General features: G+C 36.4%; 6 protein-coding genes across 7 annotated transcripts; 4 read left to right on the top strand and 2 right to left on the bottom strand.

Moving 5' to 3' along the window:
* The first annotated feature begins 91,446 nt into the window (after window positions 1-91,446).
* LOC150101795 (calcium-activated chloride channel regulator 1-like) lies at window positions 91,447-130,758 on the top strand. The gene is made up of 14 exons (XM_090400291.1): window positions 91,447-91,729; window positions 108,905-109,086; window positions 112,273-112,573; window positions 112,678-112,784; window positions 115,300-115,464; window positions 115,580-115,713; window positions 116,165-116,276; window positions 117,781-118,002; window positions 121,094-121,396; window positions 121,496-121,816; window positions 121,933-122,203; window positions 122,389-122,541; window positions 129,079-129,384; window positions 129,480-130,758. Exons 2-14 carry the CDS (start codon window positions 108,916-108,918, stop codon window positions 129,902-129,904), a joined length of 2,991 nt encoding a protein of 996 aa, XP_090256417.1. The 5' UTR covers window positions 91,447-91,729; window positions 108,905-108,915; the 3' UTR covers window positions 129,905-130,758.
* An 897-nt stretch (window positions 130,759-131,655) lies between these two features.
* On the bottom strand, window positions 131,656-135,274 carry LOC150101794 (calcium-activated chloride channel regulator 2-like). Its single transcript, XM_090400872.1, has 5 exons — window positions 135,243-135,274; window positions 134,723-134,993; window positions 133,284-133,445; window positions 132,913-133,191; window positions 131,656-132,802 (listed from the first exon to the last, which is right to left on the bottom strand). Exons 1-5 carry the CDS (start codon window positions 135,270-135,272, stop codon window positions 132,375-132,377), a joined length of 1,170 nt encoding a protein of 389 aa, XP_090256998.1. The 5' UTR covers window positions 135,273-135,274; the 3' UTR covers window positions 131,656-132,374.
* Window positions 135,275-135,841: 567 nt separating this feature from the next.
* Window positions 135,842-168,330, bottom strand: LOC150101793 (calcium-activated chloride channel regulator 1-like). Its single transcript, XM_090399909.1, has 9 exons — window positions 168,234-168,330; window positions 142,697-142,869; window positions 142,248-142,551; window positions 142,046-142,152; window positions 141,716-141,886; window positions 141,319-141,452; window positions 138,771-138,870; window positions 136,286-136,507; window positions 135,842-136,195 (listed from the first exon to the last, which is right to left on the bottom strand). The coding sequence occupies exons 2-9, from the start codon at window positions 142,859-142,861 to the stop codon at window positions 135,842-135,844; spliced, it is 1,557 nt and encodes a 518-aa protein (XP_090256035.1). The 5' UTR covers window positions 142,862-142,869; window positions 168,234-168,330.
* A 20,031-nt stretch (window positions 168,331-188,361) lies between these two features.
* On the top strand, window positions 188,362-440,666 carry LOC150101792 (calcium-activated chloride channel regulator 1-like). 2 transcript variants are annotated; one of them, XM_090400230.1, is made up of 14 exons: window positions 188,362-188,519; window positions 199,245-199,417; window positions 201,678-201,978; window positions 241,315-241,421; window positions 247,459-247,632; window positions 261,578-261,711; window positions 278,194-278,296; window positions 288,095-288,316; window positions 323,778-324,071; window positions 362,997-363,275; window positions 376,861-377,131; window positions 423,611-423,781; window positions 427,741-428,010; window positions 439,916-440,666. In XM_090400230.1, exons 2-14 carry the CDS (start codon window positions 199,253-199,255, stop codon window positions 440,500-440,502), a joined length of 3,078 nt encoding a protein of 1,025 aa, XP_090256356.1. In that variant the 5' UTR covers window positions 188,362-188,519; window positions 199,245-199,252; the 3' UTR covers window positions 440,503-440,666. The 2 variants fall into 2 exon arrangements, with proteins under 2 accessions (XP_090256356.1, XP_090256357.1); XM_090400231.1 differs by lacking the exon at window positions 188,362-188,519 and adding an exon at window positions 188,787-188,934.
* A 20,718-nt stretch (window positions 440,667-461,384) lies between these two features.
* LOC150101791 (general transcription factor II-I repeat domain-containing protein 2-like) lies at window positions 461,385-481,521 on the top strand. The gene is made up of 4 exons (XM_090399908.1): window positions 461,385-462,113; window positions 462,171-462,710; window positions 469,087-469,243; window positions 481,376-481,521. The coding sequence occupies exons 1-4, from the start codon at window positions 461,385-461,387 to the stop codon at window positions 481,519-481,521; spliced, it is 1,572 nt and encodes a 523-aa protein (XP_090256034.1).
* LOC150101790 (calcium-activated chloride channel regulator 1-like) lies at window positions 466,849-565,928 on the top strand. Its single transcript, XM_090400190.1, has 14 exons — window positions 466,849-466,940; window positions 512,052-512,217; window positions 535,447-535,744; window positions 540,479-540,585; window positions 541,024-541,194; window positions 541,908-542,041; window positions 543,183-543,297; window positions 543,479-543,703; window positions 543,986-544,288; window positions 548,480-548,719; window positions 550,054-550,324; window positions 557,179-557,346; window positions 558,213-558,497; window positions 562,860-565,928. Exons 2-14 carry the CDS (start codon window positions 512,053-512,055, stop codon window positions 563,288-563,290), a joined length of 2,913 nt encoding a protein of 970 aa, XP_090256316.1. The 5' UTR covers window positions 466,849-466,940; window position 512,052; the 3' UTR covers window positions 563,291-565,928.
* Window positions 565,929-576,716: the final 10,788 nt, after the last annotated feature.

The following is a 576,716-nucleotide window of genomic DNA, read 5'->3' as shown; positions in this document are numbered from 1 at the left end:
ATAGCAGTCGAAGTCTTCCAAGCACATACCAACAAACAGTAAAATCAACACTTGACTTGTGACCATTATAGGAACATAACAATGAAACCACCACCATCTATCATCTACTATCTTCCTCAGATAAGCTCTGCTAAGCTTCGAGGAAGAAAAGTATTAACTTGTAAGTATCTGTTTTTCAAAATTGTAATGTGTTATAAATATTATATATATATATATATATATACAGGGTGTTCGGGATAAATTTGACAGTTTCGTAAGGAAAAAGAAAATCTTCTTTGTATCTATTAAATTTAATGAATTGACAAAAAAACATTACAGGCAGAGTTAATTACAATACTATCAACAAGATTTACTCAAAATAACCACCATTAGCATCGATCACAGCTTCAATTCTGCTTCGGAACCTCGAACAAGCTGATGCTACAGTCTCCCTGGGAAGGGCCGCAAAAACTGTTTTAATTTTATCCATTAACTGGGCTTTTGTATTACTGGAAGTGCGATTGGTGTCTTTTTCAACTGCGCCCCATACAAAATAATCCATGGGGTTAAGGTCTGGGGAGTTTGGAGGCCAAACATTTGGACTGGTGAAGTCGTAGAAATTTTCAGACAACCATTTTTGACTTTTCCCAGAGGTGTGGCAAGGGGCCGAATCCTGCTGCCATACATACGGCCTAGCATTGGCTACCCTTGTTATCCAGGGCTTGACTACAGTTAGCAACTCCACGAACAAAGCCCGAATTCCAATGCCAGGGTTCTTCAACACCTGTTCCTGCAGATTTGCGAGGAATTCTGCTGTACGAACGCAATCAGATCGTCTGCTAGGGATCTTTCTTCTTGCTACATCCTCGTAGTCACCATTGCAAGTCTCTAGTTCATGCCTGATTGTTTTTACTGTATTCAGGGAGCATTGGGCAGCAGTCGTAATATCCTTATTTTGATGGCGGGCACGAATCATCATGATACAAGTTATTCTCTTCCATGATTCAGGTGGGTTCCAGCTATCCATCCTTTCTGACATCTTGTATATGAATGAAGAAGGGTCCAAACTTTTAAATGAAGAGAAGTGTGTGTTAATACATGTAACTTACGGAAAAATATAATTAATTATAAATATGTCAAATTTATCCCGAACACCCTGTATATATATATATATATATATATAATTACTACAGCATCTATGTATGCAATTTATCTGAGACATAAAATTTTTTTTAATTATTATTATTATTATTTATATTCTATATTCAAAAATTCTGTATAATCTTTATTGTTAATATTAGAATAACATGTGTTCTAAGTACATAATATAGGGCAAAAAGTATTTTTTAAAATTTTAATTGCAACTCAATGTAGAAAATGTAGCACTTAGTGCTGAATTCTATAAAATTAAAAGTTGCAATGTCAATGAAGATGTTTATTGCATGTGTAAATATTTTAGCAAATCAATAAATTATTATTATTATTATTAAAAAAATTAAAAATATCTGTATTAAATATAATGTATAAAAAATATTGAAAAGAAAATACAAGTGAAAAAATGCAGAAAAATTATGTATAATAATATAAACTTTTTCATTATTATTATTATTATTATTATTATTATTATTATTATTATTATTATTACTGTCGAAGCGCGTGTTATATTACTGCAACGTACAGTGAATTGCATGGATATTCGTGCCAATCCTTTGGTAAATACGATGGATAATATTTAGCTAGTTTAAAATAATAATATCTATAATTTAAAAAATAAGTACTCTGCTTATTGTACTGAATCCTTCTACTGTACAGAAAATATGTCTCATTGTATATACATTAATCCCTCGATTAATGCGCCTCCGATTAGTGCGTTTTCGATTAATTCGCCTCTTTTAAAGAACGCATTAGGCGCACTAATCGAGGGATAGTAGTATTTACGTAAATATATATACGAGGAGTTACGGAAGGAGTTATGGAAACATGACAACAATAATATCTGTGGCAGGTGGTGAGATTTGTACTTTGATCTGGGTTCAACGATTTAATTAAAAAACGTTAATTTTATTTATTGACTTTCTTTGTTTCACATCCACTTTCCATTAGCAAACTAACTGAATTTTTTTCAATCGATATCTAAAAAAAAAGCTTTCCAAAAAATTTTCCAACTGTTTGTATTTCTGGTGGTCCGTTATAATCTGCTATAATCGATTTCGGAAATGTCCAAAATAAAAACTGAATGATGTCAGACTGTACGAACAGTCATGCGTATTAATTCATGCATTCCTAAATGGCGAGCTATCGCTTTTTTAACAGGGGCATAGGAAACTATGTCTCGTAGGAAAACATTACTAATAGTCATAATCAGAGGCGGCTCGTGCATAGGTACTACGTATCTGCAGCACCCCCCAATACCCAATTTTTCTCGATATATAAATATATTTATTAATTTATTTATATTTCCTTGGAATATTTAATTTTATCCTCACCAATCCTATACAATTCTCTTATTTTGTATAAAAAAATAATGAAATTCCATCTTGTAGCACTTAGAAGGGCGAAGGACGCTAACAGTTACCACAGTGTCATATTGCCACACGTTCAAGCCTATGCACGTCATAGTGGGATGCGAGCTATTAGCGTAATGCGGCACTGTCCGTCGCGCAGTTACACTGCTGTTTATATGCACGTTGCGCAAGTAATAGTGTTCGTATGCTTTTCGTGTTTACTCCGTCTCTTTAAATATTTGGACATTACAATTAAAAACATTTGTTATGGTAATTTTGAATTATACCAAACAATATAATTTTATCGATAATAAACAATATTTTTTCATGTTTATATTTTTTTAATTTTTACCATAATTTTGATATATTATCCAAACACGTATACTGTATTTACAGTGTGTATGTATATTTCGAAAGTTGCAGCACCCCCCACGATTTCAAGCCACGAGCCGCAACCGAGGACAATACCTGTTTTTTTTTTTTTTTTTGGAGGTCCCGTCGTTTTAATAAAAATGACAGTTTTGTGTCGTTTTTAATAAACTATAAATATACTTTAATATTGATCAATCATAAATTATTATTCATAATCTATAATCGTATATCAATATCGTGGATACCAGTAATTTTTATAACCATGGAGTCGCATTGTTAGATACTAAATATCGATATCTGCAGTGATTTATACAGAGAAAATAAAAAATACATGTTGGCAACATTTGCGAGTCTGTTCTGTTGTAGAATAAGTTGTTTTGTTTTGTTTTTTTTGCCAGTGTGCTAACAGGTGGCTTTGTTATTCAATTTCATATTTTTTTAAAGCTTTAAGTGTATCCTTGCAAAGCTGTGTAGTGCTGTAACATTAATGGTATGCCACATTGTAATGTCCATTTTTCCATTGCACATGGAGGCAGAAGCGACATCAACCAACATCTGCGTAGCCAGAAACATTCGGTTGCTGAAAAGATTCTGACTTCAGTTTAAACATCAACTACTTTATAGTGAGACATGATGGTGATAGTGAAAGCGATAAAATTGCAGGAAGTGAAGCTCTTTTTGATCATCAAACTATGCGTCACAACCAACTTTTCGCGCAAAAAAGTGCTTGTAGGCATTGATAAATAACATTTATGAACCAAAGTTTGCTTCAGCACGTTCCAAATCGAATCAATAATTACCATAGTTTCACACCATACATATTACGCGAAGAAATAGAGGATTTGAAATAAACAAATAGCATTACAGTCAGTTTAGATGCATCAAACAAAAAAGTCATCAAATTGTTTCCAGTCGTTGTGCGGTACTTTTTGCAAAACTGTGGCGTTCAAATGATACACTTTATTTCCCTACCCGGTGACATATCAGACCTACCGTGTCCTATGTTGAAGGAATTAAATTACAAATTTGCCTTAATGCTGGAAAATGATTGCTTTGTTTGCAGATAACAGGAACACCAATTTTCGCTGTTGCAAAAGACTTGGCAAAAAATACTGTGTGGCAAAAAGTTCTGACTGAACTGAAGAGGCAGATTAGCAGTATTGGTTGTGGGGCACACTTTATACAGAATTGTCTCCAGTGTACTGTTGACTGTTTTCCAATTGATATTGAATGGTTTGCAATGAAAGTATACAAATACTTCACCATACTGTGCAACCACAGATGCGAGATGCCTCGATATCTTGATGAAGGCGAATCCATTCCGATAATAGAGTAACCAATCCGTTTCGTGGAATCAGTGTTTATTATTATACGTGGGAAAATTCCAGTTTTTAAAGTGTTAACTATTTTGCTTGTACAGCAGATGGAAAATTTTACGTATAAAGCACGTGATTTCGCGTGTTGGTGACGATTTCGTACATCACCTTATTTCTTTCTCCTGTTCAACATAAATTGACTCTTCTTGGCACATTGCCAGCCGAGGTTCTCTTATTTATGGTAGGAGAATATAAGAGGTCAGAGTTGAAGAACAGAAAAAATTTTGTGACTTTGTGGGAAACGATTACGCTAAATTGTTAGAGCATGGAAATACAACACTTTTGTCCTTTGGTTCACCAACTGACAGAATTTAAGCATGTTCGATCTTAATCGATCCTAATTTCTTTCTCAAGAAAAATGCCCTGTTATCTTGCGAAAATTGTTCGAAGATCCCTGTGTGAAATTGTGGTTGCGATTTGCAAGAGTTAAGTGTCTATGTTCCGAACAACAATAGCTTAATTGAAAAGATATTTCAGCTACAGAAGTAGCCATGAACATTGAAAATGTTGTAAACAATTTATATTCCAGAAAAAGGGACGTGTTTGTAACTACTGGTGTCCAAAAATAACTAAAAATGTTAGCAGATTCAGGAGAAATTTATTACGCTAAATTTTTTGGGGCAGTTGAGAATTTCAATGACACCAGTCTTCACTTCACTTCCACTTGATGACAATATGTCATCAAGTGGAAGTGAAGTTTAGGAAACACTGAGAAGTTCAATTGGGTGCTGTGTAGGATAGGATAGCAAAGGACAGTAGCGGATTATGTTCCTTCAGGGACTAGGTAATTTTGTTATAAGACCCTTTATGTAAACGTTTTTTTATATTAAAAATACACTGAAATTCTTAAATAATAACAATTTCTTTGTAATTATTTATATAATTATAAATAATAATTATTTAATTATAAGCAATAAATAATAAGAGTGCCCACGAACAAACGTTTTTGTTTATGTTTATGTTTATGGGCACTCTTCTTCTTCATTTTCGAACAATTAAGAAATGGTCTGCAGAGTTTACACGAGGACGTACCAGCCTTAAAGATGATCCACGTAAAGGAGGACGTCCAAAAAAGTGTAAACATACTAGAAATCATTGCTCAAGTGCACGATATGGTCTTGGATGACCGGCAAGTCAAAGTGCATGAAATTGCTGAGACGATAAGCTTTTCAAAAGAACATTTTGCATGAATAATTGCAAATGAAAAAGCTTTACACAAGATGGGTGCTGCTGTTGCTCACAGCAGATCAATCGGTCGCATGAAAATCTCTGAACAGTGTTTGGAGCGTTTTAAGATGAATAAAACTGATATTGTAAATCGATTTATTAGTATGGATGAGACTTTGATTCACCGTCACACACCAGAATCAAAACAGCAGTTAAAACAGTGGACAGAAGCCGGATGTTCAGCGCTAAATAAGACAAAGTCGGTTCCATCAACAGGGAAGGTCATGACATCGGTGTTTTGAGATGCAAAAGGCATTATTTTTATTAATTATATTCAAAAGGGTAAAACAATAACCAAGGAATATTATTCCATTCCTCTAACCAGATTAGACGAACAAATTCGTGAAAAAAGTCCGGTTTGCAGAAAAAAAAATCATCTTTCATCAGGACGATGCACCTGCCCACAAAGGTGTTTTAGCAATGGGAAAATTAAGGGATCTACACTATACGTTGTTGGAACATCCACCCTATTCCCCAGATTTGGCTCCCTCTGATTTCTATCTCTTCCCAAAATTAAAACTCTTCATAACTGGTAAGCGTTTTTCTTCGAATCAAGAGGTGATTGCAGCATTAGAGGAGTATTTTACAGATCTTGCTGAGAACCACTAGAAGAATGGGATAATGGCACTGGACCATCGCTGGAATAAATGTATTAGTCTTAAGGGAGATTATGTTGAAAACTGAAAATAATTTTGAAATTATAAATTCGTTTTATCATTGGTAGGACGAGAACTTTTCAGACCATCCTCGAATTCAGTGTCAATATCGCCTAAAAATAAAATAAAAAATCAATAAATTATAAATATAAATAAACGTTCACTAAATTTTTAGAGGCGTTTTATCTTTTTGATATGTAATTTTTTACGCCCCAAGTGTGCGCCTTGTATGCCTGTTGGGTAATCTGCACTTGACTAAGGAAGACTGCTGAATGGAAAGAAATACAGGATAGCCTGAACGATGAACTTTTCACAGGCACAGAAACTGAAGAATCTCGTGTATTCGATTAAGGCAGTTGGATGCATGGAATAAAGAACACATTCATGTATCTGATAGGGTACAGATTTTTTCTGAAGGCAACGAAAAACGCCTAGACTTTGAAGACTTTTGTAATATTGTAGAGTTTATTCTTGGTCTTCCAGGAAGTACAGCACTTATTGAGAAAAGATTTTCTGTTATGAAGAGTATGTGTTCAACGGATAAATCTAGATTAAGTATTGAGACAATGAGGGCCATGTTATATTTAAGACAAAATTGTGTCATGGAGTGTGAGAAGTTTTATGATAAGTTGTTGAAAGACCAAAAATTGCTGCGTAAGATCACTTCATCGGAGAAATATTCATGATTTGATAGCTGAGAAAAACAGTCCCAATCTACGCCTACCTAAATTTTTGTTTGTGTTCTGTCACTGAAGAATAATGGTAAGCTCAATATATTTATGTAATAAAACTTTTTTTATCGTGTTACGTTTTCACGAATACAGAATATTAAATAACCCCCGTCTCGTGTTTACCATCTCAACGCCATCTTGAGACATAAACTCCCGTTTATGTCTCAAGGAAATACGGTCAGCTTACTACTAAATAATTACTTTGTTATAATTATATACTACAATACTACCATATTTTAATAAAAAAATAATAATCTCATAATGAATGCAAGAAACATGAATACTGTACGCGCATTTTATAACTTCAGTTACGCAATACAATATGTATGTCCGGTTTCTGCTGTTTCTCATTTTGTTATTTTTAATAAATGTATTCTTAAAATCTATTTCAGAAGGTGGCGCTGTGCAACTTGTTGTTTTAAAAATAATACGAAATTGGAATAACTGATAATGTTGTTATGTTTGCTTCGAACGTAGCTGTACGCCACCGTCTTAAAGGTGCAATTTTGGTTTCTGTGATTGGTATTGGTGGAAGGAATTACTGTGAAATCTAAGACGTAAGTAGTTTGGATATTAATTACAAAATATATGTATTTATAAAGTGCGCATCATTCGATTGAACTTCCACTTAATGACATGAAATTCTCATTTCAAGTGCATGGCTTCTCTAATTTATAAGATTATTATTATATTATACACACTTTATGCACAATGTTGAAAGGACAATTTTATATTTATGGTTTCTGTAGTTTATAAAATTATTAACACAAACTCAAATTCTGCTATTATCATTCACGGGTAAATAGCATATAGCTAGATACATGTAGGTGCGTTGTGATTGATATATTGTGATTCCAAAATGTAAAGTTAGGAATTTAGGATATCACGCGCGATAGGTTATAGAAGTAAAACCTGAAACAACTACAGTATTTGTGATATTGATTTTTAATGCAGTCTGTAGTGCTTCTACTATCATTGTAAATTATTGCGGTCTTTTCTTTTGATGAGAGGTGTTGAGTTCTAATTGCCGGAGATGTGTAAGTGAACAAACTATATCAAGATGATCTTCTTGGTTGTTTGAATAACACAAGGGATGCTGCCTGCAACAGCGTTCTTGTTTGATATGATCGACTGTCTGCAATATACTATGAAAGAACAATAAATGTTTCCTTCTATTTTACTTCTTTCAGAGTAGATGTGATTATAATCAGCTTTCAGAGATGTCCTTTCCCTTCATATATGCGTTCTTTGCTCGATGAGATTACATATCGTAGTGAAGCGAAAGTTCGTAACAGTTTGAATCTATATAGAAGTTTCCGTTGTATCTTCCGGAAGTTACTTCACGTATAAGACAAAATTCTTACATTTTCAGGAGAAAGATTGGTATTAGACCGGCAGTAGCGCAAGCTACCGCGAAAGATATTGTCCTGTATCCTTTAATTATCCGTAACATATTGAAGTTTGTTTCACGTTTTCTTGATTTTGGTCCATTTCCCAAGAGGGTGCAACGTGCGATAACAATGATAATGTTGCTCTGGTATATATTACATTCAGCGCTGGTTTGCCTAATCCCAGTTTTTATTCAGTGACACCAAAATATTAGAAATAAACGGATGGCGGAGGCAAGAGAAGTCATCCAGATTTTAACCGAACCGTTTGATGAACAACTAAAGCCAGTCACTTTCTATATAACTAGTACTTGATCAAACTCAACACGCAACTTTTTTATCAAGAAAGGAAAAGAGAACAAAACGAAATGGATGTAGATAAGTATTTGTTGAAAGAGATGGTAAATTTTTCATGAGGAAGGACTACACACAAACGTATTACGGATTAAAACACTAGACTAACTCAGCAAACGAAATCAAATAAATGAGTAAACGAAAGTTGAATGATAACTCACTGTGCATATCTGATTCAATGCTCATCCAAATTTATATGAACTGGCACTTTGAATACCTTGAATCTAGCTGCCACTTAACTGTAAAAAACTCTAATTTATCCTGTGTAAAAACTTTTTTTTTGATACTACTTCCAACTCATACCATGCAAATATTATAAGGTTAAGGTAACATTTAGATAATCTTATGTTGCTTTTCTCAGAAATTGATTTATGTATAGGTATACTAGTATTAATTGGGATATGAATCCAATAACCTGAAATTTGTGAATTTTCTTACGTTAATTACGATACCTTTCATGACTGTTGAGATTGCAAGCGTTCTGGTGGAATAATCCTGTTTAAAGAATAAAATACTGCTCAACTACGTACGTACACTATAATCAAATATCTGTGCTGAAACTATGATAGTTTATGTTATAGTAAGAAATATACTGTACTTCTATTGCAGTATTGCTATATATCATGTACACAATAGCACAATTGATTTATTTTATCTAAGTTAAATAATGCTCTAAAGACATTAAAACATAAGCATGTTATACTAATCAGTGATATGAATTTGTATTTAAATAAGAATAATAGCAAAAGTTAAGAATATAAAACGATATTTTCTTCGCATGGGTGTCTTGCATACACAGAAGGTAACAAGAGATAAGCATGCAATTCACGAAATTCTATTGCTCAGATATTTCTAACAAATGAAGACTCCTATGAGGTACCCTCTGCAATCAATTTAATATAACAGACCACCGCTTTATCTCTACCTGACTAAAGTGATTGGAGCAATTCTGGTAGTATTGATGTAATCGAAACTAGCCTGAATTAGAATACATTTGAGAAATATATAAGAATTTACAAACTATCAGGCGATGACCTATTAAATATAAATCAATTATATGAGAACTCCTCAAAATAATTAAATGCAGATGGCAAATCATAATATATTAAAAGAAGTGTTTTAAAAGGATAATCGCATAAGCTGTTTTGAATATGAATTAAAAATGATTAGGACTAAAGTAACAATACAAAATAAGCATAGGAAAAAACCCTACGGTTTAGTTTTTGAAAATGCCTTAATCGTTTAAAAAAAATAATACGCAAAAAAAAAAAGGTTAGGAATGAAGGGTTGGTAATCACCATTACTGCAAATACTAAAGAAAATAAAGTGAATTCCCTGAGGGCAATGCTGACTCCGCTGTTCTTTTCAAAACGAATGAACGGCTTTTCCAACTTTGGTAATTATGATTCGCCCGTACAGACAGGGCGAGGTGATACGTAAGTTACCTCTCATGAATAATTAATTCATTTTAACTATATGCAATAAATGAAGATGAAGTAATGAATGTATTAATCGAATTAAAAGATGGGTGGATATATTCATATAAATGTCCGAAGTTACAGTTAATGTTTCTTTAAACATTAATAAATCTTTGGAACATCGGAAATTTATTGAAAGCTTAAAGATTGTAACCAGTAATTCTTTTAAATTTCGCATGCAGGGAGATTCGGACCCACTTGAAAATGATATTAATGGCAGTAGGTGGAACAGTTGTTGGAATGTTGCCTAGTTAGATGGAGGTTTAAGTCGCGTGCACAGAAACTGCGTAGAATGGAGTTTCCTACCGCGATGAAATTTTGGTCTCTACAGTTATCACGTGATAATAATAATAACTACCGAAGAGAGCGAACACTGGTTTGAGAAAGCAGATTCGTGATGACATAGGCGTGCACATATCAGAGAGAGACGTTTTACATCTTATTGGATATAGATTGCACAGTATTGACATGTCACATGTCTAAAAGTGTAAAAATGTTGACTATAGAGACGTTGAACGCAACAGTATCCAGAAATTCAAAAATAATTTCAATTGTCAAACGAACTTTGTAAAAATGCATTATATTTTAATTATGAATTAAATTATTTTAATATAATAATTTAGTCATGTTCTTTACATTTTTGCTTATATAAATAAATATAATGCTTAATATTTATAGCTTATAATAATGCATTCTAATTTCGTATTCATTACTGAAGGGAAGAGTAAAGAATATTTTCACTGTTACAGAACTACATCATTAAAAAACAGTGATTCTTTGCGAAACCACGTAATGAAATAAATCCTTTATTATATAGATTACTGTAATTAGGATATAAATAAGTGATAACGTTCATATTAATTAATGAATTGAACATTGTTTATTTAGTATATTAGGATTATTATCTGCTACAACTTTGTTTAAAATGCAGAGTATTTCAAAGAACATTGTTATATAAATAAATTTTGTCTCTAACAAATTCGCAATTTTTATCACAATTCGTATTTAATTTTTTGTAGGAAAAGAAATAAATTAAAAATTAGCAGATACAGGCAAAGAAGAAAATCTGATGTTGTGATGCCCTTCTATCAACATTAAATGTCTAAATTATTATTTCTTAATTAGTTCTTATTATTAAAAACTTACTAGAAATCGAGCCACTATAGAATCAAGGACTCACTGAAAGAACTACTCAAAACAATTTACGCAAAACTAAATAAACAAATAACCATTGAAAAGCATATGATAAAAATAGCTGATATTTAAAAATTTACAGACAACAAGTTTATTGATGTATGCTCGACGAAAATGTTATTTAATTTTAAAAGTTGAAAGAGATTTTAGAAATCGGATGACTTAAATGAACTCATATCGCACACATTTCCCTTTTCTCTTTGATTATGATATGATATTTTGGAATCAAAGAAGTTGGAAACACCTGTAATAGTTCATGTTTAGCGAAAAGGATGTCTTGTAATATCTGTGGAAAAACTTATTTGAAACCAGGTAACTTGAAAAGACATTTATTAATTCACACTGACGAAAAGCCTATCTCGTGTGAAACTTGCGGGAAAGCATTTTCACGGACAAGTGACTTGAAATCCCATTTGATGGTTCATACTAAAGAAAAACCATTCTCCTCTAAAATTTGTGGAAAAACATTTTCACAATTAGGCACCTTGAAAACCAATTTAGTAGTTCACACTCAAGAAAGACAATTCGCCTGTAAAACTTGTGGGAAGGCATTTTCACAGTTAGGTAACTTGAAAACCCATTTCATAGTTCACTCTAAAGAAAAACCATTCTCTTGTGAAACTTGTGGGAAGGTATTTTCACGGAGAAGTGAATTGAAATCCCATTTGATGGTTCACACTGAAGAAAGACCATTCTCCTGTGAAACTTGTGGGAAGGCATTTTCACAATCCAGCAACTTGAAAACCCATTTAGTAGTTCACGCTCAAGAAAGACCATTCGCCTGTGAAACTTGTGGGAAGGCATTTTCTCAGTTAAGTAATTTGAAAACCCATTTAGTAGTCCACACTAAAGAAACATCATTCTCCTGTGAAACTTGTGGGAAGGTATTTTCACGGAGAAGTGAATTGAAATCCCATTTGATGGTTCACACTGAAGAAAGACCATTTTCCTGTGAAACTTGTGGGAAAACATTTTCACAATCCAGCAACTTGAAAACCCATTTAGTAGTTCACACTCAAAAAAGACCATTCGCATGTGAAACTTGTGGGAAGGCATTTTCACGGTTACGTAACTTGAAAATCCATTTGATAGTTCACACTAAAGAAAAACCATTCTCTTGTGAAACTTGTGGGAAGGTATTTTCACGAAGAAGTGAATTAAAATCCCATTTGATGGTTCACACTGATGAAAGTCCATTCTCCTGTGAAACTTGTGGGAAAACATTTTCACATTCAAGCAACTTTAAAACCCATTTAATAGTTCACACTCAAGGAAAGCCATTCTTCTGTGAAACTTGTGGGAAGGCATTTTCACAATCAATGAACTTAAAAACCCATTTGTTAGTTCATACTCAAGAAAGATCATTCGCATGTGAAACTTGTGGGAAGGCATTTTCACGGTTAGGTAACTTGAAAACCCATTTGATAGTTCACACTAAAGAAAAATCATTCTCCTGTGAAACTTGTGGGAAGGCATTTTCACATTCAAGTAACTTGAAAACCCATTTGTTAGTTCATACTCAACAAAGACCATTCTCCTGTGAAATTTGTGGGAAGGCATTTTCACAGTTAGGTAACTTGAAAACCCATTTAGTAGTTCACTCTAAAGAAAAACCATTCTCCTGTGAAACTTGTGGAAAGGCATTTTCACATTCAGGCAACATGAAAACTCATTTGTTAGTTCACACGCAAGAAAAATCATTCTCCTCTGAAATTTTTGGGAAGGCATTTTCACAGTTAGGTAATTTGAAAACCCATTCGAAAGTTCACACTAAAGAAACCATTCTCTTGTGAAACTTGTGGGAAAACGTTTTCACATTCAAGCAACTGGAAAACCCATTTAGTAGTTCACATTCAAGAAAGTCCATTCCCCTGTGAAAAAAAACATTCTCTTTTGAGAGATGTGGAAAGGCATTTCCAAGTAAAGTAACATGAAGAAACATTTAATAGTTCACACCCGAGATAAACCATTCTGTTGTCAGAGTTATGGAAAGGCATTTCCACAAGAATAACAGAATAAAAGACATTTCTAATTCATAATCAGTAAAAAAATAATCTATTAAAGTTTGTTTCGAAGTTTCAAATTTAAAAATTTTCAAAATTACAAAGTTTCAAAGTATTTTCTATACTTTGTAATCATTAAGATATTGATTAGTTCACCTGAGTAGAAATCATGTGAAATATGTGTTGTCATTTACTATAGTATGCAATTTGGAAAGCCATTTACTGGTTCATACTCAGTAAATCCATTTTGTTGTGCATTTTGCTTTGACAAGAAATTAGATTTTAAAACCATTTATCAGTTCGCAGACGCAAGCAATGAAAGACCGTTTTATCTGAACGATTTCTAACGAAAAGTATTTCTTCATGAAACCTAACTGAGGTCAGTTTAGTAAGAAAGGCATTTAAGAGTTGAAAATCAAGAGAGAGACTCTGTGATCTTGAATGCAAAGTTTTTTCCCATGAATATAAATTCAAAACAATATTTTACACTTCAATTAAGGCAATTTTTTGTGTCTTGCTACAATACTTTCACAGTTGAATAACTTGAAAAGAATTTTCCTAGCTCATGATCATTATAAATATTTCTAATATGCAGATACGAAAGATTTCTGCAAAATAAAATGGTGTTACTAATATAAGGTGTAAAATTAAGAAATCTTATTCATTAGAAATATGTTTGCAGAATTATAGTCAGAAAGTTCACGACTATAGAATTAGAGTTACCTATCTGTTGCTGTGATTGTTAAATCTCGATTTGCACTTTGCATTGATTGAACAATTCATGATTGAACCATTGTTAAACAAATCATTGTGTGATTTGTAATTTACCATTTTCTTGTTTTTTAATGCAAGCGGATGTCAGTTATACATGTATTTCTTTTCTCTATTTTCTGTTTTTTATGTTTAATAATATTTTAATGGTAATTATCGCTCAATATTATTTTCAAAAACTTCTGCTCTACCTTGTGGTTCTAATTAATGTTTGCATTTTATAGTTTGCGAAGAGAGTTGTTCTTGTAAACGAATTTTTAAAGCTGTTCTGATTTATGTTATTACATATTATTAAATAAATTTATTTTTAAAATATGTCCCATCTTTTTTGTTATTCGGTGAAATAATTTGCAGAATTCACTAGAAAATACTGAATACCGCTATTAGTTTACACAAGCAGTCAGGAGAAGCTATTTTTTTTGGAAACTTGGGAAGACATTTTCAGTTTGGTTTAAAAAGCGTTTATTACTTCACACTGGAAACCATTTTTTGTGAAACCGTTTTCGAGGTCAAGTTAGTTGGAAAGGCATTTAATACTTCTAAATAAGGACACGCTTTGAAAATTTATAGCAGACATTTTTCAGAAACATATAAATTGAAAAGACGTATAATACTTTTCACTCAAGGTGGAATATTTTATCTTGGTTGATTAACATGTCGCAAGATGCTCACGGCTAAGTAACGTTGAAACACATTTCTTTCTTTATATTCAGGAGAAATCATTTTTATATGCAATAAGAACATTTTTCTAAAAATGAAAACTTCACTAATGCGAATTTTGAAATAAACTCATTTTGTTAAATATAATTTTTTGTAGAAATTTAACTGAGAAATTTTACTATAAATGCCGGTCACGCTGCATGTTTTTGAATAATACGTTCAGAAACTTCAATCAGATTATTAAGTAAATATATTTAAATCCGGAATCACACGTTTCTACAGAAAATCAGCACAGTTCTTTCGATTTGAAAAGAATCTATTCAGTTCATTTTATTGCAAAATACCAATGCCTTTGATAAAAATATGAAAACACCAATTAAGACCTTTTTATAGTAACGAATGTTTTACCGTGTTTCAATTGTGAGTGAATTATTTCCTGATGTTTTTGTGAATCCTTCAAAAGATGCTTTTGATTCTGTTCTAAACTGAATATTTTCTGGAGAAATAGTTTCCTAAATAAAAGCTTCATATTTTGAAAATATTAATATAATAATAAAATATTTGGTCAACATCTGATTTTTCAAGCAAAGAATAAATGCAGTTCTTAATTTGTTGCTGTGATTGTTAATCTTGCAGAGCATTTTAGGATTTTATTACTTGACGAACAATTCATGTTATGGTTTGCAATTTCATTCTCTTTATATTAACACCAATTGGGTGATAGTTATAGGCGTGTATTTCTTTTCTTATTTTTTCTGTTTTTGTTGATTAATAGTATTTTAATGTTAATTATTATTTAACATCCTACTCAGATATCTGTACTTTGTGATTATTATTTAGTGTTTATATATCCTTAGAGTTTGCGAAGACAGTTTAATTTCGTAAATGTATTTCTGTGTTTTGATTAATCTTATTACATTGTCATTAATAAACAGTTTGAAAATGTGTTATGTTTCGTTATTCAGTGCCATAATTTACAAAATACGCTGCAAATATTATTTCAGCATAACAAGTACGATATTCTTTACCGAAATCTTATATATTATTTTTTTATATTTAAATTTCTTCTAACATTTTAAAAATGAGCAGATTGTGTCTGCGTTTAAGTAGACTGTGACGATGTGGAGAAGCTGAACCTTTGAATAAACGTAAATTATGGGAGATATTTTCAGGAGAATAAGACATAATTTTCATATTATCAACATACGAAATGTGGTAATCATTTTGAAATTTTTACAACGGGAAAAATCTCTAAGAAGAATGTCGTATCCCTTTTTTACTACACAACAGGAACACTTTAAATCTACAGTTACAGAAATTTAAAAAATGGTGGAAATAGCCAATTTCTGGAAATCATTAATATATATATTAATAAAAACAATTTGTCTAATCAGCTTTCCGTCTTTGGGTTTCATTGCTTTTTCCATGAGAAAAGTCATTGCTAGAAATATTTTTTCCGAAGTATCTGCTCTGTAGAAATTTGTGTTGATTAGTGGAACAGTCAGTCTTGATCTGAGATTCGAAGCTTAAATTTCGATTGTTTTCTTTCTTACTTGTTTTCCTTCCACTTCAGGAAGTATCCGATTCCGTCATTTTAATGTGTTTATTTAATGGCTAATTTCCTTAACGTCGATAAGTTTTAAATATAGGGCTATTTATTTACGGGCAACTTCATATTTTATATAAAATGATATATTCTGCTGAAGGGATATATATTTGAATTAGAGTGTATCCGAATTAATGTAACTGTGACAACTGATAATCTCTTCATGTATCTCGTAGTAATTACGTTTGACATCCAGCTTAGCACCTGCAGCATTACAACTGTTATTTCTCTCGTCTTCTAGATTAACTTCCAACCAAATAAACAAATCAACTTTGCTGATTAGCAGTGTCCACATTATCCACATCAGAGATTAGGCTATCTATAAATATTGTTCGAGTCGCTTAAGTTTCAAAGCTAATTAAATGGGGAGATGCAACAGCCTCTAAAGACTGCACGTGAACCAACCGAAGCTTCTGATGCGGTGATTTTAACCTTGTCATGGTACTGCGTGACTACGGTGTACTACATACGGGATTAAATAAGATCAGCGGGAAAATCTGATATTTAGCATAAAAACCAAAAATTGTTTCAGTATTGGGTATCCAAACATAAAATTATAGTACAGCATGAGGAAGTACCTTGCGACTGTGCTATGCTGTCGTTAGGTTTAATAAGACCCTCTGATTTTGGCATAAAACCAGGACGATACATTGTCGTCCTCGTCCGAATTTACATACATTGTCTACATCAGGGCTTGTAAAGCACTGCCCTCGGGTCGGATGCGGCCCGCGGTGCAGTTTTGTGCGGCCCTCCTGTGGGTTTTGATTTTCACGAGCGAAATAATAAAATAATCCGAATCAAATGCGTATTAGATATTTTAATTCTATCACTAATCGATAATCTCGATGTTGCTAATATTATTCGCTGTTTTCCTTACTATATATCGACGTGTTTTTCAAATATTAGATGTGTCAAAGAACAAAGTAGCGTTCTTTTACTTTTTTTTTTAAACGCGCATGTTTCGGGCGCTTACGAGGAAGGTATGCGCGCTATTACTGTTGTTTTTTCTGCTATCGCGGTGGTGTCGCTGTTGCTCACCAAATTACTAGATACACATTGTGATACGGCCCTCGGATAAATATTTTTTTCGTAATTCGGCCCTCCGATTACAAAAGGTTGGACAGCACTGGTCTACATAATTCTTCTTAAGGAAACAAAAGAAACATGCAAACAAAAATTAGCATAGTTGCTCATAAATAAAACATTATGACTAGTGCTTCTAAGGGCTCTGACATGTTATACTAAAGGTAGAGTAAAAAAAAGAATCATTTGGAAATTCGATTCCTGTTGTCAATACAAACAGCGGAAGATAAATGAATGCAGAAGTGTAGAAATGCTTTTTTAGGAGCAAATGCATTCTAGATTTTCATTCGGAACATGTGGCGAATATTATTGATGGAAATGGCATTTAAACCCAAAACTGATTGTTTTTCCCGAAAAATAAAGATTCCACAAAAACAGAATACAGTACATGAACAGATAAAATATAATATACTAATAACAGAGGCAGAGTTTCACTTGCTTCAGATGTAGTTCAAAACAATTTTGTCCATTTTGCTGCTACTATGTTTCGACAGAAAAGAAATACAAAACTTCTTGTGGAAAAAGCATTACAAATATAAGAAAAATCCGTTTGACCCCATTTTATCTGCTACACGGATTTGTTAAATAACAACAAATCGATTTTTATTTTCTTTGAAAGAGATAAATATTAAAACTTCGAAACGAGAATGTGTATGATCATCTTAAAAAAGAATGAAGGTGAAGCAACCCTCGGTGTAGGCTGAAATGAGTTGAAGTATTTTTCACATGAAATGAATGAGTTGGGAAGTAATGAACAAGACCTTATTTATTAGTTCCCAACTAATAAAATTAAGAATAAAAACAATAATTATCGTAAAAATTAGTAAATATTCTGAAAACTAGTCACAAAACTTCCAGTTGGTGGGAAGTATAATGTAAGGATATCAGCGATAATAAACTCCATATAAAACTTCATGTAAAGATATTGGTGGCGCGTGGAGGTTCTTTTTGTGACCAGAAGGAGAAACAATAACTATGAACAAATGAGCTTTAGCGAGATAATCATCGGATACTTCAATTTCATCCCATGTGATATACCACAGAAATACTTTTTGCACAGAAACACACCTGTAATAGACACAAACATCGAAAACAAAGGACTTAAGTGAGAATTTTATTGTGTAAATTTTTCGACAAAGTGTGAAGGGGTTCATCAGTATGAAATTCAAAATAAGTAAACAAAGTAAAAAACGAAGGCTCATCACTGATATCGTGTGAGCTACACGCAAATGACAAGACATTCGCGATATATATATATATATATATATATATATAAAGTACTCTGAAGTTCTAACATTTTTTAAATATTCATGAACATTAATTAAAAAAAAAGACTTCATAAAGCTACGGTATATGGATAATAACCATTTTCCATAGGAGAGATAAGCTCTGTCCTTTTCTATTGACTTGGACTAGATTATTTTCCTTGTACAATTGGTTGCAAAAAAAAAAGACTTTTGTGTTGGACAGTCTTTTTTCAAAGGAGTCGATGTTTAGTGGGAAACGTAATTTCAGGAAGTACCGATTGATCTTCCTGAAGAAATATATTGCACTCGAAATGTTTGTCACATGAAAAGCCGCAGAATTGTAGTACATTCTTCTTATATATTTTTGGTATTTTTTGATAATTTTATATAATCGGGCCAAATAACATAAATTCACAGTTGTAACAATCTAAAAATATGTCAACTTAAGAGAGAAATACATATTTAGTAGAGCAAAGAATTGAAGAAGTTTATTAGTCGGGTGAAAAATTGAAGGAAAATACTTAACAGATTTGAGTAGATTATTTCATAAGCATCCTTGACAATGCAAATCACATTTTTGTGAGTCTGGCGATATGAGATCTCCAAAATGACACTAAGACATTAATAAGTCTTAATAATTATTAAGATTAATAATAATCTTAATAATAGTGTTAAATATTTGACAGGTAAGCTACTCTGATTGATCATGGATTTAAAGTCCGGTGTGGGTTTTCGAAAGATGGAAATTTGAAGGCTTCATCCATCTGACCGGCAAACAATAAAACGGTTTAAAAAGAACGAAATGCAATGATCCCTTACTACTTCAGGAGGAGCAGAATTCCAGGATGAGCATCAGTAATCTTTAATATGAAATCCTGAAGTCTAGAAAGAACAGTTGCTATAATGCAGAAATATCATCCACATTCTGAACCATAAGGAAAGCCTGGTTTCTATAGAAAGTATAAACGTATGACTCAAGCATACTTCAGCATTCTAATTGAATTTCATAAATTCATTCAGAATTTATGGAACCAAACTTTCAATCTTTTGGTAAAAGAAAAGACAAAGTTCCTACATAAAATCAATTTTCTTATAGAACGACTGTACAAAGAAATTTGAAACCTTACACAGCTTTCTGAATAGAAAGGAGGGAATAAAGTTGTCAGCAAATAAACTTCACTGAAGTGAGGACACGTGAGAATGAAGGTCCTTGTGCAGTTTTTATGCGCGAGCGTACGCACGCACGAACACCCATCTATCTTATTTAAGAAAATGTGACGTAATTAAGTGTGAGGGTTGAGCATTGTATAATACGTGAAAACTTCACAACATAATACATCGGAATTCCGCTGACTACATTTTGTCTCCGTTCCTCACATTAATGAAAGGCATTCAAGATATTAAAGAAATATAACACGGAGTTTCTAGGACTTATTAGTGCGAAATAACTTGTATAAATATGGTATAATCCTCTCTCGCCCTCGAGTTGTCTTTGATCCTAGCAGGGTTTATGTAATAATAATTATAATGCATACAATTTGAAATAATTTACATTAACCACCTGCTTCTCATATTATGGAAGGATAGTTCGATAACCTCAATAAATTCACATGAAGTTTTTTGGCTAATACACCGAAGGGCCAAACAATTATGGCTAATTCGTCTTCATACCAATCGAAGAAACTGCAGCGAAATAACTCCGGGTGTGTGCAGATCATGAGGTGGTATAAATAACACCTGATATACTGCGCTCTCTTTGTTAGTGTTATTCTTCAGATGGGTTAGCCGTATTGAGTAGCATGAAAAAGTGGTCCGAAGAGGGAAACTCCAAGAACCGCAGTCAAGGTGTGGTCCCATCACGGTTCATCGATACTCGAGGTGAGCAAACGCTATTGCGGATGGTACGAGCCAACAGAAGAGCTGTGACAACTTCCCGCTAACTTATGTAATGTATCCCAACACAGTCGGAGTACCCATGCTTACCGCGATTCACCGTCGAAACCGCCTCAAAACTGGATTTTGCATTGAGTGGAAGAAGGTCGTCTGACATCCTTTAACCGGATCGTAAACGTTGTGGGTACTGTGGATTTCACGTTAAAGCAAGGGGAAAGACTGCGCACAATGGTTCGTAATTCTAATTGCCACACAAATGCCACAGCATTTCTAAATACGTTCGAAATATTGGACAGTGGGGAAACAAAGTGCATTTTTGTAATACTGAATTTGAGCTATTTGGCAACATGGTATTTCTTTCTTTGTTTAATTTTTATTAAATTTTCTTATTGTTGATATTATTTTATCGTCACAAAGTGTAATATCAACATGATAAACTCACAGATATCATGGTGGACATCGGCCAAGAACACTGATGATGGTATAAAAATTCATCCGGCTACTATGGCAGACTACAGGAAATTAACCAAAGTGTTAGACTCTAGCAATATTCAATACCACACCTTTTCTCTTAGTTTGGAGAAAGATCTGACGGTGGTACTGCAGGGTGTCACGGAGGATATAACTACAGATGAACTTGAGGCTGACCTCCACCACCAGGACTTGCCACCTATTAAGATCAGTAGAATGACTAGAACGGACAATTCCCCTATGCCTCTGATATTAGTGGAAATCCACAAAGCCTATAAGACCATCTATGATTTAACATCAGTTTGTGGACTCCGGATCACCCCGGAGCCACTCCGTAAAAGGGCATCTACTGGTCAATGCCATGGATGCCAGAAATTTGTCCAAGCCCAAAGACTCTGCAAGGGAAGAGTACAAATGCCTAAAATGTGCTAAGAACCATCCCACTAACACCTGCACAAAGCCGAAAACCACCTCGGCTAAATGTGGCAACTGTGGTGTTGCCCTCATCCAGCGAACTACAAGGGATGTACTCAGTACACAAAAAACAGATGTATGGAGACAGCTGAACCGCCCTCTTCCTCTAGTAAAAAACACCTGAGGCCCCACAGCCTGAGACTCGGCAGCAACAGTCGGTGACCTTCAAAGACAGTGGAAGCCAAAGGCAAACAAGAAGTTATGTTGATGTGGCCCACACAAACAAACCAGAACTTAATCAGACAATAGCATCTACTAATCTGACAGCTGTTATTAGTACTGCCTTTAGCTAACATGCTACAAGATTTCAGCCTGTCTAACCCTTCAGCAACCTCCAGTAAAAGATTCCTACGTGAAACACAGGCCATCCTCACAGCAATCATAAAACCATAATCAGCAAAACAGATCTTAGACCCTCGGACTGTCCGAAAATACAGGGTTGTCTCATGTACAGAAATGATAGATCAAATTACAGAGGTGTGGCACTGTTAACTTCATTAAACACCATTCTGTGAACAACCCACCAACCGTTAACCTTGAAATTACAGGAGTAGAAGTTTCACCAACTCCGCCGGCAGATTGAAAATCTACTCAGCTTGCAATCCACCGTTAAATATTCTACTGCACACTGATCTAAATGCCATTTTAGGAGTTAGAGTACCCACCATTATTGCTGGGGATTTAAACTCCAAACACCCTGCTTAGAATTGTAGAGCCACCATCAATAATGGCTGCATCATTTCCAACTACATATGATCAAACTATGCTGTTTTGGCTGTACCTACCGAACCGACTCATCTCAGTACGTCTGGCAGTGCTGACATCCTGGATATAGCTATCCTGCAAGATATTAAACTTCAGTACAGCCTTAAATCAATAAACGAGCTGTCATCGGATCGCAACCCAATTGTACTACAACTTGGAGAATAAGAATACCTGTCTCCTCCCTCTCGCTCATGCATATCGTGGAAGAGATTGTCTAAAGCACTTAAGGATCAAATTGGACCTGTCTCTCACATATACAGAAGAAGATGTGGAATCTGCAGTTACTAGCCTCACCCAATAAATTAAGTATTTACGCTAGAACGGTTGTCACCTTTTTCAAATCTGTTCCCAAGCCTGGTCGTTTGCCCGAGGATATTATGGACCTCGATAATATTATAGATAATATTATAGGATATCATAGAGAGAAGAACAGAGCTAGGAAGAGATTTCGTAACACTCACGACCCTCAGGACAAAACAGTTCTTAATAGATTGAACGGGGCAGAGAGAGATGCACTTAAATCTCATAGAAATCAAGTTTGGGATGAAACGTTACCTCTGTCTCACCTATTGTTCACTCTATCTGGGGATTACTGAGAAGCATCAGAAATATAAACAGATTCCCCCCATAATCTCTAACCAGGGCCTAGTTCATACAGATGCAGACAAGGCAGAAGCCATAATAAAGAATCTAGAGGAGTAGTGCAAACCTTCCTATAACAACTTAGATTTCAATCACTTATATAAAATCCACAGACAGGTCAGTCACGTGTTCAAACTTCCAGATACCTGTGCTGACCATATTGCACCCACATCACCTGCTGAAATACATGATATTATTAAAAACCTAAAGAACAATAAATCTCCTGGACCAGACCGTATCTCAAATAGTGTGATCAAACTACTGCCCCGTAAAGCTGTAATGCACGTGACTATAATCATTAATGCCATCTTAAGTTTCACTATTTTCCTTCCATCTGGAAACAGTTTGATGTAATCCCAATTCATAAACTAGGTAAGGACCCGCACCTTCCCCCAACAATTATCGTCAAATCAGTCTCATCTCCAATCTGGGTAAGGTTGCAGAGAAGGTTATCCTCTCTCGACTTCAAGCCTCTGTAAACGAATTAGACATTCCTAAAGAGTAGTTTGGCTTTTGGCAACACCATAGGACTACCTTACAAATTCATAGAATTGTGGAATACGTCACCACCAACTTTGACCAGTGCACAGCAGCTGTTTTTCTAGATCTATCCAAAGCATTTTTCAAAATATGGCATTTCGGACTGCTACACAACCTTATCTTAGCCGGTATCTCACTGAAAATGGTACATTTAATTTCGTGAAGAGAATGGCTGAGCTTTTTTGGATATTGGAAGTCAACCCCCAAGGAGACGTATTACTATTCAGTACTAAAATTCCCTGCGAGACAGAAACAAAATACCTGGGTATAATGCTCGACAAAAAGCTAACTTTCAACCAACACATGAAGTCTATGTGCGCAAAGGCATCTAGAGACATCGCTCAGATCTATTCGCTAATTAATAGAAATAGCAAGCTAAGCAAAAGAATTAAATTGCAACTATACCAGATGAAGATTCTTCCTATAATCACCTTTGTCTCTCCAGCCTGGAGCCACACCTCTAATACTAACATTATCAAAATACAACGAGTACAGAACAAGTGTTTGAGAATGATTCTGAATGTCCCATGGTATGTCAGAAACAATCAACTTCATTGAGATACAAATATTCCTTACATCTTCTCTTTCCTACAATCTTTAGCAACTAAGTTCTTCCTAAAGACGCCCATACATCCCAACGATCTAGTTCAGTAAGCTGTAGCAGACGGGGCAACGGATATATTCAAATATAAAAGACCAACAGTCATTTTAACTTCCGGTAGCAATACATAATCACCATGCCCATACAGGTGAGCAAACCGCTCATAAATTCTACCCTCACTGTAACGACAACAGATAGCGGGGAATATGAAAAGCATCTTGCTTCACCCCTAAAGACATAAATGTCAATTGTCAGAATATGGTCTAAATGTTGGAAGTTTAGGAGAGAAATATAGTTTAATCGATTAAACAGATTTATTTCATTTAAAAGCAGATAGCTGGAGTGTAGATACCTTTGTGCGATGTTTATTTTCTTTATGCATAATACTAATTTTGTACGTTTTTTATCTTCAGACTATACGTTTGTAGTAATAATGCAGATTTTTATATATAGCGCTGGTGAAATAAGCATTTTACATAAACAATAATTAAATTCGCGTTTTTTTTATTTTTTTTTTTAAATAAAGATATTAATTTTGAATTTTCTTCGTCTCTCACTCAAACTATTAAGTTATCCTCTTTATGTAATAATACTCAGGTTCCCAATACTGTGATAATCACTGAAAATGTATTAAACCACTCTGGTAGACAGGGCCGAATTTAGACTTGCTGAGGCACTAAGCTATACAAAACCCAGAGGCTTCCTACTGTTTTAAATTACATCAGCTGGTCTCAGAAAAATTTAAAATATATACGCCTTTTTATTATATCAAAATACATTGTCTTTTAATTTTTATTAAAAAAATAATAAAGTATGTGGTTATTTTCTAAATAATTTTATAAATAATGATTTTAAAAATGAATTAAAAATTATTTAGGTATTAAAGATAAAAATTTTAATTAATACGTTTTTGAGAGGGAAAAAACTTGTTTTGTTATATTTTGTATATTTAAAATTATTTAGAAATTATCATCGTGATATGTCTGACTTCATTTGAGTGATTTTTCTACGAATATTTTTTTATCAATTTTTATATTTTTTTGTTTTTTTATTTGAGGCCCCGGCAGATTGCGAGGCCCTAAGCTGTAGCTTTTTTGGCTTACACGTAAATCCGGCACTGCTGGTAGAGCACGGACGATAGAGTGGAGAAGGGAGAGAAATTGAATGCAAGAAGGGTGGAACTGGTTGTCTAAATTCGAAGTGTGACAATACCCATTCATCGGTTTGACATTCTCTTGCTCGAGAGAATCTTACATGTTTTCAAACCTAACATAAAAAAAAATGAAATCCGTATCTACAGTATATATAAACATTTAGAATCTAGTACATATTTCATTACCAGTTTATAAATTTCATTTGAATCTTTTTTTCCCTCTTCAAGACTGCCAGTTGAGGGTTTGAATTTGCGTTGAGGGAGGTCTCAGTCATATTCTTCTTAATATTGGGTGCACCTCCAAGGAATATAGTGACACATCGAGGGAGGGCACCTACTCAACTCAGTCCACCAACTGCAGCAAACCGAATCATCTACACCAACGTCATCTACTGTCCACCACCACTAGTATTTTCACAGATAAACACAAACTGCCATGCAAACGGCGGGATTTGAACTCGCAGCCTTTTGGACGGAGAGCGGATACGATAACCACTCCGCCAACCAAGCAGCTAAATGTTTTTGCTTTATAAAGGTTTTCTCGAAGTAGAATACAATACAAACTTTCTGAAACTATGTTTCATTTCGCTCTTGATTAAAAAAATAATAAATAATAATATAAATATTATTAGATAACGGAGCTACCCCGCTTGTCCAACCTGAGATTAAGGATTAATATAAAATTTATATTAATTTATACTGACTCGACTATTAATAATCCACTGACTCGACCAGTTGATCACAAATATATAACCATCCAACATCCACTTTCCAGCATAAAAAACACACAAAACAGCAAAACCACTACAATCACTCAGGATGAAATAATACGATGCCACGGAATTAACTTTGATGCAGATATGGACTGGAATAGTCATATAAAACATCTACACAACAAACTCCGAACAATAAGTGGCAAACTCTACAGATTAAAAGACATAGTTCCCATACGCCTAAAAACACTAATATACAAAGCACTATGCCAAATTATACTAAGATATACTATAACAACGTATGCTTTCTGTGCACCCTACAAACTAAATAGATTAATGTCACTAAAGTACAAAATGATAAAACTGATCTTTTAGGAACAAAGAGACAATAACGACTTTATATACACTGCAATGTCAGAACACAAAATACTGACAGCAAAACATTTATGTCATTATGCAGCTTTGCTAAAACATTATTTCGATGCGAACTACAGGACAGTCAGAAATACATATCGCATAACAAGACCTCAGACAACTAATTATATCACATATAAATACAATAATCACAACGGAAAGGCCACGCAAAACTTCTACATCCCAGACATGATAAACAAATTACCTTTTGAATACAGAAACCTTACAAACTAACATAAATATGTCAAAACACATATTTTATGCAAAATTGTGTGCTTTGAAAAATATATATATTAACGTCCCAACTGTCAAGGACGTCTATAAATGCCCAGAAATCTCGATACGATGCATGCTATCTGTTGATGAACATGGATAAGAAAGATCATTTGGCCTCTATGTCCATTAGAAGGTTCGATAATCCTTCACACTGAAAAGAACAATTAACCAGATATCTCGCGATCATAGCTGCGTCTCAGTTGCTTATAACAACGCAGTTCCTTGTTTTGTGGTGGGAAACTGCACTCTTAGTTACGAGAGTGGTCTGAAAAGTTCTCGGCCTAACAATGAAATAAACGCATTTATAATTTCAAAATTATATTTATTTTTCAACATAATCTCCCTTAAGACTAATACATTTATTCCAGCGCCATTATCCCGTCCCTGTAGTGGTTCTCAAAATGATCTGAAAAATACCCCTCTACAGTTGCAATCACCTCTCGATTCGAAGAAAAACATTGACCAGTGAGGAAGAGGTTTAGTTTTGGGAAGAGATAGAAGTCAGAGGGAGCCAAATCTGGGGAATAGGGTGGATCTTCAAACAATTCATAGTGCAGATCCCTTAGTTCTCCCATTGGCAAAACGTTTGTGGGCAGGTGCATTGTCCTGATGAAAATGATTTTTTTCTTCTGCAAACCGGGTCATTTCTCACCACGTTTTTCATCTAGTCTAGTTAAAAGATCGGAATCATATTCCCCGATTATTGTTTTACCCTTTTCAAGATAATTAATAAACAAAATGCCTTTAGCATCCCAAAACACCGATACCATGATCTTTCCTGCTGATGGAATAGATTTTCTCTTCTTTGGCGCTGAACAATAGGCTTCTGTCCACTGTTTTGACTGCTGTTTGGATTCTGGTGTGTACTGGTGAATCCAAGTCTCATCCATAGTAATAAATCGACGCACAAAATCAGTTTTATTCTTGTTAAAACGCTCAAGCACTCCGTTCAGAGATTTTCATGCCAGTGCGTTTTTGATCTATTGTGAACAAACGCAGCACCCATCATGTGAAAATCTTTTTCATTTTCAATTCTTCATGCCAAATATATCCTAAACGTTCTTTTGAAATGCCTATATTCTCAACAATTTCACGCACTGTGACTCGCCGGAGACCGATACCATATCGTGCACTTGATCAATGATTTCTGGTGTTGTTACACTTTTTGGACTTCCTTCACGTGGATCATCTTCAAGGCTGGTATCAGGCTGGTATCCTTGAAGATGGTACCAACCGTACCATCTTCAAGGCTGCTACGGCCACGTTTAAACTCGGCATTTTATTTATTAATTGTTGAACACGAAGGTGAAGAGTGCACATATACTTTGAACTTCGAATGAATTTCTTTTGGCGTTAAAACTTCTTTCACAAAGAATTTTATAGCAGCGCGATACTCCATTTTATCCATTTCAAGTGATACAGACAACACTTTTGCTTCAGACAGCTGAATAAAACATGATAGGATGACTTGCAATTTCACATGGATGCTTATGACAGATGTACCAACTTAGAAAAAAAATCGTGCCGAGAGTGTTGCCATCTATGGTCAATGTCGAGAACTTTTCAGACGACCCTCGTATATCTAGCTCGTGGCGGGTATTGAAATAAAACCTCGAAACCACCGCCATCTATTATCTTCCTCAGATAAGCTCTGCAGAAGCATCGAAGAAGAAAGCATAAATGCCACCCACCGAAACATAAACGAACAAGTATATCAAAAAGAATGTACTCGGTAACTTGTATACTGAATTTTATTAGAAAAATAAAATGATAATAAAAATTATTATTATTATTATTATTATTAAAAATATCTGTATTAAATAGAAGGTATAACAAATATTGAAAAGAAAATACAAGTGACGAAATGCAGAAAAATTATGTATAATAATATAAACTTTTTCCATTATTATTATTATTATTATTATTATTATTATTATTACTGTCGAAGTGCGTGTTATATTACTGCAACGTACAGTGAATTGATTGCATGTTCGTGCCAATCCATTGGTAAATACGATGGATAATATTTAGCTAGTTTAAAATAATGTATATCTATAATTTAAAAAAATAAGTACTCTGCTTATTGTACTGAATCCTTCTACTGTACAGAAAATGTGTCTCATTGTATATACAGTAATCCCTCGATTAATGCGCCTCCGATTAGTGCGTTTTCGATTAATTCGCCTCTTTTCAAGAACGCATTAGCGCACTAATCGAGGGATTGCTGTATTTACGTAAATATATATACGAGGAGTTACGGCAGGAGTTATGTAAACATGATAACAATAGTATCTGTAGCAGATGGTGGGATTTGTACTTTGATCTGGGTTCAACGATTTAATTAAAAAACGTTTATTTTATTTATTGACTTTCTTTGTTTCACATCCACTTTCCATTAGCAAACTAACTGAAATTTGTTAATCTATATCCAAAACAAAACTTTTCGAAAAGCTTCCAACTGTTTGTATTTCTGATGGTCCCTTATATTCTGCTATAATCGATTTAGGAAATGTCCAAAATAAAAACTGAATGATGTCAGACTGTACGAACAGTCATGCGTGTTAATTCGTGTATTCCTAAATGGCGAGCTATCGCTTTTTTAAAGGGGCATAGGAAACTATATCTCGTAGGAAATCATTACTAATAGTCATAATCAGGGGCGAGCCGCCCCTGATTATGACTATTAGTATATATGACTATGTGCATAGGTGACATATATGACTATGTGCATAGGTACTACGGAACTGCAGCACCCCCAATTTTTCTCGATATATAAATATACAGTATTTATTAATTTATATTTGCTTGTAGTATTTAATTTTATCATCAACAATCCTATACAATTCTCTTATTTTGTATAAAAAATAATAAAAATTCATCTTGCAGCACTTAGGAGGGAGAAGGACGCTAGCAGCACTGTGTTTACCACAGTGTCATATATTGCTACACGTTCAAGCATGTGTACGTCATTGTGAGATGCGAGGTATTAGCGTAATGCGGCACTGTCCGTCGCGCAGTTGTTCTACTGTTGTTTATATACAGTTTGCGCCAGTAGTAGAGTGTTCGTAGTGCTTATCGTGTTTACTCCGTCTCTTTAAATATTGGGACATTACAATTAAAGACATAATAATATTTGTTATGGTAATTTTGAATTATACCAAACAATATAATTTTATCGATAATAAACAATATTTTTTCACGTTTGTTTTTTTTAATAATAAACATACACATACATACACACTGTAAATACGTATACACTGTATTTACAGTGTATACGTATTTACATACACTGTATATACACTGTATTTACAGTGTGTATGTATATTTCGAAAGTTGCAGCACCCTCCACGATCTCAAGCCACAAGCCTGAGGACAGTACTGGTTTTTTTTTTTTTTTTTTTTTGGCGGTTCCCGTGGTTTTATTATTATTATTATTATTATTATTATTCCTGATACCTCCAAGGAGTCCGAAGACTCATCACGGGAGGACATCTTCAACTATCTCTACACCTTACCTCTACTACGAATCAACGCCATCTACCGCCCACCTCCAACACCACCACAACTAGTAATTTTTGTCTGTAAATTGCGTGTGTTCTGAAGGGCCGATTTGTATGTACTGTATGTGGGATGAAAAACCCGAGTTTCAGGGAGAAAAAACCCTGCTACCTCCGTATGAGATCGGCCAACTCACCATCGATTGAAATCGACCAGATAAAGATTCCTCCCGTCGCGACGAGAATCGAACTTAGGCCTATTCCAATCGAAGGGCGCAATGTACCGTTGTTCTTCCAATGGCGCTACGGAGGCTCATTTTAATAAAAATGAGTTTTGTGTCATTTTTAATAAACTGTAAATATACTTTAATATTGATCAATCATTAATTATTATTCATAATCGATAATCGTATATCAATATCGTGGATACCAGTAATTTTTATAATCATGGAGTCGCATTGTTCGTTACTAAATATCGATATCTGCAGTGATTTATTCAAAGTAAATAAAAAAATACATGTTGGCAACATTTGCTCGTCACAGACGCGGTAACTGGTCTGTTGTAGCGTAAGTTTTTTTTTTTTTTTTTTTGCCTGCGTGCTAACAGGTGGCTTTGTTATTCAATGCCAGTGGTTTAAATTTCATATTTTTTTTAAGTTTTAAGCCGTATTTTTTAAAACTTTAAGTCTATCCTTGCAAAGCTGTGTAGTGCTGGAACATTAATGGTATGCCAACATTGTAATATCCATTTTTTTCATTGCTCATGGAGGCAGAAGAAGTAACATCAAACAACATCTCTAGCCAGAAACATGCGGTTGCTGAAAAGATTCTGGCTTCTGTTTAAAACATCAGCTACTTTATAGTGAGACGTGATGGTGATAGTGAAAGCGATAAAATTGCAGCAAGTGAAGCTCTTTTTGATCATCAAACTATGCGTCACGGCCAACTTTTCGCAAAAGAGTGCTTGTAGACGTTGATAAATAAAATTCATGAACCAAAATTTGCTTCAGCACGTACCAAATCAGAAGCAGTAATTACCATAGGTTCACACCATACATATTAGACAAAAAAATAGAGGATTTGAAATAAGCAAATAGCATTACAGTCAGTTTAGACGCATCAAACAAAAAAGACATCAAACTTTTTTCCAGTCGTTGTGCGGTACTTTTTTGCCAAAGTGTGATATTCAAATTATAGACTTTATTTCCCTACCTGGTGACATATCAGACCTACAGTGTCCTACGATGAAGGAATTAAGTGACAAATTTGCCTTAAAAACAGAAATAATTGCTTTGTGTGCAGACAACACGAACACTAATTTTGGTGGATGCAAAAGACTTTGCAAAAATAATGTGTGGCAAAAACTTGAAACTGAACTGAAGAGGCAGATTATCGGTATTAGTTCTGGGGCACATTTTATACACAATTGTCTCCAGTGTGCTGTCGACTGTTTTCCACTTGATATTGAATGTTTTGCAGTGAAAGTATACAAATACTTCACTTTACTGTGCGACCACAGATGCGAGACCCCTCGATATCTTCTGCGCATGACAGATGAAGGCGAATCCATTCCTATAATAGAGTAATCAATCCGTTTCGTGGATTGAGTGTTTATTATTATACGTTGGAAAATTTGATTTTCTTTTATGAAACTTCTAGTTTTTAAAGTGGTAACGATTTTGCTTGTACAGCAGTTGGTCCATCAACTGACAGAACTTTAAGCATCTTTGATGGTAATCGTTCTTATTTTCTTTCTCAAGAAAAATGCCCTGTTATGTTGTGAAAATTGTTTGAAGATCCCTGTGTGAAATTGTGGTTGCCATTTGCAAGAGATCAAGGGTCAATGTTCCAAACACACAATAGCTTAATTGAAAAGATATTTCAGCTACAGAAGTAGCCATGAATATTGAAAATGTTGTAAACAATTTATATTCCAGAAAAATGGACGTGTTCGTGACTACTGTCAAAAAATAACTAAAAATATTAGTGGATTCAGGAGAAATTTATTACGCTACGTTTTTGAGGTAATTGAGACTTTCTCTGAAATCAGCTTTTAAATGTCATCAAGTGGAACTGCAGTTTAGGAAACACTGAGAAGTCCAAGTGGGTTCCGCTAACGACAGTAGCGGATTATGTTCCTTTGAACATAATCCGCTAGTTTTACGTAAAGGGCCTTATAACAAAATTGTGCCTTAGCCGCAATTTTCTTATAAGATCCGTTATGTAAAGGTTTTATTTTATATATTAAAAATACAATAAAATTAGGAACAACTAAAGCCAGTCACTTTCTATATAACGAGTACTTGATCACACTCAACAAGCAACTTCTTTATCAAGAAAGGAAAAGAGAACAAAACGAAATCGATGCAGTTATGTATTTGTTGAAAGAGATGGTAAATTTTTCATGAGGAAGGACGACACAGAAACGTATTATGAATTAAAACACTAGACTAACTCAGCGAACGAAATCAAATAAACGAGTCCCCGAAAGCTGAATGATAACTCACTGTGCATATCTGATTCAATACTCATCCAAATGTATATGAACTAGCACTTGAATATCTTGGATCTCTTTGTCACTTACCACTGTAAAAAACCTGTTTAAAAACTTTTTTTGATACTACTTCCAAACACATACCATACAAATATTATATGCTAAAGGTAGAATTTAGGTAATTTTATGTTGCTTTTCTCAGATATTGAATGATGTATAGATATACTAGTATTAAGTGAGATAGGAATCTAATAACTTGAAATTGGTGGATTTTTCTCACGTTACTTACCATAACTTTCATGACTGTTGGGATTACGAGTGTCCAAGTGGAATAATCCTGTTTTAAGAATAAAATACTGTAAATACATTCATTATAATCAAATACTGTGCTGAAACTGATCATTTATGACATAATAAGAAATATACTCGTATTGCTATATATCGTGTACACAATATCACAATTGATTTTTTTATCTGAGTTAAATAATGCTCTAAAGACATTAAAACATAAGCATGTTATACTAATCAGTGATATGAATTTGTAGTTAAATAAGAAGAATAGCAAAAGTGAAGAATATAAAACTATATTTTCTTCGCGTGGGTGTCTTCCATACACAGAAGGTAATAAGAGATAAGCATGCAATTCACCAAATTGTATTGATCAGATAGTTCTAAGAAATGAAGAGTCCTATGAGGTACCCTCTGCAGTCTGTCTAATATAACAGACCACCTCTTTATCTCTACCGGACAGAAGTGATTGGAGCAATTGTGTAGTATTGATATAATCGAAACTAGCATAAATTAGAATACATTTGAGACATATGCAAGAATTTACAAACTATCAGGCGATGACCTGTTAAATATAAACCAGTTATATGAGGAATTCATAAAAATAATTAAATGCAGATGGTAAATCATAATATATTAAGAGAAGTGTTAAAAATGGATAATCGAATACGCTGGATTACACATGGATTAAAAATGATTAGGACTAAAGTAACATTACAAAATGAGCAGAGGAAGAATCCCTGCGGTTTAGTTTTTGAAAATAGAAAGGAATGAAGGGTTGGTAATCACCATTACTGCAAATACTAAAGAAAATTAAGTGAATTCCCTGAAGGCAATGATGACTCTGCTGGTCTTTTCGAAACGAATGATCGGCTTTTCCAACTGTGGTAATTCTGATTTTGTCCGTACACTCAAGGCGACTCACGTAAGTCACCGCTCATGAATAACTAATTCATTTTAACTATATTCAATAAATGAGGATGAAGTAATGAATGTATTAATCGGATTAAAAGATGGGGCATATGTTCGTATATATGTCCAAAAGTTACAGATAAATGTTGTTATACATTTTAATAAATCTTTGAAACATCGGAAATTTATTGAAAGCTAAAAGATTGCTTCAGTCTTCCGTTATTCAAACTAGATAACAGTAATAAAATCAGAAATTACAGACCAATATCTATATTATTGAGTCTCAGAGGTTATTGAAATCCTAATAAAGAAAAAAAACGATTACTAGCAAACTTGGTACATATCCTTTTACGAGTCTAATTAGTACTGGTTCAGATCCGGATTCGATACGGAAAAAGTGCTGTTGGAGTTCCACAAAACAGTTTAGTGGTATAAATAAAGGAATGCACACATCCGTCGTTTTTCTTGATATATCTAAGACATTCGGCTGTGTCCATCATTTCTTGTTCCTTCTGAAAATATCTAGTTAGATACGGTATTATAATAATAATATAATAATATAATGATTGCCTCAAATCCTATTTGAATAAGAGTAAACAATATACAAGCTTCACATGTCAGCTTTATGATTTTGTTACACTTCAAGAGTGTGACAAAATATGATAAAATACGGAATCCTACAAAGTCCAGTGCTAGTATCTATCCTATTTTCAATATACAGGGTGATCCAAATTAAATTATCCCTGTTTAAGCCTTGTGAAGTGACATCCAGCGACCCAAATGCTGTGAAACCTTGTAGGAATACATTGCGCAGAAGCGATGTCGGGGAAAAAAAAATCCAAAATTCATCCATCAGGCGCGTTGTACTCGTAAACACCAATACATGGATATTGTATATGATGCACCTCGGTAGATACCAGGAGGATTTGAAAAGATGGACAAGGGATTTTTCCCTTCTTTCGGGTTAATACCGTCCACAGTGATGGCACTAACTTTGCCCTAAAGTGAAGCTGTTGCTGTACTACGCGAATGCCAGAACAAATGTCGACGAGGTCCACTATCTCCATGTGCTTTGCGATGAGTTTACTGACAATATGAATATAACAAAATACTCACAATTGCCTGGTATGGGCTGCGCAAAATCCGCATTCAATGTAATATATTCTTTTGCATTCATCCAAGTTACTGTCTGGTGCGGGTTTATAGCTCCGTTTATCATTGCACCATTCTTCTTTCAGGACATTCGCCAGTCGGACTCTGTAACCTGAGCAGGTCACCCGAACCGACGATATGATAAACAATCTTTTTATGCATGGATTGAGTTATTTTCATGTAGGATGGGTCCCTCCACACATCGGTCGATCGCTACAAGAGTTTGATCGAGAACATTTCACGGACGCCAGAGGAAACCAGCATGCGTTTCATGACCGCCTCGTTCACGTGATCTGATCCCTCCCCCCGTGTGACTTCATCCTGATAAAGTGCAAAATCTGAAAGGCAGAATAACTCATGATGTGCGCAACATCAGTCCCTCCAGCTGAGTTCTGCCGTTGAAACACACTGCTAAGAATGCACTTTGTAACATACTGGGAAGGGCAGCTCATTGAACACCACAGCCCGTGAATGCTTAATGGAAGTGAATAAAAATAAGTTAGTTATGCTTCTGTCGTTTTTCTCCTTCTTACACAGACAGGATATTTTCATAAATACATTCGGTACATCATAGAGTGCCCTCGGTTGATGAATTTTGGAACTACTGTTTTCATAAATATTACTCCCGCATGATAGACAATCTATTCGTACAAAGTTTCGCAGCATTTGGTTCGTTGGATGGCTAATAGCGATATTTTATTTTGATCACCCTGTATGTTAAGTTGTGTGGGCACAAATGTTTTGGCAAAATAATATCGTTCGCTGATGAAACTGCATTAATATATATACAGAAACAACCATTGAGGATTTGAAAATTCGGATTAAACATGATTCGTTGAAACTAAATAAATGGTTTAGAACGATTGACCTTAAAATCAATATCAATAAAAATTGATATAATCATTTTTTTTTCACTTTTACAAATAACTTAAATCACAATGCAACTATTAAATGGCATGAAAGGAATTGTATTGGTATTCAAAATTGTAACCGTGGCTTAATCAAAAATAAAAACAAACAAAAAAGCAAGTAAAGTATTTGGGTTTACATATGGAGAGTAGACCAAAAATGGAACTCCCGTATCTAATTTTTAATAAATAAGTTGAAAGTCGGAATTAACGGAATATATATTAAGATCGTGATACTATTCCTGAGTAAATTCTTTATGGTTGTATGGTACTCCTGTAGGGTGCAGATGACTACAACAATCTTCTTTCTTTGATAGAATAGAATAATCAGAGCTAGGGCCATTACTAATTTCTTCACATATCCAACTAGCGACCTATTTGCTATTATAGAATCTATTTACATAATAGAATAGCATATGAAAGAATAACATGATAATTTTCTTTGTATACAATGTAGTTGCCAAGGTTAACGGAAATTTTTCACAAAACATTTCATTGCTTACTACCAAGCACCTACGACAAATACCTTCACCGAAATAGCACCAACACATTCTACTACTACAAGCGTTAACAGACTAACTCACAGTATCCAGGAATTCAGCATAAAATATAATTTGAATTGTCAAAAGAATTTTTTTAAAAATGAATTAAATTATTTTAAAATAATCTTTTGCACTCATGTGCTTTACATTTAATAAGGCTTAATATAAGGCTTAATATTTATAGCCTATCATAATGCATTATAATTTCGTATTCATTACTGCAGGGAAGAGTGAAGAAAATTATCACTCTTATAGAACAACCTCATTTAAAAGCAGCGATTCCTTGCTGAAACCCCTAATGAAATAAATCCTTTATTATATAGATTTATAGTTGCTAAAGTATTACTATAATTGGGGTATAAATAAGTGGTAACGTTCATATAATTAATTAATTGAACATTGTTTAATTAGTATATTTGGAATATTATATGCTACAACTTTGTTCAAAATTCAGAGTATTCCAAAGAACATTTTTGGTATAAATAAATTTTGTCTGTAACAAATTCGCAATTTTTATCACAATTCGTTTTTAATTTTTTGTAGGAAAAGAAATAAATTAAAAATTAGCTGATACAGGCAAAGAAGAACAGCTGATGATGATGGTGCCCTTCTATCAACATTAAATGCACAAATTATTATTTCCTAACTAGTTATTATTAAAAACTTAATACTAAAAATCCAGCCAATATAGAAACAAGGACTAACTGAAAGAAGTACTAAAATAATTTACGCAAAACTAAATCTAAAAATATCCATTGCAAAGCATATGGTAAAAATAGATGATATTTAAAAAATTACAGAGAACGAGTTTATTGATGTATGCTGAACAATAAAAGTCATTTAAAGTGTAAAACGTTGAAAGAGATTTTAGAAACCAGATGACTTAAATGAACTCATATCGTACATTTCCCTTTTCTCTCTTAGGATAAGATATTTCGAAATCAAAGAAGTTGGAAACACTTGTGATAGTTCATCCTTAGCGAAAAGGATGTCTTGTAATATCTGTGGAAAAACGTATTTGAAACCAGGTAACTTGAAAAGACATTTATTAATTCACTGTCATTCAAAAGAGGTATCTTATGAAATTTGTCGTAAGATATTTACAAAATCCAGTAAAAACCACTTATTCGCTCACAGTAAGAAGTCTTTCTCTTGTGCAACGTGTGGCAAATACTTTTCCATATCAAGTAAATTGAAAAGTGATTTGTTAACTCACACTGAAGAGAAGCCATTCTCCAGTGAAACTTGCGCGAAGGAGTTTTCAAAATCAAGCAACTTGAAAACCCATTTCTTAGTTCACACTGAAGAAAAACCGTTCTCCTGTAAAACTTGTGGAAAGGCATTTTCACAAACCGGACACTTGAAAACCCATTTAGTAGTTCACACTAAAGAAAAACCATTCTCTTGTGAAACTTGTGGGAAGGCATTTTCACTTTCAGGCAACTTGAAAACCCATTTGTTAGTTCACACCAAAGAAAAACCATTCTCCTGTGAAACTTGCGGAAAGGCATTTTCACATTCAAGCAACTTGAAAATCCATTTGTTATTTTGCACTAAAAAAATATTCTCCTTTGAGACATGTGGAAAGGTATTTTCAAGTAAAGTAATATGAAGAGACATTTAACATTTCACAGCCAATAATTATGGAAAGGCATTTTGCCCAGCATACCAGATGAAAAGACATTTTTAATTCATCATCACTAAAAAATGATCTTTTAAAGTTTTGGCAAGGTATTTTTGAAACTTTGTAATCATTAAGCCACTGATTACTTCACCTGACTAGAAATCGAAATTTGTGTGAAACCATTTTCGACATTATGCGACTTGGAAAGCCATTTACTGGTTCATACTCAGTAAAATTCATTTTCTTGTGCAGTTTGCTTTGACGAGCATTCAGATTTTATAACTACTTACTATTCACAGACGCAGTAAGGAAAGACCATTTTTATCTGAAACGATTTTTAACGAAAAGTATTTCATCGTGAAACGTTTTCGACATCAGTTCAGTAAGAAAGGCATTTAAGAGTTCAAAATCAAGAGAGACCATCTGAACTTTAATGCAAATGTTTTTTTCATATATATGTAAACTAAAAAATACTTTACACTTCAAATAGGCGATTTGCTTTTATGTATGTTGCTGCATTGCTTTCATGGCTGAATAACTTGAAAAGGATTTTCTTAGTTCATCATCATTATAAATGTTTCGAATATGCAACATACGAAGGATTTCTGCAAAATAAAATGATGTTATTAATATAAGGTGTAAAATAAAGAAATCATATTCATTAATAATATCTTTGTAGAATTGTAGCCAGAAAGTTTACGATTACTTTTGCAAAGTATACTTTGCAAAAGCCATTTGTTTGTATTTGTTCAAAAACCGAAATCAGGAGATGCGGTTAAATATTTCCACTGTTACAAAGAAGAAACGCTTTCTAAGTTTATTCTAATCGTATAATTAATAAACAAGAGGTCATCCCTTTTTATTCGCTAAATCATTTTGCTATTAAACACGAATTATATATTTTGCCATCAAAAATTAAAATGGAAAATTTCTTATTTTCCATTGAGTAATATTCTCTATTATAGAAACACAGCAGGTTCTTGAATTCTAATGAGACGAGTCATTTCATAGGCTCTCAAAATACAATGCCTTCGCGAATTGTATATATTTAGTGTTTTCTGTTATCAAAAAATTAACTCGTTTTTATTCCAAACAGTTGCTCTTTAAGTGTATTTTAAATGTGGCCATATTCAAAAATTAAGAAATGTGTTCCATTCTGTTTCTAAATTGATTCGTTTTTCAAAACGTTTCCGAAATAACAGCATGTTATTTTGAAAATATCAGTAGAATTGCAAAATATTTGGTAATCATCTGATTTTTCAAACAATAAGGAATTAGAGTTCACAATTTGTTGCTGCGATTGTTAAATCTCGATTTGCACTTTGTGTTGATTGAACAATTCACGATTGAACCATTGTTAAACAATTCATTGTATGATTTGAAATTTATCATTCTCTTGTTTTTTAATGTAAGTGGATGTCAGTTATACACGTATTTCTTTTTACTATTTTCCTGTTTTGTCAAGATTAATAGTATTTTAATGGTAATTATCACGCAATGTTATTTTCAAATACTTCTGCTCTAGCGTGTCGTTCTAATTAATGTTTATGCATTTTATAGTTTGCGAAGAGAGTTGTTCTTGTAAACGGATTTTTAAAGCTGTTCTGATTTATGTTACTACATGCGATTAATAAAAAATCTTATTTTAAAATGTGACCCATCTTTTTGTTATTTTGTGAAATAATTTACAGAATACGATAGAAAAGACTCAATTAACAGGTGGGTACGGAACTATCTCGTCTGCTAATCTTAAAAACCACTTGTTCGCGATAAGAAATCTTTCTCTTATGCAACGTGTGGGAAAGCATTTTCGATTGAAATGACATCTTTCACTTTACACATAGGATGTATCATTCTCTTGTGTAACTTGTTCGAATTCATTTTCACAATGAAGTAACTTGATAAGTCATTTTACGTTCAAGAATGATGTTTTTGAAAGCTGTGGTAATCTAATTCTACAGGGAAATAGTACGAAAACACTTTTATTACTTGATAATCACTTCAAAGTATGCAGCTCTCGAATTTTTTGAAATCTTTAAAATTACTCCATTTGAAGCATTTTCTGGGAAACTTGTGACAGATTATTTTTTAGATTAATCGAATTCGAAAGCCATTAACTGGTTGGAACTCAGAAAAACTAATTTTCCTCTTAAATCTGCGGTGTACTCTTATTAGTTTACACAAGCAGTCAGGAGAAGCTATTTTTTTTTTTGCAAACTTGCAAAGACATTCAGTTTGGTTCAAAAAGCGTTTATTACTTCACACTGGAAACCATTTTTTGCGAAACCGTTTTCAAGGTCAAGTTAGTTGGAAAAGCGTTTAATAATTCTAAATAAGGACACGTTTTGAAAATTTATAGCAGACATTTTTCAGGAATATGTAAATTGAAAAGACGTATAATAATTTACACTCTAGGTAGCATATTTTATCTTGGTTGATTAACTTGTCGCAAGATGCTCACGGCTAAATAACGTTGAAACATTTCTTTCTTGACGTTCAGGAGAAATCGTTTTTCTATGCAGTGAGAACATTTTTCTAAAAATGAAAACTCCATTTTAATGCGAATTTTGAAATAAACTCATTTTGTTAAATATCATTTTTTGTAGAAATTTAAAGAATAAATTTTACTATAAATGCGGGTCATGCTGCACTAATTTTCATAATGCGTTCAGAAACATAAATCAAGTTGTTAAGCAAATATATTTACATCGCGAATCACACTTTTCTAAAAACAAAATCAGCACAGTTCTTTCGATTTGAAAAAGAATCGATTCAGTTCATTGTATTGTAAAATACCAATACCTTCGCTAAAAATGTGAAAACACGAATTAAGGCCTTTTTATAGTAACGAATGTTTTAACGTATTTCAATAGTGAGTGAATTATTTCCAGATGTTTCTGTGAATCATTCAAAAGATGCTTTTGAATCTGTTCTAAAGTGAATATTTTCTGGGGAAATAGTTTCCTAAATAAAAGCTTCATATTTTGTAAACATTAATATAATAATAAAATATTTGGTCAACATATGATTTTTCAAACAATGAATAAATTCAGTTCTTAATTTGTTGCTGTGATTGTTAATCTTGCATAGCATTTTAGGATTTTATTACTTGATGAACAATTCATGTTATGGTTTGCAATTTCATTCTCTTTATATTAAGTACTATTAGGTAGTAGTTATCGGCGTGTATGTCTTTTTCTATATTTTCTTTTTGTGTTGATTAATAATATTTTAATGTTAATTATTATTAAATATCCTGCTCGATATCTTCTGTACTTTGTGATTATTATTTAGTGTTTATATATCCTTAGAGTTTGTTTGCAAAGGCAATTTAATTTAATGAGCCTGTGTAGCTCAGTGGATGTGGCGTTTGCACACCACCGCGCTAGGCCGCACGAAGGAAGTCTTGGTTTCGAGTCTAGTCGGCGACTAGAGGAAATTTTTCTAAGCCTTTTTTCGACCGGTTCCCGAGTTAGTCGATCTCAGGCACGGGCAAGCAGGTTTTTCCTCCCGGAAACTCGGGTTTTTCGTCCTGTAAACTCAAGAAAATCGACCGTAGAACCCACATTATTTCAGACAGTATATATATTGTGTTAGGGTTAGGGACCACCAGATGACGGCACATTTGAGCCGTCTCTCTTCACTGCGTACCGCTTAATTAGTGATAGCCTTGGGCCATCTGTCTCTGATTGGGTACCAGTGGAGATTGAACTGCCCACTCAGTCTCCAAAAGTTAGATAGGGCTAAATGGCCTCGCCTACTCCCGTATATACGGGAATAAAAAGGCGTTAGCTGATTTTTTTTTTTTTTATCGGCGTGTATGTCTTTTTCTATATTTTCTGTTTGTGTTGATTAATAATATTTTAATGTTAATTATTATTAAATATCCTACTCGGATATCTTCTGTACTTTGTGATTATTATTTAGTGTTTATATATCCTTAGAGTTTGTTTGCAAAGACAATTTAATTTTGTCAACGTATTTCTGTGTTTTGGTTTATCTTATTACATTGTGATTAATAAACAATCTTGTTTTAAATTGTGTTATGTTTTTTTTTGTTATTCAGTGCAATAATTTACAAAATACGCAACAAAAATTATCAGTAGATTGCAAAAAATATTTCAGTATAATAAATACGATATTCTTTCACGAAATCTTATATATTACTTTTTTATATTTAATTTTTTCCCACTATTTTAACAATGTACAGATTGTGTCTGCGTTTAAGTAGACTGTGACGCTATGAAGAAGCTGAGCCTTGGAATAAACGTAAATTATGGGAGATATTTTCAGGAGAATTAGGCATAATTTTTATATTTCCAACATGCGAAGTGTGGTAAAGATTTTGAAGCGACAGGGAAAATAAAATCTCCAAGAATGTAGTATCCCTTTTTCCTACACAACAGGAACTGTTTAAATCTACCAATTACATGAAATTAAGAAATGGTCGAAATAGCCAGTTTCCGGAAATCATTAATATATCTAGAGATCCACAAGAAGAAGTTTATGTGGAAAGAGTATCGTGAGAATAAGAATGAGAGGAGTTATGAAATATATAAAGCTCAGGCCAGAAAGTGAGAAAAGCTAAAAAGGAGATTGTTCAGTTAATGAGTGCTCACTTTGCTAAGATATATCAACCAGGTGTATGTAGCATGGTGCACAGTGCTACTGCTACGTTGGATGAAGAGTTAGAGGTTCATGAAAATGAGGTTGAAGAGCTCTTGCATAACCTGGATAAGAATTTGTCCATAGGGACAGATGGAATATCAGCCTGTTTGTTAAAGAATGTTCAGCTGAATTATCTAGACCTTTCACACATTTGTATAACTTGAGTCTCAGCTCAGGAATCATACCACAGGAATGGAAAGAATGTAATATAGTTCCATTGCACAAGGGTGGTGCAAAACCTGATGTGTCTAACTACCGACCTGTTAGCATTTCTGGTGTGGTAGTGATGATTTTAGAGAAGTTAGTAAGAACTCGCATACAGAAATGGGTAGACAAGCATTCTATACTCTGCAGGGAACAGCATGGGTTTACTAAAGGAAGGTCATGTTTTAGCAATTTGCTCATATTTTATAACAATGTTACGAGTTGGATAAAGAGAATGGATACACTATGATAATGTTGGATTTTTCTAAGGCATTTGGTAGGATACCACACTATAGGCTGTTGTGTAAACTGGAGAATATGGGATTGGAATGGAACATAATCTATTGACTTGGATAAGGGGATGGTTAACAGACAAATATCAAAAAGTGGTATACAGTGGGTGTGAATCTGACAGATTTAAGGTAACCAGTGGTGTACCTCAGGATTCTGTCCTTGAGCCATTATTGTTCAGTCTATACATTCATGACTTCAAGCAGGGTCTATCATCAGATTTGCAATTGTTTGCTGATGATGCGAAGATAGGCAAGGCAATCAGGGATGCTACTGATATTCAGCAATTATAAAATGATATGAATAGATTGTAAATCTAGGCAAACGAAAACGGCTGTCAGTTTAATGTTAGTAAGTATAAAGTTATGCACTTTGGCGTGATTAGAGTTCCAGCGGCATATCTACAAGAAACAGAAGAGGCAAGGGATCTTGGTGTATTGGTGGATAAGAATTTAAAGATCAAAGGTCACATAACAAACGTTGCAAATACAATTCAGAGTACAATTGGTATGTTGAAGAGAACCTTGACATGTAAGGATAAGGAAGTAATTTTGCCTCTTTATAAGGCTTTGATAAGACCATATCTGGATTATTGTGCGCAGATTTGGTCTCCCGGGTTCGAAGGGGATAAAGAAGCTGTGGAAAGGGTGCAAAGAAGAGTTACAAAGATTATATCCTGATTATGGGATTTAGATTATGAGGACAGATTGCGAGTATGTGGATTACAGACTCTGGTTAACAGGAGAAAGAGGGGTGATATGATAGAGGTCTATAAACTTTTGAATGGGTGTTATAGCATTTCAAATGATGGAATGTTTCGTTATATGGAAGGCGGGGAGAGAACACGGGGCATCCATGGAAGTTAAGGTTGTTCTCAGTCAATAAAGGGGTAAGAGCTAGGTTTTTCTCCTAGAGAGCAGTGATTGAGTGGAATAATTTGCCCTTAGGGGTAGTGAGTGCATCTAGTGTAAATGAATTTAAGGGAAGGACTCATCTCTCGATGAGTCCTTGACTCCCTGGAGGTCTCAGATAATAATAATAATAATAATAATAATATACGGACCGGCAAAACGAAGGAAACGCCAACTTCTGGGATGAGGTGAGGTATTTTATACAAATAGAAAATTTCAATCATAGGAGGAGACGAATTTCGTAGAACAAGACATATCAAGAACACAGAAAAGCTACACGAAAATCTTTACCGTGTGTGGGCTTTCCGAAGCCTTTCGATTATTACACCCCAACAAAAGATCATTCACATATTTTGCACCCGCCTCTAGAATGGACCGTATTTACATAAATTCAGAGGCATACAAGTGGAAACAGTTCACATACATGTGATGTTCAGTTAACACAATGGCTGAAAAATTCAATACGACCAACCAGACGTGACAGGAAAGCATCAACTGAAAACCTGAAAGATGAGGAAATTAACAAATTTTTAGAAAACAAAAAGTAGCGGAAACGGAATCGATGCAAAATGCAGTCACAGCAGGGGAGACATTCAAACACAATTAACATAATAACTAAAATAACAGCAAGAAAAACAAGCAGCAAAGAGAAAAGCAGAATGTGGACGGTTATCAAATTGTATCACCTTCAAGACAGAAATATAAAAATACAAATAGAAGAAATTATAAACAGAATTACAGCTCTCAGCATTTCCAAAAAATAAAAATAGGAATGTCGCTACGTGCTGGATTAAAAACAATAGTTTTTAATCCAGCACGTAATCGGCTGAGAATTTCCCTAAAAGAGCGTTTTTCTTACTTAAATATACAGTTTAATTGTAAGGATCGTCAAAACACGAAGAGAAGACCAACTTCTGTGATGAAATGAGGCACTTTACACAGCACAAAGGAAAAACAATACTCCAATCGTAGCAGGAGACATGAATTTCGTAGAATCTTGTAATCGTTGCTTATATCTCCTAAATACAAATCGTTCTTCATGTTCTCTTAGCGAGGCATGATGAACAAAACGTTCATGCCTGTCTACTAGGGGATCTACTCTCTATGGCTCTATTTGTTCTAGCGCTAGAACCACTCATTATAGTCATTAACAGAAATGACAAAATCACAAGAACAGACTTACACGGAAAAAAGTGACGCCGAAATTTTGGCGTATCCCGATGACGTCACTTTGACATTAACTCAAGAATTCTTGGAAAAGCACCAAACAGACGACTATCGAAAAGCCTCAGTACTGAAGGTGAATCTATTAAAATCCAACTGCAGAATAATTGGCAAGTGGGAAAATGAACCCACGATGCCTTCAAGAATTAAAAACAAGCAATAATCTAGTACTGGGCATCAAAATCGGAGGCATAGACACGTGATGAACGGTGGAAAGAACTCCATGACGGAATAAAGAAAACAAATGCAATGCCCCCTAGACAGCTGTCCGTCAGAGGGAAAGCTCGGTTGTGTGATATATACCTAACCTCTCGACTTTATAAATGGGGTAAACGACCGACCCCACATTGCGATTGTGGAGCTCAAAGACCAACCGTGGAGACATATCGTGACCCAATGTTATTTTAAAGCATATTCAGGAACAGAGGCGGCTCGTGCATAGGCACTGCGGAACTGCAGCATCCCCAATTTTTCTCGATATATAAATATATTTAATAATTTATTTATATTTGCTTGCAATATTTAATTTTATCATCAACGATCCTATACAATTCTCTTATTTTGAATAAAAAATAATAAAAATCCTCTTGTAGCACTTAGGAGGGCGAAGGACGCTAGCTGTACTGTGTTTACCACAGTGCCATATTGCTACCCGAGCAAGCATATGCACATCATATGCTTGCGCGCGTATCAAGCGATGATGTAGTTCCACTGTTGTTTATATGCAGTTTGCGCCAGTAGAAGAGTGTTCGTACTGCTTATCGTGTTTACTCCGTCTCTTTAAATATTTGGACATTACAATTAAAGGATTTAATTGTAATGTCCAAAAAATTTTAAATCCGTTCCTTGTAATTAATACAATCAAAGTAATGGATTTTATTTTAAGTAATTTTGAATTATACCACACTGCATAATTTTATCGATAATAAACAATATTGTTACATGTTTAATTTTTAAAATTTTTACCATCATTTTGATATTTTATCCAAACACGTATATACTGTACTTACAGTGTGTATGTATATTTCGAAAGTTGCAGCACTCCACGATTTCAAGCCACGAGCCGCCACTGGCCATAATACAGGAATACGATCTCAGTAGTTGCTTTTGTCATTATTCTGAAACAACCGTAATCTATGTAGTAGTTGTGACCATATTAGTTCGTACGCAACTGAAAAATGATTTCATTTTCTAAAGCCAGATTTACAATATGGCTATGCTTAACAAAAAACAGGGCTCATGCAGAAAGCATTGCTATCATCTATGATTGAACCTTCGTAGCTCAGATGGTTTAGGCGATTTGTTTGATGGGAAAGACCCCAGTTCCTATCCCGGTTTTTTTTAGTCCCTCAAAACAAACTGAATGGAAGAACACACACACACACAATATACAGAAATACGACACGCCGGGAGTAAGGATTACCCCAACCAATGAAGAACTCCTGAATTACTTGGTGCTAAGCATGGTACTGTAAATTTCGATGTAGCTTAATATTTTACGAGCGCTTTACATTGATTTTTACAAAGATCATCACATCTAAAAGGATTGCATTAAGGAAAAATAGCATTTGTAGAAAGAATATATTTAATCCTATGATAAATGTAACCTGGCCAAAACGTAGTGAACATGGAATGGGTTAAGTTTCCAAGAAACAAAAGAAAATGCTATGTCACTGCAACCTATATGTTATTGTTTAACTAAGTGCTTTGAAAACCTTTATTTACAAGCTCTGTGAATGCCTACCTTCAAGGTTATTCTTAAAAGGGTCGGCGCAAATCACACGAAGTTCCAGTGTCTGACTAATCGGATTTTTGTAGCACACCAGAAGAAGAAAGAACGGGTCGGCCTAAACAGAAGATCAAAGAGTCACGCCGAGTTCTTCGGGGGTTTTCAACCCTTCGTGCAAGTAGGCAGAAAAAGGCAGAAATATCGGGAGTAGGATCCAGAGGACACGACGATAAGGCGAGGCCAAGCCAGAGATCAGAGGTCGATGAGAATGTCGAGAAAGTAGCTGATGAAAATACCTGAGGAAGTCTAGGTCGGTTGTCGTTGCCGCAGGCGGTCAACCAAAGCCAATAACCGCAAAGCGAAGTTCAAGCGCTGGAAAACTTGCACCGCCATCTGTGGGTCCACTTGTGCACCGTATGCTGAAACCTCTTGCCTGAGCTATTCGAGTACCGAAAATGTGCAGCCAAAAGCCCTCTACCATCCTGACGAGACACTGCAGAAGGAAGCCTAAACCCCGAGATGAGAGAAAGGGTCTAGGACTGTAGTGAAAAATCCTTGATAAAGTGTGCGACCAGAAAGCAGAGCACATGTGAGTTCATTCCACTCTTTTTCCATGTTTCTTTTATGCAATATAGGAGAATTAATTTAGATGGACTGTTAAGAGATAAAATTCTAGAAATAAGCTGTATTTATAAGAGACCCCTCAGTTTTGTTAATAATTGGAATATAATTTGTGAGATAACTTGGCATAGCTGGCTAACCTCTTTGTGAGTAAACTAGTTTCGATAATTTGATTTCATAATAAGAAAAGTAATTGAGTAATTCTATTGTAAAGTTACTTAGTATTGCAAAGGCAAATTTTGTTTCTTTATCATAAAAAGTTTAACGGATAGGTAGAGAGAGTAACCTCCCTATCGTTATTTAATGTATTATTGTGTTAATGCAAATAAATATGTTTTATTTATAAATCAACAATGTGCCACCTGATTTTTTATTTACAATGCACTGTTCCCAAATAAAGGAGGACCTGTGAGCAGGAAACTAATAAGGCAGTAAAAGCGTATTTTAAGTACTTGAGAACCACGACTGTTAATGTAAAACTTGATTGAAGGAATTTATGCTAGAGAGAGAGAGAGAGAGAGAGAGAGAGAGAGAGAGAGAGAGAGATCTACTAGCTGTATTACTGGGTCTTATGCCAAGTGAAGAATACTGGTGGTGCAGTCTTAACAAACAAATTTTCCAGTATTCTTAGGTATACAACAAGTAGTGCAAAAGGTGGATAAACCTAGTGCACAATAGTAAGAAAGAATAAGAAAGAAATATAAAAGGAAAACGTATTATAATATAATAAAGATATTACAAAGGCGCAACCAGCCTCATTATTACAGTACGGCATCGTGAGAGCAGCATTGCAGTTCGATGTGGACACACTCCGTGTAAAATGTCTCTCCGCATAGTTTTCTGTAAGCGCTGTACATGAATTCCTTAACTATGTCTTTAGGAAATTTGTAACATTTGCTAAAAACTTATCGCAATTTAATTTGAATGAAATGTATAGTATTTTTGTGCAGTATAATTTACTAGTATGCTGGCGATAAATTTATGTCCTCATTTGGCTGTAGTCATGAAAACGTTTTCATGTACAGATAAAAATGTCTTTCTTCCTTAGCTTTCGATACCAGAGTGTATAATTCATCATAATCGGTTAAGCAGTATCCAAATTTTGTGCACTGGAATTTGTAGACGACTGTGGTCGCCAACGAACGAAGAGCAAAGGTCGTCGCCATTTTTAAGCTAAATTGCTCAAAGGAAGAAAGATCTCCTGCTGACCACCAAAGTAAACTTCAAAAGAAGATTCTCGTTGTCCAGTCAAGGTCACATTGGAACCCCTAAAGACATCACGTAATAGCTGTGCTGAGCCCATTTAGAACAGAAAAAAACTATCTATACTGTGATCGTTATAAAATAAGCTGCATTACAAATGCTAATGGAAATCTGCCTGCAAGCCTTTTAACTCACCATCTTACATACAAGGAAACACGGACTTACCATAACAGCACTGCTTCACGATGCACTGACTAACACAGACATACTAATTCTAATGGAAATTTCTATAAACGATACAAAGACGCATGCGTACAATATTAACAATTTGCAAGCCAAACCTGGTGTAGAAAATGTAGATTAGGTGGACATTATGGCTACTCTTCGAATTTTTCGACTACTACTCTTTCGACTACTCCCAACCTTTCTTAACAAAGGTTGGAGAGTAGTCGAAATACCAACCAACTTTGAAGTATCATTCTTGGTAGAAGTCAGTGTTACCAAAATAAATAAATAATGAAATACAAATACTTTATTAATACAATATATAGAACTTCGAAAATTTCCTATGCGAATTAAAAACCAACACACAAAATCGTGCATTGATCGTATCAACATACGGGTGCCTTTAAACTCATACACACGATCAGTAATAATAACAATAAAAGCAGCGGAACATTACCAAATAGCCACGACTTTTTCACAGCACTAGAACCAGCTGCTCCATAAACAAGCGCAATCAACAGAACTCAATAAAGCAAACCAGTCTCGATTATCATAGCAAAAAAAAAAACATTATAGATGACCTTATAAAAAACACACACTGGAATAGACTACTTAGTTTAGAAGATGCAATAACTTTGTATGAAAACCTTTCCTTCGGAAATATTACAAAATATCAACAAAATCTTTCAAGAAAAGAAAGCAAGTGTTCTCACTAATGTGGGAACAGAGGTGGATGAATTGGAGGTTCTTAAGATATTACAAAATTCACTGTAAATACAGCCGTGGGATTAGATGGAATATCAACTAGAGTTTGGCAAGAACGTGTAATGGGTAGATAAAAATATGATACTGTATGAGGGTAAACATGGCTTTGTGAAGAGTCGAACTTTCCTTCGTAATTTACTAACGTTTCATAGTAGAGTAACATCTGAGTCGGATAAAGGCTACATGACGATTCTGCTGGATTTTCAAAGGCATTTGAAAGAATAACACATGGAGCTCTGTTACGCAAATTAGAACAAATGGGGATGGATATGACACTGGTTAAGTGGATAAGAGGGTGGCTGCTGGGATATCAAAAATATAGTGGGGGCAAGATCGAAGCGAAAGCAGGTGACTAGTGGTGTCCCGCAAGGTTCAGTGCTGCGACCATTGCTGTTTAACTTGTACATAAATAATGTAGGAAATAACTTGAAAGGAAATATTCAGTTGTTTGCTGATGATGCAATATTAGGTACAGTAAGAGTTAATCAAAGCAATCTGGAGAGCTCGCAAGATGATTTAAATAGGCTGTCAGTATGAGCAAAAGATGATGGTGTCAGTTTAATTTGGGGAAATGTAAAGTTATTCATTTTGGGATAAATAGATTACAAGCTGTGTACCACACTGATGGAACTATATACTCCAGAAAAGGGGGGTGCACAGCAGCTAGGTTCTCGTTCCTGCACCCTATTAGTACCCATTAGGGGAAGCTAAAGCTGCCATCAACCAAACGCAAGTGATCGAACTAAAATGCTCCCAAATTCCTGCCCTAATGGATCCCACCTGCGGCCAGGCCTAAAAATAATATCATTTAATATTGATGGTTTCCCCAGTGTCAAGCAAGATTTCATTGCAAATATTTGCAGAGATAACAACTGCGATGTGCTCTGCCTGCACGAAACTCACAGAGGAGGAGATACTACAAGACCGTACATCCCATGATAAATATGGTAGGTGCAAGATTTACAAAAGAAAACTTAATTCCATCGTCCATTGACTCAACGAACAACAGAAGCATTGAGATTATTAGAATCCCATTGAAAAATATCTCAATCATCTCAGTTTATAAACCGCCAGAAGAAGCTTTCTCCTTCCCTGACATCCTCCAATAAAAATTAATGCATCACTAATGTTGTATTAGGTGACTTTAACAGCCATAGTGTTAACTGGGGTTACACAAAGTCCAACGAAGATGGAGAACTTGTTGAAAAATGGGTTGAAAACCTTTCTCTAAACCTGATACACAATCCCAAACTCCCTGTATCTTTCAACAGCAACAGATAGAAGAGAGGCTATGGCCCTGACCTCATATTTGTTAGTTCAAAAATATCCAACATTTGTGTTAAAAGGGGTTTAAATCCCATGCCACATACTCATCATAGACCTATAATGCTTCAATTCAACCCAGCAATTATGCCTAACACAGTCCCTTACAGACGACGATTTAATTTCAAAAAAGCTAATTGGGAGGGTTTCATGGAAGATCTTGACCGCTCCATGGACCTAGTCCCTCCAAACACTCAAGAGTATCCAGAATTCATAAAAATACTGAGGAAAATCTCCACCAAACACATCTCCCGAGGATGCCGCACAAACTACATTCCAGGCCTTTCCAGTGACATACAAGTTCAATATTCTACTTACTTACAACTTTACAACGCCAGCCCCTGGAGTGTAGTTTGTGCAGCGTTGTAAAGTTCTCAGAAGAGGCTATCCAAGCAGGAGAAAAATTATGCTCCAAGATGGCAGAGCAAAGGCGTTTCTCATGGGAAAAGGAAATAGAAGCCCTTGATATGACCATAGTAGCAGAAAGGCATGGAACTTTTTTTATCATCAAAATTAGGAAGGATTTCACTAAGCCATATGATCATCCACAGGTAACAGCTAATCAAATTGCTCACCACCGCTGCTGAACGGAAAATTCCCTAAAAAGCACCCAAAAAATAAGATACTTAGAACCCCAAGTAAGGAAGAAAATGTGATTAACTCGGATTTCATCATCACTGAACTAAATGCTGCCATAAACCTATTAAAACCTAGAAAATCTACAGGTCTTGATGATGTCTGTAATGAACAAATTAAACATTTTGGATTCAAGACTAAAGAGCGGTTATTAAAATTATACAACACTTGCTTCAGAATCCTGAGGATACCAACTATCTGGAGGCATGCTAAAGTGGTGGTCTTTCTGAAACCAGGGAAAACTCCAACAGAAGCAAAACATTACAGACCTATATCACTACTCAGCAACCTCTTCAAACTCTATGAACGATCAAGTTGTATTCAAACCTACAACCCATTAGGGCTACAACCCCTAATTGAACCCCATCTTATTGTTGAACAGGCTGATTTTCAACCACGCAAATCCTGCACATCACAAATTCTCAACCTCACTCAATATATAGAAAATGGTTATGAGCAAAAACTAGCCACAGGAGCAGTCTTTATAGATTTAACTGCAGAATATGATACCATAAACAATCTCACACTCAGAAACAAAATATACGGAATACTTAGAGACTATCACCTTGTTCTCCTGATCCGATCACTCTTGGAAAACAGACGCTTCTTTGTTGACCTCGGGGGGGGGGGGGGTAGGAAGAGCCACTGGCATCTCCAAAAAATGGCCTCCCCAGGGAAGTGTGTTATCACCATTACTTTTCAACATTTACGTCAATGATCTCCCCATCTTTCCAGGAACTAGAAATTTTATCTATGCTGATGACCTTGCCATAGCTACTCAGTTAAAATGTTCATGTCCATTGAAACTACTCTATCACTTGCCTTAAATAGTCTAACCACATACTATATCAACGATCAACTAAAACCAAACCCCTTGAAAACCCATACTGGCCGTTTCCACCTTAACAATAAGGAAGCCAACAGGAAGCTACAGATTTCTTGGGAAGGCACTAATTTAGAACATTTCTGGAACCCAATCTACCTCGATCTGACTCTCGATCGCATACATTCATATAAAAGACACAGAAAAAACGAAGGCAAAAGTGAATGCAAGAAACAACATACTAAGAAAGCTTACCTCCTCCTCCTCCTCCAAACGGGGTGCAGACCCGAGCACACTGAGATCTTCTGCCTTGGCCATTTGCTATTCTTCTGCTGAATATGATCCAGATCCTGCCATGCTGAAAAACCAGACCCAGCATTAAATGAAATCTGCCTCTTAATTACAGAATGCCTGAAACCAACACCACTAAAATACCTGTATACTTTAGATGGTATTGTAGCCCTTTCAAATCGAAGATCTACATTCTCAGCTGACGAAAGAAGCAAATAAATGAATGATGAATGCCACCTACTATTCGGCCAGACTACGGTACCAAAAAGACTAAGATCCCTACATAGCTTCCTAGCAACTGCTAAAAACCCTCCAGAGACAAGACTTCAACAATGGCTTGCACTATACCCTGAGAGTAATATTGGTATTCCAACAGCCGAACATCCACGTGGTGCCCACTTGGATGGGAATACTTGGAAAAGCCTCAACAGATTTCGAACTACAGGACGCTGCATACAAAACTCTCATCAAATGGGACTACCGCACTGGAGCAGATAATTGTGAGTGCGGGACAACCCACTCCATGGAACACATGCTTTCTTGTCCCCTTCTTCAATCACCTTGCACAAAAGAGGACGTTATATCCTGCACAGAAAGAGCAGTTGATTGCGCAAGATACTGGAGGAACATCTGATCATATTTATCGTATATGTAACTTATGCATTGTTTCTTTTTCTTCGTATTTTACTTATTATTCCCTGTATAATTCACTTACCAAATTAAAGCTGTTCTCATTTGTTATGTACCTTAATGTGTTGTAAATAATATTGTACCACTTACTACTGTACCACTTCTGTTTGGATACGAAATAATACCAACTACATCCGGTACTTTTCAAATTGATCAATGCAGTACTCGATAAGGGTATTATCTCCCCAGCAAATTAAAAACAGAAGTAATTACACCTATCTACAAAAAGGGTAAAAATGACACAAAAATACACACCATCACCAATTTACTGACAGGGGGTACTATAATCTTGCAAAAGCAATGCGGATTCAAAAAAAAAAAAAAGTGCAATCATGTGATTATAGATTGCGGATACCACATGCAAAGCTTTGGATAAACATGAATTCGCCATACTCATAGTATTAGATCTAAAAAAGCATTCGACACACACTCGACCATCAAATGTTACTAGACAAATTACACTCTGTTGGAACTCTAGGAAAACTGTACTCCTGGTTCAGGAATTAACTGTCAAACAGAATTAAAGTAACAAAAATAGCTTACACCTATAGTACAAGTATACAAACCGATAACGGAGTTCCACAATAAAGTGTAAGATTATCATCCACTGTTTTAACATGCACATGAATGATATTCACAATCGGCCCATACAGAGTCACCTATATCGGCATGCAGACGACTGCAAACCATACGCAAATACATCAGAATTAGCTCTCTTCAAAGCACATCAAGACCGTAATCAATTTGTGAGATATTTCATAACAATTCAATCATAATACGACAATACCAACACCAAAATGTTGATTATTAATACCCCAGGAGTCCATCCATATCCAGTACCAATTACACGCCACCGTCACACTCATCACTGTATTATCCATCTCAACAATTGCGTTTCTCCTTTCAGCTAAATAACTGGGCCTTCACACCGACAGTCACCTTAAATGAACCAAAGACATCGAATATCCTGAAAAGAAACTTCGCATCATTTCAGTCAAATTGTTCTTAGTGTTTCTTAGTGTTGATACCAATCAACACTAAGAAAATTTTCTACCATCGCATCTGTTAACCAATTCTAAGATACGGCATAACAGTCTATGCGAACGCATCAAACAGTCACCTTTCCCGAATTAGAATCGTTGTATAAAAGACCCATTGCCGCGTTGATTTGGAAAGCAAATACACATGAAACTGACAAACTCTTGAATGGTGTTAAACAAAATTCTATGCTTATCAGACCTGCAACACTATTAAACAGAAGCACTTCGAAAATGAGTATCGTAAACATTGATACTCATATTCAATCATCTTGACCGCAACTTAAAAGATCTCATAAGTCATCGAACACTAAAAGAAAAACAATGGAAGTTGAACCAGCACAACACATCCAAAGAATTGAATTCATTATATGGAATCGCAAGTGAATTGTATTTGTCGTAAATAATATTTATATTAAGACTTTGTCAAACTTTGGGGGGGGGGGTAAAAATATATACATATTAAACTGGAAAAAGTATTCATGTCATGTACCCCGCGTAACTGAGAACTATTAACTCTCAACTATTATTGTGACAGTTATAATAGTATCACATGAAATGTCCTACTGTATGAATTACACTATTAAAAGTACGGTATGAACTGTTCATAATAAAAAGTTATTATTATTTTCTATATATTTGTACTTAACAGAAAATGCGATGTGTTAAAGTGTCCTGTTTTACATATCCTGAATGATATTTGTCAAACTTTGGGGGGAAAAAGCTAAAGTTTAACATGCAATCGTATTTCCTTGTTTAACTGTGAAATATAATAGTAAATTATTATTTTAGTTTTATTATTACTAATAATACGTGAATTATGTTGTTATATGAATGTCACATTATGCATATTATAATGATATTAATTAGAATCTGGCCTTTAGTCATGTGATAGAAAATGTAGTATTATTGATTAAATCTTATCTTATATGCATATCATGTATTTGTCACATAACAAAGTGTTAAAAATAATTATAATAATTTTATAAAATTATTTTTTTATTATTATTCTACCTCTTAAGGTCTGTGTAGCTGAGTGGAAGTGAAGCTACGATCCACAGCGCTAGGCCAGCTAAAGAGAAACCTAGGTTCATGACTAGACGAACTTTTTCAAGTCTTTCATCGACCGGTTCCCCAGTTAGTCGATCTCGGGCACGGGCAAGCGGGTTTTTCTCAGGAGACCCTGGGGTTTTCTTCCCGTTAACGCAGGAGAGTCAACCGTAGAACTCACACTATTTACGACAATAGCATATTGTGTTAGGGGTTAAGGACCAAGAGATAGCGACATTGTCAGTTCATAGGAAGCCGCTTATAATTTATGATAATCTTAAGGCCAGGTATCGCTGATTGGATAATAGTGAATGTTGCACTACCCTCCACTGTCTCCAAAAGTTAGATACGGCTAAAAAACGGTCTCGCCTACTCCATGTAAGAATAAAAGTAGTTAGCTAATTTTTGATAGATCACCAAAGAGATGAGTTCATCGATGCAGACCAAACATCTCCCACATCTGCTGCCATATCTTCTCTTAAATCCATTCACAATGGATCCACACTCACTACCTCGACAGACAAACTGTTCCTCTCCACGGTTCTGTGAAAGAAGAGCTCCAGAATCTTCTCATGAACTTCTATTTCTTCATCCGATGTCGCGCAACTTTTAGCAGAATGTTACATTCATCAGGTTGAGAGATCTTGGCCAAGTGAGCACTCATCATTTCCATCATCATGTCTCCTTTCAATAAAGTTTTTCGTCCGTATTCTTTCTTTCTTTTACTTGAAGCATAAAGATAAAATTCAAGTACACTATTCCTAATTTTTCTAGCCTACGTTTTGTATATTTCGTGCATGTTGTCGCTGTTATTCTCATGATGTTCCTTCCACGTAGATTTTTATTATGGATATTTTGATTAAGAAGATTCCTTATCCATTTCGTTCACGTCCTATTTGTTGTTCGAACTCTAGGGACACATGCAGATAGGAAATCGTTAATCATCTTTTCGAAGCTTCTCATGTACTGAAGATGTCTTTCCAATTCAGTAACCGAAATCATGGAACCAAAGAAAGCATTCTCCTGAGTTTTTCACTACTTTCAGGTATGTAGTATAGCATATAAGATGTCCTGATTGGGATATCCATACAGTTGGCTACTTTGTCACTGTCACCAACTGATGACAAAACGGTGACATCCTTAACTAACACACCGTCTCGAGTAATATTATTTAGTAGGCATTTCTTCATCCCCAACAAATGAACTGCAGCGCCGATAGCAACACCCCATCGTATACTTCAACCTGTTAGCTTGCACTTCGCGCCAGATCGTTTCAAACTCACTGATACACGAACACAGGGTACATTATTACCAACCGGATTGAGGTCATCTGACGTCATTAGCCGCAGGACCTCTGCTCTTCTATCATTCCTAAAAATACTATTCCTCTTGCACACCATCCGATTCTGAAAGCAAGGCTTAACTAATATTGCAATTTTAAGAATCAACGTATTTACCAAAGAAACAAATTTTACTTCTTTCCTACTAATGCCCATTTGATTTGTATTTGAAGAAAAGCCTCCTCTCTTTTTCCCTGAATTCTTAAATCTGTCGGTAGGTAAGCTTCATGGGGATCGCAGTTAATCGAATAGCAACGGAAGTTTTTTTAATAAACTTCCGTTGTGAAAACTTCCGTAAAGTGTTCAATCAATGGTACGAAGTTTTGAGGGATTCTTAGTTTTCGATTATTTTTCTTTCGATGCATGCGCATCCGCAGGGGGGGGTAATTTCAGAGCTGAATACAGAAACTATAAAAGTTTCGTATTGAAAATTGACCACACATCTTGCACGAATATACTAACCACCATACTACGAGTTGCCGTAGCCGAACCTATTGGTCCCTTTTAATAAGATTTCACTGGTCAGACAGCTGTTTCAAACTCAGGGTTTTCGTGAGAGAGCGGTGTTTAAGTAAAGACCTCTCTAAAAATTAGGCGATCATTCGGACCACTCCCTACGAGTGACTGAAAGATCGTCCAACTCAGCGTTGGCTCCACCCAGTTACTGGCTCACCCAACCACTGAGCAGAACCACTCATATTCCAGGGAAAAACACCTAAATCCCCCAAAATCTAAGTTCCCAGTGTTTAAGTGAAGGGCCTCTCTAAAAATTAGGCGATCCCATCACAACGAACAATGGAACAACAAAATAGAACAGCTAAACACAGAAGAGCAACACGTATGAAAAAATTATGAAGACACTTCGCTCAAAGCACAGCACATATCCCCCAATCAAAGGGGAGAACAAAATGGCATACACAGAAGAAGAAAAAGCAAAAACCTTTGCAGACAGCTTGGAAAAACTGCATCCCCAACTATGACAACGCAGACCTAAACTTCATCCAGAAAATCCATAAGCAAGTACGTTAGATAACTCGGAACACCAAACCTGTCCAGAATCCAGAACCAAAGTCACCAAAAGAAATATACTAGATCATCAAAAAACGAAAAACCAAGAAAGCCCCAGGCCCTGATGGGATCCCGAATAGAGCACTTAAGCTACTCCCTCTCAAGGGCATCATGCACCTAGTAGTCATCACCAACGCTATATGACGACTGAAACATCACTCAGAACGTTGGAAATTAGCAGACGTCTTTCTAATACCTAAACCAGGAAAGGACAAACAATTCTCACAAAACTACAGGCTCATCAGCTTACTATCTTGCATAGGCAAAATAGCAGATCACGTAATCCTTGTAAGAATTCAAGAAGCAACAAAAAACAACAACATAATACCTGATGAACAATTCAGCTTCAGAAAAGAACACTCAACAACCCATAAAATCTACAGAGTCATAGAACATATCACTTAAGGATACGAATGACGCCAACACTCAGGAGCTATCTTCTTAGACATTGCCCAGGTATTTGACAAGATCTGGCACTACGGATTACTGTATAAATTTCACAAGGCAGGCATCCCAACACCGCTCATCCTACTCATCAAATCTTAATTAAGTCAGAGAAAATTCAAAATTAAAATAGAAGAAATCAGATCCACCGAAAGAAAAATAACGGCCGGTGTTCCCCAAGGCTCCCTACTATCTCCTCTGCTCTTCTCCATATACATGGCAGGCCTCCCCAACCTATCACCAACCATCACTGCACTCTATGCCGATGACACAGTCACCATAGCTAGATCCCTCAGACCAGAACTCGCAACCAAGAAACTTCAAATCGCGATCAACATCTTAGAAAGCTGGTACAGCAAATGGCGAATAGCAATTAATCCAGCAAAAGGTATTGTAGGATTATTTAGCAGAAGGAAAACAGAACCCGAAGACAACATTCAAATGTTTGGAAAAATAATCCCCTGGCAGGAGACAGCAAAATACCTAGGAGTACACCTGGACAGTAAATTAATTTAAAGACTCACACCGACTACGTCACCACCAAGGTCGTGTGTCCCCAGGCTGGTGAGGCATAGATCCCCAACTAATCTATGCCTCACCAGCCTGGGGACACACGACAGAAAGAAACAGAAAATTGCAAACAACTCAGAACAAGTGCCTCAGAATGGCACTAAATGCATTCTGGTCAACTTCATCGCGATACTAAACTACTAAACTACAAGTGCCTCAGAATGGCACTAAATGCATTCTGGTCAACTTCATCGCGATACTAAACTACTAAGACACCCATGACAAACGTAGCAGAAAAATTCTTCGCAACAACAGAAAACCACCAGAACCAATTACTAAGACAGGCATCAAGCTACAGCCCAACAGACACATTTCAAACACAGAAGACCGAAAGCCATCTTAAAGTAAAAACCAACACAAAAGCTCACAAAGAGCGGGTGTGATACCAACACTACAACCCCAAACTCAAGTAAAATAGAGATACAGGGATAAAGAGCCAAGGACTCATTCCATCTGCCACAGAAGTTAACATTAACAGTTCCTTAGTATTGAGAGATTTTGCTCTCTTACGTTTCTTCTGAATGTGGTTACGTCTGATGGAGATTAGATTTCGGTGGGGTCTGCCCTGAGGGAGCATTTTGAGTCTCCAGGAGATTGTTTTCCAGCATGGACCATGAGGGGCCTTGTTCAGTGGGTGCTTTTCCCTGAAATATGAGCGGTTCTGCTCAGTGGCAGGGTGAGCCTGTTACTGAGTGGAACCAACGCTGAGTTGGACGATCTTTCAGTCTCTCGTAGTGAGTGGTCTGGGGGATCGCCTAATTTTATAGTGGCCTTTACTTAAACACCGGTCTCTAACGAAAACCAGTGAGTTTGAAAGAGCTGTCAGACCAGTGAAACCTTATAAAATGGACCAATAGGAGTCGAATATAGGGGGCGCTTTAGTATTCTTACTCCCTATTAGGTTCGGCTAGGGCATCTCGTAGTATGGTGACAAGTGATTTCCTGCAAGATGTGTGGTCAATTTTCAATACGAAACTTTTATAGTTTCTGTATTCAACTCAGAAATGATGTTGGATTTAATATCCACTTAATTTAACGTTCGTTACTGTTGTGAGCAGCGACCAGTTCGTTTGCCCTCTGTCTAGTGAATGACTGCGTGAAGTGTGAATTGTAAATTTATAGTGAAACAAATTTAAAAAGAAAAATACATTTTTAAAAGGTAAGTGTAGGTAATTCTATAATCTACTTGGTGAAAAATAATAAAATTAAATAATGAAATAAAAATTTATTGATGTAATTATTTGTCTTAAGCTTTGTCCCTCCCCCTCGGAAAAGTTTGTGCGGACGCCCATGTTTGGATGAATTGTCTTTTCGAATCATTTCAGATCGACGCCTTGTTTATTCCAGAAGCCTTCTTTGGATGAAGTAAATTTTCAAGTATCTGTTGATGAATTAATTGCTTTTCATTAACTTGCCTTCCATTACATTTTCGTGCTAAAAAATCTCTTTCCCTGAATGTGTCCTTGAATTTTCTGAATACCTTTCCATAGATGCCAGTCGACCCGTTTTTATTATGGTTGTCAAGAAAAACTTTCTTAGACAAGGTTAGCGGTTAGCAACCAAAACATACATGGTTCTTCAGCTTTGTCAGCTATAACTGCGATCAATTGTTTTTCCGAGCATGATTGAGCAGCTGTAAACCAATTAAACTATGCAATTTATTTCTGACATAAATGTGAATGATTTTTGTGAAACTATCTTCTCGGATTACTTGGAATCACAGCTTGGTTGACCAGCTACTCACCAAAACAATACCCAAAGAACGTGGTTCCTTTTCTCGAGAGGAAATGAATCTAACAAGCCCTAAATAAACAAAGGAAAAATAAAATCAACGGAATTCAAATACGATAAACTAAATAACAAACAATGTTTTGCTATGGATGTGGCATAACTAATACCAAGAACAGCTGATTCAGCATTCACACTGATGGATTGAAAAGGAAAAAGTATACGACCATTAATGTTATTGAAGAGAGATTCAGGATCGGTAATTACAGGGAAAGAATCTTTGGATTTTTACTATAACATGTTTAATACTGAGCTGTCATTGTTTAAATTCTTGACGGGTGTTTTTACAAATAAACAGTAACATTAAAATGTACCTTCATGATAAATATCCCCAATTTATTTTCTGGCTCATTTTCGATCCTCCTTCAAACGGTAGAGGGCTCCCATAGGACCATTCGCAGCATACAAGTAAGCAACACATGAGTCGACAATCGCTAATCGAGAGCATACAAAAAAGTGAATCTTATTTCTATTGAATTGTGACATCATCATTGTTTACGTCATAAACATAACGCATAAATACTCTCGCTGTTCAAGGTGAAATCGAAGTTAAGCTCAAATACTTACAAACTGAGCTGCGAGTTGGGATTAACTTCCAGGTGAGGAGAGGTGAGGGGATGTTCGGTGATTATGACTAGCGCTGTTTTTGTTGTGAATGGTGATTGAAAATGACCCATTGGCATTAAACAACGTATGCTGCGTGGGATGTTCAGTGAGTGTTTCTAACTCGAACCAGAGCTCGAGTGATTAATCTCGGATCTTTTCTGAACTCTTCAGTTTCTGAACTCTGTGGTTCGTTGATGAGGGAGAATTTTTTTTTTATAAAATTACCATCGCGTAAGGAAGTAATTAAGAAATTAAGAAATTTGCTTAATGTTAATCCTAAAATTTGCGAATCAGGCTTAGGGGTAGGCCGTTGATTCTCATATAATAATAACTGAATTGAATTCGTTCATTAAAATATAGAGAGAGGAGAGGCGCGGATAAAGTCAAAGGAACCTCTGGTTGCTTAAGTTTCAGAATCGGCATCTTAGGTTACATCATATATTGCTGGAGGAGTTAGGGAAGGCTTGCTGGATGTTCAGAGTCCCACAGCAGGTACGGAGTGAAAACGACGATCGCAATGTGGTGTTAACCCACTTTGTGCAAAAATAGTTACTGTTAGCGCGCTAAGAAGGAGAGGAGATGGCGAGGGAGCAGGAGTTACGGAAACGTGACACACTGCAATTTAGTGGTTGATAAAATAAAACTTCGCTTATGCCCAAATAGTTATTTTTAAATAGGAACTTGACAAACTGTGGTACCAGAGGTGGGTGGAGGGATTCGGACATCAAACTAATTCCAATGGATAAAATAAAAGGACACTTTTTTGCAGTGAAGATGGAGAGGAGACAATGAGGACATCAGTTACGGAAACATGACCATCTCTAGTATCTGTTGCGGATGGTGGGATTTATACGTTGATCTAAGTTGAACGGATAAAATAAAAAATATATAATTTCATTTATTGATTTACTTCCATTGATATCACCATTTTCTTTTAGTGGATTAGTTTTTATTTATAATGATATAAATGAAATGGTATAAATTACAAGTAAGGCTACATAAGTTTGAAAAACAAACGGTTTGTATTTAATCACATGTGCACATGTTTCTTTAGAACTGTTTCGGGAATTTTACACAAATTCTACGAATCTGTAGGAAATATTTAGGTTGGCCAATTAACATTATCAAATTGGATTTAGTTCTTAGATGTATTTGTAAAGCAATAGATGAAACATCTACTGGGATGTTTCGTCTATGTCTCAGTGTCGCTGCTGGCACTACCAGCAGCGACACCTCTATGCCATCTTTTCACCCAATTCCTCTTTAAAGTTTTTGAGAGTTTTTGACCAGTTATCTCTTAATGGCTACTACCAGTAGTGACTGAAATGTTCACCCTATTTTCCAAACGTTAGATAGGGCTAAAACGGCTAAGATCTCTTTTACTCCCTGTAAAGGGAGTAGAACAGATCTATAATAAAGGATTGTCGAATAAATAAAGGATTATCGGATTATTTTATGCAATAAATGTTAACGAACAAGAAGTCGCTTTTGAAATGTATCAATACACAGAAGCGACGAGTTTAATCGGAATTCACTTCCTTCCCTTGTAGTACACATAAAGGGAAAATAAAACCTGTGTATTAAGTATCAAGATTGGGAATATTGGTGGTATTCGTGTAGAATAATGGTCGTTCTACTTTACGGGACGCTTTCAATCCGCTTTGGGCTTACTGAATGCCAGATCTTGATCTGGCATCCTCTGAGCCTGAAAAAACGCGTTTCGAAGCCTAAATTCTGAAAACCGAGATGTACATCTTTGAAATCCTCGACATTATTAACGAATTTTTTGTGTTTTTACCAAAAGATCTAAATTAATTCAAGCTTGGACAATATAAGCTAGTTTTTCACGATGTATATGGTTAGTAGTTGGAAGGGGGCCAATCGTTCGATGCTGTTGGCACACTCTCCCTCGATGAGTCTTTGGACTCCCTGGAGGTGTCAAATAATAATAATAATAATAATAATAATAATAATAATAATAATAATAATATACCTGAGAAGAAATTCTACCCTCTGTTCTATGAATACATTTTCAATCTGTTAGCATTCTCCCAAGTCTTAGGCAATACCATTTTTGTTATCTCTTTCGTACCAGCGGTTCCATCGGAGGCTAGAAAGAAATTTTCCAAACTCGTCCTTCTCTGATTTTGAATCGCTGCTGATATATATAGCCGAAAACATTTACGTACAGCAGCGATGTTAAACCTTTTTCAACTCAGATTACTCTGACCAAGGCGCTACAATTAGCAAGCTACACCATCAGTTTGTAAAGAGATTTGTTTATGATTTAAAAAGCGAGTATTAAGATTTTGAATAGCAGTTCTATAACTTAAATTTCAGTCGTGTTATTTTTAAAAATGATGGGCTTCAAAAGATTCATTTTCAAAATTTATTTTTAGTGTTTCTTTTCATAAAAAAATGCATTTTGAAATTTGTACTTGGTAATGTGTCATTATGTCTCTTGTTCGATGTGGGATGTTTGCCATTCATACCCTCAACTCCCCGCCAGTGTTCGAAATCATAACCGGTTTCATCTCATCTTTCTGATCGCATAATCTGCATTGCTCTTATTACTAATGTTCTCAAATTATGGTTTCGTTGTTTCTAACACTTGTTCTTGAGCGGCTAGAATAAACCCTGTTTCTTTTTTTTTTTAATGTATCCATATTGTAGCCATTGACACGTCTTTGTTAGGTCAGTTCTTTTCTCAGTATCTCGAAGAAATTGGCTATTGTCCAGCGCACATTTCGCTATACAAATTTATAGCGCGTGCTTCTAAAATTAGCGACAGGGATTGTTACTTTTTATTTTTGCCACGATTTTGAAAACGGCATCACGAGCTTCTCGAGCTTTGTCAGACGAAATTAAGGTTTTGGTCAATTGTTTAGAATGGCGTGTTTCACTGCTAAAAGCCTTTTAAAATATATTCAGTCGGTTTCTCCCATAAATGTGAAGAAGTGTTTTTTTCATCTTACTTAGCAATTTCTGGCAAAACACAAAACCCACAGAACGTGGCTGCAGATGGAAGGAATCCGAATTACAGAATCTTCACCACAAAAGCTCTCAACGTATTCAGAACGAACTAATATGCTTTAAAATAAGCCACAAAAAAATAATTAAAAAAAACTACTAAATTCAAAATTAAGGAAATAACTGATACGAAACAGCAAAAAGAAACAAAAGTCCTGGACATTGTCTTACCTTTTTTGAACCGTATAGCTTAATAACATTTTTCTATTCAATTGTTATCGTATTCTTTCGTATCGACCTTTTATGACCAATATACAGCACATCTATACCTTCATGATTTCCCCCTCCCTCAAATTGTTTTATCGTTCCCTTTCAATCTTCCTCCAAATCCGCGGCAAACCAGCTGAACTTTCGCATAGCACACCGGTCGACAATCGCTGACTGAGAGCATACAAAGAAAGCGAATTTCATTTGAATCCAATTGTGACGTCATCATTGTTTACGTCATAAAAATAACTTATAAATACTCTAGCTGTACATGGTAAAATCGAAGTTAATCTCAAAAACTTGCAAACTGAGCTGCGAGTTGGGATTAACTTCCAGGTGAGGAGAGGTGAGGGGATGTTCGGTGATTATGACTAGCGTCGTTTTTGTTGTGAATGGTGCCTGAAAAGGACTCATTGGCATTAAACAACGTATGCTGCGTGGGATGTTCAGTGAGTGTTTCTAACTCGAACCAGAGCTCGAGTGATTAATCTCGGACCTTTTCTGAACTTTAAGTTTTCCAGGCCTCTGTGGTTCGTTGATGAAATAGGATTTTTTTTTTTTTTACAAAATTACCATCGCGTAAGGAAGTAAAAAAAAATTTGCTTTAATGTTAATCTTAAAATTTGCGAATTAGGCTTTGGGGTAGGCCGTTAATTTTCATATAATAATAACTGAATTATACGTTCATAAAAATATAGAGAGAAGAGACGCTGATAGAGTGAAAAGAACCTCTGGTTGCTTAAGTTTCAGAATCGCCATCTTAGGTTACATCATATATTGCTGGAGGAGTTAGAGAAGGCTTGCTGGATGTTCAGAGTCCCACAGCAAGTACGGAGTGAAAACGACGATCGCAATGTGGAGTTAACCCACTTTGTGCAAAAATAGTTATTGTTAGCGTGCTAAGAAGGTTGAGGTGACGGCGAGGGAGCAGGGATTACGGAAACGTGACACACTGCAATTTAGTGGTGGGTGGTGGGATTCGTACTTTGGACAAAGTTCAACGGACAAAATTAAACCCTGCCAAAATAAAACTCTGTCAAAATCGTATTTTTTTAGTAAGAACTTGACAAACTATTATCAGAGGTGGGTGGAGGGATTCGGGCATTGAACTAATGCCCGAATACTGCAGTCTAGTGGTGGGTGGTGGGATTTGTACTTTGATCTTGGTTCGCCGATTAAATTAAAAAATATTAATTTTATTGATTTTGTTTCTTTTACATCCACTTTGTTTTTTAACTTGATTCTATTTATTATTTTTTAAACTAAACTTTAAAAGCTTGCGGCTTGGTTTTTTTGTTTGTTCGTTATATTGGCGCTATAATTGCTTTTGAAAGCGTCCAAAATAAAGTTGAATAATACGAGGCAATGAAAACAATATATGTCTGTGAATTGATGTTTACCTAACTGGCCACCTCTCTTTTTAAGGGAGGAAACAGTTAACTATGTCTACTAGGAGCACCGTTCAGTAGCACTAAAGCAGTAATCGCTTCTGCCATAGAATTATGTAATCAGTAATCAATGCAGTCTACTTTGTAAGGAAGACCACATTAATTCGTACCAAATTATCAATAGTTTGAAATCTTTAAAAGTGAGTCACCTTTAGACGAGGCTGTGCTAAACAAAAATATTGCTCTAGCCCACTGAGATCTTATGCATAAATCATTGCTATCATCTGAGGAGCACTACAAAAGCACAACACACAAAAAAAGACGCATCGTTGGAACATAAGACTGTATTAATTTAGAGTTTGATGAGGGAAAACCACTGTAGGTCATAAAACGAACTTTTACAGTACACTAAATCGCACTCATCGGGTGAGCGGTGTTTACTCCCAGAAACTTGGGTTTTTCTTCCCGTAAAACTCATCTACCATAGAGCCGAGGTGTTTTTTGGACAACATATCGCATTGTGCTAAGGAAACACGAGGTAGAGATACCATTATGTAAAGATACCGACATCTCTTCATCGAATGACCCTTAAAGATAGTAATTGTCTTGGACCAGATATCTCTGAAAGGCTAGCAGTGCAGAATGAGCTGCACACTCAGTCTCCAAAACTCAGGAAGAGCTAAATCGACCTCGTTTATTCCCTATAAGCGGATAAACCATTCGCGAATTTAATTTACAGGATAAATTTTAATGGCCAACATAGGATTCAATACATTTGCCAGACAAGGTTGTTGATCGGTAGTGCCTCTGCTAATGGCTCAAGCAAAAATTTAAGCAAGTTTGAGCGCGGTTAGTAGTTGGAAGGAGATCAATCGTTCAGTGCTTTGTCACACTTTCCATCGATGAGTCTTTGGACTCCCTGGAAGCGTCACATAATAATAATAATAATAATGTTCAGTTTCTCTCACAAAACATTCAGGTGGCAATGACATCATCTATTTAAAAGGCAGATATGAAGTGTCAGGGTTTGGAATATCGGTAGGATGAATTTCGATTAATGGGAATTCTACTTTACTGCACAATTTCAATATACGAGATGCCAGATCAAGATTTCTCATCCTATAAGACAGTAAATTGAGATTTAAAGCCTAAATGCTGAAAAGCCACATCGAAATCCAAGACGAATCTTCAAGATTCTTAATGCATCTTCTACGGTTTACCATAGCATATAAATTAATTTGAGCTCAGGGATATAATCTGAGCTTTACCGGGTATGTTCTCAGTGGGTAGTATAAGTGTATCCCTGTGCACATTTTATACCGATTGGGAATTTGGTGGAATTCGTCACTCGATTACCAGGCATTGTTCGGTTTCTATTAAGGCTTCTGGAAATTCAAATTCCTGGTTTATTCTGTGGTTAGACGGGAAGTCCTCTCTGGAAGAGCCCGTCTATATTCCTGCTGTGCTCATGAATGACGTCCTTTAATGCTGGCATAGAACATTGTCCAATTTTTATCTCCAAATTGCCGCCCAACAGAGTAATGCTGTGGTTCATCGGTACTTAAAACAGAAAGTGAAGTAGTCCTTGAATAGGTCGTAGGTTAATTCTCTTCTCCTCACGACAATAATCCTGAAATTGTTGTTTCGATGATCTCTTCACATGTTAGTATTAGAGAATGATTGGAGGCTAGAAAATATTTTACAAGCTCATCCTTATCTACTTTTGAATAGCTGAAGACATTTACGTAAAGCAGTTATATTGAAGATTTTCAACTCACCTTACAAAGACGCAAAAATTATCAAGGCACACCTTTAATTTTAAAGGCGATATTTTGATTTAAAAAAAAGAATATGAAGATTGTGAATAAAAAAAAAAGTTAAAATAACTTTAATCACTGTGTTTTTTTTTTAAAAAAAAAAAAATGTTGATCATTAATTCCAAAAGATTTATCTTTAAAACTTAAGAACACATTTGTTAATATTCCAATGATTGAAACGAGATTTCGCTGAAAAAAAAAAAAAAAAAAAAAGAATTTATTTATAAAAATTAAAATCTCAAACTTTCGTCGCCTTCTCTCCCTTTATGTCACACATTCTTTTACTCAAAGAAATAAAGAAAATCTGTGTTTGAATTAAAGAGTCTGTTTTGTATAAAACATTTCATGCTACTTTAAACGTTTTTTTTTTATTTCATTGAATATGAAGAGGGAAAAATAAATCTATTCATATAAACATGATTAAAAATAAATAGGCTTTGAATCCTTAAAGATATCATTGGGAAACTTGTCTTTGGTGAATGGATCTTTTGTCTAATATGGCGGGGAGTATACAAAAGAAAACATTAAAGACTACCAAATTCAGAAATAAGAAAATTACTCCCACGAAATGGCAATAAAAATTCAATTCGCGCAAACTCACCCGGAATGAGACCCCTGGTCCGAACAACTGCCCAGAGCGGACTGACACCGATGGCTTCACAACGATGAAAGGTAGCGGGACGCAAGTAACATATGCAGTCATTTTGGGATTGGAATTACAGGGGCGGAAGATCAAGGATTCATGCTAACTCTTTTCTATTAAATCACAGTATAAATAATTGTATTTAAAGTATAAATAATAACAGTATAAAGAATTTGTAAATTGTTTTCATTCTTACCGGCCTTTCATGAAAAACACACAGTACTTCTAGAAGGTCTGGAAAGTTCAGTAAACACCTCAAACAAAAATTATATTAAAGCAATTGATATAACCACAAAAAAAACATACCAGTAGCTGAGTTATGTTCTTGTATTCTTATATCCGCGTACGTTTCTTGTGGGGTTTGATATCATTTTTGTTCTAGGTGTTTATCAGAACTTTACCGAAGGCCCCCCCCAAACAATATCGAGTTTTATATTCCAAGTTTTATATATTTCTGTATTTTTTTTAATTAAATCTTTTAATGATCTTTTTATCGACGTAGAAAATTTGGTTTCCTGTTGTTATTGCTTTTACTTAGATGGAGCCACCATCGATATTGAAACTTTTGAAATAAAAATTGAATCATATCTGACTATAGTTCTAGTAAGCTTTTATCTGTTAAATATTTCTTCCTGGATACTGACAGTGGATAATATGAGTTAAAAAGATATAAATTACTGTTCCGTTTTCATGGAGATTAGCAGTTCATCCCAATATGCACACGCCTTGACCGAAATAATCTACTGGCCCTTATAGCCGTTTCTGCGATAATTCTAAATTGTTATTTCACTGTCTAAAAGTGCTGTTATTTTTAAACTGCTTTTAATAACATTGCAAGGTAACCAGAGTTGCATTTAGGATGTACCTTTTTACCGTTCACCTCAATCGGTTTCCACGAAGCCCTCTGATTGGAATGACCTCAGTTCGAATCCTGTCTGAGACGCGAAGAACCTTGATCAGGACTTTTCAACTGAAGGTGAGTTTGCCGGTCTCAGAAGGAGGCGGCTGGGTTTTTTCCTCCGGAACAGGTCATTAGAACACGCGCAATTAACAAACATTATAACGCTGGCTTCATTGCCTGGGATGCTTCGGCCGTAAATCTAAATAAACCGAACCAAACCGACATGGAGTAAGCCAAGTCAATTCTTCAATTATTACAAGTATTTAGAAAAACAAAGTTGTACTGCTTAAACAATCCTTTCTATAGAATTATTTTGGGTATCGTACAGAACTTCTTAAGGTGGCCAATTAACATTATCAAAATGGTGGATGGTTCTTCGATATATTTGGAAAGTCATACGCAATAAGCTCTAGTGACCCCAAAATCACTTTTGAACTCCGTCAACAGTTCAAATCTCAGTTCAAACTTCTTTCATAATGATACTGGAGTCACTGCTTTGGGCGATTCAAGATCCCCCCCCCCCTAGTATCATAAGGATCCCTTCCAATTCTGCACGGGCAGGGTAAGCGCATCCCTGTGCAAATGACGTTACTACACTTTACACTTTGAGAAGGCAGAACAGTCGATTGGTGAGTATTTTTCATTGTGGCTTCTGCAAATTCAAAATTGTAGTTTATTCTCTTTTTTATAAGAGGCGGATTTCTGTTGAGGAATCCGTCTGTATTCATGCTGTACTTGTCAACGATGTGCTAATATTTGCATTTGCCATTGCCAATTTTAGGGCCAACATGGTTCATTTCGGCTTAAAACAGAAAGCGCAGTAGCCCTTGAATGATAGACCACAAGTCACTTTTCGAGACAAAAGATAAAACGATATTTTGCGAACTCATCCTTCTCTGTATCTGAATAGCTGAAGATATATGGTAATAATAGATATATGGATTCTATTCCTTGAAAAAGCGATTAGAAGAATACTTCATTCATCACATGCTGATGGATGACTTTTATGAGCAAAAGCCCTTTATGATCAGCGGGGTTTTAAAAGTTAAAATACAGTAAGTTAAGTTTTCAAGGCTCTAAGGTTTATTTTTACATTTTGCTCGCTAACATTTCAACGCACAGTAGGAATGTGGCAAAATAATGCAATAATCTCAAAATAATGCTGGAGAACACACAATTAACAAACATAATATATTGATTCCAAAGCCTTAATTGCTTCCAGTGTAATTCCAGGTGACCTAACTCTTCGCGATAGTTTATTATAGAGGAAGGGTATTATCGTGCCATTATTACTACTTAAAAGATAACCTAAAATATTATTTTTATAACCTTCTAATTCCCAAATGAACAATTTTTTTCTTATGAGAATCGTATGATTCATTTGCATTTAATGCTTAAATTTTATTGTTTAGAATGAGCGACAAAATCCTTTCATTTGAGTGTTTTTATTTTAAAAAAAAGGCGGCCATAAAACACTTCGCATCATATCGATTTTTTTGACCAATCATTAAGACCAATATTTTATCAAACAGAAGTATTATCTGCAATGAAAAGTGGGTTTCATTCAGCAATGCAAACACACAGAACTAATTATTCTAATAGTGACTGAACTGTTTTTCTCTTCTGATGTGTTTTCAAGGCTTTGCTTCAATTGATTTAGTTCCAAGCTAGCGTGCAATCAATATTTACTTCTGTTCTCAACAAACTACTTCTGTGAAGACTCGCTTCTTGAATGGACAGCCTTTTAGCATCGCTCATGCTACTAGCGAAGAGACAGATCCAGTACCCCCTTTAGTTCGAATAAAATTACGAGGGTGAACTTGAAATTTTCACACCGACTGGACTAATTTACTAGCCCGCCAGATGGCGTTTGTTTTAATCGTTTATCTAAGCGTAAGCGAACAGTTTTCTCTGAAATATATCTACAACTAGTCTACATGCATATAGAGACTGTTGACTTCACATCAGTTTGCTTTTATTATCCCATAATGCAAAGCACGCTTCCATTTGGACTTGATGCTATGCATTATGGGAAGGACCACCATCTAAACCATTTTCGATATTTGTTGTGGTCTCCTCAGTGGAATCTAACTCCCGCTGAGGTGAACACAATAAAGGTCGAAACAGTCTGAGTAGCTGCCTTTATCATATTTTTACATTCAGGTTATTTCGCCTCAGTGTTCAATGATTTGAGTGTTATTAGAAACTGAGGCGACTAACGTGAAGTTAACAGCCTCTACAGAAAAACAGCCAAGTCGTGGAAGTACTTCAAGTGCAAAACTTACACTTGAATAAAGGACTGAAACAATAATATCATTTTTTGTCTATTTTTCTATAAGTGTTCCTATGTGGACCTATGTCTAGTAAATATACATTTCAAACCATTGATTAATACAGCCAAAAAAATCCCTCCTTCACTCTTATTTATCCTCCTTAAGGATAAATATCCTCCTTATTTATCCTTACTTATTCAGGCTTCTAATAAGTCCAATTTACAAAATGCTTTTCTAATAAAGTGTGTCGTGCATATCCGCCAACAGAAATATGGGTTATAGCAAAAGGAACATCCATTTAATGATGCTGCACCTGTCACTTTTGCGATATATTTTCAAAACAAAACAACAAAAATAAAATAAACCAAAAGAAATTTTGAGTGTGGTTCAGACCAAACAGAAGTTTTTGGGATCAGATTTTTTCTTTGATACAAAGTGTTAAGAAATCATCGGGAATATAACAAGGATCTGTGCTTAATGGAAAAGGCATATGACGAGGTGTTCAGAGGAAAGATGTTCAAAACATTACAGTTAGACAGCGTGAACAGGACACATCAAGAAATAGATATTTGAGTTATCGGTCAGCAGTTAGAACTGAAGTACGGGAAGAGAGTTTGATGTAAAATCAGGAGTAAGAAAAGGATTCACGTTATCTGCACGCTTATTCATTATCTATATGGATCACATGAAAGAAAGTGGCATCAAGCCTAATATTAGAATTGGAGATGTCGTACTTAGGTCTTTATTTATGCAGATGATCTTATACTTGTAAATAAATCCAGTACAAGTCTGCAAGATTCCCTGACTAAATTGAATAACTATCGTAATAGATGCAGTATGAAAATCAGCAATAACAAGACAAAGACAATGAAAATAGGCAGAATCATTGAAAATATCAACTGCATTGTGAATGGAGTATAGAACAAGTAACACATTTCATCTACTTAGGTACGATTTTTAGTGAAGATGGTAAATTCAATATGGAAATAGACAACAGAATCAACAAAGCTGGTATGGTAGGAAGTCAACTGAATGAATTTTATTTATTCATAATTACTTGGCTTTTGGAATTTTCATTATAATAAAAAAAAAAAAACTCAAAGCTTTCAACCCGTTCTTGAAGTTTGTCCCAAATCTATTTCTTTTACGACATCAAAAAAGTGTGCATGGCTCACCATTTCAAATGTCTTTTCAATACGTAAACTCAGTGATAGGAATGAACTTTCGGTCAGTTGATGGTACTCAACTATACGTCATAGATATGTTATGGTACTGTTCGACCACAGATGCGAGACCCCTCGACACTTCTGAGCCTGGCAGAAGAAGTGTCGAATCCATTCCGATAATAAGGTAATCAATGCGTTTCATGGGATAGGTGTTTATTATAATACGTCGGCAGATTACCGTTTCTTTTAGGAAAATTCTAGTTTTTAAAATGGTAACTATTTTGCTTGTACAAGAGTTGGAAAATTTTACGTATAAAGCATGTGATTTCGCGTATTGGTTATTCTTTTCTCTCCTTCAACATGAATGGACTCCTCTTGGCAATCTGCCAGCCAGGGTTCTCGCATCTGTGGTCGGACAGTATCTGCATATTTCTTCCTTGTACTGCACATGTCTAAGCAGATGTTGTTACTCCAGTGGTAAGGATTTGGGATAGAACTTTATAGTTCGTATTCAACAGTGTGATCCCTGTACATTTTTTATCTCAATTAATTTGTCTTGATCGCAATCTTTTGATATTAAGGTCAGCTGTTCAATTTCTCTAGCTTTGCAAGTGTTCAAACTTGTGAGAAAAATTTATTTTTATTTTATTGTTTGTAAAATTCGTTGGTTAGACCATCTTCTACAGGGGATTTTCTTGTTCGTAAGTGTTTTACTGTATTCTTCTGTCTTTATAGGAGCGTCAATTTCGCTTGGCTTTAGCAACAGGAATTGGTTGAGTTCCATTGTATCACACTTATTTCTTTTTTAATTTTGAACAGAGCTCACATTAATTTCTAAGGCTTTTAAACGGCGCCATCATGCACCTTCTATTCCTTGACGTTTTTTTTGTTTTTTTTCCCTAGACACTCATAAAAACGGTGGTTATAGTTTCGATTCTAGTTGTTGACTAGAGGAACTTGTTTAGACCTTTCTTCAGCAGGTTATCTAGTTAATCATTCTTTTGTAAAGGCAGTAGGATTTTTACGCCCCTTGAAGTCAGGAAATATCGACCGTAAAACACATACACCACTTCAGACAATAATGCCATTGTTACAGTTTGGGCCACCAGATGGCGGCACTTGTCTTATGTATTCTAGGTGCCTTTACTGACGTTCTTAATTTGGGACACGAAACAATTCAAATAAAAAAGAAATAAATACTCCCTCAGGATGCATTTAGGAAATCAGGTATATTGTCTCACTACGACTTAACCAAAACCTAATCTAACTTCTGACCTAACTAGATAAAACAATTAAATTAAAACCTTACAAAAGTCAATTAATTTTTACATGGCAAAACCACAGTTTCAGCTTAACCGGAATATTTATTTCTGCATGCGGAAAATCATAACAATAGTCTCACAATCGACAACGGAAGTTGTAAAACAACAGGAAGATAGGATTAACGCAACAATGACTGCGTTAATGCCAACACGCAGATCATTTCCATGACTTATAGATAAAAATAAATAGTTCTAATGCACAGCATTAAAATGTACATTATGGTCTTGGCCAAGGTAAGAATAAAATACCGAATCAAGGTTATATTTCAAATCAACTTTTTATTCCTTATTACTGAACAATTATTGAGGATATTTATGTTTCTATTGCAAATTAACCTGCTAATTATTTTTTTTAAAAAAAAAGTGTACGTAGAAAAATGCAAAACATAAAATAATTAGTATGGATTCAATATTACTGTTAAGTTCGCATAGTAGTGTAAAATAAGAAAGATGATACGTTCTGTAATTTCAGAGCCTTTAGATGAAGAGGTGTTCAAACAAACGCCTAAGAGTCCACAGATAACGTTACTGTTCTCCCGATGTGCCTCCTGATCTCTTTAGACGTAACTTCTGCTCATCTGTACTTCACCTGTTTCTCATCTATGCGACATTACAAACAACTCGTTAATAGATGGCAAAGTAAATCATGCAGAGCAATAAGCTCGCCGCAGATTGTCTTCCGGAGCGCATCGGAAGAATCTTGAAAAGCCAAGGTACCAGGTGCTTGCTTCCTAACACCAGTTCTGCCTTCAGTCCATTCTGAAAAAAAAAAAAAAAAAAAAGTGTTCGTCGTTTGACCTATTATTATCTGAATTCATGGAGAAATTTGTCAACTTTTCCATCACCTAAAGAGCTGTCAGCTAATCAGTAACTACTAGTATGAATTTCGTTTGCGATCCACATTGATATCTTCACCAACATTACCCACCTCAATACATAACACGGAAAACCTTGGAGAAAGCTATGCTGCTGCACTCGACATTTCTAAGCCTAATGACAGAGTTTGACATTGGGGGCTTCTTATTATATTGCCATTTCATGGTATGCTTTTCAATCTTTATAATCACGCACCTCTTATCTTCCTCGCCCTCTTCCGATTAGAAACTTCTCTCACTGATCTCAAACCTTATTTACTCATAAGACAATTCTGCAGTATTCAAGGTCTCAAACTTCAAAAATAACAATAATAATAAATCCATAAAAGATTTTACAAAGCGGTGTTCTTTTCAACTATGACCTATCCACCTAGTCACTCTGTACAAATCCCAACTTCATCCAGCCTTGGAACACTGCTTTTACATTTGGAATGGTTCAGCTAACACCTCTCTAAAAATTCTTCCTTCTGTTCGGATTGATTCTTGATTAACATCTGCTTTATTTTTCGCAGACGGTCAGTTTCCGTATTGTGTCTGTTTTACAAACATTTATATGGACGCTGTTCGGTACACCGGGCATCATTTATGCCCCCATTTCTGCTAAACCAACAAACACACAAGCGGCAGCAGCCCGATATGTTTCACAGTTCGCAGCTGATAACTCGCCCTCGCCAAACTTCGTTCTCTGGTTTCTGAAGGAATTCTTTCGCTCAGATTATTTTAATCGAAGAATACAACCTCCAGATATAAATTAAAATAAATAAAACCTTCTTACGTTTTTTTTTTATTCCTCAAAAGGGAAGCTAATTTAGCCCTAAGAAACTTCGAAAGACTAGTAGATGGCCTTTTGCTGAATAGCGAACCCACGCAATCAAAGATTTTCACTATAATAAATAGAAACATATCAGGAGAGAGAGAGAGAGGGGTGGGGGAAAGAATATGACTGACAACTGCTGCCATCTCGTGGTCCTAAATTCTAACATTCGTATAACTTCTGATGTAATCCCTGCCAACACGTAGGGACTTATTTGACGAACTCGCCGTAATTTATAAATGAGGTAAAATATTTTTTTTAAAAAAATGAAAAACTAAATAAATAGTTTTTTTTTTTAATTTTTAAATATTTTATCTGGATTATTAATTAAATACGATCAGTTCGTCAAATAGTCTTAAACTCGCTCACTAGATGTCAGCATGCATGTAGTATAACTGATTTTAAGAGTTGGTACCTTATTTGCAGTATTATTAATATTTTTTCAACTTCTGAAGGTTTCTTTTCTGGTAATTTTTACAAATATAGAAACAAAATTAATTATGCTTTTATTTCCGAAGGAATCGAGGTGTTGATATTATGATGATCATAACTTAGCGTTTCCTCGAATGGTGAAAGATTTCTAAAGATTAATAAATCGGTGTAATTGTGATGAATATACCAACTTCTATTTTAATAGGCCTGTCCGTACTACATCCCGTTAGCAAATGCTAAACGGAAATGGGAAATTTGTTTGCTCCCATTACCTCGTATCCCCATAGCACCTTTCTTGCTTTGACCATAAATTCCAACCAAACTTAATAAATAAATAACTAAATAATAAACTCTATCTTAGTATTTCTACCCCTCACAGACACATGCCGTTTACAAACAACAGAGCTCTTCATTCTCTTTCATCCTAATAAAACTGTGAGAACCAAGTTTTATGGTCGTAACAGGGTTTACGAATTCTATTTCTCTCTCTCTCTCTCTCTCTCGGGTCACCTCATGTCTGAGAACTCGTGACCTTCCTGATGATGTTTCGCCATTTCTTGCTTTCCTGTGCTTCTCTTATTGCTTGTTCTAGTTTACGTCCAGTGATTCTTGATATTGGTCAATCCACCTGTTGGGGGGGGGGTCCTCTTTTTCTTTTTCCACACGGTTTACCCTGGATGATTATTTTTTCCAGGCAGTTGCCTTCCCTTCTACATATGCGTCCAAAATATTGCCCTGTTCTCTTGTCAATTATGTTTATCAGTCTTGTGTGGATATTCAGTTCTTCTAGAATACTTGTGTTTGTCCGTTTTCCTGTCCAAGGCCCTCTTAACAATTTTCTCCAGCATCAGAGCTTGAACACCTCAATTCTTCTTCTTGTCATCTTTTGTCATTGTCCAAGACTCAGAAGCATAGAGAAAGATCCAAAAGAACTAAGGTTTCTACAAGCTTAAGTTTCGTCTTTTTGGAGATGTGCCTGTCTGTCCAGATCTTAGTTAAATCAGTCATCGCTTTCTTAGCTAGTGCTATTCTTCTTCTTATCTCTTTTTACATCCATCTTTTTTTTGTTATTATCACTCCAAGGCAGTTGAAATGGTCGACAATTTCAATTCCTTCTATATCTATCTCTTCTGCTTTGTTTAACATCATTATTTTGGTTTTATCTTGATTTTTTCGTAAACCGTGGCGTTCCCATTCTAATTGATTCAGGATGGATTTTAATTCCTGTTCGTTTGTTGCTATTATTACTGTGTCATCTGCATATCGTAGTTTAGTGATTGTTCGGCCACCTAATTTAATGCCTCCATTTCACTTTTCCAGAGATCTTTTCATTATAGTTTCGCTGTAAAGGTTGAATAGTAATGGTGAGAGTATGCATCCTTGTCTTGATCCTTTTTCAAATCGGAATGCAGGGGACAGTGAGTTTTCAATTTTTACTGTTGCTTGATTTCCTTGATATAAGTTCTTTATGAGGGTTATTAGATGGTTTGGTATTCCTGATTCTTGCATGATATCCCATAAGTTATCCCACCTCGTACAGTCAACGGCCTTGGAGCAATCTATAAAGGCTTAAGTTGAATTCCCTTGCTTTTTCGATTATTTGTCTGATGTTAGATATATGATCTCTAGTCCGTCGACCGATTTTCTGAAACCTGTTTGTTCTTCTGAGATCTGATGGTCTATAAAACTTTGTAATCTTTCCTTAATAAGGGCAATGGTGAGGTAGTTTTCGCAGTTGTTGTGATTGCCTTTTTTATAGATTGGGATAATGATGGAATTGGTCCAGCCATTCAGCCATCTTCCAGATTTTGTTGCATAAATCATGTATCCAGTTGACTGCATTCTCTCCAAGGTTTTTCAACATTTCAGCTGGTATTGAATCAGGACCTGGGGCTTTGTTTTCTTTTAATTTTTTGATTGCTTGTTCTACTTCACTTTTGAGGATTTCCGGTTCCGTTTCCACGTTTTCCATAGCTCCTCTGTCTTCTTGTTGAATAGCTGGATCCTTGTAAAGCTCAGCGCAATACTCTTTCCATCTTGTGGCTGTGTCATTAGTATCATTTAAGATCATGCCGTTTTCCTCTGCAATTATGTTAAGTTTTGGTTTGATTTTTTTGGTTATCTCCTTAACCTTCTTGAATAAATCTGTTGTTTCATCACAGTTGGAGTGTCTTTCTATTTCTTTGCAGATGTTTTGGATATTTTTATCATTTTGACGAGATTTCTTAATAACTTTATTCAGATTCAAGTAATTTGGGTTCTGCCAATTTGTTATTTTAATTTGTTTTCTTTTTTCAATTAGTTCTAAGGTTTATTTTGTAATCCATGGACTGCCATTCTTCTTTTTATTGGGATGTGTTTGGCTGCAGATTTTGCAATGGTTTGTTTTAGGTGTGTCCAATATGATTCAATGCTTTGTTCCTGAGGAGTGCTTTTTTGTTTCTTGAGCTCTGATTCAATGTCCATTGTAAATTTGTTGTGCACTTGTGAAAAGTCATATCTTTTGTTGCTTTTATTCTTGTTTGCTTTCAGATGGATCTTTAAATTACAGATTAATAACTGACGTAATTGATTCATAATTACAAGAAGTGAAAATACCTGAATATCTTTGTTTTTTTTGCGGTAATCGCAAAATGATCTATAGTTTTTAATATCGGCCAACCAGGCCGGCCTGGTTGGCCGAGTGGTCAGCGTATCCGATTAGCGGATACGCTGACCTCCAGCCAAAAGGCTGCGGGTTCGAATCCCGCCGTGGGCATGGATGTTTGTGATTGTCTGTGAAAATACTAGTGGTGATGATGGGCGGTAAATAACATTGGTACAGATGATGATGATGATGGTAGTTGCGGTTCGTTGTAGTTGGTGTTGAATGGTGGAGACCGAGAGTTGTGGAGTGGAAGCGATCCCTCAATGAGTCTTTGGACTCCCTGGAGGTGTTACGTATTAATAATAAAAAATATTATAATCACACATTATCTCTGTATTTTGTTTATTTCATGAACATTTTACGTTATCTATCAGGAGAACATCGTTGAGCCCCTTTCGAAAGCTATAATTTACGAAATGAAGATTACAAGTGCGATGGCAAAATTCAAAGACAAAAAATTTCACGTTTTAAAGCTAAAGATTTTCTTCATAAAAAACAGAATTGGAACTTCTACAAATAGGGAAGAGTGTCAAGAACCTGGAAACATAAAGAACACAATATCATTTAACAGTTATGGGATAAAGAAAAATACGTTCAGAATGAAAAATGAAACAATCTTTGCGAAACTATAAATAATTAAGCTAAAGAAATTGGAGCTTGAGTAACTTCAGCGAAATATTCTGATGAGCATTTCCTTAAAATGCAGATGACAATATTATTTAATGTCGTTGGCGTTTTCTACATTTCAACTGAAATGAATCCAGTAATCCATATTGACAAAATGCTAATGTGGTTTGTTTTTCTTGTTTAAAAGTCCTGTGTTGGTTTTTTTGGTTAAATACACCTGTGAAAAATTGAGGATTCTGTCCGTGGATCTTAGAAGAATGGATGCATATTTGAATAAACATGTTAAACAAGTGAAGTGTGAGAAACCTCTAGCATGTGAAGAAATGCGATGCAGTTTAGAATGAGAGAAGCAGCTTGTGCAGGTGAAGACAGGGAAGAGAGGACCCCCCAAAACAACGGAAGAGTAGGAAAGGAGCACATTTCTTTTTTTTTTTACGAGTGTCTCTCTCTCTCCAGTATGGAGAGAGAGAGAGAGAGATATTGGCCAGTATGATAAAGTAGTTTTAAAAACTGAATGAGTTTTAAAAAATTTTATTGATGTACGACTTGTTAAGTGATGTTTGTTTATTAAATCAAGTAACCATTCACAAAAAAAAAATCTAATTTTAGTTCAATAATTAAAAATACAACAAAAAGTTGTTCATTGCAAAACATCTCAGGTTTTATTGATGCAATATTTGGGGACGGAGTAAAAGTCCTTCACACCTGGAAGCTTTTTAGAAGTTATTATTATTGAACCTTTTCAGTACTTTTAATGTTTATAATGCACTACAAAACTCGAAAGTGTTACCCAGATAAATAATTTAAAACTCAGCTTACATATTTGCGACTTCATCTTTTCAAACAAAAATTTGTAATGAGCACTAACAGCTGGCCACCTGCTATCCTCATTTAGAATGGAGCAGATGTCTAACTCACTTGCATGAGAGTTGAAGACCGGCGATTTTTTTTTTCAGTGCACGATATTCTATTTTCTTTCGACATTATTTGAATGCGGACAATTTTTTAACCTATTCAAAACATGTTAACTTTAAATCTGCATAATTCAAATAAAACAGGTGCTGCCTTCTCAATGTATGTGGCCAGTGAATCAAAAAAACTTGAAAAAAAAACAACTATGTAACAGTCAATTGAGCAAAGGGTTGCTTAACCGTAAATGAAAGATCTCAGCATATTTTATTTGTGTTCTTTTTATTAATTAGTCAGTAATCATTTATATGGGAAGTTGTCGGTATTAAGGCCACATTATTATGTAATTAAAGAGTTTAATAAAAATAAGCACTTACAGCCCCGACAAATGTCGTAAGTTCGGTATTGAAACTATATTATTATTATGTTATGCTACTAAACCACAGGAACTTACGTTTGCAATAATCACTTTATCAGAAAAAAATAAAACAGCCTTCCCACCACAAATTACAAAAATGAAAGAAAGAAAATGACATTTTTTAGAGAAAATAAGGGGATAAAAAATAAATAAAAGTTCTTCTTAAACCAAAAGTAACGAGAGAATTGCCTTTTAGCCTTAACTAAGTTTTGGTGACCGAGAAAAGCAGTCAGTCTGCATCCGTAGCCCATCACAAATAGCTGGCCAAGGACTATCAATGATTTTAATAGGTATCCTGGGAGGAGAGTACGGCAGACAACTACCGCCATCTTTCTATCCCTGACCTTAACACAATGTATTATTGACTGGAAATATATGCTCAAAATCGGACAAGTAGAATTAATTCATTTATCAAGTTCACTGTTTCTAAATATAATAATAATAATTATATATTATTATTATTATTTTGGTCAGTGATATCTATGATTCACTAAAGAAATAACTTCTCATCTTTAAACCTTCTTTCTTTACTGACCTCAGAGCGAAGAATAAAAAAGTGAGATTCACCTTTAGCAATATGATCCTTTCCCCTTCTCTTTATTTCTTTTATAACTTTGATGAAGTTTACTCTCCTTAATTAACAATCAAAATGAAATTATTTGATTACCAACTGTCTTCTGCACAGAACCGGAAATGACATCACGGCTGCGAGTGAATGACCTTTTTTTATGTAATTTCAAAAAATAAACAGTGAAATAATGTTAGTAAAAATAATAGATTTGCTACGAGAAACTATTACTTGATTCTAAATTTACTAGAAATTATTATTTGTTTCTAAGCGAATATGGAAAACAGGAAATGGCCAATTGTTCCCTCTCCCCCCTCCCAAAAAAAAGAACAAGGCGTGTGTAAAAACTACAATGAGAATTCGTATATTTTAGTGTTATTTTCGAAGCACGATTATATTCCCCCAAGTATATATAGTTTATCATACCTGAGGAAAGGATAATTATTTGCATATACAGTACTTCTATGAATATTGCTTTCAATACGTGTATCGTTGAAATATGCATTGGAACATACTCGATAAAGAGGAGCCAACATCGCACAAACCAATGCAAAATGCTTAACGCATTTCATGAATTTTAGTTATTTGAACTAAAAGCTAAATTTCAAACATAAGACATACTTATTTTTTTTTATGTTCCAGAAAATTCATCAGTCTTTGCGTAAAGCGGAGATACGTGTGATTGCACTCTGAGTCTTTTATAATTATTATTACCACCCAGTTCAAAGTTCAAGTGCAGTCTGTAAGCAGATCAGGCCGGTGCGAGAGTATCTGATGCCCCTAGGCAAAGAAAATTTAGGCGCCCCTGTACATTGTCTCTCTCTATATATTTTGTCATACTCACACAAGCACACGTACACCTACACATGCGGATATTTATAAAATATAATATCATGATGAACATGAAAAAAAAAATTATGTTATTTATTTTCCAGAAAGCGGAAAAATCTCTTCACTTGCGGTTAAGTGTACAAAGAGCAGGGGAGTGGAAGAAATCGAGAAAGGCGAAAATAATGTAGGATCATCGGCGAGCACAGGGACGGCTTGACTTATTTCAGTTTTTTGTTATTAATCAAGGTTTTACTATTTTTTTTCGAAAGTTGTAATTTTTCCCCGAATTATGTAGCAAAATCTGACGCCTCTAGGCGATGGCCTAGGTTTGCCTAATGATAAAACCGGCCCTGAAACAGATTACTAGATTAAGGAAAATTTGTGTGGATTTTACACCTATTTCACTATAAAAAATAAATAAATAAATAAAGATTTAAACTACGGTAGTTCGCCAAGCAGCAGACGAGATCGCATGGAAAGCGGTATTACATTTCCAAAAAATAGAGATGTACGTAGTGCACTCTATCGGAAAGATTTTCTCTCTTACAGTGACGGCCTTTTTATACTAGGGAAAGCGTTTTCTCTTGTTGTAGAAAGGGGCAAAAAATAAACTATTGCGCGTGGTGGAATTATTATTATTCATGTCAGAAAGCACTAGAAAATATCAGGTCTTAAAAACTAAATTAATGATTAATTTTTCTGTTTTTCAATAGAGGGAGCTGATGATACCAGACATGAAAAGATTAGTTAATAATTATTTATATATTTATTTTAAAATATTTTTGTATGTTTTAAAAAATGCAACAAACTTTTCGAAGTATTCGAAAGCATTTTTTAAAATTTATTTAAAATGTATTCATAAATTAAAGTTGCAAAATACATGTGCCAACACTTGTCTTAATTTTATTTATTACAATTTAATGCTATTTATTATAAATCAGCATGAGCTCAGATAATTGACTATCGAAGCTTTTACGTGATGAATAAGAACTTTCTGTTTTATTTTGCATGTGGCCAGTGCGTCTGAATTTTCCTTGAGAATCTCTTTTATGTTGTTGTATTAGTTCTTTATGCATTGCTAGTAAACCAAATAGTGCAAAAGCTTTTCGTTTTGAATCCATTAACAAACATTCCTGGAAAAATTCTCAGCAAGGATATAACAAAACATTCTCAACTCACAAACGAACCTTACTCAATACTGGAAAAAATGATCAGCGAGTTTGCTGAGAGGTTTAATTCGTGTCAAATCTCTCATCAGATATCTCACGAGGAATCGAACTCTGTGTGTGGGGGGGGAGGGGTAGTATACTCAGCTGTTGGTCTGGGTCTTTCTCCTGGCATCAAACGCCTGTTTTGCTACCTTTTCCCATTTTGTTTAAAGGGACTGTGACATACATTGTCACACATTCCTGAATACTAAAAATAATAATAATAAATAAATAAATAAAAATAAAGTCAAGTTTCTAATATCTTCCCTTAATATTGCTCACAATTATTCTTATAACTGTGGTCAACTGTTTTATTTCTGCTTCTCATCTCTTGAATGCATAAGTCAAAATTGTTTAAACACCGTCTTCTATACAGTTTCACTAATTTATCCTTATTCCGTACAAATTTATTCAGTTGACCCCCCCCCCTTGACCATACTAGCTTGGCTAACTTGTTATCTATTTCCATAATTTACTGTCTTTATTAAATATTGTGCCTAAATAGATGAAATGCTTATTGTTCTGTAGGTTCTTTGTAATTTAGATTTTACTGCCGATTTCTATGCAAAATTTGTTACAGCATTATTCAGTTTGTACGTGCGGTTATCCAAGCGGCTATGCGCTTCGCAATCATATGGCTGGGGAAGGAGTGTCCTAGGTTCCATTCCCGTCAACGACGAGAGGAGCTTACGGATCTTCTTCAGCCATAGCCAAGTTAGCCGGACGTGGACAAGAGGGATCTTCTCACCAGTTTATATGGGGTTTTTCATCCCTCAAGAACTCAGTTGAATATCTCTAATTATGAGTCCGATTCGTTTCATAATATGCCCCAAATAATAATGAATAAAGGTTGAAGCAGTCTATATTTAAGTTAACTTTTTGACAGTTTTTTTTTTTTCTCGGAACTTTCTCAAGCGCTTTTATCAGATCTGCAAAACGTAAGTAAAGATCGATGTGACACTGCCATAAATTCGTAACTATTTGTTTTAAAGCGAAACACTGATCCTGACAATCCGTATTTTGGCTGAATCCAGCTTGTTTCGCCCCAACGTTTTCTTTGACAGTTTTTTTTTTAGCTTTTTCTCAAGTATGCTTGCATGAATCTTACCTAAAACGCTCAGTTGGGATATTCCTTCGTAATTCTCATATTCGTTTTTATTTCCATAATAATAAAACTCTACTTCAATCATCTGGAATTCGATCCTCTGAGGAGGCCTTCTGAAATGTGCATTGCAGCTATTGTAAAATTCATAAGTCAATTTGTATATGAATCATTAATTTATTTTGACTAAAAGCAACAGATATGAATTATGACTATAATTTACGACAGTTATAAATTGAACTAAGACACCCACAGGTGTGCCTTATTTGATTAAGGCAACAGATATTCTGTCAATCAAACTCTTCTTCAACGAAAGAACTCAAGTAACAAGGAGAGATTCAGAATAAGAGAATTTATAGAAAATTAGTCGAGATTATTTGTATGGTTTCTGTAGTGCTAAAAACTAACAATGTTGTCTCTCTACCCAACAAGGTTTAATTGATATTCTGACAGACCACAATCACTATGGCAACATGGACGCTGACACACTTTTCGAAGTCTTCGTTGTAGATGATGTAGATGTAGAGTTGCGCCTCCGATGTCGAGCCCCTGTCAGAAGCTTCACTATCTTCCACCTCTCCTATGTTCATACACTCTATGAATACCGATGACGTCTTCCTCAAAGTAGCAGAGGAAATATCTTCGATACTGGATTGTTACACTGTGTCAGTTAAACATAGCACGAGGCATTTCTCTCTCTCTCTCTCTCTCTCTCTCTCTCTCCCTCTCTCTCTCTCTCTCTCTGACTGCGTTGAAACGTGCCAAAACTTTATCTGCAGACGATGTGATGTTTCTTTCTCCTCTGTGTTGTTCTTGAACTTGTCATTCTAGAATAATACTTATTACGCTTCTTATTCAGCTGGTAAACTTTGTTTTTGAGGAATTTAGAAGACGGAAACAATTGTAAAATTGTTTTGTTTCATAGAATGTTTTAGTTGTTGGGGATTTATCCCTTAGCAGATTATTTTCTTCGTCTCTGTGTGATCACTATCCTGCTTATCAAAGACCTCGTGGTTTGGAAAAAGTTCCATGTTTGGCTCTGTAACAGGGCTTCCGGATTTTGTAACTGTTATCCCGTCTAAAGCATCCCAAATAGGCGAAAGGATGGGGATTCACATAAAACACTCTCGAACAGCACAAACCGATTATAAAAACAGAACAAAGAATGTAAGAAAAGAAATCCTAAAAGGTTTTAACGTGTATAGAGGATCAAAGATACAGTTTTAGTGGACGAGGGAAGACCTTTTTTTCGGGGTGGGGGTGGGGGTTAGTAAACTGCCTGGTCATTAACTTTCATCACTTGAATGCATCATTTGACATGGTATTAAGCGCCGGGAACGACTCCGAGACTCACGGGTTACAAACTTCAATTTATTCGCGTAAAAAAATAATAATAAAATATAACTGCGACGAGGATCAACTAACTTTGCAGGAAAATACATTTAAACATTTTCTCCTAATTGATGACTAGAATCAAAGGTTATAATTCTTTCTTCTGCTGATTTCATATCATAGAAGTTATCACGGGGGAGGGGAGGGGGGTAAAACTGAAAAAAATTTCATAAATTTCTTATGACAGAGAAACGATCTTCTTCTTTGTTGTATAAACTTCTTTTTTTTCCCTTTTATTTTAATTTTCATTTTTTCCAATCTGGTATTTTCCTTCCATTTTCAGGATTTTTTTTTCCAATAACTATGGTTATTCCGTATTCCCATTTTTTTTTAAAATTCTCCCTTGAAATATAAGAAGCCAATTTAAGGCTTAGATTCCACAGCACGTTATGAGCGTTAACATAACGCTCACTCCAATGACAAAAAGCACGAATTGTGTCACCCGCACCAAATAGTTAACTGCTGCAGACATCCGAATGCCCATTATTAACTGCAAACTTCCTGTTGCGTATTTAAATTGCCTTTGGCTCTTCTCCATTAGTAACGCTCATCATAAAGCAGCTCTTCTTACGCTAAAGAAAGAAGCTATTCTGAGCCCAGACAGTGAGGAATAGAACGATAATAAAAAAACGGCTTCACAATTCTATTGACGAAAATTCTTTACTAACACTCAATGAAAATAATCCCCAATTAAAGACCGACTTTCATGCAACGAGTAATACTTCAATAATGTGTTCTGCTATTGCCAAATAATTACTGAATAATTACTGTTAAATAATTATTTAACAGTCATTATTTAATAGGAGACCCATTTTTCTTCGGTAGATCTGTGCGGTTTCTAGCCAGAGTACAATAACCGAAGCGACATGAGAATGCAGCAAACGAACTGCCGCCATCTTACGTTCCTAATCCTAACTAGTATAACTGAATGAATATCGGGTGGGTTTTATGATTCAATCATAAAAAGTGTTTCCTGTTTTCGTGCAAGTTTTGTACGGTGATGTGATTTTATTACAATAATTTAACCTCAAGCTATATGAGACATACGTACCGAAGGTCATAAACAAGCCGGGTGTAAAAGTTTAGAAGTGTTGCCTACGGTGGATGACACAATTATGGATGCTATTTGAACGGAATAACATTCTGCATCATTCTTCAAGCAAAGATAAATCTGGATCCAAACATTACTGCGACCTTTGTACAAGTATTTCGTCCCGAAATCACTCCTGGCTCCCAGTGATTACGGACTCCTAAATGACGATCGAGCGACGTAGTTAGTGATTGTTAGCACCATCTACGTCAAGGTCTTGTTGGCGCATATTAGAAAAGAGTGACCTTTATAAAATATGTCTGAAATTGCCTCATCAAGTATATGAGGATCATCACGACACAGTGGCCAATGAACTGTTATTATTAATACAAGTCAGCTAATAAAACACTGAGAGCGTCCTTACATGTAAAGCCACGATCGAAGCATAAACACCATCTAAACATTTTTCAGTTCTGTAAATAAAGTTCAGTAAATATTTTGTTGCAGAAAATGAAATTCTTTTGGTTCATAAGTCTTTATCATTTTATTGCAAATTCTGGGAATTTATGTTTCCAAATTAAATGCATACGCTTTCTAAAATCTCGCTTTTCTGGCATTGATCTGTAAAAACATTTCATAACTTCGTTTTTTTCTGCACTCCATTTTTACGTTTGCTTTCTTCCACTCGCTTTTCAGCTTCCTTCCTTGATTGCCCGGAAAGGAGTACTGGGCCCTGTAGCCCAGTTATCGCCTGACGCCCAAAATCCCCATCAATTGGTCCGTGCGTCAATTGGTCCGGTATTACTTGTATTATTAAATTGGTATTACTTCTTGTTTTTCACCATTAAAATGGGGAATGGAACATTGTTAGTCTGGCTCCTCAGTTGAGATCTGTCTGATGAGGGTGACCCTGCTGGAAGGTCTATATAATTATTATTATATAGACCTTCCAGGGAGACAAGAACTCATTGAGGCATGCGCTTTGTAATTCCTTCGTACTATCATATCTCTCCTTAAACACATTCACTAAAAAGGCCCTAGAGTGTGTTCCATTCACTCAATACACATATCAAAAGAAACTAGATTTCACATGCTTCCTGACCTTAGTCAGCCTTAGCCCCAATCACCTTCCGGAGATGACCGCCAGGTTCTTCACAACTTCCATGTGCTTCAAAAATTACTCTGTATTTTCACTGCAAGAACCTCTTACTAACTTGTATGTTTTATCACATCTTCTCTCTCCTCATTAAATTTGAAGACCGCGTCTCTTCAGTCTTTCTCCAAATACAAGATTTTTAAGATAACGATAATTTTAGCCACCAGGGACTAGACTTTTTCCGCTGTTTCCTCATCCCATGGAACCCAGTTGACCATATCGAATCAAGGTCTTGTTAAGTGGGAGAATAACTTCCTTATTCGTATATGTTTTCTGAAACATTGTAATTATCCCCTGTGAAGTCTTATCCATCTTGGCAATGCGATCTCTAAATATTAACTTATTACTCACTATTAATTATTTTAATTATATATTAAAATATTAACTTACTATTACTTACTATTAGTCACTATTACTCTAAATCCCTATCAGAAAATTTGCAGAAAATTGCCATTAATGTAATATTCGGCCTGCAGTGTCCTCGACTCCAAAAGCATAAGTTTGCATTCTGGAACATAAAACTTATTAACATTGCCGTAGAGTCAGCCTGTTCAAGTCAACATATAATGATTCTGTATTATCATAATCTGTTATCATCCTACCCATCCGATATAATTGAATATTTCCCTCCATACCATTCCGAAAGTCATTAATATGCAAGTTAAAAACAGGAACGGTCCGAGGAAAGAACCCTGCGGTATCCCACTGGCCACCCTTATTCTTTTAGATTCAGCACTTCCATCTATCACTCTTTGATACCTGTCAGATAACCACCATTTATTACATGCTAAGAGCCTATTTTGCATACCCATCTTTCTCAGTTTGTATAACAGTATATCCTTTCGCCTTATCCAACTCTACTGTTACTCTTAAAACGTGAATTGGTTTTAAACGTTTTTAAATTGTTTTTAAAACGTCCATCTCTGGCTGGAAGGTTCCAGCCAAAGATGGACGGATAAGTCATAGAAACAGAAGTTCTACACGATTATCTAGAGAAAAATCGAATTTTTCTCTAGATAATTAATTCCATCAGTTCTAGCTACATTCCTATATAATAGAATTATCTTTCCCTCCTTCCGACTCCTTATGAAACGTGTTCGTGTTGAGAAGACCAACGTTAAACAGCCACTTTCGATCCACATCTCTCTCAGCTTCCGGAGAATTAATGTGTCTGTCAGGAATGCATTACCTTACCTCATCGTTAAGTGATTAGTTAATTCATCAGCTATTTTCAGTGCATTCAACGCTTTCCGTCAGTCCATATTCACTAAAGTTATCCTTCCGTGGTCATTCTTCCTTTTACTCGCCACAAAGCGAATGAATTCTCCCGGATGTCCTTTTCATTGTCTGATTTCACCTTCCTCACCATGGTTGTCACTCGCTTAGCCTGTTTTTTGTTCCGCTCATCGAGCTTAACATGATATAGGTTCCATAACATTTTCCCCTTATGTAGTTTATCCATCTAAATATTATTCACTCATTTTTACACCCTTGCGATTAATACCCCCCGACTTTGAGAATGCAGTTTTTTACAACTGGAAGCGAAATTGTTACCTCATTTATGGTTAAATTCTCAGATGTTATTAACAGATCTAATATTCTAGAATCATGAGGCCCTTCCATAACGCGCGACTTAAAGTTTTCCCCCAATTCTTTTGCCCTCCTCTTTCATGATTGCTCTTTCCTCTAATCCATATCCCCATAGTTAAGATCCCCAATAATAGTATCCCTCCAATATCCTCTTCATTTGATCTAGTCTATAAACGAATTTTATTTTATTTTATTTTAAATGGTGTTTTTATTTTATTTTAAATTTTATTTTAAATTATAATCTATAGATAAAAAGTTCAAGGCTTATCAAACATTTAAGTCCAGTATATATTCCACATGGAGGCTGTTTGTTGATCAATTATTTTGACGTGGTTTCTCAGTCAACGAAGTCATAGAAATAGAAGTTCTAGACTTTTGAACGAATATAATTCTTGGCACCATCCTCGGTTTGTTTACAAACATGACTTTCATTTGCTGGAATTCGAGTAGGCGTATTAGCACAATTGATCGGCAACAGTCGCTTACTAGACTGCAAGAGATTATAATCTCTGCTCAAGGCTAACTATAATATGGTTTGTTATGTGTACCTTTTGTACACATGAAATCGTAGTCTGACAAGCGGCTAAAAAAAATCAATACTCACAGTCACTGATCTTTTTTTTTTTTTTTTTAGTTTGATGTTGTTTCTTTAACATTTCAAATCTTTCCTTAAGTTTCTTAAATGTTATAATAATGTAATATTTTGGTCACCATTTTATTACCTTTATAAAAAGCCGTTATATAATATACGCAGCATAATAGTTTTCGTATTCTTACAACTCAGTAATATTTTAAAAATTAATCAATACTGAGAATTCTTTCATTACGCCATCTAGCGTTATAAAAATGATATGATTACTTTTACGAAGTAATTAAGTAGCAAACGATTGCGGTGAAGAAGCAATAAAATTATGTTTTTATAACTGCGAATCTGGTACGAGAGTACAGTTGAACGAGTGTCCATGGCTAACTTTGCTTTCTGGTAATTGTTGATTAAATGCTACTCTTGGTATTACGTTCAATAACGTGATGTCATTTTTATTCAAAATAAAGAAAAATAAGTAAGTTTTATTCTTTTTTTTCTGTCAATGATTTAAAATAAAGGTTTTATCGAGATTTAAAGCGCTAGATGTTTTTTTGCAAAAAAAAAAAAAAGTTTTTATTTAGAAACTTTAAAACTCACGCATAAATTTTAATAGAATTGTATTGATTATAATTGTGTTTCACAAAACTTAGTTGTAAAGTTACAACTGAGACCAAAGCAAGTCACTATCGATTCATCTCATTGCACTTCTACTAAGTGTAAAAACTACTCCAGAATAATAAGTGTCAAAAGGTAGATTGCACTAAACTATTTTATCAGTTGTTTCGCATCAATTATTTGATTCTTTTAATAATTATAAGATACACTGATGTGATCTTTTGTTTTTTCCTTCTCTCTTCACGAAAGAGGATTCTCACTGCTACACTTAGAGACAGATCACCATGGCAACGTGCTAGCCAATGCACTTTTCTCTAGAACCACATAAACTGTTACATAAGTGTAGGGTGGCGCCTGTGACGACGTAGTCTGTATAAAGCTTGGCTATCGGCCACCTCTCCCTTATGTCCACATTTTATGAGTGCTGATGGCATCTTTAGTAGCGCGATTCGCGATCGTAAGCAGGTGTACCATTTGACAGGACAGCAATGAGATATCTCTGGATTTCTCCTTTCTCGTAAAGACTCAAAAAACAGCTCTTTGTTATTATTATTATTGCTGACTGACTCGTGTGTTTTAAGAGTTTACTTGCACGCGATGTGATAGTGTCTCATCCTGTCTGTTATTCGTGAAGGTTACGTCCCAGGATCTTACTTATTACCCTTCTTGCGACTGTTGCATTTGTAGGTGAGTGTGTTTTTAAGACTGCAGACCGCTTCGTTTAATTAATGAAAAGAGATGGTCAGAGGGGAAACACGTGTTTATATCAGGGACTACTTCGTGCTTCATTTAAGGGAGGGAATAAAGTGCAAATTTTAGGGAGAAATTGAAAAATACTTTCTTAGATAGGGTTATATTTTATTAATATAGTTTACTTCAGTTTTTCACTGATAATATTTATCACTATTTGTATTAGTATTTATTATGTTATATATGTATTTCTTTAACATGGTGGTTCAGGGAGAAGAAATTTAATTCAAACGCGATTGAATTAACCTTTTTTCAGCCAAAGGGCATTTGTTACTGTCAAGCTACGTAGCGGGGCTTTTTGATTAAATTAAGTAAAGGGCCGCTAACTTGAGTGTATCTCTGACGGGCCAATCATCAGTTGGGAGAAGAAGCGAAACTTCCCGTCCCTTATTATATAGTTCATCGCAAGAGGGGCTCAGTATTTTTAAGTAAGCTCCTGTATCTTGACCTGATGAAGATTAATGAGCTAAGTGTACTTTCACATACCCGGGTTGACCCAAAATATCAGAATTTTTATCGCCATATTTTGATTTCCGGATAGTCATTGTTGGTTTGCACCCAAATGTGAAATATTAATCGAATATGTTAGATTGGAGAGCATTTGGGCATCCCTCAATGTTAACAAAATATTTACCTTTATCGTTGCAAGAAAGGCCCTCAAAATTATATACCAGAACAACTGACAGGTCTTCATTACAGATTAAGCACTTGTAATTTATTAGTATCAAGCAACACACGTCGTTTGTGCATTCTTTTTTGACATAAGATTTTCACAGTCGACTCATCTTTGTTTGGGTGGAAGATATTTTCGGATAAAAATGACTCAAATAATACAAAGGTGATGCTGTCGGTAATATCAATAATTATTATAACTTGCAATATAATGTCGTAATATTTATTTTTTCTGGCGATCAAAATCAGCGTCACGCCATAAACTAGTGAACATTGAATGTCTGACGTGGTCAAAATGGATAACTGTTGGAATTATCTCTTATGAAATGCAAAATACACTGTTGCACTTTTAAATTGCTGACTCTTCATCGCTACTAAACTCGAAATTAATCTGTTTTGCTCTTCCCTAACTTGCACGTGGGTATTCCATATTCAGTTCCGTGCGCACGCAGTAGCTGATATTTTCTACTAACACAGTTATAAGAAAATAACCTTGGAACATCAGCGATTATTAGAGTTTGTCGAAGGATCGACATAATCGCTTTCTTCGTAAAATATGCGAAGGCCATTACAGCCGAGTAGCCAAAGGATTCGTTTCATAGAACTGAATTTCAATTAGAAGCGAAGATAAAGTAAATAGAGAAACGACTGTGACGTATAAAGGGGACACTGGAAGGTATAAACACGTGACTATCAGTCATAATAGCCAGCCAACCACGTGATCGCCAGAACAGCAATTAACAAGCAACTGAATAAATAACGATCCAACTACATTTCAAAGCTAATAAACACAATCGACCAAATATTCAGTTCAGATGCGTAACACGACCATATTTTGAATACTAATTACTCGATTCAAGGTAGACACTTCTGCCGAATACATGTGATTCTACAGAAGCGGTGTTTAATGTTGTTTCCTATAGTTCTCTACAGTTATCTTGAGTATCTCCATCCTTCTTACGAGTGAAATAAACTCCGCAGAAGTTTAAATTTTTCCGTCAGTAGTCTGGCCCTACTGTTCCGAATGAAAATACTTCTACAAGACTGGAACTAATTGGATTTACAACACCGAAGCTCTAAGACAATGAGGCCAGTGTACAGTATTATGAATTGCGTGTGTTCTCTGGCTAGTTTGACTCTTTTGAGAAATAAAAAAAAAATGTAGTTTCAGGGGGGGGGCGGAATCCTGCTGTCTGAGAGCAACTAATTCACCTTTAGTTCAAAAGAAAATTCGTTGCTTCGTAGACAAGATTTGAACGTAGATCGTTTCCAACCCATATTTATTAATTTTTCTAAAATTTTCACGTTTCTTAAAGTAAACCTTTGTCACAATAAAATTTCCGATGATATTCACTTCGACATTAACACCAACTTAATTGAATTTCTTTTTAGTATTTTACTATACCAGCTAAGCCTAATCACCGAACAGCATTTCAGTGGAGTAAAAAAAAAAAAATCAGCTACTCTAGTCAGATCATCACTTAGAATGCAACCAAGTTGTGTCTGTGTGCTTGCAACGCACACACTGACGAGTGGTGATGCGAATAGAGGTCTGCGTTCTTATTTTATCAATTTGCAGGTGAAGTACCACAAGAGTGCGCAACCTTTAGGAAATGAAGCCGTAACCGTGAGTGGATATTTCGTCGCTCAGCAATCGCTTTTCAATGAAGTCGCTCATTCTCCTGAAAGAAACGAAGGTTGACATTCCTAGTTGTGAAACAGGGCCAATAAGACTCCACACTCGATCGATATGGCTCGAAATTTCAATAGATATGTTACATTAATTTGTTTATGATCAGGATACAACTAAATATTATAGAATTTAAGAGATGCTTTAAGGTTTTATGTGGTGAGATCCGGGACTTATCTTGTAGCACGTAAACTACTTCTGCCTTACAATAACTGCTTCAGTGAGTAGAAGTCATTTTCTAGATTGTTTCTGATTCAGGGGCTTCGTCAGTCTATCGCGGAAGAATCAATTAAGACAAATAGAAAATTTGCGCAATGCAATTGCTTATTAGACACCATGATAATTCTTTGGTTCTTGAAGATCTGTTATTGACGTCCAAATTCCCTTGGATTTGGCAACGCTGCAGTTTCTGTTATGCTCGCGTGCGTTACAATCGCACTAACATTTATTCTCAGTGCGTCACTCAAGTCTTTCTCTCAAGGCTAAAATGTAAATGAAAAAACTTCACTTATCTGAATCGCTTTTCGATGCATATGCTTCTGGATTGAAATAATAATGATAATAGATTGAACCATAATCTATTATTGGCCTGAATTTCTTAATAGTAAATAGTAAATATATAATGGCATCAAATCTTATCATCTGTTGAGCTTGACTAGTTGTCTCATCGATGTGATTCCTAAACCAAATCTTTGTGTTCATCAACTTCTATTTAAAACCCATCTAATCAAGTTACATTCATTTAATATTATCTTCTTACCGAATCGGATGTACTTTCACATTCAAGTTTAAACCTGACTTCCCTATCCAGTCTTCCAATATTTTAAGATCATTCTGTAAAGAACTTAAGTCATCCGAACAATCGACCACTCCATCCAACTTTACATCATCAGGAAAGAGAGAAGTGTTACTCTTAATATCTGAACTTAAATCATTTATGAAGATGGGCTTTTTCATTTGAAGCTGAGTTAGCAGATCTCATACGGAGGTAGAAGGTTTTTTCCTCCCAGAAACTCAAGTTTTTCATCCCTCATACAGACAAATCGTCCATTAGAACACACGCAATTTATAGACAAAAAATACTGTTATTTATCGCTGATATATGCATTTATTTGTTGATGCTATTGAAAATGGACTGACAGGAGATCTTCAGTTGTTTGCTGATTACGCAAAGAGGGACAAGACAATCAGGGATGCTACTGTTCTACATTATTTACGACTGAATGTTAGTAAGTGTAAAGTTATGCACTTTGGCTTGATGCAATATCCAACAGCATATTATACTGTTGGGATTATGCTAGAAGAAACTGACGAGGTTAGAGATCTTGGAGTTATGGTGGATAGAAAGTTGAAGCTTAAAAAGGTCACATAACAAGAATTGCAAATACAACTCAAAGAATAATTGCGATGTTAAAACGAATATTGACATGTGAGGATAAGGAAGTCATTTTCCCCCTACACAACGCCTTAATACCATCGCACCTGAACTACTGTACGCAAATTTGGTCTCCCGGATTCCAAGAGGATAAAGAAGCTGTAGAATGCCTGCAAGAATTACAAAGACGATATCGGGATTATGGAAAATGTCGATTACAAAAAAAGATTGGCAGTATGTGAACAGCAGACACAGGACAAAGACGGGTGATATGATACAGGTCTAAAAACGTTTGAGAGAGAGCGTGCAGGATATCGGTTGATATAGAAGGTGGAGAAGGGGACACGGGGGGGACGTCCATGGAAGTTAAGTTTCCGTACGGTTAAGAAATCAGTGAAAGCTAGATTTTTCTCTCACAGAGAGTGAGTGCATGGAATAGTTTGACTGCTGAAGCAGTGAGTGCATCTGACTGGTGTGAATGATTTAAACAAAATGTGTGACAGCTGGTGTGGGTGATGTATGGCTTACCTAGATGAGTCCTTGACTTCCTGGAGGTCAAATAATAAGAATAATAATTTTCTTTAATATAATGTTTCTTTAAGAACTTGGATTATTCATCCAGTTGACCCTAGGTTTATTACTAAATTTATTCCTAGGAATAAATTCAAGAATTATATTATGCAAGATGTTCTTAAGTACTACCTATTTTGCATCACTGGGTCTTCTATTAAAACAATGTCGCCCAGTTAATATTTTGTTATTTTCCTAAACATACTTCCACCCAGAACTGTACTCATACGTATTATGAACCACATTGTCTCAAACGTCTGTCACGAGTTCGAATGAATCATCGATTTGATAGTCCGAATCTTTCTGATAACCAATAACACGTCCTGCCCCACACTTTTTTTCTACTTACTCGGTCTCTTTTGGCAACGTTATTGTTTTGAACAAAATAGTAAATAAATTAAAAAAAAAAAGTTTTCCTTTTTCAAAGAATACGATTTTTATTAAAATTAGGTTTCGTAAAAGAATGTAGCGTTTTTTTCTATTCAAAACAAGTGAAATATTTTATGTACACCATGGATGAGTGAAAGATCGCGCTCATCATGTTTTTATACATTCTGTGAGCAGTAAAAACGTTGCTAACAACGCTCGCATCGCGTGCACTCACACACCCACTTGTTCTGAGTCCATCTGCTAAACTGGTTTGACCACAATGAACTTCCGGTTAGTATTCAATAAACATTATGACACGTGATCAGCCCAGAAAAGTACGATTACCAAGTTTCAAAAAGTCAGAAGAATAAATCACGGAGAGCAGCGATTCTCCATGCTTCCTGCGCAAGCTCATTAATTGAGAAAGAAGTAATATTTATTTCTTAATAAATGCATTCCATTTAGGCTTTTGTTTTCGTAGACAGAAGACGTCTTAAGCTTACGCGACAATAATTGAGCTTTGCGTTGTGTATCGAAGGTCGAGGCTTGCTCGGTTGTGTGAACTTTCAAGTCCTCGCTGCAGCACTGTGATTTCATGTGCGCGCATAGCCATTTCCGCTCCCGTCACGTCGTCTTAAACACAGGCCATACGCAGTCAAAGTAGCTCTAGCCAGTGAGCTTCAGCCAGCCTTTACAAGTGTGCGTGTTGCTTGTGAAAATTAAGTTACAACCAACTTTTTATGACGATGTTATTGACCATTCATAAAGAAGAACCGTAGGGTAGAATTTGCATTCAAGTAGCTAAATTGAAAAAGATAGAATATCATTTGTAAAATAAATGTTGTATTTGTATGATTAAATGTACATAAATTTCTAAATATATAGTTTTAAATGGTCAGTAATTCATTATTTCGCTAATCAGACTTCAATCACACCTCTCACTCTCTGACTGATAACAAGAGCAAGCGTGAATTTCAAGACCAGCATTCGCCCCGATGGAGAAAAGAGAGAGAGAGAGAGAGAGAAAGGTATTATTGAGTAAATGTCACCCTTTTTGATCTTTCCGTATTGTTGCAATTATCATTAATTCAAAGTTCCTCTGAAGAGTTGACCAACGAAGAATTGGTCGAACTGGAGGAACAATGTTGCAGGAGAAAAACAAGAAAAAGAAGAGGGAAAAGAGAAACAGGAAGAGGTAATTAAACAATTCACAGTGAAGGGTCTTGCAGAAATGTTTTTGCAGTTAGTTATGTTCTTAAAATGGCTGAAGACATGGATCCCAATGTTGAACGCTACTTAATAATAGAAACGAAAGTTACATGATGCGTTTGCTTGCTATGAACAAATTTATGATGAAAAGAAAAAGAGGAATAAGCAAAGCACATCGGACATTTTCATCGAAAAAACAAAGGTTACACCAAAAAAAGTCACGGCCTGATTTCATAGTGGCAGTAATGCACGGTACAGTTTTATAATAAGGTTTAAAAATTAAAATGACGGTATATTTATTACGGTTAAGTCCCTAACCCCTAAAAATCTGTTGATTTAATGTATCGACTTACGTCCGCCCGGATGGAACGGAATCCGGACGGCTAAGGGATAACTGTAAATATATATGTGTATACTCCAGATGATGACCTTGATATGAAGGACGAAACGTCGGGAAATTAAAATAATTATTCCTAACACGGTTGTAGTCTCCAAACGTTTACTAAAATGAAGTAAATTATAAACAATGCATTTTTTTACATGAAAACAGTTCCTCCATTTTTATTTTAAATGATGGCTCCATCTATTTATTAAAAAAAAAAAAAATGGATTTATTTCAATAATTACTAACAACCGATGCCTTGTCACAATTTTCATCATTTTATGGTTTGAGTTGAACCTTTTCTTCTACCGACGCAAATTTGGCTACACCTGTTATAAACTATTGATTGTCATCAGTCGCCTGGCAGTCTACTTCACCATCTTATGCCGTCAAGCTTGTCAACCTCTTCAGCGTATGAGCTCCAAATGGCGTTTCTAAAACGTCTCACGAGAATTTCATTTCCCCCCTCTTTCATTTTTTTTTTATTTTAGCATGTTCTATTTTCTCTTCTGAACATATTAACTCGTTCGTTACTGTTGTCTAGAGGGGGAATTATTTTTGACTGTCGATCCCGGAATGTTTTGGCAATCTTTCAGCGAGTGTATTTTAAAACAAAACACGGTTTAATTCCAGTTAGACTTTTTTTTTTCTTTTTTGTCTTCTTTTTTAGTGGCAGAAATGACAAATCGTGTCAATAAGATATTTTCATTTAAAAAAAAAATATTCTGTATGAATGTTTTTCAAAATAATAATTTTAAAATTAAGAAATAAAGATGATTTATATTTTATAATTTTATTAATGATGAATCTTTTGATTCAATTTCTTAATAAATTAAAACATTGATCAATATTTAATACACCTTTTTTTATTATATATATTTTATGTATATTAATTTACATTGTATATTATTGTATGTTGCCTCCTCATTCAGGCATATCGTGGGAGAGATTGTCTAAAGCACTTCGGGATCAAATAGGACCCGTCCCACACATATGCACACCAGAAGATGTGGATTCTGCAGTGACTAGCCTCACCCAACAGATTAAGTCCGCTATAATGGTTGCAACCTTCCAGAAACCTGTTCCCAAGCCTGATCGTTTGCCTGAGGACATTATGGACCTGATCAGAGAGAAGAACAGAGCTAGGAAGAGATTTCGTAACACTCGCGCTCCTCAGGATAAGACAGTGCTTAATAGATTGAATGGAGCAGTAAGAGATGCACTTAAAACGCATAGAAACGAAGTTTGGGATAAAAAGTTAGCCTCTATCTCACCTATTGATCACTCTATCTGGGACCTACTGAGAAACATCAAAAACAAAAACAGATCCCTCCCCCCTATAATCTCAAACCAGGGCCTAATCCACACAGATGCAGATAAGGCAGAAGCCATACTTAAAAATCTTGAGGATCAGTGCAAACCATCTTATAACAACATTGATTTCAATCATCTGTATAAAATCCACAGACAGGTTAGACATGCACTAAACCTCCCGGATACCAGTGCTGATCATATTGCACCCGCATCACCTGTTGAATTATATGATATTATTAAAAAACTTAAGAACAATAAAGCTCCTGGACCAGACAGCATCTCAAACAGGGTGATCAAGCTGCTGCCTCGAAAAGCTATAGTGCATCTGACCAGTATAATAAATGCAATCTTAAGACTTCACTATTTTCCTTCCACCTGGAAACTGGCTGATGTGATTCCTATACATAAGCCAGGCAAAGACCCACACTTACCGCAGAATTATCGTCCAATCAGTCTCATCTCCAACCTGGGTAAGATTGCAGAGAAGGTCATCCTCTCACGACTCCAAACCTCAATAAATGACCTAAACATCCTCCCTAAAGAACAGTTTGGTTTTCGGCAACACCATAGTACTACCCAGCAAATCCATAGAATTGTGGAATATATCATCACCAGCTACAACTGGCGCCAGTACACAGGAGCTGTTTTCCTAGACCTATCTAAAGCATTTGATAAAATCTGGCATTTTGGACTCCTGCACAAACTTATCTCAGCCGGCATCTCACTAAAAATGGTTCATCTAATCCGTTCATATCTTCAGAATAGAACAATGCAAGTTAAAATTAACGGTTCTATATCGTCCCAGCGCCATATCTTTGCTGGAGTGCCACAGGGATCTCTACTGGCTCCATTGCTGTTTTCTGTATACATGTCAGACATCCCTCACAATCCGATGACTTCCATTTTAGCGCTGTATGCGGACGATACGGCAATACTAACCAGATCCCTCAGACCCCACTTCGTTACTAGAAAGCTTCAAGAAAACATTCTAAAGCTGGAGGGTTGGTTCTCTAGGTGGAGATTGGAAGTCAACCCCCTGAAAAGCTCAGCGGTTCTTTTCTCAAAAAGGCCAATGTCTCCTGCAGGAGATGTGTTACTATTCAATACTAAAATTCCCTGGCAGACAGAAACAAATTACCTGGGTGTAATTCTCGACAAAAAGCTATCTTTCAACCAACATATCAAGTCTGCATGTGCAAAAGCATCTAAAGCCATAGCTCAGATTTACCCGCTAATTAATAGAAATAGCAAGCTCAGCAACAGAATCAAATTGCAACTTTACCAGATGATGATTCGTCCCATAATCACCTATGCCTCTCCAGCCTGGAGCCACACCTCTAACGCTAACATTATCAAGATTCAGCGTGTGCAGAACAAGTGCTTGAGAATGATTCTGAACGCCCCGTGGTATGTTAGAAACAGCCAGCTCCATAGAGACACAAATATTCCATATATTCTCTCTTATCTACAATCCTTAGCTTCCAAGTTTTTTCTAAAGACGTCCACACACCCCAATGATTTGATTCAACAAGCTGCAGCATATGAGCCAACGGACATATTCAAATATAGAAGACCAAAAACTATATTAGCCTCCTATAACGATGCATAATCTCCATGCCCATTCAGGGCGAGCAAACTGCTCGTAAATTTTACCCTCACTGTAACCACGACAGATAGCGGGGAATATGAAAAGCATCTTGCTTCACCCTTAAAGACATAAATGTCAATTGTCAATTGTCAAATTGTATGTTGCTAAGCGACGAATTTTTGAAGTTAACAATGGCAGACGATAAAGTTACGTGGTAAAAAATCAACAGATAGAAGTTCTTGTAACTCAGACCAGAGTTACCAGATAGTTGGACATTTTTATGATCAAATGCTTAAATAACGAATTAAACTTCATTGAAATATATAATTAGAAACAAAATACTCACTTGAAACAATCCTGTATATAATTGTTACCCCGGAGTAGCTGCAGCAGCACTTCTACTGTCGTGAGCATAAATTACATCTGATTGGAAATTTATTCAACTTATTGTTTGTAACATTGAAATCCTTGCAGCATACTGAATTTTTGAGGAGATATGCTCTAATTGTACTAGGAGATTTCTCTTTATTAGTCGTGTTTTGACAGCAGTTACAAGAGCAAATTTTTTTTCAACAACAGAATTACTGGATGGGTGTCAATGGACACCCAGCCAAATATTGTTGTATCTTTTGGAATTTCATTGTTTTCAAAAACATTATCTATTCTGATTTATCTGATTGGAATCAGATAAATTAATTTTCCTATATTGTTATGCTTTAGATACCAAAAGACTCGCGATTAATTTGATTCGAACCAATAGTTTTAGATCTATGCTCAGAAGGAGCTTCGTGTCGAGTAGAATTAGACAGTTTGATTTTTTAGGACAACCACAGAGTTTACAGATATGGAGTAATAAATGCGTATTAAAGCAGAATGTAAATATTGTTATATTAATACTAGCTTCCGGATGCACTTGCCAATCACATGACCCAACTTCCTTTCTTATGAAAAAATTCTTTCCTAAAGGATTTTTCATGGAAATGCGTGATGGCAATGGTAATTTCAATCCATTTATTTTCCTTACGTGTCAATAAAATAATTATTTTTATGGAATAAAAATACTGTCAATAGGCAAGAAAAAGTTAGAAAGACATTCGATTTTGATCATTGAATCAAAATGAAAGTAATAATAACGGTGGAATTTATAGCAAAGAAAAAGAAGAAATGGAAATTCAAAAAACTCCACATTAAAGTACACATCCTTACAACATTCTAAAATTAAGAAGGGGCTTGCTGAGAATTACGGATTTAAATGAGAATTAAATCTTAGCAAAGGAAAAGTGCTAAGCAGGGGTAAATGGAAAAAAGGCCCAAGTGTTTTTGTAGTCTGTTTTTTTCTTTCTATTTCTTTAGAAAGAAATAATTATTAAGGAATTATAACCCGTGTTTGAAATGTTCGCGACGTAGTAAGATTATTTTTAACTTTCGCTACCGCCTGACAGTTCTCGCAGCGACCTCTGGCAGGTTTAGGTTTTGTAGAAGTGTGACACCGGCTGCTAAAAGGCCAACGACAATTTGTGTAACTGACATCTACACATTCTTTTTGTTTAAAATTTATCAGAATTTGTTAGTTATTGACGTATATGTGTTATAGCAGGGTTTCCCAAACTGTAAAGTGTTCCACGAGAAGTTCTCCTGGAATTTGTCATTTTAGTTTTCTAAGCATTTTTCATGAATAAATATTTTATAGTGAAAATATTCTGAGGAGAATAATATTCGTGAATATTTCGAAAAGCTCTAACCCAGAATGCCTAATAGCATCTGTGTATCGTTAATTTTTGCACATCGAAACCATTCAACATTTGGGAAAGGGTAGACTGCTGTTTATGATGGGACATAAAAATTGCCTGCAAGCCGATTACAACAATGGTGGCGTATCCTCTGTTCTCAAAACTGAACGAATTGACATTTGTGTTGCAAATATCAGTGACCAATCAGCAAGGAAATATAAAGAAAATTTTTCCACTGAAATTGAAGATCAAAGTAGTCTGTACCAGGTTCTCAAATCTAGTAATACTGAATACTTTCTTTGCAAGTTCGTATTGTAGGGGGTGAAAGTTTCGAAACCGCAGTGCCGTGATTTTTTTAAAAGCAATAGGCCTGCAGATTTAAATTTTAATATGAATAAGAGACAAGGGACTTTGTTTATTTTTGGTGTTAAGAAATCTCGCATTGAAGGTGTTTGCGACGCCACAGATAGTGAGTTATCCACCATCAGCCTACAAAGCGATCTCCAGGATGTACAAAAAGGATGGGAAAACTACCAGCACATAGGAGAAAAAATCTGCATTCACTCGTAAGTACTTATAATAATAATAATAATATAAATTTTTGGTGATCAGAATGGGATATGCCAATGAAAATCAGCACAAATAAATTTAATGGTGTTTATGTTTAATTGATGTTTAATTAATGATCAATTATTAATTAATAAACAATCAGCTAAATTAATAATTGATTGTTAATTAATACATTACAAAATAACCAAGGTGTTCTGGGAAAATTTCAGGATTTGTGAAATTTTCCGTTGTTGGAAAAGTTTGGGAAACGGTGTATTATAGAATTCTATAATAAATATCTTTGTTATAAAAAAAAATTAAAAATTACATTTTTTTTGGTTATTCAATTTTGTTTTCCAAACTGAATATCTTGTTTTTCTGGTTTGAAATTTTGTGACTCATCCTTGAGATATTGAAATATAAGAAAGCAGTTAGCAGAATACATACGTAAGCTATGGCTACAGTGCACTAAACTGAAATAACAACTTTGCGTGACTAAGGAACCAAGGAAACGGATTGTAAAAGTGATTGTCTCCCTAATTGGTCTATAAGTAGTCTGGTGCATAAGGAAAAACAAATAAAGATTTAATAAACATGTGGAAAGATTAAGATTATAGAATTGTTTCCTTGAAAGTTCAAAACATATTCGCGGAAACAAAGAACAGCAGATTATCTGCTGTAGGATTGGGAAATGGAGACGGCTAAAACACGTGATTCATTTGCTATTAAAAACAGCATGGGAGAGAGAGAAAGTACAATAACATAATTAGTAACGTTAATCAAAGGAATTTAAAATATTCTCATGTTGTTCTTGGAATTGCGATGCGGTAACTAAGGCTTTGAAGCACTGATTATGATTGTTCGTTGTGCTACGATTGGTTTGTTTGTCTTGCAGGATTTAAAACTCGAGTTTACAGGAGAAAAATACTTTCTACCTCCGCATGAGACTGGCTACCACCTTTAGCGTAAAAAGTCCTTATAAAGATTGTTCACGTCCTAGAGGGATTTCACGTTCCAATCCATGTGTAAATTTCGCGAAGGCTAAGCGAGTGCGCTATGCAGTACCATTTCAGTAACATTTATTCACTTCACAGTATTAAAGAAAAATGAAATGAACGATATACCACGTTATTGTTTAACATAAAAAATGGAAACAAAACAAAACAGATTAAGAAATTCGACTGTAAAACAATGTTGGGCAGCTGTTGCTCATGTTCCTGTAGGTTACCATAAAGAAGGTTTTCCCACAGATGCTGTTTGCTGAGCAGTGAAATTTCAGGCAACATCTGTTAAAGAGACAGAAATTGACCCTCTGCGAGATAGTTGGTGAAACGTGTTTGAGAGAGGGCGTCAGTCAACATCAATAATTTCCTTACAAGTTGTAGGTGCATCACTTCAAATGTGGTGCATCTAATACCCGCCACCCAAACCTGCTCCTATGAAAACTGTATTGAACGGAAGGGAATGACAAGTTTTTTGTAGGGTGGAGGATGCTATAGAAATGATGGAATTACTAGGAAGGGAATAAAAATCAATCCGAGGACTGAAATCAGGTCTTGACTGGTAAGATGAGCATTATCATTATGAAAAGTAAAGTGACAAGAAATAACGTCTTTTTTATGGAAAAAAAAGACGAGCAAAACTTTTCTGGATAAAGCAGTTGATGGTGACTAGCTTATTATCGCCTCAGTGAAAGAACGTGTGGAGATCAGTGTTTAAGACACTAATTGTATACGATATCGAAATTTAAGATGTTTGAGCACTATAAGTTGGTCGTTTGAATGTAGACTGCTATCTTCATTACGTTAACTAGAAATGAGGTCAAAGCAATAGATCAATGGTTTCACCGCAGATACTTATCTCCGGTTTTATGTAATCAATCGGATATGGACTTATTTCCATACTGTGGGATGAATGCCAGCTAACTATAATCTTGCAGAGATGTTAATTCATGGGCAGATGTCTTTGTGATAACGGAGGAGTGAAAGCAGCGATGGACAAAAGCTATTGCACACAAGTTGTGCAATAATTGAACGGAAACAAAACATTCCTGTATTCTTTCCGTTCTTCCTTGATGGAAGAATGGAAACGATAGTGTGACCACTTCAACAACACTGATGTTATTATAATACTAACGATAAACAGACATTGTTATCATTTGGCTGAGGGCAGCATCATTGCACTAAAAATGAAGCTTGTATAAGATTCCAACTAATTACCAAGAGGAGAGATCACCTGAACAATGTACCTGCAAAGAGAACTCGTTAAAGAAAGATCCAAAAGGTGGAGAAGCAGACAGGATCGTGAGGTATTTTGGTTGAGTGTATAATTTGCTTTCGATCGTTGCTTTGAGCGTATACCTCAGCATCACTTCCAGTGTAGTAAATGGAATTGGAAAATAAGGAGCCAGTTGGAGTGGACATGAAAGTCACCAAGGAAATATGTAAGAAGGCTTTACTTTGAAAGTCGGAATTCAAGTAAACAAGTTTCAAGGATAAGAACTCAATGACGTGAGAATGATTTTCAGAATTAGAACTCTCCCAATTTGCAGTGGAGACAGCAGATGAATAAGATCTAATGAGACAAGAAAATCTTAAGCCACAGAAGGTCAAAAAGACGACTGAACTGACGACTTGGAACTGAGAAATCTTTTTCGGATTCAGCTTATTTTCAAACGTATCCAAATTCGTGACTCAATAGCATTATTTTCGCGCAAATAAAGCCTAATTTTTCACTTAACATCAGTTTTCGATTAGGTTGGTTAGCCATGAGATCATGTTTCATGAGCACTGTTAACCAGGCAATTTAAATATTATCTTGATTGGAGAATTGTTTCAAGAGAAAACGTCTGAGGCTGATTTGGAATCTTATAGGTGAACATCAAGAATTATTGAAATATTTATAAGTGATAATGCTGAGCACATGAAATCGGATATTATTTCTCAACGTGTAATGTTGTCTGAATAATTTATAAGAAATTTTGAAAATAAACTCTATAGGAGAAAGAATTCTTAGTTTGAGGTAGACCATCCATGGATATAGCTTTGTTCAAAATCAGAAATGAAAACTTGGGAGTGAATTGTGAGTTGTCAAATTGGTTATCCAGAAAACAATACATAAAAATGTATTTCTATTAGGCTGTTGTTCAGGTTAGTGATGAATGCAGTCAGGAGATGCTGTGTTTCATTATGGAAAAGTCATTCACTTGTCATCCTTTATGTGGTTGATGATTTACATCGCTTAATGTAAAGCCAGAAGTGCCTTGAAGAATACCATGTTGACTCAAGATCAGAGTTTTGGAATTATGTAAGCGTTAACCCAGGGACCCGTGTTGGCTTTAGATCTACAACAGTGATTGGAAAAATTTCTACTTAAGTTTTTTTTTTTAATTGTTGTATTTTTTTTTTATTTTCTGCTTAGAAGCGACTTCCTTCGTGATATAACCATAGGGATTGTTCGTCAAATAAAATAAAGGCTTAAAAATAGCAATAAAGTAGTTATCGTATGGGTTTAAGTATTATATAAAAAAAAATCAACTAACGCCTTTTATTCCCTAATAGGGAGTAGGCGAGGCCTTTATACCCTATCTAGCTTTTGGAGACTGAGTGGACAGTTCAATCTCCACCGGTAGCCAATCAGAGATAGCTTGCCCATGTCTATCACTAATTATAGCAGCTGCCGATGAAGAGGCTGGCAAACAAGTGCTGCCATCTCTTGGTACCTAACCCTAACACGATATGTCACTGTCTGAAATAATGTGGGTACTACTCGATTTTCTTGAGTTTACGGGACGAAAAACCCGAGTTTCCGGAAGGAAAAACCCGCTTGCCTGTGCCAGAGATCGACTAACTCGGGAACCGGTCGAAGATAGGCTTAGAAAAAGTTCCTTTAGTCAGCGACTAGACTAGAACCTAGGTCTAACTTCAAGCGGCCAAGCGCAGAGGACGCAAGCGCTACTTCCACTGAGCTACACAGGCCTTATGTATTCTATAGGTTTGCAAAATTGAGATTTTATTTATTTTAGTTTTGTTTCTGCTTAATATACACAAGTGCAGAACTTGGAGAGGAAGAATTACTTTTATTAATATGAGAATTGCAATCCCTCCCTAAAGTCCATTAAAAGTGTTTGTACGATGGCAAATTTTATATTTGCCACCGTACAAACATTGTGCCATGAGCGTCGAGGTATTTTATTTATTTATGTTGACATAATCTGGAAGTCCTACTGTAAAGACCAAACTCGGAACGTTATGAAGCCACTTCAACTGATAAAATTTGTAAAATATTCGCTTCTGCCTCGAAAACAGCAGCCAGCTTTCTCAGTTGAAATAAGTATGGGGGGGGGGGAGAGCACTGTTTTCAAGGAAATTAATTTGCATGCAAACTCAGCTCCATAGTGTGAGAGTTCTTCTTTGGTTCTGATTGCACATCCGACTCTTTTCGGTGATACTTTCCACCCGTTTGTGATGAATTGAGTGTTTTAGACCATTCTTCCTTCCTCAAACCATATCGCACTAACATCTATGATAAAATATGGTCCACTGTCATGTTGAAAAGGCTTACGGATCTGTTTCAGAAAACTGTCCCAATATAAGTTCTGTTTCACGTGCTATTCATGATAGCACTACACATATCTGAGTTTAATTCTGAAAGAATGGTTATCCAGTTAGTTATTTCCCTATAGGGTGTATACAATGTGATTTATGTTTCCAGATTTACCGATAGATGTAATTACAATTATTTTAAACTATTTATTCTCATGACTATTAAGACACACAGAATAAGCTGAATAAACATTTGATTTATAACACCCCGGAACTGGAAGATTTTTTTTAATTAATTAGAAAACGAATGGTAAATAGTGGACAAACTATCAACACGAAAGGTGAGTTATATTTATTATAGCTCACTTTTTTTTTTTTTTTGATAAGATCCATGTCGCAAATCCATGTCACAAATATTGTAACAGTCACTTTTTTATTTTGGAGAAAAAGATGCGGCTTATTGAAAATTCACGCAATCATTTTTTATGAACATCAGATTAATGGGCCTTTATTGGAACATCGGGGTAGGATGTAAAATATTATTTTTTGGTATTTCCTTTGAGTAAAAATAGCAATAATTTCTTTGGTTCCTAGGCCCACGCCGGATCATTGGAATTCCAAAATACAAAGACTTTTTCCCTTATCTCTGATCCAATTTCATTTCTTCAATACAAAAAAAAAAAATTCTGTGGAGTTTATTTTTATCTATGTTCTTAAGTATATGACGTGTCACTGACTGATATTATATTAGATATAACCAGAATTTCTTTGTCTGCACGCTGACAATCCAGGACACTGCTACCCAAATTTGGCACTTCTTAAATTCAATAAACGAAAGACTGGGGCCTAATAAAAACTTTAAAAAAGCATCGTTCTATTGACGTTAGAGTGACCTCAGAGAAATCGGTAATGCATATGAAATCACTCGCTGTTGTAAAAGTAAAAAATGACATTTTGCAAAAAAAGTCTTCGTGTGATAGCCGACATGAGACCGTGTTTCAGACCACAAAACCATCATTCCAGATGTTTGGGTGATTAATGGAAATATCTACTTATGAGTATCAGTATTTATTATTGAGATTTTCGATTTCTCTTTTGTGATTATTTTATTATTTTTCAGCTCCCAAAACAATGGTTATTGCACCAACTTCTTCGTTCGTGCTAATCGTATGCTGCTTGAATGTATTATTTCGAGAGTCCGTTGGTGGTCAGATTACATTAAAAGACAATGGTTACGAAGACATCTTGATCGCCATTGATAAAAATGTCCCGGAAGATGACAAACTTTTGGACGAAATCAAGGTAAGTCAGCAAAGAATAACACACACACACACACACACACACACACACTGGAATAAAGTCAACGGTCACCATAGTATGAGGAACAATCAGCCATGGCGCCCGCCTTAATAAGATACTTTACTAAGACCTCCTTTCGCTGCGATTACTGCAACAATCCTACCGGTAACACTTTCCACAAGCATACGATCAATTGAAATTTCGGATGATTCTTCCTGTTGGCTTGTAATTAGGCCCTGGACTGTTGTGGGGCAGACGACGCTTAACCTTACCCGACGCTCCAGTTCACCCCACAGATGTGGGGTGAACTGGAGTTCAGTAAGGTTGAGATCAGGGTTCTGTGGAGGCCAGTCAAGTGTGGTGACGTTCGTGTCCACAAACCACGCAGATAGCTAGTAATATGTTGACACGGGGCATTGTCTTGCTGAAAGAGACAATGGGGTGTCCGTTGACTTCGTTCCAAGCGTATTCAGTTAGGATATTCTGAATGACATAATTACTGGTGGGATGTGCTCTCTCCTGGTGTTACTTTAATTCAGGGGCATCCCTGGCTCTTTTGGCGAGTGGCCAACGCACAAATATCGAAGGTGATGGACAAGAAGAGTTCTTCAGCACCATTTTTGCGTTTTTCAAAATGTCGATTTATTTTGGTTCACCAACGTTTATATTTGCAATTTAATTGAATAGTTAATTACAACAATCCATTGCAACAGTTACGTGACACTAATTAATATTCTTATCATACGGCTTTAAATAAGAAAAAATTATTGGTAAATATCGAGGTAATCAAACCGTCACAGACAAGAAATGGAATGTTAGTGGTTTCTGTTTCTGAACTCGAAATTTCTCAATCTGCTTATTTTAATATTAAAAGTAAGTTAGCAAAGCAATTATTCGTATGAGTGTTTATCCAAATTAGCTGCTTCTCTTCTGTTATTGTCAACATATTACTAGCTATTCTTCGTTTAATTTTTAATAAAAATACCAGCGTAGTATTCCGAATCCAAGTCCACTGTTTGCATCTATCATCATCTCGTTGCGGTAACACCATCTTGAACAATTCTCTGAAACATGAACAAATGCCGTTTTTTTTTTTTTTTAACAGAATCCAACTGAAATCCGAATTACATTCAAGCGCTAAAATATGAAACGTCTTGCACGTGAAACGCCAAAATGGAGACTACAAAGCATTCGCTTTTAAATCGAATAAGCTTGTAACAACTGACATTAGTTGAAGTTAGAGAGAGAAAGAGAGGAAAAGTAGATTATGGACACAACGCTATGTCGACTTTTTGCGTTATCATTTCGTGATTATTTCTTATTTAAAAATGCTTCCTTGTTAATTGGCTGATTTTAAGCTTTCAAAACTGAATGTGCAATAACAATAAATCCTCTTTTCATTCAAAATGGAAGTAGGTGGCGCTCTTTTAATTATAACATTTTGCTAATTAGTGGCCATCCCGTTTTATTACTGCAATTTTTTACTTGAAGAAACTTCACATTTTATTACTGCAATAGTTGAGTGAAATGTCAGCCATGTTGTGTTCCTAAATCTGACTAATATTATACATGACATAAATATCTTTTTAATATCGGTATTTTGTAAGTAGCCGGGTTAAAAACTTCAGTTTCTTCAAGTTAAAAATCCTATTTATCCCTATCAAAGACAACCCAATCCCAGATGAAGAAGAGCCACAAAATGTTCTTTGTCTTTGTTTCGCCGATCTAGCAACGTGGAAGTTACCACAAATCAACGCAAACTGTTATTTACAGATGTTAAAATTTTAAACTTCATTGAATTATTGTTTCATTTTAAAATTAATTACTTTTTAACTTTATTGAAAATGTAAACAGTTATATTATCTAGTAATAGCTAATATTACAGAATTCACATGGCGAAAGAGACTTTTAAAATAAGAAACCAGAAATTGCTCAAATGAAATGAAATTTATGTTGCCAATTTTGGGAACCATAAAGAGCAGAAAAAAAAAAACTGTACTAACTATATATTCTCTTCTTTTTCTCCTATTCCCATGTCTAATTTACAAGAGAAACACAGAATATGGCAAGAAAGAGATAGAGGATGAACAGAGACAGCAGAAATTAGGTTTCTGAGTACGGAACATTCATAATTGAATATCATCTCTTCATTCTTGTTGAATTCTGTTTTGTATGATGATGCCTAACATCTTCTCCTCTTCTTTGAATGCAATAGTTACGTAGGATGATTCCAAGTAACAGCGTAAGGCTGTAATGCCGTTGTAATCTAATAAAGAAACGACTTTTTAAGTAGAATAATAAAGCAGTAGAATAATTTCATTAAGATATTATTGTACTGCTTTGCCATATGGCCTACCTCTAAAGATGAACTTTAAATTTTCCTTCACGAGATGAACAGAATCAACTGCAGCATCAAATTTACTTTAAACGTGAAAATTGACACTCCTTATCTTTCCTTCCCTGTCTCATTCATCGTCTTGCTGACGGAGAGTAGCCTTCATGGCTCAGTCGGCACTGACAATGTCCGTTGCTTGGAAAGATCTGGGTTCAAATCCCATCTGTAGAAGTCTTATCGGAACTTTGGAACTGAAGGGAAGTTAACCAGTCTCACATGGTGGTGGGAAGATTTCCCTCGTGGAAACTCGGTTTTTTTTTTAATACCACAATCAGACAAATTGATCAGAAGAACACGCGCAGTTTACAAACAACACCCTGGTTTCATAACCTCAGTTGCCTTCGGAAATAAATTCAAACAAACGAACTTCCTGATGGCGCATTATTAACATTTATGTTTGCAGAAAGCCTACACAGGTAGAACTCCCATCATCCATCTAGCCAGAAATTTGACTTTGTTAAAAAGTTGACCATCGAATTCATGTCGTTTGCTGTAAGAAAAGAACTGATAGCTAGTAAATGTGGTCATGTACGGATTGGTCTCTGTTTAAAGGACTACCATATATTCATTATACTGAATAAGATACTGAAAAATTGCTGGCCAAATTGGCCAGCGAATGGGAAAGATATTCGGCATATGGTAAACATATTTCTGAAAGAAATTAGAATAATAATTAGAAAAAAATGCTCACTATTATTGTATTTTTGAATTGGAAAACTGAACCTCAAATTCGAACATGATAAAATTAATCTCTCTCTCTCTCTCTCTCTCTCTCTCTCTCTCTCTCTCTCTAGCAAATGATGAATGAAGCATCGCAGTTACTTTTCGAAGCCACCAGGGAGCGGGTGTTTTTCAAGTCTGTTACTATAGCTGTACCATCTAGCTGGACTAAACGTGCAAATTATATAATTACCACTCCTTTAGAGTACAGAGACGATGCCCATATCAGGGTTGGTCTTCCGAACCCTATTTACGGAGACAGACCTTACACTTTCCAACCAGGTGGTTGTGGGGAGGAAGGACAATACATCCATCTCACTCCGCAATTTTTCAAAGATGCTAGTGGACCTGCAAAAGATCTGTTTGGGAGTGCAGGTGAGTCCGTAGACGTAGCACTTATTTTTTATGAGGATTATACAATAATTTTGAGATGTTCTTCACTAATAATGCTTGACTTGTCTTGCTGCTGGTTGGTTTAGGAAGGCAGTTCGTACATGAGTGGTCCCATCTAAGATATGGTGTTTTCGATGAATATGGCATTCCTGGGGACCCTACCTACCCCGTGTTATATCGCAAAGGTGGCAAGGTCAGTATACAATTACTCCAATAATAATAATAATAATAATAATAATAATAATAATAATAATAATAATAATAACTTAATAAGGCGGTCCCGAAATTAGCAATGCAAATAAAAATATCATCACGTTATTTCATAGTCACTTCCTCTTTTTTTTTATTATAAACTACTTATACTGACAAAAAATAACTACAATAATATCCGCTTTGGGGATATGTCCGAAATTCTTATTCAGATATCAATTAAGATATCTGAATAAGAATTCAGCAATTGAATGTGATACGATTCCAGCACGTGTGCTAAAATAGTGATCAGCTGAACTGGCCATTCCTTCGACCAGGCTATTTAATATGAGTCGCAGAACAGGGAAGATTTCTCAGGAATGGAAAGAATGTAATGAACGGTAATCCCATTGCACAAGTGCGGTGAGTAAAGACCGAGGTATCCAAATATCAACCAATTAATATCTGAGGAGTGATGGTGAAGATTTTAGAAAAATTGGTTACGGCTTGCATTCAGGAATGGGTTGACAGTGAATCTCTACTTTGCAATGAACATCATGGGTTTACTAAGAGAAGGTCATGTTGCAGCAACTTGCACACATTCTATAATAATGTTACCATTGAGCTAGACGAGGGGAATGGATACAAGCTCACCAGGCATCGCTTGGGGCGACAAAATATTGGGGAGCGCAGATTGATTCGAAAATATTTGGAATATCAACAATTTTACAGGGAGGGCGCCCCAAAGGCTCCACGCTTGGGGCGCAAAAATACCTTGGGCTGGGCCTCACTGGCTACACCATGATACTTTTGGATTTTTCTAAGGCTTTTGACAGAATACAGCATTGTAGATCCTTGAATAAATTGGAGAATATGAGTTTAGATTATAAAATATTAGCCTGGATAAGAGGATGGCTGACTGACAGATATCAAAAAGTGGTATACGGGGGATGTGAGTCTGCATGATTTAAAGTAACAAGTGGTGTACCACAAGGATCTGTCCACTGTTATTCAATTTATATATTAATCGTATTGGAAAGAATTTGACAAGCGACATTCAGCTATTTGCTGATGATGCAAAGATAGATGGGTAGTCAGGAGTGCTGCTGATATGCACTATTTGCAGAATGGTTTGAATAGGCTGGAATTGTGGGCATGGCAAAATGGATGTCAGTAAATGTAAATTCACTTCGGCATGATTAGATATCCGATGTCGTATTGTATTCGCGGGATTAGGCTAGAAGAAACTGATGAAGCAAGGGATCTTAGAGTGTTAAATAGATAGGAAGTAGAAGTTTATGGGACGTGTGGAAAAGATTGCTAATACAACTCAAAAGATAATTGCAATGCTCAAACGAACGTTCACATGTAAAGATAAGGATGTTATTTTGCCTCTTTACAAGGCCTTGATAAGACCTCACTTGGACTATTGTGCGCAGGTCTGGTCTCCTGGTTTCCGATGTGATTCTGATATATTGGAGAGAGTACAAAGGAGTGTTAAAATGATATCAAGATTGTGGAAGACTGAATATGAAGACAGATTGCGAATTTGTAGACTGAAGACACTGGCAAACAGGAGAAAGAGGGGTGATATGATTGAGACTTACAAACTTCTGAAAGGATCATACAGGATTTCAGTTGATGGAATTTTTCAATTTATGGAGGGTGGGGAAAGGACGAGAGGGCATCCTTGGAATCTGAGAATGAAGACCGCTAAGAAGGGGTGGGGGAGATTTTCTCTCATAGGGTGGTGCGTGATTGCCATTGGATGTTGTATGTGCAAGCAGTGAATGAATTCAAGAACAAGTGTGATAAGTGGTACGTGTAGTATGAGGCCTCCCTTGATGAGTCCCTGACTCCCTGGAGGTCTCTCTTAACAACAACAACAATAATAATAATTATTATTATGTGCATCTCTACAAAGAAAATTCTTCTAACTTGCAATGAAAATGTTGATAAGAAGCAGTTACGAGTAAGATTAACTATTTATAATGAAATCAGAGATATTAAATACCAACAGAAACATGAGGAATAATTTTTACGGGAGCATCAGTTTTATGCAAAGCTGGTTTGAAAAATAAATAAGCAAATTGTAGAGCAGTGGTGTTTTTTTTTTTTTTTTTTTTTTTTTTTTAGTCAGGCGGGAAACGAAAAGCATTATCTTTAGGTGTCGCTGCACGACATTAAGGCTTGTCTGTAGTCCAACAAACAATTAAAAAAAAAAAACTGAAATTGATATTAAGTGCGTCCGGTGTTGAAGATAAAATGCAAAGAACAAAGAAAGATTAAGATAAATGACTCAGTTTTAATTTTCGTTCATACTTAAGTGCCGAATAAATTGTATGAGAAAGCACCCACAAAAGCTATTGCCGATGGGGGTAAATAGCCTAGTATCGATTGTTGAGGATTTGAAAAATTAAATTCACTTGGTGTAATTATGATTTGCATCCACAAATAAGAAAGAAACAAAATTAGAATTTAAAAAATAAAAAAGTTCAATTTTTTGCATTTCTTTTCAGATCTATCCTACACAGTGTAGGAACGAAATCAAAGGTTGGTTTAGAAGAACCAACGGTGATTACTGCAGCCTCTCAAAGGACTATATTCCTGATCCAGATTGCATCTTCTTCCCTGACTTTTCTAGTTCTTCTAAGGCATCACTCATGTACACCTTTCTACCCTCTGTAAGTAAAATCTGTCATAGGTCATCTTTCCTGCGCTCAATTACTAACTTCAGCTACTCGGTTAACAATTGGATACGAATCTCCCACTTAACCCATATTTTCGTACTTGTTTCAGGTGAAGTATTTTTGCAACGGAAGCGAAGAATTTCGTCACAATATATGGTCTCCTAACAAGCAAAACGTCATGTGTAATTATGCTAGCACTGAAGAAGTAATCAACAGACATTCAGACTTCGTCAACAACAATGGGTAAGTGACGTCACTTATGACGTCAATCGTATGCGTTTCCTGAACGATAATCGCTAAGCTCATTCTTCTGTTCAAAGGAGATTAATTCGTTTTTCGTTGTTAATGATGAAGGCCACTTTAAATTTAAATAATCATGAAGTAAACTATTTTTAACTTAATTTAGCTTGTGTAATGTCATGCCTGGTAAATTTCTGTCCAAGCTGTGCTTATTTTATTTAATATAACAGCTTTAATGTATTGTTTTTTTTTGTTTGTTTTCTATAGTGCCCTCTACCGTCATAAAATGAACTTATGAAAAAAAAAAAAGCACACATGAATAATATTTTTAGAACATCATAGAATAGTATCGTGGGGTTGTTACTGTACGCTTGAAGACAATGAATATAAAAATACAAATGATAATACTTCTCATTGTTGATAATAAGTATTTCTGATTTTTATACTTATGCAGGACAATAAATCAGACAAAAGACTCTATTTTGCCTAAGTTCCAAATCGTAATGCCGAAGAAAAACGCTAAAGGACGTTACATGTTGGCTATAGACACTGGTCAATATTCAGAGGTTAGTTGTACATAAAATAAGAATTCTGTTAAGATAAATTTTATATGCAGTGATGTGCTTAAGGCAAAATAAAATTAAATCTTAATGTTAAACTAGATGAAGTTTTGCTAAGCCAGTTGCCAAGTTAGTTGGTTTCTGGCACATTCAAGTAGGGTTTTTTTGTTGGAAACTTGAATTTTTAATCTTGCAACTCAATTGATAGTAGAACTGGCACTATTTCCGATAATAATATAGTGTTAGACTTATGTATCACGAGATGGCAGCAGTTGTCTGCAGCATTCTCCTCCCGGTATGCCTATGAAAATCATTGGTAGCCTTGGGCCAACTGTCAGTGACAGCTAAGAATGAAGATTGGGTGCCCATCAGTCTTCTAAAAAAAAAGATACCAGGAATAAACAGCCTTGTCTGTTCTGTTTGGTGAATAAAAGCTAGATGGCGGTAGTTGTCTTCCGCTCTCTTGTGTCACTTTTACCTGTGAAAGCCAGCTGGTGATCGAACTAATAAAAAAGAGTATTATGACATATCCTGTTTCAATGGCGCGGCTTCCTAATACCGCTTTCTTTCTTTAAGAAACTCGATGCGATTTTAAATGACTCCGAGATGGATTTTTCTTTATTTCTAGAAATGATGCACTGAGTAATGAGTTCTGACTCTCTTCTATTTAGTTGCGTGGGAGGAAAAGGAAACTGACGACACCCATTTAAACCATTGAGACAGTTCCTTGTTACTGTCAGGGAGAAAACTAGCTAACAATGAGCTTCCTCAACCTCGTTGACATCATGCCAAAAAAAGAAAAAGAAAAAGCTTTGTCTTGGAGGGAGAATGGAAACACGAACTACTGTACTGGATTTTGTACACATAGACTGATATAATAAAATGTATCACGCTGAGGGTCACAGTTTCGGGTGTAATTCAATACAACTTATAACATATCTAGCTGACGACGTGTTAAAGAAATAAATAATAATTAAATGCATTATCTCACACTAGTGATGTTTTAGTTAATCCGCTTGGGACAACTTTCGTTGCCTATAAAGATGTTTTTTTTTTTTCTTTAAGACTTTCACGTTGTAAATTTCACAGATTAAAATAGGCTTTTTTCTTTCAACGGTTGGAACTGTGACATGAAAGATAATATTTGTTGCTACGTCTGCGAAATACGGGTCCTTTGAAATTATGTCTAAAGCAACAAATGCTATCAATCCCGTGTATTTATGTTTGCGTGTGTCAGTTGGCCTGAATGAGAGCAAGTTATGAGACCAAGTACCTCAGTTGAAAATTTCTTATGAATGTTCGTCTCATTGCAGATGGGATTCCGACTTACATGTTTTCAACATCAGAAATAATTTCTCTGTTGCTTGTAAATCTGATATTTGAAAAAGACACGATGTAGCAATATTAGGTACTCAGAGTAGGGATTTTGAATATAACATATATTTTTTTTATTTATTAATTAATGATTATATTATGAAATATTAGCCAACTCTTATACGTTTATTTTCAGGGAGAATACCTCACCGTAGTGAAAAAATCTTGTGCGTACCTCATTGCCACCGTACTTCCTTTGCAATCGGAGGTCGGAATAGTGAGTTTCAGCGAGCAAGCTCAAATCTCTCTACGGATGACCAAGATTAGCAACGATAACAGGGGACAGCTGAGTAAAAAGCTGCCAAGTGATCAATTTGGAGTGTCCATTATAGAAAAAGGATTATCCAGAAGTTTGGAAGTAAATGTCTTTTTAAGTATTTTACCATTTGACGCATGAAAAAAAACAACAAAAAAATATTTAATCAGCAAACTCATCATAGAGATAAATGAAGATAACGAAATTCCTTTTCTTTATAGCAATTAACAGAAGAGTAAATGTCTTTGTGTAATTTTTATTGCCCCTTTTAGGATTTAAATTCCGTCTATTTAAGACAACAGACATCCCACCATTTTTTTTATTCATAAAACGCTTCAAATGGCCCCAATATTTAGACTACTTTTCTTCTTTCTTTCTTCTTATCATACATTATTTAAATATCTGTTAGTTTTTTGACGATATGGTTTTAGAGAAGGTTGGTAAAGAACAGTTTAAAGAAAGGGATCTTCACCAAGTAATCCAATATTTGACCTAATTAGTTATTCGTTTACTTTTTAACGAAGTGCCATAAATATTCTTTTTTATATATGAAATGGTTGAAGAAGTTGGCATAGGTTCATGATGTACTCAAAAATTGCACCAGATTTTACATGCCACTCTCAGATTTACGTAAAAATCACGAAAATTTAAAGTAATGGTCTGATATCCCCTTTCAGACATGTCCACCTAGATCGCTTACTGATTTTTTTTTTCACTTTGTGCCCACACAGCCACCAAGCTATTACCCACTTATCTGGCATTACTTTAATAATACATTTAAGACGTTTGTTCATCCTTTTCTAAAGTTGGGATATATTTTCTAACTATAACATTTCTGAGGATCGCATGAAATGTAATAATAATAATAATTTTTTTTTTTTTTTTTTTTTTTTTTTTTTTTTTTTTTTTGTCTCAGATAAATTACATACATAGATACAACAATAGTTTTATATACACGTATATATATATACATAATATTTATAATACATTACAATTGTGAATAACAAATACTGGCGAGTTATTAATATTTTTGAATTATAATAATTTTTTTAAAATAAATAATATTTTTGTTCACTGTTAAAATATTTACACATACATATATACAATAGTTATCTTGAGTATAATAGTAGTAATTTTTTATTTATTTATTTATTTTTTTAAATTTTTTTTTTTGTTTAAAAAAAAAAAAAAAAAAAAAGTTATTATGTCTCAGTTTCATACAATAATAATATTTACAGTAATTAGTATAAGGATTATACAGAATTTTTGATTTTAGAATATACATAATTTTTTTTTTTTTTGTGTGTATTATTACCATTAATAATAATCATGGTAATGGTGTTTGTTATTAATGACTCACAAGTTAAACAATATTACTTATGTTGCAGTTCACATAATAATAATTTTTTTAAATTTAAATTGTAAATTAAATATATAATTTTAAACTTAAATATATAACTGAAGTATTACTATCACATTTTCTGTTTACTACTAGAATTCATTACAGAATGTTAAGTGAATAATGTTAGATAAATACTACTACTGGGATATTACTCAACTGCACCCTCGAAGCTTTGTAATTAGCTTATCTGAGGGTGATACTGGTTATATATACATATATTTGTTATTGATTTGGTTGCTGTGTTGGAAGTAGGCAGATCTTTGGGAGGTCAAATGAATGATCTGAAAGGTCGGATCAAAGTGAAATTGCCGATATATCCTGTGTTATTGCATCTGTCTTGATGGTTCACGTTCTTTTTTTATTGCGGGCTTCTTTTTGAACTATTTAGGAGGCTTTTTTCTTCACAGTGGCAGCCTTTCTATGTCTTCTGCGCTTTTAATTTGTGTCGGCTTTGAAGTTTGTGACTTCCTTATGAATATTTTGGCATCTCTGGTCCACAAAAATTGGTAATTTTTTTCCATTTTTGCTTTTCGTGTTTGGTACAACAGATTCTGGTTGAATGGTGTTAAATATTCGGATAGGAAGATTGGTGTATTGTCTTGCTGTGCGTTCAAGTCCTTGGCAACTGGTTTTTTCTGCCTGCTGGCTTTTATGAGATTGTCTCTTGTGGACTTGCTCTTAAGACGAATTATGACTGGGGCAGGTCGTGAGAAGCCTTGGTTTTTGCTCTTCCTAGGAATCCGATTTACGGACTGAATGTCGTTAAGCTGTAGGGGGATATCAATTACATGGCCTAATTTTAAAATCACGTCTCTGAGGTTTTCTGTAGGTGCAGTTTCAGGAAGACCGTTTATGACAAGATCTTTTTTATGTTGTTGCTGATTTAAACGTTCGTATTGTAGTTTTAGAGAATGAAGTTCTTGACGGAGTTCGGAATAATAATAATAATAATAATAATAATAATAATAATAATAATAATAATAATAATAATAATAATAATAATAATAATAATAATAATAATTAAATATAGAATATTATAGAATATCCACATTTATTCCAAATATAAAAAGAAACTTATGAGAATATAACCTTCTTTATACCACATAGAGTTTCCTTTGTGTGCATTGCTTTCACCTTTCATTAGTGCTTTTAGGTTCTCGTCTGACAACTGTTTCGAATTGTTGATTTCCATCAGAAACCACGCAGAAATCTAAAAAATAAATAAATAAAAAAACTCTCAGTTGAAGACCTTAGTAGTCCTATGTCAAAAAGTTTAATCATAAGTGAACTCTCGTTGGGTGGTAAGCTGGTCTCTACTTTAATCTTCGCGCATAATAAATGACTTTTTGTTAATGATAACAAGCTATCTGAATGTCCAACAGTCAAAGCAACATGAAACTATCGATAACCAAGGATGTCTCGAGATAAAAGCAGACCTGTAATTTAAATAGTAAGAGAAACTACATATAAACTGAGCGACTAATATGCCTAATCTTCTGCAAAACTAGGCCTAAAATTTTCAGCCTGTTAGATTTGTAAATATTTCGATAGAAAATAACGTCCGTGTTTTATTCGAAGTATTTGAATAATCTGGTGATACACTATTTTCCTACATGCATATGAAAAATATGATTTCGCTATTGATTTGTCTTTCCGTATATCTAAGGGTCTAGCTTCTACTGATGAGACATATTTAGAATCAAATAAATTTGTGCTTATGTTTTTGTACCTTTTGGTTCGGTTGATGGTTTTCAGTACTACTGTATTCGTCTTTTTCTTATATATTTGCAGGAACTGGAACGGAATTTAAGTTCCCAGGAAGGAGTGATCATCTTAATCACAGGCGAAGATAAACCTGGACATGCCAAAACAGTGCCTGACAAACTTTACGAAAAATTACTGAAGTCTACAGTGGTAGTCTACTCTATAGTTTTCGGAGAAAAACTGCCTGAGAAGCTCCAAGCACTAAGCAATTCAACCAGAGGTAAATGCTATCTTGTAAAGTATGGAACGGACGTTGAGGAGGCGGTTTTCAAAAGAATACTAGAAGAAATTGCTGACAGACATATTCCTTGGGAGGAAAGATCGGAAAAGGTTGGGACTTTATCGGTTGAAATGTTTATAACTGTATGACAATAATTGTAATGTATCGTTCGTTATGTAATGTTCTTGGTCTTTTCTTTCACGATACAGATTTTCGACGAAGTGATCAGTCTACCACGTGAGAGCACAACTACCGTCTACATCCACGTTGATGCTGATTTAGGCCAAGACACTAAGATAGTGATCTCTAGTGACCAACTGCAAAATGTCGGTGTGTCTTACTTGAGCGCCGATGGTACTGTTTCAGAAGAGTTAAAATTTAGCGGAAGGGTGTTACTTGGCTATAACATCCGATCCGATTCTAACTGGCATCGGACACATGAAGTCAAAAAGTCTGTAAATAATCGGAGAAACATAATAGTCATCTCAGAAGATGGGAAGATGCTTGCTAGGATGTTAGAGCTTAGTGAGGTAGGGATTGTCAAAACAATTTTTTAATGAAGATCGGTTTACTGATATTCATTAAATTTTGCGTTAAAAAACAATCTGTCGTCGGCAATTATATTAACATTTTTTTTCCCCACAAGGTTGGTACCATTAAAGTGGATTTGAAAAATCAGGCTTTAATTTCAATTCCCGTCCACGTCGTGGCTCGAGCTAGTGTTCGAAACGAAACCTTCCAGCCAATACGATTGCGAGCTTGGATTAGCAAGAAGGAAATGGAAGTTCCTCAAGAAATAAAAGTGTTTGCTGATTTAAGGAAAAATTTTAAACCCGTTCTGAACGCATACGTTACGGCGACTATAACCGGACCGGAAAACTGGAATATGACCCTTGACCTCTTCGACAACGGAGCAGGTAAGAGTAATAGTTTAAAAAAAAACAGTACATTTTGTATCACCAGCACATTAAAGAATCTTAAATTATTGTGAGATGGGTTGTTGATAAAATAGCACAGATTTTCGTTACATAGATTAAGTTATCCAGCGGATTTTGTCTTTCATTGTAGATTAATACTTATTTATATATTTTTTAAAATGAAGGTGCTGATTCTTCCAAAGACGATGGTGTGTATTCGGCATACGTGAATCAGTTTAACGGCGTAGGTCGCTATCTTGTAATGGTCAAAGCTATGAGCACAAACCACACGGTGATACTTCGTCCCACAAGAATTCCAACTTTACAGGACATGAAAAGTGAGTTTGAATCACTCTTACAAAGTCTAACGTAGTATTAAAATATAGTTATAAATTGGTAGTGTATTTAGTACCGTCGGTGGCTAAAGTTTAGATCAAACCTTCATCAAATCGGATACGTTTTCAGTCACTTTAGGTCTAAGATGAGTGTCGTCCTAATCACCTTTTAATTTTTTTTATTGTTTTATTTCATTTTTATTTTTAACATAAAAGTTCATACTTCAGCTTTTTTTATTATCCATATTTAAAACAATTAATAAATAACAGAATCGGAAACCATCACTCAACTTGCATCAAACGATGGTACTCAGAGTTAAATATCTCTGGTGTAATAATAGTAGTTGAGTGATAAATTCATTTTCATCTTTATTGTTTTTGTAACTGCAAGAGATATACTGAAAGAAACATAGTTTTATAAAACTATATTATTAATTTACCTCTTATTATCTATATTATCTCGCATTAATAGCGATATACACATATTAGTATATAAATTCAATTTATAATTTGGTTTGAACAGAAATTATACATTTATATTTTGAGTGTTCACATTTTTTTCATCATCATCAATTTCCTGATACCTACCCTCAAGGGGTGTTCAGGTTACTATGACAGCAATACATGTTCACTTTATTATTAATCTCCTATCAACAATTTTCCTCCAAATTAGTCTATTACTTGTGAGCGCTTCAATATTGTCATATTTAATATTCCATGCTTCTAAGGCACTTCAGACTGAAACAATCCACCTAGACTTTGATCTTCCTCTGGGTCTTTGTTCTGTCATCTTGCCATCAGCCACCTGTTTGGTTAACCTTTCCATTCCACATAAGTGACCAATACCACCTTAGATCAGCTCTTTCTAAACATTCTTGAATGCTAATAATGCCAAGTTACTTTCTAATATTCATTTTAATATGATTCTGCCATTGATGCCATCGGTTCACTTCCCTAATCTTTCTGAGAACCCTCATATCTGTGGTCTCTACTCTTTGATCAAGTGCCTTATTTCTAACCCAGCTCTTAGATCCACGACTTAAAACTGGCTTGAACATTGTCTTGTATACTGCTAGTTTTGGCTAATTTCTCTTCATTCCATAGAAATTTATTCTGTTGGGGTACCCACCACCTTAGTTTTGCTTATTCTGTTGTCGATTTCCACATTTAATTTACCATCGTCACTAAAAACTGTGCTTAAATAGCTAAAATGTTTTACATGTTTTATAGATTCTCCATTCAGCATATAGCTGAAGTTTCTAAGTTCCTGTCTATGTTCATAGTTTTGGTCTGTATTTTTATTGCTGCTTTTCATGCCAAATTTGTTATAGCTTTTATTCAATTTATTTAGACAATTTTGGAGACTTATACGATGTGTTTAAGAGTACAACATCATCTGCATAAAGCAAAGAGTTAAGTTTGATATCTCCTATTCTAACATCAGATTTAATGCCACTTTTTTTTTCATAATGTGATCCATATAGATGACGAATAAGAGTGGAAATAATGGGTATCCTTTTCTTACCCCTGATTTTACGTCAAACTATTTTCCCGTGTTTCCTTCAATTCTAATGGCTGACTTACAACTTAAACATAGACTATGTATTGCTCTGTATAATGTTCCATTCATCCCATTTAATTGTAGCGTTTTGAAAAGCTTTTCTTGGGTACCTTTTCGTATGCCTTTTCCAGACCTCCAAAACTTAAATACAGATCTCTGTCATATTACCACGATTTCTCAACTATTTGTCTTAACGTGAAAATCGGATCTTGACAACCTCCATTTGACCTGAATCCAGCTTGTTGTTCTCCGAGTTTTTCTTCCACAATTTTTGAGTACGCTTGCATAAATCTTACCAGGAACACCAGGAGAGAAATTTCTCTGGTTTCAGTTTTATTCCTTTTTTACAGATGGGTACTATGAGAGCTCCACTCCAATCATCTAGAATTTGACCTTCTGACGAGGCCCTCTGAATTATACAGTGCAGCCACTGTGGAACGTCTATACCTCCATACTTCAGCATTTCCGTAGAAATACATCGACTCCAGGTGCCTTTCCACATTTCAAATTTTTGATGGCTTTTTCTACCTGAGTATTGAAGTGTACTCCTCTTTGCATTCCTTTTGAAAATATTCTAGTATGGTGTTGTCCCTGATTGTTTCGTTTAACAGTCGTTCGAAGTAATTACTCCAGGCATTTAGGATACCCTTATTTTCAGTTTTCATGTCATTTTTATCATCTTTGATTCCTTTTGCCGAATTCTTTCCTCCATTTCTAAGCTTCTTCAATAGCCTGAAGAACATTTTGTCACCTTCCTGATATTTATTTTCCATCCGCCTATCAAAGTCTTTCCATGACTTTTGTTTAGCTACTTTTATACGCAGCTTAGCTCTCTTACATTTCTCTATATTCTTTTAGGACATTTGCTGACTTACTTGCTAGAAACATTTGTTATGCTTTCTTGTTTTCCATGACTGCTTCTTTAACTTTTGCGTCTACCATAGCGTTCATATTTTTCTATCCTTGAAGACAACTTCACCAAACACCTCCGTAGCTGAATCAATGTTTTCTTCATATTTTGCAATTGAGACTCTAAGATTTAGTTCTTTTTTTTCGATTTGCTTCATTTCTTCTTCGATAATGATTGTTTAGTCACGTCTACAATTTACCTGCAAAAGCTGCTCAACTTTAATTTTTTAAAAACTTTCTTACGTACTGTTCTTTTCAATGTGATATCCATTTTTATCCTACTTAGTACTAAGTAATGGTCATTTCCAATTTCAAATCCTCTGTACATTCTCGTATCCTGAACGAGCATAAAGATATCACTATCAACAATGACATAGCCAAAGAGGCTTTTCTTATTTCTTGGGTCATCTTTCCACGTGAGTGTATTTGTGCATATCTGTATGTTGAAACATGGCGTTAGTAATGACTAGTCCATTATTATTAGCTTTGCTTTTTTCTCCAAATTTTCCCAAAACATTCCTATGTGCTTGGTGAAATTAATTTTCTACTCTGCTGTTTAGATCTACAACTAGGCCTACTTTTTTCCATTTTTTTTTTATGTCAGCTGCCTGTTGTAATGACTCATAGAGTTCTTCCACTTCTTCCTTTAAAGAACCTTCTGTGGGACCATACGCACAAATGTTTCTTTGTCCGTGTCCCTATTTTGAAGTTTGCCCACATAACTCTACTTGAAACTGCCTTTCAATCAAACGTTTATCTTTATTTGGTATTGAATACTATCTCTCCTTCTTTTCCTTGATCCTTATTTCCTGAAAATAACATCCTATACTTATTATTTAGTAAGATCTCACCTGTTTTTGCCTTCTTTGTCTCAATGATGCCAATTATGTCCACGTGTACTTTTTCAGCTCTTCTGCAAGTTCGATTTCCTTTCCATCACTCCTTATATTGATGGTTCTTATCTTCAGTTCTTCTGATGTTTCGTTTATTCTTCTTCTTTGAGATGTTCACTTGGAGCTTGTTACAGTAGCTGACTCTTCTCTGTTTGCCCTGGTTCCCGATTTTTTTAACCAGGCGACGCCCCAGCCACCATGAAATCTCATGTTGTACCATCATGTGCATTTGTAGTTTAAGCCAATAAAAAGTATACAATTTGGTCCGCTAAATCCCAAATTGCCAACCCTTCCTCGTTCGTTCAATACCCAGTAGATACCCGAGGATTAGACATTAGGTCAGAAGCCAAGTCGGTTCTCCGCATTCCTGAAAGGCGATGTGGAGGTCTCCTCTCAGTTATACAGCTTTGACCCCTTAAGCGACCCATTTTTTTAATTATTATTTTTTTTATTGAACAGGGTGTTTCAAAATCTTCAGTTTCTCCATCATTTCCCCAAGCGGCACTTTTTCAACGTTGATATTTGAAATCACTTTGAAATTATTAGCTTCGTTGAATTTGCATGTTGTTCTTAAGGACTTTCATTTACATGGTTGAACATAATGCGAACTGGAATAATACAAGCTCAACAGAGAATCAATTGTTTAATATGAACCCCGCATGTGAGAGGTCACGGAATCTGTTACACAACAGAAGGGACCAGTTTGTGTTATGAGCCTTGAGGTCTCCAAGGAATATTACCTCACAGTTTCGGTAATTAGATGAATAATAAAAGACGTCGGTATGGTCATCGGAATTTGGAGAAGGAAACAGCAAATGAAAGCAACAAAGAAAAACAATGAAATCTTCATCCATAATTCGGTGGTATTGAGTCGATTCAAGATTTAGTAACCTTTGGTATGGAATATCAGACCTGAAAAAAGCACACGGTTCTTCTTTCTTAAGGAGGCATCAGATAATTTTTAAGTGTTCAGTTGAGGTTCGCTGAGGATCAGATTTTGATGCGTGTAAGTGGCAATACATGATTTTGATGTTAGTGCTGAGACCCGGAAGCTGGTAAACATGACGTGATTTTTTTTTTATTATTATTTGCAAAGGGTTTTTAAAGGGTTTGGAGGGAGAGTGTATATTTTAAAACTTTTTATGGCATTTTTGATATTTGAAATGCTTGTTAATTTTTATGGGGAAGTCAGAACATTCCATGTGTGAGAGCTATGCCTAAGACTGATATGGATGATCTAAAGTTAACATCAAAACATCATGCATGAATAATGATGAAGGGGGGGGGGGGTAAATTACCCTAGGTAAAATTTTTGAGTCTGATATTCTGCCGTATTTTCATAGTGAAATGTATATTTTGGCTTTATTCATTTTTCTCGTTTAAACATAGTCCATGATCTTGGCCTAATGAAAAAGATTGCACAACGAAGGAGTGCGCAATGTTCAGTGTTCTTAGAACAACAAATGGTTCATACTTTGGTAGCTGTGAAGTTCTACCCAAAAGTTTCTGGATTAGATAAGAACGAAGTTTACGCTTAACTCAATTGCAGATGCATTGTTCCTTGCGAAGATATACCCAGTTTCTTCAGCTACTGGGAAACCACTGACAATCGATCTTTAAAAATCACATTCGGTGTTGTCTGTATCTCTGAAACCTTTCAGTTTCGTACGATGTGTTTTTAGGTTGGGGATGAATTTCATCGACCTCTGTGAGACCACTAACCTGCTTAGTGTAAGCCTAAAGTCGCTTGAAACAGTTCTATTCTTGGAATAGGGTTTCTGGATTCTCTAACCCTAACTCTAGACATCAAACATGGAATTGTTTCAAAACGAAGGCAAAGGAATTCAAAATTCTTCTGCCGCCGTCGAAGACTTGTTAATTCGATTTCAGTTGGAAATGCTTAAAAACTATTCTTCGAATCCTTTCTGAGATTTGATACGCAGATCTGTCCAACAAAACGGTGTTCATGTTTCGTCTCTGTAACAGCACTATAGAGGTGGGGGGAAGGTGTTTTTCGTGAGCGTTACACTTGGATTAGCATAATCTGGCAAAGTTTTTTAAGGAAAGATAAACGAAGAGGGATCCTTATTCCAAGAAATCATACAGGACTACATTTTACTTGCACTCAAATTGAATACGTTCTTTTTAATGAAGAATGATATCGATACGGAGGAATGATACCGAGCGAAATTAGGATATAAAGAAAATATATTCTGTTCGTTAACTGCGTCAATTCTCTGGATAACTTACGTTTAATTAAAAAAATAATAAAATAAAAAATGCGTTTCGCTTGTCTTCGATGAGTTTCAAATCTTTCTTTTCAAAGTGCCATACGTCAAACTGCTCTAAAAAGGTTTTCACCAAAAAAAAAAGTGATTTCAAAATTACAGAAATAAAACGTCGGTGAATGAGATAAAAAAATGTCTGAGAAAATGAAACTTACCTTTATTTATTGTATCCAAAAGCACTCAACAAACAGAATGCAAGACTAAGGATGAATAACTTTAAACAGAAAACCCAGAAATAATTGGGGCGGTCTGTGCATGGCATAGTTCTTCAAAGGTTTCATTTCTGACAGTTATAATCCCTTCAAATTGTATCTTTTTTTAATCCTCTTTTGTTTTCCAAGAAAAGGAAACTTTCGACTTCGAACGAAGAAGATACGTCTCATATAACAGTAAACAAATACATTCACACAGCAAACAAATCAGTCTGAAAAATGCATTGTTTCACTGTGGCTTTAGTTGTACAACAATCCTAGCTAGTAGACTGATAAAAGTAAAGTAACTGGCAGGATATTTCATAACAAAGGTACAACTAACGTTTTTTTCAACAGGTCACTGGGTTTTTAACTCCACATAACAAAAAGAAAAAAGAAAAAAAAGGAAAGAGCCGTACTGTCTCCCGAAAAGTTCATTCGTAGTAATCCCAGTCATTGATTGTGTGGGCATACTATGAGTAAACTCTTGAAGGATAGAGTCTGGCTGCCTAACTATCTTCAAAATGTTAGTTAGGGCTAACGGACCCCCGCTTACTCTCTATGGAAAATAAACGGCGTTAGAGGATTTAATTATTTTTATTCTTATAAAAAATGTTATTTCTTTTTGCAAATGTAAACGGATAACTGTTTGGAAACTTAGAAACTCTACTGGATGATACATTCTTTCATTTTTCCAGAACGACCAAGAACTAACTCTTCTGATGAATTCAATTCTGGCGATTTTCGAATGTTCACGGAATCCAAGAAAGAAGAAAAGAAAACGAATGGTACTGAAGAGGCAGAAAAGGAGGAGGAAGAAGAAGAAGAAGAAGATCTTAATTTTACTCGAATTTCGAATGTAGACTCGTTTGATTTGCTGTCAGATGAAGGAGAAATTCCGCCTTCCAGAATAACCGATTTGAATATTGTCAGTTCGATGAAAGGAATTCATGGAAACAAATTCGTTACGTTACAATGGACTTCTTCAGGGGTTCCAGATAACGGTAAGTTACATTCCCCCCCCCCAAAAAAAAATTAACAGATGTTGCAACAATAAAACTAATGTTGATATCTAAAGAACTTTTTTTTTTTTTTTTAGAGTCATATGTGGAGTTACGAGCAACTCCTAGAGAAGACATTTTCGTTTATGGATTTAATCGGAGTTATGTGATAACAAAGAAGCAGATTCAGATGGGGAACTTTATCCCAGCGGAGTCTGGCAAAGCTCAGTTTTTGATAGTGAAGTTAGACGATTCTCTTCTACGACCCCATAATGTCACTGGAGCTAGTGATGTTTATTTTGCTCTTCGAGTTGTCGACAGATCCGGCAGTATTAGTGAACTGTCCAATGTAGCATCGGCACACTTTGGATATCCAGCTCCTCCTGAGGAAGGAGTCAACTTCGTGCCGATTATTATTGGGATTTCGGTGATGGTGTTGGTGATAATTATTATCATCGTAGCAGTGTTAGTGTATAAGAAGAAAAGGAGTGGATCATCGTCATCATATCGATCAAGGGTTTGAAAAAGAGATAAACGAACCAAACGATGATTTGTGTTTTCAGTTGTTGTGGGATGAAAGCCCACAAAGCTTTCCAGAATTGATTTCTTCTCTCTCTCTCTCTCTCTCTCTCTTAGCTTTGCAAGGAACTTCCTCTGTCATCGGAAAGGAAGGTGTTGGATCCAGCAAGACAATGCACAGAATAAGTTTTACATTTTGTTATAGAATTCGTTACTAAAACTATTAATGTCTATCTTCCTTCTTCCCGCGATGTATTTATGAAATTATTTGTAAGTAAAACGAGAACAAATAGCTATAGTGAATAGTCAAGTGATGTCAGTAACGAACTGTCTTGTCAGTGTACAGAATAGGAACCAATGAATGTTGTTCTAGCCATTTATTTATAATTATTGATGTGAATAGTTGATTGACAGGATGCATATTTTCTTAATAGTTAAATATTACAACCAAAGAAGTAATCTATACAAGTTATTGATTAGATTTAATGATAATGAACGTTGTGTTTTTGTTGTCTAACGTTCTATTTTGAATAACCGAAACGAACAAAATGTCATGCAAGTGTCCTTTCTCTCTCTTCCTACCTCATTCTTCAAGTCTCGATTCGTATACATGCATATTGCGAAAGGTTAATTGCTACAAATCAGAGAGGCTATTCTCCCTGTTCTAAGTTTAACATGCCTTCTTATGTTCCGGTGAATTTGTTCCCAACTTTGGGGATAACGTACCTGAGTTACCTGATGTTACACAGTGAAGTTGTTGAATATAAAATTGATTCTAGAATTGAAAATGTGTAAATAATTTATTAGTAGCACTGTTGTCTGTTACAATATTAAATAAAATACGAAGTATATTTGTAATTGCCTAGTATGTTCTCTGGTTTTTCTACGTCTGTATTTCTTTTAAGTGATCCATAAATGTGATACGTTTAGAGAGAATTGTGGATGAAAGTACGAGTATTTTAGGTACACGATCATTTGACTCTTGTCTGCTTTCACTGAGGACCAGCCCATTAAACGCACAGCTGCTAACTCACATTAGAAATCTCAAGGACAACTTTCGCCCTGCTATACGATCATTTTGCTGTGGTTAATTAAATTAATATTGCTGACGACCAGAAGCGGTAACTCCCTCCTATATTACTGTGCTCCGTTATGGGTCCGCTGAGTTGACGGTCTGCGGCAGACGAGTCCAACGTTTCACTGTGGAAAGGAATTCATTTGTTTGATTCAACTTGTAAATCCTTGTTTTAAAAACTTTGGGTAAAAAAGAAAAAAAAAAATCTTTCATTTCTTATTCAGATTTTTTGTTTGTTAATAGCCTTTTCGGTAATGCACATTTATAAAAAAAAAAAATCGAAAATACTCATAATGAAGAGTATATTACCGAAAGAAACGAACTCTAAAATTTCTGGTAATCCAACATATTATAGTTAATATAATTATCTAGCAAACGATAAATCAAAACATCTCAGGTGGCGCTGCTAAAAATGACGTATCTAGAATTAGAAATCCAATTGTTATTTCTTTGTGAAATAAAACAAAGAAACGGGTGTAAAAATAATTTTTAATCAATTCAAGTATTTACATTTTACATACTATATATACTTATACTGAGAAAAAAAATTTTAAAAGCACAGTTGGGCATCAAACAGAAATATTAATTATTTTCATATCAGCAAATATCATTCGAAATTTTTATAATACTTAAAATAAAATAAATTAAAAAAAGAATCTAAAGTAAGTGTTGATCTCCTATTGAGGAACTATAATAATATATAAAATATTGCATATAATAAGAACATAATATAATAATATAGTGTTATTCAAAAATATATTTCTATAATACGGTTTCAAATGCATCGATATATATATATATATATATTCATGTATTTTGAGATTGCTATTTTATTGCATTTGGTGAAGCAAGGATTAAGGCCAATTGCTTCGTTTGCAATTGACAAATGACTAGTCCAAAGGTCTTTGACCTTTATAATTATTTGGTAAACATGGTCATCATCTTGACTAGATAATATACACTCATCACAGATTTAGCCTTTCTCGTCGGCCACAAAGCAAAAATGTGCTAATAATCCTATCCCTTGTATTGCCACCATTCCAGAGATCTTTATCCAAAGAGAGATTCTATTGACCAAGAAAAAAAAAAAACACTTTTTTTATATCTCAACATAGTCAAGGATTTGTCGTTCTTGGATAGCCCAGCCGGCTAGATATTTGCAACACAAAAACATTGTAGAACCGAAGTGACATTAAAACAAAACTGGAAAGTTAGAAAACAATTGCGAATGCATACAACTGTTAGTGATTGAATCCCTTGGTGGATATCCCTGCTGACTATGGTGCTTTCCATTATCCATTTTTATTGCAAAAGGATGTGCAGTTAATAAAGACGTGATACTTATTTTGTCTATTGGCAAACCGATATTTCTCCACCACTAACTTCTCTTATTCAAAGATTAGGTTTTGGTGGTGTAAGTCATACTGCGTCGTTTTTTGATCAATATCGCCAATCCTAGAAGGACGACAAGAATGGTTACAGCAACCGAAATTCCGATTATTATTTCGGCAATCTGAATCGATTTCCACCCTACTAAATAACTTGGGTTAGAATAGTCGAAGTGAGCATAGGCGATATTAGAGATGTCTCCTGTTATGTTCAAGCCATCTATTATTCTGACCGCCAAATACAAATCTGTAGTTCCAGTGGCTTTATTCGGCATAATTGCTTTCTTGTCTATCTTCATAACGACTACTTGGTATTGACAGCACTCAGTTAAAGTTAAATTGCCCACGACCAGGTATTTGCTATTCAGTACAATGGAACTGTTGAGATCACGCACGAAATAATCTGGTTTGTAGCTAACCCGCACTTCTGCATATGATTCTAAATAAATAAAAAAAAAAGTTAGTTAGAAATGAGTTAAACCATGGCATTAAATAGTTTATTATAACGTTAAATAAATTGTAGAATTTATACGTAAAATATGAACTCACTATTATCGTAGTTTCCAGGGGATGTCCACTGAAGGGTAACCAACTTCTCTCCGTCCAACAGGGTTACATTTAAGACCCTCAAATCAGTGATCCTGGAAGGAGGAATGGGAATCTCCGACCACGATTCTAAGACAAATTCACCCGCATTGGAAATCCGGGTGAAGTTAGCAGCAATGACCACACCACTAGGAGCAGGCGTTTCAAGCAGTTCGTTGATGTCACTCAGGAGTACGAACTGATCGGAAGTAAAACTGGTTGAGGCCCCTTCACTCGGCAGATCTGAAAGAAAATATTAAAATATCTTAAGATTTACAAGCAGAATTTCTCTTTTTTTCTTGTATTTTGAAAATATTTTCGAAGGTCAAACTTACATTCGATATCCTGGATTGTGGAAATTGTTGTTGGGATGGCTATCATAGCCGTAGTATTGTGGTGCCAACTGCTAACAAAAACAGTTACGTGATAACTTCCTTCCCTATTGAATCCTCTGAAAAAGTTCGTGTAAATTCCATCTCCTTTGGTAACGTCAGCACCTAACGAGATAAAAAAAACGTGTAAAAAATTCACTAATCTGAGTTTAAAAAACACTTTGGAAATTCAGACCTCGATGGCATCAAGGATTCTTTAAGGCATAAGGATGCAACCATGAGATTCGTGGTTTTATTATGTTGATGCATCGTGCAGAATTACTCTGTGAAATGTATTCATGACTCAGCATACCATGCACAAGAATATTTTAGATTACTACCATAATAACGTCACGCGATCTAATATCCAGGATAATTTCCAATGACCAATATGATATTATGACACATTCTCTGACAATGCATACCACCACCTGCTCGTGTGTGACACGCGTTATATTTCTTCTGTTTTGATGAAATTCCCACCCATGAAAGCTTGCAAACTTATCGCATATTATCATCAGTGAGCTAAGAGCTATACAGTATAAAGGCAAAAGACTCTAAAGACGAAAGGTAATATGTTTGCATTCAGCATCAAACGTTTAACAACAAAGATCTTAGTTTCGTATTCTACCATGTGACCACCTCCGTACTACAGTTGGAAAAACGACGGGACAATGCACCCTTCGACTGGAAAAGGGCTCAATTTCAACGAGCTCGCTTGGACTTATCTCCGGAAACTTGAATTTTTCATCCAGGATTTATTTTGTCAGCATACAGGCAAATTGGCCAGAGAATACACGCATTTAACTGGCAAAAAATGCTACTAGCGAGCGGTAGGTAGCGGCATGTGTGAATGGGTGTATTATGTAGCGTGTAGACGATGAGCTGTATGAAGATAAGTCCTTGGACTCTGTGGAGATGTTAAGTAATAATAATAATATCTTGGGACAAAAATTCAAGTTTCCGGAGATAAGGAGAAGACATGCATAACTGTGCAGAAATATATTCTCTTTCTCTCACACACACTCTATGTGTGTGTGTGTGTGTGTGCGCGCTCGCTCGCTCGCTCTGTAATATGTTTCTGTCCTATTACAGAAGCATATCAACAGTCCCACTCAGTCAAACTATTCTCGCTCTAAACATTTCTAGTAGTTGCTATTAGCAACCAATTAAGAACAAATTATTAGTGCATTAGAACTAACAGTACGTTAGTATTAAAGCAGTAATTCGCAATTACTTAATTCGCTATACATTACTGGTTACTGTGCTGCCACCTGGTAGCAACATTTGATACTATAATCAGCTGAAACAATCGCATTATAACAATCAAGTAACTACCATCGTACTCCGAAACTTGATAATCCAAGTTTCTTAATATTACATAAGAAATACGATATCATTACCTGCTCCGTTGTCGTAGAGGGAAATGTTCACTTCAGATAAATCTGGCCTCGTGATAGTAGCCACTACTCCGGCATTGATTACGGTGTAATAATTCTTCGTCACTTCTGCAAATATCCTCACTGGTTCTGGCTTAATCAATCTTGCTCTGCTGATCCAGGATCGAACTCGAATTGGTAGGTCATTTTTGTCCTTTGGCTCTGAACTTGCTGTTACGGTGACTGTCATGGGTATGTCGTCATTGTTAGTCAGGACGATCGTGTAACGTCCAGCCTATTAAAATACAAAACGATTCTTTTAATATAAATTTCATGTAAAGAAACTATATAGTGTAGATTATATTTTACATCAAATAAATATATTCACGACTTCAGCCAGGAAAAGTAAGTATCCTTCCAGATTGGATTTATTATAATGATGAAAAACTCAACAACGAAGTAACTGGAATCATCCAAACACAAGCTATGGACGCAAAACGCGTGTTTAGACATTCCTGATGTCGATGTCTTCTACAGTACTCACCTCTGTTATGTGCTCTCTCTTTACAATCATTAACCTTTCACCTTGGACTTCGACAGGTGGAGGAACAGGAGTTGCTGTCGATGGCTTATCAGTCTGTAGAGTGGTAGAAGGTTTCGTAGTCTTCGGAATGGTAGCAGTTGTAGCAGCAGTGGTGGTGTTGGTGGGATGTGGACTAGTTGTTATCTCGATCGCGTTAGTTCCTGTTTGACTGCTTGCGGTGGATGAGTGGGTAGTAATAGTGAGTTCTGTCAGCTCAAGTTTCTTGTCTGGAACTGCACGACGAACTCTTGCTTTTGATTGATCGGTTGTGGGTGTGATGACCCAGGTTTCTGTTGATATTCCTTGAGGATTGATGAACTGGACATGTGGATATTGGTGTTCTTCAGCAGATACTGTGAATACGGTGTTGTTCCCAAGATTGGAATCTATGTCGACAGGAACAGTCATACGTTGTCCACTTTCTAAGTAGACCACAGTGTGAACGATCTGCAAGGCAAAGAACAATAAGAAAGAATTCCAGATGCCCGAGGGAGGTAATACAAACTGAACCGTGAAACACAATAATGTTAATGATTTCCAATTTAAACAATCTGTTAATTTTAGTTGAACAATAACACCAGATGTTCAAGTGGAGTTACCTCTATTGGTGTTTCATCTCTTGGCTTCTGCAAGCCAACGATTTCCTGAAGCGCTGAAACAATCGTTTGGTAGCCATCTTTGGACATCACAGAATAGCGCTTCCCACAAGTGATGCTACTAAAGTTGTGAATTTCTTCAGCTGGTCCATTTCCGTGAACAATAGTGTGTATGGTCACTTGCGAGCGCTTCAGATCCATAAGAAATTCTTGAGTTACCTTGCTGATCGGTCTGTTTTTTAATTGCTCGACACCATCTGAGTTGGCGAATAGTATTATTATTCCTCCTTCTTCAGAAATGTCAAAATTCTTCAGTGCCTAAAAATATCAGGAAATATAAGGATGAAGCGTCTTCAAATAATCATTGGTTGAATGTGTGGTTTTAGAATCTTCAGTTCGAATACTTACCTTTACGCTTTTGTTAATCCCATCTACTAAATTACCATACTTCGATGTGCGAACTGGTAAATGATCGACTGCATAAGCTCTGTTAGTGTTGTTTATTCTCGTCATATTGAAGATTAATTCTGCTTTTTCACTTACGGCTACAAAAGCGATCTCCGATGAGTCTGGCAGAATATTGGTGATGAAGTATCGCAGTGCCTTGTGTATGACACTCAAGTGATCGCTCTGCAAAGACACAGCAGTATTACAAGTACGAAAAGGATGAAAATAAATCAGAAGCTAACAGAATCAAAGAATATTTCATTTATCAGCCTAAACATCTAGACTAGAAACAAAATCATCAGTATCCTCAAGCATTTTTGGGAGAGCAAAGCTCCTTCTATGAGACCACCTTTGTATTGAGAATGACTACTTGACCCTAACATAAAAAGTCATGAGAAATGTTCTTTCGGTCGTAAAAAGGATTCGAATTATTTCCAATGAAAAAGCGTCGTGGCCACAGACCGCTCGTGTTATTTAATATTGTAGGTGTGGGTGAGATTATCATTTTTAATGGCAATATCACTCGAAAACCCTTTTGAGTTATACTTTTTTCCATTCAAATTAAAGCTTCTGATATGTGGTAGTCTCACACTTATTGGGATGATGAAAATTCTATATCGTCTAAAATTTAATTAATTATAATCATAAACTATTTTATCGACTGATATCGAAGAACAGTAAGTAATGAGAAACACCCTATTTTGTTCCCGATCTGTGAATACGGATATTGAAGGTGGCTCGGAAACGCGTTATGCCTGAGTGTATCGCCACAAGTTTGATGTCGGAAGTGTAATGGTGTAGAGCTGCTTCTTTTGGTGTCGACAGACCTTTAGTTGTAGTGTCCTGAAGTATGAATCCCAACACTTCTGAATATTGCAATGCTTCCTAAATCACAGTTTAACCCATCAGACTAATGCACCTCCAAGGAATCCAAAGGCTCAAAGATCTACTCTACAATTCTCTGTCTCCATCCTCTACACCATCGCCATCTACTGAAAACTACCATCACTTCAACGGCTTCGGCATTATTTTTTTCGAGATATATTTTCTTTGCAAGAACTGAATTGGCTTCTTTCACTGCCATTAAGAATATGACAATGTCGTAACAACAAAGAAAGTCAGAAGCAGTAGTCTTAGCTGTTGCCATGGCTGCTAACACAACCTAATCCTTTTTAGTTTACTTCTGAATCCCCATTTAACCTGAAGTTATGGCTGCTAAAGTCATTTGCTGTCTTCCTTCATTAACGTTCTTTTTCCCTTGCGATTTAATTCTATACCTAATTAAAACATTGTTTTACTTTGCGCTGGCTTATTGCTCCCTCTGGTGTTCTATATGTGTTCTGCAATAGGTTAAACATTCACATATATATATATATTTAAGATTTCTGTAATGGAGTGAACGACAACTTTCTTGTCAATGAGTAATCTTTGAGCATGCGCAATATCCTCTCTGATTGCATCGTCCAGCAGACATTCTAATTTACCAGTTATGGGATTTTTAGGTACTTGTAGTGGGTTTTCGTGCAGTTAGAAATCCAACTAGTATATTTCATTCAGTTCTAACTGTAACAGAAAATATTCGCCTCAAGCTTGTAGACATTCGCATTTATCACTTCGGAATAGCATCAGAAGCTCCAAATGCTATCTGTCACAATTTAAAATAACAAATATTTTTATAGCTATCTTTATCTTAATATGTTAGCCTGTCCAAGTTAAGCAACTTGACTTCATATAAATCTAATTAATGTCATGATAGGTTCATGTTTCTCGACACTTTTTTTATTTTGCACGTGAACATTTCAGAAAATGCAAAGGAAATAATTCGTAATCCTAAACATGGTTTCATTAATACTCCATCAGGTGGCAGCACTGCACTAGCTATTATGGCATTTCAAACATGGAATCTCAACTATTCGCACTCGTGTCATAGAAATAAAAGTGTTGTGCAAGACTTTGGGTTCCGAAATATCACACCAGGTCACATTAATCAGAGACTTCTATATAAGACGGGTGATGAGTGTGGTGATGAGTGAGGCTGATAAAATCAAGGTGCTGTTGAATCACATCGACTCCGTGTAGACGGCCATTGTGTCAGGAAAGAAAATGACAATTTTTGTGGCACCATAAAAATCGTAAATTTCCATTGTTTGCATGACACAGACAGAAGAGGGGTAGTGTAAAGAATTCCGTAACAGCCAGTGAATGTGTCGCCACCTGTAGGAAAAATTATGACGTTCATTCTTGTTCTTTTTTTTAAAAAAAATTTTTAAGTAATTTAAAAGGAATAAAAAGGAATTTAATTAAGTATTTAATTAAGAATTTAATTTACTAAGATATCTTGATTAAATGAATATTTTTAAAGAAAAGGAATATGTATTCCTTTTTTTTTTTTTTCAGATTATTCACGATTACTTTTTTTCATGCTAATATTATTAATTATACGAACCATTGACGTGTCTATTGCCAACACGAACCGACTTTTAGAATTCGGTATTGGTCTTACAATCCGAAAATTTGGTTTGACATTAAAGCAATTATCAAGTGACCTGCAAAAAAAAAAAAGAAAAAATCATTAATTAATCTCATGCTAATAAAAAATGAAAACATGAGAAATAAACATACTACGTAGTGGTAGTTCATCATTATCTCTTTCCCGTACAATTCTCTTAAACTGGTGGTTATGCTCCCATGCAGAAAATGGCGAAACATCTGGCATTTCACAATCATTAAAATGACAAGTGTTCTGAATCATTCTGCTGAATGCCGAGTCACACGTGGTGTAGTTCCGGAGGTACAATAAGTATTGAAATATAGTGTGTCTCGTATCAGAATAATCAGATATCTGTTGGCTATTACCATGTTTGACGGGTGTGAAAGCTTTCAAATATTTCCATTTTGAAAAACAGATAAACCTGCTCAAGAACACACTCATATTAACAAAACCTAAAAACATTGTTCTCTAGCTTTTGCTTCAACTGGAACACCCAAACAACAATGTAAGTCACATTCTCCAATTTCTGTCACCCTACTTGATCCAAATATTTTAATGCAAGTTTTACATTAATTGACATCAAGCTAACCTAATTTTAGGTAGGCGAAAAAAATCAATTAAAGTAAAAAAAAAAAAACATTTTTTTTTTTTTTTGTTACTTCGAGCAGCCTTAAGAACTTCGGCATCATTTTTATTTTTTTTTGAAAAAAATCTAAATAATTATCTTTAAAATTGAAGCAGATCCCTGGTTCGCTTTTAAGAGTGAACATCCTTTCTGAATTTGTCGAAATCCGCGGCACTGAAAATTTCAAAAATAAAATATTTGAAAGTTTAAAATCAACACTTTTCAAAATTAAATGTTATCGATTAGAAGTATTGGACCAAGTTTTAAATTTTTCGGAGGTTGACACAATTTCGTGATTTGTTTTTGGTATCGAAACCTCATCAAATAAATCATTCATATTTAACTCTGGTTAAATATGAATGATTTTCAAGATAAATAAATTTCATTTTTAACTTAAATGAAAAAAAATCTAGTTTTTTTTTTGTTTTTTTTTAATTTAAAATTTTCCGTACTTCAACCAATGACCAGTTTTGCCTTCGTGTGAATTAATGCTTACAAATAAAATTACACTTATTTGTCTGTTAATTTTTTTCGGGGGGGGGGGGGGGGAGACTGCTCATGTGAGGTACAAAGTGTACACTTCCTATATTGGAAATCCTTCCAATAACGGATTTCCTGTATGAAAATCCGTTATTGCCATAACGAGGCACAGGCATTGAAATGTGAAAATAAAGGTCAAACTGCGTGCTTTCTCGTCTCAATAAAGGACAAGGACAGTTTGTCTCTAAAATAAAGGATTATCCTTTGAAATAACGGACATCTGGTAACAGTACCCTACCCTACCCTACTCCGAAACGACAACGTAGGCATATTAATGAAAACTTGTTACATCCTGTGGTGAAATGAGTTAATTAGGAATGAGTTTGCAATTCTCTTATCGGAATTAACTGAATTAAATATAAAACGAACGAAGTCGTGCATAGGCACCGCAGAACTGCAGCACCCCCAATTTTTCTCGATATCTAAATATATTTATTAATTTATTTATATTTGCTTGAAATATTTAATTTTATCAACAACAATCCTATACAATTCTCTTATTTTGAATACAAAATAATAAAAATCCATCTTGTAGCACTTAGGAGGGCGAAGGACGTCATACCTCGCATCTCACTATGACGTGCATATGCTACGCGCGCAAGCATATGCACGTCATAGTGAGATGCGAGCTATTATCGTAATGCGGCACTGTCCGTGAAACTATTATTATTACTATTATCCAACAGTAAATAATGTAATTAATTACGTTTAGCCGTAATTAAGCTCAGTTAGTAAACATATAAATAAAAGAAAGCAATATCGGTGGATAGTTTACAGACTACAGAATACTGCGCAAAAGCAGACTTTGTCGTTACCATAGAAACAAGAGAATGATGTCACGTATGCCTTAATCAACAACGAACAAACTAAACTCTCATATTATGCACAAAGATAACTAACGATAAATAGAAAAGAATCGACAATAAACAAATAAAAAAACACCTCTGAGTTCAAATACATTACTAAAGAATATTTTATTTTTTAGCTCCGTATTTATTCTAATTCTGTTTACTCTTTTAATGTACATATCAACTGACTTACTTTTTTCTATTTCTAATATATCGTGTTCTAGAGTTTATCTTTTATTCCTCTGTTCCAAGCGATGGTGATTTTTACCTTCCGATGTGATGCCATCACCATACATCAAGATAAATAAATTTCATTTTTAACTTAAATGAAAAAAAAAAAAATAATAATAAATCTAAGTTTTCTAAGCCTTCATCTGCCCACGATACCAGTATACCGCTGGTATGGTTCAGCTAAACCAATCCATCATAATCCTTATACCATCGTAATAGCAATCCTTTACTAGTTCCAAATGTTAAAAATTTTACTTACGCTGTATTGTTGATAAAATCCGGATGCCTCTTTATTATTTCTCCTGTGCTTCTGTAGTTACACATGATGTTCTGTTTGTTAGGGGCCCACATATTATGTTCATAACCTACAGTGGAGTTACAGAAGGCTCTCATCTGAAATAAAGAATTCAAGAATCTTTACTTTTTGTAAAACTCAAAAGATGTCTTTGAATTTCAATTAGTAATAATAAAAAAATAATAATAATTAATTGAAACGGATAAAGATCACGTTTAATACACCAGTTAAGAAACTATTTTATGGTAATAATTATAAAATGATAATCTGATAATTGACTGCTCCATATAAATGGAAAAAAAAATCAACGGGGATTGATAGAAAAAAAAATAGAGTCGTAGTGAGCATAAATGCTACTTACAGACGGTAAATAAGGTCCGTACATAATGGATGCTTTGGCCTTAGAGGATTCAACGTCTGGAACGAACAAACAGTTATCTAGTAATCTGTAGTCGTGGGTAGCCCTGCATGGCCTTCCATTGGTTTGTACAAACCAACCTTGAATATCTCTTACACAGGTGGTGGGATAGATCTGCAAGAAAAATAGTCGTACGACACACTCACTTATAAACAAAGAGTGTAAACAAACTATGAAACACTTTTATTGAAAGGGAAGATTAGTTGGGGGGGGGGGGTAGATTATATTACTAAATGAAACAATTATGATAAGAACTGAATACTATACACTTACCATTCCGTCTCTTCTATACGATACAGGATACAGTGGGTCTCCAGGAATGCCATATTCGTCAAAAACCCCGTATCTCAAGTGAGCCCATTCATGCACCAGCTGCCGAGCTATCCAAACAAGAAAACAATAAAGAAATCATCTTTCGAACTCGCATTGCTTTTAAGGGTGTTTTTAGTGAGAAATCCGTGCAGTGTTTTCTTACCTGAACTTCCGTACCATTTGCGTAAAGGCCCTTTGGAATCCTCAAAGAATTGCGGAGTTAAATGGATGTACTGTCCTGGTTCACCACATCCGCCAGGTTGCAGTGTATATGGACGATCTCCGTAAGCTGGATTTGCTGGCGCGATTCGAATATTTGCTCGATCAAAGTAGTCGAATCGGCTGGTGTTCACCAATTCGTCGAGTGCCTCCCCCCAAGAAGAGGGAACTGCAATTGTTACGGTCTTGAAGTACACTTGACCATTAGTAACATTGTAGAGATATTCCGAACCCTCTTTAAACATGTCCTGAAAGAAAAGTTATGTATTTTTTTTAATTTACAATTTTAGTGTTTTTTTTTTCAATTTTTGAACTTTCAAAAATGTTTTCAGTGTTTTGCAAAGTGCAGCATGCCGAAGTGATTTGAAATGTTGAGATGGAAGTAATACAAACCATGATGTTGTCAATCAATGCTTTGTCTTCGGGGATTCCTTTGTCAAGCGCAACCAGAACATCTTCATACCCATGAACATTGAGATTAACACAGAAAGCGAAAGTATCTTGAAGTTTTGCCGATATGAGCAGTGTCAAAACGGCCAAGTACACGCCGATGGGCATTGCCGTACCTGAAAACAAAACAAAATAATAATAATAATAATAATCAAATAAATTTATATCTTTAATTAATCAAAAATTAACCCAAGTATTAACTTGTTTGAGAACATCCTAGCATTCATTAGTCAAACACGTACACGTGAATGAGTAAACAAACAGAACGTTCTGAACAATTAGAAATATTTTAAAAATAACACCAGCCTCTTCTATAAGCTGCGTAACAATTAACACTTTTGTTAAACCTCTGAACAAAGATACAAACAAAAAAGGATATAATCTACGGTTTGGTCTTTTTAAATAGCATCTGGTCTCAGGCGATGGTTACACTCTTTTCGAAAATTCGATTTTTCCCCTTCCGAACAGACAGTCTCACTTCCCATCATCTATTTGTCGAGTATATCATGTTTGTAGTCGAAGTAGTCATAGTCAAATATGGCTATGACTACTTCGATATTAATTCTCATTAACCGAAATCAAAAATAAATAAATCAGTCTACGAATCTTTTTGGATTTCTTCTTCTTCTTCTTCTTCTTCTTCTTCAACCTTTTGGTTATGTCCACTGCTGGACGGAGGTCTCCCCCATGATTTTCCAGGCCACTCAGTTTTCTGCCTCTCCCATCCATCTCACTCCTGTAATTTGTTCCAGTTCATCCCTCCACCTTCTTCTGGGTCTTTCTCTTCGTCTTGTTCCATCCATTAGTCTCCACTCTGTTGTTTTTCTAGTTCATCTCCCGTCACTGCATCTGGCAATATGGCCAGCCCATCTCCACTTAGCCTATTTAATGTATTTTACAATATCCATGACACCTGTTTGAGATCTTATCCAGATATCTGTCTTCCTATCTCTTAATGTTATTTTTAGCATACTTCTCTTCATGCGATGTTGTGTTATTCTCAGTTTTTTGTTTAGGGCTTCTGTTAAAGTCCATGGTTCTCCTCCATATGTTAGGAGAGGAAGTATGCACTGGTCGAAAGCTTTCCTTTTTAGACTCATAAGGATGCCACTTCTGAATATGTCTCTCATTTTCCCATAAGCCATGTATTCAAGGTGAATTCTTTGTTCTATATCTTTCCTTTGGCAATCCTCAAAGGATAACAATTGGCCCAAATATACATATGAAGTAACTTGTTCTATTTCATGGTTTTCAACTTTGGCAGTTCTATGGTTTATGTATTTATTCATCATTATTTTTGTTTTTTCTCTATTTTTTAATCCAGTTTGTCTGGAGGCTTCATTTATCTGATTTAGCCTTTCTTCCAGATCTTCAAGATTATCTGCTATTAGGAACAACATCATCTGCAAATTTCAGATGATGCAGCCTTTCTCCATTTATGTTTATTCCTTTTGTTTCCCAATCAAGGCTTCTAAAGACTTCCTCCAGTGCAGCTATAAATCATTTGGGAGATATGGTGTCGCCTTGCCGGATGTCTTTTTGTATCGGAAACTTTTTACTGTTTTTATATAATTTAATTACAGAAGTTACATTATTGTAAATATGTTTTAGTGTTTTAATATATGGTTTCTCAGTTCCCTGGGTTTCAAGAGCTTTTAGTGTTGCAGATGTTTTGACTGAATCAAATGCTTTTTCGTAGGTGCAAAATATTGTAATTCTTTCTAAATCCAGCTTGTTCACATGATTGCATTCCCTTTAGTTTGGATTTTATTCTATTATTTATAATTTTTGTGAAGGCTTTATATATGGTGGGAGTAGGCTTATAGGTCTGTAGTTTTTAATTTCTTCCTTATTGCCCATTTTAAAAATTAATATTAGAATTAATTTTTTGGAACTTTTCTCTGTTTTAGGCATTTATTAAAGAGTTTAGTCAGCTGTTTAATAACAGGGCTTCCTCCTAGTTTTAAGAAGTCTACCATAATTCCATCTCCTCCTGGGGCCTTTCCATTATTCATTTCCTGCAGTGCCATTTCCACTTTACCTTGTAAGATCTCAGGGGCATCGATGTCTCGGTCTTTGTCTTCATAGAGTTCAGTATAAAATTCCTGAATTCTTTTGATTATTGCATCTCTATTTTTTAAAAGTTGGCGATTCTTTCCTCTTACAGCAGCTATTTCTTTTGTTCCAGCTGATAATGTTCGTCTTAGGACCTTCATGTTACTATTGTTTTCTATTGTTTCTTTAATTTTCCTAGTATTATACAATCTAATTTCATGTTTCATCCTTTTATATAATTTTACAAATTTTCGCATATTCTATTTTATTGGTGTCATTCAAATCTCTTTTCATATCTCTTCTTTTCTTCATCAGATCTAAGGTTTTCTGTCTCAGTTTTTCCTCTCTTTGGTGCCTTTTTACACCTCCTATTTCTAGTGCACAATTCAAGATAGAGTTTGTTAAGATTTCATTAGCAACATCGATGGTAGTAGCTGTGTTTAATCTTTTCAGTTCATTTTTGAGTGATTCTCTATAACAGCTTTTACAGCTTTTATTGTAGTAGACGTTTTGTAGATTCACTAAATTGGACTTTTTTCTTATGAGCTTATTCCATTCCCATTTTTTTTAATCCATACTTTTGCCGTTACCAGTCTGTGGTCACTTTCTGTATTGAATCTATTAATCACTTCGGTATTATTTATTATATATTTTTTGTTGGAGAGGATGAAGTCTATTTCATTGTAAGTTTGTCCATTTGGACTTCTCCAAGTTCATTTTCGGTTGATTTTCTTCTTGAAAAAGCTGTTCATAATAAAGAGGTTATTTTCTTCTGAAAATTCGATAAGTCTTTCTCCTCTTTCATTATTCTGTCCAAATCCAAATTTACCAATGGAGTTCAGATGGTCATCTTTGCTTCCAATCTTGACATTAAAGTCACCCATTATACTGTAATTATGTTGAATTCTTTAAAATTATATAATGTGGATGCTAATGTTTCATAGAAATCTTCTATCTCTTCATCTGGATGGTCCGTAGTTGGGGATATATTTGTATAATTTTCAGTTGGTATCTTTTATTTATGAAGAGAATATATGTTCAGTTATTCTTGATGTCATTTTATTAACAAAGAGGACATTGTCCTTGATTGTTTTATTTATTAGGAACCCTACACCACCACCAGTTGAGTTTCTGTCACATTCACAGTGGTAGAGTAGATGTCCATCTTTTTTTTAATCGCATGCGAGTTTCATCTTTCCTTCTTATTTCTGATAGACCCACAAAGTCCCAATTTATATGGTCCAATTCCTTCATCAGTTCTTCCAATCTATCATCATCCCGTAGAGATCTGCAGTTATATGGATATACTTTTGTATAAACACATTCATTGTACGAAAAATAAATTTATCTCATTTGATAAGTGTTATGAGTCAATTAAGAGCAATGTTATTTGTAGAAAATTATCATGGAAGTTTCAGTTGTAATTGAATACACTACTTATGGGTCAGTTAGTTTATCGCGATTAGTAAACAGTGTTCATGTATCTCAGCAGGACGTAACCTTTAGCCAGTTCATTGATAATGAAAAGTATATCAGCATCCTGAAGCAGTCAAAAGTCAAATATTTACTTATTTATATATATTTAAATGCGCTAGGCCGCCCGAAGATAGACTTATAATTCAAGTCTAGTCGCCGACTGTAGGAACTTTTTCTGAACCTTTCTTCGACCCGTTCCTGAGTTAATCGATCTCTGGCACGGGCTAGCGGGTTTTTTTTTCTGTCAGAAACTCGGGTTTTTCTTTCCGTGAACTCAAGAAAATCGACCGTAGAACCCACATTATTTCAGACAGTAACATATCCTGTTAAGGTTAGGTACCAAGAGATGGCAGCACTTGTCTGCCGGTCTCTTCATGAAGTCTGCCCACAATTAGTGTTAGACATGGACCAGCTATCTCTGATTGGCTACCAGTGGAGATTGAACTGCCCACTCAGTCTCCAAAAAGCTAGATAGGGTTTAAAGGCCTCGCCTATTCCCTATAAGGGAATAAAAGGTGCTAACTTAATTACTATAAATATTTATTTATTTTAGAAGTGGAAAACCTTAAATGGGTGTAAAATAAAAGACGACCATTTAAATTATGAGTCTCGCTAGCAACAATAAATCAAATTTGATTTTTTTTCTTTTGATTCTTGGCAAAGAAATTGCACATTTGACACACTTCAAAACTGTAGCAATCCTGAAACATTACGATAGCGAAACTTAAACATAGAGATATTCCACTTGAATTTCACCCTAATAAAAAATAAAATAAAAATAGATCAATACCACGTGTTTTTTTTTTTTTTTTTTTTTTTGATGTTACAATTCCATTGAAAATCCATGTGCTCAACACTATGCAAATATATCAATATTGGCTCGATCTAATTCTGACACTGTATACAAAGTTTTCAAAACCGTCCACTAGATGGCTGCACCGTTCCCATTATCGGTATAATAAACTAAACTGTATACAAATTTACAAAATTATTTTGATAATCTCGGATCTTTGCTTTTGGAAACACGAATAAGAACAGACATGGGACAGTGTTGAAGACGCACGACATGTCTGACCAGGTACAATGATTTCAAAGATGATTAGTTTTCGATACACAACACGCGTGCATATGACGTTTGATAATTGGTCCGTGAGCATGTACTATTTGTCATAGTTGATGAATGCTCGAGTTTCGTAAAGTTGTTTTCATTGATCGATAAGAGAGGGCGCTCTCCTAATATATCATCATCGCGGCATTCATGATCATGTTAAACGCTTAAAACAATTGTGCCAGGTGTGTGAGTGGGGAAAATCATTTGTGCTAAACTAAAGCGATCACGCATTCAATGGGTGGTTTATCTAGGTTTACACGATTTTCAATGTTGATTGTTAATGTTTCAATGTTAATGTTGATTGCTTTTCTGAGTGAACAACCAAGAACGTTGGATCAGCAGGGAAGGCGATAAGGCAATCTTTTTTTTTTTTAGATTTTTTTTTATTATAATATTAGCGAAAATTGATGCAGCCTTTTCCTTAGTGTCTTAGTTGTTCTTCCTAATCTTTTATCAATTGTTCGCTTAAAGTCTGATTCCACCCCTGTAAGCCAACGTTATCGTCGCAAATATGGTCATGGGTTGAAAGCACTGCACTGGCATAGCAACGTACATTATCAATAATTTCCTTATCAATGGCATCGTTGATCTTTCGTGAACAGCAGCGGCTCGTGACTTGAAATCGTGGAGGTGCTGCAACTTTCGAAATATACATACACACTGTAAGTGTGTATGTATCCAAACACGTATACAGTGTATACGTGTTTGGATAAAATACCAAAATTATGAAAATTTAAAAAAAAATTAAACATGAAAAAGTATTGTTTATTATCGATAAAATTATACAGTTTAGTATAATTCAAATTACTTAAAAATAAACTCCATTATCCTAACCCCAATAATGTTCTAAAATTAAAAGTATAACAAATGTTATGTCTTTAATTGTAATGTCCGAATATTTAAAGAGACGGAGTAAACACGATAAGCACTACGAACACTCTACTATTGGCGCAAACTGTATATAAACAATAGTGGAACTGCGCGACGGACAGTGCTGCATTACGCTAATAGCTCGCATCTCACTATGACGCGCATCTGCTTGCGCGCGTAGCAATATGACACTGTGGTAAACACAGTGCTGCTAGCGAAGGACGTGCTACAAGATGGATTTTTATTATTATTTTTATACAAAATAAGAGAATTGTATAGGATTGTTGATGATAAAATTAAATATTACAAGCAAATATAAATAAATTAATAAATATATTTATATATGGAGAAAAATTGGGGATTGGGGTGCTGCAGTTCCGCAGTGCCCAATTTTCCTAATAACTCAAAATCTTGAGGAATTAATATGCTGCAAGTAGCGCTTCCTAATATACCATCCATTATTCAGTGTTTCGTCCTGTGCTTGATTGTTTAAGTACATTTGCTGAAGACTTGTTTTTCCCTTAAACTCATTGCACAATGCTGATATGATAAATGACAATTATCAAAAAACTCTCAGCACTTTTTGCTGATATTTCACATTAGAGTGAGCTAAAAATATTTCAGACACAACATTTCTTTTATATAGATCTATTAAAAAATAAAAGCTGAAGTCGACTGCAATCCAATCTCTCTCCTTCTCGGCTCTTTGGAAATTTTTCGAACTTAAATTATGCATGCAGAAGCGTGGATGCCAATGTCTATAAACCGAGTGTGTTTCATGCAGGAATAAAAACCTGATATTGCAGAGGAGAGAAATAAAACCACCTCCGTATGAGACCGGCTAACCCATCCTTAGTTAAAAGAAACTAGAATGAGAAGTAAGCAGACGACACAGTCAAGCAGATGCAACATCCATAGAAGCTTGGCCAATAAATTTTAAATTTTAAAACACATTATCTATCTATATATCCAAAAAAACTCAATGTTTATTTATCCTCTGCAAACATTTACACCATTGGAGTTTGCTACGACCATCAACTCATGAGATATTATTTCACTAAGGGAATATTGGACAACGTGCATATCTTTGAAGCATTTTTCTTATTATCCTATAACTTTAAGGCATAAGACGATGGATTTAAAAAACCAAAGTTCTTTTTTTTTATACCGGATGAATTAATTATATAGATTTTTACATAGATCTCTTATAATACTGAACATTATGTATATCATCATCATCATCAAATTCCTGCCATGTACCATCAAGGGGTGTACAGGATATGATAGTACTACATGAAAAATTTACATCATTACTAACTTCCTATCTACAATTTTCCTCCAAATCAGTCTGTTACTTGTCAAGACTCCAACATTATCAGATCTTATATTTCTATCGTCTAAGGCACTTTGTACCGTATCAATCCACCTATATCTTGGTCTTCCTCTGGGTCGTTTTCCTGCCAACCTAGCAGAGTACACTTGTTTTGCTAATCTTTCCTCGCTCATTCTGTTCAAGTGGCCATACCACCTGAGATTAGCTCTGCTAACGCATTCCTGGATGCATTAGCAGAACTTGACAATGGCAAGTTCTTTCCTAATATTCTCGTTTTTAATATGATATTGCCATTGATGCCATCTGTTCACGCTGCTAATCTTTCTCAGGACTCTCATATCTGCGGTCTCTAGTCTTTGGTCAAGTGTTTTACTTCTGACCCAGCTCTCAGATCCATAAGTTAAAACTGGTTTGAACACTGTCTTGTATATAGCTAATTTAGTGTTCCGACTAATTTCTCTCTTATTCATATGAATTTATTCAATTGACTTCCTACCGTATCAGCTTTGTTGATTCTGTTGTCTATTTCCATATTTAATTTACCATCTTCATTAAAAATCGTGCCTAAGTAGCTGAAATGTTTTACTTGTTCCACAGGTTCACAACGCACTTGACATTTTCAACGATTCTGCCTATTTTCATTGTTTTTGTCTTTTTATTGCTGACCTTCATACCATATCAATTACAGCAGTTATTCAATTTAGTCAGGGAATCTTGCAGAGACTTGTAGCGGATTTATTTAGAAGTATAACATCGTCTGCATAAAGCAAAGAGCTGAGATGAACATCTCCAATTTTGATATCATGTATAATACCACTTTCCTTCATAATGTGATCCATATAGATAATGAATAACAGAGGGGGACAATGTACATCCTTGTCTCACACCAGATTTAACATTAAACCATCTTCCTGTACTTCCTTCAATTCTAACTGCTGACTTACAACTCAAATAAAGACTAAGTATTGCTTGATGTAATGCCCCATTGACACCAAATAACTGCAGCGTATTGAATAGCTTCTCTCTTGGCACCTTGTCATATGCCTTTTCCAAATCGACAAAACTTAAATACAGATCTTTGTTATATTCCCATGATTTCTCAACTATTTGTCGTAAAGTGAAAATCTGATCCTGACAACCTCTGTTTGGCCTGAATCCAGATTGTTCTTCACCAAGCTCCCCTTCCTCAATCCTTCTCAACCATTTCTCAAGTATACTTGTATAAATCTTACCAGGAACACTCAGTAGGGAAATACTTCTGTAATTCTCGCATTCAGTTTTATTTCCTTTTTATATATATGGATACTTTTAGAGCTCTACTCCAATCATCGGGAATTCGTCCCTCTGTCCAGGCTTTCTGAACTATTCAGTGCAACCACTGTAATACTTTTATACCTCCATATTTGAGCATTTCTGGTTGAATATCATCTACTCCGGCTGCCTTCTTTCCACATTTCAAGGCTTTGATGGCTTTAATGATCGCTTTGATATATATATATATATATATATATATATATATATATATATATATATATATATATATATATATATATATATATATATATATATATATATATATATATATATATATATATATATTTATTTATTTATTTATTTATTTATTAAAATTATTAACGATGATTCATAAAAAATTCGGCTATCAAATTTAAACAATGAATATGCGCAAACAAAATAACATTTCTTTTGGGATTAAATTTGCATCTATAAACATAATATTGTTTTAAATATTTGTACCACCTAGCAGTAGCGGTATATCCCGCATCGATAATTGTCATTATTGATATTTATGGTTTAGCTAATTTTTGTCTTTCGTCTGCGTTATAAAATGAAATATTGTTTTCCATTTTACATTGGAGAGTCAAAAAATGTTAATGACAAACATTTTCCTTGCCTTAATTACGATTAAATGAAACGTTTTTTTTTTTTTAATTTTTTAAATCAAATCGTTTCATTATTGAAATATAGAAATCCGCAACTTAGGATATATTATTCACATGAGCAGGTTGGCTATTTTAAGTTGATCATATTTTATCAAGTAAAAATCGGCACACTCGTGATTTTTCTTTCCAATTTTGGGAACAGCTTCATTAATATACGCGATGTTAGAGAGCGCCACGATCGATCGATTTGTGAAAGATTGTACAAAAAAATAACTTCTTATCTCATCCAAGGATTAGATTCAGATATTTGATATATGTAAAAAAAAATTATATTGTGAATATTTTCTTTCGTCTATTTTAGTGATTAAACAAATTTCGTATGATATAATTAATTAATTAATTTCGAAATAACTTTTATTAATATGACTACTATGCGACATCAGTGCTTCTTGGACAAGATGAAGAGTATCTGTTGCTACCACAACCAAGATCTTATCATCTTCTTAACAAATAATATTGAGTGAGTGTAAAATAAATAAGTATTATCAATTAGTGTATATAGCTTATAAAAGACTTCTTCTTTCTTTCTTCCTATCTTCTAAAAGGCTAGATAATCCTTTCTTTTCGGAACTCCCTTTTCCCAACAGTTTTAAAACAGGAATCGGACTACATGGATATACAGAAGGAAGTAACTAACACTAATAGGCATGAAAGAAAAATCAATGATATCACAAGTTACAGGATCCCCTCAGGGAACAATGTGGTAGAAGATTAAATAATAATGGACTGTTTGGGAAGAACAGGTCGAAGGTGAAAGCAATAGTGTGTGTGTGTGTGTGTGTGTGTGTGTGTGTGTGTGTGTGTGTGTGTGTGTGTGTGTGTGTGTGTGTGTGTGTGTGTGTGTGTGTGTGTGTGTGTGTGTGTGTGTGTGCGCGCACGCCGTTCTACCCTGGCCCAAGTCAGCCCAAGCCAGGGACTTGGGAGTGTTGGTGGATAGGGAGATGAAATTTAGGGGGCACATTGCAAAAGTAGCTAAATCAGCTCATCAACTCATTTGGTTGTTGAAAAATACTTTGACGAGCAGAGACAAGCAAGTTATTGATCCTCTGTACCGAGCCTTGATAAGACCTCATCTCGACTACTGTGCCCAGATTTGGTCACCTAGGTTTCTTCTTGATGGGGAGGAGGTGGAGAGGATCCAGAGGAGAGTGACTAAGATGATAGCAGGTCTGTGGAATGAACCTTATGAGAACAGGTTGAAGATTTGTGGGTTGCAGAAATTGGTTGATAGGCGGAAAAGGGGAGATATGATTGAGACATTCAAATCGCTAAAGGATTTCTATAGGATTAATTCAGAGGATATTTTTGAGATCAGGACTGGTGGTGGGAGAACTAGGGGACACCTATGGAAGCTGGGCAAGAGTGTGGTTAGCAGGGGTGTTAGAGCTGGGTTCTTTACTTTTAGAGTGGTAAATGAGTGAAATAAGCTGCCAGAGTCTGTTGTGGGTGCCATGACAGTGAATGAGTTCAAAGCAAGGTATGATAGATACTGTGAGAATGTCGAATAGTTGTGTGGACATGATATTTAGGGCCTCCCTCGATGAGGCTAAGGACTCCCTGGAGTAGCCCGAAAATAATAATAATAATAATAATACCTGTGAAGAAGATAGCTCAATGCAGTTAATTTGTGGGGGGGGGCAGAAACAGCACTAGGATTTGTGCATATTTATACAATAGACCTTTTTAACAGTCTAGTATGGTTAAAAAAAGGGAGGAAAAGTTTCAGCTGCGGGTGTTGAAGTTGCACGGTGTTTGCAGTCTTCTATTAGAAACACTGCGATCAGTTGTGGCCACCTCGCTAGATGGCTACAACATAATAATATGCCGATATATGCGTACTTTCGGATCATTTGCGATATTAATTCAACGTATGAGTCTTCATCTTTTAAGGCTCCCAATAGCTTTCATTTAAAGAGAAATTAAACAAATTTTTGGATGAAGTATGCATTAAAAGCATTCCTTGGAATTTCAATTTGCCGAATTATATAGGAATCTTTAGGAGATTTTGATGGTTTATACAGACCACAGGATCGAATTTTCAAAATCAAAGCTAAAAAAAATCGGAAGTGCGGTATGTAAGTTCGTAATGGGTTTAGATAAAACGATATCAAACTTGGTGTGATTCCATCTGAGACCACACCAAAACCCCGTGGTTTTAATCGGGATTGTCCACTCTGCGAGTTTAGCTGCCCACAAAAGTTTATCCTGCAACAGAAAGAAAACAATTTTAAAATATTTTTCATACTGATTTTAAATGCATATATTGAGTCATCGTCCACCTGTTCTATTCAGAAAAAACCCCCCACTTCCATTTCGAGACAAGGGTGAACTTAGTTTAAAGAACTAGAATATGTTCATCGATTCTAAGCCACGAACCCGGGTGAACGCAGGTGTTTCCATGTTACGGAATCCTCTACTACAAATAACGTAAACTACGTGCTGTAATCGGAAGGGTTTGTTTATTTATTTAATACCTCTAAAAAAGGAAATATGACTCTACAAGTTTTATGTCACACAAACTAAAATTTAAAACAAACATGACATAGCACAATCAATGGCCTAATCCATAAGAAAGATTAAAGTAATCCTCTTCTTAAATTATTTTAAAAAGAAAATAAAGTTATTTATATTCTTTGTTGATAAATGTTTGTAGACTCCAAATAGTAAACGACCTCAGTGGCCGAGTGGGTAAAAGTCACTGAAAGCTCTTGAATTCTATACACGGATCATAAATTTGATCTTTGCATCAAGAAACGAACACTAGTGTTTATAAGAACATTGGGCTTTTGTATTTGATAGATATAAGTTGTCTACGAAGCTCTAAATTTAATTATATTCACGTTCAACTGAAGCTATAAACCTCATTATGTTCACGTGCACAGTATTGCCACACCGTGTAAAATATGAGGCCAACAACATTTCGTGATTAAAACGTATTAATAGCATGATCATAATAAAACAACAAATTGAAGTACGCAAATATTCTTGCAATCACCGTTTGCGATTTAACAGACATTCAGAATATAATGAAAACTAAAACAACAGACGGGAACTCATTCAAATATCAAAACTAATGCTTATCAAAAATTAACATGAATCTCAGTTATCAAATGATCGATTGCTTTGTACTTAAGGCTGTTCTAATCTAGATTCATAGAAGCAATGAGGAAGCTTAAGTACTAAACTCATCAAATATCAGAAAGCAATACGCAACTGCAGCTGCTGATAATTGCCTTTTATCGTATCATCCTCGTGAAACGATTTCAAGAGATAAAAACATCTTGCGCAAAGGTTCGTAAACAATATAAGCACGCGCGTGTGAGAACACTTAAAGCTATTCTACTTTTCGTTCGTTTACAATTGAAACAAGAAAACGTTTTCAACTATTATGATGCGCATTAGTTTGTGAATGAATTAAGTTATTATGATAGGGGTTAAAAATAGAAACCATGAGAGAGAGAGAGAGAGAGAGAGAGAGAGTACATTTTAGGTGGGAGTAATAATAATAATAATAATATCTTCTATAGTAGGAGTCATCAAACATCAAAATACCAAAAGCTACATAGAAATATGAAGGAAAACGTACCCAGGGGAAAATTAATAATTGAGTATTTCTCGGCATGATGTTCCATATGCTCCTTCAATATAAACTACTATTCGTTAGCTAAGTTTAATGTAAAATGGTAGATATTCCTATATCATCTAACCCTCTGTAGCCCAACTGAAATTTTATAGTTAATATACAGAGAAAAAACTGTTAGTGTCGAAACTACATGAAATCGCAAATTTTTCAACTTCTTGTACACCAAATGAGATCAAAAACTTTTCGTCAAGTCTGCCAGATATATTATTATAGCTAGTGCAAAAGTTCTCCACCAGGTGTAGATAGAATAGCATTCACGATATTTGCTGTTTATTTTGAACTGCAGTTTTCATTCTTGGGGACTCCCCAATGGGGAGTAATACCTTGTAAAGTTAAATGTGCGGTTATGCTATCTAAAATGACAAAATGAACAAACAACACTCTTCTGGTTTGTCTCTTGCTTTTTAAGGGGATGTTAAACCTTGCATTCGAAGAGGAAATATTAAACATAACTTTAAACAGTGGATTAGTGTTCTAAGTTTAGTTCAAAAGTACAGCAGCATCTATTAATAATGCTGAAAGCTGAAGACATGCCGAACGAATGAAAATGGGATTGGAATCAAAGAACTTGTCCATGAAAACAAGGCATCCTTCTCCAGAATTAACTAAGCACTTGGGAATCTCATCAGAAACATGTAAAAGAGATTCGTCCGAACTTTCTCCTCAAACAGAGATGCTTACGTTCGCTTCTAATTTTCTTTAGCCATGGTTGCAAGTGAGCTTTTGTTTGTTTTAGACATTTATACAAGAGTCATATTTACCAATAATTCTTGTCTACTTAAACTCAGTAGTTCATCATTTGAAGACAGATTCTTCAAGGAAGCAGAAACACTGTTCAAGAAGCAGTTTATATTCTTTAAAAAGGTAAAATATTTTATATTAATGCCTGGTGGGTAGTGACACGTCTCTGGTTTCATATACTGCATGTCCAGAAGAAAGACATTTATAGATTACATTCTATTGCCCACTATAGGAACTCATTCGCTGTCATTTGTTAGCCGGTTCCCGAGTTAATCGATCTTTGGCGTGGATTTCTTCCCCCCCCCCAAAAAAAAACTGCTGATTTTATTCTCCTCGCAAGTAAAAAAAACATTCATCGTATAACGTACACTATTTCAGACAGCAATATAGCATTCAGGGTTGAGAATTACGAGATAACGACAACTGTTGTCCTGATGCCTTTAAAATCACTAGAAGCCGTGAGCTCAGTTATCGGTGATAGCTAGAGAAATAGGGTGTCTACCCTGTTTCTATCAAGCCATCGATTTCCAAACTTTTGTTAGGGCTAAAAGAGTTCTTTTTTTTTTTTTTTTTTTTTTTAGAATAAAAAAAAAAGCCAACTTATTAATCCCCATTATCACAAAATAGCATTGGAAAAAAAATTAAATTAACTAAAGTTAGTATAAAAATAAGATATAAATCAATAATAAAAATTCTTTATTAATGTCTTATTTTGACAGCTGGTTTACCACAACATTTTTAAGCGATTAAAAGTAATTATTTTCATTACGTATTGTTCTAGTGCATTACTTAGGTAAGAATTACTATTCCAATTAATTTAATTTTGATGCACTTTTCCGGTGATACCGTAAGTGTGTTAGTTAAAGTATCCAGTATTGGAAATATTGTTTGTTTCTATGTTTTTTTTTTTATGCCAGATATTTTTGTAAGTAACCTTATGGGAATTAATTGTATTTACTCCTTTAACTAAAGTTTCTAGAATGTCAAAAACAAAGACAATGCTTTGCCATCGGAACCTGGTGTAAAGGCTATGTACAAAGAGCACAAGAAACTTGTTTTCTATTAAGCGTGTGTAAAAGTTGTTTACTTTGTATATAGCTATGTATAAAGAGAGCAAGAAAGATTGTTTTCGATAAAGTGTGTGTGTGTGTGTAAGAGGTGGTTTGCGGGCTCTGAACATAAACATCTTCGGAGTTTGTATCAGAGAGATCTGCTAATTTTAGAAAAATTTTGGCTGCCGGCAAAACAAGGAAAAAGAATGCACGGACGAGAAGAAAGAATGGGCCGGCCTTATCAAAAGGATCAAGGAGAAATGCCGATTTTCTTCGGGGTTTACAACCCTTAGTGGAAGATCTCAGAGAAGACGTAATAAAAAGGGACTGAAGCGAGCAGATGGTGCTTCCAGTTGTCGACTGAGAGAGGGAACCCGGTTGGCAGTCAAGAGAGAGGAGTCGTCGGTAGAAAGTTATCGGAAGTCGGAAAAGGAGAAAGAGGAGGCCCAGTTACCAAACAGAGGAGAGGAAGACCCCAGTTACTAAAGTGAGAGGACAGTCGGAACCAGAGCAGAAGCGAGCTGCAGACAATAAGCGGAGTCCGAACCAGAGGCAAGTGTGTCGGATGTCCTTTTTGCTGTGGGAAGTCAATCGGAATCAAAAGCCTCAGAACGATCTTCAAGCCTGTATGCTGAAACTTCTTGCCTGAGTTTGAATATAAACAAATTTGCAGTCCAAGGCCACTAGTAATCCGACGAATCCCTTGAAGCAAGACTCTCCAGAAAGAAAGAAAAAGGCATAGAAACTTGAATGCAGAACCTTTCGAAGAATGTGTGACAAAGAGCCTCTGTAAGTTCCGTCTTTAATTTGTAAATTATTTTTGTAATCTAGGAGATATGTTAGATGGACTGATAAGAATTAGTAATAAGGAATATCTAAGAAAGTCCTCTGATCTGTTATTGATTGAAATATAACTTGTGAGATAATTTGGCATAGTCAGCCAATCTCTTTGAGAGTAAATTAGTGTCAGTAATTGAATTAAATATGCAGAGGAGTAATTGAGTAATTATTGTATAGTTATCTAGTTTTGATAAAAGGAAAGTTTGATTCTTTACGCTAAAGGTCTAAAGGACAGGTTGAGAGAGTAACCTTCGTGTCGCTTAATTAATGTACTTTATATTTATTGTAAATAAATGTGTTTTATTCAGATGCCAATAGAGCGCTGCTTGATCTTTATTTTACAACTGCACTGTTCCTAAAAAATCCGACTTGTGAGCGAGAACAACTAAGGCATTAAAAGCGCAGTTTAAGTACTTAAGAACAAGGAGTGTTTGTATAAACTTTGTTGAAGGAATTTACGCTAGTAAGAGAGAGAGAGAGAGAGAGAGAGATCTACCGGACGTATTACTTAGTCTTCTGCCGATATAAATAATACTGGTGGCGCAGTGTAACTAATAAATTTCCAGTGTTCTTAGGCATACGACTAGTGAATAGGGAAGGTGGATAAACATAGTACACAGTAGAATAAGTGAGAAAGGTTATGAAAGAAAAAAAAAAGCGCGCACTGCAAATTGGAATAAAGATTGAATAAAGCTATAAAGAATAGAGATATAAAGAGGATAGAATAAAGACAAAGATAGAGATATTAAAATAAAAGATATATAGGAAAACAACACATTGCGTTACATCACCCTGCACTACAAGTTGGGAGGACGACATCTTTAATTTTCATTTAGAAAGTCCTCAATTCAGTCCTTTCTAGGGTTCGATGAAAGCCTTTGTAAGGGCTTTACAAGTGAAGATTAGTTGGCCGATCTCTTACTGGCGTGACAGTATTTTTCTTTCGAAAACTCGAGTGCTTCATCCCACAAGATAGAGAAACCGACTTGAAGAACGCACACGCAAATGATCAAAATACAATAGATTATCATCATCATCATCATCATCATGCGTATCAAGGATTTAGGCCTAGCATGGCCTGTTCCGGCCTTAGAAGTCATCGTTGAATCGTTTAAGAGGACGTCCTGGTTTTCTTTTCCCTCATGGCTTATACTTTAAGGCTTGTTTTGGTAATCTCTCTGTTTTCATTCTTTGAACGTGTTCCATCCATTTATGTTTATATTTTTTAATTTTTTCTATTACTGGTTCTTGATTTAATTCTTTCATAATTTTCTTCGTTTCTTTTGTGATCAAATAGGGTATACTTTGCAGTTTTTCTCATAAACTTCATTTCTGCTGTTGTTAATCTTTGTTTGTCTTTTTGTTTTATTGTCCAGATTTCGCTTCCATACATTAAGACCGGTAGAGCTAATGTATTGTATACTTTTAGTCTGGTTTGTTTCTGAACTAGGTTTGGTTTAAATAGAGTTAATTACTCCTGTTATTTTTAAATATTTTGCAATTTTTACGTTTATATCTTTTCATTTTCATATGTGATCGTACATCCTAGGTAGTTAAATGAATTCACCTGTTCTAAGATCTTGTTATCTAATACTATTTCAGTTCTTGCTGGATCTTGTCCTTTAAAGGCCATAGATTATCGCCTTCGTTATTTCGGCCATAATTCCAAATTACTCAACAAATAAAGTAATCAGTATGTTGCAGAAAGATCTTTAATAAACCTCACCATAGGGAATTAAAGTTCGGTTCCCGATATCCTTAATTCAAATTACTAACTGAGAATTTCTTCTGATTGGCTAATTGTAATCATTTCGAACTCAGTTAAAAACAATAAATCCTAAATAAGAATCTGCATCTGATTCTGCACGACACATCACCAAATGAACAACAGATGTCTGCAGTTCATGAATAAAGAAACATATGGGAATGAAATCCCAGTTGAGTTCGCCCATTTAACATCAGGGCAATGAAATGAAAATGAGGAGGATGAGGTAAAAAAAATCATTCATCATTCGACTTGAACCCAAAGTCTTCTGCAAGAATATGACCAAATATTTTATTGGAAGTTTTTCCCACTTGGTTAGACTATAATAAATTTAGTTTAATCTTTTATCCAAGTGTAAGCAAACAAAGTTAGCGAAGTATCTTCAGGACTGAGGCAACTCCATCTGAGAATCACCATTTTTGGGTCTGGCTCCCACTGACGAGACCTCAATAAAGGTCGAAATCGGTCTGGGTAGTGGCCCTTCCCTTAATGCATGGCATTATACATGTCCGCAAGGAGATGCGCTTTGCATTATGGGAGATACTAAGACAAGTGATGAGATCTTGGTCCACCTTTACCACGAGTTGCCTCAGTCCTGAAGATACTTCAGGCGCAAACTTTGTTTGCTTATTAAAGGTTTGCTTTGTTTGCTTGGATAAAGGATTAAACTAAATTAATTACAAATACATTTTTGCTCAGGATTGAAATTTCTTCGTTTGTACTTGACAAATTTGCAACTATTTCAAAAAATAAAAAATTAAACAATAATAATAATAAAGAAACTCAGTCGAATAGGGGTAATACAATTTGTAAAAATTTTTGTAAAATTTGTGTGAAGCTGAATATTTATTTCAACTTGCAAATAATAAACTTGGGAAATACATACTCGTAGATATTTTTATTAAAACGTGCCAAAACTAATAGACGACAATTCAAACTGATAAACAAATACTCCTCCCGGTTTTCAACAAGTCGGAAGCCATCCTTCCTGTAGCAGTACTACAAAGGATATATTAAAAAAGACACTGCGCACTGTATAGTGATATTCGCAATACACTCGTGTAAAATTAATGTGAATAAGCGTATAAAAATGTTTAATTTCCAGAAATCTATAAAATATTTTCTCTATATGTCATTCTTTAGCACGTTATAAACCTCCATCAATGTGAATTGTTAGAGTGCATTCAAACAACTACAGACGATCAGTATTTGCAAAAAACAACAATTTTTTGGGGGGATGGGGGTTGTTATAGGTGTCACATGATACTATGTAACAATATGGATTAAAAAATTTCCGCCTTCCTCGGTCTAGTTTGCATCATAAAATGCCTGATCTGTACGTTCACTTAATGGTTGGTTGTAAGAAGTGCTGATAGTTCTGCTTGATAAAGGGTGAGGATTACTTCTTTCTCGCTTTATAGTTCTATGGTTCTGTTTGCCTTCATTTGAAATCTATATTATCAAGAAAGAAATATTCCGTAAATAAATATCGTTACAATGCTAAGGGAATACAATACGAATTCTGATATTAGGATTCTTTGCCATTCTGATAGAGTTCGCTATGGGAAAAAATTTACTAAAATGTTCACTATGCAGTTTAAGGTGGTCCTGATGATGATGCGATATTTACTTTTCAGCTGGAAAGAGCTGGGTCTGAATCCCGTCTCGGATGTACAGAACTTTTATGTGGACTTTTCAACTGAAGGTGGTAGTCAATCTTAGATGGAGATAGCAGTGTTTTTTCCCTCTCTGAAACTCGTATTTTTTCCTCTTACAAAACAAACAGTTCGAAACACACACACACACACACACACACACACACACACACACACACACACACACACACACACACACACACACACACACACACACACACACACACACACACACACACACACACACACACACACACACACCACACACACACACACACACACACACACACAACATCATGAGGGTTAAATACGAAGCTAATCCCGTTTTCGTTTTCTTAGAATTTTACTTTGTTTTAGCTTTAACAGTGTTTTCTAAAAAAAAAAAAAAAAAAGTCCCCCCCCCCCTCATTAATAGTTCCAAAATGTAACGCCCCTCCTTCTTTTTTTCTTTCTCTTTCTGATACCCATCCTAAAATAAGCCAGCCAACAGAATATAAAGATCCTAAAAGGAAACCAACACATCGCGATACAAATACAACAAACGCAGATAAGCCATTCCCCTTTATATGAACAATAAGTAATCCCTAGTGATTTATTTAAGTTAGTCCTAAAAAAAAAACATAGTTTCGTTATCACTTCTGTAATCCCTTCGGATTATTTTAGTTCTAAAAGGAGATCTTCTAACAGTAAATTGTACGCATATATTTGAGTACCCAATGAGACGATTCCCATTTAAGCAAAGAAAATTTTAAGAGAGTATTCAAATTTCAATCAGCAACATGCTAACTACAGTCCGCCATGTGTAGATCCTTGTTGTCGACTCGTCTAGGGGTTTTTTCTCCTTTTTTTTTTTAAATGTTATGTTGCAAGCATAAAAAAAAATGCTTCCGCGATTTTTTTTTATCAGGTAGCTTCAGTGAAAACGAACTGAAGTTGCGCGTGTCAATTCGAATAACATCACGAGGGTTGAATTGACGCAATAGGCCACTCTATTATTTTTGTATGCGTTATCATTCATCCACAAATGTGTTCGATGGGATGTGACAGAAATGAAGGTAATTTCCCCAGTTTTATATCTACACTCCTACACGTACATAAAACGGAATAACAATAATCTTTTTTATAAAAGTTAATATTAAATCCAATTTCGATCCTTGTTGTCGACTCGTCTAGGTTTTTTCTCCTTTTTTTAAAAAAAAAAAAATACGATGTTGCAAGCATAACAAGATGAAATTGTCACTGTGTTAATGAAAAATTAAAAAAATGCTTTCGCGATGGTATACATACAAAAAGTGTTGAAAAATCTCTACGCTAAACAAAGTGCAATTAAAATATATAAAAAAATGATTTACTAAAATAAAGATCCAAAAGGCTTCACTTCGGCGATGCAAAAATTATGAAAGTTAAGTGGATATTAAATCCAACTTCATTTGAAAGCCGAATATAGAAACTATAAAAGTTGCGTAACTATACAAAGGTCTCCGAAAACCAACCAATTCGAAACAGCTGTCGGGCCAGTGAAACCAGCGTCCATATATTTCCCCCCCCCCCCAATTGGTCTATTTTGATAAGGTTTCACTGGCCCGACAGCTGTTTCGAATTGGTTGGTTTTCGGAGACCTTTGTATAGTTACGCAACTTTTATAGTTTCTATATTCGGCTTTCAAATGAAGTTGGATTTAATATCCACTTAACTTTCATAATTTTTGCATCGCCGAAGTGAAGCCTTTTGGATCTTTATTTTAGTAAATCATTTTTTTATATATTTTAATTGCACTTTGTTTAGCGTAGAGATTTTTCAACACTTTTTGTATGTATACCATCGCGAAAGCATTTTTTTAATTTTTCATTAACACAGTGACAATTTCATCTTGTTATGCTTGCAACATCGTATTTTTTTTTTTTTTAAAAAAAAGGAGAAAAAACCCTAGACGAGTCGACAACAAGGATCGAAATTGGATTTAATATTAACTTTTATAAAAAAGATTATTGTTATTCCGTTTTATGTACGTGTAGGAGTGTAGATATAAAACTGGGGAAATTACCTTCATTTCTGTCACATCCCATCGAACACATTTGTGGATGAATGATAACGCATACAAAAATAATAGAGTGGCCTATTGCGTCAATTCAACCCTCGTGATGTTATTCGAAGGGACACGCGCAACTTCAGTTCATTTTCACTGAAGCTACCTGATAGACGTTCGCACTGATCGGTTTCGTAATAACATTTACCAACAGGACTGTTTCCAGGGTTAAAATAAAACAGCGAATTTGTACAGAACTCTAATTTGTTATTATTCTCTTTCATATTCCACTATATTTATGCTCTTGCATATACGAAAACGAGTTAGCGAGAATAAAATAAACCACGCCTTTAGGTTAATAATAATTTCACCAAAAATGTAGTTTAATTTAATGGCGTATTTTAAGAATGAGCTTTGGTCGATATCCCAAAAGCCAATAGGTATTTAAACGTTGAATATCGCATCATAATACTATTAATATTAGTAATAATAATCATTTGTCGGGAAATGTACTCATGTGGCATCTACGGTAATAGATAAAGAGTGGCGTATCTAAAAATGATAAGCGAGATACATGTACACCCCTCCCTCCCTCCCCAGCCTGTGACTTTTATAATACTACATAACAGGATCTGATAAGACTAGTCTCAGAAAGTAAAATGTCCAATTCCAGTCCTTTCTATGAATTAATAATTCATCAATAATAATCAGTGACGAAATCAATACCGACACCGATAAATTCTGTATTAAAAACGCATTTCTTAATACTATAGTATGCAAACCTTACTGTTAAATAAATCTCAGAAAGAAATTAAACAGGCTAGCATCTCCGTAGCATATTTGTGAAGATAAGGCGTCATTTGCTTTTCACTTCCATCTAGGAGGAGGAGGAGAAACCTTTAGAAGGGTTTCTGTCAAGTGAAGATGAGTTGGCCGGTCTCATAACACACGCAGCTAAGCTATAATATACTCTCTTCATAGCTGCCTCGATTGTCCATACAAACCAAAGACAGTGTAGAAAGACGCATCTCGGATGCTTCCTCTGTGGCTAAAGATTCTCTACTTTCAATAATTCTCCCTTTGTCTTCAGATCAGTAATAATAAAAGTCAACTGAAGAAGGTACTTTAAAAAGTAATTTGTCAACGAATCGTGAGTCTGACGACCCCTTCCTACTTTAAGTCAGCACTTCAGCTATCCCTAGATCATCACCTGGCCTTAAGACATGTATTGTCTTTGTATCCTCTCTAATAAATCAATGGCGTTTGCATAATGAAGCGTTCCGAACTGTATACAACATTCTAAGTAAAACCAAAGTTCTATCGTTGACAGTATGACGTTTACATAGAAACATAAATGTCATACTGTCAACGATAAAATTCTTTTGGAAGTTGTACTAATTTCCTTAACTGCAATCAAACTTTATAATGATTATCTGATTACAAAACCAAGGTTCTTTTTTTCATTATCAAACTTGCTAACGGCGAGTTTATCTCCAGTGGGACAGCTCCAACTGCAGGGGATTTCCCAGAAAGATTGCGAATTGCCTTTTGAGACTTTTTTTCACCATTCCACACAGTCGGAAGAATGTCTCGTGTTATGTATTTTAAAAGGATCATGGGTTCGAATTCTGTCAAGGACAGAATTCTATCCCTAGTCTTTTTGAAATACGTAAAACGGAACATTTACAAGTGCTTTTCAACAAGAAGTGAGTTAGTGGTCTCATTCGGCGGTAATGCGTTTTCTCTTTTCCTGAAAATCATATAAACTTGTTGAAGAACACTTAATCTTAAAAAAAAGTACACTTTGGCGAGTGTTTCTACTTTGCACTTTAAATACTATAATTGTCTTATTCAAACCTTTTTGTATTTTACAAAAGGTTTCGATAAGCTGTTCCTGTGATTAGGGATTACAGGAACAATGTTATGACGTCGTGATCCCATGATTAAGGATCACGACGAATATTTGACTGTCTCTTACAAATCTGGATTACAAATCAATCAATAATATCAAGTAGTGTATACGTTTCTAATTTTTTTCTTTAATTTAAAAAAGATCTGCAAATTTTAAAATTAAAGAAAAAAAATTGAAGAAATTAAATACTCTTTTTTGAAACAGAAAGAAATGTATACACTACTTGGTATTATTCATTGATTTGTAATCCAGATTTGTTTTCTTTCTTGGCTATGAGACCTACCAATACAGCAATGAAACAAATCTATCATAAATATCCTTTATGTAGTAATTTGTCACCACATGTTCTCCTAAATTTCCCATCATGGTGCCTTCCATTACAACAACAGACTGGTGCTCACCTAGAATATTTTTTCTATGCAAACGTTTTGTTTAGCGATTAGAAAAACATCTTTAGCACATCTACTTACTAATGTAATGTACTACAGGTTTATAACCTTTCATTTGTGGAAGTCACATAATATATATAATGCTCAGTTATCAGCAAAGTTTCTAAACATCTGGAGATCATTAAGTTGATAATAATCAGAGGGGGATTTGTCACATTCAGTGTCATAAATGCCACAGCGTAACCCGATTTTTATTTATGGGGAGCTGAATATCTTCCATCACACTATATCCTTCTGCAGTTGATTAGCACATACAGTATTTCTTACGCGCTTACAATTTAAGTTTTTTTTTTTTGTTATTGTTTATCTATTTTCAACTGTAACCTAGGAGAAAATTCTGCAAATAATAAATAAATAATGGAACGTGTCATCCGTTATTTAATTTTATTCTTGTCGTTTACTCTGTCTCGATTTTTAAATCTAAACTATATTCATGTGCTTATATTTTTTGAGGGAAAAACTACATCACTGGGCGAAAAAATCCAAATGTCAACAGGCTAATACAGTTCGTGGTAGAATATCTCTACATAAGCCCCATTTCCCCCCCTAAATACTCTCTTGTCATTTATATAAAAATGAGCTTTGAAAAAAAAAAAAAAAAGCGCCATCTTGAATAATGACAAAAATTTTTCGTCGGCCTTACAAAGTTATTATTATTATTATTACGTGACACGTCACGTTTAATATAACTGATAACACGCAAGGTGTCGCAAGCATCGATGAATCAAAAGCCATCATTTCGAAAAACATCGACATTCATTAAAATATGTTTTTAATGTCGAATATAATTTAACTATATGAGTTATTAAGCTTTCGTTTTGATTTATTGTAGCTAATACCCTTGATAACGACAGGTGGATTTCACTATCAAACGTAAGAAAATAAATAACAAAAACGTGGATTACTTACTAGCGTATTTATCATCATGAGTTCGTTCAGCATTAATTTTACAAATCTGAACACTTAAAACCCGTAATTTCGTGCCTAAGTGAAATTGTCTTGCGCAGTATTCAGTAAAATGGTTTTCATTGGGCTTCCTCCCAATGCACGCCTATCAATTGATCTTTTCAGAATTATAAACATAATTTAAATTAATAAACCACTTAATAACCCTTTTATCCACTAGAGGCCGTAGACTATACACACACACACACACACACACCTGCAATTAAATTGAAACTTTCAACGTGTTTCGACTTATTTTGCTGAGTGACGTCATCATACCGACGTCTGCTTATAATTTTAAACTGTTACCAGTGCACTAATATTTCTAAAAATGGATGCATGCTAGTTATTGGAACAAAATGTATTGTAACCAATGTATTGTAACAATTAAAAACAAACGTTCTATTATAAATCAGTTCTGTGAATAAATATATTCTAAATTCACGAAATTCTTTCTGGATGATCATAATATGCAGATATTTATCCATTCACTTGTGTTCAATAATGAAGTCTTGATATTTAAATTATTCATATCCATGAAATGAGTGACTCAATGACGCAGAAAGTTTACACGTGTCACTATATTCTACATAATTATGCTCAGATGATAAAAAGCTTGGAGCGATTTAAATCTTTTCGAAAAATCCGCACAGATAAAAAGGAATCTTAAACTACTATTTGTCTATAGATCGATTAAGAAGATATGAAATAGATGAAGAAGAAAAATCATGGCCATACGATGATGATGATGATGATGTAGCACCAGTAGCATCTTTTTTTTTTTGAGTGAGAAGAATGAATCGATAGTATAATTTTTAAAAAAATTTCTAAGATGTAAACCATTTTACAAGCTGCCGAAGAGAAATTTTGTGTAACATTAGTTATAACAGCACGTTATGTTTTAATCACTATAAATAACAAGTATTAAAAAAAATCCCGTTTAAGAAATATGTTTATTTAAACCATTTAATTTCTATGATTACAAAAGCCGCGATTATTTCTCGGATTCAACTTTATATAAAGAGAGACCTTTCTTTAAATTAAATTTTGTCTGCTATTGTATTCCAATATGCTATTAATTAGTAACACAATTCAATAGGATTGTGAGATCCTCCATAATAATGGTGATAATTTGTATGGTACCTTCAAGATGAGGTTGACATCCTCTTCTTTAGAACTCATACGCCCCTTTCAACTTCTCTTCCTCAATAATAACCGGAAAATTATTATTTCGATATCGTAAATTTATTCCCCTAACAGCTCCCTCCCTCTTTAAGCCCAACGTTTATGAAAACACCAAGGGTCAACCTTAAATTATACGACGCCTTTATTTTAAAGGATAAAAGGTCTGGATGCGGGACATATTTGGAACGGGAAGGAGTCTATCTATATTTCAGTATGACAATGAGCGAGAGAACAGACAAAGTTGTTTAAATATATTCTAAGCGAAATAAAACATAAAAATAATTTTAAGAAATTGGCTATGCATATTTTAGTGACACAAATGGCGCATTATTAGTGCCATAATGTCCAAAGAAGATTATTGTAATGTCTCAATATACTGAACATATGCTCCAAAATTTTTAACGTACCCTTTCTTTATCCCTTCGTATATTCGAAATTTACTTATCATGAACTAAACCTACCTTCTCAGAATCAACTTTTGGATGTCCGTAACGATTTCTTTTTTGTGGAATAAAGAAGTGGATCAGACTTGCGCATCAAATACAAAACGCAGCGTTCTAATAAACTCAGTTGGCACCTGCATACGAGGTGTCAATAATGATGATGATCAAGTGTGATGAGCCACGACTAACTTCCAGCTGTGATGACATCGTAGGGTGTGTCTTCATCCATATACGCAATCACTAGGTTGGCATATATTAGCCACTAGGTGGAGTTACCGTAGTGGATTCCAGCTGTTAGGGCTGTTGCAATGGGGAACAATACATTCAGGATATTGGGTTAGTGGACATAGTGTGGATTTGTCACAAACCACCTGGCATAAAGCATGGAAATGAATATTCTGATAAGCTCTGTCTGCTATTAAATTCATCCGTAGTATAGAAATATTAGACATATCCCCTAGATAGAGTAGAAATATACAGAATAAGAAAAAGTTACTGTTTATAACAACAACAACAAAAAAAAAAAAATTATAATTCATTCTTTTAATTGTTGCAATGGGGAACAATATTATTTCCCATCGGAATATAGCTACCAACACCAAGAATCAGGATATAAATTCAAGCGCCTCGAGAAAAAAAATCTATATATACGGAAGAATATCAGTATAAATTGACATACTTACCATCTTTTCCAAATTTCAAGTTTGAATGATCAAAATGATCAAGTCTGAATTCAAAAAGTGCTCGAAAACAATTATAAGAGTCAGCTAAGCCTATGCTATGTTTGGTTACATGCATAGGTTGTACAGCAACAATTTATTTTCTTGGACCAATCTTAATAGCTTATTCTTCTTTATCTACGGCTATAGCAGGTCTCATATGGACGTTGTAGAGCTTTTCAATTAGAAAAACAGACAAACCTATCAGAACATACCAGTGGCGGCCGGTGAAAATTTTAAGTGGGGGTGCTGCAAAAAAAAAAAAAAAAAAAAAAAAATCCCTAATCAATAACGAATTTATGAATAAAAAAATTTACATATTAAAAATTGCTTTATTAAAAATATTTCATCCTCACCACGAACAAGCACCAATAATAAAAGTTTCGTATCAATAGCAATGACAAGCGAAAACGAATATCGGCGTTAGATCGCAGTGCATTTGTTTCGTGTAACGATAATTGAAAAAATATTATTCTTTTCATATTTTCAACAGTGACACTCGTCATAATTCAGCCTTGTATCTATAATAAATAAATAATTGCGTATTATTTTAACAAAATAAAATAAGATTGACAAAAAATAGTTCATCACGCACACACGCGCCAATAATAAATGTTTCATATCTCACAGAAATAACGCGCGTAAGCATACTAAACATACATTGCCGTTTGGGCAGTGTGGGAATGACGTAACGTGCATTGACAAGCGCAAACGAATATCGGCGTTACATGGCAGTGCATTTGTTTCGTAATCTAAAGCGTTAATCGAACAGTTCCAATTATTAACTATTCAATGAATGTCAAAACATAAGCTGTAACCTTTAACATGTTGTATTGCATTTATATAATGTTGTAAGCATTGTTATTATTTATAAACACAAACAAAATTTAATTTTTTCATTTTTTCCTTCAGGGGTGCTGCAGTGTCGCAGTGCTTAAGTACCGGCCGTCACTGGAACATACAGAACTAACAGACGTAACACATTGCATTCTAGCTTTAGTTCTTTTGGCCGTAAAATAACTAAATTTTTTTTTTTCCATTTTTTATTAGTAAAGCAATTCAACTTGAAAATTCCTCTTGGAACAATGGAATGTACCGTATGCTCGCAGATACGAGATCCGTCGACACTTATGCGCATGTCAGAAGAAGGCGTATCCAATCCGATAATAGGGTAATCAATCCATCTAGTGAGATGAGTTGCTTATTATTACACGTCGGAAAATTAACTTCTCTTTTATGAACATTGTAGTTTTTAAAGTGGTAACTATTTTGCTTGTATAACAGTTGGAAACTTTTACTATAAAGCACGTGATTTTGCGTGTTGGTGACCAACACATTGTTGCGTGTTGGATTCGTACATCAGCTTATTTCTTTTCCCCCTTCAACATGAATTGACTCTTCTTGGCAAGTTGCCAGACTAGGGTATCGAATCTGTGGTCGGACAGTAATACTGTATTTGGCGTTAATATTTAATAATATTTTTAGCTTTCTTTTGTCTTCCCCACTTGGTTTAAAAACAAGTTTGCATAACCTATTCTGCTTAAATATAATATAATCAAAAGTTTAAATCATTATATACATTCATTTTCTTTGGAAACTTTTGCCTAAAAATGGAAAAAATAAATCTGTATTTCTTTATTGATTTCGTTAATTCTCGTCGATTCTCATTGTAACGAGAGGGATCTTTATATGAACTTTTTCAGTTGAAGGTGAATTAGCCGATCTGATACGGAGATAGCAGGGTTTCTTCTCCCTAAAACTCTGGGTGTTTCATCCTTCATACAGGCAAATCGGCAAACAGGACACACGCAATTTACAGACAAAAAATATTATTGGCGGTGGTGGTGGACAGTAGGTGGCGCTGTGTGTTAATGGTAGCAATGTCGTGTCGTTTGGAGGATTAAGTAAGGCAGATGAGTTCAAATAATCCTTGGAGGTGTCACGTAATAATAATAATAAATCCCTAAGGGGAAAAAATGTCTCCCATAACATGTACTCTCGAACCAAAAGTTTACTGTTTGGATTCAGGTAAAATGGAGTGTGTTTACAAAAACGGTAAGTTGGTAATGTGTTGGTTTATTGGTGTTTCCTGGTACCAGTGTTTCTCGGCGTGCGTTTGTGATGCTACCATATTTTCTTGTCTGGATCGGTGATATTTGGATTTCCCTAATATGTTCGGGTTAGCTTTTGAGAGCTAAGGCCAGAGGTGTTCCTTTTTTAGGACTTTTTTTATTTCTTACTTAACAAAGAAATATCGATTTTTTTTCACTCTTAGTCAGATGATGCAAAGCCACTAAAGGAAAATTAAACCTATTACATTAGTTTCAACGCAATATTTATGTTATTTTACGATATAATCCATAACAGCTGAAAACATTTATGAGTTTATGTACATGTTCCTATGAAATACTGACGCATTACGAGAGAGAGAGAGAGAGAGAGTAATAAAACATAAAGCTAGAAGTAAGTAGTAAAGCAATTATTTATTTTTATCGGTTTACTATAAAATGCAAGTTAATATACTGTTTTTCCAGGCGTTTGCCAAATAACAAATACAGAACGATCGTATTCAGATCGAGAAGGCAAAGCTGGGAGAGACCACTGAGGGACTGTGAGTTAAGGGGTACTAATCTAAATTGTTTTCGTCCTCGTGGTTAAAGGAAGTAAAAATAGATAACTTATTTACAAACCTTTTTCATTACATCTATTCTGACTCTTTATTTTATTCAAATTCACAAAACTGTTTGTTGGTATTCAGGGTGTAAATTCTAAACATATCTGTGGCTTATATACACGTGTACGCAAACAATAGACCTGCTGCTGCATTGACAGCTTCGTTCGATCCTACTATAAAAAGCAAGCACTGTTATTTTATTATTATTATTATTATTACGGGCAACTCCAGGGAGTCATTAGACTCATCGAGGGAGGCCCCAAATCATATTCATCACAACTATTTGACATTCATACAGTATCTATCATACCTCGCCTTAAACTCATTCACTGTCACAGCATCCACTACAGACTCAGGGAGCGCATTCCACTCATTCACTACTCTAAAAGTAAAGAACCCAGCTCTAACACCTTTACTAACCACACTTTTGCCCAGTTTCCATGGATGTCCCCTAGTCCTCCCACAACCAGCCCTGTTCTCAAAAATATCTTCTGAATTAATTTTATAGAAACCCTTCAGTAATTTGAATGTCTCAATCATATCTCCCCTCCTCCGCCTATCAACCAATTTTTGCAACCCACAAATCCTCAACCTGTTCTCATACGGTTCATTCCACAGACCTGCTATCATCTTGGTCACTCGCCTCTGGATCCTCTCCACCTCCTCCCCATCAAGAAGAAACCTAGGTGACCAAATCTGAGCACAGTAGTCTAGATGGGGTCTTATCAAGGCTCGATAGAGAGGAACAATAACCTGCTTGTCTCTGCTTGTCAACGTATTCTTCAGCAACCAAGTGATTTGATGAGCTGTTTTGGTCACTTTTGCAATGTGTACCCTAAATTTCAATTCCTTATCTACCAACACTCCTAAATCTCGTGCCTCATCAATTTCCTGGAGCAGGGTTCCACCAATGCAGTAAACTGCCGCCAATCTTTTCACTCCAAAATACATAACCTTACATTTTGCCACATTAAACTGACATCCATTCTCCTTAGCCCAGACTTCCAATCTATCCAAATCATCCTGCAAAATTTTGACGTCATCTGCATTCACTATTGCCCTACCCAACTTCGCATCATCCGCAAACAAATGAACTGTTCCTCTCAGATCATTTCCTATATCATTTATGAACAAATTAAACAGCAGTGGTCCAAGAACAGATCCTTGTGGCACACCACTAGCCACAGGCCGTCTTGTGGACTCTACTCCTGAATAAACCACTCTCTGATATCTCTCCGTCAACCACCCTCCTATCCATCTCACCAACCCTATGTCCATTCCCATATGCTGCAATTTACTGATTAGAATTCCATGTGGAATCCTGTCAAAGGCCTTGGCAAGGTCCAGTAGAATCACCGTAAACCCATTACCCTTATCCAGTTCAGCCGTCACTGTGTTATAATACGTGAGCATTTTATTTTATTTTATTTAATAGATAATAAGTAAAACAATGCGTAAGTTCTTTTAATTGTTTTATATACAAAACTTAGGAAATCTATTGCTCGCTGTAATGTAAATGATATTGGAAGAGGTCTGAATGGTGATGCATTATTTGCAGATGATGAATTTAGGGAAAACTATCAGGAGTAGAGCGGATGCTGTGGCTTTGCAAGAGGACTTGAATACACTGGATGAATGGGGAAATGAGTGGGGATAGCAATTTAATATCGCGAAGTGTAAGCTTTGGAAATTTAGCAAACAGAGATGGATGTAGAGCACACAGTCGATGGAAATATCTTGGAAGAAGTAGAGAAAATGAAAGATCTTGGAGTGATTGTGGAGAAGACCTAAAATTTCGGCGACGCGTTGCTAAAATTGTGAGGACACCACGGTGGATAATAGAAATGATGCAGAGGCCACTGATTTGTAGAAGTAAGGATGTTATGGTTCCCTTGTATAAGGCTTTGATCAGACCACATATGGATTACTGTGTACTGATTTGGTCGTCAGGCTTTCAAAGAGATGAAGATGCATTGGAAAGGTCTAGAGACGATTGGCTAAGGTGGTGTTTGGTCTATAGAATGTTGAGTATGAAGTTGAATGAATAGAATGTTGAGTGAGAAAATGCAATTTGCAGAAATTGGTGAATAAGAGAAGAGGGGATATGATCGAGACATATAAGCTGTTAAGATGTTATTACCAGATTAATGTCAAGGAGATTTTGCATGGAATGGATGAAGATAGGGAGAGAACAAGAGATCATCCTTGGAAGCTGTATAAGGATAGTGTGAACAAGGGGGTGCGTTGCAGATTTTTTGCATGGAGAGTAGTGAGTGATTTCAATGCATTGCCTAAGAGTGTGATAAGCGCGGAGACAGTGAACATATTTAATGCGTGGTATGATAATAGTGTGTGTGTGTGTGTGTGTGTGTGTGTGTGTGTGTGTGTGTGTGTGTGTGTGTGTGTGTGTGTGTGTGTGTGTGTGTGTGTGTGTGTGTGTGTGTGTGTGTGTGTGTGTGTGTGTAACAGTGGCAAATTCTCCAAGCTTGCTGCGCAAGCTCATTGATTGAGAAAGAAGTAATCTATATTTCTTAATAAATGCATGCATTTATTAAGATAAATGCATGCATTTATAAGCATTCCATTTAGGCTTTTATTTTTGTAGACAGAAGACGTCTTAAGCTTGCGCGGCAATAATTGAGCTTTGTGTTGTGTAACGAAGGCCGATGCTTGCTCGTCCAGTCAAAGCTACCTTGGCTTGCTCGGTTGTGTGAGCTTCCAAGTCCTCGCTGCAGCACTGTGATTTCACGAGCGGGCGCATAGCCATATCTGCTCCTTCATGTCATCTTAAACATAAGGCCATACGCCGTCAACGTAGCTGTAGCCAGTGAGCTTCAGCCAGCCTTTACAAGTGTGCGTGTTGCTTGGGAAAATTAAGTTACAACCAACTTTTTATGACGATGTTATTGACCAGTTCATAAAGAAGAACCGTAGAGAAGAATTTGTATTCAAGTAGCTAAATTGAAAAAAGATAGAATATCATTTGTAAAATAAATGTTGTATTTGTACGATTAAATGTACATAAATTTCTAAATATATAGTTTTAAATGGTCAGTAATTCATTATTCCGCTAATCAGACTTCAATCACACCTCTCACTCCCTGAATGATAACAAGAGCAAGCGTGAATTTCAAGACCAGCATTCGCCCCTGGTGTGTAACAGTGATGAGTCTTTGACTCATCACTGTTACACACCAGGGGCGAAAGACTCATCACTGTTACACACCAGGGATAAATACAAACCTCCAACGATGAGTCTTTGACTACATGGAGGTTTTTTATAATAATAATAATAATAGCATTATTATTTGTTACAGTTTTTCAACTGATTTACCCAATTTTAAATCCAGAGTAGAAAGGATATTGAGCGCTTAACCCATTGATACTGTTCTCACATTTTGCGCATCGTTTTACTTATTATCTATTAAATAAAATAACAATGCGTGCTTTTTCATTAACGATGTAAGATCAATCAGATCAATTTACTTTCTTTTTTTCGTTTTTAGGCAAATGTATAATCGTTTGCCTCCTTACCGATAGACGGCAGTGTCTTTTTTGGGGGGTGGATGTACATAGTTAAAAAATGGTTTCGGAATTATGCGAATACTGCTTCCATAAAGAGTTAAACGTACGCCTTAATCGTGTCAATGTTAATTTTATAATAAAGAGATGTTTGGAAATCGGCGGTAGGATTAATAATATAATTACATTGGCAACAAATCGAAAAATTGTTATTTATTTTTTAAAACGGAGCGTTTTAGTGCCATCGAATGATGAACTTAGTTCAGAAATGAGTGCAGATCAATTCCTGTCGGTTTTCAGGGAAACGGAAACCATCTTTTGTTGTTGGTGTTGTAATACTAGATTTTGCGAAGTCGTTTGAATAGAAATATATGGTAAACGATTTGTGTTATCTGTATAAATTATATATGCATTAAAAAATAAAATAAAAACTATGTCTGTAGCTTCCCTGCAGAGCATTAACAAATCTGCCTGCATTACTGAGTACCAGTGCCTCTGGTCCCAGTTTCCCATGCTTCATATAAGAGGCCAATGGATAACAGTTACATGTTAACTATCTCTACGTAATATATATTTCAGTGCCAGTATACTGAAATATATATCACTATATTTCAGTATTGATCATAAGATGGATCAATATGATTTTGAGGAGAAGAGTGATCCGAATTTCGCTGGCTAGGAGTTTCATTTATTACAGCTGTAGCTCATTCGTTTTCGATAAAGCTATTTGGGCGAAAAGATTTGAGAGTTTCAAATCCCGTTTAGGATGTGAAGACCTAAAGGTTTTTCAAGCGAAGGTGAGTTACCTGGTCTCGAAAGAGTGGCAAGATTTTTTCCTTCCAGAAATTTACGCAATTTACACACAGAAGTATAAAATAAACATAATACTAACTACCTTATTCTAAAATTATAATTCCGAAAGCCAAGGATACTTAAGAGGTTGTGGAAATTAAATGCCCGTAATCAGTTTTTGTAATTTTATAGAAAAATTCTAAAACAAAACAAAACAAAACAAAACAAAAAAAAAAAATATATATATATATATATATATATATATAGAATAGTGATCAGAGCTTTACCCACCTTTACAATATGTTGCCCTGGTGTGTATCATCTTTAGACTTGAACTTTGTTTCAGGCGCAAACTTAATTGTTTGCATACTTGGGATTAAGAGTTAAAATAACCAAGCTTATAAAATAACTTGGTTATCCTAATATACAATGTCCCCAAGTTAAAAAATTTCTTACATCTATATCTCCTCCAGAGATTTTTATTAAAAATAAAAACACATTGTTGCAACTTCTATAGATAAAGTTGATAAGGCTCCGTATTACTATAACCTTGGTATAAAAAGATGGCGTCTCGCGTGTTAGTGTTTCGTGTTGTGTATTTTTGATGGTGAATTATATGATATATATAGAGGTAAGCGTTCTTCATTTTCTAAAATATTGATTTGTACATTTAGCTAATCGCTCGATATTGCTGGCAATCCTTTCCATCTGCAATATCCTCTACAAAATTTCTGCTGGCAGGTCTCAAGACCTGCGGGATTTCTAATTGCGATCATAAGCAATTTTCCAATCACTACCTACTAGATATAACAACAAATAAAGCAGACATGGATAATATTACTGATCTGCTAGAGCATCTAAACAAAGAACAAGCATTAAAATTGTTTAAATTACTGCTTAAAAAATTTGATACTGAATGGCCAGGTTTCCTAAACCTGTACACCCAACCGGAAGAATCCGATGATATGGACGGCGAAGTGGAAGAGATCAATGACACATCCATCTCCCTGCCCGAGAGCCCCAGTCAGACGGTCTTCACAGGTGAACAGACGGGCAAGAGACGGCGAATCGAGGAAGATCATGTGGAAAACGAAACTACCTCACAAACAGTCCCGGAAAAAAGGGAAAAGGTCCCTCCGGTAATTCTCCGTGAAAAGGAAAAATGGACCACAGTTGCAAGAAACCTAAGAGAACATCAAATTGGATACTCCTGGGCCAAAAACACCAACGAAGGTGTAAAAATTCAACCAACAACAGTCACAGACTACAGAGGAATAACAAAAATGATGGATAACAACAAACTACAGTACCACACCTTCGCACTAAGCAGCGAAAGAAATCTAAAGGTTGTACTGCGAGGTGTCACAGAAGGCATTACCTCCGAGGAGATCGCGGCTGACCTTACCCAGCAGGGCCTATCACCTATCAAAGTCAGCCGGATGTACAGATCCGATAAACAACCAATGCCATTAGTACTGGTTGAGATACAGAACACTCAAAGACAAATTTATGACATAACTGCAGTCTGTGGACTTAAAATATCAACAGAGCCACTCAGGAAAAGGGCATCAGCAGGGCAATGCCATCGTTGCCAAAAGTTTGGCCATGCCCAAAGACTCTGTAAAGCCGAGTTCAGATGCCTGAAGTTTGGCGAGAAGCATCAAACCATTACATGCACAAAAGCAAGAACCACACCAGCCAAATGTGCCAACTGTGGAGGTCCCCAACCCAGCAAACTATAAAGGATGCAGCCAACATCCCAGAAATCACGGAACTACAAGACCCGTCCAACCTCCCCCTATCTGGACCACCAATCAAAGCATCTCTGCTGCACAGTCATCAAACCATCAAAACCCAAGCCATAAAAGTCAGGAAACGGCTCAACCTTCCACCAAGACCTATGCTGAAGCAGCTCGCCCAAAGGACACAATACAAAGCAATCAAATAGGCTCCAACATCACAGCAATACTGACTTCTTCGCTAGCCACTATGCTCCAGGAATTCAGCAGAACAAACCCAACTCCATCCTCCACAAAGAGATTCCTGCAAGGAACCCATTCCATACTCACAGCACTCAACTATGAATAAAACAAAAGTAAAACCTAACTCGCTTCTAATTGCAGCCTGGAATGCCAATGGCCTCACCAACAAGACATTAGAACTACAGGAATTCGCACAAAGACACAATCCGGACATAATGCTGATCAACGAGACCCACCTAAAACCTGCCAACAACCCAAAAGTGAGAGGATACACAATATACCGAACGGATAGACTCAGCTCCAGAGGGGGAGGCACTGCCATCTACATCAAACCATACCTCCACCACAATGCCATATCCAACCCACAGACTACAAACCTGGAAACCACTGGAATACAAGTCCACACAAGAAATGCTGGAAGCCTCAAGATATTTGCTGCCTACAACTCACCAAGCAATCCTCTACTGACAACAGACCTGGATGCAGTCCTCGGCACCACAGACCCCACCATCATAGTACGTGACTTGAACGCCAAACACACAGCATGGTTCAGCACCACCAACAACAGAAGTGGTCGCATACTACACAACTATTCAACACTTAACTCAGTTGTGGTAGCAGGACCCACTGAGCACACTCATTACAGCCCTCATGGCAGATCAGATGTACTTGACATAGCTATCCTTAGAAACATCAGTTATCAATACAAACTAGAGATGCTCAATGAACTATCATCCGACCACAACCCAATACTGATCAAACTTGGCACGCAAGATCAACTAGCCCACCAGCACACCTTCATATCGTGGGATAGGCTAGCTAAAATCCTACCAGAATACATTGGTCCTGTACCAATCATCCACAAAGAAGAAGACATAGATGAAGCAATAAGCAATTTAACAAGCCAAATTAAAAAAGCACTAGAAACAGTCACCAAAACCGCAACCAACCACAAATCCGGTCGGCTCCCAGAAAACATAATGGACCTCATCAGAACAAAAAACAAAGCCAGGAAAAGATATCACAACACAAGAGCCCCACAGGACAAGAAAACTCTGAACAAGTTGAACAACCAAGTCAGAAAAGCACTTCAAATCCACAGGAACCAGGATTGGGACAATAAACTATCATCACTCAACCCAGAAGATCACACAATATGGAAATTTCTGAAGATTCTGCGCACTAAACACAATCCCCTACCGCCCATGCAAACTGCTCATGGAACGGCGCACACGGATAAAGAAAAAGCAGAAGCAATAGCAGAAAACCTAGAAAAACAATGCAGCCCGTCATATGATAATATAAACATCACCCACATATATAAAGTCCACCAGTAGGTCAAGCGTACCTTAAATCAGTCCGAAGACAAACCAGCTAGCATCACCCCCACTATTCCAGTTGAAATAACCAACATCATAAAACATCTAAACAACAAAAAAGCTCCAGGGCCAGATGGAATTACTAACAGAATCATCAAATTACTTCCTAGAAAGGCTATTATGCACCTGGTTAACATAAACAATGCAATATTGAGGATACAACACTTCCCCTCTGCATGGAAAACAGCAGACATCATACCAATAAAAAAGCCAGGAAACAATCCGCAACTCCCGCAAAGCTACCGTCCAATAAGCCTGCTCTCCAACCTGGGAAAGATTGCTGAAAAAATTATCCTTTCAAGACTACAAGAAAAATCAGACCAATTAGGAATAATCCCAAACGAACAATTCGGCTTCCGCCGTATGCACAGCACAGTGCAACAAATACACAGAATAGTGGAGCATATCACTCAAGGATACAACTGGAACCTTCACACAGCTGCAGTTTTTCTGGATATTGCCAAGGCCTTTGATAAGGTATGGCATCAAGGATTACTCTATAAACTCATTCAGGCCAACATACCAACAAACCTTACCCGTCTAATAAAATCATACCTCACTGACAGATCCATGCAGATAAAAATAAATGGCACCATCTCAACTAGGCGCAAAATCCTGGCAGGAGTACCTCAGGGATCTCTTTTGGCTCCTTTACTTTTCACAATCTACGTGGCTGACATTCCACAGAACCTGAGGACTACCATCACAGCCCTATATGCAGACGACACAGCCATAATGACAAGATCTCTCCGCCCACACCTGGCCATCAGTCGTCTCCAGGATACTATCACAAAGCTAGAGAAATGGTTCTCCGACTGGAGGATACAAGTAAACCCCGTCAAAAGCTCAGCTATACTCTTCACCAGACGCAAAGCCTTCATCCAAGATGATATTGAACTTCTCGGAAAAAAGATACCATGGCAGGCAGAAGCCAAATACCTTGGAGTACAGCTAGACAAAAAGCTAAATTTCAACAGCCATATCAAGCTCATAGGCACAAAGACATCCAGAGCCATAGCCCAACTCTATCCCCTGATCAATCGCAACAGCAAATTGGATAAACGCAACAAGCTGTTATTATATAAGATGGTAATTCGACCTGTAATCACATATGCATCCCCGGCATGGAGTCACACATCCAAATCTAACATCCAGAAACTACAGAGGATACAAAACAAATGCCTGCGGATGATCTTAGACGCCCCGTGGTTCGTCAGAAACACACAGATCCACAGAGAAACCGGAACCCCTGACATCCGTTCTCTCCTTCATGACCATGCGGAAAAGTTCTTCAGCAAGGCACATTCTCATCCCAATCCACTAATCAGACAAGCTTCCAGTTGTAGTGAACATGACTATCAAAAACACAAAAGACCCAAGGCAATCCTGCTTTCAGCAGAACAGAGCTAACTCCACAATTCACAAAGTGCGAGCATAAGTCTCACAACCTCCCCCATCAAGCTTCTCCACACAGATAAAGGGGAAAATAAAAAGCATTTTATGGTTCACCCAGCAAGCCAGTAACGTTGTTGTTGTTAACCTTGGTATAGGATAAGCAGGAATCAAATCGACCGTGAGATGCGGTGGACTGATTCATTAATGCCCTTGGAGGTAATGGATGGCAACAATGCAGTGCTGTACCAATGAAGTTTAACTGAGGTTCGGCTGTTGCTGTTACCCCCTTGGGCGATGAGTTTTTGAGTTCGTTCTCTTAAGGTTTTTGCCTTAAGGGAGCACTTTGAGTCTCCGGGGAAAGTGTTCTCCTGCACGGCCCGCTGAGGGGCTTTGTCGGTGAATTATTTTCCTCGGAATTTGAGCGGTTCCGCTCAGTGGTCGGGGAGCCCGTCACCGAGTGGAACCAACGCTGAGATTAGGACGGTCTTTTGCCCACTATGAAGTGGCCTAGAGATCGTCAGTATTTTTGAGATTTCACCTTTACTTACATAGTCGGTGATTGATTTTATATGAGATACCCATATAGGGTAACGGATGGCAATGCTGAACCAATGAAGTTTAACTGAGGTTCGGCTGTTGCTGTTATCCTGGGTAAATGAGTTCGCTCTCTTCGGTTTTGCCCTAAGGGAGCACTTTGAGTCTCCGGGGAAAGTGTTCTCCGGCACGGCCCGCTGAGGGGTACTTGCCGGTGAATTATTTTCCTCGGAATATGAGCGGTTCTGCTCAGTGGTCGGGGAGCCCGTCACTGAGTGGAAACAACGCTGAGATTAGGACGGTCTTTCGCCCCCTATGGAGTGACCTAGAGATCGTCCGTATTTTTGAGATTTCACCTTTACTTACATAGTCGGTGATTGATTTTATATGAGATGCCCATATAGGGTAACGGATGGCAATGCTGAACCAATGAAGTTTAACTGAGGTTCGGCTGTTGCTGTTATCCTGGGTTAATGAGTTCGCTCTCTTAGGGTTTGCCCTAAGGGAGCACTTTGAGTCTCCGGGGAAAGTGTTCTCCGGCACGGCCCGCTGAGGGGTACTTGCCGGTGAATTATTTTCCTCGGAATATGAGCGGTTCTGCTCAGTGGTCGGGGAGCCCGTCACTGAGTGGAACCATCGCTGAGATTAGGACGGTCTTTCGCCCACTATGGAGTGGCCAAGAGATCGTCCGTATTTTTGAGATTTCACCTTTACTTACATAGTCGGTGATTGATTCATTCAATCCAATACCCTTGGAGGGTAATGGATGGCAATGCTGTAGCCAATGAAGAGCTAACTGAGGCTCGGCTATTGTTGTTACCCTCCTGCCATGATCAGAGCTTTAATTGCTCAATAACACCTTATCCCTACACTGTCCTCTACAGATAACGGGGAATATGAAAAGCATTCTTGCTTCGCCCCTTTAAGCCAGTCCTTATAAGGACTATTAAAAAAAAAAAAAACTTGGTATATTAGCAATGCTGTAGCCAATGAAGTTCTAACTGAGGCTCGGCTATTGCTGTCACCCTCCTGCCATGATCAGAGCCTTAATAGCTCAATAACACCTTATCCCTACACTGTCCTCTACAGATAACGGGGAAGATGAAAAGCATTCTTGCTTCGCCCCTTTAAGCCAGTCCTTATAAGGAACCTTGGTATTTGATTGATATTGATCTTCATCTTGTGTTTTGGTTTTGGTTTCGTTCAGTACAGACGTGTTTCTCAGCGCTCTAGTTATTACATAAAGTTTTGAGATTTAATACTGATGATTAGAGATCGAGACTCGAGATTGATCTCTCGATAAGGCGTTCGTGCTCGATCAGCAGAGCAGGTAAGACGTTTTAGTTTCTGTTTCGTTTTCGTAAGCCTAGCCATGCACAAATCTTTCGACGATCTCAATTTTCAGGAACTTTTGACGCTATTCAGGGATTTAGGCAACTTGCTACATAAAAAATGGCCAGATAAAATCGGAGCACACCAGATCCTTGAAGTGGAGACAGGGAATCCCCATCCCTCTGAACTTCCTCACCCTTCACATGACAACGCCATGTTTGCTTGGAACGCAAATGGCCTTAAAAACAAAATTCTGGAACTCCGACACTTCACATCTAGGTATCAACCAGATGTTATTTTAATCAGTGAAACTCATTTAAAACCCTCAGACAATCCTACAATAAGGGGCTATCACCTATACAGAAATGACAGACTACTCTTCAGAGGCGGCGGCACTGCCATCTTCATTAAAAACTACATTAAGCACCACTCTGTGAGCATTCCTTCAACCACTAACCTTGAGATCACAGGAGTGGAAGTAGTCACCAGCTCCACTGGCAAACTGAAAATCTACTCAGCTTATAACCCTCCCCAAAAATCTCTACCTCACTCTGATCTAAATGCCATCTTATGCCCCAGCGAGCCCACCATTATTGCCGGGGATCTGAATTCCAAGCATCCTGCTTGGAATTGTACAACCACAAACAAGAATGGTTGCATCCTTTACAATTACTTAGGCTCAAGCAACGCTGTTGTGGCAGGCCCCACCGAACCAACTCATCTCAGTACGTTCGGCACTGCTGACATCCTGGATATAGCTATCCTTCAGGATATTAAACTTCAATTCAGCATCATATCTATGGATGAACTATCATCCGATCACAATCCAATTCTACTACAGCTGGGAAATCAAGAATACCTATGTCCTCCTTCTCACTCCTACATTGCATGGGAAAGACTGTCAGCAGCACTGAAGGATTATATTGGACCTGTTCCTCACATACGCACAAAAGAAGAAGTAGAAACTGCAGTAACAAATCTTACACAACAAATTAATTCTGCTATAAAGGTAGCTTCCTCCTACAAATCTGCCCGCAAGCCAGATCGCTTGTCGGAAGACATCATGAACTTGATCAGAGACAAAAACAGAGCTAGGAAAAGATACCATAACACGTGTGCATCACAAGATAAAATAAATCTAAACAGATTAAATGGGGCAGTAAGAGATGCACTCAAAGCCCATAGAGTCCAAGTATGGGATGAAAAGTTATCCTCCATTTCACCTACTGATCACTCCATCTGGGGACTACTGAAAAATATCAAAAACAAAGACAGATTCCTTCCCCCAATATTCTCTGACCAGGGCCTTGCTCACATAGATGTAGACAAAGCAGAAGTTATAGCACACAACTTAGAGGAGCAATGCAGGCCTTCGTATGGAAACCTTGACTTTGACCACATATATAAGATTCACAGCAAGGTCAGACACTCACTCAAACTTCCTATCTCCAGCACTGACCATATTGCACCAACATCACCTGCTGAGTTATATGACATTATTAAAAAATTAAAGAACAAAAAAGCTCCTGGGCCAGACGGCATTACTAATCTGGTGATTAAACTTCTGCTCCGAAAAGCAGTACTGCACCTGACCAGTATAATCAATGCAATTTTAAGATTTCACTATTTTCCTTCCACCTGGAAACTGGCTGACATAATTCCTATACATTAACCAGGCAAAGACCCACACCTACCGCAAAATTATCGTCCAATCAGTCTTATCTCAAATCTGGGTAAGGTTGCAGAAAAGGTCATCCTCTCAAGACTCCAAACCTCAGTAAATAACCTAAACATCCTCCCTAAAGAACAGTTTGGTTTTAGGTAACACCATAGTACTACCCAGCAAAGCCGCAGAATTGTGGAATATATCACCACCAGCTACAACTGGCACCAGTGCACAGGCGCTGTTTTCCTAGACTTATCCAAAGCATTTGACAAAATCTGGCATTTGGACTCCTGCACAAACTTATCTCAGCCGGTACCTCACTAAAAATGGTTCACTTAATCCATTCATATCTTCAGAATAGATCCATGCAAGTAAAAATCAACGGTTCTACATCCTCCCAGCGCCACATATTTGCTGGAGTGTCGCAGGGATCTCTACTGGCTCCATTGCTGTTCTCTATATACATGTCAAACATCCCACACAATCCGGTGACTTCCATTTTGGCCCTGTATGCGGACGATACGGCAATACTAACCAGATCTCTCAAACCACATTTCATTACCAGAAAGGTTCAAGACAACATTCTAAAGCTGGAGGGTTGGTTCTCTAAGTTGAGATTGGAAGTCAACCCCCAGAAAAGCTCAGTCGTTCTTTTCTCAAAAAGGCAAATGTCTCCTGTAGGAGATCTGTTACTATTCAATACTAAAATTCCCTGGCAGACAGAAACAAATTACCTGGGTGTGATTCTCGACAAAAAGCTATCTTTCAATCAGCACACTAAGTCTGCGTGCACAAAGGCATCTAAAGCCATAGCTCAGATCTATCCGCTAATTAATAGAAATAGCAAGCTCACCAACAGAATCAAATTGCAACTATACCAGATGACGATTCGTCCTATAATCACCTATGCCTCTCCCGGCCTGGAGCCACACCTCTAATGCTAACATTATCAAAATACAGCGAGTGCAGAACAAGTGCTTGAGAATGATACTGAATGCCCCGTTGTATGTTAGAAATAATCAACTCCACAGTGACACAAATATTCCCTATATTTTCTCTTTTCTGCAATCCTTAGCATCCAAGTTTTTCCTAAAGACGTCCACACATCCCAACGATTTGGTTCAGCAAGCTGCAGCATACGAGCCAACGGACATATTCAAATATAGAAGACCAAAAGCTATATTAGCATCCCATAGCGATGCATAATCTCCATGCCCATTCAGGGGGAGCAAACTGCTCATAAATTTTACCTTCACTGTAACCACAACAGATAGCGGGGAATATGAAAAACATCTTGCTTCACCCCTAAAGTCATAAATGTCGATTGTTAACCTTGGTATTTAGGGTCTAGCTACTCACTGAGGAGACCTCAAAAAAGGTTGAAACCGGTCTGGGTAGTGACCCCACCCATAATGCATTGCAGTATATATCTTCTAGTGAGATGTGCTTTACATTATGGGAAAATACTAAGAATAGTGATCAGAACTTTACCCACCTTTACAATATGTTGCCCTGGTGTGGTATCATATTTAGACTTGAACTTTCTTTCAGGCGCAAACTTAATTGTTTGCATACTTGGGATTAGGAGTTAAAATAACCAAGTTTATAAAATAACTTGGTTATCCTAATATATATATATATATATATATATATATATATATAAAATAATTTGTATTTTAATAATAGTTTTTTTTTTTCACGCGCGTGCTACATTAATTTGGCTATAACACAGTATCCATTAGAAGAATTGTTCCAACTGTAGGTAAACAGTCTACTCTGATGAGTTTCAGTTCTATTTACATTTAATGCCCACCGAAATTCCAATAGGATAACAACAAAATTGTTATTTGGGTCATTCCGTGAAGAGGTGTACAGACAGGTGCAAAGTCTTATTTCTTATCGGTATTCTTTAAACACTTATCGCTGGGTGTCAGGCTATCCAAATATAATTGTCGACATATTTAACTCGATACGGGTTTAATCTCATTTGACAGGTGAGTATACGCCAATATCAAAGAAATCCATTTTTAAGTTGTGTATTGAAAATATGAGAGAAGTAGCTTCTTAAACCTCCTTCGAAATTTTAACCGCCTTTACCGTTCTTATACACACATACACACAGTGCCGTCGGCAAATGAAATCGCTCCCCGATGTAAACAATTAAATATCGCCCCGGATGGATTATAAGACAGAAATATAAGAAAATCTCCAGTTGCTATTTTGTTTTTATTGCGAGAGAAACATTTAATTAATATTATTATGTAATCGTTTTGCATTAATGTTTGCTCTACAGGGATATCGCACAATAAAACTGTTTACAAGCTCTTCTAAATTTAAATTATAAGCTATGTCCACCTCTATATAGTTGCCAGACCAGCCAATCTTTCTTGGGTCATTGCCGTTCGCAAATAATTTTTAATCAGTTCAAGCTTGGAAAAATTTGTTAGCGTAGCGACGTGTCTTACCGCAATATGGCTGAACGAGCGCCCTTATAGGAAATTGAAATTCAACTGCATTCACAAAGTTGTTGCATTAGAACCTTCGGGCTATTTTCCAAAACATTATTAATACTAAGATCCAATAAAATGTTAAGGGGAAAACTACAGTATATGATAATAGGCACAGATGAGAACAATATGTTCTTATGCACTTAAATACTAGCATAACTTGAACTTCAGTTTGTGAAGCCACACCCAAATATGTTACGAGTATTGGTTTCTTTCTTCATATGTCGATCCTGCATTTTTATGAGATCCTGCCGGGTGGTTAGCGTGTGCGCTCTTCAGTCAAGAGTCTGCGGGTTCGAATCCCGCCGTGGATATAATTAAAATTCTTGTGTAGATTGAACCCAATGAACATACCTGAAAAATTAGCGTACCTGAAAAATTTCTCGCTTTTTTTTTTATTTTTTTAAATTGGCAGAAAAATGTTTATGTTCCGAATTGGGGTGAATAAAAAATGGCCACCCTGGTTGTGTTAAAACTTATCTAAGGATGATTTTCGACAGCTATGGTTTAGTGGTTTTTGATACAATATCCATAAGTGCATACAACAGCCTCCCCCCCCCTCCTGCTATTATAACGTAATGGGTTCCTGAAAACAGTAAGCGAGCCGTTGTATATCGAACCCTGATTTCCTCTATGCTCAGAATAATAAACAGTGGTTGAGTTTTACTGGAAATTCAGTTTAATCTTAAACACAGTCATTTGTGCAACAGCAAAATGTTACAGGATTTCTACATGTAGTTTATTCTCAATTAAGGAGTATTTTTAGGGGGGGGTAAATTTCCCCCAATCAACAAGGCATTCTTGACCGTGACTTTTTACCCAGAGTCTTTTTTTTTTCAAGACTGTAATTCTAAGTAATGTAAATGTATGATAAGAGATTCTTCAATAGTTCTTTTCTCTGTCATTTCGATAAGTTCTTCAATGGTACTTTTTTTTTTTTTTTATCACGAAAGTTTAGCAATTCATTTATACCTTCGGTAGAGACTGCTCCTACTTTTTTTATGAATTCTTTCCAAATTAATATGCATCTTATTATTGTCTCACTTGATGAGTCCAGACTCCAGGAGGTGTTTGCATAACAATAATATATGCGTCATCATGCTCCCCAGCATCGCAGACAGGACTATGGACTTCTTAAACCATGTTAATGCATCTTCAGCTTTAAGCGAATGGTTTAATGTAATGCCTTGCTGCTTACAGATAATAACCTCTTCTATAAACTCAAAACAGAACGATTCAAATTTTGAAATATTATCAGCAAAAATTTGGAGTTTGTATATCTCAAAAATATGAATGAAATATAAAACATATTAACAATTCCAATAAATCAAGTTCCCCATTTTAAACCAGCTTCTTTCACTGCTAATTTGTGTGACTGTATTGGCATACATTCTGGTTGAACTTGGGCGTCTTTATTTCCGATAAAGCAGTTGTACATCTACTTGTATTCATTCGCGACGATTGTCAGCCGTATTGTTGCCATCGCAACACTAGAATAAAAAGGCGATGAATACATGAAGCGTACTTAATCTCGATAGCAAAACTCACGGTAAATACAAAATCGATTTCAAACGAAAACCAAAACTTTCGTGCGCTCTGACGAAACGTGTTTACGAGTGAAATGATTGGCTGCTATATTTATGCAATTGTGGGTGCTATATTCAAACCAAATATATCTTGGTTGTAGTTAGGGTAACATTTTATAATACTTTACTTCACTCCAGCAAAGATAGGATAAGGAAAACCAGTTTGGATAAATTTTCAACTTTTCTTTTTAATGCTAAATCTGCTGTGATATTCAGGTAAAAATTACTGTTCGTATACGTATATTGTTGTTATTGTCTTATGTCTTATTTAGGATTTCGGGCAATGACAATTGTTTATCACTGTATTCGCTGAGCGAATTAGTTCGTTAACTACCTTTGGCAAAACTTCAGTACTGCGAAACTTCGCGCCGTTTGGTGGTGATCAGGAGTTTTGTTGGGAAAGGCTGCAAATCATGTATAATAGTACCGCTTTCAGTTGATTTTTCCCTTGGATTTTATCAGTTATTGAGGTCGTGATTTTCTTTGTATTGTATTTATCGTTGTGACTGAGCTTGAGATATGTGTAATCTGATCTACGTCACAACTTTAGCTTTATATTAAGGTGAACATTTTTTTTCGGCTTCCTCTAACGTTCGGGTTACAACAAGCAAATCCCTTTATTGTACCAAAGGTAATTGACAGTTCTCCTCATATTTGTTATACTTATTTACTCTGCTCTGTTATGGTACGTTTACGCAGCTATCGTAATCAAGTTTTATATACACTCGGTTAAAGAGCTACGAAGTAGCCAGTTTGGTATATTGGAAAGATTTTCTAATCGGTTATTGGGAGAAAGGATTTAAATTTAATATAAACCTTATTTAGCGATTGGTATGTTTGACTCAGCAGTACGTTTGTTAAAAAAGAACAGACTGAATTCTTTGGGATTTATTTCTTTTCAGTTGTTTGGTCGCAAGTTACTTGGAAATGTTTCTCTTTCGCAACGGGTTCTGGTATCGTTATTGTCCTCGTGGGCTTATTGGGGTTTGTGCCTAGGACCTAGGTCTCTAAATCTTAGCATGACCTCACAGAACACAAAAATTATAAGTTATTACTGTAGATTGAAATGCCCAATCAGTCTCCAAAATTTGGATAGGGATAAAACGCCTACTTCCTATAAGAGAATAAAATGCTTTAGCTGATTAAAAAAAAAAAAAAACGTAGAAAAATTTTCCGCGTTTTTAGTGTGCTAGAAGTACCATTAACATTGACTCAGAGTCCTAAAAATTTTAAAAGATATGGAATTTCTTGCAAAGTTCTGTATTTATATTGCTATTGGAGATAATTCGGCGTTTTAAAAATGATTGTTGAACGACAAAATATATTTTTGACTATTCACTGTTCTGGATGTTCAAAATATGTGTAGAATGAAAGCAAGATGACCATGTTGTGTCTGAGAAATTTTTGAAATTCTTGAAAAATAGCAGGAGAGAATGCGGCATTTTGTATTAATTTTATATCCACTATTTTACTGTTTTTATATTTGTGGAAAAAACATTTTATTTTTTAAATGTTCTTTCTACTAGAACATTAGAAAACTCAGAAAACCGATAAGGCAAACCAATTAAGACATTAGAATATTGTATGAAAAAGTTCATGCCCTTCCCACGCAATATTTTAATATCCTATTCCATTTATCTAGTGGCATTGATGAACTATCACTTTATATATACACCCTCTGTCCAAGAAGAAACCGAATTATAATTATTCAAATAATTTATTTCAATCAATTCCCCCCCCCCCCCCCTCAGCTTCGATACAGCGTTTGGCACGGTCAATTAATTCGTTAAATTAGTTTTTTTATATCGGTTTTTGGGATACTGTCGAGGGTCGTGGTTACTGCCGCTTGAATGTTTTCAATGGTGTATTGCTTTCCTTTCATCGGCAGATGAAGTCGGGTAAAGAGAAAGAAGTCACAAGGCGCTAAATCAGGTGAATACGGCGAGTGATCCAACACACAAACTTGGTTTTTGCTCAAAAACTGTCTCGCAGTGTTCGAACGATGAGATGTGCATTATCGTGCAAAGGTGACTAGCTGCCTGCATCACGATATTCATGCCATTCGCGATTGATATTCACATCAATCGCTTCAAAACTTCGAGATAAAACTCACCATTGACCGTTTGGCCAGGCGGACGAATTCTTTGTGGATAATGTTCTTGGAATCGTAGAAACAACCCGGCATTGTCTTTTCTTTTGACTTCTCCAAGCGACTTTTTTTCGGATGTCCCTGTTTTGGTGGTCTCCACTCAACACTCTGGCTCTTTATTTCGGGCCCAGTTTAATGTGGCCAAGTGTAAGGTGATGCACTTCTGAAGGATGAGATCACATGCTGCTTACTATATTGATGGAACTGAACTGCAGGAGGTTGATGAGGTTGGGGACTTGGGAGTTATTGTGGACAGAGAACTTAAGTTTCGAGGGCATATTGCAAAGGTTGCCAAAACTTCACATCAGATTACATGGTTATTGTAATCATTTGGACTATTGGGCACAGATCTGGTCACCTGGATTTTTTGGTGATGTGGAAATGGTGGAGAGGATTCAGAGGCGTGTTACAATAATTGTTGCAGGCCTGTGGGATGTCTCCTACGAGGATAGATTGGAAGTCAGTGGGCTTCAAAAACTAGTTGATAGACGTATGAGAGGAGATATGATAGAGGCATATAAATTATTAAAAGGGTTTTATAGGATTGATACTGATAACCTTTTTAAGACCAGTGAAGGAAGGGAGAGAACGAGGGGTTATCCCTGGAGATTGTGTAAGAGTGCGGTTAACAAGGGTGTTAGGACTAGATTTTTTGCTTGGAGGGTTGTCAATGGGTGGAATGCGTTGCCAGAGGTGGTTGTGAATGCTTCATCTGTGAATGAGTTTAAGGGGAAGTATGACAGGTATTGTGTGAATAACGGTTAGTATATCAATGTTGGGTCTCCCGCGATAAGTCTTTTGACTCCATGGAGGCACCTTACATAATAATAATAATAATACTCAAAACACCGCATTTCGTCACCAGTAAGGATCGTTTCAAGGAAGTTTGAGTCCTTACGAATTAATGTTTTAATGAGGTCCTTGCAGTGTTCAATTCGATACATTTTTTGGTCGTCGGTCAACTTGTGGGGAACAAATTGCGAAGTCAATTTACGAAAGCCCAAACTCTCGGTCAGTGCACAGTTGATTTTGGAATCCCCAATTCATCTTCAATGAATCTCACGGACGATTGATGAAATCACGCACTTTTTGGATGTTAACTTCGCTCAGTCCAGTTTTTAGAGGGCCCGGCTTTACATCGTCCTCAAGCATCTCACAACCACTTTGAAATCGCTTAAACCACTCGTAAACTTGAGTACGGGATAAGCATTCATCACCGTATGTTTTTTGAAGCATTTGATGCGTTTCGGTAAAACCTTGACCAAGTTTAACACAAAAGTCAATCGCAGCTTTCTGTTTGAAACTCATTTTCCAATCGTTCGTCAAAACACTGTGTCACTCTTGACACAGTCGAGTTTCACTTAAGTGATGTCTGTAATATTTGAGTGATAAGTCATGATACACATCACATCAGATGATTGTGGATATGGCATCTGCCATAAGAACATTAGTGTTAAGCATGTCGGGATGATTTTATAATGCACCTCTTTGGACCAAAACCTCGTAGTGCTGTCTCCCCCACACACATACATGCATACCCTCAAAAAAATAAAAATAATGTTCAGTGCTGTTTTAACATTCTGGAGAATTCTTTGTATTTTGGTAGTTTCATGGAAACAACCAGGTTAAGCAATATGATGCAGCAATATGATGATGTGCCATATTATAGTGTTCGTGATGTGATTAAGGAAATAAGAGTGCAAAGATCAGAGATGTCAGCAAAGAGTCTTAGCTGAGACCTATGGAATACCTTTTAAGAGGAATTAGAAAATTGGTGAAAGGCAAGATCATTGTGTCCAACTTAATTTCAGGAGCTGACTTAAGGAATAGGCTAAAATGCTTGTTTATTTATTGTAAAGTCTGCCCAGGAACATGGCATCTGTAAACAAAGATGGGTCAAGAGTGTAATTCAAGATTTGCAAAAAAACATGTCAGTATAATTTGTGACATGTATAACAGTAAAATCTGAACTTGCTTATCACCCAGTGAACCTGGTTCGCTGAGTGATTAACATATCTACTTCCCCACCAGCAGGCTGTGGATTTGAATTCCATCAGAGACATGGATGTTTGAGATTGTCTTTAGGTGGAAGATAAATTTGATTCTCTGTGTGATATTGCTGTACTGCTTATTGGAGGCCTGAAGTAGCTTAAAAAGTTTCATGTTTAAAGGAAAAAATCCTTAGTCCACTCATGGTACTAATACACTATATGGGTTTACACTTTTTTTCTAGGTAGGAGTCACATAAAAAAATAGTGTATGTATAAAATCTTATTTTAAAAGAAGAAAATTCCATTTCCAAACCAAATGAAATCAAACCTATACAACAACGTGTTTGATAGTAATAACATTATTATTATTATTATTATTATTACCACGGGCTACTCCAGGAGTCCTTAGACTCATCGAGGGAGGCCCTAAACATCATGTTCACACAGCTGTTCAACATTCTCACAGTATCTATCATACCTTGCCTTGAACTCGCTCACTGTCATAGCACCCACAACAGACTCTGGCAGCTTATTCCACTCATTTACCACTCTAAAAGTAAAGAACCCAGCTCTAACACCCCTGCTAACCACTCTCTTGCCCAGCTTCCATGGGTGTCCCCTAGTTCTCCCACCACCAGTCCTGATCTCAAAAATATCATCTGAATTAATCCTATAGAATCCTTTTAGCAATTTGAATGTCTCAATCATATCTCCCCTTTTTCGCCTATCAACTAGTTTCTGCAACCCACAAATCTTCAACCTGTTCTCATATGGTGCATTCCATAGACCTGCTATCATCTTAGTCACTCGCCTCTGGATCCTCTCAACCTCCTCCCCATCAAGAAGGAACCGAGGTGACTAAATCTGGGCACAGTAGTCGAGATGAGGTCTTATCAGGGCTCGGTACAGAGGTACAATAACTTGTTTTTCTCTGCTCGTCAAGGTATTTTTCAACAAACAAGTGAGTTGATGAGCTGATTTAGCTACTTTCGAAATGTGTCCCCTAAACTTCATCTCCCTATCCACCAACACTCCCAAGTCCCTGGCCTCATCAATCTCTTGGAGTACAGTTCCACCAATGTGGTATACTGCTGCTAATCTTTTCACTCCGAAATGCATAACCTTACATTTTGTCACATTAAATTGACATCCATTCTCCTTAGTCCAGAACTCCAATCTATCTAAGTCATCTTGTAAGACTTTGACATCTTCTGCATTCACTATCGCCCTACCCAACTTTGCATCATCAACGAACAAATGAACTGTCCCACTTAGACCATTCCCTATATCGTTAATGAACAGATTAAACAGCAGTGGTCCAAGAACAGAACCCTGTGGCACACCACTAGTCACAGGCCGTTTTTTGGACTCTACTCCTGAATAAACTACTCTTTGATATCTCTCCATCAACCACCCAGCTATCCATCTCACCAACCCTATATCCATTCCCATATGTTGTAGTTTACGGATTAGAATTCCATGTGGTATCCTGTCAAACGCCTTTGCCAGGTCCAGCAGTATCACTGTAAACCCATTTCCCTTATCCAGTTCAGCCGTCACCCTGTTATAAAACTTGAGCAAGTTACTGAGGCATGATCTACCCTTCACAAAGCCATGCTGTCCTCTGTACAGTATCTCATTTTCATCAATCCATTCCTGTATTTTTCCCTTGACTACTTTCTCCAAGACCTTGACGACGACTCCTGATATGCTGATCGGTCGGTAATTTGCAACCATAGTCTTGGATCCTCCTTTATGCAGTGGAACTATTTTCCCCTCTTTCCACGCCTTCGGGACTAAGCCAGACCTGAGACTCAGATTAAACAACATGGTCAAGGGCACTGATAATTCATTAGCCGCTTCATGCAAGACCCGTGCCGGTATACTATCCAATCCCACAGATGTATTCACATTAAGGTTCTGTAATAGACTATTCACCTCCACTTCATTCATCACAATTCCCATATAAACTAATGGTTCCTTCATTTTTTCAACGTCACCATCTGGATGATATACTTTTGCAAAGTGCGCGCTCAGTAACTCCACTATATCGACTGGTTCATTGAACTCTTTACCATCGTCATTCCTTAAAATCATTTTGCCATGTACAGTTTTTTTCTTGCTTGCAGCATATTGAAAGAACTGTTTGGGATTCTCTTTTGCTTGCATAGCTAATTTCTTTTCATAATCGGCTTTTGCTGTTTTTACCACACTCGTTACCCTTCTAGCCTGTACTTTATACCGTTCGTGTGCCTGCAGGTCACCCCTTTCTTTAAATTCCCTCCATAGTTGTTTCTTTTTTTGTAGCTCAAGCTTAATGGTGTTATTCATCCATTTAACCCCTCCTTGTTTCACTATTCGGACCTTAGGTATACAATCAGCCATAACCTCTTGTAAATGCTCTTTGATCACTTCCCATGCTCTATCGACGTCCAGCCCTTGCAGTTGTACATGCCATGGCACTGATCCAAGCAATCTCCTAAGCTTGTCATACTTGCCAGCACGGTAATTCCACATATACCCTGTCTTAATCACAAATTTCACACCTTTAGCCACCTCCCAGGTCAAGACCTTATGATCACTCTCACCAATAGGTGGCAACATGGTCATATTCATTACAGTCAAATTCTCAGATACTATTACCAGGTCAAGCACTCTCACACCCCTAGTATTTTCAATTACATGCTGTTTCAGATAGTTATCCCTTAATAATTGAATACAATCCATTTCCTTCCTCACATGTGTCCTCTCCTCCTTCCAATCAATGTTACCATAGTTGAAATCCCCCATAATAATTACCCTCCTTCCACTCATTTCATCAATTTGTTTATGCATACCATCTCCACCATCTATTCCATCACCTGGTGTATAGCAGCACCCAACTGTATATTTTATTCTGCCAGTATCAATCTCACACCAAATAGCCTCAAATGAGCTCCTTTCACTATCCTGCAATACTTCAATTCTCCTTGGCTGCAGTTCATCAGCTATCATCAATAACACCCCTCCCCCAATTTTATTCTCTCTGTCACTCCTAAACATACTATAACCTGCACATTCTATCCCACTAACTATATCATCTTCCGTCAGCCATGTTTCACTAATGCCAATAACCTGTGGCCAGGAAGAGCCAATCAAGGCCAAAAATTCTTCCTTCTTGTTCCTAATACTCCTGGCATTAGTATACATGAATTGCAGTGTTCCCTTTGTCCCACCCCTATCTTGATGCGTTATTCTAAATATCCCATTCCCATTTTTTGTCCTTATTGCTGGCTCAGGTACATTATATACATTTTTACACTCAACTGTCTCACTGATGTCTGGATATCCACTTCCCCCCCCTCCTTGGTAGTTCTAGTTTCCCTGGTTCTGCACATCCATTTTCACTTCATTCAGCAACACTTTTTCCAGTCTCCGCACACCAAGTCCATTCAAATGCAGTCCATCCATCTTGTATAAGTCCTTTCGCCCATCAAACTCATTCCACACGTCCACAAATTCCACACCACACCGTCCGCATAACCTGCGCATAATATCATTTGCGATTATGGCCCTCCTTCTAAACTCCTCTCTGTTATACCGCGGTAACAGACTCACCATTCTAACTCTGTCACTCTTTTCTTTCGCTACCTTTAACAATACTTTCAAGTCCTCTCTCATAAAAAATTTATCACCTTTTAATTCATTCGTACCAGCCACAATTGTTATTTCTTTCACCCTCTGTTTTTGCACTCTAATGCTCTCACTTACATCCTTAAATTTCGCACCCGGCAAGTACGATTTAGTTACACTCCCATCTATTACTCCTCTTAATAACGAGTCACCATACAATACTCTCTCCTTCATTTCGGAAACTCGCCCACGCTGTTTATTTCCATTAGCCGAATCATTCTGGAAAGAGTTTTGCAGGTGCTCTAATTGCCGCTGCGCATCTTGTATCACTGCACGCAGCCTAGCGATCTCACTTCCTACAAATAATTCCTCATTTTTTTTATCATTCAAACCATTTTCTCTTTCTGTATAATTGCTCTCACTCTTTCTTAGATCACTGCTCACATTGCCATCTTGTACACCGCAATTCCCTATCGAGCCACTATTTTCACTCGCATTCTGGCTTTCTTCAACCATAACTGTCTCACAACCTGACACATACTTCGACTCCTCACTTTGCATACACTTTCTACACATTCTCCCACCACTATCACTTTCAACCCATACTCCAGACTCATTCGGGAATGCATACATTCCACACACATCGCACCGGACAAACTCTCTCACACTACAGTTTTTGAACAATGGCGTCGTATTTTTGGACGCCATTATCTTACGTCGCATTGGCGCCATATTCAAATACATGAAACGTATCGTTAAAGACTAAATTAATTTACGGAATTTACACCAAAATCACACAGACACAACAAGCTACCAAATTTAGGCAATATTACGTTATGATTTTTAACATTTATTCTAATTTCCATTCAAAATTGTACTTAGCTTTCGGGAGCTCCCTGAAAATACGACCGTTCCCCTGGCACTCTCGTTCTCCTATCTGTTGTGTGACTTCTGTTATGTTTAATAAGCTGCCTCATTGTCCTATTATTACTTATGTGAAATAATGGATAAATAACTAAAGTCAAGTGCATGATAAGTTATCTCTAACAATCATATTATGCAATCCAATTAAGTCAACTCTCATACTCATGTTCGCAGATAAAGGATCAGAGAATAGTTAAAGTTTTTTTGCTTTTTGTTGGCAATAACAGCAGCATTTAGTTGAAATAAATACAATTCTAGAGTTCTTAGTTTCATACTATTGTATTTCAAGCAATTCTCGTAGTTTTCTACTAAATTTTTGTGTTTTTGTGCTGTGCATTTTTTTATAATAATTTGGAATAGGGAATAAAAATTGACTTAATTTATTTAAAAATTTTAATTTTGACAACATATTGTTTACAAAATGTAAAAATAAATTTTATCTTATTCAGCAAAGCTATGTCTTCAGAGGCTGGTTCAAATACTACAGGGTGTCCAAAAAAGTCTGGAACCAATGAAAAAAATATGATTTTCTTTATAGGTGAAAAATGGCATTAAACTGGATGAATGAGTAGAGATAGTCTCTCTTAGTGGTCATGAAGGATAGGCCCAGAGGGGAGTAGCAGACAGGTTTAATGCTAACCTAAAAGGAATCCAATGATGTACAGTACAGTTGGAAAACTGGTGAAGAAATTTTATGAGACAGGACAGGATCTGTCACCAACAAACCTTAATATGGTCATCCTTCTGTGAGTGAAAGCACTTGAATTGGAGTGATTGCCAAACTTTCATCCATTGTTAATGCCATTTTTTGCCTGTAAAGAAAATATATTTTACCATAGGTTCTAGACTTTGCAAACCCTGTAGATCAGGGGTTCCCAACCTTTTTGTTTCCTAGAGCACATTCTAAAATACCGGTAGGGCGACTGGCACCATCTATTTTTTCAAGCAATTTTTTTGAATTCTTTTGTTAAATGAATGCATACAAAGTTTACATTATAATCAAATGTTTTATTACTTAAAAGTTTACATTAGCCTGTGTAGCTCAGCGGGTGTGGCATTTGCACACCGCCGCACGAAGGAAAACTTGGTTTCGAGTCTAGTCGGCGACTAGAGGAAATTTTTCTAAGCCTTTTTTCGACCGGTTCCCGAGTTAGTCGATCTCTGGCACGGGCAAGCAGGTTTTTCCTCCCGGAAACTCGGGTTTTTTGTCCTGTAAACTCAAGAAAATCGACCATAGAACCCACATTATTTCAGACATTAAAAATATATTGTGTTAGGGTTAGGGACCACGAGATGGCGACACATTTGAGCCATCTCTCTTCACTGCGTACCGCTTAATTAGTGATAGCCTTGGGCCATCTATCTCTGATTGGTACCAGTGGAGATTGAACTGCCCACTCAGTCTCCAAAAGTTAGATAGGGCTAAATGGCCTCGCCTACTCCTGTATACGGGAATAAAAAAGGCGTTAGCTGATTTTTTTTTTTTTTTTTTAAGTTTACATTATATAAACATTTAAATATATATGTAAGTTAGTGTGATCTTTGGCATTGCATTTCATTGGCCAGTGCTTCATAATTAGGAGAATATGATGATAATCCAGTTCTTAAACTGGAATGAACATCTTCGAATGCGCATCTACTTTACATTGTATGCATTTAATACTCGTCATGTGTCATTAACGCATGCGTCATATAGCATGCCATGAATTGTTGCGTGATTATTTCAAATTATATGGCACATGGTTGAACAGCGGCAGGCACACATAAATTGGTCGACGGGTGCCATAGTGCTCACGGGCATAGGGTTGGGAACCCCTGCTGTAGATTATTAAAAGGAAATAACAGAAGGCTGAGTTTCCATCCAAATTGCTTTGGCTATGAAAACAGTCAATCTACTGCTCTGTAAACACAGCTGCAATAATTATAAAATTATATACATAAATATAATTATATAAATTATATAATTATAAAGATAAATATACTTAGAACAGAAAATTTGATATTCTAACTTGCTAATCAGAAACCAACTCTATATGACTGGTTTCTGATTAGTAAGTTAGAATATCAAATTTTGTAACATTTTGAATATATCTTTAATATTTCATCTTTTATCTATTCTTTCTCTATTATTTGCAAGAATTTATCATGCATTTGTATTTATCTAAAATTTTTATTTATTTATTAATATATATTTCTTTATTTAATATATTATTATATATTTTAATATATTAATTTTTAACTTTTAATATATTTTTATTTTCATAGTCATAGATATGAGGGCTGTAGTAATCTTGTCAGTGTGCTGCTTAGTATTACTCCAAGAAGGGAATGCCAGAAACTTTTACAATATCACTTTAGAAAACCATGGTTATGAAAATATCCTAGTTGCGATCGGCAAAGACATTAAAGAGAATGCTACATTACTAAATGATATAAAGGTCAGTTAAAATATTTACATTTACATGTGAATCTTTTTTTTTAGATGTAATCTTAAAAATACTGTCAATGTTTAGAATTGCAGGTTAACATTATTAATATTGGATGTCTATAGAATCAAGAGACTCGTTGCTGGAGATTCAACCTAAGTGTCATGAAGCCTATAATAGCACCCCCTTAATGTTATTAGTTTACATATTCATCACAACAATATAAAGGTCAGTTAAAATATTCACAATTCCTTCTTAAATGTAATCTTAAAAATCCTGTCACCATGTCTAAAGAATTGTAAGTTAACATTATTAATATACACATAACTTTTGACTACTTGTATATGGATAATAACGACTTTTGCATTGCTTCAGCTTTAGTATCTCTTCTGGTTCTGGCTCCCACTGATAAGATTTCGATAAAGGTTGAAACTGGTCTGGGTAATAGCTCTTCCCAATAATGCATTGCATTATACACATCTGAAAGGGTGTGTGTGTGTGTGTGCTTTGCATTATGGGATACTAAGTCAATTGATGTGAAGTCATTAGCCTCTATATATAGCGTTGATGGAGATGATTCGTAGTAGAGGTTCGGTGTAGTGGTTGAGACAGTTGTAGGTGTCCTCCCGCGATGAGTCTTCTGACTCCTTGGAGGTATCAGGAATAATAATAATAATATATACAAGTAGCCCAGTTGTGACTTCATGCGCAAACATTGTTTGCTTGCACTTGGATAAAGGATTAAACCAACAGTATAATTTATTGGCATCTTTAATTTATAGTATAACCAAGTGAAAAAACTTTCAACATTATTAACCTACACATTAACCACATTTTCAAATAATGCATTCTGCACTTCCATAACCTACTTAACACTTCCTTGCACAACTTCCAGGATGGATATTTTTCATTATACCATCTTCTTCTTCTTCTGTTCTTTAGAAAATCTTCAACTGCATGAATTTAGTAAGTGCCTTCCAGTAATTTAAGTCTAAATCATGTGATCCTTCTTCCTTTCTTTTCAAACTCTATAGTCTCTCAATCTCTCTTAAGAGACATTCCAAGTCCCAATATTATTATATTTTTGTTATTCTCTGTTGCTATCAGCTCAAAAGTTTCTTCATTCTTTCGAAACCCAGGTGACCAGATCAGTTTTCATTATATTTATTTATGCAACTTGTATTCATGACGAAATTTTGTAAACCAGTAGTACATTAGTACCATGGATGAGCTAAAGATTTTGTTTTTTATTTTGTTGTGTGGGTTTATTTATTTTTTACATAGTCTGGAAGACATGGAACTTTTTCAAGCCACTTCAGGCCTCCAGTAAATGGAGTATTAATCTCACAAGAGATGATGAAATTCATCTCCAATCTAAAGACAGCCATGAACATCTATGCCCGCTACAGGATTTGAATCTGCAGCTTAGTTGGTTGGAGAGTGGATACGCTAACCACTTGGTCAACAAGGTTGGCCAAGTTGCACAATTGCTCAAATGTTGTCCTGTTCTAGGCCTTTTAGAATGAGACACCCATATCTTTATTTCTACTGGTCACTGTCCTTCTCACCTTCACATAATGTGCGATTACACTCTGCTGTATTTTCTTATACTTACTCTCCTCTCTACTTTAAGTGTCTTCATTCCTTCATTTCCTCTAGTATAGCTCCCCTGAATCCTATAGTTTAAAAACCTTCTTTCACTGTTGTCATGCCAACTATTTGCATCTCTCTGTATGACAAGGTCATTTGTCACCCAGTATATCTAGTTGGCATTTCCTCCAACTTGGAAAGTGTTCTTCTACCACAGGAATACTTATTAAGCTCATAAGAATTCCTTTTTTCTGTGAAAATACCACAAGAAAGCAAGTTTGCTAGTTGACATTCCAGCTATCTTGCACTTCTTTCTCACTTTTCACAAATTTCATGTGAGTAGTGAGAAAGAGAAGTGTCAAAAAAAAAAATCTAACACAACCATATCTTGCACTGTATCATGCTCATGTATAAGCCACAGCTGATTAAGTAATATTATATGAATTTTAAATTACCACCGTTTATATATTAAACTTTTGAAAGTATTTTCTATCACTGTAACTTGAGAAGACTTGCTTATTTATAGTCTGCTGATTTAAAAAAAAACGTAATTTTGAATACTGCCATAACACTTGTATGTAATACACCAACATGATATCCTTATAATTGCAAAATTAAATATGATAATAAGAAACATCATCTTAATAGAATTTTTCATAATTACACTTATCCTTCTTTTCAGGATATGTTTACTGAAGCCTCTGAGCTTTTGTTCAATGCTACAAGAGGACTGGTTTTCTTTAGAAATATCACCATAGCAATTCCAGCATCATGGACTTCAATTAAAGTGGATGAGTATGTAAATCACTTGGACTATTTTAATGATGCTGATGTCATAATTGAGAAACCAAATCCTGTTTATGGCAATCAACCCTACACACTTCAGGCTGGTGGATGTGGAGATAAAGGAGAATATATTCATTTCACTCCAGCTTTCTTTCAGGATGTAAAAGGTTCTTTGAATGATTTTTATGGAAGTTCAGGTAATACTTTTATAGATTACATGATAGTTTCATAAAGTTTAAGTGCTATTTTTCAATTGTTTTCATATGAAGCCATCGAAAAAAACAGTTAATAATACGAGGGTGGTCTGAAATGTTCTCGGCCTATCAATGAAAAAACAAATTTATAATTTCCAAATGATTTTTATTTTTCAACATAATCTCCCTTAAGACTAATACATTTATTCCAGTGATACTCCAGCATCATTATCCCATCACTGTAGTGATTCTCAGTAATATCTGCAAAATACCCCTTTACAGCTGCAATCACCTCTTGATTCGAAAAAAAAAAAAAAAACGCTGACCAGCAAGGATGAGTTTTAGTTTTGGGAAGAGATAGATGTCAGAAGAAGCCAAATCTAGGGAATAGGGTGGATGTTCCAACAATTCATAGTGCAGATCCCTTAATTTTCCCATTGCCAAAACACCTTTGTGGGCAGGTGCATTGTTCTGATGAAAGATTATTTTTTCTTCTGCAAACTGGGTCTTTTCTCATGAATTTTTTCATCTAGTCTGGTTAAAAGATCGGAATAATATTCGCCAGTTATTGTTTTACCCTTTTCAAGATAATTAATAAACAAAATACCTTTAGCTTCTCAAAACACCGATGCCATGACCTTTCCTGCTGATGGAACCGACTTTGTCTTCTTTGGCACTGAACAACTGGCTTCTGTTCACTGTTTTGACAGCTGTTTGAATTCTGGTGTGTAATGGTGAATCCAAGTTTCATCCATAGTAATAAATCGATGCACAAAATCAGTTTTATTCTTGTTAAAACGTTCCAAGCACTGTTCAGAGATTTTCATGTGAGTGCATTTTTGATCTGCTGTGAGCAAGCGTGGCACCTATCTTGCACTTGCACAAAGCTTTTTCATTTGCAATTCTTCATGCAAAATATATCCTACACATTCGTTTGAAATGCCTATAGTCTCAGCAATTTCATGCAATTTTGACACGCTGGTCATCCAATACCATATCATGCACTTGATCAATGATTTCTAGTGTTGTTACACTTTTTGGACTTTCTTTTGCCATTAAACTTCTTTTACAAAGACTTTTATAACCGCAATACTCGCTTTTTATCCATTTCAAGGGATACAGACAACACTTTTGCTTCAGTCAACTGTATAAAACAAACTATTTGATAGAATGACTTGCACTTTCACACAGATGCTTATGACAGATGCACCAACTTAAAAAAAAAAAAAAAGAAATCTTGCTGATAGTGTTGCCATCTATGGCTGAGGCTGAGAACTTTTCAGACTAACCTCGTATGTTTTACAGCATTTGCAGGCATTCACAAAATTTCAAGGAAAATGGAGTTAATATGGAATTATAGGGTGATTTCAATAAACTTAGAAGTGAGCTAGTTACCAAACCATGAAGGAGAAGATGTCAGTGTTTTGGAGTTGGTTAAGAAATATTTAATGACAGAAATAATAAGTTTACTGTGAACTGGATGACTAATGGCATTAACCACAAATTGCAAACCAAGAATAGTAACCTCTTACTTGGCAAACATATAAAAAAGGGCAATGATTAAGTTTGGTAAGGAAAGGGAAATTAGAATACATAAAAGACTAAAACTGCAGGACAAGAAAAATCTCAAAGTGATTTTGTTTTGGCCAGTAGAAGAAGAAGAAGGAATGATTACAGAAGAATAACCTTCATGAATGGAAAAGATGATTAAATGACTGTTTGCAGATGACATAACAGTTTATTAATCACTTTATCAGGATATTTCATTTTGATGGAATAGATTTTATCCTAGGGGAAGAGGAGAAATTGAGGGATTGCAAGTAAATGAAAGAGTTGCATTTGAAATTTTAAGTACTCTGTATGTGTGTGGGGGGGGGGAAGAATCAACAAAGCAGTAGAGCATGGGACAATGTTTTAAGGAGAAAGCAGTACAGAATTTGATTGATAAGTGAAAAATAGAGGACATGATAAAGACATGCGAATTACTAAAATGAATTTTATAAAATAGACATTGTCAAACATATCACATTAGAGAAGAGGAGGGATCATCCCAGGAAACTGAGCAGGAGTATTTGATATGAGGACTACCTACCACCCTCTGTAACTGGATGGCTAGCTTTCTCCCTGATCATTCACTGTTTGTCATTGTGGATGGTGCACCCTCTTTTCAAGCTTTGCCGCCAATTCAGGAGTGCCTCAGGACTTCATTCTCTCACCTACTATCTTTATATATAAATGACATTCTCAGTTACTATAAATCTTAGCCATAGCTTTGAATATGATAGCACTCTCCATTCATCCTATTCCTTTGACAAACCATGTAGTTCCCAGACATTCCTTACATCAAAATTATTTGCAACCAGTGCATTAACACTGATTTTGATACCATCCTTCAGTGGGGCAAGGATAGCCTGGTCACCTGCAATGCTGCCAAAATACAGTCCTGCTTTTCTCTCACAAAAGGGATTTCAGCTCGCCTTCACTCCTCCTCAGACAGAATGAACTATTTTTCTTTGGACTGACATTTACCTCTATCCTCTCCTTCCCTTCTAGTGCTCCTATGACAATTGGAACTGTTCCTGCCTCTTTTTTCCAGTCATTGAATTTCAGTCTCCAGGTCTGTATTCTTGATCAATTTTTCATGCACTTTTTCTTCTAAACTAATGTACCTTGGTTTTGCCACACCAATAAACCATATATGTTGTTCAACTATAGTGATGTCTGGCATATTATGTTTCAGATGTCTATCTCTTCAAATTTTAAGTCCTATATCTCTATATTTTGATTTTCAATAATGTTTTCAATTTTGTGTGTCTCCAAGGGTTTTTGCAAGTTTGGAAATTATATTTCCTACACAAGCTCCAGTATACAGCTTTTGCAACGAAGTTGTACCTTTCTTTATAGTCTCTTTGAGTGAGCAGTCTGGCTGCAAAAACTAATTAAATGGTCCTTAGTCTCTTCTTTATCTCTGCACAGTTGGCATTTGCTATCATTACCTTGATTACATTTGTTTGTAATGCTTGTTCTTGAGCCACAGTATCAGATCTTCTATCTCTTTCTTAACAATTTCCTGCTGAAGCCATTGCTAAGTTAGGCAACTATCAACTGTACTTACTTTTCTTCCTCTACTGTTTTCTTGACTTGTAAAAAGTTAAGTAAAAAGTAAAAAGTAAAAAAATAACAGGAGTAATTAACTCTATATTTAAACCAAACCTAGTTCAAAAACAAACCAGGCTAAAAGTATACAATACATTAGCCCCGCCGGTCTTAATGTATGGAAGCGAAATCTGGACAATAAAACAAAAAGACAAACAAAGATTAACGACAGCAGAAATGAAGTTTATGAGAAAAACTGCAAAGTATACCCTATTTGATCACAAAAGAAACGAAGATATTATGAAAGAATTAAACCAAGAACCAGTAATTGAAAAAATTAAAAAATATAAACATAGATGGATGGAACACGTTCAAAGAATGAAAACAGAAAGATTACCAAAACAAGCCTTAAAGTACAAGCCATTAGGAAAAAGAAACCCAGAACGTCCTCTTAAATGATTCAACGATGACTTCTAAGGCCAGAACAGGCCATACTAGGCCTAAATCCTTGATACGTATGATGATGATGATGATGTAAAAAGTTAAGAAATATAAATATAAAAGTCCATGTTCTCTATTTTTCTTGACTATACGTAATCAGTCCACATCACTGCATGGATGCAAAATGATTGATTGTCATTAATTTTCATGTTTTATGATTAAGCACATCCATATTTGCTTGTGTTCAATCACTTATCTCTGCTGTGTATCAGATTACAGGGATGCCTTATGTATTGATTGCAGCTGTTACAGTGTTGCCTCCACTTGGTTTGTACTTCAGAACTTTTCTGACTCTTTTCAGATATTCAGACCTTGTTTTCCTTTTTATTTCTGAAAAAAAAAAAAAAGGCATTTGGTTCAGAATTATTTTTTGATTTCATTTTATGGATTATTTGGATTCATTCTTGGACAAGTTTTTAATCTTCCTTCCTTCTGTCTACTGCATAATTCCTTTGCTGTCTGTTATTTACCTTGAACTAAAGAGAGCACTGCACATTTGTCAAGTCCAAATTCCATATAAATGAAGATTTTTACTGTATTGAGCAGTAATTATTATTAGTAGTATGCAGACAGCTTCAGGAAGTCAAAGATTCATCAAGGTAGGACCTCTTTCAGGTCATATAATTTCTAAATGTCTATCATATTTTTCTTTAAAAACATACACTGAAATGCACTTACAACATCCACTGGTATATTCCACACACCTGCCACATCTCATGAGTAGGACTAGGACCTCAAATGCTTCCTAAATACATTCTTGTTTACTCATGTTAGCGGCTTAATGGAGTGAAACTGCACTGAGAAAGGATTAAAAAATATATTTAGTTTTCCCAATATTTCATCTCAGTTACTGAGACATCATGAAGAAGTGCAATATGAGATGTAACACACACACACACACACACACACACACACACACACACACACAAAGGCAACACAAAACTAAGTGAAACAGAATGAAAGACTAGAATCCTAACTAGGTGGGGGCACCTTCTGTGGGCACTTGTTGGTGGCCTAGGATGTAAACTGGGATCTCAAAGTATTAGTGTTTCCCATATTTTGTGAAGTTTAATGCAATGATATTTATTTAAATTAGGCTAATTTCTGAGAGCAGCTGCAAATCCTAAAAATAATCTTTCTCTTCTAAATTTACTACAGTGAAGAATGATGGTCTTTTTCTAGTTGATTCTATGAGCTGTATCTAAAGCATGGTCTACAAGGCCCAATTAACCATAGTCATTACTGCAGATGTAATTTTTTATGTTCTTCCATGTGGATGCTGACTTATCTTCTTGTCTGTCCATAGTAGGCCAACTTTCAGGAATAGGGCATTTTATTATTATTATTTTATGGCATCTCTATGGAGTCCAAAGACTTATCATGGGAGACCTAAATCAACCATCATACCTCTCCTTGAATCCATTCACCATCACGGAACTCACAGGGAACTAATCACACTCTTATACAACTTCCATGGATGACCCCTAGTTCTCTGACTATTTGTCATATATTGAAAATTTTCACTTCCATCAATTTTATAAAACCCCTTTAATATCTTAAAAGTTTCTATCATGTCCCCTCTTTTCCAACTATCAACTAAACTTTGTAACCCACAAACCTTTCACTATCTTGGTCATTTTCTCTGAATCCTATTGACCACCTCCTGGTTTCAAGAAACTCAGATGACCAAATCTATATGCAGCAGTCAAGATATGGCCTAATCATAGCCTTATAAGAGGAATAATAACTTCTTTATCTTTACTTGTTAGTATGTTTTTCGATATCCAAGTAATTCATTGAAAAACACACTAACAAGTATCTCACACTAAACATCACTCTCCTATTTGTGATATATTGAAAAATTTCACTTTCATCAATATGCCCTTTGAACTTCAACTTAGTCCAACATTATCCCCAAGTCCCTAGCCTCATGAATTTCATGCAAACCAATACCATCAGTATGATACACCATATGTAACCTTTTTATACATAACCATACATTTTGCAACATTAAATTGATAATCATTATTCTTTGCCCACGATGCCAATTTATTTAAATCATCCTGCAGGATATCTACATCATCTTTATCAACTATTGCTCTCTCCCCAGTTTTACATGATCAGCAAACAACTGAATATCCCCTATTAAATCTTTCCTTATGTCATTGATGTACAAATTAAAGAGTAGTGAACCAGTACCTAACCTAGTGGTACTTCATTAGTCACTATCATTCTCCTAGATTCCACTCCACCATATACTACTATCTGGTGTCTGTCTGTCAGCCCCCCCCCCCCATCCATGCTACTAGCTTCAAATTCATTCCCATCCTCTCCAGTTTTTGTAATAGTTTTCCAAGTGGTATTCTGTCAAATGCCTTTGCAAGTTGAACAGTATCATGGTATAACCATTACCTTTATTCAATTTTGTTATCACTTTATTATTATCATCATCATTATTATTATTACTACTACCCTAAGACACCATGGAGTCAAAGCTTCATCTAGGAGGTCCTTTTTTTATACACAGCTCATCATACCACACCTTAAACACATTCAATTTCTCTGCAGACACCACCCTCTCAAGCAAGGCATTCCAATCATTCATAACTCTGCATGCAAAAAATTGCTTCTCACACCCTCCTTATCTACAGCTTCCAAGGATAACCTCTCTCTCACCATTTTCTGTAAAAACCTGTTCAACATTTATCCTATAACATCCTCCTACTAACTTGTAGGTCTCTATCACATCACCTCTCTTCCTCCTATCCACTAGACTTTATTATAAAATGTGAATAAGTTACTAAAGGACCTTTCCTTTACAAAGCCATGATGCCCACTACTGCTCTCACTCTCCTCACACCCTCCTTATACAGCTTCCAAGGATAACCTCTGGTTCTCCCCTTATCTCTCACCATTTTCTGTAAAATCCTGTTCAACATTCATCCTATAACATCCACTTAATAACTTGTTCTCTATGATATCGCCCCTCTTCCTCCTATCCACTAGACTGTGACTCCAATCTCTAGACTTTATTATAAATGTGAATAAGTTACTAACAGGACCTTCCCTTTACAGAGCCATGCTGCCGACTATAGAGTATCACATCCCTATCCACCTACTGTTGTATTTTACTTTCACCAACTTTTGCAATACTTCAGCAACCACTTCCAACATATCAATTGGTCTGTAGTTTGCTATCTCTGTCTTGGAGCCACCATTATGCAATGGTACTATCTTACCCTCTTTCTTTTATCCTTTTTTTTTTAACCCTTAGAACCCTGCCAGAGCTAAGACTTAGATTGAACAACTTTGTCAGTGGTAATGCATCCTCTTGGACATTCATATTCTGGCTGATATGCCATCTAATCCCACTGCTATGTCTTTTTTTTCATTCATATTTTTTAATATGTTGAACACCCTATGTTCATCTACTTCAATGTTGATTCAGCAACTGTAAAATTGCCACCTGGATCATACACCTTTGCAAAATTATCACTCAGTATCTCAACTTATTTCTTTTTGTTCAGTCACCTCCCTTCATACTTTATATACTCTTGGCATAGCATTTAGCATTTTTTTTAGCATCTATTTTTGAAACTAATTTGAATAATTAACGATTACGTTAGTAGTCCCTTGGCAGTAACCAATGATGGCAGATACAGCTGCAGTTGCAAATGGCATGTCGCCAAGTCCTCCACCATTTAAGCACGCTATTATAAGCAATATAATAAGGGAGTTTGTGGCATGCAGTATTTGTGCATGTATGTGTCTCAGGAATTTGATATCTGGCTTGTGAGAGAGGATGGGGTGCATGTGTGTTTAAAGTACAAGCAGTGGGAGGAAATAAATGCAGCAGATATTACAATAACCGACCTTGTTGCTCCAGGAATGGGAAATGAATACAGAAAGACAAGTAGAATGATGATAGGAGAGCATGAAGAAAAAAATGTGAATGAGAATATAATAGTTGATAGTGTAGAAGGCGTGAGTGACTGTGAAAGTTTAGATGGTTTTGTTTGGGAGAGTGAATTTCGATTTAGAGTGACTGACCTGCAGATGGAGATAGAGAAAGTGGAATGTCTTGGGAGAAGTATGATAATTATGAAAGATGAGTATGGGAGATACTGAGATAGGAGTGTTGGTAGCTTGCTCCACCTTTTGCAAGGAGTGCCCTGGTGTTGTACCACCTTACCCCAGTCCAGAAGATACTTTCAGGTGCAAACTTTGTTTGCTCAGACTTGGATAAAGGATTAAACTAAATTTATTATACTCTAACCAACTGAAAAATAAACTTTCAGAAGGGAGAGGTATGGGAATGCTAGAAGAGGAGAGAATAGAAAGAGTAGGAGAGATGGAAAGAGAGAGAGGCAGGGGAGTGCTTGAGGAGGAGAGAATTGAAAAACAGTTGGAGAGACGAAATGAGAGAGAGAGGTATGACAGTGCTAGAGAAGGAGAGAATGGAATGAGAAAGAGGTATAGGAGTGCTAGAAGAGGAGAAAATAAAAACAGGAGAGAGGGAATGAGAGAGAGGTATGGGAATGCTCGAAGAGGAGAGAATGGAAACTATAGGAAGATGGAATGTGAGAGAGAGGTATGGGAATACTAGAAGAGGAGAGACGGAATGAGAGAGAGGCATGGGAGTGCCAGAGGAGGAGAGAATGGAAACAGTAGGAGAGATGGAATGAGAGAGAGGTATGGCAGTGCTAGAAGAGGAGAAAATGGAAACAATAGGAGAGAGGGAATGGTAAGAGGTATAATGTATGGCAACTCAATGATCCGTGGTGTTCAAGATAGGATATGCAAGGAGTGCTTCCCAGGACGAATGATAGAAAGGATGGCATTGACAGTTAAGAGAGGTGAAAGGGTGGATGAGATGATTGTGATGGTGGGAACAAATGACTTGAGTGGTGGTGTAAATAGGGCAGCAAGAGATATGAGATTCTTGCTTGAGGTGGTATGAAAGAAGACACAGAGAGGAAAGATAGTGTGTGTGTGTGTTGTCTAGGTAAGATAATGATGAACTGAGCAGAAGAGCGGTAATATTGAATGACATGATAGCTGGAATGTGTGACAGGTGAGGACTGGAATATGTGGATACTTGGAGTGCATTTGAGGACAGAGAGGAATTGTATGCAAGAGACCACTTACATTTGAATGAGGAAGGACATAGGCATCTGGAGAGATTGCTGTTCTGAAAAGGTTAGTGTGTCCCAGGGAGGGTGGCAGCCAGGGTGGCCTCTTGTGGGAATGGGTACTTGGGAGAAGGGGACGACATCAGGTAACACTGAGCCCAAGGGAGTCTAGAGGGGATAATGCTGGGTATAGAAACAATGGTATTTATATGCTATATACTAATGCCAGGAGTATCTGGAATAAGGGAGAGGAATTGGTGGCAGAGGAATAGCATCAGCCTGGCCAAAAATTATTGGGATTACTGAGACGTGGTTGACAGAAGAGGATATAATAACATGAATACAAGTCGCTGGGTACAGCATTTGTCGGCAGGATAGGAAGGGAAAGCGTGGTGGTGGAGTACTGCTTTTGATAAGTGACGACCTATGTCCTATAAGAGTGGAGACTTTGGATGGCAGTGACACTAATGATTTTGAAAGCATATGGTGTGGGGTAGAGGTGGGCAAGACAGGATATTTAGTAGGGTGTTGCTACAGACCCAGGAGTACAGAGGGTGGGGACCAGGAAATTTTGAGTTTGGCAAGTGCAAGAAGAATGATTGTTATGGGAGATTTTAACTACAGTAGTATAAACTGGGGAGAGGAAGATGCATGTAGCAATAAGGGAATGGAATTTCTAGAATTCTTGAGGGACAAATGTCTTAGACAACATGTAATAGAGGGAACAAGAGTTTTGGATTTGGTTGTAGCATCAGAAGAGTTGATAAGAACTGAGATGAAATCTCTCCCACCAGTTGGAGAGAGTGACCATATGGTTTTGACTTGGAAAATGAATAGCATGCAGTAGTATCAAATAGACGGGAACGTATGTGGAATTATAAGGCAAGTGATTATGATAGTCTAAGACGTCAACTTGGGGAAGTTTCATGGAGGGAGGAATTGGAAGGCCGGGATATCATTAGTTCGTGGGAAATTATGAAAGAATATTTGTTAGAAGCAATGGTAAGTTGTATACCACGAGTGAAGAAGATGACACAATTTTGAATAAAGTGGATGACAAACAATAATAAACAGACATTGCATGCCAAAAAGAGGCTATGGAAGAGATATAAGGAAACACGAGAAGAAAAGATGCACGAAGAATATAAGACACAGGCCAGAAGAGTGACTAGTATCGTAAGGAAGACGAAACTGGAATATGAGAGATTAGCCCTAAGATCCAAAGAAAATCTTAGGGAATTTTTTAGATATGTGGCCAGTAGGAGGAGAAATGACTGTGGAAGAATGATATTGTGGGATAAAAATGGGAATAGCGTGACTGATGCAGAAGACATAGTAGAATTGTTCAATTAACACTTTATTAGAGTATTTCATCCTGGAAGAGTTAGTTTTAATGCTAGAGGGATAGGGCAGGTTCAAGATTTAGAGGTACAGGCGGAGAGTGTGTTTCAGGTACTGAGTACTCTGGATGTCAGTAAAGCTGTGAGACTGGATGGTATTTCACCATGAGTTTTGAGAGAATGTGCTGGGGAACTGACAGTGCCTTTGACCTGGCTTTTCAATGAAAGTCTGGCTGCTGGAAAGGTGCCCATGGAATGCAAGGAAGGTAAGATAGTGGCATTGCATAATTACGGTAGCAGACTGGAAGTGTCTAATTATTGACCAATTTGTGTGTCATCAGTAGTTAGTATGTTCTTGGAAAAAGTAGTGAAGGACCATATACAGCATTGTACAGATAAGGGTAATGTTATCCGTGAGAGTTAACATGGATTTATGAAGTGGTGCTCTTGTTTTAGCAATATGCTAGCCTTTTATGATAAAGTTACAAGAGGCTTAAATGAGGGAAAGGCATATACTGCCATTTTCTTAGACTTAGCGAAGACATTTGACAGGGTGCCACATGATAATCTGATATGTAAGTTGCAGCACATGGGTCTGGATATCAGATTGGTCAACTGGTTTCAGGATTGGCTGTCTGATAGGTATCAGAGAGTTGTGTATGGTGGGGCAGTTTCAAGGAAGCAATGGGTTAGAAGTGGGGTCCCACAGGGCTCAGTACTGGGACCTATATTGTTTAACCTTTATATCAATGATATTGTCAGTGGATTGCAAGATGATATTCAGTTGTTTGCAGATGATGCAAAGCTGGGAAGGATTATTAGTAATAGTGCAGATGCGTCAGCGCTGCAAGAGAATTTGAATAAGCTAGATAGATGGGCAAATGAATGGGGGTTTCAGTTTAATGCAGCAAAATGTAAGGTCTTGAGGTTTGGGAAACATCGATGGGATGCTGCATACTCTATGGGAGGAGTTATACAGAGGAAGGAGGGGGAGACAAGAGATCTGGGATTGATGATTGATAGAAACCTAAAATTTAGGGGACATATTGCAAAGGTGGTGAAAGTAACACAGAGGATTGCTGCATAATGAGAAGGACACTGACCTGTAGAGATAAAACAGTTATCATTTCGTTGTATAAGACCCGATCAGACCAAATTTGGACTATTGTTCTCAGATTTGGTCCCCAGGATATGAAGGGGATAAATTAACTGTGGAAAGGGTACAAAGGTGGATAACAAAGATGGTGTCAAAACTGTACAATGTTAATAATGAGGATGGGCTGAGGGAATGTGGACTGCAGAGTTTGGTGGATAGAAGAAGGAGGGGTGATGTGATTGAGACTTTTAAACTGTTGAGAGGTGGTTACAGGGTTGATACTGGGGAGTTCTTTTGCTTGGTTGAACAGCGGGAAGGAATGATGACAAGAGGCCATCCCTGGAAGTTACGAAAGGAAGCTGTGAACAAGAGGGTGAGGAGTGGTTTCTTTGCATGGAGGGTGGTTGAACCATGGAATGCATTGCCTGATGGGGTGGTGAGAGCGATAACGGTCAATGAGTTCAAGGAGTGGTATGATAGACTTTGTGTTTCTTATGGGGGCGGAGGACCTCCCCTCGATGAGTCTTGATAGACTGTTTCTTAGGAAGGACCTCCCACAATGAGTCTTTTGACTCCATGGAGGCCTGAATAATAATAATAATAATAGAGAGGAGAGAGCTGATCTTTAATAGAACAGCTAATCTTTAATAGATTATGGCTATTCTTTTCTGAAATGCTTCAGACATAGGGGATGATGATAGCATTATTAAAATATTTCTGAAGAGAAGGTCAAGGATTGGAAGAAGGATTGATTTTTTTTTTTTTTTTAATACTGTGAGAACTGTAGCCATTAAATAAGAAGGTGTAATACATATGATTTTGGAGCATGGGTCCCATGCTACCAAGCATATCCTGAGGTTAGCTGTGAATAAACAGGGAAACCTGTGAATAAGCAGTCGTGGACAGTTATCTACTAACAGGAAGTGGTGAGATAGACAGTGGCATGGTTATCTCTATAAAAATTCACACATTTCCACTGACGGGGATGTGTCATGGTGAGATATAACCTCTATTCAATAAGTTACAGCCCACTGGAAGTTGAGGCAGCAACAACTTTCATCCTGATCAGCGTAAGATCACCATAAGTGACAACAGTGTAAATGATACTGTGGTAGGCTGATAATCATGAAGAATGAGAAACTGCTAGCACACTGAGCCTCTCCAGAAGGCTATTGCTGGACAAGAAAAATAGAACAAGGGGATACCACCTTGTTCTATTTTTCCCTAGTAAGATAGCAGTATGGATGGACATTCTAAAAGATAGTAAAGTGCACAATGGCTCAATATTTGTGTATGGCAGGGGAAGAAGCAAGGCTTTCCAAGTCGTAACCCAGTGAAATCCTTGTACATTCATTGGGACGTGGAATGTGAGATTCTACAAATTGGAAAATTTGAAGAGAGAAATGGATAGATTAAAACTGGTAATTAGTTTACGGAATTAACAACGCATATAAAGTATATTAATTAAAGGTAACTTTAATGAATAACTTCTATATTTCGGCAATGTCACATTGCCATCTTCAGTAACATAAAGATATGGTATGTGCACTCAGGAACTAACACAAAGCGAATGAGGAAGAAATCAAGAAACTAATATTGTTCCTAAAGTCCTAATGGTGCCCTCTTGTGGGCTAATTTGGTAGTCTTGGCAGTTGGGCTGAAGTTCTCATAATGAAAGTCTCCCAAATTTGGGGCAGTTTCATGCACCCAAATTTGTTGAGGTTAGGAACGTTTTTTAGAGCTGCTGAAGAGTCTTTGAATAATCTTTCGTATTTAAACTTGCTGCGATGAATTATTTTTGTTTTCTTTCAACGAATTTTATGGTGGGTATCTAAGGCATGGTCTGCCAGCCCAGAGCGGTGTACTGGTGAAACCGGATGTAGTCTTGGTGTTCTGAAATCCTGATATTTGTTGTTCTGCCTGTTTGGCCAAAGTAGGACAATTTGCAGCTGCAAGGGACCTGGTATACACCAGGTAGGTCTAGGGGAAGTGGTTGGTCTTTGGTAGAGCAGATAAGGGATGCCAACTTTTTATATGGTCTGTAACAGGAAGTAAGGTCATATTTTTTGAGGATATTGGTTATTTTCTCAGAGGTGCCCTGGATGTAGGGGATGGTGATAGACTTGGTGTAATCTTTATTGTGGAGGAGGGGAGGGGGATTGTGGTTTATAGGTTTTAGTATTTTTTGGATTTTTTGGGGGTTATAGCTATTGGCTAAGAAAGTGTTGAGGATGTGGTTTAGTTCATTAGTCAGGGCCTTGTCATCTGAGCAGATTAATTTTGCCCTGTTATATAGTGTTTTTATCACCCCATATTGTTGTGAGGGGGGGATTGCTGGTGAATGTATCTGCCAGTGTGGGTGGGTTTTCTGTAAACAGAGAAAACCAAAGATCCATCAAGCTGGCGGGTGATTAAAGTGTCTAGGAAGGGGAGGGTGTTGTTTTCCTCTTTTTCTAAGGTGAACTGGACTCTGGGGTGTTGGTTGTTTAAGTGTGTTAGGAAGGAGTGGAGTGTGTCTGAGCCATGTGGCCAAATAGCAAACACATCATCCACATAACGAAGCCAAATCCTTTTTGCATTCCTCTTGAAAATTTTCTAGTATGGCTCTGTTCATTGCTTGGTTCGTTTAACAGTCTTTCAAAGTAATTACTCCAGACTACTAGAATAAGGATAGATTAAAAATAGCCATATTGGGAATTATTGAAATGAGATGGAATGGAACTGGAGACTTTTGGAGTCGTGATTATAGAATCATTTATTCAGGTGATGAGACAGCAAAAAAATGGAGTTGTTGTGGTTCTCAATAATGAATGGGAAAGAAAAGTAATCAACTCAGTAAAATGTAGTAGCAGATTGATAATGGTAAAACTAGAAGCAAAACCAACAAAAATTATAATAATACAAGCTTACCTGCCTACTAGCGACCACAGTGATGATGAAGTTGAGAGAGTATATGTAGATATTGAGAATCTAATCAAACTCACCAAAAAAGAAGATAATCTTATTGTCATGGATGATTGGAATGCAGTCATTGGTGAAGTCAAAGATGGTAGAGAGGTGGGAAAGTATGGACTACTTGGATGCCGAAATGAAAGAGGAGATAGACTTTTGGAGTTCTGCACCAATTCAATCTGATCATTACTAATATCTGGTATAAGGTACCAAAAAGAAGGTATACTTGGAAAATGCCAGGGGATATAGGATGGTACCAAATAGATTATATTATGACAAGAAATAGATTTAAAAATCAAGTAAAATCATGTAAAAGTTACCCTGGAGCTGATGCTGACAGTGACCACAATTTGGTTTTATTGAAATGTAATCTGAAATTTAAAAAGCTGTCACAACCAAAGAAAAGGCCCAAATGGAACATAAGTAACCTGAAAACAGAGGAAAACCATAGAACTATAAACAGCAAACTGATGAAAGCATTAAAACTGGAGAGAGAGAGAAAAGAAAAACATAGAGAAAAAATGGACTCATTTGGGATACAATCATCACTGCTGCCAATGACTGTATGGGATTAAGGAACAAGCGAATAAAAAAGCCATGGATCACCCAGGACATTCTAGATCTAATAGCTGAAAGAAGGAAATACAAAACATCCCTAAAGAAAGAAAGCATAGACAAATATAAACATATAAAAAATATGATAAATAGAAAGTGTAAAGAAGCAAAAGAACAATGGTATACGGAGAAATGTAAAGAAATAGAAGACCTAACAAAGACTGGAGAATCAATAAAGCTTATAACATTATAAAAGGAATAAGCCAGTAAAACAAGACAAGAAGTACAATTATCAAAAATAAACAGGGGAACATATTTATTATTATTATTGTTCCGGGAAACTCCAAGGAGTCGACAGACTCATCGAGGGAGGCCCTAACATCATGTCAAGAACAACTATTCAACATTCACGCAGTATCTATCATACCTTGCCTTGAACTCATTCACGGTCGTAGCACCCACAACAGACTCTGGAAGCTTATTCCACTCATTCACCACTCTCCAAGTAAAAAACCTAGCTCTAACACCCTTGTCAACCATGCTCTTGCCCAGCTTCCATGCATGGCCCCTAGTCCTCCCACCACCAGTCATATTTTCAAAAATATCTTCTGGATCAATCTTATAAAAACCCTTCAGTAATTTGAATGTCTCAATCATATCACCCCTCCTTTGCCTATTGTCCAATTTCTGCAACCCACAAATCCTCAACCTATTCTAATAAGGTTCATTCCACAGACCTGCTATCATCTTGGTCACTCGTCTCTGGACACTCTCCACTTCTTCCCCATCACGAAGAAACCCTGGTGCCCATAACTGGGCACAGAAGTCCAGATGGGGTCTTATCAAGGCTCAATACAGAGGAACAACAACTTGTTTGTCTCTGCATGTTAAAGTATTTTTCAGAAGCCAAGTGATTCGGTGAGCTGTTTTAGTCACTTTTGCAATGTGCCCCCTAAACTTCAACTCCCTATCCACCAACACTCCCAAATCCCTGGCCTCATCAATCTCCTGGAGTACGGTTCCACCAATGCGATATACTGCTGCTATTCTTTTCACCCCAAAGTGCATAACCTTACACTTTGCCATATTAAATTGACATCCATTTTTCCTTGCCCAGTCCTCCAAACTATCCAAATCATCCTGTAAAATTTTGACATCCTGTGCACTCCCAATTGCTCTACCCAACTTTGCATCATCAGCAAACAAGTGAACACTTCCTCTCAAATCTTTTCCAATATCATTGATGAACAAATTGAAAAGCAGTGGTCCAAGAACAGAGCCCTGCGGCACTCCACCAGTCACAAGACGTCTTTTAGACTCCACTCCTGAATAAACCACTCTCTGATATCTCTCCTTCAACCACCCTCCTATCCATCTCGCCAACCCTATATCTATCTCCATCTGCTCCAGTTTACTGATTAGGGTTCCATGTGGTATCCTATCAAAGGCCTTGGCAAGGTCGAGTATTATCACTGTAAACCCATTACCCCTATCCAGTTCAGCCGTCACTGTGTTATAAAATGTGAGCAAGTTACTGAGGCATGATCTACCCTTCACAGAACCATGTTGTCCCCTATACAATATCCCATTTTCATCTATCCAATCGTGTATTCTTTTCTTGACTAATTTCTCTAAGACCTTGACAATGATTCTTGATATGCTAATCGGTCAGTAATTTACAACAGCAGTCTTGGAACCACCTTTATGCAGTGGAACTATTTTCCCCTCTTTCCACCTGCTCGGGACTAACCCAGACCCGAGACTCAAATTAACCTTCCTACCGGCTAGGACGTCTATAGACGTCCAACTAAATCTGGATAAGATTCAGCCCACCTGTTTAAAGAACCTGGATAAGAAGTGCAATTTGACTGTCATGTCCATTAGAAGGTGTGATAAACCCTCACGCTGAAGAGAAAGGTTAATCGGATTATCTCCCGTTCGTAGCTGCCTCTCAGTTGCCTATAACAAGAAACGGACTTTCTTGTTCCATGCTGGTGAACTGGATTTTAGTTATATATGATAGAATAAAAATAGAGAAATTATTTATATTTTTGTTTTCTCTTTTTATTGTACAATACAATTTTAATTTCTGGACAAAATAAAGGTCATGCATAATTTCTTCACTTAACCAATTTAATTTTTTATTTTTTTGCGCTAATTTTTTTCTAATCGCTACTAGACAAAAGATTTTTCTTTGTTCTCGAAGAAATTAATTCACGATAATTATTTGGAATATTCTTTTAAAAAAAGAAAAGAAAACCGGCTGCCGACGTTCCAGGTTATATTAATTTTATTTTTGTACAAAACCATCGAAATCGAATAATACTTAACAGATTTCCTTTAGGACACGCTTGAGCAACTTTGCTTTATAGAGAATAACATGAAATTCTTTAATCATATTACTAAATTTTTTCTTCATGTTGTATAGTAATCTGTACTTTCACTTTCTTGGTTTCCTTGTATAATTGGTCATTACAAAATGAAATTAACAGTTATGATTTAAATTTATATTTTCTGCATAATTCAGATATTTTATTCTCCAATTTTTAAAGTAAGCGATACATTTGCTTATTTTTATCATTCAAAATATGTATATCAAATGTGAAATTTCATTTCCATATTTTTACAATAGAATTGAACTTTATTTCGCCTCTGATAGTTTAACACCCCCCCCCCCCGTTGCATTACTATCACACACCCGAAAACTGTTATGAAACATAGGTACAGTTTTTATTTAATTCGTTATTTTTCTCTAGTAATTGTTCCACATAACTTTAATTTTTCGATACTGAAACTATGTGGTGATTATTATAAATTAGCAAATTATAAATCAGACAATATACATATTTCCTGATTATTATAAAGCAGGAAATTATGTGATATTCGGATACAGGTGAAATTAATATTTAAAATCACTGTCATCCTTCAAATGCAATATCAGAATAAAGAAAGTGAAAAAACCGAAGTTTCGAAATACATTTCGAAAGCCAGCTCTCTAAATGTATTGGTCTACAGACTGGATTCTGAACACGCTAATGTTTCGTGATGTTATGACTGAAAAACAATTCAATCTCATCATGAAGTATTTGCATTTTCAGAATAATGAAGAATACGATCAGGCAACACATCCTTGCCCAGTCCTCAACAAAATTTATGATTTTCTGATGAAAATCCGTCAAAAATGAAGGTGGACTGAAATGTAAGCAGTATATTCCCAAAAAGAAAGCGAAGTATGGAGTAAAATTTTTTATGCTTTGTGAATCGGAAAGTGGATATCTTTGGGATTTCAAACCTTATACGGGAAAGCAAACTGTAATCGAGCACGATAAATATTCGGATCTCCCCTTGTCGATGCGTGCAGTAATGCAGTTACTAGACTCTTTACTGGGGAAAGGTTACTGCATTATAATGGATAATTACTATATATGTGTCCTGAACTCGCTGATTTGCTTTTACAGCATCTTACAGATAGTTATGGTACTGTAAATGCAAAAAGGCGAGATATGCCTCCAGATCTGGCTTCAGGAAAGCTATCGAAGGGGGAAATCCGAACTTATCAGCGAGGGAAAGTCTTTGCACTACGTTGAAAAGACAAAAAAGATGTTTTTCTGCTATCTTCCCTGTACAATCCATCAGCGGAATCCGTGGAGAAGCATGGCTTGAAGAAAGAAAAACCCATTGCTGTGTGTGCATACAACGACACTATGGGTTGAGTCGACAGGTGCGATCAGCAGCTATCATTCTACTCTGTAATGAGGAAACAGCATAAAAAATATTACAAAAAAGTGTTCGGACATGGTATTTGAATTTTGAAGTGTTTGGATTTTGTTATTTGGAACAGTTTCCTCCTGTACAAGAAAAAATGTTTGTCTACCATAACATATCTAGAATACAGAATAGAAATTGCGAAAGCATTGCTGCATGCACATGCACCTTCTTCAGCAACCAGAAAAACAGGAAATCCTATCAGACATCTGAGGTTGAACGCTGCTAACTCCAACCATTATCCCGAAAATCTACCACCAACGGCTAATAAAAAAAAAAAAAACTCCACGCAGATATTATGTATGTAATAAAAAAAATATCAGAAAGGAAACAAAAATCTGGTGCCCTGAGTGTAAAACTGCTTTGTATGTTTATCCTTGCTTCAAGGTGTTCCACGCTGTTCAAGAATTTTAAATTCTGAACAGTATGAAATAAAAAATGTTTGTTTTCAAAGCCATCAAAACAGTCCTTTTCAGGACTACAAATATTGATAGAGGGATACCCGAATGCACTGTTTCTTTTTCATCTTGAAGGCTAATTTTTAAGTTCTCTTTATAACACAGAGAAACTGGAAAGAGTATTCCAGGTAAAGTATTTCATCAAAACAATAAAAAATAATGAAATAAAATCTACCCTATATACAGGGTGTTCGGGATAAATTTGACATATTTATAATTAATTATATTTTTCCGTAAGTTACATGTATTAACACACACTTCTCTTCATTTAAAAGTTTGGACCCTTCTTCATTCATATACAAGATGTCAGAAAGGATGGATAGCTGGAACCCACCTGAATCATGGAAGAGAATAACTTGTATCATGATGATTCGTGCCCGCCATCAAAATAAGGATATTACGACTGCTGCCCAATGCTCCCTGAATACAGTAAAAACAATCAGGCATGAACTAGAGACTTGCAATGGTGACTACGAGGATGTAGCAAGAAGAAAGATCCCTAGCAGACGATCTGATTGCGTTCGTACAGCAGAATTCCTCGCAAATCTGCAGGAACAGGTGTTGAAGAACCCTGGCATTGGAATTCGGGCTTTGTTCGTGGAGTTGCTAACTGTAGTCAAGCCCTGGATAACAAGGGTAGCCAATGGTAGGCCGTATGTATGGCAGCAGGATTCGGCCCCTTGCCACACCTCTGGGAAAAGTCAAAACTGGTTGTCTGAAAATTTCTACGACTTCACCAGTCCAAATGTTTGGCCTCCAAACTCCCCAGACCTTAACCCCATGGATTATTTTGTATGGGGCGCAGTTGAAAAAGACACCAATCGCACTTCCAGTAATACAAAAGCCCAGTTAATGGATAAAATTAAAACAGTTTTTGCGGCCCTTCCCAGGGAGACTGTAGCATCAGCTTGTTCGAGGTTCCGAAGCAGAATTGAAGCTGTGATCGATGCTAATGGTGGTTATTTTGAGTAAATCTTGTTGATAGTATTGTAATTAACTCTGCCTGTAATGTTTTTTTGTCAATTCATTAAATTTAATAGATACAAAGAAGATTTTCTTTTTCCTTACGAAACTGTCAAATTTATCCCGAACACCCTGTATATATAAAATGATAAGCTTTTTTATGTCATGTTTATCGAAACGTTTTGAAACTCAGGGGCTACCCTGAGTGTCGAGTCTTCAAAATTCGAGTCATCAGAATTCAGGGGCTGAACCCCCTTTCGAGTTATCACAATTGAAGGAGAACTGGTCTACCATACCGGAACACGGGGGGGGGGGGGCATAGCCCCCCTAGTTAATAAATGAAATATATAAATAATAACGGGAACATTTTCACCTTGCCAACACTCAACATTGATGTGATATGGGTTCCAAATTTCTTGTTTCGGAGATATATATATATATTACAGTTTTGTAATAAAACTTTCTGCTACAATGAAGTTTGGCAGAATCAACAATATTATTACCACCTTATTTCTGTTTCTCGTGTGGGAGAAAAACGGTAAAATGTCACTCTTATAATTATATAAGATGTTATAATGGCAAAAATAGTAAGAAAAAAGTCATTTGCAGTTTCTCTTCAAAACACAAAGAAAGAACATTGTAAATTCAGCCAGTGGAAAAGAAAAGACTACATATTTTTCTCCTGTTATCTGATTTTTTTTCTTATAGTTCAAAGAAGAAATCACTGCATATAGACACTACATGAAGTCTGCAGGAGGGAAAAAAATATGGAAATTGGTTACATTATAACGAATAGAGAAATCATGTCAGAAAATTTATTCACGTATGATTCTAATCTCAGCAGACATAACATTTTCTTCTAGATTAGATATCTAAAGTAACTGAATCTTTGCTACTATTTTACACTAAAATGAATGGGTATGTTCCCCAAGTGATTTACATTTGTAACAGCTGTCTTGCGAACGATTTATGAAATAAATTATCTGAAATATCCGCAGATTGCTTAGGTCTATATCCCCCCCCCCCAAAAAAAGAAGATTATGAAACGCATATGCACCTTTTCTTTGAAAATAATTCAAATCCTCTTTTTCAAGATAATTGTATGATTTAATTTCTAATTTTTGATAATAAAAGTGAAACTGATCATTATAAATTAAGCAATTATTTTGGCATAAATAATGTATAAGCATGTAAACGAAATATCAGTATTTCTGTTAGAATATAGGTAATCAACAATCGAAAAGGAAACAAGACATTCTTGACATATTCTGCACTACAGCCTGGGGCACTTTAGTGTTCTCCCCTTTCTTCTCAATAGCACTGAGAGTAATAAGCCTTCAGCTTTTCCTCCAGCTAAGAGGATATAACCAAGTATTTACAAGACTAGATTATTTCAGAAATAGCTTCCAGCAGCATAAGAAGTAATATTTAGATTTTTTTAAAGAAAAACAAACACAAATAATACTACTAAACTTTCTTTTGTGTGGTATGCATATAAACAATTTTGCATGGTGAAAATATAGCATATTATTTCTAAAATTTCACGTAATTTCAGCGGGCAGTAGAACAGCTGGTTTTAGATTGCAAATAAATAGAACAGAATTAGAAGTTTCACAATACAATCTGATTGCCGTATATCTTTTGTCAAAATGGTAAAATGAAGTAATTGATTTTGAATGCTCTCTAGAAAAGCTTTCAAACCTGTGAGTTCTAGGAGAGGATAAGGAGGGGGGGGGGGAAAGCATTAGAAAATCTTCAAAATGAAAAAGAATTTTGAATCATTCCGTATATGATATTTTTCCCATTATATTTTCAACATATCTACGAGGATGTGCACTAGATATTATCGTAATATGCATAATACAAATAAATAAATAAATAAATGACGAAGGCGAAGAATCACTGCTAAAATATCATTGGATATAAATTTTTGATACCAAAAAGACACACAATCGGAAACCGAGTAATGCAATGTAGCATTTTAACATTTTTTTTTTATTTTGTCTTTATGAATAACAAAAAATCGTTTCTAAAACTGATATGTGATGATCCATATAATGCTATTTCGCTAGAAACGAAAGAAAAAGGACATATTTATTTCAATAAATATTGTTTAAAAATATAAATATTTGACATAATATTTTCAAAGCAAACATTTGAAAATTCTGAAATTCGAAAAAAAATTATTCAATTATTATACGTAAAGTGAAAGAACAATCAGTGCAACTCTTCCGGTACACTGATTTGTAGAATTACCAAGTATTTATAAGACGTAGATTATTTCAGAAATAGCTTCCAGCAGCAGAAGAAGTAATATTTAGATTTTTTTAAAAGAAAAACAAACACAAATAATACTACTGAACTTTCTTTTGTGTGGTATGCATATAAACAATTTTGCATGGTGAAAATATAGCTTATTATTTCTAAAATTTCACGTAATTTCAGCGGGCAGTAGAACAGCTGGTTTTAGATTGCAAATAAATAGAACAGATTTAGAAGCTTCACGATACAATCTGATTGCCGTATATCTTTTGTCAAAATGGTAAAATTAAGTAATTGATTTTGAATGCTGTCTAGAAAAGCTTTCAAACCTGTATAGAAATTTAGAGTAGTTATGCAATTCAGTTCCAGGAGAGAATAAGGAGGGGGGGAAAGCATTAGAAAATCTTCAAAATGAGCAAAAATGTTGAATCATTCCGTATATGATATTTTTCACATTATAATTTCAACATATCTACGAGGTTATGCACTAGATATTATCGTAATATGCATAATACAAATAAATAAATAAATAAATGACGAAGGGGAAGAATCACTGCTAAAATATCATTGGATATAAATTTTTGATACCAAAAAGACACAATCGGAAACCGAGTAAGGTAATTTAGCATTTTAACATTTTTTTTTATTTTGTCTTTATGAATAACAAAAAATCGTTTCTAAATCTGAAATGTGATGATCCATATAATGCTATTTCGCTAGAAACGAATGAAAAAGGACATATTTATTTCAATAAATATTATTTAAAAATATAAATATTTGACATAATATTTTCAAAGCAAACATTTGAAAATTTTAAAATTCGAAAAAAAATTATTCAATTATTATACGTAAAGTGAAAGAACAATCAGTGCATCTCTTCCGGTGCACTGATTTGTAGAATAAAATACACCAAATTCACTATCACTAAATAGATTCATTGCAAAAGCTGATCAGTGGACATTTCAGGATTGATTTTTTTTTTTGCATATGTGAAATTGGTTTCAATTTTTGGGAAGAGACACAATAAATCATTTTAGAGGCAAGAAAGGTCAAATAACTTAGGACGGTAAATGAAATTCTAAGCAACACAATAGATGTAAAGACAGGGGGAGGGGACACAAAGGTCACTCAGCAACAGTTAATCCACTAATGCTATAGAATAGCCGTAACGAGATTAACGGCGGAGGAAGGCAATGGCATGATAAAAGGTAGAATGCCGACGAATTTTTGATCCATGAAAAAAAAAAAGCTAGGGAGTGTTAAATATTTCATCCACACCGGCCGGTTCGGGGGTTAAACAAAATGGTCAAGGGTACTGACAATTCTTTAGCTGCTTCTTGTACAACACGAGCTGGTATAGCATCCAATCCCACAGGTGTATTGACATTGAGGTCCACTTCATCACAATTCCCGTATAATCTACTGGTTTATTCATTTCTGCAATGTCACCACCTGGATGATATATTCTTGCAAAGTACTCATTCAGTAACTCAACTATCTCAACTGATTCAGTTACCTCCCTACCATCGGCATTCTTTAAAATCATTCTGCCATGTACATTTTTCCTTTTACTTGCTACATATCTAAAAAACTGTTTAGGATTCTCTTTAGCCTGCATGGCCAATGTTCTTTCGTAATCCTTTTTTGCTTTTCTTACCACACTCGTCACCCTTCTGGCCTGTGCTTTATACCGTTCATGTGCCTGCCGGTCACCTTTCTCAATAAATTCCCTCCATAGTTGTTTCTTATTTTGCAGCTCAAGCTTAATGGTGTTATTCATCCATTTAACCCCTACTTGATTTATTATTCGGACTCTAGGTATACAGTCAGCCATTGCTTCATGCAAGCACTTCTTAACTACCTCCCATGCATTATCAACTTCTAGTCCTTGCAGTTGTACATGCCATGGCACTGAACCAATCAAACTCCTAAGCTTGTCATACTTTCCAGCCCGATAATTCCACATGTACCCTGTCTTAATTGAAAATTCTACACCTTTAGCCACCTCCCAAGTCAAGACCCTATGATCACTCTCACCAATTGGTGGCAATATGGTCATATTTGTTACAGCCAAATCCTCAGATGTAATTACTAGGTCAAGCACTCTCTGACCCCTAGTATTTTTCATTACATGCTGTCGCAGATAGTTATCCCTTAATAACTGCATAAAATCCAATTCCTTCCTCCCGTGTGTCCTCTCCTCACTCCAATCAATGTGACCATAGTTGAAATCCCCCATAATAATCACCCTCCTTCCACTCATTTCTTCTATTTGCTTGTGCATACTGTCACCACCATCTTTTCCATCACCTGGTCTATAGCAGCACCCAATTGTATATTTAGTTCTGCTAGCCACAATCTCACACCAAATGGCCTCAAATGTGCTCTTTTCTCTATCCTGCAATTCAACTTCTATTCTCCTTGGCTGTAGCTCATCAGCTATCATCAACAATACTCCTCCCCCCATTTTATTCTCTCTGTCATTCCTGAACACACTATACCCATCACATTCAATCCCACTGGCTATATCATCTACAGTCAGCCATGTCTCACTAATACCAATAACCTGTGGTCTGGAAGTGCCATGGTTGGCACGTCCACACTAATACTCCTAGTATTAGTGTGGAAGTGCCAACTAATACTCTTAGTATTAGTGTACATGAATTTAAGACCCCCATTAGCCCCAACCCTACCTTGATGCCTTATATTAACTATCCCACTCTGATTTGTTGTCCTTATTTGCTCTGGCATATTATATTCATTCTTACATTCAACTGCCTCCCTAAGGACTGTATATCTACTCCCCCCCCCCCTTAACAAATCTAGTTTCCCTGAATTGGCACATCCACTACATTCAGCAACACTTTCTCAAGTCTTCTTACACCGTAACCATTCAAATGTAAGCCATCCATCTTATACTTATAGATAAAGAAGAAATTTTGGAAAGATGGAAGGAGTACTTAGTAGATCTATATACTGGAAAAGTCTGGATGCCAAGGCTATAGAAGATGGAACAAGACTTGATGTGGAAGAAATTGGTCCAACTATATTAAAAGATGAATCTGAATGGGCACCACATGAATTGTCAACCAACAAGGTACCAGGCATTGATAACATCTCTTCAAAATTAATAAAATACTCAGGAAACATAACTAAGTCTTCCTTTTTCAAGATAATGCAAACAAGTGTGAAAATCATTGAACAATAAGCTTAATATCACATGCTCCGAAAATACTACTCAGAATTATACAAAAAAGACTAACAAAGAAGGTTGAAGAATATGTTGGCAATGATCAGTTTGGATTCAGGAAAGAGCAGGGGAACAAGAGAAGCAATCCTAGCTCTAAGAACAGTTATCGAAAGAAGATTTGAGAAGAATCAAAATACTCTGATAGGCTTTCTTGACTTGGAGAAAGCCTTCGACAAGGCTTTCTTGTGTTTTCCAGTGAAAACACAAGACTGGAAACAAATGTTTCGTCTCCTAAAAACAGTAAAGGTAGATTGGAGAGATAGAAGGCTCATATTTAATCTTTATAAGCATCAGGAAGCCTTAATAGAAGCAGCCAGCAATAAAACAAAAACCGCAATGGCAAAAATACATAGAGGTGTAAGACAGGGGTGTTCTCTTTCACCCATATTGTTTAATCTGTACATTGAAGATGCAATAAATAAATTGAAAGAACTAACAGAAACAGGAATTAAGATAAATGGAATTGATATTAACTGGCTACGGGTGGCGGATGATATAGCAGTTATAGCTGATAACAAAAACAAACTGAAAGCCACCCTGACAAAGATGGAAGAAATTTTCAGACTGTACTGCCTAAAAATTAATTATAAGAAAACAAAATTATTAATTACAAGTAAAGGAAATCCAATGAAAATAAACCTGGAAATAAATAATAACCTAATACAACAGGTATCTTCTTTTAAATATCTGGAAGTCTTCCATCACAGAAGATGGAAGAAAACAATCAGATATTAAAGCGCGAATGATCCTGGCCAAAAAACATTCTACAATGGAACTAACATTTTTACCAGTAAAGGACTTAGCATCCAGCTCAAAAAAAAAGGGTAGTGAAAACATTTATATGGAGCATTGCATTATATGGTTGTGAGGCCTGGACTCTAACAAAAGAAGACATCAAAAAGTTGGAGGAAGAAGACATCAAAAAGTTAGAGGCATTTGAACTTTGGTGCTGGAGAAAGATGATGAAAATTAGTTGGACAGAAAGGAAAAGTAATGAAGAAGTTCTAAATATAGTTCATGAAGAGCGGTCATTAATGAAACACATCAATAAGAGAAGAAAAACTTAATTGGGCACCATTTGATGCATGGGAGACTGATTACAGAAATAATGGAGGGGACTGTAGAAGGAAAGAGGCCACGAGGCAGACCAAGAATTTCATATATGAATAACATATTGATGCTAACTGGTGCTAAGAGTTATGAAAAGATAAAAAGGAAGTCACAAGACAGAATGTGCTGCTATAATTACTAATCTTCGGATTGATGTGCTAAAGAAGAAGATGAATGCATATGATTAAGTTCTGCTGTAAGAGAGGACTCATCAGAACAAAGATTATAGACTTTATTATTGGTGTTTTAATGATGCCATATTGTTGAGAGAGGGAAGGATGATGGTAAAGTTTGTGAATGTATCTGCCTGTGTGAGTGGGTTTTCTGTATACTGAAAAAGAGGTTATATTGGGTAGGTATGTTACCAAGGTGTCTAGAAAGGCTAAACTATTATTAATTTCTTTTTCCATGGTAAACTGGATTCTAGGGTAAAAATTATTGAGGTGAGATATGAAAGAGTATAGTGTTTTTAGGCCATGAGGTCAAATGGAGAACACATCATCCACACATATTAATTAGGTAAAAGGTTTGAGAGAAGCTGAAGCAAGAGAGTGAGAGGGGAGAATCCAGAGCGTGTCAGCACTATGAGACCAAATAGCAAACACATCGACATAGCACCTAAATTATTGGTTTAAGTGTGGCTGTGTTCGGTGCTTGGTTTTCAAACTGTTCCATATAGAAGTTATCTGGGGGGAGATGCAAATTTCATCCATTTGTACATTCTGGAGTGTATAAAGTTTCTTGTGCATGCAGTTTAGCCTACTTTGGACAGACTAGTAGATCAGTTAACATCTTGAAGAACACAAAAATTACATTTGCAATCATCTGTATAGCAAATAAGAATTAACAGACCGTGCTCCTGGATACTCAACATAATACTAGATGGAGGAAAACATCGATATTACATAGAAGTCATTATAGGTCTGAGATACTATTTTTAGAATCATCATTAGCTATGAAGCACTCTCCAACCTCAACAAGTATGGATGCATTAATTTGTCCAAAATCTGGGAGACTATTATTTTGAAACCTGATAACTTGACTTCTCCAACTTTATGGTTATCTGGAACAGAGAGAGTGCCATATAAGGATTAGTTCTGTTTCAGTTACAATTTGAAATTTTTTCCATAGTTATTAATTTCAGTGCTGTGTGTTTGTGATAGTTATAAATGCGTCATTTGACCAAGCGCCAAATTGATGTTTTGGAAATTAATTTGCCGTATGATGTATAATGATGTAACCTACCTATAAAATAATCGAGACCAACAGGAGTCTATATTTTCACAGACTAAATATTTTCACTTTCGAAGAACTAAATGCCAAATGGAATATGTTCCTAAGAAAATTTTACAAAACACGATTTCTTTCCAGAAACATCATTTTGGCATTTGGTCAAGTGATGCATAATGCAGTCCAATTGTGCTTTGAAGATGCTGGGTAGAAAACCAGCAAAATATTAGTAAGTTTAATAAATGTATTATTTCCTCTCTTGGTATTGTTTATACTATGAAGTGCTATTGTGAATAATCAACAACATCTAAGCCTTTCCATACATAGCAATGGCCCAAGTGTAGCAATCCTGTGGTATTCCACTTTCATCCCCTCCCCCCTTTCTCTTTGAACTGAGCACTCCCGTACATTACTCTCTTATACCTGCCAGTCAGCTACTCTCATACACTTGTCACAAGCCTTGCGTACCCACCCCATTGAGTTTTTCTAACAACCTCCATTTTGAAATATTCTTAAATACCTTGGAAAAATCCACAGGTATTCCATTTCCCTTGTACTCACTCTCATTATAAAATGTGATGAAAGTACAAAACAAGATCTATCTTTAAGAAAGACACTGTACTCTATAGAAAATCAAAGTGCTTTACTGACCTCTAGATACAGATCCTGATTGGCCTCTCCAGTACCTTATACTAGAGATACTGATTAGGCCACAACCAGTTGCTTTTGTCTTAGCTCTGCCGTTGTATGATAGAATTATCTTTCTCTTTTTACCCTCATTAGGAATTGTGCTTGTGCTTAAGTTGAATAAACCAATGAGAGGCAATACTAATTCTTTTGCACATTTTTGTAGCACACATGCTGATATCATATGCTTTTTCCTCATACAATGTTCATTAGAAGAGTCTGGATTATAGCAGCATGTGCTATGTGCTTCTTCCTATTAACCTCTACCTGGCACCAAACAGTTGCAAATGTGTTGTCTATATTACGATGATGAGTTGTGACAGAGAGCCAAAATCGTGAATGGTATGGTATGGTAGTGGAGCTGTGTAAGGAGAAGAGAATGCAGTTTGTGGATGTATGGCATGTGTTTGAGGGAAGAAGAATGAAATTATGCAGGCATGATGGATTGCATTTAAATGGCTTTAGAGTAAGTGTACTGAAGAAAGTGTTGTCGGATGGAAGTGCAGTGTGTGTGTGTGTGTGTGTGTGTGTGATGCATGCAAGAGATCAGAAGAAAGAGATGAAGGGGAAAAATTAGGAGAGTTGAAGAGGCAGAAGTACTTGGCATAGAAACAGTAGTAGTGTGAGAGAATGGGAATGCAAGAGGAAGACGGAAGCGGGGGAAACTTGGGTGGACAGGGAGAGTGATGTTGAAAGCAGCAGTGAATGTGTGTTGAATATGGAGTATATTGAGATGTGGAAGGGGAAGTTGAGACTGAGCAGATATATGTGGTAAGTGGTGATAAAGGTGATTGGGCAGGTGTGGGTGGGGAAATCCCAACCAACACATGGCTTGGATAGGACTGGCTGTAGACCTAAAAATAAACTGCTGTGTTGTTTACAAATGCCAGAAGTATCAGAAATAAGGGGGATGAAATGGTTTCAGTGATTAAGTTTATTTTCCCCAAAATCATTGGAATAAGTGAAACATGGTTGAATGAAGATGATATCGCAGGAATATAAATGGAAGGATACAGTATTTTTCGCAAGGATAGAAAGGGCAAGAAGGGAGGGGGGAGTGCTACTGATGATGAGGTTGACAGGAAGACATATTTAGTTGGATGTTACTATAGGCCTAGGAATGTGGAGGGTGGTGATGAAGAAATGTATAAACAACTTGGAATAGTGAACAAAGGAAGGATAATTATTATGGATGATTTTAATTATGGTGGTATAGATTGGTTGGAATGAAGAGCTAGCGTTCAGAAATAACGAAAACGAATTTCTCAAGTTCTTCAGAGATAACTATTTTAGGTAGCACGTAAAGGAGGGCATGCGAGGATCGAGAGCAAATCCAAATCCAAATTTGATCATTTCGTTAGAGAATGTAATGATGAGATCCAGATTATACTTTCCTCCAGTGATCACCCACCTGCATTGTAGCTAGTCATATGCAGACCTTTGTGAGGAAAGGATATATATATGGAATTATATAAGACTGGTGATAATGGCAAGCTCATGAGCCAGCTTGGAGCTATAACATGGAATGAAGAGTTGCACAGAAATCTGAAAAAAGAAGGTACTTTGGTGGAAGTACAAGATGAATAATGGTAATAATCTGTTATATCAAGAGTATAAAGAATGAGCCAGGAGAGTGACTCAGTTAGTAAGGAAAACAAAAGTGCCGTATGAGCAGAAATTGGCAAATCAAGTGAAGAGAAACCCTAGAGAGTTTTTTAGATGTGTGGCAAGTAGAAGGAAGAATGATAATGGTAAGATGTTAATGGAGATGAAAATGATAGAATGGTAATTGCTGCAGAAGATTGTTGAGGTATTCAGTGGTCAATTTATAAGGGTGTTTCATTCTGATCAGGGTGGAATCATTATGAACTTAAGTGTAGAGGACATAGGAGAGGATGGCTTAATTGTGAGTGAGCAATAGGTATTTGAGGAAATAAATAAACTTGATGTCAATAAAGCAATAGGATTTGATGACATATCGCCATGCATCCTAAGGGAATGTTCCAGGGAATTGGCACTATCATTGGTATGTGTGTTTATTAAAAGTCTTGCAACAGCACAGGTTTCAAGGGAGTTGAAGTAGGGTGAAATTGTTCCACTGCATAAAGGTGATGTTAAGACTATAGCTTCAAATTATAGGCCGGGCTATATATCTGGAGTTGTGGTGAAGTACTGGAGAGATTAGTGAGAGGTAGGATACAGAAATGGGTTGATAACAGCAGTATTCTGTGGTTATTAGCATGAGTTTGTTAAAGGGAGATCATGTTTCACTAACTTGCTTATGTACCGTAATAAGGTGACAAATTCCTTGGACAGGGGAGATGCATATACAGTTGCATACTTAGATTTTGCAAAAGCTTTTGATAGACTGCCACATGGCAAGCTGTTAAATAAATTGATACAGATGGGACTGGATAACAGACTTCTGAGTTGGTCAGTGACTGGCTGTCAGATAGATATCAGAAAGTTGTATATGGAGGTGTAGTATCCCAAAAGAAAGTTCATTCACTAGTAGTGCACAGCGGGGATCAGTTTTGGGACCATTGTTGTTCAGTTTATATGTTAATGATATTGGGATGGGTTTAACTAGTGATATGCAGCTGTTTGCAGATGATACAAAACTGGAGAGAGCAATGCAGAGTCAAGTGGATGTTGTGGCCTTACAAGAGGACTTGAATAAATGGCAGGAATGCATAGACAAGTGGAACTGTCAGTTCAATATTGCAAGTGTAAGTTTTGAGATTTTAGTAAACAACAATGGGATGCAAAGTATACACTTGGTGGGGAAACTTTCAAGAAAGTAGAGTAGATGAGAGATCAAGGAGCTGAAATCAGGGACCACATTGAACAAGTTGTGAAGAAATTATCCAATGTGACGGCTTCACAACTTGCTCAATGTGGTCCTCATATGGATTGTTATGCACAGATTTGGAATGAATCTGGGTTTTCATGGTGATGAGGAAATGTTAGAAAGGGCCCAGAGAAGATTCACAGAGGTGGTCAGTGATCTTTGGAATGTGGAGTAGGAGAACAGATTGAGAGAATGTAAATTGCAGAGCCTCGTGAATAGGAGAAAGAGAAGGGATACGATTGAGATATAAGCTAGTCAGGGGTTGTTATCAAGTCAACATGGAAGAGATTTTTCATAAAATGGGAGAAGTGGGGGGTAGAACAAAAGGCCATCATTGTAAACTGTATAAGAAGGGTTGGAGTGAGGAGCAGGTTCTTTGCATGGAGAGCGGTTGTTGAGTGGAATGCATTGCCTGAATGTGTTGCAAAGACACATTGAATCAGTTTAAAGCATGGTTGGATGAGCATTGTGTGCATTAGTGTATACCTCTCACACTATGAGTAATATGAGTAATTATTATTATTGTTAATAATAATAATTACTCATACTGTTACTACCAGCATCATTCAGGATCTCTTCTCTGGTTGGATTTATACTTTCTGTAATCCGTAGCACCACTCCAAACTTTTATTCTACTTGACATTCCTGAATACACTGCACCCCGTCATCACATTCTATTCCTGAAATGATATCCTCTTCTGTTAGCTCACTAATAGATGAACTTTACAATCCTAAGTAATCTTTTTACAAAGTTAAGCACTTTGTAAAGTTATTGCGCTTCATATGCAAAACAGCAGCTAGAATGCATGAACAAAAATCGACTGAATGAACCAACCAATAATAAAAGGTATGACAGGAAAAATAGACGTATGAATGTGAACATGAACAAAATGAAGGATAGAGTGCTGTATGGAGACTTGTTAGTACGAGGTGTGTTAGTAGAGGATTTGATAAAATCGTACCAACCTGGTGCGACCATAAAGCATGTAACTGAGTCTATTAGAGAGCAAAAGGAAAGGGTGAAAGAAATGATTGTTGTGGCAGGTATGAATGATTTGAAAGGAGATAAAATGGAAATGATAGAAGATCTGAATGAATTGTTTGAGGTAGCAAAAGAAAAGAGTGAGAGGGTTAGAATGATTACTCTTTTGCCACGGATGACAGTGAAATGTTTAAAAGGAGGTCCATAATTGCAAATGACTTTATGCATGGGTTATGTATGATGAGTGGTGTGGAATTTGTGGACGTGTGGAGTGAGTTTGATGGGCGAAAGGATCTATATAAGATGGATGGCTTGCATTTGAATGGTTACGGTGTAAGAAGACTTGAGAAAGTGTTGCTGAATGTAGTGGATGTGCAAATTCAGGGAAACTAGATTTGTTAAGGGGGGGGGGGAGTAGATATACAGTATTTAGGGAGGCAGTTGAATGTAAGAATGAATATAATATGCTAGAGCAAATAAGGACAACAAACCAGAGTGGGATAGTTAATATAAGGCATCAAGGTAGGGTTGAGGCTAATGGGAGTCTTAAATTCATGTACACTAATACTAAGAGTATTAGTTGGCACTTCCACACTAATACTAGGAGTATTAGTGTGGACGTGCCAACCATGGCACTTCCAGACCACAGGTTATTGGTATTAGTGAAACATGGCTGACTGTAGATGAGATAGCTAGTGGGATTAAATGTGATGGGTATAGTGTGTTCAGGAATGACAGAGAGAATAAAATGGGGGGAGGAGTATTGTTGATGATAGCTGATGAGCTACAGCCAAGGAGAATAGAAGTTGAATTGCAGGATAGAGAAAAGAGCACATTTGAGGCCATTTGGTGTGAGATTGTGGCTAGCAGAATTAAATATACAATTGGGTGCTGCTATAGACCAGGTGATGGAAAAGATGGTGGTGACAGTATGCACAAGCAAATAGAAGAAATGAGTGGAAGGAGGAGGATTATTATGGGAGATTTCAACTATGGTCGCATTGAGTGGAGTGAGGAGAGGACACACGAGAGGAAGGAAATGTATTTTATGCGGTTATTAAGGGATAACTATCTGCGACAGCATGTAATAGAAAATACTTGGGGTCAGAGAGTGCTTGACCTAGTAATTACATCTGAGGATTTGGCTGTAACAAATATGACCACATTGCCACCAATCGGTGAAAGTGATCATAGGGTCTTGACTTGGGAGGTGGCTAAAGGTGTAGAATTTTCAATTAAGACAGGGTACATGTGGAATTATCGGGCTGGAAAGTATGACAAGCTTAGGAGTTTGATTGGTTCAGTGCCATGGCATGTACAACTGCAAGGACTAGAAGTTGATAGTGCATGGGAGGTAGTTAAGAAGTGCTTGCATGAAGCAATGGCTGACTGTATACCTAGAGTCCGAATAATAAATCATGTAGGGGTTAAATGGATGAATAACACCATTAAGCTTGAGCTGCAAAAAAAGAAACAACTATGGAGGGAATTTAAGGAGAAAGGTGACCGGCAGGCACATGAACTTTATAAAGCGCAGGCCAGAAGGTGACGAGTGTGGTAAGAAAAGCAAAAAAGGATTACGAAAGAACATTGGCCATGCAAGCTAAAGAGAATCCTAAACAGTTTTTTAGATATGTAACAGGTAAAAGGAAAAATGTACATGGCAGAATGATTTTAAAGAATGCCGATGGTAGGGAGGTAACTGAATCAGTTGAGATAGTTGAGTTACTGAGTGAGCACTTTGCAAGAATATATCATCCAGGTAGTGACATTGCAGAAACGAATAAACCAGTAGATTATACGGGAATTGTGGTGAATGAAGAGGAGGTGAGTAGTCTATTGCATAACCTCAATGTGAATACATCTGTGGGATTGGATGGTATACCAGCTCGTGTAGTACGAGAAGCAGCTAAAGAATTGTCAGTACCCTTGACCATTTTGTTTAATTTGAGTCTCGGGTCTGGGTTAGTCCCGAGCGGGTGGAAGGAGGGGAAAATAGTTCCACTGCATAAAGGTGGTTCCAAGACTGCTGTTGTAAATTACCGACCGATTAGCATATCAGGAATCATTGTCAAGGTCTTAGAAAAATTAGTCAAGAAAAGAATACACGATTGGATAGATGAAAATGGGATATTGTATGGGGGACAACATGGTTTTGTGAAAGGTAGATCATGCCTCAGTAACTTGCTCACGTTTTATAACACAGTGACGGCTGAACTGGATAGGGGTAGTGGGTTTACAGTGATACTACTGGACCTTGCCAAGGCCTTTGATAGGATACCACATGGAACCCTAATCAGTAAACTGGAGCAGATGGGGATGGATATAGGTTTGGTGAGATGGATAGGAGGGTGGTTGAAGGAGAGATACCAGAGAGTGGTTTATTCAGGAGTGTAGTCAAAAAGACATCTTGTGACTAGTGGAGTGCCACAGGGCTCTGTTCTTGGACCACTGCTTTTCAATTTGTTCATCAATGATAATGGAAAGGATTTGAGAGGAAGTGTTCACTTGTTTGCTGATGATACAAAGTTGGGTAGAGCAATTGTGAGTGCACAGGATGTCAAAATTTTACAGGATGATTTGGATAGTTTGGAAGAATGGGCTAGGAAAAATGGATGTCAGTTTAATGTGGCAAAGTGTAAGGTTATTCACTTTGGGGTGAAAAGAATAGCAGCAGTATATCGCATTGGTGGAACCGTACTCCAGGAGATTGATGAGGCCAGGGATTTGGGAGTGTTGGTGGATAGGGAGTTGAAGTTTAGGGGGCACATTGCAAAAGTGACTAAAACAGCTCGCCAAATCACTTGGCTTCTGAAAAATACTTTAACATGCAGAGACAAACAAGTTGTTGTTCCTCTGTATCGAGCCTTGATAAGACTCCATCTGGACTTCTGTGCCCAGTTATGGGCACCAGGGTTTCTTCGTGATGGGGAGGAAGTGGAGAGGGTCCAGTGACAAGTATGAATAGGTTGAAGATTTGTGGGTTGCAGAAATTGGAATATAGGCGAAGGAGGGGTGATATGATTGAGACATTCAAATTACTGAAGGGTTTTTATAAGATTAATCCAGAAGATATTTTTGAAAATATGACTGGTGGTGCGAGGACTAGGGGCCATGAATGGAAGCTGGGCAAGAGCGTGGTTGAAAAGGGTGTTAGAGCTAGGTTTTTTACTTGGAGAGTGGTGAATGAGTGGAATAAGCTTCCAGAGTCTGTTGTGTGCTACGACCGTGAATGAGTTCAAGGCAAGATATGATAGATACTGTGTGAATGTTGAATAGTTGTTCCAGACATGATGTTAGGGCCTCCCTCGATGAGTCTGTCGACTCCTTGGAGTTTCCCGGAACAATAATAATATTTCTAATTTTATTCATTTGTTGAATGGTAAAGAATTCAATATACTCAGGGGCTCACTTTAGTGAGTACGGGTGTGGCAAACCCTTGGTACCTGATGCTGGACCATGCCTTACTTCATGTAATATACATCTGTTATATTATCTGTAGACTTGTCCCTCCTCTTCATTCCTTGCTTCTTTCTTCTCTTCTCGCTCCTTAACCCAATGCTATTAGAGTATTCGAGGGTTAGGGGTGAATCTTGCCTATTTTGCTGCCATTTCATCTTATGCACTATTGTGAGGCACCAACCTGTCTGGCCAGCGTGGTGCTATAAGACCAAATACCTCCCCATGAGGACAATGCAAATGATGAATAAAGTAGGAAAATTACATACTGGCTCGTCCATTGCCAACATAAAAAGGGACGCGTCCTGGACTTAAGCAGAAGGTCTAGGTCGAAAAATATGCTACAGTCTCCACTAGCTACAATGAGTCCACCTACAGTGTACAATGATAGAAGGATATTAATAGGAACATATAACTGCAGATCTCTACAGGATGATGATTGATTGGAAGAACTGATGAAGGAATTAGACCATATAAAATGGGACGTTGTGGGCCTTTCAGAGATAAGAATGAAAGAAGAAACTCATGCGATTAAAAGATGGACATCTATTCTACCACTGTGAATGTGACAGAAATTCAACTGGTAGTGTAGGATTCCTAATAAATAAAACAATCAAGGACAATGTCCTGTTTGTTAATAAAATAACATCAAGAATAGCTAAACTAAGTTTCTTCATTAATAAAAGATACCAACTGAAAATTATACAAATATACGACCCAACTACAGACCATCCAGATGAAGAGATAGAAGGAAGATTTCTATGAAACATTAGAATCCGCATTAAATAATTCTAAAGAATTCTACATAATTATAATGGGTGACTTTAATGCTAATATTTATTCCTAGTATTGCTTGAATTACTGTACTGAGGATGTCCCAAGATACTTAGGATGAAATATTTATGTATTAAAACTTATCACTGTGGTTAGTACGTGTGTTTTTAGTGATGAATTCACCACAGGTTTCATTGTATAAAAAAAAATCGATAAATTTGGTTTTGGACAGAAAAATGAAAGTGGAGAAAGACTTATTGAATTTGCAGAAGAAAATAACCTCTTTATTATGAACAGCTTTTTCAAGAAGAAAATCAACCGAAAATGGACTTGGAGAAGCCCAAATGGACAAACTTACAATGAAATAGACTTCATCCTCTCCAACAGAAGATATATAATAAATAATACCAAAGTGCTTAATAGGTTTAATACAGAAGTGACCACAGACTGGTAAGAGCAAAACTATGGATACAAAAAAATGGGAACGAAATAAGCTCATAAGAAAAAAAGTCCAATTTAGTGAATCTACAAAACCTCTACCACAATAAAAGCTGTTATAGAGAATCACTCAAAAATGAACTAAAAAAGTTAAACATAGCTACTACCATCGATGTTGCTAATGAAATCTTAAAATCTCTCTTGAATTGTGCACTAGAAATAGAAGGTGTAAAGAGGCACCAAAGAGAGAAAAAACTGAGACAGGAAAACCTTAGATCTGATGAAGAAAAGAAGAGATATGAAAAGAGATTTGAACGACACCAATAAAATAGAATATACGGAAATTTTTAAAATTATATAAAAGGATGAAACATGAAATTAGATTGTATAATACTAGGAAAATTAAAGAAACAATAGTAATATGAAGGTCCTAAGACAAACATTATCAGTTGGAACAAAAGAAATAGCTGCTGTAAGAGGAAAAAATGGTGAACTTATAAAAAATAGAGATGCAATAATCAAAATAATTGAGGAATTTTCTACTGAACTCTATGAAGACAAAGACCGTGACATTCAAGAATCATCTATGGATAACTCGGGTGAGGAAGAACATGATGCCTCTGAGATCTTTCAAGGTGAAGTGGAAATGGCACTGCAGGAAATGAAGAATGGAAAGGCCCAGGAGAAGATGGAATTATGGTAGACTTCTTAAAACTGAGAGGAAGCCCTGTTATCAAACAGCTGACTAAACTCTTTAATAAATGCCTAAAACAGAGAAAAATTGGAACAATTCACTTTTTACAAATTAATATTAATTTGTAAAAAGGGTAAGGAAGAAATTAAAAACTACAGATCTATAAGCCTACTCTCCACCATATATAAAGTCTTCACAAAAATTATAAATAATAGTATAAAATCTAAACTAGAGAGAATGCAATCCTGTGAACAAGCTGGATTTAGAAAGAATTACAATACTTTGGACCATATTCACACATTAAAACAGCTGATTGAAAAATCATTTGAATACAATAAACCCTCATGTCTGGCCTATATAGACTATGAAAAAGCATTTGATTCATCTGCAAAACTAAAAGCACTTGAAACCCAGGGAACTGAGAAGCCATATATTGAAACACTAAAACATATTTACAATAATGCAAATTCTGTAATTAAATTATATAAAAACGGTGAAAAGTTCCCAATACAAAAAGACATCCATCAAGACGACTCCATATCTCCCAAATTATTTACAGTTGCACTAGAGGAAGTCTTTAGAAGCCTTGATTGGAAAACAAAAGGAATAAACATAAATGGAGAAAGGCTGCATCATCTGAAATTTGCAGATGATATTGTTCTAATAGCAGTAATCTTGACGATCAAGATTACTGCTATTAGAGCCTTCAGAGTAATTGGATTAAAAATAAATAGAGAAAAAATAAAAATAATGATGAATAAACATATAAACCATAGAACTGTCAAAGTTGAAAAGCATGAAATAGAACAAATTACTTCATATGTATATTTGAGCCAATTGTTATTCTTTGAGGATTGCTAAAGAAAAGAGATTGAACAAAGAATTCACCTTGAATGCATGGCTTATGGGAAAATGAGAGACATATTCAGAAGTTGCACCCTATGAGTCTAAAAAGAAAAGCTTTCGACCAGTGATTACTTCCTGTCCTAACATATGGAGGAGAAATATGGACTTTAACAGAAGCCCTAAACAAAAAGCTGAGAACAACACAACATTGCATGGAGAGAAGTATGCTAAAAATAAAATTAGAGATAGGAAGACAAAATACCTCGATAAGATCTCAAACAGGTGTCATGGATATTGTAAAATACATTAAACAGGCTAAGTGGAGATGGGCTAGCCATATTGCCAAATGCAGTGATGGGAGATGGACTAGAAAAACAACAGGGTGGAGACCAATGAATGGAGCAAGACAAAGAGGAAGACTGAGAAGAAGGTGGAGGGATGAACTGGAACAAATTGCAGGAGTGAGATGGATGGGAGAGGCAGAAAACTGAGTGGTCTGGAAAATCATGGGGGAGACTTTATTCCAGCAGTGGACAGAACCAAAAGGTTGAAGAAGAAGAAAGAATTCTATAACTTTCTTTAAATGTCAAAATTTCTTCTTTCCATGAAGATTTGAAGTATGATTACTTCTAAAAATTTCTTCCCTACTGCCCTGTCGAAAATTATTATAAACATAAGATTATAGCATGGACACAGTAATGTTGTTACAGCAATACTTGATTTTGATCATTTTCTTGAGTCTTGAGCAAAAAATACTTAAATTACTTATTTAATAAAGTATATTTCATAATATAGTTTGATATTTTTTTACGATTGTCATAATATGCATTAAAAGTTGATAATTATTTTTACTTTAATAGTTTAGTTTACAAGTTAGATATAGTATTTCATCTCTCAGGTTGGCAACTACTTCATGAATGGGGTCATCTAAGGTATGGTCTGTTTGATGAGTATGGAACTCCTGGAGATCCAATGTATCCTGTCATTTACAGAAAAGGTGGGAAAGTGAGTAACACAGAAAAGTTTATGTTGATTTGGATAATTATTAGTTCCCTTACTAATAGTTTTGCAACTTCTCACTTTAATATAAATATTTAGGATATTAGTGAGAAGGTAATGTTGATCACAAGTGAAAGGACTGATTTACTTGCACTTAACTGTCCACTAACTCAGGTTTATGTTATTCATTCAAATGTACACCCTAGTTCAACTCAGAAATTATTTCCTTTGATACAGTTCAGCAGTAGAAAAATTGTGACCTGGTAAAGATATAGTAATTAAAACTGGAATCATCTTAGTTAATCATACAAATCATGGTAAATAATCTTTGCAAATATATTTTTTTAAATAATGGCTTCATACATGCTAGTAAAAACTTCTATATATTTCACTTAGTACGTCATGAGCTTCATTCAAGAAAAAGGCAGAAGACAATATTTAAATTCTGAATACAAGTTAACTGTTTATATCAATTGTTATAAACAATTTATAATTGTTTAACTGTTAATTTATTATACATCTATACCCACGTTTCTGAACTCTAAAGGTGTTTCCTCTTACTTATTTATTTGTGTGGGGTTCCCCCTCCTTTCCTTTACTGTCCTTAGGACTGGTTGATCTCTCCTAATGAGGGATTAAGTATGTATTTTATGACTGTAATCCATGGGTGTTCGCCTGCTCTAAGGTTTGCCTGTTGTGAAGGACTAAACACCCAAGTTTCTGGGTGGAAAAATCTTCTACCTCCATACGAGACCAACTAACTCACCTTTAGATGAAAGAGACCAAATAAAGGTTCCTCACATCATGAGCAGGAACCGAACCCAGGTCTTTCCGACCAAAAGGCTTTATCTATACTGACTAAGCCATGGATGCTCCTACTGTACAGCTGTGATCAAGATGTGATATTATACACATGCTGTATGACTTGTGTTAAGAATTTAAATGTTTTTGCCAGTTCTTCTTGCCTTCTTCCTAAATGAAGCTCATGAATTATTTAGTGAAATATAACGGAGTAATAAATTCTATTTAGTTTTCTCTCACATGTGTGAAGGCATTATTTAAAAAATTATACTGTCTAACATGCATATCTCAATTAAGTGAGCTTAATGAGGCTTTACAAATTATTATTATTATTATTCATGCCTCCATGGAGTCAAAAGACTCATCGTTGGAGGTCCTTTCTGGCAATGCATTCCATGGTGCAAACCACCCTCCATGCAAAGAAACCACTCTTCACTCTCTTTCTGGCAGTTTCCTTTCGTAACTTCCACTCATGGCCCCTTGTTATTACTCCTTCCCACTGTTCAACCAAGCAAAAGAACTTCCCAGTGTCAACCCTGTAACCACCTCTCAACAGTTTAAAAGTCTCAATCATATCACTTCTCCTTCTTCTATCTACCAAACTCTGCAGTCCACACTCCCTCAGCTGATCCTCATAACTAACATGGTACAGTCCTGAAACCATCTTTGTTATCTGCCTTTGTACACTTTCCATGGTTCATTAATCCCCTTCAAATCCTGGGGACCAAATCTGAAAACAATAGTCTAAGTGTGGTCTGATCAGAGTCTTATACAACGGAATGATAACTGTTTTATCTCTGCAGGTCAGTGTCCTCATTATTGCAGCAATCCTCTGTGTTACCTTCACTACCTTTGCAATATGTTCCCAAAATTTCAGGTTTCTATCAATCATCAACCCCAAATCTCTTGTTTCCACTACTTCCTTTAACTCCTCCCATAGAGTATGCAGCGTCCCATCGATATGTCCCAAACCTCAAGACCTTACATTTTGCTGCATTAAACTGAAACCCCCCATTCATCTATCCCCATTCATTGCCCATCTATCTAGCTTATTCAAATCCTTTTGCAGGACTACCACATCTGCACTATTACTAATAACCCTTCCCAGCTTCATATCATCCGCAAACAATGGAATATCCCCTTGCGATCCACGGACAATATCATTGATATAAAGGTTAAACAATATAGGTCCCAGTACTGAGCCCTGTAGAACCCCACTTGTAACCTTCTGCCTCTTTGATATTACTCCACCATACAGAACTCTAATACCTATCGGACAGCCAATCCTGAATCCAGTTGACCAATCTTACATCAAGACCCATGTGCTGCAACTTGAATATCAGCATATCATGTGGCACCCTGTCAAATGCCTTTGCTAAGTCTAGGGAAATGGCAATATATGCCTTTCCCTCATCTAATGCTCTTGTAACTTTATTATAAAAGGCTAGCATATTGCTAAATCAAGAGTGCCCTTTCACAAATCAATGTTGATTCTCACAGATAACATTACCCTCATCTGCCCAATGCTGTATACGGTCCCTCACTACTTTCTCCAAGATCTTACTAACTACTGATGACACACAAACTGGCCTATAATTAGACACTTTCAGTCTGCTACCACCCTTATGCAATGGCACTATCTTACCTTCCTTCCATTCCATGGGCACCTTTCCCACACCCAGACTTTCATTGAAAAGCCAGGTCAAAGGCACTGTCAGTTCCCTAGCACATTCTCTCAAAACTCGTGGTGACATAACATCCAGAGTACTCAGTATTTGGAACACACTCTCCTCCTGCACTTCTAAACCTCGAACCTGCCCTATCCCACTAGTATTCAAATTGACTCCTCCAGGATGAAATACTCCAATAAAATGTTCATTGAACAATTCCACTATGTCCTCTGCATCAGTCACTCTATTCCCATTTTTATCCCATAATATCATTCTTCCACAGTCATTTCTCCTACTAGCCACATAGCTAAAAAATTCTCTAGGATTTTCTTTGGATCTTATGGCTAATCTCCTCTCATATCCCAGTTTCATCTTCCTTGCCATACTAGTCACTCTTCTGGCCTGTGTCTTATACTCTTCATGCATCTTCTCTTCTCCTGTCTCCTTACATCTCTTCCACAGCCTCTTTTTCGCATGCAATTCCTGTTTAATATTGTTTGTCATCCACTTTACTCCAAATTGTGTCCTCTTGTTCACTCGTGGTATACAACTTACCATTGCTGCTAACAAATATTTATACATAATTTCCCACGCAATAGTGATATCCCGGCCTTCCAATTCCTCCCTCCATGAAACTTCCCCAAGTTTATGTCTAAGACCATTATAATCACCTGCTTTATAATTCCACATACGTTCCTGTTCCCACCTCTTTGATACTCCTGCATGTGTATTCATTTTCCAAGTCAAAACCTGGTGGGAGAGATGTCATCTCAGTTATTCCACACGAGCTGCCCTCTCCACTACTTAATCCTCCATCTACACCCAACAACACTAATTACCATTACACAATGCCATCTATTTATTTTTTGTGTGCATCTCACCCACAAATAGTTTTTTGTAAATCTTTAGTACTGTGGGTGGGCTAAGGATTTTTTTCCCTATTTTTTTAATTAATTCTGAATATTTTTGTATTTTTTTTTATTATTCATTTTTACTTGGTCTGGAAACATTGTGAAAGATCAAACATGGAAGTTTTTCGAGCCACTTCAAGCCTCCAATAAGTAGGATGGTGGTCTCACACTAGATGATGAAATTCATATCCCACTAAATGACAGCCACAAACATGCTTATCCACACCAAGATTCAAACCAGAACTGTTGGTTGGAGAGCGGATACACTATCCAGTCGGCCAACCAGGCTGGCTATACTAAAAAATATAAAAATACTATTGCCCACAATAGTATTTTTTTGTCTGTAAATTGTGGCTGATTTGCCTGAAAAACTGAAGTTTCAGAGGGAAAGCCCTACTACCCCCATATGAGATCCACTAACTCACCTTCAGTTAAAACAGCCAATATAAAGATTCCTCTCATTGTGACAAGAATCAAACCCAGGTCTTTTACATCTAATGGCACAATGTCCTGTCATTCCAGTTGTTCTATGGAGGCTCTAATGCTCAGTGGTATGATATCAAGAATACAGAGGATGAGAGATCTTGTATATTATCTTTGACAAGAAATTATATTCTTGCTTTAATCCTTTGCCCAAGCATAGGCAAATAAAGTTGGCATGTGAAGTATCCTCACAACTAATCTACTTGTACATATAGAAGCTACTGATGCCACATCAGTTGTCTTAGTATCCCATAATGTTTTTGCCTTATGGGAAGGGACACTATTCAGACCAGTTTTGCTGTAATAAGTACAGGAAATTGTCTCCAGAAACTAGTGATTCTTCAAATCATACTATCCTCATTGAGTGATCCAAAAGAATAATTCGAACTCATTACTCTTGATCTGAATTACTCTATATGTTGTCTAGAACCACTATAGAGCCCTCAGCTCCAAGTGTGTATGGAGTGACAGGCAAACACCCACCACTGAATCAGACACCAGCCTCCACAAATTGCTAGAAAAAACCAATCATCTCATAGGGCAAGCATAATCGCTAAAGAACTCTGATCACTATGTAAGTACAGGATTTGTCCTCAAATATAAGATGATCCTTCTAGTGAATCTAACCTCAGTTAAGTACCCAAAAGGACCATTCTAACTCTTGATGCTCCAGGATACTCATGACCAGAAAACACCTGCAATGGCCTCAGCTCCACCCAGAGGCAAAACACCAATCATTGCAAGCAGTCAAGGTCAAGTCAGTAGGAACCATCCATAGGCAGGCATCTAATGGAATGCTGTGATTATGTCCACTTCACTGGTCTGTTAATGTGAGGGATTCCTCTCCAAAAACTCTGAGTGATTTAAAAGATCATGCAAAATCTAAGTGACCTGAAAGGATCAATAAACTCATCACCCCAGAACCTCTCATCTCCTAGAGCAGAGCCAGCAAACTTTTTCTGAGAAGATCCAAATAGCAAATATTTTAGGCTTCGTGGGCCAAGAAGTTAAATAGAGGATATCATGTATTTATCATCTACATATAAGATAGAAAACAAAATGTACCCAATTTTTTTATTAACAAAATTCAGAATACAGTTGTGTACAAAGAGATTTTTGGAAAAGCAGTGATAAGTATGGATTTTTTTTCATGAGACATAATTATACTTGATTGGAGTTCAATGTTAGTATTCCCATCATCATCAAAATCAATTGCAAATACTGATAGCCTAAACTTATACAGATAAGACAAGGCTGAACTGTAAAGAGATTTTACATATTTCATATTTGAAAATGTCTTCACATAGATAAGTGCCAAATATTGAAATTAATCCATGAGCTAAACATTTCATTGATCATATTGGCCAACCTGAAAAGCATATGTAGAATTCTTTCAGACTCCCTAAAACCTCCAAGCTACCAAATTTGGATATAGACAAAGTACCAATGGATATAAACAATGTACCAATATTCACCAATTCAGTGAGATTAAATCACTTTCAAAATCATATATTTTATATATATAAGCATTAAAATGATGTATTACCATATTATTAAATAGTCTGGGAACTATAGAGAGAACTATAGAAAGTTTTACTACTGGGTTGCAAATTATATTCTTGCTTTAATGCTTTACTTAAGTATAAGCAAAGTTTGCATACCCAGATTAGTTTTAACCTTTATTGAAATTTATCTCATCAGTGAGAGCAAGACCTAGGAAGATACCAAGGTTGAATAATTCTCTTTTGGTAAACCTTTATTATTATTATTATTATTACGTGTTGAGTGTAGGAAAGAGTTTGTTCATGTGAAATGAGAACTAGATCAGAGGGATTCTATGTTTGGGCTATCAAAATAAGTGTGTGGTGCATGAAGGGAAACAAGAACTAGATGGGAGGGTTCTAAGTTTAGGTTATCAAAATAAGTGTGTGTGTGTGTGTGTGTGTGTGTGTGTGTGTGTGTGTGTGTGTGTGTGTGTGTGTGTGTGTGTGTGTGTGTGTGTGTGTGTGTGTGTGTGTGTGGTGCATGGTTGTGGGATGCATAATGAGGCTGTATATACACTTATTGTTATAGTACAAATTCATGATAATTGCATGTTAAAAATTTGTGCTAAGTGTTAAAGTTTAAAAAATCTGCAATATGTGATACAATTAAAGAAAAGAACTTTTCTCTTCCTAGCTGTTTCCATCTACATGTATGAGTGGCATTGCTGGTTGGTTTAGAAGAACAGAAGATGGAAACATTTGTTCCCTTAGTGATAACTTTGAAGTTGATCCTGACTGCATATTTGTTCCTGATGTCCACAACACAAGTGCCCGTGCATCTATTATGTATGGACCTTTTCTACGATCAGTAAGTCATTTCTGCTTTTAAGTGAAGCTAGTGTGTATAATACCATATATTATGAGCATACTTCAGAAGTAGGAAATCAATATTTATTTTATTAGTTGTTTTCTTGGAAGGTTTATTTTAAATTTTTAAGAAAAATCAAAAACTAAATCCACTCCTCTGCTATGCATGTACACATGCATAGCAGGTTTTACCCAGAAAGAGTCATTTGTTTTTCTGCACAGATTCATCACTGAAAGCTCACCTGAATTTCTGCAGTGTGCATCATACCTGCCAGTTATTTATTCATCAACATATTTATTATTATTATTATTATGTGACATCTCCAACTCCACTCTGTTACACACATCTCACCATATCCTCTACTACCTAATTCTTCCACCACACACACACAACTACAACTGCCCATTACCACCACCACCACCGACAGTATTTTTTGTCTATAAATTGTATGTGCTCCTGGCTGATTTGCCTCTATGTGGGATGAAAAACCAAGATTCTGGAAGGAAAAACCCTGCTACCTCCATAATATAAAGATTCCTCTTGTACTGTCATTCTTTCAATTAGGCTACAGAGGCACTCATTTTTTGCAATGCATTTCATTTATTCGTTTTGACAAAACCTATCATCATACCCTTATTTACCTTCCAAGTCTTTATTCCTTTCTCATTAAATTGTCATTAAAATTAAAATCATTGTCATTAAAATACTCCCTATCATTAAGGTAAGCATATGAGGGTTGTTTGAAAAGTTTAGTAAAAAAAATAAGTAAACACATTTTTGAAAAAAAATCACCTTTATTTCTCAACATAGTCTCCATCGAGGTCTACACATTTGGTCCAGCGGGTTTCCAATTTTTTCATTCCATCTAAAAAGTAAGATTTGTCAAATCATGCAAAGTAGTTATTAACAGCCTTGATGGCATCCTCATTCGAAGAAAATTTTTTCCCCACCAAGCCAAATTTTTAAGTTTGGGAACTAGAAGTCACACAGGGACAAGTCTGGAGAATACAGTGGATGTGGAACCATAATAAATTTAGTTTAATCCTTTATCCAACTGTGAGCAAACAAAGTTTGCGCCTGAAAGTATCTTCAGGACTGGGTTAAGGTGGTACAACACCAGGGCAACTCGTTGCAAAGGTGGAGCAAGTTACCAACACTCCTATCTCAGTATCTCCTATAATGCAAAACACATCTCCTTGCAGATATGTCTAATGTTATGCATTAAGGGAAGGGCCACTACCCAGACTAGTTTCGACCTTTATTGAGGTCTCTTCAGTGGGAGCCAGGCCCAAGTGGAGATATCAGGCAGAAGCATTAGCAGGTTATCTCTACCTATAGGAATCCAATTGGTGTGCCACCCTTTTTTAATAATTTACTCTGGATTTAGAGAAAGATGTTGAAAGTTTATTTTTCACTTGGTTAGAGTATAATAAATTTAGTTTAATCCTTCATCCAAGCGTGAGAAAACAAAGTTTGCGCCTGAAAGTATCTTCAGGACTGGGTTAAGGTGGTACAACCCTTGCATAATGATACCATGGATTATTATTATTATTATTATTATTATTAAACAAGACCTCATGGAGTCAAAGACCCATCTAGGAGGTCCTTTTATCTCACACACATCTTATCATACCGCGTCTCAAACACATTCAAACTCCTTGCAGACAACACACTCTCAGGCAAGGCATTCCAATCACTCACAACTCTGCACGAAAAAAACCTGCCTCTCACTCCCCTACTCGCACTCTCTTTATACAGTTTCCAGGGATGACCTCTGGTTCTCCCCTTATCTCCCACTATTCTCTGTAGAACTTCTCCACCATTGATCCTATAACAACCCCTTACCAACTTGTAGGTCTCTATCATATCTCCCCTCTTCCTTCTCTACACTAGACTCTACAAATTACATCTTTTCAATCTTTCCTCATACTCGACATTCCAGAGGTCAGAAACTACCTTAGTCAGTCGCCTTTGGACCCTTTCCAACATCTCTTCATCCTTCTGAAAACCAGGTGACCAAATCTGGGCACAATAGTCCATGTGTGGCCTAATCAAAGCCTTATACAATGGAACAAGAATCTCCATACTTCTACACGTCAGTGACCTCTGCATCATTCCCAGAGGTCTTTGTGTTGTCTTCACAGTTTTGGCGATGTGTCCCCTAAATTTTAGATCCTTATCCACTATCACCCCAAGATCTCTTATTTCCTCTACTTCCAACAATATATTCTCACCAAGCATAAATTCTGCATCCCATCTTTGTTTTCCAAATTTTAAAACCTTATATTTTGCAACATTGAACTCACATCCCCATTTGCTTGCCCAATCTCTCAATTTATTCAAGTCTTCTTGCAAGGCCACAACATCTTCACTACTCTTTATGGTTCGTCCCAACTTTGCACCATCTGCAAACAACTGAATATCTCCATCCAAATCTTCGCCAATATCATTAATATACAAGTTAAATAGTAATGGCCCTAAAACAGATCCCTGAGGCACTCCACTAGTGACTTTCCTTTTCCTGGATATTGCACCCCCATACACAACTTGTTGATACCTATCAGATAGCTGGTCTCCAATCCAATGCACTAATCTAATATCCAACCCCATCTGCTCTAGTTTGACTGTCAACTTATCATGAGGTACTCTATCAAAAGCTTTTGCGAAATCAAGTATATTACTGTGTATCTTTCTCCTCTGTCCAAGGAAGCAGTCACTTTATTGTAATAAGTAAGTAAGTAGATTACTAAAACACGACCTCCCTTTAGCAAATCCATGCTGTCCATCAAAGATTATACCATTGTTGTCGACCCAACTCTGGATCTTAGTTCTCACAAGCTTCTCCAACAACTTAACCACAACACCTGACACAGAGATAGGCCTATAGTTTGAGGCTTGAGTTCGATCACCTCCTTTATGAAGTGGCACAATCTTGCCCTCCTTCCACTCTTTAGGGACTTGACCGAGTGCAAGACTCGTATTAAAAAAATATGTCAAGGCAGGTGTCAGCTCTCTGGCACATTCCTTCAGAATACGCAGTGATATATTATCAAGTCCCACAGCCTTATTTACATCTAGTTTACTCAACTCCCCAAACACCTCTTGCTCACTTACAGTCAGTCTCTCCTCCCCATCATCAACTGCTCTTAATCTCTCCATGAAGTCACATTCACAAGATTGAAAGATCTTTATGACTGCTCATTAAGTATCTCCACCACACATTCTGCAACAGCTGTCTTTATACCATTTCCTCCAATCAATGTCATCCTTCCATAATCATTCTTTCTTTTGCTGGCTACATATCGAAAGAACTCCCTAGGATTCTTTTTAGCTTCATTAGTTAACTGCTGTTCATACCTCTCTTTAGCTACTCTCACCAACCAAGTCACCCTCCTTGCCTGGTCTTTGTAGACCTCATGACATTGGTTACTTCCACTTCTCTTATGCTGCCTCCACAATGCCCTTTTTCTCTGTATTGCATGCTTAATCTCTTTATTCATCCATCTCACACCTACCTTATTTAACCTTCTCACCCATGGTATACATTTAGACATTGCATCTACTAAATGTTTTTTGAAAATCCCCCAAGCTGCATTGATCTCTTTTCCAGCTAACTCCTCATTCCATGCTACCCTTGCAAGCTGTCTCCTGAGCTCTTCATAATCACCCCCCCCCTTTTAGTTCCACATATACCCTTTTTTCACAGGGGTCCTTGCACTGCTCGCAACCACCCATAAAATGATTGATTTTATCAATCATTTCCTCCGTAGTGACCTCAGTCGAGCATCCAGAGCGCGCTTCATTTTTGATGGACTTACGACTATGTTTAAACGATTTATCCAAAAATAAATAGTCTTTAATGCTGGTGCAGAGTTCCCATGAACTGCATCTAACTCAGCGTTGATCTGTGTGCCATTTACTTCTTCAAATAAAAGTGTTTTATCACTGCACAAATGAAAACTACGCATTGTGCTTGGCTAAAATTTTGCCAAGGTTATGAAAAAAATGATATGTGATAATACTGGTATGAATGAACTAATTGTGTCGCCGTCTATTGGAAATTTACAAACTTTTCAAGCAATCCTGGTATGTCAGGGCATCTGGAGTAAAATTTTTATGAATTTAATTTAAATAATCATCATCATCATCATCAAATTCCTGACATGTACCCTCAAGGGATGTACAGGATATGATGGTACTACATGAAAAATTTACATTACTAACTTCCTATCTACAATTTTCCTCCAAATTAGTCTGTTTTGTCATTGAACATGTAGCTAGACACACACACACAGACAAGATATCTTCATGTTCTTCCTGTTTTTGCATATTGGCACACCACAAATTATGACAGATTCTTCACCTGAAAACAAAACTGCATAGCGGAGGAAAAATGTGTTTGTTTTGGGATATATTAGGAACCATTAATTAAGAAGAATCCAATTTTGGTTGGTGTATTTAAATTACAAAAAGGTGTAAATATGCAAACTGATGTTAATGAGATATGAGCTATCTGGGAATGACTGACAAACATACAGGAGGTGTGAATAGAAGTACTTTCATTTGAGACATCAGTGGAAGTGACGTTTGCTTCAATAGTGCTAGGCTGCCCAAAGTAAGACCTAAGTTCAGTTCTAGTTATCAACTAGAGGAAACTTTCTCTATGCCTTTCTTCAGCCAGTTATTCAGCCCCTGGCATGGAATGGGAAAATCGAAAAAATGAATCATATAATGCACATTATTTCAGGTAACATGTTGTTTTGTGGTTCCTAATACAACATGTTACCTGAAATAATGGCTGCACTGTTTGTGGTCTTGTCACTGGATACTGCTTAAAATTACTAATGTTCTTAGCGCAGCTATCTCTCTCTCTCTCTCTCTCTCTCTCTCTCTCTCGCTCAGTGGCTACCAGAGGAGATTCAATTGCCTACTCAATCTCCAAAAGTTAGACAGGGCTAAATTCCCTTGCTCACTCCCTATAAGGGAATAAAAGATAGTGTTATTGGATTTTTTTTTCTAATATAAGCAACAAATGAATTACTAATCTAATTGGTTAATCCATTGAACTAATAATGCCAATAAGATGCCATCTGTGTGACATAAATTGGAAAAGTTGGTTAAAGACAAAATTCAAGAATGGGTGGATCAGGATATGATGTGCTATAGAGGCCAACATGGTTTTGTTAAAGGTAGATCCTGCCTTAGCAATCTATTAACTTTTCATAATAGAATGACATCTGAGTTGGACAAAGGAACTGGCTACACAGTGGTACATCTGGATTTTGCTAAGGCTTTTGACAGGATACCCCATGGAACACTGTTACACAAATTGAAGCAGATGGGAATGGATACTAAATTGGTGATATGGATAGGAGAATGGCTCAGGGAGAGATACCAGAGGGTGGTGTATGGAGGATCCGAGTCCAGGGTGAGGCAGGTGACCAGTGGTGTGCCTCAGGGCTCTGTGCTTGGGCCATTGTTGTTTAATTTGTATATAAATGATATAGGAAATGGCCTACAGGGAGATATTCAGTTGTTTGCTGATGATGCAAAGTTGGGTAGCACAATAAAAAATCAAGCCGATGTTGAACGTTTGCAGGATGACTTAAATAAGCTAGTAGAATGAGAAAAAGGTAATGGATGTCAGTTCAATGTGAAAAAGTGTAAAGTCATGCATTTTGGGATTAAAAGATTACCAGCTGTGTACTACATTGATGGAACAGTACTCCAAGAGACTGATGAGGCTAGGGACTTAGGGGTGTTGGTAAATAGGGAGATGAAGTCAGAGGACACATTGCTAAGGTGTCCAAGATTGCACATAGGATTACTTGATTGTTGAGGAACACACTGACATTGAGAGATAAAGAGGTTATTATTCCCCTTTATAAAGTGTTGATACTTCCACATTTGGATTACTGTGCTCAGGTCTGGTCACCTGGATTCCTTGCAGATGAGGTGGCTGTGGAGAGGGTTCAGAGGAGAGTGATTAAGTTGGTGAGTGATGTAAAAAATGCTCCCTACATTGATAGATTGAGAGCTTGTGGATTGCAGAGGTTGGTTGATAGGCAGAGAAGAGGGGATATGATAGAAACATTTAAATTACTGAAAGGTTTTTATAGGATTGATGCAGGGGAAATGTTTCAGCTGTGTGATAGTGATGGAAGAACAAGAGGTCATCCCTGGAAATTAAAGAAGAGTGTGGTTAACAAGGGTGTGAGAACAAGGTTTTTTGCCTGGAGGGTGGTGAATGAGTGGAATTCATTGCCTGACTTAGTTGTGAGCTCTTCGTCTGTAAATGAATTCAAGAAGAGGTATGACAGATATTGTTTTGCTAGTTTGGGTCTCCCGCGATGAGTTTACTGACTCCATGGAGATACCCGTAATAATAATAATAAATATGTGTACTTTGTTGGAGCTCTAAGCAAGGAAATCGTATTCTACAAATTGTTCTTGTTATGTGTATTTATTTCTGTCATGCTTTGTTTTCAAAGATTTTTTTCTTCAGTAATGATTGCTAGGCTCAGTGTACACTTTTCTTTACATAGTAATATATACATAAATAATTTCCCTTTTGTTTAAACTTTATATCAATGACATTGTCCATGGATTGCAAGGGAAGATTCAGTTGTTTGCAGATGTGGTAGCCCTGTAAGATGATTTGAATAAGCTAGAGGTATGGGCAAATAAATAGTCAGTTTAATGCAGCAATATGTAAGGTCTTGAGGTTTGGGACACATCGATGGGATGCTGCATACTTTATGGGAGGAGTTAAACTGGAGGAAGTAGGAGAGAGAAGTGATCTAGGTTTGATGATTGATAGAAACCTGAAATTTAGGGGACATATTGGAAAGGTAGCGAAGGTAACGCAGAGGATTGCTACAATAATGAGAGGGTCACTGACCTGCAGAGAGAAAATGGTTTTCATTCCGTTGTATAAGACGCTGATCAGACCACCGACTATTGTTCTCAGATCTGGTTCCCACGATTTGAAGGGGATAAATTAACTGTGGAAAGGGTACAAAGATGGTGTCAGGACTGTACAATGTTAGTTATGAGGATCGGCTGAAGGAGTGTGGACTGCAGAGTTTGGTGGATTAGAAGAAGGAGGGGTGATATGATTGAGACTTTTAAATTGTTGAGAGGTGGTTACAGGGTGAACACTGGGAAGTTCTTTTGCTTGGTTGAACAGCGGGAAGGAGTCATGACAAGGGGTCATCCCTGGAAGTTACTGAAGGAAACTGTGAGAAAGAGGGTGATTGGTGGTTGAACCATGGAATGCATTGCCTGATAGAGTGGTGAGAGCGAGAACGGTCAATGCATTTAAGGAGTGGTATGATAGACTTTGTGTTTCCTAGAAGGGACCTCCCTCATTGAGTCTTGATAGACTTGTGTTTCTTAGAAAGGACCTCCCACGATGAGTCTTTTGACTCCAAGAAGGCCTGAATGATAATAATAATAATAATAATAATAATATATGTGTATATACAACAGATGACCCTAATATGAAGGTCAAAACATCCACCTCCAACATCTCTAAAAAATCAGAGTTTATAAATAAACGTTGGAAAAATCTGCTGAAATAGTGTGGATGAGTTGCAGTAGATGAATCAGAAAAAAAATTGCATCGTTACCCACAAAAAAAGCCAATCTTTGGTGTCATACTTTTCCTCAAATGCCTGTGAATGATTTTGGCAAATGTCCCACAACTACTCCAAACACCAAATATTCAATGCCTCTAGTTACCTTTCACCAGAAAATGATTAGAATATCTTATCTGAATTAGATACCAAAAAGTCCCCTGGCTGTGACAGCATTCTTCCAGTTGTCCACATCTTCATGCTCTCTTACTCCTGGCAGCTTCCCTACATCGTGGAAATTCATTCATGTACAATGTATTCCCAAAAAAGTGGTTAACAAGTCTTCATCATCAAACTACCATCCACGTGGATGGTGGTGATAGTTTACTCATGAATTACCACCAAATCTCTCTCTCTCTCATCTCAGCTGTCTCCAAAAGTAATGGAGAAAACTATCAATGTCCAGCTCCTACACCACCTTGAAAGTACTCAAGTAATAAACGACTGCCAGTATGGATTCCACCAATGCTTCAACAAGAGAGTAGTCACCCATCTCTGAATAAGTACCATGGAAAGGTTTAGTGAATCCCAAGTGATTGTACTTGATATCTCCAAGGTTTCCAGTTTACTCACTGGACACATGCATGTGATTTTGAATGGTTCACTATCTTCTAGCTCTGTAACTAATGCTGGGATCCAACAAGGTTTTGTTCTCTCACTCGCCCTTTTTCTTCTATATATCAATGGCCTAATCCAGTTGATCATTAATCTGATAAACAGTTTGGCCAGTGACAGTGCACTACATTCCTCCTTCCCACTTGACAATCTTTGCACCAAAAAAAAAAAAAAAAAAAAAAAACACCATCACAGAGCATCAACCACCACATACCTAAACTTTGATCTCCAAACCCTTCTTCAATGTGGCTCAGATTACCTTATTAATTTCAGTGCCTGTGAAACACAATTCTGACATATTTCCCACAAAAAAGCTCCATATTCTCCCAGCCTTAACATCAAAATCCCTATGCAGGATGAAATTTCTCTCCTTGGTATTATGTTGACACATTACAACCATTGCCTCTTCTGCATCCAACAAAATAGGATTCCTCTTTCACTTGAGGCATTACTTTACCTATAACTAGCTATTAACCCTGTAGAAATCACAAATTTGCCCTCCCATTGAATATTGCTTACACATCTGATGCAGTGCTCTCTAAAAATACTTAATGCAATACAGAAGCGAGCAGTTAGACTGATAAATGACTCAACTCCTATCTTCTCACTTCAACTACTCTCTCACAGGCATTTAGTGTCTGTTGCATGCATCTATAAATATTTTCATGGTAAATGTTTGTAACTAGCATCAGTAATAATTTCCTCCCTCTCTCTCTCTACCAAATCCACTGAAACACGTGCATTTACCACACAACACCCCTTCACAGTTCAGCTTCATACTCATAGAACAAGTTTCTCTTCCTCCTCCTTCATTCCTGCTGCTGCTGCTGTACTCTGGAACAGCCTCCCTTCCCATGTATTCACCAAGGAATACAATACACACACACCTTCAAATCTGATCTGAACAAGTTCCTCATTTCCCAAATCTCTTCCCATACACAGTACTAATGTGCTATAGGTTGACCAACAAGCCTCTCTGATATGGACCCAAAATTAAAAAAAAAAACAATGAAACAAAAAAAAGATTGAAGGGTAAGCTGAGTCCTTAAAAATGTTTATAGTTAAAAAAATTGGCAGAGGCATTTGCTTCTGTTAATAATAATTATTATTATTATTATTATTACGGGTATCTCCATGGAGTCAGTAGATTCATCGCGGGAGACCCAAACTAGCAAAACAATAACTGTCATATCTCTTCTTGAATTCATTGACAGACAAAGAGCTCACAACTAAGTCAGGCAATGAATTCCACTCATTTCCTACCCTCCAGGCAAAAACCTTGTTCTCACACCCTTGTTAACCACACTCTTCTTTAATTTCCAGGGATGACCTCTTGTTCTTCCATCACTATCACACAGCTGAAACATTTCCCCTGCATCAATCCTATAAAAACCTTTCAGTAATTTAAATGTTTCTATCATATCCCCTCTTCTCTGCCTATCAACCAACCTCAGCAATTCACAAGCTCTCAATCTATCAATAAGACACTTCATTTTTTAGAAAAAATTAGTCAGAATGATGCAAGCTATAATTACTTGCTTACAGAGAAACATATGCAAGAAAAAAAAATTGCAGACTAAGTTGGATGTAATGTACAAATGTTTAGAGATCCACTCCTACTGTCATCTTAACCAGGAAGATGAGCCTAGTCCTCCCAAAAGTTATGCATCTGGTGAACCATCCTCAGAACGCTTTGTTACAATTCCTAAATTTAAAGAGCTTATTGTTGATGACCTAACTTCTCCCTCTCCCCTCCAATTAATTAACCAATTGATAAATGATGGCTTTGAAGAATTACACTTTTTCCATGTGTACTAATTATTTTACTGGTAAGTCCATAGAAGCACTGACACTCATGTTTCATTATTTATTACAGTACAGTACTGTATACAGCAATGCTATACTGTGATTTATACATTGCATTATTTCACTATAAACAAAGAATAAAATCTGTTAATAATATAATAAAATTACATACTGAATAGTAAAATACACATTTTACTATTCAGGCATGTTAAATTGTTAACATAGCCTTATGATTGATAAAGTAGTTTCCAAATTACAACCTTTTCAACTTACAACATGGTTATCAGAATAGAACCCTTGTTTTCTAAGAGTTGAGTACTGACTGTATTTCTTCTGCTTTTATCATCAGTATTCATTGAAATTATTCTTACATTCATGACACAGCAAACATAACTAACTCTTTGGGATTTCCTTTAACTTCTTAGTTAATGTTCTCTCATAATCTGATTTGCTTTTCTTACAATACTGATAATCTTTCTTACCTTTGCTCTATACTGCTCATTATATCATCAAATTCTTGACATGTATTCTCAAGGAGTGTACAGGATATTAAGATGAAAAACTTAATCATTACTAACTATCAACAATTTTCCTCCAAATCAATCTGTTATCTGTCAAGACTCCAACATTATCAGATCTTATATTTCTGTCTTTTAAGGCACTTTTTACTGTATCAATCCACCTATATCTTGGTCTTCCTCTGGGTTGTTTTCCTGCCAACCTAGCAGAGAACACTTGCTTTGCTAACCTTTCCTCTTTCATTCTGTGTAAGTGACCATACCGCCTGAGATTAACTCTGCTGACACATTCCTGATCTAATGTCCAATCCTCACCTTCTCGTGGTGCACCCTGTTAATTATCTACCTGGATACCAAACAAACAAGGATGTGCTGGCAATTTGGATTTAGCTGAACCAGATTGGATTTTTATTAGTTTAAACCACAATGTAAAATGATGGTACAACATGCTCATGACATTGCTGTTTATATTTCTTTTTATATTCCCTTCTCAACATTTTCTTTCTTTCTTTCTTTTTTTTTTTTTTTTCAAATTCATATTTAATGCTAATTTAATTTCCAACTGATTTGTTCTCCTTGCCCTGGGTCTAATACTGTTTTCTTCAAATATTTCTTGATCATTTTCATGCACTGCTTACATCCTTCCCTTGAACTTTCTTATATCAAGACATTGCTTCAAGCAGCTTCTCGTAATCACTGGCTCTGTGGTTTCACTTATAACTACAAATTCTAAAAGTTTATCCACCTCCCAATTCAAAACTGCATAATCTCTCTCTCTCTCCTCTGTTGGAGACAGTGGTTACAGACAAATCCTATGATGCTATCATCATTATTATCTAACACTGAAATCCATGAGCAATAAATCAGCATTACATTCTAATTTAGGTAATCATCTCTCATTAGGTATATAAACTATCATAAATATGTAATTGAAGTTTCTCATAATAATTACTAGTCCTTTACTCATTAAAGTAATTTACTAATGTATGCCAACTACATTCACTTTGCATTTTGAATTTATTCACAAACAAGCTTGGTTTATCAGACTGCTTCAAGTAGATTGTTTTATTTATTTTAATTTAAATGATTCAGTCACTGCATCCTATCTCACACTATAGGCGAGATCTAGAAAGTAATCAGAGAACCGCTCTTTGAGTTTGGTATGATGCCTTATAACTGTATCCTTGATGTCATCAAAAGTAATATTTTCACAATCTTCCAAAAACAAAGCTAACTTTGAAAAGGCAGCTTGTTTTGTTCTGCTTTCTGTCTCCAATATAAAAGCTTTGATCCAAATGCTGAAATTATATATTGATGTTTTTTCCTTACAATTCTTTGTTCAATACATTCACATACTCAAAAATATCAGCTAAATATGCGAGATGTGCAACCCATGAGGAGTTTGTAAAATTATCTGTGAGAACATACTTTTGATCTACCATAAAAATTTCAAGTTCAGTTTTGAGAGCCCACACTCGGTTCAGAACATTTCCACGTGAGAGCCACCTCACTTCTGTATGATAAAGTAGGTTTGTATATTTAGCCTCACCATCTTTACATAATTCACGAAATAGTCGCGTGTTTAGTGTATGTCCTTTGACAACATTGGCAACCTTGATAACATCATGCATGACGGCTTCCAGTGCAGGTTGCAAATGTTTCACAAGCAGTGCCTGGTGATGGATCATACAGTGGCTAACTTCAATTTTTGGATTATTCTCTCTCGCCAAAACCGAAAATCCACTTCCATGACCCAACATAGCTGGAGCTCCACTACTTTAAATTAACGTTATTAAAGTATTCATTAACTTTATTGAAGACATCAATTCCTCTTCAATTGCATGTAAACCTTTGTAGCGAACATACACCATCAGCTGCGAATTACTACTGACACCTGTAGTCTCATCAAACTGAATAGCAAAGCATTTACTCTGTTTTTGAAGAAATAGCTTGTTCCCTCACATTTTCTGCTAAAATAGAAATTCTTTCTTTCACAACTTTTGCAGACAAGGGCACTGAATTTAGTTTCATGGCTCTTTCTGACCACACATAATCGCTGCCATTTTCAAAGCTGCTGGTTTAACCAATTCCTCACCAATAGTATATGGTTTCTTGTTTCGGGCAATCGACCAGGCCACTTCAAAGCTAGCCTTTGATGCTGAACGTTGATCGAATGTACCTCTCAAGTTACTGTCCAGTCTTTGTCTTTTGACAGACATTTCCAAATTTACAAAGTATTCCTGTGGTTTGGAAGACAGATGTGGGTGCAAATTATCCAAGTGTTTCTTCAATTGCTCTTTTTGAAAGATTCTGCAGTCAGTACTTTCAAACAGACAATACACTATGGTTTCATTATTCTTTTGTCTTCTATTTGTGTAAACCCATAATTAAGGAACTCTTCCTGGTATATTCTTTTTTTAGTTGATGTCATCTGAAGGGTAAAAAAGACAGTGATTGAATTTAAGTTTTTTAAAGTTCATTTCAATTTACAATAATTTAATTAGTAAACATGGTACTAAGCCATATCCTCAAGATGAAGGCAGTATTTAATTATTTTTTTTTACCATCAAAAATTAATCGAGCAAGGAGAAAATATATTAATCAAATTATCAAACTAACATAAAACTAAAATATGGTTAATAAATGAAAATCTTACACTTAAAATAGAACTATTGAAATAAATTAAATTAAATAACTACTTAAACCAAATTAAACAAAGCAAAAACATATGTGTTAAAAAATAAGGGTAATAGACAACTGACAAATAATATCTGCTTAGCCACTTGACAATGCCTTAGCAACCAAATTGTTTTGAGTTCAACATGGCGTGATGTGTCCTAAACACGTATATTACATTGGCCAGATGCAGTGTTGCCAGAAGAAAAATTTCTGTCATAACAAGGAACATGCTTTTTATGTAATTTTATTTATGTCTATTGAGTCCTCATTACCCCCAAGAATTTCATTTTTACCCAACTTGGGGTAATTTACCCCGGTTTGCCAACCCCTGTCCTAATATATCAGGCTCTCTTGCACTCCTATGCTAACTACTCAAAACCTTTCATGAACACCGTTTATTTTTTCACCTCAGTAAAGGTTGAAACTAGTTCAGTAAGTGACCCTTTCTATAATACAAAACAATATATGTACATCTGAAAGGAAGCATGCTGCTGTGCATTATGGATTACTAAGTGAATGTTAAGTCAACACCCTCTATACGCAAGTCACCTAGTTGTTTTGTTTAGTATAAATAGAGAATATTCTATGTTGCATTATTTATTAAGAAAGCAGTAACAATACATTTTTTTTGGATACAGATATCATGATTACAGCTGAAGTCTATTTTGTTTTTTCTCCTTTTTAATATAGGTAACAGACTTTTGTGATGAAACAACAAATTTTCAACATAATATATATTCCACTAACAAACATAATGTATTGTGTAGCTATCAGGATACATATAAGGTAATTTTGTCACATCCAGACATGATAAACAAAACAGGGTAAGTAACATAATTTTATATGTGATAACTGTGTTTCACCATAATAAATATTCATAACATATATATAATTTTTATCGTTATATACTCAGAAGTTAAAAAGTATAATAAAAAGTAAAATACAACTCTTAAAAATAAAGCAAGTATGCAATCTAAAATTTCATGCTGGCTAGAGTGTTGTCTGGTTAAATAAGGTGGGCCGCTATTGCTACTGGAATAGATCCCCACTCTACATCAGCGAGTTTAAAATTGTTACCATCAACATAAGAAGCATCAATTGAAAAGAAATGGAACTAGCAAAAGAATTGGATAAACAGATCAACATAATAGGTGTTATTAAACAAAGAAGACAAAAATAGGCAAGATCTTTCTAAGCAGCAAATGCAAGATGTTATATTCAGGCAATAAAATTCAAGGAAAAGAAAGAGTAGCTCTAGTATTCAACACTAAATATGAGGATAATTTAGAATGACAGGCAATATCAGCTAGAGTTATGTGAGCAAATATCAGAATAGGGACAGTGAAGAATGAGACTTATTTGTGCCTATGGTCCCACAGAGGGTTCTACTAAGGATGAAGTGGCCATATAAGTAGCAATCTCCTAGCCCATGCATAAATTTTATGAACTTTGGAAGACCTACAGGTTTCTCTTAATCAGCAACAGGTAGGTATTACCTGGGCCACTCTATATCTGTTTCTTTCTACTAAACAAAAAAGGAAAAGTTGTTCCTTGTTGGAGAGCTAAATAGCAAAGTAGAAAATTATTACCAGATGCATAGAAATATTCTCAGAAAATTTGGAGAAAAGAATAAAGTTAACAATAATGGTAAGTACATGCTGGATTTCTGTTCAGGACATGGACTAGTTATTACTAATAGCATGTTCCAATATGCACAAATTCACATGGAGAGAAGAAATGAGAAATAAGAAAAATCTCATTGACTATGTCATTCTTGATAGTGATCTTTTTCCCACTGGTTTCTGTTTCTGCTTCTTGTTTAATTTGAAAGTTCGTGCTAAAGATGCCCTTGACACTAGAGCAAAATTTTTTTTGCTAACAAAATATTTACATAAATTAAATCTGTGTTATGTTTAACTAATTATCATGTCTTACATCCAATTCTTCAAGTTATCTCAGGGCATTACAGAGAGCTAGTTACAAATCAAAGTAAGTTAGATTACATTCTAAACAGATGTAGAGTGGCCCAGGTAATACCTACCTGTTGCTGATTAAGAGAAACCTGTAGGTCTTCCAAAGTTCATAAAATTTATGCATGGGCCAGGAGATTGTTATGTATGTGGCCAAAAATTGCTTAGCCTTGTTAAATAATGAAATTAAATATGTTCATGATGGACTAATTGCAGACAAAATATTTGCAGCTACTCAGGAAAAGCTGATACAAAAATTCTGTTAACTTATCATTTGCCATCAGCCTTATTTTTTATTTACTGGAGATCCTCAAAAGACAGTTACTAATATTTCAGAGTAGCCTCTTACTTACTATTCAGGAATTAAATGTTTTCTAAAGGTCTAGGTTTTGCATTAGCACCAAAATTCGTTCTAGTAATGGACTTTTTTCTGACAGCTGACCATGCGCTATATGATATTTCTTCAGCTGTTGCTGACCGGCTTGGGTTCCAAATAGCATTAATACTTTTCAAGTCCAAATCTCCTCCAAATTTTTCTTACTCAGAAATGAAGGCCTTATTCTCTCTCTCTATGAAAGAAAAATAGTGTTGCCGTAGCACGTGGCGGTGAATTTGAGCTGTGCTGAAGAAAGTGAGTTTTTAGTCTGTGAATAGTCCGTTTTTTTTTTTTTTTTTTACGTTTTTGAGTGCTAAATTGTTTCTCTGGAATACGAGTGTACTATAGTGGGTTTTTTTTTAAGTAGGTGCTGTCGCGATATTGTGTATTTTGTTTACCGAGAAGACGGGGCGGATGCATAACAATGGAAGATAAGACGAAGCTAAGTTTTCATTACTGTATTTAGTTTTATTTCATTTTATTTAGTGTACTGAATGTTTTGTTTTGCTTGTAATTGTTTACTTATTTAGCATTTATTTATTTTTGATTTTGAATAATTAACAATTACGCTAGTAGTCCCTCAGCAGTAACGAATGATGGCAGATTCAGCTGCAGTCGCAAATGGCTTGTCACCAAGTCCTCCGCCATTTGGGCACTCTATTATAAGCAATATAGTAAGGGAGTTTGTGGCATGCAGCATTTGCGACATGTATGTGTCTCGGGAATTGGATGTCTGGCTTGTGAGAGAGAGGATGGGTGTGTGTATGTATAAAGTGCAGGCAATGGGAGGAAATAAATGCAGCAGATATCTCAATAACCAACCTTGTTGCTCCAAGAACGGGAAATAAATACAGGAAGATGAGTAGTGTGATAGGAGAGAATGAAGAAAAAAATGTGAATGAGAAAATAATAGTTGATAGTGTAGAAGGCGTGAGTGACTGAAAGTTTAGATGGTTTTGTTTGGGAGAGTGAATTTCGATTTAGAGTGACTGCAGTGCAGAGGGAGATAGAGGAGATGAAAGAGGAGGTGTCTTGGGAGAAGTATGACAAGTATGAAAGATGAGATTAGAAGGATGGAAGAGATAAATGCAAGGCAAATTGCAGTACGGGAGAGAGAGAGAGTGTTTTGGGAATGATAGGAGAGGAGAGAAATTTGTGAATGACAAAAGAGGAGAGAATGGAAACAGTAGGAGAGATGGAATGAGAGAGAGGTATGGGAGTGCTAGAGAAGGAGAGAATGGAAACAGTAAGAGAGACGGAATGAGAGAGAGGTATGGCAGTGCTAGAAGAGGAGAAAATGGAAACAGTAGGAGAGAGGGAATGAGAGAGATGGGTATGGGAATGCTAGAAGAGGAGAGAATGGAAACAGTAGGAGAGATGGAATGAGAATGAGGTATGGGAGTGCTAGAGGAGGAGAGAATGGAAACAGTAGGAGAGATGGAATGAGAGAGAGGTATGGCAGTGCTTGAAGAGGAGAGAATGGAATGAGAAAGAGGTATAGGAGTGCTAGAAAAGGAGAAAATGAAAACAGTAGGAGAGAGGGAATGAGAGAGAGGTATGGGAATGAAAGAAGAGGAGAAAATGGAAACACTAGGAGAGAGGGAATGGTAAGAGGTATAATGTATGGGGACTCAATGATCTGTGGTGTTCAAGATAGGATGCGTGAGGAGTTTGTCAGGAGGAACGATAGAAAGGGTGGCTTTGGCAGTTAAGAGAGGTGAAAGGGTGGATGAGATGATTGTGATGGTGGGAACAAATGACTCGAGTGGTGGTGTAAATAGGGCAGCGAGAGATATGAGATTCTTGTTTGAGGTGGTACGAAAGAAGACACAGAGAGGAAAGATAGTGTGTGTTGGTGTGTGTGTGTTGCCTAGGTAAGATAATGACGAACTGTGCAGAAGAGCGGTAATAGTGAATGACATAATAGCTAGAATGTGTGATAAGAGAGGACTGGAATATGTGTATGCTTGGAATGCATTTGAGGACAGAGAGGAATTGTATGCAAGAGACCACTTACATTTGAATGAGGAAGGAGACGTAGGCATCTGGAGAGACTGCTGTTCTGAACGAGTCAGTGTATCCCAGGGAGAATGGTAGCAGGGGTGGCCTCTTGTGGGAATGGGTACTTGGGAGAAGGGGGGAACGACATCAGGTAACACTGAGCTCAGTGGAGTCTAGAGGTGAATAATGCTGGGTATAGAAACAACGGAATTTATATGCTTTATACTAATACCAGGAGTATCTGGAATAATGGAGAGGAAATGGTGGCACTGATAACATCAGCCTGGCCAAAGATTATTGGGATCACAGAGACGTGGTTGACAGAAGAGGATATAATAACAGGAATAGAAGTCGCTGGGTACAGCATTTTTCGGCAGGATAGGAAGGTAAAGCGTGGTGATGGAGTACTGCTTTTGATACGTAACGACCTATTCAAGAGTGGAGCCTTTGGAAGGCAGTGACACTAATGATTTTGAAAGCATATGGTGATGAGGTAGAGGTGGGCAAGACAGGATATGTAGTGGGGTGTTGCAACATACGCAAGAGTACAGAGGGTGGGGACCAGGAAATGTTTAGACAGTTGAGTTTGACAAGTGTAACAAGAATGATTATTATGGGAGATTTTAACTACAGTAATATAAACTGGGGAGAGGAAGATGCATGTAGCAATAAGGGAATGGAATTTCTAGAATTCTTGAGGGACAAATGTCTTAGGCAACATGTATTAGACAGATCAAGAGGTTCAAGAGTTTTGGATTTGGTTATAGCATCAGAAGAGTTGATAAGAACTGAGATGACATCTCTTCCATCAGTTGGAGAGAGTGACCATATGGTTTTGACTTGGAAAATGAATAGACATGCTGGAGTCTCAAAGAGATGGGATTGTTTGTGGAATTATAAGGCAGGTGATTATAATAGTTTAAGACGTCAACTTGGGGAAGTTTGGGAAACATCGATGGGACACTGCATAGTCTATGGGAGGAGTTATACTGGAGGAAGTAGAGGAGTCAAGAGATCTGGGGTTGATGATTGATAGAAACTTGAAATTTAGGGGACATATTGCAAAGATGGTGAAGGTAACACAGAGGATTGTTGCAATAATGAGAAGCACACTGACCTGCAGAGATAAAACAGTTATCATTCCGTTGTATAAGTCTCTGATCAGACCACACTTGGACTATTGTTCTCAGATTTGGTCCCCAGGATTTGAAGGGGATAAATTAACTGTGGAAAGGATACAAAGACGGATGACAAAGATGGTTTCAGGACTGTACAATGATAGTTATGAGGATCGGCTGAGGGAATGTGGACTGCAGAGTTTGGTGGATAGAAGAAGGAGAAGTGATATGATTGAGACTTTTAAACTGTTGAGAGGTGGTTACAGGGTTGACACTGGGGAGTTCTTTCGCTTGGTTGAATAGCAGGTAGGAGTGATGACAAGAGGCCATCCCTGGAAGTTACGAAAGGAAACTGTGAGCAAGAGGGTGAGGAGTGGTTTCTTTGCATGGAGGGTGGTTGAACCATGGAATGCATTGCCTGAAGGAGTGGTGAGAGCAAGAATGGTCAATGAGTTCAAGGAGTGGTATGATAGACTTTGTATTTCTTAGGAAGGACCTCCCACGATGTGTCTTTTGACTCTATGGAAGCCTGAATAATAATAATTACAAAAACAGATAATAAAATAAAACTGGACAATAAAACAAACTAAGATTAGTAATAACTGAAATGAAGTTTATGAGAAAAACTGCAAAATATACTCTATTCGATCACAAAAGAAACAAAGAAATTATGAAAGAATTAAAGCAGGAGTCAGTTATAGAAAAAATTTAAAAAATATAAACATAAATGGATAGAACACATCGAAAGAATGAAAACAGAAACATTACCAAAACAAGCCTTAAGTTACCATTAGGAAAAAGAAAACCAGGATGTCCTCGTAAGAGATTCAATGATGACTTCTAAGTCTGGAACAGGCCACTCTAGGCCTAAATTCTTGACAAGCATGATGATGATGACAAAGACAGATAATGGAAAAGTATGAGCAGTTCAAGATTTTAATGAATACTATATAAAATTAACTTTAATGCTATGTGACTATTCTACATAATGTCCTTGTTTTCATCATCCTATGATGACCCAGATTAGGAAATTAAAGGCTCTTATAGATAATGTTTCTAATAGGGATGGTAATCTTTCTACCATGGTTATTATTATTATTATTATTATTATTGTTATTATTAAACAAGACCTCATGGGGTCAAAGACTCATCTAGGAGGTCCTTTTGTCTCACACACATCTCATTATACCGGGTCTTAAACACATTCAAACTCCTTGCAGACACCACACTCTCAGGTAAGGCATTCCAATCATTCACAACTCTGCACGAAAAAAACCTGCCTCTCACTCCCCTACTCACACCCTCTTTATACAGTTTCCAGGGATGACCTCTGGTTCTTCCCTGATCTCCCACTATTCTCTGTAGAACTTCTCCACCATTGATCCTATAACAACCCCTTACCAACTTGTAGGTCTCTATCATATCTCCCCTCTTCCTTCTCTCCACTAGACTCTGCAAATTACATCTTTTCAATCTTTCCTCATACTTGACATTCCAGAGGTCAGAAACTCATTTCTATGAACTGAGTCAACCTCCTCATTTATATGAACTGCAAAAAGTCCCCAAAGTGAATATTCTAAATTGCTTTTAGCAATCACAGGAAAGCCCTCTTCATTTATCAAAAATATCATTCGCTTCATTTGTCATTCGCTTTGGCTACTTCAAATGTCAAAATAAACTTTACCAACAAATTGAGGGTATATCAATTAGAAGTCCTTTTTATTTCACACTAGCTAACAATTACTTCATGGAATGATTTGAATAACGGATACTGAATAGCATTTTCCTAAATCGTCCTTATGGTAAAGATATGCTGATGATTAATTTGTAGTTTGGCATATTCCCTATTCTGTCAAATCTTCTCTTCAACTGAACACACCATCGTCCGTTACTAAAGATGGTCAACCGCTCCATTCATCGTGCACACCTGTCCTTCTTTCATTAAAAAGTCTTACCCATCTTCGTACCATTGAATCACCCATTGCATGTTCTCCATAAACCTCAATAATTTGCTGATGAATTTCAGCTGTTTTAACGTTTCCTCGCATTCAAGAAACAGATAATTGTCTTAATTTCGCATCCAGGGGTGCGATACGATTTTCTTATACATTATAAACACACACCAAGAAGTGTATGCACTGCAAGAATGTCTGAAAATGGCACCAATGCCTTGCTAGCAAATGAAACTCAGCATGCATGCACACCATTGCGATCGCAGCACTGCAGCAAAAATATTTAAAAATGGAACTTACGTTCTGGACGTCCCTTGTATATTCTTTTCTCTTAAAGGAAATTATCCACAACTATCTATTTGCTTCTGTACATTCCACTTTATTTTACCTCTTCTGTCTCTTTATACAAATGCTCTCTCTCTCTCTCTCACTGTCTCTTGTATCCCTCAGTTGTTTGTTTGTTTCATACCACAGTAGAATATACTGTATTTTCTTATTTCCAACTACATGAATGTCATGACAGCCAGGTATCACAGATAGCACAAAATTTATTAACATTGACCTCCATGGTGTCACTCCTCATGGGAGGTACACACACAGAGCTCATCTAGCTGTGCCTTAAACTGATTCAGTGTGTCTACATTCACAACACACTCAAGCAACTAATTGCACTCACCAACTGCCCTCCATTCAAACAACCTTATTCCTCTGCTCACATTCCCCTTATACAGTTTCCAGGAATTGCCTCTTCTATTCTATGAAAAATTTTATTATTATTCCGGCCTCCATGGAGTCAAAAGACTCATCATGGGAGGTCCTTCCTAAGAAACACAAAGTCTATCAAGACTCGTAGAGGGGAGGTCCTCCCCACCCCCCTTCCGAGAAACACAAAGTCTTTCATACCACTCCTTAAACTCATTGACCGTTCTCACTCTTGCCACTCCATCAGGCAATGCATTCCATGGTTCAACCATCCTCCATGCAAAGAAACCACTCCTCACCCTCTTGCAAACAGTTTCCTTTCGTAACTTCCAGAGGCCTCTTGTCATCACTCCTTCCCGCTGTTCAACCAAGTGAAAGAACTCCCTAGTGTCAACCCTGTAACCACCTCTCAACAGTTTAAAAGTCTCAATCATATCACCTCTCCTTCTTCTTCTATCCACCAAACTCTGCAGTCAATATTCTCTCAGCCGATCCTCATAACTATCCTTGTACAGTCCTGAAACCATCTTTGTTTATTCGCCTTTGTACCCTTAATTTATCCCGTTCAAATCCTGGGGACCAAATCTGAGAACAATAGTCTAAGTGCGGTCTGATCAGAGATTTATACAACGGAATGATAACCTTTTTATCTCTGCAGGTCAGTGTTCTTCTCATTATTGCAGCAATCCTCTGTATTACCTTCACTACCTTTGCAATATGTCCCCTAAATTTCAGGTTTCTATCAATCATCAACCCCAAATCTCTTGTTTTCCCTACTTCCTCTAGTTTAACTCCTCCCATAGAGTATGCAACATCCCATCGATGTGTCCCAAACCTCAAGACCTTACATTTTGCTGCATTAAACTGACATCCCCATTCATTTGCACATCTATCTAGCTTATTCAAATCCTCTTGCAGGGCTACCACATCTGCACTATTACTAATAATCCTTCCCAGCTTCGTATCATCTGCAAACAACTGAATATCCCCTTGCAATCCACTGACAATGGCATTAATATAAAGGTTAAACAATATAGTCCCAGTACTGAGCCCCCGTGGGACCCCCCACTTGTAACCTTCTGCCTCACTGCCACACATTTTTTCTGTTTCAATCTGATAACAACCCTTGAGTAAATTAAGTCTCAATCATATTCCACCCCTCTCTTCCTATTCATATTACTTTGCAATTGACATTCTTTTCATTTGTCTTCATACTCTACATTCCAAATACTACTGATTACCTGTATGAATCTTCTGGGTCCTTTATAACATATTTCTCATTGCCATGGAAACCCAGTGATCAAATATGTGCACAGTAATCCATATGAGACCTGATCAAGGCCTTATGGATTACTGTGCACAAATTGTGGTCTCCCAATTATAGGTCCTTGTCCACCACCACTCCCATATTTCTAATTTCCTCTACTTCCATTGAAGTTTTCCACCAAGTTTATAATTTGCATCTCTATAATTTCAAAACTTTACACTTTTGCTACATTAAACTAATACTTCCACTTGTGCATTCATACAAGCTGTTCAAGTCCTCATTTAAGGCCATAATAACATCTGTTTCACTCTACATTGCTCTCCCCAATTTTGCATCATCTTCAAACACCTGCTTATTACCAGTTAAACCCATTCTTCCAATATCATTAATGTACAAACTGAACAATAGCCCAATGCTAGCCTGGTTTACTGAGTGGTTGGCATACTTGCTCTCCAAAACAGGCTGTGGATTTGGATTCCGCTGTGGGTATGGATGTTTGCCATTGTCCTTAGGTGAGAAATGAATGCCATCACCCCACTGCTATGCTTATTTGGAAGCCTGTAGTGACTTGAAAAAGTTTCATATTTGGCTTCCAGAGCAGAGTTTCTGGACAACGTACAAATAAACATGAAAAATATAAAATTAATAAAAATACAGAAAATATGCCTTATCTGCCAAGTACAAAAATATACTGTAGAAAAAAAAGAGCCTTGTGGCATACCACTAGTGATCCTCCACATTCAGGACATTATACCCCATTCTGATACCTATCTGACAGCCAGTTACTGATCCAACACACTGCTATTCAATCCTATTTCTTTCAGTTTATTTAACTGCTGGTCATGTGGCAAAACTATCTGATAGATTGTTTTGCCACATGACTTATTACCATATATCTAAGTCTAAGTATACTACTATGTATGTCTCCATTGTCAAAGATATTTGTCACTTATATGCATAAGTTAGTAAAACATGATCTTCCTTTAACAAACCCATTCTGACAACCGCAGAAAATACTGCCCTTATCAACCCATTTCTGTATGCTAGTTCTCGCCAATCTCCAGTACCTTAACCATGGTCCCCACAAGGGTGGGGCTGACAGGGCTCTAGCCTGGGGGGCCCGCCTTGTCGGGTGGCCAGCTAAGTGAGACTAACAAAAGACAAAAAGAAACTTTATAAAATATGAATGAATATGTGCCGAGAGGGACTACTAGCTTTTGCAATCATTTCCAACCTATTATCCATCTTTTCAGACTTATGGTTACTCTTCTGAACTTCCCATTCGAAAGGATTACTTTAGTTTTTGCCCGTCTCGCTTTCTCTTTCAACACCGAACACAATTAAAGGCTTGAAAAAATATTTCAAATCTTATAAAGGTATGCTAATGACAATGTTTTGCCACAAAATATTATCAAATATTGACAATAAGAATATTATACAAAGTAAAGGAATATCTCTTGAGGTCGAGTCTGCACTTATAAGAGAATTGGTGCAAAAGTAAGCAATCGGTGTGCAACCTCAATTTTGCAAAAATCAGGAAACTACTGTAGAACCTGAACAAAATTTCAAAATTTTCATAATTTATCCAGTATTGAATTTTATTATGAATGATTTAAAAACAAGGTTTGAAGCAGCAGATAATATATGTGAATTATTCTCACCTATTTTAAATTTCCACAACTTGAACGATGGTCAACTTATCGCAAAAGCAGCAAAACTTGTGAATATGTATGAAAAATATCTGTCAGAAGAGTTATTCATAAGATAGTTTTTGGCACAGAAACAAGTCTGGTGAGATTTCTGAACGCAATTTATGACAAAAATCTGCAAGGTATATATGCCAATATCTGCCTCATCATTAAACTATTTTGCACAATACCGGTTACTATTTCTTCAGCTGAGAGATCATTCAGCAGATTGGCCAATTCATTGAAAACATGGCAAAGAAGCACAAATAGCCAAGAATGACTTAATCACCTAGCAATTTTGTGCATCGAAAAGGATTTGGCTAAGTGAGTTGATTTTACTGACATTATTGATAAATTTTCATTGACAAAAACTAGAAAATATACTTTGAAGTAATTTTGAATATTATCATTAATTTGTATTATGTAGATATTGGTAGTTTTTTAAATAAATATTACTTTTGTTATCATTTAAACTAATTGATCCTAAACCTTGTAGACTGTATAGAAATGTGTTGTCCTTAACCTGAGCGACAGGTAGGGGGCCTGCCAAAAATCCTGGCCTCGGGGCCTGCTTCAGGATGTGGAGACCATGACCTTAGCTATAACTGTAGATATACAGATTGGTCTATAATTTGTAGCCACAGACTTATCAGTACCTTTACAACAATTTTTTCTTCTTTCCACTCTTGGAACATGTGCTGTTATAAGACTCCTAATAAACAGGCATATCAATGTTACTGCCAGTTCCCTGGTTTTCAGTAATGACAGGCATGATATGTTTGACAATTTGAGATAGATTCTTTTCCACTTGATGCCTATTTCATGTACCAAATATAATAAATAAAAAATAAAATAAATAAAAAAATTACAGCTATTTTAATTCTCACAATGTAGGAAGGTATGTATATCTTCCTCCCTTCTGGTTGCTGCTCAATGATAAACTTTTCTGCAGAATGACATATCCATGAGATGCAAGCGTAAGGAGGAGAATGCTACTGCAAATGGTGAAACAGGTATGGAAGAAGTTGGTATCCATGAACATAAAGAAGATGGTCAGAATAATTCTGATGCTAAGACCACTGATGATGGTGGTGATTCTAAAGAATCTGTAGGAACAACTGAAGAAGAAAATGATGATTTAATCAAAAAGGGTGAAACTGAAAGTGCTTCTTCAGATGATGCTCCAACTGATATTGTTGAAGATAGTCCAAATAGAGAAACAGCAAAAGATATCAAAACTGAGAAAAATCAAGCATCTTCAAATGAACTGCAAAGCCCTGATCAGTCACAGACTGTTGCAGAAGCTATAGAAACAGTTAGTGAGTCAATAGCTAATGAACCAAAACCTGAAAATGAAAATTGTCCTGTTTCTAATGCAAAATCAAGCATAAAAGAAAAATCTGAATTAAACCAAACAGGGTCATAACAAAGACCAGTGCCAAAATGAGATCAAAGATTGAACAGAAATAGAACCTCCTACAACTACGTCACTTCCATCACCTGCAGAAACCACTTCCATACTTGATAATGTGCCTTCTGCAGATTCCCCCAAAGGAGAAGACTTGCAGACTTCAGAGTTGAAAATAGAAAATGAAGTCGTGAACTCCCATTCCCTTGAAATACAGGAGAATGGTGTGGATGAAAGCAAAGAAAAAGGAGCTGGGGAACAAACCAATGTGCCTCAAAGTAAGAAGGAAATTATTTCTGAAGCTAGTCAAGAAGCTTTGAAAGAAGTTCCTGCAGAACAGAATGGTACTGTGAATGGAGAAATATCAGAAGAAGAGGAATCAAATATGACAGTACCAGCTGAACTTACATGGGAACATGGAGGTACAGAAGTTTCAGTTTGTGGAGGTTTTAGCAAATGGATAGACCAGAATCCTCTTAAAGAAAAGGAGGGTTTATTTTCCACTAGTGGAAATTTGTCTGTAGGGGAACATCACTACAAGTTCTTTGTAGATGGAGCTTGGACTGTCTAGTAAACAGCCAACAGTAGAATTAGATGGTCATGGGCAAGTAAATGTGATGGTCATAAAGGCAGCTGCTGAAGAATAATGAAACATATCAATTCTTCCTTGCCTTTCAATATGAAGTCCTCTTTGGTATGAGCCCACCTGACTTTATTTCATGACAAATAATACAACCAACCGTGAAAGTTTAATGTGAAAGAGCATTAGTGCAGTACAGTTGAAAGGCGATAATTATCTTGTATTGGCACTCTTGTCATTCTCATCAGCTCAGATATGTGGTGTTAGAGCTAGCACCTGTGTGATAGTGGTAGTTGGACACAGTAGGTAGTTAATCAAACTCATGTACTGTAGAATGGTGTAAACCAGGAAAGTTTGTTTTTCTTATGTATAGCACATATATTTCAGCATGCTGAACTTATTCTAGCACTGGAAATTTGAAAGGAATGAATCTGAGTTTGTGTGTTTAATAGCATCAAAATATGCAAGAATCTTTACTTGTTTTAATATTATTTCAAATAGACAACACTTTCCTGGTTTACATGAAATTTTCATATGATATCTCAGTCACCTTTATTAAGATTTTGACTTCTTATCTTCCAAAGGCCCTTTTGCCAGTGTATAAAACATCTTATATGTATATGTACTATGATATATGATAAAATATTATTGGTTTTTGAAAGTGGGTCGACTTTATGTTCCTCAAACTTTGAATTTTGTGAATACATTGTGGATTATAATTGACTGATTTTTTATCAAGCAGTACCACTCTTTGTATGAATAATTATTCATACAAAGAATTATCATTATCACTACCTAGAATTATCTAGGAACTAGAATTATCACTACCAAAGAATTATAATTCTTTGGTAGCTTTTTTATGGTAGGAATATTGATGTTTTGCATATGCTTTTATTGCTATCTACAAATAGTCAAATATTTATATACATTTATACACTTGTACCTTGACTACAAACAGGAGAGATCCCAGATGACTGGAGAACTGGAAAGATCATCCCAATATACAAGAAAGGAGACAAAAGAGACTGCAGAAATTACAGACCAATCAATTTACTCTCTCACACCTATAAAATATTCATAAGAATTATACAAAATAGATTAAAAAACACCTACGAAGAAATGATAGGCATAGAACAAGCTGGTTTTCAAGGAAACTATTCAACAATAGACCAAATTTTCACATTGCACCAACTAGCAGAGCTCAGCTGGGAAGACCATAAAGAACTAAATTGTTGTTTTGTGGACTTTAAACAAGCTTTTGATAACATCAACAGAGAAATCCTTCTTAAAATTCTACTAGAAAAAGCAATAGACAAATATATAATACAGTTTCTGATAAAATATTACTCTAAGACAAATGCAATAATTAAAAAGGACACACGCACAACAGAACCCATAGAGATCCAAAAAGGAGTAATGCAAGGATGCCCATTATCTCCATGCCTATTCAACATATATTTAGAAGACGTTGTAAAGAAAGCAATAGACAATGAGCCTGGAATCAATGTCAATGGTTTAAACATAAATAATATCAAATATGCAGATGATCTCGTCCTTCCTGCAAGAACCCTAAATGAACTACAAAAGCTGATCAACAAGCTAAATGAAACCTGTAAAACATATGACATGACAATAAATATACAAAAGACAAAAGTCATGAAAATAGGGAGGAACAAAACTACCATCTCAGCCACCCTAAACGGAGAACAAGTAGACAACTTCATATACCTTGGATCAAAACTAACGGAAACAATAGATGAACTCAAAACAATCAAACACAGAATAGTGATAGGATGGACCACCATGGGAAAATTACAGAAAATCTGGAAAACAAACAAAATATCTAAACAAGCCAAAATCAAATTATATGAAGCAATAATTATACCAACAGTCATCTATGGAGCAGAAGCGTGGATAGTTAAAAAAAGAGAGGAGAAAAAACTGCTGGCATTTGAAATGAAATTATTATTATTATTATTATTATTATTATTATTATTACCACGGGCTACTCCAGGAGTCCTTAGACTCATCGAGGGAGACCCTAAACATCATGTTCACACAGCTGTTCAACATTCTCACAGTATCTATCATACCTTGCCTTGAACTCGCTCACTGTCATAGCACCCACAACAGACTCTGGCAGCTTATTCCACTCATTTACCACTCTAAAAGTAAAGAACCCAGCTCTAACACCCCTGCTAACCATGCTCTTGCCCAGCTTCCATGGGTGTCCCCTAGTTCTCCCACCACCAGTCCTGATCTCAAAAATATCCTCTGAATTAATCCTATAGAATCCTTTTAGCAATTTGAATGTCTCAATCATATCTCCCCTTTTCTGCCTATCAACTAGTTTCTGCAACCCACAAATCTTCAACCTGTTCTCATATGGTTCATTCCATAGACCTGCTATCATCTTAGTCACTCGCCTCTGGATCCTCTCAACCTCCTCCCCATCAAGAAGGAACCGAGGTGACCAAAAAACAAACATCACAGTCAGACAAGAACTATTGTATAAAAAGACAATAATAGAAAATATTAGAAAACAACAACTGAGATGGTTTGGACACACTGTATGCATGGATGCAGACAGACTTCCTAATGTCCTAATCAATACTTTTCCGACTGAAAAAAAGAAGACCTGGAAGACCAAGAATTACCTGGTTGAAATTAATAAAGAACATCTCAGGATGCAGAACATATAAGGAACTTTTTCGAACAGCAAGGAATAGAGACGACTGGAAGATCCTGCTCAAGAGAAGACTCAACCCATCTTAGACGGAAGAGAAGAAGAAGAAGACCTTGACTTGGTGCTCACTGGACATTCTCTTTGGAAGAAATCTTTTTGATCTGTTTATATCAGATTTTGAAATTAACAAAGTATATTATAGCTTGTTTTAAAGTTATTTCTGGCAGTCTTTTACAATCTACCTTCAACTACTTTCCTCATTTTAATTCACATTGCATGCCGTGAATGAGTGAGTCTTTTATTTAACACCTCCCTCGATGAGTCTTTGGACTCCCTGTAGGTGTCAAATAATAAATAAATGTGATTAAACTTAACAGTGCCATTAGTCATCCATCAATAGCAAAACAAATAATGCTGCATTGCATTGATTGTCTTAGTTGAATATGATTTTATCAACATAATGCTGTTTTGATACATTTCATTTTTAATTAACTAAAATATCTTTCTTTTGTAAACAAATTACATAAAAATATTTAATGTCATACTTTCGTACTTTGATTGGGGAAAGTAACTATGCAGTCTTGACTTGGGAGAATAAAAGGTGAATGAATATTCTGTGAAGAAGGGATGTATGTTGAACTACAAGACAAGTGATTATGACAAGGTTAAGAAGAAGCTCAAAGCTGTGCCATAGCATAAAACCCTGCAAAAGGAGGATGTTAACAGTGCATGGGAGATAGTTAAGAGGCATCTAGGAGAAGCAATATTAAATTGTACGAGGGATGTTAAAAAAAAAAAGACGGAACTTTTAAAATAGCGTGCCAACTGGCACAAAGAGTGTGTTGCAGCTACTGAGTGCACCTAGCTGCAGGTTTTGACAAGCTGTCATTTTCCCCATTCTGCTATGAGCATTAGTCATCGAGTTACATCTGCTGAAGTGAGCACGTGCACAAGCTGATTTTTGTCAGATTAGTGACAGTGAAAGAGCACGTGTGTGAAATTTTGCTGCAAACTTGGTAAAAAATTTTACAGAGACACTTCCATTGCTTAATCAAGCATACAGGGCAGACTGTATGAGCTGAATGCAGTGCTATGAGTGGTTTAAGCATTGATGGATGAGTCTGTCAAAGATCAAGGTGGCCTGGTTTTCCTAGTGGTTAGCTTATCTGCTCTCCAGCTAAAAGGCTGTAGGTTTGATTCCCACTTTGGGCATGGATGTTTGTTATTGTCTGTGAAAAATACTAGTAGTAGTGGTGGTGGAGAGTAGATGATGATGGTGGTTGCAGTTCATTGTAGTTGGTGGATGGAGAAAGCTGTAGAGTAGGTGCCCTCCCTCGATGTGTCTTTGAATTCCCTGGAGGTGTCAGTAATAATAATATTGTATTTTAATTTGGCTGGTGGTAAACTAAAAACTAAAATGAACAGCATTTTGGGCTGCAATTTTTTTATCTTTTTCACATACATTTCATATCTTCATATAAATAAACATGGTATTTATGCATGCTGCATATTCAAATATCAAAAGTATAAGTGTTTTTTTTTTTTTTTTCTATTTCAGGATTCAATATGATTCCACTGTGCCCACAGTTCGTGTCATAACCCACAGACTTAACACCACCGGAAGTTATGTGTTGGCCTTTGATATATCTGAAGATATGAGGGTAAATACTATATTACTGTACTACCAGCTTAAAACAAATAACAGTTATTATATATAATGCATGAGAAACTTTCACTTGTGCTTGAATTTCCTATATTTATACTACCTTTATTATTATTATATTGTCAATGCAGGGAAAATAGAGTTCCCAGGATGGATGGTATCAGGTGGCCTCTTGTGGGAATGGGTGCTTGGGGAAAGGGGGGGGGAGAACGACATCAGGTAACACTGAGTCCAGTGGAGTCTGGAGAGGATAAGTATAGAAGCAGTGACATTTTTATACTTTATACTAATGCCAGGAGGAAAGGAGATGAACTGGTGGTGCTGATAGCATCAGCCTGGCCAAAGATTATTGGGATCGCTTACTTGTGGTTGGAAGATGATGTAATAACAGGAATAGAAGTAGCAGGATACAGAATTTTTCAGCAGGATAGGAGGGGAAAACGTGGTGGTGGAGTACTGCTTATGATAAGATGACTTATGTCCTCTATGAGTGGAGGCTTTGGAAGGCAGTGACACTAATGGTTTTGAAAGCATATGGTGTGAGGTAGAAGTGGCCAAGACAGGATATTTAGTGAGGTGGTGTTACAAACCAAGGAGCACAGAGGGTGGGGAGCAGGAGATGTTTAGGCAGTTGAGCTTGGCAGGTTCAAGAAGAATGAATGTTATGGGAGATTTTAACTACAGCAGTATAAGCTGGGAAGAGGAAAATGCATGCAGTTATAAGAGAATGGAATTTCTAGAATTCTTGAGGGGAAAAATGTCTTAGACAATATGTAATAGAGGGAACAAGAGGTTCAGGTCATAGGTTTGAAGGTTTGGATTTGGTCATAGCATCAGAAGAGCTGATAATAACTTAGATGACATCTCTGCCTTCCCCCCCCCCCCAATTGGAGAGAGTGACCATGTTGTTTTGACATGGAAGAGCAGGAGTATCAAAGAAAAGGGAACATATGTGGAATTGTAAGGCGTGTGATTATACTAGTCTTAGATATCAACTTGGGGCAGTTCCATGGAGGGCGAATTGGAAGGCCAAGATATCATTAATGCTTGGGAAATGATGAAGTAACATTTGTTAGTAGCAATAGTGAGCTGTATTCCACAAGTGAAGAAGTGGACACAATTTGGTGTAAAGCAGATGACAAACAATACCAAACAGGAACTGCAGGTGAAAAAGAGATTATGGAAGCAATATAGGGAGAGGGGTAGAGGGCAGGTACATGAAGAACATAAGACACAGGCTAGAAGGTGACTAGTATGGTGAGGAAGGCAAAACTGGAATATGAGAAGAGATTGACACTAAGATCCAAAGAAAATCCAAGGGAATTTTTTAACTATGTGGCCAGTAGGAGGAAAAATGATCATGGATGAATGACATTGTGAGATAAAAATGGGAATAGAGTGACTAATGCAGAAGACATAGTGGAGTTGTTCAAGGAACACTTTATTGAGCTATTTCATCCTCGATAAGAAGATTTTTAATACTAGAGGGGATAGGGCAGGTTCATGGTTTAGAGGTGCAAGAGGAGAGCGTGTTACAAATACTGAGTACTCTGGATGTAAGTAAAGCTGTGAGACTGGATGATATTTTGCCACAGGTTTTGGGAGACAGTGCTAAAGAACTGATAGCTCCTTTGACTTGGCTTTTCAATGAACGTCTGATTACAGGAATGAAAAGAAGGTAAGATAGTGGTGCCATTGAATAAGGGCAGTAGCAGACTGGAAGTTTCTAATTATAGGCCAGTTTGTGTGTCATCAGTAGTTAAGGTCTTGGAGAAATTAGCGAGGGACTATATTCAGCGTTGGGCAAATGAGGGTAATGTTATCTGTGAGAATCAACATGGATTTGTTAAGGAGTGCTCTTGCTTAAGTAATATGATTGTCTTTTACAGTGAAGTGACAGGGGTGGTTGATGCATCAATGGGGGGGGATGCAAGCTCAGTTGAGGGGGAGAGAAGGGATGTGGGGGTGGCCCAAAATTTAAAAAAAAAAAAAATGTAAAAAGTTTTTTAACTTGGGTATATCATACGCTAAAGATACCTAGTAATTTTATAAACTTGGTTTTAATACTTTTTCCCAAGTAAGCAAACAGACGAGTAAGTCACGTTTGCACCTGAACTATGTTCAAGTGTGAGGCAACTCGTGGTAAAATGTTTATATAAATTATTGTTTCTTGTCTACAGTTTCAATGAAAACTTTTATAAGCACCTTGACACACATGCTGTTTCTTTCTTATGAAATTTTTGAAGTGCTTGCTAAACCTAATTAACAGTAGGACTCTCCAAGTTATTTAATATATGTACTGTATTTATTATTCTGAATGCGGCTCTCAAATAAATCTTTTTTTTTTTTAATGTGGCCCTCGGATTACCTAAGGTTGGACAGCCCTGAACTAGATCGAGTGCAAGTAAACTCTTTTGCACATTTCGTGAAAATGTCATGATATGTCATCCATTACCACAGCCTTGTTTAACATCTTGCCCACTCAACACCTCATGCACTTTTCACTTTAGCTCTACGTTTGAGGTAGTGCACTTCATTCACACTAGTATGATGTACTGTGACAAATTGTTAATTAAAGATAAAGTTCCCCCCCATCTTAAATATAATGAAATTTCACTTCAGTTATAGATAAATATTAGTGTTATTATCAGTGCTCTTTTTGTAAAATAATAGATACTGGTACCATTCTTTGCTTGTAGTAAAAATTGAAAATTAAAAGAATATAAAAAGAAAACTAAAAAAATACTGATATTTTTACTTCATTGTGGGATAATGTATTGGAATAAGAACAACAAATTGTATAATAATATAAAACAAATAAAATATATGTGATAATTTTTAATAAAAATATTAAATAGTAAATAACAAAGAAGTTGTATACAGAAGATATCTTAACAACAGAAAAGTATAGTGAAAAAATGGAGATTTCATTAAATTACTAAGCTTATTTTCATACTAAATAACAATGTAAAAAAATTACTGAATATTACAAATTTCAAAATGCACGACATCCATATATCACTGTTAATAAAGCCATGCTGTTGCATACCATCATGCAAAAAAAAAAAAAAAAACATTGGTTATTATCATCATTCACATCAGACCACTAAGGAGATAAGGTCTATACTTTCACACAAAAAAAAAGATCATCAAACTGCCTTAATCCCATTCACAGTTTCCACACTCACAAGATTTGTAAGCAACGTTCTGCTCATCAACAACCCTCCATGCAAAAAATGTACTCTTCACTCTCTTAATTACACATTCTTTATAGCTTTCACATTATTTTTGTAACTATCCCTCACCAGCTTATAGACTCATTCATATCTCCTCTCCTCTTCTATTCACAGGACTCTACAAATGGCTTTTCTTTAATATGTCTTGATATATGACATTCCAAATACCAAAGAATAACTTAGTAAAACTTCTCTGGATCCTCTCTAAGATATCCTTATCCCTATATCTACTCACAGTGTTCCATATATGGCCTTATACAGGGGAACCATAACTTCTTTGTTTCAAAATGTTAAGGTCCTCTGCCTCTTTGTTCCTACAATCTTTTGTAATGCCTTCAGTTTTAGCAATGCGATTCCTAAATCTCAAGTCTTTGTCCACTATTACTCTCAGATCTCTCATCTCCTCCAACTTGTAATTCCTTCAAATGTTCCCCATTAATTGTATAATTTGATCTCTCATCCTTGCCTACTAAATTGCAACATTGAACTTAAAGTCCCACTTACTTGCCCACTCACAAAGTCTCTTCAGATTCTTCTGTATGGTCACAGAAGGATCTGATCACAACATTGAATCTCTTTCTCATAGTCCTTCTGTCTTCAGATCATCATATGGAAAACAGCTGTATAACTGGTTTTGCCTATTTCAATATCATTAACATACAAGTTAAACAATAATGGTTCAAAACACACACCTCTGCAGCACACTATAAGGATTATCTCCTTTTCGATACCACTCCCCCATACACAAACATCTGATACCTATTTTGATAACCAATCACCTATCCATCCACTGGTAGTCTATTATCCAACCACATCTGTTCCAGTTTAGTTATTAGATTATTCTGTGACAATCCATTAAAGGCCTTTCAAAAATCCAAGTATGCCTATATTTGAATCTCCCTTATGCAACGAATTTGTTCACCTTGTGTACATAAGCAGATTGCTAAAACATGATCTCCCTCTAACAAACCAAATTGACTTACAGAGAATACTGTTCTGTCAACCCATTTCTGAAACTTAGCCCTTGCCCAATCTCTCCAAAATCACAAACACATACACAGAGAGAGAGAGAGAGAAAGACCTATGAGGCAGGTGACCAGTGGTGTGCCTCAGGGCTCTGTGCTTGGGCCAATGTTGTTTAATTTGTATATAAATGATATAGGAAACGGCTTAAAGGGAGATATTCAGTTGTTTGCTGATGATGCAAAGTTGGGTAGTGCAATAAAAAATCAAGCTGATGTTTAGAGTCTGCAGGATGATTTAAATAAATTGGCAAAATGGGCAAAGGGTAATGGATGTCTGTTCAATGTGGAAAAGTGTAAAGTTAAGCATTTTGGGATTAAAAGATTACCAGCTGTGTACTACATCGATGGAAAGGTACTCCAAGAGATTGATGAGGCTAGGGACTTAGGGGTATTGGTAGATAGGGAGATGAAGTTCAGAGGACACATTGCTAAGGTGTCCAAGATTGCACATAGGATTACTTGGTTGTTGAGGAACACACTGACATCCAGAGATAAAGAAGTTATTATTCCTCTTTATAAAGCATTGATACTTCCACATTTGGATTACTGTGCTCAGGTCTGGTCACCTGGATTCCTTGGAGATGAGGAAGCTGTGGAGAGGGTTCAGAGAAGAGTGACCAACTTGGTGAGTGATATAAAAAATGCTCCCTACGTTGATAGATTGAGAGCTTGTGGATTGCAGAGATTGGTTGATAGGCGAAGAAGAGGGGATATGATAGAAACATTCAAATTACTAAAAGGTTTTTATAGGATTGATGCAGGGGAAATGTTTCAGCTGTGTGATAGTGATGGAAGAACAAGAGGTCATCTCTGGAAATTAAAGAAGAGTGTGGTTAACAAAGGTGTCAGAACAAGGTTTTTTGCCTGGAGGGTGGTGAATGAGTGGAATTCATTGCCTGACTTAGTTGTGAGCTCTTCGTCTGTAAATGAATTCAAGAAGAGATATGACAGATATTGTTATGCTAGTTTGGGTCTCCCACGATGAGTCTACTGACTCCATGGAGATACCCGTAATAATAATAATAATAATAATAATTTGTAGCCTCTCTTATTACCCCCTTTGTGAAGTGGTACAATTTTACCCTCTTTCCATGCTTTTGGACTTGTTCTTTGCATGGATGGAGGGTGGTTGGTGAGTGGAATGCATTGCCTGAGTGTGTTGTGGATGTGGACACATTGAATCAGTTGAAGATGCGGTCGGATGAGCATTGTATGCAATAGTGAGTACCTCCCATGATGAGTCTCTGACTCCATGGAGGTTGGGTGTTGTTGATGATGATAATAATAATAATAATATTCCTTCAGGATAAAATACATGTTGATATTGAAAGGAAAATCAATACTCATGTTACAAACTGTTTATTTGCAACTAAAATTTAGCAAAATTTTAGTTACAGTAAAAAAAAAAAAAGATATAATAATATTAAACAATAGCCTTCCATTTCTATAGTCAGGATGTCATTCTCATCCAACCACATTTCATTTCTTCCAACTATTTTGAGGCCGATGAATTTCATTGTCAATTTCATCTCCCTTATTTCTGATACTCCTGGCATTCGGAAATAAGCATAGCATTCCCTTGGTCTATAACAATCCTATCCATGCCATCCCCCTCTCATTTGTGACTTCTACATCTGCTCTTGCCCACTTTTATTTGTAACCTCTTGCCCCATATATCTTCCGAGACTCAACTATTCTTCATGCATCTCCAAAGTGTCTCCACAGTGCAATTGACAGAGCAGCAGAACATTACACCCTTCGATTGGAAAAGACCTGTGTTTGATTCTCATTGTTGAAAGCGAGTTAGCCGATCTCATATGGAGGTAGCAGGCTTTTTTCTCCCATTTTTGAATTTTTCATTCTGCATTCAGACCATATGGGACCATATCAGCCTTCAGAACATATGCAGTTTACAGACAAAAAAATACTGTTGTTGGTGATGATGGGAAGTAGATGGTATTGATGGTAGTAGCAGTGGAGAGAGTGAGATGTATTTAGCAAAGTAGAATAGAGGGGCCCCTCCTGTGACGATTCTTTGGACTCCCTAGAGGTGTCACGTAATAATAATAATTTCAGGACACACACCATTCCTATGTTGACCATTACCGCTTCTTGAATTTACTCTCCTTAAACAGTGTCTCATTGTACACCTTGATCCTCCCATATGCCTGTCAAACTTGCATGCTTCCTGTTCTGATGTTCTCATCTCTCGCACTACTCTTTCCATTCATAAACACTTTGGGCTCACTTGTTCCACTCCTGCTTATTCACGTAATCTCTGGCTTCCTCTATACATCACTCATTACACTTCCTTCTAACAACAGTCTCTTCAGTTGATTCACATCAAATCCATTTAAATGCAATTCATCTTGTTTATATAACACCCTGAATGCATTCCACACATCGACAAACTGCACTCCTTTCTCCTCACAAGTTCTGCTATCACACCATTCATGATTTTTGCTAAATGTCTCATCTGGTTATTGTCATACTGAAAATACACTAAAGACACTAACTACTCTTTCTACCACACTTTTTTTTGTTATTTTGTTCTCCTCAGCAGCCTCTCATGTAGTGGAGATAAATCAGTTGTGTGTTGCTAGGTGGAGTACTCGCCTTTGGTGAGCCCAGGTGCCGTGTATCAACAATAATAATATACATCCTCACATTCTCCTTATTATTATTATTATACAATGTTATAATAATAATAATAACTTATTATTATTATTATTTGGTAATCTCCATGGAGTCAACAGACTCATTGTGGGAAGCTCATTCAACCAACAACATGTTTAACGTAATGAGCTTTGAAGTTATTTACACTACTTGCATTTACTCAGGTAATGCATTCCACTGACTAACAACTCTCCACATAAAAAAATCTACTCCTCACTCCCTTCTTCACCACATTCCTATGCAACTTCGAGGGATGGCCCTTCGTTCTTCCCATTTTAACATCCACTCTTTTTATAATTTCTTCAGTATTAATCTGATAGAATCCCTTAACTAACTTGAAGGTCTCTAATCATATCTCCTTCTTTTCCTCCTATCCACCAACTCTGTAATCCGCATTCTTTCAAACACTCTTCATAACCAACACTCTCCTGATATCACTTTGGTTATTCGTATTTGGTCCCTCTCTAGTATTTTTCCACATCATAATGAAAACTAAGTGACCAAATCTGAGCACAGTAGTCCATATGTGGTTTGACCAGTGCCTTATATAGATGCACCACCACCTCCTTATCCCTACATGTCAGTGTACTTTTTATCATAGAACTAATGCAATCTGCAGTCTTTGCAACTCACTTTCACACAATCCACTAATTTCCTCACATGCTCATTTCTCATATCCCAAGCATCAATCACCCCTATTCATTCTTCTTCCTGGGAAACAAATCTTGCACATCCTCTCATCCACCACATCTTTAATATTGTTATCTCCATACATCACCATCTTTTTTCTCCACTATGTTTTATTTTATTCTTGAACTCTCATCCATATCCAGCAAATGTCTAATCTCATTTCATTTTGCATATGCCTCATCACATCTTAGTAATTTCATTCTTCAAGTCTTGCATTCCTGTAGTTGTGCTCTCTTTTGTACTGGATTCATTCCCACAATCGCACTCCCCTTTTGCTCCTTGGTACTTTTCTGTACTCACAATCCTATTCTTGGCATTCTTATTCTTACCTTCTGGTTGACATGATTCTCAATCTTATACTCTTCACTGCCTTCTACCTTTTGTCTAATACTCACTTCTCATTCTTGACATTAATTTAATACCTTGTGGTCCACAAAAAGGTTGAAAGAAATTATAATCTACAGATTTAACAGTATATGATTAGTATTATTGTCAAACTCATCATAAGAATGTCTTTCACCATATCCATCACACCTGGCTCTAAATTCATTCAGATGTCAATTCATTCATCACTTCTTGGACAGGTAGTTATTTCTCGCCTTTATTATTTATTATTATTATTATTATTCAGGCCTCCATGGAGTCAAAAGACTCATTGTGGGAGGTCCTTCCTAAGAACATAAAGTCTGTCAAGACTCATCGAGGGGAGGTCCCCCCTAAGAAACACAAAGTCTATCATACTACTCTTTAAACTCATTGACCGTTCTTGCTCCCACCACTCCATCAGGCAATGCATTCCATGGTTCAACCATCCTCCATGCAAAGAAACCACTCCTTACCCTCCTGCTCACAGTTTCCTTTCGTAACTTCCAGGGATGGCCTCTTGCCATTACTCCTTCCCTCTGTTCAACCAAGCGAAAGAACTCCCCAGTGTCAACCCTGTAACCACCTCTCAACAGTTTAAAAGTCTCAGTCATATCACCTCTCCTTCTATCCACCAAACTCTGCAATCCACATTCCCTCAGCTGATCCTCATTACTATCCTTGTACAGTTCTGAAACCATCTTTATCATCCGTCTTTGTATCCTTTCCACAGTTAATTTATCCCCTTCAAATCCTGGGGACCAAATCTGAGAACAATAGTCCAAGTGTGGTCTGATCAGAGATTTATACAACGGAATGATAACCCTCTTATCTCTGCAGGTCAGTGTCCTTCTCATAATTGCAGCAATCCTCTGTGTTACCTTCATCACCTTTGCAATATGTTCCCTAAACTTCAGGTCTCTATCAATCATCAACCCCAGATCTCTTGTCTCCCCTACTTCCTCCAGTATAACTCCTCCCATAGAGTATGCAGCATCCCATCGATGTTTCCCAAACCTCAAGACCTTACATTTTGCTGCATTAAACTGAAACCCCCATTCATTTGCCCATCTATTTAGCTTATTTAAATCCTCTTGCAGGGCTACCACATCTGCACTATTACTAATAATCATTCCCAGCTTCGCATCATCTGCAAAAAACTGAATATCCCCTTACAATCCACTGGCAATGTCATTGATATAAAGGTTAAACAATATAGGTCAGAGTACTGATCCCTGTGGGACCCCACTTGTAACCCATTGCCTCCTTGAAACTGCTCCACCATACACAACTCTCTGATACCTATCAGACAGCCAATCTGGCATCCAGACCCATGTGCTGCAACTTAAATATCAGCTTATCATGTGTCACCCTGTCAAATGCCTTCGCTAAGTCTAAGAAAATTGCAGTATATGCCTTTCCCTCATCTAATGTTCTTGTAACTTTATTATAAAAGGCTAGCATATTGCTAAAACAAGAGCGTCCTTTCACAAATCCATGTTGACTCTCACAGATAACATTACCCACATCTGCCCAATGCTGTATACGGTCCCTCACTACTTTCTCCAAGATCTTAACAACTACTGATGACACACAGACTGGCCTATAATTAGACACTTCCAGTCTGTATTTTCCATGCAAAAAAATGCTACTACTTTCTGCCTTACTACACCTTAATGCATCCTCTAGACATGGCTTCTGGTGGTACAGTTGCAAAAAGTTATGAATATTATTATAGCATCCAAGATCATTTTTAATTAAAAATATTATCTTTTGACATTACTAAATCACATATTTTTTTTGTAGGTTCCATTGAGCTATATACATGAAACAGTCAGTAAGTTTATAAATTCAACTGTTCCAACAAGGTCTTCCCTTGGAATTCTACAGTTTAATGATGAAGCTGAAATACTTCTGAATTTATCACAAGTTACCCCAGACAACAGAGAGGATCTTATAAATTTGCCATCAAGTTCGTCCATCTTTGGTGTTTCAAATCTAACTGCAGGACTCAGTGAAGGTCTTAGAGTAAGTTAATATTCCATTATTAATGTTGCTAACAGATTAACTCTTTTTTTTTCTCTATAAATAATTTTGATGCAGAAAATAGAGAGAATGAAAAAACCTACCTTATTCTCAAATTTCTTTACAATTTAAGGAAAAATTTAAATTTTCTTTATAATTTGGAGGCTGTATAAGGAGGATGTGAATAAGGGAGTCAGAATCAGATTTTTTGTATGCAGAGTCTTAATGATTGGAATGCCTTGCCTAAGAGTATAGTGTCTGCAGAGAATTTGAATGTGTGATGATCTGTGTGTGTATGTATGACAAAAGGACCTCCTAGATGAGTCTTTGACTCCATGGGGTCTTAGGATAATAATAATAATAATTGCAACATAATGTATTGAAGATTTACACCTAGTTTGTAAGGCCTTCTGCCAATAGAAACCTAAAGGAAAAATTTGTAGGATTGAATGTTCTGAGTTTTGTCTCCCAGTTAACACATATGCCACTGATGTTACTAAAGAAACATTATGCATAATCTGAGTCTCTTAATGTTAATGCAATCTCATCTGCATATATAATTGTCTTAATTGGGTATGGCACAAGAGGAACAGTTATTCCTCTAATAACAGAGGAATCATTGGTTCATAAGAACCTTTTGAACCAAGGATTTCACTCCAAAGTGAAGAGCAGAAGACCCAAATGACAAGCATCTCTGACCCCTCTACACACCAGAGTGAGATCAGACAGGAATCATTGAACTAAACTTTTGCTTTTGCTGTTTTGTACATCTATGTTATGATGTCAAATTTGAAAACACATCCCAACTCAACATCACCAGAGTTAAAGATTGGTACTATCAACGTAAGAAGCCTGAATGGCAAAGAAATGGAGCTTGCTGAGGAATTAGATAAGTACCAGATCGACATAATAGGGGTCACTGAAACAAAAAAGTCCAAAACTGGTGAGATCTTTCTGAGCAATAAATACAAAATGTTATATTCAGGCAATGACAATCAAGGAAAAGAAGGAGTAGCCATAGTATTCAACACAAAATACGAGGCTAATCTTCTTGAATGGCAGTCAGTCTCAAGTAGAGTAATGTGGGCAAATATGAGAATGGGGAACTGGACAATGAGACTTATTTGTGCCTATGGTCCCACAGAAGGTTCTACTAAGGTAGAAGTGGAGGAATTTTTTGAGGCTTTAGAAAAAAGCAACTGACACAATGAAAAAGGAAAAATTGGTCCTTGTTGGGGATCTAAATAGCAGAGTAAGAAATGATTGTGAGACATACAAAAATATTTTGGGAAAATTTGAAGAAAAGAGCAAAGCTAATAATAATGGCAAATATCTGTTGGATTTCTGCTCAGGACATGGACTGGTTATTACTAACACCATGTTCCAACATAAAAATGTGCACAAATTCACACGGAGAGAAGAGGCTAGGAATACGAAAAGTCTCATTGACTATGTTATTGTTGATAGTGATGTTTTCTCCCTGGTGCAGGACACCAGAGTGTACAGAGGATTTGAAATTGGAAGTGATCACTATTTAGTCTTGAGCAGGATAAAATTGAATTTCATATTGAAAAGAATAACATGTAAGAAAGTTTTAAAGCGAATAAAAGTTGAGCAGCTCTCAGATGTGAACTGTAGACTAAAATACAGAAAGATTATTGAAAAGAAAATGAAAGAGTTTGAGAACAGGAATCAAACTTTGGGGATTCAGTGGCAAACTGAAGAAAACATTCATTGATTCTGCCAGAGAGGCATGTGGTGAGGTCGTGTGCAAGGATAAAAAAATCAGAACTCCCTGGTAGACACAGGAAGTTAAAGAGGCAGTGAAGGAAAAGAAGAAAGCATATCAAAAGTTCCTGGCAAATAAGTCAGCTTTTACTCTTACAGAATACAGAGACAAATGTAAGAAAGCTAAACAGTGTGTAAAACTAGCTAAACAAAAGTCATGGGAGGACTTTGGCAAGAATATAGAAAATAAATATCAAGAAGGTGGCAAAATATTCTGGAGGTTGTTGAAGAAGCTTAGGAATGGAGGAAAGAGTGCTGTAAAAGGAGTTAAAGATGATAAAGGTGACATGAAAACAGGAGAAAAAGATATCCTTGAAGTATGGAGTAATTACTTTGAAAAACTGCTAAATGAAACAAGCAGTGATGACAGCACAGTGATAAAAAACACTGACCAGGCATGCAGTCAGGAATACATATCCATACTTGAAGTAGAAAAAGCCATCAAAGGCTTGAAATGTGGAAAGGTAGCAGGAGTAGATGATATTCGACCAGAAATGCTGAAGTATGGTGGTATAAAAGTCTTACAGTGGCTGCACTGCATAGTTCAGAAAGCCTGGACAGAGGGATGAATTCCCGATGATTGGAGTAGAACTCTCATAGTACCCATATATAAAAAGGGAAATAAAACTGCATGTGAGAATTACAGAGGTATTTCCCTACTGAGTGTTCCTGGCAAGATCTATGCAAGTATACTTGAGAAACGGTTGAGAAGAATTGTGGAAGAAAAGCTTGGTGAAGAACAAGCTGAATTCAGGCCAAATAGGGGCTGTCAGGATCAGATCTTCACTTTACGACAAATAGTCGAGAAATTGTCGAGAAATGTTGCATGGGAATACAACAAAGATCTGTATTTAAGTTTTGTCGATTTGTAAAAGGCATATGACAAGGTGCCAAGAGAGAAGCTATTCAATACGCTGCAGTTATATGGTGTCAATAGGGCATTATATCAAGCAATACTTAGTCTTTATTTGAGTTGTAAGTCAGCAGTTAGAATTGAAGGAAGTACAGGAAGATGGTTTAATGTTAAATCTAGTGTGAGACAAGGATGTACATTATCCCCTCTGTTATTCATTATCTATATGGATCACATTATGAAGGAATATGGTATTAAACCTGATATCAAAATTGGAGATGTTAATGTCAGCTCTTTGCTTTAAGCGGATGATGTTATACTTCTAAATAAATCCGCTACAAGTCTGCAAGATTCTCTGAATAAATTGAATAGCTGTTGTAATAGATATGGTATGAAGGTCAGCAATAAAAAGACAAAGACAATGAAAATAGTCAGAATCATTGAAAATGTCAACTGTGTTTTGAATGGAGAACCTGTGGAACAAGTAAAACATTTCAGCTACTTAGGCACGATTTTTAGTGAAGATGGTAAATTAAATTTAGAAATAGACAACAGAATCAGCAAAGCTGGTATGGTGGGAAGTCAATTGAATAAATTCATATGGAATAAGAAAGAAATTAGTAGGAACACTAAATTAGCTGTATACAAGACAGTGTTCAAACCAGTTTTAACTTATGGATCTGAGAGCTGGGTCAGAAGTAAAACACTTCACCAAAGACTAGATACTGCAGATATGAGAGTCCTGAGAAAGATTAGAGGTGTGAACAGATGGCATCAATGGCAATATCATATTAAAAATGAGGATATTAGGAAAGAACTTGACATTGTCTGCATCCAGGAATGCGTTAGCAGAGCTAATCTCAGGTGGTATGGTCTCTTAAATAGAATGGGAGAGGAAAAATTAGCAAAACAAGTGTTCTCTGCCAGGTTGGCAGGAAAACGACCCAGAGGAAGACCAAGATATAGGTGGATTGATACGGTACAAAGTGCCTTAGACGATAGAAATATAAGATCTGATAATGTTGGAGTCTTGACAAGTAACAGACTGATTTGGAGGAAAATTGTAGATAGGAAGTTAGTAATGATGTAATTTTTTCATGTAGTAGTGTCATATCCTGTACACCCCTTGAGGGTACATGGCAGGAATTTGATGATGATGATGATGATGATGATGATGTTATGATGTCAATAAATAGGGGTCTCAGGTTACATAATTCTGAGATATGCTTATAGTATTGTGCCGTACATATCAAAAGCAGTTTAAATCTGTTGATAGTAATGCAAAAAGGAGTGTCAGTGATTAACCAAGTGCATTTATCTGTGATGAATACATTGAAATCAATTGTTTTTCATATAAAATCATAGATTTGCATACTTTGAAACAGTTCTTTTAGGTGATTTTTGATTCTAGTGTTTATGATCTACATAAAGAATTTTATAGTCTACATTCATTAAGGCTATAGGTCTCAACTTTGCAATATTCAATAAGTCTTCCTCCCCCCTGTTTTGGAGGATAAGTATGATGTAACTTTCACTGGGATGTCTCTGTGTGTTAGGATATTTCTGTTCCTAACCCATCAAATTCTGGAGCATTACCTTTTTTTACAGCTTTTAACTGTGGTTGTTATTTCTTTCAGCATTATAAATCTATCCAGCAGAGTAGAATGATGTTCTGCAAGAGCTTGAGTTAGCCTGTTATAAAAACTGTTGTTTTACAGAGGGTTGGAAAAATGCAGTTTATAGAGCACATGAAATGCCTCTAAGATGTCTTTGCCATTTGTAAAGTTTTGATTATTAAAGATAATTTTCCTTATTTCTTTTTCTTCTTGAGAATTCAACATAAGTGTGCTGAAGAAGGCAGCAGAAGGGGATATCTGCAGCTCTCAGATGCAGTCCAAATTTAAGGTCATTTTCTTCAAATTTTGCTTTTTATTTCTACTTTTATTTCTGTGGTGTTCGCCCTTATGATGCCTCAACATTTGCTCCCATACCTTTGCACATTGATGAACTAGCATAGTTCCCTGTGTAATTCACATAGGTGTTGACTTTGTTTGTAGGCCGTTTCCTTTTTTCCACATTTAATGAGGCACTACTTAACTGTTATCTTAAAGGAGAACCACTTTTCCAAATTCCAGGTAGTGGAATTCCACACAGTGCAAAAGTTTTCATGTTCATCTTTGAAAAGCTACCTGATATCCTTCAGGGGCCTGAGCCCAGGACTCGACAAATTATGCAAAATCCTATTCGCCCAAGACTCCCCCCACACACACACACACACACTTCATTTTTTATGATATGTCCCAACTGATCACATCCCTAAAGTGATCAGTAGCACATAATTTTTGGAGAACATTTCCACTGCCATAATAATCCTTCCATGAAGGAGAAGTTAATAAATAATAAGAATACTAATATGTATGCATGGCAAAATGTGAAAGATGCATTTGTGGAGAGACTGAACAGGAGATGAGAGGAAGTATGAATTTGTAGAAAGTGTGATTTGTTAGACTATGAGTTAACAAATATGAAACAGACTGAAGCATTGAAGATTAGTGTAAATGAAAGAAAAGGAAACAGAATGAAAGCTAGTGAGGCTGAAGGATGAACAAAAGCAAGAATGGAGAAGTGAAAGTGGAAGTATAAATAAGGAAATGGAAGTAAGGTGCAGCAGAATGAGACATAGCGAGACTACAGGAGCAAAAGAGAGAGTGAAACTGTCGGAATGCAAGATTTGATGAAACAGTTATTCAAAATGAAAAACGAAATTAGGAATATGCAGAGTGGTATTAAACATTTAGTCGAAACAAATGAAAGTGTGCAAAAGCATTGAATGAAAGAAAAAAGGATTAAAGAGGATGGATGATTTGATTTGAGAATAGCAGTATATGGAGATCCCATTGTTACATAATTGGACAAATGATCTGAGTCGATGTAAGGGTAGATATCAGGAGGTTATTGAGGAGAGTGAAGGATAACAGTATAGTGGGAAAGTTCGCCTCAGTGTGTGTTCCCAAGTTATGACAATAATGAGCTGAGACAGAGAGCCAGAATTATGAATGGCATGTTGGCAGAGCTGTGTGAAAAGAAGTGAAGTTTGTGGATATATGGCATGTATTTGAGAGAAGAATAGAGTTATACAGATGTGACTGATTGCATGTGAATGGCTTTGAAGTAAATGAATTGGAAAAAAATTTGCTAGATGAAAGTGCACTGTGGGATGCAAGCAAGAGATCAGAAGTAAAAGGTTAAGTGAAAGATTAGTAGAGTGGTATGGAAGAGACTGGAGTGCTTAGCAATGGACACAGTAGTTGTGTGAGAGATGCAGAGAGAATGGGAATGCAACAGGAACAGGGAAATAGAAGAGGGGAGGAATAGGAAGAGTGTATGTTTGGAGTAGTAGTGAATATATGTATAGGGATGATCAGCATAGAAATGGAATAGATCAGGATGCATATAGGGTAGCAGAGTCTGAGAAGATACATGTGGCAAGCGGTAATAAAGGTATTGGTTGTTTGTAGTATCTCCAGAAAGCTTCTAAGGTGTCAGGAGTTGTGGTTTTGTTTTGTCTACCTTCACTGATGATAGTTATGTTTTGTAATTTAATGAAATGCCTGTTGTAGAAAGTGGCTGATAGTTTGTATTCTGAGTGTATCTGCAGCCTGATCTTAAAATTTCTTTCTTCTTCTTGCCTTTGCTTTTCAATGTTGATTTCTGATATGATACGACACAACACGAGACGAGTGCCCATTCAACAAATAGGGACATCCAGAAGAAGTCAGCACAATTTTAATACATGGACACCTAACATATATATATACGATTATGTGCTATATTGAGTATGTACTTTATTTTTGTCATCTTGAATCCCTGATGTCCATGCAACCTAGGTGAAATATGGGATTTAATTAAATAGTTTATCATAATCTTACCAGAGTGGGATTGCAGTTTTAATATTAATAAGTGCAAGATGTTGCATTTTGGGGGTGCAGAGATATAAGACTATGTACTGTATTGATGGAGCTATGTTTCAGGAATCTTGTAGTGAGGGCGGACCATGGACTAAAGTTCCAAAAGTGTATTGCAAAGACTGCATATCACATTGCTGTCATAAGAAGTACAGCTAACATGCAGGAATAATGATGTGATTATGCCTCTGTATAAGACATTGGTTAGACCACACACATACACTATTGTGCTCAAATTTGGTCACTTAGTTTTCATTGTGATGTGGCAAGGCGATACTAGAGAATTCAGATACATCCAGACCAAAGTAATATCGGGATTCTGGAATGTTAGTTATGCACAGCCATCAAAGGATTGCAGACAGCAGAGTTTGGTGGATATGAGGAAAAGAGGTGATGGGATGGAGACTTTCAAGTTAGTTAAGGGATTTTACCAGATACAGAAGAGAGAGATCATAAAACAAGATGTAGTGAAGAAGGGTGTGCAGAGTAGATTTTTTTTGTAGCGAGTAGCAGGTAAGTGAAATGCATTGTAAATGCAGGGAGTATAAATGATTTCAGGTTCCATATATAAATGATTTCAGGTTCCATATGATATATGATAGACATGTTGCTAGATACATTTGCCTCCCATGATGTCTACTGACTCTATGGAGGTTACTGTAATAATAATAATAATGTTATTTCATTTTTTTTTTTTTTTTTTATGAGCATCTTTAATTATCTGCTTACCACAACTTCCTTTTTTTTTCTGGACTCTCAAATTTACTGACTGTCCACCAGGGATTTGCAAATGAGTGAGTTTTTAACTATGTAGACCCCTCCCACATGCTTCCTTAGCTGAGGCTATCAGTTTTCTTCAAAAAAGTTTTGTATGTTTTGAATGTTTACTGTTTTGCTGACAACATAGTATCAACATTATTAAAAAAAAGTTGAGGTTGTCGACACCATGTTCCCAGATGAGAAATACATCATCAATATAACGATACCATACTTTAGGTTTAAGAGTTGAGGAATTAATTGCTTTTTCTTCAAAATCCTTAATTTCCTCAGGATACTTCAAATACGATAACAAAATTTATAAACAAAACTCAGGTTTAGCTATGGGCAGTCTGCTCTCTCTGATTTTTGCTGACATATTTCTTAAGGATTTTGAAGAAAAAGCAATTAATTCCTCGACTCTTAAACCTAAAGGACTTAAAACTTACGAGATGCGCTGAAAATATCAAAATCTCCATTTTTAGAAAACCCACTCACACAGACAGATACCTTTATGCTTCTTCCCATCACTACCCTCCACAAAAGTTTGGTATTATTTCAACCCTGGCACATCAAGCCAGATCTTTATTAACAGATGAAACAGAAACTGAATATGAACTCAATTTTCTTCAAAGATCTTTTGTTAACAATGGATTCTCTCTTAAAAAGATTATTAAATTTCTCTCTGTCCACCACTCAACTGCTTTTGAAGATTCTTCTCCACCAAGAGCTTTTATTTCGTTACCATACATCAGCTCTCTCGCCCCAAAACTAGCCAAAATGCTTCAGAAATTCAATGTTATAACTTGCTTCACTACGTTTCCTAAACGTTGATCCATACTAAGTAGACCTAAAATGAAACATCTTCCTACTCAGTATCCAGGAGTCTATAAGATTTTGTGTGATTGTGGCAAACCATACTACCACCAGACAGCTAAATCCATCCTTTTACACATGAAAGAACACCAAAGAGACATTTCCTACAACAGAACCAGGGCCAGTGCTCTCTCTAGCCATGTTCTCTTCTCTATCAACTCGGATGAAGGCCACCAACACCTTGTAAACTGACCACAAACTTCTAATATCCATGTATGCTATGATGAATTTGAAAGAAGAATAGTTGAATCTAGAGAAATATCACTTGATTCATCTCATATTAATAACAGCCTTAGCTACAATATTTCTGATGCACACATTGCCACTGTCCAATACTGGCGCACTTGTGTCAGCTCATGCACGTAGTCAACTTCATTTGGAACTCAAGCACACATTCCTGTTTTTAAATATACTTGTGTGTTTTATACTAGATCTGTTAATGTATTTTATCATGTCTCTGTTATTTTTTATTTAATTCTTTGCCTATGATACCTGAAGAAGTTGAATTTTCAATGAAACTAGTTGTATCTTAACATTAAACTTTTCTTTCTCAGTATAGAGTCATTTAAATTCAATTTTATATATATATATATATATATATATATATATATATAGGGGTGCTTAAGGGTCAAAGCTGTATAACTGAGAGGAGACCTCCACATAGCCTTTAAAGGAATGCAGAGAACCGACCAGGGCTTCTGACCTAATGTCCAATCCTCACCTTCTCGTGGTGCACCCTGTTGGGTATCTACTTTGATACTGAACGAACGAGGATGGGCTGGCAATTTGGGATTTAGCCGACCAAATTGTATTCTTATTGGTTAAACCAAAATAAAAAATGATGGTACAACATGACAAAATTTCATGCCGGCTGGGGCGTCGCCCGGTTAAACAAGGCCCCCGTTGTTTTCGCCAGGGAACCAGGGCGAACAGCGAAAAGTCAGCTACTGGAACAAATCTGAAAACAAACCCCAACTCAACATCACCAGAGTTAAAGATCGGTACTATCAATGTAAGAAGCCTGAATGGCAAAGAAATGGAGCTAGCTGAGGAATTAGATAAGTACCAGATCGACATAATAGGGGTGACTGAAACAAAAAAGACCAAAACTGGTGAGATCTTTCTGAGCAATAAATACAAAATGTTATATTCAGGCAATGACAATCAAGGAAAAGAAGGAGTAGCCATAGTATTCAACACAAAATACGAGGCTAATCTTCTTGAATGGCAGTCAGTCTCAAGTAGAGTAATGTGGGCAAATATGAGAATGGGGAACTGGACAATGAGACTTATTTGTGCCTATGGTCCCACAGAAGGTTCTACTAAGGTAGAAGTGGAGGAATTTTTTGAGGCTTTAGAAAAAGCAACTGACACAATGAAAAAGGAAAAGTTGGTCCTTGTTGGGGATCTAAATAGTAGAGTAGGAAATGATTGTGAGACATACAAAAATATTTTGGGAAAATTTGGAGAAAAGAGCAAAGCTAATAATAATGGCAAATATCTGTTGGATTTCTGCTCAGGACATGGACTGGTTATTACTAACACCATGTTCCAACATAAAAATGTGCACAAATTCACATGGAGAGAAGAGGCTAGGAATAAGAAAAGTCTCATTGACTATGTTATTGTTGATAGTGATGTTTTCTCCCTGGTGCAGGACACCAGAGTGTACAGAGGATTTGAAATTGGAAGTGATCACTATTTAGTCTTGAGCAGGATAAAATTGAATTTCATATTGAAAAGAATAACATGTAAGAAAGTTTTAAAGCGAATAAAAGTTGAGCAGCTCTCAGATGTGAACTGTAGACTAAAATACAGAAATATTATTGAAAAGAAAATGAAAGAGTTTGAGAACAGGAATCAAGCCTTGGAGATTCAGTGGCAAACTCTGAAGGAAACATTGATTGATTCTGCCAGAGAGGCATGTGGTGAGGTTGTGTGCAAGGATAAAAAAATCAGAACTCCCTGGTGGACACAGGAAGTTAAAGAGGCAGTGAAGGAAAAGAAGAAAGCATATCAAAAGTTCCTGGCAAATAAGTCAGCTTTTACTCTTACAGAATACAGAGACAAATGTAAGAAAGCTAAACAGTGTGTAAAACTAGCTAAACAAAAGTCATGGGAGGACTTTGGCAAGAATATAGAAAATAAATATCAAGAAGGTGGCAAAATATTCTGGAGGTTGTTGAAGAAGCTTAGGAATGGAGGAAAGAGTGCTGTAAAAGGAATTAGAGATGATAAAGGTGAAATGAAAACAGGAGAAAAAGATATCCTTGAAGTATGGAGTAATTACTTTGAAAAACTGCTAAATGAAACAAGTAGTGATGACAGCACAGTGATAAAAAACACTGACCAGGCATGCAGTCAGGAATACATATCCATACTTGAAGTAGAAAAAGCCATCAAAGGCTTGAAATGTGGAAAGGCAGCAGGAGTAGATGATATTCGACCAGAAATGCTGAAGTATGGTGGTATAAGAGTCTTACAGTGGCTGCACTGCATAGTTCAGAAAGCCTGGACAGAGGGACGAATTCCCGATGATTGGAGTAGAGCTCTCATAGTACCCATATATAAAAAGGGAAATAAAACTGAATGTGAGAATTACAGAGGTATTTCCCTACTGAGTGTTCCTGGCAAGATCTATGCAAGTATACTTGAGAAACGGTTGAGAAGAATTGTGGAAGAAAAGCTTGGTGAAGAACAAGCTGGATTCAGGCCAAATAGAGGCTGTCAGGATCAGATCTTCACTTTACGACAAATAGTCGAGAAAGCATGGGAATATAACAAAGATCTGTATTTAAGTTTTGTCGATTTGGAAAAGGCATATGACAAGGTGCCAAGAGAGAAGCTATTCAATACGCTGCAGTTATATGGTGTCAATGGGGCATTATATCAAGCAATACTTAGTCTTTATTTGAGTTGTGAGTCAGCAGTTAGAATTGAAGGAAGTACAGGAAGATGGTTTAATGTTAAATCTGGTGTGAGACAAGGATGTACATTATCCCCTCTGTTATTCATTATCTATATGGATCACATTATGAAGGAATGTGGTATTAAACCTGATATCAAAATTGGAGATGTTAATGTCAGCTCTTTGCTTTATGCGGATGATGTTATACTTCTAAATAAATCCGCTACAAGTCTGCAAGATTCTCTGACTAAATTGAATAGCTGTTGTAATAGATATGGTATGAAGGTCAGCAATAAAAAGACAAAGACAATGAAAATAGGCAGAATCATTGAAAATGTCAACTGTGTTGTGAATGGAAAACCTGTGGAACAAGTAAAACATTTCAGCTACTTAGGCACAATTTTTACTGAAGATGGTAAACTAAATATAGAAATAGACAACAGAATCAGCAAAGCTGGTATCGTGGGAAGTCAATTGAATAAATTCATATGGAATAAGAAAGAAATTAGTCGGAACACTAAATTAGCTGTATACAAGACTGTGTTCAAACCAATTTTAACCTATGGATCTGAGAGCTGGGTCAGAAGTAAAACACTTGACCAAAGACTAGAGACCGCAGATATGAGAGTCCTGAGAAAGATTAGAGGCGTGAACAGATGGCATCAATGGCAATATCATATTAAAAATGAGGATATTAGGAAAGAACTTCACATTGTGAGCATCCAGGAATGCGTTAGCAGAGCTAATCTCAGATGGTATGGTCACTTAAATAGAATGGGAGAGGAAAGATTAGCAAAACAAGTGTTCTCTGCCAGGTTGGCAGGAAAACGACCCAGAGGAAGACCAAGATATAGGTGGATTGATACGGTACAAAGTGCCTTAGACGATAGAAATATAAGATCTGATAATGTTGGAGTCTTGACAAGTAACAGACTGATTTGGAGGAAAATTGTAGATAGGAAGTTAGTGATGATGTAATTTTTTCATGTAGTACTGTCATATCCTGTACACCCCTTGAGGGTACAAGGCAGGAATTTGATGATGATGATGATGATGATATATATATATATATATATATATATATATATATATATATATATATATATATATATATATATATATATATATATATATATATATATATATATATATATATATTTTAACATTTGACAAAGTGGTAATATAAGTTATTTACAATATATATAATTCACATTCAATTCAGAAAAATTAGATTTTTTTATGGATATGCATACATACATATTCTTTTCTGAATGCAATTCATATAATATATTTTCAGTTTAGTACAGGATGTTACAGAATGTGCTATATGATACAGTGCAAAATTCATTTTTAGATAAATAGTTATAAAGAATATTGGTAGATATTTAGTGGGGTGTTGCTACAGACCCAGGAGCACAGAGGATGGGGACCAGGAGATGTTTAGACAGCTAAGTTTGGCAAATGCAAAAAGAATGATTGTTATGGGAGATTTTAACTTCAGTAGTATAAATTGGAGAGAGGAAGGTGCATGTAGCAATAGGGGAATAGAATTTCTAGAATTCTTGAGGGACAAATGTCTTAGGCAACATGTAACAGAGGAAACAAGAGGTTCAAAAGTTTGGATTTGGTTATAGCATCAGAAGAGTTGATAATAACTGAGTTGATGTCTCTCCCACCAGTTGGAGAGAGTAACCATATGGTGTTGACTTTGAAAATGAATAGACATGCAGGAGTATCAAAGAGACGGAAACTTATGTGGAATTATAAGGCAGGTGATTATAATAGTCGTAGATGTCAACTTCAGGAAGTTTCATGGAGGGAGGAATTGGAAGGCCGGGATATCACTAGTGCGTGGGAAATTGTGAAAGAATATTTGTTATCAGCAATGGTAAGTTGTATACCACGAGTGAAGAAGAGGATGCAATTTGGAGTAAAGTGGATGACAAACAATATTAAACAGGAATTGCATGCGAAAAAGAGGCTATGGAAGAGATATAAGGAGACAGGTGAAGAGATGCATGAGCAATATAAGACACAGGCCAGAAGAGTGACTAGTGTGGTAAGGAAAGAGAAACTGGAATATGAGAGGAGATAGGCCCTAAGATCCAAAGAAAATCCTAGATGGTATTTCACCACGAGTTTTGAGAGAATGTGCTAGGGAATTGACAGTGCCTTTAACTTGACTTTTCAATGAAAGTCTGGCTTTGGCAAAGGTACCCAGGGAATGGAAAGAAGGTAAGATAGTGCCATTGCATAAGGGTGGTAACAGACTGGAAGTGTCTAATTATAGGCCAGTCTGTGTGTCATCAGTAGTTGTTAAGATCTTGGAGAAAGTAGTGAGGGACTGTATACAGCATTGGGCAAATGAGGGTAATGTTATCTGTGAGAATCAACATGGATTTGTGAAAGGACGCTCTTGTTTTAGCTATATGCTAGCCTTTTATAATAAAGTTACAAGAACATTAGATGAGGGAAAGGCATATACTGTAATTTTCTTAGACTTGGCGAAGGCATTTGACAGGGTGCCACATGATAAGCTGATATTTAAGTTGCAGCACATGGGTCTGGATGTCAGATTGGTCAACTGGATTCAGGATTGGCTGTCTGATAGGTATCAGAGAGTTATATATGGTGGAGCAGTTTCCAGGAGGCAAAGAGTTACAAGTGGGGTCCCACAGGGCTCAGTACTAGGACCTATATTCTTTAACCTTTATATCACTGCCATAGCCAGTGGATTTCAGAGGAATATTCAGTTGTTTGCGGATGATGCGAAGCTGGGAAGGATTATTAGTAATAGTGCAGATGTGGTAGCCCTGCAAGAGGATATAAATAAGCTAGATAGATGGGCAAATGAATGGGGGTTTCAGTTTAATGCAGCAAAATGTAAGGTCTTGAGGTTTGGGAAACATCGATGGGATGCTGCATACTCTATGGGAGGAGTTATACTGGAGGAAGTAGGGGAGACAAGAGATCTGGGGTTGATGATTGATAGAAACCTGAAGTTTAGGGGACATATTGCAAAGGTTGTGAAGGTAACACAGAGGATTGCTGCTATTATGAGAAGGACACTGACCTGCAGAGATAAGAGGGTTATCATTCCGTTGTATTAGTCTCTGATCAGACCACATTTGGACTATTGTTCTCAGATTTGGTCCCCAGGATTTGAAGGGGATAAATTAACTGTGGAAAGGATACAAAGACGGATGACAAAGATGGTTTCAGGACTGTACAAGGATAGTTATGAGGATCGGCTGAGAGAATATTGACTGCAGAGTTTGGTGGATAGAAGAAGAAGGAGAGGTGATATGATTGAGACTTTTAAACTGTTGAGAGGTGGTTACAGGGTTAATACTGGAGAGTTCTTTCGCTTGGTTGAACAGCGGGAAGGAGTGATGACAAGAGGCAATCCCTGGAAGTTACGAAAGGAAACTGTGAGCAAGAGGGTAAGGAGTGGTTTCTTTGTGTGGAGGGTGGTTGAGCCGTGGAATGCATTGCCTGATGGAGTGGTGGGAGCGAGAACGGTCAGTGAGTTTAAAGAGTGGTATGATAGTCTTTGTGTTTCTCAGGGGAGGGACCTCCCCTCGATGAGTCTTGCAGACTTTATGTCTTAGGAAGGACCTCCCTCGATGAGTCTTTTGACTCCTTGGAGGCCTGAATAATAATAATAATAATAATAATATGGACTAAGGCAAAAATATTATTATGATATTCCTTTTAATAATAATAATAATATTATTATTATTATAAATTTCACTATATCACTTGCAGTGGCCACTCTGCTACCATAACTATTCACCAGTGTCAACTTACCATAATTTTTTTTTTTTTATTGCTATATAGTGGAAGAATTCCCTTGAATTAAGCTTTGCCTGACCAGCCAATCTCCTCTCATACTCATACTGCACCTTTCTTTTCTTTATCATGCTCATCATCTTCCTGGCATGCACTTTATACTCCTCAATGATCTGATCGCAACCAACTATCTTGTGCCTCCTTCATAACATCTTTTCTAACACTTCATTTAACTGTTCGTAATTTCATTCCTCCTATAATTGAAAACTTCTGTAACCATGCATGTACTATTTTGTCGCCTTTTCTGCCCTTAATTCTTGGTAGGTAGTTATGCATTGCTTGTGTCCGATACTATCTGATGAATTTTCATACACTCTCATCATCTTCTCTGCACAGAATGTCTTCCATTTTTTTGCATCATACACAGAATGTATTGACGCTAAGTTGACTTCAGATCTTCCCATAATCTCTCACTTTATAATTCCATATATATCCTTTTTTTGGCAGTAACCTTTTCTTATTTCATTACTTCCCAAACAAGTATCTCATATGAAATTATTATTATTATTCAGGCCTCCATGGAGTCAAAAGACTCGTCGTGAGAGGTCGTTCCTAGAAAACACAAAGTCTATCAAGACTCTCCTCACCTTTTGCTCACAGGTTACTTTCATAACTTCCAGGGATGGCCCTTTGTCATCACTCCTTCACGCTGTTCAATAAAGCAAAAGAACTCTCATTGTCAACCCTGTAACCACCTCTCAACAGCTTAAAAGTCTCAATCATATTACCTCTCCTTCTTCTATCCACCAAACTCTGCAGTACACATTCCCTCAGCTGATCCTCATAACTTACATTGTACAGTCCTGAAACCATCTTTGTTATCCACCTTTGTACCCTTTCCACAGTTAATTTATCCCCTTCAAATCCTGGGGACCAAATTTGTAAAGAATAGTCTAAGTGTGGTATGATCAGAGTCTTATACAAAGGAATGATAATTCTTTTATCTCTGCAGGTCAGCATCCTTCTCATTATTGCAGCAATCCTCTGTAACCTTCACCACCTTTGCAATATATCCCTTGATTTCAAGTTTCTATCAATCATCACCCCCAAGATCTCTTGCTCCCCTACTTTCTCGAATATAGCTCCTCCAGTAGAGTATGAAGCGTCCCATCGATGTTTCCCAAACCTCAAGACCTTACATTTGGCTGCATTAAACCAACATTGTCATAACCACTTTAATCCAGTCCTGAAGATACTTTCAGGCACAAACTTTGTTTGCTCACACTTGGATAAAGGATTAAACTAAATTTAATATAGTCTAACCAAATGAAAAATAAACTTTCGACATTGTCATTCATTTGCCCATCTGTCTAGCTTATTCAAATCCTCTTGCAGGGCTACCACATCTGCACTATTACTAATAACCTTTTCAAACTTCATATCATCCGCAAACAACTGACTATCGTCTTGCAATCCAATGTCATTGATATAAAGGTTAAACAATATAGGTCCCAGTACTGAGCCATGTCGGACCCCACTTGTAACCCTCTGCCTCCTCGAAACTGTCCCACCATACACAACTCTCTGATACCTATTCGACAGCTAATCCTGAATCCAGTTGACCAACCTGACATCCAGATCCACGTGCTGCAACTTAAATATCAGCTTTTCATGTGGCACCCTATCAGATGTCTTCGCTAAATCCAAGAAAATAGCAGTATATGCCTTTTCCCTCATCTACTGCTCTTGTAACTTTATTATAAAAGGCTAGCATATTACTAAAACAAGAGCGCCCCTTCACAAATCCATATTGACTCTCACAGATAACATTACCCTCATCTACCCAATGCTGTATACAGTCCTTCACTAATTTCTCCAAGATCTTAACAACTACTGATGACACACAAACTGGCCTATAATTAGACACTTCCAGTCTGCTACCATCCTTATTCAGTGGCACAACTCTCTTACCTTCCTTCCATTCTTGGGACACCTTTCCATAGCCAGACTTTCATTGAAAAGCCAGGTCTAAGGAGCTGTCAGCTCTTTAGCACATTTTCTCAAAACTCGTGGTGAAATACCATCTAGTCTCACAGCATTACTGACATTCAGAGTACTCAGCATCTCGAACACACTCCCCTCCTGCACTTCTAAATCTCGAACCCGCCCTATCCTCTAGTATTAAAATTTACTCCTCCAGGATGAAATACTCCAATAGAGTGTTCATTGAACAATTCCACTATGTCCTCTGCATCAGTCACTCTATTCCCATTTTTATCCCACAATGTCAATCTTCCACAGTCATTTCTCCTCCTACTGGCCACATAGCTAAAAAATTCCCTAGGATTTTCTTTGGATCTTAGGGCCAATCTCTTCTCATATTCCAGTTTCACCTTCCTTACCATACTAGTCACGCTCCTGGCCTGTGTCTTATATTCTATATGCATCTTCTCTTCACCTGTCTCCTTATATCTTTCCCATAGCCTCTTTTTTGCATGCAGTTCCTGTTTAATATTGTTCGCCATCCACTTTACTCAAAATTGTGTCCTCTTCTTCACTCGTGGAATACAGCTTACTATTGCTGCTAACAGATATTCCTTCACAATTTCCCAAACTACCTTTGTCACTGTGTCACTGCCTTCCAAAGTCTCCACTCTTAGAGGACATAGGTCGTCACTTATCATAAGCAGTACTCCACCACCACGCTTTCCCTTCCTATCCTGCCGAAAAATGCTGTACCCAGCGACTTCTATTCCTGTTATTATGACCTCTTCTGTCAACCACATCTCAGTGATCCCAATAATTTTTGGCCAGGCTGATGCTATCTGCACCACCAATTCCTCTCCCTTATTCCGGATACACCTGGCATTAGTATATAGCATATAAATGCCTTTGTTTCTATACCCAGCATTATCCCCTCTAGACTCTACTGTGCTCAGCGTTACCTGATGTCATTCCCCTTCTCCCAAGTACCCATTCCCCCAAGAGGCCACCCCTGCTACGCTCCACTCTCGGACGCACCGACTCGTTCAGAACAGCAATCTCACGCTCTCTCTACATCCATCCTCATTCAAATGCAAGTGGTCTCTCGCATACAATTCCTCTCTGTCCTCAAACACTCTCCAAGCATCCATATATTCCAGTCCTCTCTTCTGACACATTCTAGCTATTATGTTATTCAATATTACTGCTCTTCTGCTCAGCTCTTCACTATCATACCTAGGTAACACGCACACTATCTTTCCTCTCTGTGTCTTATTTTGCACAAACTCAAGCAAGAATCTCATATCTCTCGCTGCCCAATGTAAATTGTAAACAATCAGTTTACAATTTACAACAAGTCATTTGTTCCTAATATCACAATCATCTCATCCACCCTTTCACCCCTCTTAATTGCCATAGCCACACTTTCTATCATTCCTCCAAGCAAACAATCCTCACGCATCCTATCTTGAACACCAACATGATCATTGAGTCCCCATACATTACACTTCTCACCACCCTGTTCCTCGATTGCTCACATGCATCCCTCACTCTCTCTCCTCTGATGCTTTCTCTCCATGTTCCCCTACTTATGTGCCTTCCTGACATCATTCTATCTTAAATCTAGATCTTAAATTTCTTCCTTTTTCCTTCTTCCTCGTTTTTAATTACTATTATTAATCAAAGAAGTAAAAAATTCAATATTTTCTTCCCTTTCATTGAAATATCACAAGTATTTTCAGATTGTTCACACAATTTAAAAAAAAAAATTAAATAAAACGATACTAATTCAACAATAGTTGCTTCTTGTTTTTTTGGAAGCTGATGAGGAAATGGATAGTCATTGTGCTAGAAAGGCTCGAAGTGTAAGTCATCTCAAGCAATGATAGGTGCTTCATACTTGAAATAAGACATTGTATACATTAGTAACATTGAAGTTCAGTGCGTGTAAGGTATAAACCTTATAGAAAAATGGGTAGTATATCTATGTTAAGACAGATTGTGAAGATCTTGTATCATTTGAACTCCACAAGGACTGTCAAATGAAAAAGGGGGGTGGAGGTGTGTGAATAAAAGTACCACGCCATGAGATATTCTGGCATTGTTAATGAAATCCGAAGGGAAAAAGCAATCTACAATGACACATATTGAACACTCAGAGAGGATACTGGCAATCTTATTACAAATGATGTATGGGAGGTGATAAGCATGGGCTTGGTAAATAGGCATCTTCACAGACTTAGCTTAGTGTTCCAGGTTAGATTTATACAAGCATTATTATTATTATTATTATTGCGCCTTCCATGGAATTTGCAGAATCATCATGGGAGGTTCATTCAACTGACAACATATTTATCATACTGATTCTTAAAATCCTTAACTCTTTTCATTAACAACACAGTCTGGTAATGTTCCATTAACTGACAATTCTCCATGTAAAAAATCTACTCTTCACTCTTACATAGCTTCCAGGGATGACCTTTGGTTTTTCCCCTCTTGCTTTCTATTCTTTTTATAATCTCATCTGGATTAATCCACCAAAATCTTCTCACTAACTTAAATGTTTCTATCATATTACCTCTTTTCCAGCTATTCACCAAATTCTGCAATCCACATTGTTTCAACCTCTCTCCATAGCCAGCAGTCCTGATATTGTCTTAATCACTCGCCTCTGGACTCTCTCCAATGTTTCCACATCACATCACACTGAAAACCAGGTGACCAGATTTGAGCACAATAGTCCAAGTGTAGTCTGACCAGTGCTTTATACAGTGGCATAACCACTTTCTTCTCCCTACATAATAGAGTACTTCTTATCATACAATGTGCAGCCTTTGCATCACCAATATGCCTTCTAAACTACTGCCAACCATTACTACGAAATCTCTAATCTCATCTATGTCCTGCAGTACAGCACTGTCAATATAGTACAAAGCCTTATATTTCTGCCTGCCAAAATGTAGCACCTTGTACTTATTGATATTAAAACTACAACCCCCACTCCTTTGTCCAAGTCAAAAGTCTATTCAAATCTGAAAGGAATTAACATCAGTAGCGCTACTTTTAATTCTCCCCAACTTTGCATCAGCAGCAAACAACTAAAGATGTTTGCTGCTGATGCAAAGTTGGGGAGAATTATAAGTAGTTGCTCCCCCTACTTTTTAAAAACAATTTAAAAAGTAGGGGGAGCAAGAACAGAACCCTGGGACATGCTGCTGGCTACCCTCCTTTTTTGAGACACTGATCCATCATACACAACTGTCCGGTATCATTCAGAGCCAATCTTCTATCCATCTAACCAACCAATGTATACCAATTTATCATTTGGTAATTTATAAAACTTTTGCAAAGCCAAGAATATCACTGTATATGATTCTCCCTTATCTAACATACTTGTTACCTTATCATAAAATCTAAGTAAATTGCTAAAATCTGCTCTTTACAAATCCATACTGTCCATCATAAAGAATGCTATGTCCATCAACCCAATTCTGTATTCTATTCCTTACCAATCTCTCCAACACCTTGACCACAACCACAGTTATACACACTGTTCTATAATTGGAGACTTGTCCTAGAACCGTCCTTGTGAGTGGTATTATTTTACCTTCTTTCCGCTCCTTATGAACCCTACCCACTGCAAGGCTTTCATTAAATAACCAAGTCAAGGGCATAGCCAACTGTATTGCACATTTCTTAAGAAAAAATGGTGATATGCTATCCATTCACATAGCCTTATTATTATTATTATTATTATTCAGGCCACCATGGGGTCAAAAGAATCATTGCGGGAGGTCCAAGAAGAGGCTAAGAAAAATTATTGAAGAGATTTGGAGAAGAACAAGCTGTATTCAGACCAAATAGAGGTTGCAAAGATCATATACTCACTTTACAACAGTTGGTTGAGAAATATTGGAATATAACAAGGATCTGCACTTAAGTTTTATAGATCTAGAAAAAGTATATGACAAGGCACCCCAAGAAAAACATTTAAAAACAGTATAGTTACATGGGATAAATGGAACATTGTACAGACCAATACATAATCTAAGTTATAAGTCAGCAGTTAGAATTTAAAGAAATACAGGAAGATGATATGATATAAAATCAGGTGTAAGACATGATGCATGCTTTCTCTGCTCTCATTATGAAAGAAAATGGCATCATATATGATATTAGAAATAAAGATATCAAACTTAGTTCTCTGTTTTATGCAGGTGATGTTATGCTCCTAAATAAATCCAATGCAAGTCTAAAGGATTTTCTAACTAAATTGAATGACAGCTATAACTAATTTGACATGACAATTAGCAAAATAAAGACCAAAACTATGAAAACAGGTAGGAACATAGAAAACTTCAGCTACATTATCAACTATAGAACTGGTAAAGCATTTCAGCTAAATAGCAGTTTTTAGTGAAGATGGCAAGTTAATGGAAATAGACAACAGAATAAGTAAAACTGGTCTGATGGGGAGCCAGCTGAATTAATTTACAGTAATCCCTCGATTAATGCTCCCCTGATTAGTGCATCTTTTTTTTCGATGCCCAAATTCGGTTAGTACGCCTATATACATCTTAAAAATGTTACAGATTTAAAAAATTTTCCATCTGTACATTTTTATGGAAGAGCCTGTGTAGCTCAGTGGATGTGGCGTTTGCACACCACCGTGCTTGGCCGCACGAAGGAAGACTTCATTTCGAGTCTAGTCGGCGACTAGAGGAAATTTTTCTAAGCCTTTTTTCGACCGGTTCCCGAGTTAGTCGATCTCTGGCACGGGCAAGCAGGTTTTTCCTCCCGGAAACTCGGGTTTTTCGTCCTGTAAACTCAAGAAAATCGACCGTAGAACCCACATTATTTCAGACATTAAATATATTGTGTTAGGGTTAGGGACCACGAGATGGCGGCACATTTTGAGCCGTCTCTCTTCACTGCGTACCGCCTTTAGTGATAGCTTTGGGCCATCTGTCTCTGATTGGGTACCAGTGGAGATTGAACTGCCCACTCAGTCTCCAAAAGTTAGATAGGGCTAAATGGCCTCGCCTACTCCCGTATACGGGAATAAAAAGGCGTTAGCTGATAGCTAGCTGACATTTTTATGGCTAACTATTTTAAAAAATCGCTCGCTAGAATGAAGTAATTTAGTTACCGATTTAAAACATTTTACAAAGTTATTTTTAATGGCATACTACACTACTCCCATGTATACTAGGTTCCAAATTTTTATTGCCAAAATTTATGTCGTCTGCTATAGTATGCCCACAGATTTGAGACCCTTCGACACTTCTGCACATCTCACAAAAAAGGAGAATCCATTCTGATAATAGAGTAATCAATCTGTCTTCTGGGATGAGTTGTTTATTATTACATGTCAGAAAATTAACTGTCTTTTACGATCATTATGGTTTTTAAAGTGGTAACTATTTTGCTTGTATAACAGTTGGGAAATTTTATCTATAAAGTACTTGATTTCACATGTTGGCGACCAATTCGTACTTCCTTCATTTCTTTCTCCCTTCAATGATAACATCCAAGAGTTAATTAAATCTGATTCTGACCTGCTAAATTTAGATGTACAGCAGGAAGATCCCGAAGAATATGAAGAAAATTTAACCACTGATAGTCAGCCAAAAGAGATTTCACAGGAACAATTTGAAAATATTTTTCATACAATCGAAATTTTTAAGCAGCAATGCTTCAAAGGCTGACCCTGATGAAGAGAGAAGCAGTAAAATTTGTAGAAGAGGCAATAGGGCCATACCGTTGGTTGTATGAAAAAAAGAAACAAAATGCCCACCAAACTACGTTAGCTCAATTCTTTGTTAAGAAGTAGAATAATAAATGTATATTCTGAATATGTTTTATTGTCTTTCAGCTTCATGGTTTTCCTTTAACTGGGCCCTGAGACGTACCTTAATTCTTTTATAAAAAAATTAAGGTTCAAAAAAGAAATTTGATGAACAAATTATACTTTTTCCCATAGGTTATTATACTCAATTAGTGCATTTTCAATTAATGCACCTGTTTTAAAGAATGCATTAGGTGCACTAATCGAGGGATTGCTGTATATAGAAAAAGAGAGAAATTAGCCACAACACTAAACAAGCAGTGTACAAGACAATACTGAAAACAGTTTTAAATTATGGATCTAAGAGTTGGGTTAGAAATAAATCACTTAATCAAAGACTAGAGATCACATATATGACAGTTCTGAGAAAGACTGGAGGAGGGGGGGGGTGAACAGATGTCATTGGTGGCAGAATCATGTTAAAATGAAGATATTAGGAAGGAATTGGCTTCTTAGATCAACTCATAACCAGAGTTGATCTAAGATTGTATGGTCATTTGAACAGAATATGAGAGGAAAGTTCAGCAGAACAAGTATTTCATGCCAAAATGGGAAAAAGACCTAGAGGAAAACCAAGATCTAGGTAAGAGCATTTCTGATTTGGTCAGAAGTTCTCTAGAAGACCGAAATATTGCATATGACAATATTTGATTACTGACAAGTATAGACTAATTGGGAGGAAAATTGTTGATAGGAGGTTAATATTATTATTATTATTATTATTATTAAACAAGACCTCATGGAGTCAAAGACTCATCTAGGAGGTCCTTTTATCTTGCACACACATCTCATCATACCGTGTCTTAAACACATTCAAACTACTTGCAGACACCATGCTCTCAGGCAAGGCATTCCAATCACTCACAACTCTGAATGAAAAAAACCTGCCCCTCACTCCCTTGCTCACACCCTCCTTATACAGTTTCCAGGGATGACCTCTGGTTCTCCCCTGATCTCCCACTATTCTCTGTAGAACTTCTCCACCATTGATCCTATAACAACCCCTTACCAACTTGTAGGTCTCTATCATATCTCCCCTTTCCTTCTCTCCACGAGACTCTGCAAATTACATCTTTTCAATCTTTCCTCATACTCAACATTCCAGAGGTCAGAAACTACCTTAGTCAGTCCCCTTTGGACCCTTTCCAACATCTCTTCATCCTTCTGAAAACCCGGTGACCAAATCTGGGCACAATAGTCCAAGTGTGGCCTAATCAAAGCCTTATACATTGGAACAAGTATCTCCCTACTTCTACATGTCAGTGTCCTCCGCATCATTCCCAGAAGTCTTTGTGTTGTCTTCACAATTTTGGCGATGTGCCCGCTAAATTTTAGATCCTTATCCACTATCACCCCCAGATCTCTTATTTCCTCTACTTCCAACAATATATTCTCACCAAGCATAAATTCTGCATCCCATCTTTGTTTTCCAAATTTTAAAACCTTACATTTTGCAACATTGAACTCATATCCCCATTTGCTTGCCCAATCACTCAATTTATTCAAGTCTTCTTGCAAGGCCACAACACCTTCACTACTCTTTATGGTTCGTCCCAACTTTGCAGCATCTGCAAACAACTGAATATCTCCATCCAAATCTTCACCAATATCATTAATATATAAGTTAAATAGTAATGGCCCTAAAACAGACCCCTGAGGCACTCCACTAGTGACTTTCCTTTTCCTGGATATTGCACCCCCATACACAATTTGTTGATACCTATCAGATAGCCAGTCTCCAATCCAATGCACTAATCTAATATCCAACCCCATCTGCTCTAGTTTGACTGTCAACTTATCATGAGGTACTCTATCAAAAGCTTTTGCGAAATCCAAGTATATTACTGTGTATCCTTCTCCTCTGTCCAAGGAAGCAGTCACTTTATTGTAATAAGTAAGTAGATAACTAAAACATGACCTCCCTTTAGCAAATCCATGCAGTCCATCAAAGATTATACCATTGTTGTCAACCCAACTCTGGATCCTAGTTCTCACAAGCTTCTCCAACAACTTAACCACAACACCTGACACAGAGATAGGCCTATAGTTTGATGCTTGAGTTCGATCACCTCCTTTATGAAGTGGCACAATCTTGCCCTCCTTCCACTCTTTAGGAACTAGACCAAGTGCAAGACTCGTATTAAAAAAATATGTCAAGGCAGGTGTCAACTCTCTGGCACACTCCTTCAGAATACGTGGTGATATATTATCAAATCCCACAGCCTTATTTCCATCTAGTTTACTCAACTCCCCAAACACCTCTTGCTCACTTACAGTCAGTCTCTCCTCCCCATCATCAACTGCTCTTAATCTCTCCGTGAAGTCACATTCACAAGATTGAAAGATCTTTATGAACCGCTCATTAAGTATCTCCACCACACATTCTGCAACAGCTGTCTTTATACCATTTCCTCCAATCAATGTCATCCTTCCATAATCATTCTTTCTTTTGCTGGCTACATATCAAAAGAACTCCCTAGGATTCTTTTTGGCTTCATTAGCTAACTGCTGTTCATACCTCTTTTTAGCTACTCTCACCAACCAAGTCACCCTCCTTGCCTGGTCTTTGTAGACCTCATGAAATTGGTTACTTCCACTTCTCTTATGCTGTCTCCACAATGCCTTTTTTTTCTGTATTGCATGCTTAATCTCTTTATTCATCCATCTCACACCAACCTTATTTAACCTTCTCACCCGTGGTATACATTTAGACATTGCATCTACTAAATAGTTTTTGAAAATCCCCCAAGCTGCATTGATCTCTTTTCCAGCTAACTCCTCATTCCATGCTACATCTGCAAGCTGTCTCCTGAGCTCTTCATAATCACCCCCCTTGTAGTTCCACATATACCCTTTTTTCACAGGGGTCCTTGCACTGCTGGCAACCACCCAGGTAATCACCTCATGGTCACTTTCACCAGTTGGTGGATGATTTGACACCTCATTTATAATTACATCCTCCGATGAGATGACCAAATCCAAGACCCTTAATCCTCGTGTGCTCTCTGTTACATACTGTCTGAGGTAGTTATCCCTCAAAAACTCAAGAAACTCATTTTCTTTACTTCCAGTCGCTATCTCTTCATTCCAGTCTATATTGCCATAATTAAAATCACCCATAATGATCACCCTTTTCTTATTTGCTTGGCTTATTTGACTATACATTTCACTATCACCACCATCCACATTACCAAGTCTATAACAATAACAACATCCCACCAAGTATTTGATTCTATTCACCTCTATCTCACACCATACTGCCTCAAAACCACTGCCCCTATTTCCCTCTTGCATCTCTACCTTGTATGGACATAACTCTTTCTCTATCATCAATAGCACTCCCAATAATAATAATGTAAAGTTGATCATATACTACTGTCATAGTATTCTGATATGTACCCTCAAGGAATGTACATGGTGATTATTATTATTATTATTATTAAACAAGACCTCATGGAGTCAAAGACTCATCTAGGAGGTCCTTTTATCTTACACACACATCTCATCATACCGTGTCTTAAACATTCAAACTACTTGCAGACACCACGCTCTCAGGCAAGGCATTCCAATCACTCACAACTCTGCACGAAAAAAACCTGCCTCTCACTCCCTTACTCACACCCTCCTTATACAGTTTCCAGGGATGACCTCTGGTTCTCCCCTGATCTCCCACTATTCTCTGTAGAACTTCTCCACCATTGATCCTATAACAACCCCTTACCAACTTGTAGGTCTCTATCATATCTCCCCTTTCCTTCTCTCCACGAGACTCTGCAAATTACATCTTTTCAATCTTTCCTCATACTCAACATTCCAGAGGTCAGAAACTACCTTAGTCAGTCGCCTTTGGACCCTTTCCAACATCTCTTCAACCTTCTGAAAACCCGGTGACCAAATCTGGGCACAATAGTCCAAGTGTGGCCTAATCAAAGCCTTATACATTGGAACAAGTATCTCCCTACTTCTACATGTCAGTGTCCTCTGCATCATTCCCAGAAGTCTTTGTGTTGTCTTCACAATTTTGGCGATGTGTCCCCTAAATTTTAGATCCTTATCCACTATCACCCCCAGATCTCTTATTTCCTCTACTTCCAACAATATATTCTCACCAAGCATAAATTCTGCATCCCATCTTTGTTTTCCAAATTTTAAAACTTTACATTTTGCAACATTGAACTCACATCCCCATTTGCTTACCAAATCACTCAATTTATTCAAGTCTTCTTGCAAGGCCACAACATCTTCACTACTCTTTATGGTTCGTCCCAACTTTGCATCATCTGCAAACAACTGAATATCTCCATCCAAATCTTCACCAATATCATTAATATATAAGTTAAATAGTAATGGCCCTAAAACAGACCCCTGAGGCACTCCACTAGTGACTTTCCTTTTCCTGGATATTGCACCCCCATACACAACTTGTTGATACCTATCAGATAGCCAGTCTCCAATCCAATGCACTAATCTAATATCCAACCCCATCTGCTCTAGTTTGACTGTCAACTTATCATGAGGTACTCTATCAAAAGCCTTTGCGAAATTCAAGTATATTACTGTGTATCCTTCTCCTCTGTCCAAGGAAGCAGTCACTTTATTGTAATAAGTAAGTAGATTACTAAAACATGACCTCCCTTTAGCAAATCCATGCTGTCCATCAAAGATTATACGATTGTTGTCAACCCAACTCTGGATCCTAGCTCTCACAAGCCTCTCCAACAACTTAACCACAACACCTGACACACAGATAGGCCTATAGTTTGATGCTTGAGTTCGATCACCTCCTTTATGAAGTGGCACAATCTTGCCCTCCTTCCACTCTTTAGGAACTTGACCAAGTGCAAGACTCGTATTAAAAAAATATGTCAAGGCAGGTGTCAACACTCTGACACACTCCTTCAGAATACGTGGTGATATATTATCAAGTCCCACAGCCTTATTTACATCTAGTTTACTCAACTCCCCAAACACCTCTTGCTCACTTACAGTCAGTCTCTCCTCCCCATCATCAACTGCTCTTAATCTCTCCATGAAGTCACATTCACAAGATTGAAAGATCTTTATGAATTGCTCATTAAGTATCTCCACAACACATTCTGCAACAGCTGTCTTTATACCATTTCCTCCAATCAATGTCATCCTTCCATAATCATTCTTTCTTTTGCTGGCTACATATCGAAAGAACTCCCTAGGATTCTTTTTAGCTTCAAATAGCTAACTGCTGTTCATACCTCTCTTTAGCTACTCTCACCAACCAAGTCACCCTCCTTGCCTGGTCTTTGTAGACCTCATGAAATTGGTTACTTCCACTTCTCTTATGCTGTCTCCACAATGCCTTTTTTTTCTGTATTGCATGCTTAATCTCTTTATTCATCCATCTCACACCTACCTTATTTAACCTTCTCACCCGTGGTATACATTTAGACATTGCATCTACTAAATAGTTTTTGAAAATCCCCAAAGCTGCATTGATCTTTTTTCCAGCTAACTTCTCATTTTATGCTACATCTGCAAGCTGTCTCCTGAGCTCTTCATAATCACCCCCCTTGTAGTTCCACATATACCCTTTTTTCACAGGGGTCCTTGCACTGCTGGCAACCACCCAGGTAATCACCTCATGGTCACTTTCACCAATTGGTGGATGATTTGACACCTCATTTATAATTGATGATAATCAAATTAACGATGGTGATAATGAACTTACACCAACCAGTTGTCTATGTTATAGGAAACTATTTCTAATCAAATTAAAAATTCCTAATGTGATTAAATAGGAGAACCTGTCTAATTAGATTGCAATTACAGTTAACTTCCACTGTAGAGGGCTTTGTAAGAGCAGCACAGTGGATAATTTGCTGAGTTTTCTTCAGCACAGTATTGAGCCCTATGGGACTTAGGTAGGAATTTTCCTAATTTGTTATTGTGAGAATCCACTGTATATACTGACTCACTGATTTAAGTAAAAGGTTTGGTTTTGTAGAAGTATAGCCTGGATAACAACTTCTTGAATTTTTTTAGAGGTTTCTATCAAAAAACAAAAAAAAATCAGGAAGCAGCATAATAGGCAATATTTACCTTAATAGCTTCATGCCAGCTCTTTTTATCACTTTTGACAGAAGTTCAGTATTATTATCATCCCAAAAATTTAGGTTCATTTGTAATGATTATTTAAGAAAGAACTATCTAATCATTACATACAGAAAAGCCCACCATGTTCCATCACATATTTACGATATGAGGAATCAATTTTTCCACCTTACTTTATTAAATATACTTTACTTTTATTTTACACATTCACCTGGATGATGTGTTGGAAAACATGCAGCAAAATATTTAGGTGTTTCAGTTTTTTTTATTATTATTCAGGCCTCCAAGGAGTCAAAAGACTCATCGAGGGAGGTCCTTCCTAAGACATAAAGGCTGTCAAGACTCAGCGAGGGGAGGTCCCCCCCTGAGAAACACAAAGTCTATCATACCACTCTTTAAACTCACTGACCGTTCTCGCTCCCACCACTCCATCAGGCAATGCATTCCACGGCTCAACCACCCTCCACACAAAGAAACCACTCCTTACCCTCTTGCTCACAGTTTCCTTTCGTAACTTCCAGGGATGGCCTCTTGTCATCACTCCTTCCCGCTGTTCAACCAAGCGAAAGAACTCCCCAGTGTCAACCCTGTAACCACCTCTCAACAGTTTAAAAGTCTCAATCATATCACCTCTCCTTCTTCTATCCACTAAACTCTGCAGTCCACATTCTCTCAGCCGATCCTCATAACTATCCTTGTACAGTCCTGAAACCATCTTTGTCATCCGTCTTTGTATCCTTTCCACAGTTAATTTATCCCCTTCAATGAGAAGGTCAGTGTCCTTCTCATAATAGCAGCAATCCCCTGTGTTGCCTTCACCACCTTTGCAATATGTCCCCTAAACTTCAGGTTTCTATCAATCATCAACCCCAGATCTCTTGTCTCCCCTACTTGCTCCAGTATAACTCCTCCCATAGAGTATACAGCATCCCATCGATCTTTCCCAAACCTCAAGACCTTACATTTTGCTGCATTAAACTGACACCCCCCATCATTTGCCCGTCTATCTAGCTTATTTAAATCCTCTTGCAGGGCTACCACATCTGCACTATTACTAATAATCCTTCCCAGCTTCGCATCATCCACAGACAACTGAATATCCCCCTGCAATCCACTGGCTATGTCATTGATATAAAGGTTAAACAATATAGGTCCTAGTACTGAGCCCTGTGGGACCCCACTTGTAACCCTCTGCCTCCTGGAAACTGCTCCACCATACACAACTCTCTGATACCTATCAGACAGCCAATCCTGAATCCAGTTGACCAATCTGACATCCAGACCCATGTGCTGCAATTTAAATATCAGTTTATCATGTGGCACCCTGTCAAATGCCTTCGCCAAGTCTAAGAAAATTGCAGTATATGCCTTTCCCTCATCTAATGTTCTTGAAACTTTATTATAAAAGGCTAGCATATTGCTAAAACAAGAGCATCCTTTCACAAATCCATGTTGATTCTCACAGATAACATTACCCTCATCTGACCAATGCTGCATATGGTCCCTCACTACTTTCTCCAAGATCTTAACAACTACTGATGACACACAGACTGGCCTATAATTAGACACTTCCAGTCTGTTACCACCCTTATGCAATGGCACTATCTTACCTTCCTTCCATTCCCTGGGCACCTTTGCCAAAGCCAGACTTTCATTGAAAAGCCACGTTAAAGGTACTGTCAATTCCCCAGCACATTCTCTCAAAACTCGTGGTGAAATACCATCCAGTCCCACAGCTTTACTAACGTCCAGAGTACTCAGTATCTGAAACACACTCTCCTCCTGTACCTCCAGACCTCGAACCAATCCTATCACTCTGGCATTAAAACTGACTCCTCTAGGATGAAATACTCCAATAAAGTGTTCATTGAACAATTCCACTATGTCCTCTGCATCAGTCACTCTATTCCCATTTTTATCCAACAATATCATTCTTCCACAGTCATTTCTCCTCCTACTGGCCACATAGCTAAAAAATTCCCTAGGATTTTCTTTGGATCTTAGGGCCAATCTCCTCTCATATTCCAGTTTCAGTTTCCTTACCACACTAGTCACTCTTCTGGCCTGTGTCTTATATTCTTCATGCATCTTCTTCTCACCTGTCTCCTTATATCTCTTCCATAGCCTCTTTTTCGCATGCAATTCCTGTTTAATATTGTTTGTCATCCACTTTACTCCAAATTGCATCCTCTTCTTCACTCGTGGTATACAACTTACCATTGCTGATAACAAATATTCTTTCACAATTTCCCACGCAATAGTGATATCCCAGCCTTCCAATTCCTGCCTCCATGAAACTTCCCGAAGTTGACGTCTAAGACTATTATAATCACCTGCCTTATAATTCCACATAAGTTCTCGTCTCTTTGATAATCCTGCATGTCTATTCATTTTCCAAGTCAACACCATATGGTCACTCTCTCCAACTGGTGGGAGAGACATCAACTCAGTTATTATCAACTCTTATGATGCTATAACCAAATCCAAAACTTTTGAACCTCTTGTTCCCTCTGTTACATGTTGCCTAAGACATTTGTCCCTCAAGAATTCTAGAAATTCCATTCCCCTATTGCTACATGCATCTTCCTCTCTCCAATTTATACTAATGAAGTTAAAATCTCCCATAACAATCATTCTTCTTGCACTTGCCAAACTTAGCTGTCTAAACATCTCCTGGTCCCCATCCTCTGTGCTCCTGGGTCTGTAGCAACACCCCACTAAATATCCTGTCTTGCCTACCTCTACCTCACACCATACGCTCTCAAAATCATTTGTCTCACTTCCTTCCAAATTCTCCACTGTTAGAGGACATAGGTCATCACTTATCATAAGCAGTACCCCACCACCATGCTTTCCCCTCCTATCCTGACAAAAAATGCTATACCCAGCGACTTCTATGCCTGTTGTTATATCCCCTTCTGTCAACCACGTCTCAGTGATCCCAATAATTTTTGGCCAGGCTGATGCTATCTGCGGCACCAATTCCTCTTCCTTATTCCGGGTACTCCTGACATTAGTATAAAGCATATAAATGCCATTGTTTCTATACCCAGCATTATCCCTTCTAGACTCCACTGGGCTCAGTGTTACCTCACATTGTCTCCCTTCTCCCAAGTATCCATTCCCACAAGAGGCAACCCCTGCTATCATCCTCCCTGGGACACACTGACTCGTTCAGAACAGCAATCTCTCCAGATGCCTACGTCCTTCCTCATTCAAATGTAAACGGTCTCTCGCATACAATTCCTCTCTTTCCTCAAATGCACTCCAAGCATCCACATATACCAGTCCTCTCTTGTCACACATTCTCGCTATTATGCCATTCAATATCACCGCTCTTCTGCTCAGCTCATCATTATCATACCTAGGCAACACGCACACTATTTTTCCTCTCTCTGTCTTCTTCCGTACAGTCTCAAGCAAAAATCTCATATCTCTCGCTGCCCGACTTACATTACCACTCAAGTCATTCGTTCCTACCATCACAATCATCTCATCCACCCTTTCACCTCTCTTAATTGCCATAGCCACCCTTTCTATTGTTCCTCCTGGCAAACACTCCTCACGCATCCTATCTTGAACACCACAGATCATTGAGTTGCCATACATTATACCTCTTACCATTCCCTCGCTCCTATTGTTTCCATTCTCTCCTCTTCTTTCATTTCCATACCTCTCTCTTCTGCTGTTTCCATTCTCTCCTCTTCTAGCACTCCCATACATCTCTCTCCTACTGTTTCCATTTTCTCCACTTCTAGCACTTCCATATCCCTCTCTCATTCTGTCTCTCCTACTACTGTTTCCATCCTCTCGTCTTCTAGCATTCCCATACCTCTCTCATTCCATCTCTCCTACCGTTTCCATTCTCTCCTCTTCTAGCACTTCCATATCTCTCTCTCTCTCATTCCGTCTCTCCTACTGTTTCCATCCTCTCGTCTGCTAGCATTCCCATACCTCTCTCTCATTCCCTCTCTTCTACTGTTTCCATTCTCTCCTCTTCTAGCACCCCCATACCTCTCACTCATACTCCCTAAATTCTCTCTCTCTCTCCTACTCTGATTCGCCTTGCATTTATCTCTTTTATCTTGCATCTATATCTTTTAAATAAATAAATTCCAATAAGATTATTCGGGTTTCTTATATAGTTTTTTTTTTTTTAACTATGAATGAAAAGAGGGTGTTTCACAAATAAATTATTTAAAAAAAAGAACAACTAGTAACTAAACACTGGGGTCAATCATAACTCCTACATTAGCCAAATACAAGGGATGTAAAGTTTATTATGCATGTGCATAGATTGCACAATTTACTTACACAAATCTTGACAATATTACCCACATTGAACATAATAATATTTCTCCATTTCATTTAGTGAGAAGTTTCATTTAACTTCTCACTGTCTGGCTGTAAATCTACATAGAGCAGAACACTCTGATTTCTTACCTGTCTATACTAATAGTTTGCGATCTCTGTTGGTTGTGCTACTGTGTTTCCTGACTGCATTGTCTTCAGCAAATTCAATTTGAATGCAGTAACTATACTGCTGAGCTGCATGCTATTCAACTTGCTCTTTTACACATAACAAATCGAAGACTCATGTTGAAAAAACTGCTACTAAAAATGTATGGTTTATATTATTGATTTCTTTATAGGCCATCTCATCCCCTGTGTACAATCCCCATCCAGTGCTTTGTGATGTTCTTCAAGATGTTTTACTTCTCATAATTCTCCCCAACTTTGCATCATCTGCAAACAACTATATATCACCATTTAAGTTCTTTCCAATGTCATTTACATACAAATTACATACAAACACCAGCCTTGTTGGCCAAGCAGTTAGCATATTCACTCTCCAGCCAAAAAGGCTGCAAGTTTGAATCCCACTATGGGCATGGATGTTTGTGATTGTTCTGTGAAACTATTGGTGGTGGTGGGAAGTAGATGGCATTGGTATAGATGATACGGTTCACTGTAGTTGGTGGATTGAGTGGTGCAGATGGAGAGTTGTAGAGTAGGTGCTCTCCCTCAATGAGGCTTTTGACTCCTTGGGTCAAAAGACTCATTGATTATTTTATTATTATTATCATCTCATAATAATAATAATAATAAACCAGACCTCCTGGGGCACCTTACTAGTGACTTCCCCCTTCTAGGATGTCACTCCTCCATACACAACCTGTTGATACCTATCAGACAGCCAATCTCCAATCCAAGGAGATTGGGTGTCTGATAGATATCAACAGGCTGGTCACTAATCTTCTATTGAACCCCATCTATTCCAATTTAACTACTAGTTGTCATATGGTAAGCTATCAAAAGCCTTTTCAAAATCTAAATTTACTCCTGTATATTCATCCCCTTGTCCAATGTATTCTTCACCTTGTTATAATAAGTAAGCAGATTGCTAAAACACAATTTTCCTTTAGCAAACTCACCAGTCCATTAAAGAGAATTTGTTGCTGTCCACCCAATTCTGAATCCTTGTCCTCACTAGCTTCTCCTGGACCACAACTCCAGACAAGTAGATTGGCCTATAATTCGAAACCTTAGTCTTATCATCTCTCCTTTATGAAGTGGAACAATTTTGCCATATTTCCATTCCTTTGGGACCTGGGCTAATCTAAGACTCATGTTGAAAATGTACATTAAAGGTGTTGCTAACTCCCTGGAATATTCCCTCAAGGTATGTGGTGATATACCATCAAGTCCCATGGCCTTGATGGTATATCACCATCAAGGCCATGGGACTTGATGGTATATCCTCTCCTACTTACTCACCATTGGTTCCTCTTCTATTCCCACTGCTCTCAAGCTCTGCATAATGTGACAATCACAGGGATGGAATATTTTAATGTACTGCTAATTTAACACCTCTACTACATCTCTTTGGTGTTTATCATTCTCCCATTATCACTGAGCAACATCATTCTCCCATAATCATTCTTCCTTCACTGGCCACATATCAAAAAAACTCCCCAGTATGCTAAAAAAAAAAAAAAAAAAAAAGGATTTCTTTTAGCATCATTTGCTAACTGCTGCTCATACTGCACTTTTGCTATCTTTATTAAGTACATCACCTTCCTTGCTTGCTTTTGGTACTTCTCGTGTAACTGATTATCTCCACTCATTTTGTGCTGCCTCCACAATGTCTTTTTCTTCCAGATTGTATATCCTTCACCTCTTCAGTCATCCATATTACACCTACCTTATTTAATCTTCTCACCTTTGGAATACACTCATTCATTGCCTTTGCCAGATACTTCCTGAGTAGACACCAAACAGCATTGATTTCCTTTCTATACAATTCCTCATTCCATGATATCACTGCAAGCTGCCTCTTTTTTTATGTATAGTAACACTTATTTCTTGAAATGTAATCTGAAGTTTGTTACAATGGCATGGTGATCGCAATATTTCGAAGTCAGGATTAAGTGAATAAAGCTTTGTGTTCAGATTTTAGCTGATTCTCACAGTTGGTCCATAGCATGAAGAACTAGAGAAAGCAACCTCTTCATACTGTGAACTTCCATGGTGAGGCTTTCATTTTTAAGTGATACTAGTGTGTACATCTAATTGCAAATTTAATGTCTTCTCGTATCTATTTACAGCTTCTCAGACAAGCCAATACTTCTGTAGAAGGAAGTGTAATCATTTTATTCACTGTTGGCAAGGATAATGTCCCCTCAAAAGAAATTGCAGAAGAGTTAGTGAAGTCGAAAGTGATTGTAGATAGCATAGTATTTGATGAAGCTGGATATAGTACTCTTTCACACCTTTCCAAACTGACACATGGCAGGAGTTACTTATTAAAAAAAATTAATAACAACACAGCCTTTGCAGTGGATGCAGACTTGAAGAACATTGTATCAACACAATATCCTTCCAATAGTCAGCCAGTTTTGGTAAGCAGAACATTTTATTTATAATTTTGTGTAACTTAGAACTTTCTATAAGGTAATCTTTTGTTATATATTTTGTAGTCATTTTGCTATCTCTGAAAGATAACTGGATTGTATATTACCTTTATGCTTATTTCTAATATTATGTAATACAGATAGAAAATTATAATTTATGTTCATATTCAGTGAGGAAATTGATGAGTATCCAACTGATTTTATAATACAATAAAATAATTTCCCATGAAAATTATTAGTTTCATGGGTATTTAATTAGGATAAAGAGAAGAGTTTTAATTCACTTTGAATCATAAAAAATGTGAAAATAATATTTTTTAAAAAAAATTAAATGAACAACATATGCTGGAGGAGGAACTAATGGTGAATAAGCATGAAGTATATGAAGAATTATTAAATTCAGTTCCAGTCAAGCAGTATAACTGGTTGACATATCACACCAGTTTTAAGAAAATGTTCCAGGAAGTTCACAGCAGCCTTGTTATGTTTATATAATAAGAGATGTACAATGGAAAATGTCCTGAAAGATGGTAACATTTTTTTGTTCTTTCAAATCAAGATATAAGGGTAATGGGTTTACAGTGATACTGCTGGCTTTGCAAAGGCTTTGACAGGATACCACATGGAATTCTAATCAGTAAACTGCAGCACATGGGAATGGATATAGGGTTGGTGAGATGGATAGGAGGGTGGTTGATGGAGAGATATCAGAGAACAGTTTATTCAGGAGTAGATTCCGAAATAAGGCCTGTGACTAGTGGTGTACCGCAGGGTTCTGTTCTTGGACCACTGCTATTTAACTTGTTCATTAATGATATAGGAAAGGATCTGAGAGGAACTGTTCAGTTATTTGCCAATGATGCAAAGTTGAGTAGAGCAATACTTAATACACATGATGCCAAAATTTTGCAGGATGATTTGGATAGATTGGCAGACTGGGCTAAGGAGAATGGATGTCAGTTTAATGTGGCAAAGTGTAAGGTTATGCATATTTTGATGAAAAGATTATCAGCAGTATACCACATTGGTGGAACCATACTCCAGGAAATTGATGAAGCCAGAGACTTGGGAGTGTTAGTGGATAGGAAGTTAAAGTTTAGAAGGCACATAGCAAAAGTGGCTAAAGCAGCTCATCAGATCACTTGGTTACTGAAGAATACTTTGACGGGCAGAGACAAGCAGGTTATTGTTCCTCTTTATCAAGCCTTGATAAGACCCCATCTTGACTACTGTGTGCAGATCTTGGTGATGGGGAGGAGGTAGAGAGGATCCAGAGGCGAGTGACCAAGATGGTAGCAGGTCTATGGAATGAACCTTATAAGAACAGGTTGAAGATTTGTAGGTTACAGAAATTGGTTGATAGGCGGAAAAGGGGTGATATGATTGAGACATTAAAATTACTGATGGGTTTTTACAAGATTAATTTAGAGGAAATTTTTCACAAAAGGTGTGGTGGTTGGAGAACTAGGGGCCATTCATGGAAAGTGAGCAAGGGTGTTAGAATTGTTTTTTTACTTGGAGAGTGGTGAATGAGTGGAATAAGCTGCCAGAGTCTGTTGTGGATGCCAAGACTGTGAATGAGTTCAAAGCAAAGTATGATAGATACTGTGCAAATGCTGAATAGTTCTTGACATAATGTTTAGGGCCTCCCTCGATGAGGACTCCTTGGAGTTACCTGTAATGATGATAATAATAATAATAATAAATTACAAGTTGGCCTATGTGTCTGGAGTTGTATGTAAGTTGTTTAGAGAGAGAGCTACATCCATAATTGGTTGACAACTTTTAGTTGCAGTATGGGTGTGTGTGTGTGTGTGTGTGTGAGAGAGAGAGAGAGAGAGAGAGAGAGAGAGAGAGATGTATTTATTGCAAAAAGTTAAAGATTTATGGAAGGAGGTAAGACATGGTTCGTGTGGGTGTGTGTGTAAAAAGCATTTCAAAGGTAAGTATTAGAATAAGAGTAAAAAAGTATGACAGAGGATAGTTTAATGACAAAGGCAGGATAAGTGTAGCAGAGTAAGAAGTATGATAGAGAAGATAAATAATAAATTACACGATAACCACAGTAATTAACTTAATGAAATAAAAGTACAGATATTTCGTACTGAAACTAACAGTACATCATCAGTGTAGACAGCAAGCAAATCAAAGGCACGGAATACAAAGTACATACAGCAGTCAGCGGTTTACCCATTAAAAACTGTTGCCGCATGCTAGATATTAATATTAATAATTATTATAAGTATTAAAAACTTTTTTTGATGGTTACATAAGATAGGAAAATCTCCCAAACTTTTGGGGGAGAGAGAGAGAGAGAGACAATCATTCCAATACAGATTTGGCCAATAAAAGGGCTTCACAACTTTCTTTGAAAAGGCGTTCATGTTTTAACTTGCATCTATGCAGAAGACGAGCTTTATCCCACTGGATCTTGTGTTTAGTTTCAATACTATGTTGTGACAGACCAGACTTTTGAGGTTTCATGCATTTGATATAATATTGATGTTCATTAATTCTTTTTTCCACAGAACGGCCTGTTTGTCCAAAGTATGTTAGATTACATTCACACGGTATCTGGTAAACTCCAGCTAATGACAGAGGTGCCAGTTTGTCTTTTGAAGATGACAACAGGTGAGAAATTTTGTTAATCGGAAAATATGTGGGAACAAGATGATATTTCTTCAAAATTCTGCCAATCAGATCCGAGATGCCAGCGATATAAGTGATTGGAACCTTGCAGTCTGTTAAAGAATCCTGAGGTGTTGGAACATAGGTATCAATTATCTGCTGGATTTGATTAAGGTTGTAACTAGTGTTGCCAAATGAAAATTACTAAAAACAGCTAAATCTTTAAAAAAAAGGGTTAAAAATAAAAATTTGAAGCTAAAATTTTAAAAGTAGTAGCTGATACTTTTAAGTTACTTACTTTATTCAAGTTGAAGTGATACTTGCATATAAGTGGCTAAATACATCTTCCATGTGGTCTTCTGCGCTTAATTCACCCACGTTTTCACTTAGATTTTCAGCTTTATTATATAAGGCCATCGTTCCAACATTACTCAGTGTAAATGCTGGTAAATGACAGTCTGTACAGCACTTGTTGTTACGCCTGAGGCCATACTTGACTGACAAAATAGCTGTCAGCATTGGCAATTCCATCTTGATTTTTAATTTAGTTTTAACTACATTCATGGAACTAAAAATTCATTCAATTTCTGCATTAGAATTTGGCAGTATTAATAAATTTAATGCACACTGAGCAATTTCTTTAAATGAATTCATCCCAGATGCATCTTTATATTCTCGTACTTCAGTCCAGAATAGCTCAGTGTTTTCTATATTTGTCCATTTATTTAAGTGGATAGTATTGTACTAGTATTCAGCAGCAGCAACATCTTTTTCTGTTTTCAGCATTATTTCTAAGATGGGAGTAGCAGGTTCTTTTATGTTTTAGGATATTGTCAGCAGAAAAAGAAGACACCTTTCAGGTAATCTTTGCTTAAGCTGCTTGAAGAGACCAAGAAGAAACTGTCTTGCTCTACTTCTAAGATTTCGCTCATCATTTTGCATTATTTTCTTTTGTATCATCAACTCTGAAATTTTTCTTTCAAATCTGTAACCAAGAATTGGACTGGGATCCAAATAGTCATCAATTTCTGACTGTAGAGGGTCGAATGTGGATGATGGTAGCACTGACATATTTGTTAACCACTGGCTGAGAATTCTGTCTACTGCAGGTTCAATGGAGAGCCACCTTGTTGCACAATTGCTTACAAATTTCAGAGGAGCATCATTTTTGTTATCATTTTCATTCATAGTTTGATACAGCTGCTTATCTGCTTATCTGCTGTATGCTGCTTATCTTGAAGAAGAATGTGAAAACCACTTATGCGTTTCTGCAACTAAAAATTCTAATTTTCTTTGGAGAGATTCTGCACGAGTGTGAGATATTGCCAGTTCTTTATTTTATTATTAACCACATTATTGACACCAACCATAACACTGGCATTGTCTGTACCGATTGCAATGATATTTTTAATGTCCAGTTTCTTGGTCAAGAGCTCTTTCTTTCAGTGCAGCCACAATACCACTAATATCACACTTTTCTAGAACCACCATGCTCAGAAATGTATGCATAATTTTGTTGAATTTCCTGCTATAATAAATGATGGACATTCCTAAAATCTTATTCACTGTGATATCATTCGATTCGTCAATTAGCAAGATGAAATTTTCATCTCCAATGTCTGCAATTAGATCTTCTTCAAAATGCTCACTTAGAACATTCTTTACAATTGCAGGGCACTTAGTTCGGTGCATTTTTACCTTTGGCATAATTTGACTGTCTGGGATGATATTTTTCAAAGATCTACTAAATGTTCGCAACTGTTGAATGATCAGTGACAACAAAGAAATATTGCTAACCTACCTTCAAAGTTTGCGGTCTCATCAGACTTTTTTACAAGCATATTTGTAATAGGAAGAACAGCCCTATATGGAACTGCAGCAAGATGTTTCTTAGTTTCGCTGTGCTTTACAAGCTGACAATATTTAGCAGCTATATCACATCTGCAAAACTTAGTGGCCTTTTGTAGTGTTACCAGGAACTTCGCACAACCATTTACTAAATATTCCCATTTGCAACCATCCCTCCTAAATTTTTGCTTGTAAGCTTGATTTTTCTCTTTGCTCATTTTTGAAGAAGGGTATACAACTCTTTACTACAACAAATTACGATCAGTCTTTGAAAACTTCCCACTCACTATCGTAACTACCAACCAGAACACTGTGCAAAGACTAACTTGTAACAGTGCTATCAACTTTAAAACGACAAAATGGCAGACTGTTGGGCCACGTGACTGACTGACGTCATCATGCATTTGAAACGTGTATGATGCTCGTACCAAACATACAATACAATTCCTTATCAAATGCGAACATCTGGAAAACCTTTAAAACAATTTCTTTAACGATAAGTTATAAAAACAACTAAAAAGAGCTGAAACTAGTTCTGAAGGAGCTAGATTTGGAGCTAAGTGCTAGATTAAACTTTTTGGAGTTAGGGAAGAAAAAAAAGAGCTAGATCTAGCTCCAAAAGATCTAAATTGGCAACACTAGTTGTAACCAGTGGTGAGCTATAAGGGGCTCACCGGAGCTCTTTGTTAATTTATTTATTTTTTTTTTTTTTTGTGAGCCCCTTGTTCTTGTTTACTTTTTTATTTTTTCAAATAAAAAAAAAACATAATTTTTTTAAATATATTAAGAGAAAAACTCATACAGTAACCTAACAAAGTGATTTTATTAAATAAAATATTATAGTTACTGTTACTCCCATTTTTTAAATGGTAGTTTACATATAAGGTCTTCTTCAGAATGATGCCAAATAGCAAAGACATCATCCACATAATGAAACCAATGAGAGGGTTGGGGGTGGATGATTGAGAACAAGGTATCTTCTAGATGGTTTGCCAAAGGTGGAGAGAGAGAGGGCTACCCATGGTGGTACCTTCAACTTGTTTATAGATATTGTTTTTCCAGCTGAAATATCCTGAATGCATTACAAATTCAAAAATCTTTGCAATACCAGGAGGGTAATCACCATAAAGTAAATTAACAGTGTCAGTTAATGGAATATTGGTAAAGAGGGAAATGATGTCAAAGCTGACTAACAAGTCTGACTCTTGTATTTGAATATCCTTGATTTCTTCAAGAAAATGTGGGGAATTTTTGATGAACGATCTGGATTATCCTGTATGGGCAGTTAATAAACGTGACAGAAATCTAGCAATTCTATAAATGAGAGCGTCAATACAATTCACGATGAGTCTTACTGGATAACCTTCTTTATGAAAAAATTCCACATATTTTCTTTGAGAAATCAAGGATATTCAAATACAAAAGTCAGCTTTGATATCATTTCCCTCTTGACCAATATTCCATTAACTGACACTGTTAATTTACTTTATGATGATTATCTTCCCGATATTGCAAAGATTTTTGAATTTGTTATGATATTGCCATTGATGCCATCTGTTCACGCCTCTAATCTTTCTCAGGACTCTCATATCTGCGGTCACTAGTCTTTGGTCAAGTGTTTTACTTCTGACCCAGCTCTCAGATCCATAAGTTAAAACTGGTTTGAACACTGTCTTGTATACAGCTAATTTAGTGTTCCAACTAATTTCTTTCTTATTCCGTATGAGTTTATTCAATTGACTTCCCACCATACCAGCTTTGCTGAATCTGTTGTCTATTTCTATATTTAATTTACCATCTTCAGTAAAAATCATGCCTAAGTAGCTGAAATGTTTTACTTGTTCCACAGGTTCTCCATTCGCAACACAGTTGACATTTTCAATGATTCTGCCTATTTTCATTGTCTTTGTCTTTTTATTGCTGACCTTCATACCATATCTATTACAACAGCTATTCAATTTAGTCAGAGAATCTTTCAGACTTGTAACGGATTTATTTAGAAGTATAACATCATCCGCATAAAGCAAAGAGCTGACACTAACATCTCCAATTTTGATATCAGGTTTAATACCACATTCCTTTATAATGTGATCCATATAGATAATGAATAACAGAGGGGATAATGTACATCCTTGTCTCACACCAGATTTAACATTAAACCATCTTCCTGTACTTCCTTCTATTCTAACTGCTGACTTACAACTCAAATAAAGACTAAGTATTGCTTGATATAATGCCCCATTGACACCACATAACTGCAGCGTATTGAATAGCTTCTCTCTTGGCATCTTGTTATATGCCTTTTCCAAATCGACAAAACTTAAATACAGATCTTTGTTATATTCCCATGCTTTCTCGACTATTTGTCGTAAAGTGAAGATCTCATCCTGACAGCCTCTATCTGGCCTGAATCCATTGTTCTTCACCAAGCTTTTCTTCCACAATTCTTCTCAACCGTTTCTCAAGTATACTTGCATAAATCTTGCCAGGAACACTCAGTAGGGAAATACCTCTGTAATTCTCACATTCAGTTTTATTTCCCTTTTTATATATGGGTACTATGAGAGCTCTACTCCAATCATCGGGAATTCGTCCCTCTGTCCAGGCTTTCTGAACTATGAAGTGCAGCCACTGTAAGACTCTTATACCACCATACTTCAGCATTTCTGGTCGAATATCATCTACTCCTGCTGCCTTTCCACATTTCAAGCCTTTGATGGCTTTTTCTACTTCAAGTATGGATATGTATTCCAGACTGCATGCCTGGTCAGTGTTTTTTATCACTGTGCTGTCATCACTGCTTGTTTCATTTAGCAGTTTTTCAAAGTAATTGCTCCATACTTCAAGGATATCTTTTTCTCCAGTTTTCATGTCACCTTTATCATCTCTAATTCCTTTTACAACACTCTTTTCTCCATTTCTAAGCTTCTTCAACAACCTCCAGAAGATTTTGCCACCTTCTTGATATTTATTTTCTATATTCTTGCCAAAGTCCTCCCATGACTTTTGTTTAGCTAGTTTTACACACTGTTTAGCTTTCTTACATTTGTCTCTGTATTCTGTAAGAGTAAAAGCTGACTTATTTGCCAGGAACTTGTGATATGCTTTCTTCTTTTCCTTCACTGCCTCTTTAACTTCCTGTGTCCACCATGGAGTTCTGATTTTTTTATCCTTGCACACAACCTCACCACATGCCTCTCTGGCAGAATCAATCAATGTTTTCTTCAGAGTTTGCCACTGAATCTCCAAGGTTTGATTCCTGTTCTCAAACTCTTTCATTTTCTTTTCAATAATCTTTCTGTATTTTAGTCTACAGTTCACATCTGAGAGCTGCTCAACTTTTATTCGCTTTAAAACTTTGTTACATGTTATTCTTTTCAATATGAAATTCAATTTTATCCTGCTCAAGACTAAATAGTGATCACTTCCAATTTTAAATCCTCTGTACACTCTGGTGTCCTGCACCAGGGAGAAAACATCACTATCAACAATAACATAGTCAATGAAACTTTTCTTATTCCTTGCCTCTTCTCTCCATGTGAATTTGTGCACATTTTTATGTTGGAACATGGTGTTAGTAATAACCAGTCCATGTCCTGAGCATAAATCCAACAGATATTTGCCATTATTATTAGCTTTGCTCTTTTCTCCAAATTTTCCCAAAATATTTTTGTATGTCTCACAATCATTTCCTACTCTGCTATTTAGATCCCCAACAAGGACCAACTTTTCCTTTTTCATTGTGTCAGTTGCTTTTTCTAAAGCCTCAAAAAATTCCTCCACTTCTACCTTAGTAGAACCTTCTGTGGGTCCATAGGCACAAATAAGTCTCATTGTCCAGTTCCCCATTCTCATATTTGCCCACATTACTCTACTTGAGACTGACTGCCATTCAAGAAGATTAGCCTTGTATTTTGTGTTGAATACTATGGCTACTCCTTCTTTTCCTTGATTGTCATTGCCTGAATATAACATTTTGTATTTATTGCTCAGAAAGATCTCACTAGTTTTTGTCTTTTTTGTTTCAGTCATCCCTATTATGTCAATGTGGTACTCATCTAATTCCTCAGCTAGCTCCATTTCTTTGCCATTCAGGCTTCTTACGTTGATAGTACCAATCTTTAATGCTGGTGATGTTGAGTTGGGGTTTGTTTTCAGATTTGTTCCAGTAGCTGACTTTTCGCTGTTTGCCCTGGTTCCCTGGCAAAAACAACGGGGGCCTTGTTTAACCGGGCGACGCCCCAGCTGGCATGAAATTTTGTCATGTTGTACCATCATTTTTTATTTTGGTTTAACCAATAAGAATACAATTTGGTCCGCTAAATCCCAAATTGCCAGCCCATCCTCGTTCATTCAGTATCAAAGTAGATACCCAACAGGGTGCACCACGAGAAGGTGAGGATTGGACATTAGGTCAGAAGCCCTGGTCGGTTCTCCGCATTCCTTTAAAGGCTATGTGGAGGTCTCCTCTCAGTTATACAGCTTTGACCCTTAAGCACCCCTTGTAATAATTATTAATATTAATTTCTAGCATGTGGCAACAGTTTTTAATGGGTAAACCACCGACTGGTGTATGTACTTTGTATTCCGTGCTCTTGCTGTCTACACTGATGATGATGTACTGTTAGTTTCAGTACGAAATATCTGTACTTTTATTTCATTAAAGTTAATTACTGCGGTTATCGTGTAATTTATTATTTATAGTTATGCCACAGGTACCTTTAAAGATGATAGAGGAGAGTTTAACAACAAAAAGCAAGATAATTTTACCGAAAATATTGTCAACATTGTTGCTGAAAGAAAAGTGAGGGAAGAAAATCAGGTTGAATGTTGTATGAGTGATAATAATGCCATGAAAGAAATAATGGAAGCTGAGAAGCATGATGAGATAGTAAAGAAAGAGATGGTATTTCTGATTAAAATGCTTATACATTGGCTATTCATGCCCATTATTTTTCAAAAAATTACAATATATACTAAATATTAATTATACTAACTTTAATTAATACTCCCTCTATTTCATCAACATTACATTGCCATCATGAGGAATCACAAAACAATGATATGTGCACAGGCACTAACACTGGGTAAATGAGGTCAAAGTTATGCCTAGAGTCCTGAATAGCCACCCTAATGAGCTAAATTGGAACATTTGTTAATGGAGAGGCAACATCAAAACTAACCATTATGTCAGTCTGGAATGTGAGGTTTTTCTATACTAGCTTTAAAGTGGGCTGAGTTTTTTATGTGTGAAGGAGTGGAGCCAGTATATTATGAGAACACTGTCGCTAAATGTTTGGTTAATTTGTATTTAGGAGAACCATCACCATCCAAAATGGAATGTAATGGTACATTTTGTTTATGAATTTTTGATAGGCCATTTTTCTGGAGGGGAAGTGTCTAGAGTTAAACAGTTTTAGTTTATTTGTGACTTCCACAGACTAAAAGGTATCCTGGCAACACTCCTTCACACATAAAAAACTCATATTGATTGAGGAGGCACATTGATGTCTCCTCTCTATTCATGAATGTCCTACTCAAAGGCATCCTAGACCTTATCCAAGCCATATTTCCTCCCGATATCTCAGTCTTGTTTCATTTCACCATGAACTCTGGCTATTTCATTTGGCAAGGAAAATTCTACAAACAGATAGAGAGGACAGCCATGAGTTCACCCCCTGGCCAAATTCTTTATGGAAACCTGTGAACAAAAAGTAGATTATGTGTTCTCCATTTGGCCACATTGCCTAGATATGCTCCACAATTTCTTAACATGTGTAAACAGTCAACACTCCAGTTTACCTTAAAAAAGGAAACACAACAGTCTCCCCTTCCTAGACACTGATTACATGCCAACTTGATGGATTCCTGGTATTCTCTGTTTACAGAAAACCCACATACTGGTAGATACGCCAGCAGTCAAACCATCCCCACCCCCCAACAATACAGAATTATAGAAATCCTATATAACAGGGCAAAATTAATTAGTTCTGATAAATAACAATGCCCTAACGAATGGCTACAACCCTCACAAAATATTAGAACCCTTTAACTGCATTCCCCCCCCCCCCCATTCAGAGCAGAGATTACAGAAAATCTATCACCATTCCATATATCCAGGGCATGTCTGAAAATTAAGAAAAATCCTAAAGAAATACAACCTTACAACCACTTACATAGCACATAAAAATTGCATCCCTTATCTGCTCCACCAAAGACCAGCCAAGTATTTGGTGGATCCAAGGCCTTTCAGGTCCCTTGCAGTTGCAAAGTGTCCTTCTATGGCCAAACAGGCAGGACAGCAAATATCAGAATTTCTGAACACATGGACTACATCTGTTTCTACCATTACTGCTGCTCTGGACTTGGTGACTATGTTTTGGACACTCACCACAGTATATGCTAGAAGATGACCACTCTTTTACACTGCAGTAAATGCAACTATGAGAGGTATTCCTAGAATCGGCCTCAGCCATGAGAAACTTTTCAAACTTCAAAGTGTGTCCCAAATTTGGGAAGTACTTATCCTCAGATCTTCAGCCTAAATGGCTATAATCACCCAATTTAGCACACTAGGGGACATTATTTAGAACTCTAGGCCCAACTTTGGTTGCCTTTTTTCTGCCTCATTCACCCAGTGTTAGTGCTTGCATGTACATACCATTGTTTTGTGATAGCTGATGATGGCAGTGTAACATTGCCAAAATATAGGAAGTATTAATTAAAGTTATTATAATTAATATTTAGTATATGTTGTAATTTCCTGAAAAATAATAAGTAAGAAAGATATAGTGTGCTTATGTAAAGTGGTTATAATCTTACAAATCTAGGCCAGCCTTATTTTCACCAGCAAGATCTGAATAGCTGTAGTCGTGGAACCAAATTTTATCTATGTGATCTGTAATCTCTGATGTTGGCTGTCTAGCCAACATATAAAATTATTTGAGATGGCTTAAAATTTGCAATTGTATATTGAGTAACTGGTTTTTATATGCTTGAATTGACTACAGATAATTTGTGTTATTTTCTTTCAAATACTGTGTAGTTCATTATTATTATATTATATTATTATTTCATGTCAGAGGTTTAATGGCATATGTACAGCACTGAGAAAGGATCAGAAACTATTTTCTGTATCAGTCATTGAGACATCTTCAGGAAGCGTGCACGCACACACACACACACACACACACACACACACACACACACACACACACACACACACACACACACACACACACACACACACACACACACACACACACACACACACACACACACAGACACACACACACAAAAGGCAACCCAATACTAAATGAAACACATGGATAAAGCACTAGAGTCCTATTAGTGGGGTTACCCTCTATGGGTGTTTCTAGGAGGCCTAGTTTCTCTGAAAGTTAATGTTTCCCAAATTTTTATTATTATTATTATTGCACCCTCCATGGAGTCAGCAGACTCATTGTGGGAGGTTCGTACAACAGAAAACATATTTATTATACCAAATCTTAAGATTCCTTGCATTAACAACACATTCTGATAATGCATTTCATTCACTGACAATTTTCCATGTAAAATATCTACTCCTCACCTCCCTCTTTACCACACTCTTACATAACTTTCAGGGATGGCCTCTTGTTTTTCGTCACTCGTCTTCCACACTTTTTATAATCCCATCTGGATTAATCTGATAACATCCTCTCACTAATTTAAATGTCTCTCTCATATCACCTCTTTTCCTCCTATCCACCAAACTCTGCAGTCCACATTTCTTCAACATCTCTCCATAGCCAGCATTCCAAAGTCTTGATACAGGTAACCTTATATAACGCGGTTTCAATATAAAGCAGTCTACAAATTGTAGTATCCCTTGTTGAACACGGTTTCAATATAAGATGGTCTACAAACTGTACTAACTCTTTATCTTTTCATATATTTTTCAACGCGTGACTTAAAAATCAAATTTTATCTTCGTTAAATTTGTGTCTGCCCGTATCAAGCATTTGGTTATAAGTAGCGAATTTATATTAGGGGAAATACCCTGTAGTATGCATGTACGTCAGTTGTTTACCATATAAAGTGCTTATTGTTGAAAATTGTCTTCGTTTTCTGCCGGGAAAGCGCATTTAAAATCATAAGTGTTTTAACCTGGAACCGTGCTCCAGGAAATTGATGAGGCACGAGATTTAGGATTGTTGGTAGATAAGGAATTGAAATTTAGGGGACACATTGCAAAAGTGGCCAAATCAGCTCATCAAATCACTTGGTTGCTGAAGAATACGTTGACAAGCAGAGACAAGCAGGTTATTGTTCCTCTGTATCGAGCCTTGATAAGACCCCATCTAGACTACTGTGCTCAGATTTGGTCACCTAGGTTTCTTCTTGATGGGGAGGAGGTAGAGAGGATCCAGAGGTGAGTGACCAAGATGATAGCAGGTCTGTGGAATGAACCGTATGAGAACAGGTTGAGGATTTGTGGGTTGCAAAAATTGGTTGATAGGCAGAGGAGGGGAGATATGATTGAGACATTCAAATTACTGAAGGGTTTCTATAAAATTAATTCAGAAGATATTTTTGAGAACAGGGCTGGTTGTGGGAGGACTAGGGGACATCCATGGAAACTGGGCAAAAGTGTGGTTAGTAAAGGTGTTAGAGCTGGGTTCTTTACTTTTAGAGTAGTGAATGAGTGGAATGTGCTCCCTGAGTCTGTGGTGGATGCTGTGACAGTGAATGAGTTTAAGGCGAGGTATGATAGATACTGTATGAATGTCAAATAGTTGTGATGAATATGATTTGGGGCCTCCCTCGATGAGTCTAATGACTCCCTGGAGTTGCCCGTAATAATGGTAATGGTAATAATAATCTTGCATGGGCAGTGGTAAAGGAGTGTTTGAAGGAGGTATACCTAGAGTCTGGATAGTAAATCAAGTTGGGGTTAAATGGATAAATAACAGCATTAAGTGAGCTGCAAAAAAAAGAAACAACTGGAATTTAAGAAGAAAGGTGACCTGCAGGCACAAGAACAGTATAAAGCACAGACCAGAAAGGTAACAAGTGTGGTAAGGAAAGCAAAAGCTGATTATGAAAGGAAATTAGCCGCGCAAGCTAAAGGGAATCCCAAACAGTTTTTTCGATATGCTGCAAGTAAAAGAAAAAATGTATATGGCAGAATGGTTTTAAGGAATGCCAATGGTAGGGAGGTAACTGAATTAGTTGATATAGTGGAATTACTGAGCAAGTACTTTGCAAGAGTATATCATTCAGGTGGTGTTATTGCAGGAATGAAAGATCCAACAGGTTATAATGGAATTGAGGTGAATGAAATGGAGGTGAATAGTTTATTACAAAACCTTAATGTGAATACATCTGTGGGTTTGGATGGTATACCAGCTTGGGTCTTATATGAAGCGGCAAAAGAATTGTCAGTGCCCTTGACCATTTTGTTTAATTTGAGTCTCGGGTCTTGGTTAGTCCTGAGAGGGTGAAAAGAGTCTAAAATAGTACAACTGCATAAGGGAGGTTCCAAGACTGCTATTGCAAATTATCGACCGATCAGCATATCAGGAGTCGTTGTCAAGGTTTTGGAGAAAGTAGTCAAGAAAAGAATACAGGAATGGGTAGATGATAAAAGGATACTGTATGGGGGGACAGCATGATTTTGTGAAGGTAGATCATGTCTCACTAACTTGCTCACATTTTATGACACAGTGACGGCTGAACTGGATAAGGGTAATGTATTTACAGTCATACTGCTGGTGCTAAGGACTTTGACAAGATACCACATGGAATTCTAATCAACAAACTGCAGCATATAGGGGTGGTGAGGTGGATAGGAGAGTGGTTGACGGGGAGATATCAGAGAGTAGTTTATTCAGGCGTAGAGCCCAAAAGATGGCCTGTGACTAATGGTGTGCTGCAGGGTTCTGTTCTTGGACCACTACTATTTAATTTGTTTATTAATGATATCGGAAAGGATTTGAGAGGAACTATTCATTTGTTTGCTGATGATGCGAAGTTGGGTAGAGCAATAGTGAATGCACATGATGTCAAAATTTTGCAAGATGATTTGGATAGATTGGGGGACTGAGATAAGGAGAATGGATGTCAATTTAATGTGGCAAAGTGGAAGGTTATGCATTTTGGGGTGAAAAGATTAGCAGCAGTATACCACATTGGTGGAACTGTATTCCAGGAGATTGATGAAGCCAGGGATTTGGGGGTGTTGGTGGATAGGGAGTTGAAGTTTAGGGGGCACATTGCAAAAGTAGCTAAATCAGCTCATCAAATCACTTGGCTACTGAAGAATACTTTGACAAGCAAGTTATTGTTCCTCTATATCGAGCCTTGATAAGACCCCATCTTGACTACTGTGCCCAGATCTGGGCACCAGGGTTTCTTCTTGATGGGGGAGGAAGTAGAGAGGATCCAGAGGCGAGTGACCAAGATGATAGCAGGAATGAACCCTATGAGAACAGGTTGAAGATTTGTGGGTTGCAGACATTGGTTGATAGGCGGAAGAGGGGGTGATATGATTGAGACATTCAAATTACTGAAGTTGGTTACTGAAGAATACTTTGACAAGCAAGTTATTGTTCCTCTGTATCGAGCCTTGATAAGACCCCATCTTGACTACTGTGCCCAGATCTGGGCACCAGAGGCGAGTGACCAAGATGATAGCAGGAATGAACCCTATGAGAACAGGTTGAAGATTTGTGGGTTGCAGACATTGGTTGATAGGCGGAAGAGGGGGTGATATGATTGAGACATTCAAATTACTGAAGTGTTTCTATAAGATTAATTCTGAGGATATTTTTTAGAACAGGTCTAGTGGTGGGAGGACTAGGGGCCATCCATGGAAATGGGAAATAGTGTGGTTAGCAAAGGTGTTAGAACTAGGTTTTTTGCATGGAGAGTGGTGAATGAGTGGAATAAGTTGCCAGAGTCTGTTGTGGGTACCATGACTGTGAGTGGGTTCAAGGTAAGGTATGATAAATACTGTGTGGAAGCTGAATAGTTGTTGACATGATGTTTAGGGCCTCCCTCAATGAGTCTAAGGACTCCTTGGAGTTGCCCATAATAATAATAATCTCAAGCTTAGCACTTTTTTTTTTTTTTTTTTTGGTGAGTTACATACAATATGCAGGACCGGTTTTATCATTAAGTGAACCTAGGCAATCACCTAGGGATGCTAAGACTTTGGGGCGCCATATTTTGCTACATAGTTCAGGGAAAAATTACGACCTTCAAAAAAAATTAGTAAAACCTTGATTAATAATAAAAAACAAGCCGTCCTGGTGCTCGCTGATGATCCTACATTATTTTCGCCTTTCTCTATTTCTTCCACTCCTCTGCTTTTTGTATACTTAACCTCAAGTTTAGAGATTTTTCCTCCTTCTGGCATCTGTCCCAAGATGAGCGGGGAAGTTCCGGGGTATCCCTCAAACTAACAAACTAACAATCAAAAAATTTAGGCACCCCCTATGCATTGTCTCTATAATAGAGACAATGTATAGGAGTGCCTAAATTTTCTTTGCCTAGGGACATCAGATATTCTCGGACTGGACCTGACAATATATGATGCTTTTTTGTTATGTGAAAAATTTATTTTTATAGTAATGGCCACTTAGAGCGATTTTGCAATATGGTTGAAAACGAAATTAGAATTAATTGATGGAGAAATAGATTTAAATGAGGAAGAACTGGTACAATTAATAGATGATGTGAGGAAATTAGGAAAGTCTGCCGAAGATTCTGATTGCAATGAATCCGTTAAAGAATTCAGTTTAAAGAAATTAGCAGAAGGATTGAACTTGGCAAGAAAGTTATTTTATGGATAATGATCTCTCAATGGAGTGCTCCTGAAAATTCATGAGACAATTGGAGATTTGTTTAGCTCCGTATTATGAACTTAATAAAATATTGCAGCATAGTAGTAAGCAAGGTCTTATTACTGACTTCTTGATAACTAAACCAGCCAAAGTATGCAATGAGAATTATGGAACCTAACATCCACGTTATATGAGGGTTACCTGTACTGTCTTAGTCATTCATCTCTTGACCTTCTGCAATGTTTCCACATCACACTGAAAACCAGGTGTTCAAATATTGGACAAAGGAGTGGGATTGTAGTTTTAATATCGATAAATGCAAGGTGTTGCATTTTGGAGTGCAGAAATATAAGGCTGTGTACTATATCGATAGCACCATATGCAAGAAGTGAATGAGATTAGAGATTGAGGAGTACTTTTTATCATAGCAGCGCTACAATGTATGGCATTTGAAACACTTACAATATGCCCTCTAAACTTCGGTCTACTCTCAACCATCACTCTTCAATCTCTAATTTCATTCACTTCTTGCATATGGTGCTATCGATATAGTATACAGCCTTATATTTCTGCACTCCAAAATGCAACACCTTGCATTTATCGATATTAAAACTACAATCCCACTCCTTTGTCCAAGTAAAAGTCTATTGAAATCTTCCTGAAGGGAATTAACATCAGCAGTACTATACTACTTATAATTCTTCCCAACTATGCAGCAGCCGCAAACAACTGAAAATCCCCCACTCGGTTTATAAGCAAGCTAAGCAGCAGGGACCCAGGAACAGAATCCTGAGGCACACTACGGTTTACCCTCCTTTTTTGGGGAACACCGCTCCATCATACACAACCTGCTGGTATCTTCAAAGCCAATCTCCGATCTATCTAAACAATATACTTTCTATTCCCATCCTCTGCAACTTGTACACCAACTTATCATAGGGTAATCTATCAAACTCTTTTGCAAAGTCCAAGAATATCACTGTATATGATTCTCCCTTATCTAACACACTCATTACTCCTATCATAAAATGCAAGTAAATTGCTCATGATCCTTTACAAATCCATACTGACCATCATAAAGAATGCTATGTCCATCAACCAATCCCATATTCTATTCCTAACCAGTCTGTTCAAAACCTTTATTATTATTATTATTATTATTATTATTATTATTATTATTATTATTATTATGGGTATCTCCATGGAGTCAGTAGACGCGTCGCAGGAGACCTAAACTACAAAACAGTATCTATCTTATCTCTTCTTAAATTCATTTACAGATGAAGAACTCACAACTGAGTCAGGCAATGAATTCCACTCATTCACCACCCTCCAGGCAAAAAATCTCGTTCTCACACCCTTGTTAACTACACTTTTCCTTAATTTCGAGGGATGACCTTGTTCTTCCATCACTATCACACAGGTGAAACATTTCCCCTGCATCAATCTTATAAAAACCTTTTAGTAATTTAAATGTTTCTATCATATCCCCTCTTCTCTGCCTATCAACCAACCTCTGCAATCCACAAGCTCTCAATCTATCAATGTAGGGAGCATTTTTTACATCACTCACCAGCTTAGTTCACTCTCCTCTGAATCCTCTCCACAACCTCCTCATCTCCAACGAATCCAGGTGACCAGACCTGAACACAGTAATCCAAAAGTGGAAGTATCAATGCTTTATAAAGAGGAATAATAATCTCTTTATCTCTTGATGTTAGCATGTTCCTCAATAACCAAGTAATCCTATATGCAATCTTGGACACCTTAGCAATGTGTCCCCTGAACTTCATCTCTCTATCCACCAACACCCCTAAGTCCCTAGCCTCATCAATCTCTTGAAGTACCATTCCATCAATGTAGTACACAGCTGGTAATCTTTTAATCCCAAAATGCTTAACTTTACACTTTTCCACATTGAACAGACATCCATTACCCTTTGCCCATTTTGCCAATTTATTTAAATCATCCTGCAGACTCTAAACATCAGCTTGATTTTTTATTGCACTACCCAACTTTGCATCATCAGCAAACAACTGAACATCTCCCTTTAAGCCATTTCCTATATCATTTATGTACAAATCAAACAACAGTGGCCCAAGCACAGAGCCCTGAGGCACACCACTGGTCACCTGCCTCATCCTGGACTCTGCTCCTCCATACATCACCTTCTGGTATCTCTCCCTGAGCCATTCTCCTATCCATATCACCAGTTTAGTATCCATCCCCACCTGCTCCAATTTGCACAACAATATTTCATGGGGTATCCTAGAAAAATCCAGAAGTACCACTCTGTAGCCATTTCCTTTGTCCAACTCAGATGCCATTCTATTATAAAAAGTTAATAAATTGCTAAGGCAGGATCGACCTTTGAGAAAACCATGTTGGTCTCTATAGAGTATCATATCCTGATCCACCCATTATTGAATTTTGTCTTTAACCAACTTTTCCAATACTTTTACTACCACAGTTTTATTATTATTATTAAACAAGACCTCATGGAGTCAAAGACTCATCTGGGAGGTCCTTTTATCACACACACATCTCATCATACCGTGTCTTAAACACACTCAAACTCCTTGCAAACACCACACTCTCAGGCAAGGCATTCCAATCATTCACAACTCTGCACGAAAAAAACCTCCCTCTCACTCCCCTACTCACACCCCCTTTGTACAGTTTCCAGGGATGACCTCTGGTTTTCCCCTGATCTCCCACTATTCTCTATAGAACTTCTCCACTATTGATCTTATAAGAACCCCTTACCAACTTGTAGGTCTCTATCATATCTCCCCTCTTCCTTCTCTCCACCAGACTGCAAATTACATCTTCTCAATCTTTCCTCATACTCAACATTCCAGAGGTCAGAAACTACCTTAGTCAGTTGCCTTTGGACCCTTTCCAACATCTGTTCATCCTTCTGAAAACCCGGTGACCAAATCTGGGCACAATAGTCCATATGCGGCCTAATCAATGCCTTATACAATGGAACAAGAATCTCCCTATTTCTACACATCAGTGACCTCTCCATCATTCCCAGAGGTCTTTGTGTTGTCTTCACAATTTTGGCGATGTGTCCCCTAAATTTTAGATCCTTATTCACTATCACCCCCAGATATCTCATTTCCTTTACCTCCAACAATATATTCTCACCAAGCATAAATTCTGCATCCCATCTTTGTTTTCCAAATTTTAAAACCTTACATTTTGCAAGATTGAATTCATGTCCCCATTTGCTTGCCCAATCGCTCAATTTATTCAAGTCTTCTTGCAAGGCCACAACATCTTCACTACTCTTTATGGTTCTTCCCAACTTTGCATTATCTGCAAACAACTGAATATCTCCATCCAAATCTTCGCCAATATCATTAATATACAAGTTAAATAGTAATGGCCTAAAACAGACCCCTGAGGCACTCCACTAGTGACTTGCCTTTTCCTGGATATTGCATCCCCATACACAACTTGTTGATACCTATCAGATAGCCAGTCTCCAATCCAATGCACTAATCTAATATCCAACCCCATCTGCTCTAGTTTGACTGTCAACTTATCATGAGGTACTCTATCAAAAGCTTTTGCGAAATAAAAGTATATTACTGTGTATCCTTCTCCTCTGTCCAAGGAAGCAGTCACTTTATTGTAATAAGTAAGTAGATTACTAAAACATGACCTTCCTTTAGCAAATCCATGCTGTCCATCAAAGATTATACCACTGTTGTCAACCCAACTCTGGATCCTAGTTCTCACAAGCTTCTCCAACAACTTAACCCCAACACCTGACACAGAGATAGGCCTATAGTTTGATGCTTGAGTTCGATCACCTCCTTTATGAAGTGGAACAATCTTGCCCTCCTTCCACTCTTTAGGAACATGACTAAGTGCAAGACTCGTATAAATAAAATATGTCAAGGCAGGTGTCAACTCTCTGGCATATTCCTTCAGAATATGTGGTGATACATTATCAAGTCCCACAGCCTTATTTATATCTAGTTTAATTAACTCCCCAAATGCCTGTTGCTCACTTACAGTCAGTCTCTCCTCCCCATCATCAACTGCTCATTAAGTATCTCCACCACATATTCTGCAACAGCTGTCTTTATACCATTTCTTCCAATCATTGTTATCCTTCCATAATCATTCTTTCTTTTTGCTGGTTACATATCGAAAGAACTCCCTAGGATTCTTTTTGGCTTCATTAGCTAACTGCTGTTCATACCTCTCTTTAGCTAGGTATGAACAGCAGTTAGCTAATTGAAATTGGTTACTTCCACTTCTCCTATGCTGCCTCCACAATTCCCTTTTTCTCTATATCGCATGCTTAATCTCTTTATTCATCCATCTCACACCTACCTTATTTATCCTTCTCACCCTTGGAATACATTTAGACATTGCATGTACTAAATAGTTTTTGAAAATCCCCCAAACTGCATTGATCTCTTTTCCAGCTAACATCTCATTCCATGCTACACCTGCAAGCTGTCTCCTGAGCTCTTCATAATCACCCCCCTTGTAGTTCCACATATACCCTTTTTTCACAGGGATCCTTACACTGCTGGCAACCACCCAATTGGTGGATGATTTGACACCTCATTTATAATTACATCCTCTGATGAGATGACCAAATCCAAGACACTTAATCCTCGTGTGCCCTCTGTTACATACTGTCTGAGGTAGTTGAAAGTTTATTTTCCACTTGGTTAGAGTATAATAAATTTAGTTTAATCCTTTATCCAAGTGTGAGCAAACAAAGTTTGCGCCTGAAAGTATCTTCAGGACTGGGTTAAGGTGGTACACACCAGGGCAACTCGTTGCAACGAGTTGCCCTGGTGTGTACCACCTTAACCCAGTCCTGAAGATACTTTCAGGCGCAAACTTTGTTTGCTCACACTTGGATAAAGGATTAAACTAAATTTATTATGTCTGAGGTAATTATCCCTCAAAAACTCAAGAAACTCATTTTCTTTTCTTCTAGTTGCAATCTCTTCATTCCAGCTATATTGCCATAATTAAAATCACCCATAATGATCATCATTTTCTTATTTGCTTGGTTTATTTGACTATACATTTCACTATCACCACCATCCACATTACCAGGTCTATAACAACATCCCACCAAGTATTTGATTCTATTCACCTCTATCTCACACTTTACTGCCTCAAAACCACTAGCACTATTTCCCTCTTGCATCTCTACCTTGTATGGACATAACTCTTTCTCTGTCATCAATAGCACTCCCCCTCCCTTTTTACCCCTTCTATTCTCACGAAACACATCATACCTTTCCATCTCTATTCCTGTCTAAATGTTGTCCTCATCTAACCATGTCTTGCTTATTCCGACAATCTTTGGGTGAACAGACGCAATTAGTGCAACCATTTCATCCGCCTTGTTTCTTATACTTCTAGCATTGGTATACAAACACAACCGCTCATTTCTGGATCTAAAGCTTGTTTCACTGATACCACTCACTCGATGTGATCTCTCCATGCTCAACTGGGGCCATTTCTCTTTCTGCTTCTTCATTTTAGAACCCTTTGCAATTCATCTGTTTCCTCTTGATCCCTGGTCATTCCAGTTCTTTCCTGCCTACACATGCTCTCACCTCCTCTTGGTGCATCCACCTTTTTCACGCTGTGTACCCCTGTCCACCCTGAGCCTCCCCGTTTCCCTGCTCCTCTTCCACACCCATTCTCTCATTTTCTATACTAATACCACTCACTTCCCCATTCATATCCACTTCTTCAATCTCTCTTGTCTTACTCTCCTGCTCTTCCAAATCACTCCCCTCTCGATCTGATTCATTCTCTCTATTCACTTCTCTACCTTCCAGCAGCAGTCTCTCCAAGCGACTCACACCATAACTACTCAAATGCAGTCCAATGCTCCCATAGCTCACTTCATCCCTCAAACCCATTCCACACATTAAGAAACTGTACTCCCATCTCCTCACACATTTCAGCCAAAATATCATTTATAATCCTTGCTCTCTGCCTCATTTCACCACAATCATACCTAGGCAACACACTAACTACCCTTCCTGTCACACTATTCTCTTTTATCTTTTCATGCAGCCTCTTGATATTCATTTTGACATGCTCTTTGTTCTCTCTCAAATCATTTGTACCAATTAATACTATTAACTCTTTTGCTTGTTCCTGCCTCATATCCAATGCTTCAATCACTCTATTCATTTTACCACCTGGAAAACATACCTTACGCATTTTATCCTCTAGCACACCTTTAATAATGGAGTCGCCATACAACACCACTCGCTTATCTTTTGTTAACTCTTTCATGCCATCATGATTTATTTTAATAGTTTTGACTGAATTCTCTTAATTTCATTCCGCATCCATTTCATTTCTTGCCTCATCCAATCCAAATCACTTTCCGAATCTCACGACACATTCCCTCTATCATTAAATCTTTCTAACTCTCGACCCCCTCTTCTCACTTTCCCTCTCATTCATCCTTCTTTGTTTCTGTACTTTCGGTCCAACATACGTCCAACTTTCACTATCATTCTTCTCACTTTCACTCTCATTTATCTTTCTTTGTTTCTGTACTTTCAGACTAACATGCGTCCAACTTTCACTATCATTCTTCTCACTTTTACCCTCATTCATCTTTCTTCGTTTCAGTACTTTCAGTCCAACATGTATCCAACTTTCACCATCATTCATTCTTTTTTCACTATCATTTATTCTTTTGATTTTTTTCACTTGCGATTTCTGCATCACGCCATTTCTACTTTCATTCGTTCTCTCAATTTCGTTTCTTTCCTCCTCACTTTCGTCCCTTTTAACATCCATTACGGTTTTCAAATCGCTCTTTTTCTTTTTTCCTAATTTTTTAAAATTTTTTCCCCCTCCTTCCCACCATCCTTCTCTTTCAAACGTGCGCTCGTGACACAATCATTACTAATACTTTCTGTCATCAATTTCCTATTTGCATTCATCAGTTCCTCGTTCAGGTCACACTTTGCACACATCGTTCTTCCATTATGTAATTGAAGGAATACATATAACAGACCTCACACTTAACGAAACGACTGAAATCTAAATTAAAATCATGGAATGACAATGCTGTCGCCATTTTTTTTTTTTCTCTCTGCAGGTTACTAGGTCTAATAATAACGATTTCGTAATTTAGTTTAGGCAAGAAAAATCCCCCACACTAATAATACCGGTAGCGCACAACATTTACAGCCGCTCTTACTCAAACAATTTCATTAATTTCATTAATTAAACAATTAAACATTAAACAATTATGCATATATACTTAATTATTCCTAGTATAACTTATCTGAATCAGGAGCTCTTCAAATCGCGTCCATAGCACTTGGCTCACTAGCACCCTCTAGAGCCACCTTTATGCAAAGGAACTACTTTGCCTTCCTTCCACTACCTAGGGACCATACCAGAGTTCAAACTTAAGTTAAATAACCAGTAAGAGGCGTTGACAATTCCTTTGCACATTCACGCAACACCCAAGCTAATATTCCATCTAAACCTATAGCAGTGTTTGCATTTAAATTTTGCAATATACTAAGTACTTCTGATTTCTTAATTTCAGTTCTCACATTAGTTATTGCTACAGGTACAGAGATATCCTCATTTGGGTGATAGACTTTTGAAAAATGATCACTCGGTAACTCTACTATTACATCTGAATTGGTCACCTCAATACCATCACCACCCACTAAAGTTATCCTTCCGAAGTCATTCTTCCTTTTACTTGCCACGTAATGGAAGAACTCTTTGTGATTACCCTTGATCTCCTTGGCTAGGGTCTTCTCATAGACCACCACATACAGACTGCCTATTATTAGGAACTTCTGTCCTAGAACCATGCTTGTGAAGTGGATATTACTATTTTATCTTCTTTCCACTCCTTATGAACCCTACCCACTGCAAGACTTTCATTAAATAACCAGGTCAAAGGCATAGCCAACTGTGGTGCACATTCCTTAAGAATATGTGGTGATATGTCATCCATTCCCACAACCATATTAACATCTGAGACATCTCTAATTCGTTCACTTCCAAATCTAATACTAGCCTCTCTTCTATATATTGCACCACATCATTTACACCAGTATGATATACTTTGATAAAGTGCTCGTTCAATAATTCCACTATATCCTTTTCAATTGTTATTCTGTTGCCTGTTGCCATGACTAACCACTAGTATCAACCTGCCATAATTATTCTTTCTCTTGCTTTTTGGTGGATAGGAGGAAAAGAGGTGATATGATAGAGATAGAGAAATTTAAATTAGTGAGAGGATGTTATTAGGTTAATCCAGTTGGGATTATAAAAAGAGTAGAAGTCAAGTGAGGAAAACAAGAGGCCATCTCTGGAAGTTATGTAAGAGTGTGGTAAAAAGGGATGTGAGGAGTAGATATTTTACATGGAAAATTGTCAGTGAATGAAATGCATTATCAGAATGTATTGTTAATGCAAGGAGTGTTAAGGACTTTAAGATTTGGTATGATAAATATCTTGTCAGTTGTATGAACCTCCTACAATGAGTCCGCCGACTCCATGGAGGGTTCAATAATAATAATAATAAAAATTTGGGAAACATTAATCCTCAGAGATCCCTATTTACAACCTAAGCCTCCTCAGCAGACTCATTGAGAGGTTTACTCAATCAGCAATATAATTATCTTATTGAACTTTAAATTCCTTAATACACCTGCCATTCACAATGTCTTGTAATATGTTCCACTCACACACAATTCTCCACAATATAAAAAATCTACTTACACACTTCTTGGCCACACCTTTTCCCTCTGCACGAATTTAGTTTAATCCTTTATCCAAGTGTGAGCAAACAAAGTTTGCACCTGAAGATATCTTCAGGACTGGGGTAAGTTAGTACAACATCGGGCAACTCGTAGCAAAGGTGGACCAAGCTAACATCACTTGGATAAAGAATTAAACTAAATTTATTATAGTCTAACCAAGTGAAAAATAAACTTTCAACATCTTTCTCTAAATCCAGAGTAATTTAATAAAAAGGTGGCACACCTTTTGGCAACTCCAATAGGTAAAGATGACCTCGCCATTGCTTCTGCCTGGTGTTTCCACTTCTGGGCTTGGCTCCCACTGAAGAGACCTCAATAAAGGTCGAAACTAGTCTGGGTAGTGGCCCTTACCTTAATGCATAATGTTATACATATCCACAAGGAGATGTGTTTTGCATTATGGGAGATACTGAGATAGGAGTGATGTTAGCTTGGTTCGCCTTTGCTACGAGTTGCCCAGTGTTGTACTACCTTACCCCAGTCCTGAAGATATCTTCAAGTGCAAACTTTGTTTGCTCACACTTGGATAAAGGATTAAACTAAATTTATTTTTTTAGTTGTACTTTAGATCTAGGGGATGGTGATGGCATTCTTAAAATCCTTCTGAAGAAATGGTCATGGGTTGGGCAAAGGATTGATTATTGTTTTAATTCTGTAGGAACTGTACATACTCCATTAAAACTCCAACATGATCTCCCAGCTTTAGCACACGAATATTATTATTATTGCATCAATCTCCATGGAGTCAGCAGGATCATTGAGAGGTTCATTCAGTCAGCAATATAATTATCATATTACACTTTAAATTCCTTAACACTCCTGCCATTCATAGTACATTCTGGTAATGTGTTCCACTCACCCACAATATAAAAAATCTACTTACACACTTCTTCACCATCAATCCTCCTAGTAATCTCATATAAATCTCCTCACTAACTTAAATGTCTCTATCACCTATTTTCTGCCATTCGACAAAGCTTTATAATTTACATTCCTTTAACTTCTCTCCATAACCAACATTCCAGCATCGCTTAACTCGCTTGTCTCTGGATCCTTTGTAATGTTTCCACATTAATAATTATGTTTCTATAACTTGAGTATCAGCCCAGGAAAGATCTCATGAATGGAAATAATGTATGATCATTCCACTATAAAATGGTGATGCAAAAACAGCAGATGTTTGACTACTGACCTATCAGTATATATGTATGGAGTAAGTGGTGAAGATTGTAGAGAAGTTGGTAAGTACTCTCATACAGAAATGAGTTGACAGGCTTTGCATAGAACATCATGGATTTCCTAAAAGTGAGGTCATGTTTTTTTGTGAGTCCCACTCACAAAAGGTTGTACTGTGAGTGGGCTAAGTATTTTTTTTTTCAGTTTTTTTTTTTTTTTGTATTTTTATTGCTTTTTATCATAATTCAGAAACCATGCTCTAGAGACCAAACTTGGAACTTTTTCAAGCCAATTTAAGGCTTCCAATAAGTGGGGTGGCAGTCTCACACAAGGCAATGAGATTCATCTCCAACCTAATGAATGAAGGGGAATGGATATACTATGACACTGTTGGACTTTGCTAAGGCATTTGATAGGATACCACATGAAAAACTGTTGCATAAACTAGAATATATGGAACAGGAATGTAAACTATTGACTTGGATAAGCAGCTGTCAGATAGTATTTGGAGATATATATATCAAGCATCTCTACTTGACACCTCCAAAGAGTCTAAAGACTCATCGAGGGAGGGCACTACTCTACAACTATCAGTCTCCACCACTCAATTCACCAACTACAGTGAACTGCATCATCTACACCAATGCCATCTACTACCCACCACCACCACTACTTTTTTCACAGACAATCACAAACATCCATGTCCATGGTGGGATTCGAACCAGCAGCCTTTTGGCTGGAGAGCAGATATGCTAATCACTTGGCCAATCAAGCCAGCAAAAACTACGTGGAGATGCCAAGGCGTGTATATATAAAGTGATATATGAATCTGCTAGATTTAAGGTGACCAGTAATTTATACAAGGGATCGGTCCTTGGACAATTGTTGTTCAGTCTGTACATTAATGATATTGGGGAGAACCTGACAGGATATATTCATTTGTTTACTGATGAGATAAAGATATGCAGGGCAATCAGGGATGCTACTGATATATCTCTTACAAAAGGATTTGAATATGATGAAACCACAGGCAAATGATAATGGCCATTAGTTTGATATTAGTAAGTGTAAAGTTATGCACTTTGGTGTGATGAGATTAACAGCATATGTTGGTGGGATTATGCTTGGAGAAACTGATGACGTCAAGAATCTTGGACTTATGGTGCACAAGAATTTTAAGTTCAAAATCAAATAGCAAAAAGCTGTGAATAGAATTGCGAGGATAATTGTGATGCCAAAGGAACATTAATATGTAATGATAAGAAAGTAAATTTGCCTCTTTATTTGAACTTTATACAGCCACATCTGGATTAATGTGCACAGATTTGGTCTCCTGGATTCTGAGGGGATAAAGAAGTTGTGGGAAGGTTGCAAAGAAGAGTTACAAAGATGATATTGGGATTATGGAATGTAGATTTTAAGAACAGATTGAGAATATGTGGACTGCAGATAAACTGGAGAAAGAGGAATAATATGATAGAGGATATTAAATATGTGGACTGCAGATAAACTGGAGAAAGAGGAATAATATGATAGAGGATATTATAAACTTCTGAATAGGTGTAACATGATACTGGTTGATGAAATATTTCCTTATGGAAGGTGGGGAAAAGACAGAGGACATCCATGGAAATTAAGTTTGTGTGCAGTTAAATAAGTGGTGAAAGCTAGATTTTTCTCTCACAGAGCAGTAAGTGAGTTTGGATTATTGACATTGACAAATTTGGATTATTGACATTTTAGTGCCCACCGATAACAATATTAACAGCAAAGAATTGGGGGTAAATATCGAGATCTGACAATTGAAGTGGGCCAGTTGTGACTTAGAAATTACAATTTTAACGAAGTTATCTAACTATTTGGAAGAATTAAACAAGGATTTAACCATGTATGATCTACAAAAATTGCATCACTTTGAATAGCTCATATTTTACAGTACTACTTGACAGATTATTTTCAGATGCTTGGGTAGAATCTGAATTGCACTATATCACCAGTAAAATTATTGTCTGAATAATATCTTGTTTTGGCTATGTATCAATTGGGTAAATAATAATAATAATTTTTTTGGAAGGCCTGTGTGGCTCAGTGGATGTAACGCTTGCATACTTTGTGCTAGGCTGCCCTAAGACAGACTTAAGTTCAAGTCTAGTCACTGACTGAAGGAACTTTTTCTAAATCTTTCTTTGACTGGTTCACAAGTTAGTCAATCTCTGGCATGGTCAAGTGGGCATTTTTTTGTCCTGGAAACTCTGGTTTTCACCCAGTAAACTAAAGAAAATCGACTGTAGAACCCACACTATTTTAGAAAAGACCATATCCTGTTAGGATAAGGTACCAAGAGATGGCAGCACTTGTTTGCCAGTCTCTTCATCAGTTGCTGCTTATAATTAGCGATAGTCTTGGGTCAGCCAATCTCTGATTGGCTACTGGTGGAGATTGAACTGCCCATTCAGTCTCCAAAAGCTGGATAGGGTTCAAAGGCCTCTCATACTCGTTATAAAAAAAAACAAAAGCATTGGCCGAGTTTATTATTATTTATCATCGTGATCATTTACTAGCAAAAGGTATATCATTTACTGCTAATATTAGCAATACAACTCATTTTCATAATATCATTATTATTATTATCATCAGACCTCATTAGAGTCAAGAGACTCATCATAGGAAGTCTTACTCACACACACATAGCTGATCATAGTAAGGTAAGGTATCTTAAATATCTGAGAAGGTGTTAGAAAAGAGCTTCTTGAAAAGATAAACACTATCTTGAGTAATAATTGACAATATTGCTTGAATTTTAGTGTAGTACTGTTATTTTTAATATTGTTGTGTGTCTGTGTGATTTTGGGGATGATTTCTTTGTGACTTATTAATTGAAATTGCCTTCTTTAAACAGAATACAATGGCAGTACTCATGAGGTCAACCTGTGTGGCCAGGTGGGAACCATGAAAATCAAGTAGCATTAATAACATGGACTTTTTTAAAACGGGTTCAATATTGTGAATGTAATATGTATGCATAGCAGAATGTAAGAGGTGTTGGTGGAGAGGCTGAATGGGAGAAGAGAGAGAGTGGATTTGTAGGAAATGCAATATATTATTAGACCACGAGTTAATGAATGTGAAACAGACTGAAGAAATAAAAGATGGTGTAAACAAAAGAAACAGAAATGGAATGAAAGCTAGTGAAACTGAGGGAGTTAAAGAATATAGAAGTTACTGATAAGAGAGTGAAAGAAAGATGAATGAGGAAAATTGAAGTGAGGTAGAGAGACTAAGGGAGTGACAGTGAAATTGTCAGAATGCAAGATTTGATGATACAGTCATTAAAAATGAAATGAGGAATAACTGAATGATATTAGACATGCACGCACTTTAGAGTGAGTACACTTTCTCCAGTGCACTCACTCTAAAGTAATAGAAGTAAGAAGTAAAGTGATAATTTAAGAGAATGGTATTGAAGAGACAGAAGTGCTTGGTAAGGGAAACATTAGTAGTGGGAGAGTGGGAATGCCAGAAGAACAAGGAAATGGGGAGCCTAGATGGAAGGGAAACATGGCATAGAAAGGGTGGATATTGAAAGTAGCCTTTGAATATGTGTAAGGAGATAATTCGCTTGGAGATGGATTATATATGTGAATATATGTGGTAAGCAGTCATAAAGGTGATTGGGCTAAGGCAGGTGAGGTGGGAAAATCACAACCAACAAGTGGTTTGGATAGGACTAGTTATAAACCTAAAAATGAACTGCTGCTGTATTAACTGGTAATTAATTTACAGAATTAACAACGCATATGAAGTATTTAATTAAAGATAACTTTAATGAATCACTTCTATATTTCGGCAATGTCACATTGCCATCTTCAGGAACATAAAGATATGGTACGTGCACTAAGGAACTAACAAAGCAAATGAGGAAGAATGTAAGAAACTAATTTTGTTCCTAAAGTCCTAATGGTGCCCTCTTGCGGGCTAATTTGGTAGTCTTGGCAGTTGGGCTGAAGTTCTCATAATGAAAGTCTCCCAAATTTGGGGCAGTTTCATGCACCCAAATTTGTTGAGGTTAGGAACGTTTTTTAGAGCTGCTGAAGATTCTTTGAATAATCTTTCGTATTTAAACTTGCTGCGATGGATTATTTTTGTTTTCTTCCAACGAATTTTATGGTGGATATCTAAGGCATGGTCTGCCAACCCAGAGCGGCTGTACTGGTGAAACCGGATGTAGTCTTGGTGTTCTGAAATCCTGATATTTGTTGTTCTGCCTGTTTGGCCAAAGTAGGACAATTTGCAGCTGCAAGGGACCTGGTATACACCAGGTAGGTCTAGGGGAAGTGGTTGGTCTTTGGTAGAGCGGATAAGGGATGCCAACTTTTTATATGGTCTGTAACAGGAAGTAAGGTCATATTTTTTGAGGATATTAGTTATTTTTTCAGAGGTGCCCTGGATGTAGGGGATAGTGTAGTGATAGACTTGGTGTAGTCTTTATTGTGGAGGGGGGGGTTGTGGTTTACAGGTTTTAGTATTTTTTGGATTTTTTTGGGGTTATAGCCATTGGCTAAGAAAGTGTTGAGGATGTGGTTTAGTTCCATAGTCAGGGCCTTGTCATCTGAGCAGATTAATTTTGCCCTGTTATATAGTGTTTTTATCACCCCATATTGTTGTGAGGGGGGGGGGGGATTGCTGCTGAATGTATCTGCCAGTGTGGGTGGGTTTTCTGTAAACAGAGAAAACCAAAGATCCATCAAGCTGGCGGGTGATTAAAGTATCTAGGAAGGGGAGGGTGTTGTTTTCCTCTTTTTCTAAGGTGAACTGGATTCTGGGATGTTGGTTGTTTAAGTGTATTAGGAAGGAGTGGAGTGTGTCTGGCCATGTGGCCAAATAGCAAACATATCATCCGCATAACGAAGCCAAATAGTGGGTTTTTGTGGGGCGGAGTTTAAGGCTTTCTCTTCAAATGTCTCCATAAAGAAATTGGCCAAGGGCGGGGAAAGTGGTGAATCCATGGCTGTCCGCTCTATCTGTTTGTAGAACTTTCCTTGCCAAACGAAATAGCCTGAGTTCATTGTGAACTGAAATAGGGCTGAGATATCGGGAGGAAACTTGGCTTGGATGAGCTCAAGAGTTTCTTTGAGTGGGACATTAGTGAATAGGGAGGAGACGTCAAAACTGACCATTATGTCAGTGTGTTGGAGTGTGAGGTTTTCTATACTGGCTTTAAAGTGGGCTGAGTTTTTTATGTGTGATGGTGTGTTGCCAGTGTAGTGTGTGAGCGTTTTGGCTAAATGTTTGGCTAATTTATATGTGGGGGAATCAATGCCATCCACTATGGGACGCAATGGCACATTTTGTTTATGTATTTTTGGGAGTCCATATAATCGGGGGGGTCTAGAGTAATAAGGTTTAAGTTTGTTGGTGACTTCCACAGGCCAAGACGTGACCTTCTTAAGGAGTCTGTGGATAGTTCTAATCTGAGAGTTGGTCGGATTATATTCAATGGGGAGGTAAGTAGTACAGTCTCGTAATAAAGAATTTAGCTTTGTGATTACTATTTTTTTGTTGTTTTTTAATTCTTGTAGGGCTGTATATTCGTTTTTGGATAAGTTGGATTTCGGAGGTTTGGCTTTAGTGAGAACACCGACTACATCCATTCTCACGTTGTTGGCGATATGGTTAGGCAGGTTGCGAATTCCACGCTCTATTTGGATCATGATTTCTTCAGCAGGTATCCTTTTTGGAGCTAGGGCGAAATTGTGACCACGTGAAAGCGCGGTGAGTGCTTCAGGCTTTAAAACTGCCGACGAGAGGTTGACTACTGTGTTAAGTGGTGGCTGGGGTACAGAAGTAGAAGTCTTTGTCAGGTTTTCGTATTTTGTCACGTGCCGACTACGTATTTTTTCGAATTCCTTTCTTGCCGATGTGCATGAGATGTCATGAAGTATCGACCATAGATCAAGGCCGAGTGTGTTAGAAAGCTCTTCCTCTAGCGCCCGTAAGGTTTTGTTTTCGTCGGCAAGGAGAACGCGCATCGCGGTAATTTGTTCTCTTAACAGGGCGAAGCTAGTGCAGTTATAAATGTGTAGAGCTTTCTCAGAAGTGAAACGGTGCTTCAATTTGACACAGTTGGGGATCACTTTGTTATCCCGGCAGCGTTTTAGGAACGTCAGACGATTTATTTGCCTCGATATCTTCAACCTCAATTTGCCGTATTGACGGGCCTTTAGTGCGATTGCATCTCCGTGGATGATCATGATTCTGCTAGTAAGATTTATACGTTGGTTAGGCATAACTGGTAATTAATTTACGGAATTAACAACGCATATGAAGTATTTAATTAAAGATAACTTTAATGAATCACTTCTATATTTCGACAATGTCACATTGCCATCTTCAGGAACATAAAGATATGGTACGTGCACTAAGGAACTAACAAAGCAAATGAGGAAGAATGTAAGAAACTAATTTTGTTCCTAAAGTCCTAATGGTGCCCTCTTGCGGGCTAATTTGGTAGTCTTGGCAGTTGGGCTGAAGTTCTCATAATGAAAGTCTCCCAAATTTGGGGCAGTTTCATGCACCCAAATTTGTTGAGGTTAGGAACGTTTTTTAGAGCTGCTGAAGATTCTTTGAATAATCTTTCGTATTTAAACTTGCTGCGATGGATTATTTTTGTTTTCATCCAACGAATTTTATGGTGGGTATCTAAGGCATGGTCTGCCAACCCAGAGCGGCTGTACTGGTGAAACCGGATGTAGTCATGGTGTTCTGAAATCCTGATATTTGTTGTTCTGCCTGTTTGGCCAAAGTAGGACAATTTGCAGCTGCAAGGGACCTGGTATACACCAGGTAGGTCTAGGGGAAGTGGTTGGTCTTTGGTAGAGCGGATAAGGGATGCCAACTTTTTATATGATCTGTAACAGGAAGTAAGGTCATATTTTTTGAGGATATTAGTTATTTTTTCAGAGGTGCCCTGGATGTAGGGGATAGTGATAGACTTGGTGTAGTCTTTATTGTGGAGGGGGGGAGGGGGGGTTGTAGTTTACAGGTTTTAGTATTTTTTGGATTTTTTGGGGGTTATAGCCATTGGCTAAGAAAGTGTTGAGGATGTGGTTTAGTTCCATAGTCAGGGCCTTGTCATCTGAGCAGATTAATTTTGCCCTGTTATATAGTGTTTTTATCACCCCATATTGTTGTGAGGGGGGGGGGGTGGGATTGCTGGTGAATGTATCTGCCAGTGTGGGTGGGTTTTCTGTAAACAGAGAAAACCAAAGATCCATCAAGCTGGCGGGTGATTAAAGTGTCTAGGAAGGGGAGGGTGTTGTTTTCCTCTTTTTCTAAGGTGAACTGGATTCTGGGATGTTGGTTGTTTAAGTGTGTTAGGAAGGAGTGGAGTGTGTCTGAGCCATGTGGCCAAATAGCAAACACATCATCCACATAACGAAGCCAAATAGTGGGTTCTTGTGGGGCGGAGTTTAAGGCTTTCTCTTCTAACACACTCGGCCTTGATCTATGGTCGATACTTCATGACATCTCATGCACATCGGCAAGAAAGGAATTCGAAAAAATACGTAGTCGGCACGTGACAAAATACGAAAACCTGACAAAGACTTCTACTTCTGTACCCCAGCCACCACTTAACACAGTAGTCAACCTCTCGTCGGCAGTTTTAAAGCCTGAAGCACTCACCGTGCTTTCACGTGGTCACAATTTCGCCCTAGCTCCAAAAAGGATACCTGCTGAAGAAATCATGATCCAAATAGAGCGTGGAATTCGCAACCTGCCTAACCATATCGCCAACAACGTGAGAATGGATGTAGTCGGTGTTCTCACTAAAGCCAAACCTCCGAAATCCAACTTATCCAAAAACGAATATACAGCCCTACAAGAATTAAAAAACAACAAAAAAATAGTAATCACAAAGCTAAATTCTTTATTACGAGACTGTACTACTTACCTCCCCATTGAATATAATCCGACCAACTCTCCGATTAGAACTATCCACAGACTCCTTAAGAAGGTCACGTCTTGGCCTGTGGAAGTCACCAACAAACTTAAACCTTATTACTCTAGACCCCCCCGATTATATGGACTCCCAAAAATACATAAACAAAATGTGCCATTGCGTCCCATAGTGGATGGCATTGATTCCCCCACATATAAATTAGCCAAACATTTAGCCAAAACGCTCACACACTACACTGGCAACACACCATCACACATAAAAAACTCAGCCCACTTTAAAGCCAGTATAGAAAACCTCACACTCCAACACACTGACATAATGGTCAGTTTTGACGTCTCCTCCCTATTCACTAATGTCCCACTCAAAGAAACCCTTGAACTCATCCAAGCTAAGTTTCCTCCCGATATCTCAGCCCTATTTCAGTTCACAATGAACTCAGGCTATTTCGTTTGGCAAGGAAAGTTCTACAAACAGATAGAGGGGACAGCCATGGGTTCACCACTTTCCCCGCCCTTGGCCAATTTCTTTATGGAGACATTTGAAGAGAAAGCCTTAAACTCCGCCCCACAAAAACCCACTATTTGGCTTCGTTATGTGGATGATGTGTTTGCTATTTGGCCACATGGCTCAGACACACTCCACTCCTTCCTAACACACTTAAACAACCAACATCCCAGAATTCAGTTCACCTTAGAAAAAGAGGAAAACAACACTCTTCCCTTCCTAGACACTTTAATCACCCGCCAGCTTGATGGATCTTTGGTTTTCTCTGTTTACAGAAAACCCACCCACACTGGCAGATACATTCACCAGCAATCCTACCACCCTCCCTCACAACAATATGGGGTGATAAAAACACTATATAACAGGGCAAAATTAATCTGCTCAGATGACAAGGCCCTGACTATGGAACTAAACCACATCCTCAACACTTTCTTAGCCAATGGCTATAACCCCAAAAAAATCCAAAAAATACTAAAACCTGTAAACCACAACCCCCCCCTCCACAATAAAGACTACACCAAGTCTATCACTACACTATCCCCTACATCCAGGGCACCTCTGAAAAAATAACTAATATCCTCAAAAAATATGACCTTACTTCCTGTTACAGACCATATAAAAAGTTGGCATCCCTTATCCGCTCTACCAAAGACCAACCACTTCCCCTAGACCTACCTGGTGTATACCAGGTCCCTTGCAGCTGCAAATTGTCCTACTTTGGCCAAACAGGCAGAACAACAAATATCAGGATTTCAGAACACCAAGACTACATCCGGTTTCACCAGTACAGCCGCTCTGGGTTGGCAGACCATGCCTTAGATACCCACCATAAAATTCGTTGGAAGAAAACAAAAATAATCCATCGCAGCAAGTTTAAATACGAAAGATTATTCAAAGAATCTTCAGCAGCTCTAAAAAACGTTCCTAACCTCAACAAATTTGGGTGCATGAAACTGCCCCAAATTTGGGAGACTTTCATTATGAGAACTTCAGCCCAACTGCCAAGACTACCAAATTAGCCCACAAGAGGGCACCATTAGGACTTTAGGAACAAAATTAGTTTCTTACATTCTTCCTCATTTGCTTTGTTAGTTCCTTAGTGCACGTACCATATCTTTATGTTCCTGAAGATGGCAATGTGACATTGTCGAAATATAGAAGTGATTCATTAAAGTTATCTTTAATTAAATACTTCATATGCGTTGTTAATTCCGTAAATTAATTACCAGTTATGTCTAACCAATGTATAAGTCTTACTACCAGATGCTGTATTTGCTTACAAATGCCAGAAGTATCAGAAATAAGGTGGATGAAATGGTTTCACTGATTGAGTTTATTCACCCCAAAATTGTTGGAATAAGAGATTTTTCTATCCTTATGAAAAATATAGTATTTTTCATAAGGATAGAAAGGACAGAAGAGAGGGGGAGTGCTGCTGATAGCAAGGGAATATATCCACATAAGGTAGACATGAAAGAGGAAAATAGTGGCAATGTGATATAAAGTGGAGGTTGACAGGGAAGACATATTTAGTTGGATGTTGCTTTAGGCTAGGGAATGTGAAGGGTGGTGATGAAGAAATGTATAAACAACTTGGATTAGTGAACAAAGGAAGGTTAATTATTATGGGTGATTTTAATTATGGCAGTATAGATTGAAATGAAGAGATAATATATGGGAAAAAAGAAAATGAATTTCTTGAGAGATAACTATCTCAAGCATCATGTAAAGGAGGGTACACAAGGATCAAGAGTTTTAGATATGATCATTTCATCAGAGGATGTAATTATGAGTCAGGGGTTTCACACTTTCCTCCAGTTGGTGAGGGTGATCACAAAGGGATCACCTGGGTTGTGGCTAGCCATATGCAGACTTCTGTGATAAAGGATATATGTGGAATTACAAGACTGGTGATTATGACAAACTTAGGAAACAGCTTTTAGCTATAGCATGGAACAAGGAGTTGAGCAGTAAGGAAATAAATGCTGCTTGGGAACTGACAAAGAAATATATATAACAGCATCAATGAGTGAATGTATTCCAAAAGCCAAAAGGCTGAATAAGGTAACTGTAAAACAGATAAATGAGAGGCTAAAGCATGAAATCTGGAGGAAGGTACTTTGAAGGCAGTACAAGATAAAGATGAAAATGATATTAATGGATGAAAATGGCAGAATTGTAACTGCTGCAGAAGACATTGTAGTATTCAGTGATCAATTTATAAGGGTTTCATCCTGATTCAGGGTGGAATCATGAGGAACTTAAGTGTAGAGGACTAGGAGAGAATGGCTTAATTGTGAGTGAGCAGGAAGCATTTGAGGAAATAAATAACCTTGATTTCAATAAGACAATAGAATTTTATGACATATCACCACATGTCTTAAGAGAATGTTCCAGGGAATTGGCAGTAGCATTACCATGCCTGTTTAGTAAGAGTCTTACAACACCACAGGTTCCAAGAGAGTGAAAAGAAGGTATATTTGTTCCACTGCATAAAGGTGGTGATAAGGCTGTAGCTATAAATTATAGGCCAATCTGGATTTGTGGTGAAGGTACCAGAGAAATTGGTGAGAAGTAGGATACAGAAATGGGTTGATAACAGTAGTATTCTCTGTGGTTATCGGCATGAGTTTGTTAAAGGGAGATCATGTTTTACTAACTTACTTATGTACTACAACAAGGTGGCAAACACCTTGGACAGGGAAATGTATATATAGTGGTGTATTTGGGTTTGCAAAAGCTTTTGATAGACTGCCACATGATAAGTTGTTAAGTAAATGTAAATTGAAACAGATGGAATTGGATAACAGACTTCTGAGTTGGATCAGTAATTAGTTGTCAGATATGTATCAGAAAGTTGTATATGGGAAGGGGGGGGTAGTATCTTGAAAGAAGGTCACTAGTGGAGTGTGCTACAGGGGTCAGTTTTGAGACTTGTTCAATTTGTATATTAATGATATTGGGATTGATATTACTGGTAATATGCAGATATTTGCAGATGATGCAAAACTGGGGAGCAATGCAGAATCAAGCAGATGTTATGGCTTCACAGGAGGACTTGAATAGATTGCATGAATGGGCAGGTAAGTGGAACTGTCAGTTCGGTGTTGCATAGTTTAAGGTTTCGAGATTTGGTAAGCAATGATAGGATGAAAAGTATAGTGGGGAAACTTTAAAGGAAGCAGAGGAGATGAGAGATCTAAGAGTGATGGTGGACAATGACCTGTAATTCAGGGACCACATTACACAATCGGATGTGAAGACGTCATATCGAATAATAACAATGATATGGAGAAACTTGTAGAAATAAAGAGGTTCTGGTTCCATTGTATAAGGCCTTGATCAGGCTTCATATGGATTAGCGTGCCCAGATTTGGTCACCAGATTTTCGTGGTGACGCAGATATGTTAAAAAGGGTCTAGAGAAGATTCAGAAAGGTGTAGTGGTTTTGGGAATGTGGAATACGAGGACAGACTGAGAGAATGTAAACCGCAAAGCCTCATGAATAGAAGAAGGGGGGGGTGATATGATTGATAATTGAAAGCTAGTCAGGGATTGTTATCAGGTTAACATGGAAGAGATTTTGCATAGAATGGAAGAAAGGGATAGGACAAGAGGCATTGCTGAAAACTGTATAAGGAGAGTATGAGCAGAAGAGTGAGGAGAAGGTTCTATTCATGGAGAGTGGGTTGGTGAATGGAATGCATTGCCTGAATGTGGACACACTGAATCAGTTTAATACACGGTTGAATGAGCATTATGTGTAATAGTGTGTGCCACTCATGATGAGTCTCTAACTCCATGGAGGTGAGATGTTAATAATAATAATAATAAATGCTTAAATACAAAGAGCCAATAGGCTTCATTTCGGTGATATAAACATTATTTAAATTTAGCGGATATTAAAATTAAAGAGGATATTAATTTAAATAATAATAAATGCATTCACTGTCTTTACACTCACACACACTTTCAGGTAATGCATTCCAATCACCCACCACTCTCTGTGCAAAAATAAAATCTACTTATCACCCTCCTTATGCAGGAAATATATCATTTCCTCCTTTCCTTTGTTTACTTTATCCTATTATTATTGTGATTATTATTATTACTGTGATTATTTATTTACTTATTTTGTTTATGTCTCTTTCAGATTTTACAACAAAGTATGAATGTTTCAAAAACTGCAAAAGTTAACATATATCTTGATGATTTACTGGGAAAGAACACTATCTTTAATTTAAAAATAAGCCAGTTCAAGGACATGCAAATAAATTTTACTTATCCAAATGGTGAAGTGGATACTATCCTTTTAAAACAGCCTATTAATACTAAATTTCTTGCACCAAGTAAAGACATCAAAAATAACCGGACTATTATTTATCTCAAGGATGATAAGGCCATTGTGGAATATAGTTTATCTAAAGCACAGGTTTGTTATGATTTTTTGATGTAATTATATTTTTATCATTTTATATAGGTTTTATATACTCTTTAATAGAAATGAAAGAATATTTATTAAATAAATGACATCCATCAGTGCTTGTCAAAAACTATATATATATATATATATATACCGGGGGGGGTCTGATGCCTCTCCCCCCTCCGAGTTCCGGACTGGTAGGCCAGTTCTTGAATTTTGAAGACTCGAAAGGGGGTTCCGTCTACGGTGTTCCCCCATAGCAGCTGGGGATTGGTATTGGTAGGTCGGTTCTGTTTGAATTCTAATTACTCAAATTTTGAAGACTCGAAAGGGGTTCCTCCTGGCGCTCCCCCCCCTCCCATGAGTCCCGGACTGGTAGGTCAATTCTCCTTGAATTCAGATGACTCAAAAGTGGGTCTCCCTTCCTCCCCCCCCCGAGTTACAGGCTGGTAGGCCGGTTCTTGAATTCTGTTGACTCGAATTTTGAAAACTCGAAACGGGGGGGTTCTTCCCACCCCCGAGTTCCGGACTGAGGCCGGTTCTCCTTGAATTCTGATGACTCAAAAGGGGGTTCCCCCCCCACACACACACGCGGTGCCCAGTCTCCTGAATTCCGGACTGGTAGGCCTGTTCTCCTTGAATTCTGATGATTCGAATTTTGAAGACTCGACACTCAGGGTAGCCCTGAGTTTCAAAAGGTTTCAAATAACTTGACAAAAAACGTTACAAAAAAAAAAGCCTTATCAAGGGATGTACAGCATGGTTTTGTGAAGGGTAGATCATGCCTCAGTAACTTGCTCATGTTTTATAACACAGTGACGGCTGAACTAGATAAGGGTAATGGGTTTACAGTGATTCTACTGGACCTTGCTAAGGCCTTTGACAGGATACCACATGGAATTCTAATCAGTAAACTGCAATATATGAGGATGGATATAGGGTTGGTGAGATGGATAGGAGGGCGGTTGATGGAGAGATATCAGAGAGTGGTTTATTCAGGAGTAGAGTCCAAAAGACGGCCTGTGATGAGTCGTGTGCTGTAGGGTTCTGTTCTTGGACCACTACTGTTCAATTTGTTCATTAATGATATAGGAAAGGATCTGAGATGAAGTGTTCATTTGTTTGCTGATGATGCAAAGTTGGGTAGAGCAATAGTGAGTGCACAGGATGTCAAAATTTTGCAGGATGATTTGGGTAGTTTGGAGGACTGGGGTAAGGAAAATGGATGTCAATTTAATGTAGCAAAGTGTAAGGTTCTGCATTTTGGGGTGAAAAGATTAGCAGCAGTATATCATTATAGCAGTATAGGGTCTCCCTCGATTCATATCAACTCCTTGGAGTTGCCTGTAATAATAATAATATTATTATAGTAGTACATGAAAAATTTACATCATTACTAATTTCTTATCTGCAAATTTCCTCCAAATCAGTCTCTTACCTGTCAAGACTCCAATATTATCAGATCTTATATTTCTGTCTTCTAAGACACTTTTTACTGTATATCAATCCATCTACATCTTGGTCTTCTTCTGAGTCTTTTTCCTGCCAACCTGGCAGAGAACCCTTGTTTTGCTAATCTTTCCTCTCTCATTCTGTTTAAGTGACCATACCACCTCAGATTAGCTCTGCTAACACATTCCTGGATGCTGACAATGTCAAGTTCTTTCCTAATATCCTTGTTTTTAATATGATATTGCCATTGATTTCATCTGTTCATTCTCTAATTCTTCTCAGGACTCTCATATCTGCGGTCCATAGTCTTTGGTCAAGGTTTTACTTCTGACCCAGCTCTCAGATCCATAAGTTAGAATTGGTGTGAACACTGTTTTGTATACAGCTAATTTAGTGTTTTGGCTAAATTCTCTCTTATTCCACATAAATTCATTCAGTTGACTTCCTACCATACCAGCTTTGTTGATTCTGTTGTCTATTTCCATATTTAATTTACCATCTTCACTAAACATCGTGCCTAAGTAGCTGAAATGTTTTACTTGTTCTATAGGTTCTCCATTCACAATGCAGTTGATATTTCAATGTTTCTGCCTATTTTCATTGTCTTTGTCTTTCATACCATATCTATTACAACAGTTATTCAATTTAGTGAGGGAATCTTGCAGACTTTTAGCAGATTTATTTAGAAGCATAACATCATCCACAGAGAACTGAGATAAACATCTCCAATTTTAATATCAGTTTCAATACCACTTTCCTTCATAATGTGATCCATATAGATAATGAATAACAGAGAGGATAATGTGCATCTTTGTCTAACACCAGATTTAACATCAAACCATCTTCCGGTACTTCCCTCAATTCTAGCTGCTGACTTACAACTCAAATAAGTATTGCTTGATATAATGTCCCATTGATACCATATAACTGTAATGTTTTGAATAGCTTCTCTCTTGGTACCTTGTCATATGCCTTCTCCAGATCTACCAAACTTAAATGCAGATGTTTGTTATATATTCCCATGATTTCTCAACTATCTGTCGTAAAGTGAAAATCTGATCCTGGCAGCCTCTATTTGGCCTAAATCCAGCTTGTTCTTCACCAATCTTTCCTTCCACAATCCTTCTTTCATCCCTCTGTCCAGACCTTCTAAACTATGCAGTGCAGCCACTGTAAGACTTATATACCTCCATACTGGAGCATTTCTGGTCGAATATCATTTACTCCTGCTGCCTTTCCACATTTCAGACTTTTGATGACTTTTTCTACTTCAAGTAGGGATATGTATTTCTAACTGCATGCCTGGTTAGTGTTTTTTACCGCTGTGCTGTCATCACTGCTTGTTTCATTTGGCAATTTTTCAAAGTAATTACTCCATACCTCAAGGATATCTTTTTCTTCAGTTTTCATGTCCCATTTACCATCTTTAATTCCTTTTACAGCACTCTTTCCTCCATTTCTGAGCTTCTTCAACAACCTCCAGCATATCTTGCCACTTTCTTGATATTTATTTTCTATGTTCTTACCAAAGTCCTCCCATGAGTTTTGTTTAGCTTATTTTACACAGTGTTTAGCTTTCTTACATTTGTCTCTGTATTTTTTCTTCATTCTTTCCTTGATAAGACCCCATCTTGACTACTGTGCCCAGATCTGGGTGCCAGGGTTTCTTCTTGATGGGGAGGAGGTGGAGAGGATCCAGAGGCAAGTGACCAAGATGATAGCAGGTCTATGGAATGAACCTTATGAGAACAGGTTGAAGATTTGTGGGTTGCAGAAATTGGTTGATGGGTGGGAAAAGGGTGATATGATTGAGGCATTCAAATTACTGAAGAGTTTCTATAAGATTAATTCAGAGGATATTTTTCAGAACAGAACTGGTGGTGGGAGGACTAGGGGTCATCCATGGAAACTGGGCAAGAGTGTGGTTAGCAAAGGTGTTAGAACTAGGTTTTTTACTTGGAGAATGGTGAATGAGTGGAATAAGCTGCCAGAGTCTGTTGTGGGTGCCATGATTGTGAATGAGTTCAAGGCAAAGTATGATAGATACTGTGTGGATGTTAATAGTTGTTCTTGACATGATGTTTAGAGCCTCCCTCAATGAGTCTAAGGACTCCTTGAAGTTGCCTGTAATAATAATAATAATTCTCTAAGAGCACAAGCTGACTTGCCAGGAACTTTTGATCTGCTTTCTTCTTTTCCTTCACTGCCTCTTTAACTTCTGTGTCCACCATGGAGTTGTGATTTTTCTATCCTTGCAGAAAACCTCACTACATCCTCACTACATGCCTCTTTGGCTGAATCAATCAGTGTTTTCTTCAGGGCTTGCCATTGAATCTCCAAGGTTTGGTTCCTGTTCTCAAACTCTTTCATTTTTTCATGTTGGAGGTTTAATGGAATACTAACAATGCTGAGAAAGGATTAAAACTAATTTTAATGCTTCCAGTATTTCGTCTCAGTCACAAAGACATCTTCAGGGATTACTAAAACTTTTTGTAACAACACACACAAATACATTACAACAGTGAGTGAAACTAAAGTTCTATCTAGGTGGTGCACCCTCTATTGGCGTTTGCAGGTGGCCTAGGATGTAAAGAGGAATCTCTGATAATTAATGTTTCCCAAATTTTGAGAAGTTTCATGCAACTGTATTTGTTTAAATTAGGTTGATTCCTTAGTGCAGATGCAGATTCAAAGAACAGTCTTTCCTTTTTGAATTTACTATGATGGAGCAGGGTAGTTTTTTCCCAGGAGATTCTGTGGGTTGTATCCAAAACATGGTCTGCAAGGCTAGATTGACCATAATCATGATTGCAGATGTATAACTTTTCTTCTAACCAGATGGTTGCTGTTCTGCCTCTGTCCGAAGTAAGCCAGTTTACAGGAACAAGGTACTCTATATATACTTCAGGTAAATGGAGTACAAAGAGTAATTTTTCACAGCACTTAAGCCTCAACACACAGTTTCTTTCTTTTTTTCTTTAATAATATTTGTGCATTTTAGTATACAGTTCACATCTGAGAGCTGCTCAACTTTTTCACACATTCATCTTTTCAATATGAAATTCAATTTTATCCTGCTCAAGACTGAATGGTGATCGCTTCAATTTCAAATCCTCTCTTCACTCTTGTGTTCTGCCCCACGGAGAAAACATCACTATCAACAATAACATAGTCAATAAGACTTTTCTTATTCCTTGCCTCATCTCTTCAAACATTGTGTTAGTAATAACCAGTCTATGTTCTGAGCAGAAATCCAACAGGTATTTGCCATTATTATTAGCTCTGCTCTTTTCTCCAGATTTTCCCAAAATATTTTTATGTCTGACAATCATTTCCTACTCCGTTATTTAGATCTCCAACAAAGACCACCTTTTCATTTTTCATTTTGTCAGTGGCTTTCTCTAAAGCCTCAAAAAATTCCTCCACTTCTACCTTACTAAAACCTTCTGTGGGGCCATATGCACAAATATGTCTCATTATCCAGTTCCGCATTCTGATATTTGCCCACATCACTCTACTTGAGACTGCCTGCCATTCAAGAAGATTGGACTCATATTTAGTGTTGAATACTATGGCTACACCTTCTTTTCCTTGATCGTCATTGCCTGAATATAACATTTTGTAATTATTGCTCAGAAAGATCTCACCAGTTTTTGCCTTTTTTGTTTCAGTCACCCCTATTATTATATTGATCTGGTACTTATCCAGTCCTCAGCTAGCTCCATTTCTTTGCATTTAGTCTTCTTATTTCGATAGTACTGATCTTGAACCAGAGTTCAAGATCCATCCCCTTATTACTACATGCATTTTCTTCTTCCCAGCTTATACTTCTGTAGTTAAAATCTCTCATGACAATCATTCTTCTTGCACTTGCCAAGCTCAACTGCCTAAACATCACCTCCTGCTCCCCACCCTCTGTGCTTACTGGTTTATAGCAACACCCCCACTAAATACCCTGTCTTGGCCACTTCTACCTCACACCATATGCTTTCAAAACCATTAGTGTCACTGAATTCCAAAGCCTCCACTCTTATAGAACATAAGTAGCACGTGGCGGTGAATTTGAGCTGTGCTGAAGAAAGTGAGTTTTTAATTGGTGAATAGTCTGTTTTTGAGTGCTAAATTGTTTCTCTGGAATACGAGTGTAGTATAGTGGTTGTTTTTTGAAGTGATTGCTGTCGCGATATTAAATATTTTGTTTACCGAGAAGACGAGGCGGATGCATAACGGTGGAAGACAAGATGAAGCTGTTTTCATTACTGTATTTAGTTTTATTTCATTTTATTTAGTGTACTTAATGTTTTGTTTTGCTTGTAATTGTTTATACTTTTCTTATTTATTTATACTCCTAATACTTATTTAGCGTTTATTTTTGACACTATTTTCATTAATTAACGATTACGCTAGTAGTCCCTCGGCAGTAACGAATTATGACAGATTCAGCTGCAGTCGCAAATGGCATGTCCCCAAGACCTCTGCCATTTAGGCATTCTATTATAAGCAATACAATAAGGGAGTTTGTGGCATGCAGTATTTGCGGCATGTATGCGTCTTGGGAATTGGATATCTGACTTGTGAGAGAATGTGCTAGGGAACTGACTGTGCCTTTGACCTGGCTTTTGATTGAAAGTCTGGCTGCAGGAAAGGTGCCCATGGAATGGAAGGAAGGTAAGATAGTGCCATTGCATAAGGGCGGTAGCAGACTGGAAGTGTCTAATTATAGGCCGGCTTGTGTGTCATCAGTAGTTAGTAAGATCTTGGAGAAATTAGTGAGGGACCGTACACAGCATTGGGCAGATGAGGGTAATGTTATCTGTGAGGGTCAACATGGATTTGTGAAGGGGCACTCTTTGTTTTAGCAATATTATTATTATTATTATTATTATTACCCAAGACCTCATGGAGTCAAAGACTCATCTGGGAGGTCCTTTTATCACACACACACATCTCATCATACCGTGTCTTAAACACACTCAAACTCCTTGCAGATACCACACTCTCAGACAAGGCATTCCAATCATTCACAACTCTGCACGAAAAAAACCTGCCTCTCACTCCCCTACTCGCACTCTCTTTATACAGTTAAACCAAACCCTGATCTCCCACTATTCTCTGTAGAACTTCTCCACCATTGATCTTATAACAACCCCTTACCAACTTGTAGGTGTCTATCATATCTCCCCCCTCTTCATTCTCTCCACCAGACTCGGCAAATTACATCTTCTCAATCTTTCCTCATACTCAACATTCCAGAGGTCAGAAACTACCTTAGTCAGTCGCCTTTGGACCCTTTCCAACATCTGTTCATCCTTCTGAAAACCCGGTGACCAAATCTGGGCACAATAGTCCATGTGTGGCCTAATCAGAGCCTTATACAATGGAACAAGAATCTCCCTACTTCTACACGTCAGTGACCTCTGCATCATTCCCAGAGGTCTTTGTGTTGTCTTCACAATTTTGGCGATGTGTCCCCTAAATTTTAGATCCTTATCCACTATCACCCCCAGATCTCTTATTTTCTCTACCTCCAACAATATATTCTCACCAAGCATAAATTCTGCATCCCATCTTTGTTTTCCAAATTTTAAAACTTTACATTTTGCAACATTGAAGTCGCATCCCTATTTGTTCGCCCAATCACTCAATTCATTCAAGTCTTCTTGCAAGGCCACAACATCTTCACTACACTTTATGGTTCGTCCCAACTTTGCATCATCTGCAAACAACTAAATATCTCCATCCAAATCTTTGCCAATATCATTAATATAAAAGTTAAATAGTAATAGCCCTAAAACAGATTCCTGAGGCACTCCACTAGTGACTTTGCTTTTCCTGGATATCGCACCCCAATACACAACTTGTTGATACCTATCAGATAGCCAGTCTCCAATCCAATGCACCAATCTAATATCCAACCCCATCTGCTCTAGTTTAACTGTCAACTTATCATGAGGTACTCTATCAAAAGCTTTTGCGAAATAAAAGTATATTACTGTGTATCCTTCTCTGCTGTCCAAGGAAGCAGTCACTTTATTGTAATAAGTAAGTAGATTACTAAAACATGACCTCCCTTTAGCAAATCCATGCTGTCCATCAAAGATTATATCATTGTTGTCAACCCATCTCTGGATCCTAGTTCTCACAAGCTTCTCCAACAACTTAACCACACCACCTGACACAGAGATAGGCCTATAGTTTGATGCTTGAGTTCGATCATCTCCTTTATGAAGTGGCACAATCTTGCCCTCCTTCCACTCTTTAAGAACTTGACCAAGTGCAAGACTCATATTAAAAAACTATGTCAAGGCAGGTGTCAACTCTCTGGCACATTCCTTTAGAATACGTGGTGATATATTATCAAGTCCCACAGCCTTATTTACATCTAGTTTACTCAACTCCCCAAACACCTCTTGCTCACTTACAGTCAGTCTCTCCTCCCCATCATCAGCTGCTCTCAATCTCTCCATGAAGTCACATTCACATGATTGAAAGATCTTTATGAACTGCTCATTAAGTATCTCCACCACACATTCTGCAACAGCTGTCTTTATACCATTTCCTCCAATCATTGTCATCCTTCCATATCATTCTTTCTTTTGCTGGCTACATATCGAAAGACCTCCCTAAGATTCTTTTTGCCTTCATTAGCTAACTGCTGTTCATATCTCTCTTTAGCTACTCTCACCAACCAAGTCACCCTCCTTGCCTGGTCTTTGTGCACCTCATGAAATTGGTTACTTCCACTTCTCTTATGCTGCCTCCACAGTGCCCTTTTTTTCTCTGTATCGCATGCTTAATCTCTTTATTCATCCATCTCACACCTACCTTATTTAACCTTCTCACCCTTGGAATACATTTAGACATTGCATCTACTAAATAGTTTTTGAAAATCCCCCAAGCTGCATTGTTCTCTTTTTCAGCTAACTCTTCATTCCATGCTACACCCGCAAGCTGTCTCCTGAGCTCTTCATAATCACTTCCCTTGTAGTTCTACATATACCCTTTTTTCATAGGGGTTCTTGCACTGCTGGCAGTCACCCAGGTAATCATCTCATGGTCACTTTCACCAATTGGTGGATGATTTGACACCTCATTTATAATTACATCCTCTGATGATATGACCAAATCCAAGACCCTTAATCCTCGTGTGCCCTCTGTTACATACTGTCTGAGGTAGTTATCCCTCAAAAACTCAAGAAACTCATTTTCTTTACTTCCAGTTGCTATCTTTTCATTCCAGTCTATATTGCCATATTTAAAATCACCCATAATGATCATCATTTTCTTATTTGCTTGGCTTATTTGACTATACATTTCACTATCACCACCATCCCCATTACCAGGTCTATAACAACATCCCACCAAGTATTTGATTCTATTCACCTCTATCTCACGCCATATTACCTCAAACCACTGGCACTATTTCCCTCTTGCATCTCTACCTTGTATGGACATAACTCTTTCTCTATCATCAATAGCACTCCCCCTCCCTTTTTACTCCTTCTATCGTCACGAAACACATCATACCCTTCCATCTCTATTCCTGTCAGGATGTCGTCCTCATCTAACCATGTCTTGCTTATTCCGACAATCTTTGGGTGAACAGACGCAATTAGTGCAATCATTTCATCCGCCTTGTTTCTTATACTTCTAGCATTGGTATACAAACACAACAGCTCAAATCTGGATCTACAGCTAGTTCCACTGATATCACTCACTTGATGTGATCTCTCCGTGCTGGACTGGGGCCATTTCCTTTACTATGCTAGCCTTTTATGATTAAGTTACAAGAGCATTAGATGAAGGAAAGGCATATACTGCAATTTTCTTAGACATTAAAGAAGGCATTTGACAGAGTGCCACATGATAAGCTGATATTTAAGTTGCAGCACATGGGTCTGGATGTCAGATTGGTCAACTGGATTCAGGATTGCCTGTCCGATAGCTATCAGAGAGTTGTGTATGGTTGGGCAGTTTCAAGGAAGCAGAAGGTTACAAGTGGGGTCCCACAGGGCTCGGTACTGGGACTTGTATTGTTAAACCTTTATATCAATGACATTGTCAGTGGATTGCAAGGGGATATTCAGTTGTTTGCAGATGATGCGAAGCTGGGAAGTATTATTAGTAATAGTGCAGAATTGGCAGCCCTGCAAGAGGATTTGAATAAGCTAGATAGATGGGCAAATGAATGGGGGTTTCAGTTTAATGCAGCAAAATGTAAAGTCTTTAGGTTTGGGAAACATCGATGGACACTGCATACTCTATGGGAGGAGTTATACTGGAGGAAGTAGGGGAGTCAAGAGATCTGGATTTGATGATTGATAGAAACCTGAAATATAGGTAACATTGCAAAGGTGGTGAAGGTAACACAGAGGATTGCTGCAATAATGAGAAGGACACTTACCTGCAGAGATAAAACAATTATCATTCCGTTGTATAATACCCTGATCAGACCACACTTGGACTATTGTTCTCAGATTTGGTCCCCAGGATTTGAAGGGGATAAATTAACTGTGGAAAGGGTACAAAGGTGGATAACAAAGATGGTTTCAGGACTGTACAATGATAGTTATCAGGACTGTACAATGATAGTTATCAGGATCGGCTGAGGGAATGTGGATTGCAGAGTTTGGTGGATAGAAGAAGGAGAGGTGATATGATTGAGACTTTTAAACTGTTGAGAGGTAGTTACAGGGTTGACACTGGGGAGTTGTTTTGCTTGGTTGAACAGCAGGGGGAAGTGATGACGAGGCATCCCTGGAAGTTACGAAAGGAAACTGAGAGTGAGGAGCAGTTTCTTTGCATGGAGGGTGGTTGATCCATGGAATGCATTGCCTGATGGAGTGGTGTGATAGACTTTGTGTTTCTTAGTTGGGGGGGGAACCTTCCCTCGATGAGTCTTGATAGTCTTTGTGTTTCTTAGGAAGGACCTCCCACAAGGAGACTTTTGACTCCATGGAGGCCTGAATAATAATAATAATAAGTCATCACTTATCATAAGCAGTACACCACCACCGCCACGTTTTCCTTTTCTATCCTGCCGAAAAATGCTGTACCCTGCCACTCCAATTCCTGTTATTATATCATCCTCTGTCAACCATGTCTCAGCAATCCCAATAATCTATGGCCGGGCTGATGCTATCAATACCACCAATTCATCTCCTTTATTTTGGATACTCCTGGCATTAGTACAGCATCAAAATGCCACTGCTTCTATAACTATCATTGTCCCCTCTGGACTCCCCCCACTGGAATCGATGTTACCTGATGTTGTCCCGATTCCTCCAAGCATCCATTGGCCTAACCCTTTTCTAATTACTACCATTTATATTTCCTGGTCTATAGCAGCATCTCATGAAATATCTTTTCTTATGCTCTTCTATCTCAAACCATATACTCTGAAAGCCATTACCATCATTTTCCCTCTGATCTGTATTTAAGTTTTGTAGATTTGGAAAAATATATAATATGGTGCCAAGACAAAATGACACAATTATATAGCATAAATGGAACATTTTAAAGAGCAATATTCAGATTCAGTCTACACTTTAATTGTTAGAACTGCAGGATGTATACACATTATTTCTCCTTTTATTCACTCTCTATAAAGATCACATTATGAAAGCAAATGGCATTGAGATTGATATCAAAATTGGAGATATTTTTTAATATTTACTTTCTCTTTACTGCAAATTATTATTATAATTTAGATAGATCTCCACAAACCCATACTGGTTTCCATAAATTAGGAACAAAGAGAAAAATCACAATAACTTGGAGGGAGGGGGAACATGAAAGTCAGGTACTTTGTAAAAGTCCAATCTTGGAGAGTGGTAATAAAGTGCTCATTAAACAACTCCACTATGTTCTCTGCATCAGTCACTCTATTCCCATTTTTATCCCACAATGTCATTCCACAATTATTTCTCCTCTTACTGGCCACATAGCTAAAAAATTCCCTAGGATTTTCTTTGGATATTAGTGCCAATCTCCTTTCATATTCCAGTTTTGCCTTAGTCACCAACTAGTCACTCTCCTGGCCTGCATCTTGTATTCTTCGTGTATCTGTCCTCCACCCCTCTCCTTATGTCTTCAATAATCTATTTTTTTAACTGCAGTTCCTGCTTGATACTGTTTGTCATCCATTTTACACCAAATTGTGTCCGATTCTTCACTCATGGAATACAGCTTACTATTGCTGCTAACAAATATTCTTTCACAGTTTCCCGAGCACTAATGATATCCTGGTCTTCCAATTCTGCATTTCATGGAACTGCCCCTAGTTGATACCTAAGACTATTATAATCACCTGCCTTATAATTCCACGTGCATTCCCTTTTCTTTGATACTCCTGCATGACTATTCATCTTCCAAGTTAAAACCACATGGTCACTCTCTCCAACTGGTGGAAGAGATGTCATCTCACTTATTATCAGCGCTTCTGACGCTATGACCAAATCCAAAACTCCTGAACCTCATGTTCCCTCTATTGCATGTTGCCTAAGAAATTTGTCCCTCAAGAATTCTAGAAATTCCATCCCCCTATTACTACATGCATTTTCCTCTTCCCAGCTTATACTGCTGTAGTTAAAATCGCCCCACTAAATATCCTGTCTTGCCCACCTCTACCTCACATCGTATGCTTTCAAAACCATTAGTGTCGCTACCTTCCAAAGCCTCAATTCTTAGAGGACACATAAGTCATCACTTATCATAAGCAGTACTCCCCCATCATGTTTTCCCCTCCTATCCTGCAGAAAAATGCTGTAACCTGCTACTGTTACTATATCATCTTCCGCCAACCATGTCTCAGAGATCCCAATAATCTTTGGCCAGGCTGATGCTATCAACACCACCTATTCATCTCCTTTATTTCGGATACTGCTGACATTAGTATAAAGCATAAAAATGTCACTGCTACTATACCTATCATTATCCCCTCTTGACCTCACTGGACTTAGTGTAACCTTATGTCATCCCCCTTCCCCCAAGCACCCATTCTCACACAAGGCCCCCCTGGGAATTCTAGTTTCCCTGCATTGAAACACTGACTCATTCAGAAAACAGCAATCTCTTCAGATGTCTTCATCCTTCCTCATTCAAATGCAAGCTGTCTCTTGCTTAAAGTTCCCTTCTATCCTCAAATGCCCTCCAGGCATCCACATATTCCAATCTTCTCTTCTGACACATTCTGGCTATTATGCTATTCAGTATTACTGCCCTTCTGCTCAGCTCATCACTATCATTCCTGGGCAACACACACACACAATCTTTCCTCTCTGCATTTTCTTTTGCACAGCCTGAAGCAAGAATCGCCGATTTCTTGCCCCCCGATTTATATTGCCACTCAAGTCATCCGTGTCGACCATCACAATCATTTCATCGATCCTTTCACCCCTCTTAATTTCCATAGCCACACTATCTATCATCCCTCCGGGCAAACACTCCTCTGGCATCTTATCTTGCACACCAAGGATTCATACATCACACGTCTTACCACTCTGTTCCTTGATTGCTCACCTGCATCTCTCTCTCTCCTCTAGCCCTTTCTCTCTGTGTTCCCCTACTTACCTGCTATTCTGGCATCACTCTATCCCTGGTTCCGGCACTCCCTTCTCATTTCTTCTCTATGACTGTTTTCATTCTCTCCTCTTCTATCATTGCCATAACTCTCTCTCTCACTCCCTCTCTTCTGCTGTTTATGTTCTCTCCTCTTCTATCATTCCCTCTCTTCTACTGCTCCTATTCTCTCATTGTCTAGCATACCCATTCCTCTCTCTCTCTCTCATTCCATCTCTCCTACTGTTTCTATTCTCTACTCTTCTATCATTCCAAAAACTCTCTCTTACTCCTACTCTGATTCGTCTTGCATTCATCTCTTCCATTCTCCTAATCTCATCTTTCATACTTCTCATCTCATTCAGAAGACATTCCACCTCCTCTTTCAGCTCATCTATCCCTCTCTTCAAGTTAGTCACTCTTACTCACCATATAAAAATAAAATATAAATATAAAAAATATAGAGCTTATTTTATAACTTTAGTAATGGGGAAACTAATTTAGAGGATTCAAATTTCATGCATTTAATAACATTAATTTACTATGCCCTGTTAATTTATTGCTATTCATTTATAATCTGCAGCCTGGAAACTATACAATTAGTCTAAGCCACAAAGAAAGTACTCCAGCATATATTGAAGTGTCTGTTTATTCTGAACCCACCAAACCAACAAATGAACTAATCCGTCTACAGTCATGGTTAAGTAAACTGGACCTAGACAAACCAGAATATCTTAAAATATATGCCAAATTAGACAAACATTATACTCCTGTTGTCGATGCTGTAGTGGTAGCTACAGTGATTACACCATCTGGTAATGAAATAAAAGTAAACCTATCTGACAATGGAGTAGGTGAGTAGAAAGAAAAAGAAATTCACAGAACTTAAAATTGAATTCTGGCACAAGAACAGAATAATAATAAAAAAGATGAATTATTTTATTTTTACAAATTATTTATTAAGCAAGCAAATTTAATTTCTGTAGTACTTTTTTATGTTGAAATCTTTAAATACATTTCATATAATCATATATACAAATATTTGTTAAAGATGCCAAGCTATTTTTAAACCTAGTTTTACTCCGTTTCCCAAGTAAGCAAACAGACAAACAAGTCAAGTTTGCCCTTGCACGTATTGCAAGTCTAGCTTACCCGCAAAGTAGTGCAAGTCTGTTTGCTTACTTGGGAAATGGAGTAAAACCAGGTTTAAAATAGCTTGGCATCTTTAAAATATATTATACTCAAGGTAAAAAACTTTCTTCATATATCCTTCATCCTGAGATTTTTATTTAATAAGGTCAAAACACCTTATGGTAACTTGTTTTGGTAAAATACTTATAATCTCTGTATTACTTAAATCTTGGTATTCCTAAGCCTGGCTCCCACTGATGAGACCTCCATAAAGGTCGAAACTGGTCTGGGTAATGGCCCCTTGCCTTTAATACATAGCATCATACATCTCCTCAAGGAGATGGGCTTTGCATTAAGGGTAAATATTAAGAATAGTGATCAGAGCTTATTCTACCTTTACCACGAGTTGCCTTGACTTGCAATACGTGCAGGTGCAAACTTGACTCTTTTGTCTGTTTGCTTACTTGGGAAATAGAGTAAAACCAGGTGTAAAATAGCTTGGCATCTTTAACGTATATTACTCAAGGTAAAAAACTTTCTTCATGTACAAATATTATTATTATTATTAACAATATTATCATCAGAACTCCATGGAATCATATTTGCTCTGCCTTGAATGCACCCACAGTTACCACACTTTCGGGTAATGCATTCTGATCATTCACCACTCTCCATGCAAAAAAACCCCTACTTCTCACTCTTGCTCACACCCTCCTTATACAGCTTTCAGTAATCACTTCTTTTTCTTCAAGTATTCTATGAAAAACCCATTCTGCATTAATCTGATCCCTTACCAACTTATTCCTCCTCCTATCCACTGGACTCTGCAAATTGGATTTTCTCAACCTTTCTTCATAATCAACATTCCAGAGACCAGAAACCACCTTAGTTAATCTCCTCTTGACTTATTCCAATATCTTTTCATCCTTTTGAAAACTAAAACAGGCTATCCTACTCCATGTCCATTCACTCAGTCTGCACTTGCTCTATTCCCCCCCCACACACACACACACAGTTCTTCCCAACTTTGCATCATTAACAATTGAATATCTCCATTCAAACCTCCAAATATCATTAACTTACAAGTAAAACAGTAGTGATCCTAAAACAGATCCTTAAGGTACGTTGCTAGTGAATTTCTCTTCTGGTATCTTCTCTTCTTGATATCTATCACATAGCCATCTCCAGTCTAAAGTACTAATCCATTATCTGATCCCATCTGTTCCAATTTAACTATCAAGTTATCATGTGATAATCTATCAAATGCCTTTGCAAAATCTAAGTACACCACTATGTATGCAACTTCCTTGTCCAGTACACCTGTCACCTTACTGTAATAAGTAAGTAGATTACTAAAACATGACCTTCTTTTAGCAAATCCATACTGTTGTTCAAAGATAATGCCACTGTTTTTAACCCAGTTCTGGATCATGGTCCTCTAACCTCTCCAACACTTTAACCATAACATCTGACATACAGATTAGCCTCCAATTTTTAAACCAGAGTCTTGTTATCTCTTTTATGAAGTAGTAGAATTTGCTGTCCTCCATTCCTTTGAATGCAGAATATATATGGCGCAAAAGGTGAAGCTTGACGCTTTTTATATTCCCTGTTGTCTGTTTCGGTAGCAGTGATGGGAGAGATTTGTGAGCTATTTAGCTCGCCCTGAGTAGGCAGAAGTGGTTATACATCATTGAGTGTTAGGATGGCTTTCGGTCTTTTATGTTTCCAGTGGACATTACCGTCATAGTTTCTGGCATGTTGTATTAGTTGGTTTGAACGTAGATGTCTTCATAAAGAATTTTTCTGCTAGGGAGTGTAATAGTGGATAGATGTAGGGGATATTTATGTCCCGGTGGATCTGGTTGTTCCTGATGAACCATGGAGCATCCAGTATCATTCGCAGGCACTTGTTCTGTAGTCTTTGTAGCTTGGAGGTCCATTCCTTTGAAAGAACTTAGCCAAAACTTATGTTAAACAAGTATGCCAAGGCAGATGTCACCTCCCTGATACATTCCTTCAGAACACATGGTAATATATCAGCTCCCACAGCCTTATTAACATGAAGTTTACTCAATTTCTGTATATCTCATGCTTGCTCACACTCAGTCGCTTCTTCTTCTCCTTTTCCATGACACTCGCACTCTGCATGATATTATATTCATGAGGATGAAATATCTTTCTGAACTGCTCATTTAGTTTCATTAGCAAATTTCTGCTCATATTGCACTTTTGCTACTCTTACCAATTAATGATTATTACCACCCATGTTATGCTGCCCTAACCCCCATAATGCCTTCTTCCTTCAGGTTGCATGCTTAACCTCTTTATTCATCCACCCAGCGTTTCCCAAACTTTCCTATGACGGAACACTTCACAAATCTCGTGGAAGGGCTTAGATGTTGGTTATACATTATTATTATAAATAGTTTAAGGAAATTACAATCTACAATAGAATATACATTAAAATAAATTTTAATACACTTCCAATATTTCGGCAACGTCACTTGCCATTTTCACAGGAACTTAAAAACAAGATGCGTGCATGCAAGCACAGCACATGAGGACGAAGCAGGAAGCTATTCTTTCTCCTAAAAGTTCTGATGGTGCCCCATAGTTGGCAATGTTGGTATTCTTGGCCGATTGGGCTGAAGGTCTTCTAATGTAGGTTTCCCAAATTTGGGGCAGTCTAATGCAACCAAATTTGTTAAGGTTTGGATTGTTTCTTAGGGCTGCGGCTGATTCCATTAATTGCCTTTCGTATTTGAATTTACTACAGTGTATTAACGTGGCTTTCTTCCACCGTATTCTATGGCAGGTATCCAGCGCATGGTCTGCAAGACCAGAGTGGCTGTATTGGTGAAACCGGATGAAATCCTTGTGTTCTGAAATTCTGATATTAGCTGTCCTGCGCCAAAGTAGGACAGCTTATAACTGCAAAGGACCTGGTATACACTGGGGGAGGGGGGGGGAAGGTTGGTCTTTAGTGGAGAGGATAAGGGATGCCAATTTTTTATATGGTCTGTAACAAGAAGCTAAGTCATGTTCTTTTAGGATTTTTGTAATTTTTTCCGAGGTGCATCGGATATAGGGAATGGTGATGGATTTAGAGTAATCCTTGTTGTGAAGGGGGAAGGAGGGTTGTGGTTTATTATTATTATTATTATTATGGGCAACTCCAGGGAGTCCTTAGACTCATCGAGGGAGGCCCCAAATCATGTTCATTACAACTATTCGACATTCACACAGTATCTATCATACCTTGACTTAAACTCATTCACTGTCACAGCACTCACCACAGACTCTGGCAGCCCATTCCACTCATTCACCACTCTAAAAGTAAAGAACTCAGCTCTAACACCCTTACTAACCACACTCTTGCCCAGCTTCCATGGATGTCCCCTAGTCCTCCCACAACCAGCCCTGTTCTCAAAAATATCTTCTGAATTAATTTTATAGAAACCCTTCAGTAATTTGAATGTCTCAATCATATCTCCCCCTCCTCTGCCTATCAACCAATTTCTGCAACCCACAAATCCTCAACCTGTTCTCATAAGGTTCATTCCACAGACCTGCTATCATCTTGGTCACTCGCTTCTGGATCCTCTCAACCTCCTCCCCATCAAGAAGAAACCTAGGTGACCAAATCTGAGCACAGTAGTCGAGATGGGGTCTTATCAAGGCTCGATACAGAGGAACAATAACATGCTTGTCTCTACTCGTCAACATATTCTTCAGCAACCAAGTGATTTGTTGAGCTGATTTGGCCACTTTTGCAATGTGCCCCCCCCCCCCCCCCAAAAAAAAAAAAAAAAAACTTCAACTCCTTATCCACCAACACTCCTAAATCTCTTGCCTCATCAATTTCCTGGAGTACAGTTCCACCAATGTAGTAAACTGCTAATCTTTTCACCCAAAATGTATAACCTTACATTTTGCCACATTAAATTGATATCCATTCTCCTTATCCCAGACCTCCAATCTATCCAAATCATCCTGCAAAATTTTGATATCATCTGCATTCACTATTGCCCTACCCAACTTTGCATGATCCGCGAACAAATGAACTGTTCCTCTCAGATCCTTTTCTATGTCATTAATGAACAAATTAAACAGCAGTGGTCCAAGAACAGATCCTTGTGGCACACCACTGGTCACAGGTCGTCTTTTGGACTTTACTCCTGAATAAACCACTCTCTGATATCTCTCCATCAACCATCCTCCTATCCATCTTACCAACCCTTTATCCAGTTCAGCCGTCACTGTGTTATAATACGTGAGCAAGTTACTGAGGCATGACCTACCCTTCACAAAACCATGCTGTCCCCGATACAGTATCCCATTTTCATCTATCCAATCTTGTATTTTCCTCTTGACTATTTTCTCCAAGACCTTGATAACGATTCCTGTTATGCTGATTGGCCCAGTAATTTTCAACAGCAGCCGTGGAAGAACTACCCTTATGCAGCAGAACTATTTTCCTCTCTTTCCACCCACTTGGGACTGACCCAGACCAGAGGCTCAAATTAAACAAAATGGTCAAGGGCACTGACAATTCTTTAGCTGCTTCACGTACGACACGAGCTGGTATGCCATCTAATCCCACAGATGTATTGACATTGAGGTTCTGTAATAGACTATTTACCTCTACTTCATTCATCACAATTCCAGTATAAGCCTGTTGCTTCTTCCATTCCTGCAATATGACCACCTGGATGATATACTCATGCAAAGTGCTCGCTCAGTAATTTCAGTATATCGACTGATTCGGTTACCTCCTTACCCTCAGCATTTTTTAAAATCATTCTGCCATGAACATTTTTCCTTTTGCTTGAAACATATTGAAAAAAACTTTTCAATATGTTGCAAGCAAAATTTGGGATTCTCTTTAGCCTGCATGGCCAATATTCTTTCATAATCCGCTTTTGCTTTTCTTACCACCCTTGTTACCTTTCTGGCCTGAACTTTATACTGTTCCTGCACCTGCTGGTCACCTTTTTCCTTAAATTCCCTCCACAATTGTTTCTTTTTTTGCAGCTCAAGCTTAATAGTGTTATTCATCCATTTAACCCCTACTTGATTTATTATTCGGACTCTTGGTATACAGTCAACCATTGCCTCCTGCAAACACTTCTTAACCACCTCCCATGCACTATCAACATCCAGCCCTTGCAGTTTTACATGCCATGGCACAGAGCCAAGCACACTCCTAAGCTTGTCATACTTACCAGCCCGGTAATTCCACATGTATCCTGTCTTAATTGTAAATTCCATTCCTTTAGCTGCCTCCCAAGTCATGACCTTATGGTCACTCTCACCAATTGGTGGCAACATGGTCATGTTCGTTACAGCCACATTCTCAGATGCGATTACTAGGTCAAGCACTCTCTGCCCCCTAGTATTTTCCATTACATGCTGTTGCAGATAGTCGTCCCTTAATAACTGCATAAAATCCAATTCCTTCCTCCAATGTGCCCTCTCCTCCTTCCAGTCAATGTTACCATAATAATTACCCTCCTTCTGCTCATTTCTTCTATTTGCCTATGCATACTATCCCCACCATCTATTCCATCACCTGGACTATAGCAGCATCCAATTGTATATTTTGTTCTGCTAGCCTCTAATTCATGCCAAATAGCCTCAAATGTGCTCTTTTCTCTATCCTGCAGTTCAACTTCTATACTCCTTGGCTGCAACTCATCAGCTATCATCATTAACACTCCTCCTCTCCCCCCCCCTTTTAATTCTCCCTGTTACTCCTGAACACGCTATACCCGTCACATTTAATCCCACTAGCTTTATCATCTTCTGTCAGCCATGTTTCACTAATACCAACAACCTGTGGCCTGGAAGTGCCAACCATGGCCCAAAACTCTTCCTTCTTGTTCCTAATACTCCTGGCATTAGTGTACATGAATTGCAGGAGACTGTTAGTCCCATCCCTACTTTGATGCCTTATACTAACTATCCCATTCTGATTTGTTATCCTTTGTACTCGCTCGGGCATATTATACTCATTCATACACTCAACTGCCTCCCTAAAGTCTGCATATCTACTTCCTCCCCCCTTAATAAATCTAGTTTCCCTGAGTCTGTACATCCACTTCCACTGCATTCATCTACACTTTTTCAAGTCTCCGTACACCAACTCCATTCAAATATAACCCATCCATCTTATATAAGTCCTTTCGCCCATCAAAATTCATTCCACACATCCACAAATTCCCCACCACTCTCTATGCATAACCCACGCATAAAGTCATTGGCAATTATGGCCCTCCTTCTAAACACTTCGCTGTCATACTGCGGTAAGATACTCACCATCCTAACTCTCTCACTCTTCTCTTTTGCTACCTTAAGTAATTCCCTCACATCTTCTATCATTTCCATTTTGTCTGCTTTCAAAGCATTTGTTCCTGCCACGATTATCATTTCTTTCACCAACTGTTTTTGTGCTCTAATAGACTCGCTGAACGTCCTTTGTTCGCACCCAGTTGGTACGATTTCATCAAACTCTCAACTATCACACCTCTTAATAACGAATCTCCGTACAGCACTCCCTCCTTCATTTTATTTACGTTTACGAACATTCTCTTATTTTTCGTATCAGACTTTCAGCGTTTATTAGTTGGCACGTTCGGTACACATTTTTGCATACGCTCCAGTTGCTGCTTCGTTCTATGTATCGCTCCGCTCAACCGTGCGATTTTACTACTTGCATCTATCTCACCATTTTCATTATCATTTGAATCATCGATTCGTTCTGTATTTCTACCTTCATTTACACTTTTAACGTTGCTCTCACACCTATCTGGTACTACCTCGCAATATCTTATCACATCACTATTTACTATATTCTGATTTTCTTTAATGATATCACTCTCACCACCCGAAACACACTTTAGATCTTCATTCTCCTTATACTTTCTGCACATATTTACTTTACTACGCCATCTAACCAGACTCCAACTGCTCTTCGCAAAGCATACATCTCACAGACAGCACATTGCATAAACTCTTTTATATTAAAATTCTTAAACAAACATGCCGACCTGGCTGCCATTTTTTTTTAATTGGTGCCATGTGGACGCTATCTTATCTTAAAAATAATAATTAAAATAACACAGAAAACACACAATAATCGCACAGATACACTAAGATACAAAAAGCAAACAATACTACGTAAAATTCTAGTAAAATTGCCAATGATAACATAAAATACTACTGATCTTTTCAGGAGCTCTCAACAAGCCGACAATCATATCAGTGCGACACCTACCGACCCTCGATTACCTTAATGGTAAATTACCTTATTACTTCAATTACCTTATTTTTTGGATTTTTTTTTTTTTGGGGGGGGGTGTAGCCAAATCTGAGAAAGTGTTGAATGTGGTTTAGTTCTGTGGTTAGAGCATTGTCATTTGAACAGATAAGTTTAGACCTGTTGTATAGTGTCTTAATGACTCCATATTGTTGTGTGCATGTGTGTGTGGGGGGGGGGGGGGGGTTATTGGTGAATGTACTGCCTGTATGGGTGGGTTTTGTATAAACTGAGAAAACCAAGGTTCCATCAGGCTGGCAGGTGACTAGTGTGTCTGAGAAAGGAAGACAGTTTTTTTATCTCTTGCAGGGTGAACTTGATTCTGGGGGGTTGGTTGTTTAAGTGTGTTAGGAAGGAGAGGAGTGCATTGGAGCCATGTGGCCAAATAGTGAACACATCATCAACATAGCGAAGGCATATGGTTGGTTTTTGTGGGGCTGAGTTTAAGGCTTTCTCTTCAAAAGTCTCCATATAAAAGTTGGCCAAGGGTGGGGAGAGTGGATAACCCATGGCTGTCCCCTCTATTTGTTTGTAGAATTTTCCTTGCCAAACAAAATCCTGAAAACTTCACAAATCCTGAAATTTTCACGGAACACCTTGGTCATTTTGTAATGTATTAATTAATTGTTAATTTAGCTGATTTTTATTATTAATTAATAATTCATTAAATATCAATTCAACATAAACATCGTTAAATTAATTTGTCAAGATTCAAAGAAAGACTCCTATTATTTTTAAATAAAATTTATTCAACTGGTAACCCCCCCAATAGAATGGAAAAAAGCAATTGTGATTCCTATCTTTAAAAAAAGTAGTAGAGATGACCCTAGAAACTATAGAGGTATAAGTATACTAAGTTCCTGTTACAAAATATATAGCAGAATTTTAAATAGCAAACTAATGAAATATTCTGAAAACTTTATTTTAGAAGTACAGAATGGATTTAGGAAAGGACAATCATATATAGACCTGGTCTTTTGCCTAAAATTAATACTAGAGAGAAGAAGAGAATACAATTTAGAAACACATATTGCATTTATTGACTTTGAAAAAGCATTTCACAAAGTTAAAAGAAGCATTTTATTTAACATTAAAAGAAAGATAAATTTATCTTTTAAAAGGACGATCATGTATAGACCCAGCCTTTTGCCTAAAATTAATAATAGAGAAATAAAGAGAATACAATTTAGAAACACATATTGCATTTATTGACTTTGAAAAAGCATTTGACAAAGTTAAAACAAGCATTTTATTTAACATATTAAATTGAAAGGCAAATACCAAATAATATCCTGAAAGCTATCATAAGTATATAAGAAAATAATCAAATACAAATAAGATTAAAACATGAACATCATATACGAGAGAGATAAACCAAGGGGTCCGAAAGGGATGTCCCCCTCTCAGCAACTCTTTTTAATATCTACTTAAATGAAATAATAATAAAATAGAATAAAAATTTCAATCAAGGTGTTTCAGATACTGAGTACTCTGGATGTCAGTAAAGCTGTGGGACTGGATGGTATTTCACCACGAGGTTTGAGAGAATGTGCTAGGGAACTGACAGTGCCTTTAACCTGGCTTTTCAATGAAAGTCTGGCTTTGGCAAAGATGCCCAGGGAATGGAAGGAAGGTAAGATAGTGCCATTGCATAAGGGTGGTAACAGACTGGAAGTGTCTAATTATAGGTCAGTCTGTGTGTCATCAGTAGTTGTTAAGATCTCAGAGAAAGTAGTGAGGGACTGTATACAGCATTGGGCAGAAGAGGGTAATGTTATCTGTGAGAGTCAACATGGATTTGTGAAAGGGTGCTCTTGTTTTAGCAATATGCTGGCCTTTTATAATAAAGTTACAAGAACATTGAATGAGGGAAAGGCATATACTGCAATTTTCTTAGACTTAGCAAAGGCATTTGACAGGGTGCCACATGATAGGCTGATATTTAAGTTGCAACATGGGTCTGGATGTCAGATTGGTCAACTGGATTCAGGATTGGCTGTCTGATGGGTATCAGAGAGTTGTGTATGGTGGAGCAGTTTCAAGGAGACAGAAGGTTGCAAGTGGGGTTCCACAGGGCTCAGTACTAGGACCTATATTGTTTAACCTTTATATCAACGACATTGCAAGGGGATATTCAGTTGTTTGCAGATGATGTGAAGCTGGGAAGGATTATTAGTAATAGTGCAGATGTGGTAGCCCTGCAAGAGGATTTGAATAAGCTAGATAGATGAGCAAATGAATGGGGGTTTCAGTTTAATGCAGCAAAATGTAAGGTCTTGAGGTTTGGGAAACATCTATGGGATGCCGCATACTCTATGGGAGGCGTTATACTGGAGGAAGTAGGGTAGACAAGAGATCTGGGGTTGATGATTGATAGAAACCTGGAGTTTAGGAGACATATTGCAAAGGTGGTGAAGGTAACACAGAGGATTGCTGCATTTATGAGAAGGACACTGACCTGCAGAGATAAGAGGGTTATCATTCCGTTGTATAAATCTCTGATCAGACCACACTTGGACTATTGTTCTCAGATTTGGTCCCCAGGATTTGAAGGGGATAAATTAACTGGAAAGGATATAAAGACAGATGACAAAGATGGTTTCAGGACTGTACAAGCATAGTTATGAGGATCAGCTGAGGGAATGTGGACTGCAGAGTTTGGTGGATAGAAGAAGGAGAGGTGATATGATTAAGACTTTTAAACTGTTGAGAGGTGGTTACAGGGTTGACATTGGGGAGTTCTTTTGCTTGGTTGAACAGCGGGAAGGAGTGATGACAAGAGGCCATCCCTGGAAGTTACGAAAGGAAACTTGAGCAAGAGGGTAAGGAGTGGTTGATCCGTGGAATGCCTTGCCTGATGGAGTGGTGGGAGCAAGAACGGTCAATGAGTTTAAAGAGTGGTATGATAGACTTTGTGTTTCTTAGGGGGGGACCTCCCCTCGATGAGTCTTGACAGACTTTATGTTCTTTGGAAGGACCTCCCACGACGAGTCTTTTGACTCAATGGAGGCCTGAATAATAATAATAATAATAATAATAATTTCTCCTACTGTGAACTTAAACACTCTTCTTTTTGCCGACGATCAAATAATAATTACAAATTCTGAAGATAACTTACAGAAAGCTATTTTAGATCTAAATGAGATAGCCAAAGATTATGGTATGATAATATCAACGGAAAAATCAAAAACTATGGCCTTTAAAGGAAAAGATCCAGCAAGAACTAAGATAGTAATAGATAACAAGATCTTAGAACAGATGAATTCATTTAACTACCTAGGATGTAGAAAGTTTATTTTTTCACTTGGTTAGAGTATAATAAAATTAGTTTAATCCTTTATCCAAGTGTGAGCAAACAAAGTTTGCGCCTGAAGTATCTTCAGGACTAGGGTAAAGTGATACAACACCAGGGCAACTCGTTGCAAAGGTGGAGAAAGCTACCAACAGTCCTAACTCAGTATCTCCTATAATAATGCAAAACACATCTCCTTGCGGATATGTCTAATGTTATGCATTAAAGGAAGGGCCACTACCCAGACTAGTTTCGACCTTTATTGAGGTCTCTTCAGTGGGAGCCAGGCCCTAGTGGAAATACCAGGCAGAAGCATTAGCAGGTCATCTCTACCTATAGGAGTTGCCAAATGGTGTGCCACCCTTTTTTAATAAATTACTCTGGATTTAGAGAAAGATGTTGAAAGTTTATTTTTTCACTTGGTTAGAGTATAATAAAATTAGTTTAATCCTTTATCCAAGTGTGAGCAAACAAAGTTTGCGCCTGAAGTATCTTCAGGACTAGGGTAAAGTGATACAACACCAGGGCAACTCGTTGCAAAGGTGGAGAAAGCTACCAACAGTCCTAACTCAGTATCTCCTATAATAATGCAAAACACATCTCCTTGCGGATATGTCTAATGTTATGCATTAAAGGAAGGGCCACTACCCAGACTAGTTTCGACCTTTATTGAGGTCTCTTCAGTGGGAGCCAGGCCCTAGTGGAAATACCAGGCAGAAGCATTAGCAGGTCATCTCTACCTATAGGAGTTGCCAAATGGTGTGCCACCCTTTTTTAATAAATTACTCTGGATTTAGAGAAAGATGTTGAAAGTTTATTTTTTCACTTGGTTAGAGTATAATAAAATTAGTTTAATCCTTTATCCAAGTGTGAGCAAACAAAGTTTGCGCCTGAAGTATCTTCAGGACTAGGGTAAAGTGATACAACACCAGGGCAACTCGTTGCAAAGGTGGAGAAAGCTACCAACAGTCCTAACTCAGTATCTCCTATAATAATGCAAAACACATCTCCTTGCGGATATGTCTAATGTTATGCATTAAAGGAAGGGCCACTACCCAGACTAGTTTCGACCTTTATTGAGGTCTCTTCAGTGGGAGCCAGGCCTGGTGTTGTATCACTTTACCCTAGTCCTGAAGATACTTCAGGCGCAAACTTTGTTTGCTCACACTTGGATAAAGGATTAAACTAATTTTATTATACCTAGGATGTATGATCACATATGAAAATGAAAATGATATAAATGTAAAAATAGCAAAATATTTAAAAATAACAGGTGTAATTAATTCTATATTTAAACCAAACCTAGTTCAAAAACAAACTAGACTAAAAGTTTACAATACATTAGCCCTACCAGTCTTATTGTATAGAAGTGAAATCTGGACAATAAAACAAAAGGACAAACAAAGAAAAGATTAATAACAGCAGAAATGAAGTTTATGAGAAAAACTGCAAGGTATACTCTGTTTGATCACAAAAGAAATGAAGAAATTATGAAAGAATTAAACCAAGAATCAGTAATAGAAAATTTAAAAAATATAAATATAAATGGATGGAACACATTCAAAGAATGAAAATAGAAAGATTATCAAAACAAGCCTTAAAGTACAAGCCATTAGGAAAAAGAAAACCAGGGCATCCTCTTAGATTCATCATTGTTGAATCTTTGACAAAGATTCAATGATGAATCTTTGGCCGGAACAGGCCACGCTAGGCCTAAATCCTTGATATTCATGATGATGATGAAATTAATTTCTGCTGATTTTCATTGACATATCCCATTTTGATCACTAAAAATTTATAATATTATAATAAGTACTTACGAGTGAATACAGACTTTTTCTCTTGTGTGCTGGTAGTTTTCCCCTCATTTTGTACATCCTGGAGATCGCTTTATGGGCTGGTGGTGGTGGTGAATGACTCACTATCTGTTGCATCACAAACACCTTCAATAAGAGATTTCTTAATATCAAAATTAAATAAAGTCCCTTGTCTCTTATTCATATTAAAATTTAAATCTGCAGGCCTATTACTTTTAAAAAATCACCTACAATACAAACTTGCGAAGAAAGTATTCAGTATTACTACATTTGAGAACTGGATACAGACTATTTGCAACACAGATGTTATTTCTTTAAGTTTTGAGAACAGAGGATACGCTGCCGACTCGTTGTAATCGGCTTGCAGGCAATTTTTATGATCGGTCATAAACAGCTGTATTCTCTTTCCCAATTGTTGAAAGATTTCGGTGTGTGAAAATTAAAGATAATTGATGAATATTTATTTGGATTTGGCGCTAGCGTCGCCGTAGCATGTGGCAGTGAATTTGAGCTGTGTAGAAGAAAGTGATTTTTATTTGATGAATAGTCCATTTTTTTTTCCGTTTTTCTACGTTTTTGAGTGCTAAATTGTTTCTCTGAATACGAGTGTACTTCAGTGGTTGTTTTTAGGAAGTTAGTTGCTGTCGCGATATAATATATTTTGGTTACCTTCATAATCGAATGCATACCGGTGGAAGACAAAACGAAGCTAAGTTTTCATTACTGTATTTAGTTATATTTCATTTTATTTAGTGTACTTAAATGTTTTGTTTTGCTTGTAATTGTTTGTACTTTTTTTCTATTTATTTGACAGAATTTATTAATTGAATAATTAATGATTACGCTACTCGGCAGTAAGGAATCATGACAGATTCAGCAGCAGTCACAAGTGGCGTATCGCCAAGTCCTCCGTCATTTAAGAACTCAATTATTAGCAATATCATAAGGGACTTTGTGGCATGCAGTACTTGCGGCATGTATGCATCTCGGGAATTAGATATGTGGCTTGTGAAAGAGAGCGAAGAGCGTATATGCGCAAAATGCAGGCAGTTGGAGGAAATAAGTGCATTAGAAATATCGATACCCGACTTTGTTGCTCCAGGAATGGGGAATGAATGTAGGAAGACAAGTAGTGTGATAGGAGAGAATGAAAAAAAGATATATATGAATGAGAAAATAATAGTTGATAGTGTGGAAGGTGTGAGTGACTCTGAAAGTTTAGGAGATGGTTTTGTTTGGAAGAGTGAATTTAGATTAAGAGTGACTGACCTGCAGAGGGAGATAGATGAGTTGAAAGAGGAGGTGGAATGTCTTGTGAATGAGAGCAGAAGTATGAAAGATAAGATTAGGAGAATGGAAGAGATAAATGCAAGGAGAATCAGAGTAGGAGAGAGAGAGAATTTAGGGAGTATGAGTGAGAGATATGGGGGTGCTAGAAGAGGAGAGAATGGAAACAGTAGAAGAGAGGGAATGAGAGAGAGGTATGGGAATGCTAGCAGACGAGAGGATGGAAACAGTAGGAGAGAAGGAATGAGAGAGATGTATGGGAGTGCTAGAAGAGGAGAGAATGGAAACAGTAGGAGAGAGAGGTATGGGAATGCTAGAAGAGAGAATAACAGTAGAGGAGAGGGAATGAGAGAGACATATGGGAATGAAAGAAGAGGAGAGTATGGAAACAATAGGAGAGAGGGAATGGTAAGAGGTATAATGTATGACGACTCAATGATCCGTGGTGTTCAAGATAGGATGCGTGAGGAGTGTTTGCCAGGAGGAACAATAGAAAGGGTGGCTATGGCAATTAAGAGAGGTGAAAGGGTGGATGAGATGATTGTGATGGTAGGAACAAATGACTTGAGTGGTAATGTAAGTCGGGCAGCGAGACATATGAGGTTTTTGCTTGAGACTGTACGGAAGAAGACAGAGAGAGGAAAAATAGTGTGTGTGTGTTGCCTAGGTACGATAATGATGAGCTGAGCAGAAGAGCGGTGATATTGAATGGCATAATAGCAAGAATGTGTGACAAGAGAGGACTGGTATATGTGGATGCTTGGAGTGCGTTTGAGGAAAGAGAGGAATTGTATGCGAGAGACCGTTTACATTTGAATGAGGAAGGACGTAGGCATCTGGAGAGATTGCTGTTCTGAAAGAGTCAGTGTGTCCCAGGGAGGATGATAGCATGGGTGGCCTCTTGTATGAATGGATACCTGGGAGAAGGGAGACGATGTCAGGTAACACTGAGCCCAGTGGAGTCTAGAAGGGATAATGCTGGGTATAGGAACAATGGTATTTATATGCTTTATACTAATGCCAGGAGTATCCGGAATAACGGAGAGGAATTGGTGCCGCAGATAGCATCAGCCTGGCCAAAAATTATTGGGATCACTGAGACGTGGTTGATAGAAGGGATATAATAACAGGAATAGAAGTCGCTGGGTATAGCATTTTTCGTCAGGATTGGAGGGGAAAGCGTGGTAGTGGGGTACTGCTTATGATAAGTGATGACCTTTGTCCTCTAAGAGTGGAGGCTTTGAAGGAAGTGAGACAGATGATTTTGAGAGCATATGGTGTGAGGTAAAGGTAGGCAAGACAGGATATTTAGTGGGGTGTTGCTACAGACCCAGGAGCACAGAGGATGGGGACCAGGAGATGTTTAGACAGCTAATTTTGGCAAGTGCAAGAAGAATGATTGTTATGGGAAATTTTAACTACAGTAGTATAAATTTGAGAGAGGAAGATGCATGTAGCAATAGTGGAATGGAATTTCTAGAATTCTTGTGGGACAAATGTCTTAGGCAACATGTAACAGAGGGAACAAGAGGTCTGATAGATATCAGAGAGTTGTGTATGGTGGAGCAGTTTCAAGGAGACAGAAGGTTGCAAGTGGGGTTCCACAGGGCTCAGTACTAGGACCTATATTGTTTAACCTTTATATCAACGACATTGCAAGGGGATATTCAGTTGTTTGCAGATGATGCGAAGCTGGGAAGGATTATTAGTAATAGTGCAGATGTGGTAGCCCTGCAAGAGGATTTGAATAAGCTACATAGATGGGCAAATGAATGGGGGTTTCAGTTTAATGCAGCAAAATGTAAGGTCTTGAGGTTTGGGAAACATCTATGGGATGCTGCATACTCTATGGGAGGAGTTATACTGGAGGAAGTTGGGGAGACAAGAGATCTGGGGTTGGTGATTGATAGAAACCTGAAGTTTAGGGGACATATTGCAAAGGTGGTGAAGGTAACACAGAGGATTGCTGCAATTATGTGAAGGACACTGACCTGCAGAGATAAGAGGGTTATCATTCCATTGTATAAGTCTCTGATCAGACCACATTTGGATTATTGTTCTCAGATTTGCTCCCCAGTATTTGAAGGGGATAAATTAACTGTGGAAAAGATACAAAGATGGTCTCAGGACTGTACAAGGATAGTTATGAGAATTGGCTGAGGAAATGTGGACTGCAGAGTTTGGCAGATAGAAGAAGGAGAGGTGATATGATTGACACTTTTAAACTGTTGAGAGGTGGTTACAGGGTTGACATTGGGGAGTTCTTTCACTTGGTTGAACAGCGGGAAGGAGTGATGACAAGAGGCCATCCCTGGAAGTTACGAAAGGAAACTGTGAGCAAGAGGGTGAGGAGTGGTTTCTTTGCATGGAGGGTCGTTGAGCCGTGGAATGCATTGCCTGATAGAGTGGTGAAGGCGAGAACGGTCAATGAGTTTAAGGAGTGGTATGATAGATTTTTTGTTTCTTAGGGGGAACCTCCCCTTGATGAGTCTTGACAGACTTTATGTTCTTAGGAAGGACCTCCCACGATGAGTCTTTTGACTCCATGGAGGCCTGAATAATAATAATAATAATATTTATGCCGCTTGGTCACTGACGTTTGCTACACAGATGTCATTTCCTTCAGTTTTGAGAACAGAGGATATGCCGCCCATTGTTGTAATCGGCTTGCAGGCAATATTTATGATCAGTCATAAACAGCAGTATTCTCTTTCGCAATTGGGAAATTTCACAAATGTGAAATTTCTGAATTTCACACATCGAAATCTTTCCCAAGATTTCGATGTGTGAAAATTAAAGATAATTAATGAATATTTATGCTGGTTGGTTACTGACATTTGCTATACAGATGTCATTTCCATCAGTTTTGAGAACAGAGGATACGCCGCCCATTGTTATAATCCGCTTGCAGGTAATTTTTACGACCAGTCATAAACTGCGGTATTCCCTTTCCCAAATGTTGAAAGGTTCTGATGCATGTAAATTAATGATACACAGATGTTAATAGGTGTTCTGGGTCTGAGCTTTTCGACATATTCACAAATATTATTCTCATCAGAATATTTCCACTATAAAATATTTATTCATGAAAAATGCTCAGAAAACTAAAATGACAAATTCCAGGAGAACTTCTCGCAGAACACTTATTCACCTTCTGTGGAACACAGTTTGGGAAACCCTGTTCTAACCATTGGGATACATTTAGACATTGACTTGGAGCTATAGTACAGAATTAGGAGTTAAGTGGAAGGAGATAAATGTTGCTTGGTTACTATTCAAGAACTATAGCTCCAAGTTGTCTCCTAAGTTTTTCATAATCACCAGCCATGTAGTCTACACATATCCTTTCCTTACTCTTGCTAAGGTTTAATGGAATGAATAATACAATACATAGGAAAAATAAAATATAAGTTTATTAAATCCTATATTTCACCTCTGTCACAGGGACGCAATATCAGAACAGTATAGGCACATGCAAAAGAACTTAAAACAATAAGTAGGAGAAATTAGACTAACTGCCTAAAGCACTATGAGTAGCTCTTTGTATGGGTACTTTTAAATGGTTGTTGAGTGGAAGACCTAAGGATGAAAGTTTCCAAATCTTTTTAAATTAAAGTTTCTCCATCTTTTTCATGCCTGGGAAGTTTAACACATCCATGTTGAAAGTTTATTTTTCACTAGGTTAGGCTATAATAAATTTAGTTTAATCCTTTATCCCAGTGAGAGCAAACAACGTTTACACCTGAAAATATCTTCAGGACTGAATATAGTGTTGTACTATCTTACCCACTATATTCAGTACAACACTATATTCAGTCCCAAAGATATTTTCAGGCATAAACTTTGTTTGCTCTCACTGGGATAAAGGATTAAACTAAATTTATTATTAACACATCCATATTTAGCAGTATTAGGCTGGTTTAGCAAATCTGCTGCTAATTCTAAGAAAATTCTTTCAAGTTTATATTTGTTGCACTGAAGCACAGTGGTTTTTTTCTATTTCATTCTGTGCAAGATCAGCATCAGACTGACCATAGTTATGACAGCAGATGTATTTCTTGTTTTCTTCTAGGGGATATTGGCAGATCTCCTGGTTTGACCATTATAAGATAGTTTGCAAGAACAAGAAACCTTGTAAACACCTTCTCCTGCCTAATCTTTCTCTCTCTCATTCCCCACCTCAGAACCTTCTTTAAACCCAAATCTTCCCCCATTCTAGCCCATCTGCCTTGCACTCTGTTCTCTCATGCTACTAATCTAATTTTTTTATTCATAATCATCCCTTTAATCCCTCTACCTTACTCTTCCGCTCTTCCACATTGTTTCTTACTCTCTCAGATCCATTATCTATAGTCATTATTCTCCCTTCTAGCAATAACCTCTCCAGATGACTCACACCAAAATCATTCACATGCAGTCCATCACTCTTATACTGTTCCATTTGTTCCACATTCACAAACTGCACTCCTTTCTCTTTACACATTTCTGTTAATTTGCCCTTCCTGATTTTTGCTCTCCACTTCAACTTATCATTTTCATACCTAGGCAACACACACTGATCGGCTTTCCTACCACACTATTATCTTTTTTTTTCTTCAGCAACCTCTTAACACCCATTATTACATTCTCCTTGTTTCCAACCAAGTCATTCATTCCTGATACCAGTACCAACTCTTGCTCGCTTACTCCTCATATACAACACCTTAAATCACTCTGGAAAGCAAACCTTCCACATCCTCTCATTCACCACACCTCTAATAATTGAATCTCCATACAATGCCACTCATGAGTCATTCATTATCCCCTTTCTCTCTCTCTCATACAGTGATTATTCATGCTTGTCTTCTTCACTCTTCCATATATATCCACAATTCTCTTCATTTTACTCCACGTACACTTCATCTCTTGCCTCCTCTTCATCAACTCTGTTTTTAAATCTTGCATCACTGTTTTTGATATCATTCACTTTTACTATCTTACCATCTTTACACACACACCTTTTTTTGCCATCAGCCCAACTTGTTACCTCATTTTTAATTGTACTATTTTTTTGTGTCAGTTCTATACACTTTCTTATAGTAATTTTTATCATTGCATTCCTATCTTCACAATCAGTTTCACATGCTTTCTTAACAGTTGCACTCTCTTTCATGCCCATCCATTTGGATTATCACTCAATATTCCCTACTCTAATTCAAACAGACCTTGTGGTCCATTAGCACGTGACACTTCCCGCATCATTTGCTCATCTCTCTTATTCAGTCTCTCTATACAAACATCCGCGACATCACTCCACACATATGCAGAACACTCATGGCACTGTACCATTCTCGGAAAAATTCATGCCAATTCATACAATGTTTTCTCTCTCTCATGCTGCCATTTTGTCTTGATGTCATCAACAAGAAACACACCTTAAAGCAATACATAGTTTAAAAAATTTAGTCAACACTACATACCAATCACAACTAATATGCAATCTAAAACTGCACAGTATCATCACACAGGCAGGAAGAAAGCTTCTTTTATTCATTGTCAGCACAGTATCTTTGATATATTATCCTTGACTGACTGTATAGAAGGTCAAGGCACTATATAGGTCAAGGATAATATATCAAAGATACTCTGCTGACAATGAATAAAAGAAGCTTTCTTCCTGCTTGTGTGATGATATTGTGCAGTTTTAGATTGCATATTAGTGTGTGATAGTTGTGTACCTCTGTATTCCTTTTTTTGTTTGTCTAGGGGGCTCCATTTGAATGGTCTAATTTTTTAATTATAGCAATTATTTGAAAAAAGAAGACTGAATATTCAAGCTCTTGACTTCTTTTCTCACTACAGCTGGAAATGCCATAGAAACAGGAATATAGAGGAGCAACATTGTTCTCTTACATATGATCCATCACGGATAAGATGATGTCAAAGATATTATTATTATTATTATTATGGGCAACTCCAGGGAGTCCTTAGACTCATCGAGGGAGGCCCTAAATCATGTTCATCACAACTATTCGACATTCACACGTTATCTATCATACCTTGCCTTAAACTCATTCACTGTCACAGCACCCACTACAGACTCCGGCAACTTATTCCACTCATTCATCACTCTCCAAGTAAAAAACCTAGTTTTAACACCCCTGCTAACTACACTCTTGTCAAGCTTCCATGTGTAGCTCCTAGTCCTCCCACCACCAAGCCTATTCTCAAAAATATCTTCTGAATTAATCCTATAGAAACCCTTCAGTAATTTGAATGTCTCAATCATATCTCTCCTCCTCCACCTATCAACCAATTTCTGCAACCCACAAATCCTCAACCTGTTCACATAAGGTTCATTCCACAGACCTGCTATCATCTTGGTCACTCACCTCTGGATCCTCTCAGCCTCCTCCCCATTAAGAAGAAACCTAGGTTTCTTCTTAATGGGGAGGAGGTTGTTAATAATAATATTGCATCAGTAAGGAATAAGACTGAAGTTGTGAATGCTACCATTCACATTTGTCAATGAATTAGTTCAAAGAGAAATTAGTTTTTGGACTCCATGAAGATGCACATGTAATAGTAATAATAATAATTTTTACATATTGTTTATTATAACACCATCTATTATACTGTATCATAATAATAGCAATGTAAAGCAACATTCAGATAATTTTATTAAAAAAACCTGGTCAGCATTGCTCTCCTATCATGAAATTCTCTTACCATGATGTTTTTTTGCTCTCAATTAATCACAGTAAGCAGATTCACTGTATCTGATTCTCAGTAACATCCTCAAATGATATTTTGATAATCCAAACCTCTTGATCCTCTTTTGCCTACTGCTATACGCCACCTAAGGTAGCTAAGCAATTCTAGAAATTCACTTTCTGTGCTTTCCATATGCTAATTTCTTTCTATTCTATATATCCAATATTGACAAATCTCACTCTTTTTTATTTGCTAATTTAGTTTATTGCCTACACATTTCATTATCAGGTGTTTCATAAACAGGGATTAAAATGGTTTTGAGCCAAAATAATATATTCCTCTCGGAACAGTCCAAAAAAAAAATTAACTTTTTTTTTTTCTAATCACACAAATTAATAATTCAGGATAGAAATTTTTTTTTTTTTTTTTGTTTTTTTTTTGTTTTTGTGAATTTTTTATCTCCAGATTGGAACAATTTACTTTTTCATCTGGAGATATATTTACAGGCTAGAGCAAAAAATTTCATTCCGAGAAAATAATACTCCATCTGAAAAATACACACATATATTTATTTATTTATTCATTCATTTATTGACTATGCAAGATTAATTTAATAATTATGACAGTGAAAAAAATGACACCAAAATAGTATTTCATTATTTCACAATAAATAACGAGGAAAAAGAATATTGATAATTTAAATTTATTGAAATAAAAAATGAAATAAAAGAAAAGTTTTATTTATAAAGAAGATATAAGCAGTGTGTGTGTGTGTGTGTGTGTGTGTGTTTCAGATGGAGCATTGTTTTCTGAGAGTGAAATTTTTTGCTCCAAATCAGAATGATTTACCCAAGTGAAAAAATAATAATAATAATATTGCTCCTCTGGATTAAATCCTCAACGATAGATATCCTAGAACATAAGCATTAATTGTTTCAGTAGACTAGAAATATATTTACAAAAAAAATTTTGTTCCACTCCATAATAATTGTCTGAGGATCAAAAAGGATTTGTTCTTTGGATATTTATTTCAATCCCCTGGTTTGCTGCCTACACGTTCAATATCAGCATCTTCCACATTTCCAAGTCAGTAACATCTCACTAAATATTTCATCCTGTATCTCCACATTGAGCTGATCAATCTTACTCTGAAATAGTAAGATTGGTGTGCTCAAAGCGGAGATTTAAGCTCCGTGGTGCTTCGCTTCATGTAGGAGCTCACTTTACAGTATATTATGTTTCTTTGGTGTTGGGCAAGAATTTTTACAAAGTTTTCTATATATATGTTATTGCAATTGCTTGGTAGAATTTTATTTCTAAAATGAATATTTGTGAACTTCTCGATGATACAGAAAACCTCAATTCAATCCAAACTAATTTCAAGTCATACACACACACACACACACACACACACACACACACACACACACACACACACACACACACACACACACACACACACACATCTTTATTCATCATCATCATCAAATTCCTGACATTTACCCTCCAGGGATGTACAGGATATTATGACAGTACTACATGAAGAACTTAAATCATTACTAACTTCCTATCAACAATTTTCCTCCAAATCAATCTGTTATCTGTCAAGACTGCAACATTATCAGATCTTGTATTTCTATCTTCTAAGACACTTTTACCGTATCAATCCACCTATATCTTGGTCTTCCTCTGGGTCTTTTTCCTGCCAACTTGTTTTGCTAATCTTTCTGGATGCCAACGATGTCGGGTTCTTTCCTAATATCTTCATTTTTAATATGATATTTCCATTGATGACACCTGTTCACACTCCTAATCTTTCTCAGGACTCTATCTGCGATCTCTAGTCTTTGGTTATCTGTTTTATTTCTAACCCAGCGCTCAGATTAATAAGTTAAAATTGGTTTGAAGACTGTCTTGTATACAGCTACTTTCATTTTTTGACTAATTTCTCTCTTATTTCATATAAATTTATTCATTTGACTTCCTACCATACCAGCTTTGTTGATTCTGTTGTCTATTTCCATATTTAATTTATCATCTTGATATTTAATATTTAATTTACCATTTTGATAGATTACCACATGATAAGTTAATAGTCAAACTAGAGTGGATGAGGTTGGATATTAGATTAGTGTATTGGATCGGAGACTGGCTATCTGATAGGTATCAGCAAGTTGTGTATGGGGGAACAATATCCAGGACGAGAAAAGTCACTAGTGGTGTGCCTCAGGGGTCTGTTTTAGGGACATTGCTGATTAACCTGTATGTTAATGATATTGATGAAGATTGGATGGGGATATTCAATTGTTTGCAGATGATGAAAGTTGGGATGAATTATGAAGAGTAGAGAAGATGTCGCCTTACAAGAAGACTTGAATAAATTGAGTGAATAGACATGGAAATGGGGGATGCGAGTTCAATGTTGCAAAATGTAAGGTTTTAAAATTTGGAAAACAATGATGGGATGTAGAATTTATGTTTGGTGGGGATATATTGTTGGAGGTGGAGGAAATAAAAGATCTTGGGGTGATAGTAGATAAGGATCTGATTGTAGATAGGGAACATATTGCCAAAATTGTGAGGACAACACAAAGAATGATGCAGAGGGCACTGACTTGGAAATAAGGACATTCTTGTTCCATTGTATAAGGCTTTGATTTGGTCACACATGGACTGTCTTGTGTGACCAAATCAAACCAGGTTTGGTCACCTGGTTTTCAAAAAGACAAAGAGATGTTAGAAAGGATCCAGAGGTGACTTACTAAGATAGTTTCTGATCTCTGGAATGTCGAATATGAGGAAAGGTTGAGAAGATGCAAATTACAGAGTCTAGTAGATAGGAGGAAGAGGGGTGATATGATAGAGATCTACAAGTTAGTAAGGAATTGTTATGGGATCAATGTTGAAGAGGTTTTACAGCAAATGGTTGATTAGTGAAGAACCAGAGGAAATCCCTGGAAGCTGTATAAGGAGGGAGTGAGAAATAGGTTTTTTGCATGCAGAGTTGTGAATGATTGAATTCTTTGCCTGAGAGTGTGGTGCCTGCAGAGAATTTGAGTGCGTTCAAGGCATGGTATGATGAGCTGTGTGTGTGTGTGTGTGTGACAAAAGGACCTCCTAGATGAGTCTTTGACTCAATGGGATCTTGGGATAATAATAATAATCTTCACTAAAAATTCTGTCTCATTGCTGTACATGAATGCCTTTGGTTTCTACACCCAAAAATTACATCAAAAACATATTTTCTGCAAATGAAAATTTGAAAAAGGATGTTAGGATAATGTATTTAGTTAGATACTGTGTTTGGTACTATAATAAAACTTTGTTTTGCTTATATGTATGCAGTATAGAAAGGAAAGTTGTCTTCTCTAATTATGCTGTCACTAAATATATATATTATTCCCGCACATGAGATAAGGGCCTATAGTAATATAAATGCCATGTGGAAGTAAGATCTGTATTTAGTGATACAATAAAACTTATTTTTCTTGCATCTGCAGTATGGTGTCTGTTGGGGAGGTGGCATTTTCATTCCAGTCTTTGTAAAGAACAGATGTAGTGAGTAAAAATCCATCTATATCTGAATAAAAATAAATCTCTCTCTCTCTCTCTCTGTCTTATAAGTCAAGGAGAGCATCTGGTGATCATCAACAACATACCAGCATATGCAGGATATCCATGATTGGTGAGATAGAAGAGAGGGAGAAAAAACTTCATATAATGAAGGGAGAATTTTCAAACAGGTGAATAATACTGATGACGAATCACAATCATCTTTATATTCAGTGCCATGGCATGTAAAACTACAAGGGCTAAATGTCAATAGTGCATGGGAGGCAGTTAAGAAGTGTTTGCATGAGGCAATTGCTGACTGTACACCTAGAGTGTGAATAATTAATCAAGTTGGGGTTAAAGGGATGAATAACACCATTAAGCTTGAGCTGCAAAAAAAGAAACAATTATGGAGAGAATTTAAGGAGAAAGGTGATCAGCAGGCACATGAACAGTATAAAGCGCAGGCCAGAAGGGTAACGAGTGTGGTGAGAAAAGAAAAAAACGGATTATGAAAGAACATTAGCCATGCAGGCTAAAGAGAATCCCAAACAGTTAAGTTACTTAAATATAAAGAGCTTCATTTTCGGTTTATTATCCCCTTAATTTAAATAATGTTTATATCGTCGAAATGAAGCCTATTGGCTCTTTATATTTAAGTAACTTAATGGGTGCACCTTTTTGACAACTCGTATAACAGAGTATATACGTTCTTTTTGCTATACCCTTTGGTATTAATTTGATCTAGCTACTCACTGATGAAGTCTCAATAAAGGCTGAAACCGGTCTGGGTAGTGACCTCCCACCATAATGTAATAACAGCATACATTTCCTAGGAAATGTGTTTTACATTATGGAAAATACCAAGAATAGCGATCAGAACTTTACCACCTTTGCTGTGAGTTGCCCAAGTTTGTACGATGTACTTGGACTGCTTGCATTAGCTCACGCTAGTAGTCGCCAATACTTTTATAGTTTATTATACTATATTCGGCATGAAACTCTCTGATTCCAATCTTTGAGTTTCATATTTGGTTTTAAAACAACGGGATTTAATATCCCCTTAATTTAAATATAAATTAAGGGGATATTATTCTGTATTCTTTAAAATCATTCCGCAGAATGATTTTAAAGAATACAGATGGTAGGGAGGTAACCGAATCAGTTGATATAGTTGAATTACTGAGCGCGCACTTTGCAAGAGTATATCATCCAGGTGGTGACATTGCAGGAATGAATGAACCAATAGATTATATGGGAATTGGGGTGAATGAAGTGGAGGTGAATAGTCTATTACAAAACCTCAATGTCAATACTTCTGTGGGATTGGATGGTATACCAGCTCGTGTCGTACGTGAAGCGGGCTAAAGAATTGTCAGTGCCTTGACCATTTTGTTTAATTTGAGCCTCAGGTCTGGGTCAGTCCCAAGTGGGTGGAAAGAGGGGAAAATAGTTCCGCTGCATAAAGGTGGTTCTTCCATGGCTGCTGTTGAAAATTACCGGCCAATCAGCATAACAGGAATCGTTATCAAGGTCTTGGAGAAAATAGTCAAGAGGAAAATACAAGATTGGATAGATGAAAATGGGATACTGTATTGGGGACAGCATGGTTTTTTTGAAGGGTAGGTCATGCCTCAGTAACTTGCTCACGTATTATAACACAGTGACGGCTGAACTGGATAAGGGTAATGGGTTTACAGTGATTCTACTGGACCTTGCTAAGGCCTTTTACAGGATACCACATGGAATTCTAATCAGTAAACTGCAGCATATGGGGATGGATATAGGGTTGGTGAGATGGATAGGATGGAGAGATATCAGAGAGTGGTTTATTCAGGAGTAGAGTTCAAAAGACGGCCTGTGACTAGTGGTGTGCCACAGGGTTCTGTTCTTGGACTACTACTTTTCAATTTGTTCATTAACTAAAGGGTGTCCCAAAATTCACACAAGAAGTAATTTTGATAGAAAACACAGGTTTTTAATTAAAAATTGTAATTTCTTATTGATTCATAAAGTATACAGTATAGGGTTATGCGTGGAATAGCATATCAGGTAAATGGCCTCCACGCCTTTGCTGGCACATACGCACTCTTTTGTCGAAATTTTCCATGACCATTGCATAAATATGGCTGAATTTTGTTGATACAGTGCTCAGTTTCCTCCTTCAAGGTGTGGGTGATCGTGGGCTTGTTGGCATAAACCTTAGACTTCAAAAAACTCCAAAGAAAAAAGTCCAATGCCGTTAAGTCACATAATCTGGGCGGCCAATTCTGATCACCAAAACGGGAAATTACACGACCAGGAAATGACTCATGCAGTAATTGAATTGTTTCTTGGGCTGTATGGCATGTGGCACCGTCTTGTTGAAACCACATGTCGTTCACATCCATATTTTGCAATTTAGGCACAAAAAACTGGATTATCATGTTGCGATAGCGAGCACCATTAACTGTTATTGCCTTACCAGCTGCATTTTCGAAGAAGAATGGACCAATGATGCCTCCAGCTCAAAATCCGCACCAAACAGTGACACGTTGTGGATGCATTTGTTTCTCAACAAGCACTCGTGGATTTTCTGAACCCCAAATGCGACAATTTTGTCGATTAACGAAGCCATCAAGATGAAAATGAGCCTCATCGCTGAAGATAATTTTGTTAGAAAAATAAGCATCCACTTGTTGTTGTTCCATAATCCATTCAACGAACTCTCTTCACTGTGTGTGGTCAGTAGGCTTCAGTTCTTTTGTCACTTGAACTTTGTAAGCATAAAGATGCAAATCTTTCGTGAGAATATGCTGTAGAGAGCTTCTCGAAATGCCCAATTGAAGACCACGGTGCCGAATTGATGTTCCTAGACTCTCAGCAACACTCTTACAAAGTGCTTCGATGTTTTCTGTTGAAGGACTGCCAGAGTGTATAAGATCACTAATTGATCCAGTTTCCTTGAATTTTTTAATTAATCTTTTCACAGTTGATGAAGTTAAATCACTATTCCGGCCATATTTTGAATGAAAATTGCGAACTGTAGCTGCCAAACCTTCATTATTTTTAAAATATTGCTCAACGATGAAAATGTGTTGTTCTTTCGTGTAGCGCTCCATTTTTAATAACCCTGAACTGTCACGCTGTCTTTTTTTTCTCGTTGGCAACACTTTACCGTACAAATGCCACTAAATTTAAATCTTGTGTGAATTTTGGGACACCCTGTATATAGGAAAGAATATGAGAGGAAGTATTCACTTGTTTACTGATGATGCAAAGTTGGGTAGAGCAATAGTGAGTGCACAGGATGTCAAAATTTTGCCAAATGATTTGGATAGTTTGGAGGACTGGGCTAAGGAAAATGGATGTAAATTTAATGTGGCAAAGTGGTGTAAGGTTATGCATTTTGGGGTTAAAAGATTAGCAGCAGTATATCACATTGGTGGAACCGTACTCTGGGAGATTGATGAGGCCAGGGATTTGGGAGTCTTGGTGGATAGGGAGTTGAAGTTTAGAGGGGGCACATTGCAAAAGTGGCTAAATCTGTATTGAGCCTTGATAAGACCCCCATCTAAACCACTGTGCCCAGATATGGGCACCAGAGTTTCTTCTTGATGGGGAGGAGATGGAGAGGATCCAGAGGCAAGTGACCAAGATGATAGCAGCTCTGTGGAATGAACCTTATGAGAACAGGTTGAAGATTTGTGGGTTGCAGAAATTGGTTGATATGATTGAGACACTCATATTCCTGAAGGATTTCTATAAGATTAATTCAGAAGATATTTTTGAGAATAGGACTGGTGGTGGGAGGACTAGGGGGCCATACATGGAAGCTGGGCAAGAATGTGGTTAGCAAGGGTGTTAGAGCTAGGTTTTTTACTTGGAGAGTGGTGAATGAGTGGAATAAACTGCCAGAGTCTGTTGTGGGTGCCATGACTGTGAATGAGTTCAGGGCAAGGTATGATAGATACTGCGTGAATGTCGAATAGTTGTTCTTGACATGATGTTAGGGCCTCCCTCGATGAGTCTGTCGACTCCCTGGAGTTGCCCGTAATAATAATAATAATAATATTTAGAAAGCACTTTCCTCATCTGATGAAGAACATATTTTAGAAAGTGAGATATCTAATTGTGGAAAATAGAAATAAATACGTTTCATGTCTAGAGGCTATAAAATCACATGTAATTTGTAACACCCCAGCAACTTATTGAACACACATATAAATGGCCATAATGTGAATTATTAGTAATTTATTTGCCACTAATGAATGTATTTCTAATTACACTTGTTCTTTCTCTGCCTTATATCTTGCAAACAAATAAATATGTGAATCATGAGAAATCTGCCAATTTCTGTTGATTCACATATTTATGCCTTTTAGTAATTTAACTATACCTACAAAATATACATCATCATTATCATCAAATTCCTGCCATGTACCCACAAGGGGTGTACAGGATATGATAGTACTACATGAAAACATTATATCATTACTAACTTCCTATCTACAATTTTCCTCCAAATCAGTCTGTCACTTGTCAAGATTCCAACATTATCAGATCTTATATTTCTATCGTCTAAGGCACTTTGTACTGTATCAATCCACTATATCTTGGTCTTCCTCTGGGTCGTTTTGCTGCCAACCTGGCAGAGAACACTTGTTTTGCTAATCTTTCCTCTCCCATTCTGTTTAGGTGACCATACCACCTGAGATTAGCTCTGCTAACGCATTCCTGGATGCAGACAATGTCAAGTTCTTTCCTAATATCCTCATTTTTAATATGATATTACCATTGATGCCATCTATTCATGCCTATAATCTTTCTCAGGACTCTCATATCTGCGGTCTCTAGTCTTTGGTCAAGTGTTTTACTTCTGACCCAGCTCTCAGATCCATAAGTTAACACTGGTTTGAACACTGTCTTGTATACAGCTAATTTAGTGTTCCGACTAATTTCTCTCTTATTCCATATGATTTTATTCAATTGACTTCCCACCATACCAGCTTTGCTGATTCTGTTGTCTATTTCTATATTTAATTTACCATCTTCAGTAAAAATTGTGTCCTAAGTAGCTGAAATGTTTTACTTGTTCCATTCAGAACACAGTTGACATTTTCAGTGATTCTGCCTATTTTCATTGTCTTTGTCTTTTTATTGCTAACCTTCATACCATATCTATTACAACAGCTATTCAATTTAGTCAGAGAATCTTGCAGACTTGTAGCGGATTTATTTAGAAGTATAACATTATCCGCATAAAGCAAAGAGCTGACATTAACATCTCCAATTTTGATATCATGTTTAACCTCCCTACTGGCTAGGACGTCTATAGACGTCCAGATAAATCTGGATACGATTCAGTACACCTGTTGAAAGAACATGGATAAGAAGTGCGATTCGGCCAGCATGTCCATTAGAAGGTGTGATAATCCCTCACGCTGAAGAGAGTACATAATCAGATTATCTCAGGCTCATAGCTGTGTCTCAGTTACCTATAACAAGAAATGCACTTCCTTGTTCTATGCTGGGTAACTGAATTTTAGTTATATTGGATAAACTAAAAATATAGAAATTATTTTTATTTTCTCTTTTTATTGTAAAATACAATTTTAATGTCTGGACAAAATAAAGATCCTTGCCTAATTTCTTCACTTAAATATTGCGTTACATTCCAGAACCAATTTAGTTTTTATTTTTTTTTGCTAATTTTTTTCTAATTGCTTACTCCACAAACCATTTTCTTTGTTCTCGAAGAAATTAATTCACAATAATTATTTGAAATATTATTTAACAAAACCAGCTGCCGACGTTTGATATTATACTATATTTTTGTTCAAAATCATGATTCGAAGTATACTTCCCAGATTTCCTGAAGGACATGCTTGAGCGACTTTGCTTTATAAAGAATAATGAAATTCTTTAAAAATATCACTAATTTTTTTTCTTTATATTGTATTCTACTGTTCTTTTCACTTTCACCTTCTTGGTTTCCCTGTATAATTGGTCATTACAAAATAAAATTAACGGTTATGATTTAAATTGATATGTATATATTTTCTGCTAGTTCAGATATTATGCTCCAATTTTATAATAAGCAATACTTTTGCTTATATATGTATATATTTAAATTACAAAGTTTTGTATTAAAAATTTCCACTATAAATGTTCGACAGAATCAACAATATTATTGATTGATAGCTGATGAGCTCCAGCCAAGGAGAATAGAAGTTGAATTGCAGGATAGAGAAAAGAGCACATTTGAGGCCATTTGGTGTGAGATTGTGGCTAGCAGAACTAAATATACAATTGGGTGCTGCTATAGACCAGGTGATGGAAAAGATGGTGGTGACAGTATGCACAAGCAAATAGAAGAAATGAGTGGAAGGAGGGTGATTATTATGGGAGATTTCAACTATGGTCGCATTCATTGGAGTGAGGAGAGGACACACGGGAGGAAGGAACTGGATTTTATGCGGTTATTAAGGGATAACTATCTGCGACAGCATGTAATGGAAAATACTAGGGGTCAGAGAGTGCTTGACCTAGTAATTACATCTGAGGATTTGGCTGTAACAAATATGACCACATTCCCACCAATCGGAGAGAGTGATCATAGGGTCTTAACTTGGGAGGTGGCTAAAGGTGTAGAATTTTCAATTAAGACAGGGTACATGTGGAATTATCGGGCTGGAAAGTATGACAAGCTTAGGAGTTTGATTGGTTCAGTGCCATGGCATGTACAACTGCAAGGACTAGAAGTTGATAGTGCATGGGAGGTAGTTAAGAAGTGCTTGCATGAAGCAATGGCTGACTGTATACCTAGAGTCCGAATAATAAATCAAGTAGGGGTTAAATGGATGAATAACACCATTAAGCTTGAGTTGCAAAAAAAGAAACAACTATGGAGGGAATTTAAGGAGAAGGGTGACCGGCAGGCACATGAACGGTATAAAGCACAGGCCAGAAGGGTGACGAGTGTGATAAGAAAAGCAAAAAAGGATTACGAAAGAACATTGGCCATGCAGGCTAAAGAGAATCCTAAACAGTTTTTTAGATATGTAGCAAGTAAAAGGAAAAATGTACATGGCAGATTGATTTTAAAGAATGCCGATGGTAAGGAGGTAACTGAATCAGTTGAGATAGTTGAGTTACTGAGTGAGCACTTTGCAAAAATATATCATCCAGGTGGTGACATTGCAGAAACGAATAAACCAGTAGATTATACAGGAATTGTGGTTAATGAAGTGGAGGTGAGTAGTCTATTGCATAACCTCAATGTCAATACATCTGTGGGATTGGATGGTATACCAGTTCGTGCTGTACGAGAAGCAGCTAAAGAATTGTCAGTACCCTTGACCATTTTGTTTAATTTGAGTCTCGGGTCTGGGTTAGTCCTGAGCGGGTGGAAAGAGGGGAAAATAGTTCCACTGTATAAAGGTGGTTCCAAGACTGCTGTTGTAAATTACCGACCGATTAGCATATCAGGAATCATTGTCAAGGTCTTAGAGAAATTAGTCAAGAAAAGAATACAGGATTGGATAGATGAAAATAGGATATTGTATGGGGGACAACATGGTTTTGTGAAGGGTAGATCATGCCTCAGTAACTTGCTCACGTTTTATAATACAGTGACGGCTGAACTGGATAGGGGTAATGGGTTTACAGTGATACTACTGGACCTTGCCAAGGCCTTTGATAGGATACCACATGGAACCCTAATCAGTAAACTGGAGCAGATGGGTATAGATATAGGGTTGGTGAGATGGATAAGAGGGTGGTTGAAGGAGAGATATCAAAGAGTGGTTTATTCAGGAGTGGAGTCTAAAAGACGTCTTGTGACTAGTGGAGTACCACAGGGCTCTGTTCTTGGACCACTGCTTTTCAATTTGTTCATCAATGATATTGGAAAGGATCTGAGAGGAAGTGCTCACTTGTTTGCTGATGATGCAAAGTTGGGTAGAGCAATTGTGAGTGCACAAGATGTCAAAATTTTACAGGATGATTTGGATAGTTTGGAGGACTGGGCTAGGAAAAATGGATGTCAATTTAATGTGGCAAAGTGTAAGGTTATGCACTTTGGGGTGAAAAGAATAGCAGCAGTATATCGCATTGGTGGAATCATACTCCAGGAGATTGATGAGGCCAGGAATTTGGGAGTGTTGGTGGATAGGGAGTTGAAGTTTAGGGGACACATTGCAAAAGTAACTAAAACAGCTCACCAAATCACTTGGCTTCTGAAAAATACTTTAACATGCAGAGACGAACAAGTTGTTGTTCCTCTGTATCGAGCCTTGATAAGACCCCATCTGGACTTCTGTGCCCAGCTATGGGCACCAGGGTTTCTTCGTGATGGGGAGGAAGTGGAGAGGGTCCAGAGATGAGTGACCAAGATGATAGCAGGTCTGTGGAATGAACCTTATGAGAATAGGTTGAAGATTTGTGGGTTGCAGAAATTGGACGATAGGCGAAGGAGGGGTGATATGATTGAGACATTCAAATTACTGAAGGATTTTTATAAGATTGATCCAGAAGATATTTTTGAAAATATGACTGGTGGTGGGAGGACTAGGGCCATGCATGGAAGCTGGGCAAGAGCGTGGTTGACAAGGGTGTTAGAGCTAGGTTCTTTACTTGGAGAGTGGTAAATGAGTGGAATAAGCTTCCAGAGTCTGTTGTGGGTGCTAGGACTGTGAATGAGTTCAAGGCAAGGTATGATAGATACTGTGTGAATGTTGAATAGTTGTTCTTGACATGATGTTAGGGCCTCCCTCGATGAGTGTCGACTCCTTGGAGTTTCCCGGAACAATAATAACAATAATAATAATAATAATAATATTGTCATATTTCTTTTTCTCGTCGGGAGGAAAACGGTAAAATGCCACTCTTGTAATTGTATCAGATGTTCTAATGGCAAAAATAGTAAGAAAAAAATCATTTGTACTTTCTTTTCAAAACACTAAGTGAGAACATTGTAAATTCACCCAATGAAAAAGAAAATACTCCATATTTTTCTTGTGCTATCTGATTTTTTTCTTGTAGTACAAAGAAGAAATCACTGCACATAAGATGGTAGAATACAAGAGGGCAGAAATCTGTAGATTGATTACATTATAGCTGATAGAGAATTCATGCCAGAAAAATTATTTATGTAAGAGTTCTAACATCAGCAGATATAACGATATTTTCTTCTAGTTTAGATAGGTGACATTATTGAAGTAGCTAAATCTTTTGCTACTATTTACACTAAAATGAATGGGCATGTTCCCCAAGTGATTTACGTTCAAAACAGTTGTCTTGCAAACGATTTATAAAATAAATTCTCTGAAATATATGCAAATTGAATAAGTCTTCAATATAACCTTCCTGCCCTCCTCAAAAAATAAGATTATGTGAAGTATATGCTCCTTTTCTTTTAAAATAATTCAAGTCCTCTTTTTCAAGATAATTATATGAAATAATTTATAATTTTTCGATAATAAAAATGAAACTGATTGTTATAAATTAAGAACTTATTTCAGCATAAATACTGTATCACCCTGTAAAAGAAATGTCTGTATTTTCTTCTATTATATGTCTACTAATCAACAATTGAAAACAAAACACGACATTCTTGATGTATCTCGGACTATAGCTTGAGGCACTTTAGTGTCCCTTCTAGCTAAGCGTTCTCAATTTTCTTCCTCAATAGCACTGAGAGTAATCTAAGCCTTTACCTTTCCCACCAGCTAAGAGGATTACTACAAGTATTTCTAAGACATAGATTACTTCAGAAATAACACCCAGAAGCATAAGTAAAAATATTTAGATTATTTTAAGAAATAGAAACTAAAATATACTACTGAACTTTCTTTTGTGTGGTATGCATATAAACAATTTTATGTGGTGAAAATATAGCATAGTATTTCAAAAATTTCAAATCATTTCAGCAGACAGTAGAACAGCTGGTTTTAGATTGCAAAGAAATAGTGCAGAATTAGAAGCTTCAGGGTACAACAATTTTATTGCCTTATTTCTTTTGTCGAAACGGTAAAATGAAGTAATAGATTTTGAATACTGTCTAGAAACGTTTTCTAACCTGTAGAAATTTAGAGTGGTTATGTAAGTGAATTCCAGGAGAGGATAAGGATGGGAAGGGGGGGTAAGCATTAGCAAATATTCAAAATGAGCATAAATGTTGAATTATTCTGTATATGATATCCTTCATATTATATTTTCAGCATATCTATGGTGGTTACGCATTGGATATTATAGTAATGTGCAACCTACAAAAAAAAAAAAAAAGGCTAAAAATCCCTGCTAAAACATCATTGGATATAAATTCTCGATACTAAAAAGATTCACAATCGGAAACCAAGTTATGCAGTATAACATCGTTTGTTGTTCATAAAACAAAAAAAAAAAAAAATCGTTTCTAGAACTGAAATGTGATAATCCATATAACGGTATTTTGCTAGGAAAGAAAGCAAAAGGTCATATTTATTTCAATAAATATTATTTAAAAATATAAATACGTGACATAATATGTTCAATGCAAACATCTGAAAATTCGCGAAAAAAGTTGTTTCTATATTGGAACAACCAGGGCAACTGTTCTGTTGCAGTGATTTGAAGAATAAATTTAAAATACAGCAGAATTTGCTTCTACTAAATAGATTCATTGCAAAGGCTGATCGATGGTCATTTCAGGATTGATTATTTTTGCACATGTTAAATTCGTTATTCAAATTTCAAATTTTGCGAAGAAACACAATAAATCATTTTAGAGGTAAAAAAGTCAAATATTTTAGGACAGTAAAGAAAATTACAAGTAAAACAGTGTGTGTAAAGACAAGTGACACAAACTGTTAGTCAGACACTAACAGTTAATCCACGAATGGCTCTAAAATAGCCGTAAAGGGATTAACGGCGGAGGGAGGTAATGGCATGATAAAAGGGACAATGCCGATCAAGATTTGATCCATGCAGAATGCTATGGTGGGGTGGATATTTCATCCACCTCAGCCGGTAGGGAGGTTAATATCACTTTCCTTCATAATGTGATCCATATAGATAATGAATAACAGAGGGGATAATGTACATCCTTGTCTCACACCAGATTTAACATTAAACCATCTTCCTGTACTTCCTTCAATTCTAACTGCTGACTTACAACTCAAATAAAGACTAAGTATTGCTTGATATAATGCCCCATTGACACCATATAACTGCAGCGTATTGAATAGCTTCTCTCTTGGCACCTTGTCATATGCCTTTTCCAAATCAACAAAACTTAAATACAGATCTTTGTTATATTCCCATGCTTTCTCGACTATTTGTCGTAAAGTGAAGATCTGATCCTGACAGCCTCTGTTTGGCCTGAATCCAGCTTGTTCTTCACCGAGCTTTTCTTCCACAATTCTTCTCAACCATTTCTCAAGTATACTTGCATAGATCTTGCCAGGAACACTCAGTAGGGAAATACTTCTCTAATTCTCACATTCAGTTTTATTTCCCTTTTTATATATGGGTACTATGAGAGCTCTACTCCAGTCATCAGGAATTCATCCCTCTGTCCAGGCTTTCTGAACTATGCAGTGCAGCCACTGTAAGACTCTTATACCACCATACTTCAGCATTTCTGGTCGAATATCATCTACTCCAGCTGCCTTTCCACATTTCAAGCCTTTGATAGCTTTTTCTACTTCAAGTATGGATATGTATTCCTGCCTGGTCAGTGTTTTTTACCACTGTGCTGTCATCACTGCTTGTTTCATTTAGCAGTTTTTCAAAGTAATTACTCCATACTTCAAGGATATCTTTTTCTCCAGTTTTCATGTCACCTTTATCATCTCTAACTCCTTTTACAGCACTCTTTCCTCCATTCCTAAGCTTCTTCATCAACCTCCAGAATATTTTGCCACCTTCTTGGTATTTATTTTCTATATTCTTGCCAAAGTCCTCCCATGACTTTTGTTTTAGCTAGCTTTACACAGTGTTTAGCATTCTTGCATTTTTTTCTATATTCTCTAGGAGCACAAGCTGACTTATATGACAGGAACTTTTGATATGCTTTCTTCTTTTCCATCACTGCCTCTTTAACTTCCTGTGTCCACCAGGGAGTTTTCTTTTTTTTATCCTTGCAGACCTCACCACATGCCTCTCTGGCTGAATCAATCAATGTTTTCTTCAGAGTTTGCCACCGAATCTCCAAGGTTTGATTCCTGTTCTCAAACTCTTTCATTTTTTCTTCAATAATCTTTGTGTATTTTAGTCTACACTTCACATCTGAGATCTGCTCAACTTTTATTCGCTTTAAAACTTTCTTACATGTTATTCTTTTCAATATGAAATTCAATTTTATCCTGCTCAAGACTAAATAGTGATAACTTCCAATTTCAAATCCTCTGTACACTCTGGTGTCCTGCACCAGGGAGAAAACATCACTATCAACAATAACATAGTCAATGAGACTTTTCTTATTCCTAGCCTCTTCTCTCCGTGTGAATTTGTGCACATTTTTATGTTGGAACATGGTGTTAGTAATAACCAGTCCATGTCCTGAGCAGAAATTCAACAGATATTTGCCATTATTATTAGCTTTGCTCTTTTCTCCAAATTTTCCCAAAATATTTTTGTATGTCTCACAATCATTTCCTATTCTGCTATTTAGATCCGCAACAAGGACCAACTTTTCCTTTTTCATTGTGTCAGTTGCTTTTTCTAAAGCCTCAAAATATTCCTCCACTTCTACCTTAGTAGAACTTTCTGTGGGACCATAGGCACAAATAAGTCTCATTGTCCAGTTCCCCATTCTCATATTTGCCCACATTACTCTACTTGAGACTGACTGCCATTCAAGAAGATTAGCCTCGTATTTTGTGTTGAATACTATGGCTACCCCTTCTTTTCCTTGATTGTCATTGCCTGAATATAACATTTTGTATTTATTGCTCAGAGAGATCTCACCAGTTTTGGTCTTTTTTGTTTCAGTCACCCCTGTTATGTCGATCTGGTACTTATCTAATTCCTCAGCTAGCTCCATTTCTTTGCCATTCAGGCTTTTTACGTTGATAGTACCGATCTTTAACTCTGGTGATTGGTTTTTAACATATCCTGAAACACATCCCCCCCCCCTCTCCCTATACAGATTGGTTCTAATTGAAGAACCCATCAAGAGTGGCATACTATCAATGCACAAACAGGTAGTATGAGTAAACATTTCATTATCTAGCTGTCCTGAAAATTTTTTCTTGCCCCAGAATGAACATGTTAAAATATCTAAATGTCCATTTTGAGCAGGCGTCATTTCTCAACTATCATGAACCTCACCTCATTACTCACATCCTTGTAATATGTAATTCAGTTGATAATATAATATCCAATCCAGCATAAAATCTTGTTATAAAAGAAAACTAATTAAAAAGAACATTTATTAAGGTATATAAGGTATGATAATGAGGAGCTTAGCAGAAGAGCAGTAATAATGAATAGCATAATAGCCAGAATGTGTCAGAAGAGAGGATTGGAATATGTGGATGCTTGGAGGGCATTTGAATGAGTAAAGATGTAGACATCTGGAGAGATTGCTGTTTTTTTCTGAACAAGTCACGAATGTGTCAGTGTAGGGAAACTAGAATTCCCAGGGTGGATAGTTACAGGGGTGGCCTCTTGCGGGAATGGGTGCTTGGGGGAAGCGGGATGACATCAGGTAGCACTGAGTCCAGTGGGGTCTGGAGAGGTAATAATAGGTATAGAAACAGTGACATTTTTATGCTTTATAATAATGCCAGGAGTATCCGGAATAAAGGAGATGGATTGGTGGTGCTGATAGCATCAGCCTGGCTAAAGATTATTGGGATCTCTGAGACATGGTTCACAGAATATGATATAGTAACAGGAATAGAAGTAGCAGGGTACAGCATTTTTCTGCAGGATAGGAGGGGAAAACATGGTGGGGGAGTACTGCTTATGATAAGTGATGACTTATGTCCTCTAAGAATGGAGGCTTTGGAAGGCAGTGACACTAATGGTTTTGAAAGCATACGATGTGAGGTAGAGGTGGGCAAGACAGGATATTTAGTGGGGCGATTTTAACTACAGCAGTATAAACTGGGAAGAGGAAAATTCATGTAGTAATAAGGGAATGGAATTTCCAGAATTCTTGGACAACAAATGTTGTAGGCAACATGTAATAGAGGGAACAAGATGTTCAAGAGTTTTGGATTTGATCATAGCATCAGAAGAGCTAATAATAACTGAGATGACATCTCTCCGTCGAAATGGAGGAGTGACCATGTGGTTTTGACGTGGAAGATGAATAGTCGTGCAGAAGTATCAAAGAAAAGGGAACAGACGTGGAATTATAAGGCAGGTGATTACAGTAATCTTAGATATCAACTTGGAGCAGTTCCATGGAGAGCAGAATTGGAAGGCCAGGATATCATTAGTGCTTGGGAAATGGTGAAGGAATATTTGTTAGCAGCAATGGTAAGCTGTATTCCATGAGTGAAGAAGCAGACACAATTTGGATTAAAGTGAATGACAAACAATATCAAACAGGAACTGCAGGTGAAAAAGAGATTATGGAAGAGATATTCTTGTAGAGAGACTTATACGTTGGTGATACATAACTGTTAATTTTAAGGAAATACAACGTATACTATTATATCAATTAAATAACTTTAAGTAATACCAATATTTTGGTAATTTGTTGTTTTAAGGATACTTGCGACATAAGACTGAATGATATAATCACGTAATCACAAGAAAGATATTTATTTAACCAAATATTTCGGTCTGGAAATAGCAGACCATCGTCGGTGGTATTACAAGAACAGTTTAAAAAATATACAAGCTAGAATACTAACAATAGATCGTTGAAATTAGAACATGCCGCGTGATGTTATATCACTAAGTATGAAACGAAATATTTTGAAGTAGAAACATGATTGAATTTGCTATTAAAAAAAAAAAAATTAATGAGTAATCTTGATTAGGCTTTCCCAGATTTTTGATATAGATATGCAGTCATTACGATTCAGGTTGGGATGATGGAGCAAGGCCTCCACGCTTTCCTTGAACAAACGTTCGAACCTATAACGGGATCTATGTAAGAGGCGCGTTTTGGACCAAAGGATGCTGTGGTCAGTTTCAATCCCGTGTTGAGCCAAACCAGACTTTTCAGGTTTATTGTGAAGAATGGATGATTGATGTTCTTGGATTCTTTTTTCAAGAGAACGTCCAGTCTGTCCAAAGTAAGAGAGATCACAGTTGCAAGGAATTTGATAAACTCCAGGAAGAGATAAAGTTGAGCGTTTGTCTTTAGGAGAAGGAAAATGAGAAGACAATTTGTTAATAGGAGAATACGTAGCTGTTAAATCATATTTCTTCAAAATTCTTGCGATAGGTTCTGAAATACTGGAGATATAAGGAATAGGTACTCGACGTATTGAATCTTTGTTGTTTTGTGGAGGATTATAAGATGTAAGAAGACGTTGAATACTTTTTTCAGAAAAGCCATTGAGTTTCATGTGTTGCTGGATAGTAGAAAGTTCTTTCTGTAGATAATCAAAAGTAGAACAATTAGTTTTGGCTCTTTTGATGAGACATTTTATAATTCCTGTTTTATGACATGGATGATGGGCTGATTCTTTCAGAATATAACGACCTGTGAATGTTGGTTTCCTGTATACTGTAGTTGTAAGAATATTTGAAGATGATCGGATGAGGAGAACGTCTAAAAATCATCTTCAAATATTCTTACAACTACAGTATACAGGAAACCAACATTCACAGGTCGTTATATTCTGAAAGAATCAGCCCATCATCCATGTCATAAAACAGGAATTATAAAATGTCTCATCAAAAGAGCCAAAACTAATTGTTCTACTTTTGATTATCTACAGAAAGAACTTTCTACTATCCAGCAACACATGAAACTCAATGGCTTTTCTGAAAAAAGTATTCAACGTCTTCTTACATCTTATAATCCTCCACAAAACAACAAAGATTCAATACGTCGAGTACCTATTCCTTATATCTCCGGTATTTCAGAACCTATCGCAAGAATTTTGAAGAAATATGATTTAACAGCTACGTATTCTCCTATTAACAAATTGTCTTCTCATTTTCCTTCTCCTAAAGACAAACGCTCAACTTTATCTCTTCCTGGAGTTTATCAAATTCCTTGCAACTGTGATCTCTCTTACTTTGGACAGACTGGACGTTCTCTTGAAAAAAGAATCCAAGAACATCAATCATCCATTCTTCACAATAAACCTGAAAAGTCTGGTTTGGCTCAACACGGGATTGAAACTGACCACAGCATCCTTTGGTCCAAAACGCGCCTCTTACATAGATCCCGTTATAGGTTCGAACGTTTGTTCAAGGAAAGCGTGGAGGCCTTGCTCCATCATCCCAACCTGAATCGTAATGACTGCATATCTATATCAAAAATCTGGGAAAGCCTAATCAAGATTACTCATTAATTTTTTTTTTTTTTTTTTTTTTTTTTTTTTTAATAGCAAATTCAATCATGTTTCTACTTCAAAATATTTTGTTTCATACTTAGTGATATAACATCACGCGCCATGTTCTGATTTCAACGATCTATTGTTAGTATTCTAGCTTGTATATTTTTTAAACTGTTCTTGTAATACCACCGACGATGGTCTGCTATTTCCAGACCGAAATATTTGGTTAAATAAATATCTTTCTTGTGATTACGTGATTATATCATTCAATATTTTGGTAATGTTACATCACCATCCTTCAGGGAACATAAAAATTAATGAAATAGGACTGACTTCAGTTGTTGTCTTCAGCCATATTTGTTCAGTCCTCAGCTTTAAGAAACTCCCCAGATCTCAATAAATTTGGATGCATGAGACTGCCCCAAATATGGGAGGCATGCAATCTTAGAAAATGAGCCCAACAGCCAAGATTAATACCCAATTTGGCCCACTAGGTGGCACCCTTTAGGACTCTAGGACTGACTTCAGTTGTTTTCTTCAGCCATATTTGTACAGTGTTAGTGTCTGCATGCATATTTCATTAATTTTTATGTTCCCTGAAGATGGTAATGTAACATTACCGAAATACTGGAAGTATTAATTAATGTTATTTAATTGATATAATAGTATACGTTGCATTTCCTTAAAATTAACAGTTAGGGAAGAGAAGAAGGGTGGAGAGCAGATGCATGAAGAATATAAAACTCAGACCAAGAGAGTGACTAGTATGGTGAGGAAGGCAAAACTGGAATATGAGAAGAAAAGAGATTGGCACTAAAATCCAAAGAATATCCGAGAGAATTTTTTAGCTATGTGGTCACTAAGAGGAGAAATGATTGTGGAAAAATGACATTGTGGAATAAAAATGAGAATAGAGTGACTGATGCAGAGGACATAGTGGAGTTGTTCAATTGGAGTATTTCATCCTGGAGAAGAAGGTTTTAATGCTAGAGGGATAGGGCAGTTTCAAGGTTTAGAGGTGCAAGAGGAGAGTGTGTTCCAAATACTAAGTACTCTGGATGTCGGTAAAGCAGTGGGACCGGATGGTATATTTCACCATGGGGTTTGAGAGAATGTGCTAAAGAACCGACAGCACCTTTAACCTGGCTTTTCAATGAAAGTCTGGCTACAGGAAAGGTACCCAAGGAATGGAAGGAAGGTAAGATAGTGCCATTGCATTAGGGAGATAGCAGACTAGAAGTATCTAATTATAGGCCAGTTTGTGTGTCATCAGTAGTTGTTAAAGTCTTGGAGAAATTAGCAATGGACTATATTCAGTTTAGGGCAGATGAGGGTAATATAATCTGTGAGAATCAACATGTATTTGTTAAGGGGTACTCTTGCTTAAGTAATATGATTACCTTTTATAATAAAGTGACAAGAGAAGTTGATGAGAGAAAAGCATACACTGCCATATTTTTGGATTTTGCAAAGGCATTTGACAGGACGCCACATGATAAGCTGATATTTAAATTATAGCATATGGGTTTAGATCGGATTAGTCAACTGGATTCAGGATTGGCTGTTTGATAGGTATCAGAGAGTTGTGGGGTTCCACAGGACTCAGTACTGGGACCTGTATTATTTAACCTTTATATCAATGGATTGCAAGGGGATATTTAGTTGTTTGCAGATGATGTGAAGCTCCGAAGGGTTATTAGTAATAGTACTGATGTGGCAGCCCTGCAAGAGGATTTGAATAAACTAGAAAGATGGGCAAATGAATGGGGTAAGGGTTTAATGCAGCAAAATGTAAAGTCTTGAAGTTTGGGATACATCAATGGGAGGCTGCATGCTCGCTTATAGGAGTTGTACTGGAGGAAGTAGGGGAGACGAGATCTGGGGGTAATGATCGATAGAAAACTGAAATTCAGGAGGCACATTGCAAAGGTGGTGAAGGTAACCCAGAGGATTTCTGCAATACTGAGAAAGATGCTGACTTGCATTCCATTGTATAAGACCCTAATCAGACCACACTTAGACTATTGTTCTCAAATTTGGTCCCCAGCATTCAAAGGGAATAAATTAACTGTTGAGAAGGTGCAGAGGCAGATAACAAAGATGGTTTCAGGACTCTACAATGTTAATTATGAGGATCAGCTGAGGGAATGTGGACTGCAGAGCTTGAGGGATAGAAGATGGAGAGGTTATATGATCGAGACTTTTAAACTGTTGAGAGGCAGTTACAGATTGACATTGGAGAGTTATTTCGCTTCGTGGAGCAGCGGAAAGAAGCAATGACAAGGGACCATCCCCTGGAAAGTACGAAAGGAAGCTGTGAGCAAGAGAGGGAGGTTTCTTTGTATGGAGATTGGTGGAACTATTGAATGCATTGTCTGATAGAGTGGTGAGAGCAAGTGAGTTCAAGGAGTGGTATGATAGAATTTGTGTTTCCTAAGAAGGACCTCCTGCAATGAGTCTCTTGACTTCATGGAGGCCTGAATAATAATAATATTATTATTAAGGTATATACCCAGATATGAAGATAAAGGATGTTAGTGAAGCTATAAGTTTGCAGAAGAAAGAAGTGAATCAGTTAATTGTTTTGGCAGGCACAAATGATTTGAAAGGTGAGAAATATACAATGAAAGAGTTATTGGATGTAGCAAAAATGAAGAGTAAGAAAGTAAGGATTGTGAGTCTATTGCCTCAGTATCATAGGACAGAATTGAGAAGAAGAAGGACCATGACTGCCAAGTGCAGTCCATCAAGTTGTTTAGTGAGAATTTGGAAGTGCAAAACTAGGGAAACTAGGCATATTTGGGGGGGAGGGGAGATCAAACATGTGTCTAGCCAACCCTGTGACAAATGAGTGTAAGTGTAGGAATGACTGTTAATAAATAGCCACCCCCAGGATAGATGAGTAGGAGTGCAGGAATGATTGTGAAGAGCTGGGTACAGTTTCCCCAAGTTTCAAATCCGAATGGGCAAGTAATGACATTGTGCAAGGGTAACTGTAGGCCCAAGGTAATGTTGAAATGCATATACCTAGAGAATGCTGTTGTTATAGTGATAGAATGTAATGGATATTGTATTTTCAGAGAAGACAGACGAAAGGTATTAATTGAAGAACTTCAACTAACAAAATTAGAAGTTAAGGAAGATTATAGATCTGAAGGAAATGGTTCATTTGAGGCCGTCTGGTGTGAGATATATTAATGGCTGCTATAGACCTGTGGGTTCAGAAGATATGGATGACATGCACTGATGAATTGGCAGATTAACACAATGAGTGCAGACCAAGCAATTATCATGGGAGACTTAAACTATAGGGATATAGATTGGAAGGAGGAAAGAGCACATGCAAAATGGAAAGGGAATTTATACAGTTATTAAGGAATAATTACCCAAAACAGCACGTGATGGAGGGGGACCAGTGGTTTCAGAGTTTGGGATCCTAGTTATAGCATAACTACAGTAATAACTCTCCCTCTGATAGGGGAAAGTGACCGTGCAGTCTTGTCCTGAGACATTGTTCAACACATGGAATTTCACTCAAGAAAGGATTTATGTGGATCTACAAGCTGGCAATTATAGCAAACTTATGAGGCAATCTGGAGCATTGCTGGCATAAGAAGCTACATGGAATGAATGAATGTCATTAGTGCATGGGAAGCAATCAGGAATTGTTTGTAAAAGGCAGTATCAGACTGCATATCCAGAGTCAGGAGGATAAACTGAGGAGGGATTAAGCGGATGAGTAGAAATATAAAGCAGGAGCTGCAAAAAAAGAAAGTATTGTGGAAGGGATATAAACAGAAAGGTGCCCATGAGCAATATAAAGCACAAGCAAGAAGGATAAGTATAGTAAGGATGGCTAAATCAGATTTTGAGAGAAAATTAATAAAAGAAAATATGTAGCAAGTAAGAGAAAGAATGACTGTAGAAAGATAACTTTACTCAGTGCTGATGGGAGAAAAGTGACAGAAGCAAAAGAAATTGTTCAATTACTAAGTAATCACTTTGCAAGAGACTGATGTGAGAATTGAAGTAGATGAACTAAGGTAGTCAGTATGTTGAAAAATATCAATGCGAATACAGCAGCAGGCCTGGATGGTATGTCAGCTCATGTGCTCTGAGATGTGCAAGTAAACTGACAGTGCCTTTGACAAAGTTGTTTAATCTAAGTCTCAGCTCTGGCAAGGTCCCAAACTGTTGTACTCTTATTATCTCTGGAATGGTTAAAGTATTAGAAAAGTCAATTTAAAATAAAATTCAGGAATGGGTGAATAGGAATATGATACTCTGTAGTGGCAGCAGGGCTTTGTAAAAGGGGAGGTCCTGCCTCAGTAATTTATTCACATTTATAATAAGTTGACAATGGAATTTGATAAAGGAAATGGCTACACTATGATACTGCTGGACTCTGAAAAGGCATTTGACAGAATACCACATGGAAAATTATTACATAGGTTGAAGTAAATGGGAATGGATATGTGGTTAGTGGCATGGATTTGGGGCGGGGGGGGGGATACACATCAGAGGGTGGTGTATGGTGGAGTGGAGGACTCTGTACTAGGACCATTGCTCTTTAATTTTTACATTAATGATATAGTGGAAGATTTGAGGAGAGATATTCAGTTATTTGCTGATGATGCAAAACTAGGGAGGGCAACAATTAATAAAGGTGATGTAGATATTGTACAAGATAATTTAACTCCCCAATCGGCCAGGACATATATATATGTCCAGATAAATCTGGATACGATTCTGTAACAACTATTGAATAACATGGATAAGAAGTGCAAGTTGGTCTCACTATTTCATCCATCTCAGCCGATAGAGAGGTTAAATAAATTGGCAGTGTGGACAAAGGACAATGGTTGTCAGATTAACGTAATGCACTTTGGAATGAAAGGATTACACCCTTCATATCATACTGATGGTACTTGTTTACAGGAAATTGATGAAGCTAGGAATCTGCAGGTGATAGAGATTTGAAATTCAGAGGACATATTGCAAGAGTTGGCAAAATAGCTCAGAGGATTACCTAGGTGTTGAAGAACACATTGACAAGTAAAGATTGGTTATTATCCCTCTTTATAAGGCTATGATTCGACCACATGTTGACTACTGTGCACAGATTAGTCACCTGCATTTTTAGGGGACCAGGAGGTGGTGAAGAGGAATTCAGAGACAAATAACCAAGTTTATGACAGGTCTGTGGATTGCTCCCTATGAGGTTAAATTGAAAGTGTGTGTGGGTTGCAAAGTTTAGCTGACAGACAGAGGAGAGGGGTTATGATAGAAACTTATATGTGACCCTTGTTTTCCCCCTTACTCCCCATGTATTGAAAATTCTTTTGTGTCAATCTTATAGAATCCCTTTAGTAACTTATTAAAGGGATTCTATAAGATTGACACAAAAGAATTTTCAATACATGGAGAGTAGGGGTGAAAACAAGGGGTCACACTTGGAAATTGTCAGTGTTGTTAGTAAGGATATGTGGACTAGGTTCTTTACTTGGAGAGTGGTGAATGAGTGGAATGTATTGCCAAAGGTGGTTCTGAGCACCCCAACAATGAATAAGTTTAAGGAGATGTATGATAGGTATTCTGTTAATGGATAGTGTGGGCTCCCATGCAGTACCTGTATAAATAATAATAATATCATTAGCATTTATTCTTTTGTTCTGCAGTAAATAAATATGAATCATCCATACAAAACATATGTTTCTAACTAATTAACTGATGTGTTTTCTATATATTACATATAATGTATGTAAATAAATCAATATTTATTCTTTTCATAATTTTTTTAATAGGTGCTGATACAACAAGGTATGATGGTATTTACACTGCTTACTTTGGCAAATTTGACAAAGAGGGTTATTATACCGTAGTTGTTCAGGCATACAGTGATGAAGCAACTGTCATTCGTGACAAATCAGAAGGAACTGATATACTTCCTATCCCAACCATTCAAGATATCAAACGTAAGTGACCTTGTAATCTTATTAAATTTAACATAACACATAAAGAAAACATTCCAGAAATCCTTTTGTATTGTTGAAGACCAAAAGAATTTTATGAATAGGTTGAATGATTGAAAGATAATTTGATTACATGTGTTCTAATGATTGAGTTCTCTTTTAGTTTATTTTTTCCATATAAAAAATCTTTTAGTTAATCAAAAATTGGAGTTTCCTAGTGAGAAAAATCACTGCTATATACATGGTGAGATGACAAATCTGAATAAAAATTTTTGAAGTCATCTTTAAGATTAATAGTCATTCCATATTGATTATTAGAATAGTCAGATGGTTAGAAATTATACCAGCAAATTGTGCTTGGATGTGGATGGGCATCCTGGAAAAGGAATGTAACCAGTGCCTTTTTGAAGATTATGGAGACAACTACCATGTTTGAATAAAAACTTTAGTTTAATATAACTAAAATTCAACGTTTTGACCTTTATGTCAAGGTCATCTTCTGGAGCATACAAATATACACAGGAAACAAGCTACACTACAATCAAACTGGTTTGTTAAAGACACTGACCAACTGCTACAACAATTGTTGGCCTGACCTCTGGTGAAAAAAAATACATCAACGCTAGAGTTCTATTATTAGTGTTATCTGTTGGTTGTAGAAATACATTGGGCACAAAACAAGTATCTATCTATATACATATATTAACATCATGTACACATTACAGCCCTCTTTGCCCACGTACTACAGTCTAGTTACTTTGTGTGGCAAAACAAATTCTACCTACAAAAAGAAGGTACAGCCATGGGCTCACCACTATCCCCCCCCCCAATCGCTAACTTCTACATGGAAACCTTTGAGCAAAGGGGTCTTGATTCCGCCATGCTAAGACCGACGGTCTGGCTTAGATACGTTGACGACGTATTCGTGATCTAGCCGCACAGGCAACAAACGCTAAACACATTCCTTAGCCACCTGAACAAACAACACGAATGTATACAATTTACTGTCGAAATCGAAAACCAAAATTCGCTCCCTTTCCTAGACACACTAGTCACACGTCTTCCTTCAGGCAGTCTATCCTTCATGGTCTACCGAAAACCGACACACACTGGCCAATACATACATGCTAATTTATACCACCACCCATCACAAAAATATGGAGTCATTAACACCCTTTAAAACAGAGCTACAACAATTTGCTCTAACAGCAAGCCCTGAAACAAGAACTAAAAATCATTAGTGACACATTCATAAATAATGGCTATAACAAAAATACTGTTAATAAAATACTCCATAAAACTACAACAAAAACGAATCTAGATTACAGTAAAACCATAGCCATCCCATACATTAAAGGGTTATCAGAAAAAATCAACAGAATCCTACAACATTATAACCTCAATGCCACCTTTAAACCACCCACTAAACTTAAAACCATATTCAACTCCTCTAAGGATCCTCTCCTCCCATTAGCACATCCTGGAGTATATTGCATCCGCTGCACCTGTAACTTACCGTACATTGGTGAAACAGGACGGACAATCCCTATACGCAAGAAAGAACACATTAGACACATTAAATATAACCATTATGGTGAAGCAGGCCTCTCAGACCATGTACTCAACACCTTATACCAAATCAACTGGAAAAGCATCTGCTCTTTACACCACACAAAAACCTGGTACGAAAGGAAATTTAAGGAAGCCTGCGAAATCCTGATAAACCACGCAAATATCAACAACAAAGATGGCATGAAAATTCCAAGGATCTGGATGGCACACATTCAGCCTACCTAATATGTAAGATCCAGCATAAGTCAGGACTCTAGCCAATCCTCAGCTAGTATTAGAAACCATTCCATACCAACTGGCTGGAATGTGTACATGATGTTAATATATGTATATAGATAGATACTCGTTGTGCCCAATGTATTTCTACAACCAACAGATAACACTAATAATAGGACTTTAGCATTGATGTATAATTTTTTTTTTCCACCAGAGGTCAGGCCAACAATTGTTGTAGCAGTTGGTCAGTGTCTTTAACAGACCAGTTTGATTGTAGTGTAGCTTGTTTCCTGTGTATATTTGTATGCTCCAGAATATGACCTTGACATAAAGGTCGAAACGTCAAATGTAGATTTTAGTTATATTAAACTAAAGTTTTTATTCAAACACGGTAGTTGTCTCCATAATTTTCAAAAATGCATTCGGATCACTGTGTAAGCCTAAAAGAAAGAATGTAACCAGTAGGATGCTATACAGAGTTCTGTTTTTGGACCACTATTGTTTGACTTATTTAAAGTGGTCTGACAAGTGATATTCAGTTTTGCTGATGATGTAATGTTGGAGAAAGTTACAAGGAGTGATGTTAATATTTAAGTTCCTCAAGGAAGATTTAAATTGACTTTTAGCTTGGATTAGGATGTACAACATCAGATACCAAATGTCACCTACTTCCTAGAGAAAAGTTCTCCAACACAGTAACATAGCACTATACTTCACTCTAAGAGTAATACTATGTACTTATTAAAGATTAGCAAGTTTGCTACATTAATGTTAATGAGTACATGGTGTTACTCTTGAAGAGGTATAGTGCTATGCTACTGTGTTGCAGAACTTTTCTCTAGGAGGTAGGTGAGATTTGACATCTGATGGTAATTTATGGCATCGCAAACTCTGAGGATATAGTAAAAGGGTTGCAAAGGCTGTCCAGCATGTTGCTGTGATAAGGAGGATGCTGATGTGTAGAGATAAAAGGAGGTGTTTATACCACTGTACAATGTGACCTTGATCAGATCTCACATGAACTACCATTGCCTGGTTTCCATTGTGATGTACATACTTCTGAACCTATGGGAAAAGTTTTAGCAAATGTACTTTGTAAGTACAGTGAATAGCTGGAATAGAATCAAAATGTTTAAGTTGGTGAGAGAGTTTTTTATTATTATAATTATTACACCCTCCATGGAGTCAGCAGACTCATCGTAGGAGGTGAATCTTAAAATCCTTAACATTCCTTGCATCAACAACATATTCTGGTAATGCGTTCCATTCACTGACAATTTTCCATATAAAAAATCTACTCCTCACACCCATCTTCACCACACTCTTACATAACTTCCAGGGATGGCCTCTAGTTCTGCTCCTCTCACTTCTACTCTTTTTATAATCCCCTCTGGATTAATTTGATAAAATTCCCTCACAGGATTAATACAGAGTAGTTTATACATGGGGTGGAGGATAAGAATGGAAATGTATTTTTGAAAGTTGTATAAGACTGTGACAAAGAAGGGAGTGAAGAGTAGGTTTTGTACATGGGAAGTGTGACATGAATGCTAGGAGCATTGAATGAGTTTGAGATTCAATATTATAGATAAGTGCTGGTTGAGTGAGATATCCCATAATGAATATATTGACTCTGTCAAAGTTGTTATTCAAGTTCAAAAGTCACATAGCAAAAATTGCAAATAGAACTCAGAGGATAATTGCAGTGTTGAAGCGAACCTTGACATATAAGGATAAGGAAGCCATTTTGCCTCTTTGCAAGGCCTTGATAAGACTGCACCTAGACTAGTGTGTGTGTGCAGGTTTGGTCTCCTGGGTTCCAAGGGGATAAAGAAGCTGTGGAAAGGATATGCAAAGAAGAGTTACCAAGATTATAGAATTTAGATTATGAGGACAGATTGTGAGTAAGTGGACTCCAGACTCTGGTTAACAGGAGAAAGAAGGATGATATGATAGAGGTCTAGATTTTCTCTCTTAGAGCAGTAAGTGAGTGGAATAGTTTTCCTGGTGAAGTACTGAGTGCATGTAGTGTGAATGATTTTAAGGAAAGGTATGACAGCAGTTTTAGGTGATGTATATTTTCCTTGACTCCCTGGAAATCTCAGATAATAATAGTAATAATTACTTTTTTTTTAAATAAATCATTAACTGTTCATATTTAAATATATTTTCAGAAATTCCAAGTAGTGGAGCTTCCACAAATTTTACATGGAAAGATTTCAGCAATACTGAAAATTATGATGAATACTTACATGAATACTTACAGAGAGAAAATGTACATTTCCAGCGAGCTGGAGAAAAACATTTATTTTTTATAAAGAATACCACAGGTGAATTACCTGGAACCAGAGTAACTGATTTAGAAGTCATTGATGTATTCAGAAACAATGATGATGATCTAATTGTTACTGTTCATTGGACATCTCCAGACATCAAAATGGATGGTAAGTAAAACTATTGACTAAGTTCTTACTAATATATCGATTAAAAGATATATTTTATTCTTTCATGTATATAAAATAAAGAAGGAGGAAGGTTATTATTGAGCAGCTACAGCAAAGATTAAATTTAACATTTTGTAATGTTTGTCAATGCCGAATGCCTAACTCACTAGAAGTTTTTTTTTGTGTGTGGGTGGGCTTTGATTAAATGCAAGAGCAAATAACATTCCATTTTCAAGAGTGGTAATACTGACAGGTTGACCACTCTTTGGCACATCACAGATGGAACTAGTCTGATCAAATGTATCACGTATTCTGTAAATTGTTAGTCTGCTTGGTAGGGGGGAAGGTGTAAAATTTTTCACCCCATTTCTGTCGAAGATACAGAATGCTGAACCTTTTCAGCATTCTGTATCTTCCAGTATTGTTTTATTATTCACTTTCATTGGTTAAATTACCAGCCATAATTATCTGGAAAAATCATAAAAAATAAGTAAATAAAAAAATAAGGAATGCAAAATAATAAGATTCACAACTGTATACCTACTTTTGCATCCCCCAGTATTTGATATTTACTGCACAGTGCTTGGCTGAGTTTTCTTCAAGTTTTGTGTCTTCAAGTATTTTTATTGTGCTCATAGACAAGATAGCAGTGCGAGTGAATGAATTTGTTGCATCGGGCAGCTCCTAAGTCGAATGTGGTGACCGGTATACATATTCTGTATGATATTTATGATACTCTGATGGATTATGAGTTGTGAGAATAGGGATATAGGGAAAATTATGTTAGATGAAGGGTGGAGGGCAGTGAGAATCCTAAAATTGTGAGTGGCAGACTATGATTTCTGGTAAGAGAAAGAGGTGCAGCTGCTGAGAACATAAAAAAGTGAAACCACTGGTAAGAAGATGAATTCAAGTGTCAGCAAGCACTGTAGTAATAATAATAATAATAATCGTATGATGATACACAGCCATGAGTCCCTTTTACGGGGAGGTACGGCACCATCTCAGCACCCCCAAATTTTATCCGGGCTCTGGAACCGGCATAGCTGACGAATCAAACCTATGGCTGGGTCAGTGTTCCTGAATGTAATCCATGTATGTTCACTAGACCTGTTTGCGAGATGAAAAACCCCAGATAAACTGGTGGAAAAAACCCTGCTGTCCACGCCCAAGATCAGCTAACTTGGCTATAGCTGAGGAAGATCCTTAAGCTCCTCGCATCATCGACGGGAATCGAACCTAGGACACTCCTTCCCCAGGCATATGGTTGCGAAGCACATAGCCACTAGGCTAACCGTGAAGACAGCAATGTAGTGAATGCAATTAATGGATGAGGCAAAACATGAAAATTGAGTTGGTAGAAATAGGGTGAAATCAGACCACAGTGAATATATAATAGATGGAAGGATATGAAAGAATCAAGTGAAAAAGATAATGAATGACTTGGGTAGCATTGCATGATTTGTAGTTTATTGGCACAAAAACAAAGGTCATACTGTGCCATAGTAAAGGTTACAGCAATACACAATCCCAAAGATTACAGCTATACATAAACAGTCAAAGAAATATTGTAAACAATATGCTTGTACAAAAACCAAGCCAAGCAATGCAGCATATAAACAAAATCATAACAAAGGTTACGGAAGCACATATGCAGTCAAATAGAAATTAGTAAACAATATGCACGCACAAAAATTAAGTTTCACAATGCAGCAGTACACAAATAGTCAACAGCACAAACTAATAAACAAGATGCATGTACAAAAACCAAAATGTAGATAAAATTACAGCAGTGCATAAATAGTCAAAGAGGAATTATCATACAATATGCATTCATAAAAATTAAGCTTAGCAATGCAGTATCTACATATAAACAAAATTAGTCACATGTGTTTGTACAAATTAATTCTTTGTAGGAAGTTAAAAACATCATGCCGTCTGAAAGCATCCGTCCGAGTGTGTGTGGCTTGGCTAGATAGGTAAAAAATTTCATTCCTCTTGTGTAAAGTGCTGACACTCCACTAGAATATGACAAATAGAAGCCATGTATTGCGTTTTTCAGATATGAGAAGATCATCAGCCCTCAGTAAATAAGAATGTGTAAGATTGTGACCAATGCAGAGTCTAACTAGAACAACTCTCTTTTCCTTATATGTTGATTAGAATGTCAATGTTTAATTTCAGGCTTAATGTCAATACTTAGATAGTGAAGAATTTATGGAGACACAACACACATGTTAGAATAATTACTTCACTTAGCATTAGGAAAGTAACAATCAACGTTTCAACCTCTGTATTGAGTTCATCATCAGAAAAAATACATATGTGTAAGATACAAGCTACATGGCACTGCACTGTACAAAAGTAAAATGAATCTATATGCTTGTTAATCATTTATCCTAGCCTGACCTCTTGTGGGAAAAATAAATAAATACATAGAATAAAAAAATTTTAAATACAAATAAAATAAAAACGGAACTACATTAAACATTTCCAAAGTCCTTCCATATTGATGATTTTCTTCTGGGCTTGTTTTGGTTGCTGTACTGGTTGAAGATGGATTCCTCCACATTCTTGGAATGATTAATACATCATTTATGTTCAGGTTTGGATAATGTCTTAGCGTTTCACAGACTTCTTTAAATTTTTTTCAAACCAGGTTTTGTTGCGGTGTACATCAAAATTAAGGATTTTCATTTTTAACAACAGGTGTAACACCTCATACAGCACTCGATGTGGATTATATATAGGAGAGCAGATAGCCTATAAAGAGCTCAATGAGTCTGTGCAAATTACTCACTTTTGGTAGTAGTTTTCTTTTATATGCTGTGCTGTATAATTACTGCCATCAGGTGGGATCTTGTTGGAGATAATAATGTCAGGAAACACAGCAGCACAGTCAACAGAGGGATTATCAGTTCTTGAACCATCAGTATAGATGGGCAGAGAAATCAGAGTGGGCTGCTCTGTGCACATTAAACAATTGCAGGTAGATAGATGATGGAGTATGAAGGATGGAGGGGCAAACCTGCCATGGAGGAATGCTGTTATGTTTAGTGTAGGCAATGTTGTCAACATTCATATCAACAGCTTGCAGTCTCTTTAACATGCATACCAGGACATATTGCAGTCTGAAGTGTGCAACATTGAGCTTCCCAATGCAGAGAAAAGAGACTAGTCCATGTAGGATGATCTGGGAGAGACTTTATCTTTAGAGCATAATTAAGAGACAACTGTTTCCGTCTAAGTGATAGAGCCAGTTCATTTGTTTCAACATAAAGACTTCGAGTGGGTGAAGTGTGATAGGAACCAGTATGTGAAAGGCATCAGAGTATGTGGATGGAATCCATATTATTATTATTATTATTATTAAACAAGACCTAATGGAGTCAAAGACTCATCTGGGAAGTCCTTTTATCACACACACATCTCATAATACCGTGTCTTAAACACACTCCTCCTTGCAGATACCACACTCTCAGGCAAGGCATTCCAATCATTCACAACTCTGCACGAAAAAACCTGCCTCTCACTCCCCTACTCACACCCTCTTTATACAGTTTCCAGGGATGACCTCTGGTTCTCCCCTGATCTCCCACTATTCTCTGTAGAACTTCTCCACCATTGATCTTATAACAACCCCTTACCAACTTGTAGGTCTCTATCATATCTCCCCTCTTTCTTCTCTTCACCAGACTCTGCAAATTACATCTTCTCAATCTTTATCTAGGTCTCTATCATATCTCCCCTCTTTCTTCTCTTCACCAGACTTTGCAAATTACATCTTCTCAATCTTTCCTCATACTCAACATTCCAGAGGTCAGAAACTATCTTAGTCAGTCGCCTTTGGACCCTTTCCAACATCTCTTCATCCTTCTGAAAACCCGGTGACCAAATCTGGGCACAATAGTCCATGTGTGGCCTAATCAAAGCCTTATACAATGGAACAAGAATCTCCCTACACCTCAGTGTCCTCCACATCATTCTCAGAAGTCTTTGTGTTGTCTTCACAATTTTGGCGATGTGTCCCCTAAATTTTAGATCCTTATCCACTACCACCCCCAGATCTCTTATTTCCTATACATCCAACAATATATTCCCACCAAGCATAAATTCTGCATCCCATCTTTGTTTTCCAAATTTTAAAACCTTACATTTTGCAACATTGAACTCACATCCCCATTTTATTGCCCAATCACTCAATTTATTCAATTTATTCAATACTCAATTTGTTGTTGCCTTGCAACAACAACTTCACTACTCTTTATGGTTCGTCCCAACTTTGCATCATCTGCAAACAACTGAATATCTCCATCCAAATCTTCGCCAATATCATTAATATACAAGTTAAATAGTAATGGCCCTAAAACAGACCCCTGAGGCACTCCACTAGTGACTTTCCTTTTCCTGGATATCGCACCCCCATACACAACTTGCTGATACCTATGAGATAGCCAGTCTCCAATCCAATGCGCTAATCTAATATCCAACCCCATCTGCTCTAGTTTGACTGTCAACTTATCATGAGGTACTCTATCAAAAGCTTTTGAAAAATCTAAGTATATTACTGTGTATCCTTCTCCTCTGTCCAAGGAAGCAGTCACTTTATTGTAATAAGTAAGTAGATTACTAAAACATGACCTCCCTTTAGCAAATCCATGCTGTCCATCAAAGATTATACCATTGTTGTCAACCCATCTCTGGATCCTAGTTCTCACAAGCTTTCCAACAACTTAACCACAACACCTGACACAGAGATAGGCCTATAGTTTGAGGCTTGAGTTCGATCACCTCCTTTATGAAGTGGCACAATCTTGCCCTCCTTCCACTCTTTAGGGACTTGACCAAGTGCAAGACTCATATTAAAAAACTATCTCAAGGCAGGTGTCAACTCTCTGGCACATTCCTTCAGAATATGCGGTGATATATTATCAAGTCCTACAGCCTTATTTACATCTAGTTTACTCAACTCCTCAAACACCTCTTGCTCACTTACAGTCAATCTCTCCTCCCCATCATCAACTGCTCTCAATCTCTCCATGAAGTCACATTCACAAGATTGAAAGATTTTATGAACTGCTCATTAAGTATCTCCACCACACATTCTGCAACAGCTGTCTTTATACCATTTCCTCCAATCAATGTCATCATTCCATATCATTCTTTCTTTTGCTGGCTACATATCGAAAGACCTCCCTAGATTCTTTTTGCCTTCATTAGCTAACTGCTGTTCATACCTCTCTTTAGCTACTCTCACCAACCAAGTCACCCTCCTTGCCTGGTCTTTGTAGACCTCATGAAATTGGTTACTTCCACTTCTCTTATGTTGCCTCCACAATGCCCTTTTTCTCTGTATCACATGCTTAATCTCTTTATTCATCCATCTCACACCTACCTTATTTAACCTTCTCACCTGTGGAATACATTAGACATTGCATCTACTAAATAGTTGAAAATCTCCCAAGCTGCATTGATCTCTTTTCCAGCTAACTCCTCATTCCATGCTACGCCTGCAAGCTGTCTCCTGAGCTCTTCATAATCACCCTCCCCCTTGTAGTTCCACATATACCCTTTTTTCATAGGGGTACTTGCACTGCTGGCAACCATCAGGTAATCACCTCATGGTCACTTTCACCAATTGGTGAATGATTAGACGCCTTGTTTATAATTACATCCTCCGATGCGATGACCAAATCCAAGACACTTAATCCTCGTGTGCCCTCTGTTACATACTATCTGAGGTAGCTATCCCTCAAAAACTCAAGAAACTCGTTTTCTTTACTTCCAGTTGCATTCTTTTCATTCCAGTCTATATTGCCATAATTAAAATCACCCATAATGATCACCCTTTTCTTATTTGCTTGGTTTATTTGACTATACATTTCACTATCATTCCTGTCCACATTACCAGGTCTATAACAACATCCCACCAAGTATTTGATTCTATTCACCTCTATCTCACACCATTCTGCCTCAAAACTACTGGCCCTATTTCCCTCTTGCATCTCTACCTTGTATGGATATAACTCTTTCTCTATCATCAATAGCACTCCCCCTCCCTTTTTACCCCTTCTATTCTCATGAAACACATCATACCTTTCCATCTCTATTCCTTTCAGGATGTCGTCCTCATCTAACCTGTCTCACTTATTCCGACAATCTTTCGACAATCATATACCCTGATGATGGATGGAATCCAACCATCGCAATTTACTCTGTCTTGCAAAACCATAGACTTGAGACCCAAAATCCAACTTTGAACATATGTGTACAATAAAGATGGAGCGATGAAGATTGATTAGCACCCCTCTCAGTAGAGGATAGATTGTGAAGGAGGTTCACCGCTCTCTTGCACTTTTCTCTTAGTTGATGAATGTGTGCAAAGAATGTAAATTTTCTGTCAAAGATGAGTCCCAAGTACTTGGCTTCTGTAGCTACTGGAATAACAGTTTGTCCCATTCGTAATTCAGGATCTGGACGAAGAATTCATTTTTTACAGAAATGTATATAGACACTTTTTTCTATTGAAAACCTGGACCCATTAATAAGACCCCACAGAGAAACATGATTGCTTGCTGAAGTTGTCTTTCAATTAACCTCATGTTATGAGAGTGACAGTAAATTGTGAAGTCATCAACATATTTCAAAACTGATAGCCTTTGACTATATGATGATAAAAAAAAAGTCAAATATATTTCCATGGGAAATGCTCATCTGAAATAACATCAATAATTCCTCCGCTCAGTACTAAACTCATTGGAACACGTGCGGCTGCTGCACAACATCCCCTCATAGTACACCTAGAAATAAACAGAACAAATTTCTTTTCCTCTTCCTTCATCCCTGCAACGGCTGCACTGTGGAACAGTCTCCCACCTGCTGTTTCCCAAGGAATACAATTTAAAGTCATTCAAATCAAATGTAAACAAATTCCTCCTTTCCCAATCCACTGCCCTTACACGGTACTAATGTACTATACGTTGACCAACCAACCTCCTGTGTATGGGCCCAACATTTAATAAAAATATATATATAGAGAGAGAGAGTGTTGTCTACAGTGGGAGGAAGCTGTTCAGTGACTGAGTTAACTTTAATAGCAAAAAGTGTTACACTTAGCCTTGGGGAATGCCCTGTTCTTGATATCAAGATAGCATACTTCCCACTCTGCCTTGGAAAGTTTGCCTGGACAGAAAGTTTTTAATAAATACAAGAAGGTGTCCTTTGAGACCCAAGGTATAGAGGTCTTTTAATATGCCATATCTCCAGGCTGTCATAAGATTTTTTGATGTCAAAGAAAATTGAAACCAGTTGTTCTTGCTTCAGAAATGCATCTATTATACAAGTTTCTAAGTGAACCAACTGGTCTAAAGTTGAACGATGTCTACGAACCCACATTGTATATTGGAGAAAAGATCATTGCTTTCTAAATATTAGAAAGTCTGGCATGAATCGTTTTCTCTAGTATCTTACAAAGATAGCTAGTCAAAACAATAGGTTGGTAATTCATGTGTTGAGCCTTAAGTGCTGTGAAGAATTCATGTTAGAGGTTTAATGGAATATTAATAGCACTGAGAAAGGATTAAAACTAATTTTAATACTTCCAATATTTCGTCTCCATCACAGAGACATCTTCAGGGATTACAAAAACTTTTTGTAACACCACACACACACACAAATACAATACAAAGTGAAACTAAAGTCCTATCTTCGTGGTGCACCCTCTATGGACATTTGCAGGTGGCCTGGGATGTAAAGAGAGATCTCTGATAATTACAGTTTCCCAAATTTTGGGAAGTTTAATGCAACCATATTTGTTTAAATTAGGTTGATTCCTGAGTGCAGATGCAGATTCAAAGAATAGTCTTTCTTTTTTGAATTTACTATGGTGGAGCATGGTAGTTTTTTTCCAGGAGATGTATCCAAAACATGGTCTGCAAGGCCAGACTGACCGTAATCGTGTTTGCAGATGTAAGAACTGTGTTCTTCTAACTGGATGGAAGCTGACCTGCCTGTTTGTCTGAACTAGGCAAGTTTACAGGAACAAGGTACTCTATATACACCAGGCATTGAAAGAGGAGGAAGCTGGTCTTTAGTGGAGCGGATAAAGGTAGCAAGTTTACGGTGGGGCTTAAAAGCTGTATGGAGGTTGTACTTTTTTAATGATCTGGCTATTTTTTCTGAAGTACCAAGGATGTAAGAAATGGTGATGGCATTTCTGAATGAATTAATATTCCATTAAACCTCTAACATGAGGTTGGTAATTATTTGCTTGTGTTGGATCTTATCCTAGTTTTGGGATAGCAATGACAACTGACTTATGCCAAGAATCCAGAAACTTTTCCTCTGCAAGTATTCTGTTGTATATTAATGGAAGGAGATCCATAGAAGATGATGGTAGATGTTTTATCATTTAATAATAGATGTCATCAGACCCCTACTGCACTAGGGTGAGACAGTAGAAGAGCTCTTTTTAGTTCCTCCTTAACAAATGGCTGATTGTATGGTCTACTCAAGCCCATTGGTAGAAAAATTTAGCCTTTGTTTCTCTTGCTTCTCTTTCAGTATTAAATATTCAGGAGGATATGAAGCTGTTGTTTCATATCCTCCTGATTCTGGCAAACGTTTCTCCCAAAGCAGCAATAACACTTCCATTATGGTCTAAGGCAGTAGCGTACTCAGGGTTTAATCTTTGGCTTTGGGGGGGGGGGGGAGTTGAGTAGATGATTTGAGAATACACACTATGCATCTCATGCAACCTATGTCTGAGCCTCTGCAATTATCGCTAATTCATAAGTAGCATAGAAATAGAAGGTACGACACAACATAAATAAAAAAAATGAATTTTATTAATTAAAAGATTTTTGGAAAATTTTCTAGTGGTTTTTTCCTTTGGGGGGAAGGGCCCTCTTGGTCCCCGTCTAAGGTAGACAAATGGTGTGTTCTATATCTACCTTTCATTTTCTGGATATTATTCCATACAATTTTTGGACTGGTCATTTGATTAACTGATGTGGTAAATTAGGTCCATGATTGTTTTTGAGACTGACTTCTCATATATCATGCTTTGGCCTGAGCACGCTTAAAAGCTACTAAGTTTGACATTGTGGGGTATCTGTGAAATATACCCCATGCTCTGTTTTAATCTTTTTATGTAAAAAATTTACTCCTCACACCTTTATATAACTTCCATGGATGACCTCTGGTTCTTTTCCTCCACCTTCTACTCTTTTTATAATCCCCGCTGGATTAATCTGATAAACTCCTCTCACTAACTTAAATATCTCTCTCATATAACCTCTCTTCCTCCTATCCACCAAACTCTGCGATCCACATTTCTTCAACCTCTCTCCATAGCCAGCATTCCAAAGTCCTGACATTGTCTTAGTCACTTGCCTCTGGACTTTCCAATGTTTCCACATCACACTGAAAACCAATTGACCAGATCTGATAGTCCAAGTGTGGGCTGATCAGTGCTTTATACAGTGGCACAAGCACTTCTTGATCCCTACACGTTAGAGTGCTTCTTTATCATATCAGCACTACGATATGCAGCCTCACTAGCCCAAGTCTACTTAACTTCAGTCTATTATCAACCATCACTCTCAAATCTCATCCACTTATTGCAGTATAGTACTGGCAATATAGTACACAGCCTTATATTTCTGCGCTCCAAAATGCAACATCTTCCATTTATTAATATTAAACCTACAACCTCATTCCTTTGTCCAAGACAAAAGTCTATTAAAATCTTCCTGATGGAAATTAACATCAGCAGTGCTACTGATAATTCTACCCAAATTTGCATCATCGGCAAACAGCTGAATTTTCCCAGTCAGTCCACATGATATATCATTTACAAACAAGTAAAACAGTAGGGACCCAAGAATAGAACCCTGGGGCATGGGACTGGATACTCTCCTTTCTTGAGAACTACTCCATCATACACAACCTGCTGGTATCGTTCAGACAGCCAAACTGATCCACCTAACCAATATACTCTCTATTGCCATGCTCTGTAGCTTGTACACCAACTTATCAGGTGGTAATCTATCAAATGCTTTTGCAGTCTAAGAATATCACTGTATCTAACACACTTGTCACCTTATCATAAAATGCAAGTAAATTACTGAAAGACCTACCCTTTACAAATCCATGCTGACCTTCATAAAGAGTGCTATGACCATCAATCCAATCCTGTATTCTATTCCTTACCAATCTTTCCGACACCTTGACCACAATTGCAGTTATACAGACTGGGTCTATAGATGGAGACTTCTGTCCTAGAACCATGCTTGTGGAGTGGTCCTGTTTTGCCTTTTTTTCCACTTCATAGGAACTCTACTCACTATATAACCAGATCAAGGGCATAGCCAACTGTGGCGCACATTCCTTAAGAATACATGGTGATATGTCATCCATTCCCACTGCCTTATTAACATCTAATCCCAACCAAAATCTGATACACCTCTGATTCTTTCACTTCCAAATCTCCCAATACTTGCCTCTCTTCTATATACTGCACAGCATCATTTATGACAGTATGATATATGCTGATAAAGTGCTCGTTCAATAATTTCACTATATCCTTTGCAGCTGTTATTTTGCTGCCATGACTATCCACCAGTGTTAACCTGCCATAAATATTCTTCTCTAGCACCTGACCAGCCAACCTCCTCTCATACTGCACCTTTTCTTTCTTTACCATGCTCATGACCTTTCTAGTCTGCACTTTACACTCTTCATGGATCCAATCAACACCAGTTGTCTTGTACCTCCTCCTGTATAACATTTTCTTTTCCAGCACAGCTTGCTTGATTTCACTGTTCATCCATTTCACTCCTCTATTTACTCGCTTAACCCTTGGTATGCAGTTATACATTGCTTTTGTCAGATACTGCCTTGTGAGTATGGAAATATATGCAATCATAGAATCTATGATTGCATATATTTCCATCCATCTTTTCTGCTCAGCTTATCTACCCAACATATCGATGCTAGCTGACTACAGAGCTTCCTATAATCACCTACTTTAAACTTCCACATGTATCCATTTTTGGCAGTAACTTATTTTTTGTTTCATCACTTCCCAAACAAGTAAGTACCTCATGATCACTTTCACCAAATGGCAGCAGTGTCAACACTTCTTAAACAACTACATCTTGTGAAGTTATCACCAAATCGAAAACATTAAAGCCTCAGGTTGCTTCAAACACATGTCATAGCACTCTTTATGAAGGTTAAGATACTTATCCCTCAGAAATTCCACAAACTCACTCTCTTTGTTCCCATACACTATCTCCTCCTTCCAGTCTATATTCCTGTAATTAAAGTCTCCCATCATTTTACATGCTTAACTTAACTAATTTGCCTAAACATATCACAGTCGGTATTCTCTGCAATACCTGGCCTATAATAGTATCCTATCAGATTTGCTAACCTGTTTATTTCAACTTCACACCACACAGATTCAAAATCTGTGCATGCACTATCAATTTCCACATTTTGCAGACACAATTCCTCTACAATCATTAACAGAACTCTCATTCCTCTTTTCACATTTCTTTCCTTCTGGAAAATTATATATCCTTCTATTTCTATTCCCGACATCACTGCATCTAGGATTGTAGTGATGTTGGGAATAGAATCTATGATTGCATATATTTGTAATGCAACTAATGGTGCATCTGGCTTTATTGTTTCAGTCTGCAGTGAAATACATTGCCTGAGCACATGGCAAGTGAAAAACAACAGACAAGTTAAAGTGCAGTTTGATGAACACAGTGTTTGATTTTGAAGTCCTCCTACAATGAAGCATGCCCTAATAATAATGATAATAATAATAACTTCAATACTGATCCAAATTGTAAATTCATATTCATTTTATCTTTGTTTTTTATATTTTTAGGAGCTCAAATCCAGTTGCGGTGTGACGGGAATAAAATGAAGATATTAAGTGCTTTTCAACAAACCATGATGATCAGAAATAACAGTATCATCAATGGTAGTTTAATGCCATTGGCTTCAGGACAGAAGCAACTATTAACATTTAACATCTCATCAAATAAAGGCTTATTTCTAAACAATAAGAATATAATAGACTATTATTTTGCTTTAAGAATTGGAGGAAAGAGCAAACCCATTCAAGGAGAGGTTTCTAATATTGCCTCTGGACATTATGGATACCCATCAGAGCCAGACAACAACTCAACCACTCCTAACTCAACAGATTCAACACCTGAAACCACATTTACTGGATCTATAACGATACCTGGTTCACTTTCCACTGGAATCACTGGTCCACCTGAAACCACATTTACTGGAACACAAGTTACTACAAATGCACCTCATAAGAAAAAGAAAAATACAGCTGGTATTGTTGCTGGAGTTGTAGTGAGTATCATAGTTGTGGTTGCAGTTGTTGGTGGTTTCTTACTTTATAGGCACAGAAAACGATTTCAGTATTCAAAACATGAAAATAAAAATATAGAATGACAATGATATGTGTACGAAGCAAGCTGTATATACGTTTTTATTTCTGCCTTTAGAATTTTGAGTTTGTTGATATAAATCTTAAGGGATTATTATGACTTGATATCGAGATCTGCAAATATTTCTGTACAATATTTATGAGTAATAAATATTTTGTTTATGTTTAACTTCAGTGTTCCTGTAGTAACAATGCATCAAAATATGTATATTAAAAATATACCTATACATGAATATAGTAGCACTTGTAAAGGTTTTGCTTAGTTTAGTGAACATAACTAGAGTTGATCCTTTAAAATTTAAATTTCAAGACAAAAACCTTTAAGTTATAGAAATACAAGGTAGTGCCAAAAGTTTCCAGCCTGACATACAAAATTCACTCCAATTTTAAAATAGCATGACAAATAGCACAATTTATGAGGGGAGCTTGGCGTACCAGTTTCAACTATCTACCTGAGCCATTCAATTAGAGGCACTCATTTAACTAACACATGGCACTCTAAAGTGGCTATAATGTTAAAAATTAAGTACATCACTGTGATAAAGTTTTTCACCAAAGAAGAGCTTTCTCTGAGTGCTATGAAACGATTGGATGGTGTTTATGGGGAAGCTTCTCCTTTATAGTCTGCCATGAAGGAATGGGCTAAACAGTTTTGCCTAGGAAAAGAGAGAGAGAGCATCGATTTCAAGGAAAAGAATACCACTGCAGAATATTATGCTTCCCTCCTGTATGACACCATAAAGGAGAAGAGATGAGGAATGCTGAGTCATAGTGTTAGCCTGCTTCACAACAATGCTCCAGTCCATACGGCTATTGTTGCGAAGGACTGTGGCTTCTAGGAGATTGAGCATCCTCCCTACGGCCCAGATCTAGTGCCGTGACTCCTACCTCTTCTCGAAACTGAAGAAAGACCTTACCTTCAAGGAAGAATATTTGCAGATGCCAATGAGATGAAAGTTGAAAGGTTTCAGGTCCATTTTGCAAACAAAAGTACAGAATTTTTTTATACCTCAACACACTTTTCATATCTTTGAATTAGAAATGCTAATTCAAAGATATGAAAAGTGACAGTTTTCTTTCTATCACTTCTAAAAGTTAGTCAGCAGAAACTTATGGAACCATCCTCATATAGTTTGGTTGGCCAAGTGGATATTATAAACATAATTTAGGTAATAACAAGACAGTTAATCCAATCTCCTCAATTTGCTGTCATATATAGAAGGACTTAGGTGTTGGCACTTATTATTCATATTAACTTTTTAACATATTAAATCACAACACTACAAAGAATATCCCTTCTTGCCCATAACATAACAGAAATTCGTTAAACCTCAGTGATGCAGAGAACAAGAAAAATAGCTATCTATCAGTTTTCAAAGACTTGGACTAAAAGATCTGATCTATCTATCTATTTCTTTCTGCCATACAGCCAGGATGGGGGCAGCTATATGCTACTATACTAGGGAGATGATTATGAGCAAGGTGGTTTCCCATTACCTTCCTTGCCATACTATACTATATCCTATGGCTGTATCCTGTGTGTTCACAGGGTAAGTTTGCCTGCTTGAGAGATGAAAAACCTCAGATAAACTGGTGGAAAAATTCCTGCTGCCCACACCCGAGGCTAGCTAACTTGGCTATGACTGAGGAAGATCCTTAAGCCCCTCACATCGTCGATGGGAATCGAACCTAGGACACTCCTTCTCCAGGCATATGGTTGCGAAGTGCACAGCCACTAGGCTAACCACGTGGGATTAAAAAATAGAGGAGATAACTATGAAGAAAAACTTGCATTTTGTACAGCAAATATGTGCAATTAAAAATTTAAACACTTGCTCTATTCAAACATTATGTAAAATAATTTAAAAAATGGTTAAAAATGCAAATGCTTTTTAACCCTTTAAAACTGGAAGAAAACTGTGGTACTACATTGCAGCATAAGTCTGAGAAATGATTTCTAGAACCACATCAGCAGTGAAGCACTTCCCTAACAAGTGTGGCTGCATTCATTTATCAAAAATTTGAAATAGTGTTTTATATTTTATTTTAAGACTAAGTTCAATCCAATTAGAATTTTATCCCTAGATATATATATATATATATATCAAGATATCAGTTCTTATGTCCATTAGTTCTGAATTGTTCCCACAGTTCCTTGATAAAACTAATAATTCCTGTGCTCTGTGATAGGGTTATTGAACTTCAAGGTTACTGGTTTGAAATCTAGCAAATAAATTATATTTATTTTGCCAGTTTGATGTTTCTGAATTGATATTATTAAAATGTTAATATGCATATGCTTATTTTGGTGCAGCTGTCTGCTGCACTCTATCCTTAAAGCTATAAACTGTCAGTAGCCATGAACTGAATGAGACCTAGATTAGACACCAGCTGCCTGTCAATTCCAAAGGTAGGGGTAAAAGAGTTTCGTGTATTTCCTCAGAAAAATAAGTCATCAGAGCATTTATTTAAATTTGTTATTATTATTATTATGGGACACTCCAAAGGAGTCCAAGAATCATGGGAGAGCATTCCACTTCATAAAATCCACTATCCATGCTACTCAATCTTCCATCTACACACAATGCCACTATCCATCTATTCACAATGCCATCTACTTGTGTGTGTTCTTTGGCTGATTTACCAGTAAGCTAGATGATAAACTTGAATTTTCAGAAGAAAAATGCTGCTATCCCTGTATGAGATATGAGATTTTCTTGTTATCATGTCACAGAAGATTTTCTTGGATTTAGCGAAGGCATTTGACAGGGTGCCACATGATGAGCTGATATTTAAGTTGCAGCACATGGGTCTGGATGTCAGATTGGTCAACTGGATTCAGGATTGGCTGTCTGATAGGTATCAGAGAGTTGTGTATGATGGGGCAGTTTCAAGAAGGTAGAGAGTTACAAGTGGGGTCCCACAGGGCTCAGTACTTGGACCTATATTGTTTAACCTTTATATCAATGACATTGTCAGTGGATTGCAAGGGGATATTCAGTTGTTTGTGAATGATGTGAAGCTGGGCAGGGTTATTAGTAACAGTGCAGATGTGGTAGCCCTGCAAGAGGATTTGAATAAACTAGACAGATGGTCAAATGAATGGGGATGTCGGTTTAATGCAGCAAAATGTAATGTCTTGAGGTTTGGGACACATCGATGGGATGCTGCATACTCTATTGAAGGAGCTATACTGGAGGAAGTAGGGGAGACAAGATATCTGGGGTTGATTGATAGAAACCTGAAATTTAGGAGGCTGACCTGCAGAGATAAAAGATTTATCATTCTGTTGTATAAGATCCTGATCAGACCACACTTACACTATTGTTCTCAGATCAGATTTGGTCACCAGGATTTGAAAGGGATAAATTAACTGTAGAAAGGGTACAAAGGTTTCAGGACTAAAAGGATTGGATAAGGGAATGTGGATTGCAGAGTTTGGTAGATAGATAGAGGAAGGTGATATGATTGAGACTTTTAAACTGTTGAGAGGTGGTTACCCTGTAACCACCTCTCAACAGGATAACACTGGGGAGTTCTTTCGCTTGGCTGAATAGCAGGAAGGAGTGATGACACGGGGCGATCCCTGGAAGTTATGAAAGGAAACTGAGCAAGAGGGTGAGGAGTGGTTTCTTTGCATGGAGGGTGGTTGAACCATGGAATGCATTGCCTGATAGAGCGGTGAGAGCGAGAACGGTCAATGAGTTTAAGGAGTGTATATGATCAGTGCCAGATTAAGCAGCGGGAAGCTGCCCAGGGTGCTGAAACTAAGGCCAGCAATAGAGCCTTGTATCTATGCAACTTTGAAAAGGTGAAGTGGGGTCTTAATTTCTTATTAAAAGTCCATAGGGAGAGTGGAGAATGTGTGATAGCAACAATAAACGGTAACAGTAAAATAAACCACCGCTAGATAGATAGCAGGGACTACATTTTATAACAGTCATCATCACTATTCATTATGCGTAATTTTTTTTTGTTTTATATATAAATATTTAAGATAGGATAGATCGCAAAGGAATTAAATTAAAAATACCATGTAGTATAAAGTTGTTTTAATTGAAGCTCGAATTATAAAAGTTTAATAAACAAATCAAAAATGTACATAATATTCAGTAGGAGAGGTTGAAGAGTGCCGAAGGTTGAATATTGGTACGACAGGGTGCATTGGCTAAACCAATTAACTAATTTAAAACTCTCGGAAAAGTTGTCAAACAAAGGCTTTCTCCATATTGATTCTAAGTTTAGGTGTTAGTTCATTAAATTTGAATTATACAAGATCTTTGTCCGTTCTGTGTTTTTGTATGGTGTTATGTGTTTCGAAATTATTAAGTATTAAGTATTTTGTTTTATTTTGCCTAAAACTTACCACTAAATCATCAGTATTATTGAAATTTATATAATAATACTGATGATTTAGTGGTAAGTTTTACATTTTATTATTTTTACTATTATACTTCCTTTTATTGTTAATTCAATGTTTTAATCATAGAAATTTGGAATTTTTAACCCTTCAAAATGTCTTCTAAAAATTATCTGCAGCAGAAAACCGTAAAAGAAAATTAGAAAAAGAAAGAAATATTTCTAAAAGTGCAAAATATTTAACTGACTTCCTAAAATCAACAAATTCATCTTCACTGACTCTACTTCTTTTAACATTTCAATAGAAGAAGATGCATCACGTGATAAATTCCAGAGAATTAAACTGATGATATACTGTATTTTCCGGTGTATAAGACGCATATTTTTACTTAAAAATTCATCTTAAAAATGGGGTGCGTCTTATATAATGAAGATAAAGATTGTTTCCTCTTTTCAAAGTCATACGCACTCCCTTTTATGTTCCAAGATCTTTGTAGGCGATTAATGGTGCAATCAAATTGATGTGTGACCTTCACGTGACTTCTAGCATGTCATTGGTCATTGGTCATTGGCTAAGAACGGGAAGTCCCTATTCAAGTTTCATAATATCTTATCCGAGTAATCAGTTACTGATGTTTATCAGTATTGAGTTGATGTGTTGAGATATTTTGTGTTAGGCTTTAGGTTTTTTCCAGAAAATTGTATTAAATTTCTTGGGTGCGTCTTATACACTGGGAAATACGGTAAGTCTAAATGAAGAAGATAAAAAAAAAATGAAAATAATGATTTGCAAATTTCAAATTCAAAAGTAACAAATTTCAAAGAAAATCCGCAGAACATTTCTGAAAATACTTTTCAGTATAACGATCCTGCTACATGGCCTTTCCCATTGAACTCTGCAGTTCGCGATTATATTTTATCTTCGGATTTATTAGAATGTACCAGAGATGAAAGCACTGATTTCGTTTATCCCAGAGAGACAGAAAATCAATGCTTTTCAGCATCAATGTATTATAGAATAACTCCAAATGGTGAAAAATATTTACGAAAATGGCTTATATTTATTCAATGAGTGCCAACAAAGTATTTTGTACTTGCTGCAAATTATTTTACTCTAATAAAGTAACTTCGGCCTTGGGATCAGGTGGTCATTGTAAGTGGAAACATATAAATGATTACTTAAAGAGTCATGAAAATTCACCAGAACATGTAAAAAATTATTTCAAATAGGTTGAAACAAATACGAGATTTCAAAAAATTAAAACAATTAAAACAATAGATGAAGAAATGCAGTCGGTCATTGTTAAAGGACGAGAGCATTGAAAAAATGTATTGAAAAAGCTGTGTGATATTTTATATTTTATATTATTTTTATCAACCCATACTTTGGCTTTCCGCGGTTGTATACTCCAAATAATGGCAATTTTTTGGGTTCGATAGAATTGTTGAGTAAATATGATGTCATTATGCACGAACATGTACGTCGCATTTTGTCGAAGGAAACCCATGTAACATATTGCAGCAAAACTATTCAAAACGATTTCTCTTTTGGTATCAGCTGTTTGCGATGATATTGTTAAGCGTGCCAAAGAAGCAAAATACTGTTCAATTATTTTAGATTGCATCCCGGATATTAGTTACAAAGAACAACTTTCTTTTACTTTACGATTCGTAGATTTAACCGAGTCTATTTTAGTTATTCAAGAACATTTTGTTTCATTCTATGAAATCAATGAATCTACAGGAGAATCATTATATGTTAAGATCATTAAGTTGCTTTTAGATTTAAAATTAAATATTAATGCTATTAGAGGACAGGGCTATGACAATGGGTCCGATATGCGAGGGGAAAATAAAGGTGTTCTAGCTCGTTTACGGCAAGTAAATCCCCGCGCATTTTACAAAGCGTGTGGCTTCCATTCTTTAAATTTAATTATAGGAGATGCAGCAATGTCTTGCCCACGATCTGTTTCATTTTTTTGGTGTTATTCAACAGCTTTATACATTATTTTCAGCATTATAGTTATACATTATACATTATTATCTTTGGTACATTACCAAAGATAATGTACCAAATTTCACTGTTAAAGCAGTATGTGATATGTGAAACTCGTTGGGAGAGTCGTATTGAATGCATAAAGTCAGTTAGGTATCAGATTGTCGAAATTCAAGATGCACTGATAATACTTAGTGAAAATTCAACCGATGCAGCCACCAAATCTGAATCTTTAACACTAGCAGAAAAACTTTGCGATTATTCCTTTTTAGTTATGTTAGTGACGTGGTATGACATACTTCATCGGATTAACATACTTAGCAAATCAATGCAAATAAAAAGTATGGATTTAAAACGGTTATAAATTTATTAAAATCATGTACGGAATTCATTAGACAATAGCGTACACTTGAATTTGAAAATGCTTTGACTCAAGCTGAGGAATTAGCAAAGCTTTTAGGAACGGAGCCAATATTTACTGAAAAAAGAATAATTCGTAGGAAGAAATTATTTAGTTATGAATCTGAAGACACTCTTGTTACTGTTGATGAGAGAACAAAGTCTAGAATAACGATATTCAACATCGTTTTGGACACGATATTAACATCTCTTGAAGAAAGAAAGATTTGAACAAATAAAAACTTACGAGCGAAATTGGGGTTTTCTTTTTAATATAACTAAAATGGGCGATTTAAATAAATTAAAAAAACAATGTATGGATTTGCATTCAATTCTTCATCATGAAAATAATAGTGACATTGACGGGAACGAGCTCTTTGAAGAAATTAAATCTCTAAACAGTTTACTTCCGGAAAACATCAATTCGCCATTGAAAACTTTACAATTTTTAAAAGCAAATAATTTTCAGAATATAATTCCAAATACGTAGGTTGGATTGAGAATTCTGCTGACGATTCCTATTACAAAATAGCAATAGCTGAGAGAAGTTTCAGCAAATTGAAACTTATCAAAACATATTTGCGATCAACAATGGGGAATGAGAGATTAAATTCTTTAGCCTTACTATCTATTGAAAATGCAGTTGTTCAGAAAATAGACATTAGTGAAAGAATAAAAACTTTCGCAGATTTAAAATCAAGAAAAATATATATGTAAGTTATAATTGATAAAATCAAAAGTGTAAAACCCATGATATTTTTAATAACCAATAATTTGGTAATTTTTTTTGTACGTACTATTTTATGTTTTGGTCAGTGAATAGAAATGATAAGTAGAAGTCTTGAAGTTATGAAATTATTAATCATTTGAGAAAAGCTATACCTACTTACAATCAGGAAGTATTAAATATTAAAAAAAAAAAAAAAAAAAACCTTGGGCTCCAAAGAAGAAGTTTGCCCGGGGCGCAAAATTGTCTTAGTCCGATCACGGGTATGATAGACTGTGTTTCCTGGGAAGGACCTCCCATGATGAGTCTTGGTAGACTTTGTTTTCTAGGAAGGACCTCCCTCGATGAGTATTTTGACTCCATGAATAATAATAATAATAATAATCTTCTCCCTTGTCTTTGTTCCCTATTTCGCCTTTTAGAAAATCTCCCACCTCCCTAATATCTCTCTGCTAAATACCTCTCAGCATCTCATATAATACGAACCACTCCCCATTCCCATCTACCTAAGTTTATCAGAGTTCTAGATCCTATAATCAACAATGATATTGACCTTTGCACTTTTTCTAAAGCTTATTCATTTGATCAGATATGAACTGATCAAATGAATCAGTTCAAATGAATCTGATCAAAGCATTATGTTATGGGAATGCAATATCTTTTCTCTGCTGGTCAACACTTCTCACCATTTGGATTAACTGGTCTCATAATCTCATAATGGAGATAATAGGGTTTCCCGTTTTCTAAATTCCAAACTCATTTTTTCCTTCCCAGAACAGCAGGCAGCATACTGGTTAGCAGACATAAGCAATTAATAGAAATAGATAGATAACACTTATTCTTGTAGATAAGCTTATACATTGGTGATACATAACTTAATTTTAAGGAAAGAACAACGTATATTATTATATTAACTAAATAACTTTAATTAATACTTCCAATATTTTGGAAATGTTACAATACCATCTTCAGGGAATATAAAAATTAATGAAATGTGCACGCACTAACACAATATGGGAGGCTTGCATTCTTAGAACATCAGCCCAAACAGCCAAGATTAATACCCAATTTGGCCCACTAGGTGGCACCCTTTAGGACTCTAGGACTGACGTCAGTTGTTTTCTTCAGCCATTTTTTGCTCAGTGTTAGTGCCTGCGTGCACATTTCATTAATTTTTATGTTCCCTGAAGATGGTAATGTAAAAAATCCGAAATATTGGAAGTATTAATTAAAGTTATTTAGTTAATATAATAATATACGTTGTTCTTTCCTTATAATTAACAGTTATATAATACACTATCCAAATTGGCTGATTGTGGTGGCACAAACACTGACAAAGCCCCACAAGAAAAATCTAACTGTATAAGGTTGGGGAAGCACTGTGGCCATGCTATAGGCACCTGTCTACCAATCCATCTGCCTAGAAAACGGGTGTAGAGGTACGACCTTATATGTCTGTAAGGTAATGAGGACGTGTTCCATCTTGTTGGAAATGTAAGCATCTGTCATGGTCATCATCATCTAATTGTGGTATTAGGTACCCTTGCAGCATGTCCAGATACACACCACCAGTAACAGTAGATCCTAAAAAAAAAAAAAAAAAAAAAAGAAGGCTCCATACACTTTCTTCTTAGTGTGTGGACCGTTTCAGGTACCCCAAAAAACGTTAGCCTTTGGGGTACCGGAAGCGTTCTACGATGGTATGTGGATTTTCACTTCCCCAGTTGTGAGTGTTTACTTGCCCACTTACGTGAAAAGTTCACTCGTCACTAAAAAAACAATTGTGTCCAAAAAAAAGTCCTCATTTTGTTCTGGTCTACTGATCATTTCCATACAGAAATCCTGGCATATCTTCTTATCGTTTTTCTTCAAATGTTGCAAGAGGGTAAATTTGTAGGGCCTTAAATGTAGACACTGTCGTAAAACATGCCACACAGTCAGAGCTGGATTAAGACCCATAGATACCCTAAGCACTTAAAAGATTTTGGTGCCCCATATATATGTAATTCAAAATATAAACAATAATAAACCATAAAATAAATTTTTATTTTTCAAAATGGAACAAAACTTATAGTAAGATGGAAAATAATGTTTATTTTTGTAGACTTCAACTTTATTTAGATTTGAAAAGTTTTCTCCTACTTTTTTTAATTGCAAAGTCTTTGATCAGATCCTCAAAATTAATCTTACGAAACACATCTGCTTCTATACTTAGTAGAATAGAATAAGGCATTCAGCCTGCCTTGTTGCATAGTTGTTCTGATAGGATTTTTAATGTACTTCAACTGAGAAAATGAACGCTCAGCTGAGCAATTTGTGACCATTAATGTTAAAAATATATGAAAGGCGATGTCTACATTTGGAAAGGCACACTCAATATTGTCTTCTACAATTATTTTATAAAGTTCAGCATGACTGAATCTTGTTTTTACATTTTTTTGTTGCTCTGAACTTATGGCGCACATATGAGTGAAACTGCTGAAGCTCAGCTGACAAATTAGTGTTCAAGTCCTCTGGGTAAGCATCAATCAGCTTTTGACAACACTGAGAATAACTTTCAATTTCAGTAGATGATGAAGTCACTGAAGTAGCATTATGTGGCACATTACTTAGAAAAGAAAATCTCTCTGATATTTCTTTGTATATCTCTCCTCTTCTTCTCATCTCAGTTTCAAGTTTGTCAACAATTGTGTAAAACGTGGTGATTCAAAATTTATCTCTGGCATTCAGATATACTTCTGGAGCATCTCCATCATTAGGTACCTTCTTTCTGATACGTTTGCGAGTTTGAGCTGCCTTGTAATCAACATCTGGTAGCACTTCCTTTGTAGCTGCTTCATATCTTTCAAATGCATTTCGTGAAGTGTACAATTGGTCAGCTAATGATCCATACAGATCTGCACATGTTTTTAAGTTGACATCCTCATTCTGTAGAACTTGGCTTATTCTATAAAAAGTTTGCAAAATCTCATCCCAAAAATTCAACATGAAAACGAATTCTAGCTCTCACATCTTATTTGCAATATTATCTGCTTCTGTTCTCTCATACCAATAGATATCTGCATAATCTTTCTCATCATTTTCCACCACAAAAACTTGGAACTATATCTACCTTAAAACACAGAGCACGCTCTCTCTTGAATGAACAAGATGAACTACAAAAAGAAATAAATCATTTGTGACTGGTCTTCGGCTATAGAATCTAACACTTCTAAAATTTGAATGAAAGATTTCAAAATTGCTGCTGTTGCCGTAGCATGTGCCTCCCATCTGGTATCAGAAAGGGATTTTAAGACATTTTCATTTCCAATACAACCTTTAAGAATTGTCCACCGGCTGGTTGATGCTGAAAAAAAGGTATAGAGCAACCGCACTGTAGAGAAGAAATTAACCAGGGCACATATATAGCAAACTTGTTTGTTTCTAAAATTTTTTGCTGCATCCCCTTGTAACGCCCAGACATGTTAGCAGCGTTGTCTATAAGACTGACTCCTACATTTTGAAAAGTTTAGCTGACAAACTTTATTTACACAAGTACTGCAACACCTGATTTGCCATTTCCTCACCGGTATGGCTTTTCATTTCCAGAAAGGTTAAAAAGCGTTCAATAAGCTGTCCATCTTTTAAGTACCCAAATACAACACTTAACTGGTCGATATGTGACAGATCTGGTGTTGAATCAACTGACAAACTAAAATAACCAAAAGATTTTACTCCATCCGTGGACCTTTTGAGCCATCAGTTGAATGAGTTCCTCACAGGTGGCTTTGGACAGATAGAAGGATTTCCTTTGCCACAATTTTCCATATTTCGCAATGTGACCTGCTAAAAATGGATCAAACTGACTTATGAGCTCAAGCAGCCCTAAAAAGTTCCTATTTTGCAATGATCCAAATCTTTCTTCTGTTCCTCGAAAAGCCAAGCCACGTTCAGCTAACGTACGAATAACAGCTATGACACGCCTCAGGACATGTTCCCAGTAACCACACTCTTCCTGAATATGTTTTTCCAACTGTTGTCCCAACCCTACACCTTGTCTGCGAGTTAAGTATGTTAGCATAGAGTCTCGGTGAGTAGTGCTTTTTTTTTTCATGTTGATCATTTACAATAGTATTTCGCCAGTCACTGAACCCTTCTCTTGTAACAAAATGTGAGAAATTTTTAGGAGCAAACAGTTTACAAACAAAACAATAAATTGATCCCGTTGATGGTGAATACAATAACCACTCTCTCTTGTATTCCTCACCATTGGCTTTTGTCCCAACAAAAAGTTTCTGCGAACAGAATCTCACTGGTTTGCCACTACTGAAATGTCGGTAAGACTTGTCAAATGGCCCATTGTGGTGTTGACAGTCACTGGGTCCACAAGCAGTCCAATAAGCCACGTCATCAGCAGAGAAATCAAGCCACAACCCTGGATCTTTTGCTATATGCTATATTTACTTCATCTTTTGCAGACTGAATCATTTCACCACCATCACCATGGCCCACTAAACTTTCATTTTCAGCAATTATTTCAACCTCAGAATGTTTTGTAAAGCAACTTGCATCAACATTTGCAGTAGAGATATCAAGAGAATTTACAGACAAAGTGAAGTCAGTAGTGAGACATGTGCTAGATGAACCTTCTTGTGACATCTTGATGATTCCAACATCATCATATTTTGATTTTGAAGTGCTCAAAGTGGTATTTGTGTGCACTTCTGATGACGGAGATTGGCTCTGATCAGGAATTGGTATATAATGTTGTGGAACTTGTGTGAAGAAATCAGTCAGCTTTGCAGTCTGGGAATCAAATTCCAAAGTCTCCTCTTGTTTATTTTTTGATAATTTTCGCTTTTGTGCACCACTTAACTAAACACGTTTCATCTTGGTTCTTGGGATCTGTTAAATACAGAAATAAAAAGATTATTTTGTTGAATATTAGATGGCATTCAACACAGTTACACATATCACAGGCAAAACCATACGAACGATTTAATTTTCAGCTTATTTACAGCTGAATCTTATGCTTTCGTGCTTCAATTAACTCTTATTTTATCGGAGTCGCACTTCTGCGACAACTAAGCCTTTTACCGGAGGCACAACCACGTGATTTGTTTTATATTTGCTTCTGGAGCCTTTTATAAGAAATAATTTATTAAAACAAGACCTAAAACAGACAGGAAAATAAAAAATAAAATGGTTACGTTAATTATAAAAAATTACCTCATTTGACGCAATGGTATCGCGTCGTGAGCGATAATACGGTGTAAACGAACCGTCATGCACGTGGTTAGAGTTTTATTAGGCCTTCTACACGTCATTATTTATTTACACGTCATTATTAAGATAAAAAAATGAAAAACTAATTAAAAGTTAATTTAAATTAAATTCGTCATCTAACTAAAGCAGAAATTCTGTGGTGCCCCCCCTTTCCATGATGCCCTAAGCACGTGCTTATTTTGCTTAATGGTTAATCCAGCCCTGCACACAGTCATACGTGGAATTCCAATTTGATGACCTTATATCTGTAACTTTATGAAAGTCAACCAGACAGGCGTCTCGAGGAAGCCCTGGAAAGGGCTTCTCTGAAACTTTCCCAAACTTCTTCCACGACAGCAGAAGCACGCAGTCTTCCAGTTGACCTCAGATGATGTACAAAACAGCCTGTTTCCACATTTGTGCCACTGTAGATCATGAGCCTACTAGGAGGTTCTTTGCCGTATTGCATGTAGAAATTCCTCTGAACTTGTGTTTCAGACATTTTCTCAAACCAAAACACACTTTTGCAACATCGAAATGTGCCATTTTCAAATGATGTATGATGTATCACGCCATCTAGTGGTGTCATTTGGTAAAAAAGTTACGTGACCAAAAATTGATGTTTCACTACATTATGACACTCACTCAGCTCTTGTATGTCTTTCAAGTTATTTTCTGTTCTCCTGCAAAGTTCTTTACACCATTTTGAAACACCCTGTATAATTTTTTTTTCTCTTGTTGACCTCTTTCTTACATCAGATAGCCTCAAATGAATTGTCCCTCGGCCTTGAATTCCTCCTGCTTAATTTATATTTATATTGGTTGAAATTCTTTAGAAGTCTTCATGCAACCTCACTCTTGGAGTTTCCAGATTATGTAAATAAATGATGAAAACTCCCTTAGACCATCTACTATAAGGTTATAACATTTCGTGGGTGGGAATAATTATGTTTCAAAAAATCGAAATAAGGTATTGCTTTGTAAAACTGGATGAATTTTGCCAGCGCAAAAAGTTCGACTGAAACAGGTTGACAGCTTCCTGTCAAGACACCGAATTCAATCAAATATGCCTATCTAGAGCTGAGAAATAAACTACATACGAGTGTCGGAAAAACAAACAAAACGAAAAAATAATAATAATCTAATAAATGTACTTACACATTTGGCGGAACACATCTACAAGAAAGAAAAAGAAATATTTGGGGCTGCACACTTTTGTGTTTGTTGCTAACTTATTCGATGGGCTACACACACGCACACACTATTGAAAAGGCGCAATATATTCTTACTGGATTTCATTTTCGGTTTCAGAATTTGACAAAACGTGTTGATTAAGCAATATATGTGAACGTGTATATATCAAGCAATAATCCGCTATGGCTGAATGGGATTTATTATTTAGGATGAAGACTAAAATACATCCATGTAATTAGTTTTGGGTAAATTGAACAATTTTCTTACAAAACGACTGAAAGAGAAATGAAACAAAACAATACACACTGCGGGCCATAAGTTTTGGGACAAAAATTATTTAAAAAAAAAAAACAGAGAAAAAGATAAAACATACTTGTTATTCTAAATACGATCCATTGGCAACTATACAGGCTTTAAGGCTGTCGATTACATCTTTTTGGGTGGTTGGAACATCGCAAATCTGTGTCCTTTGAGCTTCATTTTCAACTTGGGACATAAAATAGTCCGGGGGGGGGGGATCCATTGAGTAAGTGTGATGATAAAGGATAGGTATACTTTTGTGTGCCAAAAAGTAACGCACATTTGCAGCTTTATGAGCAGACTCATTATTGCAACGGAAAAAAAAAAGAATCTTGCGACTGGAATGCGGCATGACAAACATGTTGAATGCGTTTCAGGAGAGGATCCATAACTTATTTATGAAATTCCATATTCACTGTTCCTCCGGTACCAATTCTTTGTATACCACACCTTGAGAGTCAAAAAATATATATATATAGTTATTTGATGAATAACTTTTTACAATCTCATTTGTTCGTACGGGGGCTGTCTCACCAATCCATTCACAAGAACTCTGTCGCTTTGTTTCGGGATTTTAGGTGAAATACCAACTCTCATCTCCCGTAATGATTTTGTCAAAGAAATTTTCGTCTGTATCGCGATAATGTCCTGACAAGACATGTAGGGGAAAAAAGCGCACACAACTTCCTCTTCCCAGAATCTTCACTCAGAATGCAAAGAACTACTCCCTTAGGGATGTTTGAAGCCTCAGCATTCATCCGTGATGTGATTCAACGATCCTTCACCAACTCAGCGACAGCGGCAATGTTTTCCTAAGTTCTAGTCGATGCGAGATGGCCACTTCTCTCGTCATCTACCAACTCCCTTTCGTCACAAAACCGCGAAACCTGAAGACGTTAAATCGGTTCAAAGCATCATTTCCATACGCTTTAATATGGAAATGATTATAAAATCATTAAATCATATAAAATCATATTTTGTACCATTTCTGGGATTTCTGTAGTAGAAAGACCCGCTTTAAAACAAATTTTAACCGCAATTCTCGGTTCACTTTTCATATCCATTACGTACAAAGAAGAGTTGACCTTGAAGATTAAAATACATGCATATTTATCAAAATTGCTTAATGAAAGTACAGTAACATATTCTTAATAAATATAGAATTACAAGATTAGATTAGATATAAAATTTCAGAATGATTGAATTGATTTGAAATTTTGTACGACGTGATTTCTTATTTGTAAGCGAGAATCCGACCAGTCCGCAGTTGCAGTATTAACGCTGATTGTGATGACTGTCTTTTCGTGTTTTACATTGGGGTGAGCTCAGGGAATGCAGTCGGTCCTTCAACGAGACTTTAAATGCGACGCTGTCTTTTCCCAAGCGGCGAGCGTAGTCTTTCAAAACTAAAGTTTATTAAAACTTATTTACGTTCTACAATGGCCGAAACTCAATTGGAAGGTCTTGCCATGATTTTAATTGAACATGAAATCGGTCAGAAATTAGACTACACTGGTCTTGTGAATTTGCCAGTATGAAAACAAGAAAAGTTTAATTTTAAATAGTAGGTTTACATTTTGACAGTGAAAATGTAAATTAACTTATGTTAAGACATGACACCTGTTCTAAAATCTAAAAAAAAATTACCATAGTTACGTGTTTGTGATTTAGCAGTTCTTCATTCTACATGACGTGATGAGCATTACTTACATGTAAGTTAATAGTAATACATCATTTTCTTTCTTTCTTTCTTTTAACGTCATTTTTTAGAAATGACTACTTTTTAAGTAATAACAAGTATACTCGTCATGTGAAAAAAATAAATTACCCTTTGTGACAAAAATTAAAATTTTAGTAAAAATTTAAAAATATATTATGAAGGAATATCTCTCTTATTATTATAAAGGAATCTAATGATCAATGGTTTTTGCATTTTTTATGAAAATAATGTGTGCGAAGCAAATAAAGGTACCATCACACGCAATTCAAATCATTTCTTGTGAGAACTGCAAACGGCGCCTAATTTTCCCCAGAAAATAATGAAAACTCTTCGAAAAACTTTTCAAAAAGATCGCGCTACTCCTAATTTGTAGTGTTTTTTTTAATAAAAAGTCTAATCCGATTTTTTATAAACTATAATCTTACCACAAATTGCTGTACTTTTTTCTATGTCCGTGGATTTTTCATGGTTTTTGAAAACATTGTGTGTGTGTGTGTGTGTGTGTGTGTGTGTGTGTGTGTGTGTGTGTGTGTGTGTGTGTGTGTGTGTGTGTGTGTGTGTGTGTGTGTGTGTGTGTGTGTGTGTGTGTGTGTGTGTGTGTGTGTGATATTAATGAATTTTGGAGCAATAAAATTATTGATTTTTCAAATAAACTAACTTTTGAGAATTGCCACTTTGTTATAATTTAATTAAAATTTTCAGCAGGCGCATTTACTCTGCGTTTGATGAATATACTCGTCTTCGATTGATTTTAATTACCCATGCAGATGCACATTTTCAGAACAAAATTCCACTGTTAAAGGGTAAATGAGCCTCCGTAGCTCAGTCAGTATAGATGAAGCCGTTTAGTCGGAAAGACCCAGGTTTTATACCCCTCAGTGAGAAGAACTTTTATCTGGTCTCTTTCGACTAAAGGTGAGTTAGCCGGTCTCATACGGATTGTAGAGGATTTTTCACCCGGAAACTCGGTTTTTCGTCCCCTCCCCCAGAACAGGCAAACCGGCCACATGAACACATATGGATTACAGTCATGAATACGTCCCAGCCATATGCCGGTCTCGAGCCCGGATAAATGGAGGGGGGAAGAACAATGGTGAGTTACCCTGTAAAATTCTCACTAGGAATACTTTGAGGACAATGCCTATAAAGTCACCTATGGTCGGAAACGACAGAAATGGAAAACCAGTCAAAGGATTAATTGCTTCTCTCTGTAAAAAATATAGTTTATGATCATTTTTCATTAATTTATGAATTTTCATTAGCTAATGCCACTATTTAGGATTTATGACCAGACATGTTGAAATCTTTCTCTTGACATCATGACTTTTAAGTCGTCATTAAAAGAGTTTTTTTAGGTGGAAGGGTAGCAAACTGTGCTATTGCACGGGGTGACAAAATTCTAGGGTCGGCCCTGCGCACACGAGTTGTAGGCTTTAGTTTGTATTATTTAGTTGGCGTTAGCACGTTTGCTGACAGATCGCTCCAGTACTGTATGCGCGATAAATCAATTCCCGAAACTTATGGACCGCTCTGTGTAGAAATGAATCTACATTAAAATATATCCTTCAGTTTCTGTTTCAATTTGACTATTTGTATGGAAGAAATATTGTAAAATTTCGAAACAAAGCAATTGCTCTGTTCTGGTGGAATGAAATTTACAAAAATTTCTGATCTAAGAAGTCCATTAAAAATCTATTTTACTTTGGTTTTTAATTAGACTAATTTTATTGGTAAAATTTGGAAAGAATGGCCAGAAATGTTAATAATAATCCCACTCTAACTTGATAAAATTGTGAAATTTGCTCGAACCTCTGCTATAATTTGTCCCGGTCACCTGCTCATGACTAAGTAGACTACTTCCCGTGGGGAAAAATTATATGTTAAGTGTACATAGCTTCCCGATAACCGCCATAGTGTTAGATCGTCAGTAGAAAGACTTATTAGGTTCGATTTTTAATCGCCTACTAGAAAGGAGATTTTCAAATTTTTAGCGCGAGTTCGTTTTTGCACTCATACAAATTTGCAACTCATATCTGTCATAAATACTAATTAAGATGAAGAGTATCCCTTCTTGCCAATAACGCCATAGAAATTCATTAAACTTCGATGATGGAAAGAGCAAGAAAAAAAAAAAAGCTATCTATCAGTTTTCAAAGACTTGGACTAAAATATAGAGGAGATAATTATGAAGAAAATCTTGCATTTTATGAATATGTGCAACTAAAAAATAGTTAAAAATGCAAATGCCTAATACAAAAAGCAGTCTCCTCATACTAGCATTCTGTTGGCTTTAGTATTGTTGCTTACCACAATATTTTGATGGAAGAGTTCATCCTGCTCATCAAAACTCACACCATGTTTCCATTTAGTGACATCCTTATCTCTGTTATAAGATGATCAACTAGTTCATCAGAAGCCTTCAATATCTATAAACAATTCCCGGGATTTTACTTTTATTTTAACATGACTTTTCGAATTCCTCATCTAATACTTTCCTAATTTGGTGGTCAGGTATTAGAATGCAGGCCGATTTTTGTCCATTTGGCTGAATGGCTTATCACTGCCTGTAACTTGACATCATAGAAACCTTATGAATACTAGAATGGGTGGTTCATTCTATCTGCACAACTTGCTTTGCCTGATATTCGAATCAGATTTCTCCAAACAACAGGCTTTGTTTTTACCGACTGAGCTACAGAGGCTTCCTTGTAGCTTATTACTTCTATCAACTTAGGCAGATATTCAAAGTATTTTTATTGCGTGTGTGTAAAGCAGGAGCATAGGAACTTGTATCATTACAAGCTTCTCCGTAAAACTATTAAACTTAAAATTTACTCAGTAAAGGCCTCTTAAAAGTTATAGCTTTAGACCACGACAACCTTAACTCTGGCCATGGCGAGAGGAATGGAAAGTTCTCTTTACTATTAAAACTTTTAAGAATTTTTTTTTGGAAAAGCCTACAAACAGTTTATGAACTTCATCAAAAAGTTGATGAAGTTCATGAACTGAATGAAAAGTCATTCGGTTTATGAACTTCATCAACTTTTCTAAAAAGACCTTGTAGTATATCGCGCCAATACAAATACCATTCTTTGTGTCAAAAATTATGAAACTAGATTTTGTTTCTATTCCAATCAAATGTTTTATAAAAGATTACAAAAGATTTCATTCTTATTATTTTTGATAGTTAAGAAATGTTTTTCTTATGTAAGATAAATTAACACAGTTGATTGTGTGCAAATATTTCATGTTGAGATCATGAAATATTTATTTAAAAATGATAGCCTTTAGTGGTTGATTCTCCTCTCATACGTTTTGACTGGAATTTGTACACAAGCTGCATTAATAAAAGTTTTTGTGTGAAATACGGCTTTTTTCTTTTTTTCTTTTTTCTTTTTTTTTTTCTCGACGATGCGAGCCCTTTGTTAAAATTTCCATAGCTCACCACAATTTGTGAATGAACAGACTGGATTTATATTACTGTATTCTTTGATGTAAGTCATATGCTTTTCATTCCGTTTCAGTATATTGGCACTGGCCTTGAGATTCACAAAAGGACAATTAAGTGCCGATAATTTAAAAAGTTCAGAATTATTACTGACTAATTCATGATGAAATATTCAAAAGCTACTAAAAGCATGCATACCCTAAAAAAAAAAAATCCTCACATAATGAAATTTTTGTACTATCATTTATTTTCACTATTTTGAAGTACATTAGAATCACCTCAATTAATTCCAAAAAAATCTATTTTTTTACTAGTGTATTCGTTGCAGTGAATAATTAAGTACACCAAATAATTATACTTGAATTATATGTAATGAAACATGTTCCATTTTTATATAATATATAAAATATACAATTAACCCCACACACGAGTGGTTGCAAGATTTATTAGGTGGCGCCGTGTATAGGCCTTCATTAAGAAGAGAGAAGAAATCTAATAGTTTTGTTTTCTTCTTTCTTTTGAAGAGTTGATTTCAGTCCCTGAAGAAGGGTGTTCTAGAGCAGGGATCTCGAAAACGGCCTGCGATATGATTTTATTCGGTACGCCAACTGGACTAATTTTTCAATAAGAATCCGCAAAAAAAAAAAAAAAAAAAAAAAACGGGGTGCTGATAGATTTCAAATGCATTAATTAAAATTGTGTTCAAAATATATTCCCGAATAGCAAAAAGTAACCGTAATCCAAGTTACGGTCTTTCTGACTGTAAAAGGTCGGTTAAAATGGACTAACGAAGAAAAAAAAATTCAAAGAATTCAAAACGAAATAAAAAAAGTTACATCCGAATAAGCTTTCTTATCAACAAAAAAAAATTTATGACGCACGAAATAAGAACACTTTAAAAAAGTCGGTAAAAACACGGTTAAAATGAACAAAATGAATAAAATGAGCAAAAACGAAATAAAAACAAAATTTCCGATCTGTATTCATTGACAAAAAACTTGAAGTTATACGAAATTAAAAAAAAAAATTAAAAAAGTTACATGTAAATTGTCGGTGTATATTCGGTTGAAAAACTAACAAACTAGCAAAAATTTAAACAAATTGTTTCCCGAACGGAAAAAAATGAATTCGGCTATTTCAAAAAAAAAAAAAAAAAAAAGTATATATCAGTTCGCTCGTAGAAATTGTCGTGATAAGATTTTTTTTGGTAATTTTTACAAAAATGTTTTTTGAAATAAATCTTTTATAAATAAATATATTTTATTTATTTTATAATTAAATAAAATTTAAAAATTTTATAATTATTTATAAATTTATTCTCTTTTATAGGGTTAACACGGATGGGAAAAAGAAAAGAAAAGTTGATCATGAATGTCGTGTGTTTAATGAAGAATGGGGCGTGAAATACTTCTTCATACAATCGAACTCAAAGGATAAAGCTGTATGTCTCATTTGTAAAGACTGTTGCTGTGTTGAAAGAATACAATATACGCCGCCACTATGAAACAAAACACGCTTCAACGTTTTCGCAATTTAGAGAAAAGGAGCGTTCAGAAATTTGAATCATTATGTCGTTGTTTGCGTTCTCAGCATGGCTTATTTACGAAAGAAAACTCGGAAAATGAAGCCTTAACCTTGGTAAGCTACAAGGTTGCTTATGTGTTGGCTAAAAAAGGAAAACCATTCATCGATGGTAATATCATCAAAGAATGTATGATGGAAGCAGTGGCCGAGTTATGCCCAGAAAAACTTAATATTTTTAAAATAATAAGTCTTTCGCCAAATACTATTACTCGTCGGGTCGAAAATATGGCAAATAACATTATCCAGCAAGTTGTAGGCAAAGCACAATGTTTTAGTCGGTATTCTCTCGCGCTGGATGAATCAACTGATGTTTGTAATATCTCGCAACTGGTAGTATTTTTTTTACGTGGCATTGACGATGAACTTAATATCACACAGGAATTAGCGTCACTTCGCAGCATGCATGGTACTACAACAGGAGAAGATATCTTCAAAGAAATTCAAAAAACACTAACACTGTATAATTTGGACTGGAATCGTCTGCAGTGCGTGACAGTTGATGGAGGAAAAAACATGTCTGATATAAAAATGGGGTTGGTTGGGCAAATCACAAAAGCTTGTGAGGATGCAGAAATATCAAAACCAATGTTTCTTCACTGTGTTATCCACCAACAATCACTTACGTTGAAACCTGTTATTTCTGTGGTAAATTTCATTCGCTGTCATGCATTTAATCATCGCCAGTTCAGGTCTTTTCTCTAGGAATGTGATTCTGAGTATGTTGACTTGACATATTATACTGCAGTTCGCTGGCTTAGCTGTGGAAAGGTTCTTTCACGCTTCTTTCATCTGAGGAATGAAATTGAGATATTTCTTACCGAGAAAAACCGTTACGAACCACTTTTATCAGATACCGAGTGGGTTTGGAAATTGGCATTTTTTGCAGATCTCGTGAACCACATGAACAATTTGAATTTAAAGTTGCAGGGTGAAAATAACTTAGTTTGTGATTTATTATCTCATATCAAGGCATTCAGAGCAAAGTTGATACTTCTGGAAGGCCAGGGGGAAAATTGTAACTTTGCTCATATGCCATACTGTGCAGAATTGCATAAAAAGAGTGAAGCAGAATTTCCTTTCTCGTTCGCAAATTTAGTTATTTCAGATCTTAAACAACAATTTCAGAAGCGATTTGCTGATTTGGACGCCAATGCTAGGGAAATAAGATTGTTTCAAACTCCGTTTGACTGTGTTGTTACTGATGTCCCAAGTCAACTTGAAATGGAAATTATTGAACTTCAGGCAAATGAACATATTAAAGATAAATACAAGGAAGGAAACTTGATCGATTTTTATAAATTTTTGAACTCTGAGTAGTTCCCAAATTTGAAGAAATTTGCTTGTAAATTTATCTCTATTTTTGGAAATCTTTGTTCGTATCTTTGCGAACAAACTTTTTTCCCCGAATGAAATATATCAAGTCAAAATACAGGGCGAATTTATCTGATGAACATTTGAAATCGCTACTTGTAATTAGTACTTCAAAATTTGAACCTCAGTTTAATAAAATTTTAAAAACACAAACACAGTTACATCATTCACATTAATGGTTTTATTGTAATTTGTGATAAAAATATGAGAATTTGCTGATAGTGTTCGTTTTCATTAATATACGATAATTTAATCTCACATACTCTGTAATCAGTTTTTATCTGCTTTCAATAAAACTCATATATCTAGTTCTAGAGTTTTTTTATTACTACGGCCCGCTGAGCAGTGCTGAAGTACCCAATGTGGCCCTCACGGCGAAAAGTGTGAAGACCACTGCTCTAGAGGATGGAAAGAAAGAGAATAGACAGGATGAGAAGTTGGTTCGATTAGTATGAAGTTGGACTACGAATGAATGCTTACCTACCTGAACCACCCTAGTTGCGTTTTTAAGAAATTAGAGGAACGATGGAAGTCAACTCAACAGAACAGCACTAAATGAAATACTTATAAAAAATGCATAAGGCAAAACAGAATTTTGTGAGATAATGCTTGGAGTGAGTCTGTGAGAGAAGGGTCTACCAATTAATCCTTAACTAGTCCTTATTTCAAAATCACTTCGTTTATTAAAATTCTTCATTCTAAATTCAGAAAGGGACGCTGTCTTAGATTGATTTTAAGAGTTTGGAAAAATTCCAGATTAAAGAAACATTTAAACTTAAAAACAAACAAACATATAGTTCTTTGATGCGTACAGTATAAAGAGAGCAACATCTTTTCTTTATTGTCTTTCGTGGAATGAAATATGAAACACAAATATATTAAATTGAAACATTATTCTGTAGTAGCATTTGTGTAATACTCTTTGTTACAAGCTTCCCAAAAATATATACCAATCTCTCTCTTCTTGAGAAGTCCGCATTATAAGTACCGCTGGCCCTTCCATTAGATGTATGGGGGGGGGGGGATACTAATATGAGATGTATAGCCATTAGCTCATCCTTCACACTTTCGAATTCCCTGTCCCGGCAACCTCGAAGGATTCAGGTTCCCATATTTTCATCTTCTATGTCTAGGTATTCGAATCCCATCTAGGAATGCAATAAAACCTTTTTCACGGTTTTTTTTTTTTTAATCTGAATGTGAGTTAGCTGGTTTCATATGGGGGGGGGAGGGGTTCCTCCAAGAAAACTGGGTTCCTGCAAAACAGGAAAAAAAAAAAAAAAGCCAGAAGGACACACGCAGTATACAGACATAGGAGACTACCGGAATAAAGATTAACTATCCCATTCGGTCGAATTTGGTTTCGAAAGCCTGCGCGGTATACGGTGTGAGGTCTATGCGCAAGCGTTAAACAAGAAGGACTCTTAATAGGGTGCACTAATTAAGTAGTAGAAAGCATGCCATTGAGGGGTTATGACAAACCTTAAAATTTTATGAAGTGATCGTGAAGGAAATGGATCAGCAGTTACTATAACTGATGTATTTTTTTTTTAGAATTTAAGCAAAAAAACTGATAGCGTATCGTATAAGAATCGATGATTAAAATGCGCTAAACTGGGTACTGATAATCAGCCAAATTACAGCTAAATAAGAAGCAGTGTTTACAAGAAAATCTTCTAAGAAGCTTGCCTCGTTTCGGATGACTAGTTTTTTGCAGGATGAATTTAGAGATTGAATGATGAATTGGAAAGTGGAATTTACGTGAACAAGGAAGTCAGGTTTAAAATTTAATACAAACAAATACAACTATGGGGTTTGGTAAGCAGTTAGTATGAGATCGAATTCATCAATTGTTAATGAATACGAGGATTTTGGTATTTAGGGATTTTAGTAGAGCAATATTGGATTACAGCTCATAGTTTTACTTATCCTAGTTAATACTTATTCACTAACAGCGTAGAGGAATTGTATCATGATAGTTTTAGTGACAATTTGTTGAATTTAGATAACAGAAAACAGAGATGACATTTAATTCAGTTTTTCAGTTAGTTCAACGCATATATTAGATAGATACCAGGATGTATTATATTAACTGAATCTGGCTTTACTTGGAATATACTAGAATACATAATAAAAAGGGGAAGAAGGTAGTGAAGAAGAGAGAATAAATATGTGAAGTTCATTTTTTATTGTTAGGGTTGAAAATACGTGGAATGGTTTCATAAAAACGGGTTATAAAAGTGGATAATTCACGTAACTTGGAGAAAGCTATTATGTGTGGAAGATAGGTTACTTGAAATGTATCTCGTGTTAAGCTTAGAGATCGTAGTAGTAATTACTCATTTAGTTGCCGGTTTTTTTTTCTTCTTCTTCTTCTTTCAGCAATGAGTTGGTCTCGCACTGAGGGTTTGTGGTTGGTTTTCGTCTTAGCGGTTTCTTTTTCCCTTTCCCTCCCCCACTCCAATAAAACCCACATAAAACTAACTTAGAAAATATATAGTAGTAGTCACAGGTAGTACTGTAAAAATATCAAGTATGAATTTGGGAAATTCCAGTTTACGCTGTTGTTGCCACTATTTAGATAGAATAAGGCCACCTGGGGGAGACTAACAATAACGATGTATTCTTAGGCCGGTTTTTGTCCATTATGCCAGGATGATAAACAATTCCTTCATCCTCCAATTTTATGGCATAAGAAAATTAATGGACTTCGTTACACGCTTACTTGTGACGGAGGGGTTTGTCAAGAGTTATTAATTTAACTCTTAAAAATGTATTTTTTTTTTCCTCCTCAAACACGCCAACTAGCGAGAACACACGTTTAGATTGACAATGCTTCTTCCATCTACATAGCTCACCCACACGTATATATCTGTTCGAAATTTATGAATGTTCGTTGTCATGGTCACAGTTTTTCTCGTAAAATACACTTCTTGTTGATTCATGAAAGTGATGTTGTATGGATTTTATATCCTCAAAGGGAATAGGTGGGACTCTTTTAGGCCAAATTTTTAAAATTGGTTTGATTTGTCAGTGTATTCTCAATCCTAATGTATATGATTCTGTAAAAAATCACGCAAGTTCTAAAGTCGATTTTTCTGAATTTCATAATTAAAAAAAAAATTTTTTTTAAAAAATCTGCACTGAAAATAGACTAATCTTGCAACCGTCTTCTTCCAAATAGAATATAACGCGTTAATGATGATCTCTCTCTCTCTCTCTCTCTCTCTTGTACTGACCTAGCATCGTAAAAGCTAGCTACGCAAACACATTTTCCGTTCTCCTGTTGCATAAATATATAGCAGTGGCAGAGCTAAACTTTAATTTTAGGAACGACAACTGTTTAAACAATAATATTTATTTCAAAGTTTTAATTGATATTTTAATTCAAAGGAGAGGTTTCTTTTTTCCCCTTTTTTTGTCATTTAACTAAAAAATGCCTTTTATTATTTTACGCTAATTTCATGATGGAATGAGCAATTCTCTTATTTAGCTCCGCTACTAACATGCGAAGAGGGGATTATGACTGAGGCTCTGCTATACTGTCAATAATATTTTTCTCGCTTAGTGTATACGCAAAGAATTTCACGTTTGAAACAGAAAACGTATTCCTTATGTGTTATCTTTAAAAACACCGAGTAGAATATTCCCAAAGTTTTCCCATTGCTTGTATTTTTAACCTGTTGGGCTTCAGTTTTCTGAACTTCATTTTCCAAGAGCATGCTATTTTTACAATGTCTAGATGAACTTGGCACGTAAAATAGACAGTAAAATATTTATTGCGGTATTCTTTGTCTCCCTCTTAAAAGTTCTGCTTTTAAGGAATTGCTGTTTACACACACCACTTTACGAAGATGAACCGTGAAAAGATTGTGTTATTTGTTACCAAAAGTGAACTGTTGTGAACTCTGGATGACTAGGGCAAAAAAAAAAATAAAATAATAAAAATACAGTCAACTTATATCATTGCCAATACGGCAGCTCCCTCTGGGAGATGAAATTAAGAACGCCCATTTCCGGGCCCGGGAAAGAGAAGGAAGCGCATAGAGCAGAGTGCGTTTCTCGCGTGTTGTGTAGTAAAGCATTGATTGGAATCTTCAGGTAAGTGCTCTTTAAATATTTATGTCAACTTATTGAAGGTTCCGCAGAAATATTTCGACCTTTCTTGCTCCTCTCTGTGTAAAGATGTACCAAACAAAAAGAATGTTTAGCGTAATTAAGAGTTATAATTGATATTCTTGAATCTACAGGAAGTTTGATCACAGTGAAATTATCTCATAAAGAACTGACACTTTAAGTAGCATCACTGGGCGAGGTTTTCTTTTTACTCTATCGTTCTTGTTCTTCATCATTCCGCCGTTCTTTTATCAATTAAAGTTAAGTTTTTTTCTCCTCATTCCCACATTTATAGCCCTATTGTGGATCACACTTAAGGAAGTACATTTTGGTCAAGTTAGGATAATGAGTGGCCTATATTTTTCCATCCGCTCTTAACTTCCTCTATAACTTGTAATCACTGGGCGTAAAAGCGAGACGAATGAAATAAGTTAAAATCGGTTAATGGTGTACTTAACCAACCACACTGCAAACCCGTAATGAATATTACCGACAAATTACATAATATTTCTATTTAATATATATTGTCTCATCTGTTAACTAAGATTATCAACTGATTCTCTTCAACAACAATGACTTAATGATGTTGATGGTAATGGGGATAATGATCTTGTTTATTTATTTATGCCCAGAAAGAGAGGAAGTATCTTCAGCATCATTATTTTTAATTAGCCGCTTCGTCGCGTCGCTATAGGGCAGGAAGAATGATGCGACATCTTTTTTTTTGTTGGAAAAGACACCTGAGTGCAGCTGAAACAAAATGGACTTTTTCAACCGAAGGAAAATTAGCTAGAAGATCTCATATGGAGTTGGTAACGTTTTCTCTATCAGGCAAATTTTTTTTCATCCCTAATAAGAGAATGAAGCACTGAAATTAGAAACTAACGATATTATCGTGAATATAAGCTAAAGGTTGTATATCAGTAATCTAGATTAAGGGGATGAAAGATTGGTTTAGTTGATTGGAGTTACAGCCAAATAAACTAAGGCTATGAAGCTAGTATGTTAAGTCTGCGAATTGCATCTTTACTCTGGCGAGTGTGTATTTTTAACAGGACGGAAATCCAGTATTACCGAGAATAAACACCCCTGCCGCCTCCACACTAACTTACATTCAAGTGAAAAGCCTTTCTAAAGATTCCATGTGTTAGAAGGGCGACTTAGGCATTTTTCAACCAAAGAGCAAATGTCGTGTCATCCTCCCCGGTGCGCTTATGGATGCTCAAGGTTATAAGAATATAAGAAACCTGAAATAGAAAAGTATCTGGGAAACAGATCCCAGACTGTCCAAGGATGAGTCCAAGACTCGTCATATGAAGTCCACTTTATCCCACATTTGCGCTTCACCTTCGATTGAAAATCCCTGATAAAGATCCTTCGCGTCCTAGATAGCATTCGAGCTCAGGTGCTTTCAATCAAAGGGCTTCGTCGAAACCAAGTTACGGAGGCTCAGTGTTTCTATCATATCCCCTCTTTTTTAATCTAATTACCAAATTCTGTAACCCACAGTTCCCGAACAATCTTCAAAATTAACATTCCATAGTTCTAGTATCTTATTACTGCTTATGAACTTTCTTTACTGTTTCCACAGCTTCTCGAAATATCGGGACTACGTACAATATTCCAGATGTAGCCGAATCAAAGTTTTATCACAGGTACAATAACTTACCTCTTCTCGTCGATATTCTTCCCATCATAGCAGTTGCTTTAGCGTTGTCTTTAGCAGTTTTACAATATGTTCCTTGAACTTCAACTTCCTGTTCACCCATTTCTATACATAAAATAAACATTTTATTTTCACACTTTTCTGTTGTTGACCTTTCCACTTCTAAAGCAGCAGGCAATATTTATAGATTATGATATCGTTTATCAACAGGTCTGTAAATCAGTCAAGTAGCGCAACTACAGTTCTAATCCCTACTAGCAACTAGATTTTGGGAACCATTTGAGACCTTGAAAATTTTTATGGACCCACTTTCCGAGCTGCCACCTTCAGATCGAGGACTTCGCGGTATGTTAGTTATGTCTGTGAATCTGTGGGTTAATAGATCGTTTTAAGGCAAGAAGTTAACCAGCAAAAACCAAAAACAACTATCATTTTTTACTTCGCATATTTCCATTTTTTTCTTAGAAAAATATAATGGAAAAAAGCACAGCGGTATTCCGAAATAGGTGCAAAACAGCCGTATTTCATCAGAAATACGGCTGTTTTGCACCTGTTTTATTTGCGGTGTCAGAGAATGATGCATTTTACACCGACGATCCAATCGATTTAGTTTCTGTCCCAGGTAATTCGTCATTTTATTAAGTTCATGCAATGTAACCTAAACTAATCGTTCCCTTCCAATATCCGTGGAATGTTGTCACCAATTAGTCAGGAAAAACTGATCAGAAAGTAACGCTGCGTCTAAGGTTTGTGCGCAGTCTAGGCGGTTTCTCTGTCACCTTGAAATATAGCGAACATAGGAATAGAAAACTCAAACTAAGCTAAACAACCAGGTCTAAACTGAATAGTGTTATTTTAAGATCCCGAATCGATCTTAACCAAAAAACAACTTGCGTTTTAAGACATGAGCGCTATTTTCTTCTGCGGAATTGAGCAGTCCACAATACCTATATGAGCCAGTCAACTCCCCCCCCCCATATTATAAACTATGTCCATGCACAATTTTTATGCACTGTGTTGAAAAAAATATTAAAATATCCCATGTTTTAGAATGAAATATGCTGATATGTATATTCTCATTGCCACATGTGCTGTAGGAATTTACATGTAGATATATGCTGACTATACAAACCTAGAGGTATATCTGTTTGTGTTATTCTGGAGTTATTCTTTTGGACTTCGAAAGAGCCGTTATACTAGGGTGTCATATTAGGGATCTATACATTTGTGGCATTTGGAAAGACCGCATCACCCACAATCAACTGTAGGCAACACTATTAGTTGTGAGGGTGTCACCTCAACTATGAAATGCAGAAGACCTAAGAAGCAAACGCCAAGGAACTAATGGCTGCGCTGAAGGGTACAGAAAACTTGGTTTTTCGATTTGGAACGATCAACCAAGAGTTCGAAGAGCTTTCAGAGTTCAGGTTAGTAATAACGCACCAGTAAAAAGCTGCACGATGTAAGTTTTTTTTAAATTATTTTTTCGGGTGGTGGAAGCTACATATAAGCCAAACATTAATAGCAATGCGATGCGCTTTACATCAGTGCCAACTGCATTGATGTAAAGCGCATCGCGACTAGTCTCTGTAAAGATGGGAAATGATATGAAACTTTGAATCATGCTAGATCCTTGTCAGATCGGATAAGTGATTCATCATATTTTTTAATATGATGAAATACGACAATGTAGATGTTACTGAGACATGGTTCGAAAAAAAATCTTGTGTCAAGCCTGCACAAGATTCCGATCTCAACCCAACAGAACACATTTGGGATGAAATGGAATGTCATATGGAGGTCAGACCAGTGAATATAACAACAGCACATGGTACATGGAGTGGCGATCATTTAAAGAAAGAATTCTCCAAAATCCTTACTCATATTATCAGAAACTGTTGTTGTTGTTGTTGTTGCTTTAGAGTTATACGGTCGTAGAAACTTATAGCTATGTGGCTACTGTATATGTTCTAATCGCGTACGTTCTCCTAGTCGGTTTGTCTGTTTTACTCAATGAAAATTCCCGAGTTTCACGGAGGGGTAAATCACACCTCCGTATGAGATAACTGGTGGAGAGTGCCTAGAAGTGAAAAGTATGATCAGTAACAAAGATCCAAATGCTACTGAGATGTCACCTGAGGATCTCCTGAAATATAGTACCGCCCTAATACTTACAGCAACATAATTATAGTTTGATGAATGGGAAGGAGAAGCAAAATTCATTAAAATCTGTTTCGCGGAAAAATTTAGACCATATGCCGTTTAGTTCATTGTAAATATGAAGACAATATTCGAACTAAAGTCATATCGTATAGTTTCACTGGCGAATTCGCATCACACCACCTTTAAAGAAATCAGAAGAAAATAATGCTATGAATTTCATTAAACTGCCCACTCAGTCTTCAAAAATTAGACAGGGCTAAAATGGCCTCGCCTACTTCCTCCTTATAAGGGAATGAAAGACGTTAGCTATTTATTATTATTATTTTTTAAATTCCATTAAATAATCAAAAAATAAATTACCTATAAAGTTTTGAATTATAATACAACTAATTAAAAATTTAAATACGCATTATTAAGCGAAAAATTGAGGTAACATATTGATTTAACAAATGTTAAAAGAAAACATAATAAATATTTCTCAATCATTCCCTTAATATTATAATTCCCAATAAGTGTCAATCGCCTTACCCAAAACTAGAGTAAGATTTAGTACCGCACAGCTATAATAATCTGTTGATAATAAGGTTCACACCCATAGCTTTGTGAGACTTTTTTTTCTTTGTTTTACAGAACAGAACAACTGGTGATAAAACAGAGCTTTTTTTCAGGCAACATATTTAAAAAAAAAAACATACTTCAAAAATAAAAATAATAATTACTCTTACAAAAAGTTAATTCTTCTTCTTCTTTCACTATGCCTTATCCCATGTTAAACGGGGTCGGCGCACCGATCTTTAACCTTCCTCTTCCAAGTTCTCCGGTCCAGGGCGTCCTTCGGACTCCATCCTTTCTCCCTAAGATCCTCTGTCACCCTATCCCTCCACCTGAGCTTGGGCCTGCCTCTTTTCCTTCTTCCCATTCCAACTCCATATACTCCACTCGTTTACCAACATACTCCTCACCCTTCCTCTCTACATGTCCGAACCACCTCAGCCTACTTTCTTGTATCTTCTTGCCAATTGGTCCCACCTTAACCGTCCCTCTGCACCACTCATCCATCTCAACATCCGCATCTCCGCTACCTCCATCTTCCTCTCCCGCGCCATGAAGCATCGCCGGCCTCACCACCATCTTATACAGCTCTCCTTTCTTACAACTCACTCTCTTGTCGCACAGGACCCCGCTCATCTTCATCCAGCTGCATGTTATTCGGTGCTGTATTTTCTCATCCAGGTCACCATTCCTCTCGACAACCGACCCAAGGTACTTGAATTTCTTCCCTGAAATTAGCCTTTCACCCTGAAGTCGTATGATCATATCCTCGTCACTCCCCGTTGAGTTATATTCAGTCTTCTCCCGGTTAATTTTCATGCCTCTCTCCTCCAATATCTTTCTCCACTCTTCCAGGGTATTTTCAAGCTTCTCTCGGAATGATTCGCATAGAACAATGTCGTCGGCAAACAACATGCTCCATGCTCCATGACTTTTTGGCATCCTCCGCTAGTACATCCATGACCAGTTCAAAGAGATAGGGGCTCAGAACTGACCCTTGGTGTAGTCCTACGACAATGGGGAACCCTTCTGTCAAGCCGACACTAGACCTGACCTGAGTTTCTATTCCCTCATACATCTCCTTCACGTACTTCTCCGACGCCCCCTTCTTCCTCATACACCTCCATACCTCCTGCCTGGCCACTCTGTCGTATGCCTTTTCCAGGTCTATAAACACCATGTGCAGGTCCACTTGCATCTCTCTATATTTCTCCATCAATCGCCTTAGCGCAAATATCGCATCCGTTGTCCCTCTTCCTGGCATAAATCCAAACTGCTCCTCACCAATTTTCGTTTCCTACCGTATCCTCCCTTCAATTACTCTTTCCCATATCTTCAATGTGTGTGACATCAGCTTGATCCCTCTATAGTTGCCACAGTCTTGAACATCTCCTCTTCCTTTGTAGATTGGGACAAAAATACTTTTCCTCCATTCCTCTGGTATCTTTTCCTGTTGGGCTATTTTCCTCATCAGATCCTATAACATATCCACGCCCTCACTGCCCAAACTTTTCCACACTTCCCCAGGTATCTGGTCTGCCCCCACAACCTTTCCATTCTTCATTTTTCTCAGTACCCAATCCACTTCCTCTCTACTTATGTCTTGCACCGGTCTCTCGTTTGCCTCACACCTCTCTCTCGGATTCTCCTCATTTAGTAGTTTACGGAAATATTCTTTCCATCTTCCTCTGATTTTGTCCTCCTCTTGTAATACTACTCCTGATGCATCCTTTATTTGCTTGACTGATGTTGTCTTTCGAGGCCTTATCTCTGGCTTTCGCTATTCTCAACAACTGAGCTTCACCACCGTTTCTCTTTCTCTCCAGTTCTTCATAAACCTCATCAACTGCCCTCGCTTTCGCACATGCCACAGCTCTCTTTGCATTTTTCTTCGCTAATCTATATGCCTCCTTGTCGGCTCTAGTTCCAGTCTTACAAAAAGTTAATTAAAAAGCGTAAATATCAAAAATAATAAAAAAAGCATTAGCTTAAAAAAAATTAATAACTGAATTACTAAACAGCAAAAATATTCATTCCGAATTATTTTTTGTCACATATCCGGAATGCTTAATGGGGTTCTAATAAATATCTTGCCAGTACATAGACATTCTCAGTGAAACAAACATACCAGGCTTACGAGAGGAAAATTTGTCTCAGAAAATAAAATTTTAAATTTCACTTCCTACTGTATCTCTTCATTAGGAAAACATAAACTTATATCAATTCGAAATAATGGACGATTATGCGATACTCTTCATGAAAATCCATTTCATGAGAACTTTGGCACTAACATCTATAAAATGAAAATAATTAGTCATTAATAAACGGTATGAAAGACTTAGCGAAAAAAAGGTCTTAAATTATTATTCAGATTATCGCTAATGAAAGCGACAGTAATTCGAATGAAGGTTTTTTTCGTAATATTATAGTGACAGCGTCTTATTCATTTAAATGCAAAATATTCGATAGGCCTAAACTTACATAACGAAATTAAATATCCTAAGTAAAAGTAACAAAAATACGATTCGAGCCAACTTAGAAATATTCTAAAAATAATTTTTAAAGGAGTTATACAGAAACCTGTACCATTCTTTTTCTTTTCTTTTCTTTTTCTTTTTTTATTCCAAATTTTCGATAATCCTGACAGGGTTTGCTCAAAAACTAGTCATTTAAAGCGTCATCCAAAGACGAGAATATGTTCGTTTGGCAGCTTTCAACACTAATAAGCGCTACGCCCTCTAACATTACATATGCTGAAACTAACTAATAATAGACGATGCTAATTAAAAAATAATAATAATAAAATATAAAATAAATTAAAGCACAATATTTATGACAGTGATGAGAAACAGTACGACGAATCGCATGCCTGAACTGCTGATAAACCTGATTAAGACTAAGTTAAAGTTTCACGGGAGCCCAAAATCAAAACCAATAAATAAAAACATGATATTTAAGATGGCGATAATAACAGTGCCGCTAAGCGTACGTGCTATTTATAAAGCTAATTTGAGACTAATTAAAAGGCCTATGGCAGTGTTTTCCAACGTTTTTTGTATCATAATAGCACAATAGTCAGCCAAGTTCTGAAAGAGTATAATATAAGCGCCTCCGTAGCGCAATTGGAAGAACGACGGTACATTGCGCCCTTCGATTGGAATAGGCCTAAGTTCGATTCTCGTCGCGACGGGAGGAATCTTTATCTGGACGATTTCAATCGAGGGTGAGTTAGCCGATCTCATACGGGGGTAGCAGGGTTTTTCTCCTGGAAAATCGGGTTTTTCATCCCGCATACAGACAAATCGGCCCTTCAGGACACACGCAATTTTCAGATAAAAAATACTGGTGGTGGAGGTGGGCGGTAGATGGCGTTGATGGAGATGATTCGTAGTAGAGGTTCGGTGTAGTGGTTGAGACAGTTGTATCAGTTGAGACAGTTGTAGGTGTCCTCCCGCGATGAGTCTTCTGACTACTTGGAGTTTATCAGGAATAATAATAAACATGTACTTTAAATAAAAAGGGAACATAGGTAAAACTGTTTTTAATTTGATTTTCTTCAATGTATATAAATTTTATATTACACTTTGTATATTATAAAACATAAATCGAACTGAACTAGGGAAAATAAAATATCCAAGTTAATGCGATCCTTGAGCTTGATGTCTGCTGCAAAGAGTTTTTATTTGAGGTACTAATTTAGTCATTTTCAATCTCAACTCCCCGTGGTTTGTGATATCCAGATGATTTCTTTTTTCAGTAGTAGCAAGTCATTTACAGCAACTAAATACGACGAAGGGAAGGGCAACAGTATTTTTTTTTTGCAAAACTAGTTGAATTTCGATATTTCGTTTCTGTCTCGTCAGAAAGCCATGCCATTGTATAAATTTGAATAAAGTTCTAATAGACTGATCATTTTGCTTTTCTGAGAGTTCTTCCTGATACTGTATTTATGTTGACTGCTGTACTAGTGATGTCAGCTTTTTTTCTCGGAAAGTCAGGGTTGCAATATGGACAATTTATTGCTGACAATCGCGAGTTTTTTTAGTTTTTTGAGGTGACGAATGCAACGTCATTTTCTAATTGTCCCCCAAAATATTCAAATCCCCCCTCCCCCGTGGGACGTACGCCCCACGTTGGGAAACACTGGCCTATGGGAAAGCCCAAAATCAAGGTGCGCATGCACACACAAAATTTATTTTATCATCAGTGCATTTTAAAAAGCAGCATTCGCCACACAACATACTCATGGATTCTGAATAATAATATTCGCATATGAATTTAAAAATGTTTCAAGAGATCAAAGAAATATTTTCGAAATCAGTATGATATGAAAATTCAAACAATAGCAATGATAAAACAGTCACTTAACTGGCTCAGCGCCAGTGAAATAAAATAAAAATAAAAGTAACTTCCATGAATACATCCCTTTTACGATGAATAACAAATGATAACATGTACATTATCGAGAAAGGGAACGTTTGGGCATTAAATAATAATTAATATTATTAATTCTTATTTAATTAATAATATCTGCATGCAGATTCTATTTTCATAAAATAACAATAATTAAATGTTGTTCAATTCGTCTTAGTAGGCCATCAAATCACAATTGCTCGCTGTTTTATATATATATATATATATATATATATATAAACTCGTAAAGTTTCTTTATATGATACTGTAAAAATTGCAAAGGCAGGCGGTGAGAAGAATTGATTCAGTCTTTGCTAAACTTTTTGGGAATGTACCAAATCCAAGAATAGAAAACTGTTAGTTTAGTTAAAGACTGCAGTTGGAGAACTGTTATTACACTTCCGGTTTGTGGTACTCGACCTTTTGATAAACTTCTGGTTAAGTGATGCATGTCTGAATGTAAAAAGACAACAGTGGGCCATCCATGAAAGCGAATCTGGAACTATGTGCGTGTGCGTGCGTGTGTGTGTGTGTGTGTGTGTGTGTGTGTGTGTGTGTGTGTGTGTGTGTGTGTGTGTGTGTGTGCGTGCGCGCGTGCATTTTATAGTTTTAATTTCATGTTTAATACTTTTTTTTTTCCTTTAATCATCGTTTTTTCACGACTAGACGAGAAACTTCTCTGTACTGGGGATGGAAAGAGACATCAATAAATCCAGCATTAATCTGGCAGATCAAAAAATTATTCGTATAGATTGTCTGGTTATTTAAATACCAGTCTGGCTATTTTGAAAGATGAATAAATTATCTTAAGACCGGAGTTTAGATGCCTAATGAAATGCTCTGAAAGATGCACTATTTTCAATGAATATCGCTTAAATTATGTTTAAGATTTCGGGTTTGGAGCCCAAACACGAAAATCTGATATTCCTACTACAGTCCAAATGAAAATATTCACTGCAATAATAAGTTGTAATGAACAGAGTTCCATTGAGGATCGCCTCTAGGGTGTACTTAAACTCTGGTAAGACCCATTAAAAAAAAAAAAGTGGTGATCTCTCATTTAGCAGTTTATATAATATTAAATGGCTCGGCGTGAGACCACTGTCCTGCAGTGTCACTGGAATCTGATGAAACATGCTCTAGAATCCATGTTTGGATTCTAGAGCGGGTATTCCGATTATGGAAAAAAAACAAATAAAATAACAAATACAAAAACGTAACCTTAGCCAACACACAATAGCATTGTGCTATAAGTTTACAACCCTTTTTTGAATGTGAGTCGCATAATAAAAAATAAAAAAAAAAACTTTTAACTCAGTACAATTCAATATGCTGCCCTCGTCAACATCCAGATGTTTGGAAAAATTAGTGGCAAAGGATTTTATTGAACTATCACTAAGTTTATACACACACACACACACACACACACACACACACACGCACAATCTCGCAACACGAGAGGATGCAGAAAGTACAGTGTATTAGCATTTCATGTGGGTTAGGAGTTACGTTTACTAGAAACTTGGTAAACACTTTTGTTGCTATTGCAATGTTGGTTAATACATTGGCCTTGTCCTACTACAGTCACAAATCAAAAAGGAAAATTAAAAATATAAAAGTTACACTCAAAGATTATAATAAAGAAAACCAAACAGTAAAACTGCTGCTTGATATCATGCATATTTATAGCATCTTACTAACTTCGTATATTTGTTCATAAAAGTCAAGTGATGTTAAATAAAAGAACAACAAGGCGACAACGTATGTTAAATGACGTCAGAAATGTCTAGGTATGAGTGAAAGGATTAGAAAACGGAATACTCAGCTAACAATATGATCTAAAGGTCGCAGTGTACATGCAAAAGCAGAATTATTTCGCAGGCAAAATTTTCGCTAAGCAAACAGTTTATAATGAGCTGCAATTCTGCGCATGCGTTACATTTTACAAAAGTAAAATATGTTTTGAATTGATGACAAGACATTATTAAATCCGATATTATTAGATATTTGAGTTATTTTTTCCTTTCATTTAGTGCAGCCTTTTCACAAAACATTGCAAAACCGACGTGTGTTTATATGGCATTACCATAGGTTGAGAAGCGAGGAAAAATATAACTATATGAGTCATAGATATGTAGAATGTAAGCCTTGGGAAATACTGAAGAGGAAGAAACTTTCAAAAGAACAGAGTGAGTCAGTATGGTAGATAGTGGGATGAATAAAAGAATAGCTAATAAAAGAAAGGCTAAGGAGGAAACCAGTAATAAATGGTCCTTTTTAATCATTTCTCAGTAGTCTTGGATTTTATGACAGTTCTGTTTGTGTCACTCTAAATACAGGACCTATCGTAGGGTAGAATAGTCTTCGTGCTTGGTTCAGGAATGGAGTCATGTAAGAGATGTGGCACTTAATTTGACTCTTCGTTGAAAGACAATACAAAGATCAGCATTTAAGACATCACTGTAGATCCTTGAAGCTTTTATTATTTGTTCGTTATATATAAAGTTGATCGAATGAAAGAAAATATTGCGCTGTAATACTATTCAAACTAGCCAATGAAACTTTTTTTTTTCTTTTAATATAAATTTAAAAACATCCTTCACTGTTACTTCGAATAAATCTTTTGGCAAAAAAAAAAAAATTTTTGCAAAAATGCATAATACTATGAATAGAATTTTCTGAACATTAATCATTATTATCTTTTCATTAATTAATGTTGTCTTTTCTAACGCTAATTTACGGAAGGAAAAGGATTTTTGAGGAAATGGCACAAAAGTAGTAGATTTCTGAGGCAAGTGTTCATCATGGCAAGGACCAAAAGCAATAGCGAACTTTTATGACCTTCCCATGCACATACATCTAATTCAACCACAGATGCGAGACTCCCGGCACTTCTGCACATGGCAGAAGAAGTCGAATCCATTCAGGGTAATTAATCCGGTTCGGGGGATGAGTGTTTATTATTATACGTCGGAAAATTAGCTTTTCTTTTGTGTTCTAGTTGTTAATTTGGTAACTATTTTGCTTGTATAACAATTGGAAAAAATTACGTAATAAAGCACGTGATTTCACGTTTTGGTGACGAATTCGTACATCCCTTATTCTTTTTTTCCCCTTCAACATGAATGACTCCTCTTGGCACTCTGCCAACTTTTTGAAATCGTGTAAATGAACAACTCTTCAACAATATTTTGAAAGTGATTATTTGTATCGCTCTTTAAGAATACGTCAACGACAAATCAGCTTCCGATCTGTAGAACAAATGCTGTTCGGAAAAGAAAAAAACAGGGTGGGGGGAATTTACCTAAATCATCACTACAAGCTTCAGTAGCTTGGTCAGTATCTAACTATTATAATTCTTTTCAAATGAAGGTGAGTTAGGCGGTCTCATACAGATTTAGAATCTTTTTTCCTACCCGAAACTTAGGTTTTTCATCCAGCAATAGAGATACAGACAAACTGATCAGAAGAACGCGTGCAAGTGACAGACATAGTGCACTCGCCTCGTATCCATGTTGTTTCGGCCGTAATGCCAAACAACAATCACTACGAAAGATGAAAGAGAATTGCAACGTAAACCTCGGTAGAATTTCATTGATGTAAGAACATAGTCAGAATTGCCTGAATGTGATGAAAAGTACAAAAACACAAATGGACAGAAGTTGTGATCGATTGTCTTGCAAACAATTAAAAGGCACGATGCCCATGGTTATGCCTGGCAGATTTTTGGCTGTTAGTCTTTTCCACATGACGTGTGGCTTTTTTTAAATAAATCTTTATCCCTACTATGGGATTTGGCAGAATAAGTTTAGCATCTTGTTTTAAATTAAAGTTGTGAGATGTTGCCTATTTTAATGGCACTTCTTATATGATAAATTCAGTCCTATGATTAAATCAGAATCTTCAAAACGCGTAACAAAAGCGTCGTCGTAATTGTTTCTTTTTGATATTAAATTATGAAGTGCTGCTTAGATACAAAACGAAGTCCAAGGCACAATCACATTAGCATTCAACTATTGAACTACCGGAGGTTGAATTACAGTTTTGTGCAGAATTAGTTACTTCCGATTCTGGTGTAATACAGAATTATTTATCCATAACCGTCCATCTTATAATTTCTGTTCACTGAGAAATCTTTAATATTAAAAGTAGCAGTTGAACGGACATGTAGTTATAAAGATGATCGACCAGGTATAATGCTTCAAAATATCTTCTTGACGAATTACAGAATAAATAACTAAATATAAATTAATTTATTTAATCATCAGTGTTCACAATAACATTGTTGATTAAATAAAAGGTTCCTATTGAGGAATGAATGAACCTTAAAACAAGTGGTAAATTTTCATTTGTAATATCAGTATGATAAATTACGATTACGATTCGAAACTTTTGAAGATAAATAAATCCCTTTTATAATAGGTATTTTTTCTGGGAAAACTCCCATATTACTCGTCTTAAAAACAATTTTTTTACGGTTATTTTGCCCGCTTTTGTTTAGGAGTGCTCCTTTTTAGTGTCATTGGCTTTTTACTTAAGAATTCTTAGGGCACTGCAGATGTATTTTTAGAGACAAATATATGTAGCATAATAGAATAATAATATATGTAGCATATCGGCTCTCTATCCAAGAGGCTGCGGGTTCGAATCCGGCCATAGGCACGGACATTTGTGATTGTGAAAAGGGTATCAACAACCCTGTCGCATCTTCTAGTAAAACACACGCAGTTAACAGACAATAACACTGGCTTCATAGCATAGCCTGAGTTGCTTCGAACGTAAATCCAAATAAACTAAACCTCTTTTAACAGAAGACTTTACTCCCAATACGGTGTCCGGTGATGCAGTAGTTTTATTCACTGCAAAGAAGAAATAATTCAAAGTTGCAAAACAGCTATAATGGAAAGATGGCATAAAACTGGAGTAGATCAAACTGCGTGTATCCAAACAACAGCACATTCTGGGATGTCTAGGACAAAGCATTTATTATGAAATTAACTCGAGTCTTTTAACACTTCTTAGACAGAACAGTAGTGGTGTGCTCGCTCCTCTTTACTGCTGATTTCTCCACTCCTTTTACCCAAGAAATGGCTTCTTTTCCTGCACATGACCATAACTCTTTCCCTCCCTGTTTGCGGACGGAAGACAGCTCGATCTTTTTGCTGTTGTTACTCTTTCTGTTGAAATATTCAAAGTGCATTATCACTGGTAGGACTTGGTCATTTATTTTATTTATTTTTTTTTTTTTCAAATTAGTTTTCTAATCCCTTACTATGTTTTTCGGTCACTTATACATGTAATTTTCTCAAGAGTTAACAAAGCTTTGTACAATGTTAGCCACATTCTGAGTGATTTCCCCCCCCTCCTCAAAGAATGAGTAAGTTTAATTGATATCTGTTCAATTAAAGTTGATAAATTAGACTTCTTTCACCGTTAGAAATCACTTATATGCATGATAATAGGTAAAACAATTTAATTTAATTAAAATAATCAAAGGACTTTAGCGAATGTAAGCAAAATTTGACAAATGGAGTAACTGGTAGTGCATCTCTTGTTTCTCGTCCACCAGCACTCAAGGATATGGTGTTCAACATTAAATGCTATATTTGTTTAATGTATGCTTCAGGCTTTCAGAAAAACATGTGGTACGAAGTTAAGGAGGGTTTATATATATGTGGGAAATGTAAACTAATTGAAGAAATGATATGCGAAAACATAAGCCAGAATGCGCATGTAAATGTGAATGATTCTGAGATGAGTGAAGAACGGTAGTGCGGTAATGAGATTTTAGGGAGATTTAGGGCACTCTGTTACTCACCGGAGACGGCACAGAGTGACATTGGATAAGAGAATGGAAAGGATGAATTTGGTAGAGATGGGTAGACAGAGAAAGGTTAAGGCGATGGGTAAGGTTAAGAAAATAATAATAGGGGATTCAATGATTCGTATAATAAAAACCGGAGATGTCTTTAAAGAATGTTGGCCGGGAGGTTCGGTACAGTGTATGACTAGAGCTGTAAAGAGAGGTGATAGTGTAGATGAAATGATTTTAATGGTTGGGAGGAATGATTTGGGAAACAGCGTAAATCGTGTGGCAAGTGATTTAAGGGAGATGTTAGAGATTGTTAGGTTTACGAGTAAGAGTGTTAGGATGATCAGTGTGCTGCCCAGATATGATAGTCGAGAAATGAGGAGGAGAGTATTGATGATAAATGAAATGTTAGCTAAGATGTGTAGGAAAAGAGGGGTGGAATATGTGGATATATGGGAGGAGATTTATGGGAGAAAAGAATTATATGCCGAAGATGGTCTGCATTTGAATAAGTATGGGAGTAAGCTTTTACAGAAGTTATTGTTTAATGAACATATTGGGATTTTAGACCAGGGAAACAAGAGTTATTAGAAGGGGAGGGAACGAGGATGGTTGTCAGAAATAATGACAGGATATTAGATTAAGCTGTAAATGGTACTAAGGTCAATAATAACTGTGAAATGGGGATTCAGTGTACTCAGAATTTTAACGGTATTCAGAGTGGACTAATTCGCACACCGTTTGGTTATGGGGGCAAGGAGTATTGCAGTTTATGTATACTAATGCACGAAGTATTCGGAATAAGTGGTACGGTAAGGGATGAATTTTTGTCATTACTTAGTTCTACTTGGCCAAAAATTATAGGAATTAGTGAGACTTAGTTAACTAAGAATGATTTAGTCATAGGGATTGAATGTAAGGGATATAGTATCTTCAGAAAGGATAGAGAGAAAGAATGGGGTGAGGATTTTACTAATGATAGACGAAGTGTTAAAGCCAAAAATGGTAGAAGTGCCTGAAGATGACAGGCATGTAGAGGGTAGTTCATTTGAGACTGTTGGGTGTGAGATAGAAATCAACAGGATGAAATATGTAATTGGTTGCTGCTATAATCCAAGGGGTATAAGGGAGAATGTAGATGGTATGCATTGGCAAATTAGTAAGATGAGTGAAGGACAGTAGTAGTCCAGCCACTTTGAACAAGATCAAGATCAAGATAAGATAAGGAATCGTGACGCGATTGGTTGGTCATTTGATGACGGCATTGTGGGCATGACGTCATTAGATTGGAATCCTTGACACATATGCCTAATATGTGTCCCTGACACATATTAGGCATATGTGTCAGGGACGTGAGTTCTTGTGTTTTCGTTCACGTATGGAATTATGGGTGATGGTAGCGATAACGATTCGTGTCATGATTGGTGGTGCAGTTCTGACAAGATCAAGATAAGATAAGGAATCGTGACGTGGGTGGGTGTTGTTATGAGATGTAGATAAGTGACATCATTTCTTAGTTGTAAATAAGTGACGTCATTGGCAGTTGTTAAATAAGTGACGTTATTGTTTTGAATGGAAAGGAAGATATATTAGAGATAAGGATTCGTATCGTGCTTGGTGGTGCACTTCTGACAAGATCAAGATCAAGATAAGATAAGGAATCATGACGTGAATGTTTGTTGTTATCAGATGAAGATAAGTGACGTCATTTGTTAGTTGTAAATAACTGATGTTATTGTTTTGAATGGAAAAGGAAGATATATTAGTGGATAAGGAATTGTGTCGTGATTGATGGGACACTTCTGACAAGATCAAGATCAAGATAAGATAAGGAATCATGACGTGAATGTTTGTTACTATAGAGTTTGGAATGTTTAGAATTTCGCTGGTGGACCTCGTTTTTCAGGGACATCACATGGTGTGTTTGGTGATATTTAGAGATAAGAATCGCAATGTTATGTGTTTGGAAATTTCTGGTGAACATATGTCTCTCTGTGATATCACATGGTGTTTTGGTTTAGCTATGGAATTGTAGGCGATGTTTTTGAGATAAGATATCTTGGAATTTTCCCAGGGTGACACACATCCATCATTGTCATCATGTTTTGTGTTTGGTTCGCTATAGATGGATGTACTAATTTTCCAATACATTTTGGGGTATTTCATTCCTGTTAAAGGGTGGGAATTCTTAGAGTAGAGTCTAGTGAGGCTGTGTTTCAAGCTTTTCTGAATAATTTAATTATATGCTAGTGTCTCTACGGCATTTAAAAATAAACTAAAATAAGCAGATAGTTAAATGGATTACAAAACCTTTTGTATATATTCTAGAAATTCTAATGATAGTTTAAATCACTTACTATCTTTCCGAAGCCTGTGTAGCTCAGTGGATGTGGCGTTTGCATACCACCGCGCTTGGCTGCACGAAGGAAGACTTTGTTTCGAGTCTAGTCGGCGACTAGCGGAAACTTTTCTAAGCCTTTTTTCGACCGGTTCCCGAGTTAGTCGATCTCTGGCATGGGCAAGCACGCAGGCTTTTCCTCCTGGAAACTCCAGTTTTGCGTCCTGTAAATTCAAGAAAATCGACCGTTGAACCCATATTATTTCAGACATTAAATATATATTGTGTTAGGATTAGGGACCACGAGATGGCGGCATATTTGAGCCGTCTCTCTTCACTGCGTACCACTTAATTAGTGATAGCTTTGGGCCATCTGTCTCTGATTGAGTACCAGTGAAGATTGAACTGCCCACTCAGTCTCCAAAAGTTAGATAGGGCTAAATGGCCTCGCCTACTCCCGTATATGGGAATAAAAAGGCGTTAGCTGATTTTTTTCTTTTCATTACTATCTTTCCAGAATGGCTCTTCTAAATTCGAATATTGCAAAATAGTTGAATTTTATATCCACACCACAACACAAACACAAAAACCAGAAAGAACAAAATTTCTGTAAATACTGTAGCCTGAAATGGTCGAGTACTTCTTCCTTCAGATTTCAGCCCATAGGATCATGGTCTGTTATCATCATGAGTAATAGAAGAAAACCGCGAGCAGTTACTACAAATCACGGTTTTCTTCAAAGGGGTCTTTTCATGAAGAGGACATGAGTCATATCCGTAAATTGTGGTATTGTTCAAAAGGTATCATTTTCCCAAGTCTGGGTGTTTCTCAAATACTTACATATGACTAAGTGATTAGCATTCACATGGTTGTGATGACACATATTCTAAAATTATTCATTCCTGATTAAAGATTTCATAGTTTCTTTGATTACATTTTGTGTAACTAGGAAACTGGAATTTATTTCAAATGAATATTAGTTCTGTAATCTCTCTTATATGGCTCTGTAAAATAGCCAAATTCTTACAGTATTGTAACTTTTCAGGTGAAATCTTCTCCACAAAAATTCTGACTATTAATTTAATACCCGATTATTCCTTTTGCTTCCAAGAATTGACAGTTTTTTGAAATATTTGAGGGCTTGCATGAACAAATAAGACTTTAATTCACTGAGTCAAAAAAGTCTCTGGTTAGTTTGTGGCATGAAATTTCACAAGGAAAATAAAATGTTATGGTCTTACTCAAATTTGTATAACACATCAACAACACCAAATTTATTCATTTAAATTTACACATTTTATTTGATGAAATATTATTTACAAATTGTATTTACTTAATCTAACATACAGAAATAAATAAAGTGAAAATACAATCTATTTTTGTTTGTTTCTATTTTCTTATTGTTAAATATGCACTGTTATTCTAAGCTTCTTCCCATGCTTGTGGAATTGTCATCATGTGGTTTTTGACAATGTTACTCTCATCTGAAAGTTGATTTTCATCTGGTGATCATTGGGAATTTATTACTGTAGTAAAATTAAGGGTTGCATATTTATTTTTTTGAAACCAATACATCTATTTCTGAGAATTATTAAAAGCACAGAATCTTTCATTATGTTTCCAAAAGCATTTAAATGTACACGCTATGTTTTCACTTTTTGGGCATCCAGTTTCATTTAAATCAAGAACAGGACTCCCTTCCCTATTAACCATGTTAATGTTTTTGATTTTTCTCTTCCTTTGGCAAGTAATATTTGATATTTGCATGTTGATTCTATCATCCAATTTCTTAGTTTGTCCAGAGATAGTGAACCAATTTCCCACTTCAGCTGATGGTTATATTTTATTAACCAAGAATTCTGTTTTTTAACTCTTTCAGGTCCAACTACAAGGTGATTTTATCAATGCATATCTTTCAATAATTCCATCGGAAATACAAATTTCTTTAGGAAATAAGTTTGAAGTCTTATTCAAAAGAAATTGGCAAACAATTATTCCAATGATAAGTGAAAATTCGTATATTTCACCCACTGTCGATTTTTCATAATCGTTTTCCTTCATTCTTCTTCTTAGATTACTTCATATGGTACCACAAATAAATAGTTATTTATTATTATTATTATTATTATTATTATTATTATTATTATTATTATTATTATTATTATTATTATTATTATTTCATTGATTATTAGCTCTGATCTTATATTTTATGTTAACTTTCTGTTACAAAATTCTAAACAATTAGAACTTTTCATAAAGAAACTTTCAAAGAATTTTGTGGCTCACCTGTTATTTTTACATTACCAAACACAAAACACCACAACACAAAACAGCAGCTGCAGGGGATGAATGATTACCTTAAGTCCAAAGTCACTCAACTCTATGGTTTTTTCTTATAGTAGTACTGTTTACCCTTACTATATGTCCTACCCTGACCGTTTCTTCAAAAATTAACCTTTCATGCAGATGACTCAATGACACGCTTTTGCATACTGTTGGATATATTGTTGGTGTGTTTTTATCTTACTTTGTCTGGGGAAAGGTAAATTTGTATATGTATTTTCTGGAGAGTACAAACGTTTTTTCTATACCAAACTTTAAGAGTTAAAGTCACCTTTTGGGTTAATTATCTGCTATCTCTCTGTATAACAACCAAATTCTAACAGCTCGGATTTTCGATTATGTGAACAAATTGTTTTCAGATAACTCAAACAATGTCAATAGGTAGCATTAGACAATTTCTAAAATAATCAATACATGGATATCAGTTTTCAACACTTTTTTCCTGTTCCTGGCATTAATTTCACACTTGTGATTTTTTTTAAATAATTAAACAGAATTGCATTAAGATATAAAGTTTTGGATTTAAATATCAAGTTTTAATCAGAATAACTGAGTAAAAAATTCACTGTGGAAAAACACAACAACAAAAGCACATATCTTTGTTCGTTTAAGTTTACAAATGCATATTTTATTTTGCTCAAATATTATTTACAAGCATATTCACTGAGAAAAATTCGAAAACATGTAATTACCTAAAAATATTTCACAATATTTAGTTTAGACTCTTAACATTTTCCAAAGAGTTCAGTTAATAAAATTTTTGTTACTCACTGTTTCTTGGTTACATTACATCAAAATAGCTGGTCATGCAAAAGAGTTTTTAAATCAGATACCATGGTAACCACACTTCCATACATTTGATGTTGTGTCAGTCTGGAAATGACACCATGCCTCCCTAAACATTCTGTGTATTCTTTTGTCAGCAAATGTACACAAACAGTTTTTGTAAAATGTACATAAATGTCCCAAAATAAAGAATCTTTATCGAATTGGATAAAATCTTGAAAATCTAATTTTACCATTGATGAATTTAAATGATTAGCGATAATTTTCCCCATGATACGGACAGATGGTAATTCAGTTTCCAAAAATAGTAAATGATTATCAATGTCGTACATTTTTGGTGAAAATCTCTCAGCTTCTTCAAAAATAATTGAAAACATTTTACTTCCATCGGCTCCTGTATCATCAAGTATTAGTTCCCCATCTTGGCATTTCAGAATATAACACTCACTGAGGTCCATTTCGTAGTCAACTCTTCTTTACAAGTAGCCGAGGATATCAGACCACATCCTGTGGAACTTTTCCCAAGTGGTCCTGGATAAATACATCACAATGTACGTGTCTTCTAAAATAATAATTGGTTTCCATCCTTTTAGAGCTATGTGAAGAGTTTTGTCTCATGCTATTTTCCTGAAGAAAGAAAATTTCAATGATTTTTGTGGCTCACCCATTATTTTACTTTACTTTCCTGGATACCAATCATCACCACCACACAATACAATAGTTGCATGGGATGAACGAATTGCGTAACTGCAAAGATATTTGACTCGTTTGTTTTTCCTTATAGTACTGTTTACCTGACCCTTAACCCTGATCGTTCCTTCCAAAATGAAACTTTCGTGCAGATGATTCACGAACATGTTTGTTCATGTGGTTGGATATGATGTTGATGTGAGATTATCTTACTTTGAGACATAATAGGGGAAATCTTATCTCTGTGGCTCGAAGGGTGTTCTATATTATTTGTCCTTATTATGTTAAGTATTTAATCCTCAAAAAGTGTTTTTGATGTTAGACCATGTGACTATTTCTCTCATTCATATGTCCAAAATTGTTGGGATGGGGAAAAAATAGCATTAGGTGGTGGAAGTGAAAAGGTCATCAAGAGAGTGACAGAGGTCTTCCCTGCAATGCTCTCCCACCCCACCCCTAACCCCATAAACCCCCATTCTCCCCCCCCTCTCCTCCAGAAGATGTCTGCTCAGCCTAGTGGAGATGAGTGAGCTCATCTTTTGCAGATATCTTTTAATTTTTTTTGCAGATTCTTTGAAATTGTAAAATGTTCTAATTGTTTAGAATTTTGTAACAGAAAGTTAACATAAAATATAAGATCAGAGCTAATAATCAGTGAAATAATAATAATAATAATAAATAACTATTTATTTGTGGTGCCATATGAAGTAATCTAAGAAGAAGAAGAAGAATGAAGGAAAACGATTATGAAAAATCGACAGTGGGTGAAAAATACGAATTTTCACTTATCAATGGAATAATTGATTCCCAATTTCTTTGAATAAGACTTCAAATTTATTTCCTAAAGAAATTTATATTTCTGATGGAATTATTATAAGATATGCATTGACAAAATCACCTTGTAGTTGGAAAGAATTACAAAAAAACAGAATTCTTGGTTATTAAAATATTACCATCAGATGAAGTGGGAAATTGGTTTACTATCTCTGGACAAACTAAGAAATTGGATGATAGAACCAACATGCAAATATCAAAAACATTAACGAGATTAATAGGAAGGCCTGTTCTTGACTTTTAAATGAAATTGGATGCCCAAAACGTGAAAAAATAACGTGTACTTTTAAATGCTTTTGGAAACTTCACATGAGAGTCACATTGTCAGAAACCACATGATGGCAATTCCACAAGCATGGGAAGAATGTTGAACAACAGTGCAAATTTAACAATAAGAAGATTAAGGAACTAAAAAAAGATTGTATTTTCACTTTATTTATTTCCGCATGGTATGTTAGATTCAGTAAATACAATTTGTAAATAATATTTATTTCAAATAAAATGTGTAAATTTAAATGAATAAATTGGGTGTTGTCAATGTGTTATACAAATTTAAGTAAGACCATAACATTTTTTCCTTCTGAAATTTCATGCACAAACTAACCAGAGACTTTTTTGACTCAGTGAATTAAAGTCTTATTTGTTCATGCAAGCCCTCAAATATTTCAAGAAACTGTCAATTCTTGGAAGCAAAAGGTATTAAATCGGGTATTAAACTAATAGCCAGAGATTTAGTGGAGAAGATTTCACCTGAAAAGTGACAATACTGTTAGAATTTGACTATTTTACAGAGCCATATAAGAGAGATTACAGAACTAATATTCATTTGAAATAAATTTCAGTTTCCTAGTTACACAAAATGTAATCAAACAAACTGTATGAAATCCTTAATCAGGAATGAATAATTTTAGAATATGTGTCATCACAACCATGTGAATGCTAATCACTTAGTCATATGTAAGTATTTGAGAAACACCCAGACTTGGGAAAATGATACCTTTTGAACAATACTGCAATTTACGGATATGACTCATGTCCTCTTCATGAAAAGACCCCTTTGAAGAAAACCGCGATTTGTAGTAACCGCTCGCTGGGGGCTATTACTCATGACGATAACAGAGCATGATCCTATGGGATGAAATCTAAAGGAAGAAGTACTCGACCATTTCAGGTTACAGTATTTACAGAAAATTTCGTTCTTTCTGGTTTTTGTGTTTGTGTTGTGGTGTGGATATAAAATTCAACTATTTTGGAATATTCGAATTTAGAAGAGCCATTCTGGAAAGATAGTAAGTAATTTAAATTATCATTAGAATTTCTAGAATACATACAAAAGGTTTTGTAATCCATTTAACTATCCGTTTATTTTAATTTATTTTTAAATGCCATAGAGACGCTAGCATATAATTAAATTATTCAGAAAAGCTTGAAACACAGCCCCACTAGATTCTACTCTACTCTAAGAATTCCCACCCTTTAACAGGAAAGAAATACCCCAAAATGTATTGGAAAATTAGTACACCCATCTATAGACAACCAAACACAAAACATGACGACAATGTCGGATGTGTGTCACCCTGGGAAAATTCCAAAATATCTTATCTCAAAAACATTGCCCACAATTTCATTCACAGACAGTGGTGATGTCTGTAAATTCCTATTTTTGCATATTATATTGTAAACAATATCTGTGCAATAAAATGTGTAAACTTAAAAGAACAAACAGTGTCGTCGATGTGTTATGTATGTTTAAGTAAGATCACTTTCGAAATCGCCGTGAATTCACACACAATTTGTTTATTTATTTATTTATTGAACTTTAAGATCATAATTTAGACAAATCAAAATATTTCGATGAATTATTAATAAAATATGAATTAGAATTAGAATATGAATATAGAAGAAAATACGGATGGGCTATGGAAAAAAGTGTGTGTTTGAGGGACACCAGTATATAATTAAATTATTCAGAAAAACCTAATCACAGCTGCCATCACGACTCTATTCTAAGAATTCCCACCCTTTAACAGGAAAGATATACCCCAAAATGTATTGGAAAATTAGTATAGCCTTCATTGAAGAAAAAAATGTATGTTTGAGTGACATTAGCATATAATTAAATTATTCAGAAAATCCTAAACATGACCGCCATCACAACTCTACTCTACTCTAATAATTCCCACCCTTGAACAGGAAAGAAATACCCCAAAATGTATTGGAAAATTAGTACACCCATCTATAGACAACTAAACACAAAATATGACGACAATGATGGATGTGTGTCACCCTGGGAAAATTCCAAGATATCGTATCTCAAAAACATCACCCACAATTCCATAGCCAAACCAAAACACCCTGTGATATCACAGAGAGACATATGTTCCCAGGAAATTTCCAAACACATAACATCACGATTCTTATCTCTAAATATCACCAAACACAACACGTGATGTCCCTGACAGACGAGGGCCCCAGCGAAATTCTAAACATTCCAAACTCTATAATAACAAACATTCACATCACGATTCCTTATCTTAACATGATCTTGTCAGAAATGTCCTACCAATCACGACACGATTCCTTTTCCACTAATATATCTTCCTTTTCCATTCAAAACAATAACATCAGTTATTTACAACTAACAAATGACGTCACTTATCTTCATCTAATAACAACAAACATTCATATCATGATTCCTTATCTTATCTTGATCTTGATTTTGTCAGAAGTGCACCACCAATCACGATACGAATCCTTATCGCTACCATCACCCATAATTCCATACGTGAACCAAAACACAAGAACTCATCACTGACACATATGCCCCCAGGGAAATTCCTAACATTCCAGTATCAAGACATCACGCCCACAATGACGTCATCAAATGAACAACCAATCAGGTCACGACCCTTATCTTATCTTGATCTTGATCTTGTTCAAAGTGGCTGGACTACTACTAAGGATGTGTTTTTATTATAGGGGATTTTAACTATGAGGGACATAAATTGGGAGAAGGAATGGTCTCAAGGAACAAAGGAATTGGAGTTTATACAATTGTTAAGAGATAAGTACCGGAGACAGCATTTGAGAGTGTTATATCTGGTCATAGCATCGGAGAACATATCAGTAAGTAATTTATATATACTGTCTCCACTTGGAGAAAGTGATCATGTGGTCTTGACATGGGAGACTGTATTTTGTGCAATATTCTGTTAAGATGGGATATATATATATGTGGAATTACATGGCTGGTGATTATGACAGGCTGAGAAGTTAGCTTTCAAAAGTACTATGCCATGAGTATTTAAATGGGAGAGATGTTGATGGTACATGGGATATTGTCAAGGAGCATTTCAGGAAAGCTGTATCAGACTGTATTCCCAGAGTCAGGAGAAGAAATCAAATAGGAGTAAGATGGATGAATAATATTATTAAGCAGGAGTTGCAAATGAAGAAAAGGTTGTGGTGGAAGTACAAAGAAAAAGGTGATGAACATTACATCACCTTGCCTGTACCTTGTACTGCTCATAAGAATGAGCAGTACAAGGTACAGGCAAGAAGGATAACCTGCATGATAAGGAAGGCCAAAGCTATTTATGAGCTGAAGCTAGCTGATGAGTCAAAAAAAAAAATTCTAAGGAGTTCTTTTGCTGTGTGGCAAGTAAAAGGAGGAATAACTTTTGGAAGGATGACTTTAAAAAGTGTTAATGGCAAGGAAATTACAGAAGCTAATCAAATAGTTGAGTGGCTTAGTTATAATTTTGCGAATGTGTACCATCTTTTGATATTGCAATTCCGAATGTGTCATTGACTGACAAGAGTCTAGTGATTATAAGAACTTGAGGTGCGTAGTATATTACAGAACCTTAATGCTAACACTGCCATTGGGTTAGATGGCATATCGGCCCATCTGTTAAGGAAATGTGCAAGAGAATTAGCACCTTCTCTAACTTAGCTGTTTAATTTAAGCCTCAGTTCTGGTAAAGTCCCAATTGAGTGGAAAGAGGGGGAAATTATTCCACTTTATAAGAGGGGCTCCAGGACTGAGGTAGTAAATTATAGACCAATCAGTATATCGGGAGTGGTGGTTAAGGTTTTGGAGAAATTGGTAAAAATTAGAATTCAGGACTGGGTGGACAGCAATATGATTCTTTATAAGGGGAAACATGGTTTTGTGAAGGGGTAGATCTTGTCTTAGTAATTTGCTCACTTTCTATAATGAAGTAGCAATGGAGTAGGATAAAGGAAATCCTTATTCAGTGATCGTGCTGGACTTTACAAAGGCATTTGACAAGATTCCGCATGGGACTCTGTTCCATAAATTGGAGAAAATGGGTATGGATCCGAGACTAGTGATTTGGATTAGAGGATAGCTAGTGGATAGATATCAAAGAGTGATTTATGGTGGAGCGGAGTCCAGTAGAAGGCAGGTGACGAGTGGTGTGCCTCAGGGCTCAGTGCTTGGTCCTCTATTGTTTAATTTGTACATCAATGATATTGGGAATACTTTGAAAGGAGATATCCACTTGTTTGCTGATGATGCAAAATTGGGAAGAGCGATAGTTAATTCAGATGATGTGGATATCTTGCAAGATGACTTAAATAGGCTGACGGTTTGGGCTAAACGAAATGGCTGCCGGTTTAACGTGGCCAAGTGGAAGGTGATGCACTTCGGAAGGATGAGATCACATGCTGTTTACTATATTAATGGAACTGAACTGCAAGAAGGTGATGAGGATATGGACTTGGGAGTTATTGTGGACAGAGAACTTAAGTTTAAGGAGCATATTGCAAAGTTTGCCAAAACATCACATCAAATTACATGGTTTTTGAAAACACACTGACAAGCAGGGATAAGGAAGTGACTGTTCCACTTTATAAAGCATTAATAAGACCGGATTTTGACTACTGCGCACAGATATGGTCACCTGGATTTCTCGGGGATGAGAAAATAGTGGAGAGGATCCAGAGGCGGATTATTGTAGCAGGCCTGCGGGATATTTCCTATAGGAGATCGTTAGGCTCCAAAAAACTAGCTGCTGATACACGTAGGAGAGGAGATATGATAGAGACATAAATTATTAAAGGGGTTTTATAGGATTGATACTGATGACTTTTTTAAGACCAGTGCAGGAAGGGTGAGAACGAGGGGGAGCATCCCTGGAGGTTGTGCAAGAGTGTGGCTAACAAGGGTGTTAGGACTAGATTTTTTGCTTGGAGGGTTGTGAATGGGTGGAATGCGTTGCCAGAGGTAGTTGTGAATGCTTCGTCTGTGAATGAGTTTAAGGGGAAGTGTGATAGGTATTGTGTAAATAATGGTTAGTGTGTCAATGTTGGGTCTCCCTGCAATGAGTCTTTTGACTCCATGGAGACACCTTTAATAATAATAATAATAATAATAATAATAATAATAATAATAATAATAATAATAATAATAAACCTACCATATATATGATTCCTCGAGATTCTTTTGAATAAATTAGGACTAATACCGACATAACACATCTAGCATACTGAATTCAACATAGATACTAATCCTGACAACGAATATTATTTGATATGTTATAACAGCTTATTAAATTGACTTACAAGAATCACTAAAACTCATACAAACCAAAAATTATTAATATAATATGTACCAACACTTTGTTAATATTCAAAATCATCAAGAAAACGGGTTTTTCATCCCCCACTAATCTTATCCAAATTCGTTCAAACACTACTTCGCAACTACACCAACTATCTTCGGGCGGCCTGGCACAGAGAATGCAAGCATCACTTCCACTGAGCTACACAAGTCTCATTGGAAACGTTTTGGAGAGTTGCGCAATTTGAAAAAATCGCAGACGAACCACGTAGCTTAGAAATATCGAAAAAAATAAGAAAAAGTTAGGTATGTCATGAATTCATATATAGTTATATAGTTAATATATCAACTATATCAAGTATAGTTATATATATATATATATATATATATATGTATATATATATATATATATATATATATATATATATATATAACTATACTTGATATAGTTGATATATATGTATATATATATATATATATATATAGTAGTCGATTTTATGATTTCTTACCATAAAATATGCACAAATCTATTATAAAAAATTAAAGTTTATCAAAACTTACACGCACAATTGACAAGCCGTACATGGCCCCATTCACAGTCGAGAGAAATGTAAACAAACGTCAAGATGCAGTATTAACTCATAACTGCATAAAATTAACTGTTATTAATTAATTAGTTAAATTTAATTAATTTGCATAAAATAAAACTTTTATAACGATTCATTCATTAGTGTATAGGCTGACTACTGCGAAGCAATCATAGCGATTGCACTAGGCTACCGTAAAGCAATCATACTGCCGCTGCTTCGTTATCAATGAATGAATCGTTATACCTGTAAATAAATATGAATTTCTTTTTCAAGTTATCTTTTCGTTTTTGATATCTAGTGTTAGTAATACGTATAACATCTACAGTGTTTTGTATCATATAAAACAATGTTAATGTAGGTACTGACAGACAGACGATTCATCTTGTAAACAGACGATGTAAACTTACGGTATCGATAAATACAGTACAGTATTGTAAATGTACTGTCACTTCCTTATGATTTTCTTAATAACATTTTCCTTTCTCTGGCTTACTTTATTGTAAGAATACAGTATATAATACATACCTACCATACAAACTATGTGTTTATGTTATCGGTAAGGAACCAGTCAACAGTAGGCTATTAGTAGATTTTCGGGAGTCAAAAGCTATACGCGGTTTTTCGACTGCAGGAGAGGGAGTGCCCCCTAACCCTCGCGTTAACATGATTAATCTGCAGATTCATTTTCTTTGCTTCTCTACCAGATCAATCAAGATTTCTTTATTAATCTGGAAAAGGCCGCAAGAGTTTGCGTACTTCCTGTAATATAAATATCATGAATATATGTTTGATGTTTCAGTTCCTCCTATAATATTAGTATCGTCAACATATGTGATAATTTGTACTGAATCATAGAAGGTTACCCTTGTGTTAATACCAGCACCCATGATGTTTCCATGGGCGATGCATACGGTGTGGAGGTTAGTACATCCCCTTGTGGAACACCTTTTTATGTGAATTAGACCAGACAACATATTCTGAATTTTAATCTGACACCGACTGTTTTTCTCATTGTAGTTTTGACCAATAAGCTTCTTTTGGAGTATTTCCTCCTTTGCGATTATAAATTAGAAACAGCTATGTTGTCACGTGTTCTAAATTCCATGAAGAGCTGGCGTGTTTCGATTGTGAATTCATTTCATTTTTTGGGAGTATTTGGATCTGGTCACTTGCGAATCTTACTTCATGGAATCAGCAATGGTTGTCACCAATGGTATTCTCTACACCGGGAGTGGGAAAAAGTCCCTCGAATAAAATGTTGGAGAAAATAAATAAAAAAATATAGGTGGTATATAACAGGCTGATTTCCTTCTATTTGGAGAACATCATTGCATTATCTCTCTTATGGTAGGGTATATGATACTCTAATTCCATTCTATTCCTCTGAGATTGTTTTAATCTAGATCTTGGCAAAAAATTAGCACAGCTGTTCGAAATATTCTGTACCCACATTTTTTTCATTAAGTCTACTTAGATTAGACCAGTTGCTGTAAATATATCCTTCTTGGGTTTCCAAGAAGGATATATTCTTTCTTTAAAACTTCTGCAATTGATTCAACTGCTCCTAGATCTTGGTCCTCTTTTTTATCCATGTCTTCCAGTTGATTAGATACATCAGTGTTCACGAGTTCATCAGAGTGCTCTACCTATCTTACCAGTATAGTTTCATGCCTGTTCATAATTATGACCTCCTCATTACGACACAATGTTGTCCTAGACTGGAAATCTTTCCGCCTCTCACAATCGCAGACCCAAGGCAGGTCGAAACAGCAGCCTGTTGGTTGCAAAGTGGTTGCACTAATCAGTTTGCCAACCAGGCCGGCAAAACTTACCCTTAAATGATGTCGATGGTAGTAGTATTGTGTTGTAATTGGAGATTACAACACGATACAACACGATTAGGGGAAGACAGCGAGATGTATGTTCCTTAGACCCCTTAGAAGTGTCATGTTGTAATAATAATAATAATAATAATAACTTAGCCATGAAAACATTGTCTAGGAATCGCCATCAAGGACTGCATGCACGCATCGGAAATTTAATAGTACACGTCTGTCAGCCAGACGTGTACCCTCGCGACCATATACTACCCCTTGACCCCTCTTAGGATACTAAATTTATTGATTCGTAATAGGAGATTTATATTACGAATCAATAACCAGCATATAACTAGATAACGATTTATATCCATGAAGCTTATAAATCCTGGTGTCACAAGAAACATTATTACAAAACTAAGGGGGGGGGGGGGTAGGATAAATAGGGCATTTAAAAATATATATATTTATTTATTATTTATAACAATTCAAGGCTATATATTTTCTTTACAGAGTACATATGGAGTAATGTCTTTTCTGTCGGGTCGGGTTTAACTTGCCTAAGGCTGTATTAGAGCCTTGACTGGCTTAAGCACCAATTAATTAACACCTTGAGTGCTCTTAGCCATAAAAGAAAGCTTCCATCCCCCCCCATAACTCATCTTCTAGCCCATCCCTAAAAAAAATATGAAGAGGATAAAACACCCCCACAGTCATTAACGATGTCAGATCTCCACCTGATGCACACATTTCATAGTTGTGAATGAGAGGCGGAAACTCCACAGGGAATTTTCTCCTCCCCTGATGCTTCTCAGAATACTGCAGTCCTCCTTTGTGACCTACTCTGTGACACCCACTTTAAAGCTGGGCGGTGCAACACCAGGGTCTAAGAACAAGGACTAGGGTGATAATGATTTCAATGATGAATGAGTTTGAAGGGGGTATTTAGTACTCTGACCCCACACTTGGGGAGATTTTTTAAAAAAAGTGAATGTTGTCGTCAACGCAGTTTAAGTTATTGCAGAGAAACTAAACACGTTACTGTTGGATATCAGCTAGAGTCAAGTGTTTTTTAATAACGCCAGTGCTAAAAGCGTTGCTAGGATACCGCACGTGGTTGCTATGAAATGCTCGCGTAAATTTAATGAAGGGGCCTCAAAACGAAAGTGTAGCCTGTTAACTGATTTCGGTTATTCTTTTAAGAAATTAATTCACTTAAGCTTCTAAAATGATTTAACGAATAAATTATTTTATGTAATAATAAATACAGTTCATCATTATATTAGCTAAAGCAAGCGGTTAAAATTAAAACTCAATATATACATAAAGAGTGTCACAAGAATAAATAATTATTAAGAATTTAAAAAGCATTATTTTTTGTGATTCCTACCGACAATAGGTTGTAAGCCGGCATACTTTGTACCGATGGTGGGTTAAGTATTTTTTTTAAATATTTTTTGCATTTTTATTTTTTACAAAATATCGAAGCCCTGCTTTAGAAACTAAACAAGGAACTTTTTGAAGCCACTCAGTGATGAAATTCACCTAACACAATTACAAACACCGACAGTGGATTTCGAACCCCTCAACAGCCTATTGGTTGAAGAGTGGATACGCTAAATCACTCGAGCCAGGATGGCAAATATACAAAACATCAAACTGAATATCTAAAACTATATAGATATATTAAAAAAAAATTAGAATTAATCACTTTAACCGGTTAAAGTGAATAATTCCTAGAGGAGTCTGGTAAATGTAATAAAAACATGTTTATAGGTTTTGTATATACGTTTTCATTCTCAATAGAAATTATAACAGCTTAGGTTAGGTTAGGTTAGGTTAGTTTATAATGAAAAAAGTAAGCAAAGTACTTCTTTTGCACTCAGTGAAATCAGAAATTATTATAAACTAACCTAACCTAACCCAGATGTCGCATGTCAAACCAGAGTGTAGTCGTAGTTTGTCGTGAGCAGATTAATGGGGATGAAAGATAAACGTTGTTGTGGACTGAGCTTAATGATTGTGGGCAGATATATGGGGATAACTAACAAAAGTTGTTGTGGGTGGGTGAATGGGGATAATAGATCAATCAGAGAGAAACTGATCAGTGTGGTCAGAGATACAGCAACACCGTTTATCTTTCATCCCCATTAATCTACCCACGACAAACTACGACTACACTCTTGTTCAACATGCGACATCCAGGTTAGTTTAGGTTAGGTTAGGCTAGTTTATAATGATTTCTGATTTTTGATTTCATTGAGTGCAAAAGAAGTACTTTCCTTACATTTTTCATTATAAACTAACCTAACCTAAGCTGTTATAATTTCTGTTGAGAATGAAAACCTATAAACATGTTTTTATTACATTTACCAGTGAACACACAGGCTACAGTCATAGGATACCTCCAGGAATACAAAGTAACCAACCTCTATCCCGTAGGATTTCGGTTCCGAATGCTTACACTATAAAAAGTATAGGAATAAGTGTGTTTATATATATATATATATATATATATATATATATACAGTAAAGATTTAATGACTCAATCTTTTATATATATATATATATATATATATATATAAAAGGTTTAATGACTATTACCGAGAGAAAAGATCACAAGATATATTTAAAAAAGATACTACTAGTTTACTAGTTTCGTTACATGAACATCCTCAGGTATCACAATCAAAGAAGTATATAAAAAATTACAGAGACTTAAAATTGTAATAACAGAACAAGCATAAAAAGACAGTAGCGTGTTTGAAAAACAAATGCGAGTATGAGTTCCAAACAAACGAATACTACGCGCTGTCGCGAGTGCGCCAGTACTGAACAGAAGCAACGTGTGCGTCAGAGAGATTGTAACTCAGGCTGTTGTGATATGAGAGGAATCTAGAGAAATTTCCCTAGATTCAACAATCTTTCTTTCGAGTTCATCGTAGCACATATGGATGTTAGAAGTTTTAGTCCAGTTTACAATGTGTTGGCGGCCTTCGTCTGAGTTAGCTGAAAAGAGAACGTGGCTAGAGAAAGCACTACCTCTAGTCCTGTTATAGGAGATATCTCTACGGTGTTCATCCAAACGTAGAAGGATGGATTTAGCAATTTGGCCATAGTATGGCTTTCCGCAATCACACAAAATCTTGTATACTCCTGGAAACTGAGTAGGAAGATGTTTCTGTTTATGTTTGCTAAGTAATGAACGAACGCTTCCAAAACTTCGTTCATTACTTAGCAAACATAAACAGAAACATCTTCCTACTCAGTTTCCAGGAGTATACAAGATTTTGTGTGATTGCGGAAAGCCATACTATGGCCAAATTGCTAAATCCATCCTTCTACGTTTGGATGAACACCGTAGAGATATCTCCTATAACAGGACTAGAGCTAGTGCTTTCTCTAGCCACGTTCTCTTTTCAGCTAACTCAGACGAAGGCCGCCAACACATTGTAAACTGGACTAAAACTTCTAACATCCATATGTGCTACGATGAACTCGAAAGAAAGATTGTTGAATCTAGGGAAATTTCTCTAGATTCCTCTCATATCACAACAGCCTGAGTTACAATCTCTCTGACGCACACGTTGCTTCTGTTCAGTACTGGCGCACTCGCGACAGCGCGTAGTATTCGTTTGTTTGGAACTCATACTCGCATTTGTTTTTCAAACACGCTACTGTCTTTTTATGCTTGTTCTGTTATTACAATTTTAAGTCTCTGTAATTTTTTATATACTTCTTTGATTGTGATACCTGAGGATGTTCATGTAACGAAACTAGTAAACTAGTAGTATCTTTTTTAAATATATCTTGTGATCTTTTCTCTCGGTAATAGTCATTAAACCTTTTTTTTATAATATTCCAACCGAGTAAAAATGAATTTTGAAAAAAAAAATAATAATAAATAAATAAATAAATAAATAAATAAATAAATATTTATTTATAAATAAATATATATATACACACACACTACGAAATCCACAATCTGCACTCTACGTCTACACCAATAATAGCATTTATGTTATTTACAAAAAATCAGCAATTTATGCAAGACAAAATTGCTGATTTTCCGAGAGAAAAAAAAAAACTACTATCTCCAAATGAGATTGATTAACTCACATTCAATCCAAAAAAGTACATAATATTGCAGTCGCCATGACGAGACTAGATGTTAAACATTTTTTTTTCAATCGAAGTGCGCATAACTTCAAAAATTCATTCTTAATTCAAGCATGCAACAAGGACTTTGAATTTCTTAAAATAAAAATAAAAATAAAAAAACTTTAAAACAACAACTGGATGAATTTCATATACGAAATATATTTCCGAAGTCTGATTTAAAAAAAAAAAATAAATAAACATTGCCTGAATTTTAATTTTACTATGACGAGAAAGTCGTATTTTAAAATCACGTGGTGTTTGTTGTTCAAAAGAGCATTCCCCTCTTCACTTCCTACTGCTTATAGAATGTTATTGCTATTGATATTATACTGCTGGCATTGCTTATGGAATGGGTGCTTTATAAATAGAAAGACAGAGCTTTTGTTATTCGGGATCCTGAAGAGAGTTTGAATTGTAAGAACCGCTGTTTTCACTACAGAAACAGAATCTTCTGAATGACTATTTCCTATCGAATGCCAAGAGGAGAAAACATCGCACGAGGAAGCTTTGTGTCTTCTGCGAGAACCTGATCACACACACACACACACACATGTTCCTACTAGCGAATTATAGGTTACGTCAATCATTTATCAGTTTCCTCAATTCCCACGTAAGCATGCCCCCGCAATGATGAGCTCAGTGACATTTTTGGACGAAATGATAAGACATTGCTTTGTTTAAACAATATTTGACCTCTATGCCACAGTATTGTTGAGTCAGATCTGCTTCCAGTAAATGAGAGTGAGGGCTAAATCACTCATTTCCTCAGGCTGCTCCAGTTCGGAAGTGAAACCAACTAAAACTCTGGAATGTGTTAGAATATGAGGCGGGAGGGAGAATGCTAAATCAACTACCCTCGTCATTGAAGGGACCTGGATATATAGTTGCGACAGGAATAATTCCAGATTAGTAGAATCTATATAACCTCAATTTTAATCTGTTATTAAGGAATATCGAACCTAATACGATTTCTTCTATTGTTTCTGGCATTTTTCACATTTTACAGTTTATTATTAACACCAAAGAATGAAAAGTATGAAAGAAAAGAATAGAATACAAATGCAAATTTATTGAAAGGTAAATCAGCTACGGAAACAATGTTCGGGCCACCACAAACAGAAGTCAAAGGTCACACCAGGAAAAACAGAATCATACCATCACAACGCCACCCCCGAATTTCGTAGTTGAGGTTACGCACTCTGGTCCGGGCATCCGCCACACTCACACCAGTCCATCTGCTCGGTAAAAAGTGTAACGTGATTCGTTTAACGTGTCGGTTCAGGTAATGTGAGGCTTGCATATTGTGATCCTATCATGGAAACCCATGTTGTGCGCCTCGGTTCTGAATGCTTTGGTGCAGATTCGTGTTCCAATCGATGCCCGGAACTCCGCGTTCAACGCGTCAGCCTACGAATAGCAGTTTTTACATATTATACTTCATTGCACCCTACAGTCTCATTCGGTGAGTTAGGTGGGTTGCCTCTGCGGGTAGCACTTGCAGTTGACCCTCTGTGCTTCCATCTGACTGCTGATCTGGAATGGCCCAATTTGTCAACAATTTCCTGAACAGATTGGCCTGCAACAGGGCATCCTCTCACAACGCCTCTTTCAAACTCTGTCAGTCTTCTTCTCACAGCTATTTCACACGGACACAGTTGCGCTGACTTGCTAACGTTTAACGCTTAACATTACTGGCTATAAAGGTGAAGCAAAATGCTTTTAGATCCCTGCTATCTATGAAGGATACTGTGAGAGGAAGAAACTTATGAGCTAATTGATTGCAGAAAAGAGTAGATGTAAGAAATTCCTGTCTCCCAATGAATTTGTACGTCTCTGATAAACCATGGAGCATTTAGGATCTTGCGTAAGCATCTGTTTTGAGCGGTTGAAAGTTATGGATCATTGTTTGACACAAAGATGGCCTTTGGTCTTCTGTGTCTAAAGGAGTCTGTTTCATCGTAGTTAGCTGCTTGCTGAACTAGTTCATTAGGATGTGTGGAACGATTTTGAAAAGAACCTTACTGCTAAAGATTGCAGGAAAGAGTAGATGTAAGGAATCCCTGTCTCCCGATGAATTTGTACTTCTCTGATAACCCATGGCGCATTTAGGATCATGCGTAAACATCTGTTTTGCACTTTGAGAATATTAGTGTTGGAAGTGTGGCTCCAGGCTGGAGACGCATAAGTCATTATAGGACGAATCATCAGCTGGTAAATGAGCAATTTCATTTTGGTGTCTAATTTGCTGTTCCTGTTAATTAGGGGGATAGAGCTGCGCGATGATTTTAGCTGCATTCGTGCATAAGGCTTTGATATGATGGCTGAATGTTAATCTTCGGTCCAGTAGTACACCGAGATATTTGGTTTCTGATTTCCAGAAAATTTTGGTATTGAATAGGAAGATGTCTCCTTTAGGAGATGTTCATTTTTCAGTTAAAAACATTGATACCCTTTTGAGGGTTTACTTGCAATCTCCAATTGGAGAACCTGTGTTCTAGATTTTGCAGATTATCTTGTAGTTTTTTGGTGAAGAGATGTGGTTGAAGAGATCTGGCTAGTATTGCTGTGTCTTCTGCATAGAGGGAGACGCTGACTTGCTAGTATCACATTCCTCAAATATATATCGATTACAAACACGTGATTTCTTACATGGCACGATGGACTTTGACCATGGAGGTGCACGTTGACTTCTTTCCAAGCAGTGTATTTACAAAAGTAGTTACATTATGTTTTGACACATAAATTCTTTTTCAATCACTGCACATTTTTAGAAAGTCATCTTAAATTTAAATTTTAAAATAAATAAATCTTCTACGAGTAAGTAACACACCTTAATTCACCCTAATTTTTGGACAGAAATTGCCAACCTCTCTTGCCCTCACCATAAGATTAGTACAGTCTTTAGTGGGGATGCACAGGAGAAAGCGATACTAAAATATGACAGACAACTGCTGCCATCTCCTGTTCCTAGCGAGTATTATTGTTTGAACATTGTGTGTCTACTACGGGTGTTTTTCTGAGTTAAGGCATTAAAATTTCAGTATTTTTCCTTTCGAAAATCTTAAACCTTAGCCAAAAATCCATGTTGTGAGCCTCGGTTCTGGATGGTTTCTGAATGCTGCCTCAAAAATCCGAGAATCAGTTAAAATAAATTAAATTAATCTTCTTCTTCTGCAGCTTATCCCACTTAGGTAAAGTCGCTGTTAATGATGAGTCTCCTCCATATCCTCCTGTCTTGGGTTGTCACCACATCCAAGTTCTTCATCCTCAAGTCCTCTTCTACCAGCTCCCTCCATCTCTTCTTTGGTCGCCCACGACTCCGTCTTCCTTGCACCTCCATCTGCATGACCTTTTTCCCCGTCCTCTCTCCTCATCACATGACCAAACCATCTCAACCTTGCCTCCTGTATCTTCGCTCCTAAGTTTGTAACTTTCACCGTTCCCCTTACATAATCATTTCTCAGACGATCCGTTCTGGTCACACCGCACATCCACTTAAGCATTCTCATCTCCACTACCTCCATCCTGCTGATGTTATTTTTCCTCAGGGCTACAGTTTCCATAGCATACTTCAGCTGATCTCATACTGTCCTGTAGATTTTGCCTTCTGCATCCTCTTATCGCATAGCACTCCAGCCATCTCTCTCCAGTTCCTCCATCCAGCTTGTATCCTGAATCCCACTTCCTTCTCAGCCTCTCCATCCTCTTTCACTGTTGAACATAAGCATCTGAAGTCCCTAACCTTCCTGATGACATTTCCTTCCAGTTCCAGATCTGTCTCCTGGCTGCCATCCACTTTGCAACACAATACTCTGTCTTACTTCTGCTCAGTCTCATACTTCTCTCTTCCAGTACTTTCCTCCATCTTTCCAGTTTATTTGCCACTTCTCTTGATTCTGCACACAGCACGATGTCATCCGCATAAAACATTGTCCAAGGCGTTTTCTCTCGCCACCTCCATCACAATATTAAACAGGAATGGACTTAATGCTGACCCTTGATGGAAACCAACTCTCATTTGAAAACTTTCTGTCTCTCCCAGGGAGGTCCGAAACTCTTGTCTTCACATTTAAAATAAATTAAATTAATAATATAATAAAAAAAGTCCCTCAAGTCTTCCATGCAAGTATTATGGAGTCATCATAAACAACGCAGCAAACATTTTTTTTTTTTTAATGTTTTGAAAGAACTTTGCAAACGTTATTGCTGTAGACCAGGGGTCGCCAAATTTATTTGCCCGTCGACCCCTTCAAGAGTTTCTTGACTTGTTATCGACCCCCTATATTTTACTATTACGTAATTATAATAGGACAAGCAAAAAAAGACGCTTATGTGAGTTTTTAGATTGTTTATTTTATAGTTACAGTGTTTATTGTATGTATAATATAGTATATATTATTATATTACTATTACTACTACTATTACTATCACTAGTAATATCACTGATATTACTAGTAATATTAATAAACTACTGGTATTAATATCATTGGTATTACTACCAGCGCTGCTCAACTCTTCACCATAGAGAAGTTTAGTTCGTGAATGAATAACGATTGAATTATAATATGTATGTTGATGAATTTTAGAACATTAACGCTCACTTGTATGTCGATGCGCAAAAATGAAACTGGGATCGAATACTTGTAAGTATCAGTAAATAAGAACCACGCACGTGTTGCAATCTCGCTCCCACTGCTCCGGCCGGCAGGAACCACCAACATCCGTTTATTGATAAATACGTCATTTTGGCCTACTTGATTGGCCTCAGTAACTATTTTCATGACCTTACTCTATCTTGCAGGTCCTATTCATGGACCTGTAAGATGGTGGTACTGATCCCACGATTCACTCTTAATTGCGTTGTCATAACCTCCGTGTCTTTTGTCACGGAGGTAATCCAAGTTAACCGAATTAAATATTACCCATACAATGATGTCTTATATTTTTATGTCGACCCCCAATCGACCCCTGAGCCCGAATCTACCCCTAACAATGTCATATCGACCCCAGGGGGTCGATATCGACCCCTTTGGCGACCACTGCTGTAGTCCAAGTGGGGAACCCCTCGCCCGCGAGTCTATTTCAATTCGCCCCTTTACTGATGTACTGGTATGTACATGTAAATAAAATTTTATAATAATTTAAATTTACTATAATTAAATTTATTTAAATATAGTAAATTAAAATTATTATTTAAATTTAATTATTTAATTATTTTATATATTAAATAATTAAATATATAAAATCAAAAATAACTATATTACATAAAATATGAAAGAAAATCTCGTCAATGAACTACGAGTAGCCGTCTCATCAAGGGCAGCTAATATTTCTACGCTTTCACAAAACAAAAGTAGTTTCAGCCTTCTCACTAAAAAGTTTAAGATTAAAGGTAAGTTTCATTAACTTTGATGAAATGTTTATATGCTGTTATTGCTTTAATAAAGTTCTCCGTTAAAATAAATATCATGTTTTAAATAAATTAAATATAGCCTTTGCGTGATTGTTATAATTATATATCTACACAATCGTAATTAAAAGATGCCATATCGGATGAGAATGTTGCACATTTACTTATTGAGATATATATTGCACATCACATACACTATATATAAAAGTTAAAATTTGCTAGTCGCCCGCGGAAGTTTTTAAATTAGCAATTTTCGCCCTTGATACTAAAAAAGGTTTCTCACCCCCGCTTTAGTCAATTCAATTCCCACAAATCTTTTCGCGACAAAATTTTTAATAGCTATCCATAGGCTGGTGTACACTTTTCTTAAATATACAGCAATAAAATACTTGTGCTGAAAATAGCTGGGTAGAATTAAAAATATTTGAATATTTTTAACTCTTTAATTTAAAGATCCATATCAGGCGTGTGCGTGTGTGTGTGTGTTAATATAATTGTAATGTTAACCAGTGTACCTACTGAATTAACAAATGTCTGTGATACTGGTGGCAAAACTTCTACTGCTTTTATCATTTCTGATACAAAATCACTTTTAAAGAATATTAGTAATCAGTAGCAAAATATCATCTAATTTCTTTGCTCTTCCAAGATCAGGTTTAGTCTTGCTAGGCCTTCTTTTATACAGTTTAAAAAATTCGTATTTTCAGATTTAAAAATGTTGCCTATTAATAATTACGGGTTTTTTTTTTTTTTTGTTATTATTTTTATTTTGGAAAACATAATTTCCAAACGGAAGTAGACAGATGGACTAGTGACCTATTTTAGTCTTTCACGTGCATCACTGTTCAAGTTTTACGCAGCACGTGAGTAGGTTTGGTAATCAAAACGGCAATCTGCCAGTGCAGCTGCTACTACACTGGGAGGTATATTTAGTCGTCTGTCATTCGTCAGAAGGTTGCACACGTGTGTCTATGTCAAGAGATCAAAGTTGGCGAAGAAAGGCGGTATGATACAAGGACAGGGAGGATCACCAGAATAAAACACACTGCGATTTTTGGGAAGGTATAGATGGTATGGAAAATTAAGTAATCCTTTTTCAAGTTTAAAATGGCGATATTGCATTGGCTTACTTTGGGAAAACAGAAGATTAAAAAATAATATTAATCATATATAAAATAAATGCAAATACAAATAAGATTAAATCACGAGCTATCATATACGACAGAGATAAACCAAGGGGTCCGACAGGAATGTCCCCTCTCAGCAACTCTTTTTAATATCTACTTAAATGAAATAATAACAAAATGGAATAAAAATTTACATCAAGGAATTAAACTTTCTCCTACAGTAAACTTAAACACTCTCCTCTCTGCTGACGACCAAATAATAATTACAAATTCTGAAGATAACTTACAGAAAGCTATTTTAGATCTAAATGAGATATCCAAAGATTATGGTATGATCATATCAACAGAAAAATCAAAAACTATGGCCTTTAAAGGACAAGATCCAGCAAGAACTAAAATAGTAATAGATAACAAGATCTTAGAACAGGTGAATTCATTTAACTACCTAGGATGTATGATCACATATGAAAATGAAAAAGATATAAACGTAAAAATTGCAAAATATTTAAAAATAACAGGCGTAATTAACTCTATATTTAAACCAAACCTAGTTCAAAAACAAACCAGGCTAAAAGTGGAAGCGAAATCTGGACAATAAAACAAAAAGACAAACAAAGATTAACAACAGCAGAAATGAAGTTTATGAGAAAAACTGCAAAGTATACCCTATTTGATCACAAAAGAAACGAAGATATTATGAAAGAATTAAACCAAGAACCAGTGATAGAAAAAATTAAAAAATATAAACATAATTGGATGGAACACGTTCAAAGAATAAAAACTGAAAGATTACCAAAACAAGCCTTAAATTGCAAATCATTAGGGGAAAAAAAACCAGGACGTCCTCTTCAACGATGACTTGTAAGGCAGGAACAGGCCATGCTAGGCCTAAATCCTTGATACGCATGATGATGATGATGATGATGAAAATAAATGCGGACGTGTCGCAATACAAGGTAACTTCTTATGCAATCGCACACCCATTTTATTTGCGAATTAAATGAAAAAAGGTGAATAGATCTGATTATTTATTGAACATTGTTTATCAGCGAAGCCATATATTTTACTTTTATTTACGCCTTTTAAACTGTTTGATAGGTTTTGAAATAAATAAGGCATTAGAGTTTCTAACTGAAATATATATTTCAAATTCCTATTAATATCCGATTATACGAAAATCTATTTACTGTAGTTGCAGTTATTACATTCGTTCTCTGGCTGCTAGCATTATGCCAAAAGTGAAATACACAAAGTGCGAGGCAAGCGCCACCTTTTCCATTTGTAGTTATATGCGAAAAAAAGTATAATATTTAAATATTACTATGCTTCGTTGTGAGGCATTTTTTTTACTTCAGATGCAAAACTAAATATGGAATAATAATCTTCGGCAACAAGTTGTATAAGCAGTGAACTTAGCTTTGAGAAAAAATTATAATGAAATGATTATTATGGATGAGTAGATTGAGTTAAATATATTTTGTAGAGTGACCCCTACAATGCTGAGGGCTATTATTATTATTATTTATTTTAACGGTGTCTCCATGGAGTCAAAAGACTCATCGCGGGAGACCCGACATTGACACACTAACCATTATTTACACAATACCTGTCATACCTCTCCTTAAATTCATTCACAGTTGAAGCATTCACAACCACCTCTGGCAAAGCATTCCACCCATTCACAACCCTCCAAGTAAAAAATCTAGTCCTAACACCCTTGTTAACCACACTCTTACACAATCTCCAGGGATGGCCCCTCGTTCTCTCACTCCCTGCACTGGTCTCAAAAATATCATCAGTATCAAACATGTAAAATCTCTTTAACAATTTAAATACCGTTATCATATCTCCTCTCCTACGTCTATCAGCTAGTTTTTGGAGCCCACAGATCATCAATCTATCATCATAGGGAACATCCCACAGATCTGCAACAATCTATGTAACCCACCTCTGAATCCCACACCACTTCCACAACACCAAAAAATCCTGGAGACCAGATCTGTGCACAATAGTCCAAATGCGGCCTTATTAATGCCTTATAGAGTGGAACAATAACTTCGCTATCCCTGCTTGTTAGTGTGTTCCTCAACAACCATGTAATTTGATGTGATGTGATGTTTTGGCAATCTTTGCAATATGCCCTTTAAACTTAAGTTCTCTGTCCGCAATAACTCCCAAGTCTCTTGTCTCATCAACTTCCTGCAGTTCAATTCCGTTAATATAGTAAACAGCATGCGATGTCATCCTCCCGAAGTGCATCACCTTACACTTAGCCACGTTGAAGTGACAGCCATTTACCTCAGTCCATACCGTCAGCCTATTTAAGTCATCCTGTAAAATATCCACATCATTTGAATTGATTATCGCTCTTCCCAATTTTGCATCATCAGCAAACAAGTGGATATTTCCATTCAAGGTATTTCCAATATCATTGATGTACAAATTAAACAATAGAGGACCAAGAACTGAGCCCTGAGGTACACCACTAGTCACTTGCCTTTTCCTGGACTCAACTCCTCCGTAGACCACTCTTTGATATCTGTCCACCAGCCATCCTTTAATCTAAATCACCATCTTCGGATCCATACCCATTTGCTCTAATTTATGTAGCAGTTCCATGTGGAATCCTGTCAAAAGCCTTTGCAAAGTGAGTAAGGATATCCTTTATCCAACTCCACTGTTACTTTATTATAGAAAGTAAGCAAATTACTTAGGCAAGACCTACCCTTCACAAAACCATGTTGCCCCTCATAAAGTATCATATTGCTGTTCACCCAGTCCTGAATTCTAATTTTTACCAATTTCTCCAAAATCTTAACCACCACTCCAGATATATTGATTGGTCTATAATTTGCAACCTCAGTCTTAGAGTCTCCATTGTACAATGGAACTATTTTCCACTCTATTGGCACTTTACCAGAACTGAGGCTTAAATTAAACATCCTGGTTAGAGGAGTTGCTGATTTTCTTTCACATTCTTGTAACACATCTAACCCAATGGCATCTAACCCTATATTATATACATAACATAAAAAAATAAATAGAAAATATGAAGATGATTCAAAACAATTCATAAAAGGTGCGTCTTATAATAACATTAATTGTATTGTAATGTCAGTCACTTGATAAAATTTGGTAAAGATTTTATATACGCAATAAACTGTGTTCATCCAAAAAGCAGTTATTATTCAACAAAAAACAGATGTATATGAACAGGCGGTAATGCATCTTGAGAAGCGTACCTTAAAAGATTCGTTGTACATTTAACCAATTTTGTGTACACTGTGCAGTTAATGATATTTAGGGACACAATCTTTTTCATTAATCATCAGTTTGGCAAATTTTGCCACTAAAAATGATCATCGAAAGCAAAAATGAGTTACTCTGATAAAGATGAGTACACATCCAAAATACCAAATATCATTAAATTCCATTTTGGCAATATTACTTTTCATGGTTCGAATATTTGCTCATTTCTGCTATTAAAAAAGGGTCCGATTAAAATGCAAATGGATCTGGCCTCGACAAAGCTTAGTAAATACCAGTTTCATTAAAATCCGTCTAGCCAGAGCACAGGAACATTTGGAAAAAAAAAATAAAAGAAAACTAATTTAATAGTTGATTAGTCATTTTAATGAAAGACATTAAATGAATCATTCCATGAAACGTAACTAATAAAAACATTGGCGAGAAATTGAAGAGAATTAGCTTTTATCGTGGGTCAGGTGAAAAATCTTGCGTTGGCTCAATTCTGATTATTTAATTCATGGCTCACCTGTTGGTCAATTTTTGTTTCAGTACTAAGTTAATTGGTTCTCTAGTGCTTGGTTTCCACTCAAGTTTTCCGTTCTTCCCCTTGCAAACAATAAGCCAATTTCGAGAGTCTCATGGTTTACATGCAGAAAGTAGGAAATTGAGTTGATATCGTTACCAGTGGTGCACTCAGGATTTAATCTTGGGGGGGGGGGGGGGGGAGTTGAGTAGACGATTTACGAATACACACCACGCATTGCATACGACCTATGACTGAGCATCTGCAGTGATCGCCAATACATGATAAGTAGTATAAAAATAGAAGACACAACATAAATAAAAAAATGAATTTTAATTAGGAAAAGATTTTTGGAAAATTTTCTAGTGTTTATTTCCTTTTTCTTTTTAGGGGACAGGGCCCCTTTTCCCTCTCCCTGGGTGCGCCTCTGGTGAATACCCATTTCCTACTTAATAATAATAATAAAGGAAAACATAATGAAGGTTGAAATCTTAAACATGAAAAGAAACGAATATCCTTGAAACGCTTCCTTGAAAAAGAATATTATGACTAAGCACGAGCTTAGTCATAATATTTATGACTACGTCATGAATGTTCATAACTAAATATTTGACTGCAATGTATAATTCAAGATGAAGCTATATTTTGTAGAAATTAGGGCTAAAGGAACTCCCTTTGGAAAATAAAGGGCTAGAATTATTTAATAATCACCTGTTATTTATTATAAAATAAATAATCGATTATTTATTTATTTTATTTATTAAATTTGGTTTACAATTACGGAAGTAAACAAATTTGCATAAACATAATAACGTTAGGTCTTAAGAATACAACTGATATAAAATCTTTTTTGTTTATTTGTGCTAACATATTCTGCTTACTTTTCTCTTGCATTATCGAAATTTCAGTTTTCTGGGGGGGGGGGATTTAATTTCATATCGATTTTCTTTTTCTGCATATTTGATATGCAGAAAAGGATATTTGGTATGCAGAAAAACTGCTATTTGATATTACTCTTCCTGTTTTGTATTCCAGAATGGGTTTCTGCAATTTATTCCCACTCATTCTAATATCGTGTCTCGGACATACAGGAAGAGCCTCGGTAGTAGTCATGGATGAAAGCGATAAAGGATACGAAGGAATTGTCATAGCCATCCGGAACACCATCCCCGAAGACGAGATGTTGATCCACAACATAAAGGTAACTAAACCATTTGTTACTTCATCTTAAAAAATATTCGTAAATTTATAATTTAATAAAATGTCATCATCATCATCAAATTCCTGCCTTGTACCCTCAAGGTGGTTTACAGGATATGATAATACTACATGAAAAATTTACATCATTATTAACTTCCTATCTACAATTTTCCTCCAAATCAGTCTGTTACTTCTCAAGACTCCAACATTATCAGATCTTATATTTCTATCATCTAAAGCACTTTGTACCGTAACAATCCACTTCTTGGTCTTCCTCTGGGTCTTTTTCCTGCCAACCTGGCAGAGAACACTTGTTTGCTAATTTTGCCTTGCCCATTCTGTTTAAGTGACCATACCACCTGAGATTAGCTCTGCTAACGCATTCCTGGGTGCTGACAATGTCAAGTTCTTTCCTAATATCCTCGTTTTTAATATGATACGGCCATTGATGCCATCTGTTCACGCCTCTAATCTTTCTCAGGACTCTCATATCTGTGGTCTCTAGTCTTTGGTCAAGTGTTTTACTTCTGACCCAGCTCTCAGCTCCATGAGTTAAAATTGGTTTGAACACTGTCTTGTATACAGCTAATTTAGTGTTCCGACTAATTTCTCTCTTATTTCATATGAATTTATTCAGTTGACTTCCCACCATACCAACTTTGCTGATTCTGTTGTCTATTTCTATATTTAATTTACCATCTTCAGTAAAAATCGTGCCTAAGTAGCTGAAATGTTTTACTTGTTCCACAGGTTCTCCGTTCACAACGCAGTTAGCATTTTCAACGATTCTGCTTATTTTCATTGTCTTTGTCTTTTTAATGCTGACTTTTATACCATATCTATTGCAACAGCTATTCAATTTAGTCAGAGAATCTTTCAGATTTGTAGTGGATTTATTTAGAAGTATAACATCGTCCGCATAAAGCAAAGGGCTGACATTAACATCTCCAATTATGATATCATGTTTAATACCACTATCCTTCATAATGTGATCCATATAGATAATGAATAACACAGGGGATAATATACATCCTTGTCTCACACCAGATTTAACATTAAACCATCTTCTTGTACTTCCTTCAATTCTAACTGCTGACTTGCAACTTAAATAAATACTAAGTATTGCTTGATATAATGCCCCATTGAGACCATATAACTGCAGCGTATTGAATAGCTTCTCTCTTGGCACCTTGTCATATGCCTTTTCCAAACCGAGAAAACTTAAATACAGATCTTTGTTATATTCCCATGCTTTCTCGACTATTTGTCGTAAAGTGAAGATCTGATCCTGACAGCCTCTATTTGACCTGAATCCAGCTTGTTCTTCACCAAGCTTTTCTTCCACAATTTTTCTAAACCATTTCTCAAGTATACCTACATATATCTTACCAGGAACACTCAGTAAGGAAATACCTCTGTAATTCTCACATTCAGTTTTATTTCCCTTTTTATATATGGGTACTATGAGAGCTCTACTCCAATCGTCTGGAATTCGTCCCTCTGTCCAGGCATTCTGAACTATGCAGTACAGCCTCTATAAGACTCTTATACCACCATATTTGAGCATTTCTGGTCGAATATCATCTACTCCTGCTGCCTTTCCACATTTCAAGCCTTTGATGGCTTTTTCTACTTCAAGTATGGATATGTATTCCTGACTGCATGTCTGGTCAGTGTTTTTTGCCACTGTGCTGTCATCACTGCTTGTTTCATTTAGAAGTTTTTCAAAGTAATTACTCCATACTTCAAGGATATATTTTTCTCCTGTTTTCATCAAATCACCTTTATCATCTCTGACTCCTTTTACAGCACTCTTTCCTCCATTTATTAAAATGTATATACCTTAAATAGGTATTTACTATTGGGTCTGGCTTTCTAAATAACAATTCTAAAATAAGGTTAGCTGATAACATGCTAATAGTTTTAATGAATTTTAAATTATTTTAATGAGGCCTGTGTATCTCAGTGGAAGCGGCGCTTGCGTCCTCTGCGCTTAGAGTTGGACTTATAGTTCGAGTCTAGTCGCTAACTGGAGGAACTTTTTCTAAGCCTATCTTCGACCGGTTCCGGAGTTAGTCGATCTCTGACACGGACAAGCGAGTTTTTTCTCCACGAAATTCGGGTTTTTCATCCAGTAAACTCAAGAAAATCGGCCGTAAACCCACATTATTTCAGACAGTAACATGTCCTGTTAGGGTTAGGTAGTACCAAGAGATGGCAGCACTTGTCTTCCTGTCTCTTCGTCGGTGGCTGCATATAATTAGTGATAATCATGGGCCAGTTATCTCTGAATAGCTACCGGTGGAGATTGAACTGCCCGATCAATCTTTGAAAGCTAGATAGCGTTAAAAGGCCTCGCCTACTCCCTATAAGGTGGGATAAAAGGCATTAGCTTATATATTTATATATATATATATATATATTATTTTAGCTACTAACATACTATCATCCTATTTATGATGAGGAAATCGATGTATCTAAATGATATGATAAAAAACATTTTTTTTGCTATTTCTCTCAGAAAATGCATTATTTTTCCTAATATCATATTATTTTAATCATTGAAAACATTTTCTGGATTTATTTTGAGCCCCATTATACTAATAGTTATTTCTTCATATATTTGAGTCAGATATTTCTTGATCTGCTTTTTCCACTTTATTCTAATTTCTGCCTTTTATAGTGGATGTTATTCATTCTTACTCAGTTCTCAGTGAACTAAATCAATTAAATCATCACTGGGTGCTTGTGTAGTCTTGGTGAAATGGTGCATAGTGCCAGACTTCCCAAAGAAAATCCGTTATAGGTTTGATTCTAGTCGCCAACTAGAGAGATTTTTCCTTTAACCCTTCATCTGAAAAATCGACTGTAGAACTTGAACTCTGACAGATTATAATTCCAGTGTTTACAAATTAGGACCACGAGATGGCGATAGTTGTCTGTCGCACTCTCTCCAGAAAGCTTTGGTTCATGGAAAGCAGGAGTTCACTATCAGTGAGGTTGGATATCACTATCACTAAAGGGTGGATGGCTGGCCACTTGTCTTCGAAAAGTCAGTAGGTATCAAAGGAGCTCAGCCTGTTACTGTTAAGAAATGACAGGTACTAGAGGTTAAACCATTCACTGTCTTTAAATTGTTCGATCAGGAACCAATAACAAAGCAAATCAGTTTGTTGTATGAATCGACTCGATTGCTAATATAGAAATGACATTAAAATGCCAACGAATTCAACTGATTAAAGAAAACTGCAGGCTATTGTATTATTCCGAACTCTATAAAATGTTGAGCGTGCAATTGCAGTGATGTTGATGTACAAAATTGCATAGATGTCCATTTGTAACAACCCAGTAAGTGATTGGTATGGTTTTGAATTACAATAGAATCAACAAAAGTTATAAGATTATTGTATAATGTCTGTGAACGGCATGTGCAGTTTGTTCTGCACATGAAATACCTGACGTTCAGAGAGTGGGTACCCGTCTACCTCCATATGAGACCGGTTAATTTACTTCAGCTGACAAAAGCTCTTAAAAAAGAGTCGAACTCTAGTCTTTCAGGCCGATGTGTGCTGCATTTTCTAGTGACAGTTTTTTACACAAGAAAATGCTATAAATTTCCAGAAAGATTCAAGGACATTGGCAGTTTTTAATCTCTCTTGGACGGAAACTTTATCCAGTTGTTTGTAGACTGTTCTGATTTTGTGACGTTTCAGAAGATAATATAATTTATCTAGTCATCATCATCATGAATGTCCATGGGTCTAATGTCCGTTGGTGTCTCATGCAGTTTTCGCTATTTACTGCCATTCCCTTTTGTCCATCGAGTTCTTGTGAAGCTGCTTGTCTCGGGTAAAGTAGCCTGATTTAAAACATTCTTACAGAGTCAACAAATGTCTGGGGGAAAAGATTTTGGATACGAGTTCAAATTTGTTGTCAAAGCTACTTTTTAAAAAACTGGACATTAAAGCTGACTTAACCATCAAAATAACTAGAGTTTCTCTTTAAGACGACATATTGTCTATGTAAATTCAGATATCAAGTATTTAAATAATTTTATTACTAAGTGGGAAAAAAATAGCTACAAGTAGAATGTAGGGAAACTGGGTTTGTGGACCTTAGGAAGTCGTTAACAACATGGAAATAAAAATAAAAAAATAAATAATGTAGCCAAAATCTCGGGTGGCCTGCTTTTGGAATTATCTTATAATAATAATAATAATAATAATAATAATAATAATAATAATAATAATAATAATAATAATAATAATAATAATAATAATAATAATAATGTTATATATATGTGGAACCTTTACACCAGTACATGATTTTCTTTACATTCTTAGTTCTTAGTATATTTTCTTTGTAAGCGTCTTCGTTGAATATCTTTAAATTGCCTAGATAATGGTAGCTTAAACTATCTAAAAGCGGTCTCTTTAATTATTTAGTTTAATTAATTAAAAGGAATTACGCCTAACGTTCGTTTATTTACTATGTTAAAGAAAGCTTTGACATGAAGGTTTCTAACAACTACAGAAATTTCAATATGAAACTGTGCCAGTAATAGCATTGACATTTAACTGTGAATTATAGGGACTGTTTAGTAAAAACATTTCGATTATTTTTGTAATCAGTTAAATTTCTTTCTGTAACCAAAAATTAATTCATTTATTGGATTACAATGATATAACATCCTATACGTGCGTTCATGATTTTATAAATTTTCCTTAATGATTTTACAAATTCAATTTAAAAATTAAATTATAAAATTTTAAATTCTGACACGGCTTCTATAGGCAACATAATAAAAGTACAAAACGACCCTCATGTTTCTTAAAGCATCGCAAAATGTTCCAGGAAGCAAAAAATCATTCTACGTTCTTTTCCATGATCTTATCCATGTACAGTTAATGCAGTGTTGTATCATTTATCGCCACATGTTATACATATTCGAATAGTAAATCTAACAAAAATTCTACAGCTTATATCAGAGCTTATAATCAAATGAAAGCATATTATACTGCGTAACATGATGTTACTGGTTAAATGTATTACATTGTTAACTGTCGGGAAATTCTTTGTCTCAGGTTTTTTTTTTATTTTTTATTTTATTTTATTTAAATACACCACCTGTCTTCCATCATTTCTTACTCAACAGCATCGAGGTATTTTTTATAAGTTATATTTTTTGTTGTTTTATTTTGAAGTATTTTCATTTCCCCCTGTGTAGTGAGTTAGGTTGGGTTATCATTTCAACTCATCGTTTGATAAAAATATTCAAGTTGTTTGCAGTCGAAATGTATTATAATTTTTTCCTTTCTTATTATTTTGTTTATTTAATTTTCGTAGTTGTAATTCCTAACTGATAATATTAAAAAATAAAAATAAAACTGTTCTAAAATGAATTAAGACCGACATGACCTGATAAGCTGGTCTCTGGCCTCCCACAGTCATCTTGAATTTCCGCCCTTGTTCTTGACAGTTGTTTAGATATCCATCAGCGCCTGAAGTAACGACTTTATGTAGCAAGAAATCACGTGGTTTAATATAAATAATCCCTGGAAACTTAAAACGGCGCAAACTTCAAGAAATTTCTTTAAAGTGAATGATGAAAATTATCGCTGGAATCTGATCTGTTCGTTAGACTTGCTTTTAACTTATCGGCTGCATTTTTAGGCAACGCACGCGCAGTGGTTTGTTCGTCTGCATAATAAAAGTGGATTTGCTCGCGTGAAATATTATTTATTTTTAAATGAATTTTAAGTTACTTTATCTGGGAAACAATTCATGTATCATTACATGGGGGCTTTAAAAAAATCTCTAAAATATTAATTTTACATTTTTTTTTAATTTCCAAAATATTAACATATTAACTGTGTTAAGAGGATAACAGAAATACGTGTAACAACAAAAACGAAAACGGTAATTAGTAAATGGTTAAAATCCGATCATTTTATTATTTTATTTTATGGCAAAATTTTCTGAATTATAGAAACACACCCGTCATTCGTCTTTAATTACACTAATTAATACCTAAGTGGCTATTCATGTGCAATTAAAAAACTAGTTTTAATAATAGACCGTTTGAAGACAAACAAATGAGGAGAGCAGTTTAATTGACATTGACATTCGATTTTATGTGGGACGAGGTCAGTTCCTTTGCTTTGTAATTACGGTCAAAGTGATCTATGCGCTTTTAAATCGGTTAGAATATATATGTAAGAACAATCTTCCTATAGTTCTGGAAATTCAGTTTTTACATCCAACAAAGAGATGCAAATTGGCCAGAAACACATGCAATATTTAGACTTAACACACAGCTAATTGCGTGCGTGTTTCTGGCTAATTTGCATCTCTTTGTTGGATGAAAAACCTGAATTTCCGGAACTGTAGAAAGATTGTTCTTACATATATATTCTAACCGATTTAGACGAGTATAGATCCCAGCACATACAAAGAATAATGTCGAATATAGACACAAGAACAGAAGATGAAGATTTATGTGATAGGCTACAGATTAGCCCTGCTGAAAGGAGTCTAATATGGTTTAAGCTGTTCATTGAAGTGGAAAACTTCCATGACATTGAAACATACATTTTTCGAGTACCATAGTCAGTCCTGTTCATTATTCTGTTGCTTGATTTAAATTAAAACAAGCAAACGAAATAAATGAATGTTCATTTATCCTTTATTTCAAAACTAAAACGATGAAAAACATTCTAGCTTTGGTATTATTCATTTATTTAAATTCATGTATTAGCATCACATTTCCAAGAAAATCATTTCTAATAACCGCTACCTGTACAATGAGCTTTTCATCATAAATCATGCAGTCAGTGCCTATGACGGCAGTTATCGCTACCCTTTGGACCCTAGCGAGCAAATCATTCTCCGTCCTGTAATAATACCTTCAACCTGTACATATTACTACCAATACGATCACACCAAGGATTTATAAATAAAAGTATTATTTTTACTGTCACGATGTGAAATTTTCTGATATCATTCATAAAATTTTCTTGACATTTTTCTCCAGATAAAACTGCATTTTAGACTTCGTGTTTGATTGTGCAACAAATCCGTTTCTTTTTCTCTTCATCAGTTTGCTATTTTTGCACAATTATTCCTATCGATAGTGTCCTACCTACTGAAGTATTAACATTTATCTAACACTTCAGATATAATTATTTTAGCCTTTCCAAGATGCCTTTTCAAATACATGGTCATCCCTGTTATTCATCTACCTATTCTGCTAACCTTATCTACAATAAACGTTTTTTTTTTTTTTTTTTTTTTTCAATACGAAAAGAAGGCTAAAATGAACAGATAAAACTACGAGCTACTCCAAAATTAGTGGAGTTTCTAGTAAACAGCTGACTACCCTTACATTGTAATGAATGACCAGAAAAGAGATAAGCATTCAGATTCGAGATGCGCATGGACCAAATATCTGAATGGTTGTGTGATACTGAGTAGAGCCCAATCGGTGAAAGAGAGGTATTGTGTCAGCTAATTTTATTATCATCAACTGCATATTGAAGAGTATTTAAACCAAATGTGCCACGATAATCTATGAAGTCAAATCACGACCTTTACACAAGTGTTTCTGCAGAAAACAAGAAGGGGAAGAAAAAAAGAAAAGAAAAAGAAATAACTAGGAAGTGTGGAACATGATAATAAGTTGACAGGAATTTCCTGTGTCTAATCTGTTTTTGAATCACATTCACCCATTGAGATAATGTAATGTTATTCACTCTACGCGACGCTTTCATGTATCAACAGAACCAGTTCTTAGTTGAGTCATAGGACAAGTGCCTCCCACCACTCCAATCTGTGATTCGCAGTTTCCTTTCAAATGAAACAAATATGGCAATATTAACTCTGACTCAGTAAAGTAGTCTAGCAGTTTATTATATTTATCGCCCAACATATTACCAGAGAAAAATTTTACTAAATTTTATATTATTATGAATTTGAGTTACAAATGAAATGATAGGAATGGAACGAAAGATGCAGGAAGTGTTTCTAATTTTTAATGAATTTCACAAACGTTCACTGATGTGATTACATGGGGATTGAACAGTCCAATATCCGAAGTATATGAAAGTAATATTTCAAACAAAGCCAGTCACTACTTGAAGTAATTTAAGTTCTATGTTTTCAAAATGTGGAGACGTCTCCTCTCCAACCTAAGAGGAATCGCAAGAGTTAATAATAATTAATTTTAAAAAATTAAATATTAAACAAAATACGGTCATGTGAACTGCATTTGAAAAATACTCTTAGTAGAACAGAAAAAAAAATCATTCAATTTCCACAATATTTATTTTAAATATTTATATATATTTTTATTTTTATATTTTAAATATCTGTGTATGGTTTTTATGTTCTGTATATATGTTTTTAATGCTTTATTTATGTGTTATAAACATAATTAGAGGATGTTTTCAACTGGCGCCATCTGGCGATTATTTCAGAAATTCATCATATATTCCGTAATTCGAATGAATCGTTTTGGTTTTTTTACTTCGGAATCCGATATTGAATAAAAAATACTAAAAGGAAATTTCGAGCAAGTATTACGCGAAATATTGTTAATGAAACAAGCAAGTAAATTTTTCAATTACGTTATGCTTGGTACTTGAAGTACATTTTTACACTAGTTCACCAATCTCTGCTGTCTCGCATGCTTAAAAATACTCTTGATATTGCATTTTAGATGGGACCCGTTATATATAGTCACTAACAAGCAAAGAAAATAATTGCCTCCCACCAATGTAGTACAAAGCGTTTCTAGGACCTATTTATTAAGTATTGTTACACCTAGCATAAAAATAATGAACTAAGACTGATCTAGTATAGCATATTATTGATAATAAGAAAAAGAAAAACTGAATAACAATTGGTTGCACTCTTTCTGATATACAGGGCAAGAAATGCTTTCGAAAAGTAGAGAAAATAGATGGTACAGCGAATTGGCGATCTCTAAAATTACTATAGTTACTAACGCTAAAAATTGATAGTGACAGTTGCATATGTGAGCGACACCTATCATGAAAATATAAATACTTCTTTATTCCAACATTAATGGAGAAAGAATGTATTAACTGGTGTTTCCTAGGAAACACAAGTTTCCAAGGAAACCAGACATGTGATTCGGTGTTTTGTGCGTTTTATTTACTGTTCATTTCTAGTGATGAATGGTTACATGAATTTTGAGCATTAAGTGATCGTTCTAAGTTTTTATTTTATTAAATACTCTCCGTGAAATTTTACTACTTATAATAACTTGGTATGATTATAAGAATTTGGTTCGTGCACATGTCGGAATACAGTATCAAACTCTTTTTTTCGGAAATGTGGTCATTTGACATCACTATCTCAAAAGGCAGTTTATGCAAACATTTTAAACATCATTTCACGACCAAAAACTTACAGTGTGAAATTTTAAACATAAGCACTTTTCAAGTAAACAATGGTTTAAACTAAATTCATTTATATTTGACAGAATAAATTAATTATATCACACGTAACCGTGTTTAATTATGTTTAAAACTCACACTATGTAATAAAACAAATCCGATACTATTTTCGCTTATTGTTCAAAAGAATTAATAGCTACCAAAGAGTATTTGTATATTTAAATTGCTTCACTTTTGTTATCATGTGATGAGTGGGTTTTAGCAAATAAGTCAGGCAGCAAGTATCTGGCGTAGCAATTAGGTTACACCCAAATTTCGAAAAATTAATTCATAAACGACTTCCGCTACCTTTACCGCAATAACTAGATTATTCTAACTTTTGACAGCGGCATCTGTAGGCGGAGTTTTAATAGTAAAACTTACCATACGACGTCGACAATGCTTATTACAAAATATACTTAAGATTAATTAAATTAAGAGGATATTAGATACTACATTGTTTTAAAACCGAATAAGAAACTCAAAGATTGGAATCAGAGAGTTTCTTTTTTATTTAAGTATACTTAAGGTAAAAAATAAGCAGATATTATTTTCGAACAGTTGAAAGCATGTATTATTATTATTATCAACATAATTGATACACAGTCGAAACAAGATATCATATAAATAAAAATTTGACTGGTGATTCAGAACAATTCAGATTCCAACCAAGAATATAAGAATAGTCCGTCAGGTAGCGTCGTAAAATATGGACTGTTCCAAGTAATGCTGTTTTTTGTAGGTCATATGGGGGGGGGGGGTTACTTCATTAATTTTTAATTGCTGTAAATAGTTGGACAGCTTCTTTGAAGTTGCACCAAATGCACCGATAACTATTGGGATGACTTTGGTGTGTTTAAGCCACAGTCGGCCAACTTCGATTGCCAGATCTCCATTTTTAGTAATTTTTTCCAGTTCTTTGTTGTTAATGTTGTTATCACTGGGTACTGCAATATCGATAATCCAAACCTGTCGATGTTCGATAATTGTGATGTCAGGTCTATTGTGTTCCAAATACCGATCACTTTGTGTTCTAAAGTCCCAGAGAATTTTTGCTGTTTCGTTTTCCAGTACTGTCTCCATCTTATGCTGCCACCAGTTTTCTGATGTAGGAAAGCCATATTTTTTGCATACATGCTAATGAACTATTTTGGCCACTTGATCATGGCGGTATTTATAATCAATTTGAGCTATTTTGCTGCAGGCACTGATTAGATGTTGTACAGTCTCATCTTTCTGATCGCATAATCTGCATTTGCTGTTATTATTGGTGTTGAAAATTTTTGCTTTGATTGCATTAGTTCGTAATGCCTGTTCTTGAGCTGCTAGAATAAATCCTTCTGTTTCTTTTTTAATATATCCGTGTTGAAGCCATTGCCATGTTTTGTTCACGTCAGTTTTGTCCTCAGTATCTCGAAGAAATTGGCCATGCAAGGGTTTATTTTCCAGCGCACATATCGGATATTTTGTTGTTCTTTTTTGTAATCGGATTTGTTTCCTGTTGCTTTTAGAAGGCCCTCTTGTGTAATTGCTTGAAGCATTGGCTCAGAGCTGTTGTCGATGTAATTTCTTAAACCAATTTCTTCTTCTTCCACAGTCTGTCTCACTTGCAGCAGACCCCGTCCACCTATTCTTCTCGGTAGGTACAACCGGTCAACATCACTTCGTGGATGCAATGCACGATACATAGTCATTAGTTTTCTAGTTTTGCGGTCTAGTTTGTCCAGGTCTTCTTTTGTCCAATTTATTATGCCAGCTGTGTATCGGATCACTGGTATAGCCCAAGAATTCATTGCTCTAATTGTGTTTAATCCATTTAGTTTTGTTTTCATAATATTTCTAACTCTTTTAAAGTATTCTAATGCTGCCTGTTGTTTAACTTTTTAGTGGAAAATGTCATTGGCTTCTAATATTCCTAGGTATTTATAGTGTTTGTTCGTCAGCTGAAATTGCTTTTATATATTTCTCTTGATCAAAATTAAAATTGCTATGTGTCATTAATTTTTCCTCGTTTAATAGATAAAATTGCGCATTTATCTAAACCAAATTCCATTTTGGTGTCCTGACTGAAAATACGAACTGTGTTCAATAAAGAATCTATTTGCTGGGCCGATTTTTCATATAGTTTCAAGTCATCCATATACAACAGATGTGAAATTTTAATATTACATTTAGGAATTTCATATCCAAGTTTTGTTTTCGTCAGAATCATAGACAAAGGTATCAAATAAATGTTGAAGAGCAATGGTGACAAGGAATCACCTTGGAAAATTCCACGTTTAATGCTGATTATTATTATTATTATTATTATTATTATTATTATTTAAAAATAAAACATGACGTGTATTTAAATATTATATGATTGATATAATGTTTATTAGGAATGATAACTAGCAGAAATATGTTTTGAGATGCCCAAAGTACACAAAAATGTTCTGGAGCTTCCATAAAGTTATTTTAAAATTATTCATATTTTTAAAATAATATAAAAATTATATTACTCTAAAATTATTTTAAAATATTTTTTGCAGTATGCAGAAAATATACTATTTGCCATTGCTTGTTAGTTGGGTAAATCCATAGAGTGGGAATACCATACCCTTCAAAAATTGTAGTGAATTTTGCATAGAAAGCGTGTAAAGCTTTTATTTCCATGTCATGTAATTTCCAAAATATTTCTGAAGGAAAGATTAATTCTTACAAAAAAGGACGTGTAAAGTAGATTTCCGACATCTTCCAATGGAAAAGTTGAACAGAATCTCAAGTACAGCCTTCTTCACTCACGCAATGTTTTCCTCCAACTTCTTAAGGAAGTTACCACACTACACCGGACGGGACATAATGTATGGCATTGAACTTTCTTAGAAGTCGTAAGAGGGGAAGTTGAACTTCCCTTTTAAATCGATAGGTGTTTGGCGCTTCCTCAGACCTTCAAGAATGAGGAAATAAAAAAAATATCACGTGCCTATTCTCAATATTTGCTCTTTTTATATTTTTATAGTAATCTCAAAAACGGGATTAATCTGAAATAAAAAGAGAGCTTAATTACTGGTTACTTTTATATTCGGGATGTTGGAGATGATGATGATGATGTGTCCTGGAGATGATGACTGCAGAATTCGGGACTTTCATTCTTTACTATGGAAAAGTTGACTTTGCTTATGAATCTGCTTCCAATTTATATATAACTACTTCCAGAAGAGCATTTTTTTAATTCGCTGCAATATGATTAAATCGAGCAACATGCCAACCTCTTGCTGCTAATAATAAAACCAAGCAAGCGCCAGTAATTCAGAACAGAAGCAAGTAGTGGAGAAGCCATTATACATGCAGAATTAAACCCGAACTGATTTATACAAATTTGGTCAAAGGAGATGACGACTTACAAAATAATAATGATAATAATAAAGGAATAAAATTATTTTTACCTATATGTTGTAAAGCTATGGACTGACCCTCAGTTGCTTTTGGGAGTGTCAACGAGAAAAGAAAAAAATAACCTAATTAAGATGCGGTTCTTTATCCTTATCTCTGTTACTTGTATTTATCTGTATTTTTTTATTCTGCATTTATCTTTACTGTAATACTTATACACTGCTTGGAAAGAAGTCAACGAACACCATAGTGTGAGGAATTAACAGCCATTGCGCCCACCTTAATGAGATGTGTGACTTAAGATGTATGTTTGCAATTCTTTTAGCTGCGACTATTGCAACAATCCTACGGAACACATTTTCCGGAAGCGTGGGACAGCGATCATTGGAAATTTGGACCATTCTTGCCGTAGGTATGTCATGAAGTCCTGGATTGTCATGGAGTGGACGTCCCTTGATCCCATCCGACGCTCCAGTTCATCCCACAGATGTTCAGTAGGGTTGAGATCTGTGCTCAGTGGCCACAAAGTAGGAGGCATTTCATTGTTCAGTATGTTCAGATATTTTCCTGAGTTCAATGTTCCCGGCACCACAAACAATGGTTCGAGACCCAATCAAGAAAACCAGGATGATACGATCACACTGCCACCTCCGAATTTCATAGTTGTGGTTCCGCACTATGGTAAGAGACGTTTACCGGGCATCCACAAACACCCAGACCCGTCCATCTGCTCGGTTGCGCGATTCATCGCTCCACAGCACAGTTTTCCATGCTTCCACGTTCCAGCGTAGATGCTCTTTGTACCACTGAAGACGACGCTACGTGTTCATTCGGGTAATGTGGGGCTTGCATATTGCGATCCTATCATGGAAATCCATGTTGTGCGCCTCAGTTCTGAATGCTTTGGTGCAGATTCGTGTTCCAATCGATGCCCAGAATTCTGCATTCAAGGCGTCCACCACACTCACATTCGATGAGTGTCGTGGAGTGTCCGCTGCGGGTAGCACTTGCAGTGGACACCCTGCGCTTCCATCTCAGTATGGCATCACTGATTGTTGACCTGAGATGGCCCAATATTTCAACAACCTTGCTGAAAGGATAGGCCTGTAACATGGCAGTATTCCTCCAATGTACACAGGCTACGAACACAGGATTCGTTACGTTATGAATGTTACTTGGCTAAGAGGGCGTCCGTTGACTTCTTTCCAAGTAGTGTATTCTCCTGCATGCACTAACAAGCTAGGACATCACAACCGAGACAAATTAAACACAACCACTTCAGCTTCTTAAATTTCTAAAAGATGTAAAACGTAAAAAATATGAGATTGCAGTGTTAAAGTGCTTTACTCGTAATTGCTGAAAAAAATGCGAGTTATTCATTTAAAATCAGATTGCAACTGTGAAAGCATTTCATAATTATTTTTTAAATGTTAAAAATATTTTATACATTTGAGAGGATGACTCGTACACCTTTCTTAAATCGCTAGTCGCTCATTCTTTCCTTTGGAGATTTCGCAAATATTTTTTTCATGTGGTTCCCATCTACGAAGGTTCTTAACAGACGCATATCACATTTCGATCTTGCGTGGGCTAAGGATTTGTTCTATTTTATATACATATATTTACTCTCTATATATAAAAAGATAAGCCGAAATTTGAAACGTTTTTATGTCACGTCTTTTGTCTCCTTCTTACCGGCTTGCCAACCCGGAACTCGGGGGCTTGGGCACCGTAGGCGCCACGGGGGCAGAGCCTCCCCCCTAGTATATATATATTTACCCAAGAGCCTATGAGTTGTGAAAATCTTCTTCCTCTGGAGTTTTTCCCGCTTCCATTGCAGGGTCCGCGTGTTACGTAGATACGATGTTTGTTACTACAAACCCCCGCCGGCCTGCCGCTGAGGGGGAAATGCATTTTTTGACTGTAGCAGTGCGTGTTCACGGGGCCGGTTTGCCTATTTACTGGATGAAAAACCCCAGATAAACTGGAGAAAAAACCCTGCTGTCCACGCCCAAGGCCGGCTAACTTGGCTATGGCTGAGGGAGATCCTTAAGCTCCTCACGTCGTCGACGAGAATCGAACCTAGGACACTCCTTCCCCTATGAGTTGTGGAAATACTTTCTGAAAATACTCTCTCTCTCTCTCTCTCTCGCTCTATAAAATTACGTATTATATATATATAATTAGGGTTACCAAGTATAAACTTGGTTATTTTAACTCCTAATCCCAAGTATGCAAACAATTAAGTTTGCGCCTGAAACAAAGTTCAAGTCAAAAGATGGTACAACACCAGGGCAACTCATTGTAAAGGTGGGTAAAGATCTGATCACTATTCTTAGTATTTTCCCATAATGTAAAGCACATCACACTAAAAGATGTATACTGCAATGCATTATGGGTGGGGTCACTACCCAGACCGGTTTCAACCTTTTTTGAGGTCTCCTCAGTGAGTACACACTTGGTATTACTAAAACCCTAAATACCAAGGTTTTAGTAATACAGCGCCTTATCAACTTTACCTATAGAAGTTGCTGCAAGGTGTTTTTATTTTTAATAAAATAATCAGAGCTTTACCTACCTTTACAATGAGTTGCCCTGGTGTTGTACCATCTTTAGACTTGAACTTTGTTTCAGGCGCAAACTTAATTTTTCGCATACTTGGGATTAGGAGTTAAATAACCAAGCTTATAAAATGACTTGGTAACTCTAATATACAGTATCCCCAAGTTAAAAAATTAATTACATATATATATTTATATATATATGGAACTTTTTTTCAAGCCATTTCTCTATGAGACGCCATTCATCTCCAACCTAAAGACAATCCCAAACATTAATGTCAGGAATGCGATTCGAATACGCGATCTGTGAGGGGGGGGGGGTCCGCTAACCACTCCGCCAGCATGCTAGCATTTTTGGTCGATCTCGAAAAATTAACTTAAATGTTTTTTCAAGTCACTTGCGTGGACCAGATTTCTTGAGCAGCTCTTTTTCCTTTCTGTTTCACAATAAGAAATGTTCTTCCATTGTCGTCCATTCCTCAATGGAGTCTCTTCATTGGGAGCTAGACATGAGTCAAATACCCGACCAGTATGGGTGATAATCTAATATTTGAAAAATATATCCAAGGAAATTCATCTTTATCCTGATTATTATTATTATTATAAAATCTAAATGGTAGTTATTAGAAACGAACAATTCACATGCCCAGCATTAGTTACATTGTATAGCCATGCATATCCCAGTTTAACAGCGATCGCAGCTGCTATTGTACAGTAACCTTGTACATAATAATTGCTAAATACTTCGACCTTTTAAGAGACTGCAACTCGAAAAATTTATTGAATGGATCAAATACATTCAATAAATTCATCAAAAAATATTAAAATTCTCATTATTTCTCCCAAGCTGTTCTTAGCGAAACTGTACATACCTACCAGTCACTGAATGTGAAAGTTTATTACAGTTTTTCTCCACAAGTGTTTCAGTTGATTTTATGTTTAAAACATAAAAGTTTGCCAGACAGGACTTGAACTGACTTGGGTTTTACGGAGGAGGACTTTTTCCTAAGAAGTGTGTTTCTAAAATATTCCATGTATTCTCAATGGGGTTCAGAGCTTTGTGGTGGCCAGGGAGGAAGTTGCTGTCATGCTCGCTGATTCTTGCACGATGGACAGTAGCGTTATCTTCCATGAAACAACCGTCACCTGCTGGATAAAAAGTCAACATTGAAGGATGGACTTGATCGACAGCAATGTTCGGATATTCATAGAAGGACACACTTTTGGATTCCAGCAATATCAGGGGCCATTCCTCTACGGAACCAACGGACATTCCTCTACGCCATGATACAAATACCACCTTCAGAACCTTAAATCGTGTTCAAAAGGCAAGCTAGGTTCATTGCTCCAACCTGATGGACACCCACAATAAACCCTTTATAAAACTGCGAAATATCCCATAATGTTTACATTGTAGTAAACACTAATTACAATGTAAACATTAAACAATATTTCCTGGCCAGCAACATTCTTAAATAGTTGCCTAAAACGCGTGGTGACGCACACTTCCAAGTATTTTGCATATACGCAGCTTAAGTGAGGTCTACCTATACATCTACATGGAGGTTTGTAATAGCATAGTCATTACGTGTAGGTTACGTACGTATCACTGTTTGTGTGTGTGATTATTATTATTATTTGACACCTCCAGGGAGTCCAAAGACTCATCGAGGGAGAGTGTGCCAACAGCATCGAACGATTGGTTCCCTTCCAACTACTAATCGCGCTCAAACTTACTTAACTGAGCTATTAGTAGCAGAGGATCTACCAATCGACTAACCTTTGCTGGCAATGTTTTTTTTTTTTTTTTTTTTTTTTTTTAATTTTATTAATTTGAGCCCATACACGAGAGCTTACTTTGATCACCCTATAGTACATTAGTACCACTACCCATATATGGTACTAATGTACTATATATGGTATATGGTACTAATGTACTATAGGTTGATCGGTTGGAACTTTTTACATTGATTTAAAAGATTGCATATTGCATTCCTTGGGGAACACAACAGTGGAAAACTGTTAGAGAATAAAAACAGTTTCTGTAGCAAAAAAAAAAAAAAAAAAAAAAAAAAAAAAAAAAATACACAATTATATAAATAAAAATTGTTTCATTAATTATCGTTCGCGTAATACAATACGAAAAAGGTTAGTTTGAAGCCGCCATCTGTTGACGAAATGATAAGCTATGCTTTTTTCTGTACCATAAAAAAAAAAAAAAAAAAATCCTTAGCGTGTGCAAACCTATTGTGAAATTTCACACAAGTTTGCTTATTGAAGACTGCAAAAAAATAATAAATGATTAACTTAATCAGGCTTTATTTAACATTTTCAATTTACTGGTTCATCTTTTGCCCACCACTCCTCTCTCCACTTATTTGAGCAGGGATAAACTTCCGTGCTGCCCTCACCTTCAACCCTCCTTCTAACACAACGAAAAGGTACTGCTCGTCTAGACTTTCACTTCGCCATACACAGTTCCGGTCCCTTCATCTTAATTCACCGAACTCAGAATGGCATCGCGTTTTCACATGCGATCGTCACCATATTCGGAGACGTGAGTACCCGACATAATAGATTTGGATACATCATACATCACATGAGGCGATAAATAAGATGACAACCACGCTGCGTTTGACAGAGCACGGACCGATCGAATCCGATAATAAAAGTTGACAACAAAACATCCTGTTTTTCGTTTGAGACCCTCACCTCACCTCTCCTACTAGTCTCAATTCATCTCGATTTGAAATTTCAGTCTCTGAAACAACCTGAAAAGTTATCTGATCGAAGGTATTTATAGAACAGTTTCATTGTGACGTAATAATATCATAATAATAAGATCGTTACTTGCTCCAAAGTAATCGCTTTTTTCTTGCTAAAAACTGTGAATTGTTACTATTTTCATTGTTGATCTCAACAATTGAAAGTGATCTCATTTTTCCTTTGGTAATGTGATAATATTCAAAAGTATCTTCAAAATAAACTACATGAAATTTATGTGTAAATAATAAATTATGCGTAACAAATCCTACTGACTACAGTAAAATATGAAATAAATCCTAATTGAAAGATAATAAAATTCTAATTCTTACAGATACAACACCGAACTAAGCATCATATAAACAAACGATCTGTTTTCCTTGCTGACGCTCAAGTTATTAAACGGCCGCCAATCATACACGCGAATATAACACTCTAACTTGCATTTTGTCTCAATTCTGAATGAAATAGGAATAGACCTATAAAATAAACTCTGAATACCAACAAGGAACGACATACATTAAAGGGCTTAGCTCTAGATTGTATGAAGCCGGTAATCTACAAGGATTTAAGTAAAAACATCATAAAAGATAATATAAACTGCTTGGAATAAAGTCAATGAACACCATAATGTGAGGAACAAAAATCCGTGGCGCCCATCTTAATAAGATGGACCTCCTTTCGCTGCAACTATTGCAACAATCCTACGGGGCATACCTTCCATAAGAGTACGAAAGCGATCAATGGGAATTTTGGACCATTCATACCGTAGGTCTTGGACTGTTTATGGAAGGACCTCCATTGAGCTCGGCAGCATTCCAGTTTGCACCACAGTTGTTCAATAGGATTGAGATCAGGGCTCTGCTGCGTCTACTCAAGTGTGCTAACGTTCATGTCTACAAAACTCACAGTTACAGCAACAACCTTATGACACTGTGCATTGTCTTGCTAAAAGAGACAATGGTCACTACCGTAGAAACGCCACAAAGCAGGAAGCATTGCATTGTCTATAATATTCAGATACCTGTCGGAGTTCAATGTTCGTGGCATCAGAAACAGAGGTCAAGCTAAGAAAAACGACCATATCATCACACCGCCACTTCCGAAATTCATAGTTGGGGTTACGCACTATCGTAAGAGACGTTCACTGGGCATTCGTGCCATCCACACATGTTCATCTGCTCGGTAGTGGGTGTAGCATGATTCGTCGCTTCATAACACAGCCCTCCGAGCTTCCACATGCCACTGTACGCGCTCTTTGCACCACTGAAGACGCTGCGTGTTGATTCGGGTAATGTGAGGCTTGCATGTTGCGATCCTTCCATCGAAACCCATGTTGAGAGCCTCGGTTGGGAATGCTTTTGTACAGATTTGTGTTCCAATTGATGCCCGGAACTCCACATTCAATTTGTCGGCAGACGAATGACGGTTTTTACACATATCCTTCGTAGCACTCTACGGTCACTTTCAGATGTTTTCAGTTGTTGACCTGGAATGGCCCAATTTGTCAACGCCTCTTTCAAATTCCGTCAGTTCGCTCCTCGCAACCATTTCACTCGAACGCAGTTTCACTGACTTGGGAGCAACATATTCCTCCAATTTATGCCGGCTACAAACACGTGACTTATTAAATGGAACGCTGTACCTTGCTCGTTGGGGGGGGGGGGGGGGGTCCATTGATTTCTTTGCAATTAGTGAACACAAATAAAGAATATCGTAATAATGCTTAACCGACCTTTAGGAATTTATGTATGAGCACAAAAATTATAACTATTTTGCTTGGTCAGATAAGATTTTTATATATTCCAAAAAAAAAAAAAAAATCGCTGTTTTCTTGAAATATACGTAGTCAAATCATCGCTAATATATGTAAGTTGTGAGTGTTGTTTTTCTGTTTAAGACATCGCCTTTGTGTGTGTGTGTGTGTGTGTGTGTGTGTGTGTGTGTGTGTGTGTGTGTGTGTGTGTGTGTGTGTGTGTGTGTGTGTGTGTGTGTGTGTGTGTGTGTGTGTGTGTGTGTGTGTTCCTTTTCATTTCTTCGTATTATATCACGCAGATGATGTAAATATTCCAGCTACATTGTTAGGTCTATAGTAATGGAAGCGAAGTGGAAAACACTTTACAGAGTTTGTCAAGAAATTCATGTTGTGCATACTTTTGCCTGAAAGTTTACGATCAAGATAAAAGGTGGGCGCATAAAAATTGCAACACACGTTGTTGTTGACTTCACTTCCAGAATTAAACTCGACATAACAATTCTCTTCTTTTTGTTATTCCGATGGTGTGGCCAGAACAAAAAAAAGCCACTCTAAAGGTTGCTATTCTGCTAACCTCAACTCCTAGTAAATCCACGTTAATAATAGCCCGGATAACATTTTCCCATCCAAATCTTCCTCAGCCACAAGACTTCTGTTTTATGAACCTTGTCTCTCTACGCCTTCACCAGCAGACTTGTTTGATGCAAATATTTCATCCGATTTGTAACGAGATGCCAATGCAGATGATAAATTGGCTCTTGTCAGTCGAAAAGTCTGAGTGAACCGCAGTAATTCACACAAAAGCGAATTAAACAATCTACTGAGATAATTTAGTTCTACAAAAGGATTTTGCACAGATCCCGGGATCGAAACTGAGAATAAAATTACACCATACTTATAGAGGAAGATTCGCTAGAATACTACCGATATTTCTGAGCATTGCTAATTTGGGACGGAAATATATGACTAAAGAGCGGTCACTGACTTCATTTAAAAGAGATCGAAAGGTGCTCTGCTACAAGGTAATAAAAAATAATTTTCACTTACGGGATTTATGAAAATCGTGAACTCTTTGGTGTTTGTCAAAAAGTTGAAATATAAAGGAAAATCAGTTGATCAAATAGACAGATCTTCAAAAATTATTCTCCGGTAAAAATTTAACGGATCCAAATAAAATTTACTTACCACCACTTCCTATTAGTAAAAGAGTTTGATAAAGCGATTACTCAGTACAGCTGACCCTTGAAGAATGCGGGTTTGGACTGCGCTGTTCCACTTATACGCTTTTTTTTTTTTTTTTTTGAATAAATATATTGGAAATTTTTTGGAGATTTGCGACAATTTAAAACACTCGAGACGAACCGCGTAGCCTAAAATATCAAAAAAAAAAAAAAAAGTTAGTTATGTCATTAATGCATAACGTATATGTAGGTACTCATCTCTTTTATCATTTTTACTACCATGAGGTACAGGAGCCTCCGTAGTTCAGGCAGTATACACGAAGCCCTTTGGTTAGAAAGACTTGGATATTCGATTCCCGTCAGTGATGCGAGGAACCTTTATCTGGTCTCTTTCGACTAAAGGTGAGTTAACCGGTCTCATACGGAAGTAGGGGGTTTGGGTTTGTCATCCCTCAAAACAAGCAAACCGGTCCCGTGAACACACACGGCTACAGTCATAAAATATACTACGGCAATGAAGGCAACCAGAAACCACCTTGCTCCTAATCATCTCCCTTTTTTGATAGCATATTTCTACCCCCACCAACCGTATGGTTGAGGGAATAGGATAGGACATAAAATACACACAAATCTATTATAAGAAACTAAAATTTATCAAGACTTACGCACACAAACACTTACAGATCGTACATGGCCATTTGCAGTTGAGAGAATTGTAAACAAACGTAAAGATGCAGTATGAAATCATAACTGCATAAAAATAACTTAATAACTGTTATTTATTAGTTAAATTTACTTAATTAATTAGAAAAATAATTGTATAACGATTCATTCATTAGTGTATAGACTAGGGTTTACTACCGCGAAGCAATCCTGACGATTGTACTAGGCTACCATAAAACAATCCTATTGATGCTTCTTCGTTATCAATGCATGAATCGTTATACCTGTAAATAACTATGAATTTCTTTTTCACGTTATCTTTTCATTTCTGATGTCTGGTGTTAGTAATACGTATAACATCTACATTTTTTTTTAATCATATAAAACAATATTGACGTGGGTATACTGACAGACACGATTCATCTTCTGAACAGATGACGTAAACTTACGATATTGATAAATATGTACTGTATTTTGCTTCCATATGATTTTCTTAATAACATTTTATTTTCTCTAGCTTACTTTATGTTTATGTTATCCGTAAGGCTTCAGGTGAATAGTAGGCTATTAGTAGTTAAGTTTTTGGGGAGTCAAAAGTTATACGCGGATTTTCGAAGAACGAGGGGATCAGCGCCCCTAACCCCCACGTTGTTTAATGATCAACTGTATACAAAAGAGATAGAAAGGTGATAGCATGTACGCTAAACTGGAACGTCAACGTGATGATATTGTTGATGTTTAAAAAGGAAACTTGCTGGCGTATTCCATAAGGGAAAGAAGCTCAAAACGATGATCATTTAAAGACAACAGAGAATATGTCAAAAATGATGAGATATTTTTGAATAAACATTTACTTTTAAATAAATATCCTTCCCTCTTCACTCTCTGGAGGCTTAGAATAGCCTTGTGGTCACTTTTATGACATCCGGTTTGCAAAAGAAAGACCAATGAGGTTCAAGTCACTGGGTACAGGAGCTTCTTGCACACATCTTTCAGCCTGGTCTACAGTTAGTCAATGTTTAATGACGGTAAGTAGAGTTTTTTTTCCTCACTGGGAAAAAAACTGTATCTCTGCGATAAGAGTCGAAGACTGGGTGCCTAACCATTTCCAAGAAGTAAGGCTAAAAGACTGCCTCCAGCTCCTTGGAAGAATGGAAAGGCATCAGAAGAGAATTTATTTATCTATTATTTATAAACATTCTTTCTTTTTTTTTTTCTGTATTCAATTATTTTTGTTCATAATTTATAAAATAATGTTTATTTCTTCAGTACATTGAAAAGGTCAAATAAATAAATAAATAAATAAATAAATAATAAAAATCAAAGGAAAACTGAAATAATGTATTTCTTGTTTTTGTTTATTTTATTTACTTTATTATTTATTTATTTATTTATTTATTTTATTTTATTTTATTTATTTATTTTTATTTTTTTTTTTGCTTTTGTGACATTCCCTTTTAATTTTTATTTCAGGAACTGATGACCAAGGCTTCCAGATTTCTGCACGCTTCTACTAAAGGTCAAGCGTATTTTAAAAATATAACAATTGCTGTTCCACCTACGTGGACAACAAAACCTTATTTTGAGAAATTGTCAGGGAATTTCTTTTCTAAAGCTCATATCCGCATAGATGAAGCAAATCCAGCACATGGGAACGCTCCTTACACACTTCAGCCTGGCGGTTGTGGAGAAGCTGGCCAATACATTCATTTGACACCCTGGTTTATCAAAGAATTGAGAGGGAATACCACAGATACCTTCGGAGCTCCAGGTTAAAAGTTTTAATAAAATTAGGCTTATAAATAATAATACTTAGTAACGAGTTAATTAAATATGCTTTCCATTGAAGATTTTAATTATAAACGTGTTTATCACTTCCTTCTTGTTCGTATAAAAAAGTAAATATGAACAAGCGAAAATAATTGATTCATGTTAATTCATACTGAAATAATATTTGTCATTAGCTTAATAAATGGGGAAAAAAATTACCACTTTTACGGTTACTCTCACCTCAAGATAAACCTAAAAATAAGAAAAAAAAAAATTTTATTTATTGTAGAGAAATTTTTCAAAACATTAATGTAAATAAAATTAATAATACATTTTATTATAAAGTAAAACAAACACGTCTACATATTACGTTTAATAAATAATATTGGCATTCTTTATTAAAGAATGTGCCAGTGCTGTTTTTTATTATCATTTTTACCTTCACGTGTGTTTGTGTGTTAAGCCTACAACATATACCTAGTACTGAAAATATTCCTGTGTGAAATTCTCATGCTACGTTAAATAAAATATTTAATATTGGCAATTATTTAAATTAGTATAAAGGTGGCAGAGCAGTCACAGCTAGTGGCTGATGCACTGACTCACTAGATTCGTCTGCGTAAGCCAAGCGCTAAAATATGAATATTACATCAATAATTTATCTTTATTTCAGGTTCTGGCTTTTTTTAGCAGCAAAAATTATGATAATTACTTTGGAAAGTGAGAAGCATTTTTAGAGCTGTGAAGATTGCCCTACAATGCAACTAATAAAAGACCACTATATTACATAAAGAAATTGTACTATCGTTTGATTTTTTCGATGGTAGCAGCATTTGTAAATCTAAACTACCCTTGAAAAATTATACAGTTTTATATAATTAATTTAATAATGTAAATGAAATGTAAATTAAGAAAAAAAGCTCATATTTGTGAAGATGAAAGGAATCCTGTCCTTTTTTGGACAATATATTCATGATTACATCTATTATAAGTCTTATACTGGCTGGATACAAATGATAATTGAGAATACTGGCAGACGGTTTTATATTTGAGAAATAATTTTCGAGAAAACAGGTGACAGAATTTCGTTATGTCATCTCTGGTATATTCTGGGGCACAAGAAAAAGAGCATCGCGAACAAGCGAAGCCCGAGTAGTCGTACTAACTGGACAGGTTTCAGTAATTAATGCATTGGTGGGTTTGTAGCTACGAACTACGAACATAGCATCAACTAAATACAATATACTATGGAAATAGTTTGAATAACACAGACCTGTAACATCAACAGGTTTTGCTACTATACTGTTCCTAACATAGACGGGGATGGATGGAACCGCTGTAGGGCAGCACAACACGTGATGGTAGCGGTATGCAGTTTATTCACTACATCTTCCAGGTAATGTTTATCGCGAACAAAGTATTAATTAAGACATTTTCAAGAAAAAAAAAAATTGAACAGTCAATTTACACAATTACCACACTTTCTGTGTGATCCTAGTTCTTCTAACAACTAGTTCAGCGTAAACAAGTAAAAACTTGAACTTGCGTGAGTTTACTGTTTAGACGACGCGCGTTTGAATTTGTTTAATCTTGTTCACACTCGCATTTGCTCTAAACATATATAAGAAAATCTGCTGCAGTTTTTAACTCTATTCTGTATTCTGCTGTTATCAGCAGAATATAGACAACATCTTGCAATGTATCTGAATCGTCATGAGAAAAATATAAATCACTTGAACAATTACGAAAAATGGACAGAATTAATTACATCCTTAAAAAAATAAAACTTATATTTATCATTTGCAACAAACAGTTTTAGATAACGAAAGGAAACATTGGTATGAAGTTATAAAAAGAATAATTTTTGTAGTACAGTTTTTGGCAAACAAAATCTAGCTCTTCGTGGTAAAAGTAATAAACTTGACGATCGCAACAACGGCAAATTTTTTAAAATGCATTAAGATGTTAGAAAAGTTTGATCTTTTATATCGGAACACACGCGACGTGTAGCTAATGATCCTGACTTTAAAAATATGCCCTATTTAGGAAATAAAATTCAAAATGAAATACTCTATTGGTGTATTTCATATATCTAATATTTGATGCCAATACTTTATTGGCATCAAATATTAAAAATAACATTTTTATAAAGTGTTTATTATTGGGAGGGGGGGGTATAGGGGCGCCGACTAAAGTTTTGCACACAGGCGCCGGACACCACTGGCGCGCCTCGTAGTAATTACTCAATTCAAGTTAGTCGATCTTTCACGTAGATAAACAGGTTACTTCCCCCCCCCCCCACACACACACACTTCTTCCTTCGGTAAAACTAGGCTTTTAAATGCCTCAAAATCGAGGCATTGCCTCTTGCATACTACTGAAATGCACTGAACATCGACTATGGCAAAAGGCAAAGAATGGACGCCTACAGATTTTCAAAAAGTTAGGGCTAAAAAAAGGGCGGTGCCTACTTCCATCGAGAAATGAAAAGGCGTTAGAGCGATTGTTTTTATTTCATATGACGATATTAATGAAAGTCTTAATCTGCTAATCCATCTGCGACGATTCCTCACACTCGCAATTTTTTAAGTCACTCACAACCGTGAAAAATTAGAAACCTACGTATTTAAATACAGTGGCGGACCGAAGTTTCGATAATACAGGGGCTGCCTCGAGGAGACAGATATGTTGTATTCCGTTTCAGGCCTTCTCCTATTGATGTGTGTGTGTGTGTATGTGTATGTGTGTGTGTATGTGTGTGTGTGTGTGTGTGTGTGTGTGCACGCGCGCGCGCGTTCGCGTTATTTAGAAATCGTAGAGGATGTGAGGAACGATATATACGGTTTCGCCAAGGAACACGAGTGTGTATGTGTGCGCGCGCTCGGTCGATAATGGGTTTTTTTTTAGTTGTTGTTGTTATTGTCGTGTGGGGTTTTCCCCCAATTTTTCTCATCCGTCCCTTAGGACCGGTTGAGGTTGTACCCTCCAATGAGAGACTTCTAAGTATGTATTTTTGACTGCAGATCCATGTGTGTTCACGGGTTGGTTTGTCTGTTCTGGGGGACGAAAAACCCGAGTTTCCGGAAGAAAAACCCCTCTACCTCCCTATGATCCGGCTAACTCACCTTTAGTCGAAAGAGACCAGATAAAGGTCTCATTCACGTCATAGACGGAAATCGAACCCAAGTCTTTCTGACCAAAGGTCTTTCTACGTCTATTCCGACTGAGCTACGGAGGCTCTATGATTTTTAGTAAATATCCCGATTCTAAATTTCATCACAATTCGTCCGCTGGGAGGATATCATTATATGCGGATTGAGGAAAGAATTAAAAAAAATTCGTAAACAAGAAATGACATCATAAAATTTTATGTAACATTTCCATTGATGTGTTTTTTCACTAAAACTCATGCCGCTGTTTTAAATTTCTCACTTCTAAGCATAACCTTACCCGGGTAAAAAAATAAAGAGAAAAAAACAACAACAACAAGAACTTAAAAATATTTCAAATGAATAAAGAAGATTAGGACATTGAGAAATACGAGTTTGTTTATTTATTTTATTTATTTATTTATTATTATAGAAGAAAAGCGACAGAAAACAATAATAGACGAAGAAATAGTCAACCACGAAATAAGAAAAACAGACTGAGAACACCTGGCATCAGATTCAGCAGATATCTTATACAACAACATTAAACTCACACTGGAGGAAATATATAAGAAAGCTACAAAGAAAGTCAGAATTCGTTCAAAAACAACGCAAAATCCTTGGACAACACAAAACTTAATTCTAGAAATGCACAGAAAGGACGCTTTATGGAAAGAATTAAAGAGATATCCAAATAACACAGCTTTAAAAACTGAATATAAGATAACAAGATATCGCCTTAACACTACTCAGAAATGCAAAAAGAAGCTACTACAGAGACAAACACTCTGCACAAAACAACATGAAACAAACCTGGCATCTGATCAATGAGATGCTAGATTCTGTTCCCAACACCACTGCCTCCGAAACCATAAAACACAGCTTCATGAAAGACGCAAAACCTATCCCACAACTAGCAAATGACTTTAACCAATACTTTGCAGACTCCATCCAAGAACTGCACAGAAATATTCCCCTAATCACGACGTGACCCTCCACTTGAACCACAATCAAAACAGACATTATGGTTCCCAACCATAAAAGAAGCAGAACTTCTCTCTGCAATACATCAAATCAAACCAAACAAAGGACCAGGAATTGATGGTATTAGACCTAAAGATATAAAGCAACATGCAACTAGTTTAAGTCTTATCCTACTAAAATTAATAAATAAAATATTTAAAACAGGACAGATACCAAGTATGCTAAATACCGCCATAATTACACCCATATATAAACATGGAAAAAGAAATTTAATCAGCAATTACAGACCCATAGCAACATTACCAATTATCATTCAAATTATGGAGCGGATCATACTGAAGAAACTCACAGCATACACTGAGATCTTTCATATTATCCCCAAAACACAATATGGTGGATCAGAAAAATAAGGGAACAACATCTCTCTTGGAAGATTTTACAGACGTAATTAATACCGCCTTAGACAATTGTTATTATTATTATTATTATTATTATTTTGCAAATATAATGTGTAGATAAGGGAGGAGGGGTTTTTGCCACTATCTACTTGATTTTGAACATTTATATTAACTGCCGCATTATTTTTTATATCCCGCATGTAGAACGTCAGCTAGTTCACGAGTGGGCCCATTTACGTTACGGTGTATTTGACGAATATGGTGATCCTGGAGACCGAAGGTACCCAATGTTTTATCAAGAAAATGGAAGGGTAAGAATTGGAATTTTTTTTAGATAAATATGTTACAGTTCGATTTAAAATGACACATTAATTCATATACAGTTTTAATAGCCAATTAAAATGCGTGCGTGCGTGCGTGCGTGTGTGTGTGTGTGTGTGTGTGTGTGTGTGTGTGTGTGTGTGTGTGTGTGTGTGTGTGTGTGTGTGTGTGTGTGTGTGTGTGTGTGTGTGTGTGTGTGTGTGTGTGTGTGTGTGTGAGAGAGAGAGAGAGAGAGAGAGAGAGAGAGAGTATACCAGCAACTGGGGAAACGTACTTTGAAGGCAATGAGGGATACGTAGCATACAGAATATTCTATCCCTTAAAACCCCCACAAAATATATTATTGTTTTACGATGGTAGGAAACTCAAGCAATGAAATACAAATATTTCAAAAAAAAATTCTTTGTAATTATTATTTTTTTCTTCAGATAAGGCCAACTAGCTGCATCCGTAACATCAAAGGATGGATCGAGTCTCGAGATGGTGGTCCATGCAGAATAGTGGAAGGAGGATATGTGAGCAGTGATTGTATTTTCATTCCTGATATGCATAGCGACGTAGCCAAGGCATCCATTATGTATATGCCATTCATTCCATCGGTAAGTAGCTATCAAATATGCCAATTATTTCCTTGCATTTTCTACTGATTTTATAAATTAATTGGATGCAATAAACTATTGTTGAATCTGCAGGAGTATTAGCTTAATATAAACAATGCAGAAAGAACGATGAAAAAAAAAACTTTTAGAAAACACTTCAGAATTTCTTTGGGGACAGAGAAGATTCTTAGGACAAGCTAATGCGATATTTCCGCATCAGATTGTCCAAAGAATCTTCTCTGGACAATGGAAACTTTACCATTATTCACATAATACCTTGCTTAAACAGATTCAGTGACAAAACACTGACAACAACCTCAGACAACCCATTCCACTCATTCACCACTCTTGTAAATAATCTGAACCTCAAATCCATACTAACTACGCTTTTATTCAACTTCAAATGATGACTTCTTCTTCTTTCCCCTCCTGCCATAATTTCCCCTACATCCATTCTATAAAACCATTTTAGCAACTTAATATGTTTGATGTCCCTTTCTGTTGATAATATGATGAGAATGGAAGGTTTTAAATTGCAATTATGGTTAAAAGTTTACGACTTCTGCTTTTTGCATATACTGAGTATTTATTTTAAGCATTATGTTTCAACGTCATGCAAGTGCATAATTTGTAAGATCACTGATTAACAAAATAATCTTGTTTTATTTGCCGATTTGCTGATAAGAAATGACGTTTAATGTTTTCCATTTCAGATGGAAGGATTCTGCGACAGTGACGAATTGAAGAAACTTCATAATGTTCATGCTCCAACGAAACAGAATATGTTATGCAATTATGAAAGCACATGGAGCATCATATCTAAGCATCCTGATTTTGCACAAAAGAGGTAATAGAATATTTAGTTGGTCAATAATAATGTAACTTTATTATCGGAATTACTCATGAATTATGTTATTCTTTTGGTGTATCTTGTATGTAAGGAAATCTTAGTCGTATAAGAAACCAAATAGCAATTAGGCCAGTAAATTACTACAGGGATGCCTTTTAAGTAAAATATTATGAATTGTTTTTATTTTAGCATATTCACTTAACTTCTAGGATTTTTAAATTAGAGAAACCGTTAGGGAAAAAAATTAAAAGTAACCTTCTTTTTTGAGACAATGTTTCATCATACACAACTTGCTGGTGTCGTTCTCCTGCGGCTTGTACACCAACTTATCATGTGGTAATCTGTCAAATGCTTTTGAATAGTCCAAGAATATCCTTGTACAGTATACGATCCTCTCTTATATAACACACTCGTTACCTTATCATAAAATGCGAGTAAATCGCTAAAACTAAGAGTACTTTTTACAAATCCGTGCTGACCATCATGACTAATTATTTAGCATTTAAAATATAAATCTGATTTTTTAAAATATGAAATATTAGTTATTTGTTTACAGTATGCAGTTACAGTAGAATAATTCAGTTGATTTCATAATTTAAAAATCTTCCATTGCCATCTAGCAAAAACTACATAAACTATGCCAGTTTGCTTCTCTGCAGTGGCACACACTTTTGCTTCCAGTGACATAGTTTTCACCTCGATGTGTCTAGATAAGTTCCTGGTCAGTGTAGTTTTTTGGTCGATTGAAAATGGGTTTATCATTGTACTTCTTCTGTGTCACCTGAGAATTAGAAACAAGACTTGAAGCAACAAGCTACGCAAGTTTTCGAATATTTCCACTATTCTAAAGATGAAGGCCACCCAAAACCAAAGCAAATTGATGACCTTCTCTGCTATTAATGTGAATACAAACATTTTGATTTTCATATTTCAATGTCGGTATTTTAGACAGCTGCAAAAAAAAATAATAAATTTCATATACGACGTTTAATCTACTCTCAAGAGAAACACCCTCTCCTTACATAGCGGTCCAGTCAGGAAGTTGGACAGTTCAAAGAGTAACTTTGGAGGGAGCGATAAGAAACTCAAGTTTCGCTTGTATAAATCTACTGAACATTTACTAAAACTGTTTTTCTAGGAGAGTAACCAGAGATGCTCCTATTGTAACAGATCCAGAATTTCGCATCATCCAACCACCTTTAACAGAAGAGGGTCGCTATGTCTTAGTTCTTGACGTATCAGGAAGCATGAATGTAAGTTTCACCGCAACTTTCACTTAACATCTTAAATACCAACATGCAAAACTTACCTTAACAATAAGATAAATGTTATTATTTAATTCAGCCATTCAAAGCTGGTTTAGACAAAATATTTAAATGGCATATTTTTTAAGGTTTGCTGATTTTTTTTTAAAAAAAATGCTTGTTACTTTAGGGCCGACCCATGAAACTTCTTCACCGAGCTGCAACAAGACTTGTGGAAGATAGAATTCCAGATGGTGCTTATCTTGGTATTGTTCAGTTTAGCACAAGAGCTTCTATACTGCATGGCCTCACCAAGGTTACCAACAAAACACGGATGGAACTTAGCAAAAGCTTACCGAATACTGATGATGGTGGTAAAACAGCAATTGGTGGAGGATTAATGAAAGGAATTCAAGTAAGTATATCAAAATTATATCTAAAAATGTTAATAGCATTACTTGGAATTGGAGATAGTTCCATTTTATTTTATTTACTGTAGAATAATTGATAATAACATGATATTATTAGTATTATTATTCTCCAATTAAACACATGAGTGTTAACAGCAATTAATTGAGTTGTGTAATGATTTTTGTGACATGTCCTGATTTCTTCCTTTTCTTGTGTTTTATATCACTCACATGCTTGTGGACAGAAATTTCTCCCACCTATCTTTTTTCCCCCCTCTTACATGCAGGTTCTGAAAGAAAGTAACTTTCCTGTCGAGGGAGGACTGATTCTTCTCATTACGGACGGCGAGGAAAATATCCCACCTTTCCTGCATGAGGTCATGCCTGATGTGATTGGCGAAAAGGTGCTCATAAACACAATAGCCTTTGGGTGGAATGCCAGCGACAAACTAGAAAATGTTACTTTAGCGACTGGTGGAAAAGGATACTTCTTCGCTAACATTGATGGAACTAGACCGTCCTCAGCATTAGATTCGGCATTTTTGGAATCGGTTACATCACAAGCAGATATCAATTTTCAACCAGTCCAGGTATGGAGCATTTTGAAGTCTGTTCAATACGCTAAATTTGTTGTTAAAAGTTCATAATATAAAAAACATGGCATATTTTAATTTCTTTAAATTACGATAACCTTCGTTTTTTTTGGTTTGTTTTTTGCAAGAGTATCTTCTTTTTTTTCCACGTAATCTTCCCATATTTTTACATCCTCAAACAGAAGCATCGAACTTTCAACCATCATACGATTATGGTGAGACAATTGCAGCTTTTATGAATTAATAAAAATAAAGTTATACTGTATATATATTTAACCAAGAAGAAACAGATCAAATAAATATAACAACGTAAGGGAACTGTTATGTTGGAAAATACATTCAAAGTTTAATTGAACTGGATTAAATAGTTGAAAACGTTATTTGGTTGAAAGGAAAATCACTTTTTTCAAAACAAGAAAATGAAATTTGTTGTTGTTATTATTATTATTATTATTAAGAGAGACCTTCAGGTAGTCAGGGGCTCATCAATGGAGGCCACACATCACACTCTCTGTACTTACCACCTACAAAGACAATCCATTCCAATTACGCACCACCCTATGAGAAAAAAATCTAGCCCTCACCCCTTCTTAGAGAAATGAAATTGAAAATTCCATCAACTGAAATCCTGTATGATCCTTTCAGAAGTCTGTAAGTCTCAATCATATCACTCCTCTCTCTCTCTCTCTCTCTCTCTCTATCTCCTGTTTGCAGTCTACAAATTCTCAATCTCTCTTTATAATCAGTATTCAACAATCCCGATAGAATTTAGCACTGTTCTTTGCACTTTCTCTCTCTCCACTGTATCAGAATTATCAAGGAAACCAGGAGACCTGACTTGCACACACACACACAATAGCCCGGGTGATGTCTTATCAAGGTCTTATAAAGAGGCAAAATGGCTACCTTTTCCTTACATTTGGAGTTTCGTTTCAGCACTGCAATTATACTCTGAGTTGTATTTGCTATACAGTCCTTGAAACTTCAATTATTTCATCATCATCATCATTGGCTGTAGTAGATACTTAAACGCTTACGACCTTCCAAAGCATTCTTGGAATTCGTAACCATAACTCCAGAATAAGGTGGGCAGCTTTATACCTATAAATATTCTTTGTCTGTAAATTGCGTGCGTCCTACTGGTCGGTTTGTCTAGTTGGGGACGAAACACGAGTTTCCTGGGAGGAAAACCCTTTCACCTCCGTATGAAACCCTGAGCAACGGAGGCTCTCCTTCAATTATCTATCTACTAAAACTCCAAGATCACTAGCTTCCCCAGTTTCTCCTAGCATAATCCCAGCAAATACGACATTGGATATCTAATCACGCCAAAATGAATGACTTTACATTTACTGATATCCGTTTTCCCATGCCCACAATTCCAGCCTACTTAAATCATTCTGCAAGTACATATTAGCAACATTCCTGATTACCTTACCTATCTTTGCATCATCAGCAAATAGCTGAATGTCGCTTGTCAAATCCTTTCCAATATCATTAATGTACAGATTGAATAACAATGTGCCAATGTCCTTGTGGTACAAAACTGGTCACCTTAAATCTTGCTGACTCACTTCCCCCATATACTACTTTCTGGTATCTGTCAGTCAGCCATCCTCTTATCCAAGCTAATATTTTTTAATCTAATCCCATATTCTTCAATTTATGCAACAGCCTTCCGTGCTATATTCTGCCAAAAGCTTTAGCGAAATCCAAGAGTATCATGGCATATTTATTCCCCTTGTCTAACTCAACAATAACGTTATTATAGAATGTGAGCAAGTTGCTCATACATGGTCTTCCCTTAATACATCCATGCTCTTCATTACAAAGTATGAAAGTATGATTCTCTGTCAATTTAGGTCACGAGGAGGAACAACAAGGGGTACACAAACCGAAAAAAGAATTGTCAACAGGGATCGATGGGATATTAGCATGGATGGTAAAAACTATTCAGCTGAACTGGCTGTTTCTTTCACAAGGCTGTATAATTTGAGTCTCAGAACAGAGAAGATTCCAGGAATGAAAAGAATACCGATAGGGCGAGTTAGATACATCCGTCTTTGCCCCACCCTTGTGCAATAGGATCATCAAACATTCTTTTCACTCCTGTAGAATCTTCTCTGTTCTGAGGCTCAAAAAAATAGTCCGTTTAACTGAATACTTTTTTTAGCATTAGTACCGATATCCCATCAGTCCCTATTGTCAATTTTTTTTTGAGTTTGTGCAACCCTTGTACCTCCTCCTTTTCATAAACCTAAGTATCTTCCTCTAGTGAAGCTGTAACAGTAAGCTTCATCTTGCAATATACCAGGTTCATAGCTTATAGCAAAATGGGCAGCACTCATTAGTTGAACATCAGACAATACCGAGGGCGCGAGCGAATATTGTCTGATGTGTGTTAAAGTAATAGCAATTTTTGCGGTAGTACTGTCCCAAATTCCTCTACGATCATTAATAGCGTTGACTTTAACTTGCATTGATTGCTGGATAGAGATCTAATGCCCATTGATCTTAAAACAGTTACTGAGGGCTAAATAAAGCTCTTTTTCTTGTCTTGGAGGAAAAGGCATTAACTCGAACTTGTTTATTTTTATTTCATTATTTGATGTGGGAAAAAACTATACATAATAAGAACCTAGTAACTTCTTCTAGTCCACCAGTAAATGTACATAATTAGTACCTACCCCATGATCTATAAATGACCGGTAGTATATTATTTATCGCAACAATACAAATACAAGAAAAATATAACCACTATAAGATCGTCTAACTCACAATTAAAAATCCATGTAAGATTCGTCTCGTTTTGACGAGAAAAAAATCACGTCATTTCCAGTCGACGAGGTCTTTCACTCGCGCTACGGAAGTATTAAGTTTCGAATGTAATCGAACCTTGCAAAAATATGAGCCTTCCGAGCATAAATTTCTGAGATTTTAGCCTAAAAGACACCGAGTCTATCCATATGTTGGTCTTTTAATTGGTGCCGTGGATTAAGGATTTTGACCTGACAGCTTTGGAATGGAAAAATGTATAACTCCACACAACTGGAATGAAAAATTAATTTCCTGGTGAAATAATGGCATTTATGAAGAACGTCTATCTCTTGAGGTCATCAAAGTGACTACTTAAATCAAAGGTGTTAAGTAAACAGGATCTTATTATTTGTAAGGTCGCCTCTATGGTAAAGATCTGAACCAAATTCCACGGGATCTCTCCCTTAACATGATTGGATCTTCCTAAATTTTTTATTTGAATTGAATGTAAAATGCTTTTCATGCACCAGTTATTTTAAATTTGAAAGAATAGTTATCTTAATTTCAGAGAAATAAGTCTAAGAACCATCAGACGTATTGAAAAACGAAATTGCATCCAGAGACACTCAAAGGTGAATGTTGCCTTCTTGAGTTTCAGAAGTGCAGAAGCAGAAGGCATATTCATCTCTCAGAATAGAAGACAAGTACACGTATCTTACGCAAATATTATTTCATCTTGGATTGCATGGACCAGATGTGTCCTACTAACTCATAATCGAATGTCAATGCACAGTTGTGAATTTGTAATGGAGGCTCCAGCTATCTTCTATTTTCATTTGAAGTCCAGGGCTGATGGCTGTCCACTGAAAGTTCGCAATAGGACCGACCACACTGTTCCAGCCGATTGTGCTGGAATGGGGAGAATTTGTTTAATAGTATGTGGTATTGGCCCACTGAATATAGTGAACGGTACAGTCATACTGCGATACCTAAGATAATGCAGCACTACGTACCACATTGTTTTGGTACTGCATAATCAAACACTCACACTTTCAGATTTGTGACACGTTTGGCTTAAAGACACCAGAGCACTATTGCGGGTTAAAATATCAGTTTATCATTTATTTCTAGTCAACTGTTGTACACTATAATTCGATCTTATTACTGGCAATGCCCTGTTGTTTTACTGAGCCATTAATCTTATTTTATTACAAGATAAATTCTTTGAATAGAATGTGGTACAATTTGTTTCATCAGAAAATTATGATAAATTTCTGTTAGGGAAAAACACACACACACATATGCTGTATATATATTCTAAAATCTATTCTAAAATAAAATACTGTACTATTTAAAATGTAGTAAACAATTCAATATAACAACACAATCCCTCTCTTTCTCTCTCTCTCACTCACTCTGTTATATACACAGATAAAAGATGAGATGTTCCCGCTCAAAAAAGACCAAACAGATAAAACAGCTCTCGTTGACAGCGATCTTGGTAGAAATACTATCTTCACCATCACTAGTCCTGATGTCCAAGTTAACATCAATGAAGTAAGAGTCGTTTTAAGAAGTCCCAGTGGGAAAGTGTACGATGAAAGAAGTCGGGAGTACAGCAAAGATGACGGCGTAAGCCAAAGAATTCAATTCAAGTTTGCCGAAGCAGAGGTAAGTAACCTTTATCATTTTCTTTTAGCTGAATAATCAAGAATGTGTAGGAAAAGTTCAGAATAATATGACTGTTTATTCTTGTGCAGATTAAATAATAACTGACCTGTACAAGATACAAAACTGAGGGGAGTGTAATCATACGATTAAATGGACCGGTTGATTTCTTGACCAACTATCCACAGGCTTTGCCACTTTTCTTAATTTATTTCTCTTACCTTAAATGCAAGAAAATTTTCTTCATACATGCAATCTTCAGTAGAATTCACCAAGTATTTTCCTTTAACTTAGCTTCAGTTTTTTTTATTCTTATTTCGTTTTTTGACAGAAAAAGTAAGTTACTTAGATCAAGATGATTGTGGCCGCCACAGACTGTGAGATTAAAAGTAAACACTTCACAATTCAATAGTCCACTATGCGATTCCCTCTGAACGATAGTGTTGCATAACCCGAGCTTGGCTACACATTTATATTGAGTGTTTACAAATGCAGATCCTCAAATAGAATTAATTACCTTGAATAATTATGAGGGGGGATTTATTAGAAAAAATTTCGTGATGGTCTTTTTCGTTTCACTTTCGATTATCTCCTTTCATTTTCATGAAATTTAAATCATGCAATATGACCAATAGAGGAGGTCGCCTTTTGTTCAATAAACAGAAATCTTCATGCTTAATAGATTTGTTTTAAATATGATATGAAAAGCAGTCAGTAATAATCAGTTTGTGCACTATACTATAGTGTGCTACATACAGTAAATGGTTACCTGGTTCTGAGGAGATGGAGAGGCAGTTGAAAACAAGCAGAGGCTGGCGAGCAGGATAATAACTGGACAGTGGAATTGTGCATAGAAGGGCGACAGTACCAGAGAATGTCGTCTCTAAGTTAGAGTTGTAGACAGATAAGAGATGCAGGGAGGATTTAGAGATAGATACAGGTGACATGTTTGCAGCTTATGTTTGGTGTAGGCAGAAATTGCGGTTATCCCTGAAAACTGGCTAAGGTTATGTCTAGAAAGAATATGAGATCTGCATTCTTTTTATGGCGAATGGCATGTGAGTGTAATATGTATCGTTAGATGTCTAAATTAAAATATCATTCAGAACCCTTTCTGAGCTCATGAATGGTCCGCCAATTTATCAAAACTTAGAGTTTAAATTACAGACTAAAAAATAAAAAAGTAAAATTAAAAAATAATCATTTTAAAAATTGAAAGTTTTACTTAAAATTTAAAAAAAATTAATTAAAAAAATTTAAATCAATTAAAAAACTTTTAAGATAAAAATTAACAGTTAAAATTAAAATTTAATTAAATTTTAAAAAATATATTATAGACTGGAATGTGGAGCATAATCTTCCAGAAGAGAAGCTATCATCCACTTAGTGTTTCTTTTTCATTGACGTCAGAAGCTAAGGATCCCCATCATCAGCCTATCCGGGTCCGCTCATGGCTAAATGAAATGCAACTTAAGTTTCCGGCTTATGCTAAAGTGTATGCTGAAGTGAAGAAGGGTTACCAGGCTGTGATTGGTGCTACTGTAGTGGCTACTGTGGATCGTCCAATGGGAAAAACAGTTGACGTAACTCTTAGGGATGACGGTATTGGTAAGCTGAATCGAAAAATGCTTCATTGTCTTTTTTTGTTTGCTTGATTGTTTGTGTTTGTTTTGATTTCTTCAGTTATAAATAAGTTTTTTGTGAGCATGATATACTTAAAAATTGGTATAATAAGACTAGTCTTAACAGTTTATGGTGTATCATATTTTGAGTTGCTGTTGAGCTAATCTAAAATAAACCTACTTTGTTGAACAATTGGATTGTGCTGCTCTCGACCCCAAATGTGCATCAAAAATAACCCATTTCTTTAAGAATATTTAAAGAAATCAACTCTGCCAATGTCACTAAGAGATAGAAATGTAATAATGAAAATAATCAGAAGAAATGGTGAGGTAGGCCACATAAAAGAATAACCCTTTATCCAGTCAAGCATCAGTAGATTCTATCATCTACTAGTTCACGATGGATGCACACAGACGTAGAGGTTTGTGCCAAAACATTGTCTACTAAATACCATACTTCAGTTTCTATGGAGATATTGTATATAAGGCAAACTTAAGGTGACCAGCAAGATTTAAGGTGACCAGTTTTGTACCACAAGGACATTGGCACATTGTTATTCAATCTGTACATTATTCGCAACCATATGCCTAGGAAAGGAGTGTCCTGGGCTCGATTCCGTCGCCGACGTGAAGAGCTTAAGGATCTTTCTAAGACATAGCCAAGTTAGCCGGTCTTGGACGTGAACAGCAAGGTTTTTCTCTCCAGTTTATCTGGAGAGAAAAATAAAAACGAAAATAAAAGAGAAAAAATAAAAAGAAAAAAGAAAAAGAAAAACGAAAATAATTATTTTATTTTGTATGTTATCAAATCAGTCGAAACGAAAAGATTTCATTTTTTTTTTTTTTTTAAATCAGTTAACCTCAGACCAAGCACATGTTTTCATATTGTAATGCTAATTCTCATCTAAATTTGTATTTTCCCATGTCGTCTTATGATATTATCCTTAAATGACACACAAACTTTTTTTGGGGGAACTTTTTGTCTATTTCCTCTTTCATTTAATGTCATCACAGAAATTTAGAAACCGCGTATGGCGCAATATGATCTTTGCTGTCCTTGCGCCAATAAACCAGATATCAATCAAATCAATGGTGCAAGGACAGCAAAGATTATATTGCACCTTATGCGGTATCTGTAGTAAAAATGTCGTAAAAACTTCACAAATAACCTACTTTGTTAAATGTATTACGATTAGAATTTAAATCAATAAAGAAATAAAAAACAAAAATTTTAATTTTCCAGCTTTTGAAAATGAGTTACGTTGCTATATTTCTATTTTTTTCCTCCTGAAAAGTTTTAAAGAAAATTCTTTGATTCCTTTATAATGCAGTAGTGTTCATTATTCGTCTGCTTATCCAGAGATGCACATTTCCTTTGACTGACGTCATTGCCAGTACATAAGTTATTTGTAAAGTTTTCGCTAAAAGTGGGAGCAACCTGGAAGTTCTGATACTGACGCACATCGAAGGCCACAATATAGTCATTTCCTTTATACAGGAAATTACACTGACTACCTTTTCTATTTACTTTTTTATAATTTATTTGAAAGTTGTGTAGAGAATCATTGCATACTAGTCTCTCTCTCTCTCTCTCTCTTTTTTTTTCTTCCCAAAAACTAAAGTTAAGTAAATTAAGTGATAAGCAAAGCACAATGCTTCCTTACCTCGGCTATAAGTAGTTAGTTCGGTTCACCCATAATACATTGCTTCTATATTTAATATAGGGGGCGTCATTCAATAAGTTGAGAGTTGCTCACTAAAATAATACTGTATTTTGCTAGACAGAATTTCTAATACGAAACTATTATTTGAAAATATAAACTTCATTTGTACAAGTGAATAAGAATGTTCGATTATTCTATGTGCTAAATTGCATTGCTTCTGAGGAATGCTGACAAACACGCTTCCATTAAATCTATTATACAGAATTTCTATCATTTTTTTAAATAACTATTTATTTAAATATCTCATTTCTACACCTAATTACATTCGTTTAAAAGGTACTTAAATGGATATATGTTTAATAATTATCGTGCATGTTCTCTAATATCAGATGGATTAGGAATAAAAGCAAGGAATTCTTTCATTAAGTAAATGCAAATACAAAATTACAAAACCTCTTCTAGTTGACAGAAGAGGATATCGTTACAAAGATAGAATGCAATGGATACAGTGAATTCAGGAATGATAGGCAGGATAAAAAAGGAGGGAGAGGAAGTGTTGCCAATGGTGCATTGCAGCCAATTAGAATAGAGATTGGGAATGACAGTGATACTGTATAACTGAGTTCATTCCCATCAGGCGAATTAATCGCAGAGATGTGAAATGGATGAATAAAGCCATAAAACATGAGCTAGAGACAGATATTATGGACTCTTCATCGTATAAAAAGCAACTAGGTAATGAGCAGTCATAATGACTGTACAAAGAACAAGTCAGGCGAATGACAACGATAGTGAGAAAAGTGAAAAACTAGGAAAAGAAGTTAGCTGAACAAAGAACGAGATAATTCTTTTGCTATGTAACGAGTAAAAGCAAGAATGAGAGAATGAGGAGAGCAAGATAATGCCATTATACAAGGGTAAAGCTAGAATTGATGCAGCCAATTATGGACCTATTTGTATCTCTGGAATAGTTTTCAAGGTATTGGAGAGGCTGGTGTGAAATCACATCCAGAGGTGGGTAGATAACATTGATCTTTTATCAAAACCTGCCTTGCCTGGTTAAAAGTAGGTCTTCTTTTACCAATGTACTCAACGTTTTACAAAGAGATGGCAGCATAGTTGGATGAGAGGAACGGATATGCAATGCTTCTTTTAGATTTTGCCAAAACATTTGACAGAATTCCATCCAGAATGTTATTTTACAATTCCAAAGGAATGATATGCAAAATAGGCATTTAGCATGGATTGAAGCGTGGTTATCTGATAGGTATCAAAGAGTGATGTACTGAGGAGCTTTGTATCTAAGAGAATGAGGGTAATAATACAACTTGGCCAAAAATTATAGGAATTAGTGAGACTTGGTTAACTAAGAATGATATAGTTATAGGGATTCAATATAAGGGATACAGCATTTTCAGGCGGGATAGAGAGAGAGGACAGAATAGGGGAGTGGGAATTTACTAATGATGGACGAAGCATTAAAGTCAAAAAAAGGTAGAAGTGCCTCAAGATGACAGGTGCGTAAAGGGTAGTTCATTTGAGACTATTTGGTGTGAGATAGAGATCAACAGGGCAAAATGTAATTTGCCCTGTTGATATCTATTGGTTGTAATTGGTTGTTGCTATAATCCAAGGGATATAAGGGAGAATGTAGATAGTATGTATTGGAAAATTAGCATGATGAGTGAAAATCGAGTAATTATTATGGGAGATTTTAACTTTGGGGAATAAATTGGGAGAAGGAATGATCACAAGGAAAAAAGAAAATGGAGTTTATACAGTTATTAAAACTTAACTACCTGAGACAGCATATAATGGAAGACACAAGAGATTTGAGAGTTTTATATCTCGTCACAGCATTGGAGAACATATCAATAAGTAATTTATATACAGTGTCTCCACTTGGTGAAAGCGATCATGTGGTCTTGACCTGGGAGATTGTAACACGTGCTGATTATTCTGTTAAGAAGGGTTATATGTGGAATTACAAGGCTGGTGATTATGACAAGCTGAGAAGTCAGCTTTCAAAAGTGCTATGGCATGAGAATTTGAAGGCAATATGTTGATGGTGCATGGGAGATTGTCAAGGAGCATTTCAGGAAAGCTGTATCAGACTGTATTCCCAGAGTCAGGAGAAGAAATCAAATAGGAGTAAGATGGATGAATATTATTATTAAGCAGGAGTTGCAAATGAAGAAAAGGTTTTGGTGGAACTATAAAGAAAAAGGTGATGAGCGAGGCAAAGAGAGTAACCTGTATGGTAAGGAAAGCCAAAGCTAATTATGAGAGGAAACTAGGTGATGAGCCCAAAAGAAATCCTAACAAGTTCTTTCGTTGAGTGGCAAGTAGAAGGAAGAATAACCATAGGGAAATCAAATAGTTGAGTTACTCAGTGATCATTTTGCAAACTTGGACCATCTTGATTGTGATATTGAAATGCCGAACGTGTCATTGACCGATGAGAGTTTAGAAATAGACGAAATAGAGGTGCTTAGTATATTACCGAACCTTAATGCTAACACTGCCATTGGGTTAGATGGCATATCGGCCCATGTGTTACGAAAATGTGCAAGAGAATTAGCAACTCCTCTAACCAGGAGAAGAAATCAAATAGGAATATTAAGCCTCAGTTTTGGTAAAGTGCCAATAGAGTGGAAAGAAGGGAAAATAATTCCATTGTACAAGGGAGGCTCTAAGACTGAGGTTGCAAATTATAGACCAATCAATATATCTGGAGTGGTGGTTAATATTTTGGAGAAATTTGTAAAAATTCGAATTCAGGACTGGGCGGACAGCAATATGATACTTTATTGGGGGGGCAACATGGTTTTGTGAAGGGTAGGTCTTGCCTAAGTAATTTGCTTACTTTCTATACTGTTGTAGAGTTGGATAAAGGATATCCTTACTCAGTGATACTGCTTGACTTTGCAAAGGCTTTTGATAGGATTCCACATGGAACTCTGTTACATAAATTAGAGCAAATGGGTATGGACCCGAAGCTGGTGATTTGGATTAGAAGGTGGCTGGTGGATAGATATCAAAGAGTGGTTTATGGAGGAGCTGAGTCCAGGAGAAGGCAAGTGACTAGTGGTGTACCTCAGTGCTCAGTGCTTGGTCCTCTATTGTTTAATTTGTACATTAATGATATTGGAAATAATTTGAAAGGAACTGTCCACTTGTTTGGTGATGATACAAAATTAGGAAGAGCGATAGTCAATTCAAATTATGTAGATATCTTGCAGGAATAGCTTAAATGGGCTGACAGTATGGGCTAAGGTAAATAGCTGTCAGTTTAACATGGCTAAGTGTAAGGTGATGCACTTCGGGAGGGTGAGATCACATGTTGTTTACTATATTAAAGGAACTTAACTGCAAGAATTTGACGAGGCAAGGGACTTGGGAGTTATTGTGTACAGAGAACTTAAGTTTAAAGGCATATTGCAAAGGTTGCCAAAATATTTCATCAAATTGCATGGTTGTTGAAGAACACACTGACAAGCAGGGATAAAATTATCCCACTTTATAAAGCATTAATAAGACCGCATTTGGACTATTACACACAGATCTGGTCACCTGGATTTCTTGGTGAAGAAGAAATGATGGAGAGGATTCAGAGCAGAGTTACAAAGATTGTTGCAAGTCTATGGGATGTTTCTTACGAGGATAGATTAATGATCTGTAGGCTCCAAAAACTAGTTGATAGACATAGGAGAGGAGATATGATACAGACATATAAATTATTAAAAGGATATTATAGGATTGACACTGATGACTTTTTTTAAGACCAGTGCAGGAAAGGAGAGAACGAGGGGCAACCCCTGGAGATTGTATAAGAGTGTAGTTAACAAGGGTGTTAGGGCTAGATTTTTTGCTTGGAGGGTTGTGAATGGATGCAATGCGTTGCAAGAGGTGGTTGTGAATGCTTCGTCTGTGAATCAATTTAAGGAGAAGTATGACAGGTATTGTGTGAATAATGGCTGGTATGTCAATGTAGGGTCTCCCGCGATGAGTCTTTTGACTCCATAGAGACACCATTATTATTATTATTATTATTATTATTATTATTATTATTATTATTATTATTATTATTATTATTATTATTATTATTATTAAGAGAGACCTCCACGGAGTCAGAGACTCAACGAGGGACACCATAAAAACATACTACACACACCAGCTATCATACTTATTCTTGAATTCATTCACACTGCTTGCAATCAAAACATCCAATGGCAATATTAATAATATTTTATAATAATAATAATAACTAAAAGAATAAGGGTGGCACTGGGATGGTCTAGAGGTGGGGAAATTCAATCCTATCCGCATTATGCTAAGCTGGGTCAAATGATATTGGGTATTTCTGATACAGAATCCTTGTAGACTGATTCTATAGGGTGTTCAATAATTGTCAGTTTAATGTTGCTAAACGCAAGGTTGTGCATTCTGAGCTGAAGGCATTGTGGACTTAACATTATTTTATGGGAATTTGCTGAAAGTGGGTAGAAGCTAGAGACATAGGAACAATGGTAGTTATTGAGTTGAAGATTGGAGGGCACATTAGCAAGATGGTTAAGATATCATATCGGATGACTGCAATATAAAATGCAATGAAAATAACACTGTATGGTAGGAATAAGGAAGTTATTCTCCCACTTTACAAGGTATTCACAAGACCATACGCCAATCGATGTGTTCAGATATGACGCCTGAATTCCATTGAGATAAGAAAACAGTCGAAAAAGGTGTAGTGCCGGCTGATCATAATGAATATATGTGATATAATAGAAACATACAAGGTGATAAGCGATTTTACAGTACAGATAGAAGAATTTGGGATTATCCTCTGCAAGCTGAGTAAATGCATACTCGGGAAGATGTAAGGTCCAAGTTTTTCGCAGTATGGCGTGCATGTAATATGCTTGTCAGTGGACAAAATGGCGGTGAATGTTTTTAAGGAAATATGATAGGTACCAAGGAATTATACCTTCCAGGGCTCTCTTTCGGTGAGTCCCTGCCTTTCTGGGAGTGTCTAAATAGTAATTAATAATAATAATAATAATAATAATAATAATAATAATAATAATAATAATAATAATAATAATAATAATAATGGCGTGCACACAAACCATTATTTATAATCTTTTTTTTTTTTCTTTTTTTTTTTTTTTGGTAGGTGCTGATGTTACCGAGAATGACGGCATATACACAGGATACTTCACCCATTTCAATGGTAATGGTCGTTACGCTGTTATCGCTCGAGTCATTAACGATGGAAATGCCAAGATAAAAAATGGTGCTAGTTCATCTGCTACCAATCCCATGCCAAAGCCTCACAATGAAGGTTATTGCTTATTTTTTTTCACTTATATTTTCCATTCAGGTAATAAATTATATCTGTAAGGTGACAGCCAGTCCGACTCAGAGATGGCAGACTTTTTCTTCATGGAAATTCAGGTTTTTCATTAAAAATAAATAAAATATTAATAAATAAAATAAAATTAATTTATAAATAAATAAACTGGTTAGTTAAAATCCTCTGTAGTAGGTTAAGTTTTTTTTTTATTTATGTATTTTTTATTAAAATGCATTTGCATTTTCCGAAGGGCGTAGATGGCGCTCTTTAACTTTTTATTTTTTTAGAAACTGCTTTCTCATAGTCCAGAGGATTAGTGAGTTCTCTAACCTGCTTGAATAGACAAAAGAGATACAAGAATTTTAATCCTAATCCTAAGCAGTATATTTCTTAATCCTAAGTAGTATATTATTGTATGGTAATATATTATTTTCTCTGCCATTGATTTTGTTTTCTTTCGAGAAACGCTACTTCCCTGCACTAAAGGTCGACTAACTCGGGAACTAACTATATACACAACGGTCATTATATTTATATTAACCTTTAAATAGTCACCGGCTACTGAGAGAATCTAAAAAAAAAAAAAAAAAATGTCTACATTAAAATACAATTCCAGTTACTTAAAAAAAAAAAAAAAAACTGAAGAAACAGTAAATTAATTAATTGAAAATTGCACTTGTAATCATCGAAATAAATAAATAAAATAAAAGCAGGTTTAATTTCCGAAGTGTTATTTTTAATGGAATAATTTATTTCAAGCTAATATTTCGCTCAAATAAAACTAGAACATAGAACTCTGATTTTATTAATCATCTTTTCCAATGATTTGCGAAGTGATATATTTTATATTTTAGATACGCTGTCAAAAGACTCCGCTGATTCTTTTCCGTCCGAAGATTTCCTCATTGTTAAGAAAAATATCACCGAAAAAGAAATCGATGCAGTGTCAGCAGAAGAATTCGAACGCACCTCTGATGGTGGTGCATTTCGATTGGAAGACTGGAGTCCCGACGTCGGAGATGTGATTCCACCTGGAAACATTACCGACTTGGAAGTAATAGCATCGATAGAGAGTCCAACAATGAAATCAGTGACGTTACGGTGGACAGCCCCTGGTGATGATTTGTTTGATGGGAATGGTAAGTTGCATTAGAATCTCTTTTGTAATTTTATATAGCATTCGCATTATTTAAATAGTTACTATGGAGGCCGTCTGATCCTTGTTTAAAATACTACACAGTCGGGATGGATGTAGATTTAAATTTCATGTCCCAAATATAGTTTAATCTAAACGTTACGAGTATCAAAACGATAGATAAGTCTTATGACAAAGTAATCAGAATACGTTTGAAAATTAGCCTATCGGTTGTCGACAGTATATGTTGTCACCTGCAACGTATTCTTCTGTAGAATTAATATACACATTTTACCGATTCTCCTTTCCCAGAAACGTTATTGAAAATATTATGTAAAATGCAATTTCAAGGCAAAAATAATCCAAATAATTGTATATCATAATACTTTGGACTCGTAGTTATCAGATCTTTTAACATCTCCACTTATCAGCACCTACTACTACTACTGCTACAGCTGTTGCTGCTACATGTTGTACAAAATACATTAATCTCATTACTTTGTCGTCCATATCGAACGAAAATAAATTAAATAATTTTCTGTTCAGAAAAATAGAAGCGAAGCTTAAATTGAAAGAAACTATATCTAAGGCTACTCCCTATTAGGGAATAAAAGGCGTTTAGTTGATTTTTTTTTATTATTATTATTAACATTATTATTATTGTTGTTGTTGTTGCTGTTATTATTATTATTATTATTATTCGTAAAATTACTGTAAAAGAAAATCTATGGAAAAAAATAAAAAAGTCGCTCAGTAACACACATTTACAAACCTTATACAAAAACACAAGAAATCAACTAACAACAAATATTCAAAAGGCAAAAAGACACTACTACTTGCAAACTTCATGGAATATAACGACAACATGAAGCAAACATAGGCTACACTCAACGAATTAGTAACTCGAAAAAAGAAAACTTCAGCACAAGATTTTATTGCAAAAAGTTTCGGTCAGGACACAAACCAAGAGGAACTAGCAGACTCATTCAACCATGCCTTCACAAAAAATATCACACAACTCATAAAAGATAATCTACCAACGATCAACAAAAAGCTACCAGCACAAAGTCGACAACAAGCTATGCATTTTCCACCTATAACAAAAGAGGAACTGAAAGAAGCACTTTTACAGCTAAAACCAAAGACCACTCCAGGAATAGACAAAATAAGACTCACAGACCTTTTAACGCACTTTGAACAAATAAATCCAATACTTTTGAGACTCGTGAACATAATATTCGACACTGGCATTATTCCACAACAACTAAAAACTGCAATAATTATGCCAATTTACAAACAAGGTAAAAGAAACGATACTCAGAATTACAGACCAATAGCTACCCTACCAGTCATTTCAAAAACTCTATAAAAAATAACACACACAGACTACAGAACTATTTACAGAAGCACAACATCATCTCACGAAACCAATACGGCTTTCAGAAAACAAAACGCACCATCACTTTATTAGAAGACATCGCCGTCGCAATAAACAAAGCTCTCGATAAAACAAGTACGCCGTTCTTATACTGCTTGACTTAACCAAAGCATTTGATACACTTGATCATGACATACTACTCACCAAACTATACTCAATAGGTATAAGAGGAGCACTGGATACCTTATTCAGGAACTATCTCTCAAACAGAACACAAGTAACAAAAATAGGTACATGTCACAGCCGGGGTATAGAAATAAAACACGGTGTCCCTCAAGGCGTCATATTATCACCCACTTTATTCAACATATACATTAACGATGTTCATAACCTGGCCAAAAGAAGTCAAATATTTCAGTACGCAGATGACACCGCACTACTAGCAATTCACACAGACATCAACACGACTCTCTCCAAAGCACAACAAGACCTAAATGAAATCACAATATACTTCTACCAAAACGCAATTGTAATCAACGGCACCAAAACACAAATGTTAATAATGCACAATTCGAGAATCATGCGCCCTGTATCACTATCGATACACTGCACACATACCGCTGCATTGACAACAAAAAAACCTGCCAATGTCCCAAAATCAAACCTGTAACACATGCAAAATACCTTGCTCTTCACATAGATTGCCACCTTAAATGGACAAAACATATAGATTAACTACACACTAAACTTCGCATCATCGCAGCAAAACTCTTCCAAGTAAAAGACATTATTCCATCTAACACAAAAAACTCCTATATCACGGTATCTGCGAAACCCTACTCAGATATAATATGACAGTCTATGCAACCACATCAAACAGCCACCTAACAAAATTAGAAACATTACATAGGAAAATTGTGTCAACAGTGATTTGGACACCTTATACACAACAGCCAATATCCGATCAGCACATGGCGATACACAGAATCCTGAAATTTCATTAAAAATCTGAAACACTACATAATATTACTAATGAATTACTTCAAGATCACCTATCGAAACAACAGAGATACATATCGTATAACACAACCCACAACAACTCTCTACATCCCTACACCCTTTAACAACTCATACAGTTCCTTTGTGAGATCACATCAGATACCCACGCCACTCAACAACCTACCAAGAAATTTAAAACACATAGACAACTACAGAACATTAAAACACAAACTCTGGAAAATATACCAACAAAGTTAATATACCATTTTACACTAATATACACATCACAAATCACCAGCATCCAATGCCTACATCCCATCCATAAACAGTAACAGCAACATCAATAGTGAAGGCTAATCCCACTCTCTTCATAAAAGCTAATCCAAGCTTCGAAGTAGGTAGGATTAAACCGCCTCATTCAACTACACGTAATCCTCATAACCAAAGACTGTAAATTATGTAACAAAACAGTCAGTAAGGTGTATAATAATAATGAAGATACTGATATAAAAAAATGTGTATATGTAAATAGGCTGTATAATAATAAGTTATGATATTGATATTGAAACAAAAAATTATATACATTTACATTTAAAAAAATCACTGTACTCTACAACACTGTACCCTTCAACAACTCATACGGATCTTTTGTGAGATCACATCAGATACCCATGCAACTCAACAACCCACCAAGAAATTTAAAACACGTAGATAACTACTGAACATTAAAAAACGAACTCTGGAAAATATACCAACAAAGTTAAGAAACCATTAACACTAATATACACATCACAAATCACCAGCATCCAATGCCAACATCCCATACATTAACAGTAGCAACAACATAAATAGTGAAGGCTAAATCCCACTCTCTTCATAAAAGCTAACCCAAGCTTCGAAGTAGGCGGGATTAACTTGCCTCACTCATCTACATGTAATCCTTATAAGCAAATGCAAAAATTTGTTTGTATAATCACTCAAGCACTCTATGTTGCACTGAATCCTTGTAATGTACAAAAAATAGTCTCATGTATATACGTAAATACTCTGTATGATAAACCTTGTCACTGTCAAAAAAAGCACTACTATTATTATTATTATGAAAATTATAAGTTGGAATGTCACTCAAGATGATCATTGTATATGTGTAAATATTTTAGAGATCAATAAAAATTATTATTATTTTAAAAAAATATCATTATTATTATTATTATTATTGTTGTTGTTGTTGTTGTTGTTGGACTAGGGAATTCATGTTTTATATTATAAAGAATCGAAAATGAAATAACTAAAAATATAACCTCAAGGTATGTGAACTTGAAGTTGTTCTTTTGGTGATGAGTAGGCGATCGTAATTAATGGCAAGGCACCTACAGAGTAGGAAGTACATGTGTAGGAAGTTTTTTGTATATTTGGGTTCTCTAGTTCGTCCGATTTCGAGATAGACAGAAGAGAATGTGAAGGGGAAAAGGGTGATAGGAATGTTTCTTGTCATCTCGTCGAACAATAACAGTACATCATGAAGAAATTCCAGGATGACTTGCAGATCGTCATGATTTATGAGTGGAAAACGTGTACACTGAAAGCAAGGCAGAACAAGAAATGGTTAACAGTGAAAATAAATTTGACATGAATCAGCTAACAAATAAAATGATATGATTGAGAAATGAATGAGAAAAAAATGTCATCAAAGATTGGGCAGAGAATAGATGGGAATGGTGTGGACATGTCAAAAGAACGAATGATAAAATTTATATTACGAGTTGCATTAGGCTGATGTACAAGAAAAGAAGATAAAAAGAGACGAAGATTTCTTTTTAAAATTAGAATTAGAAAGTGTTTAGAATTAGAATTTAACATTCTTTAGAATTAGAAACTATGCAGCCGCATCTGTTTTCATCATAAGGGCAGCGATTTAGCTTTAATAATAATTTTTAAAAAATTAAAACAATTTCATAATAATATCGTTCTTTCATTTCTATCTTTCAGTCACATCCTACGATCTTCGAGCCAGTTTGAATGCAGAAGAGCTTCTTCACCAATTCCATGCCGCTTTTCACTTTGAAGAAACAATGATCACCGATGGTGGATTGTTTCCTCTAGCAGCAGGGGAGATCCAAATGGTGACAGTTAGTTTACCCCCTCATTTTTACAACTTCACAGACACTTCACAAACTTTATATTTCTCCATCAAAGCAGGTGATGAAAATGATAACTATTCCTCTGGTCACAACATCGCAGCAGCCAACTTTGGTATTTTTGGTGTTTACACTATGCCTTCCAGAAACACTCTTAAATGGTGGCCTTTAGCTTTAGCTATTGGATGTATAATTGTTATTAGCATACTTCTTGTCGTAGTAGTGGTGATGATGGTCCGAAGGAAAAGGGTTTATAAAGCAGTCAGTAAAGAAACACGTTAAAATCATAAAAAAAAAGTACAATGATATTCAATTTTAGTCCACCTAAACAACATGAAGAATGAATAAAATACCAACCAGATACTTTATAGTATTTAACTTAAAATGGACTTGTCTTAAGGTGCAAAGTTTTGCAAAATGACTCGCAGTGAAATCATCTAAATCTGATCAAAGGATGAGAAGTAATTTATTCAAAAATTTAGCTTGATCAAAGGGATACTTGGTCCATCTGTTGTTTAACTTGGGTTTAACAATCTCCTACATTTTTATTGTTTTCATTTAACCAATTACTTTGTATTCTATTTCTTATTTTCATATGTCCATTTTTACAAGTGCTATCTTGCAGAAATTCTGTTTTCTAATCATTCGATAAATGGTTCATTTTTATCGACCATATTACTTATTGGCGTTGTTATTATTTTATTTTTTTATTTTTTTGCAAACAGTTTTGTAAACGTATAATTTTCATCAAGCTATTCTTTAAATAGACGAAAACTAACTACTGTTTAAGAGTAAAAGGTTACGTTGGAAATATTGCATTTATCATAAAATGTATACCATATTATTTTCATAGTATAACATCACTCATCAGCTTGTAAGATTAAGATGAGGGAAAAGCCACCTCTGAGAGAATGTACGATCGTATTCTAAATCTTTTTAAAGATCCAATATGGTAAATATTCTTATGAAATCTCTAGTCAAGAAAAAAAAACCAACTGTAAATAGCGTAATTAAAATGAAATGCATATTATATATAACTTTCATGTTAAAGAACTCGCAGTAAACTATATTGAGATACGATTGAAAGAATATCCGTTGTTGGATTTCATGTCCAGTATTCTGCATAAAATTTCATACTTATCAAAGTACAATGATGAATATCGATTGATAGACTGCTTTTGCTTTGTTTTTATTAGTTTTATGTAATAATTAAAATCGACAGGAAGTTAATCAAATACCAAACTCTATAGGGGGAAAAACGAAACTAATTATCACAGAAAAATATGAAAATTCATTTCTTTCAATATAAATATAAGGATTGTTTATGAAAAATGGACACTTCTATATCTAGGTAATTGACGGAGTGATCGTGTACCATAATCTAATGAAATGTTTACCTCTATAGACACACAAACTATAGACATGTAATTCTAGGCAAATCACAAATCCGTCCAGTTATTGATTACGTTGTACTCAATTGAGTACAACAGTAATAATTGAATTGATCAATGACTTATTTCTTAGCTCTTACTCAACTCGTTTCAACACAGACGTTCAGCTTCTGTAACCGTTAATTCAGACTCTCCCAAAAATGCAACGGCTAGTGTAGTTGACCTCTAAACTTACAGATCATTCTTTTCATCTTCTTCGTTTATTCTTTCTACTGCTGTTCTACAGAACAATCTCCTTTGCATGCATTTCTTAAAAGACATTATCTGCAGGTTTTCGTATATAACATTAACTCTTTCTGCTCTGTCATGGTTTTTGGTGTACGGTACACTTGAAAATAAACACTTTCTTATGCTTGCAATCTCCATTTAAAAAAAATAATAACTTGTACCGAAAGAATACTAGACTTCAAATCACGTTCAACGTAACTAGATGTCGTTTAAATTCACGTTATCTACATTTGCCAAAGTTGGATAAACTTTGTTAATTCTTAGTGTCTGAAAGAATTAACTGCTCGATGTAACATAGAAGCCAATGAAGACTCCAATTGCATGAGGAGTACTATTTAGATATACAATAACAATAATAACAATACATATTTGGTGTACAAGATCCAAGAACTCATCATAAATAAATAGAATAAGCTTGGTCAGTAGTATTGTGGATGAGTTCACCTCTTTATGGTCATGCATGAAGTCGTGAAATGTACGAGTATTTCAATTAAAAAATAAAGTAAATGAGAATGAAATCTAAGCATCCATTTATGGGTAGCGAACCAATCAGGAAGATGATCATTGTCCATTAACGAAAAACGTTTTGCTGACATTTAACAATTGGGACTGCTGTCGATTAGTTTCTGAATCGTGTTATGATCAGACATCTACAGAAATCAGTGAAATAAAAGCAGTCTCCGACTTCCTCATATTGTTGTTAAAGTTGTTCTGTAAAAGGGAGCTCACACCGGGACATGGCTTCAGGCATTAAGAAGTTACATAAATAACACATATGATTTATTTCCTATTTGTCCATTTTTCATTACAACGAGCATTATATTAAACACTGTGAATCAATGAGATATTTATGATTACATTTATAATTCAAAACAATTAAATATTTGCACTAAAAGAAACATTATCTAAATATTCTAATATTGTTCGTAGTCACTTTAGCATTAAATACAAATGTAGTTAACCCTAATCATTTTAATATCTTTCTGAGTATAAATTTAAAAGTCATCATATTACAAGGAAAGGAAATAAAAAGTAATTTATTTATTTTTACTACCATCATTGTAAATCTGTAATCAGAAATCATCTTAAGTAATTTGGACTTCAAAATAATACATGATTTTCATCCACATATTCATCGATTTGTCATAAAGAAATGACTTGTGATTATTTCATTTATATTTTTCTCATAATTTTGATATCTGTGTAATTTTCATAAATAATAAATCTATGATTTTCCTGTATGATTTGGTAATCAATACTAATACAAACATTTCCTCCTGATTCTTTTTTTCTCTTTTCAATATTGTTATTTATTATTTTTATTTGTCATTTATTTTTATGACGGTTAGTAATAGTTAATAATTCGTAAAATAAAAGTGAAAAAAAAAATTCAAGAGACAGGATTCACCTAATGATTTAATACAAGAAGATGATATCTTACAACTGGTCATTTAAAAGTTTCCAGGTATTTACAAATAAATCCAAAGAGGAGTGTAGCTTACTTAGAAGAAACCCATAGACATACGGATTCACATTCCGTCCATCCACAACGCGAAGGACCTTTATCAAGGATTTTCCAACCCCCTGTGAGTTAACAGGTCTTACTGAAGTAACAGGTTTTTTTATACCGGAAACTCGGGTTTTTTATCTCTCGAAATAGACAAAGTGGTCATAAAAATATCCTCAATTAACATATATACATCGACTGAATTGTTTCAGCCGTAAATCCAAAACAACAACCCATAAACACAGGTGGTCGCTTTGCTATTTCTATAGCATTTAATCGAGTTTGTCATAGAAGTCCTTTCTGCACTCTCTAACTGGATTGGTTTCTCGTTGGCTGTTCACTCTGTGTCACAGTCAGTTGCTTCTTGCCCTTAGATTTATCGACAAGTGTACGGTATTCATAGAAAAGAAAAGAAAAATTACCATTTCGATTAAAATCTGATTGTTGAGGTACATATTGTACTTAATTGCATATATGCTCAGACCCTTCCTGCATTTTTTTTCAAAATATTTCTCAGATAACACTTAGTTATGAAGCCAACCGACTCCAGATATATTATGAAATTCCACATAAAAACGTGAAAGACATCTATATACTCAGTACCAGTATTCTTATAAACTTTCTAGATCTGGATCATTCAAAATTATTTAGGGAGCCATTGTTAGTGTGTATTTTTATCGATACCTTTTCGATATACCGAAGGATCTTTTGCATGCTGCGTAGTTTCGGTATAACTACCATGAAGCAAGATATAAAGATTTCCAAATCGCGTCAATGATACTAAAGTCATTTCTGTTTGTTTGTTTTTTAATTAAATCTCATTCCACAGACAGTTAACTTTTAGTGTACGGAATGAAGATTATTTAGTGGGAAAATTTTCTAGTTTTAGTCATCGTAAAGTCAACTTCTATTAAACAAACACTAGCATTAGCACATTAAACAAACTTTGGAGGATTTATTTAATATTTTGTCAATAATATTAGCATTTATATGCAAATATTTCTAATTTGAATTACAGCATCATTTTCAAAGAAAAAAAAACGGGGAAACCTAATGAAATATGGCTGTGTTTTACTTAATTGTATCTAAAATATTTCAAATATCTAAAACAAAACAATATTTCTTATTACTAAAGAACTAAAAGTCAGTTCGGCAAGGCAAAATTATATAAGTAAAGTGGATATTAAATCCAGCATTATTTCAAAGCCGAATGTAGAAACTATGAAAGTTTCGTAAGAATAAGTTGACCAGAGAGCCATTCCATGAGTATATTAGCCATTCCCATAAGCTCTCTGGTCAACTTATTTTTACGAAACTTTCATAGTTTCTACATTCGGCTTTGAAATAATGCTGGATATTAAATCCAGCATTATTTCAAATTATTTCTAATATCCAGCATTATTTCATTATTTTTTTTCTCGAATCATATTCCTAGAATGTACAGCTCAGTGGAAGTGGCATGTACCATCCATGGTGATAGACCGTCTGTAGAAAGAGCGTCGTAAGTTAAGTTCAATTCTAGTCGCCGACTAGAGGAACTTTTACTAAGCCTTATTTTTACCATTTCCAGAGTTAGTCATTCTCTGGAACATGCAAGCGAGTTTTTTCTCCCTGAAACTCGGGTTTGTCGTCCTGTTAACTCAAGAAAATCTATCGTAGAACCCACACTATTTTCAGGCAGTAAACATAGCGTTAGGATTAAGGACCACAAGGTGGCGGCCCTCATCATCCACTTCTCTTCACTGGAAGAGAAGTAGATCACTGTATAATTAGTGAAATTCTTAGACCAGCTATCTCTAATTGGCTATCGGTGAAGATTGAACTTCCCCCTGAGTCTCCAAAATTTAGATAGGACTAAAATGCTTCACCTGCTTCCTATTATGGAATAATAGGAAGCAGGTGAAGCATTTTTATTTTTTTGTTTTTATATTCCTAGACTTAGAATACTTGAAATTTTACCTCTGATGCTTCCTAATTATCGCATTTCTTTTTCTTGCTCTTAATTCTCTTACCAAGATAAAATACCGTGTATAGAATTCACGAAATTAACAAGGATAGTATTTCATACGTTTGTAATTTGGAAGCACTGTCCCATTTAGTAGGTTTTTCAGAAATCCATTGCAAAATTTGTCCAAAAATTAACCACTTATTTCCTAATTACTCATATACACTTCATGGAGCTTACGAGTAATTCAAATAGTGAATCAAATTAATTCAACAATGAAATAATAATAATAATAATAATTACATATTTCCATCTAGCTACATCCATCGCAGCTGGTAATAGTATTCCTTCATCAGAAAGTGAATCGGTTCATAACATTTTCACCACGTTGACTGATTATTATTTATTTATCGTATGGCATGTACACATGGTTAAAAGACAATAAAATAAAATACACATGAATATAGATAAGATATACATATATGATGATATAAATAATTATCATTCAGGCAATTACAAACACGAAATTTATGACAAGCATCAGACAGAAGATTAATCAATTTTAACATTTAGGTTTTTAATCCAATCGATCGCCTCTGGGGGATAAGTCAAAGACATCCTTAAAGTCACCTGGATATGCCGTCAGCTCACATTCCCGTACTATATGGCGAATGGTTTGGGTCTCGGCTCCACAGGGACAGTGGGGGATTTGGTATCTTACCCCACTTTGAAAGGGAGTCTACACATACACCATGGCCTGTACGAATCCTGTTAGCCGCCGTCCATATATTCCTGGGCAGGTCAAATCCAGATGGAATTGGAAGATGTTTATGTAATTACGAACTTCAGGTGATACTGCTTGGGACCACAGTACATCCCACCTACTCACCATACTGTCATTCTGGTTAAGAATATTACGGGTTTTTATGGTAGGTCTTCTGGATTTTAGTCCATTAGATAAAGCATCTGGAATAAATTCATGTATTGGGAGGTTTTGGTTATTTAAATTTCTTTTATATTCACGAAGCAAGGCTTCCTGTCGTCGTAGTTCCGGAGGAGCAATATGGCTCAAAGTGGAGAACCATTGTAAGGGTGTACTCCTAATGCAACCAGTCATTGAACTCAGAGTGGAGTTAAAGTGAGCATCTAGTTTATTGACATGGTAACTATTGAGTCAGACAGGAGCACCATACTCTTCTGCACTATAAACTAGACCCATGGCGGTGCAGAGTTGTGGCACTTGAGCCTCATATAGTACCACAAAGCTTCTGAAATATGTTATTTCTGGTGCGAACTTTAGCAGCGATATTAATCATATTCTGTTTATATGACATAGCTCTATTCAGAGTTATTCCCAGCCTATTTAGGTGTCGGATTAAACGAAATTAATGTTCCCTCAGCATATATCTCAGGTTTTTGATTTACAAGTCTGTTATTGAGGTGGAAGCAAGAACATTCGGTTTTACTAGATTTTGGTGTTAATCTGCATTTTTTATAGAACTACCATAAAGCAGACAGATCATTTGTCAATATTTCTTCAGTTCTTTTTATAGACTTGTCGCTGATCGCCAAAGCTAGATCATCTGCATAAGCAAACTTCCTGCTAGCTGTTTCAGGAATATCTGCGATGTAAAGACTAAAAAGCAGTGGTGTGAGCACCAAGCCCTGAGTTGATCCATTCTTAAGCACTCTCTGTTTACTGATGCTTCCTCTGGTGACTACCCTGAAATATCGATCACATAGTAATTTGTTTAAGAGATGATCCAATATTTTACATGGGATGACCTTAAGAAATTTATATATGAGTCTCTCCCTCCAAACAGTATAGTAAGCAGCTGTTAAGTCAATAAAAACTGCAGTAGTCTTCAGGCATCTTTGAAATCATCCTTCAATGTAAGTTGTTAAGCTGAGAACTTGATCTGTGCAGCTGCGATCTCTTCTGAACCCCGCTTGTTCTATTGGAACACCTTCCAAATTTTTCTCATTTATCCTATTCAATATTAGTCTCTCCAAAAGTTTGTAGGTTGCACTTAAAAGGGCTATGGGGCGATAGCTTAGCTTTCAGTTCTGTCTGCTGGCTTACCTGTTTTTAACACAGCAATGATTTTTGTCCTTTTACATTCTTTAGGAACGCAGTCACTTTGAAGTATATCGTTAAAGAACTTAGCCAGACACAATTATGCATAAGGCCCACGGTGTATCAGGAATTCATTATGAATATTGTCAAATCCAGGAGCCTCCCCATTTTGATATTTTGAAACGCCGAGGATATTTCCTCGCAGGAAAAAGGCAAAAAGAATTGTTGATTCTTTTGAGTTACAGACTTCATAGTTTTTAGTTCGCATTTTACCTCGTTAGTTTGTTCTTTATCTATCGGAACTCTAGAAAGTAAAACAATACGAGCAGCTATCTGATTTGGATTCGACAAAACGAGATTTCTTTGACGCAGAGGGGCTTGAACCAAGCTTTTTAAATAACGACAAGGCTTTTCTGCTAGAGTGTTTGAAATCTATGTTTTCAGTTATTTGAATCCACTTTTCTCACAACGAGCAGCGTTGAGACTATGGAGCAATTCTTCTCCTATCTCGGGATTCTTACTTTCAAGGAATTTCCGATACAGGGATTCACTTTCATTGGTCCATCCAGCACGTACTCTTTTCGGTAGCCTTGAGGAATGTGTATTTTTTGGGACCGCTATAACTACTCCAGTAAACAGTGTATAGTTTTTGTAAGTTGGGAGAATTCTTCTAAGGCGTGCGTCTAGATCCGCAGTGAAGTTTTCCCAGTCAGCTTTTTGGAAATTCCATCTTGGTCTAGGAAATGATGCCATCACTGGCATTTGGGCTCCTAATTCCATAAATATGGGACGGTGCTGGCTATTTGGAAAAATCTCAAGAATACGTGTGACAGTCTGTAGAAGTTGATTTTCACTATCAGTGGAGACGAATGTCAAATGGAGCGAAAAAGGTGCCTTTTTCCTTAGCATCAAAAACCAAGTGGAGACGGCATTGATCTGTCCAATCAACTAACATTTCTTCGTTTTGATCATTTCGATCGTATTTCCAAGTAGTATGATGACTGTTGAAGTCCCTAGATACACTGTTGGGTGGGAGTATGTCTGTAGAACATCATTGGGCCAAACAGTTGCAGGTGGATTATACACATTCACAATTATACACATTGCACTCCAGGTTGACTGCTACCACAAAGTGATTGGTGGAAATACCTAAAAATGAACAGGCATCATTAACCAGATGGCCCTCGTTTCGATAGGACGAAAGTGAAAGTCTTTTGTACACCATTAAAATTCTCTGAACAGTGTTTTAGGGTTTGCTGTATGTAAGGATTCCAATATTAGGAATTGTACAGACGAAAAACGTGTTAGCGCCCAATCTCAAAGGAAGGTGAAAAAGATGTTTCATATCAGCAGTAAAAGAATTTAGATTATTCTGGTCTCACTTCAAATTGATAAGGAGATCAGAGTCTAAGGTATTGCTATTGAACATTTGTAACTTTGAATCATTTGAGTACCCCATGAATTATAATGAAGAATACACTGTTATTAGCAAAATTATGGTCCGTGCAGTAGCCTAGTGGCTTTGTGCTTCACAACCATATGCGGCGAAGCAGTGTCCTAGGTTCGATTCCCGTTGATGATGAGAGGAGCTTAGGAATCTTCCTCAGCCATATCCAAGTTAGCCGTTCTTGGGCGTGGAAAGCAGAGTTGTCCCCACCAGTCTTGGGTTTTTCATCCCGCAAGCAGACAAACCAGCCCCGTGAACACATCAAATCAGAGCCCCCTCATGGGGGCTCAAATCGGCCTAGTAGAATGGGGGGGAAAAGGGAGGACACTCCATACGAATAAATAAATAAACAAAGCAAAATTATGGATAGATTTTGAAGTTAATGATAGAAATTCATTAATGTATAGAAGGAAGAGTAGGGAAAGCACGGTGCTCTGGGATATAATGCAACAATTGTATACAAATCAGAATGGAAGCATTCGTAAATAATTCAGTGATCAATGACCAGAGTTAACTGAGATTCAGTTGCAAAGAGCAGAAGGATGTCTGCTATGAGAGTCCCTAGAAAATATTCTGGATACCAAGAACAGCCACAACCTGTGAATGTTGTTCTTTCTAAGCAAGCCAACAATCTTTTTAGATTGTTGAGGATATTATGCAACATTCGTACCTCCAAACTTATTTATCAATTAATTTTGATATTAGTAATTTTCCCTTTTTGTATTGTGTAATTAGGTAAATCTTTCCACTCAAGCATGGCCCACCTCCTACCTATCTATGTTCATATATGAACTTGTGACATTCTTAGAAAATTCCTTCTCAACCAGAGTTGGACCATACATATAGTCTCCTATCGAATTTATATGTATACCATACAGTTGATATATCATCTCTTTCACCATTGCAAGATATGATATGTCATCTGTCCTTCCAAAGTTATAATATACTAAGTCATTTATGATGGCAATAATTTCTGTATGAATTTTGATTTGTTCCGTTTGATCAAATCAGCTCTTTGATCAAACGACAAAGACATACTTAAGCTAATAATCAAACCCACATTTCATGACATCTGCTGCTCTGCATATTCATATGTTCGTAGCATGCCTTCTTCTTACCTGCTTTTTTTCTTGTTTATTTATAACTGAAATCATCGTCTAACATTCTGTACATTGGCTTGAGTAAATTCACATGCATTTTCATAGTTTCTCATCTCCCTCAGAGGAAATAGAGAATGCTAAAGAGGATGATTCCACCCTCTTGTAATGAACTTGAAAGACATTCTATGGCTGAAAAACCATAGAAGCTAAACTCTGTTTCAGTTTTCTAAGCCATACGTCAATTTGCAATGGAGGATGAGTTTACTGTTACTGAACTTTCTGATGTGTATATTTAGTATGAACGTGCATACAGAGATGCCCATGAAGCACATACTGTTTTTCAAGATTTCTGTAGATAGAAAATTCCGTTGTTGTCATCATCACCACTTTTGTGAGTGCAATAACATATTGAAACATACTGCATGTAGGGACACGGAGACGACTTTTACCAAACGATAATCGTTGTCAATTTGTATCTTGTCAGTGGTTTCTTCAATAGTGTACACAGAACCAAAGATTTCTCTCTTGTGTGCTTTTTACAGCTGAAGCAGTGCTCCATTGAGGTCGTAATTTCAAGTACCACAACAATCAAGTGTGGGTCATCAAAATCCAAGTGCAATTCTTCATTCAAGGAAGATCAACAGTAATTCTGAATCAATGTATGGGGAAGAGATTAACAGGACTGCCTGTTTTGCAAAATAGGCTCACAGTTAATTTTTACTGTAACTTGTTGCAAAACCTTTTCCATGAAGTGGTCGATATCATTCCTTTGGCGTGGAGAAGCAGAGAAAACATAAGGTTCATGGATGATAGAGTTCCGTCACACGTCAATTGTGAATCTCTGTAGGATCGTAATCAGAGGTCGGTTTCTTAAAAGATGGATTGCCAGTTTCAAGATCTCCTAGGTTACCACTTAAATCCTGAAGACTTTAATTGGTGGAGCCCTCGGAAACGATCGGCGTAGTTTAGCACACTAGGGAATGATGATCATGAGTGTTCAACATGCACGCACCGCCAGACACCATCCAGGAAGTTCGACCGCTGACAAATGATGACACTTTACAATGGCTACCTAGCCAGCAAGAGATGATTTTTAATTCTTGCTTTGAAGTACAGTACAGTACGTTCTTTCCATCCCCTTCAGTTGAGCAACTCTTACAAGGAGGCTTGCGGATTTCTCAACTGAAGGCATGTTATTTGGTTTTATAAGGCAAACATTTTCCCTCCTGGATAATCATTTCCTTTTCATCCAACAAAAATATATAGCGACTGCTAACCACGCAATTAACATACATAATACAATAGACTCATTTCACATTTCCAAACCAACCCAGCTCACATACACTGAATATCCTTCTGTCTATCCTGTATATTACCTTAATTCGCTTATCAATTCCTGTTAAATCTCTTGTTAGTTAAATTCCAAAAAATTGCAGAAAACTGTGTGAAGATAAGAGCTCATGTTATGTCATATCTGTGATGTCATGAGGCAAGCATCATACACATGACATAATCAAATTGTTATACAGATCCTCCCCCCCCCCTTATCCACGGGGATCACGTTCCAAGACACCCCGCAGATACCACAAACTCCGGATAGTACCGAACCCTATATATACTATGTTTTTTTTTTCTCTACATACATCCCTATGATAAAATTTAATTTATAAATTAGGCATAGTAAGAGATTAACAACAATAACTAAATAAGAATAATTATAACAACATACTGTAATAAAGTTATCTGAATGTGAATGGAATCTTAGCAACCTCAGTATACGTTTTTATTATTATTATTTATTTATTATTTTATGAAGTCTAGAACTTTCACCTTTTTCACTTAAAAGGAAGCACTTTACGACTTCTCTCTGGCATATCCGAATTACCAACATCCACTACCCTTGCGCTTTGGGGGCCATTATTAAGTAAAATAAGGGTTACTTGAACACAAGCATTGCGATACCGCGACAGTTGATCTGATAAACGAGAACTATTCAGGTGCAATTCCAGATATTCCCCATTTCCGAAAGGCTGCAAGGTGAATGTAGCTTTCTCCACCTTTACAACGAGTTGCCCTGGTATTAGACTACTTCTGGGATAAGCCGAATTGTCTATTACTAAAAGAAAGAGTCATACGGCTTTATTTTGGCGATGTAAAAGTATATCGGCAAAGTGGATATTAGATCCCACATTATTTCAAAGCCGAATATTAATAATAATAATAATAATAATAATAATAATAATAATAAGCTGGTGATATGGATAAAAGGGTTTCTTATGAACAGAAAAAGTAGTGTATGGAGAAGCCAATTTTTTTTTTTTTTAAATGGATATTAGATCCAACATTATTTCAAAGTCGAATGTTTGTAGAAACTATGAAAGTTTTGTAAGTTGACCTGACAGCTTACGAGAATACAATCCCCGGCATCCCTTAGTTGCATTACCTACTTGACTAAGTAGCAAAGGCAACTCGGGGATGCTGAGGATTGTATTCTCGTAAGCTGTCAGGTCAACTTACGAAACTTGCATAGTTTCTACAAACATTCGGCTTTGAAATAATGTTGGATCGAATATCTATTTTGCTGATGTAATTATAAATTGTTTATTTCTGGAATTTTCTATTTAATATTTTCGAACTGGAGTTGACCGCGGATAATTGAAACTGCGAATAAGTAGGAACCATGGTATTTACTTTGTTACTCTTCATGGTTCTTCATTTTACAATCATATGATCAATAATGAAGAAAGAATCTTGATCGTTGGGTTGCCTTGATGGTGTAAGCCAGACAAACAATGTGAGAACTATACATAACTGTGTTTTGCTTGTTACAAGCAAACACAGATTTTGTCTGCTTGTCCCCAAACGTTTCTTTTTTTTCCGTCGTTTCCGATAGATGAGGAAGCAAACGATTTGGGGCTGTTTTTTTCGGGATTGTTATAGTGATGAAGCCCAATAAATGCGACGATAATCATCAGTATTCTGGCACTTGTTATTTGACAAACACTGTATCAGAGGCACAATATAACACTTGAGGTTATGCCCTGGTAGACGGAGAAGAAGAAGGTGGTCGCAGAGGTAGTGCGATGTGGTTGTAAAGCCATTCACATGGGTTTACAATTACACTAAACTACTTCCGCGTGTTTTGGTGCTGGTGATATTTTGCCAGCTGTTATGAACGGTGAGGGGTTCTATAGGGCTTTAGCACCGCGATTGTAACCATGATGAAGAGTTGAATATGTGGAGATATAGTTAGTAATATTTGTAGTGTGTGGAATACGTTTTGAACACAGTGGAAGTGGAAGATTAGAGAGAGGAGATTTGGAGGAAACATGGTAGCTGCATTAAATTTAGTGTTTTGCAATGGTGATGCAACACATCATGGATGACTAAATCACTGGACAAATTCAGAAACCAACAATCACATTGCTGTTTACCATTTTAGTCGAATTTCGTTGTATCACAGTAATTAATGAAATGGATCCAATTAATTTCCTAAAGTCTCTAAACCATACTGATCATTTGATCTGTGTTATAATCAAAACTAAGAAGAAACACGATAATCAGGAAACATCATTAGTAAAATTTTAATATTCTAAGACTCGCAATATGATAACAATAAAAGTATTAACCAGAAGATATTGTTTGTTGAAAATCGGACACGCAGAATGAATAACTCTGCATGTCCGAAAATCTGTTCTGATTGTATAATTCTATACAATCATAACATATCTGAGGTCAGAAATTAAATAAAGTGTAGTGCTACCCAAAAGTTCGAGGAAATCTGTGGTGTGTGGTGGATGGTTGTTCTACGTCCTTCCGCTGGCATAAGGGGTGAGCAATCTTAGAACCTGCGTTCTTGGGTTATGTGCTTTTTTAACGTCATCTCTTAGTGTTTTCGACGATTTTCTCCTGTAAATTAAATGACGGATTTTAAGAAGCAAAGAATCTGCATT

The sequence above is a fragment of the Typopeltis vanoorti genome, chromosome 11 (genome assembly GCF_054136105.1).
Source record: "Typopeltis vanoorti isolate ZY-2024b chromosome 11, IOZ_Tvanoo_1.0, whole genome shotgun sequence".
NCBI classification, from domain to species: domain Eukaryota; kingdom Metazoa; phylum Arthropoda; class Arachnida; order Uropygi; family Thelyphonidae; genus Typopeltis; species Typopeltis vanoorti.
Note: the sequence above shows the minus strand (reverse complement) of the source record. Positions and strands in the feature narration are given on the sequence as shown.

Bases quoted from the DNA above. Each gene is read 5' to 3' on its own strand.
- LOC150101795 (XM_090400291.1), top strand. From the start codon at position 108,916: ATGGTTATTGCACCAACTTCTTCGTTCGTGCTAATCGTATGCTGCTTG. The intron at 121,397-121,495 runs GTTGGGACTTTA...TTCACGATACAG, and splicing joins GGGAGGAAAGATCGGAAAAG to ATTTTCGACGAAGTGATCAG. The intron at 122,204-122,388 runs GTAAGAGTAATA...TTTAAAATGAAG, and splicing joins CCTCTTCGACAACGGAGCAG to GTGCTGATTCTTCCAAAGAC.
- LOC150101794 (XM_090400872.1), bottom strand. From the start codon at position 135,272: ATGATTGTAAAGAGAGAGCACATAACAGAG. The intron at 134,994-135,242 runs GTGAGTACTGTA...GTATTTTAATAG, and splicing joins AGAGAGAGCACATAACAGAG to GCTGGACGTTACACGATCGT. The intron at 132,803-132,912 runs GTGAGTTCATAT...TTATTTATTTAG, and splicing joins CCCTGGAAACTACGATAATA to AATCATATGCAGAAGTGCGG.
- LOC150101793 (XM_090399909.1), bottom strand. From the start codon at position 142,861: ATGCCCATCGGCGTGTACTTGGCCGTTTTGACACTGCTCATATCGGCA. The intron at 141,887-142,045 runs GTAAGTGTATAG...TTTTTCTTGCAG, and splicing joins CGTATAGAAGAGACGGAATG to ATCTATCCCACCACCTGTGT. The intron at 141,453-141,715 runs GTAAGTAGCATT...TCTTTATTTCAG, and splicing joins ACGGACCTTATTTACCGTCT to ATGAGAGCCTTCTGTAACTC.
- LOC150101792 (XM_090400230.1), top strand. From the start codon at position 199,253: ATGAGGGCTGTAGTAATCTTGTCAGTGTGCTGCTTAGTATTACTCCAA. The intron at 247,633-261,577 runs GTAAGTCATTTC...TTTTTAATATAG, and splicing joins ATGGACCTTTTCTACGATCA to GTAACAGACTTTTGTGATGA. The intron at 428,011-439,915 runs GTAAGTAAAACT...TTATATTTTTAG, and splicing joins TCCAGACATCAAAATGGATG to GAGCTCAAATCCAGTTGCGG.
- LOC150101791 (XM_090399908.1), top strand. From the start codon at position 461,385: ATGAAACAAAACACGCTTCAACGTTTTCGCAATTTAGAGAAAAGGAGC. The intron at 462,711-469,086 runs GCAAATGAACAT...TTTTTTTCTTAG, and splicing joins TGGAAATTATTGAACTTCAG to AAAAATATAATGGAAAAAAG. The intron at 469,244-481,375 runs GTAATTCGTCAT...TGTATGCTTCAG, and splicing joins CGATTTAGTTTCTGTCCCAG to GCTTTCAGAAAAACATGTGG.
- LOC150101790 (XM_090400190.1), top strand. From the start codon at position 512,053: ATGGGTTTCTGCAATTTATTCCCACTCATTCTAATATCGTGTCTCGGA. The intron at 535,745-540,478 runs GTTAAAAGTTTT...TCCCGCATGTAG, and splicing joins AGATACCTTCGGAGCTCCAG to AACGTCAGCTAGTTCACGAG. The intron at 550,325-557,178 runs GTAAGCTGAATC...TTTTTTTGGTAG, and splicing joins TCTTAGGGATGACGGTATTG to GTGCTGATGTTACCGAGAAT.